Source organism: Natator depressus, chromosome 2 (assembly GCF_965152275.1).
Source record: "Natator depressus isolate rNatDep1 chromosome 2, rNatDep2.hap1, whole genome shotgun sequence".
NCBI lineage: Eukaryota > Metazoa > Chordata > Testudines > Cheloniidae > Natator > Natator depressus.
In genome coordinates, this window is record NC_134235.1 from 163,453,621 (window position 1) to 164,030,336 (window position 576,716).

At 41.5% G+C, this 576,716-nt stretch overlaps 5 protein-coding genes and 1 long non-coding RNA gene across 19 annotated transcripts; 3 read left to right on the forward strand and 3 right to left on the reverse strand.

Moving 5' to 3' along the window:
* Positions 1–144,323: 144,323 nt before the first annotated feature.
* On the reverse strand, positions 144,324–436,099 carry ABCA13 (ATP binding cassette subfamily A member 13). The gene is made up of 62 exons (XM_074945249.1): positions 436,025–436,099; positions 424,674–424,767; positions 421,149–421,272; positions 408,115–408,266; positions 406,670–406,698; positions 404,795–404,958; positions 401,576–401,700; positions 394,430–394,563; positions 388,626–388,790; positions 388,012–388,211; positions 381,790–381,917; positions 378,770–378,864; positions 378,356–378,532; positions 377,743–377,948; positions 376,414–376,553; positions 374,586–374,700; positions 367,888–372,663; positions 364,446–366,251; positions 363,904–364,010; positions 361,687–361,805; positions 360,403–360,575; positions 359,119–359,195; positions 358,330–358,451; positions 353,947–354,141; positions 349,343–349,507; positions 345,268–345,445; positions 342,147–342,286; positions 332,425–332,538; positions 329,689–329,779; positions 324,416–324,592; positions 320,976–321,282; positions 320,014–320,128; positions 318,057–318,386; positions 315,192–315,261; positions 312,330–312,464; positions 310,607–310,730; positions 304,889–305,107; positions 300,928–301,146; positions 297,698–297,894; positions 295,859–296,016; positions 295,157–295,387; positions 284,788–284,897; positions 255,129–255,374; positions 253,952–254,044; positions 252,902–252,983; positions 251,016–251,134; positions 243,882–243,969; positions 236,106–236,214; positions 217,020–217,074; positions 216,069–216,246; positions 210,567–210,682; positions 206,987–207,143; positions 205,489–205,742; positions 203,194–203,386; positions 198,962–199,071; positions 185,247–185,397; positions 173,100–173,234; positions 169,251–169,354; positions 166,490–166,582; positions 149,047–149,152; positions 147,023–147,160; positions 144,324–145,686 (listed from the first exon to the last, which is right to left on the reverse strand). Exons 1-62 carry the CDS (start codon positions 436,091–436,093, stop codon positions 145,597–145,599), a joined length of 15,189 nt encoding a protein of 5,062 aa, XP_074801350.1. The 5' UTR covers positions 436,094–436,099; the 3' UTR covers positions 144,324–145,596.
* Positions 436,100–463,775: 27,676 nt separating this feature from the next.
* On the reverse strand, positions 463,776–493,682 carry UPP1 (uridine phosphorylase 1). Of its 5 annotated transcripts, XM_074945251.1 has the most exons (10): positions 493,353–493,682; positions 492,872–492,967; positions 490,108–490,175; positions 479,206–479,323; positions 477,493–477,651; positions 475,878–475,992; positions 474,353–474,562; positions 472,700–472,846; positions 470,221–470,392; positions 463,777–465,292 (listed from the first exon to the last, which is right to left on the reverse strand). In XM_074945251.1, exons 3-9 carry the CDS (start codon positions 490,158–490,160, stop codon positions 470,253–470,255), a joined length of 942 nt encoding a protein of 313 aa, XP_074801352.1. In that variant the 5' UTR covers positions 490,161–490,175; positions 492,872–492,967; positions 493,353–493,682; the 3' UTR covers positions 463,777–465,292; positions 470,221–470,252. The 5 variants fall into 5 exon arrangements, with proteins under 5 accessions (XP_074801356.1, XP_074801353.1, XP_074801355.1 ...); XM_074945255.1 differs by lacking the exon at positions 493,353–493,682 and having other exon boundaries at positions 463,776–465,039; positions 470,252–470,392; positions 492,872–493,246; XM_074945252.1 differs by lacking the exon at positions 493,353–493,682 and having other exon boundaries at positions 463,776–465,292; positions 470,252–470,392; positions 492,872–493,246.
* On the forward strand, positions 472,039–486,066 carry LOC141982831 (uncharacterized). The gene is made up of 3 exons (XR_012638229.1): positions 472,039–472,187; positions 477,551–477,730; positions 485,535–486,066. It is a non-coding gene; the product is annotated as an uncharacterized LOC141982831 (long non-coding RNA).
* An 11,159-nt stretch (positions 493,683–504,841) lies between the features above and the next one.
* C2H7orf57 (chromosome 2 C7orf57 homolog) lies at positions 504,842–530,611 on the reverse strand. 8 transcript variants are annotated; one of them, XM_074943224.1, is made up of 11 exons: positions 530,519–530,611; positions 529,784–529,847; positions 527,102–527,299; positions 525,748–525,856; positions 525,435–525,594; positions 518,435–518,479; positions 512,373–512,473; positions 510,682–510,818; positions 508,287–508,458; positions 506,052–506,117; positions 504,842–505,481 (listed from the first exon to the last, which is right to left on the reverse strand). In XM_074943224.1, exons 2-11 carry the CDS (start codon positions 529,836–529,838, stop codon positions 505,397–505,399), a joined length of 1,128 nt encoding a protein of 375 aa, XP_074799325.1. In that variant the 5' UTR covers positions 529,839–529,847; positions 530,519–530,611; the 3' UTR covers positions 504,842–505,396. The 8 variants fall into 8 exon arrangements, with proteins under 8 accessions (XP_074799325.1, XP_074799330.1, XP_074799326.1 ...); XM_074943229.1 differs by having other exon boundaries at positions 508,444–508,458; positions 530,519–530,609; XM_074943225.1 differs by having other exon boundaries at positions 530,465–530,547.
* Positions 530,612–531,808: 1,197 nt separating this feature from the next.
* SUN3 (Sad1 and UNC84 domain containing 3) lies at positions 531,809–549,031 on the forward strand. Its single transcript, XM_074943232.1, has 12 exons — positions 531,809–531,921; positions 535,911–536,008; positions 537,096–537,183; positions 537,601–537,662; positions 539,427–539,527; positions 541,816–541,856; positions 543,719–543,878; positions 545,431–545,515; positions 546,423–546,538; positions 547,144–547,311; positions 548,093–548,185; positions 548,885–549,031. The coding sequence occupies exons 1-12, from the start codon at positions 531,809–531,811 to the stop codon at positions 549,029–549,031; spliced, it is 1,272 nt and encodes a 423-aa protein (XP_074799333.1).
* Positions 549,032–552,759: 3,728 nt separating this feature from the next.
* HUS1 (HUS1 checkpoint clamp component) lies at positions 552,760–561,922 on the forward strand. Of its 3 annotated transcripts, none has more exons than XM_074943233.1 (8): positions 552,784–552,980; positions 554,320–554,447; positions 556,196–556,372; positions 557,068–557,175; positions 558,227–558,301; positions 560,338–560,437; positions 560,812–560,943; positions 561,597–561,920. In XM_074943233.1, exons 1-8 carry the CDS (start codon positions 552,929–552,931, stop codon positions 561,677–561,679), a joined length of 855 nt encoding a protein of 284 aa, XP_074799334.1. In that variant the 5' UTR covers positions 552,784–552,928; the 3' UTR covers positions 561,680–561,920. The 3 variants fall into 3 exon arrangements, with proteins under 3 accessions (XP_074799335.1, XP_074799334.1, XP_074799336.1); XM_074943235.1 differs by having other exon boundaries at positions 552,902–553,035; XM_074943234.1 differs by lacking the exon at positions 558,227–558,301 and having other exon boundaries at positions 552,760–552,980; positions 561,597–561,922.
* Positions 561,923–576,716: the final 14,794 nt, after the last annotated feature.

Consider the following 576,716-nt stretch of genomic DNA (forward strand, 5'->3'; position numbering starts at 1 on the left):
AATCTGTTGCTGAAGCAGTAGGAGAATGCAGCCCTAGAGCAAGCAGCTGGTCAGTTCCATTTGTGAAGTGCTTATTTTCTTCAGAGGCAGGCTCTCGACCTATGAAGAAGCAGGAAGGAGAGGAGAGATTGACATGTTTGGTTAGTTAGGCTGTAATGAGTTCATCGAAGGTATTAAAAACAAGGAAAGTGACTTTGAACTGCTCATAAAGGGAGCGGAGAGTCAGTACAGTAGTTTGAGGAAGAGTGTGATAAGACCATGTTTCTTTCTGTGTGAGAGGAGGTCAGTGCATTTTGCGTGTATAGAGACCAAAGACTCATAAAAGCCCATAAAAAAGGAAGCTGCAATGGTCATGGTAAGAGAACATAGAGACATACACGATGATTTCATCAGAGGTGAAGTCAAGGCAATGGTTTACATGGACACTGTTGTGGAAGTGGTGCCCACGGGTTTTCAGACACACATCTGGGAGGATCAGGAAAGTATAATGTCAAGCTTAATGTCAAGTGAAGCGAAAAGTGAGGCCAAGTGGGGAGACAAAAGGAAAACAGTCTGTCACTTAAAATATCCAATTTTGGCTATCACAAGAAAACTCCAACAGTCCTCTACTGTCTATGCACTGAGCTATGCTCCACCCACAAATAAACAGATACTTACTTCTATACTTCAAGTGCAAAGTAGAAAAGTTATTGACCTGTCTACTCCTGGATGGATTAAGGAAAGCCACTGTATAATGTTATTAAGACTTCCAAACACGTAGTTTCACATTTCCCTTCAAAGCCCATTTCCCTTTTCTATAGAAAATTTCCATGCATGCTTTGCTTTCCAGTACAGCTCCTACCAAGAGTTTAGATTTAATTTGGTCTGTAATAGATCAAGGATGGCTTCAAAATATTGGCAAAGCCTACACTGATTAACCTGAAAACAAAATGTCACACTCCGTAAGTCATAATCTCAGTACAGAGCTGTCTGTCACTGGCACAATTTAAACTCTCATTTAGTGTGACAGCACTTGGTCATAGTCTTGTTTAATTTACTCTCAATTAGACCATTGTATAATTAAATTCCACCAGAACTACTGGATTATGTCACAGTTGACTAAATTAAAGAGTTTATGTTACCTTGTTTGTTCAGTAGCAGAAGAAAAATAATGTAAATAAATCTCTTCATTTCTATGTTATTAGAAATGAGTAAATAACCCTGGCACTGGCACACATCAAAGCTTTCTCAGAAGAAGCACAACAAATTATTCTTCTTTCTTTGACTGTGATGCTTCAGTCATTTCACAAGGCTTGCTGACTCTTGTTTCATGTCCCCTCATTCATCATTTGCTTCTTTCTCATATTTCATAATTTGATGTGGCATTTCAATAGAAAGGTAGAGTCTGGAGGTTAGTTAGTGATGTGCAGTTTAGCTGCTGGCCTTGGCCTATTTTGACTGTGATGAGGAAAGGAAGAGAGACTAGTAGTCAAATGTGGAAAATAGCACCACTCCGTGATAAATCTCTCAGTTGGCTTTGTACATTCCCCCCTCCATTTTTATGTCAGTTCTTCATAGTATTAACAGCCCTTTAAAACTAGTCCTGTTCACTACTACCCAGTAAGTACCAGGATCATTCTAATCACATGACTTTTGCAGTGTAAAGTGATGTGATTAGCCAAAAGACAATTTTATTTTTGCAAAATTACCAGAGTTTATAACTGTCACCCTTCTGCCAGGTGGAGCCGGCAGCGACCAGGGCCAGGTTCAATATCTAGGGGTTCCTTTTCAACACAGAACTGTCTCAAGCCTCCAGCTAATAACCTGGGAAAATTACACACCATCCCTGGGTGCAAGCACCGAGTCTGAGTGCTGAAAAGAAACTTTGAATGAAAGGAGAGAAGTCACCCGACAACAATTAGGGGAAATGCCACAGGCGGGATTCATGAACATGAAACAGTGAGCAGGACACCCACCCCAGAGTGCGTGGGGCAGAGTCTTCTACCTCATGTTCTTGAGTTCTACAAACAAAAGGTCTTATACTGTGCCCCACCCCTCTGCTCCCTCACCAGACCCCACTCACAGTGGCTGTCCTTGGTCAGTGAAGCTGGGCAGAAACACTTCCCAACCACAAGTGATTTCACCTCTCAAGTGAGCACTTCAGCATAACAAAAGGCTCCTAATGAAGCCTATTTATCTCCGTCTTTGAACAGTGGGGAGGAACATATTAAACTAGGGGACCCTTAGGGAGAGTTCATACCTCCTGTCTGGGACACCTGTCTCCACCCTTTTTACTTTCACAGAGCTCTGGCATTCAAATCCCTGGCTTAATGAAGTCCTTTCAGCTGAGGGTGACCCCTCATTTGGGCCAGGTTAAGCACAGTTCTTCTCCCTTTTATTCATACAATAAAGACAACAATATTGATAACATTTCACTACCCCTGCATTCAGTACTAAAGTGATTTGTAACTCAACACCAGCCAAATTTGATCACTTTGAGCAACACAGCTCTACCTGCTGGATTTCTTGGCAGAGTAGGTGTGTACATGTAAGTACAGTTTGCTTCTGAAATCTCTCCCCCATTCCAACTAGCTGTCAGGGGAGAGTTCATTCAGACCCAGCCTACATCACATTCTGGTTAATTTAGCATGGGATTCTGAATTAATCTCACATCATTAACCAAATTTCCTGTAAACACAGAGACCAGTTTCATACTGTAGATTGGAAAGCAAGCTGCATTTGAGCTATTGTATGTGCAGCAGATTGTCTTGAAGCCCCCTTAAAGAAGTACATGTTAAAGGAACACATTTATTAAAAGAATTATGGCTGGAGTTTTTAAAAGAGCCTAAGAAAGTTAAGTGCTCACTTTCATTGGTATTTGGGCACCCAGCTCTTGAAAATCTAGGCTGAGATTTTCAATACATCTCCACTCTAACTAAATGCAGAAATGCACTCAGTTTCTGATTTTCAAACTAGACCTCAGTCAAAGCAGGAACAGTTGGTACCAGCAATGAATTGTGCCAACAGTTTTGCACCCACAATAAATTGCCAGGAGAAAGCACGAATGAACTGTAGGTACAGAACTGTGCCTGGAGCAAAGGAGGCTCTTGAACATAAATACCAAATAAAGGAATTTAACTGTTAAAAGAATAATGTTTGGCTCACCAAAAGACAAAATATAATACACCTGCTGAGAAGATCAGATACGTTATGGAATATGACACCTGTGGCATAATTAATTTGGAAGAGGCAGATTTCAGACATGCCAAAGAGAATCCCGTCTTCAGTGTAGATAGACCAGTGAGTTTGTTCTGATGATGTAACGCCCCTGACTTGTGTGACTGGTTGAGTATTTTCATGTCCAGATGGAGAATTTGGAGGTTGAAGTTTAGTGTAAAAACCATAGAAGCTTTTCCCCATCTCATGCTCTTCAGTTCAACTGTTAATTGAACCCAATTGCTTTGACCTTTATTTTCAAGCAGCTGTATATCTAAGTGAACATATAGCCAATTAAGGTGCATAAATTCCTAATATGCACATGCAAATGGAGGTTGCACATACATAACCCTAACTCCTTCCATGCAGCCCTGATTTTTGCATGCTTGCTGTGAGATTCACGTGCCTATTTCAAGTATATAGACGTATAATCATGCACCACTTTGAAAATATAACCCGTTTTCAAAATCATCCCTGGACTGCTGGCCTGATCTTGCTCCCAATGAAGTGAATGACAAAATATCCATCAATGTCTATGGAGACAAGATTGAGACCTTCCTTCTGGTCACTACAATTAAAACATAAGGCTCCTTCCTCACACAACGGTTGAAATCAGTGGGAATTCTTGAGGTAGGAAGGATTGCAGGATTGGAACCTAAATGACCACCTTTCTGTGTACCAGACTGAAACTATACTGAACTTTTATAAATGAGCTCTCTTAAATGAAGAGGCCTGTTGGAAGAATGTTGCACAACAGAATTATACCCTAAATAAGTATTAGTGAATTATCATAGCCAGTTCCTTAAAATATAGTCTTATTGCGGAAGCTAATCCGCCTATCACTTACTATCCTTATTTTGCTACTTTAAAATATCTCTTATATGAAAGTGACCCCTGTTTTATTTTCCACTTTATCATAGTATGAGCTTATGGCACAAGGGCCAGCTTAAGTCATAGCCGTTTCTTTTTATTACTTGTTATTGATGTGAGCACTGGATCAGATGAAAAGGCACATCTCAGAGTATCAGAGGGATTAGTGTTGGGAAAATACAATATGCCTTGCTTGAGGACAATCTGATATCATTTGTATTTGATAGCTTTGTTAATTTGGTTTTAAAATTATGACAACGTCTACCTGTTAAGTCAATTTCATTTTAAACCAGGCTGTGCTAAAACTCACAACTGAAGACATTTACAGCAAGGAGAAATCAGTTTCACACACAATTATTTTCAATTTGAATAACTTTCCTGGTTTACAGAGTACTTTAAACAGTGGCAAAGGTACAAAGTACCATGATATGGTATATAAAATCTGTGACTTCAGCCAGAAAACTTTCCTTTTTTGTTTCTTAATAATTTGATAACTCTAAATTACTATTAATTGTTACTTGTACTTATTTCACAAGCATAGCATGAATATTGGAGCCAGAAGGGATGGCTGGAAGACTAAGGCTAGGTCTATACTACAAATTACTTCGGTATAATTTACATTGCTCAGGGTGTGAATAATCCACACCCCAAGTGACGTAAATTATGCCGGTGTAGACAGTGCTATGTCAGTGGGAGAGTTTCTCCTACCAACATAGCTACTGGCTCTCACAGAGGCAGGAGTAATTAAGCCAACGGGAGAGCTCTTTCCGATCAGCTTATAGCGTCTTCACCAGAAGCGGTCCAGCTGCACCACTATAAACGATGTAAGGTAGACATAGCCTAAGGTTAAGGTTGACAAAATCCTACACCCCCCACCATCGCAGATTTGAATTCCAGCTGAGAACTTCAACCCTCTGAAGTACAGAAAAGAGAACAAAGAACCATGCATTTTGCAGTGTGGTCACCCTTTTGGTGAGATCTCAATAGCTATTGGCCTGTCTATTTTGCATGGGCATCAAAGACCTTATCCTCTGTAGAGCAAGGGTAAGGTATATGTGGGGAGCCAGAATGAGGAAGAATGTGCTGCAGCTACTCATGCTGTATGGACCTGAGTCTCAGCTGTCTTGATCCTTGTGTCCTCATTTACTCCTGCTCAAGTGAATATGAAGTGGGTGTAAAGCACCTACCAGAATAGAATGGGAGCATATTACACCCATTTGGCACTCATTTTCACACTGATGTCGATTACTATCCATGATGCAAAGCAGTGGAATATCAGACCTGATCTACCCACACATTTTGTACAATTATAACTATTTCAGTTAGGGTATGATTTTTTTTTTTTAGAAACCAAAATAGTTATACCAGGACGACCCCTAGGATGGGCACAGAGATACTATTATAAAGGTGCCGTATGCTGGTATTCCCCTTTTCATATGAGAATAGCTATACCAGCAAAAGGCATCTTTATACTGATGTAACTGCACCCTCACTAGGGCTGTGGTACGGTTTTAACCACACTCACATAGTTAAAGTGCTACAGCTTTTGTGTTTAGACAAGCCCCTTCCATCTCTATGTGTCCTGTGAATAACTAGAATAGAGGAATTTATTTTCCAAGACTATCCATCTTCTCACATCTTTCAGAAGTGACTTATTAAAAATATAGTTAAATGATTAAGACAGTTTAATTTACACCAATATCTCAAACTACAGATATTTCATATATCTAGCTGAATACTATTCTCAAAAGCAAATAACTCGCCCATGAAAGAGGTATCAGATCATTGAGCATTTACCATTCAAAACAGATAAAATAAATCATAGATCTTGGGGACCTTAACATTCCAGTCTATGGAATTCCAGACACTATGGGTACTAATGCTCATACTCTCTTGAAGCAGTTTTACTCAGTACAGTCTGAGGATGACTCTGATCTGTAATGGGTGCATATACTGGATTTGTTAATTACAAAAAGCTGATCAAAACAAGTGCCAGGCTGATTGTACTTGTACAATACAACCCATGAGTAGGAATCCTTCGCCCTAACAACCCCTGAAGATATCTCTTAACTGTTGTACATTGAGTTACCCTCTCCATCTTAAAATCACTCACATCAATCCCCCTACAAGCAGGTTTCACAACCATGTTAATCTAGAACTGTGATCTCTACCATACAATTTGGTAACAGTGTATAATCAACTGTTCATAAAGAGTTAGCAGTTTTTAATACCACCCAGAAGGGGACAGATACCCCATCACAACCCCACATGTTCAAAAACTGAATCTGAAATTGCATAATGTTATCCACCAAGTACAAATTTCTTACAGCAAGAACTATTTCATTCTGCTACTAACTGGAGACAGTACGAATTTACTAAGCTATCCACCACTCAGACCAGAAAGCCCACGAGAACCTGGCTTTCGCCTCAGTATGTGCAAATAACTTGTTCTCTGCGGCTTGCAAAACCAATCCATGAGATTTAAAAGCTGTTTTGTGTGTGTGACACATTTTGGTTAGGCAGTTTTCCTTCATGCTTATTCTTTTTCAGCCCATTTGTGCCCAAAGATACCAGCTCATAGGCGCAATTTTGCAATTGTTGTAGATAAAAAGGCATAATTATACGTCAGATCCTCAGCTAGTATGGGTGCATCTTCAGTGACTTCATATTCCAGTGTCCCATCGGGTTATAAGGTTATAAGGCTGATATTTTTCAAAGGTGTTTAGGTGCCTAAGTCATGTTGAAATAGCTTTAAAAAGATGGGCCTATGTGACTTATGCCCACAAGTTTCATTGAAAGTCAATGGGACTTGTGCTCCGAAATCACCCAGACAATTTTCAACATTCCACCTGAAATCCAGGATACTTGTTTGTACTGCTGTTTTTACTTGTTTCAAATCACCCCTGCACCATCAGCATCCGATCTCTACCACCAACTGCCATGGCTTCAGGTATGTCTACACTGCAATACAAGACCTGCGGCACTGAGTCTCAGAGCCCAGGACAATTGACTTGGGCTTGCAGAGGTCAGGCTGTGGGACTAAAATTAGCAGTGTATATATTCAGGCTCGGGCTGGAGCCTGGGCTCTAAGACTCCCCCACCCCCCATTACTGGGTTTCAGAGCCCAGGCGTCAGCCTGAGCCCAAATGTCTATGCTCAGTGTCACAGGTTTTACTTTGCAGTGTACTCATACCCCCCCTTCCTCTGTGGACACTCTTTCCAAGAGACAAGCCTCTACCTGTACTCCTCCCGGAGTGAAATCTCATCCTTCATCCCTACTTTAGACTGGATCATGCCATCAAGGAGGAGAATATCAAAACAGGTAAACTAAGATGAATACGATATTCATGAAAAATAATAAAGATAACTTCCTCATTTTCCTTACCTTATCTCTCAGGAACGTATGACTTTTTACTATAATTAATTAGGCTATACAACATGACTGTGAGGTAGTTAAGCATTATAATCATTTTACAGATGGGGAAAACTGAGGCAGAGTGCCATGAAGTGATCAGTCAAAGATTCTATAGCAAGCATAGGCAGCACAAGTAGTCATAAATCCTGATTACCTATACCATGTAATCATGTATCTTCTCAGATATTTAATGCTTTCAGCCATCTCCACCTCAAACCTCACAATAACAAAATTTGTCTCCAGTACCTCAGTAGTTCTCATGACATACTGTACAGAGGCATCAATCTATAAAAGACAGATGAGTAGATTAAACTGTATTCCTCATTGTTTGCATTGCACTTCTCTGAAGACAAAGATTAGGAATTGCTGCTCTAGAACTTAGTAGTATTATTTAAAGATATAACAATGTTAATTCTCATCCAGGCTCTAAACTTGTGTCTCAGTTACTGAAACATCCTTTCCTGTGGCTTTGACAAAGAAAACCTAGCCCCGTTCATATCCATTAAGAAGTCTGCTGCATTGTTCTTCCAGCCTGTCACTTTGACTATGTCACCCCTCTCTTTTCATACCTCCACTGGCTCCCTCACCTCAATAGAGTCAGACATAAGCTACTTGTCTTCATCTCTGAGGCCCTTCAAGACCTCTACTCATCCCTCCTGATCACCTTTCATTCAGTATTGAAAGGCCAACTCCCATCTCCAACTATCATGCAGACTAATATCAACTCACTGTTTCCCAGTCGGTCAGTCTGTCTGCATCCATCTGCTGCCTCTTGTCTTATGCATATATTGTAAGATCTTTGGGGCAGGGACCATCTATTTGTTCTGTGTTTGTAGACAGCCTAGCACAATAAGTCTTGGTTCATGGCTGGGGCTCCTAGGTACCATGAAATACTAATAATCAATAGTAACAACCACCACCACAAATTCCAATTTTGCTAACTACATTCTATTTAAAATTTCCTGTGTAGTTTCAAATGCATACAATATTCTGTATCTTTCCCCCAAAATTGTTGCACTTTGTTGCTAAGCTTTGTTAAATAGCTGCTGAATCCTTTTCTAGTGGTGGTCACATTCTTAGAGTGTATGAAGTAGGTATTATATTAAGTGAGTATATGGTTTAAGATCTTCAAGAGGATACTAATCCGTATAAACACAAGGTACCTTTTAAAATTTATAATAACCAATGTAATGGTTTTCACTGGAAATTACAATATTATAACCAATGAGTGTATACATTTTTGAGGTCTATATGAACTACTTCCAAGATGTGAAGATTTTCTTTATTGTGATGGAACACTATCTGTGGCAGACAAAAGTCACCCTGATTAAATCAACTGCTGTCTTCGTGCCTGGCCTGACAATTCCATTACCAACACAGTTTACTTGAGATACATTCATCAAATATTCACATAAGACAACTGTATAGGACTTAACTTGATTATGACATATTGGACCCTGTTAAATGGAGATTTAGAGAGACTAACCTGAGTAACTCCTATCTTAAAGTGATATGAAGGGAGGATAGGGAAAAAAATTTGAATGGAATTCCTTTGCATTACTTTCAGGTTGGTGTATTTAGTAGTAATAAATATGTGTCCATGACTGACCTGGGGTTTTACATGGAAATAAGCCCATAGACTGAAATGGCTGCATAGAGACATTATAAGGATCATAGCAGTTAGAAGGAAAAGAGTTACCAGAATGTACTTCTGAGATCACATTGTATCATCTCAAAATGACTATCTTGGCCTGAAAAAGATCATTTGCAGAAATATCTTATTAGAAAAAGTGATGCTTTCAGAATGATTACACCATCAGAATGGCAGAATTAAATCCTATTGCTGGTGGGGAAAGCCATTTGGGGGACATTCTTCCCTTGAAGAGTGTTATTGTTTTGCTTTCCAAACTTGTTTTAAGACTGTTTTTATTAACCTGAAATTGCTGTGCTTGGCTGTACTTCAATTGCTTTGGAACGGTGCTTCATGTTTTTTTTTTTTATAACAGCAAAAGAGAGAGAATTCATAGTTATACGGCCAGATTCTGACTTTAGGCATGGCTCTGAGCAGTGGATGGTGCATAAGCTGCACTGGCCCAGGAGTCATTATGACTCAGAGACATGTCTAAGTCACAGTTCCTCCCCTGCTTTCTCCTTGCTGCACGGGGACAGTAATTTCCTGCTGGCCCTTACCAGCAGTAAATAATTATCCCTCCCTGCACTAGCTGAACTGCTCTGACCAGTGAGTAAGGAACATGGAGCCAAGACCTCCATTTCCTTCTCACCTGCCCCACCCCCAGGGAGGAAGTAAGCAGAGATGTAGCCACATTCACTCCTATGTGCATGGACCCAAGCTGCAGGTAGTCCTTATAGGAGAACTAGGGAGTATAAAGTTGCATAGTCCAAGAAATAATGCAACAATAGAAAATAGATATGAAAAGACTTTTTTGGTCATCTAGTTCATCCGAGGCATCTATCTATCTATCTGAGTCTGGTGCATTCCTGGGACTTGCTCTACCTTATCTTATTCTTATGCTATAATGATTTTTCTTTTTTGTTATTGTTACTTTTTTTTTTATTTATCCCGTTTGGTCTGTGACTTATTCTTAGTAATGAATTATGGCAAAATAAAGTTGTGTGCTGGCCGCATCTACCCTTTCTCCATTTTCCAGGTTACCAGAGAGCTATACATTTTATAAGAGTAAGGGTTACTTGTTTTAAAAATGAAAATCAGTGTTTCCTCACACTAGAATGCAATAAATGCGAGGTGTGCAGCTCTAGGACAAATCATGGGCCAGGTCAATCCACCAACTGTTGAGCAGAAATCTCCATCCATAGCACTGGAGACGTCTGTTTAAAAATTGGTGGTTGAGGTTGGCCACAACCTTTGTTCAGTAATGTGATACAACACACATATAGTACTGTAAAATTATACATTATTATGAAAATGTGTTGTAGCTTTTGTAGGTTAAGAACACCTCAAGTAGGGATGTAACACAGAGAAATGAAAAGCGCAGAGGAGAAGAAAAAAGAAAGTGGAAAAAAAAGAAATACCACATTTTTTAAGAACTACAGTATAGTACAGGCCACCCACAGCTAATGTAAACTGGCATAGCTCCACTGAAGCCATTGAAACTGGTCCACACCAGATAAGGATCTAGCTCAGTGATACTCAGACTTTAGTGGTTCAGGAGCCAAATCAGTGATCAACATTATCCAAAAGAGCCAAGGTAGTGTGAATTCATTGTTTCATTTACTAGAGTCCTATATATTCCTATTTAATCAGAATGACAGGGAAATATTTAGTTTTTTAGTGTGTATATATATATATATATATATATATAATTTCTCTTGCAAAATGACTGGCCAAGTATTATTATTTTATCAACTACAATTGGTTAATAACATAGTAAAAGTATCCTGATTGGTTAATAACTTAGATTGGTTAATCTTTAAATCACGCAGCATTTTAATATCATGTGCTGCAAAGAGCTGCAGGAGACACAATAAAGAGCCATTAGCATCTCGTGAGCTTCAGTCTGAGTATCACTGATCTAGCTCAACATTTTTTTTAAATGGGAGATTGCATTCCATTACACATTAATAAAGTAGCAGTCCATTATACCTCATCACTCCTTTAACACCACAATATCCATGTTTTTAATGCTATGACATAAAAGGCTAATGGCTTTTTACTAAAAATTTAAGCTGTTCAAATCACATATTACTACCCAGTTAAAACTGAATAGGTTAATTATAATAATTAATATTACCTTAAATAGAAAAGAGATTCATAACTGACCAACTAGAAGTATTGCCATCTATCATAAAATTTTTATGTATCCACACACACACATGATTTTATGGAAGATGGTGTCAGATATAAAGCTCACCCAGTCAGGGTTTGGATATCTATTATATACAGTGTAGGCCCTGATCCTTCAATCAGATCTGCATGACAGACATTTGTACCTGTACAGAGACCTGCTGACTATACTGCTGCTCCATATAAGTGCTAAGGATCACAAGAGCAAGTCCCATTTGGGGATCAGGCCCATTAGTTTTCTGTCTCAAGATAAGTGCTAGAGTCTTAATATGATTATAGGGCTTGATCTCTCAAGCTTCTGAGTCTCTGGTCCCAATCCAGCAGAGCACTGAAGCATATGTTTGACTTTATGCATACAAATAGACTGATTGAAGCCAAGGGCATATTAATATTTTTTTATTATATGTATGGTCCTGTGTGTAAGCCATTGGGTGGGGATTCAAGAGGACTGTGTTCTGTTCATGGCTCTGCCATATACTTTCTTTGTAAAGTCACTTGATCTCTCTGTGCCTCAGTTCCCTTCTTATGAAGTAATGATGATGATCCTTCCTTTCTCCCACTCTGTGTCTGTCTTGTCTATTTAAACCATAAGCTGTTCAGAACAGGGTCTGCCTCTTGCTCTGTAATCGTACAGTGCCAAGCAGATTGGGGTGGGGGCTGATCTTGATGTAGGCCTTAAGCGCAGATGTAATGTAAATTAACAACAACCATTTCTGTCTTGCATATGTAAGTGTAGTGGGAGTCTTAATGAACGGAATTATAAAAACAAATACTTATTGTATATGCAAAGAGGAGCAAAGGAGCAGCAGAGGTTGTAACATTGAGGAACCTGGGACACTGTCCTGCTTTGAAAAAAAACAGGAAAATAAAATCAGAGGAAGAGAAATGTACTTTCATCCCATCTGATGCACTACACACACTTGTTAGGTGATAATAATAAGAATGACCTAGGTGAAGGCCAGTGCTTGGATGTCTGAGACAACACAGTGTATATCCCAGTGACCATCATTAAGAGCTAGATCCAACACCTACTGAAGTCAATAGATTCCTATGGACTCCAACTGTTTCTGGATTGGGGACCTGGAGCAGAAGCAGCAGGATTTCACTGAACAGAACTGGTTGGCACAGCAAGGCCAATAAGGGGCAATTTCTGAAGTGTCCTCAAGTAACAAACACATTATTATTATCATTATCTATATTATGGAAATGCCCAAAGGTCCCTGTGAGGACCAGGACCTGAAGGTGTTACTGTACAAACACTGAGGTAGCTGACATCATTGCCCTAGCACATTATTTAAGAAGATGGACAACATACAGGGGATGGGGATTAGTGTAGGCATTTTATGTACACAGGTAGATATTAAGTCTGGTCAAAAGTTTTCCATTGAAGGTTGTTTTTGATAGAAAATTGGGATTTGGATGAAACAAAAAAAATGCCCACAGAATATCTGATTTCCTAGAAAAGTTTTGAACTTTCCATCAGAAAACCAAACATCCTATAGCCAAAAAAAAAAAAAAAAAGTATTCAGCTTTCATTTTTTTGACCAAAACGTCAACATTTTCAGCAGAAAAAAAACTTTCCAGCCAGTTCTAATAGATACAGATGTACGTGATTACTACATACACATACATAAGTGAATAAGGATCAGCTTCCCCATCTGCCCCTCAGCCACTGTAGCCAAACTGTAGTGGATTATGCTACTTTTCTGTAATGGGTCTGAATAGGAAGCCTCAGATCTAAACAACTCCAAACAGAAGGAAAAGTTTGGTGTAGTGGACAACATTTTCCAAAGTGATGAATGGTTTTGGGTACCTCACTATTTTGATGCCCAACTTGCTTAAAAGAGATTTGATTTTCTGAAAGGACTTTGAAAATCAAGCTCCTTTGAGGTGTTTCAAGATGGGCATCAGAATACTGAGCCATCACTAGTCTCATTTAGAAACATTGGCCAGTATTTGTATTGGAACTTCACATATGTAGACCCTCTTTCCACATTCACAGTACACTTATTCATGGAATCAGTGCACTCAAACACAATTTAAAATGCAATATTATAAGCTTCCCATTTTGTTTTATTAGCTCCATAACATAATACTCATCTTTTATTGTTATGATATAAAAGTCAAATGGCTCTTCACTTTAAAATGAATTAACCTTTCCCATTACATATTACTCCCAAATCAATACGAAATTAATTGTGATTCATATTGTTAATGAAATACAAACAGATTATTTAAAGGGCAATGTCAAAGTATTTGTCATTTTAAAATTATGGGGTGGGGGGAAGCAGCTAGAAGAAAGCCTTAGTGGCTTGAATGTAGAATGTGATTCCTTAACAAGTTATGTTTGTTCTCATTTGTACATGCACATTACTTCATTACTGTAAGGTTGCTGGTGAGCATTGAGCTCATGACATTGTTTATTTGCTTTTATTTTGTCATAAATATAAAGGGAAGGGCAACCACCTTTCTGTATACAGTGCTATAAAATCCCTCCTGGTCAGAGGCAAAACCCTTTCACCTGTAAAGGGTTAAGAAGCTAAGATAACCTCGCTGGCACCTGACCAAAATGACCAATGAGGAGACAAGATACTTTCAAAGCTGGGGGGAGGGGGGAAAGTTCTGTCTGTCTGTGTGATGCTTTTGCCAGGAACAGATCAGGAATGCTCTTCAGAACTCCTGTAAAAAGTTAGTAAGCAATCTAGCTAGAAATGCGTTAGATTTTCTTTTGTTTAATGGCTGGTAAAATAGCTGTGCTGAATGGAATGTATATTCTTGTTTTTGTGTCTTTTTGTAACTTAAGGTTTTGCCTAGAGGGAGTCTCTATGTTTTCAATCTGATTACCCTGTAAGGTATTTACCATCCTGATTTTACAGAGGTGATTCTTCTACTTTTTCTTTCATTAAAATTCTTCTTTTAAGAACCTGATTGCTTTTTCATTATTCTTAAGATCCAAGGGTTTGGGTCTGTGTTCACCTGTACAAATTGGTGAGGATTTTTATCAAGCCTTCCCCAGGAAAGGGTGTGTAGGGCTTGGAGGGATATTTTGGGGGAAGATGTCTCCAAGTGGGCTCTTTCCCTGTTCTTCATTTAACACGCTTGGTGGTGGCAGCATAGGGTTCAAGGACAAGGCAAAGTTTGTACCTTGAGGAAGTTTTTAACCTAAGCTGGTAAAAATAAGCTTAGGGGGTCTTTCATACAGGTCCCCACATCTGTACCCTAGAGTTCAAAGTGGGGAAGGAACCTTGACATATTTAAAAAGAGGATTGGAATGTTTCTTTAAAAAAAACACATATACAGCAATTATATAATTGTTATAACAAGATAGAAGGTCCAATTTTAGCCCCACAACCAGGAGAATGTCTTTTCAATGGTTATCAACTTGTAAAACGCTTAGTGACTAATATGATTTTAACAAAATGTTGAATGATGTTGCCGTCTAAGGGTGAGACAGTCTTACAAATAAATATGAAGGGCAGGATGTTCTCTCTACTTACATTGGCAGAGGAAAGCAAAAGTGGGCACTACCCAGGGCACAGAGCATAGAAGGGGGGTGGTGCAGCAAGTCTATAGTATGCTTCTACTTCTCCTCCTTATGTCTGTAGTATGCATCCACTTCAAAGTCTCACCTGCAGCCATATTATGTGTAATTAGGGATCCATGTGCCATGAAGAGGTCATGTCAGGAACATCAAAGAGTGGAAATGGGGAACAGCTACCCCACATGACATGCTCTCCTCCTCACCTACTTTAGAAGGTAGAAAAGAAATGTTGGGGTGAGGTAATTTTGCTATAACATTATTTATTCCACCTTCTGCCCTATAAAAGAGATCCACAGTGCAATGGAGAGGGGAGAAATACAGCTGCATGGAAGGCCTAATTCCCTATACTAATTCAGGGATGGCATCTGGTTTCCCAGTAGATACTAGGCCAAGTTATGGTTTATAGGTGGTGTCCCTTTACTCCTTCTTGAATGTATATAGACTAGGAATTTTCAGCACTTTCCCCGCCATTGCATTATACAATGGTAAAAGCCATGGCGAAAGTGCTCATTTGGATGTGGCCAATATGCTCAGGAAACTCTCTCCTTGAGGGGAGGATATAAAGGAAATTCTTATATAATTTAAGGATATAAAGGAAGCTTGCAAAGTCTCTATAATGCTCTTCTTTTTCCATGGGAGGAAACTATCAGGTCATAAACAATTTATATAATTAGAGACTTATACAACCACTTGGAGACCCAAGACACAACAGATTGTGCTAAACTATAGCAATCAGCTCACATGTGAACAATCTCTCTTTCAAAAGGAAAGCAGAATATTTAAAAATATATTCCTGATGCACATGGTTGCTATTAAAAAGGCCTTTTCAGATTTTAAAAATTCTGGATTTTCAAAAGTAGATGCACAGAGTGGGTGGCAACATACTCCCACAAAGTTTGCACACACAAGTTTGGAATGGCCAAGCAACAACAACTGTCGCAGAAGTGGGTAGCACATATGACACACTGGAATTAAAGTGGAACATTAATGCAATATGTTACCTAGGCAACAAAACTCAACCTCCTGCAGGAATAAGTGACAGAAAGGCAGTCACCTGGGATTGGGTCCAATGGTGAGTATCCACAGGCAGCACAGAGTAAGAGGAAAGAGCAGTGCTTTACTAGAAGGACTGAGAAAGGGGATATTCCAAAGTGTGGCAAACAGATAAAATGAGCCATTGTTTATCTGTCAGAAACTATCTATAAAATAGGTATAATACTTACTAATCTCACATCAGTGTTATGAAGCCTAGTTAATTAATATTTGAGAAGTTCTTTGCTTTGGAAGAGCACTATTCTCTGTATTTCTGTTAGGTAAGGAGTGTATATGTCAACTGGCTGTCACTTATAATAATAGTGAAGAAAAAAGTTGCAAACTTTTTCTAATCCCAGTAATCTATGTGTGATCCTACTCCCATTAAAATCAATGACAAAAATCTCATTGACTTCAGCAAGGTCGAGATTGAGCAATGGTGTCCGGCCACAGATTTTGGCTCAAGCACTTGGTAAAAATAATGTCTTATATGCAGCATCACCAGTGTTCATATTAATTCTATTTTCTTTCTCTCAATATTTTCTAACTTCATGTTTCTCAAATTAGCTTTGAAAAACCATCACACAACAAAACAACCCAAAAGTTTCATTAGGCAAAAGAGTTTCTGTGACTAAGAAATGAAAGGATTTCACATTTTGAGAGACTTTGCAGAGATAATGAGACTGCAGAAAAATAAAACAAACAAACAAACAACCCCCCCCCAATGAATTTATTTCATCTTATTGATGAAGCCAAAGAGCTATTTGGAGTAGAAGGAGCTCTGACATACACGATGTCATATCTGCTTATCAGTATGTGGTAATCTAAGGGGTTTGTCAGTGATGTGTGTCAAGACTTTATTTTTTATAAGATAAAATAAGAAAAGTGGAACAAAACAACAGAATCTTCAGGCTGCAGATGCAGAACATGGATGATGTGACAGAGAAAGAATGAGATAAACAGAAGACAGAGAAATCAAATCGACATCATTTTTATATTTACCACATTCAAAAGTAACCCATTTTCATGTGAAAATGAGATTGTGAAGACAGACACAGATAAAAACAGCCTGACAGTTGGTGAAAGAGTCAGGTAAGTTAAGACCTTATGAATTTTAATAAGCATGTTGGCCCTATATAAGTGCTTTTTAAGACAGTGACAAAAGCTTCTGAAAGCAAAGAAGATAGCATTTTTCGTAATGATTATGTTGCTCTGAATTAAGTTTATTTCAGCCCCTCTTTCTCTCACCCCACCTCATTCAAACACAGACTGAAACCCAGCTTCATTCTGCATATAAAGAGGATTAGTTATCAGCTTGGGAAAGGTTACAGATGACTCTTTCGTTCTTAATGCCCACTTATTGTACTTGTTGTTACACCAGAGAGACTGTTTTGAGGTGCTGTACAATAAGTTCTCTAAAAGGCTCTTAGTCATATGGAGCTTTTCAGCTGAATTTGACATATAGTGCTAAAGCAAAATGCCAGTGAAATTGGTGCTGCATCAGCGTGCTAATGTAAATCACAGAGGGAGAAAGAAAATGTTTTTAAAATGTACCACTTGGGAATAGAAAACATAGGTCAGAGATGATGCAGAAACATTTCTAACAGGAATGAGTTTAGCAAACCTAAACTGTGCAATCTAAAACTAACTTATAAGTGGCATCTTCTATACTCTAACACCCATAAACATAAATAATAGAAAGTGGATCCCAAGTTAATTCCTGATCCTGCTTCTTTGAGATCAATTGCAAAACTCTCATTTTCTTCAATGGGAGCAGGATTGGTTCCCAAACATTGTTTTTTGAAGAAAGCCTTTACAGGTTTGATACAGAACTGCTTCATACATACGTCGTCTTCTCCATCTTGCCACTTCTCTGTTTGGGGATAGTGACTTTACAGCCTTCTTTCAAAACTCATGATCGTACACCTGGCTGGCACGCAAATTTTGTCTTTCTGAACTCTGCTGATATCCAGTCAATGTACTAAATCTTCAGTCTCCCCTTGAACATCTTCCCTCCATGAACATGGCAAGGGCCTTTCTACAAATATGACTCTCAGGTCTCTGCTGGACATATCCTTAGCAACACAGCCTAATCTCCAGTCAATTTGCCTTTAGTTGGGGCAACCTACATTAGGACCCTCACAAACTCATTTCACTTCCTATCATGGAGTGTCCGACCATTTGACCATCTCAGCATCTTCTCTCTGTTCCATACATGACAATGGATCAAATTACAGTTTTATACACTCTACTTTGTAACTTTATTAGCAAATTTTTGTCACAAAGAACTGGACTCAACTCCTGCCATTTGCACCAAGCAGCTTTAGTAGGATGCTGGGCATCACTCAGGAGGGCACCATTGTCAACGGTCATTGATCCTAGGTATTTAATTTCTTTCACTCTTCTAAGCTCTCTGCCTGTAATATACTTAATGGTGAGATTTAGTTATCAAAGCCTCTATTTTATCAACGTTCACTCTAAGTCCTGCTCAAAACTGTATTGTCACTGTTCCAAGTTGGTTTGTGGGGTTTCACAACACAATCTTCCACACATATCACTACGGCAGGCCAGCATTTACTGGAAATTCTCTGCTGTAGGCCCGTTTAGTTTTGACTGTGGTAGTCATTCCTTCATGTGGATATCACTGCTTCATACACAGGTAGGGTTTTCATTCTGTGAGGAAAATACCATTGCCTCCTCTCAGGCCTGTAGCAGATTCTACGCATTTCTGCTGTGCAAAGAAGTGGCTGCAGATGTGGAGGTAACAAGGGGACCACCTCTCATCTGCCTCCACAGAGAAGTCAGCATAAATACCCCACATAGGTTATCTCAGCCAATAGACAGAAGTAGAGTCTATGAAGTAGCTTCATCTGCTACTCTACAGCCTGGAGGGAAGGTGGAGTGAGAGGATTCCTTACAACTTTCCTATTTCTGTATCTCTGCAGCCCAGCTAATCAGACCAGGTGCCTGATCCTGGATATTCGCCCACATGGGACCTGACTCAGAATCCACTGAAGTCAGTGATAGCCTTTCCATTGACTCAGTAGGCCTAGGATTAGGCCCAGGATGACTATGTCAACTATTTAAAGGTAATTGGTTATAATAAAACATATGTATTACTATAATTAATTATATTTATTTTAACATGGATTTTGATTTAGTTAATGTAATTAGTTCTTTTGAATGCTGTTATCCTTTCTTAAGCCTTATTAGGAGACACATTTTCAAGGGATTAGCTATAGTGCAAAGGATATCAAATAGGGTGATTGTGGATGCATTATTTATTTCCATGATTATTGATGGCCTTATAATTCATGAGTGACAGAGCATAGCACAGCTACAAGAGATGGCTGTGAAGTCATCAGTAGTGAGTGGAAATAAATAATGTATCCTTAGTCACCTCATTATAAATTTTTTTTAAAAGAGCGGTGATTTTTATAAAATTTTTGAATTTTGTATTTTATTTAAGTATTTTACATTCAAGTAAGTGACCTTTGGCAAAGAAAATTGGGAATACAGCCAGTGTGAACTAGGGGAAAGGTAAATACTTACTGAGGTAGCCTGTGTTACAGATTTAACCTGATTTCATCAGGTTCTGTTAATAAAATATGACAGTACTCTGCAGAAATACTCCATTTAAACAGTCATATATGTATCTAGAAGTACTTTTTAAAGGAAAGCTCCCGAAGAGCAAAATATTTTCATAGGGAAACCATTAATGAATAATGAAAATTGCTCTAGAAAATTAGTAGGGCATAGGAACATATTGAATATATTACACTTAATACATACATTCACAGTGCACTAGAGCAATGAATGAACCTCTGTAATAAGCAGCTCAAATGGTAATGTTGGCCTCCTGAATGTTTTTGCCCTTGAAACTGCCTCAGCCACCTAAGAGGAGCATACTAAAGATGTGTTTTTAGTAGGATTACTACAGTAGTTAGTGATAAACTCCATGTCCTCAAAACAGAACTGGTATTCTCCATATTCACTGCACAAAGTTACAGAGTGCATTTATGTTACAGTTGGTTCTTTTACCGTTCGTCTCTAAGAATTTGGATTTTGAAAGTTTGGAGCCTTACATGAAATATCAGATATATTTTGAGGTCTTCTCTCTTCCCCATCCCTTTCACCACACTCCAATGTATTTACCAAGTTTCATGAGATGATTCAATTGCAGCCACAAAATCAAGTGAAGTGCCTGCTGGAACCATATTGTACCAAACTGTGATTATGAAACCACAAGTAAAGCAGAACTCACCTTGTTTGGGGTTTAGCTAGGAAACCTGAAATTAGCCCAGGTTTAGCAAAATGTCTGAGACATTTTCAAGCCAATCTTTTGAAGAAACATGGACCAATTTATGTTTCATATTGAGAACTGTGTAAAAAAGACAGTAAATTTGACCTTGACATTCATTTGAAGACGCAAACCCCAGCAAAGTGTAACTAGAGGAAAGCGTCAAAGAAACCTTGAAAAAAGAAGCCACAGGGTATGTCTACACTGCATTTTAAAACCCATGTTTAGCTATTCACTATACTATAATCAGAAGCACTGTTCCCTCTAAGCTGTGTGTGTGCGCGTGCACACAGATCCTAAACCCCGCGCATATGGCAAAACACTGCACACACAAAAATTTGCACAGAAGCACAAGAATTTGCACAGAAGAAATTTTGTGTGCACATGGCCTGTCAAAAATTTGCACAGAAGAAATTTTTTGCACACACGGCCTGTCAAAAATTAGAAGGAACATTGGTCAGAAGTCATATTCCCTGAGAAAACGTCAATGGATGTCAATGGATTTAAATAAAATTAAATAAAACAAGGAAATTCAACAGGGATTGATGACAACTTCATGGGATATTTAGTTGGACAAAATCCCGTTTTAAAATGCTATGGTTGTTTTGGGGAATATACATAACATTTGCCAAATTAGAAAGCTAGATCAAATTCAAAATAATACCAAACAGTGCAAAAATCCCAAATAAAAAAAATAGAGAGGATGAAATGTAATGTAACAGATATGATTAGAATGGGAACCATCCCTATGTATCTTCTAGACCCAAAGGTCTGAAGAGGCTCTGGTTTCATACCATCTCTCACTTCTAGGAATAATGTATGTTAAATCACTGTGAAGCAGACAAGAGACTGAAAATGGATAGTTTATGATTTCAGACTAATCTGCTCCATGCTGGGAACCATGATGCCTGCCCAACGGCATCTCTGAAGTCAATAGGGACCCCCATCTGTGTGCAGCAGTCTTCTTGTGTGGATCAGATGGTTGGATTGGGGCCATAGTGAGAGAGAGATTTAGTGGCTGAAACACCTTGTTTATATATTTTGTTTTTGCCTTCTTTTTAACCACATACCTTTTAAGTTGGCTCCCAAGACATAGCAGCTCATTTGGTGACATGGTTTTGTTTCCTTTCTGTCTGAGTGCGAGTGCCATTCAAATGAAGAGCTTGGTGCATCTAATTAACATCCTTTGAATATACATATTGTATTGCATCTCTCAATAGATATTCTTCATGGTCTACAGTAAATACAGCTTGTGGGCTTTAGTTATTGAAGCCCTAATGGGGAAAAAAGTCTTCCTCTTTATATGTAGTTGTAATGGTTGCAGCAACAGCCTTAAAGATTCACATTCATCTCAACTCCACTGCGTAAACTCCGATTTCAATTGCTCAGAAGCCTCACAAAATGTTCTTGTGTTTGGATTAATCTGTGGAGACTAGCTCTGAGAATAAAAAAGCAATCTTCTCTTGAAATTGTGAGTAACAACAACAACAGAGAAGAACAAAAACAAGGAAAGGCAGAGAGGGAGGAAGGGGATTAACAGAGAGAAATATGGTCCCTCAAACAAAATAGAGAGAATATTATGAAGTAGGTGAAATTAAAAAGGGAACAGAAGGAGCAGAGTTTCATATGAAAGGAAGCAACACAATCATTGTTTTCTCTGTGTGTATGTGTGTTTTGAGGGTAGGGTGGGGAGGGGTTGCCCTTCATCATATAGACTGTTTACATTTGCAATGTTGCAGGACATTGTGGTGTGGGTTTTCCACCGTGAACTTAAATCATAATAGCTGTATGCACAAATATATAGCAAAGTACAATCCAGGACATGTCGCAGGTATGAATTAAGGGCACAACCGTATGTGCTTTCTAGTCTCAGACGTGAGGGTGAACTAGAAAAAAAAATCCAGGGCCAGATCCTGAAAAGGTGAAAAACAGTGCAGTGGAGCCATGGCAATACACACTAGCTGAGGCTCTGGCCCATTCTCACAGGGAGTACTCAATAGCAACACCGGGCGGAGTTACTAATGTGGAAGAGTTACTAATATCAGTCTCTGGTTAGATCGACATTTTAAACCAGATAGACACTGTCCACAATATTATGAACGAACTTTGAATTTGTATTTGTATTTGAAATAAATTAGTATATTGTTTTATTTCTGACTACCAATCTCAGACAGGAAATGGCTATGCTATTTTAATAAGGCAGCCATCCTCCCCAACTAAACAAATAAAATCAAGTAAGGCTCAGACATACTAAAATTAAGATAGTAAAAATAAGAAACCCCTACATAGCATCCTAAAACAGAACAATCACAATACAGAGAAATGTCTTTAAACAATTACAACAGCAACAGTATTTCAAGATTGTAAGTAAGTCTATAGTCAGGGACAATCTTTTATATATTTGGAGAGCTGGCTGTATTTTAAAGAAGCCTTACTGAGGGTGCAGGAAAAAAAAATCCTGAGGTGCAGAAAGAATAGCAAATATGGCAGGCGACCAGCTTGGCTTAACAGAAAAATCTTTAGTGAGCTTAAACGCAAAAAGGAAGCTTACAAGAAGTGGAAACTCGGACAGATGACGAGGGAGGGGAGGAGTATACAAATATTGCTTGAGCATGCAGGGTATAATCAGGATGGCTAACATACAACTAGAGTTGTAGCTAGCAAGGGATGTGAAGGCTAACAAGAAGGTATGTTAGCAACAAGAAGATGATCAGGGAAAGTGTGGGACCCTTACTGAATGGGGGAGGCAACCTAGTGACAGATGGTGTGGAAAAAGCTGAAGTACTCAATGCTTTTTTTGCCTTAATCTTCACAAACAAGGTCAGCTCCCAGACTGCTGCACTGGGCAGCACAGTATGGGGAGGAGGTGAACAGCCCTCAGCGGCAAAAGAACAGGTTAAGGACTATTTAGAAAAGCTGGACATTCACAAGTCCATGGGGGCTGGATGCAATACACCCAAAGGTGCTGAGGGAGTTGGCTGATGTGCTTGCAGAGCCATTGGCCATTATCTTTGAAAATTCACAGTGATCAGAAAAAAGGCAAATATAGTGCCCATCTTTAAAAAAGGGAAGAAGGAGAATCTGGGGAACTACAGCCCAGTCAGCCACACCTCAGTCCCCAGAAAAATGGAGCAGGTCCTCAGTGAATCCATTTTCAAACTTTGGAGGAAAGGAAGGTGATCAGGAACAATCAACACAGATTCACCAAGGGCCAGTCATGCCTGACCAACCTGATTGCCTTCTATGATGAGATAACTGGCTCTGTGGATATGGGGAATGTGGTGGATGTGATATACCTTTGGCAAAGCTTTTGATATGGTCTCCCACAGTGTTCTTGCCAGCAAGCTAAAAAAGTATCAATTGGATGAATGGACTGTAAGGTGGCTAGAAAGCTGGCTAGATCGTCAGGCTCAACAGGTAGTGATCAACAGCTCGATGTCCAGTTGGCAGCTGGTATCAAGCGGAGTGCCCCCAGGATCGGTCCTGGGGCCGGTTTTGTTCAACATCTTCATTAATGATCTGCATGATGGGATGGATTGCACCCTCAGCAAGTTTGCGGATGACACTAAGCTGCGGGGAGAGATAGATATGCTGGCGGGTAGAGATAGGGTCCAGAGTGACCTAGACAAATTGGAGGACTGGGCCAAAAGAAATCTGATGAGGTTCAACAAGGACACATGCAGAGTCCTGCACGTAGGACGGAAGAATCCCATGCACTGCTGCAGGCTGGGGACTGACTGGCTATGTGGCAGCTCTGCAGAAAAGGACCTGGGGATTACAGTGGATGAGAAGCTGGTTATGAGTCAACAGTGTGCCCTTGTTGCCAAGAAGGCTAATGGCATATTGGGCTGCATTAGTAGGAGCATTGCCAGCAGACTGAGGGAAGTGGTTATTCCCCTCTATTTCACACTGGTGAGGCCACATCTGGAGTACTGCATCCAGTTTTGGGCCCCCCACTACAGAAAGGATGTGGACAAATTGGAGAGAGTCCAGCAGAGGGCAACGAAAATGATTAGGGGGCTGGGGCACATGACTTATGAGGAGAGGCTGAGGGAATTGGACTTATTTAGTTTGCGGAAAAGAAGAGTGAGGGGAGATTTGATAGCAGCCTTCAGCTACCTGAAGGGGGGATCTAAAGAGGGTGGAGGTAGGCTGTTCTCAGTGATAGCAGACAACAGAACAAGGAGCAATGGTCTCAAGTTGCAGTGTGGGAAGTCTAGATTGGATATAAGCAAAAAACTCTTTCACTAGGAGGGTGGTGAAGCACTGGAATGGGTTACCTAGGGAGGTGGTGGAATCACCATCCTTAGAGGTTTTTAAGGCCCAGCTTGACAAAGCCCTGTCTGGGATGATTTAGTTGGAGTTGGTCCTGCTTTGACCAGGGGGTTGGACTAGATGACCTTCTGAGGTTTCTTCCAACTCTAATCTTTTATGATTCTATGATTTGTACAGTGCTACCATGAAATACAAATAATAATTTTTAAATTATTTGAGAATGAGATTTCCGCTCAAAAATTGGGATTAACAAAAGAAAACAAAACTAAACAAAAATGAACAACCCACCACCAACTTGATTGACAACCAAATAGGAGGTGGCCACTCACAGAGCCCTGGACAGGAAGAGCCGAGGCTACGACCACAGTCCCACACAGAGGTGACCCCCCAGCCCAGCCAATCGGAGGTGGGACCCTGTTTCTCCTGCAGCCGGTTTGGTCACTTACAACACAAATGTCCTGAGATGGACTGTAGCTTTGGCGAAGTCTATACCGGAGAGTCACGGGCCCGCAGGCAGTCCACCCCAAAGCTCACAACCACTGTGGAAGTCGGACGAAAGCAAGTCATTGCCCTCATCGATTCGGGCTGTGGGCAAACTCTCATCCGCTGAGAATTAGGCCCTGATCCAGCACAAGCAGGTGGAGAGATACACCTTCAGTGTATAGATGGGGATGTAAAGTCCTATCCCAGCATCCGGATCCCTCTGACCATCAATGGACAGATGCATGTTATGAGAGTGGGATTGACCCTCGCATATCCGGTCATCCATGGTCAAGACTGGCTGGGGTTTACCAACCTGCTGTAAAATATTGGTTGCGGGACAACCCTTACCCAGGTAGCTATGGAGGGAGACTCAGTCGCAGAAGGAGAGGAGGAGCCTGAGGGATCCCAAGGGGAACTCTCTGATGAGCTCACAGTCCCAACGTCCCCTCCAGACCCCCCTGAAGAGGACCCAATGATGAACCCAGACTTTTGCCGCAACCAGAAGGATGATCACACCCTCAGCCTAACCTATGAGCAGGTAGCCCGTGTTGACAGAGAGGTGACTGATACCCTGAGGGCTGCACAGTGGCCTCAATTTGAGCTGACCAATGACCACCTCTACCAGATCGATTGGGACCCAAGACCCAGAAAGTCAGGACCCAATTGGTCATCTCCCTATGTCATAGGAAGGCCATCTTGAAGCTCTCCGATGACATTCCCGCAGCAGGCCATTTAGGGCAGTAGAAAACAATGGCTTGAATCCTATCTCGCTTCTTCTGGCCAGGAGTCCATCATGAGGTGAGACATTATTGCAGTTTGTGCCCTGAGTGCCAGCTTGCCAGCCCTCCAGAAGTGTCAAAAGCCCCCTTGGTTCCCTTGCCCGTAGAGGGGGTCCCCTTTGAGTGCGTTGCACTGGTGGGGCCCCTCCCGAAGAGTAATGTGGGGTTCCAGTATATCCTTGTCTGTTGGATCTGATGAGAGACTTGGGAGCACACCCCATCAGTTGCCCAGGGACTCTTGCAGTATGTCCTGCAGCTGCAGGGATGCCTGACTCAGGCCGGGGCCCTTGAGAGAAAATATGAAAGCAGCCCAGGGAGCCCAGGAGTGAAACTACAATCAGGGGGCCCGGGCCCACACATTTGAGCCCAGAGACACGGTGGTCCTGCTGCTCCCCTCAGAGGAGTCAAACTCCTAGCTCATTGGCAGGGCCCTTACGAGAGAGTCTGCCGGGTGGGACGTATGAGGTCCATCAGCCAGACCAGAAAAAGAAGAAGCAGGTTTACCACATAAACCTCTTGAAGCCATGGCATGCCCTTGAGGGTCTGTTAATCACCCCATACCCTCTTGAGCCAGCCCTAGGAGCCCAGGTTCCTGATATGGTCGAGATGGAGGAGCCACAATTGGGGGACACCCAGTCCGCCGAGCAACAGAAATAAGCCAGGTGCCTGCTGAAGATGTTCCACACAACTTTCACTGCACTCCCTGGCCAGACCATGGTTATGAGGCATACCATCCAAACGACCCCTGGGCAGGTAATCCGGGAGACCACCCACCCCCTTCCATGACAGATGTGAGAGATCGTTGAGAGGGAAGTCCAAGTGATGTTGGAGTTGGGGTGCTAAAGTGATCACGGAGCGAGTGGCACAGCCCCATCGTGTTATTCCCAAAGCCCGATGGGACTCTCTGATTTTGTACAGACTTCTGGAAGGTAAATGCGATCTCAGAGTTCGAGGTTTATCTGATGCCACAGATCGATGAGCTCCTCGACCGTCTCGGATTAGTCAGGTACATCACAACACTTGACTTCACAACTTACTGGAAAATCCCCTTAGATCCGAGCTCCAGGGAGAAGACAGCGTTTGCCACACCAACTGGGTTATTCCACTTCACCCAGATGCCCTTCAGCCTCCATGGGGCCCCAGCGATCTTTCAGCGCATGATAGACTGACTCCTAAGCTCCCATACAGAATATGCGGTGGCCTATCTAGATGATATAGTGATCTACAGCCACTATTGGAAAGATAATTTAAACTAGGTAGCCACTGTCCTGCGAACCCTCCAAGGTGCTGGCCTCACTGCCAACCCAAAGAAATGCCAGATCAGATGGCAGAAGACTACATACCTGGGGTACACTCTGGGGTGAGGCTTTGTGCGCCTCCTCATAGGGAAAATCCAGGTGCTGCAAGCCTGCCCAACACCAACTATGAAGCAACAGGTATGACAGTTTCTGGGCTTAGCAGGGTATTACCGACGCTTTGTCCCCCAGTTTGCATCCACCGCAGCACCTCTCACGGCGCTTTTAACCAAAGACAGCCCACGCCAGGTACACTGGTCGTCAGAATGTGATCCCTACATAGCATCCTCCAAGCCTCAAAGAAAGCCTGTATCGGGACCCTGTACTCTTCAGGCCCGACTTCAACCAGGAGTTCCTGGTCCAAACGGACGCCTTGGAGGTGGGGCTCAGGGACGTCCTCTCTCAGGAGGTGGATGGAGAAGAGCATCCCATCCTCTATATCAGGCAGAAGCTCTTCCCCCAAGAATGCAACTATTCAGTTATAGAAAAGGACGCTCTCACCATTAAATGGGCTATTGATGCCCTCAGATACTATCTTCTTGGGGCCCCTTTTGTACTGATAATCTACCAGGGACCCCTAAAATGGCTACACACCATGAAAGATACCAACGCCAGATTGATGAGGTGGTACCTCACCCTCCAGCCATATGCCTATACCATCCGACACAGGACAGGTAAAGATAATGCCAATATGGACTTTTTGTCTCTCCTGTGGGGGAGTCGAGATACCAGCCTGAAGACCGGGAGCTGTACTTAAGGGGCTGGTGGTGATGTTGTAAGGTGGAGTGGTCTCTCACTGACCCAGAGGGGGAGGGGCCATTCACAGACCCCTGGTGGGTGGAGCCAGGTCACGCTCACCCTGCCCACTGGAAGTCAGTGGGCAGGACAGGAAGTACAAAAGGCTGGTCTGCAAGTACAGTTGGGCTGCAGCTGCTGAAGGAACCAGATGCCTCCTGCCCGCTCCCGAACTGGGAGATGACCGTGGGCCCCTGCGGCGCTGAGAACTGGCTGATGCTACCAGAGCCACACCCTGACCAAGCCAAGGAGGAGTTACTGGGATTGCCACTGGCCTTCTACCCAGGTACTCCCCAAGGGGAAGATAGGAAGTAGCCATGGGGAACTAGACAACTGTCTGGTTGAGAGCTGGCCTGCGACCAGGTCAGCGTGTTGCGAGTGGATCCCTGCTGACCCAGTGGCGGACCACTGCACCACTGTTAGGGCCTGGGACTGGGATGTGGTGGAGTTGGGTGAGCCCGCGTCTCTCCTGCCACCCCGACCCTGGGGTGGCAGCGCTCCCTCTCCATAGGCCAGAGGGTCTGCATTCGTCTACAATCCACCAAGTGAGGACACTAGGCTCTCACCCTGCCTGAGCCCCCATAGACTGTGTTTGGGCGCTCTACCCTGGCCTGGGCCCAGAGGACTGTTGCTCCGCCGTGACTAAGGTCCTGGACTCTGGACTATTTGTTTGCCACTCGGCCCTGGGTAGAAGTCTGAGCCACCGACTCTCCACTGCTCTGATTGTGGGCTAGGGACTCTGATTGCAGATTGCTTTACCCGGACGGCCGACCAGAGCTATCGTCTGAGAGTGACTCAGCTGATTCCTCAACTGTCAGCAACGTCATGCGATGTAGTGAGACAGAATGGCCTCCCACTGACCCAGGGTGGGAGGGGCACCACAAACCCACTTCATTCACTTACAGAACTATTCAGTGCATGAGTAACAACACTCTCATCACACTGCAGGCTTGGAACATGCTGTTTTATTCAGCTATGCAACAGTGTGTGTATGGTGGGGGGGGGTGAGGGGGACACACTAATCAGGAAGCAAGGGAGGGGTGGAGTATGGCTTCTACCCATAATATTGTGAGTAACCCAGTTAACCACTAAAGGACCTCTTTATGACACTTGCAGTCTCAGAAAAGCTGACGCAGCAATGGAAGAATGGACAGAACACCAGCAACTAACCTTGTCCTAGCAATCTGTGGGGCCAAGGTCTCTCTCTCTCTCTCTCTCTCTCACACACACACACACACACACACACACACACTCTCATATCTACAACTACAATTTCTGTGTGTAAGTAAAATCTTCCTTTGACTTTCTCAGACATGTAATGTGTAAAATGTTCTATGCTCTATTGGAAAAAAAACTGTTAAAATTGTAAGTTGTCATGTTAAATTTCAGGATTTTTTTTTTCTGGTCCAATTTTTAGGGTAGGGGGTTCTGTAGCGAAGCATCAGAGGTGGGACTCACAGCAGTCAGTTTTCAAGGATACAGTTTACAGTAAGTAGGGGCAAGATGTGCCTCTCTGTTTTAGGGATCAGCCTGCTTTGTCTTTCTCTGTGTTATTCTGAATTCCAAGAAATAGTGGTGTTACGTTGCAACCTTCCAGCCAGAGTATTTTGTGTTTTTATCCAGCATCTCTGTATGCCATGACACACAAGATGTTCAGGATGAGAGTGGCTTGTCAGTTCTATGTGAGCGAACCCAACAGCCAAGACGTTAAGTAGCTACTGATTGTATCCAACACAAGCAACTAATCTGAAGTTCAATATATTTCCTGTCATTTTTCTGGTCCCCTCTGACTGTGTTAGCTCTTTAGCTACTGTGTTTCAAATAATATAGTAACCGTGCTCTTACATGTAACATACAACCTTTCATCTCGAAGAATCCCAAAGTGCTCTACAAACTTCAGATAAGTAATCACTTCACCTGTCACTGAAATGCAGGTACCTCTGACAATCATATTGCTTGTGTCTTCTGTTTGGATGTAATGCACGCACAATTAGACAATTTTAGCTTATGTGAAATTACTTGTCAAATATGATTGAAATCATCTGATCAGGAGCAAACCTAGAACTGTACCAAAGTTTTTGTTGCATGAGAGCAATTCAAGATCAAATCAGTCAGACAAAATAAAATTAATGATGCATGAGAAAAATAGTTATAATAAATTGCTTAAAATATTTTACTAGTGAAATGATATTTTATTAGCATTTCTCCCAGTCCCCAAAATGTAAATGTTGGCCTGATTCCCTTTTCACTTACAATCTTTCACTTGTGTAACTTCATTCCTGTCAGTCAGAGGAGAATTAAGCCTATTTGGCACAGCTTTAATATTATTTAACATGTTTGGTATCACTTTGCTCTAGAGCTGATCAAAAAAATGATCTTCTTCTGCACATGTTCATTTTTCTTATCAGTGTTTCATAGTTACTTTCACAGACACGTTTCCCATTCAATGCACCATAAGTGTAACACATACAGTACCTTCTCTGTTAGTATTCAGCCCATAGATTCACACCAGCAGACACTAGCTGATGTACTTCCATTCAAAGCATGAAAGTAATTAGAACTATTCAAATTACATTAATTATGCCTGGTAGTAAGAACAACATTTTCAAACCTAGGTGCCTAAAGTTAGGCCCCATAAATCCTTGTTTAGGTACCTGAACAGAAATGGCCCGACATCCAGATGTCCGAGTCCTCACAAATGCCACTGAAGTCCATGGGGGCTGCAGTTGTTCAGGATCTTTGATCAGATCATTCTATTTAGCTACTAAATATGGATTTCGGTGTTCAAATTTAGGCACCTAGGTTTGAAAATTTTGGACAAATACTTTCCCAGAATTTGGGCCCAGAGGCTTGTTCTGACTCCAAAGCTATTTTCTGTTGTTTTTTTTTTATTTTTAATGTGTGAAAAATTTATTAAATTCAAGCCGGCCTCCTCCATACAGCTCTTTATTTTATGTATATTCTGTTAACTTTGCCAGTGCTTAACAAAACAGCAATGTGTTGATTCTTCTAGTATCATTTTTTTGTTGATGCAATTCATTAAACATCATGATGCTTCTTTGAGCTAAATATTGTTTCTTCATTTATGGGCAAGTACAGATACAGACCAAATAATTGCCAAAAGTAAAAAAAAAAAAAAAAAAAAAAAAGCTTCCAGGTCCAGGACAATGTTTAGAACCTAGGTATTCTGATGCCCTATTCTAACCGGGAGACCATGCTTTCTAGTCTCACATGTCCTCCCTTCTGTGTTCAAATGTGCTTCTAACATAGTAAAATGGTCACAAATTACTTGCACAAAGACCTTTTTTTAACATTATTACAACCAATGGAATTTGGGCTAATTAATAATTCCCAAAAGAACATTTAGCACAATCTAAAATTTGACAATTAAGAAAATAAATGTATGCAAGTTTGCAGCTGTCTTTGAATTATGGCAGTGACATTAATAATTTGTTATATTCATTGCTCAGCAGTTATTTAAACTGTTCACAGAGCATGATAAACGTAATTAAAATTAATGAAATTTAAAGAATACACAGAGGAACAGATGTCAATGTCAGTTGTATATGCAACTTACAGTGAAGTCAGGAAATTGGAGATTTGCGTTTGATATTTGATTTATCTGATAGCTGAGGTGTATGGCTAATTGATGCAACTTAGAGAGGTGGAATATTATTATCCTTACTATTTCACTGCAGCTGAAGTGCTAATATGATTACAGGTAACCAAAATGAAAGCAGTTATTTATAAAGCAATCCTATGGCACTGTTTGCTTGTTGCACTGTAATCATTCCTGTAACAATGCAACAAACCAAACTTTAATGGTTTCATACTGAAGTTTTCCTGATAGCACCAGTAATACTGCTGTGGCTTTGGATTTTGGTTAATAACGGGGACACTTATTAACTGCACATATATGCAGCGTGTGCGTATTTAGTTAAACTTTATAATGATCAGGGTTGGATCTAAGATTAAATCAAATTTCGGAGCTCAAACATTTCTCTATGGGCTGCATCTGAAAATTCTGAAATGTGGGTAAATTCATCTTTGGATCCAGATTTTGAACTCCCAGGATTAGGAGTATTACAACCTGGTGGTATGGATCTACCTGTTATAAAGATGTGGGCCTGATTTTTCAAGGGTGCTGAGCACCAGATCTCACAGACAATACAAAATATGTCACAGTGTTTTGGTTTGGTGATTACCAATATCTGGCTTCTCAGACATTATAGAATCCTCCTTTTGTTTACAGACTATAGCTAAGAGTACTATGCAAAATATTAGTCGTGAAAATTCAAAGACTTGAAAAGACTTCCACTGTGGCTCCTCCAACAATTACCAGGTGAGGAACTGGCTCCAACAAGTTATTGACAGTTGTATTTTATTTTTTATATTCTTTTAAAAATGTAGACATTTTTCTTTAGCATTCATCCATTATTATTCACTGTTGTTCACTCATGCAAGCAAGAATAGGTGGAATTTTCTTGGAGGATTATTCCAGTGATGGGTAACACAGAAAGCTTCTATTTCTTCATCAGGTACTAACTACTGATTATGATTAAGGCATTTTAGGGTTTACGGCTGCAGATGAGATTAAACAGATTTTTAGAGAGATACACATTTTTCATTTTTCCTCCTCATGGTGTCACTATAGGGCAGAGTTAGGGGTATTTGGGGGCTTAATTGCATATTTCCATACCTTAAAATGCTTGGAGTTCTTTTCAGGTTAGTCTTCACTCCTAATTTCATGGTATGTAATGCTTGGGATAATTACAGCATCCTTGAAATGTTGCATACCCTTAAATTACTGATAGGTACCGCCAAACTTATTTCAATTTTCATGTAGCTGATTTCCAGGACTAAATAATAGAAATAATCCTCTTTGCAGAGGGTTTGACCTGGATTACCATGTCTATTTTTTTCCATCTAATCACTGTCTTGGTCTCCTCTCACTCCTGTCTATCTCTTTTCTCCCACCTCCATTTTTTCCTCTGCACTTACTACTCTCCATCTCCCTCCAAGGGCTATTTTTTCCAACCGTGCTTCAACCCATTTCTCCTCCTCTGCTCTCCCTATTTCTTTCCAGTTATTGTTACTCCAGTATTTCAAATCTATTTTCCCTTGATCCTCCTTGTCTGCCAGTTTGCTCTAATTCTTATGGAATTTCCCCAAACCAGAGGAGTAGGCTAGAGGGTTGGAAATCCCATGTGAGTTGAGGTCATACTTAAACCCAAGCTGCAAAGGCTGGATCCAAACTCAGGTCTGAAAATTTTCCCAAAGTTTAGGACTGTTCAGATCTGAGGGTGTGGTTTGACCCATTACAGAGAGAGGGAGAGTAAAGATCACTTCTGAATCTAGATCCAAACTTCCTGAAATTTTTTTGGGGTGTGTGTGTGTGTGTGTGTGTTGTATTTAGGGTTTCGGTTCAGCCCTATCTCTACTAACAACATTGCAAAATTAAGGATATTGAAAGGAACCAATCCAAACTTAAGAAACTGGAAATAAAATAAGGAATATGAACAATGGGTCTTGTGATGTCTATTGTATTTGGATAGACATGACTTGGAGAGCTTGGTTTCCAGATGGTTACAACAATGTAAGTGCCCAGAACTTTTACTCAACATTAATTTGGATTTGGCTCATTTACTTCCCATGAAGAAAAGCACAGAGGCGGAATCATTTTAATACTGCTTTGGAAGACGCTAAGGAGCATTACCAATTAAGTCACAGATAAACAATCTTTTGGGAGATGGGGGAAAAAAGGAGGGCGAATTGGAGACATCTCTATCTCTGAGCCCTGCTTCTCTATTTTTGGCTGCTCAAGATCAAGCTTCTCAACTGGGACAAGAAAGAAACATTCCTGTCTCTCTCCAATCTATTTTATCTTCTTAGTGTGAGCCTGGCAGAGCTTTATAGCCCTGTGCAATCAATAATGGAGATAGAAAAAGAATAGCACCTTAATCCACAAGTGGTTCCACTGATTTCAGGGGGAGCACTCAAGCAGTAAAGTACAGCAACATGAATAAAGGTGTTAGAACCTAGCCCATAGCTAAATTCAGTCCCCATCTGAAGAATCTATAATTGCGCAAGGGTACATTTTAAGTATATGCATGCAGCTTTATAGAGCAAAACATGTTTGTGTAACACTGATTCATTACAGTATTTACAAGCACAGGTGCCCATTTACACACAAAATTAGAGTATAAATCAAGCACATTTTAAACACAGACATTCTGCTGTTTGTATGAACAAGTGATGGTGTGCAACAATTGTGCATGCAAAGCTGTGCACACATCTGGAAGCTAGTTCAGGGCCCTCAACGTATAGTTGGAGTAATGTAAACTGATACACTTAAAAAATGAATTTCTCTGGACTAAAGATTACTTTTGCTAACCATCAGTATCCCCACTGAACCAAATGAGATCATACATGGTGCTAGGTACTACTCAACCTGAGTATAAGAACATGGCCCATCTTTTAATCTCTGATTGGGATATGCGTCAAGGTAAAACACACAGCAGATTTAAACAAACAGATGAAGTTACAAAATACTGAAATATATTATTCTAGGAATCTAAGGTTCTATGCAAAATCACTTGTAACTTAATTTTACTAGGCTCAGACTTAAATTAACAATTACTGTTCTGCTACCCAGGGACAGTGGGTCCATTTGCGTTATCATGCCTTTTGCAAAATTACGCCATGTATTTATTTTGTTTGTTCTTTCGTGTTTCAGTTAATAGCCTATCTAGCGGAACCAGTCATACTTTAATGTTCAGTGTGATAGAAATAATTTTCTGGCAGCCACCAAGTGTCAGTTTCTCGTACACAATAATGAGAATCAGTCGTCATCCCTCGTGACTCGTTTATCTTCAGAAATTTTGCAAGCCTTCATGTTGACAAGCCATTTTTCAAATTGACTGTCCTAGAATGGTATACCCTCCTGCAAGACATCACCTTATCAAGACCAGCCTGAAACTCTAGGGTAGTTTCTGGCTAATTTATATGCACTGTTATGGGAGGGACAGACAACAACAACGACAAAATAAAGGAAGGATTTTTTAAAAATTCATACATTTTTAACAATTTCAAAGAAAGCTAATGTTGGCATTGCTTCTCAAGGGCTTTTGTAATGAAAAACACCAGAGAGATGGGAAAGAAAGAGAGAACTTTTGCACAGAAGACTCTCAGGGCATCACCTCCATTTCTGATTTGAAGCTTTGAACTCCTGTGTTTGTTTTAAAAAGCTTTGTCAGAGTCAATGCTACTGTGCTCGTTAGAGCTGCATTTCATTCATTACTGATTTAAATATTGTGCCAAAATGCCAAGATGCACACAGACAGCAGGGTACAGACAGTGCTTCTCTTGATAAAGTGGTCACAGATAGATGCTTTTCCTGATACCTTACTGTCAATCAATATAATGAATGAGCTAACCTTCATTGGTTTCTGGAGCATGCTTGAAAACATATAAAACCACTTATACAAGCACGAAGATGACTCAGGTCGGAGCCAGGTCATTCATTTGTCTTTTCTTCAAACTAATACAAAAGGAAGATGGTAATTTCACCGCCTCGAGGTGCAGCAATACTGGAAATGGAAAACTGAATACCTGTTATTATGCATACATATATAAATTAGCAGCAATCTGCTTTGAAGAAGTTACAGAGTGAGAAGCTAAAGTAATAGCCTCGCTGCTGTCAGAAGATAGGTGATTAATACTGAATGAGGATGGATTGAACATGCTGCTTAGTCAATTCTTTTTTTAGTGCTTCAGCCTATGCCTACCACGTAGTCTATCTCCCAGCACAAACATTACAAAATGCATTGTCCTCTTGCATACTTTAACCTCAAATACAGGAGGAGTGGGGTAAAGAGGGATAAGGCAGCTGATCAATTCAGCCAGTGATGGCCCTGAGGGCAGCAAAGAATCTGGCAGTTGAAAGGAACATACAATATTCTTTATACTTGCACAGCATCTCTCAGCCAATTAACCCACTAACATTCGTTAATTAAGCTTCACAGGAGCCTTGTGAAGTTGGTAAAGAATTTCCTCATCAATGAAACGCAGCCACCTCAGAGGTGAAAGTGGAACCCAACAACTGGTTTGTAGCATTGATGAGCACAGGCAAACTGTTTCTAACCAGTGATGGAAAATACCATAATCCACTTGAAACTAGATTAGTAGCCTGAGCGTAGGGTGAATTTAGCAGGCAATGTGTTTACCTGAGCTAAAATTTGAACAGGCTATTTGCGCAACCACACCAACTCTTACAAAAACGACTATAGAATTTTTAGGCATTGCTGGTGATCAGGACTGCAATTGTCTATCCTATCAGAAAGACAAGTTACTCGCTGTCTTAAATATTTCTTAGTTTCTAAAAGATTCTGCATTTCAAAATGGTATGAATGAAGTCTAAAACTATCTATATTGATCGGTGTGGCTTTTAAGTTTAGCCTAGTGATTTTTTCCTAGAAGCTAAGAACATGCCCTAGCCACTTACACTGGCTTTATCCTAGAAGCCAGCCAATCATGTTAATTTTTTTCCTAGAAGCTAGCCACCACAATGTCTAATGGAAGATGTAGCATGAATGCTTCGTGTCCTGTTTCTCTTCTATGGACTGGGCTCCATGGCTGAATTACATCTCCCATGAGCACCACAATCTCCCTTCTTGCTGAGCCATTCTGGTGCATCCTTGGTCTCCCATGGCTATGGAGTATTATGGGAGATGTAGTCTAGCTGGGGACCTGAGCCCATGAAAGAGAATGTGGACATGCAGCATCCCAACTAAAGCACCATGGTGGCATTTCCAAAATGTTTTTGTTTAGAAGCAACTTTTGAATTTGGAATGAAAGTTTTCATTTTTGGGATGAAATTTCAGTTTTTGGCTTGCACACAAACATTTTGGGTTTGGGGTTGTTTGACTTTTCAATGAAAAGTTGAAATTTTCTGTGGAAACGATCCACCTTCCACAAAATTTTGTTCAATTGAAAACCCAATTTTCTGTCAGAAAACAGTTTTGTTAGCAAAATTTTGACCAACCCTACTTAGATAGTACAGAAGGCCAAAGAGGGGAAAATTGGGGCCAAAACTAGGCTCCATCTCAGACAACTGGATTCCAGATTTCTTTAAAGGAGTGGAAGGGGGAAAATGCCTGGCAAACAGGTTGGCTTTTGAGCCAGACCTATTGTATCTTGTATAATCATGCAAAACATAGTCAAGAGATGTGTGAATTTAAAATATGGTTTCAGTGGATCACAATAAACCATTTTAATCTAACATTCCAAACATTGCTTGGGAAAGCATGCCTACTGATATGGGAGTGTCAGGTTGGTTTACCATTTTCAAAGCCTCCACCTCTTCTGAATATATGTGGTCTTCATTTTGCTGGCCTACCCAATTTTTTTATGGATGGTTCTGACCAAAGAGCTACCTGGACAAGAGATTAAAGAGAAAATAGGCCTTCGGCTCTTCACCTAAGAAGCCTTTCCACTGGTAACACCTGCATACCTGTCCAAAATAGATACTGATGAATACTTATTCCTCTTAATCTATTAGGAAACACTACAGCAATATCAGAACAAGCCTACAGATATAAAAACCAGTTCAAACTAACCTGGGGCCTTCTTTGAAGTCAATTGGAAGTCTGCAAAGATCGAGATTCAGTTTATGATGTCAAACAGCTCTGCCAAGTCAGCTGGGGAAGGTTTTTAGAGCCTCAAAAGCATTCCAGTCCTAAATGAGTCCCTAAGTGTGTTGATCTTTCTTCACAAGTGGCTCGAGTTGGCTCCCACAAATATCTCAATCAGCACAAAAAAACCTTGGTCTGGCACTCCAGCAGGCAGGATAAACATTCCACTATCATTTCAACCAGGCCATAGCCAAGAGGGGCCCTAGTGAACCAGAGAGCCTCATGCAGCTGCAGGTTTGTTAACATTGTCTGAACCAGCCCTGACAACTATATTATCTGGAAGTGAAAGTTTTTGCCTAGCCTCTAGGCCTCAGCCCAGTGTGAACTGCCAATAGAAATGCAAAAATTACATATAAATACCTTTTTCATCTTTATAAGTAATAAAGGACTTTAAATATATGGACATTTTCTTTTTATGCGGATGATGTGGTATCTCTAATATAATTAATCACTTCTTAGAATATTTGTGCCTCAGTTGTGAGACACGAATGTAAGTGACTAAGCATTAGTCACTGAACTCTGTAATACAAAATTATGTTTTCCTCACAGGAGTCTACCTATTTATTATTTTTCTGTGGTGCTTATCATTGTGATATGTATCATGAAAATATCACTAAGTATGAAAGTAGAATTTTGAATCATTTAATGTTGAAGAATACTAAGATCCTGAAAATTCTTCACCCTATGAGCATAACTTATTTTTAATAAATAACCTGTACGAAGCACAAAGATATGGCTAGAAGGAAAATAATTTATACCCTAAAAGTATTTAATCATCTCATGTCTGCTCCACGGCAGGCCCCCTTGAATATCTGGGTTTACAGTTAATCTTTGGGAAGTAAATGCTGGGGGTGAGGGAGTCTGGCTGCCATTGCTACTAGTGGTGAGGTTCCACTGTCACAAACAATTTTGAGTGGCCAGGGGTTGGAGGACTCAAACATTCCTGCCACTCCTCTTCAGATGGCCAGAGAGGTCAGTCAAGCTAGTGCCACTCTTCATCAGGCAGCTGGAAAAGGGGTGGCTCTTACCCTTACCTACACCATTGTTGGGGAACCCTGGCCACTACATCAGGGCTCTACTGGATGGTGTCAGTAGGTGTGTCAGGGTCCTCTCCCCACTCTGAACTCTAGGGTACAGATGTGGGGATCTGCATGAAAGATCCCCTAAACTTATTTCTACCAGCTTAGGTTAAAACTTCCCCAAGGCACAAATTCTTTGCCCTTGGAGGGTACGCTGCCACCACCAAGTGATTTAACAAAGAATCAGGGAAAGGACCACTTGGAGTTCCCATTCCCCGCAAATATCGCCCCAAGCCCTTACACCCCCTTTCCTGGGGAGGCTTGAGAATACTGTCCTAACCAATTGGTTACAAAGTGATCACAGACCCAACCCCCTGGGTCTTAGGACAATAGAAAAATCACTCAGGTTCTTAAAAGAAGGATTTTATTTTAAAAGGTAAAAATCACCTCTGTAAAATCAGGATGGAAAATAACTTTACAGGGTAACAAAAGATTCAAAAACACAGCAGAACTTCCTTGAGGCTTAGTTTCAAAGTTACAAAAAACAGGAATAAACCTCCCTCCAAAGGAAAAATTCACAAGCAAAACAAAAGATAATCTAACACGCCTTGCCTGGCTTTTACTTACAATTTTTGTAATATGAGAGACTTTTAGGATATTTTATAGAGAAGGAGTTTTCTGGCCTGATGCTTCCCCGCTTCCCAAGAGAACACAGAAAAACAAAGGCTTTTCCCACCCCCGCAAGATTTGAAAGTATCTTCTTTCCCTATTGGTCCTTTTGATCAGGTGCCAACCAGGTTATTTGAGCTTCTTAACCCCTTACAGGTAAGGAGGAATTCTAGACTACCCTTAGCTGTATGGTTATGACAAGGTGTCAGAAGGACACTCGCACAAAGGGTAAAGAGAAGGGTTCACCACATACAGAGCCTTATGCCATACTGGGGTGAGAACATTGGGGGCCCTGATAGAACCTTTCTAGGGTCCTTTGTTTGGGTGAGGGGATGAGGCTTTCTTTCTTCTGGGCAGGCCCCAGCCTGCCTGAACAGAGAAAGAAGTGTGCCAGGCAGAAGGAGGGCCCAGCCTGCCCAAAGAGAAGAGGTGGTTGGCTCCTTACCACCCCAGCCATGCTCTTGTAGTGGTGCCCCTTTCCATCATCAACACAATCAGTCAGCAGGGTCACGGTGGGGGGTGAGGCCAAGGGCTGCCTGATGGGGTCGTGCCTAAGGTCTTGGATCCGTTTCATCTAGTCCTTGTCTCTTTTGTTGGATTTCAAAAATTCATGAGCCTCCTGTCAGCTACAATCTTCGTAGACTCAATGGCCAGAAGGGACCATTGTGATCATCTAATCTGACCTCCTGCATAACACAGGCCATAGAACTTCCCCCAAATAATTCCTGTTGATCTAGAGCATGAAACTTATGAGACTCATTCATTATGAGGTATTGAGTACTGTCACAGTTCAGGGCAAATGGACCTGTATTCCACCTGCTGTTTGGCTTCCATCTCCCTGCCATCACCTCACTTGGACAGAGACCACATCTCTCTCCCATCTGACTGGAGAGTTTCCAGGCTACACTGTACATTCCCAGAAAGCCAGACTGCCTAAACAGTGCAGCATCTGTGCTTTGCTCTCTCTTCTGAGGCTACAAACAGCATAATTGCCCACAGTTATACACAGCTCTTTCTAAGCAAGCACATTTATTCTTAAGGTGAAAGCATTACAGAGAAAACATTAAAGAACTTACACACCTGCTAACAAACTTACCAGAGATCCCCTGCCCCCAACTCCAGCAGGGGTTCTGGTTGGAGTCAGTACTTTAAACTCCACTAAGGGGGTTTTCCTATGGTTACAAGTTGATAACAGCCTGAGCTCCAAATAAGCACCCTCACCTATTGACTGTTTTTTTTCTTTACACAACCTGAGTCTCTGATAAGAAGATCCTGGAAACAGATTATCAGTGGTCCCTTTCTCAGGCCATGGCTTCAAAAGGCCATTTTTTTCATAACTGGATGGGGATAGGCGGAATGTGCATTCATCTCTCCAAAGACATTTCCCCAAAATTTCCACTTCATATGTATTGTCTCAAATGACCATTCCCATCTACCACATTTTCGATATAAGTTTGCAGTGGTGTTGTAGCTGTGCTGGCCTGAGGACATTACCTGGGGAAACTTACCATATTCTGAAATCATTTTCACTGGCCATCATTCAAAACAGTTCCCAACAACATGGCAGGATCAGCCGGATGGATGGGGGATAGCTCTACCCCAAAAGGTCTGAGAAATTCTTTTTTTCAGAAACCCACATGAATGAAGCTCCATTCCATCCCCCATGGTCAGGGCAGCTCAGGGTGTCCAACTCCAATGGATCGCTGAAAATGGTTTCAAATCCAGCTGATCCAGCATGCACGGGCCTTGAGCTCTCTTTCCCTCAAAGGATTTCTAAGAAGCCCACATACAGTACATTACTTAATGTTCAGGATCCCTGGTGAGGAGGGAGCAGGTGGGTAGGTGGGTGCAGGACCTTAGAGTTCTTTTATATATTAGTTAACCAATAAGGATATTTTCCATCCCAGGGCAATCAAAATCTTTCACATGCCATATCTGCTCTCCCAGGGCTTACCTTCATTCCAAAGGGTATCAAAAAGCTTCCCAGCTGTTCTTTTTCTGGCCCCTACCATGGGGTAATCACTACAGGTGATAATTCCCTGCCTGCAGCTTCCTTCAGGCCTTTCCCCAATGCTAATTTCCCAATTTCTGTTTTGGGGCTACCCTTCTACAGCTTCCTTCTTTGGCTGCCTTGGCAGCTCTCCTCTTATCCTCTAACTCAGATATCACCCTGCCCCTCATCACAGCCAACTGGGATGCATCTGCCTATACCATCAGAGGAGTTGAACCCGGTTCACTTAAAGGGGTCGGCCACCCTGTCACACCACCCCTTTGTAGCTTTCTTCTTTTGTTTGTTCCTTTTTCGATCTGACCCCTTTTTGAAGTCCTTTCCTATCCTGATGTACAGTGCATGCAAATCATCCTCCCCTTCAAGTCCCTCCTTAAAACAACATCTACCATGACATTTACCAACCTTAGTTCATTTAAAAAAAAAAAGAGTGTTTTTTTAAATCTTTCAACATCAACAAAACCCTTGTATGTCTCTTCACTGCCAGCCCCTGTATTATTGTCTGGGGATTTGTCTTCTCTGTTTCTTTAAACTGTGAAGTGTTTGAGGTAGAGCTCATATTCCTTCTATTATCTGTATAGCTCTGATCCAGCTACAATTATAAACACAACTATACAGTCACCTTCACATTTGTTTCCCCTACATTTTAATTCTTATTAGTACTATTTATTAATTGAACTGCAGTTGTGCTTAGAGGCCCCAATTAAGACTGAAACCCTGTTGTGCTGGGCGTTGCACAAACACTGAATAAGAGACTGTCCTTGCCACAAAGAGTTTACATTCAAAACAGACAGTATCTCTTACAGATGTAGAACTGAGGCACAAAGAGATTAAATGACTTGCCCAAGGTACAACAGGAAACATATTGCAGAGCAGGGAATCAAATCTGACTCTCCTAAGATCCAGACTAGCATCCTAACCACTGGACCATCCTTCCTCCCAATTATTGTCATCCGAGATCACCTCTTTTCCTTATTGATTTTTTAGGCAACTACAGGCACCGTCTTTGATATAGTAATGCCCATCCAAAGGTTTAGCTGTTGTCCACTAGTGTTATCATACAACCATCTAACATAATTTTTTTCTGTAACTTCTCATTTAAATATTTTTTAAATTTTGAATTTCAGTTAATACCATGTATAAAATCCAGAAAGAGCTTTATCAAACAGCAGACCGAATGAACTGATAAAAGAAAAATAATGATGAAATTTTGGTCGTGAACTTTTAACAAACTTAGTGAAAAATTCAAAAAAGAATATTTTGTCTAATTTTGCCTCTTTTTCTACTACACTGGGAGTTGCTTGTTGCTCTACACTTTTGAAAATCAGGCTACTTTTTAGGTGGCTTGGGAGGTTAAAATCAGACAGGATTTTTTTAAAAAAAATTAAAATAAGATATTATTGAATAGGAAGCAGTGTTGCCTAGTGGATAGTGCATGAGGCAGGAGTTGTGGGTTCAGTTCCCAGCTCTGCTAGTGGCCTGCTGGCTGACCTTTGGCAAATTATTTCACCTCTCTGTGCCACCTGTAAAATAGGGCTAATGATCTCAACCTCCTTTGTAAAGTGCTTTGACATCTATGGATGAAAAGCACTGTAAGAGTCAGGCAATAGTCATGTTCCTCAGGTGTTTGTCCATGAACACTTTAAGAGCATGGTTATTAGTAGTGATATATACCATCCTGCCTGCTCCCTCTTCCAGGAGCCTCAGCTAGCTTGCTATACCCAGTCAGACACTGCTCAGCCAGTATGCCCTCCTTTCAGTCTTTACAAGTTCAAGAAAAAATCTTCAGGACAACAAAAGTCTATTTTTCTTGAAGGTATAATGGCTACTCCCTGGATTCAGGAGGAAATAGTAAGGCTAAGCATGTGTAGTTACCTGTAGTTCTACCGTGAGAGGGCATGGTCTATGGCAGGCTGGATGTGGGCTCTACTCCTGCTGCTGTTGTCAGTTTCTGAGAGGCCATGATACTCAACACAGCGACAACTCTGAAGTCCTATGTGCCCATGGACCTGTTACAATATTTACAATGTAAATAACATAAGTTTAGCAATAATTTACTGACTGCTCTGAGACCTGTCAGAGCCAGGAATGTTTTTATTATCCAGGCTTAGGGTGACCAGATGTCCCGATTTTATAGGGACAATCCCAATTTTTGGGTCTATTACCCCCCCAACTCCCTGTCCCGGTTTTTCACATTTGCTGTCTGGTCACCCTAACCAGGCTCCCCTTTTGTAAAACTATAATGAGGAATTATAAAAAGTGGGTATTGAAGAAGCATAATATATTTCAATGACTCCTAAATTAGAATTGAAGCAATTTGGAGCAGAGACTGTCGCTGTGTGTTTAGACAGTGCCTAGAATAATGGGTCCGTGCTCCTAATTGGGAGCTACCTCAGTACAACCAAGAATAATAAATAATTATCTTGTTTGGACACTAAATTCCATTAGAACAGAAGCCATTAAAACAGACCATTTATTATGCTGGCAATTTCCACTCAAATTTTACTAACTTTCACTTTCACCTTCAATCAAGCCATTTTAATCAAAAGACCAATTAAAATATCCACTCTTCCAGCAGCTTCTAACAATTCTTAAACATTATTTGAGATAAAACACACCTCTGGTGACTGAAATTAATGCCAGAATGCATGCTATGGCCTTCTGTCAGTTTTTTGTAATTCCACTTTAACACATTTTTTTTCCTTCCTGTATATCTTGGAAACCATCTTTAACAAACTTTCTTGTGCTAAGGGCCTGCTTCTTTATTCCTTGTTAAAGATCATTGATCTATTCATTGAAGTTTTTCTTCTTCAGTATTTAACTGCTGGCACATCCTAAGGTACAAGCCTTATTAAATACAGTAGGTAGAGTTCGGACTCAAGGGGTATACAGCTATAAAACTGCTGTACTAAGTCAGACAGGTTGTTTTACATTTAATTTCACTATCAGCTGGACCATTTCCAGATGGAGGCACAGATCACACCTCTTTGTTTTTACTTCATTTTGTTGTTAATGAGAGATAAATATGTTCATGTCAAGAGATAAAGATGATATTATTGCTTCAGCAATGGGTACCTCTCTCATATTGTGTTGTTAAGTAATAGCCTGCTCTCCTGAAGCATGGAGCCAAATGCTGACTGCCATTCATACCTATATCCATGCCAGAAGAGCTGTGACGTATTCTGCTCTCACTTTGGCTTTCCATAGAAAAACAAGGCTGCAGGTGATCTGTAAGGAGCTCAGGGATAAGGGACTGTGTGTTTTAGCTGTCCGTATTCCTATCTCACACAGAACAACAGATCATCCCTTTTCTTGGCAGGGGGAGAATGGGTGCTGTGTCCGGTGTAGAATGGGGTTAATGTGCATCTATTGAGTTCAGAGGGAAATACACGGGATTATATCTAAACTACATTTATGGACAGTAGGGGATGTTTGCATTATAAAGAATTCATGAAAGACTATCTGAACCTAGCCCCTATAAGTTAATAAGAGGCAAACACTTTCAAGGGTTTGGGGTAAGGATAAATTGAAAGGATCTTATAGTTGGTTAGACAACCTCCCAGGAGATGTAATCTGAGAGCTAGTGTCTGAGGAAACATGTTTGCAGAGAGTATTAAGGTATCAAGAAATGAACTGGACCTTAGCTCTGAGATCCAAGGGAGCTGTAATATTCCTTTTCCCATATGGGCTGTCTGTTAAATACACCGTCTATTTTGATTTTTAAACAAAACAGTTTAAAGGGATTGGGGAACTTCAAAAGCCAATACACAGAATACCTATCGAAGTGAACAATTCAAGAGAGAGAGAGAAATGAGGGGAGAAGATAGGCCTTGTGATTATATTAACTGGAGCAATAAAACACTATGAACATAACCCATATGACAGGCATTTTTCATGAAGGGTGCGGTAAATGTAAATGCAGGTCAATAAAGAACAGGAATCACAGACAGATCTTACAAAAGACAAGCAAACTACTAAACTACTAAGCAAACCTGATCCTATTGAAGTAAAAGGGAGTTTTGCAATTGACTTCAGCAGAGCTAGGATTTAATTCCAAGAGTTGTCAAAAGAGATGTATAACTCTCTCAAGGAAATCTGCACATGCACGTACAAACGTACCTTCGAACAGAGAGGGAAATCCCATTATTTGCTAACTGGATTTTTCCATGTACCTCCAACTTTGAAAATGTCCACTTCCAGTGTAAAGTTCTGCACTGTGAGAGTGAAAAAAACAGTGTAACAAGACAAAATGGTTAATAAATAGTATTGTTGTGTCATTATGCTGGAAAATGTCCTGGTTTAAAGTAGCCTGTATTGCTTTATAGGACAACACCAGACATGAGGATCACCACCAAGGACATTTCTGATTAGATGAATAAATCTATTCTGATCATTCAGACAAGGATTGTCCTGCTTTAGTGTTAATGAAAACCTCACTGTGATGCTGGGATTTGTTTATGAAACCAAAGAAGATATTTAAAAGACAAGCCGTATAAAACACTGAAGTCTTCCTCCCTCCTCCCACCCCTGGTCTATATGTCAAGAATGTTGATGGCAATTACACGGCACAGGTGCCTATGACAAGAGCTCTTTTTTAAAGGGCAACTGTCACTAGAGAGAGAATTTAATTTCAGCCTCCATGGTAGTTCAATCTCTAGACCCCTGATTAGCTGAAAATGTGTCTCATAGTTGCTGCATATGCTTATCTGCCTTACAATGTTCCCATGATGTGGCTCGTAGCGGGGTCGGGGTGAACTGTGTTCTGATTGGAAAGCTGAAAATGGAATTAAGCAGCACATTCCAATAGGAGGCAACAGCATTTCACAGAAGATAAAAAATAAAGAGGATTCTGAGTTGTTCTTGTCTTTAAGCCCTATTAAGTCAACTACTGTTCTCAGGTAATTAAATGCAGAACACAAGTATCAATCTTTTAAGTAACTAGGCTGTGGAGCAAACAAGGCATTCTTGTAGTCAGATAACACACCAGATGAAGAGTTTTAAAATTATTATAAAGAAATCTTACCACAGGGCTGGGAAACTTGGAATTCCTGAGTTCTAATTGCAGCTCTAGCACTGTATGCCTCTGTTGCCTTTGACAAGTCACTTAACCTCTGTCTCAGTTTCCCTATGTATAAAATAAGGATAATAATACTTACCTCACAGGGGGTTGGGGTTGAATCCCATGGGGAAGGGACAGAAGAAAATGTGTCCAGAACTGGTGTGCCTTTGTGGAGGGAATTAAGGGAATAGTGGATAGGGGTTTCCTCTTAAATAGAAGAAGGGGGGAACCTTCAATATGCCCCAGTTAGGGCTCAGATAAAGAGGGAGACATACTGATTCCCCAGTGAGCTTAAGTTATCATCACAGCACTCCCAGTCAATTTGTAGCAACTCATACTCCACCCCATGAAACACAAGTGCTTACAGTCTCCGTGCTATGATTCATCAGTATTACCAAAAGCACAGTGCCTCCTGAGTCCACACTGGGAAACTGGATTGGACTATAAGGAAAGAGTACTACTTAGCCAACAGGACTTAAAAGCATTCTCTGTCCCAGGGACCTGTAGACCCTCATTTGCAAATTTTCCAAGAGTTCATTAGAATAAACAACAACACTTGTTTGCAGTGTTTTTGTAGCCATGTTGGTCCCAGGATATGAGAAAGACAAGGCAGGTGACATAAGATCTTTTATTGGACTAACTTCTGTTTGTGGAAGGGACAAACTTTTGAGCTACACAGAGCCACTGAGGACCCAAGGAAAAGCTCTAGGTAGCCCAAAACCCTGTCCTTTCCACTGACAGAAGTTGGTCCTATAAAAGATACTCCCTCCCCACCTTGTCTCTCTCAATACAAATACTTTTCAGTGTTAGCATGTAGGGAACATATACACACAATCCCAGGTACCACGGCAGCATGGGTAGATGTGTTCACTGTAGCATGGCTAAAAGTAACAATGTAGACGTGGCAGCATGGGCTAGCAATGCAATTATGTATCCAAGGTCTCTGGCGTACTTTCACAGCTTGTGCTGAAGCCCGGGCCACTGTGTCCACACTGTTATGTGTTAGGGGTTCTAGGATGCATAAAGCTAACACAGATATGTCTACCCGTGCTGCAATCATACCTCTGGTTGCAGTGTAAACATACTCTGAGATAGCGCTTCTTATCCAAAGATCTCAAACATTTTACCAAGGTAGGTGCCATTATTCTCATGTTACAGATGAGGACATAAGCACCCGTGAACAGGCAGAGTCTGGTCAGCCTCTTGTCTCCCAAACCCCTGCTGTCATGCTTTAAAGCCATTATTGAAGAGTTAATAAACATTTTTTTGGTGTTCAAATTATTCTGGTCATTTAAGGTTCACTGTAGCATGCTGCAAAGAAATGAAGTTGAGGGGAGGGAGTGACTGTTGAGGGATAATTTAAGTTAGAAAGCGCTAACTGCATCACTGCACAGCTCCACAGTTTCAGCATCCTGTGTAATATCCTCTTTGAAGTTGATAGAATTTTGCGAAGAAGCATAATTTATACCTGTACAAATTACATGAATTTAATTTTCTTGTTAAATATGCATAGAATGGATAATCTCAAAACTTCTGTGGGGTTTGCCACAAAGATTTATTAAAAGGTCTGCAGAAGACTTTATGGGAACTGAAATGAGATATGGTCTGTCTGTTTGTTTTATTTTGTAAAAAATTTTCCTGGTGCTTTTGGGAACTTTTTCCCCATTGAAATATTATAGAATTTCTGTTAATGGACAGAGATTACATCAGTAGAAACCAGTACCATAGAGCTATAGCTTTCCCATCACTTGGAATAATTAAAACTATGCATAGAGATGAGCAGAAACAGTTCACAAGCACCTAGAAGAAAGGCCACTTGGGAAATGAGCATTTCAACCAAATAAAGGTGTAATTTGTATATTGTAAAAACAGCCATGTTAATTTTTTTAAGTTTATTCTTTAAATTAAATGTGTTGCCCAAGCTGAGCTTCAAATGGTCTCAGTTATAGTACCCCATAAAGTCTTTGGGGACTTATATAAACATATCCTTGTATTTATGGATAAGTAGGAAGCTTGGAGTCAAGTATAAAATTGAAAAGGGATTGGTTTGTCCAGGTCTTTCATTACATTGGATGAACCTGGGAAGATTAGATAGGAAAATACCATTTCCTAAGGGTGGACCAACTAATCTATGTCAGCCCCTCGGGGCTTATCTCAAGAATTGTTTAAAAGCAGGGAAATGATTCTCCTTGAAAATTGATAGGGATATACTGACGCCTCTGGGCTGACTCTACTAGTACCTTCAGACAGCATTTCAATACACTTTATTTTAAATACTATTACTCGCATAGTACTTTACAAATACAACTAGCTATGCCTTATCACATCCATGTAAGAGATCATAGGTAGTTATCACCCCAGTTTTACTGATTGGGAAACTTCAGCAAACAGGCTGGGACCACAGAGGGGAGACAGTGTCTGTGGGAGGATTAACACGCAGGAGTTTCTGGCCCTCAGTCCTGTACTTAGACCACTCTTTTTATCTATCTACTTGCTCCTATCTTGTCTATTCCATCTCATCTAATATGTCTCGGTATTTATGTGGCCCCCATCACTGCAATAGCTGACCACTCAACCATTCATTTCTCTGATTAATAGACAAGATCATTTTCTGAGGCCCAGAAACAGAAAGGGGTTCATCTCAGCCTCATATTTCTCTCTTATGTAGGAAAAAATACTAGTATTTCACCATGAAAGAATGGAGCAGCTTCTCAAGGGGAAAAAACATTCATTGATAGTGTTCCAATAAATGGAAAGCCAGTGCACTGTACAATGAATTTCAGAGCCTACCAAGCCTCCACATAAATTGGACAAAATGAATAATGAGATTCTCTTAGTGAGCTGGAGGAAATGTGGAGGAGTAGGAGACTATGCATATTTAGGAGAGTTGGCCTTAAATGAAACGACACTAGGAATTAATCAGGGAAAATGTCTACAATAAAGCGAAGAGGAGCCTCTCTCCAGATAGGGCCTTGTGCGTCCTGAATCTGTGTAGCAGCCCTCTTGGGGGCACAAGAGAATTGATTTCCTTGGAGGATTTCTCTTGCTTGCAGTAAGAATTATCCTAGCTGCTCGGAGATCGAAACACACATGAAAATGGTCAAGGTGAAGGGCATTGTGGTGATGGAAAAGTTCCTTGCCATGAACGGTAATTATACTAATTATTCTATTAAATATAATCATGCATATACTGCACCTGGCCTCCATCTTTTTACTTTGTGGGGGTGGGTTTTTCTTAAATTATAGTGGAAGTCATGCACTCTTGTTTCTCATCCTAAAATGTAATAGACAAAGGGTCTGTTGACTTTTACCTTATACCCTGTAGGCCCAGCCCCTTCTTCTATTTTATCTGTGTAGTGAAAGTAGCACCGATTCGCTCTTGCTGGTGCAGAGAGATATAATCTACATCTCCCTGAACAGTCTGGACCCAAGGGTTCATCCCAAGGAAAGGCAGGGACAGTGGTAGTGCCAACGTCAATTAAGGATTCAAGGTTGGAACGGGTTTAAAATCTGCCATGGGGACAGGAGGATCTTGCCTAGGGAGAATAATCAGGTATACACTCAATTAGGGAGGCCCTGGCCATGCCATCACCTATCAGCCAGGACCTCCTCCTGCTCAGGCTCTGATGGCCTCTAATGGGCATGCCCTAGTGCAACGTTACCACATTGGCCAGCTGTCCACCTTGGGAACCCAGCACCACTTTATGCAGGAAGAAGGTTGTGTAATCTTAGGCTGAACACATTTCAGAGTTCTCTGCCGTTACACGGACACTGTATGTCATTTATTTTGATTGAGACTGGACAAAATATCATCCAAAAACATGAAACAGTTGTTAGACATTGAAATGGCAAAGTTAAATAGGACATAACGAGTGTTATGTTGGGGCTTGATTGTGCTCCCATTGAAGTCAAAGGCAAAAACCTCCAATGGGAGCAGAATCTAGCCACTGGACCCCCTAAGGGTCATTAATCCACACAAAAGCATTTGTAAGTGCTATAAATGTAGTTAACATGTTATTTACCCACTCCTAGAGATCACAATCATGGTCTGAGACCTAACACCTGCACTGGTCATTAATCTCCTTGTGTCCCTGCATTTGGTGGGAAGCGAGAAAAAAAGCCTTCCCCCTACCTTCTTGTACGTCCTACACCAGTCCCAAGCAGAGTTTTGGCAGGGAAGAAGGGGCACAGAGAGGGGGGAAGTGGCAGGTTTGTGGCCCCATTCCACTCCTCCTTCTCCTCACTGCACTGTCCCACAATGCTAGCAGGAGCCATTTCAAGGAATGGTGTCATGTGTTCACTCCTTCTGTGCACAAGGAAAAGATGCAATCCCTAGGGCAGATGTATCCCTAGGGCAGAACAGATCTGCATTGCCTTTAGTTGGCTGCCACTGTCACCGTGCTATAGTCAAGTTCTTAATAGCTCTGTGCCTCACTTTCCCAATTCGTTAAAAGGGGGATAATACTTCCCCATATTCACAGGAATTCTGTGAGGCTTAGTTAATATTCGAAACATGCCATAGATGCTCAGGTGGAAGACACTGCAGGAATGCATAACATTTATTATTGCTATTCTTTTTAATTCAGTATGTTGCTGATTTAGCAGTTGGTCTTTCATCTCCATTGGTGAGGGAGGAGTCTCAGAAGTTCATGCTCCAAGTTTGACTTGAATAAGCACAGAGGAGTTCAGATTAGAGCTGGTCAGAAAATGGAAACAATTTTGGTGGGGGAAAAAATGTCCCTTTTTATGGTGAAAATGTTGTGAAGTTGAAGTGTTTCAATGGGCTCACATTTAGATTCTTCTCTTAACAATTTGAACATTTGGGGCTGCAAAACAGGGAGATCTCAGGGAAGCAAACTATTTTACAAGATTTCCAGTATTCTGATTCTAATTGGCTGGAGATCATTTGAGAACTGGCTCTCGTGTTATTTTGGCACTTTTCTTTTCAATCCTAGCAGTAACCAGGGAGTACAGAGGAATGCAATATTACAACTGTGGGGACATAAATTGGCAAGGAACTAAGAATGCAGGACATACTTATGGGATGGGGGAGTCTGTCCTGAGAAGCAGTGATTCTGAGGTCATGGTGAATAATCAGCTGAACACGAGTTCCCAGTCTGATGCTGTGGCCTATAGAGCTAATGCAATCACTGTTCCCTCTAAGCTGTGCGCTTATGCGTGCGCACACAGATCCTAAACCCCGCCCACATGGTGAAACGCCGCATGCACAAAAATTTGCACAGAAGCACAACAATTTGCACAGAAGAAATTTTTTGTGCATACGGCCTGTCAAAAATTAGAGGGAACATTGAATGTGACCCTGGGATGCATGAACTGGGGAATCTCAAGGAGGCGTAGAGAGTTTATTTTACCTCTATATGTGGCGCTGATGTGATTGCTGTTGGAATACTGTGTCCAGTTCTGATCTCCTCAATGCAAGAAGGATGTTGATAAATTAGAATTCAGAGAAGAGCCACGAGACCGATTAAAGGATTTGAAAACATGCCTTATAGTGAAAGGCTCAAAAAGCTCAGTCTATTTAGCTTAACACAGGGAAGGTTAAGGGGCGACTCAATTACAGTCTAAGAATCTACACAGGGAACACATATTTAATAATGGGCTCCTCAATCTATACCTAGAGGAAGGTATAACACAATCCAATGGCTCGAAGCTGAAGCTACACAAATTCAGACTAGAAATAAGGAGTACATTTTTAACAGTGAGGGTCGTTAATCATTGGAGCAATTTCCCACATGTCACAGTGGATTCTTCATCATGGGCAATTTTTAAATGAAGATTGGATGTTTTTCTAAAAGATCTGCTCTAGGAATCATTTTGGGAGGAGAGGAAGGTCTATGGCCTGTACTATGCAGGAGGTCAGACAAGATGATCACAATGGTTCCTTCTAACCTTGGAATCTCTGAAAAACTAAACTTTTCCAAATCATTATGATTTGCATCAAGTTTTACTCAAGGCTGACTGGCAGAAGCGGTGGGACTCTTTTTTTACTGAACCTCTGCAGCCCCTCCATATTCTCCATTTGCACAGATTGCAAACAAGGGACCCAATTCTCCATTGCCCTGCAACTTGTATAGAAGTCTACACCAATGCAGAGTAAAATATTATGTGTACAATGGTACCAAATCAGAATGATTGTGTTTTGTACCCACTTTGCACTAGTGTAAATGAGTACACGAGACTAGGCCCCAAGAGGCAAAATGCCATAGAGAAAACTGACAGATTCACTAACTTTTGTTATTTGCAAACTATCGCTCCTTTTGTAAAATCTTACAAGTCTAAGCAACTTAAATTGAAAGCAGACAAGTGTGACCTCATTCACACTTCTGCAACTTCCACTGAATTCAGTGTAAGTAAAATTAACTTTGCGCCCATGTAAGGGCACAATTGAGCCCAGTCTTAGCCACCCATCTGCCTGTATTGCAGCTGTGATTCCTCAGTAGAGATCAAAACTAAAGAGAAATGCAATTTCTTACGAACAGCACCAATGGTATTAGCAGCCTGCAAAGGAAAAAGGAATTAGATTATTGGAGACAAAGGGATGACATTTCAGTTTCCATTTTGAAATAAGCTAGCAAGAGATGCCACTTGAGGACAGAGAGTTTGTTTTAGTTCCATCAGGTTTACTCCGTTTCTGCTGCTAAACAATAATTACAACAGAGTCTAAATGATCCTAGGAGAACCCATGTAAGTAGCAAAACAACAAGTGGCACGAGCAAATGCCCAATACGGCCTTTTAAATTTATTTCGGTGGATAGATATAAATAAAATTATTCTTTACCCATTATCATGATCATCATTTCATTACATAGATTAGAGAGCTGAAAATGAAATACTGTATGAAAGCAGGATTATGCCTTCCTGGCTTTAATTTACCAACAGCTCTTTCTTCCTTCACCTTACTTTTTATTCATTAAAACAATATGTTATCTATTGCCTTTGCTGTATATGGCATAGCTACCATACTGTATGTAATTAGAGCAGCAATACTTGTGGGTTGTAGCAGAGTGCAAGCATCTGTCAGTGTTTCCACTATAAACACCCACTATAAACACTTGGTGTGCAAAGGAGCCAGTTCAAAATTTGAAAAACAAAAAGCCACCCCTTATGTAATTCTTTGGCACATGTGCATACAATACAGGTGACCCCCAATTATCTGAATGAATAATCTGAATTATCTGAATGAATCTGAAAGACCAGGCAATTTGAGACATAGGGGGTATGCCTACACAACCTGTGGCATTGAGCCTCCCAGCCAGGTCAACAGATTCCGGGTTATGGGGCTTGCACTAGTGCTGTAGAAATAGTTGTGTAGACAGTGTTTTGAAGTTGTGGCTTAGAGTGGAGCTTGAACTCTGAAGCGACCACCCATTCCCCAGATTCAGAGCCTGAGCTCCAGTCCACAACATAATTTCAAAGCATGTCTACGCATTTTTAGGGCACTAGCATAAGCCGCATAATCCAGCGTCAGCGGAGTCAGGCTTGGAGATTTGCTGCCGTGGGCTGTGTAGACTCTGGTTGTTCCAGCCATTCCACAGGACTGAAGCACTTTCTTTCTGCAGAGGCTTCAGTCCTATGAGATGTAGGAGCAAAGTGTCAGTCTGTGCAATCCTTGATGTGGGGTAAGCAATCTTCAGAAGGACTGGCATGTTACTTAGCAGGAGCTGGGTTCCTCAGGGTTCACTTCTATGCAGAAGTCAGCAGGTTATTTTGTATTTTTGTATCTGCAATCATCTCAATCATATAGGTGGTTCAAATCAGCTCTGTGGAAAAATTTCAAGTGGAAATTTAGGTTTTTGACTAAATGAGTTTTCTTCACCAAATAAAACAAAAACAAACAATTTTCCATGGAAAAATTTAAATTTTCAGCCAAAAAACTTGGCTTTCAGTTTGTAAAAAAGGCAAATGTGTCCATTAGGGAGTGGGGGGAACTTTCCAACCAGCGTTACCTCCCTCCCAAAATATTATCTTGTGCTTTCCTTGTTCACAATGTAGATTTAGGATGCAACCCTGAAGCCAATAGGAGGTTTGCCTGAATAAGGACTTTAAAACTGGGCCTTTATTAATTTAAAAGGTGGGGAAATAAAATGACAAAACTATTTCATGACTGAAGTAAAGTTCATTGCATGCACACATTTTGTTTTCCACTGAAAAATTACTAAGATTTTTATCATACAATTAAAGGTCCTGATTCAACAAGCATGTGCCAAACTTTAAACACATGAAGAGTCCCATTGACTTCAGAAGGTCAATTGCCCTAATATGGTAGCTTAGGATTCCCTCTGTGGTACATGTGCATTAGTGACTTGATTTAATGGAATTGCTCATCTGCTTAAAGTTAGGCACATGCTTCAGTACTTTGCTGGCTCAGGTCTCTAGTGAACGTGTGCAACAGGGGGATCAACTCAAACTTCCACGTTGTGGAAATTATGCAGGAAATTATGCTGCATATTTGAACTTGAAAGCCAAAAACCGCAATAAGTGAAAGCTTGCCTGAAAAATGAAAGCGATAAAATAATTTTTAAAACCATAGCAAGGAAGAAATAGATGAGAGATGGGAGCATGGAGGAAATATAACAGCAGAAGGTGACATCACCCAACATAGGACAGTGCTTTCTTCCATGGAACCAGAAGGTATGACTCAGAAATGGAAACAAAATATCCCGGAGTGGGACAATATACAAATTAAGGACAAATGACATCAGCAGAACCAGATTTGGCCCTGGGGGCATTAAACATCATACCATAACAACTCTTATGCCAGCTAAAATTGCTAAAGAGAAAGCTCGTTGGCCACACAAGTAATACAAATTAAAATGCTAACACCATGGCAGGAGAAGTTGTAGGTATCATAAAAGGTAACATCTACTAGTTTTGGGGCAAAAGGGAGAAGATATGTGGGCTGGAAGGAAGTCACTATGACCTAGTCTTTAGAGGTCAAATGGAACATAGAGGGGTTTGAGACTTAACAATATACATGAAAGCTAATGTTTAGTATGTTGGGGATGGGGTGTTTTTTGGTGGAGGTATTTTGTTTTGGGAGGGTAGAGTAGACAGCATTTTGCAGTATTGCCAGCTCCAATCATTCCAAAACCATTAGTCACATCTAAATAAAACGTTGAGTTAAGAAAGACCTTTCAAAATACGTAGTACATTTTGGCGGGGGAAGGGGAAGGTTGGGTTTTTGTTGGTTTGTTTTCTGGTTTTTGAGACTTTAGGGTACAGTTGGGTCACATTTACCAGTATGAAAGACAGCATATTGTTTTGGGTATTATTGATGGGACAGGGGATTTTGTAATCTGAGGCATATCCACTGGCATGTTTTTAAATCACTTCCTATACAATTACAATTAATTGAGAAAAGATAAAAATTTATAGGACAACATGGTGCTTAGAGCTTCCTTGCTTTTGATTCTCTTATATTTTACTAGAAGGAAAAACTACAGTAACAATATTCCCTGACTGTTGATAAAAAAGTATAACGCTCAGCATGAGATTTTCCTCTTTTTCCCTTGCGTCTTTTCTGCTAAAGTACTTCAAGTGTCTCAGCAAATGCACTCAACGGTGTCATTTTTGAAAGATGGAACAAAACTGATGTACTATAAATGTTACTCATGTGTATATTTCCACTGAGCTTCTCATCATAAGAGATTTCTGTCTAACATTCGTGAAATCCTTCTCTCTTGCTCTCCCTCTTTTTGTTTTGTTTCTGTTGTGGCAAAACCAACTGGGTTAAACAAAGAAAAGAGAAAGCTACCACCGTGGTTCCCAAACATCAACAGTATTTAATACTATTTTAAAAAACACCACCACAACTGAACTCCTCTCTTACATCTACTATGGGAAGAATGCTGCCAATCCACTATTTGGGCTAGATACTGACCATACTAGCACCTCAGGACAGAGACATAGGTGGATTTCTGACTCAGTCTTCCCCATGAATCTGAGGAGGAGATAGAGGATTGGTGAATTTATCATTCAGCCTTTGGTGCACTTGAGAAAGAGGGTCCTAGGTGCCTTTCCTATTTGGCTCGTGGCACAAATTAGAACAGACTTCTGTAATAATGTGCCTCTGTAGGGCACTATACCATTATAACCTGAGATGCACAATTCTGCTGGCACTTTATACATAACAAAATCTACTAGAGCACGTTGCGGAATCTCTGCTGATAAACAAGTATTAAACCTGCACCCATGCGTGTGACAGGACTTATTTTGAAAACCCCAAAGGTTTGGATCAAGCATCTGAATTCTTAGGTGATTATCTTAAGTACACCTTCACACTGTACACTGGACAAGTAACCAAAAACATAACCAGAAAAGTATTAGGTCAAAGACCTTAAAAATTACCCAATCATCTTTACCTTTAGAACATAGCATAATAAATAACCTTCTCACTCTTAAAAGCCGGACCATGCAATTTTAGAGATAAAGCAGCTGATGGAGCAGCATGTGTAAATGTAAGCCTGCCTGGCCATCGCTCCTCCTCTGTCTCTGAGGGAGGCCACACCTACTCGCTGTCAAGCCCTTAGGACTGCAATCAATTAGTGGGGAATTAGCAGTACTTTTGAGTTTGATCCGGGTGGGCAACAGCAAGTCTAAGAACCCCAGCCCTCAGGCAGGGCAGGATACCAACAATTAGAGGCTCTGGCCTGCAGTCAGGGCAGAGTAACACAGTCTGTAAACCCAGGCCATTAGCCAAGGCGGGGCAGCAAACAGTTAGGGGCTCTGGCCTGTGACCAGGACAGAATAACACAGTCTCGGGGCTCAGGCAGGGCAAGCACCAGACACAGGCCTCCTGACCTAATATAGGGAGCCTGCCACTTGAGGCGTGAGGTGTCAGCGGGTAGTGGGACCCAGGCCCACCCTACTCCACTAGGTCCCAGCCTTGGGCCCTAGCAGTGGCAGAGTGGTCTGCCCCTGGGTCAGTGGGGATCTGCCCGCAACACGCCAACCTACTATCAGGCCAAGGCCCAAACAGATTGTCATCTAGTTTCCCTGGGCTACTTCCTACCTCCCCTGGGTTTGGTACCTCTGAGCTGTAGGAGTCCTTCATTTCTTTGGGATCAGTGGTCAGCAGTAGCCTCACCCACTCATCAGTGCCTCAGTTGGCCAGCAACCGTGAGACCTCTGGCCAGCCCTCAGGTGGTAGCCCCAGCAGCTCCTCGGTGTCTTGGTTGTGCGGAAGCCCTGGAAGCTCTGGCCAGCAACCCCAAGAGGAACTCCTCAATGTCCCACTCCGGCAGCAGAGGAGAAGCATCTGCCTCCCTCACCAGCTCCCACCCAACTAAGCTGCAGGGTCTACTTCCACTTCCTGTCCCATCCCTCAACTTCCGGTGAGACGGGAGTGGCTTTCCTGGCTCTGCAGTCCAAGGGATGGGTTGTGATCCCTCCTGGGCTGTCTGAGGGAGGCCATGCCTCCTTGCTACAATAAAGCTCATGCCAATGCTGCCCATTCTGTAGAGAAAGATGATGTCTATTTCTAGGTCTTTCAGTGTAGTAGTTTTCACCAGCACTAACAGATACCAATGGAGCCAATTTACACCAGCTGAGAGTCATGGCTTTAAATTAATTTAAAAAAAGAAGTCAGGAGTTTTTCTTTTTATAGTTGCCCAAACTATTTTTTCCTTTGGAATTTAATTCTGTTCACTTTGACTCATAAGCCTAAGTTTATAGGCTTTAGAAACAATGATCTAACTGTTCCCAAGGCCTCATTAAATACAGCTCTGTCTGGGACAGCATCCATATAAAGGAAGTGAGAAATGCATCTTGCCCAGATTTGAACACAGTTGTTCAATCCACATAGGGGAGCTGTCTAAAGACTATTTTTTCAGATAACAAATAGTTGTATCAGAAAATGTGTAAAGACTTTTCAGAAATGAGACTTTCTCCCCTTATCCTTAACTCTAAAGTATTCTGACAATCATAAAAGGACTCTTTGAAAATAAAATCACAGGCTGCTGAAAGACAGAATGCATTGTTTTACAGCAGGGCTCATGCATCCATTGTGGGCATTGTAGGAGGACATTAAGGAAATGGTAGACAAGCGATGGAATATTGATATGTAGATGTTGTATAATTATACTTTATAGACCCATTTGATAGAATTGCACAGTGAGGTTTATTGTTAGCAACTTTACACTCGTGGAATAGGATGACAGACTTGTTAAACTGGAAATTATGCCACTATAATAAAAAAAATCTATTTGTGATGCAGATTTCCTTGGTTTTCTGAAGAGCCCCTCAGTGAAGGATGATTCTGTGTCAAGGGTCTCCGCTATATTTCCAACTGAGGGACAAGAGTTACTGGTGGCTATAAACATTTTAAAGATGGAATAGGCTGTTAGTGCTATAAGCTATTTGTATCCAGTAAAGGGAGATTTTTGTCAAGAGCAAATTTAGGATTTGGACTCCAAAGTGAGAATGTAGAAATCTTTGCAGAAGTGAATCTTAAAATACAGGCCTTTTCTCTCCTTGATGCCTGTGACTGGGTTGGGACTCACCACCACAGCGCCTCCCGCTGGTAGGTCTGGGAATTAGCTCAGTCCATGTGGAGCGCCCTCCGTTGGTGGTGTCCTGTCCATCTTTCACCCTCTGTTGGCATCTGGACCCACGTTGCTCCCTTCTGTCATGGCATCCTCTTCAAAACACTGCCCTCCGGCAGTGCCCCCTAGTCCACACTCACCCCCTTCTGGGGGGGCAGGGTTAACAGAAGTCTTTTCGCTTCACCCCAGCTGCAGTGGCCAATCACATCCCCAGAGTCTAACCCTTCTATCAGGGGTTGGGTGCATTCCACTATGGCCTCTTCTAACGACCGGGTGTAGTACAAAGGGGGGGACCCAGGCCCACCCTCTACTGTGGGTCCCTTTGGCAGCAGCCTTCCTGCCTGCCCTCCTACTTTCCCTTTGTCTGTCTCTCTCCCTGGGCCGTTTCCCCTTCTATCCCTTTATATAGGGCCTAGTCTGGCCCTGATTGGCTGCCTCTTGCTCAGCCCTGATTGGCTCTCTAACAGGCCCTCCCTGATTGACTGCTGCCTTGCGCAGCCACTCTGGCCTGCCGTAACCCAATCTTGCCTGGGGGTGGGGTACCGCCCCACCACAATGCCCAAATGTAATGTCCATTTGTGTCAAGCACACCTCGTTTATGTTAAGCACTCCCATTAATGTTAATGTTAAATTACAGCATTCAACACTCCCTGTGCTGTGGTTCTGCCAGATCCGATAAGCTCTGGAGAAGGGTCTTTATTTGAATGGATGGTCACCAAGGACCACCAAACCACTGCCAGAAATGGGGATAGCATGCTACAGTAGCACTTTTCTACTCCAGTCAGCACTGAATCTCTGACCTGCCATAGTGTTACGGGCCTTGCAGAAAGTCCCTGAAGGTATGGAACTCCAGTCTTGACCACTTATTCTTAAAATTCCATTGTGACAACATAAAATGTCAACATTGTTAGCTATTCTGCTGCTGATGGTTAGCAGAACTTCCAGCTACTGGATGAATGCGGGAAGATCTTGGTATTATGCATGGAGTTAGGGTAGAGTACCACCATTTTTCCATTCTGAACTCTGCAGAGGAGGATTCCTGTCTGTCTAAAGGTTAGACAATGAGGTGTGGTGTCTGTTTGAATTTCAAACTATTCAAGAGAAAAACAGTTCTTGGTTACCGGGTTGCTCTTGGGCTACTACACAAAATTAGCATCCAAACACTAGTTTTGTACTGACCTGTCTGTCTTAGGGGTTTGTACTGCTACACATAATCACTGCAGTATCTGAACACTTCCACATAAAATGAGTTGGCAACAGTGGACTTGACATGGAGTCTGGCTCTACTTTGTTTCTAAGCTCTACAAAGCTTTACTTGGGGTAGGTTTGAGGAATTTTTAAAAAAACAACAACAACAAAACAACCAACCCTCCAAGTTTGCAGTTGACATGGAGATACCACAAATCATTTTGGTTTTGTGCAATCAAAAACAGAAGGGCTAAGTAAGTTATACTAAGTACCTGGGCTAATATGTGGCAAATGCATTTTTATTGGAGATATATGTGCACCTATTACAGAATAGATACGTGTATGCTAATAAATCTAACTGCACAGATCCACGAGATAGAATATAAATTACACTAAATGGAAGAATGATCCAACATAATGACTTTAAAAGGAGAGAGACAAAAAGGGCCTCCAGCATCTCAAGCAAGTATGTGATCTGTAAGTTTCATTCTGCCTACCTGCAATTCCCTCTGCAGTTTCAAATGTCTATGATATTTATCTTCATTTTCCTGTCCTAAATGCTTTGAGAGAGAAAAATAAGCACAGAACACACTTCATTTTTTTAAAAGTGAGTGAGCATCTCTTGGGGGTTCAGGGAACATACACCCTGCCAGAAAATGCTTAATTATTAACCTATAATGCACTTTCCTGCAATTTAGAAAACACATTTTAAAATGTTAATACTGAAAAAAAAAACCTCTGTAGCATACACAGTGTGTTTACGAATGTGCCCAGTATGAGACCTGAACAACCAGTGGAGGTGGCAGTGTAAAGAGGTGTTACAGTCATCATCAGCTATAACTGCATTTCAGTGAGAGATTGAATATTTTGGAATGGACAGACAGAACCAGACATGTATATTAGATTGTATGGTGCTTTGGAATCTTTTCGAACAAAAGGTACTATATTACAGGTGGAGCTGGTAACATCACCAAAGTTTATGGCTGCCCGACACTTCCCATTATATAATGCTGTTCAGTTTCTTATATATTTGTCAAATTGTACCCATTTTGGCTGACATTTTCCATGCTGGATGTCTGCTTCAGTCTCTAGATAGACAAAACCAACTCTAATAATAATAATATCTACTCTGCTCTAATGCTTTCTATGCACAGGTCTGAAAGAACTTTAAAAAGAAGATTGGTATCATTATCCCCACAGTGGAGATAAATTTTGCATATACATATACTTCAGGACATAAATCAATAACTAATTGCTGAGGGATAAGGAAGAAAATTCCCCTATGAACTGGTTATTGCATGATTGTCCATTTCTTGCTGCACCTTCCCCTAAAAGCATCTGATAGACACTGGCAATGTCTATCGCAGCAATTCCTATGTTCCTGTGATTATGATTGTGGTGAAACAGAGAAACCACCCACCAGCACAGAAAGGGTTAAGGAGAGCCCCTACCCCCTCCTCAACACACCTGTCAATGCCAGGCCTGGAGGAGAAAGAAAAGGAGAGAGCCTGGCTCAGTTTGTGGCTGACTGGTAAAGAGGCAGGCATTAGCTGCCTCCCTACCTCAGGGAAGGATCACTAGCCTGCCCGCTGAGGCAGCCACCAGGAACCAAACTCCATCTTCCTGGTCAAAGGAGATGGAGAAAGAGGCCTAGAAGCACTCGTACTTGTCCTGAGAGAAACCTGGGAGACTGGAGTACAGAGATTTTGGGGGGGTTCTGACCCCACAAAAATTACAGCTGTCCTGTCTGAACGAAACTGGGACTGCAGAAGGATGCCACCCAGAGTCCACAAAGGGGCAGTACTGGAGACAAACCACCACACGAACTCGGACGACAGGGGCCATGCTCCAAACTGAAGAGGCAACAGTAGGAAGTAGTCCAGGGCAGTGGACATAGACTTCCCGCTAGGAGATCTCCTACTCAGAGGTGACTTACACAGGACTCTGGGCTGGGATCTGGTGGAGTGGGAGGGGCCAGGTCCCCCTACCTCCCTGCCTTAAAGACTGAAGCACCATGACCACAGAAGTGGGGGCAGGAAGCAAAGTACTCCAACCACTAGTCTGACTGGCCCTCCACTCCTCCGCTCATTACAGTGATGTTATTGTCTAGCTGTCTGGAGTGGCTCGTGACGATGAGTGCCAGCCTCAGAGCAGACTGTCAAGAACCCCAAACTGGTTCTGTGTCCTATACTTAGATTTCGCCAACAAAGTATCAAGTGTAAACTCAAAATGCTATGACAGCCTTATTGTGGAGTCACAGAGAGTCCCCTTGGGCATTCCAGTCTATCTTGCCACCCAGGTAATCCTGGCTTTGTGATAGATGGTCCCTTACACAAAAAATCACAACAATATTCAGGTTACTCCCAGTTCCAAAGGCCCAGTCACTTACCCCAGGTCAAAGCTATCTCAGATCTCAAACCAAAGACAACACTTGTAGCCAATCCCATGATAAATTAACTAAAGGTTTATTAACTAGGAAAAATAAAAGAGGGTTATTTACAAGGTTAGCACAGGTCAACATGCACACAAATGATTTACAATCTTAAATTCAAAAGGTAATAGAAGCATCTATAAAAAGCAAGTTCTATATGTCCTTTTAGGAGCAGCTGGGGATCTTTGCCCCTCAGTTCCAAAAACCAGAAAGATAAAATTTCTTCTTGTCAGGCATTTTCATTCGCTTCCCCTAGAGTTCAAAACTGATGGGATAAGCGTTTGTACAAGTCTCCTTTTCATGGGGGTCGGAGGAGCAATCAACAGTCTTTTGTCCACTGATGTTCCACAATGTCTTGTCTGATGTCTGTAGACCTTCTTTTGTTGGGCAGGAGACTACAACTCCTGTAGTAAATTAGCATTTCACACTTGATAATGCTACTCTCCTGACTGTGCAGGTTTCCAGTTTCATAGCATGCACATTTATAGTTACAGAGCAAATACTTACAATATTACCTTTTAACATAGGATACAGATATAAGTGAGATTAATGCATGCAGAAATTTACAAGCATTTCTTAAAGTCCAAACACTAAACACCTTCTTATAGACTTAAAATCTATTTTAACAATGCCATCATACAGGTGAGTCAGACTGGTTTCCAGCTGTGCATTTGCCAGTGTTCAGTGAGGCCCAGGGGCCTTGGCATGAGCTGGGACCCGGTCTGCCAGAGTCACAGTTGTTGTTATTATTACTGTCAAAATGTTTTAACCTCAATCTCAACCTCGCTCTCTGCTCCTTTGTAAAAACAGAGGAACTAAGAGAGAAGCCTAGAAACTCTTTTTCTGATGTGTAGGGGACGTAGAAAAACCCTAGGGGGGCATTCCACTTTCAGAACTCTCAGCATATCTGTGTAGCACCTTTACAGACTTAAGTGGGGCCTTAGATACTAGGGCCTTGCCAAACTAGGATAAAAGGCTAAGATTCTGGACTGGAATTGCAAGGTCTGAGCTCAATTCCCAGCTCTACAACTGACTTTTTGAGACAGGACATGTCAATGAATCTGTTTGTGCTCAATATTATGCTTTTATGTTTTACCCCTTTCTCACACCCCTCATCGGTCTTCTCTATTCAGACTGAGACCTCTTTGGGGCAGGGAATGCTTCTTACTGTGTGTTTGTACAGTGCCAAGCACAACAGGTCTCCAATCTTGGTTAAGACTTCTAGACTATACAGTATATAAATACATTGATAACAGAAAAATATTGTTGAATTGTAAATAGTATTGTGTGCTACTTGATGATCAATGCTGACTTTTTAAAGGCAATTATTGTGCAATGCTGATCAGTCAGCAAGATTTCATCCTTAAAGGAAAATGGTGCCGAGAGCACATTGCCCTCCAAAATGATGGGGAGCAAATTCAACAGGAAAGTTAGCCTTCCTTTAATACTTCAGCCCAGATGTAGTTAGCAAGAATAGGGCAAGATTGTCAGTTTATCCTGTTTTGACAGTTATCAAATGTGGCAGTTACAGCTACATTCAAATCTCTCCATAAGACTTTTTTTTTTCCTTTTAATTTAATGAGAGATGAAAGATGTGATTAATTCCTCTGTGGCATTTCCATCATCTATCAGTGGTGCTTTTCTTATCAAAGTGACTGCACTCCAAGTGCCCCGGGACATCATGAAGAATTATTTACTGAAATAAACAGTATGTTAAAAGATACAAATATGCTACAATAACCCTTTGATGAGCATTGATTAGTCATTCAAAGAGAGATGGCACTAGTAGAAGAAGAAAATGTCAGCAGAGTACACTGTCAAAAACATTGTGACCCAGTCGTAATTAAGTTTTTTCCATCCCACCCCTCCACCCAAACACACACACAAATAATTTGTATTAGTAGAAAGTAACATTTTACCTCCAGGATCTCATGTGCACCATTGTCAGTCACTAGTAGGATGAAGACAACTGCTTGAAGGGAGAACTGCAAATCAATATTTTTTGAGTGACATGTTCTATGGACAAAAATAATTACAAAAGGTGAAGAAAACTTGGAGAGCAGATACCAGTATCAGAGGAAGCTGACTGCATTTATCTCCTCAGCTCTTTTCTATTTCATGTAACCATCAGTAGTAACTATGATAGATGTGTTGGTGACATGAAGGAAATAATAAAGTAAAACATCAGACCCAAGGGAATCATCTCTCTTTCTGTGTTTGTGTCTGTTTTTTTGTTTTGTTTTGTGGGGATTGGTTTGGTTTTTTGCCACCTAATAGGTTTGGTTATTACTATAACAAGAAATATTATATTAAAAAAATCTAATTCAGCTTTGGCTGTTCTTTGTCATTTGCCTTGCAGGACTTATTATACCCGGAGAGTATGAGGCACCCTAGGCAGCCAGCAAAGTTTTTTTTTTTTTCTGGGAAAGAACTCTTTAATTACCTGAAGATTTTGCATTATTTCCCATTGGGCTGTTTATTTATTTTACCTACCCTCACCCCTTCCTTTTTAATTTATTAAGGGAATACAACTGATGTTCAGATAGTGTTGCAGAGTCAGTTCGTTACAGGGAATATTGATTAAATGTGGTTTCGGTGGGGAAGGTGCCAGCACTAAGCATATGAGGTTAGATGCTTTGTGCTGCACAGGTTGACTGTGCATCCTATCCGGTGGGATGCACAGTCAACCAGTGGAACCTCCTGCCAGGAGATGTTGTGAAGGCCAAAGGAGTAATTGGGTTAAAAAAAGAATTAGATACATTCCTGGAGGATAGGTCCATCAATAAGCCAAGATGGTCAGGGATGAACCCTGTGCTCTGAGTGTCCCTAAGTCTCTCACTACAAGAAGTGGGACTGGATGACAGGGGATGGATCACTTGATAATTGCCCTGTTTTGTTCATTCTCTCTGAAGCATCTAGCACTCGTCACTGTCGGAAGACAGGATACTGGACTGAAGGACCATTGGTCTGATCCAGTATGGATATTCTTATATTCTTGTGGGAGTGATTCAAAAATCTGCTTATGAGATAGATCACACAGATATATGCATGTAATAGGTAAGGCACATAGTGACGACTATAGTTAAGGTTGCAAAGAGGTTTCATTCAAAAGAGCCTTTTCAATCACTTATAACTTTCTCAAATGTTCACCTTTTGATCTGAAATTTTACAGTTTTGTTCTCCACCCAAGGATGAAACATCGGAGGGAAATCTTTCAGCTGTATTCAACTAGGAAGGGAGTAAAACCAAATGTATTTCTGCAATTATAAAAGATGGCTTGCAACCTTCTTTTGAACAGCTCTAACAACCCAGAGGTTTAGGATACAACTGAAATTTGGAACAGATAGAACATTAGGTCTTGGTGATCTGGTGAAAATCCATTTTCATTTGGTCAAATTATAAGGCTATTTCAAAATGTACTTTGAGCATGTGCACTGATTTATTTTTAATCACACACTGCCTTTTTAATTTTAACTAACGATATCCTAACATTCTGTTGGCACTGAGCACTGTGCATGGGTATTGAGGGATCTCATTCCACACATCAATCTATAAAACGTAGAAAATACTCACATTGTTAAAGCACTGTTGAAACAGATGCAGACAAATCAGCCATCACATATTTTCTGGAACTACTCAGAGATCCAAAATTTTGGGGCACCCATTTCTAGAAGCTTACAGAAACACTTCAACATGCAAGCAGATAATGATCCAGAGTACTGAGTTCTATGAGACTCTCCCCAAAATCTATAAAAGAAAAAACAAAAAATATTTGTTCAGAATACTAAACAGCACAACAAGGAAATGCATCATCACACCAAAGCTAATATGAGAAAACCCTGCAGTGACAGCGTAGATAAACAAAGTACAAGACAAATGAGATATGGATCCCAGCAGGCATGTCAGTTTGGGAAGCACTGAGCTCCATCTAACCAATGAGCTATTTGTAATACTCAAGAAATAAAGACAGACAATGACCTTGGACTAAAACTACACTGTGCTATACTTTAAAAGATGTTAGTCAATTTCTTATTATGGAGTGACAACAACAGACTCTGTCATTAAAGTTGAAGCCTGCTTTCCCTCCTTTACCACCTCCTCTACCACCTCCTCCTGCCCAAAAGAAGCCAAAACAAAACCTCAAATGTCAACTCAACTTCAAAATTTTACATACATGGTTCGTAACCAGCTGACAATACTGTGCCCAAATCTGGAGTGATTTGAATAAGCTGCTTGTTGAGGTTAAGGATTTAGAAATTATCGTCACCACATTAATAATAATAATCACTTTCACAGCACTTTCCATCATACATCTCATAGTACTTTAGATACATGAGTAAGCATAATCTCCATTTTGCAGATTGGGAAACTGAGACAGTGAGTGAAATCCTAGCTCCTTTGAAGTCAATGCCAGGAATTCCTTTGCCTGCAACGGAGCCAGGATCTCACACTCAGCAATGTTAAATGACTTACCCATGGTCACATAATGAGTGGATTAACAGAACCCCAGATTCAGGGGCTCCCAGTCTCCCATCCTACTCCCAGTTATATAAACAGCTGATGAACATGCCACTTAGGTATTCACTTAAAAGTCATGGCTGTGCTGTCCTGGTAGCAGTGCGTGAGATGAGATCACTCTTTTATCCCAGTGTTTTGCCACTAATATGAGCACAGGATCAAACAAGTCATAATACAACTTACAACCTCCCATGAGCAAAAACATTGCTTCTAGATAGCATCATGTACCATTGAAATGTAGGTACATTTTGTAATCATATTCCGGATTCAGGAAGTGGTGGATCCGCAATCAATGGCAGGCTTGAAATCAAGACTGGATATCTTTCTCTCTCTCTCTCTCTATATATATGCCATAGCGCAAAAAGAATTTAGGGGGGTTCATGCAGAAAGTATTGGATGAGGTTCTTTGATCTGTTATGCTAGAGGTCTGATTAGATTATCATGATGGTCCATTCTGATTTTAAAATCTCTGCATTTATAAACATATTTATAGCAATAGTCTTGGCTAACATCCACTAAATATAGCTGGTAACCTGAGATTACCATTTTTGTTCAAATCAGACACCTCACACCAGAAGCACATTGCAGAAGAAATTAACATACATAAATGGTAATATTAATGCTTATCATAGCATCATAGAACTGGAAGGGATCTCAAGAAGTCATCTAATCCAGTCCCCTGCACTAAAGGCCCCTGGTCTAGATAATACTTTGTCCTGCCTTTGTCCCAATCAATATATCAGAACTTTGGTCAATCCACCAGCACTAAATAAAAAAGATTGAATTTATGGAGAACCAGAACTCTATCTCACCACAAACCCCATCCCCAGGTCAAGTCAGTCTCAAAGATAGTCCAGGAGACTGTGACGGTGCAGGCAGTCCCTGGACACTCCCCTTTTTGACTGCTGTGGCGTAACAGGGACAATTTCACAAAGCTGAAAAAAATTATGAGCCAAATCAGCTGGCAGAAAGAATTGAATCATAAAAATGTGAATGATAATTTTGAACAAAGTAAGAATACCTTACTAGATACCCTAAAAGCCACTGTCCCACAACTATGGAAGAAGGCTGTATTGGGTAAAAAAATAACCTGGTTTAGAGGGGAAGTGAAAGAAGCTATAAAATATTTTAAACAGTTATATAACAAATGGAGGAAAGGGAAAGTTTATAGTAATGAATATAAGTCAGATATTAGAAATTGTAGAAAACCGATAAGGGAAGCAAAGGGATACAAGGAGACCTCTATGGCCAGCACGGTGAAGGATGATAGGAAGAAGTTTTTTTTTTAAATGTATTAGGAACAAAAAGAATTCTGTCAAAGGTATTGGTCCATTATTAGGTGGAAATGGTAGACTTATCAATAATAATGCAGAAATATTTATTGAGCAAGGGCTCAATAAATATTTCTATGCTCCATTGTGGGGGGTAGGGGGGAACCCAGATGATGTACTCTCATCATATGGTGATGATAACACTCTTTCCATTCTAATAGTACCTCTGCAGCACGTTAAATAGACACTACTAAATTTAGACATTTTTAAATCATCAAGTCCAGACAACTTGCACCCAAAAGTTTTAAAAGAGCTGGCTGAGGAGTTTCCTGGACTATAAATGTAGATTTTCAATGTCTTGGAGCACTGGGAAACTTCCAGAAGACTGGAAGAAAACTAACGTTGTGACAATTTTTAAAAGGGGTAAATGGGAGCCACTTCCCCATAACCATTTCCTCCAACCAGAAGAGCACTTCCCACTTAGTGGTCCCCAAGGATGCCTGCCAATCCCTTTGCCATATTTTTATTCTCATCACTGAAATATGCAGAAACTAGGACTCTCATTCCCCAGTGTCTTCACCTCACAAGCTACATAAAGTCCTTCATAGACTTTGACATGTCATAATTCAAGATAAACTGTACATCTTGTAAGGCCATCTCTAAATTAATCAAGAGCACCAGGCTTGTCCACCAGCATAAGGGTGTTTCCTCATCTCTTTGAGATCAGCTTCACAGGGTACACTCACAGGCACATCCTTTGGCACTAAGGTCATCCTTCATCCAGCCTATTTCCCCATCAAGGTTTCTGACAGCATCTTTGTCCCTGCAGACTTTAGTAAAGGACTTATGAGAGCCTATTTTTGATTCTCTTGAGTCCACACTACTTTTTGAGTGATGATATCAGTGGAGAAACAGCCTTTACTCTCCTCCTCTCGTGGAGTCATCTTTTCTTTAGGTTAGTATTCTTTTGGCTGTCTCCAGGTGGGAAGCAAACCCTTGTCTCTTTCTTAGTTACCTCAGGTTCCTCCCGGACAGGTGTTTCTACATTGTGAATATGGTGGGTTTTCCCTCCAGCAGGCTGGAACACTGTCTCGTACAGCCTGTCTTTTGCTTGACCTTCACCAGAGCTTAAACCTTTTTTCAGGTCTGCCTTCTCCACCTCCAGTAGTTTCACCTGGGCCTTGACAATCTTGGATTGCTGATCTTTTCCTCACAAAGCTCTTACAGGTCTCTTTCCAATAGCAAACAATGTCACTCACTGTTTTCTTCTTTTGCCGTCAAGAGGTACAACTCCTGTTCCCTTTAATGGCATGAGCAAAGACCTGATCCCTGGGGGAACATATCTCTTCCAGTTCTTGCAAGGCTTCTGCTTTTTGGGCCCATAAGGCATTGATCTGTGCATGGCCTTTGACCCAGATCCTTTCACCTGCAGTGACCTTTTCCTCTAAATCTTTCTTGCTTATTAAAGGAAGGGCTTGCTGGACAGCTGTAGAGGTATCTCAATTACTGCAGCTTCCACAGTAGATACAATTTTGGTATTTGTGCCTGTTGATACCCAGTCTTTTGATGGGTGATCCAGTCCTCCACTTGAACAGTCTTCGAGAGCTTTCAAGTCATCATTCTGCTCTGCTTGCCTATATAAGCACCAGCCTCCTGGTAAGTTATGACTGTGTTCTCCATCTCATCCCATGTACTAGTGCTTTTGTTGTGTCCCTCTGTCCTCCCCAGGGTCTTTATCTTTAGTCCATCCAGTGCCTTAAATTGTTGCAGGAGGTGGCTATTGATTTGGAGAAATTCCTGCAGCTGAGCACTGAGGTCCTCCTCTTGTCCCCTGAACATCTCCTTCTCACTATGCTGCTTCTGCAGCTCCAAGATGAGCGCTACATTCTGGTCCATCAGCAGATGTATCTCCTGGGTCTTTGCTATGTAGATCTGGTCCTGGACGGTTTGCAAAGCCATCTTGTGCTCCTTCTGCTGGCCCTGCAGCTGGTTCCATACCTTGGAAAAATGTCTCTGCAGCTCTGCAGAAACTGCAACAAGATCTTCAGGAAGCTGCAGAGATTTTAGCTCCTCATTCTTTCCCTGATGAATTTCCTTTATTCTGGTCCTGCTGTCATTATAAAAAACTTTTTTCTCTGTCTGTCATTTCAATAAACTTTCTTGCTTCCACTACAGTTTCTTGGTGAATGTATTCAGGTCTTCCTGGAGCAGAGATGTCTTGGCCTGCTTCACCATCAACAGACTCTAATTTTTCCCTCTCAAGCTGTAGGTCCTGTTCAAGCCCTTCTAGCAGTTCCACTCCAGGGTAGATTTCCCTCGGTATAGCTTCTTTCCCACCTTCACTTCCTGATGACAAATCACCTGGAATACTTGAGAAACCAAATCCAATGGTTTTTCCATGCTATTCTTGTTTTCAAGGCTGCAAGGGAAGACTGGTATTTAGAGATCATTCTTCTTTCCAACTACTTCAACTTGGCCTTCAAGTCTGTCTTTATTTGGCTGACCAGCAGATTTATTTTCTTGAGCTGGATGTTCAAGAAATCCTTGTTGCTGAGCTCTTCCTCCACTTCACCCATCTTCTGCTGATGCAGATGCTGGAGCTTCCTCTTCAGTTGCTTCTTGGAGGCTAACCTGGAGTTTCTTCTGATAAACACCATGCTCCATTTCCACTGTATGGATTTGTTCACCCAGCTTAGTCACTGCAAGTGGTTTCTCTTCTTCCCTGCAACTAGCTCTTTGTCTGTCTGTCTTCTAGGCACCAGATTTGTTCCTATTGCTCATTCACTTTCAGTAGGAAAACCTAGGCATCTAGGCCTGCAAACTACTTAACTGTTCAAGTCACATCCATTTCCTGGGACCTTTGACTTCCTCAGTCTTTGCCCTTAGTTCCGCAGCCTGGGAACCCTGATGATTTTAGAAGCAGCTACCTCGGTCTTTTCAGGCTCCTGTATCAAGTTACTCAAACTCTCCACTGTCTCATGCTCTGAGGTAGAGTCAAGGCATCCATGGCAAATGGGGGAAAATCTGCAACCCATGGCTGACCTCTACCCTGAAGCCCTCCTCCCAGCTTTTGGGACTATCAGAGGCACCCAGGACTGCAGTCTCTTACTTCCCCATAACAACAGCCTCTCAATCCAAAGTTTTCATAGGACAGCATCTTCTAACATGCCATCTCCCCTGTACTTAAGACAAATTACACCCGGGGTATCACTCTTCCTGACCTCAAACTGTGTCCCCCCAGTTCTTTGTTCAGCTTCTGCGGCAGTCTTGGTCCCAGTATCCTTAATAGTCCAGACCTCCTCAGTTGTCTCTGAGCCCATGTTAGCCAGCAATCCAGTTTCTGGTTACCCAAGGGAAGACCCATCTTACAAACCCCTGTTGGTGAGAGTCCGCACACCTGATTGGCAGGACCACATAACTTCTTCCCTTTCAGCATTCATGACACGCCAGCCTGTCCAGTTACTGCCACTGCTGCTGGGCTCCCTGCCAAGTCTGGGATAGGATTTCTGGGGTCATTGCTGTTATTCCATTCACCAGTCTGGGAGGCTGGACATCTCACCGCCCAGGACAGTATAGGCACCTCTCTTGATTCTCATCTCTCCTTGATGGGAGCAGTTTTTCAGTCCCTTTTCAGGCACCACATGTAAAGGTGTGGGGAGTCCCTGACACCCCCTTTGCAGCCTGGCCTAGCACTGCAGGTGTGCCCCTTCCCCCCTGCCCTGGTTTCCCCCAAGTGGAGCTGAATAAATTCACTTTAATTGCCTAGAGGAAGAAGACGTCAACACATAATTAACAAGATAGTATGTCCCCTTTTTAAAAAGGTTTCAAGACAGGAATCATTTACAACAAAACACTTCATCTGGACCCTGGTTCAGAGCTCCCAAACTTTCAGTCACACACAACGTCTCTGAGTCAGGTTAATCTTGCCTCCTGGTGCCTGAGAGAGCAACTGCCACCCAGTGCAGCCTGCCTGGTTTCTATTCCTCTCTCCCCTGCTCTGATTCCTGTTCCTATTTATATGACTCAGACCCAGCTCTTAATTTGTAATGAAAGAGGTGCCAGGGCTCAAGCAATTATGTGCTGGGGCTCAAGTATTTTTTTATATATTCATAACTGATGCAGCAGGCTCAGAGTTTCCAGGGCTATGCCTAGAGGTGCTGGGGCTCAGCCCTGGCACAAATTAAGCACTGCTGCAACCCCCAGGGTGAAAAAGGGCATCCTGGATTATTCCCAGGCTGCAGGCTCCAGCCTGTCCCTTAAAGGGGTAGTTCATTTTACTCGTACATTCTTTCCCAGGGAGCCCAGTGCTCCACTAGTCTGCTCCAGTCCCAAGAAAACAGCTCTATCCTGTTCTGCTTTGATGAGCTCCGTGACTTTGGCACTGCTTCCAATGGCCATGTGAGCCAGGACACTGTGAAGTGAATTCAGTACTATAGTCATCACTGGTTCAGTCAGGACCCATTGTAGAGTCAGCTTTCTTCTACCACTGCCACTGGTCCAGTCTAGGGGTTCTCAAACTGTGGGTCCGGACCGCATTTTAATGGGGGTTGCCAATGCTGGTGTTAGGCTTGCTGGGGCCCAGGGCCAAAGCCGAAGCCGTAGCCCCACCGCCCAGGGCTGAAGCCGAAGCCTAAGGGCTTAGCCCCCTCCCTGCCCAAGGATGAAGGTTACATGCCCCCCACTCACAGCAGAAGCCCGTGAGTAGCTTTGGGCCCCCTGCCCAGAGTGGCGGTGCTTGGTCAGGCTCGGGCTTCAGTCCCACCTCTTGGGGTTGTGCAGTAATATTTGTTGTCCAAAGGGGGTCACAGTGCAATGAAGTCTGAAAACCCCTGGTCTAGTCAATCCTCCCTGTGGAGTTAGCTCTGCTTCTACTGCCACTGGCCAAGTCCAACATATTCCTTTACCCAGAGCTTAGAATCTCCAGGTGAGGAACCCAGAGCAAAACATGACCCATGGAGAGAGTCCCTGCTTTCTGGAATAGAACACCTCATCTCAAAGACAGACCTCTTTCCTCTCCTCTCGACTGAACCCAAGCTTTGCTACACAACCAACTTTTGAAACCCAACCAAAGTCCATTACTCATAAACTCAGGGTGAAGCCACACCAGGGCATATCTTACACAGTTCTTATGTCCTGTAATAATCATAACCTATCATCACTTTTACTCAAAACAAATTCTAACCAAAACAACAAAACTCAGAAGGTGGATATATGGATGAATGTTCTAATTCATATAATTGAGGCTGACCAGAGCTGACTTTTCCCCAACAGAAGGAGCAGAGAACTCCATTCCTTTAGGACTTCTAGCCTGAGGCTTACAAGTGCATAGGACAGAAATGACAGCATGGTGTGTTCTAAAGGTTTTATGAGCATGAGTTTGAAAACCTTTCAAAGCTGCAAGTGAGTTTTGCAGATTATCCCTAAAGTGTGTCAATAAAACCTTTACACCATGTCACATCTCCACGTAAATTATTATGCATATGTCATGTATTTCACAAAGAGTTTTTAAAAATGTCATTGGGGCTATTTCTTGTATCTCTCAATCTGGGACCAGGGTCTTTTATTTCAATGAGTAATGCAATCTCATGTAAGTCTTGAAAATAAAAAAAAAATTACTACATTACACCATCACTTCAGGTGGCTACCACATAATGAGGAGAATGTGAGAGGAAGGAAGTAAACTGTCCTTAAACATGTTTGGTGCAGACCTGGGTTCAAGTTTTGGTGGAAATGTTCCACAGTATGACTTATTTTATCTGAACTATTTTCCCCATGCTATCCTAAGTAATTTGTTGGGGTTGACCTGAAAAAATTCTTCTTTCTGCTTCAGCACTCAGAAAACTTCTTTCACCCTTCTCTCATCTGCTCATTATAAATGTTATTCGGGTTGTGTATCAGTTAAAAAAATCAAAAGCACAACATAATTAAATATTAACAATAAAATACCAATGTTGCTAAACTCTCACAATTTTATCATAAATCTCATGATATCTGATGTTTTTCTTAAAGCCCAGCTCCTGATCTAGAGGTGATTAAAGGAGAAGCTCAGCTTTCATTTACATCAGAAAGTAAGTTTCTAGTCCTTGTGGTTGCAAAGACAAACCTGAAAACATTAACCTTGGAGGATCAAAAGGCAGGACGGACCCAACATTTGTTATTTTAAAGATCTTGTGACAATATTATGATTTTGGGGGATCTAACTCATGGTTTTTGATCTCTTGGGGCTGGCAATACTGAAACAAGTATTCTGTGTACAGTTTATATGTTTGAATACTTTTACATGGAAGACATTTTTATTTATTTCTATTATGGTAGCACACAGGACTCTCTAGTGAGGATCTGAGACCTTAGTGCTGTACAAATAGTGTAAAAGATGGTGCCTTCCCTGGAGAGTTTAACAACTTACTTTGGGAAATCATATCTTCTTTGGGACATTATTACAGTGGCAGTAGGAGTCATTAGTAGAGAACAGTATTATCTCACATCTTACTGTATATCAAAGCCAAAATGTGAACCTTTGAGTAATAGTCAACTGTACCATGTTCTGAGAAAATGTGTCTGACTGTAGCTTGGCTGTTTCTTAAGCAGAGAACAGTAGAATATATAATAAAAATTACAATGATGCTCTCTCTCAGTCAACAGTCATTCGTGGAAGACTTTATTGTAAATACAACTGATAAGCATCCATATATCAAAGAATTTGATGTATTAAAACTACAGGTTTTCTGACGATTCTCCTGTACAAGATGTCTGCTTCTTTATCATATTGCAAAATACAACTTAATTCAGTTGAAAAACTCCTGACATCAAAGAGGTGTAAATTAGAACTGGGAAGAAACAAATCATGTCACTCAAGGCAATATCACAGATTAGCAACCAGATGATTAATTTACGCTTCAATCCTCCTGATCAAAGTAAGGCAGAGCTACAGCTGTATGAACTCCCAAGTTTACCTTTTCAGAAAGACCATTGAGTGAGCTGATGATTTTACCTGAACCTGACAAGGGCAGCGTGGAGAGTTCTATTCATGAGAGACTGTCTAGTAGGATAAGAATCATGTATATTCTATTATGTATCATCTACTCAGGCTCTCTTATCTGTATTTCTTATGTGCGCATTCTGTAAATTAATTCTAACAAATGTATGAAGCAAGTTGAATAATTATGGTAATGTTTAAATTAATGTATGTTATATATTCTAATCTTTAGGGCATGCACTGTGCCTACAAATAAAGCAATAAGTTACAGTTTTACAGAGACATGGTTTTACATGGGCATTCTCTGTAAACCAACTGGGAGCATTAATACTTGCCCAGCCAAACAGCTGGTAGACAAAGAAATAAGTGAGGTTGCAACATTCATACTGTGTCTCAAGATTCATGCCCAACTATAGGGAAGGCATTCTGGGTTTGTAGCTGCAATCGCTGAGTATCTGGGCTTGTGAAAACATATTGGGTGAGGGCAAAGTTTTTCAGACAAGAGGGTGCATACAACAGATACAGAGGAATTAAGATGCATTGAGATATCAAGAAAATAATAAATGTAATATAACAAAAGTTAAGATGATTCATTTTAATTGAAATTCTACTCTGAAAAGCAGCTGTCAAATTGCATTATTGGGTTCCTTATTGATTGTGTCTCAGTGATTTCCATATCAAAAGTGCTCAGTTTATCACCACAAAGATGTTTTTTTCTAGCTGCAAAATCTGCCTAAGATCTGAAAATCAGCCTAGTCTCTTTCTTTCTCAAGCACCAGTACCATTAATAAAAATTCTGCAGACCAAACTATGCCCTCAGTAACTCATGTGCAATCTCTGTGTCCTAAATTAGTCCCTAAGCCACCCTGTGAAACCCCACTACACTCTGTAAGGTGGATAGTGATAACTGAGTGGAACTTAGAAAACAATCCTGTTTTCGCTATAAAAGAAGCAATAGAAACTAGGTTGCTCTCAGCTGTGCTTGCTCTTCAAAACTAACAAGAGTAAAAAGTAGTAACAAATTATTTTTGTCTCCGAAGAGAGCAAGTATGACTCTGTAAACACAGAGCGAAATTCAGCCCTGCGCTGAGGCCAGCCTAATGCCTGTGCAACACTTAAGTCCTCCTCAAGGCATCAAAATAGGGCTTGAGAGGGTCTAAGGTGCACCAGACTTGTGCTGGCCTCCAGTGCAAAGGTGAATTTCACCCATGAGGAACAGAGCTGTTTGTAGGATTCATAAAGGTTTATGCGCTTGGCAACATTCAGGGCACACCCGGAGTGTTGTGCAGGAGTAGTGCACACACTGCTCCATCCAAGGGCATCAACCTTGGAATCTCGCCAAGATGACATGAACCGTGGGAAGCCTCTCAGGACTGGGCTCAAGGCCCGAGAGCGAGGAATGCGGTAGATAGAAACTGGTAAATAAGAATGTTAAACAAAGCCAGTGTATTCCTTTTATCTTTTGGAGAATGTAATGCGCGGGGGGAGAGAGAGAATAAAGGGGAAGGTGGAAAGCTGACAGGGAGAAGCCTGTTAGCAGAGACCAGCCTGCTTGCTTGCTAAAAGCTGTGTTCTGTCTTGTCATTGAGCCGCCACAACTGGCGCCCAAACGTGGGGCCCTCAGCACTCACCTCGCCCGGCAAGGGTTTCAGACGCGTCACTCATCCACTTCGTGGATCCCAGTGAGTATTTTTTATTGTGGTAAGTATGGGAAGCTCCCTCTCTGCTTTGCAAGTGCAACACCGCAATGAGCTACAGTATTTGCTGCGTAAGGCTCAGCATGACTGCCCCACTCGAGAACTCACTCTCCTGCTACAGGAGGTGAGTGCCCAATGCCCGTGGTACCCTGAAGCCGGAACCCTTAAGCTAGCGGACTGGGAGCGGTTGGGCCAGACATTGCACAAAGAGCCTCGGGCGTCCGTGCAGGCTTTACATGCCTGGCACCTCTGCCGTGACGTGATACAGCGTGTCGCCTCGGACAGGCCCTCCCTCGCGAGGCTGGTGATCTCGCCACGCCCGTCCGCTCCTGCAGCCACCCCCCCTCCTACCGATGCAACACAGTGTGTCACCTCAGAAAGACCCTCTCCCGCGCCAACAGAGGGGCTGCTGATCCCGCCACCCCCGTCCGCTCCTGCAACCATCCCTCCCCCTGCTTCGCCCCCAGTGCCTCTATTACCACCGCCTCCCTGGCCTTCCCCACCGGAGCCGGTGTGTGATTACCATCCCCCTGTGGGGCCCCATGCATGATGCTGACACCCAGTCAGTATGTTATTTGGCTTAGTGAGTATCGGCAGATGGCGGAACGCCAAGCCCAGGTATATAGAGAGCAAGGTATCATTTATGAGCACTTGGCAGGGGAGGGCCAGTTTGCTACTGTTCAGCTGCAGTCTCAATTCCCTCAGGCCGTCTTCCCCATTATTTCCACCTGTGCCCAGCATGCTTTCCGGAAGGTCCCAGATTCGGGCAGGCCTACCAAAAGCTTTGCCAGTATCCGTCAGGGTGCATCAGAGTCCTTTATGGATTTTACCAACAGATTGCAGGAGGCTATCCTCTGACAGGTGGATAGCCCTGCAGCAGCTCAGGAAATCCTGCTAAAAATGGCAGTTGAAAATGCAAACGAGGATTGCCGCCGTGCTCTCCAGGCTGCACAAGCCTCTGGAATTCTAGAGCTGTCGGACATGCTGCAGGCATGCCAAAACATCGGAACCCAAGCACATAAAGCTGGAGTTCTGGCCGCCACCCTGCGGAAAAGTGGGAAGGAGGGGAAGCGTTGTTACCGCTGTGGTAAGGAAGGTCACTTTCAGCAGGAGTGCCGCTCATCGACGGCGTCCGCCCGCCCCTCAAAGAAGTGCCCCAAGTGTCGGAAGGGCTATCACTGGGCTAATCAGTGTCGTAGTGGGTCGGGAAACCGCATGACGGGTCCCCCCTGAACCCAGGGCCAAATGGGGGTGTTTCCCACTCAGACAACTGTACCTCTGCCTTAAAATCCATAGACTCTATGAGGGCAGCGACTGCCGGAAGTGCAGGGCTTGATTTGATTATGCAGGAGGACACTGATTTTCAGTTGCCAGGGGAGGTTTGCGCCATACCTACACAGGTGACGGGACCTCTCCCTGCCGGATTTGTGGGTCTGGTTCTCCCTCGCTCACACGCTGGGAAACAGGGTTTTTTTGTCATCCCAGGAATCATCGATGCCGATTACACCGGCGTTATTAAGGTTCAGGTACGGACCCAATCTTCCGCAATCGCTCCCGCGTGGACGGTCAATTGCACAATTGATTTTAGTCCCTTATCAGGTGCCAGCCGCAGAGGATCGAACCCGGGGCGGGAACGGCTTTGGATCGATGCTGTCTCAGTCGCCGTCTCACAATACGTCCTCTCCACTTGTTGCTCTGACAATGTCGGTCCGCCCCCTCGAAACCTCAGTTAACACTTCTCTTAAATAATGTTCCTTTTACAGGGTTGGTGGACACTGGAGCTGACGTTACGGTGATTCGTGATCCGGAGTGGCCGGTCGGTTGGCCAACAGTTCCTTCTAAAGAGTTGTGGGGGATCGGGGGTAGCAAACCCGGGCGCCAAAGTTTGTCTTGGGTCACGGTCTCTAAACCAGGAGGCCGTGCCCTTGCTACAATCGCCCTTTTATACTCCCTGTCCACCTCAATATATGGGGCCGTGATTTACTTACAAAGCTGGACACCACCCTTGATATTAATATATAATGGCCCAAAATCCTCCCTCACCCACCTTGCCATCCGCATTACCATTGGTATGGCAATCCTTAGAGCCCGTATGGATTGACCAGTGGCCCCTCCCTCTAGAAAAGCTGAAAGCGCTTCATTCACTTGTACAACAATATTTGCATGCACAGCGCTTGGAGAGCTTTACTAGTCCTTGGAACTAGCTGCTGTTATTTGGCCTTTCAATTTTTTGCTGATTGTCCCTTTAATTTGATTGTGGACACGCATTATGTTTATCAGGTAATTGATCATTTACCCCTTGCCCTCATTACCCCTCAGGTCGATGCGGACCTCTTTCGCCTGTTTTTGTCCTTACAGTATTTTCTAACCACTCGTAATTCCCCTTATTTTGTTGCTCATATTCGCAGACATACCCCTCTGCCTGGGACACTCACTGAGGGCAATGCGCGCACTGATCGCTCATTACGTGGTCAGGTAAATTCCCTTTTTTCTGATCCCATCGAAAGCCATTCCTTTTCTCATCAGTCTGCCTCTGTTTTGGCCCGGCAGTTTCACATTCCTGCTGATCATGCACGTTCTATTGTTCGTTCCTGCCCCCACTGTGCCGCTGTTGCCCCTACCTTTTCTTATGCCGTTAACCCCAGAGGTACCGCAGCGAATCAGCTGTGGCAAATGGATGTCACTCACGTGCCACAATTCCGCCCCTATTTGTTTTTACATGTTTTCATTGATACCTATTTGGGATTCCTTTGGGCGACCCCACAGCGTGGGGAAGCCACTCCCAAAGTTATTCACCATTTGCTAGCCTGTTTTGCTGTTATGGGTCACCCGAGCCAGATAAAAATGGATAATGCCCCAGCCTATTGCTCCACAGCCCTCTCCACCTTTTGTGCCCAATGGGACGTCCGTCTCAAACACGGGATCCCTTATAATTCCACAGGCCAAGCTATTGTTGAACGTGCAAATCGCACGCTAAAAACCTTGCTCGACAAACAATTAAAACAAGGGGAGCTGCGTCTCCGAACCTTAGGAGACATTCAGCAACAACTGCATATCCTTTTGTTTACTTTAAATAATTTAACGCTGAACGCAGATCAGCAGACCCCCGCGGATCGGCATTTTCACAAATCTGAGGTACTGGAAAGACCGCGTGTCTATTACCATCAGCTGCCCCATCCGCAATGGTTGGGCCCAGTGCCTTTAATTACTTGGGGTCGGGGATATGCTGCTGTGTTTCTCCCTGCAGGACCGTTGTGGGTTCCGGCCCGGTGTGTGCGACCGGCACTGAAACAGCATGGCGTGGCACGAGGGGCTGTCGAACCCCATACCAGAGTTTCAGCTAACCTTGGAGGAGAACGCGGTGCCTCCCAGGTCGACAACGACGGGACGGAGACGGAAGAGATGTAGCATCCCAAGCCAGCCCGTGACATGCGGAGCAGTAAAAGCATTGGTCGCCGCGGCTCAACGAAGACTGGCAGCAAACCAACAGCCAGAGACTCCTGAGACTCTGTGGCGATTCTTGCCCAAATTACTGCTAATTCTGTACTGATTGTATGCCTTTTGTGCCTGCTATTTTCTGTAGGGTTTGGCTCAGGAGCGCTTTTTCGGTTACGGGCCCGAATGACATATAACCTATGGGAAAGATTGGCTTCAAAAGTTACCCACTTTTGTTTATTTGATTTTGTAGCAGCTGAAGAATTGTTAGGTACATGCCTTATTCCAGTATGTCATCACCCTGAGGAAACTGGGAATGAGATGATGCTCGCCGCTTACGCGAACCTCTCTTCCCAGCACTCTAGCATGGCTAATTGGGGCCCGGCCAATTACACTTTACCTTCTTAAGCTTATTTTTTGCTGTTGCTGTGTGCAATGTATTTCCTTTTTGTTAAGGCTTTGTCGAGACGCGCCCTGGCAGGCTCCACGAGTTATGACCTTGTCTGTCCGGGAGTTAATTGGCTTGCAAATGCAAATTGATGGCTACCATGAGATGGCCGATTACAAATAAACAAAGAAGGAGGGGATGTAGGATTCATAAAGGTTTATGCGCTTGGCAACATTCAGGGCACACCCGGAGTGTTGTGTAGGAGTAGTGCACACACAGCTCCATCCAAAGGCATCAACCTTGGAATCTCGCCAAGATGACATGAACCGTGGGAAGCCTCTCAGGACTGGGCTCAAGGCCCGAGAGCGAGGAATGCGGTAGATAGAAATTGGTAAATAAGAATGTTAAACAAAGCCAGTGTATTCCTTTTATCTTTTGGAGAATGTAATGTGCGGGGGGAGAGAGAGAATAAAGGGGAAGGTGGAAAGCTGACAGGGAGAAGCCTGTTAGCAGAGACCAGCCTGCTTGCTTGCTAAAAGCTGTGCTCTGTCTTGTCATTGAGCTGCCACAGCTGTTCAATAAGAAAATGCTGTTATTACCTAATCACTTTTCAGAAAATACCTGCACTTCCATATTACAAAAGGATCAGTGACAATGAAAATACTTGGAAGAACCAAACCCATGATTTCCTGCAAAGTGTGTTTTTCATATAATAAGTTATTGGATGCTTTCTCAAGAAGAAATTTAGCATTTAGGTCATGGAACCAGCACTTCATATTACAGACCACAATGACTATCACTACCTCTATAGTCTTAACTACTTCTTGGCGGTTAAAGTAGTCATTTCCTGACCTTACTGAGGAAATTACATATCGCTCGGTAGAGCTAGGTGAAAATTTGTTGCAATTTTGAATTTTGGGGAAAAAATGTTGACCACTGTATAAACTCATTCAAACCCAGAAAAATATTATACTGTTTCTGTTTCCTGAAGGGATGAAGCCCATACCTAAACAAAGTTTTCATGATTCTTCTGACTTACTGCAGCCTAGTCCAAATAATCATGCAACTATATTGATACACTTATTTTCAAGTCTTTGTTTCTGGTGAACATTACTGAGAACAAAAATTAGGTCCTACAAATGTCAATGGAAATGACTAAAAGGAGTTGCAAATATCACTTGAATGTTTGTTCTGCCACCCACTCCCCATTCCCACAGCTCTACCATCTGGAATAGAAACCTGTTGGGTTTTTCAGTCAGAGCACCTGATTCTCCAGTGCCTTGCACATACTGTGTGAGTGCCAAGTGGATGTAAAATGTTACCAATAGGAGCTGGGAGTGTTTTCACCCACTTTTCACAAGTATAAATGACTTTGCCAAGGTGAAAGGTTTCACACTGTCTGGAATGGTTCATGACCGCGAGTGCTCACCTTAGGGCAGACCATCAGAAACAGAGCAAACAACTCAAACTGGTGGCATGTTCCATAACCAGGTCCCATCAAGCCTGTAACAAATGTGAACTCCTGGACCACCACCACAGTCCTATCACAGAGTCACAGATAGTCCCCTTAAGGTCTCCAGTCTGTCTTGGCCCCCCAGACAAATTGGACTTAGTGATAAATGGTTCCTTACACCCAGAGGTGAAAGTAAGTCTAGGGACTTACTGATACTGGGCTGGGCTGGGGCCGGCTCTGGCCCCTGGAAGGGGCGGGGCCTCGGACGGAAGGGGCGGGGCTGGGGGGTCAGAGCCAGCCCCGGCCCACCCTGTACCGGCAAGTGCCTCCTTCCCCCCCACCCCGGGGTAACAGCGGCAGCCGGGGGCTCTGGCAGTGGTTTAAAGGGCCCTGGGCAGTAGGATGAATGATTTTCTGCTGAGATAAATGATAGCACATGCCTTTAATAAATAAGCTCAAACGTGACTTCATTTAGCCCCAAGCAATCTAAATATGGTCTTGCAACGCTCGGCGGGACTTTTACCTATAGATTCTATTAGAGGATCATCAGGCATTGAGGTTCTACTCCCAAACAGATCAGGCTCAGTCTGAACCCTCAGATGTAGCTGAGGCTTGTTTCTCAAAGGCTGAGAAGTGAAGATAGTATTGGTATATTTTCATGAGCAACTGATTATTATATCATAAAGAGGTAGAGGCAAACAACACTAATGGCCTAAATATGCCCTCTATTACATGGTTACAGCATGATTAACTTCAATGGGAATTACAGCTAGGGAACTGAGGGCAGAATTGGGCCCTAACAATGAGCGAGGTGAGCATTTTATTGTACAGCCAGTTTATTCAGTTCTTTGGATGCATAGACAGAAAACTATTTCCTCCCAGGTCTACATGGGTTGCCAATATCTTCTAGGAAATACTGTCGGAACAAAATACAAACTCTATTTTTTATTACAGTAACACATAGTCCCGTTGTGCTTGGCACTGCACTAAAAGAAAGTCCCTGCCCCAAAGAGATGACAATCCAAGCTGGTTTACAGTTACCAAATAACTACTCAATAGGTTATCTGGAGGGCTGTCCTGGAAATGTTTAAAAAAAAAAATCAAAATCAAGTTTTTTTTAACCAACATTGTTTATGGGATTTTTTTTTTGCCAAAAATCCAAAAACCTCAAAAAAACCCACCCCCAAAACCTCAAAACAACATTTTGTTTGAAATTGTCAGAATTCCAAATAAAATTAAAAAAAAACAACAGTTTTCAGATGTCAAAAAAAAAATTTGAAAACATATTTTTGATTTCAAGATTTAGGCTTTTTTTAATGAACTACCCTTCTCCCCTAGTCAAAACCGGAAGTTTCATTAAAATTTCCATTTAGCTGAAAAGGCGTATTTCATTTAAAAAAAAAAAGTTTGGCAAACACTTTTTGACCAGCTCTCGTTATAGGTAATGCTGAATTCGGGAAACAAAACCACACACCAGTAAGAAAACAAGAAACCAATATTAAATCCTATGCCTTTCCATAAATTCTCTTTCTGACAAACATGGAGTCAATAAAAAAAGGCGAGGGGGCACGTGGAATACTGCCTCCACTTCTCTCGGTTTAGATCTCTTCTCCTCCCTCTCTCCCCACCTTTCCTACCCCAGCAAGTGTCTCCACTGGTCCGTGCCCAATTAAAACTGGCTAGTAAGTTGAACATATCATTGTATAGCCAGTTATGGCACATGTTTATTCAGTTCTTTGGAGGCACAGATAACAAACTATGTCCTCCCAAGTTGACATGTGTAGCCAGCATCTTGCTAGAAAATACTGTCCACAATCAATACGTTATTGTTGGCCACCATTGTAATGCTTTGATTTCATGTAATCTTTTATTTGCTTGAAAGAGAGACTCAACCACCAATTTGACTGGTGATTTAGTCAACATCTAAAAAGAAGAGCAACAAAACTACAAGATAAGCATTTCTCCAAGATCTAGCTCTTACACATCACACAAGCAGAATGATCAAGACCATTTGCAAGAGCACTATCTGGTGACTTCCAATAATGTTACATTCACCACTTGACATGGTAGGATCTATCTGATCAAACAAGAACAATGGCTACTGGAGTAAATATAAATTGTTACAGATATTTCAGTGCATGTTATATGACCATTCAGTTAGCTGCCTTCACGTGCAATGTTTCACCAGACAGTCCCAGATGTAGCATTCACCCTGAACATATGCTCCAGTTTTACTCTGTTTTTCCCTACTAAATACTGGCAATGTATCCTCTATATTCTGCCTACAATCCTTGGGCCGGATGCACTAGTTTTCCCTGAAATCTGTATTCTCCACTATTTCAGTTACATAACAATGAATAAATACAAACATGACAATTCAGATATGGTGCTGCTTAAATGAAAAAAAAAAAAAATGTAAGACTATCCAGTAAGCAAACAGGCCCCTGATTCACTAATAAGCCACAGCAAGACTGCTCTCATCATGTGCACCACCTGTAATGTAATGTTTCTTGTAATGTTTTGATGTCATATTTTCCTTTGTTCTAGGGGCAAATACCACCATACCTCTTAAAACCTATTTTGGCTGCACCCCTTTCTAGTGTGGATCCCCAGTTGGGACTCCCCCAGTATCTCTTTCCATCTTTCTTTATTCTCTTCCCCCTTTCCCTTTCTTTCCAGTCTTTCCCCTCTCTTCTACTTCCTCTCCTCAGCCCCAGACTGCTGCTCACCACTATTTTTCTATTGTTATGTTCTGTATAGATGCTTATACTGTGCTCAGCAAGTAGTATCTGAGCACCAGTAGTTCGTTAAGCAACGTGACCATAGATCTTTCACATGTTATTTGTTCTCTCCTCCTCCCCAAGCTTGCCTGAGCAGCTCTCCTAATTTGCCCTGCTCCATTCAGATTTGGCCGCTTCAAATTCCCTTCCCCCACCAGAGTGAGCACTCTGCAGATTTGTCTAGTATTGTTCCAACAGTCCCCTCTGCAAATCCCCCCCCACAGACTTCCCCATAAATCAGCCCCTGCTCAAGATATTCCTCTAGATTTCATTCCTCAGATTATCAGAGTTCTAGTTTTTCTGCTTTTCCTCCAACCCAGAAATCCTGCTAACAGTACAGTGATGGCCCTTAAATATTAAGGTAAATAGATATGTTTATGTCAGTATTGGCATTATTCCTTCACACTTTCTTATACTAACTATAGAAAATAGCTTGAATACTATAAACAGCGAGATAAACTCACCGGGCTACCACTGCATTTTGGTATTTCTGATTCTAGTTCCAGAAAGAATGTGAAGGTAAAAACAATTATCCATTGTCTTAAAACCTCTGAAAAGGTTCCATATCACTTAGCTGCTCAATTTTTATTTATTTTTGTGGGAAGGGGGATTTTATTTTTGCCAAAATATAATCAGAATAGTTCACTCATCTCTGCTACACACCTTGGACCTGATCCAAAGCCCGTTGAAGCCAAGGAGAGTCTTATCACTGATTTCAGAGGGTTTTGGCTCAGGCTCCTGATTTGGACAGAGTCTGATCTGTTTCCAGATCTCATTCGAGTTCCCTAGCAGAAGGACTATATAGCGCAATAAATATCAACCGTTCCAACACAGAGCTGCATATCCATATGTTCCTCATTTTAGTCTATTTTGATAATCACAAATCACATCTTACCATTGTTTTTAACATCTGCTCCCAGGAAAGCTACAATCTTTCTCAACACTCTCTTGAAATCCAGTGGGAAATGGTATAATGCAGTAAACAGGAAGATTTAGAGAGCGCATTGAAGTATAAATATGCTAATAATGCCATAAATCAAGTTAATGCAATGCTTGCTTCTGACACTGGGTATTAAGAGGAGTAAATTCCCTTTATGTTGTTATAATGGGTAAAATGCAGCAACATAATCTTGCCTCAATTGTACGATCACCACAAAAATAACCACAGACATTTTCCTTCTTCAACCCTGCTAACTCCCCAGAACTGTTTAAGCCCTGTGTTTTTGCCTTTTTCAGACTCAGGTTCACTCCACTGCTTTTCTACAGATGAGTTATTCCCGCTCTCTCTTGGAAACACAATATTTTATTTATACGCAGGAGACTCTATTACAACATCTTGGAACAAAGCCTGATTTTGTCAAGTAGTTGATTTAAAGGATTTGCATTCCTAAACATTTTGTATGCATTTTAATGCACTTAAATAAGAAAACCATCTGTGCATTTCTTCCTTTATTTGAAACTATGCTTGGCAAACAATCATTACAAATATAAGTAGCATACCATTAAGCATATGGTTAAATGACAACATATTTACTTATTTCAAGATCTATTCACTGGAAAGCACTGGGTTTTTTAATATTAAAATTCATAAATCAGATTTGTATATAATATACAAATATTATAATATATAAACTTTTGCAATAAGGCTGCTGTGCCTCAGGGTAAAATATGCTATTATTGTGTCTATAGGTTTGGGATAATGCAAAATGTCAGTCAGTTACCTCATCACAGTATAGTAATTCAGTCTCTCACTTGGGCCCCTGTCACAGCATCCATTTCACAATGGCCAGACAATTCCTCACATGCAGCATGGGAAACATGTGCTGTGTTGTATGTGTCCTTAAAAGGAGTCAAGGTGGACTTTAGTATTATTTACTATTGTAGTACCTAAAGGCGCCAAATGGGATCAGGGCCCCATTGTGTTGGACATTGCACAAATGCACTGCAAGAAACCGTCCCTGCCACACAGATCATACAATCTCAGTAGGCAAGACCGACAAAGGGAGGTATATTATTATCCTATTTTACAGTGAAGGACCCGAGAAAGTAAATGACTTGGGTGGGTCCATTTCAGGGATCTTCCTTTTCTGCTTTACTATGGCAAATGGTAAAATGCAGTTTTACTCTGAAAAGTGACTGCAAACAGGGCATTGTGGAGTTGCATATTGCTTCTTAACTCTTGAACAAATATGCTCAGTTTACAAGTAAAAAGTTGGTTTTGTCTAGTTGGTAATTCTGCACACTCAGTCTGGGATCTGAAAATCAAGCTGGGTTCTTTCTGGTTCAGGCATCACTGCCAATTTAAATTCACCAATTAGCAATTCTGCAGGTGATGCATGAGGTAAAATATGTTCCAGAACACTCTCCCAAAACTTTATTTTCTCTACAGGGCTAACAGGAGGAGTAAGAAAATAGAAACAAAAGTGATTTAGGCCAGGTCTACACTACCACTTACTTTGGTATAACTTACATCACTCAGGGGTGTGTATAAGCCACCTCCCCTGAGTGACGTAAGTTACACCAACCTAAGTGCCGGTGTGGACAGCATTATGTTGTCTAGAGACTTCTCCTGCTAACATAGCTGCCACCTCTTGCCAAGGTGGATTTATTATGCTGATGGGAGGGCTCTCTCCCATTGGCATTGGGCGTATTCACCAGACGCGCTACAGCAGTGCAGATGCGTCGGTCCAGCTTTGCCGAAATAGCACTTCTAGTGTAGATTAGCCCTTAGTCAGTAAAGTGAGAGGTATAGCGCTGAATAAACACAGGGATCTGAATGGCTGCAGAAGATAGTGCCATATTTTCTTTATTAAGTTCTCCCTGTGCAATGTGTTAGAAAAGGTTACTGAGAGAAATTTGGACACAAACATTTTGGATTGGACAAAATTAAATAAAACTTCAGTAAAACAGCTCATATGTCAGCATGGCTGCAATGCAATGATCCTAATGGTGCCAACTTCTAACTGGCAATAACGTTGGCATACTGTGCACATGGAAATAAAAACAACAGGTGGTTCAGAAGGCAAAAGAAAGGGATATATGAAAGAACTTTGGTTCTGAAACTCCAGTTGAAAGGTAAACACCTGCTGCAATCATGAAAGCTGCAGGGAAAGGACAGAGTTTTGAAAGGGTCAGTGGGAGACACTGGAACAAAAGTCACACATATCCTTGGCTATTAATTGCTAGAAACCGGTTATTGTAAACAAAAGTAAAAGTAGACCGCACTTCTCTTTTGTATCTCCTGGGAGATCAGAGAAGTACATCTCATGTTAAAAATTTACTGCCATCTATGGATTTCATATTTAAAAGTACGTGTGTTAGAAAATGTAGTACTGGTGAAACTGCCAAATTAACAGCCCAGGAGAGGGAACTCCTCTGTTTGGCCATAGAGGAGGTACAGCTCAGTATAAATGCAAGTTTCCTCACACTGTCCTGGAGATTGATCCATATTTCTCTCTCCTTTTCCCCCAAATATGGGGTAGCGAGAGTTTGGGACAGTATGCTCACTTGGCTACTCTAAATCAAGGAGAGTCTCTTTTTTCCCCAGTCTCCCAAAGCACCTGTGACGAGAAACCCTTCTGTCCTCCTCCACTGCTGTTCTTATGTCTTCTACATTTGGCAGGAGGAAGGTGGGGTCAGTGGAAATAGCAGGACCCTGCAGTCTGTGGGGTTATTTAGCTCAGCAACTCAGTTAAACTCTGGTCAGTGTTGCTGCTGCTCAGAACTCCCAGACAGCAGCAATGAAAGATTCTGGAAAATATAGTTTCTACCTTCACTCACTCACTTGCTAGAAAGAGCTTGCCAAATTTGATTGGTGTGAATGCATTTTTCAGGCCCTATCATAAACTGCCAGGTCCTACAGATTACATACATGCTTTGAGCTCCTTTCAAAAATATCCCAATAGTGGATCAAATCCATTGCAGGGTTCTTACTCAAGCAAAACTCCAATCAGATGTTCAGTTAGAAATCTGCTTCAGGAAGAACTAAGTAGCAACTTTGTAAGGACTTCAGAAAACTTGGCTCTATATCTACTATCATCTTGCTTTCTTGAACCTACTCTAGCCTAACAAGTGTTCTTGCTGCTTGCCATCACCTTGCATATTTCTTCTGTAGCCTCCTTAATAAAACCGTAGGTGTGAATTCCATCTAGTCCTGGAGACTTGATAGCTTTCGTTTGTGCTAAATTACAAAACACTTCTGGCTCACTGATCGTGAAATCATTCAAGATACTGCATACACAAACAGTGTCAGATGGCATATTTTTTCCTGATTTCTCATGTAAATACATTGGAGATGTATTCATGTAATTATTTAGCTGCTTTGTCATTCTCTGTCGTCTTTTTCCATTCCTTCATCTAATGTTTTAATTTCTTCCTTGACTGGCCTCTCATTTTTGTTGCCTCAGAGAAATATTTTGTGCTTGTGTTTCTACACATCTAATTTTAGCTTCCAGTTGGCATTTTTAATGCATTTTTCCTTTTTTGCATTCAGCATTTTTCTAGTACTCTTTTAATTTTGTCTTTCTTTTTTGTTGTTGCTTACAAACTTTGCACAGTTTATTGTTATTCCCTAAATTGATTTAGTGATGGTGTACTCTATTTAGATAGGATCAGTGTTTATCGAGGGTAGATATTTATATTGCCTATGGTATTTACCACATAGTCCTTACATTTCACTCAGGTTCATTTTAGGAAATCAGAAAGTCACAGAAGCTTATTTTGTTTATTTCCAGATATATCAGCTCAACCAAATTTGAAGCTTAAAATAAAATACTAAAAAGTATGTACTTGCCCCAGGCCCAGATATAGAGTCATTTGTCAGACTCAGTTTACATTGTCAGTGATTTGTCATTTCAGTCTCTATATCAGGCCATGCCTACACTAGCAAGCTTTCAGTGGCACAGCTGTACCAATGCACACGAGCCACTGTAAGATCACTAGTGTAGCTGCTCTATGGTAAGGGGAGAGAGCTCTCCCAGCGACATAATAAAACCACCTAAAAGAGTGGTGGTAGATATAAGCACTGTACACACGAGTGCTTATGCCAGCAAAACTTATGTCACTCAGGGGTGTGTTTTTTTTTCACACTCCGAGTGACATAAGTTTTTCTGGCATAAGGGTAGTATAGACATGGCCTTAGTTTAAACTAACTACTGAATTCATCCCCGATTTAGCCCCAGGACACATGAAAGGCAGCTTGTGCCTCCTGTATTCAGGGGCTGCACGGGGTGAAATGCGCCACAGGGTACAAGCTAAAGAAGCCCTCAGGACTACCCCATGTGGCACTCCATGCTGTTGCAGCTCTCATGTGTGTTTAAGCTGTAGGGAATAACAGAGATGCAGGCATGCCCCCAACATTTCTCCTCTCACCTGTGTTCCAGGGGCTTCTGTGTGGGAAGTACAGAGCCAGCAAAATTAGCTCTGAGTCTAACATAAGGACCTGTAGTGGGGTGGTTGCCCCACTCCAGTAGGCAGGTGTTAAAAGCAGTCCTGGAGAGGGCTGCAGCTGGGAAAAGAAGTGAGACCAGCTGACCACAGTGTGGCCAGCTCAATCAGGGTCATGGGCCAGGAGCTGAAGGAGTCTCACTCTAGCCCTGGAGTGGAAAGGGCTAGCTGCCTGGGAGCTCAGGCTACTGGGAGCAGAGCAGTGCTGGGGGAAAGGCAAGAGGAGCTGGGGAGCTACAGTCTGGTAAACCCCCAGGCTGCAGGCCTTGGTAAAAGCCAAAGCAGGTACTGGGGCTACAGAGGTGCAGCCTGGGACTAGGCAGAGGCAGCTGGTCCAACCCCCTTGTTAATGATGAGTGGCCATTACAAACTGCAGTCTTCCCCAGTGAAAGGGGGCTAGATGATGACTGGCAGTAGCCACTGAGGCAAGGTGGGCTTAGAGGGTTGGGGGGTTCCCCTGGGAGGGGAGACCCAGAGTGTGTGTACTGCAGGGCAGAACCCCAAGGTAAAGGGCACCAGGAGGGACACAGGGCCTGAGGCAGGCAAGACACCTGCACACCTACATGTAGCCCCACTGACTTCATTTGGTACCCCCATCACATGTGGGGATCTGCACAGCCACTTTCCATGCTGAGCCAATTGAACCATCTAAGTTCTCCATCTTACAAAATAGTTGTGACATACTGTACTCCATGTTCACCATTTTTACAAGACTATGACAAATTTTGTACAAAGTATGCCTTGTGAGGTATCATTTGAAAACTCATAATCAGCTGAACATTAATGTCCTGGTAAAATTTGTACATCAACATTGTATGTAAAGTTATAAGATTCCACTTTATACGTACTGCAAGTTTAGAAAAGCAGCCACAAAGCAGTTCTTCAGAGACAAAAAAATATCTAACCGGGGTGTGTTAGTATATCAGCATAATCGAATGGACCATCAAGTAGGCTATCACCCAGGGAAGCAGCCATTCTTTGGCAGGAAGTGTGTAAGTGAGAACTTTACATATTGGCAAAGACACAGCTGGAGTTTCCATGTAAACAGACTGGCTGTCGCCTGAACCCCAGCTGGAGATAATCCTCAAAAGGGGGGAGAGGGTATAAGAATAAGAAACAGAGGCCCCAAAATCACCTCTCTCCCCTCATCTCTACTGACCGTAGCTACAGTGTTTGAAAGACAAAGGAAGCATAATGGAACTGGGGGGAGGAGAGAGATCCTGGCTGAAGTAATCCAGCCAGACTGCTGTAAGTTTTTGGTCAGAAAAAACTTTTTGCTTTTAAGTTCACTTATCTTATTAAATTCGGCATTAGTCTGCAATTTATCTTTTTATTTTCTTTATAACCAGTTCTGACTTCTATGCTTCATTACTTGTAATCACTTAAAATCTATCTTTCTATAGTTAAGAATGTGTTTTATTGTTTTATCTAAACTGGTGTGTTTGGATAGAAGTGTTTGGGAACCTCTGCTTGAGATAACAATTTTCCATTGATGAAATGATGGACTTTCTGTGAGCTTATATTGTTCAGAAAGAGAGATCTGGGCAGTACAAGATGCACATTTCTGGAGAAGGTCTGGGACTGGGAAGTTGCTGGTGTCACCTCCCTATATGTAATTCATGAGCGTTTGGGCACAGCATTCATATAATTCAGCTGACACTGATTTTGCATGCTAGAGACTGTATGTGAGCAGGACCAGGAGTGGTTGTTCTCACAGTACAGCAGTATAAAAGGCACTCTCGTGGGGAGAGTTAAGAAGACCCAGCTGTTCAATTCTCCATAATGTACCCTGGATAATATAAAAATAATATTTTTTCAAGAGAATTAGACCTCTGATGAGCCAAAAGTAGTCTCTATGTATGAGCTCCTCTCAAGGCAGAACTGTTGTCCAAAACAATCCTTGGAAGTCTCCCTAAAGGGAATGAATAGAATTATTCAAGAGTGACCCCATCCATTCTCATTGGCGACTGCAGGTGACCCAGTAAAACCACATGCTCAACAGTATCAATAGCAGCTAACAGTTCTCACAAGATGAGAACACTCACTTTAACCATAGCTATTACTGTGATGAAATTCAATAGTACAAAGTTTAAGCTTACGCACTTATGCTCTAATAATAACAATTTGAGCAAAAGCTGGGGGTGCATCAATTGGAAGCAACAGAGGAGAGAGAGACTTGAATGTATTGGTTGATCACAGGATGACAATGAACCACCAATGTGATATGGCTGAGAAAAAGGCAAATGCAATCCTATGATGTAACAGGAGAGGCATTTCCAGTAGCGATAGGGAAGTATTAATGCCATTGTACAAGGCACTGGTAAGACCTCATCTGGAATAATGTGTTCAGTGCTGGTGAAGAAAAATTAATTCAAACAGGAACACGTACAGGGAAGATCTACTCGGATGATCAGGAGAATGAAGTGCCTGTCTTATGAGAGGAGACTGGACAAGCTTGGTTTGCTTAGTCCAGCAAAAGATTTCAGAGTGGTAGCTGTGTCAGTCTGTGTCAGCAAAAAGAACAAGGCACCTTAGAGACTAACAAATGTATTTGAGCATACGCTTTCGTGGGCTAAAACCCACTTCATTGGATGCATGCAGTGGAAAATACAGTAGGAAGATATATATATATGTACACACACACAGAGAACATGAAAAAATGGGTGTTGCCACACACACTATAATGAGAGTGATCAATTAATGTGGGCTATTATCAGCAGGAGAAAAAAAACCTTTTGTAGTGATAATCAGGATGGCCCATTTCAAACAGTTGACAAGAAGTTGAGAGTAACAGTATGGGGGGAAATAATCATGGGGAAATATTTTTACTTTGTGTAATGACCCATCCACTCCCAGGCTTTATTCAAGCCTAATTTAATGGTGTCCAGTTTGCAAATTAATTCCAATTCAACAGTCTCTTATTGGAGTCTGTTTTTGAAGTTTTTTTATTGTAATATTGTGACTTTTAGGTTTGTAATCGAGTGACCAGGGAGATTGAAGTGTTCGCTGACTGGTTTTTGAATGTTATAATTCTTGACGTCCGATTTGTGTCCATTTATTGTTTTGTGCAGAGACTGTCCGGTTTGGCCAATGTACATGGCAGAGGGACATTGCTGGCCCATGATAGCATATATCACATTGGTAGATGTGCAGGTGAACAAGCCTCTGATAGTGTGGCTGATGTGGTTAGGTCCTAGAAGGAGATCACCAGATCATCTCGTCTGACCTCCCGTATATCACAGCTCACCAGTGCCAATCACTCACACACTACACCCAACAACCGAGATTAGACCAAAGTATTACAGCCTATGATTTTGTAGGTACATTTTATTGTAGTCATTTTGTTTATGTGGAACACCTACATACTGTTACAGAATATACCTGTGTTCACACCCTACACACTGGTGTAATTATGTTTGTACAAAGTATGCATTAAAAACTCATAATATGCTGATCAATAATATGGCAAAATGCAAGTAGTAGTGTTATATGTGAAGTTATAAACATAAGCTGAGATCATGATTAAAATATGTTTTCCTGATAAGTCTGGGGACTGGCCAAACCAGTTCCTCAGAGACAAAGGGCAAGCTGATGCCTCAGCCAGGTGTAAACTAGGCTGATGGACCATTACCTGATAAGTGGACATTCTTTGGCAGGAAAGGGGGCAGGGGCAAACACCTACATCTTATCAAAGAAACAGAATGGGGTTTCCTTCCTCACACACTGCTTGTCACGCTGCTGCCAGCTGGAAATGCCTCTGGAAATGGGGGACAGGACTATAAAAAGAAGGGGCAGACACCCCACTCTCTCACCCTGCCAAACACATTCTCTGCACCTGAAAAGACAAAGGAAGCAGCTATTGGACTCTGGGGGAGGGGTCCTGACCTAAAGAGTCTGGTCAGTAAGACTGCTGAAAGCATGTGGTGTGAAAACTTTGTTTTGAGTCCAGTGTAGTTTGTTAAGTTAAGGACCAGTATGTGTTTTATCTTTATTTTCCTTGTAATCATTTCTGACTTTATGCCTCATTACTGACACTCACTGAAAATCTCTCTCTTTGTAGTTAAACTTGTTTTACTGTTTTACCTAATCCAATGTGTTCAAGTTGAAGTGTCCGGGTAGCTCCATTTGGGGTAACAAGTTGTGTGTATGTCATTCCCTTAAAGGAATAACAGACTCAATATATGTGTACTGCCTAGCAGAGGTCTGGGCAGTACAGATCATACAGTCAAAGGGGAAAATATGGGACTGGGAGTGTGTGAAGTCACCCTGTGGTAACATTTAAGGCTGGTAAGAGCCAAGGTGTGGCTGGCTGCGGCAAGCACAGACATAGCTGGGAGTGACTTACATGCTGGGAGGCTGTTTGTGAACAGTCCAGGTTGGAGGCTACCCCAGCAAGGCATTGGAAAGGGCATCCCAGGTTACAGGGCACGGGTGACACAGCTACTCATTGGTCTGGATTGTGTAATACCAATTAAATAAAAACCAGCAGGATCTTATTAAAGTGAATAAGGCAAAATGCCACATTTATCGTGAATACAGAAAGAATCATAGTCAGTAGTTAGTTATAGCTATAACATTCCATTCAATTTCATATTTATTCACACATTCATTAATACACACACACACAGGTTCTGCAAGGTTGTTATCATACTTACCAGCCTTAGAGTTACTCGTTCCAAGCCACTAGCCAGGTGTCCTGGACACAAGGAAGGAGCAGGGCCTTGTCAGATGCTCATCTGATGCTCCTGGAAGTTGGTTTGCAGAATCAGACCCCAAAATTCTCAGTTTCTAGAGTCCATTTTTATAGGAATTTATTCCTATGCCAGTCTATGGGAATTGTTTCATCATGCTGTTGCTGAATCAATCAGCAGATAACACATTCCTGACAGCTCCGTGCTGCCAGATGTTATCTTGTTCTTCGGTTCTCCAATCCTTGAGGCTGTTGGGTGGATTCCAGTCTGCCCTCCAGGGGTCCTCTGGTTGTTTCCACTTGATGCCTTCTTTGGCTGATCGACACTAGATTCTTAGGCTGGCACCTCCCTGATCATTCATTTATTATCCACACCACGCATCCATCCACATACATCCTCTATCTCTGTTTTAATCACAATTGTTAACAAAGCGAGATAAATACAACAAAAGGACTGGGAGTCTCTGTGTGCTGTTTCTGTTGTTACAAAGTATTGCTTTGAGTCTCTCTCTGTGTGAGTAGTTGTTGTTACAAAGTATTGCTTTGAGAACAGACTCTGTCTTAGGATGCACTAACTCAATTAGCAGCTTGCAAGTTTCACACAGAGAGGGAGAGAAACAGTAAAAACCAAAAACCAAGACCTCGTAATTTGTAATACTCTGGAATTTAAACTATGGGGAATCAAACTCATTTGTGATTTTAATACAGAACTTCTTTAATATGATCTAACAATTGTACCCTGATATGGCACACATACACGCTGTGGGGCCCTCTTATAGAGCCAGATATAAAGCCTGTTTAAGTTACTAGAAAGACTTCCATTGATTTCAATGGCCATTGCATCAGACCTATAAAATGATATCCTTTATTCACCAAAAAGCGTTCCTCTAATTGGAGGATTGTTGAAACCCAAGTTGTCATTTGAACTTCTGAGGCACTGAGGGTGAAATTCAGTCCCATGCAGAGGGCCACTAAGCACTTTGGGGCAGGGACTGCCCATTTACCATGTATTTGTACAGAGCCTAGAACAATGAAGCTTGACCCGGATGTTGCATTTAGGCGCTACCAAAATATAAATTTTAAATAATAAGAATAAAGCACAAGGCTATACACCACTGATATTAAATCCCACTTAATCCCTATTTTGAAGGCTTAGGTGGGATTGTAGTGGTGCATAAATCATGTCCTGGTCTTCTGCATGGAAATGAATTTCACCCTGATATAATGTTGGGCTTTGAGTCCACTTTGGTATCACAGAGTCTTACTATACAGTGCAACCTGGATTTACTGAGGGGTTTTTTGTGGGGGGGGCTGGTTTGGGGGGAGACACATGAAACCTTTGGACAATCAATGGTTTGAGTCATCCGGCTGCCAGCTCCACAGCAAGAGTTATCCAGGGAAAGAGCCATCTTGTCAAAAGCTCTCTGGTGGGGATCCCAAGGACTTGTGGCCAAGAGGCATAAGTGAAGGGGAGCACAGCTGAAGCATTTTATACACTTAAGAATTTCATGGCAAGAAAAAATTGTGCAGAAAAACTATGTGCTGACGTTACTTAGCTTATAAACTAGATGGCACTTGCATAATCAGGGACTTGCTCATTTGAAGCAGCCTGTGATCTGAAACAAGACTGGCAGACATAAGCCTGTTTTCAGTAACAGGTTTTTGGATAAAGAAGGTTTGACCAATCAAAGTTGTGTTTTGTCTGAGTTGGTCGCTAATTAGGTGCCACTATGAATTGCTGTGCAATTGAAGCAGGCAGCATCTCTACATGGGGATAAAAATAAACTGAGCAAAAAAATCTGCTCATAGGAAAAAAGTATTTCTGACATTGCTCATATAAAAATCCCCGGTTGGCTAGTCCCTGGGGACATATCAGCCTACAGCTAATTCAGAGGTAGTAATACTTTACCGTATCAGATAAGGAAAAATAGGAACATCTGATTTATCTTCTCCACACCATTTATTATTCCTACTACTACATCCATGTATCCTCTTATTTGTCTCCTCTCTAAATTAAACAGTCCCAGTCTTCCTCAGTCTCTCTTTGGGACATTGTTTCCATGCTTCTCATCATTTCCTTTGCCCTACTCTGAGCCCCCTTTATTTCTGCTGTATCTTTTTTTTAAATAGGGTGATTATAACAAGACAGAGCATCACGGTGAGGGTGTACCATTGATTTATATCATTGCAGACTACTAGCCTGAATATGACCTGTTGCTCTAAATTCCTAACTAGCGAATATTCACAGTCTATTCTGGGACAGTGCTTCTAATTTATTTTACTAATTTATGTCTGTAATTTACCAAAATAACTTTAAGTTTGTTCTTTTATTTGTTTGATAACATGGATTGAATGTAGCTTTAAAACAAGGGGCTTTAGTTTATAAAATGGGTTTAAAACCAGTTAGGTTCCATTGAAGAAACACTATACTGGATATAACATGTGCTATTCCTTAAATATATTGTAGATACTAGAGAGAGAGAGAGTGTTGCTGTATATTTGGCACTTTTGAAAATTAAGCCACATATTTGGATACCTAAATAAGGATTTAGAAATATCTTCTTAAGCATTTTTTTTAAATCTCAATTTTTATTTTTTTTATACAACAGGTATTCAGTTCTACTCTTTTGACTCCTTTCAATGTTTTCAGTGGTCTATGCAGTGTTGTTGTAGCCGTGACCTGAACAAGAGCTCTGTGGAACTTGAAAGCTTGTCCTCCCCACCAAAAGAAGTTGGTCCAATAAAAAATATGACCTCACCCACCTTGTTCTGCTTTCAGTGTCAGTTGTTGAGCTCTTTTTCTTCCAGGATAGCACAACAGGGCTCCATGATAAACCTTGAAACTACAGTTGAAGTGTAAAGGAAAATATGCTTAATCATGGATTTGCATTTTGTATGGATTTTTACCAGATCAGATATCCTCACCTGGTGAGTAACATGAATTATCCATTGATATTCTGAGTTTACAAATAATTTATTACCTACACGTCTTTGCTCCATAATCTATGTTGAAAAGAATAAATACATTTTATGCTAGTGTAACAAGAAAATCAATCTGTTGACAGATGACAGATTCTGATTCCATGATTCAGGCTTCCATAAATGTGTAAATCTTGTGAAGGCAAAATACTTATCTAGAGATAGAGGACAGAAGGATGAACGCTGAACAAAACACTGACTTTGAGAAACACGTCTGATTTATATCAAGAGTCTCAGCAAACAAATGCTACAATAGTTACATTTTCTGGAGTTCTGTGTAAATATGCTTCATATTTTGCCTATTTCATAACAGCCTTTGTTATGTTTGTTCTCAGTTATGGATGAGATGTAGGACACAGGTCACAACAACATTGCATTTTACAGGCATTATGGTTCTGCTATAGATGCTTGACTTACAGTGGCTCAGGGGTATGCTGTGTGCTCTGCTGAAAAATGAAAAAATGAAGCTTCTTGCACACATTCTTGTAGAACTCAGAGCTAGGCATGATGGAAAACAGCCTTTTGGGGGTTAATCACACATTTGCAGCTGGGGCATACACCACTGTCACTTTTAAATAGCTGTTCAACGAAATACAGAATGGCCCATTGCTGGCCCACATATGTTGCCTCCACAAATACCATGAAACAGTAACATGAGTGAAGTCTTTCACACATGCTTTATTTATTTATATTAATATTATCAAAATACTGCCCACAGACTCCAACTGAGATCAAGGCCCAATTATGCCAGGCACTGTACCAACATGGTAAAAAAGAATCTTGCCCCAAAGAATTTACAATTTAAATAGACAGTAGATAGCCAGGGAGTGTTGTCATACCCATTTTCCAGCTGGGAAGCTGAGGCCCAGTGAGATTAAATGACTTGCTCAAGGTCTCACATGATTAAATAACTTACCCCGGATCTGCACCAAAGCAAGACATTCAACTGTCTTCTGATGAATCCCAGTCCACTGCTTTAACTACAAAATCATCCTTCCTATCAGCACTCCACTTCTCCATTGCATTTTGAAATACAACCACTGAAACATAAAGTGTGCATTATTGTACTTTAATTTACTTTGAGTTAAGGTTTGTTTTAAAAATAAAGAAAAAAAGGTTTCACTTAAAAAACAACAACAACACAAAAAGCTAGGGGCCAATAATTTGACAGATGCTGCTATTAGTCACACTACTCACTACCATGAGAGCAGACTTTGTCAAATATCAGCTGGCAAGATAATAAGGCCAATCCTCAGCTAGTGTCAGTTGTCAAAGGTCCACTAAAGCCAACGGACCTATGACAATTTAATATGAAATATCTTCTTCTTGAACCATATCCCTTAATTAATCTCTCTCTCTCGCTATTATTTAAAGCAAATAACTGTATGATTAAATATTGCCAACTGCACCTACAGCCATGGATAGACTGTGCATAAACTGAAATCATAAATAAAATAACATTCAGGGATACAATTTACATGAAAGAAGCTGCAGAAAATAACACTGTTTTATATCAGTCCTTTGAACTGTTGATTCAGGAAGCCAGCACACTGATGGTACAAACAGAAACCAGAACTTGGAACTTAAAAGCTAGCTGTAGCTGCAAGACACAGCTGCAACAACACATCAAACAATAAATTCCAGCACATTTAGACTATTTTAAAATGAACAGACAGGAGGGAGAGCTATGAACTTTTCATACCATTATCTTCACCACTTTTTCCTGCTTTTTATTTATTTTTAAATAATTTTGAATTCTCTTTTTTTTTCTCCTTAGGCAGTGTGCTATATTTGTTCTTTTAATACAGCGTATTATCTCCCTCCATTGCAGAAACTGCTGGGTGAAATTTCTATGGCTGGTATGTGGTATTACTGCAGGAGTTCAGACTAGATCATAACGGTCCCTTCTCACCTTAAAAGTCTATAAATCCACGTACTGTTACACTATTTTTTTTAAAAATTGGATTGCTCATAGATCCTGTATCTTTTAATAATTTATATTGCCATTTGAAAGCACGAGTTTGTGAATGCAACGTTTAGAAAACTCTTAGAGTTTCAGGATCCTATTTCAGAGCGATAAGAATAAATCTGAATGAGAATTTTCTACCTTCCCTTCCAGATTATGATTTACACGAGAAATATGCATTTTGAAACATGAATTGATCAGAGACCCCTAATCTTCCTGGCTTCTCGTGGAAATGAGTCCGAATATTATCACCTATTGCTGTAAACTCAGCATCATTTTATCAGACAAAAACAGCTCAACTGTCTGTTTTGTCTGGCAATTTATATATAAAATATCTATAAAAGCTGACTAAAGCATTTCTGTCTGTGGCAGAGACAGAAAAAACATCAAGAATGATGGGCTACTCTCAAGGTTCTACGTTAGACCATATTCCCCACTTACCACCCCCTCAGCAATTTTGTTGTACATTTCAAAAGGATGTTCCTAATTGTTTCAAATGTGCCAGTTCTTTGTTGGACATTTGAGTGGAATGTCTGTAGGAAACACAGTCTGCTTTGAAGGAAATAACATTCTTGCCTTGAATTTAACAAAAGGAAGAAAAAAGAATAAAACCTTTCAAGTGTGGTTCTCAATGTCTCTAATAATTAGGATAACCAAATAATTGGCATATTTTTATTTCCATCCAAGTGTGCCAATTAAGCACACTAACTAAGAGAGAGGCCAATATTTTGTTAGTGAATATGCAAGACCTGTGCCAGTGGCCTCAGTTTGTCACCAGTGGAGGAAAGAGTAATTAATTCAGCAAGATGGTCTCTGTGAAGGGTATTCTAAGTTAGTATAAGCACTTTAATGGATACAATACTTGATTGGCCACCTCAAGTGACAGGCAACTTTGACTGACAAGATTGAAATTTTTAGAGTAGCAGCCGTGTTAGTCTGTATCCGCAAAAAGAAAAGGAGGACTTGTGGCACCTTAGAGACTCACAAATTTATTTGAGCATAAGCTTTCATGAGCTATAGCTCACTTCATCGGATGCATGCAGTGGAAAATACAGTGGGGAGATTTATATACAGAGAGAACATGAAACAATGGGTGTTACCATACACACTGTAACAAGAGTGATCAGCTTCAGGTGCTAATCAGAATTCTAGCTGGCCTATTTTGAACCACTTGAAACCTATTAATCAAAGGAGTTGGACTGACAAACATTAAAATAATCAGATCAGGAAGAAACAAAAAGCATTGATCAGATTCTCTCAATCTGGAAAAAGTCTAAATTTCAGATTGAAACAATTCCTCAGGTAGTAGAAAGGCAACTTTATCACTGCATAGACATGGGCATTATAAATTTGGCCTAACTGAATAAGAACTCCAAGACTATCACTATCTATTAACCATCCTACAGCTAAACCTGGCAGAAGTGTTTGTATTGCTTTATTCAATATTTATAACCCTTTTATAATAACAGCAGCCATACTGGATCAGACCAAAGGTCCCTCTAGCCCAGTATCCTGTCTTCCAATACCAGGTGCTTCACAGAGAATGAGCAGAACAGGTAATCATTACGTGATCCATCCTGTCACCAGTTCCTGTCCAACTCTCACTGGACCCCCAGTGGACCTTAGAAGGGTGATGAAGGATTATAATGCTGCTTATGGGAGTGGTGGTTAATCAGTCTGTATTAGTAACATGTTTTTTAAAAAAAAAACATATTTGATATCCAAAGCTTTTTGTCTCACTGATCAAACGGCTTAAGTGGAAGAAAAATTAACTCAAATGAACTCTCTTGAACCCATTTTTTAAACCTGGGCACCTAAATTCGTGTGCCCTGCATAACAATGAACATACAAAGCCTGGTATTACACCTGATGCAACTGAAGAGTGTGTGCACAAAGGCGGCTTCTAGTTAACTTCACACTCCCTGACGGGTATCCAGCTCACCCTCAACTGGTCCCCAGCATCACATAGAACAGTCCTCAGAGGCCATTCCACCAGCCAAGCATCTCTGGGGTATGGCTGTACCATACCTCTTGTCCCTGGACTCACTGCTTACAGTGGTGCGGGAGCCACTGCAGTGACCTCTCCCCCCACCGAAGATTCCTCTATGCAGTGGGGGAATCCTCATAGGTTTGTCTCAGCCTGCATTAAGTTTTCTTTGTACCATGGGAGCAGCACAAAGCAGTAGGGGTGTAGAACAGGGCGTGGCCCACATTCTAGTACGCAAAGAAACGGCATGTGTGTGTTAAATAATTATGGACCAAAGACAGCCAGACATAGCATGAGGGATGCTGGAAGGAACTGGGAGAGGAACTTTGTTTAACTCATCAGGGTCGACTGCAGGCAATTGGATGAATGTGAGAGCAAGGACAATTCCAGTCAAACTGACACATGTCCAAACCACTCAACATGATGGCCTGACTGACGCTCTCTAATGCAACAGGAGTGTCTAGCAATTAGAGATAGGCCCAAACTAGCGATCGGGGTGAACTACAACCCAAAATCTCAGCACCTGTGAACTCTGGAGTGAAGTTTAAAAGTACAGACCTGTTTATAGCCCTATGGATCTTTCCTGGCAACAGAAAAGCTAATAGCACTGCATTAGCAGCTTTGAAAACTAGAGCATGCAACATTTTAGCTACTGCCATTAAGCCAGACCCACAACACTTTAAAATAGACTGTTATTAGCAAGGGGATGAGTCAATTATTTGGGTAGAAACACCCATTTGCACACTTTAAACTGTAAATTAGACACTGGAAAATATCATCCAGCATTTGTTGTTTCAAACCCCTGATTAGAGAAATACAGGATTGCCTTTGGTTACCCCTCTGAAATGCAAGCATGCTCTGAACCACTTAATGCCATTTGCACTTTTAACTCTAATTTTATTTTTTTCATGTATTTATTTCCTGGATATATGGGATGCAGCTCTTCATGGCAATGCCAGAGCCTCCAGTCAATGCATCAGTTATTCTCTGGCTGCATGACTAGAATCATTTCTGACCTACTTGTCCCAGGTTGTTTTCATCTGTACTTATTATTGTCCTATATAGAGGGCAGCCATTTGGTGCCTTTCATTTCCTCCTTCAAAACACTTATTCAAGCTGAACTTCGCTTTACTACTGACTTGCTCACACTCAGTTGTGGCCTTCCATCATGACATCCTTGGAGTTGTTCCCTTTAGCCTCCTATTCCCAAATGCCGTGATAATGTTATACTTTAACCAGAAAGGACTGAAGTCATACAAAGTTTCCATTTGCTGTACCAAAGCTAATTTCTACATATTGTAGGCCAGATGTTAGCCCAAGCAATGCTCTCAATGGGCTGCTCTGGTGATGCAAAGAGGACTTCAAGCTTCTATAAGCAGGCAGTAGCTAAAGAGTCCCATGGAGCAGGGAAATCCTTTTGCGGGTTCACGCTGGGTGATAAAGACATATTTAGAAAACACAGTGCTACTTTCCTTTGTAATACACACCAGTCAAGTGTATAACATTTCAGCCAAGCTCTTAAGGACTCTCAACAGGAAACACTTTTAATTGTGATTTTTTTATTATTATTATTTTCTCAGCATTGTGTCCAGAATTGCTAATATGTGGCCCAATCTGGAATGGGTTTTGGATTGGGGGCATAGTGACCAAGAAACAAGTGTAGAGAGAGAACTGACAGAGTTCAATACAGAGAAATGGAATGGGGCTAAAAACGTGAGAAAGGAATATTATCCTTAAATGCCTAACACTACAAAAGGCAGATAAGAAGGGAAATCTGGGGATGATGTAGGCTGTAACCATAAAACCCACAAAACAGTGTCTAGGAAAAGAAATAAATCTAACTGTATATAAGAAACTCAGGATAGCCCAGATTTTAATACTCTTTTATTTTCTTTTTAAAAGATATTTGTGACATGGTACAGCAAGAACTTCAGCTGCTGTAAATTGCTGTAACTCCACTGAACACAATGGAACTACGCCAAATTATACCAGCTGAGGATTTGGTTCATAAAACCTACAATCAATGAAGAAACTATAGCAGATGGCAGCCAGTGAGATTAAGGAACTCAGTGAATTTAGTTAAAAAGAGAGACTGGAGAAAAGGGCCTGTACTCTTTGGAAAAGAAGAAACGGAGTGACCTCATTCACAAAATGCTGAAGGGAATGGAAGGGACAGATGCTTCAAGATTATTTGAACTTGTGTTATATACAATAACCTTGGGCACAAACTAAAGTTTAAGGAGGGTGTAGGGCTTTAAAGAACTGAGGGAGACTTTCCTTCAGGGTACCGTTCAAAATGTCTAAACATGCTCTAATGGACACATTGAGTTTTCATCAACTAGTTCTCACAGCCCCAAAGCTATCTATCTTCTTCTGTCCCCGAAATGCATTACTGTATGTTCCTAGGCCACTGTGGGATTAATGTGCTAAGGGCTCTCTTTTGTTTAATTTTATTAATAAGCTTTAGCTCTGTTGAGCCAAAGATCTCAAAGCACCTCACAAACAAGTATAAATATTAGTTATATCTCCATTTTAATGATGGGGAAACTGAGGCTCAGAGGTGGTTAACTTGTATAAGAACAGGAGGAGGAGTATACTCCGCATGCACAATTTCCTGTGCACAGAGTAGTATCTGAAATTTGCAGGTCAAACACATACACATAAGTTGCAGCCAGACAGTGTCAGTTTGAACATTTGCAGGAAATAAACTACTGCACACAGGTGTTAGAAATTTTGAAGTGCACACAAAGGTGTTTTCAGATGCAAAATGTTGGCACATAATAATATACCAGCAATGTTGCACACACAAGCGGACATAGTGCCCTTAATAATTTTTAACTCTTTCATACTGATCTTGTCTTGGAGCAAATCTTCGAGAAGATCTTTGTGTGCGTGCACCTGCTGGGATCTTCTTCCATCCTATCTTCAATTGCAGCAGTCAGCATGTGAAACGTGCTTCAGATATACAAGCACGGTACTTATATAGCTGTTCATATCTGGCATATAGGAGATGATTGGTTTCCTGGTTGCCACCAGAACATACTACTAGACTGCAAGGGAGTATTGAGTCATCAGAAACTTGAAGTGTATGTGGGGCCGGGGACAGTGACAGAAAGCTAGGTTTATAGAATTTAATTCTGCTACACAACACACTCAGTGTTGGAGAAAGCGCCAAGCTTCTTCTTTTTTTCTTGTTTGCTCCCTGAGCCATTTACCACAATTAGGTAAAATAATGATTTGGTTAGAATTAAATGGACAAGTGATATTGCATCCATCACTAATTTGTGCCACACCTAAAACTTTTTGGAAATTTTTACAGCATGTGTGTGGTGTTTAGATGTTGCTGGTAATTATTAGAATTGGGAGCACTGGCTGTTGGGAGTCTGAAAGGACCGGAAACAGGAAGGAGAGGGGACGAGTTGAGAGGCTGGGAGAAAGCTACAGAGGGTGCAGCAGCAGCTTGGTAAAGAGGTTTCCACTTTGAAAATAAAGTCCTGTTGAAGCTTGTTAGTACCTTGCCTGGTTGATACAACAATGTGTTTTCTCCCAAACCGGTTTTAGAGGTAACTTTCCAAAAGCTCCAAATAAAAAAAAATTGATGTACTGTACTTGGTGAACAGTATTCAGAAACTGCTAGTAGTGAGTCCTCTATATATCTATAGCTACCATCTCACCAATATAACATATGGCAAGGGTGACCAGATAGCAAGTGTGAAAAAGCAGGATGGGAGTGGGGAGTGATAGGCACCTATATAATACAAAGCCCTGAATATCAGGACTGTCCCTATAAAATCAGGACATCTGGTCACCCTACATATGGCTTAGACCAAGAAAGCAGATCACAACCTTGCCTCCGATGGAGTGCATCTAAAGTGGTCAATGAAGAAGGAGAGAAACAAGGTGGGCAAGGTAATGTCTTTTATTGACCAACTTCTGTCCATGAGAGAGACAAGCTTTCAAATGTATACTTCTTCAGCTCTGTGTAGCTCAAAAGCTTGTCTCTCTTCCCAACAGAAGTTGGTCCAATAACAGATGTAGCCTCATCCACCGTGTCTCTCTAATATTTTGTGACTGACATGGCTAGAACAACATTGCATACAATAAAGAAGCAAAGCATTCACATTACTTCTGTTTGCTGGATTCCTGGGTACCCTTAATATGCTGTCTTTGTTTTGCTTTAGGCTTCCTAAAATTGAAAGATAGCAAAGTAAAATCTCCAACAATGTCCTGCTTGGGGGATCAAATCCTCAACCCCTAGCCGCCCTGAACCATCAAATTGCTCCTCCTTCTCTTGGTCTCTTTGGCAAGCAAGACAAAAGGATACTTTGATTGGCTGTGTGTTCAAGATGAAAGGCTTCCAGTTCCCTTTCTATCTGATGTTATTACACCACAAAATATACTTTCAAGATGAAAAGCCCTGGAAAGTGTCTCTACACTCAAAATGTTGCTGACCACCGTAGCTCATGGCTACAAGGAATAATGTGGCCCTACGTGCAGGAAATCTATAGTTCTGCAGTGGAGTTCTCTAGACTGTAGCAATGTCATGAGGCACAAGAGCAAAGCATGAGTAGTTTATGGCTGCGATTGGTAAACATGGATGAAATTAGAGCTAATTATATTTTGCATCTATATAACCTTTTTCATCCACACATCTCAAAGGGCCGAATCATTTCCTATTGACCCTCCACATGGATCTCCCTCTAAACAGGAAGGAGGACATTTCCCTACAACACAGCCGTCCCCCGACCCCGAAATAAAATCCTACAATACCTTGAGTTTTGAGACCAGGGACCTGCAAATGGGGAAAGGAGTAGGAGAAGGGAGGAAAGCATATCACTCCCTGAAAAAGCCTTAAGGGGAGCCTGGTAGAAAGTTAATGGAGCACAAGCTTGCAATGTAAAGGTACAAGCACACAAGAGCATCGCATGTAAAGTTAGTACCAGCTGTATAGCTGGTTGGGAATTTTGTGAGTAAGTGTTTTTTGTCTGAAAATGAAGATTAGTTGATACTGAAACTTTTTGTGGAAACATATCAGGTTTGACAAACCTTTTGTCAGGAAGGTTTCTCAGGTTCAGCATGTAATTTCTGTTGGATGAATGCCTCTCTCTTTCCCTCCAACCAAGAATATCCAATAGCTCAGCGGTTATTCAAATTCCTCCTCCGAATCAGACAGAACAGGACCTGCCTGGAGTGTTCATATCCTAGGAGTACTGGCATTAATAGGAGCAAGATTGGGGCTTTACATGGTCTCTTCTTACTTCTGAAGAACACCTAGAAATTGCGATAGTATAGAAAGAATAATACATTATCAGCAATCTAGCTGGCATGTCTCCAACTTCTTCATGCTGTGGACTGGTGCATAAGAGAAAGGAGATGGTCTCATTAATCCACTTTACATCCCAGTGCCTCAGTTCCCTATTGCTTAATTCACAAAATGCTTCATTCTTCTCACCTCCGTGAAGGGCTCCACCATCTTCTGGTGGTCCAGAGACTACAGCTTGGAAACCATGGATCTAGGCAATACAGGGATCCATACGTTCCTTTAATTGGACATGTTTTCTAAGTCTGAGAGGGAATTCTTTGGTGAATTATCATAAAAATATAGGAAAGCAAAGATCCTTCCTTCCTCCTCCCCATTTAAAAAGTAAAAACTTGTCCGCACACATTTGTTTTCCTTTCTTTAGTACTTTCAGTTATTAAACAGCCTGATAATGTTATGAAGAAGAGACCTTAAATATTGGATTTTTTTTTAAAATGGATGGAGAATTCCCCAAATGTCAGAAAACAAAACTAGGAAGTAAATTTGTCTGATCCTATTAAATCAGTTCAACAGGAAGAAACTATATGGTCTATCAGACAAACTGATAGCACTGAGGAATGCACAGGAGACATTCAATGCCAGAGGCACTATTGTTGCTGCCAGAAGAGTTTAAATTAAAACAGTTCCTGAGATTATGTGCTGCTTAACATTGTGAGTTCCTTTCACTTCACTTGAAGCTAGAAATTAGGAGGCCTGTACTCTGTGCTAGTTATTCTTCCTTTCCTAAGTACAGTTGTGGAGAAAAATTCAGTAGGAATGTTATGAATACATTCACACAAGGCTGGGGAGATGGGGAGATAAGGAGGACAACTGTAATGGTACCCCAAGCTCAAAGGGGTCCCCCAAATGTCTAGTGTCTGTGCAAATAAAGTGAAATGGGAACAGGTGGGGGCCCGTGAACATAATGCCCTGGGCCCCTAGTTTTTTCTTGATAGGTCTGAATACATATGATCAGCCCAGAGGAAGGATGACTAGCTAACTGAGAACATTACCACAGCTAAAGGTAGGGTGAGCAGGTTCAATTGAAACCACATACCCTCTTTTACCTCAACTGGGTGTGGTGGCTTGAGATAGATGAAGTAATTGATATGGGATGGAATGTTTTCTGGAAATACCACGCTCTTGATGCAAAATTCAACCTTTGCCAGTTATTTCCTGAGTCAAATTAAAGGATCCTAGATATCACAGTGTGGTAACTGTTGGTAAAATTATGTCTTTTTCTCAGTGATTTTCTCAGTGATTCTCAAACTTTTGTACTGGTGACCCTTTCACATGGCAAGCCTCTGAGTGTGACCCCCCCCTTATAAATTAAAAACACTTTTTAATATATTTAACACCATTATAAATGCTGGAGACAAAGTGAGGTTTGGGGTGGAGTCTGACAGCTCGTGATCTCCCACATAATAACATCATGACCCCCTGAGGGGTCCCAACCCCCAGTTTGAGAACCCCTGGTCTTTTTAAATGGAAACCACTGTATACAAGTAGTCCCTTCAAGTGTCACTTAATAGCTTGCGATAGGTGAACTGGTTTGCTAAAAAGGAGAATCAGATTAAATGCAAAGATCCACAAACGTGTCAGTTTAAAACAATTTCGTTAAAGATATTGCTTCCCCCAGCCCCAGTGAACCTTCTGAATGAGTACAACTGCATCTCAGGAGCTCAGTGACTCTGATTGCTGCATTTAAATCGCATGAGTACCAAGGTTTTCCTCAGACTGGGCAGTATAAGTACAGCACCTTAAGCACAGAAAGCTGAACAGAAGAGCTAACTAAAGCAGAAAGTATGCCAGATCTGAGCAAATCTGTTTGTTTCTCCCATATACACTCCATCCCTCCCACTAGGATTTCAGACTTCTTCCATTTTACAATTAAATATTCCCCACCACCACCCTTTTTTTTTAAAAACACAGGTCAGTTAATCATTGTTCCCCGCAGTGACTTTTCTAGAGCTTTAAACTTGTACTCAAAGTCAAACTCCTTCCCAATGTAATTCCACTGCTATTCATGGAGTTTCATCAGAAATTAATTTGGCCCTTACTTTTCAAGCCTAAACACTTAGCATAAGCTTTATTCAGCATGTTCTTAGCGGCAGCTGTTTGTAGGTTTTTTTGCTTAGTTCCAAGGGGAGATTAAAAAGAAAAAACAGGATAGTGCTGCTGAAAATGCTACTCTCTTGAGTGTTCCATGCACTTGCCATTTTGCAAATGCTGTCAATTTCTGGTTTCTGTAAATGGTTACAGGGTCTGCAAAAACGTCTTTTTGACCTGAAGAATCCAGAGATGCACAGAAGCAAATCAGGACTCTACATTTTAGAGTCTTTTTGATTAGCCAAAACATGGAGACTGCACTGGTCTCATATTATGCTAAAATCAATTCAATTAATACCCCCTTCAAATGCCAACAAAGGTATAACACACAGCTATCACAAATGGCAATATGATTCTCACTTTAACTAACAAAAGCAAGCTCGGAACTAAGGCGATCATTCTAGTCTTGATGCAGTTTTTCTATGAAGCTATAGCATTATCTATTATATTCAATACACCTTTCCTGTCTTGGCGCAGCCAATTTCTCTTGGTGTTAGCAGGACAAGGAATTGGTCTGGACAGTAAAAGGTGTGCTTAGGAGCAGTAGTGGAATGACATTAAGAAAAAGAAAACCGTCTGAATAGGAGGATAAAAACTTCTTAACAGTCAGTTCTACTAGCTTGTGGAATAGTTTGGTCTAGAAAAAGGCCTGGGACCCTGGGGTTCTACTCGCAGCTCTTGTATCGATTCATTGTGTGACCTCAGGCAAAGCTCTTAGCATCTCTCTGCCTACCGGTACGTTGGGGATCACCATGATTCCCTACGTCACAAGGGTCTTAAGAAAATTAATGAATGTTTGGAAAAGGGTCAGATATCCTCAGCTGCAAGGTGTGCAACCTCTTGTTATTAGTAAACATATGAATAATAATTTCCCAGCTCTGATTATTAGAATTACAATAAAATCTAGAGGGGTACAGCTGAAATCAGGGCCCCCATTTGTGTTATGTGTTGTACATACACATAATAAGTTACATTACTGGCCCTGAATCTCTTTGTGTGTTTCTACTGGCTTCTGACTCCTGGCCCACCTTGTACAAGGTGCATATTGGGCTGGCAGTAGAGAAAAGGGTATGATGGGGCAAGAGGTGGGGCTGGAGCATGTTCACTGGCCAGAGATCAACAGGGCATGTAACAGACCATAGGGGACAGCTCTGGAAGTTTGCAGGGTAATTAGCAAGTTGTTTTTTGAGTTAGAGGCATTCAAAGAAGTATTAGACGAAAGCCGACATTTCAGAGTAATTTTTAAAAGATCTAGAACTTAACCTTTTGATGAATTTCCTTTTAACTATGCATAAATTCTCTCCTTTGACTTGAGGGTAAACTGGGCAATTTTCAAGCCAAATCAATTTTACAAGTCAATGTCACGGGGCCAAAGTGAGTTTTATAGGGAATGCTGTTTGCAACCTTAGGTCCACATTCTGTCACAGCTATTCCCTGTGAGTGGATTTTACTCTACAAATTGTCCCATGGGTTTCAGTCATGCCCTTAATATGAATAGGTTATTATTTCTCTGTAGTAAAGTCCCAACGGTAAACCAGATCCAAGCAACCCTGAACTTTGGGGAAGTTTAGGTTCAGATTCAATTTTTAAGCCAAATTTCTCAATTTGATTCCTTTTCTAATTTTCCCCTTACAGACTCCATTGGCATATATTAGGTGGTCCCATAATCCACACATCAGTGACCTGACATGCACTACTTCTTTAGTCTTTAATTCATGGTTCTGCATATAACATGCTCAGTAATTTTACACTCTAGAAATCAAGAGATGTACTAGTAAGCAAACTGATTTGCCCATCTATTTCTCATTAATACCCAATATTACCAGTTCACATAATTGTCTAAGACTCCAAATCAGCCAAGCACATGCTTGACTTCCATGGGACTATTCTTGAGCTTCAAGTTAAGCATTTGTTTAAGTGCTTTGCTGAACTGGGTCTAACCCAATAGCCTCTGAAGTCTAAGTAATCCAAAGTTGTCACATGAGTCTGGTTCTTATGGCTGCATGGAACATAGCCAGTGTTACAGAATGCGCCTGGAAAAATACATTCTAATGATCCAGTGACTCAAGGAGAACACAGTGGAAAATGGCAGCACAGATAAGACACGTTATTATTTTACGAGCATTAGTGAATGTGCAAAGACCCTCACCAAAGTAGTGATGAAGCAGTCCCTGCCCCAAGGATGCACAATCTAAATCCAACTTGACACAAGAGTGAGGGTTGACAATAGACAACTGGGGGGGAGAGCTGAAAGAAGGAAGGGAGGACAATGGTGACAATAGTAAGGTTAATCAATAAGGCGCACAACCTGTTGATGATTTATTTTCTTCTTTCTTTTAAATTGATTTTTGCTGTCACAAAAGTGTTGATCTAGGGAGCCTTTTAAGAGTTTAAAGGAGTGCAAATCACAACAAAATAAAAGGACGGGAAGCTAAAAATATACCATGCTCTCTTTTAGCATTCCTGCTACTGATGCCTTGTAGAATAGGTCAAGTTTGAGCCTTGAGCAAATTCTTAACTGCTAAGAAATAAACCCTTCAAATTAGGAGTTTCAAAACATGGCGATAACCTTAATTATTGTGTGCTTAAGGGGAGCAGTACTATGATAAAAGAAATGTCCCTAGTGTTCTTTAAGGTTGGTTCCTAATGTGTTTCACTTTATACGAGCTGCAATTCAAAGAGCAGCTGGTTGATGAAGCTCCCAGGACAATATGTCCTTCTTTATGATTGTTTGGCCTAGGGGTTATGTTAAAAAAAAAGTCTGATGTCCTCAATCCTAAACTATGTTAACTCAAAAGGTTTTTTTAAACTTCTGCTGGATGGGTCTGATCTTGCTGCCAGCAAATTCAATAGCAAAACTCCCACAGAATGTAATAGTCCAGGAGCATATGAGAAATGTGCAAACTTTTCTTCCTGATTTCAAACACACTCAAATACTGTGGCTATGAAAGGATGGGTGGAATTTGAACATGATAGGGTTTTCCTTTCTGATTAGGTGAAACTGTGAGGAAAAAAAATAAAATGAGAACAGAGAGAAAACAAAATCTAATGAAAAAATAAGGTGAACAGTGAAGCAGAGAATGGGCAGAATGAAAAACATTTTTACAGGGTATGTTGCGGCACGAGTGCACCCCATCCTCTTTTGGGGAAGGGTAAAGGTGCTGTAGTCCTGCAGCTAAGTCTGCCTGGCTGCCCTTATCTTCAGGGCAGTGGGGCCTAAGGGTCAGAGTCAATAAGGCTGCCCCTCTCTGCAGGGATGCGTGACCTAGGGATCAGAGTTAATAAGGCACCCCTCCCCCCGTTTCACAGGGTGATACAGCCCAATGGCCAGAGTCAGTAAGGCTGCCCTTCTCCACAGGGCTGTGTGACCTACTGCCAGAGTCAATACAGCTGCCCTTCTCTGCAGGGTTGCATGGTGTAGTGGCCAGAGTCTATACGGTTGCCCAGCTCCACTGGGCTCTGTGACATAGTGGCCAGTTGGTGACGTGGGCCACCCCCTGAGGGTGAGTGGCAGCTGGAGTAGAGGGACCTGGGCCCTCCTAGTCCACCGGGTCCCTGGCCAGGGCCCTGGAAATGGCGAATGTACTAAGCACTGAGTAAGTGGGGATCTGACTGAAACACGCTGATTTAATATCTGGTCCTATAACCAGTCCACTGTCTAGTTTCCTTGGGCCACTTCCTACGGTGTGTCTCCTGGTGCAATTGTCCAGGCATCTCATGGGTCTCTAGGTTCCTTGGCTTGTGCTGCTACCTGCAGCTCTAACCTTTCGTGGGTGTCTGCAGGGGGCTGGTTCTCCACCTGGGTTTCTGGCTTCTGTGGTTTGGGGCATCAGCAGTGCCCTGGCTGGAGCCTGCAAGGTGCATCCTCCCTCCTCAGCAGTCAGCCTCAGCTGAGCTGAACTGCTCCTTTTTATAGCAGGACTCCAGTTGAAGCATGCCCATCAGGAGTGAGGGGGCACAAATTCTGCTGCCAAGAGTGCGGGTTTAACCTCTTCGTGTCCAGTGCAGGGCGAGTGTACCACATCACAGGCTATTTTAGAAAAAATCTGCCATATGAGCAATACGACTGACAGCTCCACAGGTGGTTTTGTTGTTGTTTTGCTTTGTAATATGTATTTTTGACCATTTTGTATTTGTATTTGTATTTTTGACCATTTGCAAATATGAGGTTCCCCCTACCATCCCTATTTACTGACTCAATATTAACACACTGTGGAGTGTCACTGCATTGTATAGGACAGCGGGTCTCAAATGGAGGTCCACAGCCCCCCGGGGTCTGCGAGCCCTTTCAAGGGGACCGCAGGCCCCACAGCTGAAACCCAGAGCCCAAGCCCTGGCGCCTCCCGTGGACCTGAAGCTTGGAGGCCTGGGACTGAAGCCCTGATCCCCAGCGCTCCCCAAGGGGCTGAAGCCCCAATCCCAGGTGCATGGGGCTCAAGCCAGGAGGCACAGGGCTGAATTCCCGAGCCCTGGTGGCTTCCTCTGGGAAGAAGCCCTGAGGCCATGGGCAGAGTTGGGGACAGGGAGGGCATTGCCCCCACCCAAAAAACTGTAGCGCAAGCTCACTACAGTCCCAAGGGCAGCTCCACACCTTCCCCACCCCCCATCTCCTCTCCCCCACACCCTGGCCAGGTCAGAGGCGGGAGGCCAGAGCCAGGCAGGGTGGGACAGCTGCTGCTCTGGCTGGTGCCATGGAACAGGCAGCAGCAGCGTTCCCTACTCTCCTGTTGGTGCCATGGATTGAAGCTTCTCCTCAGCTCCCAGCCCCCTTTGCTCCAGCAGAGACAGCTGGTGAGAGTCGCCTGGGTGGAGAGACCTGGCTCCGTGGCTGGCAGACCCCTCTGAGAACAGGGAGCACAGGGGAGCCCTCCCGGCACACAGCCCCTAATATTCCTCTCCCTAAACCCTGAGCTACGCCCTCCCTGCACCCTGCACTACTTGAGCTACCCCATGTCCACACACAGCCCCATTTACCCCCTCCCTGCACCCTAAGCTTCCCCCCCCGGCCTGAACCCAGCCCCAGGCTAGTCCTCTCCCTGCACCCTGAGCTTCCCCCTGCCTGCACACAGCCCCTAGCAATCCCCTCCTTCCACCCTGAGCTACCCTCCTGCCTGCACATAGCCCCTAGCTATCCCCCTACCTGCACACAGGCCCTAGCTACCCCCGAGCTACCCCCTGCCCCTAGTTGCCCCCCTCCCTGCACCCTGAGTTGTTTGCAAATTTTTTGAGCTGATCCCCCCACCTTTGAGTTATAATTTTTGGTTGCACACACACCCCAACACAGACAGGTGGGTGGCCTGCTGAGGTGAGTTGGGGGGTGGAGGTGGCGCTCCCTCCCTGGACCCTGCCATGCAGAGGTGGCTTGAGCCTCACTGGCCCTTGCCTCCCCAAAATAGAAGTCAAACTACACCTATGCCCAAGGCCCCTGCTCCGAGACCCCCCTTCCCCACCCCCACTGAGCCCTGGAGTTTTTATAGCAGGTTGAGGGGAGCCTCAGAGAGAAAAGGATTGAGAACCCCTGGTATAGGAGAACAATGTAGACCCTTAAAGGCTGTTTCTAGTTGTTTAACCAACTCAGTAGTCTGACCAGGGGCTAAATCTCCCCCCCCCCCACAGCTAAAACTGTCTTTCCAACTATTTGATTTTACTTGGCCATTAATTACACAACCACATATCTACAGGCCTGCTGCCTCTTTCGTTGCACAAGATGGACAATGAATGAGGAAGAGGGTTACAAGAAGAGAAAGAAATTCTCATTGGTTTAATGCACTGGACCTGGAACCAGGAAAACTGGCTTTTTCGTATTCAAACTTCCTATGGGATGTTGAGGAAGACTGACATGGAGCATACATGCAAGAGTGCTGAATATAGGTTACCAGGACAACCTTTTCCTAACTTTTGAAAGGCTTGCCTTTTAATCTTCAGAGTGTAGTTTCTTGTGTGTGACAGCATTATGTTTCTGAGAACAAACTGAGGGAGTGCTCTCTGCATGGCTGTCCAGAAGTAGCCTGGGGTTTGAGGAGCACGGATAGCTAAGTCTCATAACAGCCCTTCTGTGTATCTTTAGGAGTGCTGTGTGCACTCTGTTTTGTGCCTTTTCTTGGTACATCTAGCTGGCTTCAATTTTAGTATTTCAACAGCATATTTTCACTCTTAAACTGCTTCCATAGACAAACCTCAGAAAGGCCACACAGTTTTCTGTTTACCATAAATAATAAAAGAAGATAACTTTTTAAATTGAAATCATACTTCCATATAATGGTTTGTCCTAAGCAGCCCTCCCAAGCTCTCCTCTTTGCTTTCTTCAATTCCTTTCTCAGTGCCTCAATTACTCTCGTTTGAAATTACAAACAATAAAACCCTCTTGTAACAGGTGGAATTGCACCTCAAAGGCATCTTTTTATGACAACAGTGAGAAAAAGAAAAAATCCCACCATTTTAAGAAGTAGAATGACACATTTAATCATTTCCAATACTGTTCTCTCAGCTGATCCTCGGTTATTCTCAATATTATGTTTTCTCTATTGATTTTACAGATGCTGCAATGTGAATAAAAACAGCGTACACAACATTCAGGTTAAGGTGGTACAGAAAGCCTGACAGTGACTGTGAAATTAAACAAAGTGCCATGGAAATGTCCAAAGCCCTTTTAATTCCAGGGAGTATCCTTCTAAAGAGCTATGTTAAGGTGGGATGCATGTGGTGTACATTGTCTCACATTCCAATTCTAGAAAAGGTCAGGGTTATGCAAGGAATTGGGAAAGGAGGGAAGGTTCTTTGTGCCCTTTGCCATACTGTGCACCCATGTAATGGCCAAGCAGAATCTTGCCCTTGGTTATTAGCAGTGAATTGACCCTGGGATCAATGCATAATTAAGAAAATATGAGGGAATTTTTTTTTAAAAGTACATGTTTAACTAGCCTAGCAAATTACACAGTAACTTTCTCATTTAGCCTTAATCCCTGGTACAGATCTGCTGCAAAGGACACAACACGCTACAGAAATTCAACAAAAGCGGGATCTGCTCTGTATGGGCTGTGTCCAAAATAGCAGCGAGTAGGGGCTGGAGGTAAATGTAGACTAATTTTCTGTTTGCAAATCATCAATGTGCAGTTGCAAATGTTTTCCAGTTCAGTACTCATTATCATCTGCCAAATATTTTCTGGGACTGGCTCTTGATCTGTAGATCTTCATGAGCACTTCTTTGCATCTATCTGATCATCAAAATTCAAGATGTGGTGTTTAGTTTTGATAGAGCATATCAAATGACCTTCAGTTCATTTGCAAATTTGACACCATCAGCTCAGGATTAAACAAAGACTGTGAATGGCTAGCCAACTAGAAAAGCAGTTTCTCCTCCCTTGGTGTTCACACCTCAACTGCTAGAAGAGGGCCTCATCCTCCCTGATTGAACTATCCTCATTATCCCTAGCCTGATTCTTGCTTGCATATTTATACCTGCCTCTGGAAATTTTCACTACATGCATCTGATGAAGGGCATCTGATGAGCACCCACGAAAGCTTATGCTCCAATACGTCTGTTAGTCTATAAGGTGCCACAGGACTCTTTGCTGCTTTAATAGAGGTCTGTTCACTGCAAAATATGGTGCAAATAAGCATAATTGGCATTCTTTGATTGGAACATAACTAGACCTGCAGGTGAGCAAAACTATTACATCAGCTTAGCTGTGTAGGTTAGTTTGTAGAAAAACTGCTTTGATTCTAGGCCGGGTGACTAGTTTCTTGGACACGAAACAATACCTTACATTCAATCAAACAATTAAAGCCTGGTGGCTCTGGGTAACTCTGTTATTTTGAAGTGCTTTTAAAATATTTGCATGAGGAGAATTACAAAACAGCAGGCAGGGTTGACATTTTGCTTGCTAAGTTTAAAGAGCAATTCCTAGTGGTTCTTTGCCATGTTCTTGGAATGTTACATTGTGCTGACCTTATGGTGTTGAGGTGTTCTATGATAAACAACAACAGAGCAAAGGTACTGGCACTCTCCTTAAAAACTGAAACAAAACCAATGACTGTGCAATAGTTTCAACTTTTTCTTTAAGTGAACTGCCTCTCCTTCAAACTGACAGACTGATTCTGAACACTGAGGTCAGGAAAATTACTAGTAGGTTTCAATTACTGGAGTAATTGCTAACTACCAGTATTTATTGTTTACTATTACCCATTGTATCATTCATCTGGTAGTGTATGCAACATATTTTGTGGTACATTAACATTTTATTTTAAATGGCAGTGGAGAGCAACAGGAAGTTGTGCAACCACAAGTTTGTATATTTTGTTGAAGTCACCTGAAGTATAATGAGCTAAATAAAGCAATGTTGTTCAAAGCTTGACAAACAATGCAAATCTGCAGTGAAGGATGGCCGGGCATCTGAAAGCCAAGGTAGCTCAAGATTTTAAATTCTGTACATTACACATGGAAAAGGCTCTCTCATGTTATAAACAACTTAAATGCTGAAATTCACAGTATATTGTGACTGGCAAGCTGGGGTACCATGTTTGATTTCCATGAGCCGAGCTGATCGGAATGGATTCTGCATTTCAAGTAAGAGGCTGTGGTGCCTCTCCAGGGTGCTGAACAGGTTAGCCTCTCGCTCGCTCCCATTCGTTTCGTTCATCTATCAGAGAAGGGCAGACAACAAAGTAATATTTTTAAAAAGGCATGCCCCCCCATTGACTCGAACATCAAAACAAAGCACACACAATATGTTTCTTGTTAAACAGGTGGTCTGCCTTAAATAAAAAGGGATCCATTTCCCAGTCTGTCATAGACAACTGCTGCAGGCCGAAAGCACTTATGATGTCAAATGCTCAAGCAGAACTGAGCTAATCCAAATGTCATCATCATCATCATCATAATATATATAAATCTGTCCCTTTCTGCAGCACAAATTCAAAAGAAGGGACAATGGTTATGATCCTGCTCCTATTGAAGCCAATGGCAAAATTCCCATTAATGTCAGTGGAGCAGGACTGGACCCAATAATTGGATAAAGATGAGAAACACTGAGCATTTAGCATTTGATCATGGATAAGTGGGTCTGATTTTCAGAGGTGCTGAGCACCCACAGGTCAGTGGGAGCTGCGATGGCTCAGTACCTCTTGAAAAATCAGGCCAAAAACATTTCGATGAAAGTCCATTATGTTTAAACTGTGTCAAGCCATTAGTTATCAGAGATATACTGTATTAGGAGTATATGACCATCCAAAACTTTTCAGATGCAAAAGAAGCCAAGGTAGACAAAGAAGGCGTCACCCATATACAATTGCTATAAAAATACTAGACAAGTACTAGCTGTGTAAAGGGGCCCATTAAACAAGCAACCTCACCTCACTCCCGCATCTATGAGTCATAATCACATTCAGGGGAACACTAAACGGAGGACAGGAGACTATACTAATCATATTGATTAACTTGACCAGATAACCCTTTTCTAACAGTTATTTTCAAACACTGGGCCGTATTTTGATCTATTATACCAATGTTAATGCAGATGACTCCATTAGAGTCAGTGGAACATCTCTGGATTTACACCAGTATATCTGAAGCTACTCTGAAGTCATAGCACTATAGCGGAAAATGGACTATGGCTCTTTAGTCTCCTCTTTAAGAAGCTCCAAATTAAATAACTGCATTGTTGCAAAATATTTAATCAAAATTACAAGTAAAACAAAGGAAATGTATGCTCACCACTTTGAAACAAGAAGCAGAGGCTTTATGTACACTAGGCTACAGAGCCTTTCATTACCTCTCTCATAATTTATTAATATGTTTCATACAAGTTCTCTCTTGTGCATTAATTGCAATCAATTCATAGAGAGTATTGCTAGGAAACAAACCTTTTAGAAGGATCAGTTCCTTAAAAAGTAAAAATAGGGAAGTATTTGTAGCGGCTATCCTCCTGCAACAATTAGACTCCTGGAAGACTCTCTAGATATCTGACAGAATATTGAGATGTTATCATTTAATTGCTTCTAAGAAGAAAAAAGAAATGAGCAGGGCAAGGACAGCAGTGAAATAGACAAATGCATTTAAAGAAGCAAAACTGGATGATCAAGTGAGACAAATTCAGACTAGAAATAAAGGTGCCAATTTTTATGTGTGAGAGTAATTAACCATTTTAACAACTTACCTAGGGATGTGGTGGATTCTCCATCTGCTGAAGTCTTTAAATCAAGGCTGGATATTTTCCTAAATGGTATGCTCTGGCTCACCCAGAAGTTATGGGCTCAATGTAGGAATCACTGGGTGAAGTGCTGTGGCCTGTGTTATGCAGTTCAGACTAGATGATCATAATGGCTCATTCTAGTCTGAAAATCTATGAATGTAGGACTCTATAACTGGCCCAGCCAGCCAATGGGAGCTTTACTTCAACAAGGACTATAATGATGCTGATCTTAATCTTGGAAGCTTTGGCCCTGATTCAGGAAAGCACTGAAGCAGTGTTTAAGTTCATCACTATTTGGAACAGCACTTAATCATATGCTTAAGTCCCATTTACTTCCATAAGATTTAAGCATGAGAGGCAAAACATGTGCTTCAGTGCTGTCCCAAATAGGGATGCTTTTCTAAATTGGGACTTTAAGGAATTGGCTTATTCTTAAAAATGAGAGCAAATGTTTAAAGATCAAGGGTAACATCATGTTTTTTTTATGCCATAATTCAGCTCCAACATTCTGTTCTTCCCATCTTGGCAAAACTTCCATTAATTTACAACAGAAATGATTTCTCATAACCACCAAATCATGCCCTTGAACACCTTCATTTCAACCCTGCCACAGCCCAAGAAGTCTTAGTTGGAACCCATTCCCTGCATTTCCAGATTTGATATCAGAAGAAACTTCATCTCTCACAAAAGGGAGATGCTTAGAGAGAAATATTGAAAATGTGGTCAAAGTAAAGAATGTTAAGAGTAAGAGTGTAAGGCAGATTGGGAAATACCGATGAAGATATGTTTGCCACTTGAAGGAACAGAATTCTGATCACAGAGCTTTTCAATCACTTTGACAGCTCTACAATGGCAGTGGGAAAATCACCAAGTGGGGACCTGTAGAATGTATAGTATGTCACAGATCCTTCACATGGTTTGTTGAGCAACAGCAAACTCACAGGTTTGGTTCTGTTGGTGGTTTGGTTGGTTGGCTTTTTGTGGCCTTTGTCTTAGAAAACAATCCAGGAATGATACATACGTTGCATGTGGGTTAGTATCTACTGTCTGGCAAGTACTATCTACTTGGAACTACTCCTGGGGAAGTGTGTAAATAGCAGTAGAAGGAAAATACTGAACGTAGAGAATGCAAAGCAGTTCAGAAGAAACAGAGATAGACTGTTGTCCAGAAAACCTACTGAGAAAACATAGAAAAAAAAGAGGGCGTTTGACAAACAGACATGGAGGTAAAAACCGGTGAGCATTTCAAATATAGTATAAATCCAATTATCCAAATTCCCTTTATCAGAAAATCCTAGTTATGGGCATGCACAGTGTGTACACCATGTAGCACTATGTTAATTGCCTGCTAATAACTTCTGTTAGCTTCTTAGTGCCTGTTAGTGCTAATCAATGGCTTCGTATTTCGTTGCATTTCTACAGCAGTCCTGAGCAGTCACCTGCAGTTACTGGGACCTAATCCTCTTATAGCAGCACAAAGTATTAAGCAAACATGAGCATACTCCCTTCATTTCCTGATTTTCTATATCAGTGAAATTGCAGCTCAAAAGGTTCCGGGGTTGCCCAGCCCATTCGGATAAACCGGAGTATACTGTATAAGCTAAGGGCCTGTCTCCACTGTCACACCAGTGTAAAAGCAATTCCCCAGACTTCAGCCTAGTCTATGTTTTCAGCCTCTCCGCACAGGTACCATGGTGGAGAATGGTTTGGAAGAGTTTTCTGAGGGAAGGGATCAGAAGGAGACCCCATCGACTGGAAGGCATGGGATGCATTGTCCTAGGGATGGGGGTTCCATGACCACCACTCCCAAGAGAAGGAGATGGGTGGTGGTGGTCGGGGACTTCCTCCTAAGGGGGATGGAATCATCCATCTGCTTTCCAGACTGGGAGACTCGAGAAGTGAGCTGTTTGCCTGGAGCTAGAATTCAGGGTGTGATGGAGTGTCTGCTGAGACTGATCAAGCCTTCAGACCACTACCCCTTCCTACTTCTCCACATGGGCACCAATTATACTGCCAAGAATAACCTTGAGCGGGTCACTGCAGACTACGTGACTTTGGGAAGAAGGATAAAAGAGTTTGAGGTGCAAGTTGTGTTCTCATTCGTCCTCCCTGTTGAAGGAAAAGGCCCAGGTAGGGACCATCAAATTGTGGAGGTAAATGTGTGGTACACAGGTGGTGTTGAAGAGAGGGCTTTGGATTCTTTGACCATGGGATGTTGTTTGAGGAAGAAGGATTGCTAGGGAGAGATGGGATCCACCTAACGAAGAGAAGGAAGCACATCTTCACAGACAGGCTTCCTAACCTAATGAGGAGGGCTTTAAACTACGTTCACTGGGGGACGGTGACCTAAGCCCAGAGGTAAGTGGGGAAGTGGGATACCAGAAGGAAACACAAGGAGGAGGGTGCAACTGGGGAGGCCTTCTGATTCATACTGAGAAAGTAGGGCAATCGGCTAGTTATCTTAGGTGCCTGCACATGAATGCAAGAAGCCTGGGAAACAAGCAGGGAGAACTGGAAGTCCTGGCACAGTCAAGGAACTATGATGTGATTGGAATAACAGAGACTTGGTGGGGTAACTCACATGACTGGAGAACTGTCATGCATGGGTATAAACTGTTCAGAAAGGACAGGCGGGGGAGAAAAGGTGGAGGAGTTGCACTGTATGTAAGGCCATGTCTACAATATGAAAGTACTCTGATTTTACAGAAGTCAATTTTTGGGAACAGATTGTATAAAGTTGAGTGCATGCATCCACACTGAGCACATTAATTCAGCGGTGTGCGTCCACAGTACAGTGGCAAGTGTCGACATTCTGAGCAGTGCACTGTGGGTAGCTATCCCACAGTTCTCGCAGTCCCCGCTGCCCATTGGAATTCTGGGCTGAGCTCCCAATGCCTGATGGAGCCAAAAATTTGTTACGGGTGGTTATGGGTAAATATCGTCAGTCAACCCTCCCTCCCTCCATGAAAGCAACAGCAGACAATCATTTTGCGCCCTTTTCCCTGACTTGCCTGAGCATACGCCACAGCACGGCAAGCATGGAGCCCATTCAGCTCACCGCAGCAGTTATGACCATTGTAAACACCTTGCACATTATCGTGCAGTTTATGCAGAACCAGCACCTGAAAAACCAGGCGAGGAGGCGACAGCAGCGCGGTGATGAGGACATGAACACAGATTTCTCCAAAACCGTGGTCCCTAGGAATTTGGAGATCATGGTGTTACTGGGGCAGGCTCATGCCATGGAACACCAATTCTGGGCCCAGGAAACAAGCACAGAGTGGTGGGACTGCATAGTGTTGCAGGTTTCGGACGATTCCCAGTGGCTCCGAAACTTTCGCATGCGTAAGGGCACTTTCATGGAACTTTGTGACTTGCTTTCCTCTGCCCTGAAGCACAAGAATACCAAGGTGAGAGCAGCCCTCACGGTTCACAAGCGAGTGGCAATAGCTCTGTGGAAGCTTGCAACACCAGACAGCTACCAGTCAGTCGGTAATCAATTTGGAGTGGGCAAATCTACTGTGGGGGTTGCTGTGATGCAAGTAGCCAACGCAATCATTGAGCTGCTGCTATCAAAGGTAGTGACTCTGGGAAATGTGTAGGTAATACTAGATGGCTTTGCTGCAATGGGATTCCCTAACAGTGGTGGGGCTATAGACGGAACTCATATCCCAATCTTGGGACCGGACCACCAGGGCAGCCAGTACATAAATCACAAAGGATACTTTTCAATGATGCTGCAAGCATGCTGATCACTGGTGGATCACAAGGGACGTTTCACCAACATCAACGTGGGATGGCCGGGAAAGGTTCATGACGCGCGTCTTCAGGAACTCTGGTCTATTTAAATGGCTGCAGGAAGGGATTTACTTCCCAGACCAGAAAATAACTGTTGGGGATATTGAAATGCCTATAGTTATCCTTGGGGACCCAGCCTACCCTTCAATGCCCTGGCTCATGAAGTCGTACACAGACACCGTCGACAGTAGTATGGAGCTGTTCAACTATAGGCTGAGCAAGTGCAGAATGGTGGTAGAATGTGCATTTGGACGTTTAAAGGGTCGCTGGTGCAGTTTACCGACTCGCTCAGACCTCAGCGAAGCCAATATTCCCATTGTTATTGCTGCTTGCTGTGTTCTCCACAATCTCTGTGACAGTCGGGGAGACATTTATGGCGGGGTGGGAGGTTGAGGCAAATCACCTGGCCGCTGAATACGCGCAGCCAGACACCAGGGCGGTTAGAAGAGCACAGCAGGAAGCGCTGCGCATCAGAGAAGCTTTGAAAACCAGTTTCAAGGCTGTCCAGGGTACTGTGTGACACTTCTGTTTGTTTCTCCTTGATGAAAACCAGCCCCTTTTGTTGCCTCTAAATTCTCTGTAAGCCACCCGCCCTCGCCCCTTCAATCATAGCTTACTTGCAAAGGAAATAAAGTCACTATTATTTAAAAAACATGTATTCTTTATTAATTGATTATAAAAATAGGGAGATAACTCACAAGGTAGCCCGGGTGGGGTGTGGGAGGAGGGGAGGAGGGAAGGAAAAGGCCACTTTAAAAATTCTTGAATGACAGCCTTCTGTTGTTTGGGCTGTCCACTGTGGTGGAGTGGTTGGGTGCCCGGAGCCTCCCTCCCCCACGTTCTTGGGCGTCTGGATGAGGAGGCTATGGAACTTGGGGAGGAGGGAGGGCGGTTAAACAGGGGCTTCAGCGGCAGTCTGTGATCCTGCTGCTGTTCATGAACTTCCACCAGACGTCGGAGCATGTCCGTTTGATTCCGCAGTAGCCCCAGAATTGCCTCATGTCTCTTCCTGCTGCCACCTCTCCTCACGTTCATCGGCCACTTTCCTGTACTCTGCTATTGTGCCCCTCCACACATTCTGCTGAGCTCTGTCAGTGCCGGATGACTGCATGAGCTCAGAGAACATTTCATTGCGTGTGCGTTTTTTTTCGCCGCCTTAACTGAGATAGCCTTTGAGACTTGAAACATTTGCAGCTGCTGGAGGAAAAAAAGGGAGTGAAGTATTTAAAAAGATACGTTTTACAAAGCAATGGCTATTCTCTTTCACGGTGCACAACACTATTCACATTACATAGCACATGTGATTTTGGTACAAGGTCGCATTTTGCATCTTATATTGAGTGCCTGCGGCTTTGGTGTTAGAGATCACACACACAGGGCTGGGCAACAGAATTCGGATTGCAGGCAGCCATGTTAAGCAATTGTCTTTCGGCTTCTGCAGCCTTCATAACAGCAGCGCCCTCCTCTCCCATACCAAGCAAAGCACATTGAGTTGGCCATTTAGTGCTGCAGTTTTCCTGTTAACGTGCAGCAGCAGAAACCAAACTAACCGCCCCCCCCCTCCAATTCTCCAGGATGATTGCTTTAACCCTCACCCAACCGCATGACTGGTATCAGGGAAGATCCCTGCTAGCGAAATGCGAACAGCTCAGTGCCAATGCCCCGCCCCACCATGTGGCTAACTGTGGGGAGGATTTCTTTTAAGCTACACGCAAACAGCCCAGTAGGAACAGCTACCTCTGAATGTCCCCTTAATTAAATTCCCCTATTTCAACCAGATTACCACGAACGATATCACTCTCCTGAGGATAACACAGAGAGATAAAGAACGGATGTTGCTTGAATGCCAGCAAACACCGGGACCATACGCTGCCAGGCTTTGTCATGCAATGATACCAGATTACTTGCTACTAGCATGGCGTGGTAAAGTGTCCTACCATGGAGGACGGAATAAGGCTGCTCTCCTCAGAAACCTTCTGCAAAAGGCTTTTAGAGTACCTCCAAGAGAGCTTCATGGAGATGTCCCTGGAGGATTTCTGCTCCATCCCCAGACACGTTAACAGACTTTTCCAGTAGCAGTACTGGCCACGAATGCATCCCAAGTCCTCAGGGCTACTTAATCATTAAAAAACGCTTGCTTTTATAACATGTATTACATTTAAAAAAGGTACACTCACCAGGGGTCCCTTTTCCGGCTTTGTTGGGTTGGGAGGGTATTTCAGTTAGGGTGATAAAAAGATCCTGGCTGTCGGGGAGAACGGTGTGCTGTGTGCTCTCCTCAAGCTTGTCCTTCTCCTCCTCATCTTCCCCGTCCGCAAAATCCTCAGGCATGGCGGAGAGTACCCCATCATCGGAGTCCACGGACGGGGTGGGGTCGTGGTAGTGGCCCCCCCCTAGAAATGAATGCAGCTCAGTGTAGAAGCGGCATGTCTGGGGCTCTGTCCTGGAGCATCAGTTTGATTCTTTGGTTTTCTGGTACGCTTGTCTGAGCTCCTTAAGTTTCACGTGGCACTGTGTTGCGTCCCTGCTGTAGCCTCTGTCCCTCATGGCCTCGGAGGTTTTTTTAAATGTTTTGGCATTTCGTCTTTTGGAACGTAGTTCTGATAGCACAGATTCCTCTCCCCATACAGCGATCAGATCCAGTACCTCCCGTTCGGTCCATGCTGGAGCTCTTTTTCGATTCTGGGACTGCATGGTCACCTGTGCTGATGAGCTCGCCTGGCCAAACAGGAAATGAGATTCAACAGTTCCTGGGGTTTTTCCTGTACACCTGGCCAGTGCATCTGAGTTCAGACTGCTGTCCAGAGCAGTCACAATGGTGCACTGTGGGATAGCTTCCGGAGGCCAAAACCTTCAAATTGCATCCACACTATCCCTAATTCAAAATGGCAATGTTGATTTCAGCACTAATCCCCTCGTTGGGGAGGAGTACAGAAATTGGTTTTAAGATCCCTTTATGTTGAAAAGAATGGCTTCTTTGTGTGGACGGGTGCAGGGTTAATTTGATTTAACGCTGCTAAATCCGACAAACTCGTAGTGTAGACCAGGCCTAAGAGAGCACTATGATTGCTCAGAACTCCAGTATGAAACTGGAGAAAAGCCTGTTGAGAGTCTTTGGGTTCAGTTTAGAGGTGAGAGAAACAAGAGTGATGTCGTGGTGGGCATCTGCTCTAGACCACCAGACCAGAAGGATGAGGTATACAAGGCTTTCTTCAGAAGTTTCTAGATCACAGGCCCTGGTTCTCATGGGGGACTTCAATCACCCTGACATCTGCTGGGAGAGCAGTACAGCATTGCACAGACAATCCAGGAAGTTTTTGGAGAGTGTTGGGGACAACTTCCTGATGCAAGTGCTGGAGGAACCAACTAGGGGCCATACTCCTCTTGATCTGCTGCTCACAAACAGGGAAGAATTGGTAGGGGAAGTAGAAGTGGGTGGCAACTTGGGCAGCAGTGACCATGAGATGGTCGAGTTCAGGATCCTGACGAAAGGAAGAAAGGAAAACAGCAAAATATGGACCCTGGACTTCAGAAAAGCAGACTTTGACTCCCTCAGGGAATGGATGGGCAGGACCCCCTGGGAGGCTAATATGAGGGGGAAAGAAGTCCAGGAGAGCTGGTTGTATTTTAAAGTAGCCTTATTGAGGGCGCCGGAACAAACCATCACGATGTGCAGAAAGAATAGCAAATATGGCAGATGACCAGCTTGGCTTAACAGAAAAATCTTTGATGAGCTTAAACACAGAAAGGAAGCTTACAAGAAGTGGAAACTTGGACAGATGAATAGGGAGGAATACAAATATTTCTCAAGCATGCAGGGGTGTAATCAGGAAGGCCAAAGCACAACTGGAGTTGCAGCTAGAAAGGGATGCAAAGGGTAACAATAAGAGTTTCCACAGTTATGTTAGCAACAAGAAAAACGTTAAGGAAAGTGTGGGACCCTTGCTGAATGGGGGTGGCAACATAGTGACAGATGATGTGGAAAGAGCTGAAGTACTCAATGCTTTTTTTGTCTCAGTTTTCACAGACAAGATCAGCTCCCAGACTGCTGCACTGGGCAGCACAGTATGGGAAGGAGGTGAGCAGTCCTCAGTGGTGAAAAAACAGGTTAAGGACTATTTAGAAAAGCTAGACATGCACAAACCCATGGGTCCAAATCAAATGCATCCGAGGGTGCTGAGGGAGTCGGCTGATGTGATTGCAGAGCCATTGGCCATTATCTTTGAAAACTCGTGGCAATCAGCCACAGTCCTGGATGACTGGAAAAAGGCAAATACAGTGCCTATCTTTAAAAAAGGGAAGAAGGAGAATCTGGGGAACTACAGGCTGGTCAGCCTCACCTCAGTCCCTGGAAAAATCATGGAACAGGTCCTCAAGGAATCCATTTTGAAGCACTTGGAGGAGAGGAAGGTGATCAGGAACAATCAACATGGATTTACCAAGTAAAGTCATGACTGACCAACCTGATTGCCTTCTCTGACGAGATAACTGGCTCTGTGGATATGGGGAAAGTGGTGGACGTGATATATTTTGACTTTAGCAAAGCTTTTGATATGATCTCTTGAAACAGCAAGTTAAAAAAGTATGGATTGGACGAATGGACTACAAGGTGGATAGAAAGCTGGCAAGATCATTGGGCTCAACGGGTAGCGATCAACGGCTCGATGTCTAGTTGGCAGCCAATATCAAGCAGAGTGCCCCAGGGCTCAGTCCTAGGGCCAGTTTTGTTCAACAGCTTCATTAATGATCTGGATGATGGGATGGATTGCACCCTCGGCAAATTTGCGGATGACAGTAAGCTGGGGGGAGAGGTAGATCTGCTGGAGAGTAGGGATAGAGTCCAGAGTGACTTAGACAAATTGGAGGATTGGGCGAAAAGAAATCTGAAGAGTTTCAACAAAGATAAGTGCAGAGTCCTGCACTTAGGATGGAAGAATCCCATGCACTGCTACAGGCTGGGGACAGACTGGCTAAGTGGCGGTTCTGCAGAAAAGGGGATTACAGTGGATGAGTCAACAATGTGCCCTTGTTGCCAAGAAGTCTAACGGCATATTGGGCTGTATTGTAGGAGCATTGCCAGCAGATCAAGGGAAGTAATTATTCCCTTCTCTTCAGCACTGGTGAGGCCACATCTGGAGTACTGCATCCAGTTTTGGGTCCCCCACTACAGAAAGGATGTGGACAAATTGGAGAGAGTCCAGGGGAGGACAATGAAAATGATTAACGGGATGGGAACATGAGTTATGAGGAGAGGCTGAGAGAACTGGGCTTATTTAGTCTGCAGAAGAGAAGAGTGAGGGGGAATTTTATAGCAGTCTTCAACTATCTGAAGGGGAGCGGGGGTCCAAAGAGGATGGAGCTAGGCTGTTCTTAGTGGTGGCAGATGACAGAAGCAGCAATGGTCTCAAGTTGCAGTCTAGGTCGCAGGGAGGTCTAGGTTGGATAGTAGAAAAAAACTATTTCACTAGGAGGGTGGTGAAGCACTGGAATGGGTTACCTAGAAAGGTGGTGGAATCTCCTTCCTTAGAGGTTTTTAAGGCCTGGCTTGACAAAGCCCTGGCTGGGATGATTTAGTTGTGGTTGGTCCTGCTTTGAGCCGGGGGTTGGACTAGATGACCTCCTGAGGTCTCTTCCAACCCTAATCTTCTAAGATGCTATGTAACTCTAGGAAATTAGGTTGGTATAACTACATCGCCTAGAGGTGTGAAAAATTCACACCCCTGAACGATGCAGTTAAACTGCCCTAACCCTCTGTGTAGACAGCCCTAGGTTGATGGGAAAATTCTGTCAACCTTGCTACTGCCTCTCAGGGAGGTGGAGTACCTATGTTGACAGGAGAAGCCCTCCCTTCAGAGTAAGTAGTGTCTTCACAGTGGCACAGCTGTGCTGCTACAGCATTTTAGATGGAGACAAGCCCCTAGCAAAGTTACCAGCATCTGTTACCAATAACTGAACAACTGGTAATGAACCAGTGTAAAGTAGAGATCAGAACTGGGCACTAAGTGCCAGATCCTCAGCTGGCGCAAATTGGCTTATCGCCATTCAGTGAAGTTACACCAGTTTACACCAGCTGAGAATCTGGCCCCCCAGCATTGAAAATGGGAAGGAAATTTGTATCTAGCATTGGGGTAAAGAAACATCATCTCCAGATAAACATGAAGCCTGTAGAAGCTGAAAAAGGAGAGAATTTAAATGTAAAGCAGCAGCTACTGTGAGAATGAAGAAATAAGCATCAAACGCTGAAGATTTCAAACAAAAATACTGCCCACATTCAGTAGAGAACTATTCAGTGACCACCTGTTTTTCTGCTACACACACACACACAAAAGGCTGTTTTCCATGGCATCATTAATGCTATGGCAGTGCGAACTAGGCTTCCTGGCTGTCATGTTTGCTGATATGTTTTGCATGAGTGCTAAAGTCACGAGCCCCTGACTAGGGTTTGCAAGTCTTTTCTTTTCCACAACTGTCTCTCCAAATTAGGAGGACAGACATGGGATTGAGTCAGCAATTGAAATTGTACAGAGCATGAGAAAGCAAGAGATTAAGGAGAGTGCAGTGGAGTAGGAGGATGTTGATTGGTATTGCTGATAGTCTATGACAAGAGGAAAGCAGGTCTGGAGAAACAGCCTTCATGGAAGTCTATAGACTAAATATTGACTTTGCACTGGAGGGAGAAGAAAGAGCCCCTTCCCAGTTCACCCTTTCAGGAGGCAGCCAGATATGGTGGCTTGTCCTCTCCCTTGCAAACAGTGCCATACATTTTAAAAGGAAAGACTATCACAGAAGGTTGGGGATGGGTCCAGAACCCAAGCCCTTCTGCTCCAGCTAGCATTTGGAGTGCTTGAAGGAGTGCACAGAATACCTCTTGTATAATTTGTGGCAAGTCCCCAACATCCCTAAAGGCATTATGCCTTATGTAGGCATATCACCTTCATGCACTAGCACTTGGACACTCACCTCCCAGGCCCCAATACTTCCCTGGTTTTCAGAGCAGTAATTTAACTCTGTGTATTTGTTTCATTTTAAAATATCCTTAGCCTTTGAAAGATTTGAAGCCAATTAATGGACGGTAACACAACTTTACTAGGCAGAGTTCCCCCGTCATAGCACTGATTGTTTCTCCAAATTTGGGCATAGGCCTATGCCTTATTAACCCTATGGTGCACTGTGCTAGAAAAGTGCAGCAGAAAACATGTAGAAATTGCATTTAGTTCAAGTCCCAGTGCACATGTGCCATATGAAAATTAGCACTTTTGGTACAAGAAGAGAGAGATTCACCTCTCATTGCAGACGAGATTTATGTTCATAAGTCCTAATATTACTGTATTATTATTACAAAATAATTCCTTAAGTGAACATCTCCCAGAATGTCTGATTTTTCCAGGTCTACAAACAGGCTGTGTGTTGTGTGGTTGGTTTGTTTGTTTGTTATGTTTGTTTTTTGCCTAATCCACTTGAGCATAACATCAGTTTTCAGGCACAGGGTCAGATCTCTAAATATCACAGGACACTGCTACATTCGGCCACAATTAATTTATTACCATATTCTTATAATACCTGATACCAATATTGGGGGAAAGGATGTTGGTGGGAAATGCCCTGTAATCTGTAACAATAACTTGGTACACCTTATATTTCTTTCTATTTTGTTTAAAGGGATTTTTTTCTACCTCGAAGATTTAGGTCAGTTCACATTGTTCATGGGTAACAACTAGTTCAGTTGCAAATCTTGAATAGAATGCACATGTTGTTGGCAGGCTTACATGTGCCCAAAGGGGTTTTGGATGAAGAGAATTGAGGACTTCAGTTACCGTCATGCCAGTCCCTTAACCTTAACCTGCATGAACATGCATTCAAAATATTGGCACAGGTACAAAAATAAGCGAACAAAAACAACAGTAGTGAGAACAAAACTGAGCACTGGAAATATTCCAACCTTAAATAGCACACTTATGAGACATCATTTTTGGCTTTTGTATTCAAATGTTATTACAGCCTCTATATTAACTACTTACCTTGTATATGAAAATTGTTCTCTCAAAGGATTGCAATTTTGACCTCAACAGAACCATCTGCTCTTAAGAGAACTTTACATTCTTGCTCCCTCTACTGTTCTGAGATATCATAGACATACCGATCCTTTTACCTATTCCTTTTCAGAATGTTTTTCTTGTTATTTCCTCTCTCATCACATCCAGCCAACAAAGTAACCTGATCACAAAAGAACATCACAGCAGACTTCACGAGGGCGTTACTTTGAAATTTAAACACATCCCACCAACTTGGCATGATACTAGATAACCCAAAAATTCTGTGAGGGAGATCCCTTACATCAGTCAAATCAAAGCTAAAAACATACAGCTTGTCATGTTTGCCAACAGTGCGATATTGGGAGAGGGAGGGTGCGGCACATGTGAATTATCAAAGCTGCCCACTAAAGACATATGGTAACTAACCATTGCGGTCATATACCCAGTGTATGGCCAGTAGCTAACTTCCAGCCTAAAGCAAAGAGAAAATGCGTGTGCTAGTCTTTCTTCAGTTTAGTTATTCATAACACTGTGCGCGCACACATATACACAGAGAATTCAGGGCTATCTGCTTAACAACAAAATAAAAGAGAATTTCCATTGGCACTTATAGCCTGTTTTCAGGCCAGTGGCTAGAAGATGGGACTCTCACCAAGTAATGAACTCCTGAGCGACATGATTATGTGTAGCAGAGGATGGCAATCAGCAAACTTAACATTTTCCCTGAAGGCTGCTGCTAATTTTTGCTGAAATTTCATTTTTAAAAAAGGATGATTATTCCTTATAGTTGCAAATATAAACCTCGGAATGTGAGCTCAGCACAACTGATGCAATGATATCTGGCTGAATCTCCAGCCAGCCTGAAACAACCATTTTGAGAGTCTGTGTGAACTGCTCTCATTCATCTCAATGGGATGCAATAAACTCTGAAGCCTATTGGTAGCACATCGGCACTGTTAACTAGTTCACTGCTGAACAGAAGCATGCAAGAAAGGAGAGGAATGATCATATTATAAAAAATCTGAACCATCTACTATGGATAATATTTCCTTCTGGTGTCAGGAGTGGGAAGAGCTTAGGTTGTGCGGGAAAGTTCCAACACTTCCTATTTTCCATTCTGAATTCTGACAGTGGTAAGGAAGTGATACCCACAATCAATCGAATAAAATATGAGTGGTCAAATTCTACTCTCAGTTACATCAGTGCGACCTGCTGATGATCTTTAAATTGGGGGTGGGGGGGATCTTTGCTTCCAGTAGTTTTCAATGGGCATATTTTTGGACCAAACTATCACTATTTTTGTAATGCATAAAACCTCTTGGTTGAGAAGATTTAGAATTAATACGACCTTTTTTTAAAATGAATAGGACAACTTCTTCTCTTTTTTATGTCTGTGAATTACTGTACCAAACTCACTGCACGCAATTCTCTTCCAAACTGATAAATATTCTTTCAAGTTCACATATATAGTCCACCAATGACATCTAGCAATTACTTAATTATTGTGACATACTCCTTAGAGATATGTCATAGGGCCAAATCCTCCCCTCACATATTTGGGTTCAGCTCTCATTGTCTTTACTGTGGGTTGTTTCTGCTTACTGAGAGCAGATTTAAGCCTGACTTTACTATTTAAAAGGAGCAATCATAATCCACTTGCAGCTTCAGAAGGCTTTTGCTGTGTGCTGAGCATTGGACCATTAAACTATCGTATTTTGATAAATTCTTTCATTACATTTTAAAGGTCCAATATCATCTCTTAATAACAAACCGGGTCATACCCCTCTTTCTTAAGAAAGCTGTTGATTGAAAAAAGAAAACAAATACTCTTTTTTTCCTCCCATTTCTTTTTCTAGGCTGCTCGTAGTCTATTTGGTCCCAAATCAAAGCAACATAAAAGCAAATTAAAGATTCTATTAATCTGCTATTCACATTTGGCTAGAGATGCATTTCCTGTTATCTAATGCCACATTATTTAATACACTTGGTTTTATATGTTTGGGAGAAAAGTGGAATACAATATATTTGCAGGTTTCAGAGTAGCAGCCGTGTTAGTCTGTATCTGCAAAAAGAAAAGGAGAACTTGTGGCACCTTAGAGACTAACAAATTTATTTGCAGAAGATAAAGTTTTATTTAACCTTGGTAAATATTTATATGCACATGTGAGCAAAATTTAAAGCCCTGCATGGATAAGCAAATGAACTGCAAGAATCAGAAATGTATTGTATTATCAAACAGGGGGATGTGTTTTTTTGTTCATTCTAATTCACTGGGCAAAAATATAATGGGTAGGATTTTCAAAATCACCATCAAACATTTTTCATTTCTCCCTCCTCTCCCCACTTTGACCATTTCCTCTTTTTGTCACTGAAAAAGAGCAGGAGGAAAAGAAAAAGAAAAAAAAGAGGCAAAGGCAGGAGAGAGGAAAAATCAAAACTGAAAACACAAGAAAACAAATCTTGTAAAATAGTTTCTGATTTTGGTGATAAAACAATTTTTTCATTAAAAATGCCATATTTTCAACACTTTTTTCATTAGAAAAATGACAACAGTCTTTACTAGTCACATGTCCGAAAGCCAGAGAACTTTGAAAGGTCCTTGTCATTTACTCATAAGAAGCAAACATTAGAAAGCATGGAACAATGCTAAGTTAGGATTGACCTTTTCCAAAACCAAACTCAGGAACACATGGAAATGCGACACATCTCCAACACCCATAATTCTATCCCAATAATGCTGCCAGCTTGTACAACACCCATCCAAGGCAGATACTTGCCTGTATCAAGTATGGTAATTGCCCTGGTAATGCAGCATTATGCAACAATGGTCAGGCAGCTGGTATGCTGAAACCATTGCTTTTCATACTCCCCAATACCATACTATTGTTTTTCTTGTGCTTCCCCATCTGTCTGTTTACACTTAGATTGTAAGCACTTCTGGGCAGGGATCATCTCTCTGATACGTTTGTACAGCACCTAGGATAATGCAGTCCTGGCCACTAAGCATTACCAAATTATATATAATAGCAGGATGCGGGTAGACTGCTGCACGTCTGTGGATTCCATTAAAGCCAATAGGGCTACATGCAGGCATAGCAGTCTGCCTGTGTGCTACAGATGGCATTACTAGGGCCTAAATCAATGTCACGGCTAGGTGACATTCTTGACTATGTATTATTTGGCCAGGAACTAGTGCCATCTTAAACCTTTCATACATAAGCAGTTTACTTAAGCATTCACAAGGAAGGGACTGAATTGAGAGACTAATGGTCACACAGCACACCAAAACAAATAGACTTGAAGGAGAAATGGTGACTAATTTTCTTCTACTTTCAGCAGATTCAGAGTACTGACAGAAGAAATTGACTATATTGTATTTTTCTCAACTCTATCAAAATGGATTAAGTTCCACTGAAAAGCTCTACAATTTATCCGTAAGTTTTGACATAGTTCTACAATCTGGTAACCTTAAAAAATTCACGTGTACACTATCCTCACCCATCATAAGAGCAGTCATAGTGAATAATGTAGTCAACCAATTTGTCTTCTCTTTCAGTTTGTGAATCATCTAATCATTTAACTGTAATTTTAAAATCCAGTCAAAAGTAGCTGCCAAATAATTTATATTAATTCGTCTGTAGATTTATGAGTTTGTTGTGAGGTTTAAGTATGCATAATTTGAGCTGCATTGCTTCGATATTGATTGGAAACACAGGTCACATAATATTGACTCTGGTCCCTGACTCACTTATACTAATCCTTGGAATACATTTTTTTTTAGTGCAAATAACTGCAATTATGGACACATTTTGCTTCTGTGAATATTCCCTAATATTTGTTATTAATATGCTGTTTCTGTTAATATGCCTAACAGGAAACTGGTTCACTAGTAGAGTAGTTCACCAATAATACTTATGGAAAGCAAAATAATTAAGGGCAATGAACATAGGTGAAGAAAATTCCACATTGTGTTCAGGCTTCAGTCTGTGGCATGCTATTAGTTTTTCGGCTTTTACAGCACCATCTGATGTGGTGAGAGAGACCAGCTAGGAAGGGGTACTAGATCTTACTGCACTCCACACACATTTAGAAACAAGAGGGACACAGAATTGGAGCAGAAGCTGGAAGGAGAGATGGGATCTGGTAACTGTGGAGATCTGGAGGAGGGGCAGCCACTAGGAGAAACAGCTCAGATTTTGAGGTCATTCTTGCTTTGTAACCATGCTACAAACAAAGGTTAAAGTATCATGACCTGGAGCTTTGCAGGGTGGAGTAAAAGCCAGTAATGCGTTGGAGGGGGTGTGGTGAGGGCTTACAAAATAAACATGCCTTGGAGGTAGAGAGAGCCTGGGGTCTTAGCAGAAGTAACCTTGGCACACATCAAGTCTTATCCCCTTGAAGAATTTATGATACCACCCCTGCCGCATAGGGTCCAGTTTGTCACACATTCAGACAGTCAAATATGTGCCTGGGGACCCAAAACACACTCCTAGTAGAAAGGGAGTAAGACCCACAGCAAGAGATTTCCCACATCTCTTGGAACTCTAACTGCTGGAAATGGCTGATGAAAGCTCTTGTCCGGAGAAAGAGATGTCTGGTGTTTCTGTCACTCTCTGAAGGTGTGAGCCTCAGGAGTCAGAGAGAGGGAGAAAGGAAGGGGTGGGGGAAGAGCGTGCTGAAGCATTTTGCTGAACAGCTTTGAAGCATTGACTCAGTCATCCTTTGCCTTTGCTAACCTTTCCTTGCTAATCCCTTTCTTCAAAGTCTGCCACACAGAGCCTATGTTTTATTGTTTTCTTGTAGCTAATGTGGGTGAACTGTAATTACACATGAATAATTGAGGGCTTGTTAGTGTTTTTAGAAATTGAATGTCCCTGGTCTTTTGCCCTTTCTTTCTTTGCCTTTCTATGAAATAAAACTGTTGCCTGTAGTCACCTTTTTAAAAATAGCTGTCGAGTCGGGGCGGAGGGGGACTTGTTTTTCCCCCTCCGGACACCATGTTTGTCTCCATGTTCTTTCAGGGCCAAAAGTCACTTATCTCCCCCATCCCCACCAAAGAGATCTGGCTCACATAATTTATCAAAACACACCAATGAACTAAAAAAGCCATGGAAAAAACATTGGTATAAATATTTTACAAAATAAATTTATATTAAATAATAAATGGGGAAGGGGAATGTGTGTACACAAGGACAGATCCAATCAGTCAGTCATTGGATGGCCAGCAAGACTCAGGAGAGATTGTGGCGGGAGGAAATGGTGTCACTAAGGAGACAAGATCACTAAGAAACTGCAGGGAGGAGGGTGGGTTGGTGGTAAGGGCCAGGTCACACAGTCCAGATTTGGTCACGATATTGAAGAACGAAAGAGGGAAGGGGTTCATTTTGGCTGAGGTTTACCTGCTCCTGACTGAATTATTACTGATACCAAGTGAATTTAGTTCTTGGGAAAGGTGCTGGACAAGCAGCCCTAGAGGCTGAATCTCTTAGTTACAGAAGAGATACAGAATGAGCATCACAGTGGAAACTTCTCATGGATACAAAAGCAGTATGGGGCAATAGCCTTTGATCAGAACACACAAGGATCAATTGGGCCCAGTCTGAGAGACGATGAGCACCTTTAATTCTCATTGATGTCCATGGGCCTGATTCTCCACTGCCTTGCAACATGGGTTGTCCTTTACATCTGTGCAAAGTGAATGCAAAATTCTACCATTCTTATGTAATTCTGTTTCATCCCCACTTCGCACATATTGTGAGTGTGCAGGGGGCAAGAGCAGTGGAGAATCAGGCCTGATAAGAGTAAAGGGTGATCAGCCCTTCATGCCGAGAGCAGTCACAATGCTGGTCTTGGTCTCATGTAATAAGTAATCCACAGACAGGATGGGACGGGGAAGAAACCTTCACAGCAGTGTACAGGGGTATTTGCAGGCAGAAGAATAAGGTGGAGTCTGGGATATCCCTGCCATGGGCATTAAAAATCATCTGACATTTGGTGCCACCTGGTGCATTCTAAATGATTCTCTTCTCTCAGTAAAATAACACCCATCCCGCACCCCCTCCCCAAATTCTGTGTCACCTCTAACTCCATCATCCCTCAAAGTCACCTCTTCTGTACCTCTAAGACACATTGCACCTTTGTTTTCTTTCACCACAGTCAGCCCCACTATTTCATCTCCACCCTCACCAACTCCACTCACTCCTCCCACAACTAATACTCCCTATTCCACTTCTCTTCTTCCCTCTGCACAGTTCCTTTGCTCCTCCTCCTTGCCTGTCTCTGCCCCACCCCGCACATTGCATCTCTGGTTCCCCCCCTTCATTCCATCTTGTTTCCTCCATTCCCCCACACCAAAAACGTTGTTCCCTTTCTCAGCTGGCCCCTACATCAAGTCAGTCTCTAGCAGCTCTATCCGTTGCCTTATCCCCTTCCCCTCAGGCTTCTCCTAGCCCCAATATCAATTTCTTCAGTAGCCCTGATTTGCTCATCCATAAAAATTCCACTTACCTGTCAGTGGGCCTGGAGAGCGAAAGAGATGGGGAGGGCTCTTAGCCTGATCTGAGCAGCAGGACAGCCGGCTGGGAAAGGCTGTGGCTTGTTGTTGACTTTTGTTGGGTTGGGAGAAGATTCAGCAACCCTCTCCCTTGATGCACTAGAAGGAGGAAGTGAGACTCCACAGAAACTTCTTTTTTCTCCTATGTGAAGGGAGGGACAGAGTAATAAGGCAGATGGTCCTGGCTGCAACATACAGCAGCTACCACTGTGTCACTCTATCCTGCAACTCCTTTCCAAGCATAGCAGACCTACTAGACAGCCACTAGAAGCACTCCTAGAGAGTGTATTCAATGTGCATCAATTGGGTCAGGGAGCGGAGCTCACATCCAGATGGTTTCACAGCAGCTCAATCCAGGCCTGCAGACTTCATCCATACCACACGGCAAGGAGCTCAAACCCTTCTATGAATGGACCAGCAGTGTCCAAGACTCAGTAGTTTTTTTCCCTGTCTCTTCAGTCTTTGCTGAGGTTGCCAACAAGGTTGCTGAATAATGTTATTTTTGGTGACTGGGTCACTTATCCACTTGGAGCAGGATTGAAACAGGACAGTATGGTGCTGTCAGAGCTGGGCTTGAACCAGCAACCTGTAGATGCAAGTCTGTATCCCATATATGAAAACATATATTTGGTTTTGTGGTTAAGACCTACTAGAAATCAACGGATCTGAATTTAATTCTGAGCTCTGCCACAAATTTTCTGTGGGACTTTGGGCATATGACTTAATCACTCAGTGCCTCAGTTCCCCATCTGTAAAATTAGGATAATAATACTTCCTTTCTCCCATCTTTTGTCTGTTTTTGACATCTATTTATATTTATACTAAAGGTCTTCGGAGCAGAGATCATTTTGTGTCTGTACAGCATCTAAATTAATTGAATCTCAGTCTTAGGTGGGGCATAATGCATACAAATATATTTATATTTGGGAATGCTATGGAGTGACCTCAGACGTAGGTTTCTCTGTATGTCCAAAGACATTTTGCAGTTATTAGAAATGAGAAAAAAGTTTGAGATTTAACTGTCTCTGTGATTTCCGCTCAGGGCAGCATGGCCTAATGACCAGAGTCAATAATGCAGCCCTTCTGTTCAGGTCAGTGTGGCGTAATGGCCTGAGTCAATAAAGTCGCACCCCTCCATGGGGTTGTGTGGCCTATTGGCCCGCTGGGAAAGTGGGGCGCCACTTGGGGATGTGTGGCACCCCGGGTAGTGGGACTCGGGCCCTCCTTCCTCCAAGCCCCAGCCCAGGGTCCCGGCAGTGTGGGGTTACTTGCCACTGAGTCAGCGGGGATCCTCCCGAAACATGCTGACTGTGTTCCTACTTCACCCACCAGAGCATATTCTAAGTCCCTTGGGCTGCTTCCCACCTTGTGTACAGACACAAAATGATCCCTGCTCCAAAAACCTTTAGTATAAATATAAATAGCATTTGCATGCCTTGACTCTGGGGTCGGGTCCTGTAGCAGCTCCCTGGAGAGAGCCTGCAATCTGTGTCCTCTCCCTTCAGCAGCCAGCCCAGACTGAGCTGAGCCGCTTCCTTTTATACCTTGCCTCCAGGATGAGCATGCCCATCAGAGGCGAAGAGGCATGGCTTCCTCAGCCTGCAATGCACAGTTAACCCCTGCAGAACTAGGGCGGGGTAGGTGCACCCCATCACACTTTGGGTCAGGGTGCTGGGTTTCATTTAAGAAACAAATTTGCTTTGAGATAAAGCAATTATTAGAGTACTTCTGACCCAATGAAAATTAGCCCGCAAAAATCAATTTAATCTGTCACATCAGAATCTCAAAATAATGCCTTTTATTGTAAGATTTCCTACTGGTTTTTTAATGCAAAATATTTTGGATAAGTGGAGATAATGCTAGCCTGATGTGAATCTAAACTATTTTGTTTGACCTTTTCATACCCAGAATTCAAAATTATGATGGGGGAGGCAGGAAGGCATATCCACTGGTAAACCTACTCTGCACATCTATGCGTAATGCTGAAAGTCTCTGGGGTTATTTTATTATAATTTATACTACTACTAAGGAGCTGCTGATTGCAATTCCAAGGTTCAATTTGCAAATGGTGTTCCATTATAAGCCTTATTTGACAATCCTAACTCCTAAATTAGGGAACTTTTACCTGGAAGAGCTACTAGTCTGATTTCTTCTGTGATTAGCGTGTGCAGCAGAATTGGTTTTGATTATTTTCAGTAGCGTAGGATGGGTAGGAATTTTTTTTTATAATGAGAGAGATCCACATTATTTTCTGACCATTCTTATCTGAACATAGATTTACTGCAGAAGTCTAAAAAAAATCATACATGTGTACACCATAGGACACTTGTGAATGTTGTCATTTAAAAAAACCGATTTCAAGATTCTCTTACTATTTTCATGTTTCAAAAGTATGTAGTGATTTTACATTTGGAATGTCATTATGTAATACATGTGATGTCAGATGCATTTGGCCTGCTGACAGATTCAAATTCAAATTCTGCAATGCTTTTACTTTACAAAGTGTATGTTTCTAATTCCATCTTTGAAAAAGATAAACTTGGGAATGTAAATGGATATAGTATTAACCTAAACTAATGGATAGGTCTCAAAAAGGAGGTTTTGTCAAATATATTTATCATGAAATGAATTTGATGACGAAAGATAATAAAACCTTTGATCCCAAATATCATATGACTAATGATATACAGGGTACACAGATTGTGTACGTCCAATAGGCTATACAGCCTTTTGTCTATAGGATGTATAGGCTGTACAAGGTATGTACAATATTCATATTATATCATGTTTATCACTTTCAGATAAAACTTGAAACATCTTTTAACAGTATTCAAAATACAACATTATAAAATATTTTATAAACTAGAACATTGAATAAAAATGTTCTTGTTACTATTACGGTTAGTATGCGCTAAGAGGGGTTATACACATCTTTGAACAAACTCCACCATTAACAAGTGTGGAAATCATAATCTGAGATTACAAAAACAGTTTTGATACCAACCTTAGCACACAGTTAACACAGAAAGACACTTAAACAGAAAAAAAGTCTGAATAATTAGATGGCAATCACAATAGTTGTCTTATAACAAAACAGTCCATTTGAAGAGCAATACTTTTCTGCTGAGGAAACTAGTTCCAGGTTAAAAGGAAATAAATACCATTAGAGACAAAACTACCATGTGTGAATATAACTCTTGTTGCCACATCATAAAACATACTGTTATGGATTGCATTAAACCTCACTGGGGGGGAGGGCATAACTTCACCCTTAATTTAAGAAGCCATTAAACTCCTTCATGGAACCAAATAGCTGAAACAACATAGGCCTCAAACTGAAACATAGGCACCATGTGAGGCCGATGAGGAATTATCACTGTGAGTGAAGGGACTACACAAATTTTATTTTAACCGGGGAGGAGAGGAGGAGGGAAGGTAGCCACAAAGCACCAGACATAGAAGAACTGGAAGGATGACTCAGGGAAAAAAACTAAGAGAGGCCTTTTGGGTTAAGTGCTGTCTGAAAGAGGCTTGGAATTGTAAGCAAATACCCTATTTTGTGTTTGATTCCTCTTGTGTTCAAGGAAACAAAACTTTGTATATTCTTTGTACAAATAACTGGTTCTATCCTCAATTTCTCCTTCTAATGGAAACTGTAGGACCCCAAATTTTGGCTAAGTACTAGGGGCAAAAAAGGGTATCAATACATAACAGGACCTGTTCATTCATGTCAGTACAAGTCACTAAACTTTGGAATGAATATCATATACACATGCCCTCAGTTATCCATATTTGTAATGCTGAAATGACTATAAGGAACTAGTCCTGCTCTGAGTAAAGTTAAGGAAACACTATCATACTCTTCGATGGAAGTTGGGTTGGAAACCTAAAACAATAATCCTAGTACAGAGACAAAATTAGGGTTGTTTGGATGTTGGTTATTCAGAATTTCTCTGTATAGTGATCTATATCCATGAACTGAGATTTGGGGTTGGTATCAGAATTGTCTATGTAGTCATATCTTGCGATTTCCATACTTCCTAGTGTTGAAGATTTTTTTAAGCATGCATTTATGGTGCATCTCCTGAATTGCATTAGCAAACTCAACTGTACCTTAACATTTTTTTATTTTATTTTCCTGAGATTGGAAGAAGTCCACGTCAAAGTAATCCCATGTGATCTCACCTGCCATTCTTGCCTGGCAGGAGGATCCTGTTCATTTCCTGCTGGCTCCCTTATATTCTGCTGAACCCCTACTCTTTAATCCTCATGGTATTTCTTTTAACCATAGCTGGCACAGCAGACTGGCAAATGGGATGGAAAAGGTAGGCAGTGTGTTGTTCTCTAGCTGGAATAAATTAGGTGTATATACAGATCTTGCCTATTGGTTTTACCTTTCTTACAGCTGAAACCCATTTTTCTCCATCTATTGACAATCATGGAAAACCAGGCGTGTGCATTTACTAATTTGATCTGCCTGAGTGCATCACCATCCTTCTTTAAAGTCCCCTGGCTTCTTTAACACACCTTCTTTTCATGGGCATCACATTTATGGGTACAAGAGGGGCCAGAATTCGGCCCAATGTGTATTTCAATTTGGCAGTAAGTATAATTGCACTGATGAAACAATCTTTGCTATGATGCTAAACAACAACAAAAAGGAAGAGAGACTTCTGATGTCTTTTCAGATGACCAAATCATTACTCAGCACAAAGAAGTTTCATTAAAGCACACAATCGGAAGGCCCATGCTGAAAGAACTGGAATCTTGCTTTCTCTGCCAGATTAAGAAAGGTGTGATTTCCATTTCAAATTTGCTGCCACGATCATGACACTTGCAGCAACAGCTTTGTTTGTGATGTCACCATCTAGTGTGTAACTCTGAAAGAATGTTGTCTTCCAGAACTCCTCAGAGAAGCTGTCTGACCTCAGCTCTCACTCAATCAAAGCAAGATATTTTCATTTGTGGCTCTGATCTGATGCCTTTTTTAAACAAAACAAAACAAAACAAAAACACATTTGCAAGCTGCTGACATTAAAAGATGTAAATACCATTCCATCTTTTCCATTTCTAGAGATGAATCAAGAAAGCAGTTATTCTAACCTGATTAGGTTTAGGCTGGGTTCAAGGTTCAGGTTCAAGCCCAATCTGGTCAGATTCAACTACATCAAAAAGTGTCACAAACCATTCAGAGGAGACATGGCCTTTAACGGTACAAATCTCACAAATCACCAGAGCAGATGACTGCAACAAGCCTCCCACCATTTTAACTGGAAATGTCATAAGATTTGATGTTATTTTCAAATTTCCACTAACTATGGTCACATGTGAACCAGATCTGGGAAACAGGTCCCTTTTGTTCTGGACTGAAACCATATGGGAGGTTAAGATCCAAGTAATTAAAATCCTAAATTCCTGGGGGTTCTGATTTGGGCTTTTCTCTTCCAATTTCATTCTAGAAAGCATGAAAGTGAAATTAGATCCAACCAGTACGGAAGTCAGTGGAAGCCTTTTCTTTTTACTTCAACGGGCATGGGAATAGGCTTTTAAACAGATAGATGTGAAACTCATCTTCCCTATTTCAACTTTAGCATTTCAGCCATTCCTTTGTTTTAAATTCTGAGTTCAGTTCTCATTTCATCCTGTAAAACAAGAGGCACACAATCTGACACAGAGAAATCGATCATGGAAATACCTACCAGAAATCTCATAAGAGAAGGTGTATTTTTTCTTTAAAATCCTCTGTTGTCTTGGATTCAAAATCCAAAGGTGCTAACATGCATACCATTTCTGTGTGATTCATAAATTCAGTGACTCTGTCAACATTAACATATGAATTGACCTTTTCTTGGAACAGATTTTTTTTCTTTAATTAAAAAAAAAAATTCTTCAAAGACTAGACTTTGCAAACTTCCAGAGTGCAGCATTTCAAAGATTGGGAAAACGTCCTCTGAGACAGAACCCAGTACACTGGAACTCAATTAGATTTTGACCTTCTTCAACCATAAAGGATTGGGAGAGAAACATTGTTTGCTACTTGCTTCAATTAAATTGGGTCCCGAGAGAGACAGATGAAGAGATTCAAAGAAGAGAAATGTAGTTAACAGAATTGCATTCAACCATCAGTCTGAAATAAATCTTATTTACTTTATTCACCCACTACATTAATACAATATTCCACACTTTACTCAGAAAACTGACATTTAATTAAGTTTTCAGGATTTAACATTTTGAAAAGAGCAAGAATAAGTTTTCAAAGTGGGAACCCTGAGTTCTAAATTCGTTCAAAAGCATCATGGTCCAAAAATACACCTGCCAATGTGAGAATCAAAAACCCTTTTGGGTCGGCTTGAAAAGCCTAAGGCACAAGCATAACACTTTAAAATGACATCCTGCTACAGCATGGCATTAAAGCAGGGACACAAGAACACAGATAGCCTCTGATTAGATCCTTTTATCTCAAAGTGTACAATTTGATTTTCACATCAATTATACCACAGAAATACCTTTCTACCAAATCACAGTGTTCCAAAATTTCAACTATCAGATAATAGAGCCCAAATGAAAGCGATATCAACTCCTGGGCACAGGGTTCCCAGAGAGCTTGTTTATAAAAAAAAGAGCTAAGAGCTTCTCCTCTTCCCCCCACTCCAAGAAGTTCTGATCTTTCTCTAGCCACAGAATATGAGGATGGATGAAAGAGGCTGAGGTTTTGTTCATTAAATGTTAATTTCTGTCTCAGATTTACAGGCAGGTGACCCTATTGAAGGCTGTGGCACAGCCCTGTCTGAAGAATCTGAAATAGACTGAAAATGTTATTGATCAATGCCTGTAAACTTATCTCATGTACTTCCAATATGTCCTGGGCTACAAACCCAGTCTGACCTTCTCTTAGAACGTTAAAAAGTAACATAAAAAAGCTAACAAAACAGATTATTAACGATGCTCTAGAATCCCTAAAGAAATAACCTACAGGTGTTAGGGAGAACTCATTGTCAAGTGTGATTCATGAAACCTTGTTAAATGTACTTAATATAACCGCACTAATACCCCCTTTGACAAAAAGCCCTTATGGAATATAGTGCTTCTTTTATACAATAAAAAAGGCTAATTTAGCTTGTCATAACACAGAACTGAATTATTACAGAAGTCAAAGTGCTCTCATTTGAGTTATTAAATACAAATATTATATGATAGCATGGCTGTTCCTAATATCCATTGGGTTGGCTTCCCTTCTCATGTAATAATTATGGATATTTAATGTGACTGTGATCAAATGAACAGAGGGCTACCTCCCCACCCCCTCCAGCAAAAAACTTCTGAAATGTCACTCTTTATACAATCAGCCCTTTTACTGTGTTACAGATTTCCATTAATTAGGCCAACTGTTTTATTACAAAATTCCAGTTCAGTAAAGGAGAGTACATTTTTTTTGGCCGTATGTGTGTATAACCACCACTCTTTCTACTAAGAACTGGTAGCTCTGTTTTTTGGTCTATAAATTGCAAATTTTGCCTTCCCTTTCAGTTTGGCAGTAACCAGGTGAAAAGTTGTATTGACTGTAAAATGTTTTGCTGGATGGTGAACTGCACTGAGCCTAGACTGGCAGATGGTGATGATGATTGGTGGAAGATTCTTGTGCACAATAAGACGTTTCCTGCTGCTGAGTAGCAAAATTAATAAATACCTGCAAGACACAACAGAGGAGGGCTTATGGGATAGCAAGACATGAGCTAGAACTTTGTCTCTTTTTGTGACTTTTTCAGGCCACTTTTATTAAGATGCTTTCTAAAGCAAATCAGTAAAAGTCTGTGTTCAAAACTGATTCAGAGTTACATTTGATCTAGAGCAGTTTGCAAACAAATTGCACCTCTACATCTTCAAGTCAAATAAAAATAATGATAAAATAAGTTCAAATTTTATATGGTTATCCACATTCCTTGGGAACACTGGATTTTGCTTGTATTGAATAAACAAATCAATATTTTTAAATATTAGGGAGGGGCCTGATCCTGCTTCCATCCACTTGAATGGCAAAACTCCCATTGACTTCAGTGGTGCAGGATCTACGCCCAGATATTTAAAGCTAAAATTTATGTTGAGTAACCTTCTGAACGCTGTGGATTGATGTGGCCAAACATCCATTTGAATTCCAAATGCCTGTTGTATTCAGTTGTGTCCCCTGCTCGTTTCCTTTTCACCTACATTCATGTGAAAGGGTTTTTTGATCACTCGGATATTTGAGGGATGACAGTTCTTCATTCCCATAACAATATTCACATGGAAGCAAAGGAATTCATTCAAGAGGAAGTATATTTGTTATTCAGTAGTCACTATTATCCTGTTTAAAAGTTTCACTTATTCAGGCCGGGTGCAAAAACAGTACCATGTGACTGAGGTGAGCACTCACTCACCATAAATAATGAAGAGTAAACAAGCTTGAGTGAACAGTCAAGGAACAACCCATAGGCTATTTGTTTGGATAAATTGCTCACTGAATAATTAAAGCAGCAGGAGCTGATAGATTCATACAAATCAAAGTCTGTTCATGAATGATTTGCACTTGGAAAAAAGAGCTAATCTCACAGCAAATATTATACATAATTAATGTTCTGACTAGCTTAGCTTCTCAGCGTTTTCAGAAGATACGTGAGAAGTTATATCCTTAGATGCCACAGGCACCCAGGAATGTCAGGATCATCACTATATTATACATGATGTAAACCCAGGATTTCATAGGCATAAGCAGGGAACCCTTCTATCTGTGTGTTTCTAATGTGCCTGTTGCCGTGCTACATAGGTTGCAAATGCAAGTAAACTGCATGACATTTGCTTGAGAAGGAAAGATCCCAACCACTTGCACTAAGGAAGAAAAGCTTTTAGTTATAAGGTTATCGTGGGTTATGAATCGCACTAGGACAGCTCTAGATAAACTATATACTGCAATATTCTACTGCATACTTAATTCAAGTGGCACAGCATATTCAGAAAAAGAGAGGCAACACAGAGGAGGAGGAACATACCTGCTCTAAAGTGGTTTCATTAATGGAATAATGTTTGATTTGCAGCAGAACTTTGTGGTTCTCTAAAACTTTGAAGAGCTCTGGTAAGCGGCCGCATCCGTACGGTGCACGATACTCCTGGAGATTAAGGTGCTGTTCCTTCAAACAAACATAAGTAAATGCTAGTGAATATTCTGATAGAGTTATATTTATTTTCAACTGACCCGGTTTCAATATGAGCCTCAGCTGAAAAATAGGATTCTGTAAGAATCCGCTAGATCTTGATTGTAACATTGTAAAAGGCACAACGTAGTGTGGTTCAGAAAAGATCTTTCAGTTTCCACAAAGCTATCACAATGGACCTGAAAGACAGCGGGCTGTTTGTAGCTGCGGGGATGTATTTTTCTTATCAATTTTAAAGTTAGAGAGGGCTTCAAACCAAACCCATTGATTCAGACACTTTGGGGAATGGGAAACATTTCAGAAGCCACATTGAAATCAGCATGTCACAGCCGGTATCTACAATGGCCAAACCAAAACCTCAAATAGAACCCTACCCTGACACTCCGGGTGCTAGAAACCGATATGCAGACCAAAATTCTACAGCTTGGGACCATCTACTTTTATAGAATACATTTTCAGAGACAGAGTTCTATATTACACCTATAAAGGATCAATTTTGCATGTGAAAATATATGTTTTAATCTACTGAGTTTGATATTTATGCCTGAACACACATTTTGGGGATGTGACAGATGGCTGTGGTATATTTGAAAGCATTACCCTTTTATGATGTGTTCATATCATACAATATATGCAAATCCAGGACACTTTTATGGATACAGGGAACAACACACCAGTTGACTTTTCCTCTGTGACCTTGGAAAACAGAGGTGCTTCAGAGCACTGGACTATAGCCATCTTATTGCAGACATTGGCAAGATTAGAGAAAGTAGAATAAAGTTTACTTTTATTAACTAGTGGGTACCACATCTATTTTATATAAACACACACAAACCAACTAATCCTGGGTTACCATTAGAGTTTATTATGAACACAGCTAAGAGCAAAAATGTGTGATTTCTACATCAGCAATATTATTTAACCAAATAGCCAAGTGCCTGTGAAACTGAAAATCTCACTACATCTATGGGCTTGTACACCTCATTAGATTAAGATATCGCACCTGTTTATCTGAACGGATGGACTAAAGAAAAGAAAGAAAAATGAAAGGAGGAGTTCAAATGTCTTGAGAGAAAATGTCTAAAATATTATATAACTGGATCTCGTGGTTGGGATGCCCATTTCCTTGCATTAGTTCAGCCTCAGAAGAATTCCCCTATTTTAATTCCGAGCCCCCTATTTTAATTCAGGCAACCTGCTGGGAAAGGAGAACAAAGTTGTAGCACAACATTTCAGTCAACTATTAAATATATACTTGAGAGCTTTTCTGGTGATGACATGTATAAATAGTAATTGCCATTCAACAATCAAGAGTTATCACACAATGATATCTGAAACACTACGTCATATCCTTATGCTTAAAATAGAAGGCATCGGAGGCATTTTAGATGTCAGTGTGTGGTAGCTGTGGGTAAATGTTGACTTCCTAATGCAATAAGATCACCTGACTTCCATTTTCTAGGTACTGGATTGACTGGGTGAGGACAAACTAAAATATGGTGTTGCTGATGTATTAACTCCAAAATTACTTCCATTCACTTCAGTGGACATAGGATCAGGCCCTGCGTGCATGTACTGGAAATTCTGACTCTGTAAATACCAAAAATAAGAAAAGGGAAGTGCAGCTCATGAACCAATCACATTTGCTTATGCTGCCGAAATGGCCCTACTCTGCATCTGAGGTTAATCTGCACCATACTGTGGGTGACAATTTAACAGTTATGCACATATCAATTAAAACGAGTAGCCATATTGATCAGGAAAGAATGAGAAACCAGCTAATTTATTCAACTTTACCTTTCGTTAATGGTCTCAAGAACCTATCCTTGGCAACTGCTATAAACAGAGAATTTCAGGCGTACCTTAAACTGTGTTCCTGGAAAATGTAGCTGCAGATAGTCCAAAATAGCACCGTGGTTACTTGTTTCTTTGTTAAGCCAAACCTTGACTGAATAGCCATCTCCAAACCTGAAAGCATTGAGCAGAGACACAGATGTACATGTTCTTTTCCATAAAGATGAAAAGAATGCTCAGCTAAATTGATTGTCACACAATGTTATCAAGTAACAGCGTGGAAGCCTATTGTATTACCACCACTGGGATTTTAATATTATATTATCATCAACACACACTGATAACCACAAGGAAGAGACAATGTCACTGATACTCATAGTGCCACAAAACTGTTATTTGTAAAAGGAGGACATGTCTTAATGACTACACAGCTTTGAACAGTCAGTGGAGGATAGCATTTGTTGCCAGAACCACATACAGAAAAGGAAGAGTAGGAGGTGTATTTTTCCTAATGGGAGAGAGAAAGTATTAAACTGTAGGTGATCACAATACATTGCATTTAGTGAGACCTTGCCATGGAGGAGCTCAAATGTTTTACAAACATGGGTATTATCTGTATTTTACAGAAGTAGAAAGTAAGGCATAGAGTTGTTAAGTGCTTTGTCAATGTTCATACTACAAATCAGCAACATTTAGGCACACAACCCAAGTCTCCTGATTCCTAGTTTCCTACTTTAACTACTTGTTAACACTATTAAATCTCATGGGATAATGTAGATAATTTATTTTCCTCTCTCTGGACACATTTCATAATATGTAGGTAAGTCAAGTTTTGAAAACCTAACTAAAGTTTTGAAAACCTAACTATTCTTTCTAGCATATAGTGCAGATGGTTAATTTTATACATAAAATAGACACATTATAAGTGATGAAAGTCACCTCTATAGCATTCTACATTTGCTCATGATCATTTTCAACTACAGGTGTACGTGTAAGTGCTTTTCCTGCTCTGAAACAAAGTCCACATGCTATATAGATTCAAAATCTCACCCTCCTTTCCTAGGATTTGGCTATAAAATAACACACCACACACAATTTAATATCATTCAGTATAAACTTTCTGCCCCACTTACCTGTTCCAAGGGTTCCTATCTCAGTATTGTTTTGCCTATACCCTAAATCCTCTCTTACAAGCAAACCACTCCCACCTGCTTCACTTACATCTGGGTGAGGTAATGAGTTGTTGTCTAAGTGAGTCAGCTGAATCCACTTTCTCTCATTAAGCTCAAGGCTTGTTACCAGAGTTGGGTGTTTCAGACAAACTCTGCTATAACACCATGGCTACAGAGTGCTACATGGAAGGTCTGTTATTCACTGTTGAATTAGGAACATCAGAACACTCCTTTCATATGTTGTACATTTTTAAGTGTTTCTGGAATGTTCATAAAGGGCCTGAAGTATGTGGCACATTTATCAAGTGACCAATGCATTTCCAGACTATGCCACCCACTACTGCACAGCACTAGTGGAATTTCTGCGGCTCACGAGAAGTCTACCACATGGTAGAGAAATAATTACCAGGCTATATTAGCCAAATGGCTGTTCTTCTGAGGCCTGGTGGTGGGAAGGGTTCCTTATTTCACAATGTCCCTGCAGAAATATCCAGTTTCCAGTACACAACTCATGACACATGCTGAGTTCTTGGATTTATCATATATAGCGCAAATTATCATCATCATCATCAAAACAGTGGTAGATGGAATAGTATACAGTTTACTCCCGTTTACCTGAAACCCTATTATCCAATCTTCCACATTATCCAAATCCCTTCCTCGTCCCCCAGTGTGGTGCATTTCTCATGCTGGGGGACAAGGAAGAGATTTGAATAAAGTGGAGGTTTGGGTAACAGAGCAGAGGCTCCTGGCCAGAACAGTGAGGAGGAGTGGGGAAAAGGCCCTGATATGGGCAAGGCCATCTCGCTGCTGAATGGCTCCTGTGGCAGTGCAGAGAGCCCTCTGCAGCCCCACTGTCATGGGAACGAGTGAGCTTGGCCATGACAGTAGAGCTGCAGAGGGCTCCTTGTGCTGCTGCACCTTGTGTCAGCAGGGATTGGGTGTCACTGGCCCCATAGCAACTGGGGAGCCCTTTGCAGCACCACTGTCACAGGAATGAGTGAGCAGGGCAGAGCAGAGAAACCCAGCCTGGGTTACAAGGAGAAGGACAAGCTCTTGTCCATGGGGGAGGCCTCCCCACTGCTGAATGGCTCCTGCCCTCTTGATTATTCAAAATCCCAAAACCCATGTCCCCCATGCCAGTCAGATAATCTGGAGTAAACTGTACATTATACATTTCCTTCTTCAAGTTTAGAAAAATATGTCTATAGGCACACATTGCACAGGTTGAACACAACCAAAGGTACAAATAGAAAAGGACTGCCCATAGATATAATCACCCGAAACCCTCAGCTCAACCTCTCCTCAATAGTCTGAGAAAGAAAAGAAGTAAAGATAAGATGCTAAAGCACAAACCTCGGATTCAGGAGATGTTTTCCCAGTTTCATCACAGATTGTCTGCGTTCCTTTGACCCATTTACTTTATAAAACACGTGGATTATAATAATGGCTGTGAGATTTGCATTGAGCCAGATCCTTAGCTGGTGTAAAGCCATGTACCTGTGACTACCTGACATGTAACACCAGATGAAGACCTAGCCAATTATTTCAAAAGTTTAGATCCATAGAGCAAAGTATTATTTTCATGTATCTTATTAGACTGAAGAATCTTATTGTGGGATTGGTTGGTACAAAGGCTACGTAGCAAAGCTGTGTTGCAGCACCCTAAAATATGAGTGCGATGACTTGTTTAAAAAGATATAGACAGCACCCCAACACTGCATGTGTTTTGTTTCATTTTTCCGATTGCATTTGGACCCAAACATTTAAATGGCATTGGAAAAGGAAACATGCCATTATTTAGCTTTGTTCAAATGCGACACTACCCAATCTGTGCTGTTGATTTCCAAACATCCTTTGACTAGCATGAAGTAACATGTGAACAACATGATCACAGGAGAAGGATGCGGAATGCTGTGGAATCCAGAGCAGTGGCTGGCTGGTTTCAATGATTTACAAACACATAATAGACTTGTAATTAAATCTTTTATATGCATATCATCATCCCTGCAGAAATGACAAAGAAAATGCAACAAAGATGGATAGTGTTAACAAGGGTATTCAATGTAGATGGAAGCCAAGCGAAGGTAACCTTTTACGAGAGAGCATTGATTCTGATCAGTCTTCTGGTGCCTGTACACAGAGGTCCTGTGGAATTACAGTCAGAAAAATGCTGTTTTATGGAGATGTTCAGCTGTCTCATAAAATGAAAATGTTGCATGCAGTGAAGTTTCCAATGAAAATAAATAAAAATTCTGATTAGCACGGACAGAAATCTCTGTGGCTTAATGTAATTCTTAATCCTGAATAGCATAAATACCAACATGGGTACAAATAAAAAGCTTTCAAAAATGGGAAATGTTTCTGGCTAGTCAAATTATGCATCTCCTATACCTTGAATTCTGCAGAAGTTTCTGTACAGGGTACTGAGATCATCTACAACATCTCCCCCCTTCCTGTAATCAGCCAGCAAATTGCTCTCTGTAGTCAACTGAGGCAATGGAAATTGAACTGACCATTTTTTCCTCTAAATGTTTTCCTCTCTGACCCAACTGATACAATTAATGCAGAAACCCAAAGTGGAATTACACAGACCACCACATTCTGGTTTGATTAGCAATGCTAGGAGCAAACCTTTAATACCAAAAAGTTCAAGACCTGAGGAGGAAAACATAATCGTTAAAGCAGCATCAGTTGAACCAGCGCACCTGTTCAGCAGCCATCTGTTGCCCTATCTATGGCGCTGCTCAGCAAAGGTGTTTTCCATTGCTATAAGCATGCACCATCACATCAATTTAATGCTGCCTTCATTTGTTTTTAATCTCGCTCTTTTCCAACCAGGCTATTTGTTCAATTTGGACTCTGACCAAACCCAAAGGAACTGCTCATGGAAGTAAAGTTACTCATTGAGTGTCTACATGATTGGACCATTATTTTGTAAATACCAACTATATTATGGAGCTGGTTCCCAGCCCTGCTCTGTTCCCTTTGTGCCACACAGGCAGTGTAAAGGGAATGGAGGCTGTCTCCTCTAACCGGGGATTCTCCAGTGGATGCAAAGCCATTAATGCTATCTCTTATGCCACCTTCTCAAAAGCCCAGTGCAGGGGCCTGGAGGGAGTCGAAGAGAAGTGGCTGGATGCCAACATCTTCCTGCTACACTCAGTTGGCAGATGTGCTAGCTGAGTGTGGTCACCAATTTACAGAAGTATGTGGGTGCTCCTGTAACCTGCACCAAGAATTGGCAGAGTATCAGACAGCTACAGCAAGGAGCTCCCTGAATTCCAACACCACCCCTCCCACCAAGTTTGCTAAATGTAATTTCAGTGAAGCAGCATATCTGGGCCTGTATCTTAATTCCTGATGACTAGCCCGAGCTGCTAATCATCTAGATATATCTCACTATTTAAAACACACATTTCCTTGATGTTGTTCTTTCTAGTTCTGTTGTCTCCGCCCGGAAATATGCATCATTAAATTAGCACTGTCTGAAAATTTGCTTGTGAAAAAATAATGTGCACACTTTATCATTTAGTATAAAACTAGCTTGACTGATCTCTTCTATTGCTTCATATAATATCAACAGATTACTCAAAGAATGACATTATATCAGACAATAAAATCAAAGCATTATTAGAATTTAATGTCTGGAAGAGAGACCATAAGCCATATCCTTCAGAACATCGGCCATACTTCAAGAATAAGAAACAACACACTACTGCAATGTTTAACTCTTTACTTTACTTCACATTCCTTTCCATACATCGGATGCAATTTTTTCTTCCCTTAAATGAATAGTCATCATGGGTGCAAGTTGCCTGACTTCAATTAGCACTACTCACATAAACAAAGGATCAGGCCCTCTATTGGGAGGCCCTCTATGTGACTCTTCACACAATGCACGGTAAAACTGTAGAACTCATTGCCAGGGGATGTTGAAGGCAAAAAGTATAACTGGGTTAAAAAATAACGAGATAATTTCATGGAGGAAAGGTCCATCCCTGGCTATTAGCCAGGGTGCTCAGGGACACAACCCCATACTTAATGTTCTTAAACCTCTGACTTCTGGAAGCTGCAACTGGATGACAGAGGTGGATCACTGAATAATTGCTCTGTTCTGTTCATTTCCTCTGTCATAAATATAAAGGGAAGGGTAAACATCTTTAAATCCCTCCTGGCCAGAGGAAAAACCCTTTCACCTATAAAGGGTTAAGAAGCTAAGATAACCTCACTGGCATCTGACCAAAATGACCAATGAGGAAACAAGATACTTTCAAAACTGGAGGTGGTGGGGGGGAACAAAGGGTTCTCTCTGTGTGTTGCTTTTGCCAGGAATGCAGGTCAGAACTCCTGTGAAGAGTTAATAAGCAATCTAGTTAGAGATGCGTTAGATTCGGTTTTGTTTAAATGGATGAAAAAATAAGTTGTGCTGAATGGAATGTATATTCCTGGTTTTGTGTCTTTTTGTAACTTAATGTTTAGCCTAGAGGGATTCTCTATGTTTTGAATCTGATTACCCTGTAAGGTATTTACCATCCTGATTTTACAGAGGTGATTCTTTTACTTTTTCTTTAATTAAAATTCTTCTTTTAAGAAGCTGATTGCTTTTTCATTGTTCTTAAGATCCAAGGGTTTGGGTCTGTGTTCACCTATGCAAATTGGTGAGGATTTTTATCAAGCCTTCCCCAGGAAAGGGGCTGTAGGGCTTGGGGGGATTTTAGGGGGAAAGACATTTCCAAGCAGGCTCTTTCCCTGTTATATTTGTTAGACGCTTGGTGGTGGCAGCAATAAGGCCCAGGGACAAAAGGTAAAATAGTTTGTACTTGGGGAAGTTTTAACCTAAGCTGGTAAAAATAAGCTTAGGGGGTTTTTCATGCAGGTCCACACATTTGTACCCTAGAGTTCAGAGTGGGGAAGGAACCTTGACACCCTCTGAGGCATCTGGCATTGGCCACTGCCAGATAACAGGATACTGGGCTAGATGGATCATTGATCTGGCCCAGCATGACTGTTTTACGTAATAAAATTTACAAACAAATACAAATGTATTTGAAAAGAGAAAAAAATTGAGATAAATGTATCTATTAAAAATTAAAACTGAACTGATGAAACTTTCACTTTCTTAAAAAAAACCTTAACAAATTCAAAACTGGTACCAACTTCTATATGCCATTTCCTTATATGGTTATTCGAAGTGGAACAACCTCAGTGTTGCTGAACAAATACAAAATCATAAGTAGATTATATAGCAATTTTTAATATATAAAATCTCCTTCCCATAAGCTATTCATCAGTTATTTCTTTTCGTAATTATCTGTTTTCTTAAGTAACAACAGGAATGTAAAAACAGACAGATTGACACATAATACACAGGTATGGGCCATATATAGTGTATTGGACATATAGTTCATAAGACATGTCCATGTATACACACTCAGAACCTAGATTTTTCAAAACCTAGTCTCACAAGTCCATATTTAGGTCGCTAAATAGGTGGCATGTGTTTTTTTTTAAATGCTTTGCTCCCAGCAACTCCCACCACAGTCAACATGAGATGTTGGGCACTCGACACTTATGGGTTTAAGATCCTAAATGTAGGCACCTATTTTTAAAATCTTGATTATTTTATATACAGTATACTCCTAATTATCCAAATAGCAGGGTGGGCATGGATCTTATTCTGATAATTGAGATTTCAGATAATCAAGATGGCAGAAGCTATTCAGTAGAGGGATGGCCTCCCCTGAGCCTGGGGGCTCGTCCCCTCCTCTTCCTCCTCCTTGCAGTCCTGGCTGGGGGTTTCTACTCTGCCCATGCTCACTCACTCCCATCAATCCCTGCAGGCGCAAGGTGTGGGGCACAGTAGAGACTCCAGACCAAGACTCTGCATGGAGGACAAGGAAGGGTTTTGGATAATAGGGTTTTGGATAAAGGGAAGCATACTGTATACCAAAATCTTGATAACTGTATTCACATACGCATGTATACATACATTTTGTGTGTGAGTTTACGTACGTACACCCACACCCATCCCCTGGGCTTGATTCACCACTGTGATACTCTGGTCTTCCACTGGTGGAGTAATGAAGTGGTGGTTCAGACCCTATATATTACAGACCGGGCTAGTAGCACAACCTGCTGAGGTTGCCTGATACTGCTCATTGTAAGATCTTGTTTTCAGTTGCTTGTAACTTTGCCAACCTTTAACCATTTGGGCTGAAATTTTTCATGCTTTGTGCTGGCCTCAGACTGAATTTGTTTTGGGGAAATTTCAGCTAAAATGGTTTTGGCCAATGTCAAGAATAAGGCTAGATCAAAATATGTTGTTTTACTCAGGTTGAGAGAGTCTGGCAAATTTTTATAGAAAAGTTGGAAAAGTTGTAGTGCCCCAGATTTGGAGCAGGGACTTGAAATTTGTCAGGGGGTGTCCTTTGTGTCTAGATGTACTTTTTGCTCTCCCCATGAAGAGCCACCTAATTTGGCCAAGTTATAAGCCTGTGAAAAACCGCAGAGTGCACATACTCAGTAGAAACTTAGATTTTAGCCATTAAATACCCCAAAGACTCTGTCCGTGTTGGACATGTTCCAGCCCTGGGCTGAGCAGAATGTTCCCTGCGATTACAGATTTGGGCTGCCACCAGCTATGCAGGTCTAGTCACTTGAGCAGAGAGTCTCACTCCTGTGGCCTCAAGTAGTGTGGAGAAGGAAGCTGCCTGATTGGAATGCAGAAGGGACAAGAGCCAGATGTGTGTTGGGGGAGGGTCACGGGGGGAGTAGATTACGAGAAGGAACTTGTAGGGGTGGAGACAGGACTGGAGGATGGCAGAGGGAAATTGGGAGTGGCTGAGGAAGGAGGTTGGATTGGGACCTGGAAAGAAAAACAGGTGGAGGGATGACTGGAAGCCAGTAGGTCAGAGAAGACTGTGTTTAGATGAGGAAGCAGGGGAAGACTGGGATTGTCTGGAGGAAAAGACTGGATCTGAGACCTAGTGGGGCAGCGGACTGAAGTGAGGGAAACAGATATGAACAGGAGCCACAATGAGGGGGGAGTACTGGTAATCTTGACAGAGAGGCTGGAAGAAGGAGCTAGGCAAGAGAAGCACAAATTTGATAAGGAGCTTCTGGAAGCCAGAAGGAATGGGAATATTGGCTGGGAGACATAACTGAGGGTAGAATGAGACCGATCAGATGAAAAGAGTGGACTATGATTGTTTCGGTAAGGGTTGTCTGGAGGGATCAGATTAGGACTTGCTGGGCAAGAAGCCCGGGACTAAGAAGAGAAGCCTGAGGAGTTGAGTTTGGAACTGGAGAGGCAAGGAGAATGGGACTGGGATGAGGAGTCAAGGGCAGGGAAGAGCTAGGACTGGGACAGGGACAGATAGTATCAGATGGGACAGAAGAGATCATGGTTGGGGAGAATGAACACAAGAGTCTGTGCCCATTAGAGAACACTCCCCTCCAGAGCCTGGAATGGAAACCAAGATTCCCAAGCCTCATAATTTCTCAGCTGTCAGCAAATGTCTATGACACCCACTGGCAAAGTGTCCCATTCCGTCTAGTGCTGGTCTACATAGAGGATGGCAGCTACTACTGCTATCAACTATTTCATTAGCTCACATGGAAGTCTGTACAGTGGATTTAAAGGTTCCAAACCTACTGATGACCTATGTGGATATCAATCTGATGTCAGATGATGGAATTTCTGTTTTCTTCAGTTAGCTTTTTTTTAAAAAAACCCTAGGATATTACACACACAAAATTATTAAAACATCATCATTAAGGTTGCAAGGCCAAGCACACAAAAGTCAGGAAATGTTAGAAATAAGGGTGCCTATGCAACCTTAATAGGGCCCTCTTTTGCAAATGCATTATACTAAAGTCTTTAACAGGACCCGTGCCTCATTCAGTGCTCAGGCAACTTTAATTCAGGCATTTCCTAACTTTCTTGTGCTTGAGTTTGCAACTTAATCATGTTATTTTAATGTAAGGTTTGGTGTTTAATATGTATAAATATAAATAGATAGGGCTCATTCCCAGACTTCAAATGTTTGGGAATTTTTAAAGATACATAATATTTGTAATGAAAAATGTACCTTTTCAGGGAGTGCTAGCTGGACTCCACAGAAAGCTGCTTTCAACCTTAATTCTTAATTGGGAATATATTGAGATAAATATATATATGCCTACACACTCAGTGACAATAACCAGTTTGTCGAATGAAAAAAAAATATTTTGATTTTTCAAGATAATAGGTATAAAAATTGCATTATTCCATGTCATTAATGGCATGTTTTATGATTTCTAATAAACACATCATGACTTTATTACCTAATAAATCCCGGGATCCTCCAGTATTGTAACTCTGTTTCCACTCAGCACTGGAATATTCATGAGATTTTTAAATTCAAACCTCTCCTTTCACTCTAAGAAATCCACAAATGTGTTAGAAAGAAAGACGAAAATCTTCCCCATCAACCTAATTTTTTAAATGGTAAAGTGTAACCAGTTTGGCAACACATTTTCACTTCAGCTCTGCCATAACAAATGGATTAGTTGTTGGGTAATTTAATCAGTTGGCTTGCTGATATTATTTGTGCACAGACTTGATGTGCATCCAGCGCTTGAGAAATGGGGTATGGGTATTTCATCTATGAGAAATCTGTCCAGATGGACCCAGAATGAAGGAAGATATTCAAAATACTGTTCCTAGGGGATTGGCCAGCTGTATCGAACATAAAAATGCTTCTGTGCAATTTCTTGAAAAACATAAAATATCATGGAGAATGCTGGGGAGAGAGCAGAAATGTAATCAATTCACAATTTAGAGTGACTTATTTGGCAGGAGTCAACTGAAATTAGGTTTTAGCAGCCACGTCTACTAAAGCATGTAGCTCCTGCAAGCCATATCTAGAAATGAGTTTCTAGCTCACCTCTAAGCTCACTCTTTCCAAGTAACAAAGCCTTTCTGGATTATTCAGAAATTTAGCAGCTGCAATAAGAGATCTTCTAAAGGAACTGGACAAAAACTTTAATAGTGGGAAGGAGTCTGAGATATTTTAAATCTCTGTCAACATAGACAAATATAGTCTTACAAATGGCCCCGAATCTGAACAGGAGATGGACTACCTGCAAGCGTAACTCGGACCTTGGATGAACAGTGAACGTATCGGCTGAGAATGGGGAAGAATGAAAACAGGAAAAGAGACTAGGGCAAATAGGGAAAGCAGTAAAACAGCAGTAGAAATTATTTGAGTCTAGAAATAACCTCTTCTCAGTGTGGAGTTTGAGTTGCTATATTTATGTATGGGTAAAACCCCAAGACATAATAATACTATGGTAAATAAACTAAAAATATGTCTCCTACTGGGTTCTCCTATTATCCAGCATTGCCTCGTTTTAGTATATTAAAATAAGGTTCCAAGAAGTGTTACAAAATTATGCTGGTCACGTATGGCTTTTAAATTGAAATGAACCAATGACATTAAGGTTTGGTTCAGATGCTGACACACTATTCAGTCAGATTTATTTGTTTCACTCAACTGTCAGTTGGACCACTATAGCTACACGTGATTTGAGAATATTTATTGTGTAAATCTTTCTAGAAAGATTTACACAGGTAAATAATTGGTTAAAAACAAATTGTAAATATAAAAATATGCATAGCATCAGTAGAACCAACATAAAATACCTTTGTTAATGTTAAATGATAAACTAATTTTATTTAATGGAATTAAATGTTAATGAAAGCCTTTGACAAGGCCCCTCATCAAAGGCTCTTAAGCAAAGTAAGCAGTCATGGGATAAGAGTAACTTATAGTAACTGATTAAAAGATAGGAAACAAAGGGTAGCATTAAATGCTCAGTTTTCAAAGTGGAGATAGGTAAATAGCGGGGTGCCCAAAGGATCTGTACTGGGACCATCACTGTTCAATATATTCATAAATGATCTGGAAAAAGTGGTAAAGAGTGAGGTGGCAAAATTTGCAGATGATACAAAATTACTCAAGACAGTTAAGTCCAAAGCAGCATGTGAAGAGTTAAAAAGAGATCTCACAAAACTGGGTGACTGGGCAACAAAATGGCAGATGAAATTCAGTGTTGATAAATGCAAAGTAATGCACGCTGGAAAACATAAGCCCAACTATACATATAAAATGATGGGGTCTAAATTAGCTGTTACCACTCAAGAATGAGACCTTGGAAAAAAGCTGACAGATGTTAGGAACCATTAGGAAAAGGATAGATAATAAGGCAGAAAATATCATAATGCAACTTTATAAAATCCATGGTACTCCCACACCTTGAATAATGCATGCAGTTCAGGTCGTCCCCACTCAGAAAAGACATATTAGAATTAGAAAAGACGCAGAGAAGGACAACAAAAAATATTAGGAGTATAGTACAGCCTCTATATGAGGAGATATTAGAAAGACTGGGACTGTTCATATTAGAAAAGAGACAAGGGGGGATATGATAGATGTCTATAAAATCATGAATGGTGTGGAGAAAGCGAATAAGGAAGTGTTATTTACCCATTCACATAACACAAGAACCAGGGGTCATCAATGAAGTTAATAGGCAGCAGGTTTAAAACAAACATAAGGAAGTTTTTCTTCACACAATGCACAGTTGACCTGTGGAACTCATTACCAGGGTGTGTTGTGAAGGCCAAAAGTATAAATAGGTTCAAAAAAGTATTAGATAAATTCATGGAGGATAAGTCCATCACAAGATATTAGCCAAGATAGTAATCCCATGTTCTAGGTGTTCCTAAGCCTCTGGCTGTCAGAAGCTGGGACTCAATGAGAGGGGATGGATTACTCAGTATATTGACCTGTTCTGTTCATTCCCTCTGAAGCATCTGGCACTGTCCACTGTCAGAAGACAGGATACTGGGCTGGATGGCCATTTTTATGTTCTAACATACAATTAATATGGTTTACATGAATTTCCTTTCAGCAGAATTCTTGCTTAAAAATAAACTATAAATAAAAAAGTGTCACCTGTGTAACCAACATACACAAAAATCATTGTTAATTTAAAATTTATGTGGTTTACATGAATTTCCTTTCAGCATAATCAATCAGCAAGCAAATCAATTAATATTATGACTAAACACAATACACACTCTACCACTCAAATAGAATGGGATTCCTCACCTCCGTTACAAACACGTTTTCACTTTCAGGATACAACCACACACAATGCACTTATCAAATTCCTCAAAGTAACACTCAAGCATACAATCTTTACTCCAGTCTTAGCGTGACAACAACAGCAGCCTTTTCAAGGTAAGGCATAATCTATCAATAGCATACATTAATCATGCGGAAGTCAAAGTTAAGGTTAAGGTTGTGCATTTCAGTTGGAAGTGGAAGGGGAATTTTGTTGTAGACGGGAGAAAGGCTGCAGTTGCGTTTGGGCAGTAGAACAGGTTAAATCAAGTTCCTCTAGTTGTTAATGTTGCCTTAAGTGATTGTATTGAGTTTTACTGACTCTCTTCACTTGAGTCACCTTAACTGAAAGTTAACTTTGTGTGTACATGTGTGTGCGTGTGTGTAAGGGGTGGGGTTACTTTTTTCCTTTTTTTTTGTTTCTGTTTGTATGAAGTGTTACAGTGCTGGTGGACACTGCGTTGACAGGATATAGAAGAAACAGGGACACTAAAGGGTGTTGAGTAAGTGGGCATGGGGATGTGGGTAGGCTTCAAGGCCGCAGGAATTGGTGAGTGAAGCAGGCAGTAGGTAGCCTGGGTGGTTGGTAAGGGTAGTACATTGAGGAGGGAAGTAGTGTTTGGCAGCTGGGCATTTAGGATGCCAGGAAAACAGGAGGTGCATTGCATTTCAAGTGGTAAGGTTTCAATGGGATTAGTAAGGCTGAAAGGGGGGCAGAGGAGGAGGCTGGGAAGAGGAGGGAGTAATGAATGAACTATAAGAGAAGTGGGGGGGGGGCAGGGTGAGGGAAGGTAAGGAGGGTTCCAGAGGTTGGCTGTGAATATCTGAGGTGGGCGAGCATAGCAGTGGTGTTGAGCAGGGAGTAAGAAAAAACTGCACCAGCTAAATTTCAACGCAGAATGGTCTGAATTGATTTCTCTGGGAAAGTTAGTAACTATTTTTTCCACCAAAATGTAATAGTCCTCTGCAGAATAATTGTGGTATATATTTGGAAACTAAACTCAATCAATCAATCAACCAATCAGTGAGCTGTGAAATAGAGAGGCACTTCACGCCAGCACACCGTATCTGGTCTGTGGGGACCTGGGATGTTAGCGAGGTGACCATGCAGTGGAATAAAGAAACCTGGAATCAGGAGCTGGCAAGGGATATCTGTATGGGTTGGAGCTTGGAAACCGAGGAGGGAGGCTGGACAGCGAGAAAGCAGTGAATGGAAGTTCATGGAGGATACTGAAATTCTCATCGGCTTCCCTTCGGGTATATCCCAAGTGTTAAGATGGAGAAGGGGAACAACTTCTATTGCATTTAATTTTTACTTTGCCCATCATATCATTTTACTGGATGCTTGTGTGTGAGGTTCTAAGTTAATGGTGATGGCAGTGGCTTAGCTACACGAAGCTAAAGACAAAAGTGAGACTGTTGGAGCCAATTTTCTGATCCGGATGATTGTCATAAATATAAAGGGAAGGGTAACCACCTTTCTTTATACAGTGCTATAAAATTCCTCCTGGCCAGAGGCAACATCCTGTTACCTGTAAAGGGTTAAGAAGCTCAGCTAACCTGGCTGACACCTGACCCAAAGGACCAATAAGGGGACAAGATACTTTCAAATCTTGGATCGGGGGGGAAGAGGGGAGAGGAGAAGGCTTTTTTGGTGCTCTTTGTTTACGTGGTTGTTCTCTCTTGGGACTGAGAGAGACCAGACAGAAATCCATCTCCTCCAACCCATCCTAATCCAAGTCTCCAATATTGCAACCAGTATAGGTAAGCCAGGCAAGGCGGATTAGTTTATCTTTTGTTTTATGTGAATTTTCCCTGTGTTAAGAGGGAGGTTTATTCCTGTTTTCTGTAACTTTAAGGTTTTGCCCAGAGGGGGATCCTCTGTGTTTTGAATCTGAATACCCTGTAAAGTATTTTCCACCCTGATTTTACAGAGATTATTTTTACCTTTCTTTTTTTTAATAAAATCCTTCTTTTAAGAACCTGACTGATTTTTACATTGTTCCAAGATCCAGGGGTTTAGGTCTTTGATGATTTTTTTAACCAATTGGTTAGGATATTATTCTCAAGCCTGCCCAGGAAAGGGGGTGTGTAGGGCTTGGGGGGAAGACGTTTCCAGGTGGTCTCTTTCCCTGTTCTTTGTTTAAAACGCTTGGTGGTGGCAGCATACTGTTCAAGGACAAGGCAAAGTTTGTACCTTGGGGAAGTTTTTAACCTAAGTTGGTAAGAATAAGCTTAGGGGGTCTTCCATGCAGGTCCACACATCTGTACCCTAGAGTTCAGAGTGGGGAAGGAACCCTGATAATGATATTGATTCCTGTAGAAAAGTTAGTGACTTTCTCCCTCCTCCCGAAAGAAAGAGAAAGAAAGAAGGAAATTCAGTAGCTCTCTGGATAATAAGTGTGGTTAATCTGGAGACCACATTCAATCACTGAACTGTGAGCTAAAGAAATTTTAATCTTCTTTATGTGAAAATCTTAGTGCAGCTTTAACTACGGGCTCACTACAGACGCCTCAATGATATTGATAACCAGTGCACACATCACAAAATCCCACATGCATGCCATTAAGATTCAATTATTGAAAGAACTGACATGGCAAATAGAAGGAATGCAAATCTGCTGATAATGTAAAATATGCCTGGTGTGCTGTTTTTCCACTTAAAAATAATTAATTTTACAAGAATTACTACTACGAATTTGTGTCAGACACACTCTCTTTTGAGAATATGTTCTGCTGGAATCCTGTTTTGGAGAAACTGAAAGCAGCTGTTGATTTGTGAGTGTCCAGAAATCATTAGTATTGGGAGGAACTTCCCGTGTGTCACCTAGTTTATCCCCCTGCCTAGTTCTCATTGCACCCAGTTGCCTAATAGATGCATATCTATTTTAGACTTGGATATCTCCAGGGATTTTGAACCCAAAAATTCTCTTTAGAGTTTGTTATTATTATTAAATGTGCTTACAGTTATAATGCCAGATGCTCAGCTGGTATAAATTAGCATAGCCTCACTGACTCCAATGGAGTTATGTTGATTGGACTGGAAAAAGGCTAATGTAGTGCCCATCTTTAAAAAAGGGAAGGAGGAGGATCGGGGGAACTACAGGCCAGTCAGCCTCACCTCAGTCCCTGGAAAAATCATGGGAGTAGGTCCTCAAGGAATCAATTCTGAAGCACGTAGAGGAGAGGAAACAGATCAGGAACAGTCAGCATGGATTCACCAAGGGTAAGTCATGCCTGAATAATCTAATTGCCTTCTATGATAACTGGCTCTGTGGATGAGGGGAAAGCAGTGGACAGACATGTTATTCCTTGACTTTAGCAAAGCTTTTGATACTGTCTCCCACAGTATTCTTGCCAGCAAGTTAAAGAAGTATGGGCTGGATTAATGGACTATAAGGTGGATAGAAAGCTGGCTAGATCGTTGGGCTCAACAGTGATCAATGGCTCCATGTCTAGTTGGCAGCTGGTATCAAGCAGAGTGCCCCAAGGGTCGGTCCTGGGGCCGGTTTTGTTCAATATCTTCATTAAGGATCTGGAGGATGGAGTGGATTGCACCCTCAACAAGTTTGCAGATGACACTAAACTGCGAGGAGTGGTAGATATTCTGGAGGGTAGGGATAGGATACAGAGGGACCTAGACAAATTAGAGGATTGGGCCAAAAGAAATCTGATGAGGTTCAACAAGGACAAGTGCAGAGTCCTGCACTTGGGAGGGAAGAATCCCATGCACTGCTACGGACTAGAAACCAAATGGCTAGGCCGCAGTTCTGCAGAAAAGGACTGAGGGGTTACAGTGGACGAGAAGCTGGATATGAGTTAACAGTGTGCCCTTGTTGACAAGAAGGCTAACGACATTTTGGGTTGTATAAGTAGGAGCATTGCCAGCAGATCGAGGGACAAGATTGTTCCCCTCTATTTGACATTGGTGAGGCCTCATCTGGAGTACTGTGTCCAGTTTTGGGCCCCACACTACAAGAAGGATATGAAAAAATTGGAAAGAGTCCAGCGGAGGGCAACAAAAATGATTAGGGGACTGGAACATGTGACTTATGAGGAGAGGCTGAGGGAACTGGGATTGTTTAGTCTGCGGAAGAGAAGAATGAGGGGGGATTTGATAGCTGCTTTCAACTATCTGAAAGGGGGCTCCAAAGAGGATGGATCTAGACTGTTCTCAGTGGTAGCAGATGACAGAACAAAGAGTAATGGTCTCAAGTTGCAGTGCGGGAGGTTTAGGTTGGATATTAGGAAAAACTTTTTCACTGAGAGGGTGGTGAAGCACTGGAATGCGTTACCTAGGGAGGTGGTGGAATCTCCTTCCTTTGAGGTTTTTAAGGTCAAAGCCCTGGCTGGGATGATTTAGTTGGGGATTGGTTCTGCTTTGAGCAGGGGGTTGGACTAGATGACCTCCTGAGGTCCCTTCAAACCCTGATATTCTATGATTCTAGGATTTACACCAGCTGAGAAACTGACCCACAAAGTCTATTCTAACATTTAATCTAAGTTTTCAAAGCTGAAGTTTAACCCACTACTTCTTGCCCTGTTTTTCTGTTGGTAATGTGCACCGGTGCTCTTTATAACATACCCACTTACCTAGATTATGTTTCACTTCAGAGCACATACAAAGCAGAATTGAGTGTGCTCAGTCCATGAGAAGGAAAGAGAAGAACATTATTTATAAATAGAGAGCCTGATTCTCAGGACATACAATTACCATTGAGGTCAGCTCAAGAGGGTATTAGGTGAGAGGGATAGCTAATTTGAGGGCCCAGAAAGCATTTGTTTCGTGGGTACTGTTCTGGTACATGCTTATTTCTATGAGCAGAGAGGCATGTGATGAACGTAAGGCTTTTTTTATGAATCCAGCAAAATGTCAAACTGCACACAATCCATTTCTCAGGTTGGGTGCAATAGAAACTTGATTTAGATACAGTTTTTTGTCTTTCAAATACCAATACATATTATAGAGTATTTTAGCAATGTCATTCATACATCCATTTAGTTTGCTAATATCTTAAATGCTTCTCTTTTAACTTCAGTAATGGTAGGTAAGGGAAAACTGTTCTGCAGTTGTAAGTACTTATACCCTGTTGGCACTATTAAAATGTCTAGCTAAATCTCTGCCTGAATTTAGCAGCAGTAGTTTAGATGTCAACAGATAATACCTGTTTTTAATATGCTGGGGAGAACCAAGACACCTGAAACTGCCATCGACCATAATAGCAAGCCGAGTGCAGAGGGCTTCACACTCTTCCATACTAGAGGAAAAATGGTGAAAAGAACAATAATTAGAACAGATGAAAGTTATTTATGACAAACTTTAATTAAAATTTGAACGAATCTGGATGGCAGAGAAGATGGGATACAGAACCTTTCACTTCTAGGTCAATGGTTCAAATGCATCACAAGTCAGTAGAGACCAAAAGTTATTACCATATGACAGCTGGTGGAGTCCTATAAAAATGAATTCATGTTTTCAGTCTGTTTCTAAGTGGACAATTTTGGCCATGTTACAAAAGCCATACTACTACAGGCACTAATTGACTACCTTATTTGCACTCTCAGCAGAGATGCTAAGGACTGGGCTATCAGCACAATGTTCTCTAACATGCGTAGTGGAGGTCACTCCAAATTAGGGTGGGAACGTTTGGCAGGGCAGCTTTGTAAAACTACACGGCTTCTTTTGCTTCGTGCTAATCCTTGTGAAGTGAAATACTAAGTATTATTATGGGCTACAGAGTAGAGACCACAAAATGACCCAAACAAAAATGAATTTAGGTATAGCACCAAAGTTCTAAAAGATGCATCATGCTGTATTTGAATGCTTCAAATAATAATGAATTATCGGGACTTACAAATATTAGAGTAAAAGCGCTACCCTCAGATGGAATTGCTTGGGAAAGCACTGCTGAGGTACTCCCATGAGAGGAGCTCATTCACAAGGGGGCACGGAGGCAGGGACAGATAGGGATTGGGTAAACCATAGCTCCGCGCCTGTTACATGAGGGGAGTATGTTACAGCCCTTAAAGGTAGTTTGTAGATAGCTTTCCCCAGAGCACAGACAGGAAGCTAGCTCCAAGAGGCATTCTCTTTGAGGTACAATGCCTCCCAATGCTACCTCTGGGGTAATGTCCCCAAACGAGATCATGGTTAAATACCACAATCCAGCACCAAGGGAAAATTAATACAACCTCCAAAAACAGAGGTACTCTCCAAAATTTGAGCCCACTAACTTCAGAGACTAAATTTTCAGAGGGTCCCTTAAAAAGCAGCCATATATTTTATATGTACATTTGTTGATGCACAAAAAACTGCATTTACAAACACAAATTCATTTCCCATTTAAGAAGTCCTTTGAAAAATCTGGCCTCCAATATCAAATGTTGCCCACATGCAACCGGTCGCAGCAATGTGCTATTAATTAGAATTGGAATCCATGTACACTACCACTATTAATTTTTACTACTCTAGCTTAAAATCATTCATTCATGGAGCTGAATGAATGATTATCAATACTTTATTTGAGGAGTTTATTTTCTTTTCCTGCTCACAACATATCTTTGCGTTGATCACTATTATCCTCAGTTTGTTGTTTGAAAATGATGGTTTTATTCTGTGGTTTGAAAATCAAGCTGTGCTGTTTACCGGTGACAATTTACCTAAAATCACATGTTTCTGTTCCCTAGCTGGATGAGTAGTCTAGCAATTTGGATACAAACATTCACGTATGTGAATTTAAAAATTCAGTTTCCATGAATACCGAAACAACTTTTAAATTCATTTTCTGTGAGCCTCACGCATTTGCACATTGAACATTCACAGCAAGAAAACGTCCTGAACACATCTGAAGCAACTTTCATTTAAAATATCTAACAAATCTTCTGTTGTGGCATTTTATTGATTCATTTACTAATTCAGGATTTAATTTGATCAAAACATTAATTCACTGTTTTGATTAATTAGTTCTGCCCCTTCTAGACATTCTTTCATAATTACACAGATAGAGATTTCTATCTGCGAATCAGATTGCTCCCTCACTTTAAGCCATTTATATATAATTATACTTACTATATAGCGTGCCCTGCAGGGAACATGCAATTTATTCAAGTTACTGTAGATGCTACAAAACAGTTTCAATGTCTCCTCCATTAAACTGACAAAATAGAGAGTATATTAGGGAGGATTCACAAGATGTTTGGAGCCATGTTGGGGATCGCAAAGAACCACGGCATCCCAGGGGGGTACAGTCATTTCCAGTGCAGGAAGTGCAGATAGATGGTGTATGCTGGACAGGGCTCAAGTTTTCATGTAGTATTTCCTGAAGCCCCAAGATTTGGGGCTTCAGCACCACAGGGCGTGCCGGGGCTCCAGCCCTGTGCATTTGAAAATATTTACCAGCGCTTTACTCTGGACAGATGTGGTTGAACTTAAAACCTGATACTGGAACATCCTTTTAAGTTGGGGCAGCATGCTTCCCCACTCCAATGCCAACCACCATTTCTGGTCAGTCCAGAGAAGGGAAATGGCCATGGACCTCTCCTCCTTGTCCCCTTTGGTGATGGCTAGTTCCTTGGGGGATGGTTGGAGAGGCTTAAAAGGAACAGCTCTAGTACCCCAGGGAACATAGGGATTGTACTAGTGGTTGATCCTTGAATGGGGAGAGCAAGGGAAGTGGAAAGGTCATTATCTCCTCCCTATCTCAGGAGTGCCCATCAAGCCATAATGTAGCCCTTAACACCTACATTTCGGCAAATTCAGATTTCGTGGATGAGAAAGAGCTGCCATAATATAGCAAGAGACCTTAGCACTTTTCATCCTGAACACAAATATCAATTTCTCTCTTTCAGAGGGGTGTGCCTCAGAACTCAATTTGAGCAAGTGATTAGTCAAAGAGAGAGGATGTTAGCCAATGTATAATATTGCACCTGTGGGATGTGAGCACAGCAGCACAGCCATCCTGAACTTCCTTCATGATGGCTTTCCAGAGGTACCGCTTGGAACAGGGATCCATTCCAGAACTGGGTTCATCCTACAGAAACAAATGCATCAGTTAACAATGGAATTAGAGGAGAGAGAGAAAGAATTGGATGACGATGCAATTAGGGCCTGATGCTCTTCAGATGGTCTATTTACATGTAGGCGAAGGGAGGTCTCTGACTTGGGATTAGCAAAGTTTCTCTGTTTTGGTGGGGTGGGGTTTGGTGGGGATGCAGTGTTTGCTGCTCCTCCCTGCCTAGAATTTGTGGATCTGCCAGAGGCACGGGCTAACAAATTAGAGTTCCTGTATCTCCATGCTGTCTCCCCTGCACAATCACACATAGCTCCTCAGTGCTCTAAGGGAGCACAGCTTCCTTCCCGCAGGTTCCCTATGCTATGCTTTCCTTCAAGGGGCATTCCAATCTGTGGTGGGGGGAACCATGTGACTACATACTGACCCAGGCAGCATTGCCTTGTTCCATAATATCCCTCAGGGTTTGAGGGAAGACAAAATGCAGAGGCCAGCCATTGCCCCAGCCTGTCTCATTCATAGTCCAACACTTCCAAAAGCTGGGGAAACTAAATCTCCTGGAGCAGTCATGCAGGGCTTCTGTGGAAAAGGAAGTGCAGCAGCAGAGATTGCACTTCCCCTTTCTGCATCCTCTGCCCCTGATAAGATGGGGTTTTATACCTTTTGCTGATGGAAGTGGAAGATACCACGTGGCCCTTATTCTTTAAAGCCCATCCACTTTTGTAGTGACAGAGAAGACAGCCCTTTCAATGGTTCCACTGAATGCAGGGTGTCATGAGGGTGGCATTGGCTATCAGTTCCAATGGTGTGGGGCTGGTTTGTTTTCAGGAAGGAATCCTAGCTGAGACTTGTAAGCAAGAAGTACAGGAAGTTGCAGCATGCTGCTCTAACTCCAATTTTGGTGCTTAGACACAAATGACACAAGGAGAGAGTGAGTCCATCTCAGTCTCTCTTATATTTCCTTTGTCGGCTCTCCAGGGATGGCAGGAGTAAAAGACATTACAAAACAAAAACAAAACAAACCCCAAAAACTTCACTTCTTATTTAAGTGATAAAAATATATGACTCTAAACATTAACGAGGAGCAGATCTGTTGGGTAAATTGATTCTATTTTTAACATTGTTACTTTAATAGAGAAAACACTTCACATGGTATTACTTCTGTTCCCTAATTATGGATCCTTCATAAATAAAACCCTCTATAAATCCTTTATAAGTAATCCTTCCCAAAACACTTATAATATGTATAAAACTTTTAGAGCATTCGAGTTAGTTAAAAGTGTGTTTTTCCTCTCAAACTACATATGTGAGGATGCATCTTTCACAGCAAGAGGCAAATTGAAATGGGTGCCTCCAGTGGTAGATTGTCCTAAAGAGATTTCATAATAGTTGGAGTACCTTCTGAGAGTAGGGGAAGCGGTGACTTAAGAAGATAGCCTTCCCCTTTTGCCAAGTCATTCAAGATCAGTTTGAGCTCAAAAAATGTAAGTAAAACCATCCAACACATAAGTGGATTAGTGCTATTAAATTAGAGGAAGCAAAGTATCCCTGGTCTTATGAACATTTGTAGATTCAGAGGGACAGCTCGGTAAGTGAACTAATCTAGTTTAACCAATTCTGTACTTACTTTGGGGAGACACTCGTGGGATTGATGTTTTATCCTTTTACTCTGGGGAGTATACTCCCACCCAGTGGCGTTTCTGATGAGATTTGTTTATTTAATTATTCCCCTCCCTCCCAGGCATAGAAATTGGAGAGGACTTTTGTTTCCGCTAGTGGAATTCTTACACCATATGATGGGTTCAGTATAAGATAAGAAAAGAGAGAAGGTACCCATCTTTCTCTGACCACCGCTTCCAGCAGCTCCCATTGGCCTGGAGTAGTGAACTGTGGCCACTGGGAGCCACGATCGGCCGAACCTGCGGATGCAGCAAGTAAACAAACCGGCCCAGCCCGCCACGGGCTTTCCCTGCATAAGCGGTGGAACAAGTTTGGGAACCACTGAACTACCGCAATGGGAGAACTCTTCCCATTGATGTAGATAGTATCTACACTGAAGTGCTACAGTGGTTTAAGTGTAGACATACCCTCCATCTTTCTTGTCCCTTCTCAATTTCTTTGTGTCCTGCCTTTTCTCTCTCTTCCCTGCCCCTCACCACACTCCTACCCAAAACATAACTCAGCTAAAGTAGGTAGGTGGGCTCACACACGCCTTTTATCTTAGGTGGGGTTTTTGTTTATACTTATGCCAGGGGTTCTCAAACTGGAGGTCGGGACCCCTCAGGGGGTTGTGAGGTGAGTACATGGGCTGGGGGGGGAGGTCATGAGCTGTCAACCTCCACCCCAAATCCCACTTTGCCTCCAGCATTTATAATGGTGTTAAATATATAAAAAAGTGTTTTAATTTATAAGGGGAGGAGGCGCTCAGAGGCTTGCTATGTGAAAGGGGTCACCAGTAAAAAAGTTTGAGAGCCACTGAGTTATACTAATTGAAGGGTGAGCTCACGCGTATCAATCTGAATCCCATTGCAAAGTTCTACCCAGCTCATAAGAATACTAAAGAATGCATTTCCATGATTGAAAAAACTACTGGTACCACTGTCATTAAAATAAAATAATCCCTATTGCTCAAGATGCCACATGGAATCGTATCCTTGTAAAGGGCTACACTCACTGTAGGTGTGCCTCCTTGTGGCTAGGTCTGGGCATTAGCTTTTGCTCCATATTGTGCCCCCTGTCGTTGGTTGCTTGTGCTGTGGGCTCTCTCTCTCTCCACAACTCAAAGCCAGGTCACTAAACAGACCCTCACTTCCGGGGTATCTAATTCACTCTGACAAGGTGCCCAGATGCCACCTCAGACAGTCTTCTATTCCACCTCTAGGTCCTGTGCCACTTCCTAGCAGCTGATAGGGGAAACCAGGCCTGTCTGTAACTTGGGTTCCAGACCAGAGATTCTGTGACTAGCAATTCAGGTCTGTTCAGTCTCAGTTGTTGTTTCACTTGACTCCTTCCTACCCAACCTCTCTATCTGCCACCAGAGCTTCCCCTGCTCTCTGTGGCTACTTCCTCCCCATCAGCCTCTTGTCAGATTCCCTAGGATGCCCGGTTTTACTGTCCCCCTGGCCTTCCTCCTTGTCCTTGGCTCCATTTCCCTTTAGAGTGTGACTGCAGGCTCCTTCCCTGCAATTCCTGCAGTTCTCCCTTCCTGGGCTTTATAATCCTACCCCAGCTCTACCCCCAACTGGGCTTCATCTGTAAGTAGTGTTTATCAATCCCTGCCTTCCCTCCAAGTGCAGCATATAAGGTTAATTGGCCCCTTCTGGCTCACCTTAACCCTTTCAGGACTTGTGTGGGGTGAGCACCCCATTACAATCCTATTTTTGTTTTTTTGATTTTCTTACATTGTGCAGAAATGTGGGTAGAAAATATACTATACTTTGTAATACATTGAACAATAAATTCTATTTCTCTTGTTCTGTGAATCAAAGAAATCTCGGTCTAAAAAATACATACCCAAGCCGCAGCAGGAATGTAGCACTTGTACTACTGACAGCCTAGGAAACCCAGCTCCAACTGGGGAATGTTGGAGCACAAATTAAAACAAGTTTATTCTGGGAGCTGAAAATGACAACTGCTCTGTTTCTGTGTCACTTATTCCCTGGAGGCAATTTGGAAGCTGCACTATGTTTTCATGCATCAGACAGGAAAATAAAATAATTAAATATGTTAACACTTCCAAAGCAATAATAATGTTCACTCTACTCACCAGTAAAAGTATTTGGGGTTTGCCAATTAAAGCCAAAGCTGTTGAAAGCTTCCTCTTTGTGCCACCGCTATATGTCCTCACCAGTTTGTTAATATGGGTGTCAAGGTGCAATCGGCTAACAAGGTCCCCAGCTACCTGCAATCAAGAAATGGCAAGCTTGGTCAGACTTTTATATTCAATAGAACAGTGGTTTTCAACTCTTTTTCATTTGCGGACCCCTAAAAACTGTGAATGGAGATGTGGAAATCTTTCCTTTGGAAATCTTAGACATAGTGTGTGGATCACAGGTTGAAAACCACTGTTCTACAGCAACAACCTTTCACAGACCCCTTACACATAGTCTGCAGACCCCCAGGGTTCCACAGACCATGGGCTGAAAACCACTGCAATAGAGTCTGCACTAGTATGGAATCTTTTTTTTCTGGCTGAGCACATTAAAAAAAGAACACAAAGTATTTCCATTTTTCTCATCTGACACATGCTGTTACTTTTAAGTCCTGGAAGAAGGCTCTCTGGAATCTGTCAGGCAAAATGTTGAGAATAAAAGGCTGCAGCTAGGGGACCCCCAAGGACAAGAAAATTTGGCTTTGTCAACTCTTGTAACAGTCATTTGCATTCATTTTGGGTTGTTGAGTCAATAATTTAAAATGCTCCTCATTCCAACTAGTTTCTGTAATATCTATCTGATCAAACACATTTCTCAAGTGCTAGAGAATCTGAGAGAATGAAATAATAGGTCAGACACAAAAAGATGGGATCAGCAGAAAGGCAATCACATGAATAATGGGTTCAGCCATTCTAAATGACTGAGTTAAACAAGACACAGGGCTAACTTGATAACATCTCCACTTGCAGGCTCTGAGCTGGTAAAGGAGAACGGCACGTGTGACAATCAGGGTCCCCATACCCCTGGAGAGAACAGGGGGTCTGAACCCCAGAGAATAAGCAACTGAATTAAGTAGCTGTATACAACGTTATTGTGCATAAACTTACATCAAATAAGGTCTTTTATGAAAGCTTGTAATGTTCTGAGCTTGATGGTCATTAGGAGATTTGTATGTAGGGGATGGCTATGAACGTATGCATGTATATGTGCATAGAACATTGTAATTGTAACTGTGGTTCAACTACATCACCACCTCGTAACAGGAAGTGATGTAAATAGGCAGGCAGTGTCATCTCTCAGGCTAGCTGTTTATACAAAACCAACTTAAAGTACCCATCCATTGTCCAGCCAGGAAGACACAATAGTGGACCATTGAAGTTAATGGAAAGGAGGGCGTTTCCTTCACTCTGAACAATGATGAGTCATCATGGCAGGAGAAAGAAAGAAAAAAAAACTTTTTAAAACAGGCTTGGTTTTGAGGTTTGGTATCCAGAAACTGAGGGCTAGCGTCTAAGCCGGGAGCTGTCTGTGAAACACTGGATCTTGGCTATGACAGGGTGAGGTAATCAGGAAGGGAGCAGCACCTTTTCTAATACAAGCTACCATCTGCTTTTGCCCAGTTTCCCAGCATGCCCTCTGTTATAGTGAGGATCCAGTGTTTCACAGACAGCATTAAGACACCCCAAGTTACAAGGCAGTAGGTAACAGAACACCTTATCAGTCTGGGTCATCTCTAAAATGTTACAGCAAATTAGTCCCAACTCTTTTTGTTTAAGTTGGTCGTGTAAACAGTGGGGGGGGGGGAAGAGCACGGGGGGGGGCGGGGGCGCGCGCAGGGGAGAGGCAGATTAGGCTGGCCCTGCACAGCGGCACTAGTGGAAATAGAGAAGATTCAATCAGCGTCCTCAGATTTGGTGTCTCCTGCCCCGGAGACAGTCAGAATCCTAACATTTCTGCTCAACCAAACCCTTAATGTAGCTGGTTTTCTAGATATGAAAATGAGCCACATCTTCTAGTGCATGCAGCTTATGCTGGGTATAGCAATGAGGGGAAGAGCAGTCGGAGTGCAAGTTCCAGTTCCATTAGTTTCCACCCATCGCTGGCACTAGCTGAGAACATCTGCCAGGAAATCCCGAGCAGGAGAGTTATGCACTTTTCCTCTCACTCTGCACCATCTGAGTGTCAACAGCAAAAGTCATGGGAAAGTGTAGGGTTAAAATTAGACAGAGCCCAGTCAGCTCAGAGAATTCACAGAAAAGTTATCAACACAGAGAAGTGAACATTTACAACCTATTACTGGTATATACATGATCATGCCCTTGGTAATTAGTTTATATAAACAAACTGTCCTTATGCAAAATTTCCTGAGGAAGAGTTGAGAACCTCGGTATACCATAGGAAACATTCTTAACACTACATCTAAAAACAAAACAAAACAGATAAATGAACAAAAATCTTGCAAAGGGATCTCAAACCCAAGCCCCTCTTGAGTATGTGCAACGCTTCATGCACTTGCACATACTGTATTTTAGCACTGTCACCCATATACATAGGTGAAAGGCTCCATCACTTGCATGAACAGGTGATTGCTTTCTGTGCATGTCCATGCTATAACCTGCTAAAAATGTATGATGTCAAATGGAAGCTACATTTTGGAAATATGGTCCTAACTATCTGCAAGTTAAAAAACACACAAGTTAAAAAAAAAACATATCTGACAATCAGGAAACCACCATTTTGGCAATTTGGTGATGCAAAGTGCATGTTTTCTTGCTATTCCCCAGGTGACCGACAAACTCTGTTTTGCTCCACTTAGACAGGTGCTACAAGAAGTTGGCTTAATAAGAACACATGGGGTTGCTGAGTCTCCCTGCATGGCCCGTTCACTTCTTTGCCTCCTCTTCCCCACGTATAGTGGAACTGCAGAGATTCTGCTATATTTGGTGCAATCTCTGGCTTTGAAGAAGGCCAGAGGATTTGGCCCTAATATATTATAACTGAGCACTGGGGTTTTCCTTTCAAACAAGGAGTCTGGCTGAGCAAAGGTCTAAGCACAGTCAAGTTCCGTTGACACCTGGTGACACTAAGAAGAAAAAGGGATAATAAGAAAAATAGATCTGAAACAGCATATAAAGTCCTTCTCTTTGAAATATAAGGCACACAGTTTATCCACTATGCTAAATGGCTTTAGTACCATTTGGAAAATGTGTGTTACTGAGAACCAGAGTGGGTTTTCCATACAAGCAAGAAAAATATTCTGAGAAATGATTGGAAGAGCTTATAAAAATAGAAAATAAAGATAGAGAGTTAAAAATCTGATCCCATGTGCTTATCAAGAAAAATGTCAAGGAATCTCAAGAATGACAGTAATTTACACTGAGTTGCTACCTCAGCCAGAATCATAGAATATCAGGGTTGGAAGGGACCTCAGGAGGTCATCTAGTCCAACCCCCTGCTCAAAGCAGGACCAATCCCCAACTAAATCATCCCAGCCAGGGCTTTGTCAAGCCTGACCTTAAAAACCTCAAAGGAAGGAGATTCCACCAACTCTCTAGGTAACGGATTCCAGTGCTTCACCACCCTCCTAGTGAAAAAGCTTTTCCTAATATCCAACCTAAACCTCCCCCACTGCAACTTGAGACCATTACTCTTTGTTCTGTCATCTGCTACCACTGAGAACAGTCTAGAGCCATCCTCTTTGGAGCCCCCTTTCAGGTAGTTGAAAGCAGCTATCAAATCCCCCCTCATTCTTCTCTTCCGCAGACTAAACAATCCCAGTTCCCTCAGCCTCTCCTCATAAGTCACATGTTCCAGTCCCCTAATCATTTTTGTTGTCCTCCGCTGGACTCTTTCCAATTTTTTTCACATCCTTCTTGTAGTGTGGGGCCCAAAACTGGACACAGTACTCCAGATGAGGCCTCACCAATGTCGAATAGAGGGGAACGATCACGTCCCTCGATCTGCTGGCAATGCCCCTACTTATACAGCCCAAAATGTTGTTAGCCTTCTTGGCAACAGGGGCACACTGTTGACTCATATCCAGCTTCTCGTCCACTGTAACCTTTAGGTCCTTTTCTGCAGAATTGCTGCTGAGCCATTCGGTCCCTAGTCTGTAGCGGTGCATGGGATTCTTCCGTCCTAAGTGCAGGACTCTGCACTTGTCCTTGTTGAACCTCATCAGATTTCTTTTGGCCCAATCCTCTAATTTGTCTAGGTCCCTCTGTATCCTATCCCTACCTGCCACCGTGTCTACCACTCCTCCCAGTTTAGAGTCATCTGCAAACTTGCTGAGGGTGCAATCCACGCCATCCTCCAGATCATTAATGAAGATATCGAACAAAATCGGCCCCAGGACCGATCCTTGGGGCACTCCGCTTGGTACCGGCTGCCAACTAGACATGGAGCCATACAAAGAAGGAGAAGATTACTATATTTTAGCTATAAAAAAACTATTTTCTCTAACATGGCTTTCAAACATTACTGCCAGTCTTACTACAATCAGCAAAAAAAATCTTTTTAAAAAAGAATAGTCAATGGGGAGGAATTTAAAAAGCAGAGGAATACTGGCCGAGAAATCATAGAAAGCAGTTCAAGGAAGTCAAGTCAGATGTTAGAGTTTGCAGGCCCCAAGGAGGCTGAATCACATGTTCTTAGCAAGCTAGCCCAGCAGTAATTTACTATGTCTTTCTTTATTAGAAATATGAATGTGGTGTAATTCCCAAGTTGTGGGTAAATCTTGCCTTTGCTTTAATTTATCTAGAACCAAAACATGCCCCACTATTTGATTTTTACACAAGAATATGCAGTGCATAGACAGTCATGCTAAACTATGCCATTGTCAAAATAGCAAAGGGAAGTAGAGATACCCAGATTCATAAATTCCAAAGCCAGAGGGACCATTCTGATCAACTATTCTGACCTCCTATTTAGAACACAGGCCATAAAACTTCCCCCAAATAATTCCTAGAGCAGATCTTTTAGAAAAACATCCAGTCTTAATTTAAAAATGGTCAGTGATGGAGAATCCACCATGACCCTTGGTAAATTGTTCTAATGTGATTAATTCCTCTCACTGCTAAAACATTATGTCTTATTTCTAGCCTGAATTGGTCTAGCTTCACCTTTCAGCTATGGGACTATGTTATACCTTTGACTGAAGAGTCCATTTTTAAATATTTGTTCCCCGTGTAGGTACTTACACTGTAATCAAGTGACCCCCTTAACTTCTCTTTGTTCAGCTAAATAGATTGAGTTCCTTGTGTCTATCACTATATGGCATTTTTCTAATCCTTTAATCATTCTCGTGGCTCTTCTCTTAACCCTCTGCAATTTATCAACATCCTTCTTGAACTGTGGATAACAAAACTTGATACAGTATTGCAGCAACAGTCAGACTAGTGCCAAATATAGAAGTACGGCAATTTTTGACATAGAGTACCACTCCCTCTCCCTTTTTGCCCACTTGATCCTTTCTAGATAGGTTATAACCATTGATTCAGGCCACTTATTCTTGTGCTACAGAAATTTTGCTGGCTTCTAAGTAAAGGGCCATTTCCTGGTACTCATTTTGCTGTTCCTTTGAATGCATAAAGCTACCCAGCTAGCTTTTGCAGATGATTACAGCATATACACAAGCTGGCTGAAGGTCTAATATATTATCTGTACAATAGAAATGTAACAGTGCAGCTGTGGGGACTGATTCACAATGGTGGGTAGGCAGAAGGGTTATAAAACTCTCTCACTCCTAGTGTGGTCTTGAGCGCTACGAAGAGAGTCTGCTTTGCTGGGTGCTCTCAGAAAGAGGCTCCCTATGTCCTGGTATCTCCCTCAAACCTTATCCACTAAAGCAGCACAGTAGAATTTAGCTCATCAAATATAACATCATACATTTTATTCGACTATGCTCTTCAGCAGATGCCTCCTCCCATCATCTCTTTTTCATTAACATATCTATATAGAGAGACTAAATTTGCAGTAATAGTCCCAAACCCATTAATATAATCTAAATAGTAATGAAGATGCCATCTAAATTACATCTAAGTTAGATATATTGTAAAGTAGCCAATACTTCTCCATTATAACTTCATTTAGCTGCATTCCTAATGGTGTACTGTTGTTTGGATGGTGCCACACCATAAAGTATACATGAAAATACCCTCATCTTGACGAAACTCAAATGTGTGACATGATGTGTGACAAAGACTTAAAGTGACACACACACACTATTCATGCAGAAAACTGAAAATGCTGTGGGATTCCTTCCTCTCTGTCCTCAGTTTCATGAGTCTTTATTTCAGATATAAATAATTTTCCATGCTTGAAAGTGATGTGACTCCTCAGTTTGTGCAGGATATAGGTGACTCAGACTGAAATAAGGGCTATATGAGAGATTTGTACACTAATATATACATTGTAACTTCATCCAAACCACATAGTTGGTGTTTCTCACCTGAGCACCTCCTCAATGCACACTTCAAGCTCTCTCAACTCTTTCCCTCTCCCCCAGAACCAGGAAACTAAAACAACTCTTCACATCCATAGACAGCCGTATCACTAGTCTCCAATGTTCCTTAAGAAAACTTCAGAATGTGTTACCTTGATAATTCTAACTCAAGTAAAGAGCTCTCCTCTTCCTAAATTAGAGTCCAATCCAACTCCCGCTGATTTATAAAATCTAAGGCCTAGATGCTGTGAATTCCTGCCCATACACTTAACATTACACACAAATAATCCCACTGAAACCAGTGGGACTAGTCAAGGGTGTGAAGTTAAGCATCTCTGTAAATTTGTGTAAGATTGGAGATTAAGGTAGGGACCACATTTGTATCTATCAATAAAGCACCAGGCATACTGATTGCACTGCAAAAAATAACATGTATAATTGATTCCAATTATTAAACCAGAGACTTTTCCAAAGTCAGTAACAGCACTCAGGTAAATTATATATAGGAAGAGGTACTGAGACTCTCCTGGTACTTTCTTCAGATTTACCTCCAAACTAGGGAATTTTTAGTATTGGATATTTATCCATCCTACTAACTTCGAAAAATATCATAATTTGTTAATTTTGGATCAGTCACTTCTGAATAGGACTGATTAATACAATGCACAACTCATCATCCTTATAGTTAACACACACATACACACACACAGAGCCAGATCCAACTTTCACTGAAGTCTATAGAAAGACTCCCTTTGAATTTCATAAGAGTTGGACTGCATCCTTATAAACTGGTGATACTCGTGTGAATAATTACAGACTTACTGAACATTTCAAACTTAGAATGCATTTTAATACCCTATAATTAAAAAAACATTTTGCCCAATTTTCTACAAATTGTGCACAAAAATTATGTATTACTCTTCAGAGTAAATTTAGCAATTTTAGGAAAACTCATATTATTAGCTGAAGTTATAGGAGTTTATTGCACTTTCAGCTGTGATCCTGAAAAGAGCTGCACACAAGCAAACTTGCAAAGCTCAGTTGACTGTAGGACTAAATTCTGCTCAGATTCTGGTTAAGTCACCAAAGTATCAGAGGGCAGAATAGCACACAGCCTTCATAGAGTTCAAGTCAATGGAGCTCCACGAGGGAGCAAAAATCCACCTGGGGACTTATTGAAGGACGAACCCTGCCCATGCTCCTTCAGGCTATCTGTTAGCTTTTGAAGCTCTGATAAAAATCAGAGAAGGTTGGTTTGAAGAATCTCCAACCAGAAATAGTAATTTTAATATTGATAGGCCAAGCCTTGAAACATTGCAGTTGTTATGATTTTAATTAGGTTGGTAGGTGGGACAGATACTTGTATTCTTTGAATAAATGTGTTCCAAATTCTACTCTCATCTACTATGGTGATTTCATTGGATTTGTACTGGTGTAACTGACAGCAGAATATAGCCCTAACCATTTCCACTGAGACAAATGTAATAAAAATAAATATTTTTAAAAACAAATATGCCAATCCAGTGTGATAACCGGTTGAACATCCCAAGAGCTGTGTATTATTTAAGCTCAACTGAAATTCTATTTAGTTTTACACATAGGTATAGTTTGACTTCTATATTTGGGGGACAGCTCTAGCCAGGCCAATGGGACTATGCGTGGGGAGCAAATGCCATGCCTGCCCAAGGCTTACAGGGCTGAGCCTGCTGTGGGGTCACCGGGCACCTGCCCCATCTTTGTTATGGTCTCGCACAGGTATCCAGAGGGAATTTAACCAGGAGCACAGAGTGGCTAATGTTCAGGAACCCTGCACCTAGGGAGGGGGTGCTAGAGGGGTGTGTGTGTATACTGGGAGGTGGTATGGGGGGGGGCTGGAGGACCTGCAGCCTCACATTCAAGGTGGGGGGCAGTGTTGCACTCCCTGTCATGATGGTAGAGTGGCTGGTGCAGGCCCGGGATGCAGTGCCAGCCCCGTCAGGCCTCCCTGCAGGCCTCTCCCTCTCTCCAGCGTGGGGGGTCTGGGCTTGTCACCCCTCCTGGCTGGGTTCTGAGGCCCCACAGTGGCGCAGGCAGCCGAGCCAAGAGGCACTTACCACTCCGCTTACCCAGTGGGCTAGGTTGGGCCAGGATGGGCAGGATTCAGCAGCTATGGAGGGCCAAATCGGGGCACAGAGATGGCTCTTTCTGAGCTGTAATGTCTGCCCCCCAAAGGAAAAATCCCAGGCATTGCCTCTTATTTGAAAAGTTCGCCTGGATGGAGAATGGACTATCAAAAAAGAGGCAATGTCCAGGAAAACCTGAACGTATGGTAACCCTACCTTGGAGGAAGGGGGGAAGCAATGCCCCCCTGCATACACTTCAAACTCCACCCAAGGCTTTACAACATCATGACTTAAAAGAAACTTCTAGGGCTGCTTTAAAAAGCAGATTAAAACTTCATATAATATACAGTTTCACTTTGATAACAAATGACCCATTTTCTCATCCTTTCCCATTCAGTTAATTACTGTTTTGGAACATTAAGTGCACTCAACTTCATGTCAGGCATTTAATTCCTGCTGCTGACAAATCTGTCTAGTGAAGGATCGGATCCTTGAAGTTATTGCTTTAATAGATTATATTTACTTATGGGGCAGTGCATACCGTAAGTCACCTGCTCGCTTGCCAACTCACTGTAAAACAAAATGAACTCAGATTGCTTTCCACCTTCGAATCAAACAACTGTGTTCCCTAGTGCCTGCTCTTTCCTTCTTTTGTTAACACAAACACTTTAACAGTAAGCACTCAGAGAGCTTGGCCTGAAGCACAGCATAATGTGTGGGAGTGAGACAACAAAACAACAATTTACATTTCCATAGGAACTGCTATCCTCAAGGATTCACAAGCATTCCGGTTTACAAATTTAAGCTCAAATACAACTTTACACAGGGATCATTTCATTCACCACTGAAATTTAGCCATTTCTGAGGTGCAGCACAGCAGCTGCTTCACACTGTACTGCAATGCTACACAAGAGTCTAGGACAGGAAGTGAACACGGGCATAGCATACCTAGGTCAGATTCACACAAAAGTTTTGTTTGTTTTTTTCCTAACAAGGTTTAGCTTTAGTTTGACTTTTGGGGGAAGGTTGAAGGTCAGTTATTGTATATTATTTACAATAGCACCTAGGCAGGCCACACATCCGGTATGAAACTGGACTGTCTTGCTTTTCTAAAGTTTGTCCCCCATCTGATACCCAGACAAAACTGGACATGTCTATTTTAAGGAAACTAGGACCAGATTTGCAAAGGTATTTAAGACCTTTTTGAAAATGGGACTTAGGAACTTATGAAAATGTGCAGCTCTTTTTTTTTAAAAAAATATAAATAACTCAATAGGGGCATTTGACTCCAGTTAAGATCCGTTATATTTTTGCTGCTAGGGAGGCGCTCTACTGGAAGGGTTACAAGAAAAAGTGAACACACTCACATATGTGGCAGATGTGTCCAGGAATTAGAAAATTTTGGGAGGAAAGGATTAAAGATACCTTATGACAAAATGCTCCTTCCTAGAGATCCCCTGACCTGCTTACTTAATGCTCCAGTCAAGAATCTACTTTTAAACACAACAAAGTCATTTCTTTTTTATTGTTAACTAGACTTTGGATTGCACGGTATTAGAAAAATGACTCCCCTCCTACGGAATTGTGGTATAGTGAAATATGGACTTTCCTTGTAATGGAAAAGCTTTCACACCAAGTACATACACAGGAGAAGTGCCAAAAAGAGGATCAGTACATAGAAATTTGGTCACTTTTTTGTATACTAAGATAAGGAGGAGGGCTCCTCAGCCAATAAGCCAGACTCTTTAGGTCTTTGAATATAAAGCTGATCCTGAATAAGTAACAAGTAATGGACAATGTAGTATGTCAGTGTTTTATTGTAATTTTGCCGGAATAAAAAAAAAGTTGTGTTTTTTTTAAATCACCATGTGACTTTAGGAGCCATGACCCTAGGCACAGGTTTATAGTGCCTATGCTTTGAACTGGCCCTGAACCAAAGATGCCCCGCATGGTGAATTTATTACAAGGGGTCATCTAACGCAGTTGCCACATGCCCAACAATGCCGAGGCAGCTATCCTCCTTCATTAGCTCATTCATGCTCCAGCTATCTCTAATTTCCCCATCTGCCCTGTTTTGCACTGGACTAATTCCAGCACTGGGATGGAAAATGTTCATTCTGCACACATTGCACCTGATATAGTCAGTCAGCTTCCTTAGAGCAATGTTGTGGGCATATTGTGTACATATTCCACATCGGGGCACTTCTGCTTAAAACACCCTGGCTGTAATACTGGGGAGCTTACAGGTATGATTTTAAAAGGTATATAAGTGAATTAGGACAATTTCTACTGACTTTCAAGGGGACTTGTGCTCTTCAGTCACTTAGGTACTTTTGAAAATTCCACGCCATATCTACTGTTGTCAACATTAGTGCCTCAGTTTATTATATACGTTCTACCATGTGGACAAGTACATTGCAAGGATGTATTGTCGTCTGTTCTGTTGGACAGAACAGAGAAGGTTAAGAACCATGTTTCACAGCATTTTAAGACTTTGCTGCCTAATTAAATAATCAAGCTTTGATTTCTGCTTTAAGTTACATTTATGACCAAAACATAGTTGATGACTTATGTGAGACTTATGAATATTTAAACAGCATTCTCTTAAATGAATGTACAGCTCTAAGAGACATGCCAGAAACTGTTCTCATCCGTGTCTCTATTAAATTCCACGACAATAGATGGTTAGTACAGTTGTGCTAAAAGCTGATCATAAGAGGGAATTGTCACTGGATAGAGATGACAGGTAATTTTCACCAAGAGGCTTAATGCAATAATAATTATCTCTTAATATATTTCCCTTAGACCAAGGGGAACAAATCTTCATGTTTGCAGTACTCTGGCCGTCTTTAATCCAAAACTAATGAGGTGGGTTGACAACACTGAACAGCTAAGGAAAAGATTGGATGCTGAATTCTAAGTAGCTATCGTAAATGGTGCTTGGCACTGTTTACAAGGGGGGGGGGCCTTGTTAAGACAGCAAGCTGCGTTCTCAGGTCCAGCCAAGCTCTGCTACACACAGGGCCCAAGTGAAGGGGAAAATGTGGCTGTTGCTAACTTTACTGCCCAACTTCAATCCTGGAGCTACATCAGGGGTTTGCTGTGTCCTTGGGTCAGGTTAGACTAGCTCCAGAGCTGCTCTATCTTGTGCGCAGCTGCAATGTCTCCCCAAAGGCCTTCCTTGGAGTTGAAAGAAGAAAAGGAGTACTTGTGGCACCTTAGAACTAACAAATTTATTTGAGCATAACCATAAGCAGTGCAGCCGTACTCTGACCACACTCCATTCCCCCAACAGGCCTCCTATGCTGGGCGGGGCCTGCAAATTAGTGGTGAAGAGCTAGTTTTGAAGTTATTTTGCTAAGAAGCCAGAATGGTGAAGTGAAAAGTGAAGATGCTACATACGCAGACTTTTAATTTTAATTCTTTTATGGTTTGTGGGCCAGGCATTGCTTTCAAACTGGTGTAATTCCAATAACTTCAGGGAAGTTACTCTTGATGTACACTGGGATGAGAGGAAAATCATGCTACATTTAAAACTTCAAAGTAATCAATACATTTTGGGGTGGGCAGAGAAGATTCCTAATGACCAAAACTGTTAAAGACAAATGTCGGACTTAAAAGGTGCATTTTCTAGTGCAAGAAAATGAAACTCATGTGAACTCTACAGCCCAACCTTGCTCCATCTATTCCTTGCAAAGCTACTCATGGATAATTACCTTATGGATACATTGTTTTGGAACCCCACGCAGGCTGCAGTAATAATAAAGATGCTCCCAACCAGTTAGAAGTTCATCCAGGGCATCTTGCTGTGGGCAGTAGCCAATCAAAATCCCTTCAGAGCTAGCAGACAATATATCCATTTCAGACCTATTTAAAAGGAAAGCAAAAGATTTAAATACTTGAGCGTGATTTTCCTTAGTACAGTATACTTAGTACTGGTGTTACTGTTTTACAGCCTTAATCCAAACAGTCCTCAAGAATAAGTATATTCACCTTAGAATTCGAAGAAGAGGGATGGGAGTAGAATAGGTTCAGCTCCCATCTCTCTCTTCTCATTACTTTCCCTGAGATAAGCCCAGCAGCTCTCTGTGCTCTTTCCCCTTCCATTTCTTTCCCCTCTCTAATCCCACAGTCCTGCCAGAAGAGGGTCCTCTGGTTCCAGTGAGCTTCCCCATTCTGCAGCTGCTTTAGCTCCCCAGCCAGCAGCTCTAATTGGAGACAGAGCTACTTCTGGGCTCCATGCTATAAAGTATTCACCTAGCCTAGCACTGTCACTTGGAGACACCCATGCTCTGCTGCTTCTCCACAGGAGGTAGGAAGCAAGCCTCCTGTGCAGGCCTTGGGAAAAGCAGGGGGGAGATGTGGTATGTAGTAATTGACTTCACAGGTGTACCTTCCCCCTCCACCTTACTAAAGCATCCTCATGACACTCTTCTTTAATACAGAAGAATGACCAGACCTGAAGATGTAGAACACTTCAAGAACAGCCAGTTTCATCAGGGGTAAGGTTAGTTATGGGCCTTCTCTCAAGCACTGTAGAGCGTGCCTATACTGACTGATAAGCAGATCCCCAGTAATTTACAGAGAGAGAGAGGTGTGTGTGTGTGTGTAATTCCACATATTCAAAAACTCTTCAGCAAACGCAAAAAACAAAACAGAAATATTAAATGCCTAATAGTTTAAATGATGATATCCAGATAAAAAACACACTTGTCACTTATAAATTATCACCTGCATCTCAGAGTCTTTGGCCTCAGTTTTGTAGCTGTACAACATTACTAGAAACTGCATTCATTGCTAAGAAGCAGGCTTGATTGCAACGGTGTCTCATTACCCATAATGATGCTAAATGTACCCTTATTTATTCCAATACCTAATCCAACATTTGGTGGTGCTGATTTAAATTTACAGAAAATGATTCAGACAAACAGCGCAACTATAGACCTGTCAAAAATCAAGATGCTTTTTTGTAAAGTCTGATGAGCTCTGGGGGAAAAAAGGTAATAATAAAAAAAGGCTTTGAATTACAATATGATATTATTTTTATTTTGCTATAGTGCTTATGTGTTGCTCTGAATCTGATTAATAAGGTTGAATACAGAGCTAATCATTTAGAAATGGAAAAGCAAATGTTCTATGTAGATGGACTACAAACGCCAAAATTGGAGAAAGCATAAATATGTATCTGTTAATCCTTTACAAGGCTCTCTTGTCTGGGGAGAAAGTAGTACAAACTGTGTATTTTACATTCTGAACCATAGTATCAAAGTATTTTAAATGCTCTCAAAAGTTAATTTATCATCATATGATGCACCTTGCTGGGGACTCATTGGAATGGACTTCTTGCTCTTAATAAAAATAAAATATATGAAATTTTAATACCTATGTAAGTGTGCATGGAACCAAAAAGTGCATGTCAGGAGCTCTGGTAAACTCTAAAATGTTACATGACATAAAATGAAAGTCAGGATTAAACTCCACCATTTGCCCATGGTCAGTTCAAGGGTTGCTCTTTAAAAATAAATACAAACATTACAGAATTTCTCCCAACACTATTTCAAGCATATCTAAATCAAATTAAATGGTTTTTTAAAGCCATCTGCATCTTAGGGCATGGATTTACTAATGTGGACTATATTAGCATAAATTGGCAGAGGCAGTGAATTCCTTCCATAATGAACTCTGACATGCAGAAATTCTATTTATAGTCAATTCCTTCCTGGGCACCAAAGACATTGTAAGAGATACAGAGAGCAACCTCAAATTAAGGCAAACAGAGCAGTGCGATACAAACCTTCCTTGTGGAGCACTGAAGTCTTGACTTGAGGCAATATGCAAGGCACACACATAGGAGACCAAATTAAAGGCTGGGGTAATTTTGCTAACTTCTGGAAACTTTCATTAGGGGGGAATTTAGTTTAGTGAGTCTAGTAACTGAATGGGCAATTCCCGTCCAGAATGGTTCTACCATCTGGGTGGAAAAGATCACCTATGGAAGCAAAATAACAAACAGCCGAAACATTCATTAAGTCTCAGTTTGTGTGACTGTGCCTCAGTAGGGATACACTTTAGCTAGTTTTCTATTTTCCTTAGGGCAATAGAACCCATTTAGAGTCCCTGGCTTCACCGATAATCCAAGACAATATTAGTGTCTTATTTCCAGTTCAACATAAAGACCTAGAAATACAGGGGGTCCCGATGGTGAAGTATAACTTCCATAAAGGAGGAACACATTGCAAAGGAGTTTGAAACATTTTGCCATGTAGCCTTGCACACTTTTGCCCTGATCCTGCAATTAGATCAACTAGTGCAGACCCTGTACTCATGTGGAGTTCTAATGGGTACTGTGACGTTACCCCCCCCCCATAATGTTTTATGGAAATATGCTTATGAAAGTAAATATGACATAACTGGAATATGTTTTAGGCTACATATGCCATGTAACATATCTCTGAAAAGGTTATGAACTACTGAATATATTCATCCTATTTGTATGCATGTATCATTTTTGTATTTGAAGTTATGAATATTGTCAGTGTACTTGTTTGATTTTAAGTAGCCTTAGTAAGGCATTTGGGCAACTTCTTTAGAAAGGAATTTGCAAGTTAAATGCCCAATCAAGAAACACTTAATGGACAATGGATCTTGGAAGGCTCCAATCCACATAAGAAGTCTACCTGAGAACGTTCAAGATAGCATGCAAACAATGGCTGCTACCTGTAAGTTCTGAGTCATGCACAGACATGTGACTTGCCCATGTGACTTCAAAACTCCATCTTGGAGCTGGGATTCTACACAGGGGGAGGGAGGGGTGTCCAACCACAAGAGAAAGTCTATTTAAACCCCTGGGAGACCTCTCTATTTTGCTTTCAGCTGGCTCAAGAGATAGCCTCTCCACTGTCAAAGGATACCCGAAAGAAACAGGAACAAGGGACAATAATCATGGGGGTGAGATTTTATCTGTATTCAGTTTTCTTACTGTATTAGACATAGACTTGTGTGTTTTATTTTATTTTGTTTGGTAATTTGTTTTGTTCTGTCTGTTATTACTTGGAACCACTTAAATCCTAGTTTCTGTATTTAATAAAATCACTTTTTACTTATTAATTAACCCAGAGTGTGTATTAATACCAGGGGGCGGGGGCAAACAGCCATGCATATCTTTCTATCATTGTTGTAGAGGGAGAACAATTTATGAGTTTATCCTTTATAAGCTTTATACAGGGTATAACAGATTTATTTGGCGTTTGGACCCCCATGGGAGCTCGGCATCTGAGTGTTCGAGACAGGAACACTTCTTAAGCTGTTTTCAGTTTAGCCTGCAGTTTGTGGGACATAGTTCAGACCTGGGTCTGTGTTTGTAGCTGGCAAGCATGTCTGGTACAACCAGGCAGGGTTCTGGAGTCCCAAGCTGGCAGGGAAAGCAGGGGCAGAAGCAGCCTTGGGACATCAGTTGGCAGCCCCAAGGGGGTTTCTGTGATCCAATCCGTCACAGGTACAAAGGTCCTTGCTAGCAGATCCAATAGCAAGATCAGGGCCTTTGTTTGTTTCTACTTTTAGAGGCCTTTAGCTCTTTACAAGATAGAAAAATGTCATATATGGTTTACAGAGGACAAAAAGCCATTTGAGGTGGTGGGTGTTTGAGACTTTATGTTGTGTATAGTGTGATGCTTGTTCTTCCCCCAGTGCAGTATAAGCAATCTCACTGACTGGGATCTCCAAATCAAAATGACTACGGGATGAGTACTTTTTAGCTTTGCCCTATGCTTTTGTTGCATTCTGAAAAAAAAAAAGGTTAATCAAAAAGACAGATTAGTTTTCAAATGTTCTGCTGACCCGAGGAAGGAAACCCCCACTTCCCACCTCTTTAAAATAAATTGACCTCCAAGGAAATCTCATCTTTCCATTTTACTTTCATGTGTACAGGAGAAATTCGCATTCCACCTGTTAAAAAAAAATCCTCCTCATTATATAATGTACTGTATAGGGTTTTGCATTCAAACCATAATTATCCTTAATTTATACTTTAAAGCTATTAGTTGTATTAATTATATTCTCCTCCTCCCTCAGCACATACACATATAATATGCATGATGTTATTAAGCCATCCATGTTAATGAGAAAAAGAGCAGGAAGAGAAAATGCAGTTGATTTTATATATGAAGCAAGATTTTATGATGACCGAGTCCAGCCTCACTCTGTCTATAGCAATTGGGTACATCAATAGACACAGTGTTTCTCAGCATAATACCAAAACAATAAAGGCAGTAATACAGCAGCCTACGCTTACATAGCAACTTGCATCTTAATTGCTTTAAAAATATCAGTGAGTTTTAGTAGTTACCTTTCAAACTTGTCAATAGCTTTAGGTAATACAGTACCTTAGAATACTGCATATACTGAAGTAAAGTAAATTATCTAGGCACTCTCTATAATAAGTATAAGGAAAATTTAGGTAATGCTCCAAACATTGAGGTAACCTTATCTAAGGCAGAACTAGTAAGACTTAAGGTTGAATGTTGTAATAATAATAGAATAAGACTTAGCTCTTGTATAGCCTTTTCATTCGCAGATTGCGAAGTGCTTTACAAAAAAGGCATTTTTATCCTCATTCTACAGATAGGGAAACTGAGGCACGAAAAACAACAAGGTCACACATTGATTCAGTGACTTAACAGAGAATACAGAACAGATGTAAAAGAAGTTTATTGACAAAGGGGTCTAATGCCCCATTGTCTGACTCTAGCTTTATGCTGGTGGCACTCTACTGTTTTCTCCATTTTGTTTAGCAACATGATGTCATATCTAAATGGACTTAGTTTTCTATCCTTTAACCAAACTGTGAAGATGTCTGGACTTTGATATGGAAAAGAAGCAGCTGCACAGAAGTCACCCACTCTCAGAAACCTCTTCCTCTTTCATACATGTTCATTCAGGAGCCAGGCTGCCACACCCAGGTGGCCTGGGTGCTCACGGTATACTGAACCTTGGATTAGAAGGGCCTCCATCCCAAAGGGAAAGACAATAAGGGTATTCTACAGAGAGATTCAGAAACTCTGCTAAACAAAGCCCTGCAGTACTTGCTACACCTAAAGAAGAATTTATGAATTGATTGGCTGCGGGGCTCAAAATTTCTTTGGCTAGCAGGAATTGGAGAGAACACTGAGGAAACCATTGGTTTCTGTGGAATCTGAGCATCCAATATTCAATGCAAGCAAAAAGTCCAGTTTCCTTGGCATTTTAGCCAAAGCAGGAGATACCATTGACAAAGGCTGGTGGTTTCTTCTTCACTGCCATCTAGAAGATGTAATCTTTATTGCAACAGAACAACTGCCTGCTCTGGCAAGTTATAGGAAAACTAAGAACTCTTCTCTGTGAAGAACTGTTACACTATACTAATCATGATTGAAAAAGTCGTGGGGGAAACTCCCTAAAACATCACATATAACACAGGAACAGTGGTCTTTTCCCATTTTCATCTGCAGGCAGGAGGGAATTATACCATTCTCTGAGCTGCCAAACTAGGAACATTGGGCAAAGTTTAAGGGCATGTCTTCACTACCTTCCGGATCGGCAGGCAGCAATCGATCCAGCGGGGATCGATTTATCACATCTAGTCTTCACGCGATAAATTGACCCCCAAGTGCTCTCCCATGGGCTCCTGTACTCCAGCACCACAAGAGGCGCAGGTAGAGACGACAGGGGAGCGGCAGCAGTCGACTCACCACGGTGAAGACACCATGGTAAATTGATCTAAGTACGTCGACTTCAGCTATGTTATTCACGTAGCTGAAGTTGTGTAACTTAGATCGATTCCCCCCCCACCCCACCCCACCCCGCCGGTGTAGACCAGAGCTAAGAAAAGACATATAGGTGGGAAACAATTAAATGAACTGATCAGAAGAGACAGAGAAAAAACCTTTTATGGTTGTAAAAACTAGCTTACACAAAGAGAGATTTGCACTGGTACAATGGTTAGCCAATATGAAGCAGTTTTCTGGGAAGATCCTCAAAGTCCTGTTTGATGTGCAAGCATTGAATGATTACACCAAGGAAAGAGAGAGAACATATTGCAATTGTTCCTCAGACTTCAAAGGAAAGACAAAAGGGTTAAGAATCAGAAAGCAAATGCCAGCAGTTCAGCCACTAAAAGGGTTGTGGTTCAAAGGGGCAGCTCAGGGTACATGCTGTCTGAGATAGACAAAGGATATTAGAGACTTCAGAGCCTGGTAAGAAATATCTGTAAATGAAATTAACTTCTAACTACAGAAGGCCAGATTCTCAGTTGATGTAAGTTAGTGTCATTCTACTGGATTCAATAGAGCAGGGCATTTTGCACCAGCTGAAGACCTGGCCCAGACTCTTTCCCCATGGATAGCCAGAAGAGTGCTTCACTTATCTCTTTTCATGATCCTAAGTTTATATGCCTTCTTCCTCATGCCTGGAATGCCCCCTTTGATGTGGTCTACCATCCCTTAACCTTTTATTTCTCAACTCCCTCCCTAAAAACGCTTCCTCTAGATGTTGCAGAAAAAAATAAATACAATATATATTTTAGTGACTAACCCAAAAAATCATAGACCTAACATGCTGAACTGCACAGCTCATTTGCACTATTTTGCATAATATCCCATCCCTCCCATACTCCATTTGCATATTGCGTATGTAGATGGCAGGATCTTTGGGTCTGCTAGATAAAGGCCCTATTGTGGCCCATCTAGTGTGGCCACACGGATGCCTTCAACCACATTTGAGCTCCCTGCCTAAAGCTATTGACAAGTTTGAAAGGTAACCACTATAGCTCATTGATGTTTTTAAAGTAATTTAGATGGAAGTTGCTATGTAAGTGTAGGCTGCTGTATTACTGCCTTTATTGTTTTGGTATTATGCTGAGAAACACTGTGCCTATTGATGTATCCAATTGCTATAGACAGAGCGAGGCTGGACTCAAAGCCACGTTTCCCTCCCAAGGCTCCAAATGCAGCAACAGGGAATTGAGCAAAGCGCAATCTAGCCCTAAATAACCAAAGAAAATAAGAATTCATTTCTCTGAATATAGTTAGTAACAGAGCCGTGTAGGGAATGGTTTTCCCATTCTGGGAAAAAAATTGAGATTTCTACAGTTTTTCCTCATACCACATTGGGGTGAAAAGTCAAAATCTCAAAAATTTCCCAGGATGGGAAATCGATTCCCAACACAGCTCTGTTACTAAGTATATTCAGACAAATGAATTCTTATTTTCTTGGTTCAGGTCAATTGAAGTGTTTCATTTAAATAATTTCTAATTGTCTCAATGTTGAGCTTTTAATGATTTAATTCTTTTAAACTAGAAATTAAGTTTCTAAAAGAAATAGCTTAAAACAGAATTTTTGGTTTCATAAAGTGTCAAAATGAAAGATTTGGACAATTTTGAAACTTTTTTCCCCCCAAAAAAACTGTTTCTAAAAGGGAAATTTGTTGAAACTGACCCTTTCCCACAAAAAAATTCAGCTTCAATTAATTGGTATTTTTGACGGAAATTTTTTAGTCAAAAAATTGCCGACCAGCTCTATTGAGTAGTTAAGACTGTGTAAAGTGTAACCTAGATATGTATGCATTATTAGGAGACAATATAGCTACAAACTTACATATTATTATTGCCCTTTTTCAAAAGGTAAAGAACTACCTAGCTCCCACATCAGAGGCAGTGCAGTCTAGCAGCTAGAGCAGGGAAATGGGAGCCCTGGGTCCTATTCCAGCCACTTGATCTATTTTTTTTTTATAAAGTCTCGGTGTCTTGGTCACCTCACCTGTAAACTGAGGATACTACTACTACTTCGGCATTGTAAAGTGCTTTCAGAAAGTTCAGGGAGTGGGGAGAAAGGCTTTATATAAATGCAGTGTTGTTCTTGGTTTTGCAAAGTGTTGTGGTTTCTATGACAGAAAGGGCAGCCTCACTAAAGTCAGTGGGGATAAAGTTTTGGCCCACAGTTATTTTTTCACCAGTCTCCCTATGGTCTTTTAACTCAGCGTCCCTAGTGTGGGCCAGAAAACCTTCATACTCCCGCCTGCCCAGAAACAAGTGAGGGGACACTCTGGGGCACTGAATCAAAAAAAGACCATAGGAGAATGGCAGAAAAACACCATAGGGTGAAAACGTGCTCATCTTACACAAATCGACCAACTGACTTCAGGGAGACTAGTGGTGAGCGAGGCACCAGGATTTGGCCCTTTATATGTTGTGATGTTAACAAAAATAGAATGTGGACATTTAACGGCTCATTTCTAGAGGTGTTTAGTACCCATAGCTCCCATTGGCCTAAAAGCTCAGCTCCCCTGAAAATCTCCCGCTTGAAGATTTGTTTTATTGTTGACACCAATTTATATTCAGTTTGATTTTTGCAACTTCTTTCAGGCAGTACAAGCATAAAGTAAAGGCAGTGATATAATCCAGTACTTGCATTGGCTTCAACAGAGAGATAAATTCCATTAATTAGTCAAAATGACATACAAATTTACAAATCACAAAAGTAGTTCGGAGCTCCATTGTGCTTATAACTGCACATTTGATTCAGTGCATACTAATACTCAATTAACATTATAAAAAAACAAGGTTAAAATATAATTAATATAACTATAGCTTAGTTATAATTAAAGTAATTATACTGATATACAGTGTTACAACAGCCATCTCAGCTATTATATTGATGCAAATTTATTCTGCTTTTGAAGTAAAGCTATTTGAATTACATTTTTAATTATTTATCAAGCTGAATATCATAACCATGAAAACAGGCCCAGTTCTGGTTGAAAAGAAGTACTGTTGTTTCCCCTCTTTGGAGAGGTACCCTCTGGCCTTATGAACTTCTAATCCAAGATTTTAGATAAAAAATGACTTCTAGTTCAAATATGAATGGGTGTTGCTGTAATAGAAAATCTCTCTACACACTGGGAGTTGCTGTAATAGAAAATCTCTCTATACGCTGGAATGCATGGGAGAGAAATTAAATCAGTCATATTAGGAGTGTCAAATGTTAATTACTTTATCCACTGGTTTCAATGGGACAACTTGTGCCCATCCTATCTAATCCTTATCAATAGGACCCCAATTCAGCAAACCACTTAAACCCAGTCTTTGCCTTAAGCACAGGCTTAAGTTCATGACTATTCAGCAAAGCACTCAAACACAAATATGTGCTGAGAATTAAGCTTAAGTAGCAGTGAAGTGAGAGCCAAAGAAACTGTCAAGTTCTCTCATGCTGGTCTCTGGCTAATACTTGAAAGTGGTTTGACATCCTCCTGAGGGATCTGTGTCTAGCCCTCTTCAGCGGCAGGGGCTGCATGTCATACAGAACCCCTGAAGGCTGTTGGGGCAAAGTAAAGAAGGTGGGGGGAAGAAGGCAGCTACGCAACATAACTAAGAAAATGGTACAGATGTATAATGCCTATTTGTGTGGCATGGTAGTGATATTTAGTTTCTAACGGTGACATCTAAATGTGAGCACTATGGCCTCCTTTCTTTTTCTATTTAAACATTCTAGATAAGTGTGTGCTTTTAAGAGTACATTATACACAATCTTATTCCTTACCACATGGGAGTCCAGTACCATATTGTTGAAAACTGATGGCTATGACATACAGATATCATTCAAAAATGGGGTATGTGGCCAGATTTTCCTAACATTTTATAGTGTCATTATTTATAATATAGGTAAGGACATTAGGGTTTTTTTTAATATGATATTTATTCTGATTGTGTCCTTTACTGCCCATTTAACTCCCATTGACAGAGGTCAGAAATATTATAGTATTCCATTGTACTGGTGTTTCATTTCCACACCTTCCAGAGTGACTGCTTGTGATATTGTTCCTTGGCTAGGGTTAGTATTAGGTTTCAAATAACTAACTGGGAGGCATTACCTGTATTCAATAATCGTTTATATAGTTTGGATGACTGTGTCACTGAATTATGCCAGTGCTAATGAGATGCATACAAAATGAAAAGGTAAAACTGTTTTTAAGTAGTACATCGCTATTACTGTGTCATGTTTGCTTGTAATTACTGCTAAATTTGTATTATTTCTCTTTCTGGAGCATTTTTATTAGAGTAGTTAATTACAGCTAGAACATGGTAGTAAAACCTTATTATGTGCCTAAAGCCTTCACATCTGAGGAGGAATACTAAAACAAAAAATGCAATTATTTCGTGGACTGATTGTGTGCTTTGGACACAATAAATATGTTTCAGTAGGAAATTCAATAAGACGTATCACAGTAAATGCACAGGGACCACTTGAAATACACATTTACTTTTGGCTGCATTAAAGAAATAGTATAGTAATAAAAATTATGGGACAAATACATCTCTGAGAAGATGCTATTGAAGACCATGAAATTTCAGGAGGGATTAATTTGGCCCTATTTACTTAAAAACAAATGACTGCTCTGTGTTACCAATAACTCCTTGTATTATTAAATCTGAATAACATTTTAAAATATTATTTACTTTCCATCTTTTAAGACATTTTGCCCAACTTGAATAGTGAAACTCTAGAGGTCAATTTTCTCTTTGGCTCTCATGTGCTACACAGTGCTTTTGGTTTTGGGTTTCCAACACTTAAAAATTTATTTTCAATGCTTTTTTTTTTTAAATACATGAAAAATACTTCTGTTCACATTAAGTTTTCGAATACAATCTTGTCTTTTAAAAAAACAACAAATTTTAAGATCAAGATTTCCAAATGTGCCTATTGTTTTTGGGTGCCCAACTTGAGACACCTTAAAGGGGCTTTATTTTCAGAGGGTGGGTGGGTATATGGGGCACTTTCTGAAAATAAATCCCCTTTAAGGTGACTTAAGTCAGTTACTCCATAATAGAGATACCCCAAATCACCAGGTACTTTTGAAAATCTTGTCTTAAATTTCTCGGCCTAAACAATGGACCTTTGGTATAAAAGATGGCAGGTCAAATTCAATCCCAGTGTTACAATGACTTCAAATAGATTATCAAATATCTATACTATTAACTTAACATGTATATAGCTGCCCAGGACAGAGAGGGATAAGCAACATCTGACTGTGCAGGAAGGATTCAGCTTCTTTTGTCATGACATATCCTGTAAATTGTGTACTATAAAGGTATTGACCATTAAAAGTAGCACTTTGACCTGTTCTTCATGAGTTAAACCATAGCTATATGGTTGTGTAGAAACAGAGTTTGGTAGATCTTCCTAAGAAAAAGATGAAAACATTTAGAGATACAGGATGTGTGTTCATTTCAACCATCCCCACTGTGGGCAAGATTGTGTCTTTAAGCCATTGAACTGCCTTGTGGGTGATGGTGGGGGAGGGAGGAAAGGGAAAAGAGAAGGTTTCCTGCATGCACTGGGATAGTCCATATAACATCCCAGGGACTGTTCATGCACAAATCAAATGCAGACACTTTCCCCCCATTTCTTTATACCTGGCACATTTATTCTCTATAAACAAACCTTTGAACTTACGAGGAAAACAAGATTTCGGAAAGTTTCCTGATGTAACAAAAACTACTGCATGCATGTAGAGTCCTTAGAGAGTATTTTTCAGCGCACAGCAAATTAGAGGAACAGAAGCCTTTCCATGACTTGGTGAAATTTCAATATTGTTTTTGCCTCTAAATACTCACATAAATGTGGTAGCTAAAGAGCCAGGATTTGGCCACTGACCAATAAGCCATTTTCAATAAGCATCAGCTGAAGCTGCAGTTCAGAAATATCCAGAACTGGGAAACGTTTATGACACTCCCCAGATAGAAAACAGCTACCAAAATAATTAAAAATAGCCGATTTCCTTGTGGTGCTATTTCTTGTTTAGTTTGGTGGTTAGGACTGGGGAGGGAGTTCTATTCATGTTCTTTTTAAACTGGGTGAATTTGGTAATTACATAAAAAAGACTGACAGATCAAGAAAAGAACCAAGTGAAACTAATGCAATACCCCACCACAGGCATTTCTGTTTCCATCTCCTCACTTTCCTGTATTAAATCTTAGCTCAAGTCATTCACAGACAATGGCCCCCCATCTTACTGGCCTTTCAATTTCACCAACAATTCCATCCCATCACATCCAGCATCAGTAATTACTAGAAGCAGTGCAGGAAAGCTAGAGCGAATGCTGCCTGGGGAAATTCCAAGTGGTGTACATCCAATGAAGGGAATACGGCTGGAGAAAAGGGAATGTGGCCAGACTGCTGCTGTGCTCCAGCAATCCCTGGCTGTCAGAGCATTCTCCCAAAGCTGCTCTTAGTGGCTTCTTGGGAAATTATGAGTGCCTCAGGGCACCAGCCACCTTTGTAGGCTGCTACTGTGCGCACACACACACTCTCTCTCTCACCAGGCATCTGGCCATGAGGATCAGACTCAAAGAGAGGAGAGTGTACATTTTTCAACTGACAACACTATTCAGGTCAGCTTGGCTTAGAAGTAGGTGCTAAAGCATGAAGGAAACAGCGAGGGAGAGTGAAAGGGCACACAGTCATAAATCACTATTAATTTCCTCTTAACACTTGTTCTGGTATTATATCCACTCATTCCCCTAATACAACCTACAAGTGCTGTATAACTGAATCTCTGACTTATGGCTATAGCTTTCTCATTATCACCAGCCTGTTCTAATATTGCAGTTTTGAAGACAGAAATATAAACACATATTTTATACATACAAGATTTCAGACTTTTTCATTTAACCATTGGCATGTCATTGCTTATTCTCCTCTCTAGTGTCCTAATCTTTGCAATCACTCTCCATCTAAAAGTCTTTCCACACTTGGCTCATAGGGATTTTTGCATTTTTTAACATTTATTTTTGGTTTGCATTTTTTTTTTTTTACATTTTACATTTAATGTATGTAAAGAAAACAAACAAACATTGCACATGAAAAACATCAAAATCAAGGCAATAAGTATACCCAGGATTAACAAATTTATGTGGGCAGGAACAGTGTCCCCTTGCTACGTAATATCCTGCTCTTCCTGATCACCTCTGCACTTGATTAATTGATTAATCTGGGGGTTTCCACTAAGCATTTAGAAATTAGCCCTCCTGAGTACTGCTTAGGAGCCTAACAGTGAAAATCTTTTGGTCTGGTATTGATTTATGGGGATGTGTATTTGTGTACCTGTAGAATATGTGCCGATATTTCCTACCTCCCACTCTATTGCTGTTGAACCAACCCATTCCCAATTAACTGAATTGCCAGACAGAATTATATAATGTTAAACTGCTTAACCCAGTCAACTGGCTTTAAAACCTTTTTTTTTTTTTTGCACCATAGCCTTTGTAATAATAATGTAGCGTGTGGTAAATTGTGAAAGAATACAAACCACTCCTTGGAATACAACAAAGAGTTGTAAGCATGCTGAGGCTTTCATAGGTTTGATCATAACAGTATTCTGATCGAGCTCTATGCTATTTACCCTGTAGGAGTCCTCATAACAGCACGCCCCCCAGATGGGGTAATGTCTCCAGTCAGCATCTTAAATGTTGTGCTTTTCCCAGCACCATTTGTTCCCAGGAGCCCGAAGCACTAACAGGAAGAGGAAAAAAGACATAATTATATCTAAAGATAGAGATATCACAACTAGCAGCATTAACTTTTCATCATGTTTTGGTTTTTTTCACTCCTGAACTAGTTGTGAAGAGAACATACATGTGGATGTGCAAATTTCAAAAATCACCTACGTGACACAGGAATGCATAGTTTTTATATATATATATATAGAGAGAGAGAGAGAGACACACACACACACAGAGAGAGAGAGAGAAGGTAATTCAACCTTTATAAGGTTTCTTGAAAAAGGAATTCAGTCAAATTAAAGGGAAAAGGCAATGTAATAAAAACACTAGTTTGATCACTGTGGATAAAAATTTCAAATATTTCCTAAGTCCCATTTTGCAAATAACTACCTAGACACTTAGGACCCTTTGTGTCATTGAAAGTCCTATTCAGTGAACACATATAGTTACCTACAGTATTATAAGCAATCGAAATATTTTCCTTTCAAGTCATGTAAAAGGACAAAAGCAGGATTAATAAATTTGTGTGTGTGTGTGATTTATACCTTTGTCCTCTCTTTGCTGGATATTGGCCAATTTTTAATCCGTTTGAATAATATTCTTTGGAAACTGGGAAAGGAACTCAAAATTTTGAGGTTCCCATTTTGCCATTTCCCATATGTTGCTGACAGACAGTGCCTAATGTGGGAGCAAATGTACCTATACTACAGACAAGGTAACCTCCTACCTCCCAATACCCGAGGGAGCAGAGAAACAAAGTCCTTGCCTACTGGATGAGGGGGAAGATAATAAACACTGACACACATCCCTGTGATGGCTCCACCCAATGTTCCCTCTGCAGACAGAGCTGGGATGTTCAGCTCACAGTCCCCAAGGATTGGGAAGAATGACAGTGAGCCTTCTTGTTGACACCGTGACAACAAATGGTTGACACCATGACAACGAATGATAAGGGTGTTAGTCAGCTTACCATCCTCAGAAAACGATGAAGGGGACAGTGTGTTGAGGGGCAAGATTTAGGGTCTAGAGGGTGGGATTCTGCATCTTCACTCCCCTGCCCTGGGTTTGAGTGAGGGCAGGAGTGGAGGGGTGTGCTTAGTATTTCCTTTTCTTCCTCCTACTTCCCCACCTCCACCTATCATCTCAAACTGTTCAGTCTAGAAATGCAGAAATTCCAAATTCTATAATCTAGATCCCTGGATGCAGAGGACTAGTTCTAATAAGGTTGGCTACAAAATCTAGGCTTTATTCACCACAGAAACATGACTTTCTGAAAATTCTGTCAGGGCTCAATACAGTTTATAAACTTCACACTAAATCTAGCAAAGCTTGCAAAGTCTTTCATCAGGGTTTACCATCCAGAGTTGGTTATGCAAACAGTTTTGTAAAACCTCATCTGGAACAGCTCACAAACAAATCTGAACCACATGGAATCAAGGAGTCTGAGTGCTCTTTCTCTAGATCCAACTGCGCTCCTGGAGTATACCCACTGCTAGCGTAGCTTTCAGATTGTATAATCTGCTTCAGCGAAATCACTTGGGGCCAGAGAAGTTTACAGACATATCTGGCAGAATTTGTAAATTCTATCAGCTCAACAGCTAGAACGAAAGGGGGTCCCAGAATCCTCTAGTACAGCCTGTAATGTTGATAAGGTTCATCAGCTGAACAGCTCTAGTATAGTGGAAATATTAGTAGAGTGTTTGATTCAAATACTGTATTGTTTTCTGTTTAATTGAATAATATGTATAATCTTTATGTCACAACTATGATTACAGCAAAACAGTCTTACTATCCCTACTATCTTAAGAAAATATACCAACTGCTTCAATTTACAAATAATAGCTTTTAAAACTACTTTCTAAAAAACTAAGGAAATTCTCCCATTGCCAAATTAACTAATTTACAATTACAGTTGTAAATAACTATTAAATTAAAACCACATTACTACAATGTTGCAGTTATTTAAAAAAACAAAGTATTTGAAGTCTGGAAGTTCAAAGTTAAAGTTAATAAATATTTGAAAGTCAGGAATTTCACAGTTGTGGTTTCATGACCAACCCTGACTTTGACCAGACACTGATACCACCCTTCTACATTTCCACCAAGAACCCTCTTAATCAAAACCACTATACTGCTGAATCAATATACCACATTTACATTTGTGAAACAGACCATAAACCTTTATCTAAATATAGTAATAAAATAAATAGTAAATACACGTAAATAAATAAATAGACGTGAATTGAAACATTCCACATCTTTGTAATTCCCTGACATGTCTCAGTTATCACATCAAGAATGGCTACACTGGGGATGAGGATACCAGGCCAGCCATAAAGTTGTTTTACAAAACAACTGTACATTCTGTAGTGATCAAATGTGCTCACCTGCCTAACAACCACAACCCAAAACTCAGACGATGTTCTTCGAGCCACGTCAGGAAAACATGCTGATCCCTGACTGCCATGATGAAGACGACCATGAAGGAATTGGCTGTGCGCTCCCCAAGTAGCCAGTTTCACCTTCCAAACTGAACCAACTTGCCTGGAATTTGGAGGGAGGCACCCAGGTTGCAGGAGGACAGAGTTTTAAGGAGGCACCAGGAAATTAGTCTGTATGCTCATGCTATTTCCGCTCCTCCCTGGTCTCACGCATCCGGGCAGAGTTCCTCTGGTCAGCGTCCGCTGGCTTCCTTGACGCCTTCGAGGAGCAGTTGGCGCTGTCCGGGGTTCTCTGCTTGGTGTCCCTGTCCGGTTCCCCTCATTTAACCCTGTGACCTCACTCCTGTTCCTGTTCTATCTTTAGTTGTCCCCCGTACTTAATTGAGATCCCGGACGTTGTGGATTCTCCCCTTAGGCTGGGGGAGGTCCTTAGTAGGATCCCAACAGGCTGGAATGCTAACTACACATTTGCAGCATATCTGTAAATAGCTGTCTTAATAAAGAGCCAGTTTAGTTTTTACAAGCATTGAGTCTTTTCATGTTCTTGCCCAGCATGTGGTATATTAAACATTAACTCGTCAATACTGTGGATGGCAGTGTCTGAAATGTGCTAACCATGTGTCCCCAAACCTAGCACTGAACAGTATGTGCTAATAGCAGGGGAGTACCCTCTGCCACCAATGTCATTCAGTTAAGCACTGCAGCATGTACCCATGCTAGGACAGGGCTTGCATTCTAGTGGTTTATGTTATTTTAATTTAATTAAGCTATTTATACTTTCAGCTGTATTTTAGTGAAGTTGTAAGTCTGATAAGTAGGCTTACATTAGCAATAAACAACTCTGTGTTAGGTATTTCCTAGCAGCTGATCACTGGTTGGTTAAAAACCTACAGCATCACACACTGGTGTCTCACCTCCTCCAGCTGGTTATTAGGAATCTGGAAATACCCTCCCCTTCCCTGACAGCATTTATAGAATAAAGGCAATAATTCCTCACCTGCATTTTTGGAAGTTAAATCTCCACATACCTCTTCAACTGGAAAAACTAGCTAACTTTCCTCTGACATCTTAAGGTTCTACAGTGTTTAAAGATTCAGATTTAGGTTCCGGTTCATTCAAATATACTGGGACTGTTTCCATAAGGCCAAATCCTCATTGGTTTTAAACTCTTTCCTAACTCAGGCAAAACTGCTATTTAAGCTAATTAGAGTTTAGCCCAAGGACAATTCAGAATTTAGTCCATGGTTTGTGAATTGTTTAACTAGATATGCACAGTAGTTCCATGCCTAAACAACACTTACTTCCATATAAGAGCAGGCTGAAAATCTATGTTGCTTTTTAACTTTTAGGTTACTTTAATCCATACAATATCTCAGTAAAAACAAGCCAAAAGAAATAATACTTTCTGATGCAATGAACACAACAACAACAACAAAGAGACGTAAGCCAAAAAGTAATATATCAATCACCAACAATTGCTTCTAAGATGTTAACAGTCCCCAGCAGTGCTTTCACTTCTGCCCAACATTATCGATTTCTCAGAAATTACTGCAATTGGAAGGCTTCTGCTAGCAACCACAGAGCTTTGATTTCAGACTTTCTGAACATGCCTGAACAATTGCCTATGATTACACAATATTTTTTTTTTAGAAGAGGAGAAATGAAAAGGAAAAAAATATAGAACCTTTTACCTCTCCCCTTGGTATCCCCAAGCTAATGTCTTTCACAGCGGTGTTCCTCTTGCTGAAACCTCGGTAACATTTCCTGAGATTGTACAGTAGAAGGATATCATTCTGAGTTCTTCCACCAAAGAGCCTCTTTCGTTCCACTTGTACATCCTCATCTTCTGAAGGACTGACTGTGCTGCTGATGGAACAGTGACTCCTAAGAAGAAAAGATCACAATAAATGGCAAATTACACACTGTCATTTCATGGATAACTAAAAGGAGCACTTTTCTGCTTATTAGAGATGGCAGGGAAAACAGCTTTTAGTTCTTCAAATATTTTTGAGATTTCAGGGGAAAAATTCAACCCAAATCAGAACAAAAAAGCTCAAAAATTTCAGTGGAACTGAAATATATTTTCTTTTGAAGCCTGGGCTCCATTTACAGTTTGTTAACGCCAAGTCGTTTCCATTTCAACGTTTAAATTTTGGCAAATTAGCAAATTGACAAAAATTGTTTCTTTGGAATTTTTCAAGCAAGCTCTACTGCTTATGTCCCATTAAGGTTCAGCCATTCAAATCTCAACAGGATCCGAATGCTTCACAGAAACCCCTACACGTTTGCTCTGCAATTCCCATTGATTCTGACAAGCCTGGTCCATATTTCATTTTTTTTTTAATGAAAGGAAATAGTATATTATTTCACAGGGGAAATAGGGGTACTGAAGTGAGACTGAAATGTCATTTGAGCATGGAGATAAATCTGCTATACGATTTGAAAATACACCTGAACTTGGGGGGAGGGGTGGGGGGAAGAAGCAGAATTTTCAAAATGGGAGCACAGGGAGTGAAATGCATCTAGGTATGTTTTTTTTTTAAAGCTACGAAGTAAAATGACTTTAAAAGTATGAGCCCACAATGAAACTTTTCTTAAAGAATACTTGCCACATTCTTTTATATTGTAGATATACACCAATGGAAAAACAGGGATGATAAGAGACATAAGCCAAACAGGCATCTGCCTAGGGGACCCACAGAAAAACTCTTCAGGTCTTTTCTATTAAAATAAAGTTAAACTAAAGTTCTGACATTGGCCTCCCCATGAAAAAGATCCTGCTGGAGAAGCCAGAAACGTGAGGTGGCTTTGCTAGAAACTTTGCAAGGAATTAGGCCAGCTTTGAAGAAAACACACATTGCCTGCCTTGCTCTGGGGTTCACACAAATAAGGAAAATGAATAGTATATCACAGATGTTCCCGTCTTGAGCAAAAGCAGTTGAAGGTGAACAAAATGTGAGCATGAAGTGCACACTCCTTCTCTGGTCCAAAATGACAATGCAAGGTGAAGGCTAAGGACCACAGAGATGACAGCCTCTAACCCTGGCATGTCCCAGCCCCCCTTCCCTCCATGTACAGCAGTATGTCAAGTTTAGTAGACTGCCATGGGCTCAGTGCCCTCTGTCGTTCTCTTTAATTCCACAGAGCAAGTCACAGAATGTAAAATGGGAAATACTGCTGCTTGAGGCATCAGTAATTCCCCACAATCTTACTCTGTCTAGGTGGTTTTGAAGAGCAGGGAACATGCAGCATATAGGTACCCTTTTGCTCTGTCCCACCATTCCTCCCTTGCAGACAAGGGTCTAGAGCAAGAGAAGGCAGTCTTCAATGCAAGCAGGATCAAACTTCAGAAACATAAGTTGGTACAATTCACCATGTTATAAGATGGAACATACATATGGCAGGGTGCAGTTATTAATGCTAAAATGTTTCACAGAAAAGCCAAGCTTTCAGAAGCATTTTGAAGGAGGAAGAGGAGGAGACTGCTTGTTCTCCAACATGATCTTTCAGTACAATGGTACATGGGGAAAGAAGAACCCTGCAAGTGGACGTCAGAGATTGATAGTTTGTTACCAGCGCAGCTTTCCCGGAAATCCTGTCTCCTGGAGTAAAGGAATTAATATAAAAGAGAGAAAATCTAAATTATAATAATACTGGCAAAATTCCTTCTAGATGCTACACCAGAACTGCTATTAGAGCTAAGGAATTTCACAGAAACCTGCTCATGGTTTAAAAGTTAATCAAATAACTGAAAAAATTCTCCCATCTGGCTTTTTTGAATAACTTTTGAAGTTCTCTTTCCCACCCTATGTGACTAATAAAGATACAGAAATAGCAAGCCATAATGCATGGGCTCATTACAGCCACATGGAATAATGATCAGATTGTCTTATCTTCTAGTTTTCAGAAGGATTTAATCTTCCTCTGTCTTTGGGAAATTAGTCAATGTCCATGAAAGCAGAGTATAAATAATACACACCACACACCTTAGTTTCTGGAGCAGGTCCCAATGCAGCAGAATCCTCAGAAGGAGAATAACTGTGCCCTGCAGGGCCATTTCCACAAAGATCCAGCCCAGGAAATTCATATCAAAAGGACTCACATAGGAATCGATTCCAAAGCTGTTTGTCAGGTCAAACTTGATCTGATTGTAGGAAAGCTCTAGTAAACCCTGGCCCAAGCAGAATGGTGGGAAAACGATAAAGGCCCACTTGAGGATGTTGTAGATAGTCTGCAAACTCTGTAAAGAAAGGAGTCAGTTGGGGTTGGGGCAAAAGCAAGGCGGAGAAAATGTTGAATCTCTTAGAAATAGAAAATTAAGCAGACTTAAAGGCTATGAGCTTTATTTTATTCTCACACCAGTTTGACACTGTTGCAACTCCATTTACTTCAGTGGAGTCTATTCTTATTTACACCAGTGCAAGATAAGAATAAGGCCCTGGACCATTTCAAAATTTGAAACTTAAGTCCATATGCAGTTCTAGCCCACAGATTATTTTGGATACAGATGGTCTCTTATTCTAAGTTTGTATGGTGCCCTAGTTCAATGGTTTTGGGTCCCTAGGTAGTGCCATAATATAAATAGTAATTGTTTCCACCTGGAACACTACCAACAGCAAAATGTTTAGGGACCAAGTAGTATCTAGATTCTTATATGTAAACAAAATGTCTCTAGTTTTTCTTGGTAAGATTAAGAGTGAAATGACAAGACGTATTCAGTGAATGCATGGTTAGCAGCAGTACCAGAACATATATACTACTTCAGCAATATATTATATATATCTTGCAACACGTAAGCACAATGGAATGATCAGGGTCAGTTTACTCACCATTCCTGTGCTCTTGCAGTTTTAAAATGTGAGTGCCATAAAAACCGAGCCACAACCCTAGTCCGAATTTGTCCTCAAATGTGTACCCCAACCCTGAGCCAAAATTTAATCCAGATCTGTATTCAAACATCACTTCCTCAGCATAGCCCATTTAGATATGTTCTGAAAACTATGGATTTCCATCTCCTTTCCTCAATTCACGTGTACAATTCCCATTGAGATTAATATTAATGGGAGTTACATATATGCACTGAGGGAATGTATTATTATTCACACAATACACTATATCTCCTATAAACAACTGCTTACCACTTATTTTAATATTATTCAAACAAATTTTGGAACACACATTATCTATTCAGTGGACCTGAACAGCTCCCATTATGTGCAAATTATGAATTAAAGGCCTGGAAAATATTACCGTTTCAATTAAAGCTGTTTTTGCATTATTAGAGTGCAATTCTTTTTTTTATTTTAAACAAGTAAAACCAAAATGGGTTTATAAACTGTTGTGGGGAACAATAGCCTATAATGATTGAGGATAAAGAAAAAGTGAGATATTTCATTACAATTTAAACTGCAAGTGATTTGGCGTTGGAAAATACATTCCTATACACAACATTTATGGGAAGTGGTGCTGAGGGTTCATACTGACCTGTGCTTTGGAAACCGTGGCTAACAAATGAGGCAAGAGGGTCAACAGCATGGTACAAAGGCCAAACACAAAGTTTAAGGAGATGTAAGAAATGAAAGCTATGTCTGAACTTGAAAAGAATCTGGACATCAGATACATCCATGGTAAAGTTGCATATCTGAAACAAGTAAAAAAAGAATAAAACCACATCATAAATAATTTATGGATTTCTTCACCAGCTGACTCATGAGCTCACTATCCTTTGTGTCACTGTAAAGAAATATAACGGCTACTCATTGATTTTATGATTTATAACTCCTTTCCAAATCCTTCAACCTTACTGGTGGAAACACTTACCTATCTGGCTCACCTGTATTTCCTGTATTTCACATACATATTTCACCTGTATTTCCAGTATTTAACATACATATCTACTGCTATGTGAGGACCAGTTGTAACTCATTCTTTTCTGTTTGTTAACCTCATATATTTTCTTTCATGGCTCCAGGTAGCTCACCACCTTGATTTCTGAACAATTGCAAAACTAAGCCATTTTATACACTTCAGCTAAAATGAGATACAGTAAAAAGAAACTTGTTTAAGAGCAAACTTTGGTCACACAGCTGCCATCTGTTCTTATAGATTTTACCTCTCAAAAATTTAGCATGCTGGAACTGGAACTAAGAACTGTGAAAACGATGTCCAAGCGATACCTTATATCTGCTACCACCAGCACATTATCACTCTGAATTATCTATTATGGACAAATGTTTAGCATAGTGGCTACCATTAAAACATCAACATTAACCCACAGTTCCCACATGGTAGTATCTGAGATATGGCAGCATAGGCCTGACTGCTAAAATATGAGTTATATTTAGGTGACTAAAGAAAGAATGGGCAGAGATATGTTGCCCAATCAGACTATCTGGTGCACAAAAGAGCAAAATGTCAGCTTCTTGACAAACAAGAGAAAGATGTACCCACAGAACATTGCCCATAAGTGTAGTCCAGGGCAGTCACTTGAGCATGAACACTGTGCAAAGAACAGTATTTGGAGTGAAAAATGCAAAGCAGGACATGCTTACTAGAACTATCGGGCAGGATTGCATATACAACATGATCATCTCACACACCAAAAATTAAACTTATTCATGTCTTTTTGAAAAACAACAGTCTTATTGAAACACAAGTTATTCAGCTCACTCCAGGAGTCACTCGGTGAAATGCTGTAAAACTGGGTGTTCTGCAGGACGTCAGATTAAATGAACAACGGATTTTAAGACCAAAGGAGACCATAGTATTTTGCACTTTTATGGCACCGTCCTTGTGAGGATCTCAAAACACTTTACAAACTTTAGTGAATTAAACCTGCCAACTCCCCCCCGTTAAGTTGTAGGTGCTATTATCCTCAATTTACAGGCACAGAGAGGTTAAGTGACTTGCTCAAGGTCTCCAAGGAAGTTTGTGGCAGAGTTTAAACTAGAACTTTTATTTCCAAGTTTCCAGTTCCATGCCTTACCCGTCTTTCCTCCCCTTTGTTCTGAAATCACTACTCTGAATTTTATTGAGTTAAACAAATGCAAATACTCTATTGAAGACAATGGTGTTAAATGGCTTAAGTGGAGTTACATCAGTATAAATGAGATGAGAATTTAACCTATAGGTGTTTTGCCTAAGAACCAAGAATATAAAAATTTAGCTCTAAAATTGCATGGAGTTTTGGCAGATCACATAAAGTCCATACCAGTCTCAGATTCTATTTTTCTACCTTCCCCTCCTGCAAAAGTGAGTTTAAAGCACTCCATATATCATGAGATACTTTGACTTGAGGACAGGTCATTTTGGACAAATGTGCATGAAGGGCAGTGCTGTACAAAATTTCTGCTACCAGCCAGAAAAAAAAAATAAGGACAGAGAAGCTTTGTCATGAATTCTGGATATTTTAAAAAAATGTCAGTAACCCTGCTTGAATTAATACACCTGAATGACAAAAAATGTTAAGCAGAGTGCTTTCAGTAATGTTAAGCTTCTGTTACATAACTAGGTCATTAAGGATTTTGCTCTTTATTTTAGGTTGGACAAAGCCTGACAAAATGCCTTTTTAAGATCACAAATTGTTATTGAAAAATTTAAAGGGGAAAAAATATGACATGGAATATACATATAAGGAAATTACATGAAACATTTATGGTGGTGGGGGCGAGAAGAAAGAGTCACAAAAGTACTTCACTGAATTGACTGTGTGTTTGGAGCCATGAAGGGGTGGTGTGTGAAGAAGACCTAGTGCAAATAAATATATGCATTTGTATGTCACACAGCATTTCTTGGGGTCTTGTTAAATTTATTGAACATTTGATTGGTACAGGACTTTTTAAGATTCATTGATACAGGGACTGATCCTGCACCACTGGCATCAATGGAAGTTACATCACTGACTTCAACTAGAGCTGGATCAGGCCCACACAGTACAAAAAGGTTTATCCTTAATGGTTTGAACTCCGTTACAAGCCAGCCACAGCTCTGCTTTTGTAAATGCTCCAGCTCTCTAATTAATAGTCACAAGTTCTGAAGTAACTTCAACCATCACTTGGCTAAAATAACGTTAGCACTAATACCTCATAACAGCATCATACCGCATAGGCCTGATCCAAAACCTATTGAACTCAGTAAAAGTCATTCCACTAGCTTCAATGGACACTGAATGAGGCTTGTATACTTGTTTCAGGCCCACTGATGTGAGGAGAGAGGTTAGGATTTATGTAACTCTCCATTCACATATTGTAGTCAACAGCAGGAATCAAAAAGGATTCAACATTTATATAGATGATAAGAAGACAGTTATGTTAGGTAAGATAAACATTTACAAGGGATATATCTCCCCATGCAAAAACCAACCATCGACTGCTTGGGGTAATGAAGAAACCTCCTCTCTGGGTAGCATATTCCATAATTCTTTATCTTACACTTTCTTCTCAATCACCCTGCTGGAAACAGAGTATAGGTGTAGATGAACCATTGGTCTGATCCAGTATGGCGATTCCTATATACCTATAGGAGCTATTTCACCTGTGAAAAAAATGACTTGGGAAAATTAGCTGAAGCAGGCCTAGGTAAGTGCTTTCTCATCTCATAATATTTGTTGGAGGTATATCCTCAACCAATCCGGTGCACAAACTCAGCCAGCTTTCTCACACCAATGAATATAATAAAAGACAGTTTCAGCTCTTGGTGATATTCTGCAACCCAGTCACTGAAATTCAAGCCTGGCTACGCTACTATTTTTGGCACCTAGATGATTCCTTTGGTGAGAATAACACACAATCAATTTTTAACAGTAAAAGATTGTTGTACAGCTTGAGTGTTTTCTTGAGACATTTTTAGTACTACTCTCATTATGAGTGAGCAAATCTCCCTTCCCTTTCCCACACGATGCATTCAGCTTCATGCTGCAGCTTGTTCTCTCATTATCCACTGCTGCCCCATAATCGTCTGCAAAGACAGAAAATCATGCACCCAGCAGCAGGTGCAAACCAAGCCTAAAGATTTCTGTTTGTAAGAAACAAGCCATAATTCTAGAGCAGCATCTCCAATCACATACCCAAAGAGGATCAGCAGGAGAGCTGTGGCTGCCAAGTTTTCTCGGAAAGTGAAGGCTGATAACTGAAAGGCAGCAATAACACTGATACACAGGCCGACTGGAACCAGGTAGAACAGCTAGAAAGAGAAGAAAAACAGAAACATTGCAGGAAAGCATCTCAGAGTGGTCTTATCCAATGAACATGGAAGTATCTTTGCAATTGGTAGCAACTTTATTTTACATAGCGCACTAGAAATATGTAGGCAGTGGAGTTCTGCGATCTTGTACTCAGTAGTTCCACCATGGGGCAGCTGGAGTACTGTCTTGCTCAAAACCCCTGCGAAACTACCATCCAAATAGATACATTTACCTTTGTGCCAATCCTACAATCCTAGCTGCCATCACTTGCTATTAATTTAAGAAGCTAGCTCCTGCACATAGTAGATCCAGGTGGGACTGCTGCTCCAGTGCCCCCAAACGATATTGCAGGCATTCCAGTATGGGCCGCAGCAGCACCACAACCACCAGGGTTTCACTGAACAATCCAGCAACCACAGCAGAGCACTGAGAGACAGTTTCAGCATGACTTTAATGCATGAGAACATGTGCAGGTGAAGCATCCCCTAACATTTTTAACAAAAACTGACACTGCTTGCATTCACACACAGCAGTAACAGACACACTCGACAATAAAGAATCTAGCCTCCCCTTGATACATGCTCCTATCTGCCATTAACATAACAGTTAGCACAGGGAATGATAGCTGTCCTAATGATCAGGCACAGGGCAGAGTCTTCTCCCAGTTCTTGGGTTCTTACCCCAGTTCTACCAATGACCTGATGTGTGACCTTGGTAAGTCACGTCACCTCTCCAGGCAGCTGAACTTGTTGATAGCCAATTTAGATGCATTTTTTCTTGTGCCAACATGGATCCTTAACTTCAGAAACTCCCTCCCTGGTATTGCTTCCTCGGATGTATTTTTAGAGAGCAATCATATCTCCCCTCATTTGCATCGGGTAAACAAGCCTAGAGACTTGAGTCTCCTCTTCTAAGGTAGGTTTTCCATTCCTCTAATCATCCTTGTAGCCCTTATCTGCACCTGCTCCAGTTTAAATTAATCTTTTTTAAACCTGGGAGACCAGAATTGCACACACTATTCCAGATGAGGTCTCACCAGTACCTTGTAAAATGACACTAACATTTCCCTCTCTCTACTGGAAATACCTCACTTGATGCCTCCTGTGCATTAGTCTTTTTTCACAGCAGCATCACACTGGCAGCTCAGTCATCCTGTGATCAACCAATACACCCAGGGCTTTCTCCTCCTGTGTCACTTCAGATTGATAAGTCACCAGCTTATAGAAGAAATTCTTGTTGTTAGTCCCTTAGTGCATGACCTTGCACTTTGCACTATTAAATTTCATCTCATTTCTATTACTCCAGTTTACAAGATCATCCTGATCATCTTGTATGATATTCTAATCTTCCTCTGTATTGGCAATACCTCCCAACTCCGTGTCATTCCAAAGTTTATTAGCACATTTCCTTTTTTTCTGCCAAGGTCAGTAATAAAAATTGTCCCCAAGACCAATCCTTGAGGAACTCCACTCATAACCTCCCTCCAGCCTGATAGTTCATCTTGCAGTATGACTCGCTGTAGTCTCCCCTTTAATCAATTCCTTATCCTTTCAGTTCTCACCTCAATCCTCATCTCATCTCAGTCCTTATCCTTTCAATTCTCATATCACTTCTTCTCCAATTTAACTCATAATTTCCCATGGGAAACTGTATCAAATGCCATATGAAATCCAGGTAGATTAGATACACTGCATTTCCTTATCCTTAAAATTATTTTATCCCAATAACTGTTTACCTCTATGTCCTTAACCACTTTTCCTTTCAAAATTGTTCCAAAACCTTGTATACAACTGAGATCAAACTAACAGGTCTGTAGTTTCCCAATTCACTTCCCCCCACCCCACCTTCTTAAAAATAAATACTCTATTAGCATTTCTTCAGTCGGAGGGTACGACCCCCGAGTTTACAGATTCATTAAAAATCCTTGCTATTGGGCTTGCAATTTCATGTGCTAGTTGCTTTAATATTCGTGGATGGAGATTATCCCCCACCCCTCCCATTTAGTCCCAATAAGCAGTTTGAGTTTGACTTCTATTTTGGGAGGCGTAATTTCTACTTCCAAAAACTCACTCCAATTATTCACATTGCCACTACCCCTCAACTCATTACCCTTATTAAAAACTGAGGCAAAGTATTTAAGTGTTGGACCATGCATAGATTATCTTTAATCTCCACCCCAGCCTTAGTGTTTAGCGGTCCCACTTCTTTCTTTGTTTTCTTTTTACTTATATGGCTATAGAACCTTTTACTATTGGTTTTAATTTCCTTTACAAGGACCAACTCTGCTTGGTTTTCCACAATCCTCACTTTATCCCTACACTCTCTGACCTCCAGGAGGTAGCTTTCCTTGCTGATCCTTCCCATCTTCCATTCCTTGTAGGGTTTCTGCTTTCTCTTAATCACCTGTTTGAGATGCTTGCTCATCCAGCTTGGTCTGCAACCCTTCCCTACAATTTTTTCCCACTAGCTTTGAAGGTTTCAGATACTTTAATTCTAAGTTGTAGAAACTAACTCCCTGCCTCCTTCACACTCAGAGCCTTACATTCTTCAGTCCAGTCCAGTCCCTTCTTAATACGTGTTCTACAGCACCTGGCACAATGGGGCTCTGATCTTAGTTGGGACCTCTAGGTGCTACTATTACAGATAATGATTAACAACAGCAGCCTCTCTTTTTATTGAGGGAATGATAACAGAGTTCTCATTTTTAAAAAAGACATTCAAACTGAGGAACAATAGGAAACATCAGACTCATCCCATAGGACACTGACTGATTAGTTCCCAACTAATTTAACACCTTGGAGACTGTCATTTTCTAAGATTTAAGAGGAGGACAATGGAGCCAGATGTGAGGAAGTGGATGTGATATTTTCATCCTGCTTGCAGTGCACATGTTATTCAAGCAGCTGATCAATTTTTAGCCCCTCTGAAATGACCACACACTATGTTTATGTTGGCATTAGGGCTGGAGAACTGTATAAGTAAGTTTGGGTGAATCTTTCCATTAATACTACCTGTTTTCAGTTGCTCATAACTTTCAGAAACTTTCACCTATTGGTTTGAAAATTTCCCAGCCTGGTAACTGCCCAAAAGTGAATTAAGGAGAAACACACGCGCACACACCCTACCCGCCCCCAGCTCACACACCTATTATAAACAGTTTCATGCAACAGTGTTCCACAAATGCAATTTTCAGCTATGCAGGGACCCTAAAATACTTCAGTGTGAACACTGAGTGGAACAAGGTGTTGTTTAAAGAGCTCCAGTCCATGGATTTTTTTCACTAGGGATTTTCAGAATAAAAATTACGTTAAGTAGATGTGATGGTTTTGCAGGTAAGGATTGAAACATCCTTGTCAACGTTAAGGTTGCACATGCAATCTTAAATTTTGCCCTCTTTTTGTTTATGCTTTATGACACAACATTAATTTAGATTGGGCCCAGAGCAACACAACTTCTCATAATATTTTTTACAGATTACATTCTTCTTATTATTGAAGATATTAATGGAAATATTAATTCAATCAATCAACATATTAAGAACAGCCAGATTATCATGATAATGGGATCATAAATCAAATATTAAAATTTATCACAAATCTAAGGAAGATTATCTAATTAATGACATATGACATGATCTGAAACTCTTAAAAAGTCTGGGAGGAATCCATGCTTGACTTTTCATATATTCATGCATTCAGAATCTCTAACTTACCTGCAGTATGGTTAGCATTTAAGCACTCTCTGTTCTTTCCCAGCCCAGGATACATCATCCAGAATATGTGACAACATTTTGAAAGCAATGGACTGGCAAAACTAACAAGGAGCTGACTTTTCCGCACAACCAAGCACAAGGAGAAGCCGTGCCCTCCCTATGAGGGAATAAGCTCTCAGTCAAGCACCCTTATTTGAAATGAGAGCAAAGGGAATACAGAAATTTACTGGCTAACTAATGGCTTTTTGTGCTCTCTTATTTCAAGTATGTGTTTTTTGTTCTCTTATTTCAAGTTTGCTCAAGTGTGAAAGTCCCATTTTAGAACACGGCTGGGTGAAGCTCCAGTGTTTCAGGTTCAGATTAGTTTGAGTGAGAACCACAAATGTTCTAAAAATCTGTCCCCCAAGAATAACTTGGTGTGCTTAGTGCTTTCAATTGCCCTGTGCTAGACCTGGATTGCATTCTGAGTCCTTCTTTCCCTGAACTAACAAGGATAAGGAATACTGCAGAAGTATGCTCCTCCCTTGTCATACAGATTGGTTGGAGCGCTTTGAGGTGAAGCTGCTGGATAATCGAATTGGCATCAATTGGTTCCAGAGGCAGCAGAACCCGGTCTCACAAGCCAGAAAACGTCTCCTCCTTGGGAAAAAACCCACTAAAATAATTAAACAGAGTACCTATATATACACAGTGATTTTACTGAGCTTTTCTGGGAGGAAGGAATTCATCTTCAGCATGCCAGGGTCTCTGCTTTGGTTCTGAATAGGTCAGTGCTGCACGGGCTGTTTGTGGATGGATTACAGAATCCATTATTATATAGCTCCATGGGCCAACCATACACAGGGGACACAAAATATCAGTGAATGTGAATAGGTTTTACTGCAGACTGGCTGCAAGCCGGAATGGTGAATTCTATTCTCTCACCCCTGATTAGCTCCCTGCACAAAGGCTAATTTCTCACACTTTGAGAGTGGAGCCATGAATTCCAGCCACAGTGATGATTTAACTGCATGGGTTAAATCCTACTTTCCAAAAGTCATTTCCTACTCATACATGTGTCTTTGCACTTGGTAAGTAAGGAACTGATTGGGAGAGATTGAGAAAACAATAATGTTCTTGATATTTTCAAAGGATGGAAAGATTTTCATATTTTTCTGTGCACTGACTGCAGATAAAGAATGTTAGTTTGTAGGAGACTGAATTAATGTTGCTAATAATCTAACCTAGCTGCACGAGCACAGAAATGTTTAGTGGAACTCTGTTTGCAAGATAGAGATTTTACTTGTATGCCTGCATTTGAGTTAGGAAGTTCTCTACATATAAATCCATATATTCTGTTATTTACTATATATATCACCCACAATGGAGAGTGCAGTTTACAAGTCAACTTCGGAAAACTGAGAACACAGTCTCTGCCCGGAGGAGTTTTATATTAGAGTGGAAAAGCACGAATGGGTATAATACAGTGCGCAAATATACAGAATGGATGTCTTAACATGTAACAATCAAACAGGGTGTTACCCTAAACATTTCTCTCAACAGAATTCTACTGTATTAAAAATGAATTTTATTATGAACACAACTCCTCCACTAGTCTGAGTCCACCCAAAACAACCCATTAAGAAATATACCTGGAGCATGCAGGGACATGTGTTGCCTTACACAGTACGTACCATATCATACAGGAAGTTAGCAAGCCAATAGGTCTTGTAGCCAAGTCCAGAGATGTGCTGCAGGCGTTTTGTACCAGACACTCGGTCTTTCACTACTGAGTTTCCAATGGATGCCATAAGAATAGAGAAACCCAACATGATACACAGCGCCACTCCACACTGACGAACATTCTCCATTCTGAGGTTCAAAACAAAATGGTACTATTAAAACAAAGGCAGGCAAATATTTTCAAGTCCCATTTATTACCAAAACAATTGCTACTTATCTTGATAAATATGAGATTAGTGGTATTATGTACGCACAAACACATCCACAAGACAAGTATAGATATAGAGATGTTATTATCTCTTAGTAAATATTAACCTTTTTAGTCCTTTTCTTTTTGTATACTTGATTCATTTATATCTTAACTTTTCTTCAGAATCCTTAGGATATTAACAAAGAGTATGTGGAATTCTAAGGCCCAGAACACTGGCCCTTGACCGATGAGTAACCCTACTCAGGAATTCTGTGCTGTATCTAATCATCCATGGCATCTCTATGTTAATAACACTCTAGATAATCTGAGAAACAATCCCCTTAACATACATACATATACGTAAAATGCTTACATAAACATATATAAACCTGAAAAACTGATGAGAGATTATTGTTGTATCAGATGTTTCCTTTAGAGAATCAAGAGAGAAGAATGATTATGGGGGAATAAAGACCCCACTGAAAGATATTATCCTCACATAGCTGAAGTTGCGTAACTTAGATCGATCCCGCCCCCCAGTGTAGACCAGGTCTCATACACCCTTGTACCATACACTGGCAGTGGAAATGCACAGCTAAATGGACTTGTGCATAGCAAAATTACTGCATAAAATATACATGCGTTTTAATCTACAACATTCATTATTTGGCTACAGGGGCTTTTCTTTTGATTTTATATACAGCTTACTTACATTTTGTCCTCATCTAGCAAGGCTCCTCCATATGGATGGCTATAGAGCGTGATTCCTATGAAGGGAAATTTAAAAAAAATCCCACATCAATGCTACAAGCTCTAGAATTAACAGACCCTGAAATTTGTATTAAAAATCATTATCTTGGGGGGGGGGGGGGAGAGATACTTATAAAATGTGTCAAAGTTCCTTTGTGATTTTCAGGTTCCAAAGTTGTTTCAGAACTTGTTTTGTGAACAGAGTGCAGAGGTGGCAGAGTTTATGATAATGAGTGATAGAAGAAGAAAGAGCAACAGAGAGGAATAGAGAATGATGCAAAATGAAAAGGGAGAGGAAACAAAAGAAAGATTACTTTATTTTGAATATTCTCACTTTCGTAGGTAGGCATTACTTAATAGCTCAAAAGTGCCATTAACATGGAGGATTGGTGTTAGCAGCTCCATAGTTAAGTCTCCAACTGTGCAAACTGACCATATGCTGTGAAATTCTGAGCCAATCTGTGATCTAGACAATGGAATTGATGACGCTCAGGACTCAAGTGTTGACATCTTGCAGGATCAGGGATTAAGGCTACAAATTGGCCCTTTTATTTCTGAATTCCAATTATACAAGGATGTTATATTTGGCAAATATATCATACACAGACCTAATATTACTAACTAATGACGGATGGAGTTTACTTCTCTGTACGGGTTTGATCCTGAAAGACGTTTGAGAGACATTGTGAAATTAGAGATTATCCTCTTTAGAAACATTGTTGATTTCACAGGAGTTATGTATGGGGGGGAAATGTAGACCAGTATCCTACATTAACCTTTATCTGATTGTATTATTTTTATTTTTTTAGTATTTTATTTTTTAAAATCACCTATTTTTCAATGTTTATGTCAAAAACTGAAGGCAGCTTTCAGTGTCAGACAATTCTCATTCTGCTCTTTTTGTTGAAGTGGGAGTGGGGGTATTTTCCTCTTGGAGGAAATCCACATTTTGCTCAGGATGAGAGTTTTATTATTTTCACGCACAATTTAAAAAAAGCTTCCACATCAACTATTAATTGGACTTGCTGTCTTTACATTTATATAATATAATTATATTATTATATAAACGTAATAAATCCACTTCTCTGTTCTACAAGGCAATAATCTGATTCCTCAGTGGCTGAATCTGAGACTGAAGGAACTGGGTTATTGCCAAGGAAAACAGAGGCACTCTGATGTAATAAAATATAATGATATCGTTAAATAATAATAATAGTTTTAGTTATTTTATTTGTCCATTTTCTGGGATGTTCACAAACGGAGATGTTGCATCCTTCATTTATTTTATGTCTCCATATCCGTTGGCAGATGAGGCCATTTAGAAGAACACTCATGAAAGTTGATGATAACCTGGAGCTGGTCAATTTCATTCCCATTTCTCTCATCCATTCACAGACTCTTGTCATTGGCCTTAGATACTAACCTGTTTCCCCATCCTCCTAACTCCTGATATATCCCTTTCCCTGCAGAAGCCCCCTCCAAATCTAGGGATCACTCACAACAGTGAAAAAGGGGAAACCTAATATGCAATTCAAGAACCTGATGGTTGCTGATCTCCTGCTCTGTTCTGCTGAATATCTTCTAAGTACTCAGCGACCTTATAGCACTCTGTCTTTTCTGACCTGCCCTGACATTTCACTCCTCTGCAGTACCTGCCCCTTCATGTCTCTCAGTATTAGGATAAAAATGAAACCAAGAGCAAGGGAAGCAGGGTAAATAGTACAAACAGATTAGGGAGGAGAGGTAGCTGTCAGCTAGAGGGAAACCAGACAAGCTGCAGTCAGCCCCTTCAAACCAGCCCCTTCTTTTGTCTACAGGTTGTCCCTCCTCCTTGGTTCAGAACCCACTGCTGCCCTCCCCAGGACTGTTCAGCACTGGCCAGTCCTGATGGGTTAACACCATTCAGGGTTTGCCAGTGTCATACGGATTCATGTCAGCTCTCTTGCATTTGGATTGGGGAAGTGAGTCCAATTGTGTTATATATCATTAGTGGGTTTGTTTCACATAAAAGAGATAATGGGGATATTCTATGGTAATTTTTGTACTTTATGTATTCTCTTTTCATGATTAGTTATGAAGGTTGTTACTGAAATCTAAATGGAATGATTGATATTTTACCAGTGTTTAAATCACACCTGTGGGTTTTCTATGAACCTGATTTCTTTTGTAGAAAATGGTTCTGTGGCTGAAGTACCAAAATAAAAGAAAATGAAAGGCTTGAAAATGTAAGATTTCCTATTAAAAAGTAAAATGCTTGATTTGGTTGGCTGAGAATATTGCTAGTATGATATGTTTGTGTTGGCTTTTGCATACAGCCAGGTTGTAGAAAACTAGTAAATAATAAAGTCATTACACTTCAGGGTTGAGAATTTACTAGGGTCTGGGACGGTGGCTCTGCTGAGCTGGTGGAGAAGTGAGAGATCTGTAAAAAGAAAGGATGGTCAGATCTGTAGTCCTTTGATCTCTAAGCTCTCCCTGGCACGGACAACACCATTTGAAGATTCCTCGTCGCTGGCTGAATCAACAGGTGCCTGGTTGGGGCAGGTTTAAAAGCAGTTTGGCACCACTCTGATGGCACAATCAACCTCATCCAACGTTAGGATCTGCCCCTTTGTTTTAACAAGGAGAGAAATGTTCTTTCCAAAACCCAATCCTCCTCAGAGCCCTGCAGGATGCCAGTTATATGAACTGACCACAACTGTTTAGGGTCCAACTGCATGCCCAAGATAAACCTAAACATTATTCTGATAATAGGACAATAATGTAGGGGCTGATTGTGCCTATCTCCTGAATGCCTTTGTTCCTCAGCTTCAAGCCAATAACAATTAAAACAGGTGTCAGGGTTCCCTCCCCACTCTGAACTCTCAGGTACAGATGTGGGGACCTGCATGAAAGACCCCCAAAGTTTATTTCTACCAGCTTAGGTTAAAACTTCCCCAAGGCACAAACTCTTTGCCCTTGGAGGGTATGCTGCCACCACCAAGTGATTAACAAATAATCAGGGAAAGGACCACTTGGAGTTCCTATTCCCCCAAAATATCCTCCCAAGCCCTTACACCACCTTTCCTGGGGAGGCTTGAGAATAATATCCTAACTCTTTAGTTAGTGATAACAGAGCCAAACCCCTGGGTCTTAGGACAATAGAGAAATCAGTCAGGCTCTTAAAAGAAACAGAACTTCATTAGAAAGAAAAAAGGTAAAAGAAGCACCTCTGTAAAATTAGAAGGGAAGCTAATCTCACAGGGCAATCAGATTTAAAACACAGAGGATTTCCCTCTGGGCAAAAACTTTAAAGTTACAAAAAGAAAACCAGGAATACACCTTCCTCTCAGCACAGAGAAAATCACAAGCCAAAACAGAAGTAAACTAATGCATTTCCTTGCTAGTACTTACTAATTCTAATGGAGTTGGATTGCTTGCTTTCTTGATCTCTCTCTAGTAAGCACACAGAACAAACAGACAAAACCTCCCCCCCCACCCCGCCCCAGATTTGAAAGTATTTTGTCCCCTTATTGGTCCTTTTGGTCAGGTGCCAGCCAGGTTACCTGAGCTTCTTAACCCATCACAGGTAAAAGTATTTTGTGCCTCTGGCCAGGGGGGATTTTATAGTACTGTATACAGGAAGGTTGTTACCCTTCCCTTTAGATTTATGACAACAGGATATCAATGGAAAGTCATCTTGGAATCAAAACTTGAACAGCGGAAGTTTAAACCAAGTATAATTCTGAGACTACTAAATACTCAAAGTTGCACATCTCTGGCCAAAGCTTGTTATTAAAAGAAGAATCAAAACAATAATGTTTTGATTCATCACCAACAGACATGTGTGCTGTTTGTGGGAGGTTTTTCTGTCATTTGTCCAGAAGGGCTGTGGCATAAATATAAAGGGAAAGGTAACAACCTTCCTGTATACAGTACTATAAAATCCCTACTGGCCAGAGGCACAAAATCCTTTTACCTGTAAAGGGTTAAGAAGTTCAGGTAACCTGGCTGGCACCTGACCAAAAGGACCAATAAGGGGACAAGATACTTTCAAATCTGAGGGCGCGGTAAGGTTTTGGTCTGTCTGTTCTGAGTGCTTGCCAGACACAGATCAAGGAAGCAAACAATCCAACTCCATTAGAATCAGTAAGTTCTAGCAAGGGAATGCGTTAGCTTGTTTTTGTTTTGGCTTGTGATTTTCTCTGTGCTAAGAGGAAGGTGTATTCCTGGCTTTTCTTTTTGTAACTTTAACGTTTGGCCGAGAGGGAAATCCTCTGTGTTTTTGAATCTTTTTTTACCCTGTAAATTTATTTTCCATTCTGATTTTACAGAGGTGATTTTTACTTCTTTTTTTTTTAATAAAATCCTTCTTTTAAGAACCTGACTAATTTTTCTATTGTCCAAGACCCAGGGGTTTGGGTCTGTGATCACTTTGTAATCCATTGGTTAGGATATTATTCTCAAGCCTCCCCAGGAAAGAGGGTGTAAGAGGCTTGGGGGGATACTTTGGGGGAATAGGAACTCCAAGTGGTCCTTTCCCTGTTTCTTTGTTAAATCACTTGGTGGTGGCAGTGTACCGTCCAAGGGCAAAGAGTTTGTGCCTTGGGGAAGTTTTAACCTAAGCTGGTAGAAATAAGCTTAGGGGGTCTTTCATGCAGGTCCCCACATCTGTACCCTAGAGTTCAGAGTGGGGAGGGATCCCTGACAGGCTGTGTAAAGCTTTACATTTTTTTTTAATTTTATGCCATTAATGTTTTTAAAAGCAATAGTTGTAATTTGTCTGAAGCAGAAACAGGCATATCAGAGACATTTTAGCAAAACTTTCTTTACAACAACCTTTCCTTTACTTAAAAAGGAGTGCAGGAGCTTATTCCTCAGAAAAGTTTTTCAAACTTTTACACAGATGGATGTATATTACAACTGAGATTGTATTTACTCCTTTCATTTGGAATCCTGGGGGACACAGATAAATCTCCTACTGGATTAGAAATGGGTAAACCATTTGGATAAAATAAGAATTGAACTAAACCGTCACCAAAAACTCAAGCTGAACCCAGCCTACTTAGACATTTGAAAAATGTCTGTTAAATTTGCCAGAAGCTGGGAATGAGCAACAGAGGATGGATCACTTGATGACTACCTGTTCTGTTCATTCCCCCTGGGGCATCTGGCATTGGTCACTGTCAGAAGACAGGATACTGGGCTAGATGGACCTTTGGTCTGACCCAGTATGGCAGTTCTTATGTATGTATGTTCTTTCAGTACCCCCATAAGCTCATTTTTCATGAATACCTTCGTCTGAGCTTTCTGTTTCTAACCAATGCCATTTATACCAGTGGCAAAACTTCCATAGACTTCAAAGACACAAAAAGCAGCAGATTCCAAAGAGAAGAAAACCTGTGACCTCACCCCTTGATTTTAGAGTCCTAGAAATCTCAGCTTTTTATTTTTTTTAAGGTGAGTGTCTAATCCTTCTCCTTGAAAAGCTAAGATCTGATCCTGCAGAGTGCTTAAGCACATGCATGAGTTTAAGCATGTGAATAATCCCATTGAATTCAATGGAACTACTCATGTGCTTGAAATTAAGCATGTACTTAAGTGCTCTGCAGGATCAGGACACGAGACTGTAAACGGATGTATACTGATTCCTAGGGTAGAAAGTTTACCACTGACAGACTTCAGAAGTCACAAATTATTCATGGTATCCTTGAAGACATGTGGGACTGGCCTTTGGTTACAATAGAATTTGCTAAAATGGATCCTCCATTCTGGAGCGAACATGAGACCAATTCACAGCTGTTGGAGGTGGTGCTGTCAGCACTGCCTTTAATAACACTACAGCTACTACAGGTTCCCTCTCCGCTGCTGGCCAGCTCTCTGCAGGTAGCCGATTCCTCTAGTGAGCAGCTAGTGTGGCCTGTGGCCTCAATAAGGAATAACTCAGTACTGTGAGAGGCTAAATGGTCTAATGGACCAAGCACAGATCTGAAAGCAAGAGACTCCTACTTTCCCAACTACGATTTGACAATGACTCTGAGTGTGATTTTAATCAAGTCTATACAGACAAAATTTTCAACAATGCCCATTAATTTTGGGTACCTAGGCCTGATCTTTGGAATTGCTTATACTGACAACTCCAAATTACGTCAATGGGAGCTGAGAGTTCTCGGTACCTCTGAAAATCAGTCCTCAGGTGTCTCAAATTGGGCACCCAAAATTTGTGGACACTTCTGAAAATGAAGACCTTATATTCTGTCTGAATTTCCCCAACTGTAACATGAGGACAATATTTCCTTCTCAGAGGGATTATGATAATTAAATTATATTTAAATTCACCAGAATGCCCACAAAAATCCTAGTGGTACCAAGACCCACTCACTCAGCTTATTCAGATAATTGTCCCTTAAAATGTTTTTTGTATTTTGGATATAGGTCTGGATGGGTGGGCTCTACTTCTCCTGCAGCTGGAAGCAAGTTATAGCATGAATACTACCCATTCCACTTCTTATTTAAAAGGAGGTAGCTAAAGAATCACTTTGCTTATCTTCCCCACAAACCCAAGATTGACCCTGGGCACAGGAGTCACTCATCTTTTGAGGGAGGAGAGGCAAAAACTGATTTTGCAGATCTACCCTGTAGAGAACTTGGAAGATAGCTGTATTATTTGTATGACTATTGTGCATACCTCAATTTACCTGGTCATTTTTATGATACTGGCTACATGGTCTCAAAGAGTTAACCTTGGCTGGTGCTCTCAACAGAGGGGGGCTGGAAAATGGACAATGACATCAGATAAACCTTAATGCCTGGTTCTCAAAAAGATAACTGAGGCACCAATTCCTCTGAAGTCTCACTTTTGCTAGGCTCTGGCTAGCAAAGCTATTGATAGGGGAAGACACTGGCAGGAAAGCAGAGGTGAAGACCTTTGGTTCTGATAAATGTAGCCCTGAAAAAACACTGGGGGTGAGGAGAGTGAAGACTCTCTGAGAGACTGCTAGAGATCCTCTCTGTCATCCCAGCTCCCTCAATGGATGCATGGGACAAATGGGACCTACCTAAACTTGTGAGGAGAGAGTGAGGGGGTAAGGCAAGATCGATTCAGGTAGATTGTTTATTGTCTAAAGATCTGTTTCTCTGAATGCCTTGATTCTGAACAAACAATTATTTGCTTTATGAAACCTGCTTGGTCACTGTAATTACCAATTGATAGAGGTCCTGAAGAGGAGTACCTGGTATCAAATCCAATCAGACCTGCTGAGGCATTCACAGTTGATAACCAGGATAGCTGCAGCTCAGCACTTGGTCTCAGAGAGGCAGCTGTGGGGTCCCACCCTCATGTGAAAGTAGAGAGACCTATCACCTGGGTGGGAAATGCACTCCAAGATGCCACACCGGGGTCTGAGATGCAGCTAGCCTGGTAACTGTTACGTCCCAAAAGTGCTAAGGCTTGCTCCACAGACCTAGAGCCAGACTCTCAGCTGATGTAAATTTGCATAGTTGTGCCAACTTATACCTGCTGAAAACCTGACCAACAGATTATACAGAGGAAAATCATCCACACTTACAATAATTTTCTGAACCAAATCAAACAATATGAAATTAGTGAAACATGCAAAACAGTACTAGAGAGGAAATGGCGTCAAACATTTTACTGCAAAAGGACAAAAGTTCTTCAGTGACAATCTCAACACACTCAAAAATACTTTCCCTTCTGAATGCACAAAGGCCTGTATTTATTGAATGCAGCAAGCAAGCCAGAGAAAACACTAACAAAAGTGTAAAATGACTAAGCCACTACTAGACAAGGATCGGCAGAGGCTACGTTAGGTCCCATACAAGGAATTATATCATAAGACCACATAATACACACAGATAAAAGAAAATGGGACAACTGCCAGGTAACAAAAATCTGTGGGGAATAAGATGTGCCTTAGACAGTTGCATTACACAAAATTTACTGAAAAAGCAAACTAGTGAAAGAGCTACCCTTTACTTGTTAAGTCGTAGTACTGAAAATAAAATGTGCAATCCACAACGAAGGACATAGCTACAAAATGTAACCAAGCCTCCTTAAAAATAGAACTACTGGAGTAACTACCTTCTATTTCCAAAGTGTCCATAAGCAGAATGGATTAAACAAAGAAACAGATTTTTTTTTTAAATGAACACAAATAATTGGAGTTGAATCTCTGGTCTTGGTCAATTGTCTTTACACAATATCCGTCATTGTCATACTTAGTTCAGAGCAGTGCTGCAAGTTCCTCTCTTTCCAGAGTACTAAATATTGTTCTTAATTAGTAATTTGTTGGGAAAAAAAGTTCCATATAATCTAAATTGAAAAAGAAAAAACAGAGCTAAAAAATGTCATACTATATTAAAATGAGCAAATGCAGTTTGGTATATCAATAAATATTTCATGTATTTCTTTAAAAAAAAATGTTACTTTTCTAATTTACCAACTCCTAAAATTCTCATGTCTAATCACCAGGGCCCTCTTACTTTACATATATATTTGTCCTGACACAGCTGTTAGTAGGAGATGGAATGTACATATTGGTTGCTTTCTTGCCTTTATGTGCCTTTTTTATTGTGTAGACTTGCTATGATGGCTTTTGTTAAACTGAAAACCAAGCACATAATTTTTAAGATCGTAAAGCCCTTTCTTCAAGTTTGAGTCATAACTCAAATCAAGGAATGTAAATGATTGATAAAATAAGGAGGTTCAAAATAATAAAGCCTCTGTTTAATGGATATGTGTCGTGTTTTATTTGGGGATTTTTATGGAATGTACCTGGAAGACTTGAATGAACAGTCTTTAGGGCAAGTTTTACAAAATTGGTATTCACCAGGGAAAACATGTCATGCCACATTGACTAAAGTGATTGATTCACCTCTAGTCCTTTCTGCTTCTTTTCATAAATTTCTTAATTTAAAATGGATTGTTTCACACCTGAAGAGTACCACTCTACCCCGTTGATTTACTGCACCAGAATTTTTCCAGTGGCTCCAAAATATCTTTCTTAGAAACTTCAGTGTCTGTCAAGACCACAGACTGATCTCCAATAAAAAGTGTCTTTTGAATTGAAGTATTCACATTTTTTACAGTGAGGATTTAGGGCAGGGTTTTTAAAAGCATACAAGTAACTTTGGCACACAAGTAACATTGACGTCAATGAGACTTGCACTCCCAAGTCATTTAGTTGTTTCTGAAAATGCCAGCCTAAGGCTCTAATTCTGCAAGCTCATGTCAATATCCACTGAAGTCAATGGGACTGTATATGGGCACAGGATTTTGCCTACATAGAACCGATACCAGGACTGGACCTCTATGAGAAAACATCATGTAACTAATCCCTGAGACCATACTTCAGCATCTTCTTTAGAATTGCCAGCATCTTCTTACAGCATTGTAACTTCTAAAACTAATTGCAGGTTTCTGCTGTTACTGATCCGCAAGTATCTCCGCCCAAACTGGGCTAATGGCAGTGGCTATCAACAAAGTGAGAAAGGCCTGGCCACTAATCAGACGGATGAGAAAGAAATGTGATGTTTCTGCTGTGCTGCAAAGCAAACCTCTTTTCTATGGGTCCGATGCAAAGCCCACTGTAGTCAATAGACAGACTGGCTCTATGACCCCCATCCTCTAAATAAGAATCTTCGAACATGGACTCTGATACCCATGCAGATTCCAATGGATCAGGATCTTTGTGTCCCAGACACAGAGGTAACTGAATTGAATATTAGGAAAACTGAACACCATGAAGGTTAGACTTATTGAGATACAGTAACTTGAGAATGGGAACCACTACTTTATTGTTGAGATACCAGTTCTGAGAAAAAACAACATTGTTTTCTTAGTTTATTTTTAGAAATTTTTTGAAATTTCCTTTGCTTCCTTCCCTCTGGGGCTTTTTCTGTACAGATACATTTTTTGAGGAAAATGTTCTTTATATCTGGTGTCTATTCTTCAGTGAAAGACTGTAAAGTTTATATTGTTTCGGAATAAAAAGGGAATTTAGTCATTATTACTAGCCCTGGTAGCCTCAATGCTGATAGGGAACAGGTGTGATGCTATGATAGTTTTGTCTCTTGCTTTCTTTTTGTTTGCTTTGCTAAATGGACTGTATTGTCAAAAGTGTATGGTGGGAGATGCAGTGTTTCTGGAGATTACCTCCCCTAGAAAGCACCATCAGGAATTCCGGAACTATCTGCCAGTACTTGTTACTATTAGGTTAGTTGTTTCCTACAATCAGAAGTGAGGAAAATCATGCTCCTTTGGCTAACAATACTTGTATATTATGAGGCTGCTTTCCTGAAATGAAGAGGCGGGGTGGGGGGGGGATCAAACTTCATTATATAACAGAATTTGAAATTCTTTCAGCAAACAATTGATGAGAGAGACTGAATGGATCAGAAATTGGTAAGGCACAGAATCGTTCACCTCTAGGCCCATGTCACAGGGTGCCTGCCCCTTTTAGGGGTGATGCATCTAGCCCGATCAATAATACACTTAGCTTGCCTCCCCAGGAAGGAGGAGAAAATAAGCACAGTCACATGACAGGCAGGTCATGTGGCTAAAAAAATAACCAACCCAGTTCTTCTGGGGTGAAGATAAAAACAGAAGCCTCTGCAACATTAAAGGGGTAGAGAGAGGGCAGACAGCCTGGAGAGGAGCATGGCAGGGGGAATTGGAAGCCTAGGGAGGACAGATTTGGGCCTGAAGGTTCAAAGGAGACCAGATTGTTTAAAGACCTCAAGAAGGGGGAATGTCACTTTGAGTACTCTCGGCTTTGAATTAATTACTGAGCTCAGGGTAACTGCAATACCACATGGTGCCAAGAGGGAGCATGGTTGGGGTCAGCACCCTGTCAGCCCACTAGCTCAAAACTGATCTAGGACTACTAGTAAGTGAGAGAATGCTGTGGCCATTTCAGAATTCAGTAGACTATGCTGTATGAACTGGAAGACTCAGTACTGTTCCAAGGGTACGCATCATAACACCTGATATGAGATTTAGCTCTAACTGAAATCCTGGCCAGCAAGCTTAGGAAAAACCACTGAGTGGAAATAAAGACCGGCCCCTCTTCTGCCTGTGAATGACTCCCTCACACTGAGAAGTGGTTCCTCCAGGTCAGGGCTGAGACACACTGGCTGTCCCATGTACTACTGTCAGTGTTACAACTGTTCTGCACATACTGGGAACTTCAGTTTCTCCTCCTATCAATACAGTGCTGCACCTTTCAGAGACACTTAATTCACATAAGAAAAAACTGCCTAAGGAGGTTGTGGAAGGTCCTTTGCTGGAGGTTTTCAGAAGGAGACTCAGTAGCCAGCTGTCTTGGATGGTTTAGACCCAACAAATCCTACATCTTGGCAGGGGGTTAGACTAGATGACCTTTGTGGTCCCTTTTAACCCTGTGGTTCTATGACAAATCCTGGCCATTTCCATGAGAGCATGGACAGTTGCTCCTGCTAGGAACTAGTGTGATTCTACTCTGTAGGAGGGCTGTACTCGGAGAGTCCGCACAACTGCAGAGCTCAAGCTCTACTGGGATCCTGGTGTGCTGTCACACAGCAGGGACTGGGGGAGAGGCAGGACAGATGGTACCTCCCTCTGCAGATCGGCTAGATATTCTCTACCCCTGCATGAGTGGGGAAGGAGGTAAGGATATGAAGGGTTGAAGAGGCTATTTCAGCCCTGAGTTTGAAACAGCAGCCACAGAGCAGCTCCAATATTACTCCATGGCTTGGAAGGGAGGAATATTTCCCTGTCCCCTTCCACAGCTCTGTGGCGGGCTAAGATTTGGGGCTTGAATCATTTTGTAATAAAAAGACACATTCTGAACTGGCTGGTGACGACTGACAGCTGAGCTATTATAGAACAGCAGCTGCATAAGTAGAACACCAATACTTTACTTCCTGAATACAGATTTTTAAAATAATTTAAAATGTCTTTCACTATTTTAATAATAATACAGATCCATTTTTTTATACCAGCAAGAGCCACCTGGATTCCCAAAATCTTTCTTTTGGCATACTGCCAGCCTGATTGAAAGTTCTTGCCCTTCTATGTATACACAATACCCAGGGGCCACACTGTGCCTTCCCACTTATGCAGCCTCATTTAGTTCAGTGTGTGGGTCAATGGGGGTAGAGCTGGGCCAAAGATGTTCAACTACAGCTGTTGTCATGTCTTATAATTAAAATTCTAGTAACAGAGTAACTATAACCGTAACTGTGCATTTGTGAACAGATCAATTCAATTAACAAAGAATCACAGTAACCTGTGTTCCTGATTAAATCTCCTGATGGAGATTATGGAGACTAATGGTATTACAAAGATAAAGCAAAGTACTGGAGCAAAGTGCTGCACCAACATGGTTTTATGTTGTTGTTTTGTTGTGTTGTGTTGTGTGTGTGTTTTAACTCACTTTTATAATCAGTTCTCTAAATGAGACACAAGAACTGTGAAAAAGTGTGATTATAGCATGGCAAGGAGAGGAGAAAGAGAGATGATTTCTGCAGTGAGAACATCACTGAAATAGTAACACACTGGGAATGAAGATAATTTCATTATGGATTCTTTTGCTGGTAATCCCATGGGTTGCCTCTGATCTTCTACATACAGAGAAGAACATCCACAATCCTGTACATGTAATTCTTTTAAAAGAAAAGATATCCCAAAGCTGCAGAAATAAGTTCTCTATAAAGGTGGAATTGTAGTTATGGGCAAAGGTGTTTGAATCAGGGAAACATATAGAACCTATTACACTGTGGTTCTTAATAGACATTGGTTTAAAAGAAAAATTACCTTCGATATCACATTTACACATCTATCTTTCTGCAGATATTCTATATGGCATGAAACTAGATTGACTCCAATATAATCTACTCAAACATCATACATGTTTGGCCAGATCCTCTGCTCGAATAAATCAGCATAACTCTATTGACTTTAATGGCACTACATTGATTTATACCAGCTGAGGATCTGGCTCACCAAGGACCAGATTGGGTCCAGCCCTGCAAGGATGCACAAGAAACCTTCCCTCTTCTGAGCCTCTGTGCAGTGAGGGGTCTATTGCTAGTAAAGATGCTAGACTGAGAGGGAGAACAGTGAGAGGGTGATGGAGATCATGACACCACACTCTCCATCCTGGATAGCACAGCTAGCTCAAACAGGGGAAACACATGCTGTACACTTTCAAGGGTGTAGCAGTCTGCATGCTTCCACCCTGTTGCATGCCTGGCTGTTTTGGTGAGTTTCCATTGGGGACACCTGTCCCCAAACACCTCTCCTCTAACCGGCGGTTTACTGCCACTTTGGTCCAAAATGTGTAGCTTCACACTAAGCTCAGGAGGTTTCACGAGCAGGTGACTTGGAATTGCAATTTCAAAACTGAGCATGAGTGTTTCTTTTGTTGACCATAAAGAGAGCCAGGTCCAACTTGAGTGATGGATCCTGCCTTCTTCCTGCGGGTGGTGTAAAGCACTATACTCTGTTGGCCAGCTCAATTCTTACACAATCCAGCTTCCCACTCTCCAGGCCTCAACATGTTGCCAGGTGTTACAAAGGCTGCAGCTTTGTGGATGGAATTAGAAGGCCAATGACATGTAACACTTCACACTGCTGGAGGGGAAGTATAGCTTCAGTGCGTCTTCATGCTCATTTACTCTCTGTAAGCCAGCCAGGTCTGTCTCTTATGGCATTGATCCCTGAAAGAATACCTAAGTACAGAGGACCCCCCCAAAATGTGTCCCTCTGTGGCTGTAAATTCCCTGATGCCTTAGGCTAGCCTTTGATCTCATTGCTCTTTTCTTTACTGTAAGCGTTTGTCCAAGTAACATACCACTCAAGAGCCCTCATGATAGGTACACCAATCATTGGGGTCTTAAAGTTGACTATGTTCCACACAGGTTAGGATGTTCCCTCACTTTTGTAAATAGTTTATCTCAAAAATAATGACTCAGGAAATTAAAGGTTACAGAGAGAGTCATTTTCACTAAAGGAAGGAATCCAGCAGCCTTTTACGTGTCCTGCAGTAATGTACTTTATGTGTCTCATTCTAGTCTTCTGTCATACACCATGTTCAACTTTTGAGCATTGACAGCTTGAGAGATATGGTCCATTACCTATAAAAAATCTCCCCTGCTCTGTCTGTTGTGTAGTGCACTGTGTATTGTCTGCCTTGCCCAGCGCCTCCCAACCCAAGGGTATCTACATTTCAGTAGTGCTGATATAAACAGTCTGAGAATCACTTTAGGATGAAAGGGTCCATCTAGGAATGTAAAATATTACCTCCAAAATATTATTGACTGCACCAGCCCTAAGTTGCAGAGACTAGGAATTCTTTATTCATGAGAGTGTAAATGGCATTCTACTCCAGCCATTGATGGATTTTGTTTATAACAGGTTATCATAGGTTTTTACAGGTTCTTCTTTGGAGGGAATTTATATTTATGATGAGAATTTCTAAAAGCTCTTGCGAGGTGTTTGTATATAATGAGACATTTCTATTTTACTGTGAATTACAACTTTTATTTTATGGAGCATTCCACAGGAGCAGCTCATTGATGATTGACATCTCCCCTCCCCCCCACTAACCAGACAAAGATAACAAGGTCCCTAGCACAGGGCTCTTAGTGAGATCCTGGTTTTAGGATTTAAGGCTGGGATTTCAAAGGAGCCTAAGGAGTTAGGCTGACCACTCCTACTGAAACTCAGTGGGCGTTGTCTGCCTAACTCTTTTAGGCCCCTTCAAAATATCTCAGCCCAAATAAATAATTGAGGACACAATATTGGGCTTACAAAGAGCCCCCACTATGAGGCTTAAAACAGATAGACAAGCTACAACCCTAATTCAAGGATTACAACAGATGGCCACTACATACATAAACCCCAAATATTTCTGTGCTTACAGATTCCTGTTCTTTGAATAGTGACCTAGGAATGTGATCTGACCACTGGATATCACCAGAGAATATGACAAGCACTCCTTCCTTCCTTCCTTCCTTCCTTTTTGTATTGTAAGCTTTCTTGGGCTGGGAATAAACCTTCCTATTTGCTTGCACTCTGGAGGAGATGATATGATGGGATAGCCTAATTTTGGCAATTAATTAATTGATCTTCGACTATTAGCGGTAGATATGCCCAATGACCTGTGATGGGATGTTAGATGGGGTGGGATCTGAGTTACTACAGAGAATTCTTTCCTGGGTGTCTGGCTGGTGAGTCTTGCCCACATACTCAGGGTTTAGCTGATTGCCATATTTGGGGTCGGGAAGGAATTTTCCTCCAGGGCAGATTGGCAGAGGCCATGGGGGTTTTTTACCTTCTCTGCAGTGTGGGGCACGAGTCACTTGCTGGAGGATTCTCTGCACCTTGAAGTGTTTAAAACATGATTTGAGGACTTCAATAGCTCAGACATAAGTTAGGGGTTTGTTACAAGAGTGGGTGGGTGAGATTCTGTGGCCTGCATCATGCAGGAGGTCAGACTAGATGATTATAATGGTCCCTTCTGACCTTAAAGTCTATGATTCTATGCTTGCATATTTTTGCGTGCTACTGTAATACAGCTTATAAGGAAACATATTGCTTCTTCACTTCCACGCCATAAATATTTTTAATCCTGTGTCTTTTTCCTTGCCCCCTTTACTATTATTTAGCATCGTAAGTATATTATCTAATCCTGGGGATACAGCATGTATGAAATACAAGTTTCAAAACAAAATATTATATGCATTGAAGTATGTGCCAAGCACTGCTCTAACACAGCACTATGAAGAAACCCAGCATATTTTCCTTTACTATTGAATTTCCCCCTCCCCACCACCAGTAAAATATTTTTTAATGCTTAACTTTTCATTTTCATGCTGCCTCACAGAATTTGTAACCCAACATGAGCATGGGTCAATACTACCAGTTTTTATGCCAACGATGAAAGACAATCACATTTATTTCTCTTTTAACACCTGCAGCTTCTGGTGAAACGGATGGGTTAGCATGGGGGCAGTTGTCAGTGATGTTTGTTTGTTTTTAAACAGAAGAGGAAACAGATCATTATAGGGCTACGGGTTGCTGTCCACAGAAATGCTGAAGACAGGCTATTTTCAGATAGTGAAATATTCCTGAACTGCCATATCAGAATAGACCACTGATATATTAACTCTGGTATACTTTGACTTTGATTTTGGCCACCTGCTGCTCCTTTACCATAAGACAGTGTTCTGCAACCTGTGGTCTGTAAACCCCTGGGGGTCCGCGAACCCCTGGGGGTCCGTAGACTTATGTCAAAGATTTGCAGAGGGGTCCACACCTCCATTCAAAATTTTGTATAGGTCGACAAATGAAAAAAAAGGTTGAAAATCACTGTCCAAGTATCTCCAAAAATTTCCATGTGAATCTGTAGATGCACTTGCTCATTAAAAACATCTACTCAAATCAAGTGCCTAAATATTAAAACTATGTGAAACTAACAAATTCCCACTTTGCAGTTGTTCCCACAATGAAATAATATTTGATATTTGTGAACCTAAACAGGGGAGAAATGTCAACATCTCTTCAAAGAATGTACCTTTTTGAGGTGCGGGAGGCCAGATTCCATTGCTATTGATACTGCTGGACAACATTCAAGAGGAAATCTCTGCTGGTCACTAAACCATCCCCACCCCCATTCACACACAAACTTAGTAAGGTCAAAGTCAAACTAATATTTTGGGATGACACAGTAGAAGTCAGCAAAGCCTTTTTATCAGGAGCAACCCATTAATCAAAACAAGGAACTGTAAAAGCTAAAAGAAAAGACCTCTCTAACTTAGTCCTCAGAACCTTATTGTAGAACCCTGGCATCCCATGAATTCTCTTCCTCAAATATTCTAGCAGCTCCTCTCCTGTGTGAGGAAAGGACAGGGGGGAAGCCAGAATTAACCTCTTACCCATGAGCCATGTCACTCAGACCTATGCCAAAGAGGGGCTAATCCAGCTGGTTTTATGTGAGTCAACTGGATTACTCACAAAAGTAAGGCAAGTAAGGACTTTATCAACCTATCCCAAGATTTGTTTCTGCACCACAATGCCTACACATCTCTGCTTGGTATTATAGGCAAAACTATGTTCTTTCATATTCTAGTGAGTCTTTTTCAGTAAGACAATATCTATTTTGTTGCCTTTGAAAGGTCCAATTATTCCCTTGACACGTAAAGAAAGAAATTCAACAGTATTATTCATCTTGACAGGAAAATGTTATCCTCTGAAAACAGAAAAAATGGCATTAATGCAAGAAAGGATACACATCTCAACAAGTTTTCTAAAAGCCTTTTTCAGCAATATGCTAGAATATACCTTGCACTCTCCATAAACACGAGTCTCGAGATGAAATTATCCAAGGTAAACAAAAACATTAACAAATAGTCTACCATCCGGAAATTCAATAATCCCTAATAACCTTTTGAACACCACTTCTAAAAATTACTTTCAATTTCTCTCTCCTATCTGAAAGCACACAATTTTTTTTTTCAACCTCAGAGTTGCATGTTTATTAAATCTATCCTTCCGGATGTCATCAAAACCCATTCCAGAGATGCGACAACAAAGCTGTACTTGTAAAAATGCTTTTTTCTGCCCACAAACAGCCTTATACCAAAAAATAATCACATGTATTCTGTAGCATTAACCTCAAATTCCACAGAGTTTCTCTCCACCAAAATAAAAGAAAGCTGAAAGTTAATGGGAGTTGGTAGCCAAATTGCCCTTTGTGCCTTTGAAAATCTCCACCGACTTTTATACATCTTGACCCCTTTCTCTTTCAAAGATGATCCTGTCCCTTTCTCCTCCATTGAGTCTCTACAGCATGATCAACCCATCCTTTTTGTGCCTGTGCCATGGACACAAATTATGGTAATAAATACAGTGCTTTCCAGCTTATGAACTACCTGTAGGGATGTTTAACCAGGGTATACCACCAGGAGACTACAGAAACTGGGCCAGTTAAATGTAGTAGTCATTCAAAGACTCCACATATTTCCCATGAACCTTTTCTACTATGCATCCTCTCCTCATTTAAAAGAGCACAAAACTACCCCAATCCATTTGACTACCTTGCACTGACTTCTCCATCCCTAGTTTGGAGAAAGTCTCCCAAATCTCACTGAACACTTCTAGATCTATAGGCTAGAATGCCTAACACAATGGGGTCCCAATCCTGACTGGGATGTCTTCTGCTACCAGAATACAAACCATCAACCCTAACTAGACTTGGTCAAAACATTCCAACTAGCTCTACCTGCAACCATTGCAAAATAGTCCTGATGAATAAAATAGGTAAAATGTAAACTTGTGTGGCTTTCGATAACCTACTTTTAATTTTCTCCAAGCCAAGCTAATTGTTCCTTTGCGAGGGACCTCATGAAAGAAAGAGAAAATAGAATCTGGGTAGAGATGGACCAAAGCTGCAAAATGCAGAACAGGATCCAGATTTAGTGCCCCAAAAATTCAGGAATCTTTGGATCTGGTATTTCGATCTGGCTCATTATAAGGAAAGTGTCCATTTGGATTTCAAATAACCCGAAAGTCTCGTTTTCATTCAGATTGAGGAGATTTCATTCAGAACCTATCATTAAATATGCTGAGCATCACAATCTCTCTCTCTTTCTTTCTTTCTGGTTTAGCTTTGGACCCAACATGCAATGTCACTTTCAAAATGGTCTGATATTTGAAAATGCTTATGATTCAAAATAGAATAAATATGTTGAATTTTAAAACTTTTAATTAAATAATTCTGGAACACAGTAATTTTTGATTATTATAATATATACATAAATCAGTTCAACACCACATATAAACTCTTAGCTACATTGTTATTTTATGGGACCCCCATCTTGTAACCTCCCTGAAAGTGTGCAAGTCTACTTCTTCCCTTCTGGGGGATTTTAAACATCTCCATATGTTTTCACACTGCTATTTAATTTGATTTCCATTTTTTTCTACTTCTTTTTCTTTTCTTTTTTTAAATCAGCATTTTTAGAAAGAGATGGACGCACATTTGAATAGAGATTTGAAAAATATTACCATACTGTCTCCAGTCCACAGAAGGAGGCAAATTCATCCACAGAATAAGATTGTTGAGTTGATTTAAGTAAGACGGCAGTGAATGGAAACCTTTCTGACTGTACCACACCTAAGAGAGAAAACAGAGATGTTAAATGAAAGGGGTCCTGAACCAGGACCCCAGATCCTAATACCCTGGAATTATGTAAGATTATAGGAGCTATGTGCCCCTCTGAGAAGCCACATGCATGGGATGGGCTGATCTAGATGGAACAGAATCAAATGAGTTGTAGAGGTCCTTTGGCTGAGTACAGTTGTTGCAAACCCTTTCCATTCCAGGGCTCTCCATTCAACTAGTAACAAAGGAAAGGGAAGAGAACTCATGGTTTAGTGGATCATCTAAACCAGCCCTGTCATAAACATACAGCTAAGGGTAGCCTAGAATTCCTCCTTACCTGTAAGGGGTAAGAAGCTCAAATAACCTGGTTGGCACCTGACAAAAGGGACCAATGGGGAAAGAAGATACTTTCAAATCTAGGGGAGGGGGAGGCTTTGTGGTGTGTTCTCTGGGGAAAGCAGAGAAGCATCAGGTCAAAAGAACGCCTTCTCCTATAAACCATCCTGTACAAGTCTCTGATATTATAAAAAGAGTAAGTAAATAAGGCAAGGCACGTTAGATTACCTTTTGTTTTCAACTTGTGAATTTTCTCTTTGCTAGAGGGAGGTTTATCCCATTTTTTGTAACTTTAAAGTTTTGCCTAGAGGGGAATCCTCTGTGTTTTGAATCTGATTACCCTATAAAGTAATTACCATCCTGATTTTACAGACGTGATTCTTTCACTTTTTCTTTAATTAAAATCCTTCTTTTAAGAACCTGACTGATTTTTCCATTGTTCCAAGACCCAGGGGTTTGGGTCTTTGATCATTTTGTAACCAATTGTTTAGGATATTGTTTTCAAGCCTCCCCAGGAAAGGGGGTGTAGGGGCTTGGGGGGATTGCTGGGGGAAGAGGAACTCCAAGTGGTCCTTTTCCCGGGCTCTTTGTTAAATGACTTGGTGGTGGCAGTGTTACTTAAACCCAAGGTACAAGGGAGAATTTGTGCCTGGGGAGTTTTTAACCTAAGCTGGTAAAAATAAGCTTAGGGGATCTTTCATGCAGGTCCCCACATCTGTACCCTAGAGTTCAGAGTGGGGAGGGAACCCTGACATGCCCCTTACATCATGCCAGGTCTAATATACATGAAACACATAACTCCCCTATTTGTGCTGAAAAGGGAACATTAATTGGTTTAATTTGAAACCCAGTGGGAGAATTTAGAAAACAATAAAACTTTGAGGAACTTTTTACTTTTGAGATTTGAAAATGAGATCTGCAAGCAACAGAAAAACACAACAATTGGCGCTAAAATGTGCTCTGACCCTATGCTCAAGAAAAGGGGGTGGGTGGGAAAGGAGGACTCAAAGGCAGGGACTGCATGAAACTAATTATGCTAGCCACTCCATATGGGGCATGGAGGAATGAGGCCAATAGCATAGAAAAGCATGAATACTGCCCTTAATGGGTGTTGTAACATGCTCCCCTCACCCCACCCCACCCCTGCCCAATGAAGACTTCTGGGAAGCAGTGTGCCCAAGCTTGGGCACAATACCTTCTTGAACAATGCAGCTCTACACTTCCCCAACAGAGTAATACCTTTATGGCACAACCCAACCCTTCTCCAAGGAACAGGTAGCACTCGTTTCTGTCCCATAGCCTGACCAATATGCCTCAGGCTTTAATGGAATTACCACTTCTTGAGGTGAGAAAACAGCATAATCTCCATGCCCTTTCAGCTGATACTACCAACAAAAGTGGTAATGAGTTCCATTTATAGTTGGGGTTGTTGGTGGATACCCGTCCTTAGGAACTCAGCTGACCCTCACCAACTCATTTCACATAGGCCACCAAACGGACACTAGATGGCAACAATTTTAACTTCTTTACACAAAGGGAATATTTATTTGTACAGATGAGAGAATCTTTATTTACAAAAAGGTCTCATTTCTGGAGGAAAAATAATGATCTCATTGCTCTAGAGTATAGCTAACTCTAGTGTGCAGCTACTGACTGTAAAGAATTATGAATTGGGGATGGTTTTGTGGCTCATCGGGTTCTTCTATGTTCCAGTCTGAGACCTGACAACTATTTAATCAGCAGGTGACCCCCTACTGGTTCAGAAAAAGAGCAAGCCCGGGATCTACTAAAAGTGCAGGAACAGTCTCCAAATATTTTAACTTTCAGATCTCTGCACTTCCTGGTCACCTGTGCAACCGTGTGCCAGAACAGAATCAATACTGAACTAGCAAGGGGAGCCAATGCCCCCACACATCATCCCATTCCTTCCTCTATCTATTCTGCTAAAATCCTCCCAAATAAGAATGTTTAACATACGTAATGGAACCCATTGCAATTATGCACATTGTAAAGACAAAAAGAAGCAATTACAAAAAACAAGAATGCAAGATTCTGCTGACACATCCTCAGTTAATTGGAGGCAGGGGAGAGGTCTCAATAAGTATTCACAGAATATCCTAGTAAATTTCATAATGTAACCAAAATAATAAGGAATGCAAAAAAATGACAATATAGCATTGTCTTTAACAATACATTTAGAAGTCCTGCACAGTAATTAGAATCACAGCATCTTCAGAGCATTCACAGCATTGTTCATCCAAGAGTGCGATAAAATTATGTAACTGAGTCAGGCCATCAGGAAATAACCAAATTAAAGCAAAATATTTAATCATTTATAATCTGGCAAAAAGAAAAAAAGTCATTGATGTTATTATCTTCATCAGAGGATGCATCTGGTTCTTTTTCAAAAGCCTGAGCACAACTAATTTTGAACCAAGCGACCACAACATTGAAAAAGAGGTATTGGTATTTAGTTCCATCCAAAACAACATGCAGCTTTGCTAGACAAAACACTGCCATGTGAATAACATTTTTTAAGGTGAGGTGAAAGATGGGGGAGGAAACTGCTGATTAATCTTGGTTTTCTAATTGGGTCTGACATGCCAAACCTTGGAAAATCTCCCTTCCAGCACAGGACCAGTTTTAACTCTCAAAATTGGTAGAGCCTAATCACGGGTAGCAAGCATGATTGAGGGAATAGCGCATTAGAATGGGACTCAGGACAGCTGGGTCCAAGTCTTCTCTCTGTAACTTCCTCTTCCTATTTAATTTGTCTAACTGTGTCTGACTTTTTGTGTGACTATAGATTAATTTATTCACATACCTCAGTTCCCCATCTGTAAAAAGGAATACTATTAAGCTCTATAAGATGCTCAGATATTACAGGGATAAGGACCATAAAAAATACTTAGATAGATGTGTGTTTATATATATGCATATATTCCTATATATGTATAGTTCTACAAATATCACAGGGGGAGCAGTGGTTTGAAGGACGCTTTGAAGGACAGCAGATATTTTGCCAAGGTTACTGTACATGTTCTCCCCTGACAGGGGTGGTCTCCATGTACAAGGAGAGTTAATATCCAGGAGAGTTCCTAAGAGTTCTGTGTCCCAACAATGCTCTTACCATCTATGCTTTTTTTTATGCCAAGTGTTCTTGAATGGTTATATTTCACTTGGTTCGTTAAAAGTTGTATCTCTCTCGCTCCCTCTTGAGTACCTATGAGTAAAATTCATCTGCAGTGGAATTCTACTGCCTTTGAGAAGAGCAGTTGGGTGTTCCTTAGATAAATGCTATCAAATCGTGAATTTACATCATTTTATCTTCCACTCATAGTCCGACAAATTTCTTCCACAGCGAGAAACATTTTTTTTTCCACGTTACAATTATATGGTGAATAGGCACAGGCTACTTTGGGATCTAATTGATTTCATATTGCCTCAGTTCCATGAACCTGTGACAACTTGGTAAGGTCAAACTAGAGAAAGAACTATCTGGGGGATGCCCCCTAAATTCGTAATTACAGACTACAACAAGAACTCAAACTTTCTTTAGGTTTGCTTAGGCTTTTCAGATGTTTTTGTACAATAAGTTATATACCTGTCTGAATATAAATCTTAGCACTTATATAGCACTGTCAATGGGTCATCCGCCTCGCACGTGCCTCCTCATCACAACCCTGGAAGCAGCCTCTTGCCTCAGTTTCCCTCCTCAAGGGGCTTCTTAAATAAACTCCACACAGGATTTCACAAGTCCAATGACAATAGCCCTCCCTAGGGTCTGATTTTATTCACACGAAATTCACAAACAGAAAAAAGTCTTTCACCTCAGCCTTAAGCTGGCACAGTCTCTCCCTTCTGTCTGAGCAGCTGGAGAAGATGCAAGGTCTGACCTGCCTTCAGGCCTTCTCTCCAAATAGAAATCAAACTTCCAGACAGGCTTTCTATCCAGCCACACCCTTCCCAACTGGAGTCTTCCTTCCTCATATCAGGGACCACGACAGGAGACTCTCCCTTCTTGCTGCTTATTTCCCTTGGTTGTCTCTCCTTGAGTGTCCTCCTCTCCCTGAAGCTTCCTGCTGCTTTTATAGGGGAATCGCCCGACCCCTGCTCAGGTGTGCCTCCTTAGGAACTAGAGTTAGCTGGCCCCAGCCCTCTGACCCTTAAAAGAGCAAGCCACCTTGCAACAAACACTTTATAGGTCAGATTACAGAGACAATGAACACGCAATACAACTAAGGAAGGGGCAGGTGTGGGTGGGATGAGCTATTGAGTTCCGCTACACACTCCTGTTCCATGAGTCATCTTTGAATGTCGAATGCCAGAGTTTTTTCAAACATGCTTGGTATGTGATACACACTGTGGGTGTATTTTTGTCTCATACCTGGAACAAGATGCATTTAAGATGCTTGTCACCTTCCATGTTTTGGCTAGGTATTGTTAAAACTGGAGTGGGAAGTTAGTTCTCATGTACATCCTGCAGTGGAGAGGAATAATTTGTGTAGGACTCAGAGATTTTCTGCTGTGTAATGAATCGTACAGTAAGTCTCTTCATATGCAAATTTCCCATTTTCGTTCATAAAAGGCTATGTAAATGGTACATTCACTGTCTTGTGAACAGGCCCAAAAGGTCAAAGACTGGTCATTAATTATTGAAAGGTTAATGCAATAATTTGACACTACATCAGTCGAAAGCCACTTCAAGGAGGTAGTTTAGATAACATAGAGCCCTTTATAAGTCTAATGCACTATTAAGTTGGCTCTGAAAAATGAAGCTTACTCACTAACAGTATAACTATAATTTATTCTTCTGCTGATGACAGGTGGAGTAGATGCCAAAGACCAAAACAAACAAACAAAAACAGCAGACAGAGAAACACAATATATTGTAGCCATTTGGACTCAAGTGTACAATTATGCACTGATCAAGTCAAGAGTTCAAAGCTGCAAGAAATTTGGGGGAACATAAATAAAGTTAAGATTCTGTCACAGGTATTTTTAGTAATAGTCAGGGATAGGTCACAGGCAATAAACAAAAATTCAGGGAAGCCCATGACCTGTTCCTAACTTTCACTAAAAATACTTTGTGGGATGGGGAACTAACAGTGGGAGTGCTGCGGGGGGCGGGCGGGAGGGAGGTGTTACAGGCCTCTGTTCCAGCCCCAGGAAAAGACACTGCTCTGGCAGGCCCCAGGGCCCACTGCACTGGCAGCCCCTGCTCTAGCAGCCCTGGGGACAACCCCCAGCCAGCTGCTTTAGTGGCCCTGGGGCAGGCCACCAGCCACTGCTCCGGCAGCCCTGGGGGCAACTGCTCCGGCATCCCCGTAGCTGGCCACTCTGGCAGCCCCGGGGCTGACTGCAGCAGCTGCTCCAGCCCCAATGCTGCTCCTGTGGCAGGGGCTGACCCTCCCCACCCCCTGCTGCTTCAACCCTGGGACCCCTGCTTTGACGGCCCTGGAGCTGACAGCTCCTCCAGCCCTGCCACTGCAGAAGTCATGGAGGTCCCGTAAAGTAATGGAATTAGTGACCTCCATAGCAGAGTCATACCCTTAACCATAAAGAACCAAAAAATAAAATGTAAACAGTTGGTTTTTTGATGGACAAATCCAGATTTGGCAAAAGTGCCAAACCAAACTTCAGATAAGGGATGTATGCATGTCCCATTTTAATAACTAACCTCCTGCCCCTGCTGGTAGTTTGGGGCAAGGCTTGGATAAATGTTTCCACCTCTACTTCAAAAACAACAAGTTTTTATCCCCTTTCCAATCTATATAAAATGTTTAAGGTCAGGGCTTCTTTCCGTCCAACTCCAATTTAACATTCAAAGGTCAGCTCCCTTAACTTACAAGGCAACTTGCTTCTTCAGTGCCCTTCATTTCAACAAAAACACAAAACAGAGGTCAGTCATAGAGACCCCGAAACACATCTGGGAGACTGCTGTTCCCCTTCATGTTGCTGGACTCTGGGTCTAGAAGTTCTCTGAACAGTTGTATGAACCTCAAAGATTTTTCAGGTAGTCTGAGGAAGGTCTTACAACCAATGGAAACACACTAAAATCTCTTAGACTCTTAAATCCCCACTGGACCATAGGTCTCATCCAGTCTTCTACAGTGTCCTCTCTGGAAATATTTCCAGTGCACTTCAAAAAGCCTTAAGAAAAGTCTGAATTTGGTAGATGGAGGACTACTCCTACAGTCTCTGCCTCTAATGGATCGCTCCAAAACAGTTAATCAGGAAAACCTCTGGTAGTGAGGTACAGTGCAAGACAGAATGATTTACTGGTTAAAACAGTCTGGAAACCGAGAGATCTGGGTGCTAAGCCTCTGGCTTATTATGTGACCTCATGCAAGACGTGAACTCACAGTTTCTCCTGCTGTAAAAGGGGAATAATACTTACTCATATTTGTAAAGTATTTTAGGAGCATCTTATAAGTGCAAAGTACTATTTACTTTATTATTCTTGCAGTAGCTACTCTAGACATCCACATCTTTACTCTTTTAAATGCAATGAAATTGCTATATTTTAGTTTGTTTGCTTTCAGAAAAAAGAATATTGATCACAAGACTGAAATAGCCATCAATAAAACACAATTGATAGTTCACTTTACTTCAGCCAATTCTGAGATTGATTTTAGTAGGAGTAGAAGGGAAATAAAGAAAAATGTAGGCTATCGGGAAATAATCTTAAAAAGTGAGCTCTATTAGACGGTGAAATAGTTTCCCAAGGAAAGTGATGGAAACCCCTCATTTGAGTTATTTACGACTGAATTGCACAAAGCATGGGTAATACAACAATCCTGGGACAGAGTAAGTGACTAAAAATATCTTAGGATTTTTCCCAGTTTTAAACACAAGGATTCTAAAATTACATTATTTTACAGCAGAACTTCAGCATTACGAACACCTTGGGAATGGAGGTTGTTCGTAACTCTGAAATGTTTGTAACTGTGAATCAAACATTACGGTTGTTCTTTCAAAGATTTACAACTGAACATGGACTTAATACAGCTTTGAAACTTAACTATGCAGAAGAAAAATGCTGCTTTTTAACTGTCTTAATTTAATTGAAACAAGCACAAACAGTTTCCTTCCCTTATCAAATCTTTTTTTTAAACTTTCCCTTTATTTTTTCAGCAGTTTACATTTAACATGGTTCTGTACTGTATTTGCCTTTTTGTGTGTGTGTGTGCGGTCTTTGAGGCTGCCTGATTGCATGCTTCCAATTCCAAATGAGAGGTGTGGTTGACCAGTCAGTTTGTAACTATGTTAAGAGCCAAGGAGTTAGGAATCTGAATACTTTGGCATTGCAATACAGATTGGACTCTATATGCATATCTTACCTTAGCCAGAGGCTTAGAGTATGTTTTATTCAGTTTCTGGTCTTGAAGTTCAGGGGATGTTTTCACACCAAAAGACCAGCCTCCATATCTGGTAATACAAAACAAAGTAATAGGAGGCTGTCTGTCTTAGCATTGTGAGGAATGTTTTCTTGCAACACAAAATTCATAAACATCTTTATTATTGTTTTACATTTCAAGTTAGACGTACAGCTCAGCCCCATATAATCACGATATCTGTATTTGAAAGAGACGTCTAATCTACTCCTTATATACAGGTGAATGGTATGTGCCTTCAAACAAATGTTTTCCCTTTGAACCCGGTAGTTAAAACCTGTATTTTCAGAAAAGGAAAACACAAATAAGCTGATGAGCAAGGAAGGGGTAGTTTTGAAAGTTCCCAACACTCAAAATGTGTTTTGGTCATTTACCCTAAGAGCATAACTTTCCTCCATGTTATTAAATCAATTTCATGTCGTGTTTCGCATGTATGTGTAACACTTCCCTCTTCTTGATAAAGTTGCACCTGCTCAAATGTTTGTAATTATGTCACTCTTCAGTAGTTGACAATTAAGCCGGGCTGAAGAAACGCATAGGCACTATATGGGGCCACGTCAAGCCCCGGCACCTGGAGTCATATGATTACACCAGAATCAGAGTTTTCACTTAAATAAAAGTCAATTTCTAGCTCTCAGAATTGCAAAGAAAATCTTGAAATGTGACTGGAGTGTTACCAATACAGCAATGCCTGAGTCTACAGAAGGCCTGCAACAATAGCTCTGAAAAATGTAAATTGTCCTATTGATCTTCATGTAGTGTTAACGCCTAGATCTACTTCCCTGCCCCAACACCACCCCAACAGAGGTCTCTGAATGGCAAGAGAGGAAGAGTGCAGAGAGCTCAGGCCCACTCACCCTCCCAAACATATACAGTTCAAGCGCAAGTGTAAATAATGGGAAGCTTCTGTGGATATAAACCCTGCTACCAGTGACAGATTAAGATTCTCCCATAGCTCCAAGAGGCCTATGAAGCAGGAAGTCCCATGCTGCACTTATACAGTTTAGCTGGCACACATATGATCTGTCTGTACGTGACCAAGCATTTGATTAATGCTATCTTAGGGTTTTATACTGCTGCTCAACACTGTACTATCTGAGTGCCTGTGTTATCCACTTGGCTGGGACAACTTTTCTAGGCAACTGATTAATTAAGAGGAAACCCTGCAGAAAGAAGAAGTTACTCGCCTTGTGCAGTAATGATGGTTCTTCAAGATGTGTCCCCACTATGGGTTCTCCTCTGTTGGTGTGCTTATATCCCTGCACTGCTGGTTGGAGAACTTTGGTAGCAGTGTCCGTTGCATATGTGCTGTCTCTCCTTGTGCCCTACCACAAGGCTAGCCCATGCACCTGGGCTAACACCCCCCCCACACACACACACACATAGTTCTTTCTCCACCACAGAGTCATTGACAAGAACTCAGAAGCAGAGGGGAGAAGGGCAGATTGTGGAGCACCCATAGGGAGTCACATCTCAAAGAACCATCGTTATTGCTCGAGGTGAGCAACTTTTTCTTTGAGTAGTGTCCCTATGAGCGTGCCATTGTTGGTGACCTCTGAGCAAAATCCCTACCAGAAGGCTGGGGCTTCGGAGTTGGGTCACTTACAGATGACAATACTGTGGAGCTGAAGATGGCATCTGAGGCAGAGTCCCCAGCGATCACCTTCTGAAAAAGGTATGGACTGATGCCCAATGTTGCCACTCTACAGATTTCAGAGATAGGGACATTCTTGAAGAAGGCAACGGATGAGGAGAACAATCTCGTGGAGTGTGCGTGAATATTATCTGGTGGGGTCATGTTGCAGATCTGATAACATTGTCTACTGTAGTTTGAGATCCATTTGGCGAGTCTCTGGACTGATATTGCTGAGCCCTTCGATCTTTACACAATAGAGAGGAACAGTTTAAGAGATTTCCTGAAAGCCTTCGTTCTATCCAGGTAAAAGACTAGGGATCTCCTGACATCTAGCATGTGGAATATAGCCTCCCTGTTGTCACAGTGAGGCTTGAAGTAGAAAAGTGGAAGGTGAATAAATTGGTTCATGTAGAATGGAAACGTTACCTTAGGGATGAATTTTGGATCTGGCCTGAGCACAAGCTTGTCCCGAAAGAATACTGCATAGAGGGGCTATGCCATCAGAGCTGCTATTTCTCCTATTCTCTGATAGCCAAAGTAATTGTTATCAGGAAGGCCTTCTTCACTGAAAGGTATGTAAGCAAGCAGGTAGCCACAAGGCCAAAAGGAGGTCTAGTCAGGCCTTTCAATATCAGGTTTGGGTCCCACATGGGGGTAGAACGTCAGGGTTGTGGGAAAAGGTTTTCTATATCCCTAAGGAATTGTTTAGTGGTCGGGTGTGATAGCACTCAGTATCTCTCTATTTGACTGTGAAAGGCTGCTATAGCCAGTTGGTGGACCCTGAGGGAACTGATGGTCCCGATTTAAAAAAAAAAAAAAAGAAAAAAAAGTGTTAGTACATAGTCTAGGATCTTTGGAAGAGTTGCAGATGCCAGAGAGATTTGTGTGGAAGTACACTGAATCCAAAACCTGGACCATTTTTGTAGGTAAGATGGGCATGTTGAGGACTTTCTACAGTGCAGTAATACCTCTTGTATCTCCTTCAAGCAGGAGCTCTCTGTGTATTGGAACCATGAAGGAGCTACGCCTTGAGGCCAAGAATCCCCAGGATGCGATGTAGGGTGCGTCCTTTGTTCTGCGAGAGGAGGTAAGGAATGGATTGGAGAGAGATTGGAGGGGACATAGCGAGTTGTGACAGGTAAGGATACCAAGTCTGTTGGCCAAGTAGGAGCAATCAGTATGACATATGCTCCTTCTCTTTTTATTTCTAATAGGACTTTTGACTGTTGGGTAAACAGAGGAAAGGTATAAAGAAGGTCCCTGTCCGAAGGGAGAAGGAGAGCATCGCCCAGGGAGTGTTGTCCCATCCCTGCTCTGAGCAGTAGCATGGACATTTCTTGTTTAGGTAAGTGGCGAACAGGTCTGTGGTTGGTCCCCCACCACCTGAATAGGTCATGAAGCACTGCTGAGTTTATCTCCCACTCATGGTCATGTGGGAATTTGCGACTGAGACGGTCTGCGATCAAGTTTTGAGTGCCCAGAAGGTAAGCAACTGATAGTGTGGTCAAATTATCCTCCCTCTGTGCAGAGGCAATCTAGCTCCCCTTTGCCAATTTATGTAGTACAAACATGTTATGTTGTTTGTTAGGACTCTCATGTGTGATCCCTTGATCAGCAGGAGGAAATGGGTGCAGGCATTCCTGACTGCCCTGAGTTTGATGTGGAGAGATATCTCTGTGGATAACCACCTGCCTTGTGTCCTGAGGTCATTTAGATATGTGCCTCATCCTATGATGAATGCATCGGTGGTGAGAAGCAATGATGGGGAGGTTTCTGAAAAGGGGATCCCCTTGCAAACATCTGCTAGGTCTTTCCATCAGTCTAAGGACTTTTTGATCCTGGTGGGTAGTGACAGACATTTATCTAGTCTGTCTCTGTTTGGTCTGTAAACTGAACTGATCCACATCTGGAGGTATCACATGTGAAGCCTGGCATGTGGTATTACTGCTGTAGCTGCTGCCATATGCCCCAGTGTAGGCAGTGTCTGGGGCACATGGCAGCAGTGTCTGGCTGATATTTGTGGGCTGCTTTGAACAGTGTCCATGAATGTGGCCAAAAAGAGGAATCTGTGTTAAGATAAGAGAACTCTGACCTGTAAGGAGTCAAGGTCAGCGCCTATGAATTCCAGGTGCCGCACTGGAATGAGAGTTGATTTCTGGGCGTTGATCTGTAGGCCTAGTTCTGTGAATAAATCTATTGTAGATCTGGTGACTCGGTGAGTCTCTTGAAAGGACTGAGCTCTGAGAAGGCAGTCATCCAGGTACTGGTACATCATGATCCCTTGAGAGCACAGGTGCACAGCCACTACTGAGAGAACCTTGGAGAATACTCTTGGAGTGGCTGATAACCGAAAGGGGAGTACTTTGTATTGGTACTGGGGCCTTGTCCTAGGGTAAATCTGAGGAACTATCTGTGAGATGGTAGGATTGAGATATGGAAGTAGGTGTCTTGAAGGTCAAGGGTCGAAAACCAGTCTCCCTGTTCCAGCAGTGGAATAATCATTGCTAGAGTGACTATCTTGAATTTTTGAGCTTTGACAAACTTGTTGAGTGCAAGGAGGTCTGATATGGGTCTTCAACCTCCCTTCCTCTTGGGTATTAGGAAATAGCAAGAATAAAAACTTTTGCCTTGTAGATGTTGAGGTACTAGCTCTAAGGCTCCTAACTAGAGGAGAAAATCTAACTCTTGTCTTAGTAAACTCTCATGAGAACTGTCCCTGAAGAGAGACAGGCAGGGGGTAAGGAGGTAAAATGGATGGAGTAGCCATTCTGAACAATCTCCAAGACCCATCAGTCCAATGTTATGCATTCCCAGGTCCTGCACAACATTGCCCAGTGGTAGTCAAATGGGTAGGAAGCGGTGGTCAGCTGTAGTAGTTGGGTGGTGTGATCTATCAATGCCTTGACTAACACATCAAAATTGGTGCTTGGAAGTGGATGGTAAGGATCTGTGGGCCAGATGATTTAGGCCCAGGGAATTTAGTTTTCTCCTGTGTGGCTTGTAGTAGTGCTGAGTAAGGTATTGGGAGGTGCATGGTTTGTTCTGGGGCCGTGGACTAAATTTTCTCTTTTGTCCTAGCATGTAGATGCCCAGGAAGTGGAGAGTGGTCCTAAAATCTTTGAGATATGAAGAGAGGAGTCTGTCTTCTCTGTGAAGAGTTTAGTGCCTTCAAAGGGAAGGTCTTTGATGGTCAACTGCACCTCCTTAGGGAAGCCCGACAGGTGTAGCCATGATACATATTGCATAACCACTGCTGTGGAGATGGATTGGGCTGCTGAGTCAGCTGCATTGAGGGCAGATTATAGCACCATCTTGGCTGTTAGTTGTCCACCCTGGATGACGGCTTTGAACTGGTCACAGTGCAACTCAGGCAGCTGATCAATAAAGTTGCTAAGTTTCAAATAGTTGACATTGTCATATTTTGCCACTGGGGCTTGGTAACTGGCAATTCATTGTAGCATGGCCGAGGAATAGCTTACTTCTCAAAGAGGTCCAAGTACTTCTAATCCCTGTTGTAGGGAGTGGACCTCACTTGGTGTTGATGACCACAAGAGTTCACAACACCCATCATAATGGAGGTGGGTGGAGGGTGGGAGAAGGGTAATTCCATCTCTCTAGCTGGGGCATAATATTTTTTGGCCTGCTTTCAAGTAGGCACCACCGATGCTGGAGTCTGCTGTACAGTTTTGCAGGGTCCAGGAGAGCCTCATTAATAGGGCAGGCTATTTTAGAGGACAAGGGGGAGCATAGTATGTCACGGACCTTGTGATAGGTGTCCTTGATTTCTTCTAATGGTGTCTGTAGAGTATCTACACCTCTCTTTGCCTGGAAAAGCCAGAATTCACAGGCCAACGAAAGTGGTGGATGCATGATGGCTTCATCTGGGGAGGAGGAGGAGGAGGAGGAGATGTTGGTACTCAGAGTCACCACTTCCTTAATGCCACCATCCTGTTCCTCCACAATCTCTTCTGGAGGTTCCAAGGCTCTGGATGCTGTGGCCGAGGGGAAGCATCTCAGGGGTTCATGGGTGAGGCTAGAAGCCCAAGAGGCATGGGGGGTGATATGCAGCCCAAGGATCCCAATATGGCCACTGGGGTGGTGGTATAAAGCCTGGTGCTGGTGCCTATGGTTGGCTCTACTAAGGTGGTGATGGTGGGGCGGTCTAAGGGTATGACTGGGGACCCTCTTGGTAATGAGCATCATAGGGAGCATGGAGGAGTAAAGAGACACGACCTCCTCTGGTTCTCTGTCTGAGTCTGCACTGAAGAGTGGGGCTGCGTGGGGCAGCAGAGAAGACTCGGTGTCGAGGTCCCAGTACCAAGGAGGCTCTGGTATGTTGGATACACGGAGATCTCTAGAGTGCCGGAATTCTGACAGTACCAACTGACTCGGAGCCACTGGCAGTACCAAAGGGACTGGAGATCTTGCTTGCACTGACCAGTCCAGTGCTGGATGGGGCATCGATGCCAGTGCCATTGCTACAGTGCATACCAGCAGCATCTTCTTAGTGGAGTGCTGGCTCCTGTCTTTGTCCTCTAGTGCCATTGACTTGGTGCCTGTCCCCATCGGGTCCTTAGGCATGTCAATGTCACATACCGCTCCAGATCTTTGTGAGCTGTGGGAACCAGCTGGGATTATCTCAGTGCTGACAGTACCAAGGATACAAAGCATGTCAGAGATCATTTACGGCTGGCTCACTCTGGGGACTTCCGGCTCTCTTTTTTGATGACTTGCAAGAGGGGTCTCTGGCTGATTTCTTCAACTCACAAACCCTGGATGTTGAGGTCTATGGGGAAGACTCATGTCTGCCAGGTGACTCTCGGTGTGGGTCTGGGGAAGGTTAGAGGACTGCCTCCATGAAGATAATCTTCTGTCTCAACACCCTGTCCTTGTGAGGCCTGGGTCTGAGTTGCTGGCAGAGTCCACACTTCTGTGGGATATGGCCTTACTTGAGGCAGCATATGCACTGGGAGTGCTTGTCTGCTACATGGATGGCCTCTTTGCAGGAGAGACATTTGTTGAAGCCCAGTGAACCAGGCATACCCTGTGGGGTGGGGGGAAGGGTCCCCGATGAAAAAGTTGGGTTGGGGGATTTGTGGGGGAAGTGTGTTTGTTTGTCTGTTTGTTTGGGAAGAAAGTGCAAAAAGAAAAAACTACAACTAAGTCTCGGGAGACTGACTAACTACAGAAATGTAAAAGAAGGTGATGGTCATAAACAGACTGCTAATAGCTCAATCTCTAGCCCTGGAGGTTGAAAAGGAACTGAGCGGGATTAGCCCCTGTGCACTGGGCTAGCCTCATGGTGGAGCACGAGGAGAGACAGTATATGTGTGGGCCTAACGGACACTGTTATTGAAGTTCTCCGACGAGCAATGCAGGGACGCAAGCACACCTACAGTGGAACACCCGTATGGACACTACTCGAAGAAGAATTTTAAAATTACCTTGCTTTGTTTGTAGACATGATTAAGTATTCTTCCACACTGAAACCTGAGAGGTTGTACAGAACATGCCCTTTCCTGTTCTCCAGGTAGGCAGCAGACACATTGAAGCTTGGACACTTCTGGAAAACAATATACATATATCAGTAAGGTTATTTTAAAAGCCTCAGCCACTATTTTTTAGCCATGATTCTGAATTCACACTCAAACTTTACTGCCTTGCTTTTCGGCTGGATTGGCTTTTTCTGGCTTTTATAACTTTTCAACAAATTAGGTATGTTTTTTATGTTCATAGGACATCTGAAATCATAGTAACTGTCACTAGTAAATCAAAGCCACCTTTTATTTCCATTGTAACCTTATCAGTCAACTTTGTTTTGGAAACAACATTTTTTATCATGCAATTTTGGGAAAGTTTACAGCAATGAAAAGGCAATGAGACTTTTACAGCCACTATCATTCATCTGCTGAAGCTGAAAATAAACACACAAAATTCATTGAACAGAGTATGAGGGGGAGACAGGATTCAAATTCATGTGATGTGTTTGATGAGAAATACATGAAAACGTTCTTTAATGATTTATGGGAATTCTCTCCTTGGGCCAGAGAGTGGGAAGAAGAGATACAAAAATCTGGTGAATGAGGAGAGATGTAATATGGTGGACATAAGCTCACAAACAACTATCTACTCCAAGATCTTTTCCTCAGAGGCTGGCTTCATTTTCAAATGTGAGCAAATGAACTCAAAATGCTGTCCTAATAACCTGCAGATTTCTAACTTCTATCAGCTGGGAGGGGAGAGAACACATTCTTCCAACTCTGAAATTAGACCAACTTTCAGTTTATTAGACATTATTTTGTATTTTAACCACTTAATTTTGTACTTTGAAGTTTAATTTCCATATTGTCTTAAAGGCAAAGTTTTGCCTGCTGATATAAGTTAAACTCCTCTAACTTGTGTTACCTCAATTCAAGTGGTATGAGTACAATGGAGGGCAAATTTTTCCCCTAATATTGCTGGTATTGTTTGCAGTGTACATTATATTCAGATAATAGAACATTTTCATATAGAGAGATTCTCTGCCCCCTCCCCAGCCCCCAAGCTTGAGCTCTATTATCTCCAGAGCAGATAAGAATAAACTACAGTAATAGAGGGTGGAAGTGGGGCAGTGATCTGTTCATTCTTATTACAGGTACAAGACTATTGCAGGATGCAAATGAGGGTTTGGGAATAGATAGGGGGCACTTGGCTAACAAAACCCCAGAGTGGTGTTGTTCACAAGCGCACAAGGTGGAGGACAAAAGTTCCATTGTGCAGGTGCCAGCCACATTTACAGTCCTTGTGCTATCCTGCATACAAGGACTGCTTCCTGCTAGTGTTTCACTGGGTTCCAACACCCCATCCCAACCTCCAAAGGGTGAAGAGGAGATGAGACCAGTCCCCAGCCTTCTCTGCACTGCCAAGTTGTGTTTGATAGCCAAGTTGAGTTTGATTAGCCATAGATCAAATGCTGCTAAGACAGGTTTGAGCCCCAACTCCACAAATGCCCAGATCTTGGTTTTGCTGGGCTTATCACATTCAGATTTATACAAAATTATATCTGAAATGTCTGACAGCTATCTTGGAGAAAATATGTCTTTAACAAAAAATTGTTTCATATACAGTGTCCTCACAGTGATACATTTCTGGAAGATATGATAGTTCACAAGGTTGACATAGTGACGGCAAGTGTTTTGTTTAGATGTAGCCTAATATTATTTTATACATTATTTCCCTGAAAACTTTAGAAAATTAAGTCAAAGCAATACTAGAGACAGAATGAACATCACCAGTCATAATGAGCCCAATCCATTAGTTTCATTTTGTTAAGGAAAGGAATAAAATATACCCGATGATCTGTCACACACCCACATGCATCCAAGAATTCCTGTGGTGGACTAGGCTCAGTCTGCCAGCATGAATCATTTTTTCTACTGGAGCAAAAATAACAATAGGAACAATCATTAAAAGATAAACTATAATATTTTATCTAACAGTGGACGTTGAAAGAATGACAAACAGATGCTGTATCTTGACCACCTCCATCTTCACCACCTCCACAATATTTGTGCTAAAACAATGGTTGTATTGTTGTTCGATGAAATGTCAATTTTATTCATCGTGGATCAGTGTAATAACTTCTGACATTTCTCACTTAGTGGCTTCTAACTTGTCACTGCAAACATCTGACAAGTGCATGCAAATCAATATTTCCCTGAGCAAACAGCCAATTAGTTGTACACCAGGTTTTTGTGTGCGTAACACAGATGCAAGTAAACATACTACCCAAACCAGTCATGTCTAACTTGGAAAATCTGGCCTTCTCTTTAACGAACATTGATTCAGTATAGTGTCACTAGCAGTTACTGACTGTATCACCAACCTTCATTCTTACTGACTTCGGACCTGATCCAAATCCTGCTGAAATTAATTGGAAAGTTCCCACAGACTTCAATGGGACTTAGAAGCCTATTATGCATTTCAGCTAGAACCCATCTCATTCATCAGTACAATTTTTTTAAAGTCATACGAAAATGGTCAAACAAAGCATAAGCTGTATGGACATACTACATAAAATAGGACATAAAATTATTTAATCACAGGATTCCATGTTATCCATTCTTTTACTTTTGGAGGCACATATATTCTATTAAACTTACATTTCGTAAGGAAAGATTGAATCCAGTGTTCTACATCTAGTGAAGATTATTCCTATTCAGGCAGCTAATAGCTAATAACTGTTTAATGAATAAATATTATAACATTAACATAAAATCTTACAAAACATGAAATGTAAATAGTAACTATTGATTCACTCCCCCTTGCGAGAATCTCTGTATCAACAGCAGTAATCATTAGTCACTTAGTACTTTAAAAAAGTTGCATTGTTCACACTTACACATCTTGTCTTGAATAGGTGCATGGGTGATCCTGGCCTGCAAAATGTCTCAACAGCACATAAGAAAGGTTTCCTAGATCATCACTTTCAGTGCTGCTCAGAGGAAAGGGGGAATAAATAAGGTCATTAGAACTAAGGAGATCCACATTCAAGTACAAGATAGAAACTGAGGCAGCATAAAATAACTCTGTTCAAAACATGTGCCCTGGCTATATAGTCACAATAGCTTTGAGACAGAAGAATAGCTCACAGTTTATTTCACTGATTAAAAACTAACATTTTTTAAAAACTAAACTAATGGTGAAGGATTTCAAAGTAAAGGTTACTACATGGACCTTAACTCTGCCTATCCTCCAGTTATTGGCATGAACTTCCATCAGTTGCCATAAAAAGGAAATTTAAGTCTTTCACATTTCATGTATAAGTTCAACAGTATGGACTTCTGCTTTATGATACAACCTGCATCCTCCTTTTTGACCTATGTCAGGTACAGGAAGCATCTCTATCCAATATTGCAAGGCAATATATAGTATTGTAGCAGTCTGTTGTCTGCACTTGGTATAGAAAAGGACTGCGGACCCTGTAAACTGGGCTGCACCGACAGACATTGACAGATCCAAAGGAAACACCTGCAGAGCTAGTACGTTTCACAGCCATAAGTACAGCAGTTAAAAGTTCAATAACAGAGATGCTAGATCTTATAACTGCTGGCTTGCATTTGTAGACCAAGAAAGCTTTATAGGCAATGCCTACAGACCTAGTAAACAAAGCAGAAATAAGCTAAAGCAATAAACATATGCACATGTGTATGATTGTGTGCACACACATACATTATATAAAAACGCTAATGACCCATCTTGAAAGAGATTGACCAATCCAGCCTCATCCAAAGCCTCTGTCCTTTCTCCACCATTTGCTTTGTGCCTCAGCACATAATAAGATGCATTTCTGTTATTCAGATAGATGCAATTTACCCATCACTATTATCCACAAAATTGAAATAAGTGACTAACAAATTTTTGATGGGATGAGCAGCTCTCAAGACATTTTGTTTTTAAAAAATCCATTTGCTATAAAATGTGAGTTTGATTACTCTGCTTAGAGAAAAAAAAACTTAAATAATCAAAAATGATGATCCTGCTCCAGAGTTACTGACGATGATAAATGGGTTTTTTACCTAAAGAAGGAGGATTCTGCGTTGTCATAAAGGCCTGGCATCAGCTTGAGTGAAGGATAATCAATAGCTAATGGCTTCACAGTAAACAATGCCATTGCCATGGCGACAAAGAGGACAGGGAGCAGAACATTTGACAGGGCTCCTCTCCAGTCTCGCCTGGTGTGGTGAAACCGCTTCATTAAAAGGGCAGCAATCTGTGTGAGAACAAGCCTTGTTCCACGCACACTCCGGGCATCCAGGAGTGAGCTACCTGCCGGGAGACAGACAAAGCTCTTCACAAACATGCACTGTCATTTCTGGGAAATCACATGATTCTCATCTGATGCTAGATCCGCAAACAAAGAATATGATGACCTCTTTAAAAAAATCTCTCTCTTTACCTTCCCTGGGAAACATTTAGTCTCTTATCAAGGATAAAAATAAAACAGCCATAACAACAAATGATGATAAAACAAAATCACAGGCCCAATCTTGCACTCCTGACTCAGATAAAAATAACTACTGAAGTCAATGGTGGAAGTCAATGAGAGTTTGATTGAGTATGGGCTGTGGTGCAGTTCGAAGGAACTGGAACAATAAACCCACAAACAATCCTGCTTACCATTTTCGGTATAAGGCATTTTGTGTTTTCAAAGTGCTATACAAATATTCTCTCAAATGTCAACATTTAGCCACTGGCCTCACGAGGAGGCATTATAGAGCTCCATTGCTCCACAAGGCATACAGGGCCCTCAGAAATGCACAAATCTGGCCACAGCAACCCAGAGAGGATTTTGCCACCTGCAGCGGTATTTGGAATGGTGCAACATGATCCTATGATCACTGTGGGTTCCCCCTGAGAATCATGAGGCATCTCACTATTACCTGCCCTTAGCATGAGGGAGTCTTGTCTGTGCCGGCTGTGGATCAGCTCCCTGAATCCACCAGCCTTTGGCAACACGAGCACAACCTTCCAGGCCTTGCTCTCCCTCTACAGGTTAGCAATAGGCACACACCAACCCCGAATCCTCCCAGTGTCCTTCTGCAATGCTCAGTACCTGTTCCACTGAACATACACATGATTGTCTGATTTACTACTCCCAAAGGAGTAGTACTCACCAGCTTCCAAGATTCAACTCAGGATCCTCACTCTACGTAACACACAACACGTATTTTACTTACACACACACAAACAAAGAATAAGTTTATTATCAAAGAACAGGTTTCAGAGTAGCAGCCATGTTAGTCTGTATTCGCAAAAAGAAAACAGTACTTGTGGCACCTTAGAGACTAACAAATTTATTTGAGCAGAATCTTTCGTGAGCTACAGTTCACTTCATGGAAGAACAGAGATTCAAGTAACAGAATGTAAGAATATTGGAAAGCAAAAGCCTAACATCTCCTACAAGATACCTTATCCTATATCATTTTCTCAGCATTTTCAACCAGGCTGGCTGAAATCCCCCCTTTCACAAGATCAAGGCCGCTGTCAGTTCGTCTTTATAGATGACAGGATAACCGGGGGTTCATCTGCACACCAGATATAGTTTCAAAAGTTCCTTCTCACTCCTAAGCAGGATGACCCCTCTTGTTTTTGTTCTTTCCCACAGCCCACATAACCTGTTGATTAACATCTTGCTCAGACTGTAAATGGGTGCCCATTGCAAAACCAATACTTAATTTGCACATGACCAGCCAAGTGACATAAGTGTTTCTTCTCCCTTTGCCTCTGCTCCGCAGGTATGAAAAAAAGAGTGGTGGGACCAAGGTCCCATCTCATCTCTGCCGCCTTTGGGGCTCTGTGCACAACTGTGAGAGTGCTGAGTGTACAATTTTGTCATGCCCTTGCCCAGGCCATGGAAAGGGGGTGGGTTCCCTCCCTGCACCCTGGATAAGTGCCTGTTATTATAGTCTTGACCTGTGTGGACATCAAGGATCTGATCTAACTCCCACTGAAATCAATGAGACTTTTTCAGTTGGCTTTAATAGGAGCTGGGCCACCTATCAAGAGAAAATATTGTAATATCACAGGAACTAAACATGAAAAAGTCCCATTAATGCATTCAGTTCATCTCCCTGTCAATACAGGAAGCTCCCCTATAGAACATGTTCTAATGTTTTATCCAACCAAACTGATGGCTCCAAATCCCAGCTGACAGATCTTCCATCACTACCCTATAGGAAACCCCATCCATAGTTAAACCCTGTGAATATTGCTAATTACTTCCTCTTCATTCTTGACATTAATACCCTTCAAATATGTGTAACACTATTACCATGCCCCTTACCACCATTCAGTTGTAGGTTAGCCAAACTCTCTCTCTGTATATATGTGTGTGTGTGTGTGTATTTATATATTTATATTTCTACTTTCTCTTTTGGTTAAAATACACTGGTCTCTGGGGTTGCTTTTTAACAGCAGGCGTTTGTAGTGTTGTAAGACCGAATGGCTTGTTTGCACTAGGGCTCAATAAGATCTAAGAAGAACTATCATATCTAGTTAGATTTGTCCCTCTTATCTTGCATTCTATGTATTGAGCTGTTCACAGATGTTATTTCTGCACTAGATTTTAACCATTGTTTGTGCGGGTGCTTTCAATTAGCCTCGGGGTCAATTATCTCTTGCCTTTCATGGTTTCTTCTGGTGCACTGGAATTTTCTTCTTTAATTTTGAAAGGTGACTCCTCATATTGGCATGGGGCGGTGTTTTATATAGAGAACAATCTCAGTTAAACATAAAATGATGGCAGTTGCAGAGGGAGGGGGAAAGGTTAGTGAGTACAAATCCAGAAGAAAAGAGTTAGTTTTGATACAGATAAGGGGAGAGAAGTTGGACTGATGAAGATAGAGATAATATCAAAAGCTGAATTTACTTGCATCCGAGAGTGCTAAAGGAGTTGGCGGCTGTGATTGCAGAGCCATTGGCCATTATCTTTGAAAACTCATGGCGACCGGGGGAAGTCCCCGACGACTGGAAAAAGGCTAATGTAGTGCCCATCTTTAAAAAAGGGAAGGAGGAGGATCCTGGGAACTACAGGCCAGTCAGCCTCACCTCAGTCCCCGGAAAAATCATGGAGCAGGTCCTCAAGGAATCAATCCTGAAGCACTTACACAAGAGGAAAGTGATCAGGAACAGTCAGCATAGATTCACCAAGGGAAGGTCATGCCTGACTAATCTAATCGCCTTCTATGATGAGATTACTGGTTCTGTGGATGAAGGGAAAGCAGTGGATGTATTGTTTCTTGACTTTAGCAAAGCTTTTGACACGGTCTCCCACAGTATTCTTGTCAGCAAGTTAAAGAAGTATGGGCTGGATGAATGCACTATAAGGTGGGTAGAAAGTTGGCTAGATTGTTGGGCTCAACGGGTAGTGATCAATGGCTCCATGTCTAGATGGCAGCCGGTATCAAGTGGAGTGCCCCAAGGGTTGGTCCTGGGGCTGGTTTTGTTCAATATCTTCATAAATGATCTGGAGGATGGTGTGGATTGCACTCTCAGCAAATTTGCGGATGATACTAAACTAGGAGGAGTGGTAGATAGGGTGGCAGGTAGGGATAGGATACAGAGGGACCTAGACAAATTGGAGGATTGGGCCAAAAGAAATCGGATGAGGATCAACAAGGATAAGTGCAGGGTCCTGCACTTAGGATGGAAGAATCCAATGCACCGCTACAGACTAGGGACCGAATGGCTAGGCAGCAGTTCTGCAGAAAAGGACCTAGGGGTGACAGTGGACGAGAAGCTGGATATGAGTCAACAGAGTGCCCTTGTTGCCAAGAAGGCCAATGGCATTTTGGGATGTATAAGTAGGGGCATTGCCAGCAGATCGAGGGACGTGATCGTTCCCCTCTATTCGACATTGGTGAGCCTCATCTGGAGTACTGTGTCCAGTTTTGGGCCCCACACTACAAGAAGGATGTGGAAAAATTGGAGAGAGTCCAGCGAAGGGCAACAAAAATGATTAGGGGTCTGGAACACATGACTTATGAGGAGAGGCTGAGAGAACTGGGATTGTTTAGTCTGCAGAAGAGAAGAATGATGGGGGATTCGATAGCTGCTTTCAACTACCTGAGAGGTGGTTCCAAAGAGGATGGTTCTAGACTATTCTCAGTGGTAGACGATGACAGGACAAGGAGTAATGGTCTCAAGTTGCAGTGGGGGAGGTTTAGGTTGGATATTAGGAAAAACTTTTTCACTAGGAGTGCTTTACCTAGGGATGTGGTAGAATCTCCTTCCTTAGAAGTTTTTAAGGTCAGGCTTGACAAAGCACTGGCTGGGATGATTTAATTGGGGATTGGTCCTGCTTTGAGCAGGGGGTTGGACTAGATGACCTCCTGAGGTCCCTTCCAACCCTGATATTCTATGAATCTGTGATACTTCAGACATTTGGCTTTTGAAAAACATAGGCCAAATTCTGTGCTCATTCCCATACTGTGTATCTTCAGTGAAAGTCCATTGATCTACATAGTCCATTGCACAGAACTTGGCCAATGGCTTTCTTGTTACATTCAAAATTCTGTACATTTTGTCATAAGAAATTGCAATATTATAAACCATACTACAAGTTGAGTTTGCTGAAGACAGCATAAATGTGTCTTTAACTAAGGCTGTATTTTTGTAACTTACACCGAGGGGGCTGGTGAGAACAGGTAGGGGACAGGAAGTAAATATCAAGCCTAGTGATGAAATATTAAGCTTTACTCACTGGAAATTATGGCCATTTTAATTAGCATGTCTGGAGGGGAACAAAAGGAGCAGTATCTTCCTTGGAGAAATTCCACCTCTTTAACTCACAATCTGCACCTTTGGCTCCCTGCTTTGCATCAGTCCCATATAGTTCACCATTCATGCTTTTTAACGAAGGTTGAAAACTTTGGCATCACTTTAATTTCAGCAAGAGTCACAATTGAAGAGGCTCTTATGGTTGAATTCCCCAGATAGCCCCACACAGGCAGCAACATATATTGCAGGCTTAACTGTGGCTTTGAAAGCCATGGCAACAGAAGGGGGATGCAAGCATGTACCATACTAGTGGATTAGCCCCAGGATTCTGTTTCCAGACCTCTGAGGCAGCCGGAATGCCTCCAGGGTCCCTAGAGACACACCACATCTCTGTTTTGAGAATTTTGAATTTGCAGCATGCACTTCCCTGACCTCAGACCTCCAGCTGGTGCTGCCCTAGCACAGATTCAAAGAGGCATGGAAGGGCTCCCTGCTTTCTATTCTCACTCTGCACTTGGGCTCCCATGCAGTGTCAGTCATGGTAGGCTCTATGAAGGTTCACAAACTACAATGCACGTCTGCATTAAATATGCTACTGAGCCAAATTATTCACTACGGACTTGATACAACACGCAGTGCAGCCCACAGACGTTTTTCTACTGTCTTTGATTGACATTAAATCAAGGCCTAAATGCAGTTGCACTTAAACTACAGAGGTTACACTAGCTCTGGGGAGCATTTATCCCACTCTTCTCACCTTCTTCTTCCCCTCACGAAAGTGATTTTTATTTCAGAACAAGGAAAACAAGCCAGACAGGCTGAAATAAATCACTGGAAAATCTCCATGAAAGAGAAAGTGAAATGTATTTCTCACATGGCAGGAAACCTCAGAACCCAGCTCCCTGCACACCTACCAGGGACAACTTCTTACATATAAAGGTGCAGGCTGGAGAAAACAGTATCATAATGTAAATCCCCCCTACATTTATAGCTGCACATGCCATAGTTTGTCTCTGGGGTTTGGGTCCATTAGAGAGAGAAGGGCTTAGCTACAAAATTCAGATCCACATCTGCATTCCAAACCCCACCTCACAGTCCTGGGATGTTTTGATGTTGGGTTTGGGAGCCATATTTTTAATTAAGACTGCTTAAGAGAACACAACTTGAGTGAAAAAAGAAGAGTTCATTTAACCGATTTCTTATGTACTTTTAAATCTCTACCAGGAATACTGACCAAGATTTTTGCATGTGACAAGGGATTTTGGATGTCTGATTTAAGACACCTTGAAGTACCCTGGTTATCAGAGGATGGTATTCCACACTTTCTGAAAATCAGACTCTCTTAAAGCATCTCACAATTGAGGCACACAAAATTAGTGACTTTTTAAAGTCTTGGTCAATGCATTTTCCACAGAACAGTATGTTGCTGAGATAAAAGCACAAATGAATAACATGGCCACATGGGAATAAATCACACAATGGGATCTGAATCATTCACAGTATCTGACTTTTGGGACATAATTCACAGGTCCAAGGTAAAAGACAAATATGGTGATTTCTTAGGGAAAAGTCTGACAATGAAAATACAACTCTGAATTCACCTGCTTCTCAGGAAAAAAGAGAAGAGAAAAATAGTAGCAAATTAAGTCAGGTATTTCAACAGATAGAGAAAACATAGGACTTGCAAAGACTGGATCAGACCGAAGGTCCATCTAGTCTGGTATCCTGATCAACAGTGGCCATCACCAGATGCTTCAAGGGAAGATGCAAGGAGCCCCCCTTAGGGAGATGTGGGATAATCCATCACAGAGGGAAGACCCCTCATGACCCATAACACTTTGAGATTGGTGTAAATCCTAAAACATGATATTTTACCTTCACTATCAACAATCCAAATCTTTTCAATCTCTCAGCATGTAATAATTTGTCCATGTCCCTAATCATTCTCACTGCTTGTCTCTGAACCCCCCTCTACTTCAACAATATCATTTTTAGCTGAGTGACCAGTACTGCACACAATGTTCCAGATTAGGGTGAACCATGGATTTATACAAATGGCATGAAACTTCTTTGTATTGTTCTCCATCCCATTCCTTAGGCAACTTACCATTTTTGTTGCTTTTTTGACTGCACCTAATGGGAATCCGGGAACTGGCAGGCAGAAGTCCGCCCACAGCGAAAAGTCCCTCCCCCCTGGCTGCATATCAAACATAGGTCTATGTAGACCTTTCCACGTTCACTTGAAATTCACCCAAGCATGTCCTGTTTTTTTCATTGAGAATGTGATGTATTTGCTTATAACTGGAATTCAGAGTCATTTTTGCTTTGCTTGGTGTAAGGAAGTAGTTCCTTACATCCCTTTTGTACGCATGTCAGGAGGCATAAGCAAAGCACAAACTTATGACAATCAAGAGTTTTTCAATTGGTAAAGTAATTATAATAGAAAAGGACGAACCAACCTCCCAATTATGAATTTAACTTTCATGCTGATGGCATATAGAAATCTTCACATGAATAATTTAGCTGATAAAATTAAAAATCTGACCCAACTGTTAAAAATTGTCTTATATGACTTATGAGTGCAATTATGTGCAAGTGCAATTATGTCCACAATTAAATTGTACTTCCCAATTCACCCAGACTCTCCCTTTGCATTTCAGAGACGATTATTAGTGAATTTTAATTCATGAAGCTACATAAAAATGAGACAGAAAGCAATCAACTCATTTCAATGAGTCCCATAGTTTTGGACTCCAGGAACCCAGAATTTATAACTCATTCAAAAGTTCATAGGTTCCAGAATTCTGAACAGTACCAAAAGTTTTGAAGTTCTCATTTAGGATATAAAACTGCTGTGTTAAAATTAGTTGAAAAAACAATGTGTATGTTTTTAAATGTCTTTTGTCATACAGAAGCACAGTAGGAAGGAGGGTGTCTAACTATTACAGAAGGTGACTGGGAGTCAGAGGTCCTAGCTTCTGTTTTGAATTTTTAACTGATTCAACTGTGTGGTTAAGTGACTTGCCCAAAGCCCATCTCTGCATCTGTTTATCAATCTGTAAAACAAAGATATTTATTGACCTCACAAGTGTTGTGAAGATTTTCATAAAGTGCTTTGAGATTTTTGGATGAAAAGTGCCTTAACAGTGGAGAACATGAAGGGATAGGCCATGCCTTGTGAATCCATGGAATCATAGAACTGGAAGGGACCTCAAGAGTTCATATAGTCAAATCCCTGGCACTCATGGCAGGACTATGTATTGTCTTGACCATCCCTGGCAGGTGTTTGTCTAATCTGCTCTTAAAAATCTCCAATGATGGAGATTTCACAATCTCCCTGGACAATTTATTCCAGTGCTTAGCCACCCTGACAGTTAGGAATTTTTTCCTGATGTTCAACCTAAGCCACCCTTGCTGCAATTTAAGCTCATTGCTTCTTGTCCTATTGTCGGAGGTTAAAGAGAACAAATTTTCTCCTTCCTCTTTGTAACAATCTTTTATGTACTTGAAAACTGATATGTCCCCTCTCAGCCTTCTCTTCTCCAGACTAAATAAACCCAGTTTTATCAATCTTCCCTCATAGGTCATGTTTTCTAGATCTTTACTCATTTTTGTTGCACTTCTCTGGACTTTCTCCCATTTGTCCACATCTTTCCTGAAATGTATCACCCAGAACTGGACACAATACTCCAGGTGAGGCTTAATCGGAATAGAGCAGAAGAATTACTTCCCGTGTCTTGCTTGAAACACTCCTGCTAATAAAACCCAGAATTCTGTTTGCTTTTTTTGGTAACAGTGTTACAATGTTGATTCATATTTAGCTTGTGATCCACTATGACCCCCATATCCCTTTCCGCAGTACTCCTTCCTAGGTAGTCATTTCCCATTTTGTAGGGAGTGCTTGTGCTTTCCTAAGAGGAATACTTTCATTTGTCCTTATTGAATTTCATCCTATTTACTTCAAACTATTTCTCCAGTTTGTCCAGAGCATTTTGAATTTTAACCCTCTCCTCCAAAGAACTTGCAGCCCCTCCCAGCTTAGCATCATCTGCAAACTTTACAAGTGTACTCTCTATGCCAGGGATTCTCAAATTTCATTGCTCCGCAACCCCTTTCTGAGAACAAAAATTATTACACGACTCCGGGAGGATGGAACAAAGCCTGAACCTGCCCAAGCTCCGCTGCCCCAGGTAGAGGGGCCAAAGCCCCAGCCCAAGGGCTTTTGCCCCAAGCAGGGGGCCTGTAACCTGTGCCCAGCTGCTGAAGGCTAAATCCCTCAGGTTTCAGCTCCAGGCCCAGGCAATGGGGCTTGGGCTCCGGCCCCAGGCCCCAGCAAGTCTAAGCCAGCCCTGGTGACCCCATTAAAATGGGGTCCCAACCAACAGTTTGAGAACCTTGTTCTATGCCATTATCTAGATCATTGATGAAGATACTGAACAGAATCGGACCCAGAACTGATCCCTGAGGGACCCCATTCAATATGCCTTTCTAGCTTGACTGTGAACCACTGATGATTACTCTCTGGGAATGGATTTCCAACCAGTTATGCACTCACCTTATAGTAGCTCCATCTAGGTTGTATTTCCGTAGTTTGCTTATGAGACGCTCATGCGAGACAGTATCAAAAGCCTTACTATGAAGTCAAGCCCCCATCCACAAGAAAGCTATTAGGTTAGTTTGACATGATTTGTTCTTGACAAATCCATGCTGACTGTTACTTAGGTGTTTGCATACTTATTTGCTCCATTATCTTTACAGGTACTGATGTTAAGTGGACGGGTCTAATTCCCTGGATTGTCCTTATTTCCCTTTTTATAGATGGACACAATATTTGCCCTTTTCCAGTCCTCTGGAATCTCTCCCATCTTCCATGACTTTTCAAAGATAATCACTAATGGCTCAGATATCTCCTCAGTCAGCTCCTTGAGTATTCTAAGATTTATTTCATCAGGCCCTCGTGACTTGAAGACATCTAACTTGTCTAAGTAAATTTTAACTTGTTCTTTCTCTATTTTAGCATCTGATCCTACCTCATTTTCACTGGTATTTCCTATGTCAGATGTCCAAGCGCTACTTATCTTTTTAGTGAGAGCTGAAACAAAAAAGTCATTTAGCCATTTCCACATTTTCTTTTATTGTCCCCAGCCCTTGAGTGGTTCCATGCATAGACGGACCAATTCATATGCTGAACTACCCTATCTATGAGAAATGGGGGCACAAGCTACCTCCATGGTAGAGCTAATGATAAAATCTAGTTTATTTGTAAGGAAAAATTCCCAGGGAATAGAAATTAAATAAAACTTTCAGGTGTTACATGGGAAATTTTGTTTATACAATGTTTCAAATCAAGACAAAATAAAAACTTTTGTTTCATTTCATTTGAAATATTTTAGACTCAAAGTGTCATTGAATTTAAAGTCAGAAGAGACCACCAGCTCATCAAGTCTGACTTCTTGTGTATCACAAGATACCACCACCAGCACCCACATGCTAAACCCAACAACCAAAATTAGCCCAAGGTATTACAATCCACAAGAGATTATACTATTATGTGCCACAAGTAGAGAATCTGAAACAATTTTATTTTGAGAAGTTGATTCAAAACAATTCATTTTTGTTTTAGAATTTATACTCCAGAAAATGTTGATTTCAGTGAAGCCCCATTTTTCAATGGGAAAATTTTCTAGATGAAAAATGTCAACCAGCTGTGGAGTAGAGCTTTATATCTATGTCCCTCTGCAAAAGAACTCTGCATGGGGCTTAAGATCCATGAACAGAAGAGCTGAAGCAGCTGTGGGGGCAAGACCCCCACAAACCTCTGTGGAATCTGCTTGGGAATTAGTACAGCTGAAGCTGGACAGCAGGCACAGAGTGATTCAGTTGCGACTCCATGACCTGGTAGAGGGGATTTTTCCTGCTTCCAAATGCAGATTGACCTAGCTCATTTTTTTCAACCCAGGCACTGGGCAGAGGATTTCCTTTATGTATGTAAGGCATTCAAAGGGCTTATGATATCATATATTAAGCATTCAGTACATGGCTTATAAGGACCGAACCTGGGAAAGCAAGGTCATCATCATCATCATCAGATAAGCAAGTGGCTGAAGATTTCGGTGACGCGTAAAATTCAGTTCATACAGAAAAACCACAGCACCCACAAGACAACAGACACAACATACGGAGTGCACCAAAACAAGATGAGGTTCATTAGAAAAAAACTTGCTGACAACTTTTTCTGGCCAGCAGCCTCTCTAGGTGCCCAGTTCCTGCTATTCTCAGAGAGCTGAGGAGAGAGGAAGCCCCTTCATTTGTATGCTAGACCCTTCTCTGCTTCTGGAGGAACAGCCTTGACTCAGCCCATCAGGCCCATCACTTACTATTCATAAGGAGGAATTTATTTTTAGGCCTTCGTTACCATCAAACTTACTCATATGGGGCCTACTTCACACAGCCTACCTCAGTAGGCTTAAAGTAGATCTGGGTTCCTCTTAACTGAGGATAGTAGATCTCACAAGATCTCCCTCATCAAAAAAGAACATCGAAGCCTGCCTAACTGCTAATACCCCCCACGTACCTATTCTAGGAATATGTACAAAAAGTACAGCAGGACTTGCATTTAGTTCAATGCTACAGTCTCTGGGCTGGCTGCGCTTAGGATCATTGTAGCAATATACCTTGCCAATGTGTGACTGGGAGCAAGCACCTTGTGGCCCTCTCAAAGCTGGATCAACAGCTTGTGGGAGAACAAGCATCTCACCTTTATCAGCTAAAGGGAAAGACGAGGTTGAGCCTTTGAGGGTGGTGAGAAATGTAAAATGAGGATGGGTGTATGGACAGCCACCCGTGCTCATTTCCCACCCCTCCACTCCCAATAAGTGCATTTTTAGTGTTTCTATCTGGGATTTTACTACACTCATGACAGATTTATACCCAAACCACAATTTCTGAATCTAGATTCCATGTTTGGGATTAATGTTCAGGTTTGCCTCAATGTGTAAACACATTGTATAGTTCAATATAAAATAGATATTAAATGCTGATTTAAAATACATTGCTAATACATACTGGGGGAAAAAAAGCCCCAAGAATCACAGCCTCTCCCCCATTTTGGCTTTTATTTCAATTCCATACTCTACACCATGCAATACGCTAAGAAATGTATCGAACAACTCATGATCGATCTGTCAATTTGTGATCAAATACACAGGGTGCACATTCCTTGTTCTGGTTGCTGGAAAAAAAGCAGTTAAGTAAGCAATTTTCCAGTTGTCATGCAGCTGTGTTTCAAACGTTATGCAATTGTTACAAACATTTCACCACTGGTTCAAAAACACACTACTCCTCTCGCACACAGTGATGACAATGGCCAGAATGTTAACAGCATCCGCTTCCCTTGCCTTTTTCAGAGATTGTTTTGGGACAGTTAACTAGCAAATGGATAATTCGTTGCACCTTGTATTGTATCTTGGGTACTACTGACTAAATGATATTTGGAGCCTCAGCTGCTTCTGGATCAGGGAGTTGGCTACATAACCACTACTGACATACATTGAGCTCTGTGTTGTTGATGGAAATGTGGGATCACAGCCTCAAAGTGAGTGGGAGATGCACACACATTTCCATAGGTAGTACGAATAATTTCAAAACCAAAAAATATCCCCTGGCAATCCATCTGTATAGGCTACTGAAGCACCATACATAGCCAGCCTCAGTCTGACTTTCTGTGAAAGTGTAAAAATCAGACTAAGGAAGTTTCAACAGGCATGCTGCTTTCCAGATGGCTACTCGTGGATGTACCAAGTGAATCCTAACTCTTCTTGGCTGAAAAAATCATACACTAAGCATATCAGGACCATACAGTCAAGTGAAATTCAATTAATTAATTTCAGGATACTTTTTAGACAATATCATCACTAGTTTGTTATACCATTTAGCGTTGAAATTTTATAAAGAGCTGTGCAAATGAAAAGTTCAAAAGTGAAAGAAGGAAAAGTTATTCAAACACACACATGCATCTGACAATTTTATTTTGTAAAAAATATTTTTCCCTATGCATTCTGATAACTCACTTGGCTGGATTAACCCAATAGCTGCAAATAGCTACGCGGATTTTAATTAACCGAACCTACTCTTTTATTATCTTGTAAGGCTCTCTGATGAGTGTGATATATCTAGGTAGGTCAGATAAACAGAGACACTGGTGTGTTGAGAGAGACAGAACAGTGCTCACTATGGGTGAAATTCTCACGTACGCCAGAGGTCCAGCATAAGATTTATGCACTATACAAGTGCCATTTAATCCCCCTTTGGAAGTCTCAAACCTCAACTCTGTGGCACAATGCATGATAATAATATGCTAACAAAGAGGTAAACACAAGATCACTCCATGAACAGTTAGGAAGAGAACCCAGGATTCTAACATGGTAGACCTAAATCCTATCTAATTGACACCCTGCCTTTCAGATTGAATGTGCTATATTTATTCTCCCTCTAAGCACTAAACCAGATTCTTTTCTCAGAGCCAGGGATATCAAGCCAGGATTCCTGATAGCCAGTACGTTCCGCACTAGGAAACAGTTATGCAACCCACTGGAAAAGCGTGGGTTAAGTCCTCCTCTAGTGCATGAACTAAGTACTGGCTAACAATTGCTCCTGTAGCTCAAGTAGCGAGGATCCCAGAATGGGGGAGGAGGGAGCGGTCTGTCAGTTTTACCACGTCCATACTTACTGGTAGATCAGCACTGCTGTGATCGATGCAGCAGTGTCAATTTAGCGGGTCTGGTGACTTAGGTCGGCTTACCGCGGTAGTGTAGACCAGCCCCTTACCTCATATGCTAGTACAAAATTTTAATGATGGCATCATGAAGAACAACATGAAGCCAGAATAACTTCCCAAATGTACAGAATGTGTGAAAGTCAGATGTGCTGGTCTGTTGATTCAAGAACATTTGTTATCTGGGTACATATTGCTTTTTTTGGTATCTGTTGGAAGTGGAAGTGAAAGCCTGATGCAGTGCTGAACTGTGTTACCATGCAGATAAGGAATGCAAGAAACTTTTCCCTTAGCTTTTTATTTCCATGCTTTTCAGGTTTTCCATTGGCGGGCTGTGACCTGATTGAAACTTCACAGTCAATAAACCAAGTTTTTGTGTGTTTATTCAGTAATGTTTGTGAGGCATTTAGATACTACAATGGGGAGCATTACAGAAAGGCCCATAAATAAAATAAAGTGTTTTTCCCCTTTCTCCAAATGTAATAAAAGCTGTAGCCCTTATACATGCCAAGTCTCAAATTTAAAAATAAGGCTGTTTTCTCACAACCCACCCAAATCTGAAACACTGGTTTGGTTAAAACACAAACAAAAGCAGCATGGTTTCCAAACCACCTTCTCATAATTCAAAAATGAATAACCTAAAAAATGAAGTTACATGATGCTTACTAGAAAAAAAATTCAACTCAGACTGGGCATGAGTAATTTTAGCTGAAGTTTTGTTTTGTTATTTCTTTTGAGAAATCTGTAATCAAATGAAACTGGAGTTTAAAATGGAGGTGCCATCAACCCTATCGACAGTCTTGTTAGCACAACTCTCAAACAGAACAAACTGTATTTTATGCATGGTAGTTATTCTTTAGATATTTATGCATTAGATGAGACAAAACACCAATGACTCAACATCACAGTTCTTTCATTAGCCATTGTATAAACCTTTTCTGGAGTAAAAGTTCTTTTAATTAGCACTCTGCATTCTTAGCAGTATTTTTCCTACTGTACAAGAAAACATAACAATACCTGAACTTTAAAAATGCCTGAATAATTTAACGCATCTGAATTTCTTGGGGCAGCTACATGAACAGTGATGTCAAGTACATACTTAAGGTTTTAAAGTGCATGTGTGTGTGTGTATATATATATTTATATTCCCTATTAAAAATGTAAATTGAGCTTGCAAAATAAAGCAAAGTTAGGAAATGCCAGAATTAATTTTCTGTAGACAGGCTGGAAGATGGCAAGCAGTCAGTGAATTAGCAACCATTCAGTATTTCTTTTTTATCCTATCCAATCAGGGTGTGATATTCCTCCAACCCATTCTTTACATATACCATCCAAACTCTGTAATGGAATATGTTTTTAAAAAAATTCTTAATGGACTTTTCAATTGCATTCATTGCTGTAGTATTCTAACATTAATTATTATTTTTATTTCTTGTATTAAAGTAGCAGAAATTATCTTCACAACACCACTGTGAGGTGAGATGGCTTTATTTCCATTTTACATGGGGAACTGAGGCACAGAGAGTTAAGACCAAAATTTATCGCAAATGAAATCTTGTACCAAAAATATGAAGATTTTTTCCTCGTCTGGGTTTACAAAGACCATACTCTGTAATGTGCCATGTGTCCTATGGTAGCAAATTATTTCAATATTACCTACGTCATGTTTACAAAATCTCAATTTTTTATTTTTGTGGCAATTAAAAAGAAATCTTTATGTCGCCTTAGTAGCTACAGCATAGAAATGTCACATTTCCCTTTCACAAAGGTATATTACATTTAGTTTGTAAATTAGATTACCTTACATACATCGTAAAAAACGGTTACTCATGTCTCGTAACTGTTGTTCTTCGAGATGTGTTTTTCATATCCATTCCAATTAGGTGTGTGCGTGCCACGTGCACAGTTGTCCAAACGTTTTTCCCCTAGCAGCACCCGTTGGGTCAGGTGTGGAGCCCCCTGGAGTGGCACCTTCATGGCGCTCAATATATGACCCTGCTGACCCAGCTCCTCCTCAGTTTCTTCTTGCCAGCTGCTCCAACAGAGGGGAAGGTGGGTGGGTTTGGAATGGATATGAGCAACACATCTCGAAGAACAGTTACGAGAGGTGAGTAACCGTTTTTTCTTCTTTGAGTGATTGCTCATATCGATTCCAATTAGGTGACTCCCAAGCCTTATCCAGGTGGTGGGGTTGGAGTTAAGGAAATGTTGATTGTAGCACTGCTCTATCAAAAGCCACATCATATCTTGTGTGCCGGATGATGAAGTAGTGAGAGGTGAAGGTATGTACCAAGGCCCAAATCTGCCCTTCAGATTTCTTGGATCAGGACTTGGGTCAGGAACACCGCTGATAAGGCCTGGGCCCTAGTGGAGTGTGTCGTGAGAGCTGGGGTCGGCACACTGGCCAGTACATAGCATGAGAGGATGCAGGAGGTGATCCAGGAGGATATTCTTTGAGAAGAGACCAGGAGGACTTTCATCCAGTCTGCCACTGCTACGACTAGCTGGTTCAATTTTATGAACGGCTTAGAGCACTCGATGTAGAAAGCTAGCGCTCTTCGAACATCAAGGGAGTGTAGCCGTTGCTCCCGGGTACTGGGATGAGGCTTAGGGTAAAAGACATGTAGGAAAATGTCCTCACTGGTGTGGAATTGCAACACTACTTTGGGGAGAAAAGCTGGGTGTGGCCTGAGTTGCACCTTATCCTTGTGGAAAACTGTGTAAGAAGGTTATGAGGGGAGGGTCTTTAGCTCAGACACCCATCTCGCAGACGTACTGGCGACCAGGAAAGCTGTCTTCCAAGACAGATACAGGAGGGAGCAAGTCGCCGTTGGTTCGAATGGGGGCCCCATGAGCCTGGAAAGGACCAGGTTACGGTCCCACACAGGTACAGGCTGCCAGATCTGAGGATGTAGGCGCTCCAAACCTTTGAGGAAGCATCCAACCATAGGGTTGGCAAAGACCAATTGACCAGATACTCCCGGGTGGAAGGCCGAGATGGCAGCAACGTGTACCCTTATGGAGGACACCACCAGGCCTTGATGTTTCAGGTGCAGGAGGTACTCTAAGAAGAGGGGTACTGGTGCCTGGAGGGCGGGGGGGTTGCGACTCTGGTCACACCTACATGAGAATCTTTTCCACTTTGCCAGATACGTGGCTCTAGTAGAAGGCTTCCGGCTGCCTCGGAGGACCTCCTTTACTTGTTCCAAACACAGAAGTTCCATGTGGTTCAGCCATGAAGCTTCCGAGCCATGACTTGGAGGGACCATAGGTCGGGATGACAGAGGCAACTGCAGTCCTGAGTAAGTCAGTTGGGAAGGAAAGGCAAAGTGACTGGTGTGTCCACCGACAGCTCCAGTAGTGTGGTATACCAGTGCTGGGGAGACCAAGCTGGAGCTATCAGAATTACCTTTTGCCCCATCCCTGTGGATTTTGAGCAGGACCTTGTGCACAAGAGGATATGGGGGAAAGGCATAGAGCAGGTGACCTCTCCAGGGTAGCAGAAACGCATCCGTGAGGGAGCCTGGGCTGTGACCCTGGAAGGAGCAGAACGTTGGGCACTTCCTGTTGTGTGAGATGGCAAACAGGTCAACCTGGGGAAATCCCCACCTTTGGAAAAAGGGTTGTAGGAGATCTGGTCGGATGGACCACTCATGAGTGTGGAAGGACCTGCTGAGGTGGCCTGCCGGTGTGTTCTGAACTCCTGGTAGAAAGGAAGCATCCAGGTGAATGGAGTGGGCTATTCAGAACTCCCACAGCCAAAGGGCCTCCTGGCATAGTGGGGAGGAATGGGCTCCTCCTTGCTTGTTGATGTAAAACATGGTGGTGGTGTTGTCCATTAGAACTGCTATTCCCTGTCCTGGCAGTCAGGCCTGGAAGGCCTGGCAAGCAAGGCACACCGCCCTCAGCTCCCTGACATTGATATGGAGGGAGAGCTCATCCTGTGACCACAGGCCCTGTGTCTAGAGTTCCCCCAGTTGCACCCCCCCATCAGATAGCCAAAGCGTTCATAACCAGGGACAAGGAAGGTTGGGGGTTGTGCAAGAGGACTCCTCCGTACACCGCTTGGGGGTTGAGCCACCAGCAAAGGTACGTGAGGACCTGTCCCAGCACCGTGACCACTGAATTCAAGCTGCTGCGCCCCGGGCGGTAAGCCGAGGCGAACTACGTCTGCAATGGTCTTAGCTGGAGCCTGGCATGCCGGGTCACATAAATGCAAGAAGCCACCCCTTGCTGTTGAGGTTGGGAATTGCTGGAGGCTTTGAATGATGTCCGTGATGACTCGGAATCAGGACTCCGGTAGAAGGCCCGTGCCTTCAGGGTTGACTTCCCCAAGTTGAGGAGGAGACCCAGCTACTCGAACGTGCACCTGACCAAGTGGAATTGGGACTGCACCTGTGTCGTGGTGCAGCCCCTGAGCAGCCAGTCATTGAGGTAGGGGTATACCTGCACCTGCCATCGATGAAGGAAAGCATCCACGACCAACATGCACCTGGTGAACATTTGGGGGCTGTTGAGAGGCCGAATGATAGGGCAGTGAATTGGTAATGTTTGCGGTTGATCACAAAGCGCAGGAAGCGCCTGTGTGCTGGACGAATCGCTATGTGGAAGTATGCATCCTTCATGTCGAGGGCAGCGTACCAGTCTCCCAGATCCAGGGAGGGGATAATAGTGCCTTGGGAGACCGTGCGGAACTTCAACTTTACCATGAATTTGTGGAGCCCACACAAGTCTGGGATAGGTCTGAGAACCCCTTGGCCTTGAGGATTAGGAAGTATCAGGAGTAGAATCCCTTGCCCCTTAGTTCCTGAGGAACGAACATATATTAAATTTCTACAGGAGTGCCCAAACCCCCTGTATAAGGAGTTGCTCGTGAGGTCCCTGAAGAGGGACAAGGAAGGGGGGTGGGAGGGAGGGTAGGAGCAGAACTGGAGAGAGTATCCCGCTTCCATTCTGCAGAGGACCAGTGGTCTTATGTTATTTGGGACCAGGCACAGTAGAAGTGGGACAAACAATTCAAAAAGGGCGGGGAAGGATCCGGTGATGAGTCTGGTGCGCTGTCCTCGGGCATCCCTTCAAAAGGCCTCCTTGGAGCCCAACAATAGTTTGGTCAGGCCCTGGCCTTGCCCAGACAGGGGTTGGAGGGCTTCCTTCTGCCATTCTTGCTCCTTCATCTGTTAAAGTCCTGCCTCAGCTGAGGAGGGTAGGAGCGCTGCTGTGGAAGTTGAGGCTTGAAGCGTTTCTGTTGGCCCGCTGGTTGGCAATCCTGAGCTGGAGCCCCCCCGTAGAGTACACTTTACGGTCAGACAAGTCCAGGCACTTGGACTTCTTGTACTTGAGCACTGGGGCCTGCTGTCCCTACCTCTCTTTCTCATTTACAGTCGCAACCACCAATGAACAGGGTTGCAGGTGCGTAAAGAGATATTCATACATGTTTGAGGGCATGAAGTACTTCCTCTCAACACCCTTCGCTGTGGGAGGGATGGAGGCCAGAGTCTGCCAGATAGTCTTGGCATTGGCCGGTATAGTTTTGATGAGGGGCAGAACCACCCTTGAAGGACCTTCTGGGCCCAGAATGTCGACCACTGAGTCCTGACTCCACCACCTCCTTGGCCTGCAGACCCATGTTGCATGCCACCCTGCGCGGGAGGTCCTGGTGGGTGTGGCTGTCTATAGGAGGTGGTCCAGAGATGGAAGTGCCTGCCACGCCCTCCTCTGGGGAGGAGGACGAAGAGGCCAATGGGGGAACCGGGTTCTCCCATACCTCCTGCTCATCAGGAGCCTCACAACCTGCTTCACTGGTAGCCCCTGGCTCAGGAACCAGAGTTGGAGTCAGTTCCAAGGGGCGGCAGGGGCATGGCACCTCCTCAGCACCTCTAGGGCGGGCTGACTGGCTGAGGCCTCGGCACCCTCGGTTCAGAGGTGGCCGATCGGGAGCCTTTAGACTGGGCACCCTGAACCTGGTTGTGCACCCATGAGGTCCAAAATAGCCACTGTGCTGGTCCCTGCCCCCACCTCAGAATGTCCATGGCCTGACCGGCGCCGGTCCCACTCCAAGTACCTAGATCCTGCCTCTGAGGACCAGGATTGGGACTACGAGGGCCAGGGTGGTGCCGAGTGGTGCCGCGATCTAGAGCGGTACCATGACCTGGAGCTACACAGGGTTGTTGAGCGGCACCGGGATCGGTGCTGGGTCCGGGACCTGTTCCACGAAGGGGACCGACATGCAGATCGGCGTCATGATCGGGAGCCCTGGCATGACCTACAGAGGTACTGCAAGTCTGACCGGTGCCACAATTGGAAGCAGTGCCGGGACTTGATCAGTGGTGCCGACAGCCAGATCATCGCTGGTTTGCCTCGAGATGGTGCCATATGCTCTGGTACAGGAGGCTTGGTGCGAATTGTAGGCTACCTTGGAGCCATCATAGCGATGAGGTCCCTTGCGGCTGCAAAGGTGACTGGAGTGGATGGTAGCTCTACCTCCTCGATGATGTGGGCCGGGGAGTTCAACAGCACTGGACTCAATGGTCCCCCTTGCGGCGCCGAAGTCAACGGTGCCACCTCCGCAGGCTTCGGCACTGGGTGCTCCTCATGAGGATGTGCCCCATTGGCCAGCTCCAGAGTGGTGGGCCTCTGGGATGGAGAGCCACTCCTCTCTTGCTTCTGGTGCCGCTTCTGCACCAGATAGTGGGAGCGGGAGCAGTGCTGGGTGGATCCCACCGGTTCCAGCGCTGGGGAGTGGCAGTGCTGCAGGTCTCTGCTAGAGTCCGTCCACAGTGCTGCTTCCACCACTGCCACCGGGGCGCTACGCACTGAAGAACTCAGTGCCAGGTCCTGCCGCGCCAAAGGAGGCTGATGTCTAAGTGCTGCCTCCATAAGGAGCTGCTTAAGGCAAAAGTCTCGCTCCTTTTTGGTTCTAGGGTGAAACCCTTTGCAAATCCTGCGCCTACCGCTTGGTTAGCCTCCTCCACACAAGCATCGTGGGGGTCGCCTGTTGGCATGGGCTTGGAGCAGGACTTGCAGGGCTTGAACCCCAGGACTTAGGCATGAAAGCCCTCCCAGGAAAAAGCGGTCGGGATGGAGGGTAAGCCCCCCAGCCAAACTGCTACAAACTATTACTAAAATAAACTACAAGAAACTAAATAAAAGGTATAAGAACAACAAGAAACAAGAGCTAGGAAAACATGGAGAACTTGCTGAGCAAGTTGCCACAGTTCCAACGACCATCACGTGTGGTAAGAAGGAACTGAGAAGGTGCCGGGTTGTCAGGGTCATATACTGAGCGCCATGAAGGCACCACTCCAGGGGGCCCCACAGCCGACCCAACGGGTGCTGCTAGGGGAGAAACTTTTTGATGATTGTTCATGCGGTGCACACACACCTATTTGGAATCAATATGAGCAATCACTCGAAGAACAACTTATAATTTACATGAAGAGTAAATACAGAGCCTTTGATATTGATGTTTTATAATGTTCACGTGAAATACTGTAAACTGTTTACCAAGGACTGCCTTGATTTCCAAACATCATTCTATTTCACAGTACATTAGGCTTTATTACACCTTTCCCCCCCCTTCACCATATTTTCATTTTCTGCAATAAAGTAAACTAAATTTAAAATATGGAACAATCATTTATTTCTCTAAACTGATGGATATCTCTCATAAAGATTTTGAGCAGCCATGTCAATCTCTGAGTCACATACAGTAGGATTGTATATTTGCTCATCATTGCTCAAGGGAACAAAGGGAATATTTAACCCAAGAAAAAGACAGCAAAATGAAATCCATTGAGCAGAGCGAAGGAGCATCTCAAAACGTGACAATTTTTGGCTGTTGAGACTCGGCTTTAAAGATTAAACACATGGCTTAACACACACTACAAATGAGTATCTGGTGCTTTGTTTCACTGACCTAAACTTCCAAAAAACTAACTGAATTATGGGAAAAAATTCACCACAAATAGGAAAGCTTAATGTGCTGATTTTGGAAAATTCACGTTAATGAATGAGAAAATGAAGACCTAAACCAAAAAACCAAAAGGGCAAGGGATCAGATAGGTGAGGAGGGCAAAATAGATAATGTTATTGAGCAAGTACAATTAAAAGTTTTACCTCTACTGTCTATCGTTTTTGCCCCTGGCTTTTCACCTCATTCTTTCAGTACACTGAGGTAGAGGGATAACCTCAACCTGTACATATTTCTAGTCCTGAAATTTGGAATTATTGTAGAAGTAAAACCAGGAGGATCATGGACCATACCTGCTCAGTAAAAGCCACGTAAGGTATGTCTACACTGCCAAACACCCCCTTTTCCCCCCGCCCCAAAGTGCCTTCTTAAATCTGGTTAGTTAATTTGGATTAAAATAGCAATGAAGATACAACATTACTTTTAGCTCACATTAACAGCTCAAGTAAAGCCTATAAAGGGAGGCTGAGATTTAATTGGAGTTAGTAACTTGAATTAAAATCTGGAATGTCCTCTTTCCATTGCTACTTTAACCTGACTTAGTCACATGGGTTAGCCAACCCAAGTTAAGAACAGACCTTTTTTTTCCCATTGTAGACATAACCACAGTGAATTGGCAACAGAAAAAGAAATAAAACCCATGAGGCCTAACTTCCAGGCCCCGCCTCCAGCCACAAGATAGTCCAGCTTTCCTTGGTTATTGTATTTCTTGTTCTAAAAACCCATAATGAATCAATGTGCAGTGATATTCAACATGGAACTGGCTGGGCAGATTGGGGAGCAATTGGGATTTTCCTGTCCATATCTTACCTCATCAAAGGAGATGATGGAACAATGTGGTATCACCAGCACACAGGCATCTGCTGCCTACCAACCCCATAAATATTTTGGTTTCAGAGAGCAGAGGCACTAGGTAAGCTGGGAAAAATTGGAGTAAATTCATACACCAATCAATACACCAGCTACCATGCCCAATACTGACACTGACTTATTACAGTTTCAAGAAACTCTGTTGCCCACCGACTAAAACTATTCTCAGATGCCTTCTTAACAGGTTGGGGAGCACATCTGGGGTCACTGAAAGTTCAAGCCTGTGGTCAGAACAGGAAGCTTCTCTCCATGTCGATGTTCTGGAGATTCGGGCCATTTGATGCCTGTCAGATTTTTCAAAATCACATCAGGGACTCAGTGATTCTCATAATCACCAACACCACTGTGATGCATTATGTAAATGTACAGGGAGAAGCACACTCCAACATGCTGTGTCAGGAGGCGATCAAGGTCTGGTAGTTTTGCATCCGGGGAAACATTACATCCATGATCAATCATTTACCCGAGGTCCAGATCACCTGGCAGATCACCTCAGCAGAAATTTCTCTGATTAAAGAGTGGTCTCTGAAGCCCAGCATCCTGCAGTCCATTTTTTCAGTTTGGGGCATCTCCATGATCCACCTCTTCACCATGAGACAAAACAAGAAATGCTGACTGCTGTACTCCCGAGGGAGTCTCTGTCTGGTTCCTTGACGGATGTTTTTCACCAGAGCTGAGAATCAGCACTCCTATATGCTTTTCCCCTAATTCAAATAATCTCACAGGTCATTTTCAAGATGAAATTGGACCATACCATGCTCATTGTCATTGCTCCTCCTATATCCCTTCCTCTTCATCCTAACCTCCTGACCCAGAAGCATGGTCAGGTTTTGAATCCAGTGTTCAGCTGCCTGCATCTCACAGTGTGGATGCTGCATGGTTAGACGAGGAGGAGGAGGAATGATGTTCAGAAGCAGTCCGGTAAGTCTTGTTCAATAATAGGAAGCCCTCCACCACAGCAACCTATTTGGACAAGTGGAAGTGGTTCTTGCTGTGGTCATTAGTCCGAGGTGGTCAACAAAGCTGCTGACTTGTTTCCAGGACATCTTGGATGATTACTTACTGCTCGGCATGGGTCAGCCCTGAAGGACATTTAGAGCTGCTTATTATAAAAGTTTATATTACCTTTTAAAATCTAAGACTGTAACTGGTGTGTGTGTGTTTTTCCTGTTTTAACCTTTTAAATAACCTTCTTTTATTTTTCCTAGTTAATAAACCTTTAGCTAGTTTATTACAGGATTAGCTATAAGTGTTGTCTTTCGTTTGAGATCTGAGAACAACTGACCTTGGATAAGTGACTGGTCCTTTGGGACTGGAAGTAACCTGAATACTGTTGTGCGAAGGGACACACAACTTGGTGTAAGGGACCATCTATCACTAAGTCCAACTTGCCTGGATGGCAAGATAGACTTGCATACCCAAGGGGACTGTCTGTGATGCCATGGTGAGATTGTTATAGTGCTTTAAGAGTCCACGTGTTACTGGGTTGGTGAAGTCTGATTATAGAACATACAATTGGTTTGGGGTTTCTGTCCTGCTTTTTGACAGCCTGCCCTGAGGCTGGACTTACAATCATGAGCCACACCAGACAGCATGACATGGCCACCCAATTAACAAAGTCATATTTGGAAAGCAATGCCTACTGGTTCACGATGTGCATCTGCAGGAAAGAAAAGGTATACATCTTTTCCCCCATAAAGTCCAACCTCTTGGACTCCTTATCCTTGGGGTAGACCTACACCTGCATTGCCATGCCATGTCATTTGCTGCAGTTACCAGCCGAGAGTTAGGGGACAAGTGGGTGAGGAAACCCTCAAAACCCTGAATGAAGTGCCTCTTCTTTGTCTCTCTGAATAAGAGACAATGAAGCTGGAGTATTCCAGAGGTCCTTTGCAGGCTCCAAGACAGCCTCATTTATTAGGAGGGCTCTTCTCCCCAGAGCTGATGATTGGAGAATATCTAGCAGTTTGTGTGTATTCTCCTGCAGGAATTCTGCCTGGATGCTCAAGGTAGTGGCCATTCATCTTAGGAAGTCCTGATACGCTTTAAGGTCCTCAGGCATGGAGAAGAAGATTCCAGCACAGTAGAGTTATCCAGAGAGGACCAAGAGGTGGTTTGGTTGGCTGTGCCAACAACAGTCCTGTTCTTGCACCACAGGATCTGCTCAGAATAACCCTAGTGGTTGAGAGGGACCAGGTGCAGCAGTCACTACCAGATGAGGTGGTTTGGGAGCAGGAGCCACCATCAGGACTTTCCTCCTGGAGCAGGTCGAAGAGTGTGACCCCGGGGACTGAAGAGTGCCTAAAGACATTGGTGGCCAGCATGCCCTAGCCAAGAGTTCCCATCCTGACTACAGGACAGATGGTGATCTCGGTACCAATCGTGATCTGTGGAAGATCTCAAGGGCCTATTGGGTGACGATGAAGGGGAGATGACTCTGAACTGGATATTCAGGAGTCCCTGAGGTTCTCTGGTGATAACAGGAGAACCAGCCCCCAATGGGGAAAAGAGTCAGAGTTGTCTGAGGCCCAACATGGGGGCAGCATTGGTCCCAAACAGGAAAGGGAATCAGCACAGGCAATAGCAAATGGGATACATTCTCATCCAGTACCAAGAGAGGCACTATTAACAAGGCTAAGGGTGGTACCAAACTCTACGCAGGGATCTGCCACACCATGCCAACACAAATTAATTTTTCCAGTAAGATTTTGAGACCTAGTATTGAAAGATTTATCAAAATCCATCATCCATCTTTTTAAACAAAACTCTCCAGGAGACAGAATGCAGAGTTCCACTTAAAAAACAGTGGCACAGTATGTCCCCAAATATATTACATCTATTGCCTTCCTGCCATCCCAATTTTTATAATTCTATCAAATGTAGGAATTGCCAACAGGGATTCAAAAAGGTTAATGCCATAAAATCATTTAGTCTGAACTCATATCACAGGCCAATATATTTCACCGAGGTACCCCTATATAGAGTCCAATAACTTACGTTTAGCTAAAGTAAATTTTCCACAAAGGCATCTAATACTTATTTGAAGACATCAAGAGAGGGAGGATCAACCACTTCCCTTGTTGGTTTGCTCCAGTTGTTAATCACCCTCACTGTTAAAAAGAGGTTTCAGAGTAACAGCCGTGTTAGTCTGTATTCGCAAAAAGAAAAGGAGTACTTGTGGCACCTTAGAGACTAACCAATTTATTTGAGCATAAGCTTTCGTGAGCTACAGCTCACTTCATCGGATGCATACTGTGGAAAGTACAGAAGATCTTTTTGTGCTGGAAATGGCCCAACTTGATTATTGTACACATTGTAAGGAGAGTGATAGCTATCACTCTCCTTACAATGTGTACGATAATCAAGTTGGGCCATTTCCAGCACAAAAAGATCTTCTGTACTTTCCACAGTATGCATCCGATGAAGTGAGCTGTAGCTCACGAAAGCTTATGCTCAAATAAATTGGTTAGTCTCTAAGGTGCCACAAGTACTCCTTTTCTTTTTACTGTTAAAAACACACACCTTATTCCCAATTTAATTCTAGCCACTGGTTCTTGTTGTCCATTTCTCTGCTAGATTAATAAGCCCCTGAGTACCCTATATTTTTTTTCAGTAGAAGTACTTAACCACTGAAATTAACACCACCTCAATTTTTTTGATAAGCTAAGAAGATTGAGCTATTTACAATTCTCAGGGCAAGGCATTTTCTCCAGCCTTCAGTCATTCTTTGGAATCATTTCTGCACCCTCTCCAATTTGTCAACATTCCTTTTAAAATGTGGAAGCCAAAACTTGATACAGTATTCCAGTCTTGGTCTCCTCAGTGCTCTATACAAACACAAAATCACCTCCATATACTAACTCACCACCCCTCTGTGTATACATCCAAGGATCATATTAGCCCTTTTTGAGATGGTATCACAATGGGAGTTCATGTTCCGTTACTGGTCTACTAGGACCCATTTTCAAAGTCTTTCTAGGAAACCATCCTTCATTCCATAGGTATGGCTTGCATTCCAAAATGTGTAACTTTGCATTTAGCTGTATTAAAAACACATCTTGTGTGAAGGGACCCAGTTTACCAAGAAATCCAGATCATACTGTGGATGCCTGTCCATATCACTATTTACCATTCTAACAACCTTTTTCTCATCTGCAATTTTATCAGGAGTGATTTTATATTTACTCCCAGATCATTGATGACTGTGTTGAATACAGTTGGGCCCAGAACTGGTCCCTGTGGATCCCCACTACAAACATTCACATTTAATGATTCCCCATTGATGACTATTTTTGAGATTGTCAATTAGCCAGTTCTTAGTGCATTCAACATGTACCTTATTGATACGGTATAGTGCTAGTTTTTTAAAATCAGAGTCAGAGCGGTGGTCCATCTAGTCCAGTATCTGCTTCTAACAGTGGCTAATATCAGCTGCTTCAGAGAAAGGTACGAGAAAGCCTACAGTAGCAGTGATGGGATAATCTGCCCCCAGGGAAAGTTTCCTTGTGACCACAATGGTAGGAGACTAGCTTGTACCCAGAAGCATGAGGATTATCCATTTCAATTTTTTTTTAAATATTCACTATTATAAACATGGATTTCTTGTTATCTAAATAAATGCCTACTCCTTTTTCAATGCTGCTAAGCTTTTGGCTTTAGTGATCTATTGCTGCACTGCGTACCACAGGTGTATCATACGTTGTGTGAAAAAGGATGTGTTATTTTATTAGTTTTACATTTTACCTCTCAGCTTCATTGAACATAACTTTGATACCTCAGCCCCTGACTGCATATTATCTTTATATTCAGAAAAGATTAGATCCAGCGTAAGTACCTTGCTAATACGCTCTGTAGTGAAAAGTGATGCAAATTATTCATTTAGCTCCTCAGCAAAGTATTCATATACCTTATTTTTGCCTTTCCTCCCTTGTGGTCCAGTTTTAAAAGCACATGTCACAGACAACTGTGTAGGCATTCTGTGATGTTAAAAATTCTCTCCCCTCTTCACAGAAAGAGAAGAGCTATATAATTATCTAATCTTTACTGGAAATAAATTAAGGGGGACCAGCAGAGCTTCTGCAAAGTAATATTACCGATTGGAAATAAGAAGTAAATGTGTATAGACTCCAAAATTACAAATACATTAAAAGCATTAAAACAAACACACTGGATACACAAGTTGTTGCTTTACTTTTGTGTTGATGTGTAGGTTTCCAACTCCAATTCAGCAGTCCATCCCTCTTCATGAGTGCACTTAAGCATGTGCTTAGCTTTAAGCATGTGATTATGTCCCTTTGCCTTCAATGGGGCACAAGCACATAGTTAAAGTTAAGTGCATGTATAAGGGCTTTGATGAATTGAGGTCCTGTATGTTTTTTGCAACTGCTCATTGGCCAAATCCTGTCATTCTTGGATCTTAACGTTTTGGTTTTTTGCCTTTTGGTTTTTATAAGCCTTTTACAGTTCCTGTTCCAACATCAGCACTTTTTCACCAACACACACACACCCTATATGCCCTCAGAAGGCCAGACTCTGATACCCTTATACACACACATGCACACACACACAGTAACACCCATCAGCACTTGGCCCAGAATGATTTGACCTTCTCTGCTTGAAGAACAAACGCAATAGTTAGTCAAAATAGATTTTTAGGAAAGACAGATCAAATTAGGACCAAATGGCAGCCCGCAGTCCAGATCCAATCATGTGGCTTTATTATGGACCTGAATTGGACAAATGGATCAATTCCAATAAAAGAGCTTTAATCTATGGAAAACGCTCTGAAGTGCAACAACATGGGAAGGTACTTTCAGCTCCAACAAGCGCTTCAGGACATTCAAAACCACAGCTGACTACTGCTAGGCAATGGGAGAGGAATAGGTAGCCCCACTACACAGATTTGACCCTTACGGATTCATGCTAAACCTAAAGCTACTGGCATGGACCTTAACACATCCAACTTCCTCAGATTGGTGTGGCCATATAAGATAGATATTTCCATTGTGGGCAGTCCAGGTGCAGGGGTCCAAGAGACTGACTCCAGTGATGTTCTCTAGAATGCACCACCACAACAGCTCCCTAACCCAAATTCTCTCTAGCTGTGTTCTTAATAATCCAGCCATTTGCTTTTGGGCCTTTCTAAAATCCATTGAACTGCTCTGAGAAAGAAAAAGGTTTTGACTGTCTTTGAGTCTGCTTTCCGAGACAAAAGTATACAGGTCAAGCTATTGCCCATGGAATATTCTGAATAACTAACAGAGATGGATAGCTTTCATGAGCAATTTCCAAAGCCCTTATGCCTTCACTTCACAACTGTGCTTAATGATGAATGACAGTCATCAGCCTTGAATGAAAATTTCTCCTCCATTTTCCTTCCCATAGAAATGACATTATCATCATATTTTCTTACTATAATTTATCAGCCTCAGAAATATGGAACTAATTACCAGTTCTTTAATTATGTGCCAAATACCAAATGAAGAGACATCCTGGAAGGTTAGCTGGTAATTATAGCTTATGTTATTAGATGCAATATAGTTCAAATATTGATTATCATAGAAACTGCAATTCTTAGACCGTAATGAAAATGCAACATAGAGAGGAGAAACAAATCTAACTGCACGGTGTTATCTAATTGGAGTCTTCAGTAATACAGAATTGTATGTCAGTTATAAAATAAAGGGATACCCCAAACTGTACCTTTTAATCGAGCAACTGTTTTCATCTCTCATGGCGTTTTTGTTGTTCTTATTTTATTTTGTTTGTTTTTTTTCAGAAGAACTCTTGTCACATTCATTCCTCATGCACATCTCCACCACCATATGTATATGACAAGAAAAGTAGTAGCCAGGACTAGTTAATTAACTAATGTACAAGTCACTATAGGTATTTAGAGAGATTTTGAAAAGAACTCGATGTCCCATTGAAGTCAGTGATAAAACTCCCACAGATTTCAATGGGAGTGGAGCTAAGCCAGCACTGAACAGTTTGTAAATCTCAACCCACAGTGTTTGCACTTGGTGAGGGATGGTGTCAATTAGGTGACAGTTCTCTTTGGCACAGGTGCTATGCCATAGTGACAGCCTTGACTGGAGGTTATTGTGACAGAGGACACAAGGCTTGGTTCAAAATACCCCTAGTCAGAGCGAGCAACATGAAGTGTATCATCTGAGAAGGATTATTTGGCTACTTCATGTGCACACAAAAGGGCACTACCAGAGCACTATGGGGACACATGGCAATCTCCACATGCTGTCTAATCTAGGAAAGTTTTTGCCTGTTTAGCTGCAAGTCTCTTACTTGTATGAGCACAGTCGCTTTCAAGGAGAACTTAATTTTCTACTTACAGTTTTGGTAGGTTGATTCAGGGCTGTTAATGTGGGGGAGCCCCAACTCCTCTGCCAGGGGAGCTTGTGGCTTCTGCTCTGTGTACTGCAGCAGCTTCAAAAATACCTTTTGTGAAATACAAAGAGAAATGAGACTTATTTGCCATAACTGGCTTTCACCCTCCATCACCCAGGGCGTCAGACCAGGATGTACCACCTCACTCCACTCTGCTGGAACATTCCTATAACTTACTGATCCAGTATAATTACTTTGGGCAAGAGCTTTCCCTCCAGTGGAGAGGGGTAAATGTTCCATGGATTCAGAAGTACCCATATGGAGTGCTGCTGACCCCAGCACACTGCTCTTTCGTCCTCTCTGCCCTCTAACTGCATAGCTCTTTCAACAACCCTGCTGTCATTGACTGAGTCTCCCAGGTGTGGAGCCATAGGACACATGGGGTCCAGAGTTAACGTGCACTCGAAGCAGCACTAATTCCCCACTGGTATTCCAAGTTGAACTCCGTGGGCTCAGCAAGGGACAGTGCTGCAGACAGTAGCCAGTTCCCCGTCCTATCTCCTTACATTCCAGGCCCAACCCACAAAACTCTACAGAGTGCTGAAGCCTTGGAACACTAGCAAAAGAGCTTCCACACGGCTAGCAGAAGTGGGTGGGCAATCTCCCCAACTCTACCCTCCCCCGACTAGATCAGCTCGTCTTGGCCCTCTCCACTCATGGAAGTGGAAGGGATGATTTAGCCCTTTGAGAGCAGGAATTCTGCTGAAATAAAGTTAAAATAATGTACATTTTGTAGCAAATGCAGTTGCCATCTGCACACAAACACCACGAACGATTAATCAGATTTTAAAAAAAGATGAGAGGGTCTTGTTTGAGGGATGTTAGCGTATTTTAATCAAAGTGACAGGCATGTAATTTCCATCAGTGCATCTGAAGGGCAGAAGCCTTTAAGGAAGAGATGGAGAGAAGCTCGTGGAAGTATTTTTAAAAAATAGCAGTAATATTTTCCACCTAAAGATATGTCTACACTGCAGTTAGCACCTGCGGCTGGTCTATGGGGCTCATGCTGCAGGGCTGTTTAATTTCAGTGTGGACTTCCAGTCCTGGAGTGGAGCCCAGGCTCTAGGATCCTGTGAGATGGGAGGTTTACACTGCAACTAAATAGCCGTAAATCCCAAGTCAGCTGGCACAGGCCAGCCACGGGTTTTTAATTTTGGTGCTAACATACCCTAAGAGGCACATGTAAATGTTACACACAGTGTGTCCATAGATTTGCCTGAGACCTACTCTATTGGGCTTGATCCTGTTTCTACACCTTAAGTCAGCAGGAATTTCAGAGTTAGAATAGTGGGGGTTAGAGGAGCTGGAATACCACAGTAGATTGTTAGTAGTGACTTAAGAGGTGTTAAGACACTCACTCACTTCTTATTGTAAGCCTGATAAATCAATAAAAACTCAAAAACGTCCTTACAAGTATATGTTCCCTCTGTAAATTCACGTTTTCTCCCTAGGCCACAAATTAATTTTGGGGGGGGGGGGAGGGAGAAGAGAAGGCACATGAGGTCTGGGGGAGGATTTTAGATTAACCAGAAAAGAAACCAAAATACATCCACTAGTGGGGTAAGTAGGCCCACGTTCAATTTTGTCAACAGTGAATTTGGTCCAATATATATCTGAGATAGGAGATGCTGAAAAATAAGCTCTTTTCTGAAGTATTTTCCCCCCAAAGCCACCTGTAACAACACAGCATGGCCTAGAAACTCCAAATTTGTGTCTAAAATTTCAGATTTTGCTTCCAGTGTAAGCTTGCACATCAATTCAGCAGAGCATATACATCTCCTGAGCACCTTTAAACAGAGCTTTCACTAAAATTATGAGCAACTTTGACTCTATCTCGCTTAAACCTCCTGTTTGGGAGTGCACATCAAATTCTGATTGTAACAATGTTAAAAAATGTTCATGGCCATATTTAATTGCTCCCACAAAGGATTCCAATATTGGCTATAACAAAAGCGCATAGTAGCTAAGGAGTCCACTATACAATGGATAATAAAAGCCAATCAATTTGAAATACATTAGCTTTGAGGAAAGGCACTTTCTTGCTCCACTGTGGTCTGCTAGCTACAAGGATTATGTTTTGTTTAGTCAATATAATTGCTGTTTAATAGCGATGACGGACTGCCTAGCTACACGGCAACTTTAAGTGAATGGTTTTGGCCATTAGTTCAAGGACAGAGGAAGTTAAGTGTCTCACGCTGTTTCTGTATTAGAGCCTATAGGGGGACACTGACTGTCCAAACCCATATCTTGATTGGCTCCTGTGGGATGGTTTGATGATGTCACTGCTGTGCATCAAATTTCCAGTATTGCAAAGCCAGAAGCTCATAACTAAAAACCAAAGCAAATACCCCTAATTAAGTACTTCAGTCCCCCACCATGGTATCTGAACACATCACAAGCATTAATGAATTTATCTTCAGCTCCCCTGAGAGTCAGGAGCGTATCACTGTCCCTACTGTACAGATGTAGTAGTAGGATTTTATCTTTGTATTTTGCATAATTTAAAATGATGAATAAATAATAATGAGATCATGCAGTATGTATTAAATGTATTGGTGTATGATTTGATCATATCCTGCCAGCCACCCTTTTTGAATAGCAGAAAAGAATGGCCTAATGTGCCAATGGGTAGAGATACATCAGCCAGAATCTGTGTCTGGACTGATTTCAAGGCAGCGACAGACCTTTGAGGTTTGTTGTAGGTTTAGCATTTTAAAATAATTAAAAGAATTTAATGATTGTTTTTCTTTTGCATTGCAACTTGATTTTCCTGTTCAAAATATTCTGTGTAAATTAATTTTGTTTTGTGTGTGAACGAGGAGTGTGTGTGTTAAGAGATAAGTGTGAAGGCCATTACTGAACCAGATGGTCTATGGAGGAACCAGAGACAGATGCAAGGGCGCCAGGAGGCTGTAACACACGCCTATTAAAATGTCAGAGGAGGGCAGATTGATGACACTAAAAATGAGACAGGCCCCTATCAATGGGGACAAGATAGCTGTAATTAAAAACCAGCATGGGATAACTCCCTGAGGAACTTAATGGAAGAACAAGCTAAAGGATGAGAAGGACAATTTAAGAAAACAAGCACTCATCAAACAACAATTGATTACAGTGTGACAGTGCAAAACTCATTGGTCCCAATGAAGGAAAATCACTATATAAACAGGGTGCCTTGCCATGAAACTTTGGGTTCGTCCTGCCAAGACTTCCCAGGAGCATCGTGTCGCAACTGACTGAACCCGCCTCCTAACTACCCGCGGTCAACCTAGCTGACCACTAGATTGATCTGGACTCTGGACTGGTAACTAACATCAACTGGTGGGACTGTGTGTGTATGTGTGTGGTCTGATTGAATGCATATGCTAATTGTAGTATCTTCAATAAATGTGGCGTATTGCCTTTTCCCCTGAAAAAATCCCATATGCTTCTTATAAGCATAACACAGATGGAAACTAAACCACACAGACTGTAATTTGCCCAATGTCCCAAGGAAAGTCTGTGACAGACCTGGGAACAGAACCAAAATGCTACTGCCAGTGCTAGCATCATCTCTGAAATAGGAGGGGAGATTTCGGGAAGGAAGTCATGGACCCCCCTGTGCCATCTCAGTGCAGATGTGTGCCCTTAAGTGATGGGAGGAAAGGAAGCTTCCTTAATGAGTGGACGAGAGAAGAAAATAGAAGCAGATGGTGGAGGATGAGGGAGAGGTTGAAGAGGACGATGAAAAGTTGTAGACTGTTCTTGCAAACAAAGTATCAAGTTACTATTTCAGCAGCATTTTAGGGTTTTCCAGTCCCATTTATCTCAATTTCCACTGTAAAAACAAAACTGCTAAGTCCTGGATGTGCTCATTTAATTTTTATATTAGAAAATGGCTACTGGCCAAGAACCTGTTGATGAAAGGGCAGCAAAGATCCTGGGAGATAACATGATGGAACCAGAGTCAATATAGCCAAGGAAATATAGAACAACTGAAGAGAAGGTAGAAAAAATAATCAATACATATAGCCAAAATTGTAGGGAAATGGTGCTTAAAGGTTAAACACATTTTCCCTACTGTAATCTCTTGTTCTTGTACTAGGAACCACTGAAGTTCCCACAAACATATGAGTGGATTGGGAAGAATGTTACACATTTTGCTTTTTTATCTTTTTTTTAAAAAAAATAGAGATAGCCCTCAATCAAAACTCCAGATCTGAAAATCTTCAGCTTTAAGGATATTCAGATCCAGATTTGGGAATGTTTGAATCCTATATGGCTCTGTATATTTGTATTTTTAAATGAAACCTGGGAAGTAGCGGGTCAAATATCCCTGTGACAGTTTTGATTTTTAAGTACTTTAATATCATCAAAATCTTTACTCCTACTACTATTTTATCTTAAACATATAACACTGTCAGAATTACTGATGCAATTATCTTCTCTTTTTTCCATTTTTGTGTTGTTTTTATCCTTTCTTCAGACAGTGAATGCTCCTATGGCTGCAGCTGAAATCAATGGCAAATATCCCATAGATTTAAATGGTGCAGGAGTATGCTCATAGCCATTAACTGTATTTCCTGTGTCAATAGGGAAACTAATGCACAAGAGATCTAGGTTTAGCAAACAACAGGAACACACTTATTTAGCTGTAACATTCAGGGCTCATCTATATGGCCCACAGTTTGAGCTAGAAGTGTGTGAATAGCTGGACTCTATTAACGCAAAATAGGAACCTTTTAGTTCATGCCTGCAACATCCACAAAGGGGAGTTACAGCACAGCACTTGAGTGTGAATTGATAATCACGCCCCTGAATCCAAACAGAGGTGTAGTATAGACACCGCCTCAGAAGAAGAGAGACATTACACAGCTTACAGTTACCAAAAGAAATTGCCTGCACTTTCATAGAGCCAAAGTCAGGTTCACAACAAAGTCACTGGTAGATTCAGGCCACAAGGGACCCGCTTGTGATCATGTAAGCTGATCTCCCACATCACAAAGAGTGCAGTACTTCCCTAAAATAATTCCTGTTTGAACTAGAGCATATATCTTTTAGACATGGATCAATGAGAGGTCATGATGTAAGGCAGACAGCCCAAATAGCATACGAAACAGATAAATTAGTGTGAGTAGAGCTGACTGGAACATTTTTGATGAAATGTTTTTTTCATTGAAACTTGCTGTTTTGTTGAAGGTGAAACATTTGCTGGAGCTGTATCTATTTTAACAAAATTTTGCCAGGAAGAGGTCTGTGATCCAGCATGGCCTTTCTGGTCATTTCAAGAGAGAAAGGTCTGAACAGAAAACCTTTTCACTCTGGAAATGGATGTTTCATCACAATTCCATTTTGCAAGAACATTCCAATGCAGAATGAACACAAATGTCAAAAAATCAAAAGTTGTCATGAAACAGATTTGTTATCCTCTAGCCAGCTGTAAGCGTTATGTAGTGATTTTAATAAATCACGGTCCTGATTCTCCCCCAATTCCCACTCTTGGCTTATTGCTTATATTTATATTATATTATTCCTAATTCAGACAAGGAGAAAACAGTTAAAATCAAATGTAGCTAAGTTGATAAGAATGGGTTTGATGTGCCAGTGACATGTTTTCCACTCACAAGATGCTTCCTAGACATGAGTGGCAATATGGTCTCCCTTAAAGAGTTAAGATTTTGAAAGCGTACAAGTGTTCTGAAAACAAGTGGACTGAAAAACAGCAGGGAGTTGGGGCGGGGGGCAGGACCTCTGCACAAACAGTAACTTGATACATTTTCCTTTTAAAGTCAGAGTTCTTTGTTTCCAGATAGAATTATTTGAATAGACTCAATAGAACTATTATGTGCTATCCATTTACTTGCCAGGGCAAAGAGGCTTTTGATAAGAAAATGGAGAATGAAGGTAACAATGGCTAATGATGACTGTGCAGAGATGACAGAATTCACCACAAATTAACATGTTAGTCTTCAAGGTACTGCATGATGTATCAGTATCTGTTGCCATTTAGGAAAGCTTATTTGCTTTTCTGCAGAAAACAACCAAGGGCAGGTACCTTTAAACTGAATGATCCAGAGAAATATGCTGATGAATGTTATATGTTTGCTATGATTGGTTTCTGTGGTAGGGCTATAATTTCCCTTTATGTAAAAGTCCTATAGAATTCAAGAGGATGAAACCAATCATATAGCGAATATTCTAACCACCTATAAAATTTAATAGATTATATCCTTTCCATACAAAGTTAAAATCACCCTGTATAATTTCAAAGAGAATGACAGTCTTTCATAGGCTTTTTTGACTCACCCCATAGAATTCTACAACAAGGATATAATTCACCATTACATTCTAAAGAATGGTTATAAAAATCTGTAAATTATCTTTATTATGATTTTATTACTCTTATTGCAGGAGCACATTGTGCTAGCAATTGTCCTCAGATATAACAAAAAGAAGGTCCCAGAGTGGTAGCCGTATTAGTCTGTAACAGCAAAAAGAACGAGGAGTACTTGTGGCACCTTAGAGACTAACAAATTTATTTGAGCATAAGCTTTCATGGGCTAAAGTTCAGCCACCAGGTTTGCCGTGACATTATCGGGGATACTGTTCCTGATGGCTTGTAGTCCATTTTTGTGTGGAATGTTGGTGTAGAGGGCTTCTACATCCATAGTGGCCAGGATGGTGTTCCTGAGGAAACTACAATCCATTGATGATCTTCCAGAAAACACCATCCTGGCCACTATGGATGTAGAAGCCCTTTACACCAACATTCCACACAAAGATGGACTACAAGCCGTCAGGAACAGTATCCCCGATAATGTCACGGCTAACCTGGTGGCTGAACTTTGTGACTTTGTCCTTGCCCACAATTATTTCGCATTTGGGGACAATGTATACCTTCAAGTCAGTGGCACTGCTATGGGTATCCACATGGCTCCACAGTATGCCAACATTTTTATGGCTGACTTAGAACAACGCTTCCTCAGCTCGCATCCCCTAAAGCCCCTACTCTACTTGCGCTACATTGATGACATCTTCATCATCTGGACCCATGGAAAAGAAGCCCTTGAGGAATTCCACCACGATTTCAACAATTTCCATCCCACCATCAACCTCAACCTGGACCAGCCCACACAAGAGATCCACTTCCTGGACACTACAGTGCTAATAAGAGATGGTCACATAAACACCAACCTACTGGAAACCTACTGACCACTATACTTGCCTACATGCCTCCAGCTTTCATCCAGACCACACCACATGATCCATTGTCTACAGCCAAGCTCAAAGATACAACCGCATTTGCTCCAGCTGCTCAGACAGAGACAAACACCTACAAGATCTCTATCAAGCATTCTTAAAACTATAATACCCACCTGCTGAAGTGAAAAAACAGATTGACAGAGCCAGAAGAGTACCCAGAAGTCACCTGCTACAGGATAGGCCCAACAAAGAAAGTAACAGAACGCCACTAGCTGTCACCTTCAGCCCCCAACTAAAACCTCTCCAGCGCACCATCAAGGATCTACAATCTATCCTGAAGGATAATCCTTCACTCTCGCAGATCTTGGGAGACAGGCCAGTCCTCGCTTATAGACAACCCCCCAACCTGAAGCAAATACTCACCAGCAAGCACACACCACACAACAAACCCAGGAACCTATCCTTGCAACAAGCCAGTTGCCAACTCTGTCCATATATCTATTCAAGGGACACCATCAAGGACCTAATCACATCAGCCACGCTACCAGGGGCTCGTTCACCTGCATATCTACCAATGTGATATATGCCATCATGTGCCAGCAATGCCCCTCTGCCATGTACATTGGCCAAACCAGACAGTCTCTACACAAAAGAATAAATGGACACAAATAAGAATCAATAATTATAACATTGAAAAACCAGTCGGAGAACACTTCAACCTACCTGGACACTCAATTACAAAACTAAAAGTTGCAATTATTCAACAAAAAAACTTCAAAAACGGACTCCAATGAGGAACTGCAGAACTGGAATTAATTTGCAAACTGGACACCATTAAATTAGGCTTGAATAAAGACTGGGAGTGGATGAGTCATTACACCAACTAAAAACTATATCCCCATGCTAAATTGCCCCCTACTGTTACTCACACCTTCTTGTCAACTGTTTGAAATGGGCCATCCTGATTATCACTACAAATTTTTTTTTCTCCTGCTGATAATAGCCCACCTTAATTGATTAGTCTCGTTAGAGTTGGTATGGTAACCCCTATTTTTTCATGTTCTATTTTTAGCCCCACAGCCTGAGCTCCCAATCCATTGACCTGGTCAGCGTAGACATATCCTGTGTGTTGGAAGGGTACATGAAAGGTCTTAACAACTTTTTTAGCACTTCACATAGTTCTAAGGCTGGGCTTCTCAAACTGTGGGTCAGCACCCTATTTTAATGGGGTCACCCAGGCTGATGTTAGCCCTGGGCCCCAGCAAGTCTGAAGCCTAAACCCCACCACCCAGGGCTAAGATTACATGCCCCCCATCACAGTAATTTTTGTTGTCAGAAGGGGGTCCTGGTGCAATGAAGTTTGAGAACCGCTGTTCTAATGTATGCATCAATGCAGTGGCTCTCAGCCTTTCCAGACTACTGTACTCCTTTCACGAGTCCGATTTGTCTTGAGTACCCCTCAATTAAAAACTAATTTCTTACAAAATCTGACATAAAAGTGCAGAAGTGTCACGTCACACTGTTACTGCAAAATTGCTTTCTTTCTTATATTTACCATATAATTATAAAATAAATTGATTGGAATATAAATACTGTACTTACATTTCAGTGTTTTGTATACAGAGTGGTATAAAAAGCCACTGTATGAAATTTTCATTTGTACTGACTTCGCTAGTGCTTTTTCTGTAGCCTGTTGTAAAACTAGGCAAATATCTAGATGAGTTGATGTACCCCTGGTTGAGAACCACTGCTCCAATGAACCCTTTCACAGAACTGAATGTATTTAGTAAACAGGAGCTAAGCATTTCTCATCATTCCAAGTTTGTTCGTATGAACGTGGATTTTTGTATTTTTTATTTGAAAATAAAATGTCAATTCTAAATTGGCAGACAAAAAAGTCTCAGTGTTACAAACCAGATAACTGCTAATGGTTTTTATATCTGACCCCATTATTTTCCACATGCATAGTTCATGCTGCAAAGCTACAACACATAATTAATGTCCCAGATGACAAGCTTTCCAGAGTCTTTGTTTCATAAGCCCAGAAAAGAGATAAGTGTCTTCCCTAGATGACATTCTCTTCAGACGGCTGCTAATAATGCAACATACCTTCCCATCCCTTAGGGCACTGGGTACATAAAATGATTGAAAGTTTATCACACAGTGTATAGTAAGCTATCTAAAGAGACACTAATTCATAAAAATGTGCATTTTGTATACTTGGCATTTGTTTTGTTCTTGGTCATATCCTAAGTTTTCTTTTTGTACATGACCCACTTTGGCTGTTTACCGAACTAAAGGAGATCACTGGAAAAATCATATTTCCACGAAATGCTGCAGAGTGGATTGTGCCAGTAAATGAAAATATTGTCTCCCATCTACTGAAAAATATTAGTTTTGTTCTTATATCATCATTTCAAGCAGTGAAAAACAGGGGAGTGTTTTGTTTTTTTTTAAGGATCTACACTATGATACTAGAGTAATGATGGGTCAGGGAATTTTGTAGTGGAAATAATTCATTCTCTGGTATAACCAGTTAAATAATGCCAGAGCCAAAACCAGTCATGATGAACCCCCATTGGCCAGATTAGAAGCTGAAGTAAATTTGCAAGAACAGCTATTCTTGTCAGATTTCCAGGCTAGTTCTGCCAACTCCTGAGGTTTTGTTAGTTCAGATAGAATTCAGAGAAGAGACAGAATTTTTTTGAGTTATCTGAACTGTACAGCCAAACCTTCTGAAGTTCATCCTCAGTTAATTCAAAGCTCAATTTTTTTCTGATGCTAAGAGTTAATGAGAGATTTGGACTGACAGTGGTTTGGGGTTAAAGCTCAGGTCATGTAAAAATGTCCTGAGATCAGCTGAGATAGAGAAGAACTTTCCAAAAGGCAATATCACCCTTTAGGATACATCAGGCTGTTGGAATGAATTATGGGAAGAGTGTGGTTGTTGCCCTTAAATAACACAGCAAAATTTAAAATCTATATTCTACCTGAGATGCTCTTTCATTCTCCCCTCAGGAACCTGTCCTGAAATATTCGGTAGTAAAAACATGGTCAAGAAGGTTAGATAGAAGCCAGTAGAGCATCTTTAACCACTGACAGCTACTATGGAGAGAGAAACAAAGTACCTCTTCCAAGGTGGTATCTGAAATACCATAGCCAGTCACATGTAGACGTTCAAGGTTTTCATCCATAGCCTGAAAGAGGCCATTAAAGAAGGCCTTATCTGCCTTCGTTGGAATCACATAGGTCAGCTCACTCCCACTGTTCTCTTTTAGGAACGCTTCTGGTACATAGAACTGTACCAGAGATGTGACTTGACTGATGTACTCAGGATCCTCGATTTCAAATGCAGAGGGCTGTGCAGAAAGGAAAAAAATAATAAATGGAATTTATATGCCATCAGAAAATTGTAAAACAGGTCAAACTGAAAACAAATATGGGGCCAATGCTGGAAATCCTTCCTCAATTGGGTAGTCCCAGTGAAGTTCCTGGGTCTAATCTTGTGAGCAAGGGACTACTCACCATGAGTAAGGGATTCCAGGATTGGTCCTCTATTCAGCAAATCATCAAAATTACTAATTTTCACTATGTTGCTAGATTATTTTATGTGCAAATTAATTCAACTATGAAGGTTGCGAAAAACATTTGCTATACACCAGTATTAAATAGACCAAGTCTTCCCTGCATTGCTGGTTATATAAGATAAAAGAATTACCACATTTATCTCGCATGTAAATTACTAGCAGCGTTGCAAGGTTCCCTCAGAATAATTGATATGACCTTTTCTTAGCTGGAAGTACATATTGTGCACAATTCTGTCACCATACCTTTTTTATGAGTGTTAGACGGTATCCCTGGCCATATGTTTCCTTCAGATAAGAGGGAGGACCACAGCATCTCAGCTGCCCCTGCTGCAGGATGGCAATGCGATCACTGAGCACTTCTGCCTCATCAAGATGGTGAGTGGTGAAGATCAAGGTGCAACCTACCCCAGGAAGAGCAGTGCACACAGATTAAGATTTTATTTTATAATGTTTTCTCATGAGAGAGACTTTTTTTTCCAAGAGGATACTTGAGGCGATAGTAATTCTATAAATTTACAAGCATGTACTTCAGTATGCAGAACACAGACACAAAATGCCTGCTAACATGTGTCCCATTCACACTCACTGAGACTATACAGATTATAAATCAATGCAAAGTTTGGACTAGACTCTAAGAGAGACAACAACAAGCAGTTGCAATTTCAAGGCTGAGAAGGTGTTTTGTGAGATTAAGAGATTCTTAAAATCACGTAACTCTGGTGCCGGTTTCAAGGGATCATTCACTGTAGTTTATTCCAGCTAATAGGGAGGGGAGGTGCCTGCTATCTCAGAAGCTTACCTCCTACAGTCACTTTTAGCTCAGGACACTTGAAGATCAATGGAATGGTTTGACTGATGAGTATTTTCTTTAGAAGAAAAATATATGCAGCCATATGGGAAAGTAAGAGCCCCCCAAAAATGAAAAAGCAAAGTCAAACAGTGATGAAAGTAGGAGATAACCCTTTTCATCCAGGGCAGGATCAGCATGGACTTATAGCTAAATTGAATCTTGCATTAAATCCACTAGATTTTTCAAACCGTGGTTCATGACCCGGAACTGGGTCATGGAATGGAAGGGACTGGGTCGCAGCAGCTCTGGTCAGCACCACCAACCGGGCCATCAGCAGTGCTACAGAGCTAAGGCAGGCTAGTCCCTATCTGTTCCGACACCGTGCTGCGCCCTGGAAATGGCCAGCAGATCTGGCTCCCTGGTGGGAGGGGGGCCATGGGACTCCGCATGCTGCCCCCGCCCTGAGCACCGGGGGCTATGCCTGCGAGAGCTGCACGGAGCTACTTGCACACCTCTGCCTAGGATCTGGACCTGCTGCTGGCTGTTTTCAGCACGCAGCACACCCACAGTGCCAGGACAGGCGGGAATCCTGCCTCTGCACCCCAGCTGCGCCGCTGACTGGAAACTGCCAGAGGTAAGACCACGCCCCAACCCTGCACCCTAATCCCCTGCCACAGCCCTGAGCCAGCTCCCCCCCAAACCCGGAGCCCTTTCCTGCACCCCAAACTCCTCATCCCGGCCCCACACCAGAGCCTGCACCCCCAGACCAGACCCCCTCCTGCACCCTGCCACAGCCCTGAGTCCCTCCCCAACCCAGAGCCCTTTCCTGTACCCCAAACCCTTCATCCCCAGCCCCATCCCAGAGCCCTGACCCCCTCCCACACTCCAATCCCCTGCCCCAGCCCAGAGCCCACACCCTGAAACCCTAATTCCTGGCCCCACCCCGCAGCCCTCACCCCTGCACCCCAACCCTCTGCCCCAGCCCTGAGCCCCTCCCACATCCCAAACCCCTCATCCCCAGCTCCATTGGGTCGCGGGCATCAACTATTTTCTTCAACTGGGTCATCAGAAAAAAAAAAAGTTTGAAAACCACTGCACTAGATCAACCATCTTTCCTGAAGACAAAGAGAAGTAAGCTTTGAATTTTAGTTGTCTGCTTTAAAATTTCAACAGCTGAATGAAACAGTTATCTCTGTTAGGATTTCTGTTCAGCAACTGGAAAGCAAAATACTATTTTCAACCACCCTTTGCCTGGAAAGGATGTTCGCCAGAACATGAGATAAGTTTTGTACCAGCTCTGTACTTCAACAGAATGTCCCAGATTCTCCGACGTGAACATGGATCCACACCACTGGTGGGCTCATCTAGAACAACTGTCTTTGAGTTTCCAATAAAGGAAATAGCAATTGAGAGCCTCCTTTTCATTCCCCCAGACAGGGCTCCAACACGTTTGAACTGATGGTGGGATAAATCCACATCTTCCAGGGCTCTAGAATAAGAATACAAATAAAACTGTGACCTTTGAAAATTGCAAGCCTTTTTAGATCAACTACCACATCATCCCAACCAGTGACGCTGGAACATTTTGAGTAGTGGGGGTGCTGAAAGCCAGCCCTCTTACCCTTTCTCCCCCGCCCCAGAGCTGAGTCTGGGAGCAGGGCTGTGTCTTTGGGAAGGGGGGACCCAGACAGGGTTAAGGGGGCTGAGGCTGTGGCCACCGCTGGGTGCTGGCGTGGGGCCCAGAGCGGAGCCCCAGGCAGGGGCTGGCAGCCAGGACCCCAAGTGAGGGACCCAGAGCAGAGCCCTGGGAGTGTGGGCCAGGCATGGGGTCCTGGGAGTGGAGCCTTGGGAGCAGCAGATGAGGCCAGGTGCATGGCTCCGGGCCAGCAGCTGGGGTGGCGGCCGGGACCCGAGGCCCAGGTGCAGGGTTGGGGAGTGGAATGCAGGGTGTGGAGCCAGTGGCTGGGGAACGGGCCTAGTGGCTAGGTCCTGAGCTGGGGAGCAGAGTCCCAGGTGGCATGGTGAGAGCAGAGCCCTGGGTGCGGAGCCAGCAGCTGGGGAGCGGGGCCAACCCTCGAGACCCGAGCCAGGGAGTGGAGCCCTGGGTTTGGGGCCACCACCCTCCCGCACCCCTACTTCCCGTGCCTATGATCCCAACCCACAGCAAAGTGACGAAAAGTCACTTATATGCAAAATATCCATGGGCAGTTCAAGTACAGATCAGCATATATAACTATTCAGTTTCTTCTGGTATCCACTGAAAAGAAGTAATAGTAATAATCAAAAAAAATCTTATTTTTAATGGCAACCTCCCCATGAGCCTCCTGAAATATACTTTTAATGGCCTCTGTACAGGCTAAAGCAAAAAAGAATTCAAAATTATAGGCCTCAACCATGTTCCAGTGAAGTCACTGAGAGTCCTTCCATTGATTTCAATAAGCTTTAGATTAGCCCCTCTAAGAATCTGGATGGAGTGGGGAACAGTTCAAGGACAGCTGAGGATAGTTCAAGGACTCTGAATTATTATTTAATATTTGTGTAACCTAGAGTTACCAACTTTCTAATTGCAGAAAACTGAACACTCTTGCCCTGCCCCCAAGCCCCAGCCCATGTCCTGCCCCTTCCCTGGGGCCCGGCCCCCCGCTCTCCCCCACCCTCGCTCACTCGCTCATTTTCACCAGGCTGTGGCAGAGAGTTGGGGTATGGGAGGGAGTGAGAGCTCTGGGGTGGGGCTGGGGATGAGGGCTCAGGGGTGCAGGAGAGGGCTCCAGGCTGGGAGGGTGGGGCTGAGGGGTTCGGAGTGTGGGAGAGGGCTCTGAGCTGTGGCAGGGGCTTGGGGTGTGGGAGGGGGTATGGGCTCTGGGCTGGGGCCAGAAATGAGATGTTCAGGATGCAGGAGGGGGCTCAGGAAGGGGGCTGGGGTGCAGGAGTGGGTGAGCGGTGCGGGCTCCAGGAAGTGCTTACCTAAGGCAGCTCCCAGGAAGCAGCAACATGTCCCACCAGCTCCACTTGCTGTTCCTGCCTTCAGACACCGCTCCTGCAGCTCCCATTGGCTGTGGTTCCTGGCCAATGGGAGCTGCAGAGCCAGCGCTCGGGGTGGGGAAATTGCGTGGAGCCCTGTGGCCAGCGGGACATGCTGGCCACTTCCCAGTAGCCAGGCAGAGTCATGCAGGGAGCCTGCCAGGACCACTGTACTGCCAACCGGACTTTTAATGGCCCGGTCAGCAGTGCTGACCGGAGCCGCCAGCATCCCTTTTTAACCAGGTATTCCGGTCGAAAACCAGACACCTGCTACCGTAGTATAACCACCCAGGCAAGTAACAACCCACACATTGATCTGAAAGAAACAATTATAAGAATTAGCACATTCTGCTTCTCCTTAAAAACAAGAACTTTAAGGCCACAGCCTTGCAAAGAGATCCCCCAGTGCAAACACTTACGTCTTTGTGGTGTCCCATTATATCAAACAGATGCCAAACAGAAGCAATGGTATGAAGCCCTGATGAATTCAGCTTGTAAATAGGTGCCAGATTGAAAGGCAAAGCCAACAGAACAATATAAACCGCAGCAGAGCACATTTCCCCACACTTTGTGAAAGGTCATCTCTTGGGAAAAGGAGATAGTTTATTTGCCATAGGCTAGTTAGTCCTTAGCCATTGTTTGATGCTGCCTCCATGTATTATGTGAACACCTGTCCAATAAGAACTGGACTGCAAGACCACTAACTTATTTCAGGTCACCCAACAGCCATTGGCTGCTAATTATGTTCTATCACTATCAACCTGGATTGATTTGAACTGGCAAGCAAAAGACAAGATATCCCAGTGCTTGTCTGCTCAGTCCTCCAGTCCTTCAAAGTAATTTCCTACTTTAAAGAAAGCAAATTTCTACAGCAAAGAGCTGACTTTATATGAATAAATACATTTATATCAAGGTATACACAGCAGGTTTTCCAATCTTCTGACAAGCTACATTAAAATCTTGTGTTGCTTTGTTTAGAAAAAGAAATGTTACTGTTGCCTTAATCTTTTTTTTAATTTCTCATTTCTGTATTAGCCTTAGCAATGGGGGCCTAATTTGATACAACTGTTCTGCTTCCCATAAAAATATCCAGTTAGTGGCAAGAATCTATCCCCCGAGTCTATGAGGATCTTGCATAGCATTGTTATTACATGGTTCTAGGGTATTCAGAATTCAGTAGTCCAAGTACTATAAAAGAGAGTGTTTCCTCTTCAACTATGCTTTAGCTGAAACCACTAGAGAATTTTTTTAAACCTTCTCTGTAATATTCTTACTCTAATTTTTATTTCCATAATTTTATTACTGAAAATTAAGATCAGGAAATACATTTACAAGCCAGAATTTTAGAACACCAAACCCATCATTAGCGCTCTCAGGATTCCAATAGTTAGGGCTGACTCTCCTAGCATGAGGCTTTGTTCGTTCACCACAGTGTTCTTAGAATGGTTTTGAAGGACAGCCTACATACAGGTTTCCCACAAGGAAAATAAGAACCACTAACCTACTGACTTGCTGATGTAACTGTTTCTTTGTCCATAGAGGTGCTTTCACTGAGCCATAGAACAGCAGATGCTCTCGCACAGTTAAGGTGTCAAACAGCACATCATACTGTGGGCAAACACCCATCTCCATTCTGATAGCAGCCAGCTCAGTATGTATATCCCTTCCATTGATGATGATGGTCCCAGAGCTGGGCGGGTACAGGCCTGTCAACATTGATCTGATACAAGAAATAACAGTGTTGTTGTAGCTGTTTTGATCGCAGGAGAGAAGCAGAAGAGCTCTGTGGAGCTCAAAAGCTTTTCTCTTTCACCAACAGAAGTTGGTCCAATAAAAAAAAATATATTACCTCCCACTCATAAGAAATAACACAAATTCAATAAAACCACCACATTCAGGACACACTATGTTGTACCCTGAATTCACTTCTGGCAATATTTTCTTGTCTAGCAGCTGCATTATTTAAATGATGCTGGAGTCTGTATGGAGGAAACCTTGAGATTAATGCAAAAATGGTTATTAATAAAATTATCATTTACTCTTACAATGTTATATTTACTGATTTTAAGAAAGACCTACATTTATTTGTATACTCATTGTGCTTGGAGATTTGAACACATATTTTTGTTTTTGGTTGCTTATTTTATTAAATGGAATGTTGAATTTTATTAAATAGAATTCTTTAGGCAATCTTCTTTCTGGCAACCATTGACAACTCTCAAGTGTCAAAGGCGATACCTTTGCTATAAAACTCCAGTATGTTTATACAGGGTCTAAAAATTAACTTTTACCTTCAATTTTGCTTTAACTTTCTATACTACTTTCTTTTATGTTTTTAAAATGTACATAAGCATTGGTTATTGTGATGAGTGTTTTGCATAAAATAAATATTTAATACAAATCTTTACTTGAAAGATGTAAATATATCGCAAAAGCAGATCGTAAATCCAAGAACCATTTTGGTCCAAAGACCATAATAAAGGGGTCTTATAAAAAACAGGAGATCTTTTGTGTAAGATACCAGGTGATATAAATATGATCTTACCTTAAAAAAAATTGTATGATGATATTTATGCTTTAGAAAGAGTCCTGACTTTAAAAGAAGGTAAGGATGTTCTGTTTAGAACAAAGGGAAATGTATGGATGTGGTGTTAACTGTAAAACTAAGATGTAAAGTGGGCTTTCGTTTTATCCCACCCTCCACACAGGCTCTTTCAACACAAAACCTCTAATTTACAACGTACTCATAAGGTGCTAAAGAATTTTCTTATTGAAAATAATTTCTTCTATAAGCACTCAAAAGCATTCATTCTTCATACTAAGAAAATCCTGGATAGCTGGAAAATGTTTTACGGAAGTTGTTGGTTACTTTTATCTACCTCGTTTTTCCTTTTAATGGTTCAAAACTTTGTTTATTCCTTAAATGCTTTTGAGATGTACAACTGCAAATATTTTATCTAAATGAAAAGTTTTTTATGCAATAATTTACTAATATCTTTGCTAAATGGTAAGATGCTTCATGTACTATTATGGAATCCACTGACCTTTCTGTGACTGGCTATTAGTGTAAGAAGTCATTTGAGTATACATTATTATTTTTTTATTAATTGGGGGGGGGTTAATTAGTTATCTGGCAATGCTTAAGCAACTTCCTTACCAAACTCCTAAAAACAAGCAGCACCTCTCCAAAGATTGAGTAGGAGAAAGGACAATAATTTATTTAATGAATACTGAAGTTTAAAAACCTCTCTTCAAGAATTAAGTTTAAGACTAATTCAAAATTGAAAAACTTTCATATCTAACATATGGGTGGCTTGAACCTATTTGAAACAGAATTTCAACTCCTGATGAAACCTACTGAATAGCTCAGAAAATGGACTGAGTAAAAAGTTAAAACTCTAACATTAAGGATGTTCTGACAGTTTCCTACCACAAAAAAGCAAAAGCAATTAGAAGTTTATATTTACAAGGGAGGGTTTTTACTAAGACCAACCCACAAAGGTATTGAGCCAATGAAACAATGACAACAGCTTATCTTAATCCTACCAAGTCTGAAAGAGGTGTTTTCTCCTCTTTCCATGAAATTAGATGACGAGAGGTGCATAAAGCAAATGACCAGCAACACTCTGCTCTCATCCTCAACTTTGCAGAATTCATCACAGTTCATCCTGTTCATCTCTGCAACTGAGCTGTGACCAACTACTAAGAAGAAGACAGACACTGAACAGCATCAGGAAGAAGCAATTTTCTAGCTCAAATGGCATCACCATCAAGACTTCAATATGGATTGGTGAGATGAAGTTGTAGAGGGCTGCCAAGGAATTAGATTTAAAGTTTTCTTGTAATGATGTTCATGTGATATTGAAATACCACTGTAACTTAGGATATCCATAGTTTCTTCCATTAAACCACAAATTGTTTAGACCATTTATTTCTAGAGAGGAGCCACTGACTAACCTTTGGTAAATAGAGAAAGAGAAACAGTGGGATTTAATTTGAATTTAAGATTCTGGATATTAATTAACTTGCCATTCAAAGAGTGGTCTTGAGACTTGACACAGGACTCTCTACTAATTTTGGGAATAAAAGGACCTCTGTCAGGGCGCACAATTTTCAAAGGTGTAACCTGTCCAAAGTTCTCCACAGACCCATACTGTACATAGAAGAGTTTGTAACTGAAGTAACAATTGTTTATCTTTTGTTTTTTATTTTTCACATTTCCTTTCCTTGGTAAGGCAGTCATAGTTACAAACTGTATTATTTTGCTTGTTCTAATTGCCGTTTCCCCTTAATCCTGGCAAAGAACACCTTGTGACTACAATAGTGGGAGTCATGTCACTGAATTAGCATTATGAGAGAGAATTAAAGGTTTGCCCTGCTATTTCTTGTTTCTCTAAATTGTAAGTTTTAGTAATTTTTTTTAAATAAAATTACTTGGTGTTCAACAACTTGAAACACTCCTTTGTACTCCAAAAGTGCTTTAGGTAGATCTTCAACTGATGTAAATTGGTATACTTCTATTAGGTGTATGGAACAACAACAACTTGCACAAGTGGAGTATTTGGCCCTTTATAATTATGGAAAAGTTTCTAATGGTATAATCTTTTTTTAATTAAACCCAATATCAATAATTCATTATCTCTCTTGCTATTTCCTGAACAAGGCTCATTTGTCTAGCAGGCAGAAAGAGAGAGAGAGAGAGACAGAGAGACAGAGACAGAGAGAGATCAACTGACCAGTGTTTCCTGGTTAAATATGATATATCTCTCACAGTTTAGCTGTAAATGCAGGGTTAAATCTCTAATTCCTAATTCATGAAGGTCAGTTCTGCAGTCCTTACCCATGTTAATCAAGTTGACTAAAATCTAGAATCCAGTTCATTCTCATTAGTAATGTATGTACCTGCAGGGGTTGAGGAAAAAATGGTCGGAATTCTTGATATTTCTTTAATATAAAGGGCAGAAATAAATTAACTTTTTAATTAAGCCAGATTTTTAAAATGTTTTTCTTTGTTATTTCTGCTTCTTTTAAGCTGTCAGAACATCCTCTTCAACATCCAGGAAGAAAGCTTGCAAGTTCAGTAAACCTCTAAGATCTCCATCTCATGGAAGCATAGGTGTGAGGAAAAGAAAGAAGGGTTTCCTTCAGGTGTCTCTGTACCCATGCCCACAATAACCCCTCGTCTCCCAGCTACCACTAAAGCTGCTTAAAACAATAGCTTTACCACTGAGGTTATGATAAAGGAGACCCAATTTTCCACAGCAATGCATTTGTTTTGCCAGGGGCACCATGGCACAGTAAATTCATTTAAGCCGTCTTAGTGACATCTTTTGCATGGCAAAACTGTGCAAGAACAATAACCAAGCAAGGAGATGGAGTAGCTCATTTGCTGATGTACAAAACATTTCAAGCATCAGACAAGGTAAAATGTGTAGTCGGCCATCATTCAGCAACGGACATACATTATTGTAGTCTTGCCAGCTCCATTGGCACCCAAGAGAGCTGTGATTTGACCCTTGTAGAAAATGAGGCTGAGATCTTTAACTGCAGTCTTTTTGTTGTCTGTGTATTTTTTGGTGAGCGACATCAGAATAACTCCTATTGGGCTTCCTCCTTCACTTATGCGTCTCTCATCTGGGGGCAGAGAACCTGTGTAAATGAAGAATAAGGTTTTAAAAGCGCTGGCAGTTATATAGTGAAAATTCATTGGCTTTACCTTTCCTGAAATGGTCCTCACTGCTGTAACATTTAAGCTACAGGGTCAGGTGGTATAAATTGGGATAGCTCCATTCAAATCAATGCTGCTATGCCAATTTATAATGATCAAGGATAGGGACCACAGTTATGCTAAGTATCTAATCAGTGAAAACGTTCAATTGCAGCTTAAAACACCCAAACTAAAACTGATAAACATGTGTGCACATGCTAATACAAATATACACATATATAGTAATTATTAAAAAGTTAATGTCATCTATTAAAATGTATTTCTTGAATAATGAGATTTTTACAAAGGAACGAGCAAAAGTGGAGGTTGCAGATCAGAGAAAATGGGAACAATATGGATTGACTAAATGGAGTGGAGAAAAAGAAAAGCACACAACATGAAGGAAAAACAGACTAGTGTTTGGAGAACCAGTTCTGTTTAAATATGAAACAACCAGAACCTCTGCTCGTTGCTCAGTCATTTTTCATATTAGCATAAAGTTGGTTCTAACCCCTTCCAACAACCCTGTGACCATCCTCCAACTAGACTTTGCCAGCTTCCCTGCAACTCATACCAATGTCCTTCTCCTGGTTCATCCTCCCCTTTACCTTTCCTGGATTGTGTTTCAGAGGCCAGAACCTTTAACTCTAGCAGCCCTTTCTGCTACTTGATATGAATCTCAGGTGTACTCTGGAGCCTAATACAAAGGTGCTGGACCCTGCCACTGCTCAGGTGAGAGAGAGAGACTGGAAGGAGAAAAGAAAGACCAAGAAGAGCAAAGAGTTGTCAGGACTGAGAGAGAAAAAGTGAAGGTCTCTATCCAAAGAAAACATCAAAGGTAAATGTGAAATCTATTTTTTGGAGGGACCTGTTTGTGAGGAGAGATCACGCTGTGGAGGGCTTCAAAGTCAAGATAGTTCAGATAATATTCCAACTAACATCTACATATTTAGACATTTAAGTGAACCTCTGAAGCTTCTGAAATTTTCCCTTCAGTAGTAGAGAGGTATTGATACAAAATTCTCGTGGGTAACTGGGACTTCTGGCTTCCACTATAGATAGCTGAACCAGCCCAGATAATTACCAGATAGTATGTAATTTCATATAGTCACAGAAGACTGCCAAGGCCCAAGAATGGATGTGGGTGGCATGTGTTCCTCTATCCATGAATCTTTAATCAAAATAAATACATGACATTGTAGTGAAATGGGCCTTGGAGAAAAGAAAGAAATCAGATTTTAAAGAGCAAAACATGTAAGGAATGCATAAGTAGCCAAACACAGAACTGGAAAGAAATAGTGGAAATGGTTCTAGGCAGCGGTAGCCCTGGAAAATAGAGATGATAAGCGTGTTATTAAAATGTGAGGTTAAAAAAGAGAGCCAGAAAGGGCAGAGTTTAGAATAACAAGACAGAATGAAAAAGAAAATTCACATAAAAGACAAACTTTTCACAGAAGCAAATAGAAGATAAAAACAGAGCCTTATGTTTGATTTCATCTGAAAAAAAGTGTAACTGAAGAAAAACAGAACTGTGGCCATGAATTTTAATGAGCACAAAATTGTTCAGGTTAGTGAACACTGTACAACACTGTGAGGAATGTCAAAGGGACCTTAAAAAGCTGGGTGAATGGGCTGCAAAATGGCAGATGAAATTCAGTGTTGACAGATACAAAGTAATATCTATTCAAAGAGTCATTTGAACGACTCATACTGTAATACCAAGGTACCAAATATACAGGAATGACAGAATAGGTCAGGCTAGTGGGAGAGTGGCACTTTATGTGAAAAAGCACAGAGTCAAATATAGTAAAAATCTTAAATGAATCAAACTGTACCACAGAATCTCTTAGAAATTCTGTGCTTGAATAATTAGAGAATAGTAAGAGGACTATACTACTGATCATCTGACCCGGATGTTGATGGTGATTGTGAAATGCTCAAGAAAATTAGAGACAAAATAAAAAATAGAAGACTCAGTAATAATGGTGGATTTCAACTATCCTCATATTGATCAGGTACAGGTCACATCAGGATGGGATTCAGAAATAATGTTTCTAGACACCACTAATGACTGCATCTTGGAGCAGCTATCCTTGGAACTCACAAGGGGAGAGGCAAATTTTGATTTAGTCCTAAGTGAAGCACAAGATCTGGTCCAAGAGATGAATATATCTGAACCGCTCAGAAATAGCAACAACAAGATAATTAAATTTAACATTCTTGTAGAGGGGGGAAATAGCAAAGAAACCCACCACAGTAGCATTTAACTTCAAAAAGGGGAACTACACAAAAATGAGGAAACTATGTAAATGGACATTAAAAGGAACAGTTATACGGGGAGACTATGATGGATCAGTAAAGTGCCTGGACCACTACCAGTGACTGGAAAATCAATTATCATGCTTATTGACAAAAACAGCCGAGTTAGTGGGCCCGTGTTAGCATAACTAAGCCAGGAGGTGAGGGAGTTTGAGCAACCACAAGAAGGGAGCCTGACCCTGCATCCTTCCTGGTAAGATCTCTGTTGAAATTGCTGAGGCATGGGTTTTAGAAAACAGGAAGCTTATCTATATTTGTACTCTGGGATGTGTTTGTCAGGGCCCTCAAGCATGCAGACTTTGAAAAAACACATTTTTCTAATTAGCGATCTGAGGAAACTTATTACTTAACCTCTGAAATTGTTTGCTTAACAAGTTTTTTTGATTGACATGTTATTGTCATACTAACAATAAATAAGGGGGGAGAAGTTTGGGTAGTTGGAGTACTTTGTGAACAAACCTGAGGGTACCCAATGGCAGACGGAAGACAGGAGATTGGATGGCTGTCATTGTGCCACTTGAAAACTGCTCCAGGCTTTGGTAATTATTGGGGGTTGGGGTTTTTTACTAACCAGTTGGGGACATATATAAGTGCTTGAGACTAAATAAAGTACAACTTTAAGTAAGAGCACTCTTGTACTGTAATGTCAATCATCTATCAGTTGGATGGCGATGTCCCCATTTACTTATGTCCTGCCTCTGCCTCACCAAGAGTAAATGTTACCAAGAGGTTTGGGTTCATAAAGCCCCGGATAACACAGTCACAAGAGTGAAATGCCTGCAAGCTGCATGGAAACTTTAAAAACACCAAATAGAGGCTCAAATTAAATGTATACCCCAAATTAAAAGAATAGCAAGAGCACCAAAAAATGCCACCATGGCTAAAAAACACAGTAAAAGGAGCAGAGACAAAAAGGCACCCTTTAAAAATTGAAACTCAAATCCTACTGAGGAAAATAGAAAGGAGCATAAAAGTATAAATAGGCAGGCCAAAAAAGGATTTGAAGAGCAACTAGAAAAAGACTCAAAAACTAACAGCAAAAATTTTTAAGTACATCAGAAACAAGAAGCCTGCCAAACAATGAGTGGGACCCACTGCACAATCGAGGTGCTAAAGAAGCACTCAAGGAAGACAAGGCCATTGCAGAGAACATAAATTAATTCTTTGCATCAGTCTTCACTGTAGAGCATGTGAGGGAGACTCCCACACCTGAGCCATTATTAAGTGACAAATCTGAGGAACTGTCCCAAATTGAGGTGTCAATAGAGGTGGTCTTCGAATAAACTGATACGTTAAACAGTACTATGTCACCAAGACCAGATGCTATTTACCCAAGGGTCCTGATGGAACTCAAATATGAAACTGCAGAAATGTTGTATGTAACCTATCACTTAAATCAGCTCCTGTACTAGATGATTGGGGGATAGTTAACCTGATGCCAGGTTGTTGTTTTTTTAAAAGACTCAAGAGATGATCCTTGCAGTTACAGGCCAGTAAGCCTATCTTCAGTACCAGGCAACTGGTTGAAACGATAGTAAAAAAACCCAGAATTATCGGACACATAGATGAACATGATTTGTTGGGGAAGAATCAACATAGCTTTTTCTAAAGGAAAATCATGAATCATGGGCTGGGTGGGTCAACAACATGTTGACAAGGGTGATGTGGTGGATATAGTGGATACTGGATATTGCACTTTCAGAAAGCCTTTGACAAGATCTCTCTTACTTAAATAAAGTAAAGATAAGAGGGAAAGTCCTCTCATAGATCAATATCTGGCTAAAAGATAGGAAATGAAGGGTCAGTTTAAAAAATGGAGACAAGGAAATAGTGGGAAGCCCCAGTGATCTGTACTGGTGCTGTTCAACATATTCATAAATGAGCTGGAAAAAGGGGGTAAACAGTGAAGAGGCAAAGTTTGCTGATCATACAAAATTACTTAAGATAGCGAAGTGCAAAGCAGACTGCGAAGAGTCACAAAGGGATCTCACAAAACCAGGTGATTGGGCAACAAAATCGTAGATTAAATTCAATCTTGATAAATGTAAAGTAATGCATATTGGAAAACATAATCCTAACTATACATACAAAATGATGGGGTCTAAATTAGCTGCTATCACTCAAGAAAGATCTTGGAGTCATTGTGAATAGTTCTCTGAAAACATCCACTCAGTATGCAGCGGCAGTCAAAAGAGTGAAAAGAATGTTAGAAAGCTTTAAGAAAAGGGTAGATAACAAAACAGTAATTATCATAATGCCATTATATAAATCCATGATACGCCCATACCTTCAATACTTCGGGCAGTTCTGGTTACCCTATCTCAAAAAAAAATGTATTAGAAATGGAAAAGGTACAGAGAAGGGCAACAAACTGGATTAGGGGTATGGAACAGCTTCCATAAGAGGAGAGATTAAAAAGTCTGGGATTATTCAGTTTGGAAAAGAGATGACAAGGGGGATATGATTGAGGTCTATAAAATGATGAATAGTGTTGAGAAAGTCAATAGGCCCCAGGGAAGTGTTATTTACCCCTCACGTAACACAAGAAGCAGGGATCACCAAATGAAATTAATAGGCAGCAAGTTTAAAACAAAATGCAGAGTCAACTTCTGGTTCTCATTGCCAGGGGATGTTCTGAAGGCCAAAAGTATAAGTGGGTCCAAAAAAGAATTAGATAAATTCATGGAGGATAAGTCCATCAATTGCTATTAGCTAAGATGGTCAGGGATGCAACCCTGTGCTCTGGATATCCCTAAGCCTGTGACTGCCAGATGCTGGGACTGGATGACAGGGGGTGAATCCCTTGATGATTGCTCTGATCCATTCACTCCTTCTGAAGCATCTGGCATTGACCACTGTCAGAAGACAGGATACTGGGCTAGACGGACCATTAGGTTAACCCAGTATGACCATTTTTAAGCAATGAGTTCTAACTGAACTTTATCTACTCAGACATCTTTGTAGACAGCTCAATGAAAACTTTTTACTCAACAAAATCTTTTTAAATAAAAAAAAAAGCCAACAAAATGTTAGGATGCATGAGGAGTGAGATATAAATTTAAACTTAGACTCAACCAATTATAGAAGAAGGATTAAAAACAGTGAATTATGCAGAAAAAGAAAATAATGTTTACTAAAAGGCTCCTGCTATTACAAACCTTCATTGACGAAAACCAGATTGGAATTTAGATGTTTCCTTCTCTTCTCTGTACCACACAGCTCCTTCCAGTAAGAGATAGTAAAGGGGAAGTACCATGGCTTTCTGAACCCCAATCTTCCTAGATGTTAAATATAAGAGAAACATTTGAAACATATTTTCAAAATTCATTTGTTGCTCAAGCATATAAAATAATCCTATTATCCTATATTTCTGTTGTTGTTTTCCAATGGAACAGGGCTATAAAATCTTATCTATACTGCTTAGCATAAATTTTTATATAGCACTTTTCTTCCCAAAATATCCAAAAGCACTTTGCAAGCTTTGGGGCCAATCTTGCTATCTCAGAAATCAATAGAACTTTTGACACTGAAATTTTCTTGTGGAAACGGCTCTCTCATCATTACCCTGGCATTTAATGAGACAATCCAAATAAAGATTTTGGTCCAGATCTTGAGCTAAGCTTAGTAAGGCTCAGGGTAAAGGTGTGAAGCTTTTTACCTTCCCTAATCTGGGCCAGTCCCTAGCATGTGCCACCTGCCAAAAGGTGCCATTCTAGCAGCAAGAGATACCAAGTGACATCTTAGCCACAACTGTTTTTTTCCAGATTTGCTTCCTACACTAGAGGAGGGAGGAATGATGTAGAACCTGCTGTACCAGTTGAATGGCACCAAAGATACTTCTCCGTACACAAGTGGAATCATCAAGGAGACAGATTTGCTACCTTTCCAGCTGCTTTGCACCACGATGGCAATACAAGCCAGCTGGCAGAGGAGCAAGGATCTGGCCTTGTACCGTAGTACATTTACACAAAGGGGCAGAATTATGGCTGTACATATCACCTTAACTTTTACATTTCCTGACCTTTTCAGTGCTTCCCTCAGCATTCACTTAATGTGTTTTTTGTATCCATGGAGTCACAGTATGTGGTACTGAATAGCAAGTGACATTCTTAATTTTTATGTGAAAGGTTTTTGCCTGAGATACAGTTACATTATTGTATTCCCTTCCATTTCCATGTCAAACTTCTCAGTTATTCATTTTGAAATAAATATACAATAAGCAGAAAAAAAACATGTAATATGCCAACTTCAGCAAGTGTAAATTTCAGGCCATGAAAGAGGTGTTTAGAAAGCATTCCAAATGGCCCAACAACCAACTTAAGGGAATTAACTAAAAAAAACCAACAACCTGGAGATAGGAGGAAAAATGAATCCCACCTTCTGAGAATAAATTTGGGATTTAATTCATTTCAATTGTGACCCAGAGTTACTGGTGGTGAGAGATGATAAACAGGAAATCAATATTGTTCATTAGCATTCTGAAAATACATTATTAATGAACAACCTTAATAAAGGGGCCCAATCCTGACTCGGACAGAACACCCAGTTAACTCAGTAGGAGTTCCTCTACTGGACAGAACTCTGTCATTACGTAGTGTCAATCAGCCTGAGAAGTCCTATCCAATTATCTGCTCTCCTTATACACATACACAAATAGACTTCATACCATATTACAATTCTAGCCCACCAGTTAGCGTCATTCACTGACCTATGGATGCATGAAGGGTTTCTTAGTCTCACTCATAGCAGTAGTTATGTATTTTGCATGTCAGAAAGCCCTAACTCAGAGGCATCAAAAATTTAATATTTTAACTATAAAGGAATGAAAAAGTAGAACTCATTTTGGTATTAATAAATCTATGTGTGCTTGTTCTTACCAGGAATTATATTGCTGAAATACCAGCCAACTAATAAATATAGAATTGAATCAAAGAAAATCATCCAGCTAGCCCATCCAAAGGTCATGGATCCTCCTTGTGCCAGGGGCTGGTACATGTTACTCCATTGAATTCCTAGTAATAAAAAAAGGTCAACACTAAATCTGTAGAGCACCACAGGTAGCAGGATCATAAACACGTGAACACCAAACACTCAAGAGGTATTTGAGCACTGACGAACCAAAAAGAACAATGTTAATAACTGTAATTTTAACTGAATAGAAACTAAATGTTAGGCTGCTCCATCTCTATGTGCAACAGCAGGTAACATTACTGCTGAGAAAATGTGAAAGAACTCGTAGTGGAAGCGAGTTTTTAAGAAGTTTATTATTTTATTTTAGCTGTCCTTTTATTTTAGTAAAAAGAAAAAAATAGGACCACTAGGCAAAATGCTGAATAAAATATGAGAGAAGCTCGTTTTCAGTTGTTCAATAAATCAGGGATTAAGATAGTTTGCTGATACATGTAAACAAATGGTTTAAAAGAGATCTGCTGCAAATTTATTTAGTTGCAACCTGCAAATCCTGACTAAATGCAATCTATTATATAGCATATGTTTTATAGTAGTGCCTGATGGTGACAGCCAAGGATTGGGGCTCCAGACACTAATCATTTGAAAAATTACTTCAACTCATATTCCATCAGGTGTATGAAGAAAGGAATGAAAACACAAAACACTAGCAGTAGTTAGAATTCAAATGTAATACCGCTACTATATTTCTGAATAGAAAAGTTATTCAGAAAACTAGATTATTGCACTTTTCTACATAATATCTTATAAAGGTAGCCACATAGCTTCCAATAAAGCAGGTCAAGAACATATTTTTCCCTGGGGGGATGACATTTCTTATTTAAAATTTTCAGTCAAAAAAATGACTTTTTTCACAAAAGCATATTTTTGTGGAAAAAATTCTGATAGCAAATTGTCCACCAGCTCTAGTTTGCAATATCTCTTCTGATACTTATCAGCTTGCACATAAGTAGAAAACCCTCTATCAGCAGCTGGTGCTTGAGATGGCTTCCAGTCTGACACCAAGACCGTCTTGCTGTTAATAACCCCAAATGAAGAAAAGATTCCATCTTGGATCAGTTACTTGGTTCAAAAATCCATACTCAGGACAATCATGAGGGTATTACACAAGCACGCACATGCACACACGAGCTGAGATTTTCAAAACTGTTTCGAGGATTTGTACATTCAATTCCCATTAATGTTTGAAAATCTCATCCATATATTTTTTTCAATATATGAAAACAATAAAATAATATCTGACCCCCAGAATGTCTTATAAGGCAAAAGAGCCCAAGGTGGTTAAAATGACCTGCTGTTCCACAAACTATCACAGCTTATTATGAGTAACATATATTCTATAAAGTACACAGTACTATGTAATCAGATGCATACTGCTTGATTCTGAAATCACTGGTAGCATTGACACTGACTTCAATGAGCTTTGGATCTAGCACATAGTAATATTACTGACTTAATTATATTTTGCACCTGTATTCTTCAGTACCATATAAATCCAAGAATTTATTTTAGGCTGAAACGTGGGCAGTACTGTTAGCAAGTGGAAACAAATACAATTTTGAAAACTATATCTTTGGCAGTATATTCATCTATAAAAATCTTCAATAAAAAGTTTTTAATAATATAAAAATATTATTAATTTCCAAAAATTTGAACATATTTGAATTATAGAAGAAAAATGGTATAAAATTATCTTAAATCCAATCTTTATGAAAAATAAAGGAAAACAATTTCTGAATAAGTTTAGGAGAAACTTATCAAGTGTCCAGAGGTAAATCAGAAAAGCAACTGCTTCTTATTAAGAGGTAAATTAAACTGCAACATCAACTTGGAATCCTCTATACTTCATAGCTACACCTACAACTCCACCAGCAGGATACTGAGAGGCAACACACTAAACCAGTGAAACACAACAGGCTAGCTCTTCAGCGAGGGTAAATAAGCATAGCTCCATTGAATTTGATCTAGCAGCAGATCTGGACCTGCATCTTCAGACATTTTCACTGACACATTGTGAAGAGAGTGGTCACTTTGGATGGGCTATTACCAGCAAGAGAGTGAGTTTGTCTGTGGGGGGGGCAGAGGGTGAGAAAACCTGGATTTGTGCTGGAAATGGCCCAACTTGATGATCACTTTAGATAAGCTATTACCAGCAGGAGAGTGGGGTGGGAGGAGATATTGTTTCATGGTGTCTGTGTATATAATGTCTTCTGCAATTTCCACAGTATGCATCCGATGAAGTGAGCTGTAGCTCACGAAAGCTCATGCTCAAATAAATTGGTTAGTCTCTAAGGTGCCACAAGTCCTCCTTCTCTTTTTGCGAATACAGACTAACATGGCTGTTACTCTGAATACCCTAAGAGCAGCACATTGTCATCTAGCAGCTTCTGAGAGTTGATTAAATCTTTCACGCATGTCACATACACTACAAAATATCAGCAATGTTGGGGGTGTGCCTGGGGCTTCCTTACAGCCTGCATTATTAGCCCCTGGTGGGGCACTGGCAGCAGCCATAATTTAGAGCAGCCTTAAGGCTTCTCTAATTTACTGCAGGAGACCAACACCATCAACCTGGCCTGGGAATCATGGAGCACAAAGGTGGCTTAAAGCTACATCTACATCCTCCCTCCAGTCCTGAGTTGTACTACTTGCTGAGGATCAGAGATTCTACAAAGTTTCACTCAAAACAAAGCAAGTGAAATACGTTTCCAAGTTTAGTTCTTTATATACCATGATCATTATAAAAAGGTTTTGCTAACTAGCTATCTTACCTATTTCTTGGCTTTCAAAGAATGTAATGAAAAATACTCCTTGCCCAAAGGCAGTTGTAGACAGAAAGCACTGCAACAATAGAAAAGAAACAGGAGATGAACATAAATAAATCTCCATTAACATATTGTGTGATGTAAATAACTATAGCACTGTTCAGTGCAAATGGAGAAGCAATGGACCTTTCAGTTCTAGAAAGGTTAACAATCCCATCTTTCATTTACCTTTTTTGAACCTGAACAATATTTACCTGCATTTTGCAGAAATGTGCTCTCCAAATAAAAGATTGTTATGTATCAGGTTATTAATATTTGAAGGCATTATTTAACGCTATCACAATTTATGAAGCATCATAAATCCTCCATATATTGCAAATATATAATGCATAGCATTGGAAAAGTGGCTAATGCAATTTATTTTCTGTAGTAAGTGAATGACCCTAGAATTCACAAGAGACAGGCTGATGGAACACACATTATACTGTACAATGGGCAGCTATTCTACTGCAAGGAAATAACATTTTATTTCCAGTGGAGCAATATAAATTGCACCATACTGCATCAGAAAAGTACAAAATGGAAAATGACTAACTTCAGTGATGTAATGTAACAAGGATGGAAGAATTATGGTAAATGGAAAAAATCACTAACCAGCATCAGAGGGAAATAAATCATTACTAAATACTGATAAAATATATGCATTGTTGTATGAAAAACGTTCTATAGTTTGAAAGTCAGCTCTTGGAGATGACTTGTATTTTAAAGTAAGTAAATCCAATATGTTTCACATTGTTTAAAACAGAAAGGCAAAATTCTGCCAGGGGCCTGGAAAACAAGTATAACTTACCTCTCTCTCAAAGACGTACACCACTACAGATGTAGGCCCCTGATCAGGCAAAGGCTTATGTACATGCGTATCTTTATACACTGTGAATAGTTCTATTGGCTTAAAATAAACACATGGATAAGGCTTTGCAGGAAGAGAACACACAATGTAGGCAGTGTATTTAAATATACAAATGTATTTGTCTTATAGGAGTGCCTGGAAGCCCTGAGCAGGATCCATTGTGTCAGGCACATTTAAAAAACCAGCTTCTGCCCCTAAGAGCTTGTGGCATTTGCATACGATGTAAAGACAGGTGGATAATACAAGTATATGGTGGGGAGGACAAGGTAAACATTGAAACAACCAAGGTAGCTCTCTCAGCCTACCCCATGAAAAATATGGTCTGGAATGATGGCTACCTGCTGTGTGACCAAGGGCCTGATTCAGTTCCCATTCTAGTCAACAGGAGACTTAGAACTCATCAGTCAGAATCAGAATGGGTAGATATGTATTCAATAGCATAAGGGTTAAATGTGTGCAGCTGGCAGCTCTATGCGTAGCAAACAGAGTATAACGTACTATTCAACCCTAAACACTGATCTATTGCATTTCTGGTTTGTTTTTCCCTATTTACAGTGTCACTTAGATTGTTTAATTCTGTGTATATAATATTTAATTTTGCAGGTATGGAATGAACAGGAGCTTAATGGTGGGTAAAACTGTTTTTTTTTTTGCTGCTATTAAAAATGTTAAAAATTCAACAAAATTCTAAAGAGCTTAAAAAAGTGTTGTTTTGAGACAAAGTCCTAAACATATTTAAGAAAGTGCAATGTTTGCATAAGCTGTTTGTGTTTCTTGCATTAATGTTCAAGAAATTTACAGGCATAAATTCATGTTATTCTTAATGGAATAACTTCTTGTCTCTATTGGGCCTCAATTGGAGAATAACAGACTCATATTTGGATGTACTCCTGCAGTGTTTATACAGACATAGCAGATTCCCTTCACTTTGTGTGTTCATCGATGAACACTTTTGAACTACAGTACTGTTGAGTTTAATATTAAATTACAACTGGTATTCATTGTTTATTAGTGTTCTATTTTTTCCCCCTCTCTGGAGGGGATTAGGTATATCAAATAAAAAAGAGAAATCTTAAAATACAGTAGTAGGAGTAGGGTTTGTTTGCTTGCTTGTTTGTTTTCCTTGAATTGGAAGGAGGTCAGGTGAGCTAACATAGCTGTGATCCTGACTTGACAGTACCTCCAGAATAAGGAATACCTATTCCGAGAATACAGCAGTCAGGAGAACAAACATTGCTTAGATCAGACCTTATCAGAGATTCATTGTGACAAAAGGAGGGTGCTTTGCAGAGCACAGTGAAACACAAAGCAGAGGATAGGAAAATACCACCTAGGAACTCTAAACAGATAATGTGGTAAAGTAGTTCATGAATAGCTGTTTGAATTGTAACTTATATTGTAGAATAGTGAACACAAAACAAATTACAAAACATGATTTTCAATAGTAGAATTTTAAAGGAAATCTCATTCCTCTCCCCATACATAGTACTCTCTGCAAAGAGCAGGATGGGCAATATGTATTCTTACAGATCTGTTTGTCTTGTAGTTGTATTTTAAACAAAGGAGCGATTTCTATAGTTCACTGGTAAGTTTTATATTCATTTTTTCTGCCCAGGATAACCACTAATCCTATAATGGGATGCCAACCACTATTTGAGAGCACATTAATTTTCCAAACTATTCTTTTTTTGGTAAGAATGTATCATGCATGTGCATTGGAAATATGGAGCCTTATGGTTTCCATAGGGTTCTGCCAATTTCTTGAACATTCATTTTAGATTCCACTCTGTTGTGTTCAAAGCTGTATTTCTCGACTGGTTTTCTATCTAGGAAAGCCATGCAATTTCAGTGAGATGTAAGAGCAAAGTAGGAACATCTGGACAGGATAATGACGGGATTTGCTAAAGGTCACATAATTATGGAAATGAATCAATCAACAGTTTTTAAAAAGAAATACTTACTGTAATGATCTGGAGGGCAAAGCTAAGTTGGTTCTCCAGGACCAACAAAACTATGTAAGGTAAAAAGCTGATCACATATATAAGGCTGGCACAGAGAGCTGCTGTATTGGCACTGCTAAAAAATGCACCCAGGAGGTAGCTTAGCATAACAACCGCAACTCCAAAATCGAGGAGGAAGAGGAAGACTAGGAAGCCATCGCTGTACACAATGATGCCGCTCACTTTTAAAATGATGACCAGAGCACAACTGCTTATAGTGAGCACAATGACATTCTCCAGAAACCAAGCTAGGAAGTGAATGGCAGGATTCACACCCATTGTCTTCATATACTACAAGAGCAGAGACACATTTTATAATTAGTCACAACTTTTTTTAAAAAAATTAACCATCAAGAGATATGCACTCGCCTCCCAAGTGACCACGTAATCCTATTATCCTTACCCCTGTGTTATACTTTTCCCACTCTCTCCATGTGCTGTTAACGCCTTCTGTTGTTCTCATCTTAATTTAAGGCCCAATTCTGTAGACGCTTGCTTTTGAGCATAATGCATATGAGTAACCCTATTGACTCCAAAGGGACTATGCACATTCATAAGCAAGCGTTTGCAGGATCAGACATTTATATTGTAACCTCTCATGGGTAGAGAATCCACCTTTATTCTTTCAAGTGCCGTATACATCTATGTCATTAGTATAAAATAACAGTAGTAATATAAAAGCACTATAACCATAAAAATAATGGACGACTATGAATGATTATCAGACACAGACTAAAAGTGCTATGCAAAAAAAAAATAGAATATTGTAAAAATATGAAACACAACCTTTCCTTTATTTTTGCTGTTTTCTTTCTGAACTTAAAGGCAATTTCTGAAGAGAAAATGTGCTATTTCTCATCCAGAAGTAAATTTGGGGAAATTTACAATTTTGCCTATCACAAAATTTTGCAAAGGTGATAGGAAAAAAGGACAAATTTTCACCATGAACTAATCTTTTGCATACATTCGTGAAACTCTCAGATTTAACATTGCTCATATGGCCAGAAATAATTGTCACATGCATCTGAGCCCACCATTCTAAAAAAACCACTTTGTTTTGGATTCTAATACACTATTTCTCTAGTGTTTTTCCAAAAGTCACCTTGAAAACATTGGTGAGTTAATACTTAAAACACCTCTGCAGAGTAGATAAGCCCTGTTTTACGCATTGGAAAACCAAAGTCTAGAGATGTTAAATGATTTGCTCAAGGTCAAACAGGAAGTCTTCAGCAGATCCTAGAATAGCATTTGAATTCTTGTGAGTTAAAATGCTGTTATATCCATATCTAAATATGTGGCTTTTAGGTCTCGATCCTGCAAAATACTGAGCACCTTCTGAGTGCCATAAACTTGTCTCCTTGACTTCAACTTTAGCTGTGATTATTTGTCTTTGTAACTGTTATGCCTTCGTTTTCTCTGTGTACTTTGAATACCTAAAGACTAAAATCCCCAGCCATTTTTACTCAGTTCAGAGTACCTAAAGGAGACCCTAATTTTCTTTTTTTTGTTGTTCTCCTAATCTAAAATAAAGGTAATTCTGAATGAAAGTATGTGGCTGCTCTTTGAGGATGGATAAACATAACAGCAATTGAAGGCATTCAGCACCATGGAAGATTGGGATCTCTATCTGCAAGACTTGGTTCAAAGAAAGGTACTCGGCTTTAAATTTCATAATTCTGTCATTCACTGCTCTCCTTTATTTCAACAGAGATAAATCTCTGCAGACCAATTGGACTCCAAGAAATACCCCTGTGAATCTGATTTGGCAGCTGAAACTCAGCTTAAGAGCCCAGGAGAGAGTGAAAGACAAAGCAGATGCATTATTGTTCACAAAACCATCTCTTCTAAAGTTTAATGTGCATTTTCGGTATACCCCTCTAAACCCAGTTTTACAATCAAAGGCTCAGCTAACTGTTACCTCTTCAAGATGAATCTCCCTCTCATAAACCCGTTTTCGGACCATGCCAGCAACAGATACCATCCATGCTAACATCATTATGAATGGAAAAAAGAAACCAATATTGTTCAAGAACCTGTTCAAGCAAAAATATACGTGTAAGACTCAAAGGAGAAAGATGTAAAAGTAGAAAGTTAATATTTTAATAGTCAGAAAATATTACAATATATAAAACAATTATTGAGGGTATGATTTTACTCAAGTCTAGTAACAATACTTTCTTTGCTGCTACTAGTTAAACATACGTACTATAATTTAATGGTAAAATATAGGATCGGTATATAGGAACCTGTAAAGTGTATCTCCAAGACAGTGACACTGTATTTGTATTGAAGAAGAATAAAAGTCCCAAATTATTTTAATGTTTTGTAAGGTGCTAATTGCAAATAAAGATATTTAGAGTGCCTGTTATGTTTACAAGGCAAATTTTGCTCCAGTGTTAGTGGCTTGCATTTCAGTTATCTACTTTTATCTTTTGTTTGTATAAACTAAACACTTTGCAAACCAACAGACAGATTCTCAGCCTCTGCTATCCATAGTAGAGGGGATAAATCGCACATGAGCTGGTTTCTGCTGCCTGATCATTGAGCTAGTCCTAAAATAGCTCCAGCCCCAGTGTAATTTGGAAAATCCTTTGGGCTGCTGTAAAGTACACGTGCTGATAAGAGCTCCCAAAGAGGACTGTCTGCCATATAGGAATCTCTCAGCGTCCTTTTACCATATCCTCTTCTCCCTCTATTCTTTCTGCCAGGAATGGCAGAATGAGATGCATAGGAGCCAACCACACTGGTTCTATGCCATAATGGGGCAATCACCAGTTAGGAAGACCTGACAGCTTCCCAACCCCTTTATACAGCTCAGTCAGATCACAACCGCACTATTGAGAGTGCAGCACTAGGTTCAAAAGCAGGGCGTTTACTTACAGGTCACTGGTGTGGCATGGAAATGGCATAGCTTGTACTTGTATTTCTGCCTCGGAGGCATCTGCTCCAGCATGTACTGCAATGATGGCTTTTTCAATCATGTCTTGAAGTGGAACAAAGATGTAATTGTATCTGAACCCACCACCTGGCAGGTTTTGGGGATGGGATTTCCACACTGGGTTTTTTATCAGATCTGTTCTCATGCTGTACAGAATGCTAGTTCTAATTGTATATGAAATGTGTTGTGAGAGGTGGCTAGCAGAATCTTGTCTGCGTCTCCTGTTACTTGAGGTGTTGAATATAATACCTGATCAAAGAAAGGAAAACAAAATCAAGAAGGTGTTTCATGGATTGGAAATAAAACTGGGTAAATAACTGATTTATCACTATCCATTCCAAAAAAATTTAAAATTTTAAAATTGTTATATTTTACCCCAAACAAAAAATTTTGGCAAACCAAAAAGTTTAAAAAAAAATTTTCAGGTCAAACCAAATATTTTGTTTAAACTTTTTAACATATATATATTTCAGGTATATTTCTAAACAAGATGTTTTGAATCAAAAAATCAAAATGTTTCATTATGAAAATGTCAAAATAAAATTTATTTTTTTTTAATTTTTTTTAACCATGATGTTAAAATTGACACATTTAAAAAATGTTTCAGTCAACAAGAATTTGTTCTTTTAGCAAAAATAAAAAATCTTTCATCTGGAAAATTTTGTCCAACTGTAATTGGAAATGCTACAGATTTTATATCCCTGTCTTTTTTATGTCCTGTGTCTTATGTTTCTGCTAGGATGCTGCCAATGAATAGTCAGTCATCCATCTTCAAAAAGGCCACATTGTCTTCTTGTAAAGAATGTGGTATTGGTATATTACTTTCTTGTACTGTAAACCTGAGATTCGTACTGGTGGGATTCCAGCACAGAAACATGAAATCCTTCAAGTCTATATTCATCACCCAATGCATTTTTTTTAACGTACCAGAGGCACCTTTTACTGTTAATGTTAACACAGTTAAAGAGCTTGATATTTTATCTTAGTACTCAGCCTTCTAAGATCTAGAATTACCCTCTTTTCTGTGGGCCTAGAAAAAATCTTAAGAAAAACTTCCTTGTACTTTGTCCTCTAGAACTTGTTCTCCAGACTTGCTTTCTGAAGCTGGTAAGATGAATTCAGACAGAGTACCAATAGACTAGGTACCTCCTATCCCTTTTACTCTGCTATATTTTCCTTCTTGATTAAGAGAAAAAGTTGCCCTTGTCTTCTTTTAAAAGGTGTGGTGGGATATACAAATCACACACTTGACAACAAAGGATTAAGGAGCTGCTCTGGGCTCAGCCAGCCCTACCCACTACACCTCCAAGAGAGTCACAGGCTGGAGAGGAAGCTAAAAGGTAGCAGAACAGCTCACTTGTGGGAAAGCCAGGGAAGACAAAGGACCTCTACCTTGCAGCTCTTAGGAAAGGCAAGATCTCACCTATCAGGTGAAGGTCCCCCGCTGAGGGAAGGGAGGACCTACTTTTGATAGATTACGTAACATGTGCAAGATCACACAGGTTATCTGTGGCAGAACTGGGAATAGACCCAGATCTTCTGAGTACTAGTCTCGTGTCTAGATTTTAATTGGTCTCACCCCCATCTCTGCTTTACCATGACTTCTCTTATAACTCCTAGGAGCCCTGGGGCCTTCAGTGCGGAACTTCGTCAAATGCACAAATTAAAAATAAAAAAAAATGGATAAAAACCTACCCCATTGAAGTCACTGGCAAAGCACCTATTGACTTCAATGGGGCCAGAATTTTATTCTCCTCTCCAGGGAGTGCTATGTACCAGGAGGGAACAGTTCAGGCAGGGAAAAGAAATTTCTACAATGGTGAATGACTGTTCTCCTGCTTCCTCTTACAGCCTTATCAGCACAACAGGCAGATTTCCAGCAGTGGAGGAGACATTTCAAGGAGGTGGGACAGAGACATGACAGAAGAAATGATAGAACTTGCTCAAGAATTAACTTAGTCTGTGTAAATGAGCTGATTTGAAAGTTACCTTCTTAAGCAAACAGGCTTCCTACAAAGATTAATTTTCTTAACTCTCTTCTGCAACACCAAAGGATATGAAATTTAAAAATCAGAGGAGGAAAAACTAGGTGATGCTGTCTTAAAAAAGCAACGAAATAGCCTCTTTTGTATATTTTGTTTTCAAACCTTTTTATTCTATGGCTTCATTTCACTCTCGCTGTATATTCATAGAATCACAGAATCATAGAATATCAGGGTTGGAAGGGACCTCAGGAGGTCATCTAGTCCAACCCCCTGCTCAAAGCAGGACCAATCCCCAACTAAATCATCCCAGCCAGGGCTTTGTCAAGCCTGACCTTAAAAATATCTAAGGAAGGAGATTCCACCACCTCCCTAGGTAACTCATTCCAGTGTTTCACCATCCTCCTAGTGAAGAAGTTTTTCCTAATATCTAACCTAAACCTCCCCCACTGCAACTTGAGACCATTACTCCTTGTTCTGTCATCAGCTACCACAGAGAACAGTCTAGCTCCATCCTCTCTGGAACTCCCTTTCAGGTAGTTGAAAGGAGCTATCAAATCCCCCCTCATTCTTCTCTTCCGCAGACTAAACAATCCCAGTTCCCTCAGTCTCTCCTCATAAGTCATGTGTTCCAGTCCCCTAATCATTTTTGTTGCTCTCCGCTGGACTCTTTCCAATTTTTCCACATCCTTCTTGTAGTGTGGGGCCCAAAACTGGACACAGTACTCCAGATGAGGCCTCACCAATGTCGAATAGAGGGGAAAGATCACGTCCCTCGATCTGCTGGCAATGCCCCTACATATACATCCAAAATGCCATTGGCCTTCTTGTCAACATGGGCACACTGTTGACTCATATCCAGCTTCTCGTCCACTGTAACCCCTAGGTCCTTTTCTGCAGAACGGCTGCTGAGCCATTCAGACCCTAGTCTGTAGCGGTGCATGGGATTCTTCCGTCCTAAGTGCAGGACTCTGCACTTGTCCTTGTTGAACCTCTTCAGATTTCTTTTGGACCAATCCTCTAATTTGTCTAGGGCCCTCTGTATCCTATCCCTACCCTCCAGCGTATATTATATTACTATCTGTTGTTCCTGGTATCATATTTATTAGGTATAACTGACTCCAGGAATTTGTTTAGTAGTGATTCCTCAGTTATAATAGCAATATCACTAGTTTTTATTGCTTGCATTACAGTGTTCAAGAATCACAGCTATAATTTTAGCAGGCAAATGTGGGTTTTTTTATTGTGTTTTACCATATGTGTTTTCTATGTGTTTATTACTCCCTGTCTTCCTGGCTGCCACGTCGCTGAAGCACTCTTGTAACAGGGAAAATATGGGAATGATAGTTTTATGAAATCAGGGGTTTCTTGTCAGTACGTATTTTAAATGAGATACTTACTTGCCAAGAAATTATTTTGTTGCATGAGTTCTTGTGCCTTCGCCTCCAATTTCTCCACAGATTCAAGATGCTGGAAGCGATCCAGTAACACACAGGAGGAGATATTTACCATGAGATGTGCCAATAGGTTAATCTGCTCAGTCACCGAGTTGTGAAGCATTTTCTCCATCATAGACTCTGAGAAGAGTAAACACATTGGGAACTATTGGTTTCAAGGCAACATATAGAGGTCAGAGCCATGTTTTCTTGTAAATGTATTGTAGAACCATAAAATTATTTGTAAAATATCATTTAAAGGGGAGATTTTCAGAAGTGCCTAGGAAATTGAGGAGCACAAGTACAATGTTGTAGGACTATGCTCCTAAATCCCATAGATGCATAAAGTCCCTCCCTAACTTCACATTCCATTCCAGTGCAGTGAGAATGCTATGGGTATCCCAATTCTGGAAAGATTACCTTGACCATGAGATAAAAGAACAGTGAATTTTATGGGTCAGATTCACCCCTACAGGTACCAATTCCATCCCCTTGCTCTTGTGAGAGCAGATGTACAGGAGAGTGACTACTCATGGGAGAGCCAGAAGAGTTTCCATCTGGGGAGCGAGTCAGATTTGAAGTCCACACAGGACTTCATAAGAGTCATAAGGCAGGGGCTGCCAACACAAAGCCTGTCCTCCAATTTCTACTTGAGCCCAGTTCCAAACCTTGTCCTTGGTGTAACTGGGTATCCTTCATCTGGTACTTCTGTGAGGAGGATGAGTGAAAGGGATGTGTCTGCCTGAAAGCGGGCTTGTACTCCCGTCTGAGAATACTCAGAGGAGAGAGGACAACGTGCTTTGATTCTGCAGCATTTTCTGCCACTATCTTATCTAGCTTTTCTTCAAAGAGGAGAGATCCCGTGAACTCAGAGGAGCACAGGACTTGCTTGGAGAGACCATCCAGGGGCAAAACCATATATGTTTCCTGGCTGTTGACTTGGATGTCTGGCTGAGAATTTCATGGTAGCAAACTTCTCAGGATGCGGGGCGGGGGGGGGGGGGGGCGGGGGACACAAAAACAAAACAAACGCACACAAAAAAGCCCACCACCACATTTGTTGCATTTATCCCAAGTCCTGCTCAGATTTGGAGCCTGAGAGCTCTCCTTCCTCCAAAGAGGAGGAGGCTCCTGAGTCAGAGGATGTTTACCTTTTGGACTTTTTCTTCCCCCTTGTATTCTTCTGGGGCTTCTTTGACCTTTTGGCATGCTTTGCAGGCATTACTACCTGGCTGCAACCAGAGTGTAATCTTCTGTGACTTGGCTTGTGCAGAGTCTAGAGCTCCCTAGAAACCTCTCCATCTAAGTCTTCCCCTTTGGGGTCCCTCTCCTCCTGAGCAGGAGATGGAGTCTCATTATCAGCACTCCCTAATTCAAATTGGGAAGGAGGGGGGCTAGACATGAGCGCTGCTACTCTTCCCAAGGTTCTCAAGACCCATTTTAAGATGGGGGGAGGGTGTGACAGCCCTGCTGAGGTCTAATCTGTGGTTCTTGGTCACCCCAGGATTTACAGCCTGGCTCATCTGGATGAAGCCCTCTTCTTTCTCAGAGCCTGTCACTTTTCTGTTCTGTCTTCCCTAGTTGGATTTTCTTCAGTGGAGTCATGGCTATTTGTGGAGGTAGGGGCCCCAACATGCCTGTCCCAGCTAGGTTCAGGTAACTGGGGGAAGGCTGGGCATAATTTACCCTCTATTGAGCCTTGGAAAACTCCCTCCCCTACAGAGCACCTATTGGACTTTGCCAACAGAGGAGCTCAGCAGGGAGATACTGCAGGAGAGGTGCTGGGTGGCTGTGACGACAACACTGAACAAACCCTGTACCAGGAAAGAGGCTTGGAAGAAAAAAAAAGCTTGTTACTGCCCCAAAATGGTTAGAAAATCATAAAGGCAGAAGGAAAGGGTGGAAGCAAATGAACTGTCACTTGACTGCTGCCATGGAAGCAGAAGATCTGGCAGCATGCAGGAGAATGAGGTGTGGCCAGCACACACTTGTGCTGCAGCTTGGAACCACCTCCAGAAACTGCAGAGAGTGGATGGGATCAGCTCAGTTGTAACAGAATTGTGGGAGATGCTGGGCTGCAGAAATCCCTGGTCTGGAGGCCCTCCGATCATTAGTGATGTTTGGATCTGGAACTTCACAGCTGGCCTCGCTCTAAAATTGAACTTCCACCAAAACCAGGAGTATGAACATCGTCAAACTTTGGAGGAGTTCAGATCTGCAAATAATTTTTTGTGGATTGTGCTAATTATATTGGAGAGAATAATCACAACAATGGGTTTACAGCACGGGGCAATTTTAACTCAAAACAATTCTTACTGCAATTGGATTTAACAGAAACTTGTGAGGAAAGTCTAACACACCCACAAAACTAGCTCATCTCCCAGCGAATAATTATTCACATTTGAGGAGTGAAAAATAGGTACTGGGAAGTCCAATGTGAGCTTCCAGGTTCCTAAAAGTTTTAAAAACAACATTTGAATGTTTAATCCTTAAAAACATTAGGTGATGAGTTGACTTGGTAAGAGTCATTAACTCATTAACATAAGATTGGGACTCAGTGCACCTAAGTGGTGGCACAGCGGGTATTGCAATGGGAAGGCAGAGAAGCCGAAATGCACTAAACAGATCTGGATGGAAGGCAGCACTGTTAGTGAAGAAGGGATGAACAAGGATCAGGAAGAGAGGCAGTTGTGAGACGAGACAGTGACAGATGCACTAAGAAGCAGAAGGCAAGCCAGTATCAATGGGATGGATTCAGAAGGAACACAAGCAATGGAACAGGGATGGGGATACCATACAGATATCTACTATTTTACCCAACAAGAAGGCACAGAAGAAATAATACTATATATATATTGGTTTTGTAGCATCTCAGGGGCTAGAATATTCCTAATACTAATAACCTAGCACTAACAAGGTTAAGCATCCATGTATGTCACCAGAGATTTTCCCCCTAGCTGATCTTTAGAAGACCTTATTTTGAATAATACATCATTTTTTAAATTTTCTCTTACAACTTAATCATTTAAATATTTGAGCATGAGAAATATCAACTGACTTGCTACGTGCTTGGAATATTGCATAATTACATGTTTCTGTAAGTGAAAGCAATATTTCACAAGTTGCATAATTTACATGGAACCAACACATCTAAATATATAAAAAGGTAAATTCCTTGGGGAAGTTTCAGAACTTATTAAATAAAATATCCTCTCCTGCATTTTCCTCAAATAATTTAGCAATATTTTCATAAAAATAAAGGGAAGGGTAACCACCTTTCTGTATACAGTGCTATAAAATCCCTCCTGATCAGAGGCAAAACCCTTTCACCTGAAAAGGGTTAAGAAGCTAAGATAACCTCGTTGGCACCTGACCAAAATGATGAGACAAGATACTTTCAAATTGGGAGGGGGGGGGGAAACAAAGGGTCTGTCTGTCTGTGTGATGCTTTTGCCGGGAACAGATCAGGAATGCAGTCTCAGAACTTCTGTTAGTTAGTAAGTAATCTAGCTAGAAATGCATTAGATTTCCTTTTGTTTAATGGCTGGTTAAATAAGCTGTGCTGGATGGAATGTATATTCCTGTTTTTGTGTCCTTTTGTAACTTAAGGTTTTGCCTAGAGGGATTCTCTGTGTTTTGAATCTGATTACCCTGTAAGGTATTTACCATCCTGATTTTACAGAGGTGATTCTTTTACCTTTTCTTTAATTAAAATTCTTCTTTTAAGAACCTGATTGCTTTTTCATTGTTCTTAAGATCCAAGGGTTTGGGTCTGTGTTCACCTGTACAAATTGGTGAGGATTTTTATCAAGCCTTCCCCAGGAAAGGGGGTGTAGGGCTATTTTGGGGGAAGACGTCTCCAAGTGGTCTCTTTCCCTGTTCTTTGTTTAACACGCTTGGTGGTGGCAGCATAGGGTTCAAGGACAAGGCAAAGTTTGTACCTTGGGGAAGTTTTTAACCTAAGCTGGTAAGAATAAGCTTAGGAGGTTTTCATGCAGGTCCCCACATCCGTACCCTAGAGTTCAGAGTGGGAAAGGAACCTTGACAGATACTAAGACAGCAACCTTTGCATAGCTATTTCTGGTACCTACTTTCTGCTTTGTTACTTACCTTAGCGCCACTCCTGTAAGGTCCTGAGTCAAATTTTCAATGGCCTTCACTGAAGGTGAAGGCATTTAGCACCTCTGAGGAGGGACAAAGAACCTTGCAGAATCAGGTACCTTTTCTGCAGATTCTGCTACAGAATCAAATGCCGAGAAACAGTCCTGATTCCGAGAGGTAATGAGCACTTGCAAGTAGAGCAGGTTGAGAATTTTTCAGTGAAACTTTTGGGTGTCAGAGAATGCCGATTCATTGAAACACTTTCTTGGGTACATATTGGAATTTCTGTTCATAACCAGACAGTGAGGGGAACAGGTGCCCCCCAGAATAGGCCAGTGGTTAAGGCCCTCACCTGGATAAAGTCCGTGCTCCAAACCAGTCAGATTTGAACCTAGGTCTCCCACATGAAAGGTGAGTGCACTCACCACCAGATTATACAGTCAGTGTTTTCCTCTCTGACCCAATGGATATTTTCCTATTTATTCAAATGGATCAGCCCCAACAAGCGAAAGTGAAAGGACTCAAAATTAGGCTGAGCGGGCCCTTGAACCTGGGTTGTCCACATCTCAGATAAGTGCCCTGACCATTAGGCTACTGACTATTCTGTGTGTCTCATGTTTTTACATGAAATATTTCAAAATATCTCATTTTCATTCCAATCTGGAATGGAAACAAATTTCAGACCCTCAAAATTTTTTGTTAAACAGAATTCTTGTTTTACACCCAGCCGCACTTGCCACTCTCATTTGGATCAACAAAAGTTGTGGGTGTTCAGCTCTTGAAAGGATCAGGCCCATAAGGTGGGAAAGAACTGGATTCAAATTATTTATAAAATAAGGGAATTTCTATTTTAAAGATATTAATCTTTATCTGTTAGTGAAATGGATGGAATTTAATTGTATGGACATGAGGTAAGATGCAGCAAAATTAACTGTGTTTCTTTACAAAAGGATAAATGAGCAAACAATATTAAAAATGTTTGAAACTAAAATGAGATCATTGTAAAATGCACTTTTAGTTTTTATTTAAGTAAGGGCAATGTGAATCATAACCAAGAGTTATTACTGCTAAATTTCAGTCAAACACAAAGTCATGGGGATAATAAATCTTGTGTGTCCATATGCAGATATACCTACCATACTCTTGCAGCTTTCCAATGAGATTCCCCACATCAATATTCAAGTGACTTTCTATGAAGTTCTTTATAAAACTGTTTTGGAGAGCTTCCTAAAGTAAGAGAAATGATTTGCAAGATAGCATCTGTGATAGTCAGAGTTGCTGAATTTTTTTTACATACACACACACACAAAGAGTCACAGATCTCCCTACTCAGCCATAGATTTCTTCTGTGTGACCTTGGGCATGTCACTTACTATCTGTGCCTGAGCTCCTCATCTGTAAAATGACCTCACGGAAATACGAGGAGAAATGCACTGAAGATTCTGAGGCAATTAGATACTACATGGATGGGAACCAAGTAAGTGCCTATCACAGATTGATATATCATACCATACATTTCCATCATCATCTTCATCTTGTTGTTTTCTTTTGTTTCCATTATTAAACCAGCACTGAGATTGTAGGGTTTTCTTAACTGGCTGTTTAAGATCAGCAAAGGGATTAAAAAAAAAATCTGTTCATGTTGTTTCAAACTCTCCCTGGGGAACTGCTGCCCTAATCAGAGTTGAGAGTTACTGGGAAATGAACTGGCATTTGGTATCTTTCAGCCATTGCTCTCAATGCAATACGGCCAAAGGTGTGACCCTGCCTTTTCAAACGTACGACAAAGACCCCAAACTCATAACCTGATGTTACGTAGGAATCGTTAGTTAAGTGGAGAATATCGCTAACATCTGCACATACCTTAACTAAGAGTAAAAAGATTTTTAAAAAAATTAAGATGCCCACTGTAGAAAACTCTCTATAAACTCAGCTTCAACATTCCACATTTTAGCTGTCACTAATTTATGGCATTAGTGAGCTAACACCAGGTTTGTATGTCGTGGAAGAAAATGTGGCTCCAAAATGGCAGATACACTTCATAATGAGATGCAACTAAAGATTATGCTTATGGTTCCAACAGCTTTGGGTACCAAAGAACCACTGATAAAAACACCCCCTCCTATGGACAAGCACCTGACAAATCTTTAGTGTATTTGTCCTCACAACACTCTTGTAAGATAGGGCAGTGCTATTATCCCTATTTTACTGATGGGGACCTGAGGCTAAGTGACTTGCACCAGGTCATACAAACAGTCTCTGACAGTGACTAGTAAGCTAGTGCCCTAACCACTGGATTGTACTTCCTCTCCAATTCTGATCCCCTTGATTCAGTATAATAGCTCCATACTCCATGGGAGTTCAGTGGGATTACTCATGGAATAAAGTACTATTCAGCATGAACAAGAACATCAGACTCTGGCCCCTTGTACTTAGCAGATACATGAAAGTATGCACATGCCTAAAATAGGTCACCATACAACCTTATTGTTGTACACCTTTAACTTTCCTCACCCCTTGTTTCCCCAACTGACTGAGTCACATCTATACATTTATTGTAAATTGGCTAGGGAAGAGATCTTTCCTTTTGCTTGTTCTGTAAAACACAACATTTTGGAGCATTGCATTATTAGCAGTCGTACAAACAATATTATCTGGAAAATAGTATCTTCAGTTTCCATGTTCATTGTCTCAATTTCTACAACTCATTTGCTCAGTTTCCAAGAAAAAGGACTAACAATTAGCTCCACGAGGCCTTTCAGGGATCACAAGTAACATTCCTTAATTGAATCTTAATTAACAATTCTATTGTTGATGCATGAGCATCAGTTTATTCTTCCACAGCTTAATGGCTCTGCAGATGGTGAAGAGTAAAAAGTGCCAAAACTACATTTTAGTGACTAAAGAAAGAAGATATGACTTGGAAACAGACAGGAAGAACTGTTAACCAGGTGCTACATTTAAGCAGTCACTGCTATTGTTGCATTTTAAATTTCTTCCATTGTCCCTGTGAGAACTGATCAATTACATTGGGGGAGACAATTATGAGAATTAAGCAAGTTCAAGCTGTAAAGAGTATTTAAAAACTTGCCAATTGTCTTAGATTAACGTTTCTCAAACTGCGGTCTGCGGATCCCAAGGGGTCCCCAAGCATACTCCGGGGGTCCGTGGGCCCCGCTGAACAACTCCTCCCTCTCCCTGCCAGCGCCTCCTGCATGCCAGGGAACAGCTGTTCACCAGCGTTCAGGAGGCGCTGGGAGACAGGGTGAGGAGCGGGGATGAAGTGCGCTCAGGGGAGGAGGCGGAAAGAGGTGTGGAAGAGGAGGGGGAGGGGTGGAGTGGGGGTAGGGCCTGGGGCTGAGTGAGGGGCTTGGGGGCCCCCCAAAAATTTAAAATCAAAATGGGGGTCCTCAGGTTGCTAAAGTTTGAGAATCGCTGCCTTCGGTAAGTGACTGTTCGCCATTGTACTATTCATCGTATTTCCAATATCACATGGTAATACTGCAGACAGGGAGGTAACTACTCATTTTAGCTACTTTAAAATTGAAAAGATTTTCAGGATCACCCCATTGTAGATCTATAATCTAAACTTTAGCAGGGTTTACTGTTGCAGACATACCGTCTTCAAGTGCCACTCATAAGAAAAACTCATATGTCTGTGCTGACTGTACCACCACCGCTATCCTGCAGAATTTCTGGTAATTCCTCCACCTGAGAGCCAGGACCTTTGTAAAGGCTGATCCTGAACTCCATTTCCTATAGTGATCTAGTATTTCTAGAATTACCACTTCTTTACAGGCTACTTTAATTCTTCAATTATTTGTCCCTGTGGATAGTATTGGAAAGTAGGAAGTCATCGACAATTCACCAACCTGGAGCTGATTGACCATGAGGAAGTTTTCACTGCTCTTAAAAACCTCAGACATCCTTAGCCATGCCTCAGAATAAATCTTCAGGTTGTCCACAAAACCAAATGTGTGATTAGCCTAAAGGAAGAAATGAAGCCAAGTGAAATGAAAACTGCATACAGTAATTCCTGTGGAAACAGGAGCAACTTGGGTGGTTCAGATCTCCTGAAACTCCTCTGCATGTCAACTTTAATTGTCAGAAGTAAATGCATTGTGTTTCCTTTCATCTTCAAAGGAAAACAAAAATTCAGAGACTAACAAATCACAGAAAAGGCTTCCTGCTGTGTTTATGTTTCCCACATGAAGAGTAATAATATACAATTTATTTTTATATACTGCCTTTCATACATGGTACCACAAAATGCTTTAGTGAGAGAGCCAATCAAAAAATAAAAGAGGTTCAAATTAAAGCCTCTCTCTTGATCACAGCACCGCCTATCTGGGAGGAATAAGTGGAATATCTGGATGCAACCTACAGTTCCTTCAACCCTGAGGACAATTTTGGTGCTGATTGAGTCAGGGAGATCTAGCAAGGTCCAGTAAGGAAGAAGGCAGAATTAGGGACCTTCTCATTTGACTGTAGGGGGTAGCAGCCAAGTTCTTTCCTTCTGCCCTCACCCAAGGATGGACTCTGAATGAGAGAATAGTGAATAATGCACATTCTAGTGTGAATTTTTAGAAAGTCTGTGGTAAAAACTGGTAAACGTTCAGTTTTCACAAACATGGGTGGTTTCTCCAAATATACATGAATCATGAATAACATGACTTCACAGTCACAATGACTCAGACTCAATGATTTTATTCACAAAAGGATCAGCAAATCAATTAACTTTTCCCATTTAGCCAGATCTAGTAGTGACTGGACTGACTTTTCATACGACCCAGTCAACAAGAAGGTTCAGTGTGTTCCACTATCACTCAAGGTGTCTGCAGCTAGGTTTGAAATCACGTACCAATATCACTAGGGGGTACCAAAGAAGGGACCTGATAAGATGAGCAAATTAATCACAAACTAGGAAAGAATTTTAGCATTGAAATTCCCCCCCAAATTATTCAGAAACACTGTTTCAGTAATGTTGAATTGGTATAATATTAAATGTAACATTTAAATTAAATATTTAAGTCAAAATGAAACATGCTAATATTATTGAAATGAAGCATTGTGACACAAACAAAATGAGAAAGTTAAACAATTCATTTGGACTTTAACCTGTCAAAATGTCATCTAAATGTACATGTTGGTGCTAAATGTTTTAATTTTGACTAAATTGCACTTTCCCTCAGAAAATGACTTAATGAAATTTTTTGACCACCTCTAAAAGTTGTATAAATAATAGGCTCAAGAGATCATTTTTTTGTGATACAACTGAGGTGTTCATGTGTTTTAGGGAATAATAGATGAACAATTCATAGAGCCTGATCCTGACAGAGAGAGCAAAGTTGAATTTGATGATGATGCGATTGCAAATAGCAAAAACAGATACAGGAAATTGATAGGAGTTATAATATATGAGTACACCACTGACTGAAGTCTTAATGTTATATCAATGCACATACATCTGTACAATAATTACCTCTCCAAATTTGATTGAACTATTATAAAGAAAACACTAAGCTACTGTTGCTAATGGTGATTTAAGCTCATTCTGGAAATACAGATAAGTATTAGTTGAAGTATTACATTCTATGGCCAGTTCTGTCCTAATGCTTGTAAGGGATCATTATTATCATGATAAAGGTAGATTATACGAGGGGATTATCGAAAAAGGGGCATGCGTGTGTGGAGAGAGACATTCTGAGTTGTAAGCTGATTCTTGAACAAACACCAAAATGAAAAGAATCAGTATTATTAGAGATAACACTTCTGAAAGATAATTTAAACCTGACTAAAATTTAGACTGCCATTTTGATGGGCGGGGGAGGCGGGGTGAGACAGCAGGATCTGTGGCATCACTTTTTCTAGTGAAATACACCACCCCACCATGACTGATGGCTACTGAACATTAGGATTTATTCAAAGCCTATAAAATTATGCCCCTTTCCCTGCCCCACCCTTACACACATGCAAGTGTTTGTTCATGTTTGGTTTTGGCAATTAACTTTCCATTGGTTCTGTTAAAAAACACAGATATTTACATACAACATGCAAAAAACTGGCAATGGATAACACAGCTAATTAATGGTACTTTCAGAATATTCCTGTATCTGCACTACATCAATCAAATGTTTATGTACAACTTCTCATTAGGGGAAATCACTAGTATTTCAAAGTATCTTAAGTGTAGTATTTGGTCAAGCTAAGAAGCCTGATTAAATAATAAGGAATAAAAGTTAAACATAACAAACAGATTGGAAAATAAAAACAACTGAAAGAACATATTCCATCTGAAATCACTGCTGTGGGGCCAAATCTTGTGTCCCACTGCCATGCTGAAATCACTAGACTATGCTTCCTCTCAACTATCTTTAAACATCTGTCTTATTTTCCCCTTGCCTAATAGATTAGGAATCTACAGCTCAAGGTTAGAGAATGCTGTGATATCAATTTTGCTTAAGTTAATATCATAGCCGTCATAACTGTTTTTAGGAACCAGACTTCTTCATTATGCTCTAATGATGGTGGTAGGGTAGTCATGTACAGCATTCCCCAGCAAAAAAGAGCTTCTGCACTGAGTTGCAAATTAGAATTGGGGGTAGATTTATTCTAATACTTCCTGTCAAAAGTGCAGAACTTTGGCACAGTCCCGCACCATTTAAGTGCCTTCTACAAAGACATTCAGATAAACTCTGGAAGTGTAAAGCGACAGGAGATGCCTGCCTAAGCAGCAAAAAAAAAAACCCAGAAAAGGTCACTGGTGACCCACTCCCCACACTAGCTGTGCAGGAGGTGCTAGGATGGCCACTGGCAGCCAACTACATTTCCCTCTGGCAATATTAAGTCTTTAGAGAGGAGATGCTGGTGGCCAGTTTGGGAATAAGATCTTCTGATAGAGGCCACAAGGGCTTCATTACAAGTAGGAAAGTGGGTAGAGAGGGATGCTTATCACTGGGACATATGTAGCTTAATAAACCCTGAAGATTCAGGTTCAATTCAGAATAAAGGAAGGGTTAAAAATTTAGACTAGGCCCAAACTTTAAGTCCCAGTTCACCGTTTTCTACTTAAAAACTAACAGAGAAAGTGTATAGACCGTTAAGAACTGGTTGGCTGGTGTGTGGTTATTGTGCCTTTAAGACCTGGAAAATTGTGAAGGAAGAGTTCAGTGGAGAGTCTCCTCAGAGCTAAGTAGATGTTTCTAAAGAACGAAAACAGCTGTATTATATGTGGGGCTCGTAGCACTGCCTATTACTACCCCTGCCTGATAATTCCCATTATAAAGCCTTGTTTAAAGGTCCATATAACTTTGCCAAACTTTAACCACTTAGGCTGAAATTTTCCATGACAAGTGTCTGCCCCGGGGCTGATTTTTTGGGGGGAAAACGTCAGCCAAAAGCGTTCAGCTATTTCTTAGAAAAAGGTTGGGCAAAATTTCCTCTGTGTCAAAAAAAAATTGTTCACCTTTCCTTTAAAAAGCTCAACAGCCTCCCCATGCCCTGGAGCAAGAACATGAAATTGGGCAGGGGCTGGCCTTTGTGTCAGGGGTATGCCTTTTACTGTCCCTGGGAAAACCTGCCCCAAATTTAGCCAAGTTAAAATCCTTTTGAAACAAAACAGTTTGCACAAGCTCAGTAAAGACTTGCTAGCGCTTCATAGCTCCCTGACAACCCTATCTACACTTAGCACGCTCCAGCCCAGGACCGCCAGAGGCCGAGAACACAACATGTGCTGGACAGCAGCTTTGGTTAAGGCTGGAGACTTGAATTCCACCAAAAGTCCTCTCTGGTATTGCCTTCAGACTCACCCTTTTATAAACCTCCTAGTTTTGTGAATAAGGTGAAGCTAGAAACATCCTTTTGAGGTTATTTGTCAGCCTGTTAAAACATTTCATTGTAATATAATTTTTCATTATGAAGGGAGTTGAAACAAATGTTTCAAATGCCAAACTTCATGAGACAATTAAAGTTGTAGAATAAGAACCTCTTTATCTTATTATGAAGGCTTGATATTTATAAAGAAAGGCTTTGCCTTTCATATTAAGGATTTGTGAGCAAGGTGGCAGGAATCCAAAAACAGGATGAATTTGTCAGACTTGTTTTCTTACTTTTACTTCTGAATTGTTTTCATGTATTGTTACATGAATTCTGTTTTAATTGGAAAAATTTGAAAAAAAAATCTTTCAATGGCTATAAACTTCTTAAATGTAACATCTCTTTCTTTAAACTATCATCCTAAATGGAGATGCAATAATATGGCAAGAAAGACACATTGCCTCTGATGAGCCAATCAAGAATCAGAGATGTATGCTTTCTGATTGGCTCAGAATTGAACAAAAATTTCCATTGAACTTAGCTGATGTCAGTCGGCATAGTCATTTATTGTGTGTGTGAACTTGACTGGTCAATATTGATTTAAACCTCAGGATTGTTTATTTATCGCAGGTAGAAAGCAAATTTAATAACTTATTGTAAGAATGGTTGTCAGTAATCTTGAGATGAGATATTCCATTTTATGAAACAAAACATGAAAATTATCCTGAAATGCAAATAGATTTTAATGCTACCAGTCTTTGTAGCATGTACCTAGCTACCCCTGGGGAATAGTAGTTGAATGGGTACCATCCTGCAGTCCATGTTAGGGGAAAACTTGCACCTCTACTTCAATGGCACTTTTGCCTAAGTAAAGGCGGCAGGATTGGACGCAATACCAATATTTAGGATATTTGTTGATAATAATTTAGTTTTACTTAATTTCCATAGGGTATGATAATTAATAAGACTGTGCAACAGGAACAGTAAAGATGGATTTGATGGAGGGACCTACCTGCTAGTTCCATGTTTACAAATAAACAGATAATTTATCATTGATAACTTGGTGAGTCTAGCATTTATTTTTACAAGACATCTTGAATGAGCTGATGGAACTGTCTGAGGTCCAAGCATGTTAATAGATTTATTGGGCTATAATATCTGATAGAATCTGTGTAGTTACAGAAGATGAAAAAAACAAAGTAAAATTGTCTCACTGAAGATAACTTGACAGTCTCAGTGCTGTTACTGAGTAGACTTCGTTTCACTTAAGATCTAGACTAGGATTCAACATGTGCCGAAAGATGTAGCTGTCTTATCATGGATCCCATTAAGATAGTGGCTGTGGCATACTAATTGGCAAAATAACTTGGAAATCTCTACAATGCATTATTCTTGGTGTCACTGTAAAGCAGAATGCAATTCTGCATACAGAGTTTTATCACCACTTACAGTTCACACCTGTAAAAATCAAAAGAGCACCTTTTTTTTTTAAATCAGCCTAAAGTTTTAAAATGAATTATATTCAACTCAGCAGACTAAGGGAGATATAGCCTGTCACCCAAACTAAGTTCTTCATTTTAATTGTAAACTAAGAAACCACAGAAGTGTTATTTTTGATTCACAAAGGAGTATTGTGAAGTTAACGAGTAGTTCTAACGTTTATCATTTCACTTAGATTTTAACAGCTTACTTTTTAGAGTAAAAGTCAGAACATTGTACTGATATATGTTTACCATGGAAAACACTATTAAAAAATATTTTGTATACCATTATCAAGCAGTAATGCTTTATTTCACATTTTAAATGGACTTAAATTACCGTTCCTGTAATAATTAAGATTTCATGACAAGCATCATATTTGCAAGGTAAATACAAATATTTCCTCTGACCTCCAAGCCCTTTTAAAAATAGATCATAATACTTATTACTTATTTGTATTGCAATAGCGCCTAAGAGCCTTGGTCACGGACCCCTACTGTGAGAGGCACTGTACAAGCATAGAAAAAAAACAGTGTCTGTGAACACGACTATAAACTCTTTGGGATTGGGACTATTGAATACAGGATACCTGCCAAGTAACGACCTTAGAAACCTAGAATTTTTCGTCATATAAGCAGTCACCAATGTCATCAGCCAACCAGGTATTTGTACAGTATAGACAGGAAAATTCATAAGAGTTGTCTTAACACCACCCTCCTCCTTGCCACTCCCCTATGCCACAAGATTAAACTAGGTTTAATCTAAAGGAACAATTCCACTAGTTGAGCCAATGGTGTGTATATGAGCATATCTAACATACTTCCATTTATTAGAGGGATATGACAGACATACCATGTACTGCACAGACAAGGGTGGGATTTTCAAAAGTGCCTAAGAGAGTTAAGCACTCAAATTCTGTTGACTTTCAGTGGGATTCCTGACTCCATTTGAAAACCCCACCCATCATCTATAATTCAGAGTTGGTACTGTTTTGTAGCACAATTAGGCCTCATATGCACTGGCCAGGAAAACCATATGAGCACATCTATAGTCGTGATTATGTTTTAGCATGGTAAAGGAGAGGAATGAAGCAGCAGGAAAAAAAACCCAGCTATGCTCAATAAGGTCTTTTCTTCAAGGATTAGTATTTGTAACAATAAAGTAAAATAAGTTAATGGAGTCAAAAAGAAAACATAGAAGCACCCAAGCCTGGATTTTAACCCAGTCCATTGACCCTAGGTGTACAGCCTATCTTCCCAAAGGCTTTAGTACAGTACCACCTAGAAGCCCTAGTCATGGACCTAGACTCCATTGTGCTAGGCACTGTACAAACACAGAACTAGCAGATGATCCCTCATGCAGCCTTTCCTGTGAGCAGCTGTGCAAAAGGAGGGGGAAGTGGGGCAGAAGTTAACCCTTACTCACCAAGGACTTACCTAGGGCCCCTGCACTCTGACACTGCAGGGCTCACTACAACACCTTTAACATGGTTGTCCTGGCTCACTTGAACAGGGACTGCAAAACTTTGGGCCAAGTTCTCTTCATTGACACTGATGCAAACTCTCTGAAGTAAATGGAGTAAATTGAAACACAAATACTACTAAAGAAAAGGAGTACTTGTGGCACCTTAGAGACTAACCAATTTATTTGAGCATAAGCTTTTGTGAGCTACAGCTCACTTCATCGGATGCATACTGTGGAAAGTGTAGAAGATATTTTTATACACACAAAGCATGAAAAAATACCTCCCCCCACCCCACTCTCCTGCTGGTAATAGCTTATCTAAAGTGATCACTCTCCTCACAATGTGTACGATAATCAAGGTGGGCCATTTCCAGCACAAATCCAGGGTTTAACAAGAACGTCGAGGGGGGAGGGGGTAGGAAAAAACAAGGGGAAATAGGTTACCTTGCATAATGACTTAGCCACTCCCAGTCTCTATTCAAGCCTAAGTTAATTGTATCCAATTTGCAAATGAATTCCAATTCAACAGTCTCTCGCTGGAGTCTGGATTTGAAGTTTTTTTGTTGCAATATCACAACTTTCATGTCTGTAATCGTGTGACCAGAGAGATTGAAGTGTTCTCTGACTGGTTTATGAATGTTACAATTCTTGACATCTGATTTATGTCCATTTATTCTTTTACGTAGAGACTGTCCAGTTTGACCAATGTACACGGCAGAGGGGCATTGCTGGCACATGATGGCATATATCACATTGGTGAATGTGCAGGTGAACGAGCCTCTGATAGTGTGGCTGATGTTATTAGGCCCTGTAATGGTGTCCCCTGAATAGATATGTGGGCACAGTTGGCAACAGGCTTTGTTGCAAGGATAGGTTCCTGGGTTAGTGGTTCTGTTGTGTGGTGTGTGGTTGCTGGTGAGTATTTGCTTCAGGTTGGGGGGTAGTCTGTAAGCAAGGACTGGCTTGTCTCCCAAGATCTGTGAGAGTGATGGGTCATCCTTCAGGATAGGTTGTAGATCCTTAATAATGCGTTGGAGGGGTTTTAGTTGGGGGTTGAAGGTAACGGCTAGTGGCGTTCTGTTATTTTCTTTGTTAGGCCTGTCCTGTAGTAGGTGACTTCTGGGAACTCTTCTGGCTCTATCAATCTGTTTCTTCACTTCCGCAGGTGGGTATTGTAGTTGTAAAAATGCTTGATAGAGATCTTGTAGGTGTTTGTCTCTGTCTGATGGGTTGGAGCAAATGCGGTTGTATCGCAGAGCTTGGCTGTAGACAATGGATCATGTGGTGTGGTCAGGGTGAAAGCTGGAGGCATGTAGGTAGGAATAGCGGTCAGTAGGTTTCCAGTATAGGGTGGTGTTTATGTGACCATTGTTTATTAGCACTGTAGTGTCCAGGAAGTGGATCTCTTGTGTGGACTGGACCAGGCTGAGGTTGATGGTGAGATGGAAATTGTTGAAATCATGGTGGAATTCCTCAAGGGCTTCTTTTCCATGGGTCCAGATGATGAAGATGTCATCAATATAGCGCAAGTAGAGTAGAGGCGTTAGGGGACGAGAGCTGAGGAAGCGTTGTTCTAAGTCAGCCATAAAAATGTTGGCATACTCTGGGGCCATGCGGGTACCCATAGCAGTGCCGCTGATTTGAAGGTATACATTGTCCCGAAATGTAAAATAGTTATGGGTAAGGACAAAGTCACAAAGTTCAGGTTAGCCGTGACATTATCGGGGATAGTGTTCTTGATGGCTTGTAGTCCATCTTTGTGTGGAATGTTGGTGTAGAGGGCTTCTACATCCATAGCGGCCAGGATGGTGTTATGAGGAAGATCACCAATGGATTGTAGTTTCCTCAGGAAGTCAGTGGTGTCTCGAAGGTAGCTGGGAGTGCTGGTAGCGTAGGGCCTGAGGAGGGAGTCTACATAGCCAGACAATCCTGCTGTCAGGGTGCCAATGCCTGAGATGATGGGGCGCCCAGGATTTCCAGGTTTATGGATCTTGGGTAGTAGATCGAATATCCCAGGTCGGGGTTCCAGGGGTGTGTCTGTGCGGATTTGATCTTGTGCTTTTTCAGGGAGTTTCTTGAGCAAATGCACAAGAGTTACCAAAAGAAACTACAGCATTTGTCAAGAATTAAATAAATAAATGAAATAAACCAGTCGGAGAACACTTCAATCTCTCTGGTCACACGATTACAGACATGAAAGTTGCGATATTACAACAAAAAAACTTCAAATCCAGACTCCAGCGAGAGACTGTTGAATTGGAATTCATTTGCAAATTGGATACAATTAACTTAGGCTTGAATAGAGACTGGGAGTGGCTAAGTCATTATGCAAGGTAACCTATTTCCCCTTGTTTTTTCCTACCCCCTCCCCCCCCCCCGACGTTCTTGTTAAACCCTGGATTTGTGCTGGAAATGGCCCACCTTGATTATCATACACATTGTAAGGAGAGTGGTCACTTTAGATAAGCTATTACCAGCAGGAGAGTGGGGTGGGGGGAGGTATTTTTTCATGCTTTGTGTGTATAAAAAGATCTTCTACATTTTCCACAGTATGCATCCGATGAAGTGAGCTGTAGCTCACGAAAGCTTATGCTCAAATAAATTGGTTAGTCTCTAAGGTGCCACAAGTACTCCTTTTCTTTTTGCGAATACAGACTAACACGGCTGTTACTCTGAAACCTGACAAATACTACTGCTATTTTTTATGTGCAGTGGGAGCAGGATGAACATATTGGGGAAATAACCCTGCCAGTTTTCTTAAAGGAAACACTTCCCATTGTTTCTACCATCCATATGAGTACAGACATTTGATTTATTCATTTCCTTAGATACTCACCTTTTCTATCACCATGTTAAACATTTTGCTGTTGGGGGTGTACAGTATCTTCCCATGTAACAGGGGCTTCAGGAAGGTCCACACCAAAGCCCCATTAGGTGACTGTAAAATTTCCTGATAAAGCTGCAAGCAAAATGGCGCTGTGGTAAAAGAGAGAGAAACAGAGAGAGAGAGAGAGAGATCATATTTAACAGATGGTGCAAGGGGATGATTTATTCAGCAACATAATGCCTATACACTTTAACTTAGGGCTTGGCCTCTGTAAGGTGCTGAAAACCCTCAATTCTCACTGAACCATCACTTCAGCTCTTTGGAGAGATGTAGTTCATTCACCAAGTGCTTGAATCTGTGAGGAGCTGGGGATCCACAACTCCCAGATAAGCTGAGAACAATCATCCCCCAAAGAGATCAGAATCTTAGGGCATGTCTACACTACAGCCCTAAGTCAACCTATGTTACATTGACTTACAGCCACTGCAGTAATTACACACTACCCTCCTTCTGCCGGTGGTGCGCGTCCTTCCCAGGAATGCATGAAGCTGTGAAATTGACAAGACAGCCAATATAAGTAACACAGGCACCCTAACTACACTGACATAAGCACTATGCCTCTCGTGGAAGTGGAGTTAGCATGCTGGTGTAGAAGAGCACTTACATCGGCGGGAGGAAGGCTGTATTGTGTACACTGACATAATTAGGTCGTTGTAAGCGCCTTACGTCAAGCGAATTGCGTAGTGTAGACCAGGTCTTAGTGAAAACACTGCATACACTGCACCTATCCTAAAAGCTGTATTGGTATATTATAGTTTTAGAGTCAAAGTACACAGGCAAAACATACATAAAATAAATGCTGAGGGAAGATTCACTTCTATAAATTCTCATACAGATCAAAAGTTCTTTAAAGAATAAGAGACTAGCACCACCAATTATAGACCAATGAGGGATTTATAATAGTCTGATCATGGTTTTCATGCTCAAGAGAAGGCGAGCATAGTTCTAATCAGCAGCTATACACCTTCTTACTTGTGGAACTTTCTTAGGCCATTCAATGAAAACTGTCTTTTCTATTTGACAAGACAGCTTTTGGGTGACAGTGAAACGTTTACTGGCTTCTTCATCAAGAAAGGTAGCACAGCCTATTTCAGAAAGCTGCAGATAGATGCAAATGTGGAACTGAACTGTAGGATGTTTAATTCATTTTTTAAACCTATCTATATTTCATCTGCCTAGCTGAAAAATCCATTCCCCTAACCCAAGTAAAATTTGGTAGTCAAGCATGTTAAGATGGATGTATATTCTTAATAATCTCATTGTGAGCCATGGCCCTGATCCTGCAAGCAGGAACATGTGGACAGACTCCCCACTGAAGTCAAGGGGCTCCTTTTTGCAGGATCAGGTCTAAATTTCTATGCTTAGTTTACATTGGGTATTTTGGTGACTAGTAGAATATTAGACTAATTAAAAATATTAGAAATATTTAGTAATATTTTGTAGTAATTTTCATCTTCAGTGTACTGTACTGTAGAAACATTAAGTAATGTCTCTAGTAGAGCCGAGCGAGTAATTGATTTTTTAATTTTGGTGGCGAACCAAAAAGATTCTAAAAACCATTCTAACCAAAACTAAGCTTTTGTTTTTTCTCCCCAAACAAACAAAAAAATTGATTTGAAACTAAATGTCAAAACAAATCATTTCAACAATTCCCAAGAAATGTAAGGTTTTTCAGCGGAAACTATTTGCTGTATTTGACCTGAATTCACAAATAGTTTCAGTACCTGCCAAAAAATTTTAACAAAAATTTCACCCAGCTCTAGTTTCACCACCTCTACTAGGGAGACAAATGTTATTATTTGCATTTTACAAAGGCAGACTGAATTAGCAATGTGAAGTGACCTGCCCAAAACCAAGGAGTGAGTGTCAGAGCCAGGATTGTAACCAAGGAGTTTCTAGACCCCAGTCCTTTGTCCAGATCATTCCTCCACAATCTCCCTTTAAGAAATTAGTCCCCTCTAAACAAGATCTGTAACTGGAGAAAAATTAACAAGTGCTCAAAGGTGGCCAGGCCAGAGTGATGGTATGATGAGCATGTGGAGCACTGTAGCTAATCTTTAGACGAGAACTTTTATGAAAGTGTTGTCCAGTTGTTGGACTATAAGACTATAAGGCAAGTTCAGTAGTGAGCACACAGGACTGGAAGCCAGGGCCACTGAGATTTATAAGGAGGGGGAAAGTGGGCAGGAGGGGTAAGGACCCATACACAATCCCCTGTGCAGCCTCTCTGCAACTCCACGACTAGTAGTGGAAGGACAAGCAGAGACTATGTGACTGGTACTCCCTGCCTGTGGGAGTGGCAGGGCTTGGGAAGAGCTCTGACTCCACGTTCAGTGTGCCAGCTTGAACAGCTGAGTCCAGACAAGATGTTGCAATCTTCTAGTCACAGAGCCAGAAGCAGATATTTTTCCCATCATCACCACCCCTCCCCTAGGAGCAACAATGGAATCATGCCTCTCTGAGTCACAATTCCTTTCCTGGAAGATCACCAAAATTAATTTTGATGAGTCAAATATTGGTGTAGGGGTGTGTGATAGGTCTAGAAAGCAGTCTCATACACATGACAGAAGAATAAAAGCAGGGTGCAGACAACTTGGAATATTAACTCTAATGGTAGCCAACAATTCAACTACAAGAAAAGACTAAAGGTATTCTTCTCTGGTTGTATTCAGAGGCTTAAGGATTTTATCATAAAATATCACAACACCAAGTTCACAAAATAAAAGTATATAACTATAGATTTGCAACCTTGTATCTAATAATGTATTTAATTTTGAACATTCAATAAACTTCCAATATATATGACCTGCCTGAGACAGGGGAGTCATTTATTGTTGTTAAATGCAAGAATACAAAATAACTTGAATTGCTTGTCACTTGTCTCCATAATCATTTCTGTGTAATAAAACCTTTCATCAAATCATTCCTTGTGTTCAGGATTGCAATGTCAGCTAGCTGAAATGCCAGTTAATATATCAACATTCCATTTAAGAGGAAAAGGTTTAGAACGCATAGCAAACTCTGAATGAGAGTACGTATATATGCAACTTGTGATTGATGTTTCCCTTACTTGAGTCTTCGGGAATGCTGTATTTTGCCATATCATCTTCCAAGAGCTCAGTGATCCTGGGCATGTCAATGAACATGTTGGTGTTGCTGAAGAAAGAGGATTCTTCTTTACAGACTGTCCTTATTAAAGACTGAAGGGATCCAACAATGGAACGTCTAGATTTCCCACCCTGTAAGAACTAGAACAACAATTACTAAGGAATGGAATCCCAATTACAACACAATTGCCCTGAACTATCCTGTCATTACTTTCATAGCTGCAGTAGTAGTTCAGATGTTCTTCCCCATTACTGCATCCAAGGAGGTCAACAAAATGACAGTTTTCAGATTGTCTACAAGAATGGATGCATGTTGTGCTCTCTTCTGTTCTCAGGACCATCTGGGTCAGGGAAAGATAGCGCCACTTTAATGGCCAGAATACTCTGTGAAAGACGTTAGTATAATGTACTACTTTAACCTTTCGAAAATGTCATTTTCATGGCTTGACTGGCAGAAAAAGAATGGAAATATCAGGACCATCAGATTGCAGACCCCTGGATTACCTTGTCATTTTCCATACACTCTGCTTCCCTCAACAAAAACAGAAGTGAGATTGAACGCATTACTCTTCTGTCACACATTATAAAGATAGCAACAATAAAAATAAGAATCTTTTTACATGATGGGAATGTCTTCCGTGAAAACGGGCCTGCTACAAAGGAACAGTTGTACTTTGTTCAAAATATTAAAGTGCAGTTGTACTTTCAAAATATACATACACCAGGACCAGATTTAATAAAGAACATACCATTTTACACAATCATTTTTCAATTAAATCATCCCTCTTTACTGAAGAAAGATAGATTTTTATTGTCGTCAGTCCTATAGAACAGGTGCTATTCTGGGAGACTGATCTGACTGCTTATGCTTACAGCTTATGCACCTTCAACTGTGTTGTTAACCAAGTTCCAATAACAGCCGACCTGTGCAATTGCAGTTTTCAAATTATGTGCTCACAATTGTGCAATCCCACTGAAGGCTACATGGTCGCATAATTGTAACTGAGGACATAACTGGATGACAGTCGGGCTGCAAATGTGTAACTAAAACAAGCTTTTGGCCTGCCTGAAATGTATCACTATTGAAGATACCCATGTCAGAAAGAACCTAGCTAGATTTTCAGATCTCAGGTTGAGTTTACAAGACTAGCAGTTGGGGGGAAAATACTTAATCTGATAAACTGAACATGTTTAATATTGAAATCACTGGGACACAATCAGTGTGAAACATGATTTTTAGAAAGTCAATCTTCAAAGCAGAACTTCACTTTAAGAATGTAATCGGTTATGGTCAGCTTGGAGGCTGTACCTTTCGAAACTTTTTAAATTAAATACATCAATCAACAAAGTGAAAGAAGCATGTTCACAGATCTAGAGGAAGTACAATGAGTACTAGTTAAAAACTCAGTACTCACTACCTCTTATATAGCACTTTCATCCATAGATCTCAAAAGAATTTGCTGGCATGAACATTCACTGAAAGAAAATTTTATGTATTGCAGAATATACAAAGGCAAAGAATTAGAAATTCATATCATGACTCTTTGCATTGGAATCATGTTTCTAAGCACACCCAATCAGGGAAGAGAAACATACCAACCATTTAAACACCCGAGGACCCAAAATACTTTGCATTTAAAATCCTGAATACTCAAACTGTTTGTGAGTGACATAGAGAAATGATTCAGTGAATGATTTTAATCTGCAAATAAACTTGCAAAAAATCATGATCAGTTCACCAACCAAAAAAAAAGTGATTTTTCTCAAATAAATTATCCATTACAAAATATTCCCCCAGTGCACTTTAGAACAGAAAGCAGCTCAGTATTTCAATCACTAGAGTAAAAATCCAGCAGGAAGGCAACACAGGAGAGATGGAAAGTGTCTCAGGATATGCCCCAGGGTTATATTTGCCATTACCCAGGGCTACAAACTTGGCCAGTGTGGATGAGCTGAGAAGTGAACAAAATAATCAAGGGTAAAGGGGCATATACTATAAAGTAGCAGAGCCTACAAAGCCTGAGAATAAATGGAAGATTAAGATAAATAACTTTTCTCCTGGTACATAAAGGAACAAAAGGTCAGTAATGTAGACAGAAGGGCCTTTGAGAAATCACGTGGGTAATTTATTGACAAAAGAGGTAGACACTGAATTGCTGAAACAATTAAATGATTATTTTTTGCCTCGGTGTTTAGAGGGGAGGCTCAATGGCAGACACAGACATAAATTTCCCAGGGGAAACGTTTAAAAAAAAAAAGCCCTGCAAAATATAAAGATTGTGCTAGAACAATTAATCAGGAAATTGGAAGATATGAAAAGACACAAAACTTCAGGGTGAGACGGGTTGCAGTCCAGGATGACATAAGCAGCAGCAAATGAGAGAGCAAAACTGACTAGGTGGCCCCCTCTGCTGTTGCAGTCTTCTCTCTGCAGAGTTTTATCAAATAAGTTTTTTCAAAGATTAACTCTATCAAATCATCAACTTTGGGGAGGTAGGCCCAATACATAAATATTTTATTCACAGTTGAGAAGACCCTGAACCTGCTGTAAATCAGATGAGCTGATGTGAAAAAATGATAGGACCAGATCCTCAGCTGATGTAAATCAGTGTAACTCCCTTTACTTCAATAGAGCTACAATGACTTATACCAGCTGAAGAGCTAGCCCAGAGAGTGGAAGGTTATCGGGTTAGATATATAGACAAATGCCGCATTGGAAAGTGGAGCATTAGAAGAACCAAACCTATAAAACAACCAGACAAGCTCTGAATAAAAGAAAAGCTTTAAAGGACAAACAGGCAGGCCTGTCTAAGTAACGTTTTGACTTTTTAACTTTGTCATACAAATTAGAGCCTTATGGGAAAAGGTACTTATGGTACTTCATACCACTACTGGAGTAAATGGAGCCATGCTGATTTACATCTGCTAAGAATATTGCCCTCTAAGTGGGATTTAAGGAAGCGTTGACTATTATACTGTAGTAACAAGCAGGCATGCATTACCTACCGATGAGGCATTTTAAAGGTTTGCAATTTTAGGGTCAGGTTCTATCATCTTTACTCTCAGTAAAACCTTACACCAGAAAGTAGTGCCACTGAAAACAATAAGACAACCTGTTGCAATAAGGTATTACTCAATGGGAGAAAGGGTAGCAGAATCTGGTCCTTAGACAGGGGAGTCCTTTATTATGACCCATTATTTATTTTATAATAGCTCCAACATTGTACTAGACATTGTACATACATGTGGTCAGAGTCCTTGCCACAAAGAGCTTACTTCCTCACTCTGTTTGGAATGTATCATCATCCTCTCCTTACAGACAGGAAATTGAGGTAGAGAGGGATTCAAGTGTCATAGTCAAGGACACAAAGAAAACACATGGCACAGCTAAGAACTGAAACCAGCAGTCCTGAGTTCAGTGCCTTAACCACAAGACCCTCCTTCCTACCAAGGAGACAATTACCAGTCACTGGCTAAAATCAAGCACCCAGCTCTATGGATCTATCAACTGCCCATACAGTACATTTGGAGAAATGAGTTATGTGATTTACAATAGGTGAAAAATTTTCACTATAACAAAGTAGCAGATGAAGAAACGATGCAAGACCAGGGTCAAAGGAATGGCTTTTTAATTAAAAAAAAATAAATGTTAGTACTGTGTGCTCCATTATCTCCATGACAAACAGAATAGATGTCATTGTTAATAAACAGCCTGTTGTCGTATCGGTTTAGGCTGTGATCTCAATTAGATAACAAGAAGAGCAGGCAGTATTTGGATGGGAGATCACCAGGAAAACCCTGGGCTCTGGAAGGAATGGGTACTGGTGATGAAAGAGACCATGAAATGTACCAAGACCTGAGTACAACAGGCTCAACTCACCCATTATGCAACACCACCAAGCAGTTTATGGGATACATTATTATTTTGCCCAGCATTCCTCCTCATTATTTAGTACCTGACCTTAATGAAGTCCTCTAAAAAAGGCGATTATGCTTGCACTATAAACACAGCTAACGGATGAAAGATCACACACATACCTGTTGAAATGCCGAGATGTCAAGCAGATCAATGCTTTTGAATGCTTGGAGGAACATGGGAAGATTTTCAAGGACACGTTGGCCTTTATCTGAAAGGGAGCTGATGCTAGTGACCACTTCCAACATTGCATTCAGTAACTTGTTGACCTCAGAAGGTATCATGATCTTGAAGAAGAGAAAAACATGAGGATCAATTAATATAAAATCCACCCTATTCAGACAATATGGAGTTTATAAATTCCTCAGCCTCTCTTGCACTACTTAAAACTCCAGCAAACATTTTTCCCCCCCAAATGCTCTCTCAGTGCCCTCACGCTGGCTGTGACAGGAATGACGAAGGAGACCACAGTCTCCTCACAATTTTCTAAGGACCCTGAACTTTGTCTGAATAAAGTGAGATAAGGTGGGCAAGGGTAATGGCTTTTTATTGGACCAAATTCTGTTGGTGAGAGAGAGATACAACAATTACAGAAAGTGTTCTATGGTTAGAACCCCTTAAGTTTAAAATTGAAATAGACAGAGCATGTTTCTGCTGTCTAGATACACAGCTCTGTCTCTCCTTTCCTACTTCAGGCTGATTCCATAGGTGAAACTCTGGCCCCCTTTGACACCAATGGCAGAACTCTCATTGACCTCAGTGGGGCCAAGATTTCACAGTGAATTTATTACAGAAGTTTAATATTTAAAAGAAAAATCACTATCTATTCACTTAGCTGAGCTGCCAATTCAGTAGGTTTTAAAGTCACGTTGAATTGCTATTTCTTAGTCTGCAGGTTTTTCCCTGTCCTCCCTTCATTTTCATCATAATTATTGTCTCATAGCTAGAACACTCAGTTTTATATATTTCATCTCCTGCTTGGATCTAAATGCAATTTGTCTTCTGCTTTTGCCAGTGAAGATCTTAGTGTGGGGGTGGGGTGGGGGGGACTGTTTTTATAGGTCACTCTGATGTTACATTAATGCAAAATTGTTTTAATAAGGTTAGCTGTTCAAGGGAAATAATAAAAAATAGTCGTGTTTTTCCACTGTTTTACATACTCTATTTCTTTCCTCCACCCATACTTTACTAGTGCATTTTCTGGAATAATGGAAATGTACGGTGTGTAAGTTTATCAGCTTTTTGGATTTCATCCTCTTTTCCATATGTTCTTTAAATAGCAAACATTCTGGAACATGCTTTATTCAATGAAAACAATTAGCCAATTAAGTCAGAAAAAACTCCCATAAACAAATGAGGAGCAGTTGATGGAAACAGTCAAGTGAACGATGCAGCCCTGTACTAGGAATTTATTAAAATCAACAAGGCTCAGTGAAAGAGCCATTAGGAGAGTCACTGTTTTGTTCCGGTTGGCCTATTTTTCAAGAAGCGACTAAAAGCTCCTCTCCTCACCTTAGTTATGTATACATTCTAGGAACACTTTAGTCTGGCATTTTCAGGAGCTTGGTCTGTTTATTACAAATCTGTTGTCATCAGTTTAACTCTACATGTGTGGCATCAGAAACAAGAATCCAGGACCTCTAGCTTCAAAAACAAATGTTTCTCTCATTTTGAGCTCAAGTAAATACCTTTCAACTACCAGAAATAGGTTTGCCTTTTCTCATTCTGGAGATCAGCTACCACAAAGGAGTAGAATGCACGCACAGTAGCCACCACATATCCCACCCAATACAGGATAATTTTGTTCATAACTGTCTCATCTCAAACTATATATCCAGATTTGTTTCTGGTTAACCACTCCCAAAGGTATTCACAGAGGCAACTCAGTTTCAGCACCAAATGCTTGGTTCCCCTTCATAATACAGAAAGCAGTGTACAATGGCAGCACCAGGATTTTCCAACCACATACAAGCCTTAAATTTCTTAACTTTGTCAGTAATCCCCAAAAGGCCAGTCTACGTGGGCAAAAATTTGCATTTTTCAATTGAGTTATATTAATTCAGCTGAACCCCATTTCCTCTTAGCACCCATGTAGGCATAGTTTAATACCATTAAAATCATGTGAGCTGGTCCTATAGTAGCCACTCAAATGATTTAGAAATTTAAAATTCTGTTAACATGAACATTAAGAGGTGGGGGGGTGGAATAAAATTAAGCTAACTGGAGTGAGCTAACTAATGTGATAAACACAGCTACCATGTGGACAGACGCAAAGCGAGGAGTTTTCTGGACTTGCAGATTCTTCACTACAAGAAGAGAGATTTACAGGTTGAGATAATTGTATTGTATTGATTGTATTCTTCTTTCATACACAGGAAATGCATTAGTCAGGAAGCAAACTAGTGGAAATTAGCAAGCAGCCTAGGAACGAGGAAAGGAAAGCGAGAAAGGGAAATGTTAAGAAAAGAGAAGTCAAAGAAGGAAGGAAGCAAGCCTGTGGCCCAGACATTTTTGCCACTTTCCTGTTATCCCAAGTCTCAGTCCACAAGCTAGACTGGAGTGAGGGGGGACAAAAAGAGTCCCTACTGCTTGCCAAGCCCAGAAGTCCTAGCATTAAAGAGGCAGAGTGCCACAGTGAGCTGCCTCTAGGTTGTGGCATAGCTCTCAAAAGCAACAAAAAAGTATCCAGCTCAGTTTCCTCTATAAGTGCAAGTAAACATTGTCACCCAGCAGTCTGTCTTTGGACTAATGTGATCCTTACACATGAGAACCCTCTGTTGCAGATATTAGACCACAGCCCATGACATTCTTATCTTGAAGAGATGAGCTATTGTAACATCAAAGGCATATGGAGTAAAAATTTTCAAAAGCACCCAAGTCATTTTGGATACATCTACACAAACCTCGGCAGTGAGCCTCCAAGCTCGGGTCAGCAGAGTCAGGCTCATACTGCTGTGCTAAAAATAGCTGTGCAGACAGCACTTTTAAGTTGCAGCTCAGATCCTGAAGCCCACCACCTTCCCTTGACTTCAGACCCCAAGTTCTAGCCTGAGCCATGTCTACTCAGATACTTTTGGTGCGGTAGCATGGGGATCACTGCTGTGGGCTGTGTAGACATATCCTTAGGAGCCTAAGTCCCGTTGGAACTTTGGAACCCATGTTCCCATAAAACTTAGACTCTTAAGTGACTTAGATGCTTCTGAAAATTTGGACCATAGTACAATCTTACTGGTCCCAGATGATTCTGGGTCCTATTGTCCTCAATCACAGAGTCTGGTGTGAAAAAGAATTTTGATCTGTTCACTTATCTTTTTAGGCACAGTATTTGTACAGCACAAAAAGTTATCCCAGTGCTGTTATGCATTGAAGGGGGTGGCTCTGTATTTGTGTAATCCCAGAATGATTTTATTCAGCCCATGCACATAGTTACTGTTACAACTTCCATAACACAGTGAACATTTTTACTTCTAAAACAGAGGCTTTGGAAAATATAAAGCTCCAAAGACTAGTAAAGCCAATAAAATACTTGCATTGCCCTGTGGTCTTAGATAAGTGCCTTGGTAAAAGTAGTATCGGGGGTTACATATTTATTCTCTCTCAAATGGTGCTACATGAGATTTGCTCAATTTACAAGTCAAAAGATTACTAATTCTAACTTCCAGCACTACAAACTCAGCCAACGACCTCAAAACTGAGCTGTGTTTTTATGGCCTCCTAAAGGATCTCCAAAGTTTCTGTTATAGCATTTAGCTGACAATTTTATTGGCAATTCAGGAAACATAACATAATCAAAGAACACTCCTGTGGCAGCTACAGCAATTGCTCACATGGAAGACTAATACTAGCAAAGGATTTATGCATTCTTAGCTTCATCCAATTACCAACGGGATTGAGAACAGTATGACCAGCCAGCTTTCCAAGAACCATCAGAACACAGTTTGGGAACTTCTATTTGTTAGTGCTAAACAAGAAAGCTGGAGCCACAAATCAGCTACAATCTGTTGCCCAAACACTCTGCTAGATGGTGCAGTGTTAATTATAGAGCTGTCTTTTGGGTGAGATACAAGACCAAGTTCTGGATCCCTTGGGTATCTAACGGTCCCATACAACTTTTTGCAATAGTTGGGGGTGTTTGATCTGGTATCTTGGCTAACCTCCAAGCAGCTAAACCAACTCCATAGTATCAATAGAATAAGCTGTTCCTTACCCCCATTCTTAAACTGTTATGCATCACAGCCAGGATTATAACTTGGGGTTCCCTGATTTCCATTTCTGTGCTTAAAATCATACCCTTCCTAAGGAGTCACAGAAGCAGAGTTGCCTATGAAACTAGTGAGAAAACCCACCCTGAGACCTCAGTCCTGCCACCCTCTGTTGCATTGGTGTGGGAAATGAGGGGAAAGAACATAGGGGCTCCCTAAATCTTCCTTCCCCACCCCCCACAAACAGCAGGGCAGGATCCATCCTCAGCATCTGACTGAACTCCCATTGACTTCAGTGAAAGCTGGAGCAGACCCTCAACATACAGGAGTACATCCTGCTGCAGATCTACTGGTTCCACAATGCAAAGTGAGAGTGCAGGAACTTCAATAAGGACAGTGTTTGGGTTCTAGTGGGATAAACATCTAGGACAACAAAATATATGGGGCAGAACTATGATCAGTAATTGGGTTACTTATCCATCTAGCACCAAAAAGTTCAGGAAGTAAGCACTTGCTCCTCTTACCTTGTAAATGATATAACGCAAGTTTAAGTTCTGGGCAATCACTGCAATCATGGTATACAAGTCCAGCGCTGGGAGAGAACAAAGTTCCTTCACTGCCAGAGAAATTTTGCCATCTGCAGGAAGTGTCAGCAAGAGACTAAGAATTTCTTCGTCACATCTTCCAGCTAAAGCTACTGCAAGGGCACTGTAGAGTAACTTTTGTAAAAGTACATGGATTAAAATGTATCCTGCCTGAAATGTATCAAGATTTTTTTTTTAGAATACACTGTAAATGTGTGTCTCATAACATAAATAACTGTATTTATAACAGCTACCAATTGAACTGGAAGACATAGTTACATATTTGTTAAAATGACATGCTTGCACTTTATACTATATGGGCATCTACACAAATAAAATACATTTCTCATTACTATTTATTTTCATTTATAAAGATGTTCATCATTCAGTTAACAGGCACCATCCCTTGATCTGGGCAGGCATACTTACAACACTGAAAATTCATAGAAAAAATGTCATATACATTTCATAAAAATATACTTTTGTGATAGCACCTAAAAACCACAACAAGGATTGACATATCAACACAAAATTACTCAGGATCGTTAAGTCCAAAGCTGATTGTGAAGAGTTACATAGGGATCTTACTAATCTGGGTGACTGGGAGATAAAATGGCACATAAAATTCAATGTTAATAAGTGCAAAATAATGCACCTTGGAAAAAATAATCCCAATTCTACATGCACAACGATGGGGTCTAAATTAGCTGGTACCACACAAGAAAGATCTTGGACTCATTTTGGGGAGTTCTCTGAAAACATCCACTCAGTGGCCACTGGCCATCAAGAAAGCGAACAGAATCTTAGGAAAGGGATAGATAATAAAACAGAAAATACCATAATGCTACCATGGTACGCCCACACCTCGAATACTTGCATACAGTTCTAGTTGCCCCATCTCAAAAAAAAAGAAATATTAGAATTCAAAAAGGTGTGGAGAAAGACAATGAAAATAGTTAGGGATATTTAACAGATTCCATATGAAGAAAGATTAGAAAGATTGGGACTGTTCAACTGAGAAAAGAGATGAGTAAGGGGGGAAATGATAGATCTCTATAAAATAATGAACGGTACTGAGAAAGTGAATAGGGAAGTGTTATTTACCCCTTCACATATTACAAGAACTAGGGGTCATCTGATGAAATTAATAGACAGCACGTTTAAAAGAAACTCAGCGCACACACAACCTGTGGAACTTGTTGCAATGGGATGTGGTGAAGGCCAAAAGTATCACTGGATTCGAAAGAGACTTGGATAAGTTCATGATTGGTCCATCAATGGCTATTAGCCAAGATGGTCCGGGACGCAACCCCATACTCCATACATCCCAAAACCTCCAACTGCCAGAAGCTGGAACTGGATCACTCCATAATTACTCTGTTCTGTTCACTCTCTCTGGCCACTGTTGGAAGACAGGATACTGGGCTAGATGGGACATTGGTCTGACCATTATGTTTATCTAATGTATGTCTACACAGCACACTAAGTCGGGGTTTTGACTCAGACTTGAGCCCAAGTCCCCCTTCCGCTCACACACAAATCTGTCTGATTCGGGTCAGCAAGCACTTCGGACCCAGGTCCTAGGATCCTGTTTGGGGCAAGGGGGTTCAGAGTCCAAATGCCTCTGTGATTTGGGTCCAAGTCCTGTCATTTTGCAGTGCAGATGCAGCTCAAGCAGCAGACCTGCGTCATACAGTCTGCATAGTGCAGTAAGGATACGTTAAGATGGCTGAGAGACCAAGGTCCAGCAATTGTAAACCCAGGTTTACAATGCAGTGTGGACACTCGAACTTGGGCTTCAAAACAACGAGTACACGAGCCCAGAACCCACAGACCCGGGTTTACAATGCAGTGTAGGTACACCCAAAGACCGAGAGAGCTTACACAAAAATTTAGAAAATACACATCATATGAACAGACAAATACAGCAATGTGAGGATAGGACAAGAAAACAATAAAAACAGGTGCATTTCTTTAATTTAGTAGTGAATAGTACCATCCAGTAGTACAGAAGATGACTCATCCCTCCACAAATATAGGAGATCAATGACAAATCCTGCCAGCCCAGATACATCACCAAACCCCTCAGACACCCTCCTCCTCTAATGCCCAGGAGAAAAGACAGCTCTTGTAGTGAGTTCAGAGGAACAACAAATCCAAGGATCTGAGAGACAGAGAAGGAACAGGAGTTCCAGGGTCAGGAGGTCTTTGCTGAACACAGAGCTTGAAACTCCATGCTCACGAGGAGGGAATTGTCCCTGGAGCATCTCTGTTAATTGTATCAATGGTAGTGTCACACAGGGACACTTGGAGGGAGATGGTTCCTCAATAATCAGATCCCAAAGTATAGCTGGATGAAAAATCATTGATGAAAAATGCAGTTTATTGAAATTATAATATATTGTGGGAAATGTGTCATTTCAACAAAAGTTTCAAAAGGAAAAAGTCAAAAGGGTTCATTTTGACTATTCTTTTCAATTTAGTTTATATTATATTAAAATGTTACTGCTAAAGATATTTACTCTTAAATAAATAATATCTATAATTATTGTATTTACTATTTTAATATACTATACATGTAAAATAAATGTTTCTACGCTATCAAAACAAACCATGTTGATTGTTCCAAATCCAACTTTTTAGGAATTTTTGTTTCACAGGATTTTTTTCTTCAAAAATCTTCCGTGGAACAGAAATTCTGGTTCCTAACCAGCTCTATCCCAAGCCGCTTAAGGCTTTATCCAACAGGTTAAAACCAACCCTATGAACTCTTTCTGGAAATTCAAAAGTAGAGCAGTTTTCTGGGCAATAGTTTTATGCACTGTTCACATAAAAGGCCACTCATTAAGTGAGCAGCCAGTCTAGGTTAGATTCAGTTTCTGAATGGCCTTTTAAAATAAAGTACCATAAAGCACATCACTGTAGTCTAGTCTTGAGGTGAGACAAAAGCATGGATAAGTGTAGCAAGGTTTGTATTCATAAAATGTGGTCAAACTGTGGTCAAAATGCTTTCATAGCTATGTCCACAACATACCATTTACATAACAGGAGATGCATACATTGCATCTGAAATATATACTTCCATGCTGTGCAAAAGTAAAAATGTATTATGTCCCATACGGATTGGGTGTGTCTACGTACTTTTTTTTAAAACACAAGCAAATGTTTGTATGAACATGCAAATGTGGCATTTGCTTGCATATCAGGGTGTGCCATAATATTTGCAGACATAAGAGACCACATTTGAAAATTCAGCTCCATAGCATTATTATTTCAAGAGAATAGGGATATAAAAGTTTACTGTCAAATTCCTCTTTTACTGAATCCCTTCCAGGTATCTTGTCTACATTTACTGTTAAAGTAATGAAATGGCAATAATAGCAATTATTAACATTGACAAAGGAACAGAAGCCACCTATAATTAAAGTTAAGCTTGTTGTGTGAAAGAATTCAAACTGAGAACTGCCATTCTAGTAGTCAAGCTTTCTACGGACAAAACCTTAAGCTTCCTCTGATTGTAGAGCATCAGTGACATCCAGTGGCTGCTTGATTGATCTGATCAGTTTCAGTCAAGTACCAAAATACCAATTCATTTCCAACACACACACACACGCACACACACACACATGCACACAGAGGAAAGAACACCTGTAGTTAGCTTAACTTATGATTCATACTGGACAAAGGAGAGTTAATACTACTCCAATCTTCAGAGAGGGAATCGGTCACAGTCATCGGAAACAGAGACAATGACATCAAGGCTCTTGGGGGAGTAGCACATCACAGGAGCACAAGACTGTGATCTGCTCTCCTCATTACAAATCTGAGAGCTATGTGGGGTCCAGTACAATTTCCCCATGGAGATTATGGGCTTTCCAGAATTTCCTGGTGGTAAAAGGACAGCCTTTTGTAGATAAAAATGGGTGAAACTCCACTGAACCCAATGGAGCTGTGCCTATTTCCAGAGAATTTGTCCCTGTCCTGCCTCCACCCCATCAACTAAAAGTTGAAACTTTTTGCCCATTATAGGAGAGAATAGGAAATTAACTATTCAGGAAGGTGAAACCTTGAAGTTTCCAGAAGACTCTACAATGCCTCAGGGGGTTGGCTGCTAGTATCAGAGGGTTTTCTCATTGGGCTCTTAATGCTTTATTTTGAATTTCCCAAACAAAAACAATCTTCCATATAAAAAAATGGCAAATGAAAACATAGGAGGCCCACATACCTAACAAATCTTGTTCATTTCTACACCAGCTAGAAGAAGCTGGAAAGCATTTTTATAGGTCAATATGTTAATCCAGCATCCCATTTCTCGCCTTGTACCTTGGACTGTGAGAAATTGGCTTCCAAGAGGGTGTTGATAGTCTCCTCAGAAATGTTGACTAAAGAACGAAGGTCCCGAGCCAGCTCAGGAACATTATGCACACAGTCTTTGATTTTCACATCTGCAATGCAGGAAAACATGGATTGCCGATTTCCCACCACACTGCTTTAATTGGGGGTCAGCAGGCAGCCCTCCATTTCCTCGCAGATCTATGCTGTGGGGGCAGGAAAGGGCTGAGTGCTGTTTCCAAGGCATGCTATTCTCTTTCCTACCAACCAAGGCATGCTATTCTCTTTCCTACCAATCCTACCTACCTAAGGGATTGGAGGGATTCGAGATCCACAGGCAGAGAAGGGTGGCAGGAGGGTTACTCCATTGGAGCATACACCATTCCCCACAACTGGTTTGGGAAGAAGGCACCTTAAATTACCAAAGGCAGTTTTCAATCACTTAATCTGTCTTCTCTCTCTGCAGTTTGGATCTCCCCTTTCAGAATGATTCCAAGAGCATGTGACTGGAGCAGCCCAGAATACAGAAACTATAGTTTCCACAGAAACTATACTGACCTGGGGCCAGTGGCAACAGGTGGGCCAGGGTGATAGTGAGGAGGAACAGACCCCAAATTATTCATAAGACACCAATACAATGTCACCTTGGTACTTTCCCTAAGCAGCATTCTTTTTACTTAGTTATGTTCTCTCTCTTGCCTTGTGAACAAATGTACCTCAGTGATCTCCAAAACAGCACTGTAGTTTATGTTAGCTCCTGTAAAGAAACCATGTACTCACCATTTGGCAGACTGAAGTTACTGACAAAAGCTACCACTCGATTTCCTGACAAAGGTGCCTCTAGGTTTCCAGCCAACCTGAAATGACAACACTAGTTTTACAAGCAGCCACTTCCAAGTACTTCATTTTACCATATGTTAAGCTTACTAAGTACAGGTCTTATCATGGACTACTGAAGTAACATTAATGAAGCAAAAGGTTAATCCTAAGGACCAGATTAGTCCTGGTGCTTGTACATGTGAGCTGTTAGAGATGGAGAGAGGGGCAACAAGCCTTCCTACTATGCACACTGCCTGGGCAGGGATAATCACACTTCTTACCCGTGGGTGAGTTATGAGAGGAGATGATTCATGAGATTCTCCATTATTAAGTTGTATGAAAATAAACCAGATGAAAAAGCACTGGTCTAGCAGTTTCTCATCTCCATGACTTTCAGTACTTGGCCTAAAAAAATAGGTGACGTGAGTCAATGGTCTAGAGGTACAGCAGCTTCTGGCCACAGACTCTTCTTAATGGCACTAATGAACTTAAGTCTTTCAGGTAGATTTTGAAAACATGGTCTTCTTGATGGAAACTGAGAGGACAGTAAAGTATGTAATAAGTGTTACCCTTCTACAGGCAACTGGTTTAAAGAATCTCCAAGGTTTCCAGTACAGTTTCATTTACCTTTTAGTTAACAATAGTATTTGTACTCTCTCGGGTGGCTGCACAGCAGCACTGTATAACGGACAGAATAAAAATCTAAGACGACTTAGGGCTCAATACTGTGAGGTGCCAAGCATGCCTGTGAGTTTTTGTGCACGCTCAACTTGAATTGACCTGAATATTTAGCACATTGCAAAAGACGCTCAGCATGTCATAGGATCAAGCCTTGGAAAACGGAAGTTAGCGAAGAACCCAAAAATGTGGTGGCTTATTTGAACTGTCTGGCGTAGAGGTAAAAGAAAAGAATTTTCAGTCAGGAGTCAAGTCAGTAACTATTGCTGCAGTATTGTTGATACCACTAATGACTACACAGTAACTTTTTTGTTTGTTTGAAAACTTCCAGCATGTTTTGATAAACAGGGATTTTGATCATCATGGATCAGTGGTACATATTGCTGTTGGGATATCTCACCAATCTCCAATTAACCCGGACCTTAGATTGTTAACCAAACATTAGGTTAGCAGAGGTTACACTGTAATTGTGCAAACTTTTTATGAATACATATGGAACGATATCACTGTGACTAAAAAAAGTAATGCGTAGCAGAACAACATGGCAGTGAAAACTAAAGGCTTTACGTTTGCATGTGTTTCTGGATGTTCTCAAAGGTGAGTTGACATTCACAGCTGCTGTAGGTGGTATTTTGTAATGCTCTCTGGAAGCTCTCCAAGGTACTGGACAGCTTCCTGTTTACATATAAACGGTTCCCACACTCCCCTTCATTGGAAGCTGACAACATTGTTTCAATATCCTGCAAAAGATGGCAACCATAGTTAAATTTACATGCTGTGTATTTATTTGCTTGAAATAACAGGCCTAAACTGCTAAATGTTGTGTAGTTTCTGGTTAACTTTGTTTAAAAATAAACACAAATCAAAATGTGGATAGATAATGATTTATTAAATACCTGCAACCAGGTGCCCCCACCCCCTTGCATCATGACGTGTACTGTTATCGCTGTTTTTCCTTTTATCTAACTATTCTCCGTCAAGCCAGGACATTTCTTTTTGGCCTTTTGTACATGTGCTTTGTGTAGGTGGGTGACTGGTGTTATAGAGACTGGGAGAGAGAGAGAGGAAAAAATCAAGAGATACATGTCTCTGAGCAAAATTCTACTCTCAGATTCATTAGATGGCTCCCAACTCTGTCTACTCACCTTACCTACTCAGAACTTCCATGTACATCAACAAGAGCTCTGAGTAGACCAAGTGCAAAATATCAGAGCGGGGAGCCAAAACTGAGGAAAGGAAAACTTTATAGTAAAAAAGGTACATTTAACATGTTGGTGGTGTCTGATGATTTGGTTCTCCTCTCACTGAAGTCAATGGCAAAACTCTCATTGACTTCAGTGGAGCAAGACTGAGCACTGAATGGGGCTCTAAATGCTACATTGTTGGTCTTCTGATTACGAGTTTTGCCAAACTTCAGAACTGTTGTAGATACAGAGATCAATCTCTCTTGGCAAGCACAATTAAAATGTACTCTGGGTATTATTTTAGCCCAGATGCTTCTGGCTGGGGGATGGATTTGTATTTTGTTTGGATTTTTCCCTTGTCCTTATAAATTTTTAGTGCTGTGAAAGCACCTGCAATACCAATTGCTGTTTGGTACCCAATGGCAATCTAGTTATTCTGTTTATGGCTTTCAACACTTGTCAGCATATATTATGTGATTCCCTCTCGGTATCACTATCAAGTGTGGCAGAACAACATCCCTTAAAAACCCTGATTATACACAAGCATGGTGATTGATTTTTCAGGCAGTAGAAAAAAAAAAGAAGGAAAATACTTATGGAGTAATTTTCCAGTGTGAAATTTAAAGCATGACAAAAGGATGTTGGCAGGATTAGAAATTGTTCAAACCTGATACTGCTCATGAACCAAATTGATTCCTTCAATGGCAGAAAGGAGGAAACACCTTGTTAGGCCATCCTTACAGCTCGTAAAAGCACAGAGAAGGTTGCTGATGACAGTCGGGTTGTCTGTAAGAGAAAGCACACAGGCTGAATCAGTGAAAAAGATCACTCTAAACATGATTCCCTGACAGAAGTGCCGACAGCATTGAGAAGGGTTAGGAGTGAGGAAAGAAGTTTTAAAAGTAAGGGCAGGAAAATATTGTGTGGTACACAACTGCTAAGTATTATTTCTAGAGATAGTCATTGCACAGGCTACATGGGAGAAAAGGGTATGTTACCCTTACACCAACTGTATGGTGGTCCTATGCCATCCTGAGCAATTCCCAAGGGCAATCAGGTCTGGTGCAGAACCAGAGCTGAAGGACTTAGTGACGGTTTCATGAAAGCAAGACACAGAGACAGTCAGGAGTTTTAAGTTTACTTACGCCCTCCAATGACTCCTCCATCTCTGTCTCATCTAACATAAGATACTTGTCTTCACTTTCAAGGCCACACACCGTCAATCCCCACCCTATAATTTCTATTTTGCCATCAAGCTGTAAATTTTTGCCTCTGATTATGCCAACCTCCACTGCCCAGCTATAATATTTTCAAGAAAGCATCTTTGTGCTTCCTCCCATGATGCCCCTTGTGCTTGGGAGAAGCTCCCTGTAAACCTCTGCTATTTGCTATCTTATTATCCTCCTTCAAATCCCTCCTCAAAACTCTCCTTTGCTGTGATGCTTACAAAAAACTTGAGAAAGGTTAGGCCAGTGGTGTGATAAGACCACTGCCCATCATGCTGACCAATACTGTCTCACTGTTCATTTATACTCCCCACATCTGTCTGTATCCACCTGGTGTCTCTTATCTCACATTTAGACTATAAGTTCTTTGGTGCAGAGACCATCTTTTTGTTCTCTGTTTGTACAGCACCTAGCACAGTGGGGTTCTGATCCATGATTGGGGCTCCTAGATGTTATGATCATACAAATAAGTAATGATATTTTTCACTCTGAGCAGCTCTCTGGGACTCTCATCATCCTGTTTCCCTATGGTGAGACCTGGTGTATCCCCAGGGCAGCAGTAACTCCCACAACACAATTGCAAGTGGAGGGAAGGGCCAGTATGTTGGATGCTTTGCAGCAGAGAGATAATCCTAGGGATCAGTCATGAAAGGGGTCTTCCATCATTCCTACCCGATCCCCTGGAGGAGCAATCTTTACACAAATGGTACGCCATCATACCTAGAGCAAACAGCTCCATTCTGCTGCCTTCAGTAGGTTTGTACATGTGACAGTGAGGAGAGACTTTGGCCCTACAACTGCCCTATGGTTAACAGAACAAAATCCAGCTGCCTCACAGAGCTGGATTGGTCTACCAGTTAACAGGAAAAAAGACAGACTAATAAAAATTCATTCCTGTCATTAAATCTGCAGACCTTACACTGAATATACATAGGAGAGAAATGGTGGGGCCAATTCTATCTAGTCACTTTTCAGAGCAGTCTTTTTAAATTCAGATTCATTCAAAACCAGCAGGACAAATTTAGGTGACTAGTTGAGCTAGGCAACTCTGCAGAAAATGAGCACGTCTGATTACCTTTTGTGTATCTTACATAGAGTTCTGTGTGGTTTCACTTGATTCAGAAGACTTAAAGTAACCAAATACTACAAAGATCAAGACAGACAGACACGTGTCTAAATGTTAGATTCCTAAACCCCTATGTAAGCGCTAAATAAGTGACCTGATTTTCAGAGGTCAGTGGGCTCTTCTGGGTGCTCAGTACATCTGAAAACCAGAACTTATTTATGGGTGGAATTTTCAAAACCACTCAATGTTGGCTTAACTCTGATCTCATTGTGAGTTGTACTCCATTAGGTGGTTGGAGCAGAGTTAGGCCAACACTGACCACTTCTGAAAATCCACCCCCACCCCAATCCAGGGAGCCTAAATATGGATTTAGGAATCTAACTTAAGGCATCCATTTGTGTGGCATTTTGTTATACTAGGCCTTCTGAGTCAAATTGTTTTCAGGTGCCTCTCAACTTCATTCTGAGGCTTGAGACCATCCAAGTGAATTTATCGCTATTACACATGAATGCCCTGAGCACAGTCTTAGCAACACAGCAACAACATGAATAATGAACCCATCTTGCTAATACTTATTATTACAGCAACCAACCTGAAAGGATTGTAAATACACTCAAAGCCATAATCTGCACCTTCTGTAGCAGTTGGGCATTAGCAGGGCTTAAATGCTTCTGGAAACCCTGGCACATCTCAGAGACTCTAAGGAAAAATAATAGGATACCATCACTTTTATGATGACAGAATCAGAGAATGGCTTCAATAAGGCCTGCACACACTATTACAAAGATCAGCGGGCCTGATTCTCATTGCAGTTACACATCACTCCTGATTTACAACAATGCGAACTAGATCAGAATCAGGCCAAGGGGTGGTGGCACACTGTCTTCAGACGTTAGTAGGAATGTTAAGTCTTTAAATGCTAACTACTTTTCTTGTGTTGGCTATAGATTGTTTCCCCTGGCCCCTTTCCTTCTTCTCATTTCTAAAACAACTCAATCTCAATATAAATCGGTCTGATTTTCAGAGATGCTGAGCACCTCACTTTGATTTGACTGCCAGCAGTGTTCAGCACCTCTGAACAAAAATCAGACCTGGACAATGATTTTAAAAATAAGCCAACCTTCCAATATTTACCTTTGTTCTTTTAGTGGGCCTTGTCGCCAATACTCAGCCAAGTTAACCAACTGTCTGGCATACTTTTCATATGATGATAAAGGTTTGAAAATCAAGTCAAAGTCATGCATCATCCTTAGTATGCTGTTTTCCAACTGGGCCATGTCAGCTACACCAGAAGTTCCATTAGCAAAGAACGCCATAACTGTTTGGAGTAAGGCTCTTGTGGAATTCACTTGCTGATCAGCACTTAAAAGCAGCAACTCTATCCAAGGATTAGTTCTATTTAATGAGTCCTCAGTAATTGTTTCCCAGATGTACGGTTCCTTCTGCTGGTAAGTTATATTTTGGTTCATAAGGCTGGCAAAAAGTGACCACAGGTTGAAGCTTCCTTCAGAAACATTCTTCATTAACTTGAATGATTCCATAGTGACTTCTAAAACTTTAAGAAAGTCATCTTGGTTGTCTGCATAAGTCAGCAGCAGATTTAAGTCACGTTCACTTAAGTGATTTTTCCAGAAAGCTCCCAGAAAGAGATCAGCTACAGCTCTGATAGAAGCTTTTATTGCTGTAATGTTTCCTTTGCCCAAATAAGTAATCATCTCCTGAATTCCCTCCCATTGTTCTTCATTTATTGGATCATGAGTAAAATTTAGTCTAGAAGTTAAATGTATTTTACTAATAATATCATTAATTGGTACAAAAAAATCAAGAAGATCTTCTATTAGACTGGCAGTATCATCAGATGAGTTTATGCTTGCTCTGGTAACAATTGCAACAAGTCTTTCCAATTCTGCAGAATAATTCTGCCCATTTGCTAAAAACTCAGCAATTTCACCTGCAATATCATTTAAACCACTGAGTTTGCTCAGATTTGCGACCAATCTGGTTGATATGTTTGCAGTTCCAGAGCCATATGATCTGGAAAGCTTATCTCGAATAGACAAGTACGTCAAATCAAGAAATGCTTTCCCCAAATCTGCCACTTGATGGTGGTTTGAAAGCAGAAGCTCTGCAGTCTCAGTTTCAGTTAACTCTTCTATTGCATCATGAACAGCTCTTTGGAGGTCTGAATAGACCATCTCAATGTAGTCTAAGTTTTCCGTAGCATTTGAGTTGATAGATAGTTCCAAACAGCTCGCTACCTTTTCTGAAGCTTTCTTGGACAATGTCAAAAACTTAACAATGGCTTCTACTATTTTTGCTAGCTTTACAAATTCATTGCTTTCCCACAACGAGCCCAAATCAACAGCAAGCTCTGGAAAGGGGTTGTGAGTATAGTTAGCTCCACCGCTCCACGAGATGAGATCAAGTAATGTCTCTGTAGTTTCTATTATCTGCCTATTTTTCAAAGGAAACACCTTATCCACAGAGGCCAACAGTTCTGTTAAATTAGCAAGTACCATTTCTCGAAAAGTAGGATAGCTAACTAGGAAATCCTCGAAATGGTTGTTAAAAAAATTCATGAGGTTTCCCATTTCTGCAGAAGTTTGCCGCATAAACTGAAGAGTTTTAGAAAGATCTCTAATCAGCTGGGCAAAGTCACCAGGATTACTTGTATTAAATAACACATGATTCACAAAAGTAAACAGGTCATAGTTACTTCTGCTGCCATTTTTTACAGAAAAATCTTTAAACAGAACATTAAACAAATCCCTCATAAACTTAAGTCCTTTTGCACTCTCAAAATGAAATGTCCCATTTTCAGATATGGCTGCATCCTTGATTAGGTCATACATATTTTCTTTCAACCCATCAACTTCTTCCTTTAGATTAACAGACTGATCCAAGTTTAGTGGAGTTCCAATAGCATCTTTGGGGAATATCCTGCAACAGAAATATTGCTGATTGGGATGATGCAAATTATCATTACTGTAAGACTAGTTTAGGAAAATATGGAGTATTACTACCAAATAGAAAGATTACCAGTAAGCTATAATATGATTAATGTTTGGCTGTGGACTCTGGTCATCCAAAGGGACATTCTGGTTGCCCGATCAGGCCTTTTGGATGATGCCATAACAGGCATCTCAACAATGCAAAAACCCTATACTCAGTATTTTATAAATTAGTACAGGAAATATAGAGGCTTTGGGGATAATAAAGAGAAGAAAATGGTGGCTAGGGGGTGGGGAAAGAAATCGGTGAAGTACTATTAATAAAAGTATTACCCAAAATTGTCTAGCCACTTTGTGATATTGATTAGATATTGTGACCTCATTCATAACTGATTTATTCCAGTTTGACACGAGTGTAACTTCATTTCAGTTAACAGCCAGATTACCCCAACAAACTGAAGTCAACAGAGTTACAATGACATAAAACTGGAGGAGTTGTTATTTAGGCTATTGTATTTTACTTCTATTATGATGTTAGAGCAGAATCCTTTTAACTTTCTGTGTTATGCAAGCAGGGGACGGGGGGGCGGGGGGGGGGACGCTTTCCACATTTTCAAATTAAATTTTTAATCACAACTTGAATTATTGATGCCAGAAACTTTAAATTTGGATTATTATTCACTGAAGAAAAAAGCAATTCAAAACTTGAGGAAAAACTGGTGCAATAACTTTTAAGATACAAACATTTAAAGTTGGGAAAAATCCACAAGCACGTATTTTTTAGTTGTTTGGTTGTGAAATCAAACACAAGAAATTCAAAGTTTAACTTTTTGACATTAATTTGGCTATATTGAACATATGGAATTTTCTGTTCTTTTTTGTTTTGGTAAATTCATACTTTACTATATTACTCAGTTTTAGATGTTACAGTGTACATACTGAAATACAGAGGATGTGAAATGGATTTAAGTGTTGCCTCCACTTTTATCATGTGTGTGCTCGATTTTCCAGTTTTAATAGTGCATTGATAGCAGCTTTGGGATTATTTTAATTTGTACAAAAATAATTCCTCAAAACTTCAGTGATTCAATTATTCTGCATAAAATTCCATGAAAGTTCATAACTCAAGACTCCTTGCACTGGTATAGGAACAGTTAATTTTTTAATGAATTACTTTTATACTCAATTTGAATTTTAAGCTGAAACCATTTCAAGTATAGAATTTAAGAGGCATGTTCTATGTTTGGTCACCTCGAAGGCAACGTAGGTTAGTTTCAAGTATTTCCATATTATTTGGTGCAGCAATCCCATACCATTTAAAAATCAGTCCCTTTTTTCAGAGCAATACCATTTTTACAAGATACAAAACAGTGCCTTGAAATGTTTTGCACTATCATTCTTTCCAAATTGTGTATCCTAAAATCCAAAACTGTTACAGAAATTTAGATAAATAAAATAATAGCCCTGATCCATTAAATATAGTTTTGGTCCCAGATGTGGGTTTACTCACAGGTTCAGTTCTAAAGTAGAAGTACAATAAAATGTATAACCAAATTGTCACTAATATACAGTAGCCCTGTCTCTAAATGTATTTGGACACAAGGTTAATAGACAAACACACTCACCTCATTTCTGCAATTATATCCTTATGTAAGTTTTTTAATAAGACAAACATTTTGTTGTTATAATGTCCTCCAGAAGATGGAAGGATTATCTGTAAAAATTCTTTTATCATCTCCATTGTCCTGTTTTGGAATGAGGCGATCTGTTTTCCATAATTTTCATATTGTGCATCATCAAAAAACAAATCAATGAAGTCCATTATCTGAAGGTCTGTATCATTTAAGTTCAGTACCTCTTCTTCAGTAGTGAGGTCAGAGATCATGTTAAGCAGACTGTTCTGTAAAATCGTGTGAGCAACATGAACATTATTCAGCTTTTCCCCACTAAGAAGATCAGTAACAAATGAAATATCAATGTGATCTTCTTTAGAGCCATTTCTGAAGAGCTCCAAAAATTCAGTGATACCTTTGATAATCAGAACTATGTCATCAGAGGACTTTTCATTGGCCATAAGGACAACTAATGCATTTATTATTCTAGAGAAATTTTTATTAGTGTACTCGTGTAGCCAGTCTCTCGCAACTTCTTGAAAGTCCTCAAAGCTTCTTAGTAGAGTTTCTAGAGATGATGAATTAAACTGTTTCAATAAACTAGCAAGTGCCAATGAACAAGTTTTTCTGGCTGCTGCACTTAGTAATTGAACTTCTTTGTCTATCACAGAAAGTAAGTTCGGAACACTAAAATTGACTAATAAATCTTGTATGCCTCTCTCTTTATCAAGCCAAAGGGCCTCAAAGTTACCAATCAAACTATTATTTCTACTCAAAGCTGATAATGCTGTAAGCACCATGTAGGTTTGGTTTCCAACAGGAGACAGTGTGAGAAGAGGCTGGGCTGCAGAAAGAAGATAAGACAGGACATCTTCATTATTCAGCGCTCCAGATATTTCATTGGCCATGCTTTTTAAATGAGTAAGAAGAGTCTTTGTAATACACATTCCTGTGCTTCTATCCAAGTTTAGGGCATGATACAGATCTGCTAACTGTTCAAAAATAGCTTTGGCCATAGCCATCTCTGTTGATGTCATGTTGTTTAGTGCTTCTATGAGCTGTAAAGCAGCTTGTCTCTTCGGTGTGGAAGAGCAATAGACTGCAATGGTACTACTATTTCCAAAAGCCATAACATATACTGATAGCTTATTCCAAAATCCCAGTAGCTGTTTCAGAGCCAAACTATTTATGTTGTGGATCTCAGAAAGCTTCAGAAGAATGGAGTTCCACTCTTTGAGCTGATGAAAGAAGCAAGTCGCTTTGTAAGTGATCTCCCTCCGATAATCTTCATTAGAACATAGGGCATGTCCCCCTGGAGTTGTCAGCTTGAACTGCTCAAGTACATCAGCAATTGTGTTGTAAATAGATGAAAGATTTCTGTGTGCATTTAAGTTACAAGTCCTTAAAGCTGGGTCATTCTGAGGTGTCTCCGTGGTGAGGTTCCAGCAGGTAACTGCAGTCAGACAACTCAAAGCCTTTGCAGATTCCTGAGGCATATCAGCTACTACCTCCAGTAACTCTAGAAGGCGATCTATTTTATTGGATAAATCTTCCTTGGTACATATTGACATGTTTGCTTCCTGAGTTGATGTGAAAGTGTACACTTCTATTAGGGTATCAGTGATGTTTTTGTGATCCAAACGCTGTATAAGACTAATAGCATCAGGAAGAAGGTAAAGCACCTGTAATATATCATCAAGATCAGTCTCTTTAAATAATTGAGTCATTTGCCATAAGTTGGTCAAGTTCCAAGAACATGAATTGTTCTCAAAGGAATCTAACCAGCCTGTCAACTTGTCCAGAACAGAATTCTCAATGTACACAGTTTTGATCTTTTTAAAGAAATGATGCAGGCTTTTTCGGATTTCTTTGAGTTGATCTATTAAGAATTCTAGATCTTCATTCTCAGTGTTTTTCACCAAAGTTGTCATATGCTTTGGAAACCCTTTATCACCTGATCGTATCAGAAAATTGGTAAGGTTATAAGACTTTAAGATGTTTAGTGCCTTCCTTACTAGTTCCACATTGAGGTCTGCTGCTTTCATCCACGTATTCAGAGTTACGTTTTGCAAACTTTGCATATTGTGAGGCAAGTTTGACATAAAGTAACTAATCAGATGTTGAAAGGACTTCTTTAGGAAGCTCATATTTTTGTCTTGTGGAAGAGCTTCAAATGCATTTAGAAGATTTACAGTGTCCAGAGGAGATGAGCTATTTTGTAGGGGTTCAGAAGTTATATTCTTGAGAAAAAAATGAATTCCTCTCAAAAGTGCTACTGAAGAAGGCTGGAGACTCTGAGTCAAATTAAGGACTTCTCTTGATTTCTTGATGGCTCCAGTGATTAATTTAGTGAAATACATCTGTTCTGAGTCAGATGTATATGGTGAGAATCTCATTAAGTCTTTGACAATTGACTGAATTTGGCCCCTTGACACATTCAAGAGAGTAAAGATAAAGTCATGGGTCTGTCCATCATCTTTTGCAGAAAATGTAGGAAGAACTTTTAAAATGTTTGCTAGAATGCTGAAACAAACATCTGCACAATGTACAACAGAACCATTGAGTAAGCATGGAGGTTCTATGAGGTTAAAAGTCATGTTAACAATGTCCAGGGTATTCTTTAAGCTAGTATCAGTCTCATTAATGCTTCCCAGAAACGTCAACGAAAATAAAACACGTTTTGCATTCTCAAGGTGGGAGTAAGTGATGTATTTCTCACTGAGGCTACTGATAATATGTATCCATCTATTACAGCCCTCTACTACATTCACTATGTTATCCGAGGTTAGAAGAGGATTAAGATGAGACAGAACACTTATCTGTGAAACATTTTTCTCTTTCAAAATATCTTCCAAAACTAACTTGGTAACGTTCTGGAAAATGATCACACAAGACAATAGATATTGATCTTGGGATATATTTTTAAGGAATCCAGCAGTCTCTCTTAGGTCAGTGAGAACAGTTCCAAATTCTTCCGCAGAAAGTGTTAGAATATCTGAAAGTGAATACCCATTGAAATCTACATGTGTATCTCTATATTCCACTTTAGAACTCAATGGAAAGAAAACATCAAACCAGGAATCCAAAAACTCCCTGCTAACGTTAACCTTCAATAGAGATTTCTGCAATTTGACAGTCACATTTTCCATTGTTTGAAAAGCTTCCTCTAAATTCTCTCTTTTAATTGAGCTGATAACATTAATTATGTTGCTAAGTTTACTTATGAGACCACTTAGAGTCTCAAAGTCTTTCCATTCATTTAAGTTATAAGCTTCTGTTGTTATTTTCAGTAGATGTATTGCTGATGTAGTTTCAGCACTGATTGTAAATGTTGTATTGCACAGTTCAGCATGGGTTATATTTTCAAGGTCTTCAGAAAGGTGGTTCAGCCCATTCTGAAGATAACTGAAAAAATATAAATCCAACCCTAGTATTTCAGACATTTCTTCCAAAATCTCTGTCCACATCTGAAGCCAGGTAGTGGTGCAATGCATGGCAAAAGGCACATTTACCTCACTTTTGAAGTTTGATGTATTTGACAGAACTCTGACCAATGGGAGTACAAGTGAGTTGTGAACATCTCTTATTTGCCTCACAGAAAGAATGCTAGGTGTATACCAATCAGCACATTCATTATTTAACAAGCTTTCTGCTGAGATGTCAAAAAGTTGTTTCAAATACTGAAAGGCAGTTGTATGAAGCTCTGCGTCTCTAAATATAGTTTTAAGGTTGCCCAGAGTACTGTATACCACTTCTATCTCTTGTTTCCCTTTCTGTGCTAGAGACTGGGCCTGGAGCTCTATGTAGTTGTAAACTGTTGCTAACTTTTCACAGAGAGGTTTCTGGGTGAGACCCTGGAGGAGATGTATAGCTTCAGACAGAAAGTCAAAAACCTCACTCATGTTTTGGAAATCATGTTGAATTAGAGGAGATGAAATGTCTTCTGAGATCTTCTGGAAGAATGTTAGCACAGAATTATTGCTCTGGGTACTTAACTGATCAATGTTCTGGTGGACAAAGAAAAGCATTTGAATAAGTGAGGCTGCATTACTGTCCCCTACCTCTGGGATGTTTTGGTAGAAATCAGACACAATTTTCCCTATGTCTTGTACTTTCAATACAGAAGTTGTATTTGAGACTAGAATAGAAGAGACATTTCTCATAGCATGAATGGTGCTGAGAGCAGCAGTGAAATGTTCTTGAGTCAACACTCCAACCTCATAGAGATTCCTTATGAATTTTTCACTGAAGTCATTTACATAATCTATGTCTAGAAAAGTGAATTCAGGCCACTCTGTAAGGATTTTCTGGAAGAATTGCAAACTTTCATTAAGGACTTTTTGATTTTCCTGAAGCAAAGATATTCTAATTTTAGATAAGAACATCTGCAGCATCTCTATTGCTTCCATTGGACTTCTAAACATCCTATGGTCATGTTGATCCAAGACCTTTTTTACTACTTGCCAAAATACTTCCAGCTGCTCACTCTGCCAGAGCATTGTAAGAAGTTGATAATTCTCTAGTAGTTCATTATCGAGTTCAGAAAATATATGAACATCTGTAGCATCTGCCTTCATATTGGCAGAACTGTTAAGCCACATAATTGCATTAGTCAAGGCTATTTCTGTTATGGACTGGAAGTCTTGGAGGCTTGAGGAGGCTGAAGAACCAGGCATCAACATTTTTTGTATGAATTCTGAAAGTTGTAGAATGAAGACCAACTCCTGCTCCTCAAGAACCTTTATGTTCTTTTCCCTCTTCAAAAGCTCTTTGACAGATGTCAAGATCCTGTAACATTAATTGAGATATTTTTCAAATTAATCACCTATAGGAAAGTTACATCCCAAACCAGTTAAATGTAATGGTTTATCATACATTAGAACATAGCTATATTTACATCTTAAAATTGTATTTGTAAAGTGTATTTCATATGTACAAAGCACATTTTGCTCAATAGTGAAACAATTAAAAAACACCAGAATTGTAATACTTTAACTGACAATCACAACCTATTTTAAAAAGCATGAAAAAAACAGTGCTTAGAAAGTCACAACACGTAAGTCCTCTGAATACAGTTGAGGTTAGGTGGCTCTGTTAAGAACATCTACTTCGACTGGCAAAGTTGGCATAGTCAAACATCTGCAGTTCAAGGAACTTGTATATTCTGCTGATGAAGCTAGCAATGCCTTGAAGCTCTACAGACTGATTAGCTTGATATCAAGGAACTTACAAGTACAACAGATAGAAAAATGTGTTTTATTTTCCACACTTTTTGAAGAAAGTGAAAGTTTTCAAGGTTTTTGCCAAAAACCAAAAAGCCAAAAATCTTTTCCTCCCCCCAACAGCTGAAAGCAAATAAATGTTTGGTTTTCGGTTTTTCAACAAAATCTTGAAAAACAACCATTTTGTCAAAGCCATTTTTCAATGAACATAAGTGTTGACAAAAAAAAAAAAGACCAGTTCTTCTTACAAGGTTGGTTAAAAAGAGCTAAGCTTTGGACTCAACAATCAAGGAATGTTGGGATCAGAGGATCTCAAGACATGGAGCTCCAACTCAAGAAACTTATAAATTCCATGAACAGAGCCAATAGAAATTATATGGTTTCCATACCAACAGAGTAGCTACACCACACCAGACACCAGGTTCTACGTACCTATCTTACTGTCACAATGCTCATTTCTCACCTTGCTTTACTGACATTTTTATCCCGCTAGACAAGTGCATTTGTTCCTGTGTGGCTGATAATGTGAGCCTGTGTGGCTGATCATGCTCCCAATGAATTGAACAGCAAAACTCTCTTACTGTCTTCAGTAGGAGCAGAATTCAGCCCTATTACTATGCATATAACAAAACAGACCATGTATCATCACTTTTAAGCAAACTCCTCATTCAAATCATTAGGGAGTCCTCCTTAACCACCAAGGGTACAACACAGGCCATGGGATGAGCAATGTGGTTCAGTTGTGGAAGCAGCCTTAAATTCTAGAATGTACATACTACTGAGTGCTCATCTTCTATTGCACTTATGCTCATTCTTTCTGTTTCACAGGTTAAGAAATAAGTCAATATTTAGCAGCCATACAGAGCAAGAAAACTGCATAATGTGAAACTAGGTTCACAGAGGGTGGAATATAATGTAGCTAATGCTTACCTACAGCCCTCAATTACTGTGACTAGGTTTACAGACACCACCAGGTATGTCATTTAAAATTTACTTTTCACAATTAAGTATGCCATTAATGTATTTAGAATCACAGAAATGCACTGGCTGCCCTGAATCTGCTCCCTGATGGAAATGCTATGTAACAGTGTTGATTAAATGGATTCTACTGTATCGTTCAAGTAGACATGACAGCCCTGTCAATAAGGCAACCAACTTAGTGGGGGGGGGGAAGAGACTCCAATATAATAGTACAATTAGTCTTCCAAGAGCCTGTTACACTAGTTAACATGTGGTAATATGAAGGCTGCAGAGGGCTGTTTTATTAAAGCTTTTGAATAGGGCCACAAAGATATAACCTTCTGTGATCCTACATAGGATAGTATTTCTTATTGGTAACATGTAGAAATGCTAACCATCTCCTTAAAATGAGAAAAAAATAATCTAATTTAACATTACAAAATATCTAAACTACAGGGGGAAAAAACCCACCATGCTGTTCTGGAAAACAGTGGAGGAAAGCATTGACATTGAATTAGTTTAACTTACCTGGACCATGAAATGAATGGGGAATTTGATAAGTTTTGCAGAAATGCTAAGTAACTTTCAGTGATGGCCTTCAGATTGAGCTGTTTTCCAGAACAGAGAGATGCTTCAGTATCATCTGCAGAGAAAATACATTTTATAATTTAAAAGGAGATGCATCATGCACTGTCTTGTAGCGGAGAGAAGCAAAGTGAACTCTGTTCAATAGGGGCCCTATCCAAATCCCCCTGAAGTCATTGCAAAGATTCTCACTGAGTTCAGCAGTTGGATCAGAAGAGACGAGAATTACAGCTACATTCTGTGATACTCCTACAGAAATCCAGAAATTATATTCTTCAAAGAAGAAAAGATACGACACTTTTAATAAGGGCATTTTGATACCAAGCAGCATTGAATGGTTTAAAGGACCATGATAGAGAGTCAATAAATATCAGACCTGCATAAAACACACCAGTGATAGCCAACTCATCACAGAAAGACATGAAGATATATTTTGAATTAAATACCAAGTGCAAAGCTACTGTAAAATGAAGATTGATTTTTATTATAGAAATATGTCCTGAATGTTTCCCACCAGCCAGGGGAAAGGAATTCAGCACAGCAGTAACTTTTCATTTCCTAGCACTTAAAAAAAAAAAAAAAAAAAAAAAACCTTATGAAATTCACAAGCACGCCCTGGTTATCCTGTAGAGCCATCACAGCTTCCACAACTCTGAATTCCATGTAATCAATCATCTTGCTTTGTGGGATACTTTCACATCATGCCAGGTCATATCATAAGTAGGATTTAAAAAAAAAAAATCCAATAATGTAGTACTTTTGGAGGGGGTCAAATTCTCTCAACAGCCTGCTTAGCAGCAGGGTATTCAGTGCTTATTTCTAATTAACTCTGTTTTTGTTAGAGCTTTGCAGTTCAATTGAGAGACACTGATTAAGAACTATTTGGAAAATGTGTCAATGGGCTGAGCAAACCGAGTCTTTCAAAATGTGTGCAAACATGGATGGTGAATTTAGGTGAAGGAACAGTGGCGGGGATAGAAATTGAAGGAAGCAGATGCCTGATATTAGAGTGGGCCATGTATTGGAGGTGCGTGGGGCTATCCTGAGCACTTTCAAAATCCAACACTAGAAATGCTGCGGATCTAACCGCTCTTACTAAAAAATAGTAACTAAAGCATTCACAGTACAGGTCAGACTCAGAAATAGATTTCCTGTCCAAAAAACATTTTCAAAAATTTCAGAATGCTTTTCTGCTCCACACCAAGACAAAACCAAGACCTACTGGAACAAAATTATGAAAAACAAAGGAGGCACTCCCACCCCAGAACTGCCAAGAGCCAAGTGATCAAGGCATTTACCTTGGATGTGGGAAGGAGACCCAAGTTCAAGTCCTACCTGCTTCAGAAAAGGAACTTGGAACCTGGGTCTCACCCATCCCAGGTGAGTGGTTGGGCTACTGGCTATTCTGAGATCTCAGTCTCCCTCTGACCAGAAATTCCATTCAGGTATTGAGAAACCTTCCTGAAAGTTTCGACGAATCAACATATTATGACAAAAGAATGTTTTGTTGAAAGATTCCCACACAACTTTAAATCACCCCCGATCTACTCTGGAGTAAGAGAGTTCAGAATCAGACCCTTGTATGTTCTGGATTTTTCCTCAGCTAGCAGTTTAACTACTGCTTAAATCATAAGAGTGAAAGCTTTCTTGAAAATAGAAATGTACCCATAATGAACCTGCCTGTTTCTTTTTTGAGTACTGTACCGTGAGAAGCATACAGAACCTTTAGAAGCAAAGAATTTGTTGTGGCAATAACTAGTTGTTTCCTTACTTGAATAACCTCTGGTGAAACCTTCTTCCTTGTTCACATATTGAGCTATCTCACATGTTCTCCTAACAAATGTTGTTAAGTCCTTCCAGTATGGGTCTTCCTCAAAAGCAAACCATATTTCTTCAAGTGTATGAATAACCCTGAAATGATCAAGGATATATCATGATCAGAATGTTGATTTTCTGAAGTAAAATTACTGGGTTGAGCACACACGGTTCTGCTGTTTGGTTAGAGCTAAATCCTGCTGTGTTTTACTTGTACTAGCTGTCCTACTGACTTCAGAGCAACTATCACAGGAGTAAGGCAAGCAGGGCTCATGGCCAGCTTCTGCTCCCACTGGCATCAAGGGCAAAATTCCCATTGATGTCCATGTGAGCAGAACTGGGCGGTTGTCTTTAGTGCCACACAAGTTGTTGATCAGATGGAAAAAGTACAAATAATTAAAGAAATACTAACAACTAGTTTATCTCAAAACATGACATGTTCCAGTCTGGGAGGGAAGTGCATCTTCCTGATTATAAATACCTACTTTATATTAATCATCCACCACTTTGTCATTAAAAAAAGAGAAATCAGTCAAAACAATAGCCAACATTCGTGTGTGTCCTGCATAAAAACAGCGCTTTGTAGAGCCAACTGAGGTGACACATGGGCCCTCTGTTTGTCACGCTCTATTGCCAGGGTTATGCTGTAATTATCTGTGAGGCTGGTGATCAAATGAGAGAAGCAAACAAAACACCCCAGTCAATTTCTAATTCATTTAGAAACACATAGGGGGCAAAAAATCAATTTTCTAACAAATGGAAAACAAAAATGAGACAGTAATAAATTATCGAATATCTGAAGGCTAGTACAAGCAATGGGCTTGTTCCTGCTGCCATCTAAATCAATGGGCTTTCTGGCAGCGACTTCAATGGAATTAGGTTTGTGCCTAATGGAGACTTAAAAAATAAACCAACCTCCTCTATAGCACAGCTTGATGATGCAAATACTTATGCACAGGAGTATCTTCATGCAATGGATGGGATGTTACATTCTTAAGTATCTGTAGGGCTATACTCTCAGAAAGTACCTGACAGTAACCATGTAGTATACATGCAACTTTATTTTAACAATGTTATGCCTAGATTTAACCTTTGAGAGAAAATATAAAATCACTTCATATTTAAGCAAGTTTTCTTGATACAGGGCTGGATTCTGATCTCATTTACACTAATTCCACATCGGTGTAACTCCACTGATGTCAGTGGAGTTTCTCCCCAATTTAGATGCGTGTGAGAGAGAATACAATCAGGCCCTTTATATATAAAAACATGTACGAGTCATTACAATGAGAGGAGTAGCTGCTCCTGACAAGAGCGGAAATAGACATCCTCCCCAGATGGTGTCTTTGTGCTCAGCAACTGATTAATTTTACAGAAAGCAGCACTATTTTCAGTGAGCTGCTGTTCTATTTCTTGCCATCCCAAATATTCTTCCATCATTGAATCTGGCAGGCTCTGTTCTCCACGAAGTACTTTCTGCAAAAGTAGGACCTTTGAAAATAAAGAAAGCAATAGTTTGTAAACCAGTAAGCTATTGAAGGGGAAGATGCTTTTTTGAGACTTGGGCCCTGTCTCGTATACTAATGTAACTTCATTGACTTCAGTAGAACTATTCCCAAATTATATAGGTGTAGGCAAGATTGAGAGATGAGAATCAGGGTCCTCAATCTGTTCTCCTTCTGGGATATCCTGGCAAGGTGGCTCATCCAATATTGTCATAGGTACACAAGATACATGCAGGGATTGTATGAGTATTACCACAAATTTATTATAAATAGTTTATTGAAGGTACTTTACTGCTCCAGGCCATTCTGAAAGTACAAAATGAAGTAAACTGAGCATGCACTTCAGGTCTTAAATTAAATAAAAAAAAGAAAAAGATATTTATAAACACTTACAGACTCCTTTATTGACTGAATTTGGTTGCTTAACTCGAAAGTCTCATTTGGATAGTTCTGATGGCACACAAATCCCGCTAAAATTTCTCTGACTTTTAAGTCCTGTGGAAGCTGAACAGCCTTCTCAAACATGGTGAACAGATCCTGGCATGTACAGGACATGTTACTCATCAAGATCTAAAATGCAATTGATACACTATTACTGTGAAAATGGGAGGTTGATTTAATTCAACCCTAGCCATGTCACCCCATGACTAGAACATCTAAAATAAAAAGTAAACTAAGGCCAACAGACAGAATGGTGAACCACTTATTTTAGCAAGCATGATCTATGCAAGGAACAAAAAGAAACCATTTTTAACCTGTAGATTTTACGCACATTGTTTAAAGACTATGAATTAAGTAATGACTTGCCTGTTTTAACTCCAAAAAGAGTGCTCCAATGTCTAGATGCATGAGCCCATCTCTTTTAATAAAGGGTGTCATTTTTTCCAGGTTATGTACAATTTCTGTAAGACATTTATACATTTTTTCAAGAAAAAGGAAATCATAGAATCATAGAATATCAGGGTTGGAAGGGACCTCAGGAGGTCATCTAGTACAATCCCCTGCTCCAAGCAGGACCAACACCAACTAAATCATCCCAGCCAGGGCTTTGTCAAGCTGAGCCTTAAAAACCTCTAAGGATGAAGATTCCACCACCCCCATAGGTGAGGGAATATTTATCCCTGTGACTCAGAATGTGCAGTTCTTTGATGTGCTATAAAAGAGACAAACCTACCTTCTGGAATATGCATGAAACACAACATAATGTAAGTGTAATATCCCTATATAGGGCTCGATTATGTGTATTGATAGGAAAAGCACAAGGAGCCTTCTCCATCCTCCTTTGCAGGAGGTGTATATACAACTGCACTCTTTGCACTCACAGAAAGCAAGGACTACTCTTGACTAGCATCCACACCAAGCAGGTTGGGAGGGAATGAGTCCAAAGCTCTGCTTCCACTCGTAAATCCAGCCAGCACTGCTGCCTCTGTTTGGCTGGAACACGTACCTAGCACCTCTGTGGCACGATAGCCATGCTCTCCTGGAGCTCTGGGAGACCTTGTGCAATGCCCAAGCTCCCAAGCCTCTATGCTAGCTGAAACACTGGATCTGTACTACATGAGAGTCCTCCAACATTCAGCCATCTTCCTCGGGCCAGCTGCTCTGGCTTCCAGACCTCTTTATACTACTGGAGCTGTACAAAGTCACCCCAGTACCCCCCAGAACTGGGACCCGAATGGCCATATTGTACAGTGCAGTGGGCTACAGAAAGCAGTTGCATTCAGATTCCATTCCCTGCAGTTCTCTTCTCTGACACGAGTTACACTGGTAGAGCTCCACTGACTTAAATAGAGTTCCTGGTGATTTATACCGGTGCAAGAGGAGCATTGGACTGTATGACAACTTCTGTGATTATGAGTACTGTGTACAGGGGAAGCTGTATTACTGATGGGCATTTAGCCACCAAGCTTTCATGAAATAGTCAGTCCCTAAGCACTACCTTAGGGCTGTGCCCTTACACGTGTTCTTCTCAAAGAAGCAACAGCCTTTCCTACACCTTAAAGAAGTTAATTCTCCAAATCCTCAGACGGTAGAATCAACATAGCTCTATCAGTATCGGTGCAGCTTCACCAATTACATCAGGATCGGGCCTAAAATATTTCAAATTAATGCATCTGAAAAAAAAAAAAAGTACAGGCATGACCCTGAATTTCTTGGAGGTTTGGGGCGCACAAGTAAGTCAGGACTATGACTACTACTACAGGTTATTTTTATTACCACAGCACATGTAATTATTTTTATTGCATAGGAACCCCAGTCATAAGGACAAGGACCCTATTGTGCTGGGTGCAGAATACAAAACAAAAAAAGACTGTTCCTGCCCTAAAGAATGTTTATTCACAGCTTGCAAAAGCCAATTAGCAATTGTTTTAAATTAGTTTATGGGCCTAATCCTGATATTGCTTACAATACGTCAGTTTTACAGTGGTTTCACTCCACTGACTTCAGTGGAGTTATCCCGATTGGTAGTGGTGTAACTGAAGTTAGAAATATAAAGTGCCTGATTCTGAACTAAATTTCGTTTCTTAGAATTGTGCTTCTACTTTGAAAAGCGATTATGTAAAGAAAGCATTTTCTTCCTCACCAGGTCTGCTCCCTGTTGTGCGCTCAGAGTCACGTTGCCTGTCTTTAGTAGCTAAAATACATTTTCACGGCTTTTCCCCGCACAAAGCCAACACAGCTAAGACATTGACTTGAATTATACTTTTTTCTTGTGCATCAGTAAGAGAGCAGTGTACTGAATTTCAATTACATCAGCTACAAACCCACTAATGGTAACAGTAATAGAGATATCACTGATGCTATAATCTGAAGAAATAGCCACTATTATCACTGAGGGTATAATGTGACCTGTAAAACCTTTATATCTGATAATAGTGCAAAAGAAGGAAACTCTTGACTCTGGGAGCCTTCCTTGATTTTGCAAACAAACACTTTTATATGTAAACTGAGCACATGTGATTTGGAAGTCATTGAGACAATATAATTATACCTATTTTACAATAATTTTTCAGACTAGAACTGCACTTCAAAGACACTGAAAGTTGATTAATTAATGTAGCACTTAAAACTGACTAATGCAGAATCACTGAAAATACAAAAAAATCCGACATAGCTATTTACAGTCATAAAAGAAATACTCTAAATCTGAAATGTTCGCACGGTATAGGCAGTAAGAAACACAGTTATCAGATATAGCCCACTGACAGGGAAAAGACTTATAAAACAATAGAGATGGGCCTGAGCCACAAAGGTCAGAGCCGAATCCAGATCTAAACTCCCCATGTGTGTTCATATCCAGGGTTTCGGTACAGCTACACAGGTAGAGACCCAGCCACAGACCTTGGACTAGGATCCAGATCAAAACACAAAATTGCGGTCAAGTACAGGGTTGTTCAGATCTGGAGATCTTGTTCAGATCCACTTTTGTAGGAGACAACATATTTTATAAAATTACAATTATTCACCTCTTCATGAATTTAATCCTTGAAAAACAGAACATATCCTACTACATAGGCATGTGTTCATCAGGATGAAAGCAGATTACTGATAGAGCTATACAGTTACTTGTTTACTAAACTTGTAGAATGAAAATGTGTGTGTATACATATACATATATAAACACACACACACACACACACACATACATATATATTGTGCTTTATCATTAAGAGGAATGAAGTTTGAAAAACTCTAGAGACACTGGAAATATATTAGCGTGGAATGTATTACACAGTCTAAATACTTTCCTAGATGAAGAATGCTATTGATAAATGCCATGGCAGCCATTTGAGAGCTGGTGAAAAGTAACTACAGTGCAGCTTTACCTTTAGTGAAATATAATTTTTGGATTATTACATTCCTTATAGCTCCATCTACCAGAAGCAGTCTCTTCATAACAGGCCATTGAGGCAACCTCTGAATCACAGTCTGCAGTTTCTCCAGATACAGGTTTCTGTTGGCAAAAAGAATGATAAAAATAGAATGGAAAGTTCAATGTGTCACCAAGAAGGATGCAGTACTGAAGAATGACCTTATTTTTGTAGTGTATTTATCTTCATATCATGTATTGTGTTTGCAGATGTGGTACATCTTGATTTTAGTAAGGCTTTGGACACAGTCCCACAAAAATCTAGGGAAATGACATATAAATGAAATTACTATAAGGTGGGTGCACAACTATTTGAAAGACAGTACTCAGTGGTACTCAAAGTCAGTGGTTCACTGTCAACCTTGGAGGACTTACCTTGTGAAGCCCAGCAGGGCTCTGGCCTGGATCAGGCACTATTCAATATTTTCACTAATGACTTGGATAACAGGATGGAGAGTAAGCTAATACAATTTTCAGATGACCCCAAGATGGGAGGGGTTGCAAGTACTGTACTGTGGAGGATAGGATTAGAATTTAAAAAAGCTTGATACATTGGAGACTTGGTCTGAGATCAATCAGATGAAATTCAATAAAGACAAGGGTAAAGTACTACACTTAGAAAGGAAATCAAATGCACAACAAACAAAATGGGGGAACCAGTGGTTAGGCAGAAGTATTGATGAAAAAGATCTGGGGATTATAGCGGATCACAAATTTTATATGAGCCAACAATGTGATGCAGTTGCAAAAAACACAAATATAATTCTGGAATGTATTAACTGAAGTGTCATATGGGATTAAATTACTTTTCACATTTATTAAAGAGTCGAGGTGTTACCATTACAGCAGGTTTAATCCCAAAGCCATCCTTCCTCCCTTTTAGAACATTCAGGGGATGGCATTTTCCACAAGATATATTTTACTACATGGGTGTTCATGGCATTTTAAATGAAACACTTCTGCACATGGGGATCTTCAAGAGGCAGCTCCCCAAAAGGGGATTATGGGACAGAATGCATGGCTGGTACCTTCCAAGTTCTATCCCCAGTTCTATCAAATGGTTTTACATGCCACTTAAACAATTTAGTTGTAAGTAGGTAAATATCAGTATATCCAATTTATAAGAAGGGAAAGTGTGGTGCAGATTTAAGTTAGCCATGTTCACACACCAACAATGTCAGATGCAGAACTACAATATCTCTCTCTTCATTCCTCATCTTGTGCTTTATCTAAACACTATAGCGCCCCTCAGAAAAATTTAGCCTTCTGAGCCTCAGTTTCCCCAATCCATAAAATCTGGATACCACTACTTAGTTACCTACTTTTCTATGGCTGCAGACACATTAACTCCTGTATAGTATCTTTTTAAATTTTGCCTGTGGGAAGCAGTATTGCCCCCATTTTACAGATGGGGGAAACCAGGTCCCTAAAGCCTCTGTTTGTCACAGGTAACTTAGCAGGGTTGTATTTTAGCTTGTGCCATGAATTTGGAATTCTTGAAATGAATGAGCAATCAATTCTTTACAGAGCTGCAAGCATCTGTTCGCATGCGGTCTGTTTTGAGAATTGTAGGCATCCCTAAAGCACCAAGGTGGATTTCAACTAGCCCAGTGACTGATCGCTAATAGGATACTTCTATTGGACTGGAAGAATATAAAATAATATTTGTACATTAAAATAGAAAGTATTTGCAGTGTTGCATGCACTACTCAAGAATCTCAGGGTAAGTATTATTCCTTTTATTCTTAAACTTGCATAATTATAACAAGAGATTTAGAGCCTGATCCTGCATACACTTATGTGCATGAATAATCTCGCACGTGAGTCTATGGAACTACTTGTTTGAATAAGATTACTGTTTGTGTTTGCTGGTATTTGTACTTGCATGTGTTACTAGGTATAATTTTAAAGATTCAGGCCTCAATTCAGCAAAGCACTTAAGCACATGCTTCAGTATCATTAATTTCCAATGAGTCTTCAGGAAGTGCTTAAATGTTTTGCAAAATCTGTTTTTAGGTGCACTCTTTGGAGTTCATGCATTTTCTTTTTTCAGCAGGTGGGTTCAATTTCAGATTCTTTATAGTTTGAGAGTATATAATGGCTCTGAGATAAAAATTAAAAAGTAACAACTCAAAAAACAACCCTCACCACACCTCTAAAGACACCCAAATAAAACAAAATCAGTGCTTGAAGATTCATTGGAATGCTAACATGAATATTCAAACTAATCTCAGCTTTAGATGGTGAATGTCAGAATGAATTCTTTTGCCTCATGATCCGTTCAGGCTACAGAATGACGCAGTCTGTGGTGTTTTAGCAAACTCACAAGTCTCAGCAACATTAAGGGAGGAAAAGAAAAAGTTTTGCACTTTTGGAATTTACCTTTTTGTTCAAGAGAGAAAGAAAAAGAATGAGTCTCTCTCAAGGTTCTTAAATGGCCTTGTCACAGGATAGCTGGTCTGTGCAGACTGAGCCAAGATGCCCTGGACTGGAGTAGGTGAGCCTAATCCAGCTAGTTAAAGAGGCTGGGCTACACCTGAGCCTATAAAGGGCTGCTCCTCTTCAGCTGGGAACAGACAGTGCCCTGGGGAGCAAAGCCATGCTGGAATGGAGCTAACTCATGGGTCCCTGGAACAAGGAGCTCAAGGAAGCAACCCCACAGCTGTGGCTCCAGGAGGGGAGCAAAGCTGGAGTGCCAAAGACCCCTAGTAGTGGTGGCCCTAAAGCCTGGGGGCCAGGTATTGAGTTGAGAGTGTGTTCTGTTTGTTGGTTAACCTTGGTTATAAAAATAAACCTTGACTGAGAGTGGCATGACCACACATGCTAGAGTTGGGAAGCAGCAACAGGACCCGGTGACAGGTCCCCATTACCTTTGTATTGAGCACCTCGCAACCTCTCCATTAGGTAGGGAAGTACTATTAGCCCCATTTTACAGATAGAGAACTAAGGCACTAAGGGACCAAGGAAATTGTCCCAGGTCACATAATAAACCTGGCATGGAATAGGGGACTTGAATCCACGTCTCTCAAGGGTCAGGCCAGTAAACTAACTACTGGACCATTCTCTCTCTCTCAGATTACCCTCCTTCTCTTAATCTAGAACAGGGGAAGTCCAATTATTCTTTGTCAAGGTCCAAATTTCTTGGTCAAGGTATAGTCAGGGTCTGGACTACAGAGAAACATTTTTCACACTGCAACAACAATAATAAGTAAATAAAAAGATTTCACCGTCCATTCAAAAGTGCCTGGCGGCCTGCTTATTGACCTCCCCTGATTTTGAGTAATGAAGCCATTTCATGAGAGAATAAAATTAAACAATTTGGTTTCATCTATACACAGACAGACACATAAAATTCCTTTCCTAACGAAGTACTTCAAATAGTGGTACTGATGTTGGGCACAACAATTCCTCACATATAGGGCTCTTCATGTTCAGGTTTTATGTTATTTAATTTTTCCCGTGAATTTCATGGTGTTTATTACAACAACAAAAACAGGTGAAAATTGATGCAAAAAAACCCTTATTTTTTCTGCGTAAATATTGGCATTCATTTTGGTGGACAGAAGGATGTGAAAAAAAGTATTTAGTAGATTAATGGTTTGATGAACGGAATACAATGTGGTTTGCTGCAGAACTAAAACAGAACTCAAAACCCAATGCCACCTCTGAGTTTAAGAAAACAATCTCTCTCTAATCCCCAATAAAACTTTTCATTTGAATAAACAGTTTACTGTTTCAGACTTACATGTATTAGCCTATACATATTTACATTTAATAATTGGGCCACAGCATTTGCATCGCGTACATTCAACTTCACCCTTTTCTCCTGTTTTGTTTTTTTTTTAACTTTTGAATACTTCCTGGTGTTCTGAAATGTATTCTGATACAGATTTTTGTTTTCTTCACATTTTAGTGTGTCAAATATTTAAACTGTTATCTGCTAACAGCTTGAAATCTGTGCATGGTGGGCATGAGATTTATCTGTACATTCAGATGTGCACACTTAGAGCTTGAATGAGTGCCTGTTTGTTTACTGTGTGTATCTTCTAAACTAATACATAGACTTACTTCAACAGGCAGCTTTGCATATACGCAGACTACTATATTATCCGTAATACATTTATCTCATGCAATGTATTGTATTTTCCTAATAAAACACGTTATTTTGTCTATATTTGAATGATACAAAAGTAGGGTGAAAATCAGAAAAAAAAGAGTAATACTTTTGGTAAAACTTGGAATTTTTTCTATAAAAATCGATTTAAACTGAAAACAAAAAGAGGCTTTCTCACACAGTTTAAAAACTGTATTTTGGGTAATAAACACTGGCCACAGACTGACACTTTTTGAAGTCCTTCATCATAAGACTGATCTCTCTCCCATTCAGGAGGCCACAGAGGGACCATCTGCAGAGACACCTCTACATTCCCATCGTCAGAAACCAGCGCTAACGGATGCCAAGTGACCAAGCAGGGAACTTCTAAGAGACTCCTCCAGGTTTCCCAGTTGGGTTTCACTGTGAACCTCTGGGAGCTATGAAAAGAGTGCTCCACTGGAGACATTCTCCTTCTCTAACAAAAGGTTTCAGTTAACCCAGGTAATCAGCCAGTGAGGTCACCTTGCAGAATATGGAAGAGTCATTTGGTGATGGCCTGGAGGATTCACCATATATTTGGCAGCAGTTTCAGTGCCTGGAGTCACCAGGGGGTAAACCCTGCAGTCCTGCAACCCAGGCTAACTACCACTCCTCTCTTGTCTCGCTGCACTAATTGCTGGTGCCTGTGTATACACAGAGGACTCAGATATTTAATATGAGGCTGATCAACAGCAAATGCAGCTCCGTCCAAATCAATGCTGAAAGCAAGTGAAAGAGCAAAGCTGGGACACAAGTGACCACAGCCAGGAGAGAGAAGATGGGTAACACGAAAGCGGATGGCAGCCGTAGTGAGGGAAAGCAGTTTGGCAGCCAAGAGATTTGAAGTAAATATGAAATGAATGGTGAGGGCTTTTACCCAGGTGATGACGGGTTTAAAACATCTCTCTACGAACAAACTAAACTTTAAAATGTGTTTCCATATCTCTCGCTCCCCCAGACCTAATAGACAATCCTTCCACAGTATCCAGTCTGTCAGTGTTCTGGATGCCACTGTAGTCTCAGCCCCCTATATACCTATCCTAGATTCATCTCCCTCTACTCTTCGTTCCCTCCCTTCAGTTTTGATACCCTTGCCAATCTGAACACCCAGTCTGTTCTGGGACTCTGCGGACTTCCACAACAACTCTTAAGCTCTGCTGTCTTTCTTGCTAAACAGCTCTGCGCCTCTTTGGATTAAATTGTATGCTTACAATTCTGACACTTTGCCTTCCTCGAACCTATTCCACCACCCCACTCCTTTTAGCTCTCTGACAGGGTCTTGCCAATTTCTTCAGGAAGAATAAGGATATCACCCAATGGGAAACCGTACTCCTCATCCTGTCCTCCAACCCTCTCTTCTTTCCAGGATATCCCTTCTATATCTTCTTCCAGCCTATCACTGTATCCCTTTGGCCTCCTTCTCCCAACCTCCTTGCCCATATCCCTTCCACCACCCTTTTCTATTACTGTCCAATACTGAACACCCACAATTCTCCCTAATGTCAGTGAGAGTTGCGGGTGCTCGACAGCTCTCAAGATTTGGCCCTTAGCTTACAAGATCAGGTCCTAAATTCCCTAGGACAGGGATTTGTCAATTTTATGGTAGTTGTCCGTAAAGCAACAGACACACCAATGGTGTTACACAAATAAAATCATTCAAGTATCAGTAGCTTTTTCACCCTTAGTTACAGTAATGAGATTCGACAAACATCTGTCAGGGATGGTCAAGGTACATTTAATCCAGCATTGGGGAGTAGACTAGATGACCTCGAGGTCCCTTCCAGCCCTACATTTCTATTTTAGTCAACCTCTGCATAAATTCACTGAGCCATTTTCTTTTCCACCCTCTTTGCCCAAATTAATACTCTTTTACAGCTTGTTTACAATATTAGTTTTAATAATAAACTGCTCAAAGAGGAGTTTGTGTAAGAGCAAAAGCTTTACTAAAATTTTACGCTCTGATTATTACAGCTGACATTCTTGTCATTGAAGTAAAATCAATATAGCCCTATGAATATTGAAAATGGAGATGCATAAACTTACACATCCGGAGATTCATGATGTCTTTCTGCAAAGTTTGGTTCCAATTTCTCATTCACATGTTGGATCAGGATATTTATTCCTGAAAAAAATTTCCAGGCCTCACTGTCCTCTGGATATTGAGATACAAGATCAGCCATGCTTCTTCCAAGTTCAAAAAGGAATTTTTGAGACTCGCTGCTGCTTAACCACTGCTGAAATATCTAGCACAATAAAGGAGAAACAAACTTTCATTTATTACAGGATGGAAGCTCCTCTCCATTTTCAGAGCCATCCCTTGGGTATGGCAAATCAGGGCGACCACTCCAGTGTGGGTGCATGGTCCTTCTACTGGCCCTCCACACAGAAGTGAATCTCACTCTCTATGTGCTGTCAGGTTTCATGCCTGAGCTTCAGTTAATGAGGAGTTTTGATTAACTACTGGCTGGAGAAACAGGGTTTCCATTATTTTTCCACTGTAAGGACTGGCTAATGCTAACTGTGCAGTATGCCATTTTTAAAAACAAAATACAGTCAGCCTGTGGTCTTGAATATTGTCTAGCTCAATAAGGGCTAATGATTGACCAACAGTATATAAGCAAAATATGTACCATATCAGCTGTCCTATTAAAGCATACCTGCATGTAGAGTTTGATCTTGTTGACAGAATGGACAAGATAGACTTTGGCCTCAAGCCATGCAGGGATACAGCCTCCTTCTTTATCCTCTTTGTTAGCTTTAAATTCTGACACATTGGACAGGACTGAGCACACAAACTGCTCCAGTGTGCCTTCTGTGGGAATCTAGCAGTGACAAAAGAAATAGATGAGCACACCAGAGAACCATTCAGTATTATCACCCATATCATCTTACTTGTTGGAGAAAAAAGCAGAGCTGTGGGGCTGCTTTCAGGATGAACAAAGCCCAGTTATCACCATCTAGTGAGCTGCGATAGACACTGCAAATGTACTCTGAACATTTTGACAGGAAACACTCCAAAAAATCATTAGCCACTACCCAGTTGCGTGCATTTCTGGGCTGCTCTTCATTAGGGATTTTTGCATCGGTGTAGCTTGAAACCAAATAAATGATACTGGTGCAAGCCCCATTTTACACTGGTGCAAGCCCCATTTTACACTGGTGCAGCATACGTCTCCAGGAATTTTGCACCAGAATAGCTACGCCAGTGTAGCTACTTTGATGCAAAATTTACGGAGGCAAACGAGCCATTAGATGGAAGATGGGATTGTTTGGGATAGATTACTAATTTATATATATTAGAAGTTCATAGCTTGCGAAGGCTGCCAAATGTTCACCATGCTTTTTCCTCATGGAAAGTCAATCTGGCTTCTGTACAAAAAAATAGAGGAATTTTCCCCGGGAAAATTCTTCTATTTCTTAATAATATCATTTCAAATCACTCTGTAAATACTGACTAACTCATCCTAACAATAATCCTGTAATCAGCCTTTTGAAATTCTGATTTTGGTCATCTGTGACTAGGGTAATACTGGAGATCCCGCAAAAAGTTTTGTCGGCAAGCCAGTTGGAACATTAGACAAAAAATTCAGGTCTTCATACATCGATGCTGTGAATGTTTGGGACTGACATTCACAATCCTATATATTTCTTTAAGTAGCAGCAGTGGCTTAAGATTCCTAGTATCATAAGTGTAAAGTATGTAGAGATTATTCCAGTTTTGTAGATGGCTAATCTGAGACACAGAAAAGTCAAGGGACTTTTTGGTCACACAGCAAACCAGTATAGCTGGGATTAGAACTCAGGGGCTCTTGGGCGATAGTCCCATGTTCAGTTCGCTAGATCATGCTGATCCTCAGTGACAAAACCCTTCCAAGAACTCAGAGCCAAGTTTTTGATAATCTGGCCACTTCTTTAGCTACCTACATAGAAGCTGTGTGTGCCAAGCTCCTTTGAAATTGGTTTCAAACTCTGCCTGGAAAGCAGCACTTAAGAAGTTTCTGAAGAGTACCAACATATTCTAGCCCAACCACGAGACAGATTTGAAGCAGGAATTACTAGGTACAATCTGGTGTGGCTAGACAGGTCACACATGATCACACTGATCCTTTTTGGCCTGAAATTTTTTTTATCTTAAAATTGGACTTTTTTTTCAGAATTAGGGACACTTTTCTTTTCCACTATTTTCTCTCATGTGAATAGTCCCATTGAGATGAATGACTAGATTACTAGAATTTAGTCAGGCGAGGATTGGGTGAGTAATATGAAAAAGGACACTACATTAAAAAAAAACACAAATGTCTGAAATCATTTTAACTAAATAACAAAAAAAATGCCATAGATGGACCCCATCTTTGCTAATTTGTCACATTTGTATTTGATTTTAATATGTTAAGGGGGTAAATGAGTTTTATAAGAGCTGTTTGCCCTGCCCAAAGAGTGCTTTTTGCACTGACAGAAGAAATGAGACAAGAAAAGAGGAAAACATCCTCCATCAAGTTAACCACTCACAACAGGGAGAGGTCATACACAACAAAGGGCGAAAATGGGAGTTTTTCTGTAAACAGATTTTTAAAAGGGTTTACTATAACTAGGCTTTTCCAAAAGCTATGACATATCAAAGCAGTGCAGATATAATAGCTACAGTTCACCAAAGTGCCTAAACTTGCACATGCTAGTGCGACCCGGAACAGCGGCCAGTGACCTTGGTGCCCGCATCAGTGGCGAGGCTGGGGGCAGGACTGGGGGCGCGGTACCGTCACGCCGGAGGAACTGCCCAGCCAGGGCAGTGGCTCCTGCAAGCAGTGGCCCGACATGCTGCTGCTTTCGCTGCTGTGGTTCCTGGTAGAGCCCTGCAGCTCCACTGATATCGGATTTATATCCCTGGATATAAATTTTGTATCTGAACAGGGCTCTGCTCGTCAACAGTTTACTGGTTTGCCAGTAGAACAGAAACTGTGCAGACCCCACTTCACTGGGGTTCATTTATTAAAAAAAAAAGATTTCCTCTTCTTGCAATCAAAACTGTTCTTATTACTGGGCCTGAAATAAGCAGAAGATCTACCAGGGAGCATATTGTACATGGTAGCATTTATAACATTGACAATGTCTATCTAACATAACTTTAATCAGTCAACCTTTATTGTTGCGCATCTTTGGACTCATTTTCTTCTCTTTGATTCAAGATTTTAACCTTCCTTAATTAAGTGGCAACCTTCTAGATTAAACTACTAAACAATACCTGCCTAAAGCAATCAAAATTTATACCAGTGAAGGGAGGAAGTGTTATTTTAATTACAATTATTTGGTCCCTGAAGTTTTCATCACATTAAATAGATGATCAACTAAATTAGCAATTGAATTAACTGGAAGGCAATGTATTTGCATTTCTTCTGAAAACAGAGAAATTGGAGTCCAAAGTGCATGAATATTAATGATTGGTGAATGCAGAGAACTTCAAATTCAGGATTTAATCTGAAAGTTTAGAGGAACCAAACCTGAACCCTTCCCTTCTCTTCAGAACTGGAGTAACAGAGCTCTGTTCTGGGCCAACATCACAATATGGTGAGTTTGCACTGTGACGCTGGCAGACCAGGTGCCAGTTCATGCCAAGGCCACTGGGCCTCACTGAGCACAGACAAATGCACAGCTGGAAACCAGTATGACTTGCATGTCTATTACAATAGATATTAGAGTTATAAGAATGTGTTTAAACTTTATGAGATGAGAGTATTAATCTTACTTATAATATCTGCATCCCATGTAATAAGGTAATGTTTAAGAGTTTGTTCTGTAACTATAAAAAGGTTTGCTAAGACTGTAAACCCCTCCAGATATCCGAAGATTTTCAGGGCTCTACACCGGGGGCCAGGCTGAGGCTCCAAGGTACTCTCCCCCTCCCCCATCAGAGCCCAGTCCGGGGGAGCCACGTGGGCAGCTAGAGAGAGCCTGGGTCCCTCCACCTGCCCTGGGTGGGGAGGGGGAAGCAGTTCCTGTCCCCCAGACCCTCTGTCCAGGACAGGTGAAGGGACCCAGAATCCCCACACCTGTGCCCGATCTGGCTCTGGTGGCGGCATGCCTCGGAGCCACAGCCCGGCCACGGTAAGAGTGTACGGGCAGCTGTGGGGAGCCACGACGCTCTGGGTGGGGGGCCCCAGCAAGCCCTGGCCCTGCCCCCCAGACCTCCCACCATCAGAGCCATGCACGGACACAAAATTTGTATCTGCATCCACGCTGCTATCCGCACAAATGGTCCATGGATATAAATGGATACCCGTGGATTTGCATGGCTCTACACGAAAGGTGTCATCTACTCCCCAACAAAAGAAGGCCTATAGACACCAGTCAAGTCATTGTAGAACATCAATGGACAAAAGACTTTGTTGATTGCTTCCCCCACACGCTTGAAGAGGGTATGTGCAGAAGCCACTGTTCCATCACAGCTTGAACGCTGGGGTAAGGGAATAAAAATCCCTGTTAAGGAGAAATTGTTATCCCTAATCTGCTTGAACGTTTGAGGGGTAAAGATTTCTGAGCATAAGTAAGAGGTCCCCAGCTGTTTAGCTTTGGTTAGCCCTCAGGGACATACAAAGCTTACATATTATAGCTACTGTCATCTTTTGGAACCTAAGACTGTATTTCATTTGCGTGTCTTATATTTACCTGCTTGAACCTTGTAAATAACTCATTTCTTTTTCCTACTTAATAAATCTTTAGTTAATTAATTACAGGATTGGCACCAAGCACAGTCTTTGGTTGGAGATCTGAGGTACACCTGACTTGTAGTAAGTGACTGGTCCTTTGGGGTGATCTGAAGATTGTGATTTTTGGTGCCAGAGAAAAGCAGGCTTGCTTGGATGGGAAAATAGACCCGAGTACTCAAGAGGATCATCTATGACTCCATGTTCAGGCTGTTACAGTGCCTGAGTTCACACTTGATACTTGGTTGGTGAAATCTAATTCTAGAACACACATCCAATTTGAGGTTTCTGCCCTGGTTTGTGGCCAGTCTGCCCCGAGCTTAGCATCCATGTTCATGAGTCACTCCAGAAAGTTTGACAGAACCTTTTCTAAAATAGCAGCATTTGGGGTTCAGTTCAGAGAAGCAGCCAATACAAAGCAAGTTCGGACTCAACTGTTTGCCCAGAACTTATAAATATACCAGGATATTTTTTTATTTGTCCTTTTAGGCATTCATGAATCATTACAATGTTTAATTCTTGACTATTTTCTCCCGACTAACATTATTAGAGAGGTTGTCATCTTTGCATGGAACGATTCACAGCCACGGGCTCTCTTCTTTAAACATGGAGATTCAGTTTTAACACATGGGGGGATTAAGGCAGAAATATCATTTCTGAAGGCCCCTCTGGGAAGGGTTACAAGAAAGATGGCAGAGCCCCTATCACCCTCATATTGGGTGAACAGAGCCTGGCAGAGAAACCATTTTTTTAAAGCAAACAGGCCTTTAAACAGCTCCATTTGCACAAGTGCCTGCTGAAGCTAATTGCATTTATTTTGATGGGAGCTGAGATGAGACAATTTGCAATCTTGTGGCTGCTGCATGAATTTCCATCATTGTCTCATTGTAACATATATTTACTTAACTGGCACTTCAAAGACAATGTTGGGCAAACGGAAAACTGCTATTTTGGTTCTTTTTCCCCCTCCTTTCATTTTGTTCTGCATATTATTTCAAAAACCCATCTTTTTAATATCATGCATTGGCATGTCGACATTGCAGCTGGAGGGTGCTTCCCAGAGCAGGTAGACAGACATGGGCTAGCTCTGCTCAAGCTAGCACACTGAAAATGCAGTGTGGATATGGTGGCTCAGACAGCAGCCCGGACTAGCTGCCCAAGTGCAATCCTGCCTGAGCCCCGGGTACGTACTCAGGTAACTAGCCCAACCTGCCTCTGGTGCTGTTTCAGCCACACTGCAATTTTTAGCTTGCTAGCTTGGTCAGAGCTAGAGCTCTCTGTCTATTTGCACTGGAAAGCACCCTCCCTGCTGTAGTGCCGTACCCACGTTAGATCTCAAGTTGCCTGTATCCCTTTAAGCTACGGCCCCTTGTGGAGGATGCAAAGAAAGAGAAGATAGTGCTTATCTGAAATGTTCTTTCCCATCTGTACCCTGTTTTCATCTAAATAAAACATTCTCTCACTCCATTATAAATTGCTTCAAGCGATGATTGATGTTCTTCAAGAAGCTCATCATGTATCATGATGCAAATATTGGCTGAACAAAACCTGCAATGCTTTCATTCAAGTCTGTGGACGGAGGCTGGGCAGGTGTCATTCACCCAATATGAGATTATGCTGTCTTTTATGCAATGGCAATGCCTGCTAAATAGCTACTTCTGAAAGACGTTGCTTTAGCGTCTCCAAGGGATGAAAAGCTCTCATGAGTTACAAAGGAAACAAAACAAAACAAAAAAGGAACATTGACATTTTTAGAAGTTTACCTTATTTAACTCTGCCGTATAGTTCAAGAGTTTTTCAATATGAAGATCATCGAAACCAAATCTGGATTCAAGTTCCTCTTTGACTGCACGTGGATCCCACACAATATCCCAAAAGGTCAGGTTGTACAGAGAGCCTATAAGAAAAGATTAATTTATGTGATACATTTCCTACGTTTTCTGAATTTACCTTTCTAGTGACCGATCTCTGATAGGGTCCATAAGTGACACTGTCACCTTTTTATGAGAGAGACCCTAACATGGGAGCGTGTGCATGGGAGACAGACACATATAGTCAATATGCACAATTTCACTAGAAGCCTGGTGAGTGGAGTTAATCTAACAGAATAAAGCAAATAGTACATTGATTGAATTTTGGTCTATTGTATTAGGAGCCAATACCAATTTTACCAAATTAATTCAATATTAGAAGATACATCCCAAATAATAAAAGTACACAGTGAAGAGCTTTTACATTATTCAAGAAGGAATAGGGATAGTATTCCTGATTCAATACCGGTCCTCCAGAATGCCAAAGCCTTCAGATTTTTGAACTATTCACAAATTTTCACCCATCCTGAGACTTAAATAGGGTCTCAATGGGTAGAGGAGACGATGGTGTATGGAGGAGGGGTTCAGATATATTAGGTACTGGAGACACATTTGGGAAGGGGGAGCCTATTCACGAAGGATGGGCTCCACCTAAACCAAAATGGAACCAGATTGCAGGCCCGTAAAATTAAAAAGGTTATAGAGCAGTTTTTAAACTAAGGGCTGGGGGGAAGCCGACAGGTGTGGAGGAGCACATGGTTTGGACAGTGACATCCCTTAGGGGAGGATCTATTAATGGAGATTCTCTATGTCCTAGGAAGGAGAAGAGGATGAAATATGATAAAATACAAGTAGGATCTGATGAGAAACAGTCAAAGGAAAAAAAGTCTCATTCAATTACATCATGTAATAGCAGACAGCTAAAAAAGTGACAAATTTTTGAAGTGCTTATATATCAATGCTAGAAGTCTAAATAATAAGATGGGTGAACTATAGTCCCTCATTTTAAATGAGGGTATTGATATAATAGGCATCACAGAAACTTGGTGGACTGAGGATAATCAATGGGACACAGTAATACCAGGGTACAAAATATATTGGAAGGACAGAACAGGTCGAGCTGGTGGGGGAGTGGCACTATATGTGAAAGAAAGTGTAGAATAAAATGAAGTAATAATCTTAAAAGAACCAAACTGTACCATCGAATCTCTATGGATAGTAATTCCATGCTCTAATAATAAGAATATAGCAGTAGGGATATATTACTGACCACCTGACCAGATGGTGATAGTGACTGTGAAATGCTCAGGGAGATTAGAGAGGCTATTAAAATAAAAAACTCAATAATAATGGGAGATTTCAACTATCCCCGTATTGACTGGGTACCTGTCACCTCAGAACGGGATGCAGAGATAAAGTTCCTTAACACCTTAAATGACTGCCTCTTGGAGCAGCTAGTGCTGGAACCCACAAGAGGAGAGGCAATCTTGATTTAGTCCTAGAGGTGAATATAGATGGACCACTTGGTAATAGTGACCATAATTAAATTTAACATCCCTGTGGCAGGGAAAACACCACAGCAGCCCAACACTGTAGCATTTAATTTCAGAAAGAGGGACTACACAAAAATGAGGACATTAGTTAAACAGAAATTAAAAAGTACAGCACCAAAAATGAAATCCCTGCAAGCTACATGGAAACTTTTTTAAGACACCATAATAGATGCTCAACTTAAATGTATATCCCAAACTAAAAAACATAGTAAGAGAACCAAAAAGTGCCACGGTGGCTAAACAACAAAGTAAGAGAAGCAGTGACAGGCAAAAAGGCATCCTTTAAAAAGTGGAAGTTAAATACTAGTGAGGAAAATAGAAACGAGCATAAACTCTGGCAAATGAAACGTAAAAATATAATTAGGAAGGCCAAAAAAGAACTTGAAAAATAGCTAGCCAAAGATTCAAAAAGTAATAGCAAAAAAAAAAAATATTAAGTGCATCAGAAGCAGGAAGCCTACTAAACAACCAGTGGGGCCACTGGACGATCGAGATGCTAGAAAAGCACTCAAGGACAATATCATTTAAATCAGCTTCTGTACCAAATGACTGGAGGAGAGTTAATGTGATGCCAATTTTTAAAAAGGGCCCCAGGGGCGATCCCAGCAATTACAGGACAGTAAGCTTGACTTCAGTACTGGGCAAACTGGTTTAAACTACAGTAAAGAACAAAATTGTCACAAAGATGAACATAATTTGTTGGGGAAGAGTCAACATGTTTTTTATAAAGGGAAATCATGCCTCACCAATCTACTAGAATTCTTTAGGGGGTCAACAAGCATGTGGACAAAGGGGATCCAGTGGATATAGTGTACTTAGATTTTCAGAAAGTCTTTGACAAAGTCCCTCACCAAAGGCTCTTAAGCAAAGTAAGCTGTCATGGGATAAGAGGGTAGGTCCTCTCATGGATTGGTAACTGGTTAAAATATAAGAAACAAAGGGTAGGAATAAATGGTCACTTTTCAGAATGGAGAGAGGTAAATAATAGTGTCCCCCAGGCATCTGTACTTGTCCCAGTCCTATTCAATATATTCATACATAATCTTGAAAAAGGGGTAAACAGTGAGGTGGCAAAATTTGCAGATGATACAAAATTACTCAAGATAGTTAAGTCCCAGGTAGACTGCAAAGAGCTACAAAGGGAACTCTCAAAACTGGGTGACTGGGCAACACAATGGCAGATGAAATTCAATGTTGATAAATGCAAAGTAATGCACATTGGACAGAATCCCAACTATATTATATTTATATATATATATATATATATATATATATATATATATATATATATATATATATATATATATCCCAATTGCACAGAATCCCAACTATATATACAAAATGATGGGGTCTAAATTGGCTGTTACCATTCAAGAAAGAGATCCTGGAGTAATTGTGGGTAGTTCTCTGAAAACATCCACTCTATGTGCAGCAGCTGTCAAAAAAGTGACCAGAATATTGGGAATCATTAAGAAAGGGATAAATAATAAGACCAAAAATATCATATTGCCTCTATATAAATCCGTGGTACACCCACATCTTGAATACTGCACGCAGATGTGGCTGCCCCATCTCAAAAAAGATATATTGGAATTGGAAAAGGTTCAGAAAAGGGCAACAAAAATGATTAGGGATATGGAACGGCTGCCATATGAGACGAGATTAACAAGATTGGGACTTTTCAGCTTGGAAAAGAGACGACTAAGGGGGGATATGATTGAGGTCTATAAAATCATGACCGGTGTGTAGAAAGTAAATAAGGAAGTGGTATTTACTACTTCTCATAACACAAGAGCTAGGGGTCACCAAAATAAATTAATAGGCTGCAGGTTTAAAACAAACAAAAGGAAGTATTTTTTCACACAACGCACAGTCAATTTGTGGAATTCCTTGCCAGAGAATGTTGCGAAGGTCAAGACTGTAACAGGGTTCTAAAAAGAACGAGATAAGTTCATGGAGCATAGGTCCATCAATGGCTATTAGCCAAGATGGACAGGGATGGTGTCCCTAGCCTCCGTTTGCCAGAAGCTGGGAATGGGTGACGGGGGATGGATCACTTGATGATTGCCTGTTCTGTTCATTCTCTCTGGGGCACCTGGCATTGGCCTCTGTTGGAAGAGAGGATACTGGGCTAGATGGTCCTTTGGTCTGACCCAGTATGGCTGTTCTTATATTCTTAAACTAATGGTTAACTATTGTGAGTACTTCATGCTTTCGGATGGAAACTGCTTTTTATTATAAGAATCAAAAAAACAAGGCTCAGATTTTCAAAAGTATTCAACATTGGCCTAACTCTGCTTTCAGTGAAGTCATGGTGACTTCAGTAGGAGCAGAGTTACGCCAACAGTGAGTGCTTTTGAACATTTCAGCCTAAAGTAAGTGTTCAAGTTTACCATAAATTTGCTCATAGGTTCTACTTCAGATAAGAAAGAAACAGAGACCCATTGTATGCTTTTGAACACACTGGTTTACGGCCAATGATCTTTGAGCCAAAATACCTGATTTCCGCCCCCCCTCCCCCAACCACCACCACCATTTACTGAGTTAATAATGGAAGACTACGAGTGCAGTCATCAACATTCTTTCACCACCGTGGAGGTTGGAAATGTCACAGGCCTTGCACACACAAAACGACACTTCACTTCTTAGGAAATTCCATGTATACACATGAGGTGTATAAAAGGCTGCAGGATCTAAATCTGGAGCAAATATTTTTCAAATGGCCGTCATTTCAGTGACAGGATTAATTTTAGTCTCAAAGTTATCTAGGTTCCAGACCAAAATTAGCATCTCCTCTATTTTCTAATTCAATGTTATTTACTTGGAACCACAGAATCATGAAACTGGGGTTACAGAAAGTTCTTTACACTAACAAGATGAAGCCCACAGCATTTTAAGCTTCTTGCCTAATTAATATTTTGTGTCACCTTCAGACCGAGTCTGTCACACTATCTGGATCTAACCAGATTGAGAGGTATGATAGGGTGAGGCACTGTTTACACAATCTCAACAAAACATTTCCAAAGAGCTAAATTTTCTGTAGCCTTCAAATCTACATACATCCTAATCTACTCTGTAGGACAACACTTGCATTTAGATTCTTTCTACTTTTCCATTCCTGTCTTCTCAATATTATTTCAGTTGAAAGGGAACAATGTCCTTCGTTTTGCTTGATACTGTTGCTACATTTAATGAGTTCCCTATTGTACACTAGGATTTGGCAGTGCCATCTATTGAAAAGGAGGATTAAACTGGTTAATGACCATAATTCAACAATAAGTCCTTAACACTAACTAGTGAATGAAATCACAAAACGCACAGTTAACCACATTTCAAGAATTTATTCTTCTGTGTAATCTATTCTTATCTTATTTCTGGCACCTGTCACTCCAGTATTCAAAAAGCAGCTAGATGGATAGTTTATAGAAACTGCCTTGTCCCCTTTTCTTTGAGTAGTTTAATAACCACATTGCCACATCTCCCACGTAACTCTCTCAGATTAGCCTACCAGTGGCATGAAACCAGATGTGGAAGTCAGCATCTCATACCAAAGCAAGCCTAAGAGTGATAAATTAAATACTGAAATGTGACATATCATGGAGAAAACAGATGTAAACAGCAGAGCAGATGATAGGATGCCCCCGATGCAGCAAGTGCCAACAGACCCTGCAGCATCCCATTTATCTGAATTAGTGTCTTTAATTTGGCATGCAGTATTGAATTGTGTGCAACTGCGCTGGAATGAATGATCACCGAGGGGTAAATGGACGTGCTAATAGGTTTGAATGAAGATGCAACTTCTGTACTCTAGGGTTTCAGATTGTCTATAACATTCTAGCTTCTAAAATCCTGATTTAGGCCTTAAAATTCTAGAGTGGCGCTGTTGTGCCACGGCAGCTCTAGTCCTTCAGTGTAGATGCTCCCTATTCCAACAGGAGGGATTCTCCCATCAGGGTAGGTAATCCACCTCCCTGAGAGGCGGTAGCTAGCTCGACGGAAGCTAAGTCGACCTTCTGCTGTCCATATGGGGATTTAGGTTGACTTTACACTCAGAAATGTGGATTTTTCACACCTGTGACCAACAGTTAAATTGACTTAATTTTCTAGTGTAGACCAGGCCTGAGTCATAATTTCTCTCATCTGTAAGAGATATTCATACAGTTGATTAAAACCTTATTCTGCACACAATATTTACTATACAGGCCACCTTTTTTTTAATACACCCTAACACTTCCATCCACCTGTCTGAAGCCCCCAGGGACTTACTTTCTGGGTTTATCTGGGGTGGGTGGGAGGAGGGGTTGGTTTGCTTGTGAGGGAGTTTAGGGCACAGATTTCAGTCTGTCCCACTAAATGAAATTCAATCCTGTGTAGGGGGCCAGCAGGCAACCTAAGTACCTCTTAGTCCTTATTTTGAGGGCTTATATGGGATTTAAGAGTCAAACAGGCCTTGGGCTGCTCTTCTACACAGAAGGGGCCATTTCATCCAGTGCGAGCAAATACCACCTCTGTCCCCATACTGCTCCGCCAATTAATCATAATCCTGACTTTATCCTGGGGAGCCATAAGTGGAAGAGGAACGGAGTGGTGTCAGCCATTCAGCTGGCACAAACACCAAGCTGCATTTGCAGGCAAGATAGCGAAGGATGGGTCAGAACAATGCTCTGCTTACTGCTCAGCTGAAGTGTACCTGCCTTGCCTAGTGCTTGCTGTTGGCTGTACAAGGGCCATGGTTCAGAAAAGCACTTGAGTGAGCGTTTAAATTTGCACTCAAGTCCCATGAGACTTCATTGACTTCAATAGGACTTCAGCACACTTTTTTCCTGAATGGGGCCTGGATGGCTGCAAGAGGGAGAGTCCGGACATGGCTCCTGAACAACAGACTACACCCCTTGGTGTACAGCATGCTCTTAAACCCTTGGCAGGATCCTGCCTGGCTGGATGCACAAGGGGAAGCCTCCCAATGACTCCTTCTCCCTCAAACTCAGTCCATTCACCTGTGCAGCAGATGGGATTCAGCCCTTGAGCAAAGACTGGCATTTACAATAGGAGACAAAGGAAGACTAAGGTAAGATAACCACGTTAATTTTCACTTGCAACTGGGCCAAAACTTGAATCCAGTTCTTTTCATAACCGAAGGAAACTGAACTAACTCATTGTGAAACACCCTCTCCAAAGAATCACCATGAGTAAAAGGAGATTATTCTCAAGGTGATCTATTGGGACTGCACTGTGTTATGTCAAACTTAAGAAAGGTTTCCCAGGCTGCGCGATAAGCATATTTTTGTAATTTAACAGACAATTAAAATTATGCCTATCCAAGGCTCTAGGTGCCCCAACGCACAACAATACAATGCAAATCTCAACAGTATTTAATTATCAGCTCAACAGGAGCTCAGCCAGCTGCCTACAAAAACATTTTGGCTCCATCCTGACATGCCTGTAATTCATGCAGCAACTTTTAAAGAAAGAAAGACAGAACCCCAACATCCCCCTCCCCCGCCACACACACACACACACACACACACACACAGCCTTCAATTACCTTCAAGGCTCCAGTCTTGCAAGAAGCGCAGTGCTGTGATGGTTATATTCAGTCCTATTTTCACTGTTTTGTAGAAACTTTGGTTTGATAGAACTGCATCTAAATCTTCTAAGGATGCTAAGGAACTGAAAGCAAAAATGAAAAATCAAGCACTTGTCAAAGCATGGCAACATTGTGCGCGCTCTTTGGAGAGGGCAGCAGAAGGATTGTGAAGTAGAGCTGGATGAAACTTTTTAACAACTTTTTTGTCAAAAAATGGGGTTTCGTCGAATGACGTTTCTAGTGAAATGTTTTGCCTGACAAAGTTTTCTAAAAAAAGAATATTCTAGAAAACCCTGAAATGGATGAGTTTGGTGACATGTCTGGGGTGGATATCTGAGGGTTGTCCATTGTCTTGCAAAACCTGCACAACACCTCCAAAAGATGAGCCCGAGCACCTAAATTCATAACTTTGCCAGACACTAAAATTCATGAGCTGTCTAGAGAAAAACTTGTCTCTCTCACCAACAGAAGTTGGTTGAATAAAAGATATTACACCTCACCCACCTTTTGTCTCTAATATCCTGGGACCAACATGGCTATAATGACACTGCATATAACAAAATCATTTAGTTTATTTTCTAAATTTCTTCAAACAGACCAGCTCTGTTGTGAAGTTAATATCATTGTAAATTTAATTTGATGATACATTTTAGAATCCACACCAATTTTATCTGACACTTCGATAGCTTCTTTTACCCCATGGCTGTTATGCAAATGAAAATCCAACAGTTTTTTTTTTAACTTGATCAGCTGTTGCTGTACTTTGCTATTTCAAACAACAAGAAATTGCAAAAAAAAATTAGCTTACCACAAGCAGTTCACCCATGCACATGCCAATGCGTAGAGACTGTGATGAGCCCTGCTCAAGCAGGCTACAAAGAATATAAACATTGAGCACCACCATGCCTGTCACTTATTCTAAATAAGTGAGACACAATATTATCTTCCCAGTTGCAAACAAACAACCTACAAGTTTGGTGCTTTTTAACAAGGCAAAGGAAAGCCCTAAGTAGGAGTGGCAGAGTCAGTGCAGAGATTTTCAATTTCCCATTCTAAGCACATGTGGTGTGGGTCCCATGCATGCTGCAGATTCACCGAAATGACTAGAATATGCCGGATGGTGTCATACCTCAGTCGGTTCAATACTAGAGCAACTGGGTAAAATTCTATGGCCTGTTTTATACAGGAGGTCAAACAAGATGATCTAAAGGTCCCTTCTGACCTTACAATCCATGAATTGATCATTTTCCCAAATAAATTCCTGAAATTGCTACTTTGCATCAAGTTTCAGGTGCCCTCCAGCCATTGTGTCTCCCTGCCTCACTTTGAGATCCTCTGTACTTTCCCCATAAAGGTAAATAGTGTGTTGCAACTACATCTCCCTCCTGGTGCTGCTGCCGTTAAAAAGAGAGAGGCAGATAGAGATTTCTCCGGCACACAGGATTTGTCTACACTGACAGTGCTGCAGCTGTGCCACCATAGTACATAATGAAGATGTTACCTATGCTGATGGGAGAGCTTCTCCTGTTGGCATAGGTACTCCACCTCCCCAAGAGGCAGTAGCTATGTTGATGGGAGAAGCCATCCCATTGTCACAGCTCTGTCTACACCAGGGAAAATCCACATCTCTGAGCAACACAGTTATACCAATGTAAGTTCCTACTGTAGACCTAGCATCTTGTTACGTTCTGATGCATCCAGGATAGCAATCCCAAAATACAAGGAAATTGAAGCAAGACACGCAGGTAGGTGGTCAGTCAAAACATGAAATAACCATGAACCAGTTAAGTTAGCAACCTTCTGAACAAGACATGAGAGCACATCCTGAATAGCCACACACACCCAATGCCATGCACGCACGAGCGCACTCACACACAGAGGCACTGGAACACTGAGTTCAGGGAGCAATAACCAGGAAATGAACAGGAACAGAGAGCAAGAAGCAGGAAAGCAGCACACACACCTCCATGACCTGATCTATCAGTCTGGGAAGACCTACACAACTCAGTCACAAACCAAAGCCACTACTGGACTTTTCTTCTAATTAACAGGGATTATTTCTAGTAAACCTGGCCAGTTAAGGAGCCGTGGAGGGCATCTGTGGAAGGAAGCTTTCAGTTTTGTCTGGAGTGGGTTGCTTAAAGCAACTTGGCACTGAAATGGGGCAGGTCTACACTTAAAATGCTGCATCGGCACAGCTGCGCCATTGTAGTGCATAAGTGAAGATGCTCCTATGCAGATGGGAAGAGGATTAAGCGGTGAAATAAAGTCACTTACCTGACACTGATTGCTACAGATTGCCAAGTGCCAGTTTAATTGAACTACATTATATTAAAGCACTTAAGAAATAAACTGGTTTTAAAATGATAGGCATCCAAATGGATTAACATCAAATGGACTCAAAGGCTTCAGTATTTCAGATCCTCCTTGGATTAATAAAAGTGGTAATGATTTTACATTAATATATAACTCTCGATCCAGAAGAATCCCATCAAACATGACAAAACTAACACCCTCATACGCAAAGGGATCGTTTCAGTCACCACTCACATGCAGCAACCTCCCAAAGATTTTTCTGCTGAGATGCACCTGGAGGAAAGGTAGAGTTGTGAAAGGGTCTGGAGCAAAAGGCAGGGACTGCAGAAAAAAAGGAGGAAAGAGTCCCAAGCTTTCCAGTAGCACAGCCTATAGGTACAGGTATCTACTAAGTAAGGCATAGGTATAAGTGTAATAAAACTATTACAAATTCAGAAGGTTTTTCATGTGTGTGTGTGTGTAGGGGTTCCCAACTGAATAATAATTCTGATCATATTGGGCCTGATCTTGGGACAAGAACCTACCACACCTCAGAGTTACTGGGCAATTCTTAAGTAATCAGTATAATTAATACAATCAATAGACCAGGTGACAATTGGGCCCAAGGACCTTTTTCTGGGCAAGTGTTGGCCTCACTCTGCTCCCATTGGAGTCACCTGTAAAGCTCCCATTGACTTCAATGCAAGCAGAGGGAAGCCAACACTGACAATCCTGCTGTATATCTATATCTTGCTATGAATTCTCCTGCTATTGATCATGCAAGTGGGAAGTACAATGAGTTAGATAAAAGCATCAATCCATGGAAATAAAAGAAAGCACAAATAGGGAGAACAAATACATTACCCAGATTTTAGTACTTACTTTTTAACAGTCTGCAGAAACTGAGCTGTAGCACCTATCCCACCTTCTTTGTAAAGGCTGCTTGCCTGCAGCCATGGGAGTGAATGCAGAAAGTCCCAGAAATAGGGTTGGTTGTGGAAGCTTTCGACTACAGAAATCATCCCCTCAGTTTCATTCCAGTCCATCTTGATTTTTAAGAAAAATGTGTTAAATGTGACCCAATTATTTCACTGGGGGTGGGGTGGGAGAACAGCAACTGTCCTCTGCCTCCCCCCATACACAGGGATTTCTAACCATTTAAAACCCTTCTTGGGTGTGGCATTGTGCATTAATGAAATTCACCATAAGAATGAGAACCTTCTTTTTTCAACTCATGGTGGTTGTAACTCTGCTGCATGTGCATCTCTTGTGGGAAAACTGAGTTATGAAAAAACCTAACGAGCCCTTTCCTCCGCTTCTGCTCATGAGTATACAGGCCACGCCACTGCTAGGAGATGGATTCTTTTTGAAATCTGAAAGATGATTAGCTTGACAATCACACAACAAATCTGTAGAGTCTAGAGAATCATCACTGCACATCCGTGAGGGGTGAAGAGGTGTGCTATAGTGAAGCCTCTATGTATGCCACCCCCACTTTACACCTCTTCAGGAAAGGCCTTTCATGCAAACAGACAAGAAATAGACTGAGGGGATGGACTCATTTCTGCTGAACTGACTGACTGGGGAGATCTATTTTGCTGGATCACACCTTCAAATGCTTCTGTAAAACAAACAAGCCATGCTAACCCCTAGCTTATGGGGTCATGTTGGTGAATTAGATGTAAAATCATGTTGGTGAGTACTTCAACAGGACTCCTTTGCATAAATACTCATCAACGCGAATAAGGCTTGAAGTGGAAACTGGAGCCTTTGTATTTTTTTTCTATTTTTTATTTAAAAAATAGTAAAATCTTCAAGGCCAAATTCAATGACACTGACATTTGTCTTTGTAAAATGGGGATGAACACAATTTTTGTTTTTACTTTCAATTCAGTACCAGGAAGAAAAATTTGCATTTCTGCAGCTTCTTTCAATCAAGGCTCTCGAGAGCAGTTTACAAATGGTACACTAAACGGCATCCAATCCCAGGTTCCAAACTGGAGTTTGCAGTTTCATGAAGAGCCAGAAATAGTCACTGAACAACTATGGAGAGAATTCATTAAGTGAAGGTAATGATTTGGGAAGGATGCAGAATTGACAGCACTAAAGATTGAATTCTGTGTCTATTCAGCCTTGGGCTTTTTTGTTGAGACTGCCAACTGTTATGATGGTGGGTGATTTATCTACTAGGGACTGGACAGACAGCCAATTCATTTCGCAGAGGCTATCACAGGGGCCATGGGAGGCATTTTTCAGCTAAACCGTGTAACCCTTGTCCTTCTTCACTCCATGTCCACCCCTCCTCACTGCATCCCATCTAAAATTAGGGTGTAATCTCTTCTAGGCAGCAACAACCTCTTTCACTGTGAAGTGCCTACCACCTTTTAGATGCTGTAAAAATAATCAACAATTCTCAATACATAAAGATGAGTCTTTTTAGGTGTTTTGTATTATGCTTTTATACATTTTTGTACACATGTTCAGAGAGTGGCCTAATGCACTTTTTAAAATCTCCAGATAATCAACAAACATACTTCACACAATAAAGGCTTTTAGCCACTAATAATGCAGATTGGATTCAAACCAGTGATGTAGCAATCCGTGACCCTCTACATTAGGTCCCTGCATCACTGTGCCCTCAGCAGCACTCCACTTTCTACAATATGCTTTACTAAAACTTGAAAAAGAAAAAGAAAATCTATCAATTATTGCTAAGTCTAAAATTGTAACTTTCCACACACAAAAAAAATTACTTACGGTTAAGAAAATGGAACTGTTGGTGGACCCTGTAAAAATAAAAAGTTTTCCTTTTCAAAGAGCTGCGTTATTCTTCACAACAGAAGCATCACTACTAAATACAGCGAATGAACACTTAATAAAATGCATTTTGTTGAAAGGAAAAGGCCATAAAACTAGCAGTGCACCAAAGAACTGGTGATCTGATCATCTTTTGTACTTCCTAATATTTCCAGGTATCATTACATAGCCAATTTTAATAAAATTACTTACCAGGGATGATTTTCACTGGTAAGGCAAAATTATCATGTAAACTGTAGGAGAGCAATATGGTCCCAGGCACTACTGACCACTCTATTCTGCTTAGACAGGGTTACCAAAAGAGTGCTGGGTGTTCTACCCGATATAAGAGGTTAAATGTCATCCTATTTCAGAGGAAAGGCAGCAGAGTGGGCGTAGTGAAGTGTGCTGAAATGCAGATGAGTGGGAGTAATGGAGGGTGCTTCTGGTAGATCTGACAGGACAACTACTCTGCGAGGTTGCTTTGTGTGTACAGGAGGGGTGCATTTGGAAGTCATTACTGCTTCTTTAGAGCAAGACAGACAGGCCCGCTCTCCCCAGTATGCAACCCCTTTCTAAGCTCCCCATAGACTGGTGTGGTTCTGTACCATCCCTTACTCACGCCAGTGGCTGAATGTTTCAGTGTTTGCAGCACGTGCACAGGCTGTAGCATAGGCACTAGGGGAGACAGGGGCTAGGTCAAGTCACTCCCATGTGCACACCATGCCTCTGCACACCTGGTGGGCCAGAAGGGTGCTCTTGAAAACATGCCTGACAGGGTAACCACATGATCATATTACTAACCCTGGTCCTTGTCCTATGTTATTAGCAATAAGTAAGGCCTGGAGTCTCCAGGAATTAAAGATTATGTCATGTGATGAAATCTCCAGGAATGCATCCAACCAAAACTGGCAACCCTACACAGAGCTGTAGGAGAGAGATCTTTAATGAGCAGGCTGGGTGGCCAGTGTTCCACACTGCAAGACCTGTGTTTGTCCAGTAGTAGCCAGGCCACAAAGTCTGTGCCTTTGTGCCAGATGTCATACCAAACCAGGTCTCCTCCTGAAACCTGACCTTCTTTTTCCAGTCCCACTCATTATATTCCTCCCCAACCACTTCCCTGCTATTTATCTCCCACAATCATTTTGCCATGTCTAATATTTAGATTGTAAATTTATGGGGGCAGGCATCCATGTCTCTGTAGAACACAGCTAGCACAATTCTGGGCTCTATAAAATAACAAAGCAAACCCCCAACAATCGTTATGACAACGACAAGAATTATAGATCAACTTCTTAGCTAAAACAATGATTTTTTAATGATAAAAGGAAACATTGTCTTTTTCAGTCGCTTTCACTCAGTGCCAGGTAAGCACATCAGCCAATTACTAAAAGAGGATGACTTACCTGAGAACTTTGATTCTTCCTCCCACAGCTTTTGTAAAGCAATAGCTTTCTCAGAGGTCTCTGAAATCCCTTTTGCAAGGTCTTGTATCTCTTTCAGGAATGTCAGGTCAGTTCCCATCATGCTGTCCTGACCACCTTGGAAACTGGAAGCGCTTTCCATGAAAGGGGAAAAGGGAAGGTCATTTCAAAATAGAAACTGGAGAAAGCAGCTGCAAGTTCCTCTCTATCAGCTTTGAGCGCCATTTTGCATTTTTGGGGTGAGAGTTTTTACTGTTCCCCATTTACCCAATTTTTATTTGTCAGCTCATTACAGTTGCCTTGAGTTGTGCAAAAATCCCACAATGCTGTGGGTAGCAGGACAACGAGAGCTGCCCTACTGGAACAGCTAGTCTGGTGTCTTGACTCTGACACTGGTCAATGCAGACTCTTCCAAATAAGTCTAAATGAATTAAAATGCACCTAGAGGTGAGAGAGGATTTCTTCCTGAACTTGACTGATGGTTACTTTTTGACTTGAAGACTGAATATTAACAGGATAAAATACCAGAGACTATCTAGCACAGTAGTCCCCAAACTGTGGGACATGGAAGAACATTCCAGGGGTCAGCAGTGGGGTCCGGCCAACCCCTGTGGGAGGCAGGGAGGGAGCACCACCCAGCCCAGCTCCATCCCAGCTACAGCTCCACTCTGCCTTCTGCTCTGCCCCCAGGCTAGCTCTACCTTTATTTCCTCTCTCTGCCATCATGCCACCTGCGCCCCTAGCCCCAGCTCCTCCCCCAGCTCCACCTTCAGCTCAAACTCCTCTGCTGAGCCAACTGTGCAGTAATTGAAAGGGGATGGGCAGATTTCATTACTGGTAATCGGGGCAGAGGGGAGAGGGGGGGCATGACAGGAAAAGGTTCTAGCCGAAACTACAGTTGCTATTCAATACATGAGTAGGGTTGCCAGGCATCCAGTTTTTGGCTGGAATGCCCAGTCGAAAAGGGATCCTGTCGGCTCTGGTTGGCACCACCGACTGGCCTGTTAAAAGTCCAGTCAGCGGCGCAGCAGGGGCTCAGGGCTAAGGCAGGCTCCCTGTCTGCCCAGCTCCACGCGACTCCCAGAAGTGACCACCAGGTCCTTGCAGCCTCTAGGAACATGGGCGGCCAGGGAGGCTCCTCACGCTGCCCTCATGCTCGCAGGCGCTGCCCCCGCAGCTCCCACTGGTCACAGTCCGGCCATGCCCCTAGGGGCTACAGGAACCTGGAGGCCGCTTCCTGGGAGCTGTGGTAAGCGGCGCCAGGACCCCACACCCTAAACCCCCTCCTGCACCCCAAACCCCTGCCCCAACTCTGAGCCCCCTCCTGTACCCCAAACTCCTCATCACCAGCCCCACCCCAGAACTCACATCCGCAGCTGGAGCCTGCACCCCCTCCCACACTCTGAACCCCTCTGCCCCAGCATGGAGCCCTATCCTATACCCCAAACCCTTCAGCCCCAGCCCCACCCCAGAGCCTGCACCCCTAGCTGGAGTCCTCCCCTCCATGCATCCAATCCCCTGGCCCAGTCCGGAGCCCTCTCCAGCACCCTGAACCTCTCATTTCTGGCCCCACCCAGAGCCAACAGCCCCAGCCCAGAGCTCGTATCCCCCAGCACCCAACCCTTTGCCCCAGCCCGGAGCCCTCTCCTGCACCCCAAACCCCTCATCCCCAACCCCACTCCAGAGTCTACACCCCCAGCTGGATCCCTCACCCCCTGCCCCAGCCTGGTGAAAGTGAGAGAGGGTGGAGGAGAACAAGCAATGGAGGGAGGGAAGATGGAGTGAGCAGGGGTGGTGCCAGTGATGAGCTGCCAAAATCTTAACAACTGGTTCCCTCCTCACCCCACGAGGGGGTCGTTGCCCACCCCTGCCTCCCGGGACTCCTGCCCCATCCAACCCCCGGGGACCCCTGCCCCATCCACCCACCTTTCCTGTCCCCTGACTGCCCCCAGAACCAGGCAGAAGGGTCTTGTGGGCCACCGTAGTACATGCCCACCCCACCCCTAAGAGCCAGAGGGACCTGCCGGGGGGCGAGGTGGGGAGTCCCGGCGGTGCTTACCTGGGGCAGCTCCCAGGAAGCATCCGGCAGGTCCCTCTGGCTCCTAGGGGCGGGGTAGCATAGCTAGGGGGGAACAGGGGGAGCGGTCGCTCCCCCCACTGATCACATCAAAAGTGGCACCTTAGGCGCTGACTCCGTCGGTGCTCCGTGGCTGGAGCACCCACGGGGAAAATTTGGTGGGTAAAGAGCACCCACCGGCAGCTCCCCACCCCGCGCCTGGCCCCAGCTCACCTCGCCTCCGCCTCCTCCCCTGAACATGCCGCCCAGCTCTGCTTCTCTACCCTCCCCCCGCCAGCTTCCTGCGAATCAGCTGTTTGCGCAGGAAGCCTGGGAGGTTGAGAAGCAAGCGGCAGCTTCGCGCTCAGGCCCAGAGGGGCAGAGGTGAGCTGGGGCAGGGAGCAGTTCCCCTGCATGCCCCCCCCCCCCCCAGGTTACCTGCTGCGGCACGGGTGGCCCTCCTCGTGCCCCCCCCCCGCCCCAGCTCACCTCCGCCTCCCTGGACCTGAGCGTGAAACCGCTGCTTGCTTCTCAGCCTCCCCTTCACCCCCAGCTTTCTGTGCGAACAGCTGATTCGCGGGAAGCTGGGGGCGGGGGCAGAGAAGCAGAGCGGGGCGGCGCGTTCAGGGGAGGAGGCGGAGCGGAGGTGAGCTGGGGCTGGCTGGGGCCAGGCATGGGGAGGGGCAGGGAGCTGCCGGTGGGTGCTCTGCACCCACTAAATTTTCCCCTTGGGTGCTCCAGCCCCGGAGCACCCATGGAGTCGGCGCCTATGGCGCCACTTTTGGCCGGTTGTTAAATTTGGAAGCCCTTTTAGAACCGGTTGTCCCTCACGGAACAACCGGTTCTAAAACGGCTTCTAAATTTAATAACTGGTTCCAGTGAACCGGTGCAAACCGGCTCCAGCTCACCACTGGGTGGTGCCTTGGAGAAGGGGTGAGGCGGGGCAGGGCCTCAGGGAAGGGGCGGGGCATGGGGTGGGGCAAAGGTGTTCGGTTTTGTGCCATTAGAAAGTTGGCAACCCTGCACAAGGGTGAAATTCACTTTGGGGCAGGTGCTGTGAAGCAGTGCACAGGACTTACACTGGCCCCTGCACTACCATATATTTCACTCTCCGTGAATGTTACTGCCCTACTGAACTGCCTTACAGACATTTGGTGCCTTCACAAGCAACAAATAATAACCATAACAAAAAGCAGAAATAGTAACAGCTTCTGAGGCAGATGCATGCTGATGCAGGCTTGCTATTTAAAGCACAACTAGTCTGAAAAGCGACTGTAGAGATAGCGTCGTGGGGTTAGTTGTCGATTGCCTTGCACTGATTTCCATATTACATTTTCCAGTAAAATAGAAATAAACTGCACATTTCCAGACTTGCCACTACTGGGCCATCAAAAGTTGTAGTTATGAAGATTTTATATAAATATATGCAAATTTCATGCAAATACAATTTCAGGCATTTGATGGGCTAACAGAGGCATGTCTGGGGACAAGTAGGAGGTTCTGCTTCATTGTTGGCAGTATCTATATACCTAAGGCTTATGACAGTTTTACTGGTATATGCAGCAGCTCCCATAAAAAACAGCATTACATTACCAGCACTGATTTCCCCCAGATCTTACCACATACACTTTTTCCAGCTAAACCGAGCTATACATACTTTCTATAATAGTGCCATCTGGTGGCTTGCTGATAACATCACAGTTTCGAAGCCCTGAATACAGACGCTCCCCGGGTTATGCAAGACCCGATTTACGCAAATTCGCACTTACGGAAAAAGCTCCATAAGCCAGAAATAGGATTTTCGAGTCGCGGAAATGTTTGCGTAACGTACGCAGTGGTGAGCTGGAGCTGGTTCGCACCGGTTCGTGAGGGACAACCAGTTCTAAAAGGGCTTCTAAATTTAACAACCAGCCAAAAGTGGTGCCTTAGGCGCTGAATCTGTTGGTGCTCCGGGGCTGGAGCAGCCACGGGGAAAATTTGGTGGGTGCAGAGCACCCACCAGCAGCTCCCCGCCCAGCCCCAGCTCACCTCCGCTCTGCCTCCGCCTCCTCTCCCTCCCCCTCCCCTGAACGCGCTGCCCCGCTCTGCTTCTCCGCCCCCTCTCCCGGCTTCCGGCAAATCAGCTGTTCGCATGGGAAGCCAGGGCGGGCTGAGAAGCAAGTAGCGGCTTCACCCTCAGGCCCAGGAAGGCAGAGGCGAACTGGGGGAACTGGGGCGGGGGGGGGGCACGAAGAGGGCTGCCTGCACCGCAGCAGGTAACCCGAGGGGGGGCGCGCAGGGGAACCGCTCCCCGCCCCAGCTCACCTCCACCTCCGCCTCCCTGGGCCTGAGCGCAAAGCCGCCGCCTGCTTCTCAGCCCTCTCCGGCTTCCCGCACAAACAGCTGATTCGCGGGAAGCCGGGGGTGAGGGGGCGGTGCGTTCAGGGGAGGAGGTGGAGGCGGAGGCGAGGTGAGCTGGGGCCGGGTGGGGAGCTGCAGGTGGGTGCTCTGCCCCCACCAAATTTTCCCCGTGGGTGCTCCAGCCCCGGAGCAGCCACGGAATTGGTTGCTCCCCCAGTAGCTTTGCTACCCCACCCCTAGGAGCCAGAGGGACCTGCTGGATGCTTCCCGGGAGCCACTCCAGATAAGCCCTGCTGGGACTCCCCACCTCACCCCCGGGCAGGTCCCTCTGGCTCTTAAGGGCGGGGCAGGCACCCCCTATGGTGGCCCATGAGACCCTCCTGCCTGGTTCCAGGGGCAGTCAGTGGACAGGGGAGGGGAGTGGATGGATGGGGCTGGAGGGGGGGAGCGTCAAGGAACGCGGAGGGTTGGATAGGGCAGGAGTCCCGGGGGGTGGGGGCGGGCCACGACCCCCTCGTGGGGTGAGGAGGGAACCGGTTGTTAAGATTTTGGCAGCTCATCACCGAACGTACGGGTATACATTCTGACATACACAAAATTTGAGTCTTTCTGGAATGGAACGATTGCGTAAGGCTTTCCGGAATGCAACAATTGTGTAAGTCGGGAACATCTGTATTAGTTGTCAGATGAAAACAAAGAATATGGCCCATATTTCTCTCTTCCTTTTCTTTACACAACAAAATTTCCAAGAATGACCCTGGACACAACAAACCTCATGAAAGAAAAATTCTAATTAATACATTTTCTAGATTTCTAATGGGCCCCATGAACAGAGTTCTGGTCTGGCTGTCAACTTCCCCTGAACTTTAAGCAGACATTTGGTTCTGGGAGTTCAGGCCTCAGTCCTACATTGAACTCTGTACTGGCAGACCCCTAGGCCCACATGGAACCCCACTGACTTCAGTGGGGCTGTGCAGGGATGAGCCCATGAGGAACTCATTGCAGGACCGATCATTCAGGCTTACCTCAGATTTGTCATTTAGCTGCTCATATACCTGAAGTGTTTTTCATATTAGGAATATTTTAAATGTGGATTTGGGGGGCTTTTAAAAATTAAGCAAATATATTGTTCAGAGGAGTTACCGTGGTCAGGCCCGGGGTCCAGCTAATCAGGTGTCCTGTCTCCAACAGCACCAGATGCTTCAGAGGAAGGTTCAAGTCACCTCAGACGAGGCAGATATATGATAATCTGCCTCCCTCACCATGTATCCTCCTAATCCCTTTTATGGGGTTTGGTTCTAGTTAAGATACAAGTCTTCTCAGGGAGAGGGAACTTTATGTTATTTATTTTATTTAGATGGAGAAAAAGCACATATCCAAAACTCTAAATAAAAATACAACCCAAACCTACCTAGATTAGCCCCAACCCACAGTGTAAATCAGCCAAATAACTGGAATTAAAATCTCCCTCCCTCCCTGAACTTCTGTTCAGCTGATCAACAGCTTCTTATTGGCCACTGTGCTCACTGACCACAAGCCTGATAAACAGAGGAGCCTCTCATCATGACTTTGAGACCAAGAGAAGCAGTGAGGTGTGGAGCAGTTATGGAAAGCAGCGGGCTGCCAGCCCTTTTTCTTTCCATCCAAGGGATTAATAGCTTTAGTGCCTCTGCGGATCACAACTACAGCAGTACTATCCAGGAAGGGAGATTGCCAGTTAGATAGGCAGAGCACAAACCATTTAAAGTCTGGTTTATAACACTTCAAACTTCACTTGGAATTAACTGGCAGCCAGTGCAGACCCCTGGGTACCACCATAACATGCTCTCAGTCTGCAACGCTGCTTGATAAGCAGACAGAGAGTTGAATTCTGTATTATTTTACTGAGAGTTTGAATGGTCTTAAGGTAAAACCACATCTAGAGAACACCAGAGGCATGGGTAACTGTAGCAAAGCAAGCTCAGATGGGGGAAAAAATCTTAACCACAGTTCCTACCTGAGCATGCAGGAACAGACAACAATCTACTGTGACATTCAAATTACAAACTAAAGCAAAAAACACCCAAAGCCCTCCCTCAGTCAATGAGACCGATATAATCACTTCCAGTTGTTTTGTTTGGCTTAACCCTCATCCAGCAAGCTCCCATGCAAACCTGACACTCAGTGCTTAATTTGTAATGAAAGAGGTGCCTGGGCTCAGGCAATTTTTTAATTCATAACTGATGCAGCAAGCCCAGAAGTGCCAGAGCTATGAGCTTCCAAGCCTAGAGTTGCCAGAGCTCAGCCCTGGCACAAATTAAGCACTGCTCATGCTCAACCAGATGGGTAAAGTACTCAGCCAAGGCAGACAGATCATACCGCCTCACTAGTGCCATCGAAGGTCAAAGGGCAAGCCAACTGCTTTCCTGCGCAAATTTTGGAAGTCTTCCTGCAGCCCCCCCCCCATACTTCTCAGTTTGTATAGGGCTACACACAATCAGTATCTGCCCCAGCAAAGAGAGCAGCAGGAATTGCTAGATAAGGTTCTGATCTTGATTTTAGAAAAACTGCCATACTTGAGACCCATTGGGCATTTTGGGAGATCTGGGCCTGAATTAATTCCTTCCCTGGTGCAGCGACCAGGAGGGGAGGCAATAAGGATGTAGGGGGCCTTCTAACCCTATGGCTCTGGTTAAAGTAGTCCTGAGGGCTGCCCTAACTTGCACCTCTCCTGCAATGGCCACTGTGGGCAATTACAGCCCTGCACAGTAGCTAGATCATTAGGCAAGCCCCAGTCACACCCCCACCTATCTCTAGAACAACTGCACCGGCTACTCAGGCTGGGGAAGGTATGTGCTGAAGGCTCCTTGTAGTGGCTTAATGGCTGCTTGGAACTGAATTCCTTCCCCAAGCACACACACTGTTTGCCACTGACCCTACCTGCAATGATCTGCTTCGCTGAAATTACAGAACCAGAAGATTTTGAAAGGCTGTGAATTTAAAAATCAACAGGCCATTCTCAAACTATAGAATTATCAGACTGGAAAAAGTGTGGTAATTGGAGATTGCTTGTTTGCGCAAAACAGTTAATTGGAGCTTGTGACCTAGTTTTAATTGTGAAAGTCATATGATCACAAGCTGAGTTACAGTTGACTGTAAATGTGAGAAAGGACTTCGGTAAATGTTTGGAGGAACTACTTAATTAGCAGCTATTTTGAATAGTTATTTAATCTGTACTTTGCATTTGGGTCTGAATATAAGTGAAAATATTTTCCCCAAAACTGAATCAAATCAGAATATGCCAAATATAGACAAAAAATATCTGATAGGCTTATTAGAAGCATTCTGTGAGGCATATTCTACCAGGGACCATTACACCAACCCCCACTGTAAAATTCTTCCTGGGTAGGGAAGGCCCCATTCCCACAATCCTTAGATATTCTACTGACTGGTAGAAAATGAAATCATCATAAAACTTCCACTAGGCTCTTGACTACTTAACTAAATTTCACTTTCATGCAAGCTTGCCTGATAGCCAACAGGAATTGTTGAAGACTCATTATAGTCTGCTTCAAATCTGAATGGATTACAGATAGAAAAGGTGGATTCTTTTTATAGTACTTTAATAAGAGACTCAGTTTTTCAGCTGGGGCTGTGCTTGAGTGATTAACATCTGAAGTTTTCATTTTGAAAATGGACCCATGAAAGTTGAAACAATTAATATCTACCAACCCCTAAAAGGTACAGACATGATCAATGGGAAGAGGAAAATAGGAACTCTTTAATTGCACTAAGAAACTTCTGGAGGAATGGAGTGAAAGATGGTCAATATTTTGCTGAAATATAGAGGCAAACTCACAGAGAGAACAAATCGACTCTGAAAAACAGATATATAAAAAGGTGATTGTGGAGTTCTAGGTTTGTCTCTGGGGAATTTTCAGAGTAAAGCTCTGATCCTGAAAACACTCAACTACATGCTTACCTTTAAGGATGTTAGGAGTTCCACTGACTTCAGTGAACCCATGAATCTAAATTTAAGTATGTGCATAAGCATTTGCAGGATCAGGGCAGAAAAACAGCCAGATTACAAGTACAACTTCTCCCTCTAAACAGCAGCCTTGAGAACTCACTCTTGGCTCTGAGTAGCAAATTAGATTCTTGCACCTGCCCACCACTAATTAATGGTCTAGCAGCACAAATTATGCCTTTACTTGCACCTGTGCAAACCCAATGTCTTCAAATGATGCCTCAGGAACACCTGTGCAACTTCATTTTCTTCAGCGTGTTTGTGAAGAATAGAAACAAGGCACAGTTTTTTAATAGTGAGGGTAATTAACCATTAACACAACCTCCAAGGGGTTGTGGTGGATTCTCCATCACTGGCAATTTTTGAAACAGGATTGGATGTTTTTCTAAAAGAGATGCTATAGTTTAAACAGTAATTAATTCAGAGAGGCCTCATAGCCTGTGTTATGCAGGAAGTCAGAGTAGATAATCACAGTGGTGCTTTCTAGTTTTATAATCTATAAAACCAATTAAAATTTAGTAAACAATCCTGTTATTTTTAGTTCCCTCTCTTAGATGTGTTGGCTCTGCAGGGCTAACAGCACTAAACACAACAACATTTATTTTAGTTACTAAGATCAGCCTTTTAATATACAGCTGATTGCACACTCATCACAGCGGAAGATCCATTCCATACATACAGCATATTGTATCTGTACTATGTTCCCATTAAAACAAATTAATATATAGAGTAGCACGCAGAACTAGCCACTGAAAGTAATACACACACACACACACACACACACACACACACACACAGAGTTCTCAATTTTCTGTGAAAGTGGTGGCAACACACTCTTGGAATCATTTGTCCCCGGATCTATCACTCTTGCGTCTTTGAGATAGAGCATGCAAATTATTCAGATTTGTTTTAAATGTGTGGCACCCCTAGAATACAAATGCTTAGCCAGGCTCCCATGAAGATCACGTGTTGTTAATATGCCACTTAGATGCCATGAGAGTGACTTTGGGCATGCCTTCTGACCTTTAAATTAGGGCTGTCGATTAATCGCAGTTAAATCACGAGATTAACTCAAAAAATTAATTGCGATTAATCGCAGTTTTAATGGCACTGTTAAATGATAGAATACCAACTGAAATTTATTAAATATTTGGATGTTTTTCTACATTTTCATATATATCTTGTATTCTGTGTTGTAACTGATATCAACGTGTATAGTTTGATTACAAATATTTGCACTGTAAAAATGATAAGCAGAAGAAATAGTATTTTAGTTCACCTCATACAAGTACTGTAGTATAATCTCTTTGTCCTGAAATTGCAATTTACAAATGTAGATTTTTTTTTGTTACATAACTGCACTCAAAAACAAAACAATGTAAAACTTCAGAGGCTACAAGTCCACTCAGTCCTACTTCTTGTTCAGCCAATCCCTAAGACAAACAGGTTTGTTTACATTTACAGGAGATAATGCTGCCCTCTTCTTATTTACAATGTCACCTGAAAGTGAGAACAGGCATTTGCATAGCACTTTTGTAGCCAGCACTGCAAGGTATTTACGTGCTAGATATGCTAAACTTTCGTATGCTCCTTCATGCTTCGGCCACCGTTCCAGAGGATATGCTTCCATGCTGATGCCGCTCGTTAAAAAAATAATGCGTTCATTAAATTTGTGACTGAACTCCTTGAGGGAGAATTGTACGCTCCCTGCTCTGTTTTACCCTCATTCTGCCATATATTTCATGTTACAGCAATTTCAGATGATGAGCCAGCACATGTTGTTCATTTTAAGAACACTTTCACTGCAGATTTGACAAAACACAAAGAAGGTACCAATGTGAGATTTGTAAAGATAGCTCCAGCACTTGACCCAAGATTTAAGAATCTGAAGTGCCTTCCAAAATCTGAGAGGGACGAGGTGTGGAGCATGGTTTCAGAAGTTTTAAAGGAGCAACACTCCTATGCAGAAACTAAAGAACCTGAACCACCAAAAAAGAAAATCAACCTTTTGCTGGTGGCATCTGACTCAGATAATGAAAATGAACATGCATCACTCCGCACTGCTTTGGATGGTTTTCAAATAGAACCTGTCATCAACATGGGCACATGTCCCCTGGAATGGTGGTTGAAGCATGCACATCTGGCACGTAAATATCTTGCAGTGCCGGCTACAACAGTGCCATGAGAACGCCTGTTCTCACTTTCAGGTGACATTTTGTAAACAAGAAGCGGGCAGCATTATCTTCTGCAAATGTAAACAAACTTGTTTGTCTGAGCGATTGGCTGAACAACCAGGACTGAGTGGACTTGCAAGCTCTAAAATGTTACATTGTTTTATTTTTGAATGCAGTATTTTTGTCCATATTATATATTTGTAAGTTCAACTTTCATGATAAAGAGATTGCATTACAGTACTTGTTTTAGGTGAATTGAAAAATACTATTTCTTTTGTCTTTTTACAGTGCAAACCCTTGTAATCAAAAATAAATATAAAGTGAGCACTGTACACTTAGTATTCTGTGTTGTAATTGAAATCAATATATTTGAAAATGTAGAAAACATCCAAAAATATTTAAAGAAATGGTATTCTATTATTGTTGAACAGTGTGATTAATCCCCTGCTTAAATTGTCCTTTTTAGTTAAAAAAGCATATCTTGAGCATAAGCACCAGCAAATTGAGGAATAATTGGGCCATGCGATCTAATGAGGAACCTCTATAGAACTTTTATGCCAGCACTTGGAACCTAGAGGCTGTTGACAGCCAGCATAACTCAGAGAAGCCCTCAGGTTGATCTAATTTATACTGGTGGACTGGTCTGGAACAGACTGTTCTCGGGATGAACTTTATGCCAACTTTTCACACTTTCTATCCTGAGTAGGCTGTGTGCTTCATGCTTCTCAGCCATAAATCTAGCATCTATATATCTATAAATAGATATTACTTCTAAATCAACTTGATGAAATCCTTGGAATATCCCTTCAGATTCCTCACTAGATCTCTGGCATGAAGGAAACTCTGCCTCCAGGAAATATTTTCCTGTTTCTACATTAAGCTGAGATGTGACTTTGAGACTATAGTCAGAGCTGTGCAAATACTCATGCAGTGCAGACAATCAAGACAGTTTACAGTTAGGTACTTCACTATATGAGTGTCATATTTTAATATCAGGAGCTTCCAACCACCTCAGACAGAACAGAAAAAAAACTTGATTTTTTTTTTAAATACAAAGTCAGCGTCAAGGCATAATGCCTTGTTATTTTAGCACTGATTTGTGTGGTAGAGAAATAAAATAAACTGTAATTTCAGGGCTCCATTTTGTACATTCTACAATACAGCATGAGGAAAATTACCAGTCTGGGATAGCTTTTCAGTTTAAACAACTTACAAGGACTCACATATAAAGTAAATGGAATGTGATTTACTCCAAAAACTGTAGCACGTAACATAAAAGGGACATGAAGGTTGTGACATATTACTGTGACATTGAAAGCTTTACACTTGACCCCTGCTAAAGTCCACATTATCTTTAAAATTAAGCTTTTCACTCTGAAGGCCTATAAAGGAGCAATTTCATTCTACCTGACTGATTTTTTTTTATTTTTATTTATTTATTTATTTATTTGCTATATATTCACAGCCAATCACTGCGTTCTGGCTGAGTGACCTGGTTATCCAGTTTGCCCTGAATATAACTCTGAAAAAAGGCTATTTGCAACTAGGCCCATCATCTACAGAGCACCCTGCTCACTTACATTCATAATTCTCAGTCTTTGGCAGTATGTTGAAGTAAATTAATGATTTACATGTTTGCTACTATGTACTATTATTATTACCAAACAGGAAAGCTTTTTAAGTTCAGTTCTTTTGTGGCTATTTATTACTTATCATTTATTTGTATTGCAATAGTATCTAGGAGCTTTACTCCTGGACCAGGACCCCATCGTCCTAGGTGCTGTCCAAACACAGAACAAAAAAAAGCCCCAAAGAGCTTAAAATCTAAGTGTACTCTTTGGGTTTTCTCTCCTCTGTTTGACTTTGCCCTCCATTGATTTTCTTCTTATCTGTCTGACCACTCCTTTAGCTCCTCCTATTTCCTTCCTCAGCTCTCTGTTCTTGTCCCTCAAGATGCTGTCCTTGATTCCCACTCTCTTCCCTCTGCACCCCATAGCTGGGAAACCTCAGACACTCCCAAACTATCCAAAATACAAATGTGCAAATATAGTATTATCTTCCATGCACTGCCCCACATCGTGTATTGACAGAACTTCTAACAAGGATAAATTATTATCTGTCTTGTGTGAGTGCATGGGGGGCTGGCAAGAGCACAAGAAGTCTCCCCACCTTCTCCCCTGACTTTTTTAGACAGATCAAAATAGCAGCCCCTGTGAGAAGCAACAGCTAGGTCCTTGCTATCTCTGGGGAGCAAAAACACCCTGAAAAATGTAAGGAGCGGTCAGAAGGAGCTCTGCCCCGCCCTCACACAGCACACTGGGGGAAGCAATCTAGCCCACAGTAATTAAATTCCTGCAACTCCTAGCTACTAGACAATAATGACCCTTCTTATGGGAAAAGACATATTAGTCAGAAATACTGATAAATTGGTGCATCTTACCGGAAACTGTGGTGTTTCTGAGATGTGTAACTGCTGTTTTTGCACCTTGAGCCAACATTACAGAAGAGACTCTGAACAAAAGGATAAAGGCCCCGACTTGGCAAATCCCGGGCTTCTAAATAACCTAAAAAGCAACAGCAGACAAAATTACATCAGTGAGACTAAGGCTATAAAGCTTTAGTAGTAATACTGCTCCCTCACCCCTAAAACTCGTTGGAAAAATTACATTGCAACACAGAACCTTTTGTGAAGACAGGCTCATTTCACTGGTGTTGTGGAGGAAACCTTTGCCGGATTTCCTGCCAGCTCATCTGCTCATGTCCTTGGCAGTCTAGCCTTCCAAGGCATATGGCTCCAGGGCAGCCCACCATGCAGACTGCCCCAGGGCTAGGGACCCCAGGTGTTTGAGGGTCCACGGCTGTGGGGAAGCCAGTAGTGTGGACTACCCCAAAAATGGGAACCCAGGGCTTTCAAGGGCCATGGCCTTGGAGCAGCCCGCCAAGTGGCCTGCCTTGGAACCAGAACTCCATTTCCTTTCTCAGAATTTTTTTTTTTAAATGGTGGGTTTGTTCCTAATTGGAACAAAACCAAATTTTGAAATATCAAAATCATCCATGAAATGGAATTCCCTTTCTCCACACAGCTCTACCTACCACAACACTTCGCGAGTAATGCAGCTATCCCAATCTCTTGATAAAACCTTTATACTGCACCACCATGCATTCCATTTATAAATGATTCACTCAGCACTGAAACGTAGGCACGTCTGGGGTTCAGTATGACAACAGTTTAACAGCACAGAGCAACACTGTACAACAGTGTTATACAAACTTTTGAAAGCTGAGCTCCCCTTTAGGAAAATGAAACCAGTCACTCTTCTGCAACCTCACTGTGTGTTTGTTTTTGGCCTACCCAAAATGACTGGCTATTTAGAGTAGACTGTGCAAGTCTTCCTAATAAAATATGTCCTCGCCTTTCCTCCATGATTTAATGAGCAGTGAAATAATTAACAATGTTGACATTTAATGTATCATCACTGGCATTTGAGCTACCACTCATTGAAATGAATGGGGCAGTTTGCACTTCAGAGCTATTGTTTCGGACTTTCTGCAAACTCAGGCAGACACTGGTGCACTAGTTACACTTTGGTTACACATATTTTGAAGGGTTTCAGAGTAGCAGCTGTGTTAGTCTGTATTCGCAAAAAGAAAAGGAGTACTTGTGGCACCTTAGAGACTAACCAATTTATTTGAGCATAAGCTTTCTGCATCCGATGAAGTGAGCTGTAGCTCAAGAAAGCTTATGCTCAAATAAATTGGTTAGTCTCTAAGGTGCCACAAGTACTCCTTATATTTTGAAGGGTGTTTTTTCTTTGTTTGTTTTTCAATAAAGCCAAGACTCTAGTGAATAACTGAGAAACCTGTCCATTCCTCCATTGTAAGCCCCCAGTGAGAGCCACAGCTATGTAGGAACCTTTGGGCAGGAAATGGAGACTATTTCATGCAATTGAATTGCTGGAGAAATAGCTACAATGAGTTACCCAAGTTGAATTAGGCCTGGACATAACATTCCTATTGAATGTTCACAACAGAAGTGGAAGAACTGGAGAAACGGTGTATTCAGGTATTCCATATTACCTAAAAAACCCAAGCTAGTTTTGTTGGAACTGAAATATCATTATTTTTGAGACATATATCACTAGAAATTGCACTACGAGTTAAACAACATAGAGATGTCCTTGCATAGCGCCCCAGAAAGAGTATTAGCCTGCTTCATAAAAACATACGGCCTAGTTCTAGTTCTGTATGACCAACACCATTTTGAAAACAACCCATCTTAAATAAGTTTGACAGTTTCTAAATTTTACTCAGACCGTAATATTGGCCCTGATCCTGCAAGCTTATCCAAAGTAGCTTGCAGAATTGGGACCACACTCTGGACCACACTCTGTAGACAACAGAACAAAATTCTGCCCTCAGCTACGCTAGTGAAAATTCAGTTACTCTGTTAAATTCAGTGGGGCATTACCATTGATTTCCAAAAGTGTAACTGACAGCAAAATTTGGTCCACAAAGATCTCTTCCCAAAAGAAATAGTTGTGTTCTCTTTTATACATACAAACATATCAGTTCTCACAAGCAAAGCAGAGAAGATGTAGGATCAAGAAGACCTTTCCATTCATGGTCATTATAAGATCCCGAGGCACTTTTCACAAAATTGTCTCAGCAACATGCCAACTTGTGTAATTATGTTCAGTTTTCTTAAATGCCCCCATAGTTTGGAGAAGATATTCTTCACTTCCTATCTCCTTATTAATAGAACTGAGTGCTAGGTTCTTTAGAGACATGTAGGAACTGATCCTTGTATATACACTGCCACACACTGAAATCCTTCAGGGTTAATGTCATTCTGTGAATGTACGTATTCAAATTATAAATGCAACGATCAAAGTTAAAACTGATTGAACATGCACCATGGGTCTCAGTCATCTCCCAAGAATGAATCATTACTAACAGTATCAGTTTCTATCTGGAGAATTGTGACAACAAAGTTACTGGTAAAAGTCACTATTCCAACTGATAGGACTATGTTCCATTCAACAGAATGATGAATTAGACAGAGAGAGTGGGAGTTATACTGACACTAGATAAACACCAAGAGTCCAGACACGTCACGATGCAGCATTTGCAGTACTGTTTCAGACACCAGTCTTAATTAACACCACTAAATCTAAAGGTTTGTTATGTAGCTCATAGCTGTGTGGGTTTAATTTCTAAGCACGCATAAAGAAAGAGATCCATGGTTTCTGGTCTCATAAGCCTTTTACAAGGAAATAGGTTTTACATGTCAGTCTTAAATACAGGATCACTTAAGCTCCCATACAATGGTGTGACTGATTTTCATTGTTTCTTTTGTTGTATCTTCTATGCCAGGGATCGGCAACCTTTGGCACGTGACCCATCAGGGAAATCTGCTGATGGGCCGGGCCAGTTTGTTTACGTGCGGCATCCGCAGGTTTGGCCGATCGCAACTCCCACCACTGAGGTTCGCCGTTCCAGGCCAATAGGAGCTGCAGGAAGTGGCAAAGGTTGCTGATCCCTGTTCTATTTCTTGTTTTAAATGACATTGCATTACATCATTCTTCTAGGAAGTTGAGAATGTGTGGTTTGAACCCAAGATGCCATTTCCAGACAGGTTATAAAATACAGACCATGCCCGAATCCTATAGAACTGCAGCAACTAAATAAAACATAGCATAGTAACATCTACCACACTGTTTTAGGTAAGATAATGCTTGGAAAGGGTGAAGCAGAAAGAACTATAGATTGCAGGGGGACTCAATATTATAATGTTATAGGACACAAAAGACAAAACCAATTTAGGGCCTGATCTAAATCCCAATGAAGTCAATGGGCTTTGATTCAGGCCCTCAGGTTTAACCTGCTGATATTTCCTTATTATGAAGCCCTCTTTAGAATATAGTCCACAGGTGTGCAAAACATGAAGGTTAAACATGAAACATACAGTTTTCCTTGTGTTTTGAAGGTTGTTGGATGCGAATTGCAGCCAGAATAAGGAACAGTATGCATGGCCAGAGTACTTCAGAGAGAGACAGCACCTGAAAAGTAAACCCAAAACGATAATATCAGCAATGTAGAAATTGAACTGCATCATACAAATATATACTATTACACGGACAAGCAAATGAATATACCAGTATAAATGCCATAAAAAAGAAACTATTAAACCAGATCCTGTTTTGTCTGAAACTTACTTCTAAGTAGAAACACATCTATTTTTAAGGAGCAAAGAACACTGATTTCAAAGCATGAGAGTAAAGGCCATTGTCTTGTTATTTACAGTATTTTCATGAATCTTTTCTTCTACATCTATATAAAATAACTAATCGAATGAAACAGGCACGCTGTTCTCCAAAATCTAGAAAACTAGTTTAGGACAAAGTGAAAGCAAGTCATCTTCATGCCTCAGTTGCTCCAGCTGCAAAATCGGGATGATATCAGCCAGCCAGCTTTGTAAAGAGTAGTAGGATCCTCATATGCAAGCTTTTCAGTAACAAAGCAGTATTTCAGAAGCAGTTAAATAGGGCAGAGTCACAAAAATGTTAAACCAGAAAAATAAAAGAATTACAGAACATGAAAGCCTGACAAGATCATTACATTGAACCTGTAGATTTCTGTGGCTACTAACTCTAGTAGCTTAAATGCTAGATACAGTACTTACATCATCTGTCCATATCAGGGAAGATATTCCAAAAGATAAAATTGTTACAAAGACAACCTAATAAAAGAAAGAGTGGGTGGTCTTTGATTCCTGTGGAGCAAGTCTAGATTCTGGCAATAATAGTGTTCTGAAAGCGAATCCAGCCATTCCTACACTAAAATAAGCCTAGCCACACCGGAAACAAGATTGATCTACAATGACAGGAGAAAAAGAAGTGCTTTAGGACACCTCTGACTGCCATCATCCTCTTTCATGCTATACTGTCGGGCATACAAATATAGATCAGAAGTACACTTTCTCTGATAAACCCCCAAATATGTAAGTTATACAGCTGGTCAAAGGGGGAGTGGGTTACATTTTTGTTTTCAAATTTTCTCCTTCTTTGAGATTTTAAAATTTTAAAAATGTCAACCAACTCTAATAAATAATCTACTAAGCTAAGATTGAAGACACTGAACAGTGAGATATTGTAAACCTAAGCAGCTCACCTGCTTATTTTAAGATTTAAAATACTCATAGACGCTGATTAACTCAAAGTATATACAGTTTCATCTACTACAAAGTCTTTAACCAACAGCGATTGAAAATCAAAATATTAAGTTTTTAATTTATATACTCTACTCAGCACACAAGAGGTCCCAAACAGCTTTGTGGAAATAAATGAGATAGGGGATCACTGAATTGTGTTAGAGATCTCTCCTCAGTAATATCTACTGGACAACTATGGAACACCTGAGATCCTTAGCTATGACAATAGGCAGAGCTGGTATTACTGCCTATATTTAAGGTTGTCTGACATTTTCTATTAAAATATGCTATTTTCAGTTGCTTATAACTTTGCAAAACTTTAACTGCTTGGTCTGAGATTTCCTATGTTGGGTGTCTGTTTCAGGCTGAATTATTCTGGAAAGTTTCAGCGAAAGCAGTTGAGCCACTTCTAAGAACAATGTTCTTTTGCCCATGTTAAAAAATTCCTTTTCTTTCAGAGGTGATAGCTCTCCCATGTTTTGGAGCAGGAACCTGAAATTTGGCAGGGGGATGGTCTTTGTATCAGGAATGTGCCTTTTGCCACCCCTGTGAAAATCCACCTACATTTGGCTAAGTTATAAGACTTTCAAAAATCGCAGTTCTCAAATGCTCCATCCAGATTTGTTAGAGTTTGGCAGGTAAATGCTCCTCCAAAGATTCCACCTGCACTGGGCATGTTCCAGCCAAGGGGTATAAGGGTTGAACAGAAGTTTCCCTGCAATTGTTGTCCAGCTGCTAGAAGCCACACTGCGGCTGGTCACCGGAACTGAGAGGAGGGAGAGTATGCTTCCTGTGCTCTCCATGGTGCCCATGCTGGAGCCCAGGCAGCAGGGAGAAGGAAGCCTCCTGACTCAAATGCAAAATGGAGAACTACTAAACCTAGTGCAGATGGCAAAGGGTGTAGATTGGGGCAAGGAGCCTGGGGTATGTGGAGGCTGTGATTGGAGACTGGTAGGATGGAGAAGAGAAACTGAGACTTGTAGCCAGAATGGGGATGTGGGAGAGACTGTCTGCACAGGAGGACTGGGAGCAAGGGAGGAAAATGGGGGACTGGAAGCCAGCTGGGAGAGGGACAACTGAGACTGGAGGGGAGTCTGGGACTGAATGGGCACCCTGTGCACTGAGTAAGTCAAGGCTCATGTGGAAAAAATAGTACAAGAACATGTAATTAGAGACTGAGTCATAATGCACATGCAATCTTAATTCTGGCATTTCCTAATTTTTGAGTGTTTGACTTTGCAACCTTAATGTTTTTTTAATATAGCTATTTGTATGCAATAAAATTACATAGTACAAAATTATAAACAGGGCATAGGTTTCAGAGTGGTAGCCGTGTTAGTCTGTATCAGCAAAAACAATGAGGAGTCTTTGTGGCACTGGCTTTGGTATGGTAACATAAGAGACAGATGACTACATCTGATACAAACTGGAATATCAGGGGTAGCATGATGTATTTGCTAGTGGAATGCCTCATGACAAAAACTCTCTGGAAATCAATATCAATCAGAATTAACCCAGTATTGCATAATATTTGTTTTTACTTTGTGTCATTTGTTTGTGCTGTTGTTAGTCCGCCAATGAGCTTGGATGTTCATGATACAGTGATTATGAAAAGTGATTGTTTTTTAAAGACCACTTGACTGGCCAACAAGTTTATCTTGTATGTGGGAAACAGATATCCTGGACGTGACCCACAGAAGTAATGCCCTGAAGTGAAATTCCTCCAGTTGAACAAGCTCCATTTGTATGAGTAATGCAATGAGCCAGATGCAATGAGCAAGATTGTCCCTTCTGTGAGCTTCTCACACATATGCGGAGACTTAGAACTGTATGTGTGTTTAAGCTTGCAGTGTTTTTACCTGCTCATTCTGTCTAAGCAGAGGGTTTATCCATCTCCCTCTATTATCCACCTTTCAACCACCTGTGGAACTGGCAGACTCAGGATTTGTCTACACTGAAAACACTACAGAGGCACAGCTGTGCTGCTGTAGTGCTTCAATGTCAGGACTGGCCTTACCATGAGGTGAACTGAGGCAGCCGCCTCAGGTGCCAGATTGTTGGGGGGTGCCACTAGGACCCAGAGTGTAGAAAATTTTGTCTGCTGCTGGTGCATATGTATTCTCTCTGCTCTAGATGCACGGAGATGGTGGAGTGCTGTGCTGGAGAAAGGAGGGCACAAGGGACATAACAGGCAGGCAGGAGAAAAGGTGAGAGGGAATAATAGAAAGCAGCAGGAGCTGCAGGGAGAGAGAGGAGGAGGATCCTCTTATGTACCTCTCTAGCACCCCCAGGAGCCTGGACTGATTAACACCAGCTTCTCAGGGAGCTTTCTGTTTCCTGCTGCTTCCCTGAACCCACTTGAGGAGAACAGGCAGTCAACTGAAGTAGTAGGAGCTAGTTAGGCCCTTAAGATGGTGATATCTTCCTTCACTCAGGCCCTGCTACCAGCCTGCTTATTTGTCCCCTTCAGCTGAGTGCTGAGAGCCACTATAGCTGGCACAGAACAGCAGTCATGAGTGAATGAAGAAAACGCCCCCCTGGGACAGCATTCAGAAGAAAGAAAGAAAGAAAGAAAGAAAGAAAGAAAGAAAGAAAGAAAGAAAGAAAGAAAGAAAGAAAGAAAGAAAGAAAGAAAAAGGAAGCTTTTCTATCTAAGCAGAAAGGAGCTCTCACAAATAGACACAAATATTTATGGTGAGCCTTCCGGCCCCAGTGAGGATGAGAATGGTGAGGAGATGCCTGATTATCCAGTTAATCAGAGTGCAGGTGACGTGGCAGCTACTGCAGCATCCATATCTCCATCTCAAATGGATGTAACCATGCACATTCCTGAAGAAAAGTGTAGATCAGAGAAGAGTGTGGTGGAGGTGCAAGAAACAGCTGCTGCTGAGTTTAGTTCCTTAAATCTAGATGATCCAGGACTGTGGACCCACTTGAGCAGTAGCCTGAGGGTCTTCCTTGTACTGTATGGGCCACAGCAAGTGAAAAACTTTATGTTCCCCAAAGACAATGAAAATAGAAGTTTCCATCCAAGACATTACTGGTGTGAAATCCCCAATGGTGACAAAGTGGAGAGGCCATGGCTTATGTACTCAAAACCCCAGAATGCTGCATACTGTTTTTGTTGCAAACCCTTCAAGTCTAATGTTCCAGCCACATTGGGTTCTACAGGAACAAAGGACTGGAAAAATCTAGCTAGAAATCTGGCATGCCATGAGAAGGCAGCAAATCACCAGAGATCATTCCATAGGTGGAAAGTGAATGGACTATTTTCTTCTAATGTGTTTCTTTAAAGGACACATCCAGAGGTGTCCCCATCACACATAAAATTAGGATGTTAATAGGATGGCTTGATGGTTAAGGCACTGGACTGGGAGTCAGGAGATTTGGGATTGGTTCCCATCTCTGCCATAGGATTCCTATATGACTTTGGACAAGTTTCTTTCTCTGTCACAGTTTGTCATCTGTAAAATGGGATAATGCTACTTCCTATCTCCCACCCATTTTTTGTCCATTTAGATTGTAAAGTCTTTGAGGCAGGGACTAGCTCTTACTATATGTATGCACCGCACTTAGTATGATGGGGCTCCAATGTTGGATGGCTCTACTATATTAAAAATCACTGTTCATTGTGGACTTCCAAAATACCTGTACACTCATCTATTATTTCTTCTTTTTTTAGCTATTCATGTAATTCATAATTACAATAATTAAAAATAATACTTGGCATTTACATCGTGTTTTTAGCCATACATCCCAAAGAGGTTTCCCAAAGGGGGTATTCATTATTATTAGCCCCATTTTATAGGTGGGAAAACCAGGGCACAACTAGGATTAAGCAGCTTGACCAAGATCACACCGGGAGTCTGTGGGAGAGCCAGGAAAATAATTCAAGTCCCTAACTCCTAGTCCAGTTTCCCTATCCTCTGGCTCACCCTGATCCATCTTTAGACAATCAGCTCCTAGGTGCAGTGACTCTCTGTCTTCTTGTCTTGTCACAATTTGTGCTACATATGTACATAAATAATTAAAAAGCCCATTGGGTTTGGTAGCTATAAAGTCAACTGCACCAAATTGAACTCATGGCAGTGAGCCCTGTGCACCAGAGTCTCAGCCCAGTTAGGCATCCTTTGTGTTGTTCCAGTGACATACATCAGGCAAAAAATCGGTATAAAGGAATACCTAGATAGTATGGAGCTGCTGTAGCCAATTCCAGGGAACTCTATCTTTCAGCCCCCACCATAGGATGCATGGTGTTTAACATTACAACTTGGAGCAGTCCTGAGACTCGAAGTTATGCCTGAGGACCAGGCTAGCCCTCAGAAGCCACTGGATTTGGGAGGTGTGAAAGTGGTTAAAACTAATCTTCATGCCCACTTGTACCCAAGTTGCATTAAGCCCATAAGGGCCAGTCCCAAGGATCTGGTTCTGTGTGTACATTTCATTATATGGAGTGAAATCCTGGCCCATAGAAGTCAACTGGAATTTTGCCATTGACTTCAATGGGGCCAGGATTCCACCCACAAGGATGAAAATTCAAGTGGAAACCACAGGGGATTAAATGCTTTGGTGAGAAATATGTGTTTGCATTAGAGGGCACAATGGATAGAATTAAGATCTTATCATCATCATAAAGGCCACTGTGAAGGGAAGGAACAAATGTGATTGAAACCCATTGGGGGAGAACATAAGTGACCTTAAAAATCACAATATTCTATTACTAAAACTGAGGTATAGCATATCATTAATACTGTGAGCCGCCCTTGTCCTTTATAGTAATGGTTTTAAGGAAATTATACAGAGCAATTCTATTCCTTTGCAACAATAGAAAGCCATGAATTATATTATGTTAAATTGTCCTTTGACAAAAACAAGGAAGAACCACATTTCCCAGCAATTCCAAATGCTGTTAATTCTTAAATGCCACACTTAGGGAGGCTTTTAATCCCAAAGTTTAACATTAGTTTACCCAGATAGATAAAAAAGGTGCAAAATACTGGTGCTCCCTTCCTCCAATCATCTTTTTATTAGCGTATACCACGTATTGAAAATGTGCTGTATTAAATGCCACAGTAATCCATTTAGGATAGCTGAGAAGTGGCAGGGCTTTCTTAGCTGGAGGCTCTTAACCTCTGGAATTCGTTCTTTCTGGTAGCCCATCAAAACCTAGCTCTCAATTCCTTTGTGGTGCGATACATCGCCTGATCCAAAGCCCATGGAAGTTAATGGGGGCCAAGACAGCTCATTTATTTCATTTAATTAACTGATTTTGGCTATTTCTTAGTCTTTCATATTGGCAATAATATTTTACAAATATTTCTTATTCTTTGCAATTAAAGTCCTCTCTGTCAAAGTAATGGGTACTACTAAAATTACTAAAATATATAAAAAGCTGAGCTTTTGCGGGGACGGGGGAAAAATCCTGGCCCTCCTGACATCAATAGTAAAACTCCCATTGAACATAAGAACCACCATCCTGGGTCAGACCAAAGGTCCATCTAGCCCAGTATCCTGTCTTCCAACAGTGGCCAATGCCAGGTGCCCCAGAGGGAATGAACAGAGCAGGTAATCATCAAGTGATCCATCCCGTCACCCATTCCCAGCCTCTTGTAAACAGAGGCTAGGGACACTGACATTGACTTCAGTAGCCCTCAGGATTTCCACCCAGGGTTCCTGAACAAGCTGGCATCACTTGCAACTCCTTTCCAAACCAAACCAAATTTTAAGCTGATGTATTTTGGTGAGACTTGCTGTCTTTAGATTTTCAAAATATTTAAAGTTTCCTAATGGGGAGCCACCATATGTATTTTGAATACATCCAGGCTAAAATACAGGGCTGCACAAACCCATTTTTGAGCTGTATTCTATTACAAGACTCTTCAGCAAACATGGCTTATGACGGGGAAAATGAGAGTCTCGGCTCACTGAAGTCTAGGCTCAACGGGATTCAGTGATTCACATATTTTGAACCAAATTCTGTCCCTATTTGTGGGTGTGGCATGCCCTACACATGCAGAAATTGCCACAGTCTCAGGCCTGGTCTACACCTAAAACTTAGGTCAATTTAGGTGAACATTGCTCAGCGGTGAGAAGAAATCACACTGACCTAAGCCCCTAAAATCATACAGACCTAAGCCCCTATGTAGACACCGCTTGGTCAATGGGCCTATCTACTGCCTCTCAAGGGAGGGAGATTTACATTGATACAAAATTCCTTACATTCCTGTAGCAAGTGTCTATACTATAGCACAGAGGTGGGCAAACTATGGCCCACGGGCCACATCCGGCCCGCGGGACCATCTTGCCCTGCCCTTGAGCTCCTGGCCGGGGAGGCTATCCCCGGCCCCTTCCCTGCTGTCCCCCCTCCCCTGCAGCCACGCCACCACACCACCAGCGCTCTGGGTGGTGGAGCTGTGCACTCCTGCCAGGCAGTGCAGCTGTGTGTCTAGCTCTGGCCAGGAAGCGCAGCTGCCAGACATGCTGCTCTGAGCAGCACGGTAAGGGGGCCAGGGCCGGGGGGTTTGGATAAGGGGCAAGGAGTCCCGGGGGGCAGTCAGGGGACAGGGGGGAGGTTGGATGAGGTGGAGGTTTGGGACGAGGGGGGCGGTCAGGGGACACGGTGGGTTGGATAAGCGTGGGTGTCCCAGGGGGCCTGTCAGGGGGCGGGGGTGTGGATAGGGGTCGGGGCAGTCAGGGGACTAGGAGCAGGGGAGCTGGATAGGGGGTGGTGTCCCAGGGGGCAGTTAGGGGCCGGGGGTCCCGGGAGGGGGTGTTTAGGGGACAAGGAGCAGGGGGGGTTAGATGGGTCAGGGGTTCTGAGGGGGGTGGGAAGTGGGAGGGGGCAGATAGGGGGCTGGGGCCATCCTGTTTGGGGAGGCACAGCCTTTGCTACCCGGCCCTCCATACAGTTTTGCAACCCCAATGTGGCTCTCGGGCCAAAAAGTTTGCCCACCCCTGCTATAGCACTACAGTGGCATAACTGCAGGGCTGAAGCTATGCTGTAGTAGGGCTTATTGTATCACGGTACCCTTAGTGTATGGGACAGAGAATGCAGAGAGGACAGCAGGAGGACTGCACAACCCCCCCCCCCCATACACTGTGCCGAGCAGTGATCCATGGTAATTCTTTCTGCAGCTCCTGGGGTTCCCTCTCCCAGACCTGTGGGGGAGATGCTGCAGAAGGGTTCACCTCTGTCTTTCCAGGCCAGGTGTCTCGGGAAGGGAAGGAAGGAACAGAGCTGCCCTGAGCTGCTGGGTTCATTCTGCTCCCTCCTCCCACTTCTGCTCCTGTGAGAACAGCTTCCGCTCCTGAGCAGGTATGGGCGTGAAGAGCTCTGCCTGCATCCTGAAGCAGCTCTGAGTGGTTGCTCTGCCCCGGGAAGTTGGGAAAGCTCCAGATCAGAAGGGGTTTTCTCCAGGCAGGGCTGTGATGTGCCCACCTCAGTGACCCCGCTGGAGTGGCAGAAATTTTATTTGTGGTTCTGCGACTCCTTTCGATCTGTCACACTTTAAACGCTGGATTTGAGTGAGGGGATAGGAGGTCATAGGGTTAGTGGATACATGACTTTATCAATCCACTGGCCTAAAACCATATATGGGGAGAGTGCCAAGAGACCAGATTCTATTGAAGCCTATGAGCTGTAATAGCGGCTGCACTGGATCTGTATGTCCCATCCCCCAGAGAGAGAATTCACATACTCATAAACGTGCATGGAGAGCCCCTGCACTAAGTCCTTTGAACCCAAGATAAATAACAAGCAAATGCAAGAGCATGAAAAACAGGGGCAGAAATTTAACAGACCTCTCTTTGACTATAAGCCATAGTAAGAGGGGTCTAAAGAGATTAAATATCCCCAAACCAATTGTTTTTTGCACAGGAAATATGATAGACCCCCTAGTAGAATGCAAAGGACTAGTATTTTAGTGTCTAATTTATACTGAACTCTCAATGAAACGAGATTGTTCATATTTTGTCTGAATGTCTGATTATTTCACAGTATGGCATGGAAGCTGGTAGTCATACGATATATTTGTAGTATTTTTACAACTGCTGTCTGCCAACCCAGGAACTCTACTGGCACTCGAAGACTTAAAAGTAACATGAAACTACTGATAATTCTAAAAAACAATTATTCTAATAATCAGTATGAGTTGGAATGCTAATTTCTTATTTGCATTTTCCTAAGGTTTTCCATTTGAGGATCTCAGATACTATTGTAATGAGTGTGGTATAAGGATCTATATGGAATAGAATTATTACATACATTAATAAACTGACCGTTACAACTCTCCTCTGAGGTAGCTAAGTAAAATATCTACTTTACCTTCTGTGCCTGGATAAACCCTGTTGTGTGTATTTAAATATGTGAAAGACCTGCATGGTACACAACCAAACACTACTCCTGGATTTGATAGTGATCAATGAACGGCATGCAAGGGTTGCTCTTTTTGAGAGTTTCTTTCACATCGTGATTTTATGTCATCAAAATATGGCATGGGGACATGATCATGTTGCATCAAAAAATAATCATGTCACAGCACGTATGGAACAATGATGAAGACAAAGACAAGCAGCTCAGTAGAAAGGATGAATATTAATAATATTATGGAGGAAGACACTACAAGATTTAGGAGATTCTGGACATGAGGGAAAAGAAGAGAAAGAAGTTGAAGATAACACCCAATTACATCTGTTTTTATACTGTGCTCATAACCATGGTATGGAAATATCTGATGTGGTAGTGATGTTGGGAGATGAGAAATCATGAGTGATAAATCCCTTTAGTCAGAGAAGAAAGCTTGGAAAGAAAATTGAGACATTCTGGTTTGGACCTATCTGACAAATCAAGCCATGGTATAATTGTCGTAACTTTAGTGGAGCTATACCCAAAATGAATTTGGCCCATTGAGGACTGCTACCGGATTACCAGATAGCATCTGAAAAGCAAAACTGAAGAAGTCAGCGATATAGAGGTAGTTTTAAGAGTTATCTGCATAAAAATATTAGCTGAAATCACTGAGGTGGATGAAATCACGTGTAGAAAGTGTTTAAGGAAGTGAGATGAGGGGAATGAGCAGAGGGCAGTATACCAAGGAGGGGAAGTTGGTAGGATGAAAAGCTACTGAAGGAGGCAGTGGTTAAAGTCGGGAGACCCAGAACAGAGTCACAAAATTTGGGGAAGAGAGCAAGTTGAGGAAGAAATTATCCATAAGGTTGAAAGTTCCTTCACATAAAAAAAAAAAAATCTGTTGAAATCCCAAGATTTTTAAGGGGACTGCTGATTGCTGATCAGATTTACATTAAAATTTTCTGATGAAAACCAGTATGTTGACTTAATTATCAGCCTAATCCTATTTAAAACAGCCAGCATGCATCATTGTGAATCCCCGAATCAGCACTGACAAGGGAAACAATGACAAACCATCAACTAAAGTGACACTATTTTTTAATACACAATTCTAACATCAGCGGAAGAGTCCTTCTTCTACCACCTTTGAAAAATGACAACCGCATGTTAGTCATGGTGGGCAAAGAAGAGCCTTTCCTCTCTTCAACTGAGCATTATTTTGATTTTCTCTATCTTTTCAAGATAACGGCCAGCTTTCTCTGCTTGTTTTAGTTTAATCAGATGAACCAGAGCTTATTGAGAGGAAAAGGAGGAAAAATATTTCTAGCTAATATTTGCACTCTGCTGCCCGATATCTTGTTTTAAACCCTTTGTAGGCTACATTCTGATCTCAGTTACAACAGTGTTCTCTCACTGAAACTGAAGGACAAGTGATTTTCATCCCAGGAGTGTCACAAGCACCAGTACTACCCAATGATCCAACGTGGCTTCTCTGTGTCTCCTCAAAAGCATCTAAGCGCTTTCCTTTAGAATTTGCACACTGGAAAGTGTTGATTTTTCAGCTCTTTCAGTGTTAAAATGCAAGGTTCTGCTCTACTCTTCTTTTAAATCAGGAGCTCAGAGGCAGAACATGAAGCGTTTGCAGCCAGCTGATCCTTATTATTCTCTAAGGCAAGAGTCGAAAGAACAGACACACTCGCTTCCACAGAAATGCAGGGGAGAAAAAAAATCCCTGTGTTAAGCATTTGCCAAAACTTACCGGTTGTCTCAGCCGGCAGAGCCAGTTCTTCCAGAACAGCGCCTTGAACTGGTGAACAGAACGCCCCATATTGCTGTGTCTTTTTCCCCAGCCACTTAAAGAGTGGGTATTTAAAGACCTTTAACTCTTAGTCACCTGACCAGGGACTAGTTAATTCCAGCACCAGGAAAAGGTGCGAGAGGTGTGTCTGTTTAGGAAGAAAAGATTAGATTATGTTTCTGCCTTTTGTTCTGTATTCACCAAGGAATCTCATCTTTCTACTTGCTGCTCCATGTGATGAACAGCAAGTGGATGCTTTTATATAAATGCCTTCAGGGTGTTTTAGTATGCACTTGCTTTTCCTTTCGAGAAACAGACATAACTGCAAGCCATTACAATAAACAGCATACATTTAACATTAGATATTTAAGTCTCGTTTCCATTTTCATAGCTAGGTTACTTTTCCACCCCAGGCTCTGGCCACAATGGTTTGGTCTCTATTTCCCGGCTTGGGGCTTCAGGCTCTGGCCCCTAGCTCTGGAGCTTTGGCCTCCAACCCTGGTTTCCAGCACCCAGTTCTGGCTACGGGGCTTTGGGCACTGACCCCCAGCTCTGGCCGTGTGTCTCACCCACCCCCAACGCTCCTGGGCTTTGCAGTTATTGCTATTTCAACTGAACAAAGAACGGTTTTGTGTGTGTGTGTGTGTGTGTGCACACGCGTGTGTGTGTGTGTGTGCATGCTGGGGGGAGGGGTGTTATAGGAGAACAGCGAATGAGGGAGGTGTGAGAATAATAGTGTGTAGTTATACTGGGGAGAAAGCCAGAGCAAAGGTGGACAAGCCTGTAGCTAGAGAATATATTCAGATAGATCTTTATTCATTTATTTATTTCTGTGGCTTCTCTTAATTTATTTTTCTGCACAAGCTACTACTTTGTATGTGATGCAGAATATGTAGCTGTAAACATCTAACAGTGGGTTATTCTTTCAAATGAACTTGTTATGACTGAATGTCAAACTTTCACATTCAAACCAGCACAATCTAAGTCATGACCAGAGCTAAATTCACTCTCCTCTGGGCTCGGGGCTATTAGATTTTGTGGGGCCCCTGTATACAAGTCTTTTTCCTAATTTAAAACAAAATGATCACAATTATGGCATTGAGACTATTAACCTGCCAATACAGCAGGGCTCAGGCAGGCTGCCTGCCTGTCTGTCATAGCCCCACGCAGCTCCTGGAAGCGGCCAGCTGCTGGCACATCTCTGTGCACCTCTGGAGGGAGGGGGAACAGTGTGTCTCTGTGCACCGCCCGCGCCCGCAAGCACCACCTCTACAGCTCCTATTGGCTGGTGCTGGGAGTGGGAGCAGCACTCGGAGCTGCCTCCCCCCCACCACCAGGAGCCGCAGCGATGTGCCAGCAGCCAGCCAGCCAATTCCAGGAGCGGCATGGGGCCACGGCACACTGGCAGCCTGCCTGAGCCCTGGCACGCTGGGGCCCCAGGCTGCAGCCCCTAAAGCCCCTGTGTTAATCCGGCCCTGGTCAAAACAAGTTTAAATTTTAAAATAAAATAATTGATTGAGCCCCAGCAGCTCTTTCATTACAAATTAGATACTTCCTAAAACTAGTGTGAAGGACATACATTTACTGGGCCTTTGGGTTTTTTTCAGGAACATGAGAGCAGTTCAGAAAGAGACAACAAAAACTAATCCAAACTAAAAATTTTAGGACATTTTAAACATTTATTTCTTTTCTACACAAAACAAGTATTATATTAGCCATGGACATGGACCCCAGATTTTAAAACACCTGAACTTATTTTTGAGAGAGAAAGAGAGAGTGTGCAAGCGAGCTGTAAAACAATGAAAATAAAGTTTGTCAGTTTGCCATATTTTACATTAATTTTTTTCGTCACATTCACACAAAGAAATTGTATTTGTGCATGTTCGCAGTGCTGTTTGCTCTGTTCATAGAGCCACCACCTTATCCTCCCTCAGTTCCCTCCTCAGAACTTGCTTCTACACAGGGGCATGTGCAGGAATTTAAATTCCACCGCATTTGGAGGGGCACCTTCTGTACCTCTGCTGAGGCCCCGGGACCGAAGGAGCTCGCTCTCCCCGCTTGAGCTTGGGGCTGGAGGAGCTCTCGTGCTCTCCCCACCAGGGACCTGGGGGCTGGAGAGCTCTTGCACTCTCCCCACTGCGGCTCTGGGATCCTCTCGTGCTCTCCCCACAAGGGCCCCTCGGAGCAGAGGAGCAATCATGCTGTCTCTGCCAGGGCCCAGAGATGCTCTGTCAGCTCCTGCCAATTATTGGGGGAGGGGGCATGCAGCTGCTTCCCCTCTTGCACATGCCCCTGCTTCTGTAGTATGCACAAAACTACCATCAGATAACATTTAAGTAGATGACAAGTTGTGATCATTGTTTATGGTTGGCAAAGAATTGCACACACAGCTATCCTATTTGTTGTGATGTTATCCTTCTGTTGTAGTAGCCAGGCAAGGTACTAACAAACTTCAACAGGACTTTAGAAAATAAAGTGGAAACCTCTTTTCCAAGCTGCTGCTGCTGCACTCTCAGTAGCTCTCCCTCAGCCTCTTCAGCTCCTCCCCCTCCTTCCTGTTTCCTGTCCTTTCAGACGCCCAACAGCCAGTGCTCCCAATTCTGATAATTATAAGCAACATCTAAACACCACATTCCCTCCTCTCTTAAGAAACTCTCCCAATTACAAAAAAAGGTTGTTCTAACCACAGGAACAAATAGGAAACAAGGCACTATACTGCTGACAGAAATATTACACTAAAAACACTTTAGATACTACATAACATAGTCTCCAGTCCAGACAGGTGGTCGTCTGGGTCTGACAGGCCATCTCTCAAGCCCCGGTTCCAGTGCAATGTCTTGTTGTGTTGATACTACGGTGAAGTCATCCAATGCAGACGAGGTGTTGGCATAATCTCCTCTTGGTGCATAAGCAGGTGCAAGACAAGAAGCATTCCGTACCCACCCATCAGAAAGTCGAGAGGTGTAAGGTCCTTTCTTCTCTATGATTTTAAGAGGAGTTGTGAATTTATGGTCCCCTTTGTGTAAAATTCCAGGTTTTCATATTCTAACGAAGGAATCACACTGAAACTTTGGTTCCTTAGCACCCCACCACTTGTCTGTGAAAGCCTTATACTTTGCTTGGTTCTGTTCAACTGTTTTTCTCACATCATCTTCGGCTGGGGCATCAGATCATGCCTTTAACAATCCAGCAATGTTCAGTTTAGTATTCATCTGTTTCCAGTGCAGTAACTCTGCGGGTGATCTTTGTGTTGTGGCATGTCATGTAGCCTGGTATGCTTGCAAGAAATCAGTAGTAAAGGTTATCCACATTCGCCCTTCCAGTTTAAAGAAAAGGAGGACTTGTGGCACCTTAGAGACTAACAAAGTTATTTGAGCATAAGCTTTCGTGAGCTACAGCTCACTTCATCGGATGCATGCAGTGGAAAATACAGTGGGGAGATTTTATATACACAGAGAACGTGAAGCAATGGATGTTACCACACTGTAACAAGAGTGATTAGGAAAGGTGAGCTATTACCAGCAGGAGAGAAAAAAAAACTTTTGTAGTGATAATCAAGGTGGGCCATTTCCAGCAGTTGACAAGAACATGTGAGGAACAGTGTGGGGGGGGGGAAACATGGGGAAATAGTTTTGCTTTGTGTAATGACCGATCCACTCCCAGTCTCTATTCAAGCGTAAGTTAATTGTGTCCAGTTTGCAAAGTAATTCCAGTTCAGCAGTCTCTCATTGGAGTCTGTTTTTGAAGTTTTTTTGTTGAAGAATTGCGACTTTTAGGTCTGTAATCGAGTGACCAGAGAGGTTGAAGTTTTCTCCGACTGGTTTTTGAATGTTATAATTCTTGACGTCTGATTTGTGTCCATTTATTCTTTTATGTAGAAACTGTCTGGTTTGGCCAATGTACATGGCAGAGGGGCATTGCTGGCACATGATGGCATATATCACATTGGTAGATGTGCAGGTGAACGAGCCTCTGATAGTGTGACTGATGTGATTAGGCCCTATGATGGTGTCCCCTGAATAGATATGTGGACACCGTTGACAACGGGCTTTGTTGCAAGGATAGGTTCCTGGGTTAGTGTTTTTGATGTGTGGTGTGTGATTGCTGGTGAGTATTTGCTTCAGGTTGGGGGGCTGTCTGTAAGCAAGGACTGGCCTGTTTAGCCATTTGCAAACTCTCTTTCAAACTTCTGTTAAACTGTTCGATTTCCCCATTGGCTTGAGGGTAGTACAGGGATAACCTTCTGTGTAAAATGTTCCTCTCGGCTAGAAAAGTTTCAAACTCCAGGGAAGTAAATTGACTACCATTATCTGAAACCGGTTCTTTGGGGTTACCTTCCCTGCTAAAAACTGAAGAGAGGAACTTAATTACTGTAGCAGAAGAGATTTGTGATGTAAACGCTACCTCAGACCATTTACTGAGATAGTCTATTAAAGTGATGGCACAATGGCAGTCAATTGGAGCAGTGTCAAAGGGTCCTACAATATCTATCACCACTTTTTCCCATGCAGATTCAGGAAGAGGGAACAGGCTGTAATGAAGGGGTACATGTCACTGCTGTGTTATCATGCATTTGGCAAGTGACACACGATTTTATGAGTGCTTCAGTTTGAGAGTCCATCCCTGGCCACCAATACAGATCCCATAGTCGTTTGGTTCTGACAATTCCTTGATGAGTATCGTGTGCCAGGTGTATGAGTTTTGACTGTAATTCTTCTGGCACAAGTAGCCGGTGTGTACCTCGTAGCACACAGCCATCAAGCAAAGAAAGTTTATCCCGAACTCTAAAATAAGGCAGCAAAACTGGGTTAAGGTTTTTAGCGTTACTGGGCCATCTTTGTCAGAAATTCACATAGTTTTTGTTGAATTGGACACGCTGAACAAGCAGCTTGAAAATGTTCTCTTGTAGCTGCAGTAAGTGCTTGTAATAAGCGCAACTACTACATCCTCATCCTCTGGTGGACCATCTGGTGAAGGCAAAGGCAGGCGAGAAAGGCAATCAGCGACCACATTTTGGTTTCCAGGCTTATATTCCAGTTCATAATTGTCATAAATATAAAGGGAAGGGTAAACCCCTTTAAAATCCCTCCTGGCCAGAGGAAAAATCCTCTCACCTGTAAAGGGTTAAGAAGCTAAAGGTAACCTCGCTGGCACCTGACCAAAATGACCAATGAGGAGACAAGATACTTTCAAAAGCTGGGAGGAGGGAGAAAAACAAAGGGTCTGTGTCTGTCTGTGTGACGCTTTTGCCGGGGACAGAACAGGAATGGAGTCTTAGAACTTAGTAAGTAATCTAGCTAGGTATGTGTTAGATTATGATATCTTTAAATGGCTGAGAAAATAGCTGTGCTGAATAGAATGACAATTCCTGTCTGTTTGTCTTTTTTGTAACTTAAGGTTTTGCCTAGAGGGATTCTCTATGTTTTGAATCTAATTACCCTATAAGGTATTTACCATCCTGATTTTACAGAGGTGATTCTTTTTTACTTCTATTAAAAGTCTTCTTGTAAGGAAACTGAATGCTTTTTCATTGTTCTAAGATCCAAGGGTTTGGGTCTGTGGTCACCTATGCAAATTGGTGAAGATTTTTACCAAACCTTCCCCAGGAAGTGGGGTGCAAGGGTTGGGAGGATTTGGGGGGGAAAGACGTGTCCAAACTACGTTTTCTCAGGAACCCAGATAAAGTTTGGTGGTGGCAGTGGAAGTCCAGGGGCAAAGGGTAAAATAGTTTGTACCTTGGGGAAGTTTTAACCTAAGCTGGTAAAAGTAAGCTTAGGAGGTTTTCATGCAGGTCCCCACATCTATACCCTAGAGTTCAGAGTGGGGAAGGAACCTTGACAATAATAGAAAGAGAGTAGTATTGCAGACCATCTAGCAATACTATATCCTGCTCTTCCCAGTCCTTTCGTGGTGAGCAACGTCGTCAAAGGGCTGTGGTCTGTGTGCAACTTGAACGTGTGGCCCCACAGGTAAGTTCTCCATTTTTCAGTAGCCCAGACACAAGCAAGTGCTTTTTTTTTTTTTTTTTGACTGGAGGATATTTTCTCTCAGCATTACTTCGTGTCCTTGAAGCAAATGCAACAGTCCTCTCTGTGTTGTCCTCATGAAGTTGTGTGAGGACAGCTCCAAGTCCATAATCAGAAGCATCAATAGTTACAATTGTGGGCAATGCAGGACTGAATAGTGCAAGTACTGGATTATGTACAATCAGGTCTTTCACAGTTTCAAAACTAGCTTGTGCATCTGTTGTCCACACTAAGGTTGAACTTCCCCATAGTAATTCTCGTAACGGTTCAATGACAGAAGCATAATTGGGAATGAATTTTGCATACCAGGAGGTAAGACCCAAGAAGGAACGTAAGGTTTGCAAATCTATTGGAGGAGGAGCATTTGAAATTGCCAGGATATGAGCCAGATTAGGTTTTAGTCCAGCCTGTGAAATTGTATGCCCCAGAAAGGAGAGTTCAGTTTGTCTAAACTTGCATTTGGACCTATTGAGCTTGAGGCCTGCTTTGCTGATGCAGTTTAGTACAGACTGCAGGTTATTGTCATGCTCCTCAGAAGTATTTCCAAACATGATAATATCATCCAGATAGCACTGAACTCCATGTTGATTCTTCAAAATCAATGACATCATTTTTGGAAGGCACTTGGGGCAGATGCGAGACCGCATGGAACACGTTTAAAACTGAATAGTCCCTCGTGTAATAAATGCTGTGTGGTCTCTGCTATCTTCATGCAACATAACCTGGTGGTATGCGCTCTGCAAATCAAGAGTAGAAAACAGCTTTGCTCCATGGAGTTCTGCAAATACTTCTTCTATGTGAGGAAGAGGATGGCTGTTAATCACAATAGCTTTATTTGGCTCCCTTAAGTCCACACAAAGGCGAATGCCTCCATCCTTCTTCTGCGTCACTACTATAGGTGAAACCCATTCTGAGGAGTTAATCTCTTCAATAATGTCCTCTTGAATAAGTTTTCTAAGTTTCTCTGAAACAGCTTCCCTGACTGAAAATGGTAAGCACCGTAACTTCTGTCGTACAAGTATCACATTATTCTGCATTTTAACTTTATGCAGAAACCCATAAGCACAGCCAAGTTTCTCCTCAACCTGGTGTTGGGTCCCAGCTGAAACTGGTGTGTGTACCACAAGAGTGCTTTGCTGAGGAAGATCAATTCATCCATTAACTACCCTGAGATTTAAAGCAGCCAATAAATCTCTGCCAAGCATAGGAGTGCCTTTGTGGACAACGTAGAACTCTGCAGTTACACAGCAATTACCAAAAGTAACTATTGCTGGCAGGCAGCCATGTACTGGAATATGGTTTTTCAAATAGCACACCAAGTGAAGCTTGGGTTCAGTAAGAGGCACATCTCTAAAGTAATGCAAATAGATGGAATCAGGTAGTATAGATACTGCTGAGGCAGTGTCCAACATTAGCTGAATAGAATGTGATTTCCCTGAGGGTATGGCAGAAATGTTTACCGTGCACTTTATTTGTTCTGGAATATGTGCAGTAGTGATTTTGTCCACACGCAGCACAGTAACATCTGGTATTGTAACTGCATGCACCTGTTGGTTGAACCGGCTGCTGAGACATACTTCAGCAGAATGTCCAAACTTTTTGCAATGATTGCACTGAGATACTTTTGCCGGACATCCTGTGTAGCTTGCAAGGTGTTGTGGGGATCCACAGCAAAAGCATGCTTTTACTGTATTTTGAATTTGCTGATTTGGTGGTTTTTCATTAGTTTTCCTCTTGCAATTGTCTGCAGTGATAGTGAACTTTTCTGCAAAGGAGTCACAGCCTGGACTGTGCCTCCTGTATCCATGCTCATTATTTTGGCTTCACCGGTAGCTGACTCAATCTGGGTTGCAATGGTTATCTTTTTCTAGTGTAAGTTGTGGTTCTAGAAGTAAACATTCTCTTACATGAAGCATGGTTGTTTTCTCAATGAGCTGGTCTCTAATCATCTCATTTGCCATATTCCCAAAGTCAAAAGTTACAATCAGACTCCTCAGGGAAGCAATATACGGCATTATAGTCTCCCCTGGTTTCTGCTCACACTGGCGAAATCTGTAGCGATTAGCTACTACATTCACTTCTGGTACAAAAAATTTCTTTAATGCCGTAAGTGCAGTCTCATATTTATCGTCTGCAAGGGCAAAAGTGTAAAATATACGCTGCCCTTCTGTTCCAAGGCAGTGGATTAGCAGAGCATGCTTTCTTACTTCAGAAATCTCTGTAGCACTGATTGCAAGCAGATAAGTCTCAAACATATGGATCCAGGCAGTAAAAGCAATTGGACGCTCATCTGGGCTTTGTAGAAAGGGTGCAGGTGGGTTCAGAGGCAGAAGATTCATCCTCGTCGCCAAAATGTTGTAGTGGCCAGGCAAGGTACTAACAAACTTCAACAGGACTTTATTTTTTAAAGTGAAAACCTCTTTTCCAAACTGCTGTTGGACCCTCAGTAGCTCTCCCTCAGCCTCTTCAACTTCTCCCCCCTCCTTCCTGTTTCCTGTCCTTTCAGACACCATACCTTCACACCCCTCCTGCCCACACATGACCTTTACCTCCTTGTCTCATGCTGTTGTTACATCTTTCCTTTGAGTTTCTACGTTCTTTGGGGCTTGGAATATTATTTATATGTTTGCATAGAGCCAGAATAATCAGGTTCTGACTTATTGAGGACTGTAGACACTAGCACAACAGAAATACTAATATTTGTCAAGGTTGTGATCACACAGCTCTGCCTGTCTTGTTTGATTGATTGCCCCAGTGCTAAGAGGCTTTGTTCATGCTGTGGGGAAAGTGCTTTACTTCTCCAGAAAAGTCCAGCAAACATATTTGTGCTGCCTACTATAGTCCTGCATGGGACTATTTTTTTTTTAATCCCACTCCTGTCCCACCCTGCAACTCCCACTCGCTCCCACATTCTTTGTCGAATTTTTGTCCTGCTCCTGCTATTATGGCAGTAGGATATAAATTCAACACACAATGCGGGTCAGAGTAGGAGTGGGTATTGTGGGACAGAATGGGAGTGGGATGAAAAAATAGTCCCCCACATGCTGCAAACAAGATGAATGCGCTGGCCAGCAGCTGTCACTCTCTGGCCACCCAGCTGTGAAGGCAGCGCCGTCACCAGCAGCAGCACAAAAGTAAGGGAGGAATGCTATGCCATAATAGTGGGAGAGGGATAAAAATTCAACAAACAATGCAGGTGTGGGTCAGAGTGGGAGTGGGAACTGCGGGATGGAATGGGAGTGGGATTAAGATTAGTCCCGTGCAGAGCTCTAGTAGGAAGCGAAAATGTTTGCTGAACTTTTCTGGAGAAGTAAAGCACTTCCCCAACCCTGCCCCACATCATGAGCAAAGCCTCTTGGCACAGAGACAATTAATCAAACAAGAGAGGCAGAGATGTGTGACCAAAACCTTGACAAATATTAGTATTTGTGTTGTGTTAGTGCCTACAGTCCTCAGCTCAGCACCTGATTATTCGAGGTCAGCGGCGGCCAGCCTGCACCCCTTCCCCACAGCTCCCATTGGCTGGGAACGGCGAACCGCGGCTAGTGGGAACTGTGGGAGGCCATACCTGTGGATGGTCAATGTAAGCAAACTGTCTTGCGGCCTGCCAGCAGATTACCCTGATGGGCCACGCACCACTGTTCTAGGTTCTATACCCAGGGACAAAATGATGAGGAAACTGTATATACAGAGAAGTTGCTGAAGTGGACATTGGAGAGTCAGCAGCAGCAGGTGGCCCAACAGCAACAGCAGCAAAAATAGCTTACCAGCAACAAGAAGAGCAGCAACAGATTATTTGCAAACTGGCGGCCAAATAACAGATGCAGCAAGAACAACTGGTCCAACAGAGGGCAGCGCTCCTACATCGGCACGGGACCTCTAACACCACCATTCCAGGGCTAATAGGAGACAACCTCCTTGTCGGGTTACCCATACGACGATGGGGCCTGGGGATGACCCAGAGGCCTTCTTAGTCATCTTCAGACAAGCACGCTGGCAACCAGAGTATTGGGCTACCTTGTTAACCTGTACTTAACCAGCCTAGCACAAGCAGCATATCACAATCTGAATCACACAGGACTACACAAAAGTGAAGGCGGCCATTCTAGACCACTCAGGCATCAACCCTGAGATGTTCCAACTGAGGTTTCCTTAAGAGAAGTACCCAACTGGACCCTACCCTTGGGTGGTAGCCCAGCATCTTTGGGACCACTGCTGACATTAGCTCAACCCCCGAGGAGCTGATGGGAATGCCAGTAGCCAAGACAGTTGGGCTGCTAAAACAATTCCCCAAATTCTCCCATCCGGAGGAAGGGAGTTGGTGAAATGCCACCAGCCATTGACCCTGAAACGGTCACATTTACGCGGACACTTAAACTCAGAGACCCCAAAAGTAAGGCCCAGAATCCCAATGGATGCCAGTCTAGAAGTGAAGGATGGGGATCATGGAGCAGACCCATCCTGCAGGAGATAATCCCAACACAGGGGAAGAACTGGAGTACCAATACACTACAGAGGAGGGACCAAGAACTCTTGGGGGGCAGAAGACACACCTCACAAGCATCCCACTGTCCCAGCAATGAGCACACCAACAGGAGCCCCAAAGAGCTAATGCTTGCGTGTGGCCAGAAGGAGCATTTCAGGCAAAAGTGCCACTTTATGGACTGTAGCTATGGCCAGGCATAGATTTCAGGCCTCTGAGCTCAGAAGAGAGGCTTGGCCAAGTTCCTGCTCCCAGTGTGGGTCAACAACACACAGGTAATGGGCTTGGTGGATTCCATGTGCAGCCAGATGATTATCTGGACCAGTCTGATAGAGTCCCCTGACATGGCAGAGGCCCTCATCTACCTCCAGTGCATCCATGGGGACAGTTTTCATAGCTGAGGATGTGAGGGAGATTCCCAAACCTGAGCCATTCTTTTTAGGTGACAAGTCTGAGGAACTGCCCCAGATTGAGGTGTCATTAGAGGAGGTTTTGGAACAGATTGATAAACTAAACAGTAATAAGTCACAAGGACCAGATGGTATTCACCAAAGAGCTCTGAAGGAACTCAGATGTGAAATTGCAGAACTACTGACTGTAGTCTGTAACCTATCATTTAAATCAGCTTCTGTACCAGATGACTGGAGAATAGCTAATGTGATGTCGATTTTTAAAAAGAGCTCCAACAGTGATCCCGGCAATTACAGGCCAGTAAGCCTGATTTCAGTACCAGGCAAACTGACTGAAATAATAGTAAAGAACAAAATTGTCAGACACACAGATTAACATAATTTGTTAGGGAATAGTCAACATGGCTTTTGTAAAGGGAAATATGCCTCACCAATCTATTAGAATTCTTTGAGGGGGTCAACAAGAATATGGATGAGAGAGATCCAGTGGATATAGTGTACTTAGATTTTCTGAAAGCTTTTGACATGGTCCCTCACCAAAGGCTCTTAAGCAAAGTAAACTGTCATGGGATAAGAGGGAAGGTCCCCTCATGGATTGGTAACTGGTTAAAATATAGGAAACAAAGGGTAGGAATAAATGATCAGTTTTCAGAATGGAGAGAGGTAAATAGTGGTGTCCCCCAGAGATCTGTACTGGGACCAGTCCTATTCAACATATTCATAAATAATCTGGAAAAAGGGGTAAACAGTGAGGTGGCAAAATTTGCAGATGATACAAAATTACTCAAGATAGTTAAGTCCCAGGCAGACTGCAAAGAGCTACAAAGGATCTCTCAAAACTGGGTGACTGGGCAACAAAATGGCAGATGAAATTCAATGTTGATAAATGCAAAGTAATGCACATTGGAAAACAGAATCCCAACTATATATACAAAATATGAGGTCTAAATTAGCTGTTACCACTCAAGAAAGATCTTGGAGTCATTATGGATAGTTCTCTGAAAACATAAGAATGGCATCCTGGGTCAGACCAAAGGTCCATCAAACCCAGTATCCTGTCCTCTGACAGTGGCCAATGGCAGGTGCCCCAAAGGGAATGAACAGACAAGTTATCATCAAGTAATCCATGCCCTGTCACCCAATCCCTGTTTCTGGCAAACAGAGGCTAGGGACACCATTCCTGCCCATCCTGGCTAATAGCATCCACTTAATGTGCAGCGGCAGTCAAAAAAGCGAAAAGAACATTGGGAATCATTAAGGGATAGATAATAAGACAGAAAATAACATTGCCTCTATATAAATACATGGTACACCCACATCTTGAATACTGTGTGCAGATGTGGCCTCCTCATCTCAAAAAATATATTGGAATTGGAAAAGGTTCAGAAAAAGGCAACAAAAATTATTAGGGGTATGGAACGGCTTCCGTATCAGGAGAGATTAATAAGACTGGAATTATTCAGCTTGGATAAGAGACAACTAAGGGGGAATATGATAGAGGTCTATAAAGTCATGACTGGTGTGGAGAAAGTAAATAAGGAAATGTTTCACAAGAGCTAGGGGTCATGAAATGAAATTAATAGACAGCAGGTTTAAAACAAACAAAAGGAAGTATTTCTTCACACAACACACAATCTACCTATGGAACTCTTTGCCAGAGGATGTTGTGAAGGTCAAGACAATAAGAGGGTTCAAAAAATAACTAGATAAATTCATGGAGGATAGGTCCATCAATGGCTATTAGCCAGGCTGGGCAGGGATGATCCTTAGCCTCTGTTTGCCAGAAGCTGGGAATGGGCAACAGGGAGTGGATCACTTGTGATTACCTGTTCTGTTCATTCCCTCTGGGACACCTGGCATTGGCCACTGTCAGAAGACAGGATACTGGGCTAGATGGACCTTTGGTCTGACCAGTATGGCCGTTCTTAAGTATGGTCCTACCTGGAAACCAAGGTCTGGCTTGAAGTAAAGGGCCATGAGGAAATGTGCCAAGTCAGCCAACAACTACCCTAGCTAGCACTGTAATCCTGGGGCAGGACTGGAGGTGGTTCAGAGAGATCCTACAGTGATGGAGTAACAGCCACTCCACAGAAACAATCCCAGTTCTGAAAGTGAAGGGGCTCATGGGCTGAGAGGATACAGAGAACCTGGACAAGACCCTCAGGCCAGGCAGAGATCCCGGTGTCGCACCCTGTGGAGACCCCAGACAAGATGGGCCATGAATGGTTGACAGACAATGGTGACTTCATACAGAGCCCCTGGAATACCAGACTATAGGCTGCATTTGAGAACAAGCAGCTACCCTGGAGGAGGAGGGCAGTGGAGACCAATGGACACCACAGAGCCCCCACTTCAAGATCCAGAATGAAAGGTTATACCGAGTGACTAGAGACATCCCCAAACCCAGGAAATGTTGCAGCAACTGCTAGATCCCAAAAAGTTCAGGTGGGGACTATTATGCCTGAACTACTTGGTACGTGGGCTGGACACTTATGGAGAGAGAAGATGCTGCAACGGGTAGTCCTCAGGTTTTCTGCCCAGGCATTCATAAGTAAGTCCACAATTTCTGTGCCTCATACCCCAAGTGACAGCTTACAGGCCCCCAAAGGATACCTAAGGCACCTCTGATCCCACTTCCTGTGGTGGGGGTACTGTTTGAACAGATCGGAATGGACTTGGTGAGGCCCTTAGAGAAGAGTGCATCTATTTTTTGTACATACTTATAAATGTAGCCCATGACACCCAGTACTCTTGAGACCATCCCATTACACACAACAAAGGCACCCACCTTAGTGAGAGATTTCATGAAGGTCTTTGGTCTTTCACTTTGGATAGGCTATTACCAGCAGGAGAGTGAGTTTGTGTGTGTGGTTTTTGGAGGGGGGTGAGGGGGTGAGAGAACCTGGATTTCTGCAGGAAATGGCCCACCTTGATTATCATACACATTGTGAAGACAGTGGTCACCTTTGATGGGCTATTACCAGCAAGAGAGTGAGTTTGTCTGTGGGGGGGGGGAGGGTGAGAAAACCTGGATTTGTGCTGGAAATGGCCCAACTTGATGATCACTTTAGATAAGCTATTACCAGCAGGAGAGTGGGGTGGGAGGAGGTATTGTTTCATGGTGTCTGTGTATATAATGTCTTCTGCAATTTCCACAGTATGCATCCGATGAAGTGAGCTGTAGCTCATGAAAGCTCATGCTCAAATAAATTGGTTAGTCTCTAAGGTGCCACAAGTCCTCCTTTTCTTTTTGCGAATACAGACTAACACGGCTGTTACTCTGAAACCTGTCATGAAGGTCTAGGAAAAGGTCAGAATATCAAGAGAGATCCTAATGGACAGGGGGTCCAACTTCTTGTCTAGGTTGATGAAAGAGATGTGTGTTACTGACAATCCAGGCCCTCTAGACATCTGTCTACCATCCACAGACCAACAGTCTGAAGGAACAATTCAACAGCACCCTGAAGTTGATGCTAAAGATGTTCATCAGTGTCAACCTGTGACACTGGGACAGACTGCTACCAGCATTGTTATTTGACATACATTAGATTCCCCAAGCCTCTGTGGGATTTTCCCATTTCGAGCTCCTTTACAGGCAACAGCCCAGGGGGATTCTGGATCTCCTCTGGGAGACTGAGGGGGAGCAAGGCTCAGTGCCATATATACTACAACTCTGGGAGTGACTCAACACGCTAGGGGGATTTGCCAGGGAGAACTTGCTGAGCACCCAATAGACCCAAGAAATCCTATACAATCAGGGAGCCCAACTATGAACATTTGATCCAGGTGACTGAGTACTACTGTTACTCTTGTCCTCAGAGTCAAATCTCCTAACCCAGTTGCAAGGATTTTTTCACATGGTCCAGAGAGTAAGGCCTGTGGCCTATGAGATCCACCTGCCAGAGTGTCAGAAAAAAATGCAGAGTTACATCAACCTCCTGAATGCTTGGAAAGCCCAGAAAGTTTTGTTGATAGCTCTGTACTCCCCAGAACCAGAACTGGGACCTAAAGTGGTGGCCCCACCAGACCCTATTCTCATATCAGTAGGGCCAAAACTCATCCCAGATCAACAGGCACAACTGAGTCAACTGTCCCAGTCCTTCCCTGTGATATTCTCAAAATGCCCAGGGAAAACAATCCTGACCCGCCACCACTCCGGGATATAAGGTGTAGGCACCCTTGCCAAAGAAATTGTGGAAGATGGTCCATGAAGAACTCGAGGTGATGCTAGACCTAGGATTGTTGAAGAATCCCAGAGTGTACGGAGGACCCCATCACCCTAGTACCTAAGATGGACGACTTGATGAGGTTCTGCATCAACTTTAGAAAAGTTAATACCATCACTCACTTTGACACCAACCCCAGGCCCCAGATAGATAAGCAACTAGAAAGGCTGGGGAATGCTGAATATATATCCGCCCCAGACCTAATGAAAGGATATTGGGAAATGCCCCTGACAAGGGTATCCAGGGAGAAGACAGCTTTTTCTACACTCTACAGCCTCTACCAGTTTGTGACCATGCTGTTTGGCCTGCAGGGAGCCACTGCCACCTTCCAACGACTGAGGAACCAGCCATTATGACCACATGGCCAGTACACAGCCACATATATGTGTTTAGAGCACAAACTGGAAGGACCACCTGCACCATCTCACTGCAGTATTTTGAGCCCTCAAGAAAACAGGATTAACTGTTATCCCAGCTAAATGCCACTTGGGGCAAAGAGATGTGACCTACCTGGGGTACACTGTTGGATGGTGACAGTTACACCCCCCTCGTGGACAAGGTCCAATCACTGAGGATTTCCCAGCCCCCTCAACCAAAAAACAGATACAACAGTTTCTTGGATTGGATTGCTTTGTACCCAATTACACCACAAAAGCTGCCCCCTGCCCCTGATCTCATAAAAGGCACAAGGCCACGGAGGGTGAAATGGTCAGAAGATTGTGAAAGAGCCTTCCAGGCTTTGAAGGACCAGCTGAGCTAGGGATCCATTCTCTGCCAGCCCAGTTTTACAAAACAGTTCATCCTCCAGATTGATATTTCTTAGGTGGGCCTAGCTAGGGATCTGTTCTCTGCCAGCCCAGTTTTACAAAACAGTTCGTCCTCCAGATTGATATTTCTTAGGTGGGCCTCGGGGCTGTGTTATCCCAGGAGGTGGATGGCAAGGAACATCTGATACTGTACTTGAGCCAGAAGCTGTTCCCTCGAGAAACCATAGATTCAGTGATTGAAAAGGAGGCACTGGCGATAAAGTGGGCAGTCGAGGCCTTGAATATGACCTACTGGGAAATTCCTTTCGGGTGTTCTTGGCCTGCACCCCCTTTTGCTGGCTCGATTCAATGAAAGATACCAGTGCCTGGATTATGTGATGGTATCTCTCTCTGCAGCCTTATGACTTTCAAGTACTTCACTGCCCAGGGAAGGCACATGCGAATGCCAGTTTCTTCTCATGGGTGGGAGGGGGAGGAAAAGGAGGATGGACCACCACTAGATCCTAGCCTGAGGGGGAGGTTGTGTGATGTAGTGTATCAACCCCACACCAGCAATGCAAGAGTTAAGGGCTTCTCTGGATGCAGGAAGCCACGCCCCCTCACCTCTGCTAGGCATGCTCCCAGTGGCAGGAGTGTTCAAAAGGCAGCAGTTCAACTCCATCTGGGATGACGGAGGAGAGCTGTTGGACACTAAAGCCTCTTGCTGGGAAGCCACCAGGCTTCCAAGCCGCCACGTTCAAACTGCGTAGCCAAGCCACTGGAACCCTATTGACCATGGGAACAGAGGGAAACAACTCACTGTTGCCAGTGGAGGAGATTCCGGAGACGGAGCAGAGGGGAACGCAGGAGGGACTCCCCGTGTCCAGCCCCTGACAATGCCGGAGGGACTGAGACAACAGTGGGAAGTGATCCAAGGAGTGCATTTGCCGTTTAGAGCTATCAAGCCCTAAGTCCTGTGGAAGGGCTCTGGTTTGGAACCCAGTGGAGTAGGCAGGCCCAGGGTTCCCTTAACCCACCTGTCCCTCTTGCCAGTGGGCAACACTACTCTGAGCTATTGCCATTATGTAAGGCAGCCTTTGAACTCTCGCCAGCAGAACTGACGCTCCCCCTGAACTGTAGCCACTTGGAGGAGGAGCAGCCTTTAGACTCTCACTAGTGGGCAACACTACCTCAAGCTGTAACGGACAGAGAACGCGGCCCTTGGACTCTCACCATTAGTCATCACACCTCGGAGTACTGCCACTGGGCAGTACTGCTGGCCTGGAGCAAACACCCAACCACCGACAGCATATACTAAGTACATGCTGGAGTCTAGCATATATGTAAAACTAACTATGTGCATAAATGTTTTGGTATGTAGGTTTGTAACTTTAAGTTGGGACTACTCACAAACTTAGAGTTATAGAATCATTGAATTGTAAGACTGGAAGGGACCTCAAGAGGTCATCTAGTCCAGTCCCCTGCACTCATGGCAAGATTAAGTATTATCTAGACCATCCCTGACAGATGTTTGTCTAACCTGCTTTTAAAAATGCATGTTTTTAAGTCTTCTGATGGGCTGGGACCTTTGTAAATATCCATGTGAGCACAAATTTTGTTCATGAGAATGTTACTGGAAAGAGAAGTGCTGTGACTATTTGTGTAACTCAGTATTTGCAGGCAAGTATTTCTGAATATGTATGCTTAGCAAGGGTACTCTAACCAAAAGTGTTCACATGACCATCCTGAAAAGTCGTGTGGATTTGGAAGTTATGCAGTCAGGCAGCAGACAAAATATCATGGGATTTAGCAGGCAATCAAATTGTCTGAGTGGCAAATTATTAATAATGATTTATCAAAACAATAGGTATGGTAAGTAACTGATAAACCATTCATCAAATAAAATTAAACAAGCAAACGTGAAAAAGCTCTTTTTGCAGGTCATTCACAAATAGAAATTTAGCTAAAATAACTTAAATTATTTGCTGTGAATAGTTCTTCCAGCTTTGTAGTGCACACAATTTATTTAATGTGCTGTAAAACTGTGTTACTAATAGTTGTATTCTACTTAATTGTGACTGTCAAAAGGATTTCTACAAATGATTGCAGAACCTCCAAAGGTTCTCTTTGGATAGCAGGCCCTTCTATTCCTAGGATCATAAATGCCCTTGTTAGACTTTGTACACCCTCACACATGCACACACGTGCACCCCAGAAATTAGTCTAAATTGGAATATTGGATCCAAAACTTTAGAAAATTGAGACATGACAATAAAATAAATATTCTGTGAGCTATGATACAAATGTTAAAGTTAAACATTGACTCGCTGCAAAAGGATATTATGGATAACACAGTGCTATGGAATTATTCCGGAGGACTTATAGCCAAAATGCCCTTTTGTTCTTTTAAATGGTCTTATTTAGATGTGGGGGAAAAAAACAAGTGGATATAATTAACATTCTGTTAGAGTTTGGTTGTTATAAATGTTCACTGACCTAGATATTTGCATTGTAATATACTAGGCATCCACACAAGAGAAAAAACCTCATTTCCTCAAGAAATCTTAGATCTTTCTTACCTTATTTTCCCGTCATATCATCATCAGCTTAATCGTTTCATTCTTACCTAGTGAACTCTTTTCCACTAAGAGCTTTTATTTTACTGATAGACACTTACAAAGTCTCTGATGAATATGCAGCCAAGAACCACCAAAAGTCTGTAGAGAGTTGTAGGGAATTGATTCCAGGGCAGGATGTGTGACAAATTATTATAATTAATAACTGGGCAAGTTATTTATGGTACTGTAAAAATATTAGAATTAAAAATAGTATACCTAAAAGAAGCAAATGCAAATAGAGATGTCTATTAAAAATTAAGCAAAAGCTTGCAGTTCAGTGTAGAAAACAAATCTGTTTTGAATTCTTTTAGCAGGAAGTTTTAAGCCATATTGCTTCTACCCTTAGGGCCTTTTAGGATGAGCTTGGTTTCATCAGCTCAACATAAGGTCAGGCAGTATATTGTGCATCTAAGAACCTTATAAATACTTTTTCCTTAGCAACTGTGAGTTAAAGGAACTCAAAAGGTTAAACCAGAGAAACATTACTCATGAGCTAAATATATTGTATAGCTACAAAGCCAGCTTAGTTAAGTGACTAGAGTGAACTGGAGCATTCTAGAAACACCAGGTCATTTACAGGTCAGGAGAAGATGATGTGTTTCATCTAATGCTGCCCTTATAACTGTCTGGAATGGAAAAATAAAATCTTTAGAATCAAATCTTTATAATGAATGAAGACAAAGAAGGGGGATCTGCTCCAGTTCTTGCTGGTAGCTGCTTAATTGTCCAAGATCCTATCTAGTCTAGGATTGAAGGGTGCATTGTTAGAATGTGTAACATGTTCTAACCAATATGTTCTAAAAGTCCAGTGTCTTCCTTAAAACGTTCTGGTATCCTTCTTAGCTTTAAAATACAAACAGCTTAGCACATTACAGCTAATGTACCTTTTCTACACTAAACTTTTAAAACATGTTAGTTAGAATGTGTTAGCTAACACACTTTCAAATCTTAGTCTGGATGAGGGCCAATACTCACAAATGCTGTTTGGTGGGGAGGAATAAGGTCTAATAGTTTGAGGTGAGAACTGGGGTTCTGGATATTTAGGTTGTCTTCCTAGCTCTACCAACAACTTGATGTTTGACCTTGGGCAAGTCACTTAACTTTCTTGTAAAATGGGAATATTAATGAAGTAGGTAGGTCTTAAAGGCTTAATTAAGAGGTGTGCAATCATTTGGTAAAAGACAATATAGACTTGAAAAGAATTATTACTATATCAGCACTAATAACTGAGATGTATTCAACAAGAAATTCTCATCCTAGTAAAGTTATCTCCCTTAACTTCAGATACTCCAAATCAAGGGAGTGCTGCCAGATATTTAGGGCATTCCTAGAGGCATAAGATGGTGAATTTTTAGTAATTATGTCATAAATCACAATTAGTTATTTGGATATTATCAGTCAATAGGCACCTTTCATCATTGTGACATGTATCTTTGGCTTTTAGGGGCAGTACCGGTCACCAGTTTGGAAACAATTGACCTAACTTTGACCCTCCTATTGCAGGTGTCCTTAAATGCATATAAAGAAACCAAAGTTACAGTGTGATCTTGCTCATGTGGACTTCCCTTTAGCAATATTAGTAGTAAATGTTTACATTTCAAATCAGAGTTCTGCATGCCAAGAGCTTGCAAGCAATCTGCATCACCTTTTCTTGGTGATACTCACCTATCTTTCCAAAAAGAACGAAAGAAAAAAGGCTACTAGTTGAAAAAGGACAAGGTGAAAAAATGGGATTTTTTTTTTAAATGGGGGATGTATTCATAGGTTAAATAAACAAAATACACCCTGATTCTCACAATAGAAACAGTGATTCATTTGAACTTCGGTCAGTTCTAGGAGTGTTCTGCTTATAATTTGAAAGGTTAAGAATCGACTTTTGAAAACTCTCTCACAGAGACATATTCATAACTGACAAGAAGCATCTGGGATCAGGTTTCGGTGTTGTGCAAAACTGGCTTTGCCTGACTCTTTCTGCTGCTCCTTTTCCTGTGGAGTTTCAGTAGAATCACTACCCCCATCACCGCTAGAGCGACTTCTATAATTGTACCGGAGAGTTTCAGATTTAACATTGTTCTGTTCAGTGACCTCCTTTCTCTCCATTACACAGCAGCCATCTGACTTTATTTTAGCTGTTGTTTAATTCATTATTCCCTTTCTGTACGCTGTGGTCTTTTATTAAAGAAAAATATCTGATTGCCGTTATTTTGACTTTTCATTATTATGGACAATGAAGAGGAAAGGAAGGGACTTTCAGATTAACAGAAAATGTGTGTCACAATCACTGGGCCCTAAAGACCGAGACCCTTAGAAGGGAAGAGACTATTCACATTTTGCATGAGATAGTACAAGTCTCTCCTATTTCACTGCTGTGATTTATATAGTTGACGGTGGCATGCATGCCCCAGGGTTATTAGCTTACTGCATACAGTCCTGGACATGCAGCACTGGGAATGGAACATTCACTTCAGTATCCTGCACCATGACTGGCACTGGAAATAAACCACATCACCCTTATACGTGCTGGTGGGATGTTTTCTGATCCTCATGGGATTATGGAGGAAATTGTTTTCTATATAATGCATAATTAACCAGTAGAACTCACTGCCACATGATATTACTGAGACAAAGAGCTGAGGAAGACTTTTAAGAAGGGTCACACATTACGTTTGTACAATTTCCCCTTAATAAGAACATCCATAATTAAGATTTTTTTTTAAAAGGACAGATCTAAACCGTCATGTTTTAGGGTATAAGTTAAGCACAAATTGATGAGGGTTAGGAAGAAACTCTTTTGGGTGCATTATTCTACAGTATTCCTGTTTGGGTTTCTTGCACCTTCCTCTGAAGTGTATACCTCTCCTGGAGCAGCGCTAGAGAATAAAAATGAGTCTATTTTCTCCCTCCTAAAAAATTCTATTATTCACCATAGGATCAAAGGATTCTCATTTGATTGTGTTCTAGAGCTGATTATCACTCACAGCTTGTAGAGCTTGTCCACACGAACTGGAACAACTTCTTAGCGTATGCGCAACGTGCCGCACATTTAGTTATATAGTCTATGGACGCTATTTCAGGTTCTGACTGTCCTATTTTGATTTAACTTAAGTTGGCTTATTAGTGACTGAAATTAAATGAAAATAGGACACTTGCTCTGAAGTCAGAGTGTCATGCTTATAAGAAGCACACAGGATTTTTTTTTTTTTTTTTTTTAGGGGAAAAGGCAATATGCCGTGTTTATTGAAAATATAATTAGCATATGCATTCAATCACACCACACACACACATACTGTTCCACCAGTCAATGTTATAGTTACCAGTTTAAAGTCGGAATCAATCTAGTGGTCAGCTAGGTTGATCACAGTAGGGAGGAGCCGGGTTCTGTCGGTCGTGACACGATGCTCCGGGGAAGTCTTGGCAGGACGAACCCAAAGTTTCATGACAAGGCACCCTGTTTATATAGTGATCTTCCTTCATTGGAACCAATGAGCTTTGCACCATCATGCTGAAATTAATTGTTGTTTGACGAGTGTTTGTTTTTTTTAATTGTTTTTTATTTTGTTTTTTATTAAGTTTTTTAAAAAGTTATTTTATGCTAGTTTTAATTACAGCTATTTTGTCCCCATTAATAGGTGCCTTTTTTATTTTTAAAGTCCAAACACAAATTCTAGCTAATGTATTTTTACCAATTGCCTGTTAGGCCATTCCTTTTTGCTATTTAAAAAGAATGGCTAGCAAAATATAATTAAATCATACATCAATACACTTAATACATGCTACATTATTATTTATTTTAAATTATATAAAATACAAACAAAATCCTACTACTACAAGAGTGACAACACACAGATATGCTCTGAAATAACATTTCAGTGAAAACAGATATAGCTATTTTGGTTCCAATTTGGGCGTAGACAATTCCTTAGTTTATTGATTTCTGAAATAATACTGGCTAATTCTTATGCAATGCTTCCATCTAGTGATCAGGTGAAAAAATATACAGGCCATATAACCTCTAGGATTTTAACAAATCTTGTACTTCAAAGGACCAAGCAATAGCAAAAAGAAACAAACACCTTATTTAGGAAACGGAATATTTGGAGTTAAAAGCCAGAACATAGACTAAAACCACGAAAAATGAAGATACTTAACCTCATCTCAGTGAGGCAGAGTGCTAGGTAGGAAACCCTGAATCAACAGTGGTCACAGGAGCTCCAATCAGGCACAGCAAATTGGAGCTAATGAGGCAGACCTGTGCCTAATTTGTGCTTGGAGAAGGACAGAAAGCTAATTGATCCATTAGCCCAAGCCCTCAAATAGGCACAGGAAGGAAGTAAAAACAGGGGAAGCAGGCAGTTAAAGGAAGAGAGAGAGAGAGCGAGCTTCTCCTTCCCCTTCCCCTTCCTATAAAGGTGCTAGGTATGCTGTGAAAGTGGTGGGACTCAATTATAAATAAACTGCACAGGGTGTTGAACCAGCACAAAGGTCTCTGCATGGTTTTGTAGACTGAGACAAAAGCAGGATGGAGGAAGCCTGTTATATGGGGGGGCTTATCTGGGATCTGAGCCAGCGTGAGGGTTTGGTGGCCCGGGCAATGGAGAAGACCTTTCAGTGGCTGGTAAAACAACAAGAGTCAATGCAGAAGGCCCTATAAAACTTTCAACAATCTCACCACATAGAGAGACAGGCTTTGCTTACCTGGCAGAAAAGCCTCCAGGACTTCATAAGGAGGGTTGCCAACTTTCTACTCACACAAAACTGAATGCGCTTGCCCTACCTCACTCATCCTTTAAGGCCTTGCTCCTGCCCTGCCCCTTTTCCAAGGTCCTTCCCCCCCCCCCACACTCACTCCATCCCCCAACCCTCACTCGCTCATTTTCACTTGGCTGGCTCAGGGGGTTGGGGTGCAGGAGGGGGTATTGGCTCTGGGCTGGGGGTGTGGGTTCTGGGGTGGGGCCAGAAATGAGGGGTTCATGGTGTAGGAGTAGGCTCTCAGCTGGGGCAGAAGGTTGGGGTGTGGGGGAATGAGGGCTCTAGGCTGGGGATGAGGGATTTGGGGTACAGGAGGGTGCTACCAGCTGGGATCAAAGGGTTTGGGGGTTAGGAGGGGGATCAGGGCCCCCGCAGCTCCCATTGGCTGCAGTTCCCGGCCAATGGGAGTTGCAGAGATGGCGCTTGGGACAGGGGCAGTGTGCAGTGCCTCCTGGCTGCCCCTATGCATAGGAGCTGGAGGGAGCACATGTCGCTACTTCTGGGAGCTGCACGGAGCCATGTCAGGCAGGGAGCCTGCCTTAGCCCCACTGAGCCATTGACCGGACTTTTAACAGCCCAGGCAGTGGTGCTGACTGGAGCCACCATGGTCCCTTTTTGATAGGGCGTTCCAGTTGAAAACCGGACACCCAGCAACCCTATTCATAAGGGAACAAGCCAGCATCCAGCAGCAGCTCCTACAGAAGATGGTAAGTCCCGTGGTGGGGGATGGTGCTTGAACACAGAGCCTAGGACCATGTAAAATGAGCTCTGCAGATGACCCAGATGCATTTGTGGGCACTTTTGAAAGGGTAACCATGGGTGCTGGATAGGATAGGGCAACCTGGGCCCTGCAGTGGTCTCCCTATCTGTCAGGAGAATTCCAAGCAGCCTATATGGCCCTGAGTGAGGAGCAGGCCAGAAAATATGAGACGGTAAGGGCAGCCATCCTGGATTGGGTTGGGCTGTCTACTGAGAAGTACTGTCAAAAGTTCAGATCAGCAAGGTGGATAGGAGGTTTACGGCCCTGGGCATTTGCCCAAAAGGTTGATGGACTGGGACACCCATTGGTTGAGACCAGATACGCAAATGGTGGCAGAAATAATGGATGCTCTGGTATTAGAACAGTTCCTTCAGGGCCTCCCCAAGAACATATGAGTGTGGGTCAGGCAACATCAACTGGGCACGGTGGATGCTGACGTAAAACTGACAGGGTAGTATGCAGAAGCAGACTTTCCCAGGAAAGAGGGGTGACCATATAAGGGTCCATAGGTGGGGAGGAAGACCGGAGAACCCACAGCAGAAAGGGGCATGGACAGGAAGAAGGAAGAACCCCAAGCAGTTCCAGCTGGGGCTCAACCCATTATTTACTACCAATGTGGACTACCCAGACACAAGAAAGGGGACTGCCCCACCTGGATTGTGGCTTTGCCGAGTTTTCTGGCTGGGCCAGGGCTGGAGGGAAGGAGAAGGGGGCAAAAACTGTCCACCATTTCTCTGATGGTGGGGAGGAAACTCCACAGAGGCCTTATGGATATGGCCTCGGCTTGCTCGCTTATCCAGAGGGAGCTAGTGAAGCCTCACTCGATGATTCCAGAGCAACGATGGCCTTACGGGGTGTCCCTGGGGATAAGAGGCATTGCCCCAAAGCCCAGGAGCCCCTGAAGGTCCGGGAAAAGTTTCGGTGGAAACAGGTTGGGGTAATTGAGGGGATGCTTTATCCAATTGTCTTCGGCATGGACTGGAGTCCCTTCCCCATTGGGAAGTGAGGCGGTGGGAGGAATCCCCTGTTAAGTAAAGGAAAATGAGGGGAAAAGAGAGGAGGAACTCCAAAAAAGAAGCAGGAGAGACCCCTGGACGACAAAGCCTGAGTCAGGAGGACAAGAGCTGTCCCCAGGGAAGGAAGGAGGTGCAGGGGAGACAGGCAGCCCAAACTCCTTAGCAGAGGTCAGGGGGCCAAGGGAGCTCCCTGCAACACAACCCCCAGGAGAAGAAACCCAGGCACAGTTTGGCAACTTGAGGGGCCCTGGGTGATCCAGGGAATGAGGGGAGTAACCCTCAAATACCCTGCCACATACAATGATAGAGAAGGAGAGGAGTAAGCCCCCGGGATGGGCTGCTACAGAGCTATGGGGATGCCTGCCCCCCACACTGTATGAGTTCGGGGGGGGGGGGATGAGCAAACCCCACAAGGGAAACCCAGGTGATGGCCCTGGAGATTGAGAGAGGTTCCCACAGGCTGGCCCCTCCGGTAAGGGTGGGAAAGCCCAGGGCAAGAAGAACCTTGCAGTTAGATAAGGGTGGAGGTGTGTGACAGAGTGCTAGGTAGGAAACCCTGGGTCAACACTCTATTCACAGCAGCTCTAATCAGGTATAGCAGATTGGAGCTGACGAGGCAGACCAATGCCTAATTTGTGAGTGGGGGCAGTGCAGAAAGGCCAATTAAGCCATTAGCCTGAGCCCACAAATAGGCACCGGTGGGAAGTAAGAAAGGGGGAAGCAGGCAGTGAGAGAACGAGATCTCCCCCTCTCCCAGGTGCTAGGTATGCCGTGAAGGTGGGGGGACTCTGTTATAAATAAACTGCACAGGCTGTTGAACCAGCACATGGGTCTCTGCGTGGTTTTGTAGACTGAGACAGAAGCAGGGCTGAGGAAGCCTGTTACACTCAGCAATAAAACTTTCATATATTTACATCACTTCTGTTTAAAGAGTTTAATGCAATGGAAATGCCGCAACCACAATACAAAAGAAAAATTGATACCATCCTTGAATACGGACACAGTTTTCAAATGATTTAGACTCCTAAGTGCTTAAATCCCTTTTGAAAATGAATGTTAGGCTCTTAAATGGGTTTAGGCACTGCAATTCTAAGCACAGCAATACCTCAATACCTCTGAAAGTCTGGTCCTGAGTGATTTTAGAAAATGAGACTTAGCAACCTCAGAAAATGGTTGGGAGGAAGGCAAGGGCAGGATATAATGGCAGTTCCCCCACTCCAGCACTTGGAAGTTGAATCCCCTTCTGAGTAGTCAGGGGAAAGGCTGGTATGTTTGTGTACTTAGTTGTGGATAAAATCTGAAACTGAAATAGCTACAAAAAAGGGAAGGTGGCTTAAAGCATAAATTAGAGAGCAAGTAGAACAGCGTTGTTTCAATCATCATCCTGAAGCCAGTCTCCTAACTTCTTGGTTACCCAAACTGGCAATATTGCTAATACCCACTTCGGGTACTCCGGCATTATGGCTGAAAAGGGTGGCAAAGTAAATTTGTAGTTGCAATTATAGTTTAAAGGCACAGGTGGTGCATGAACTCTTGTAAATAGAAATCCAGCAGATGCGTGTTTGCAGCAACACCTTAGGTTGTAAGAGCAATGGCTGCTTACAAGCAACATTTCCCCTGGGAACACTTTCCCTACCATGAATTGTCCACTCGGTAACAGCAACAGAGCTGCCACATAAGAGCAACATTTGCGATATCACAGCCAGAGCTAGAGATCTGGGGGATGTAGGGGTGTTGCTTCCCCCCTCCTCACCCCCCAAACGGCATCTTTTCACTCCCCTCCTGACCCTGGCCCTTCAGCGCAGTTCCAGGGCCCTGCCTGACAGAGCCTGCATGGAGAGCATGTTTGGAGGGAGGGTCTGGAAGACAGGGGCAAGTTGGGGTCCCGGGAACAGCAGAGGCGCAGTTGGAGGGTTTCCTCCTCCCTTCCTCAGCATTGGGCTGGCAGACAATGCGGGGGAAAGGTTGCTATTTTGCAGTGAGGGATCAGGGATCCCCCTCCCTAGGGCACTGATCTACCCCCTTTTCCCCCTCCCATCTCTGCTGTCTGTGCTAGGAGCCACCCTGCCCTCCATTGCAGGGTGCACATGGTACCCTCCCCAGCCATCAATCCCTCCTCATGGTGGAGCATAAAGCTACCAGTGGGAGCACCCTCAGCCTGCCCTGGCAGCCAGGCTCTCTCAGATGTTTTGCTGACTGGGGGGTCCCCTGCCAAACCCATGGTTCCCTGACCCATTTCCCCCAAACTTGGGGTTCCCCCCACTCACCCCAACTCCCCATCCACAACCTGGCTGCCCCACCCCTTCCGAAACACCCTTAACTCTTCATACGCCTTTGATCAGACGACACTCCCCATAACAACAACAGCTGCTTAGGACATAGCAAAAGGCCACTGATTTGTTGCTAGGAAGGAGCATCTACTCTACTGTCACCGGTTTTGTGTAAAGGACATTTTTTTCAGTAAGATTTTGGCAGCTGCCACCTAGTGGACATTTATGTATTTTTCATTTAAACTCCCTCAAACACAATTTTGCCTATCAGACACTAAACCATATTCAAAACTCCTGTAGAATGCAGTGTCAACACTTGTTTGTGTTCTCTTTTTGATTTTTTCAATAAAATGTGGGGTTTTTGGCTGATTTTTCATATGTTTCGTAGGAACAACAGATTCTCATGCCTTGTTCCTATTCCCCACTCATCCCACAAGCACCACGCCAGTGTTTGATTATATAATATTTTGCCACTAATCTGTGTTCATTAAAACTTGAAATTGTGTCTCCCATCATTTTATTCTTCCCCAGAAAACTTTCTTCACTCATTTTTCCCTTTCTTATCTATCTGTCCCTTTCCCTCTGTCTGTGTTTCTTGCAGATCACTTTCATTCACATTGCCCCTCCAAATCGCTTCTCTTCCATCTCACTCACTCTTGATTGACCTCACTTTCCTCTGAGCCCTCATCTCATCTTATATTTGTTCCTTTGCTTACTTTCTCTTGTTCAATCTAATCCCTGATCCTGATCCTCCACTGGCTTGACTCTTGAGTTGGCTTTTACACCTGTGCTAAGTGGGTGTGAAATGTTACCAGATCAGAATTCTTCACTCACTCATAGTGACTGGTGACTGGCTGACTACACAATGTGCAAAGTAGTGGAACATAGGAAACAACCCCCCCATCCTTTTCTATCTATTTAAGTGTCTTCCTGCTTGCACCCAGTCCCATGTTCTTTTATTTTTCCCCTGACTTCCCTACCCTTTGTCTTGTTCTTTGCCCTAGGGCCTCCCATGTGCTCCCAGGAAACCCATCCTCACAGCCATTCCCATCCCATTAATTTTTTGTCTCCCAAGACCCCACCAATCAGTTGATCATTTGACATTGCCCCCTCCTCATTCCTTTATTCAACTGATCCTCTAAGCCAGACCTTCTACCAGCCAATGTATCCCCTGCCTCCTCCAGCATACTGATTCTGTGCCTCCTTCCTGTAGGGAGTATCTGTCATTGTTGTGTGAGGGTGTGGCTGCAGAGACCAAGGCCATCCTCCAATTTGGAAGGAGGGCTGTGGACTGCAGAGGGCCGAGCAAACTGCCATCAGCTCACATCAGGATCTTGCTGCTGTGGCATGTGAATTAACTTCACTGGTAAGTACAAGCTCCCCGGGCCTTTAAGAACAGACCTCACCCTCGATACCGCTCCTCTGCAACTGCAGCAAATTGATACGGCATGTGGTAGAGCATGTGGAAGCCTAAGGGATGGAGTTTAAAAATAACAGTATGTTGAGTACATTGGCTCAATGAAGGGCTTTAATGTGTAAAACCTAGGGGGAAGATAACGAGGGAGACCTTGACGGTAGGGTCAGGTGCATGCTGCAGCATGACTTCTTCCTTCCTCTGTCCAGTTAGCTTCATAAGCAGAGACTGGGTCGTTCTTATCCTTGGAAAATGTTTCTAGAACCAGGAGAAAACACAGCTGTTGTTGGATTTCACGTTAGATTATGGGAGAGAAATAGGGGGTAAGCCTTGTAAGTCGTATGTATAAGGTTCTGTAGCACCCTCTTGTGTTTGCAATGCAGTATTGCAAGGAAAGTTCTATGGCAGCTTCCCATGGAAAAGTGAGGAATGGTGAGATATGTTTGGTTTGCCTTGCTCTGGCTTGTAATTTTGGTTTGTTTACTGGTGCGGCTCCTTGCTTGCTCCGGGCCTGAGGAAGCAAGATGGAGAAATACTTTAATAGAGGAAAAAAATAAGCACATGAAAATAAGTGTGAGAAGGGACACACCTTGGAGGAAGTTTAATGGCTAAAATCTACAAGGGGTGGAGCCCAGGAACAATTAAGCAGCTCTCCAGTATTACAGTGAGAAAGTAAAGCCACTACAGGAAAGACTGAGGTAGGGCCTTAGACCTGGTTAGAACATAGTACTTGTTAGATTTCAGTGTGACGATATCCGCTAGATGCTTTCTTGTCCTTGAAGGTAAATTGTATGAAGAGATAACTACCTCATATCATTGTTAATATGAGAACTTTATAAGTTAAACTGATATTGTTATGGGATCTTAAATAAAAGTCCTTTATTTTTTATATCTAAAGTAGGCTCCAGATTCTTGCTGCCCATTCCTCTTTACTGTTTTCTTAAGCATAGAACTCATTTTCTGTGCTACAACTGCAGTGTGATAGTGTTCCCTGACACGTATAGTCTTCCTCCCTGTAAACAGATATTGTGCCGCTTCCTCACAATCAGAGAGTGTCTTTCTCCTTGCTGTTATCAGCTGACTTGATTCTACTGGAGGATTTCAATTTGAGTGACGTATGCTGGAGGTCTCATGCTGCCAGTACTAAAACATCCTTGGAATTTCTAAACGTCATAGATGACGATTTCTTAACTCAGAAAGCATTGCAGCCGACATGAGGAAATTCTGTATTAGACCTTGTCCTAACAGATAAAGAGGAACTGATCACATAACTAAAAGTTAATGGTAGTTTATGTATAAGTAATCAGGACTTGATCACATTTATAATCAAGCAGAATAAAGTGTCGTCCTATAATAAAATATATATATATATATATATATATATATATATATATTTGATGCTTTAATAGGGCTAATTTCAGAAAACTGAACATAATTATGAGCCAAATCATCTGGGAGGAAAAATTTTATCAAAAAACATGAATGATCATTGGGAGTAATTTAAGGACACCTTATTAGATGACCAAGAAGCCACAATTGAGGAAGAAGGCTGTGATGAGTTTTGTTTTGTTTTTTTTTAATCTCATTTAGAGAGGAAGTGAAGGCAGCTATAAAAAAATAAAAAGTAATATACAACAAATGGAAGAAAGAGGAAGTTGATGGGAATTGTAGAAAATTCATAAGCAAAGCCTAGGGACCCAAGGATAAATCTATGGCCAGTAGAATTAAAGACAATAAGAAGGAGTTGTTAAAATATACAAGGAACAAAAAGAATCCTGGCAGTGGTATTGATTCATATCTAGATGGAAACAGTAGAATTATCCATAATAATGCAGAAAAGGCAGAAGTGTTAAACAAATATTTCTATTCCATATTTGGGGAAAAACAGATGATATAGTCTCATCATATAGTGATAACACACACTCTCTTCCACTAGTATTTCTGGTGGGTGTTAAACAGAAGGTAGACATTTTAAAATCAGTAGGTCCAGATAACTTGCATCCAAGAGTTTTAAAAGAAAGAGCTTGCTGGACCATTAATGTTGATTTTCAGTAAGTTTTGGAGCACTTCGGAAGTTCCAGAAGACTGGACGAAAGCTAATGTTGTGCCAATTCTTAAAAAGGGTAAATGGGATGACCCAGGTAATTATAGGCCTGTCAGCCTGGACATCAATCTCAGGCAAGATATGGAGTGGCTAATACAGGACTCAATTAATAAAGAACTAAAGGAAGGTAATGTAATTAATGCAAATCAACATGGGCTTATGGAAAATAGATCTTGTCAAGCTAATTTAATTTTTTTATGAGATTACAAGTTTTGTTGATAATGGTAATAGCATTGACATTATATATTTAAACTTCTGTAAGATGCTTAACTTGGGACCACACAACATCTTGATTAAAAAACTAGAAAAACATAAAACTCACGGGGCACACATTAAATAGATTAAAAACTGCCTAACTGATAGGTCTCAAAATGTAACTGTAAACAGGGAATTGTCATGGAACAGTTCTGTTTCCAGTGGGGACCCACCAGGGGTAGGTTCTTGTCCCCTTGCTATTTAACATTTTTATCAATGACCTGGAAGAAAACATAAAATCATCATTGATAAAATCTGCAGATGACACAAAAATTGGGAGAGTGGTAAATAACAAAGAGGACAGGTAACCGATTCAGAATGATCTAGATTGCTTGGTAAACTGGGTGCAAGCAAACAATATGTGTTTTAATATGACTACATGTAAATGTATACATCTAGGAACAAAAAATGTAGCCATACTTACAGGATGGTGGACTCTATCCTAGGAAGCAGTGACTCTGAAAAAGTCTTTTTTGAGATGGGATGACCAGATCTGCACACAGTATCCAAGATGTGGGCATACCATGGATTTATATAGAAGCAATATGATATTTTCTGTTGTATTATCTATCCCTTTCCTAATGATTCCAACATTCTGTTAGGTTTTTTGAATGCCACTGCACACTGAGTGAATGTTTTCAGAGAACTATCCCCAATGACTTCAAGATCTCTTTCTTGAGTGGTAAATGCTAATTTAGACCACATCATTTTATATGTATAGCTGGGATTATGTTTTCCAGTGAGTGTTACTTTGTATTTATCAACACTGAATTTCATCTGCCATTTTGTTGCCCAGTCACCCAGTTTTATGAGATCCCTTTGTAACTCTTCATAGTCAGTTTTGGACTTAACTATCTTGACTAGTTTTGTATCGTCTGCAAATGTTGCCACCTTACTTTTCACCCCCTTTCCCAGATCATTTATGAATATGAATAGGACTGGGCCCAGTACAGACCCCTGGGGGACGCCACTATTTACCTCTCTCCATTCTTAAGTATTACTCCTGTCCCATTTGCACCATCCATTGCAGGACAGACAGTTTTTCTTAGAGTTATCCAGAGTCCATAGTTGTAAAAAGAGCAATTTTTAAAAGAGCCATTATAAGACCCAGGGTGATGGTAATGGAGGAACTCAGAGATGCTCTTTGGAGACATCAGATGTGGATTTGTTTCAATAGCTGAAGGCATTCCAGAATTCTCCAAAAGAACCATGAATGATTGTAGGAGTGACTGCCATCCCCTGAGGATGCGGAGGTGAAGGTAAGTTAAGAAGAAAGGTGGTGACTGTTAAATAATCAGGAGACAGAAAACATGTCACCTGTCACCAATCTTGAGTATAGTGTATATCTCCTGTGAGTGCCTTCAATTCTCACTGAAGTCCTTTGATTCATCAAAGCACTTAGGCACATGATTAATTTAAGATATGGGACTTAAAAGCAAGCTTAAGTGCTTTACTGAATATGTGTGGATTTAAGCACATGTTTAAAGTCAAGTACAAATGGTCTTGTTGAATCATGGCTTGGGAGCTGAGGAATGGTTTGGAAATTCAGTTCCAGGCTTTGTCATTTCATGAATTTTTTACTGAGATGAAAATAATGCAGTTTACTCAAAGATTACTAAATATGAAACAGAGTAAGGATTTACAGTGGACCTTGTTTTTGCCAGATCAGTTGTGTGAAATAAGAGTATAAAAGGCAGTGATAACTATTTACATGGCATTTTGATACAATGAATTTAGCTCTTCTTTTGAAGCTAGTTTTAATGTTTGGCTTTGCAAACACTTAACATGTTCTTCTCGCAAGAATGAATAAATAAAGCTTTTTTATATATATTACCATAGTCTAATCCTGCACATTAGGGCTAATTTCTAATACAGTAACCCCTCACTTAATGTGATCCCGGTTAATGTTGTTTCGTTGTTATGTTGCTGATCAATTAGGGAACATGCTCATTAAAAGTTGTGCAATGCTCCCTTATAACGCTGTTTGGCAGCCGCTTGCTTTGTCCACTGCTTGCAGGAAGAGCAGCCCATTGCAGCTAGCTGGTGGGGGCTTGGAACCAGGGTGGACCGGCAGCCCCCCTCTCAGCTCCATGCTCCCCTAAGTTCCCTGTGCAGCAGCCTCTCAGCAGGCTATCAACTGCCAGGCAGCTCAGCTGCTCCTCCCCCCACTGCCAAGTGCTGCTCCTGCCCTCTGCCTTGGAGCTGCTCCCAGGAGCCTCCTGCTTGCTGTGTGTGTGTGGTGGGGGGGAAGAGCGAGGTACTAATGTCAGGGTGTCCCCCTCCCCCAGCTCCTGCCCCCTGTTTCTGTACCTCATCTCCACAGAGCGGGGGGACACACTACAGGGCTCAGGACTGAGGGAGTTTGCTGGCTGCTGTCTCAACTTGCTGATCTACTTTAAAAGGCAGTGTATTTAGAGTGGGGTCAGCGTACTTAAAGGGGCAATGAGCGACTCTCTCACTCACACACGCACGCACGGTGTGTCTGTCTCTCAGTCTCTCTCTGCAATGCTGTGTCTCCTCCCTCCATTCGTGTTGCCTTGTAGAGTGTGAGGCTACATTAACAATAATGTGTTAACCCTTGAAGGCTCAGCCAAGTGCTAGTTCATCATTAGCAGTAAGGCATTCCCTGGGAAATATCCCACCCTCTGACTCCACCACCTCAACTAAGCTTCACAATCATCATTGCTGTGTACAGTATTAAATTGTTTGTTTAAAATTTATACTGTGCGTGTGTGTGTGGTGAAAAAAATTTCCCTGGAACCTAACCCCTCCAATTTCCATTAATTCTTATGGGGAAACTGGATTCGTTTAACATCGTTTCACTTAAAATAGCATTTTTCAGGATCATAACTACAATGTTAAGCGAGGAGTTACTGTATATAGAAAAGTGTAAAACCTTATGTCTTCTGATATACAAATAAGATAAATAAGATATTCAGCATGTTCTGCTACTGAAACATACAGCTACTAATGATTAGCTTTAGTGCATTTTGGTTGGTGTAAGCTATCATGAGGTAAAAAAGAGATTTTATAGGCATTTATAGTTATGAGCATTGTTTCAAGTCAGAAGAAATACTAGCCTTCTGCTAATAATCAGCAAAGGGTGCGTACATCACTCTTTCCCAAGGCACTTCTTAATAAAGTGTCCCACTAATTTCAGCGGTCTCTGCTGATACTCCACAAGTACATCATGCGAGCTGCTAATCTGATCCCCTTCAAGTCGATTCAGAAGTGTGACACACACCACAGCAGCTAGAGATAAAAGAAATAGTGTTTGTTAGAAATGACATTTAGGTAACTTTCACTGTGAGAAAGCATGAGAGCATCTTCTATTTGTACACCCGCGTTTGAGGTATCAAAACAGACAAGAGGAGATAAAGCCAAGAAAACTAATAGTTTCAGTGATGGGTTTGAGCAGTTGATAATGGAAATCACACTTTATAATAAATAACTGGATTAAGTACCTATCTCACTTTAGATGTTATTTAAAAATTACTAATAGTTTGAAGCAATCTATCAAGCCATTAGTAAAGTCAATGGAGCTGCTCCAACATATGGTCACATTCAGATTATTCATAATCATTGCATCATTAGAATCTTTTTCTGAATGAGATTTTTTTTTTCAAGAAGTGTGTCAAGAAGTCAGATTGGTAAAATTGCATCAGAGAATAAGGGTATGTCTACACAGCAAAAGCTGTGCATGGACTAACATACCTGAGCTAGCTTGAATCCAACTACTGTGGGTAACAATAGTGATGAAGAGGGCAGGTGCAGTGTGGGCTTCCCGAGGAGGGAAAAAATGGGAGAAAAAGAGGTGGTAAACTCCTCACAAGTCGTGCTCTCGTATCTCAGACCAGTTAGAAAAGAAAGACTTTGCGCCTTAGAACATGGACACAGCAAATGGGAGAGTAACTTAAAATGACTATTCTAAAGTTGTATGTGATCAGCTTTTGTTAGGTCACCTACCTAAACTTTAACTACCTCATAACTAAAGTTCACAAGAGTGTATACTTTTGTAATTGGGAACCACATTATTCACCAGGCAACTGAAAACAGTTCTTAATTAACTAGATTTGCATTTGCAATTCTGAAACATTCTCTCTCTTGATATTTCATTTTGATATGCAAGTAAAGAAAGTGACTATAGTTTCATGTACATAGAGACTACCTGGCTGATTAAAGTTACTGCAGTTTCCTATTTGACTTTAAAACAGTTACATTAGTCCCTTCCGCAGGTCAAAGTAAGCTGGTATGCTACGGTATGGCGTACCGGTAAGAGCCGGTACACAGCTGATCGTATCAGTGGCGGCCGGGAGCCCTGGGGCTCTGGCAGCAATTTAAAGGGCCCTTGAAATCACTGCTGGAGCCCTGGGGAAGCGCTAGTGGTGGCGGTGGCCAGGAGCCCCAGGCCCTCTAAATCAGGGGTCTCAAAGTCACGGCCCGTGGGCCATCTGCGGCCCGAGAACTGCAGCACACGGAAACTTTTTAAAAAGTTCTTTGATCTGGCCCTCATGGCTGCCATCCGAAGAGCGGGGGCGGGAGGGGAGCAGGCAGAAGAGATTCACATGCCCCTTTCCCCAACGTTGCTCCATCCTGCTGCTCCTGGGACCCTCCTAGGGCTTGCACTCGGCAAAGTGTCATTCATCTCGGGTAGCTCGGTTCCCTGCAAGCGGTTTTCTATCCCTGCTGTTGCCGGCAGAGCTGCAGAGGAGAGACCCAGGCAGCCACACTGCTGGCTCTCTCCTGCAGGTGCCAACCCCCCCCCCCACACACACACACACACACCCGCAGCTCCCATTGGCTGGGGGAGAGGGACAGAGATACCATCACTAGTCGCCGGGCAAAGTCAGCCATGGAGGCAGCATCACTAGTTGCCGGGCAGAGTCAGCCATGGAAGCAGCGTCACTGGACAGAGTCAGCTGGGGCGGCATGAGACCAAGGGAGTGAGCGAAAAGGGTAGGAAACGGGCTGGGAGGTGGCGTGAACACCATCTTCAGTGACATTATTGGCCCACTGGGAAGATTTAAGGACTGGCACTGGCCCTAAGGTAAATTGAGTTGGAGACCCCTGCTTTAAATCATTGCCGGGCCATGCTGAAGGGCTGGCTGGGGAAGTCTGGCCCCAGCCCCGTCCCTTCTGCCCAAGGCCCCACCCCTTCTGGTTGAGCCCCTCCCCCCCAGGACCCCGGCCGCCCTGCGTACTGGTAAGTCTGTTCAGTTACCTTCACCCCGGTCCCTTCGGATACTTTGATACTTGAATGGTTACTTCTCAGTGCAAGGCAAGAGCTGGAACAGCAACTAATCAGGACTAAACTGAATCAGAGCTTTGTGTGAGGGGCTTTACATAGACCTGGCACACACACACACACACTGCAAAGTTCTAGCAAATCATACTAAAATAAACTTAACAGCATCTATACATATTTATAATCATATATGCAAATAGTGCAGTATCGTAACTTTCCACTGCAATGAATTTAATACTCTGAAACTCTGTACACTGTACGTTTTATGCAACACAGATGATTCAGTCTAAATAAAATGCCATATATCCAATTACCTCTGACACCACTAAGATTACAAATAGCAGCAAAAACTGAAGATTCCATCTCAATGTTTCGGACTCCAGCATCATAAGCTGCCTTCAAATACTGCAATTTCTCTTCTTCAGTATATAAGCAGATTGCACCATCCAGACGGGCTTGGCCTATAAAGCATATAAATATAGATTTTTTTGTGTGTGTGCTGATGAAAGTACAGGGGGAGTTTCAGTCTCTGAGGGACACAAGATTTTTACAATTTCTAATATACCCTTCCTAATTTTTATCACTGCACTAAGCTCAGTTTTCACTTAAAAGGCACTCTATAAATGTAATTTATTAGTTTATTATTTGAATTTAGGATCAGGGTAATTAGATATGAAAAGACCAACTAAATTATCAAATTCATAAACTGGAAAATATAGGCTATAGTCCCTCAGATGAATTAAGTGTCAAATTTTAATGGTGACATTTCCTCTTGGCTAGTTTGATGTATTGATTATGTTTGAGTTTAACAGTCCCCTAAAAAAGCATCCAGATCTGCTAATGCCTTTCTGATGCAGTGAGAGAAGGAATAATCTCAGCCCTTTTGATGCTTAGAAGACTTTTTAACATAAGGAGAAATCAAGAGTTTTTTTTTTTTTTAAATTGGACATTATTGGTGCCTATTTTTAGGAAAGAGTTAGTTTATTCCAGCTCTTTGGGGCTTCAGCCCCAAAGAAATAGATTTTTTTTATTAAGCAGTGTTAGACTGCATACAGCCAAAATAAACTTTACAGTTCTTTAGTTGTCATATTTTTTGTTTTTGGGAACTGAATTCCCAAAGCTGAGGTTCTCTGCCTGTTTGCAAGTTTTGTAGTAGATTTGGTAGCATCTGTAGGAAACCTGTTGGTGTGCTTTTAGGACCCACTGACTGGACCACGGACTCATTATCCTTCCTAACAGTGCCTGAAAAAAGCCACATATTGACATTGTTCTGCTTGAGATCTGCCTTAAGCACTGCTAGAACCGTGGACTGTGTGTCCTCTAAGCAGTGCCCTTCTTGCAGTATATCCAGCCACAACTAGAGGCAGAAGTGCCAGATATCTGGGGAGAAAGCTTGTTCTCGCAAGATTTCCAGCTCGGTTTGTAGACCTGGGAGGTTCAGAGAAACATCTGAAATTGTGGTTGCTTATTTAAATCAATCCCAAATTTAAATCCGTGATGTTTGCCCATCCCACATCTGGCACGATTGATGTAACATCCAATTATCCAATTAATGGTTAATTAAGGATGAATCAGCAACTCTTTCCAGGGCTGCTTATAGAGAATTTCTTCGAGACACATGAACAATTAAAAGAAAAAAACAACCAATAACTCTCGTTATCAAATTCCATAGGGCACTAATGGCGATTATAGCAACTCCACTAAATAAATACCCTGATAATTCAGTAATCAAAAGTATACAATTTATGAGCTGTCAGTCATTGTCAACTCTTTTTTTAGATAATCACTGGGAGCGGGGGAAACACCACAAAATTACACCCCAGTACAGCAAAGATTAACTGGACTACTCATCTCATTAAAGTTAAGCATATATTTAAGTGCTTTGCTGGACTGGGGCCTAAATCCCCTAATCCAGTTTGATTTGTATATGTTACTGCTTACTAATTTACTTCTATTGCTAGCCTTACCTTCATAGAAATCCAAAGTGCACATAGTATTTCCAATGACTGTATTGAATTGATTTATCTCCTTACTGCACTGCATCAGTTCCTTGGCTAGTTGGTCATCTAGGTTGGTACTACGAATGATAGTCTTTCCTAGGATAACCTGTTCAAATTGAGGCTTGAAGGTAGCATCTACTGATTGACTGGTTATTACCACTGAGCCTGGCTCCAGACCTGTTGTAAAAAATATATATATAGTGAGTTGTTCAGCCACTCTGCTCGTATGTAAACAAGGTACATTATAGCCCAATCCTGCTCCTGCTGAAATCAATGAGAGTTGCCACTAAATTCAATGGAAGAATATTAGGATCTATATGCATGTTTGTAGTTTATTCCAAATGCTTTAAAATAACTCTGTAGAGAAGACACAATATACTGCCAATTAAAAAGGACAATACAAAGAGCCGTAAAGTAATCTTAATGGTCTGACAAATCCCAACTGTTAAGGGAATATTTCACATAGGGCATGAATGATCTTTTCTCCAGCTTGCTGCAGATCTCTTCACTCAAGCACATTTTCCTGTCATTTATTATAAAATTATATAAATCAAAGAATCCTTTATCTGATGGGTAATTAGGTCTAAGGAAAAATTAGAGTAATGTGTATGACTGAAAACCAGAACATTCTCTCTCTCTTTCTCTCATGATCCAGAATTCTGAACTATGGCATGAAAGATAGAAACTCATGTGTCCTATAGCAGAACTAAGATCCACTCACTGGGACTGTACCAGTATTTTAAAGATGATCTTAAAACTGTAAAAAGGGGTGTGGTTTTTTAAATATTGGACTTGTATTCTTTTTCATTTCTCTATGATGCCTTGAAGAAGTGTTGAAAGGAATTTCTTCTGCTTTTCTTAATATTAGAACAAACAGGAATGTCAATTTCAGTGCTCCCTTATTTGGATGGAGGACTTCTCTGGGATGTATAATGTTAGCTCTGACACCTGAATTTAAGAGATATTATTGCTGAATCTTGAATCTAGTCCCCCTTTATTCAAAATATTTAATTATTTGAATCAAATAGATATTAACAAAAACAAGCAAAAATTTTACACAGTCTGATTAAAACTCTCTTTCAGTTGTTCAGCTTTCACTCTCTTGACTCTTGTGTCAGCATTTCACTAGTTCTCCAGTTATCAGAGAAACATTCAGGCTGGACAGGAACAGAATTGTTAATGTAAAAACCAAGCAAAGTATTTAAAAAAAAAAATCTTCAGGAGTTCTTTGTACATCATAAAGAAGGAAAAGAGGCAACAAATCCAATTTATTTGCAAGTCACCTTTTAACCTCTGCTTTATCTGTAAAGTGTGGGTGTTAATATTTACCTAATAAATATTCACCAAACTGTCATGAGCATTAATTAATTCGTAAAGCCCTCTGAAAATGAAATAAGTGTTAGATATTATCATTATTATGACTTTGTTTTATAAACCTTTAACTACAGAGATGCTTTAATTTAAAGAAAAGAGAAATATCAAGGGGAAATACCTATTCCACCAGAGGTGCCAATGCGAATAATGGTTATGTTGGAACACTTGGAGTGATACAACAGCTTCATCAACTCATGTAACATGATTGCAATAGAGGGAATGCCCATACCATGCTGAAATGAAATCAGAAAGTTACACTGAACATTCATATACATTATTAACAGAAGAGTTGGGAACTGGAGCAGATCTCTTTAATGAATTACTACGAAAAATACATGCAAAAGTATTCTTGTACAAACCTAACCTATTGGGCAGGGCAGAAGTTTATTGTGGTCAATGGAAAGACTCCTATTGACTTCAATGGACTTTGGATCAGGTCCATTGTTCCCTAATACCATGGGTTATGTTAATTTTAAAAATGTTATATTCTCTATATTCTAAACGTGAGTCCCATTCTAATCGTTTACAGTTACATGCCCTCACAAAGCTTCTACACGGCCCAAGAGCAATGTTCACACTAGTTCTTAATGACCTGAAACACTGGTGATTCCAGCTGAGCAAAAATATTACAAATGGCGGAGGCTGTGGTATAGTCACAAAGTTCACAAGGCTGAGTCCGCTCCAGCTTACATCATGATGTGACAATTCACACCTTCGGGGAAAGAGAGCACTGTGGAGTTGATGCTATGGGCTAGGGGTAGGTTTTCAAAAGTGCTTTTGGGTATGTCCACGCTGCAATAAAAAACCCGTGGCACCAAGTCTCAGAACCTGGGTCAACTAACTTGAGCTCACGGGGCTTGGGCTGCAAGGCTAAAAATTGCAGTGTAGATGTTTGGTCTTGTTCTGGAGCCCAGGCTTGCAGTGGTCTCAGAGCCCATGCTCCAGTCTGAGTCCAAACATCTGCGCAGCAATTTTTAGCCTGCAGCTCGAGCCCCACAAGTCCAAGTCCCCTGACCCAAGCCAGCTGCAACTATGCCATGAGTCTTTTATTGCAGTGGAGACATAGTCTATGTGACTTAGCAGCACAAGTCCCATAATCTTTCATTGGTACTTGTACTCCTAAGCTACCTAAGTACCTTTTGAAAATCTAACCCTGGATCCTCAGCCATAGCTAAGAAACAGCCACCTTTGTTCCTTCCCCATCTGCACTGAGTGTAAGCAGTCTCTGTGTTGTCCCTAGCATAGGACCAATAGGGTAGAAAACGTGCTACTCATGATTACAAAAGATTGTTGTGGCAGCCAGGAATCACTGGGAATATGCCAGCCATGGCCCCTTTCTCCTTGGAAAGCCTTACTACCCTGGAATCCGGAAGGAGAGGTGGCATAAAGCCATTGCATCTATGTGACTCAGTGGTTACTCTTACATGGGGGGAATTATGAAGGAGCTGGCTGAGCCAGCTTTCCAGCTACTTTGCACCACTGAAGTAGACCTGAAAATTTGGATGTATATCCTCTAAAGAAATATTTAAAAGAAATATGCATTCATGTCCCATTTAAAATGTGCTTAAATTGTTGATTCAGTTGCAACTACTGCCTTGTATATTGAAAAAACATTCTGTTCTTCTATTTCAGGAACACTCAAAACAAAAATCCAGGACTAGGCCTTGTCCTTTTCTTTAGAAGCACTGACAAATCTAATTCCTCCCCCGCTTCCTTTAATGCTTAATACTTACACTGACTGATAACACGGGTCCTACTTTGTACATCGCGTAACGGTCAGTTCCTTCACAGATGTTGGGATAGTCAGCACCAACGCTCCCAAGTCCGAGCTCTTCAGCTATGTAGGCGATAAAACCTTTCATCCGTGAAGGGCTTCCTCCAACACACACAAACTAGCATGGATAGAATTCAACAAACCACAACAATTGTGCAGCTGACTACATGATGCAGCATATTCAAGAACAGGGAAAGGTAAATATGATAATGCAAAAGGTTTAATCCGAATTTTCACAACTACATTATTTTTATTATTACATTCCTTGTAGAGGTCTGTAAAGATAAATGTTTGAAAATAAGGCTTAAATGATCTCACAAGTTCTTTGTCATTGCCTGACAATGGAATTTCATTGGTATAGTACAAAATGTAGAACTTGCACTACATACATTTAAAATGGCGTTTTGTATTGGGGTGTGTTTTTAATAATAGCTACCGGAGGCAGACTGGATGTGAAGGAGAAATGATCTGAATATGCCGAGGGAGGGAGGGCTCCATAACTGTATTGGCATATAGAGAACTCGCTAGGAATGAACCCTGAGGCTGAGATAGCACTTCCCATTTGGAATATACTGGTATTGCCAAACCCAAGAGTTCAAACACCAAGCCTAAATAAGACCATGAGATTTATTTCTGATACAGTATCCACATAGAACCCATTTCCAGGGCACACACATTGTAACATAGTGGTGGGCAACCTGCAGCCCACAGGCCGCACATGGCCCGTCAGGGTAATCCGCTGGCAGGCCGCAAGACAGTGTTTACATTGACTGTCCACAGGTATGGCCGCCTGCAGCTCCCAGTGGCCGCAGTTCGCTGTTCTCGGCCAATGGGAGCTGCAAGGAGTGGTATGGGCTGTAGGGATGTGCTGGCCACCGCTTTCCGCAGCTTCCATTGGCCGGGAACAGCAACCCGCGACCACTGGGAGATTCGGGTGGCCGTGCCTGCAGACGCTCAATGTAAACACTGTCTTGCGGCCTGCCAGCGGATTACCCTGATGGGCCGCAGGTTGCCCACCACTGCTATAACGCTCTGACTAGTAGCATTGTGTCCTAAAAAAGAAAGGCAGTTAATGTATAAAATATACCTTAAAAATGGGGCTTGCAAATGAGGCACTTTCTGTCACCTCAGGAGTGTTATTTCAGGTATGGGGTTTTTGTTTGTAATGGATTGGGCAACTCATCTCACTTCATATAAACCTTGTACAAGAAGCTACCACAGTAGATGCAAAAGCAGGACAAAATGCTAGTGTACTCAGTAAATGCAATATGGGCCAAAGCCTCCGTACCCACTCAGTCCTTACCCATATAAAACGTCAACTAGGCCGCTAAGACCTTGAACCTGCTCCCACTGAAATGAGTTAAAGTTTGGTATTGACTTCAGTGGGAACAGAGTAAGGCCTCACAAGGGAGATTTGCTTGACTGAAGTCTGAGTAGGGACTTCAGCATTTGGCCCAGTAACCACAAAAGGAGACTGATAGCTCTGGTAAGTCTAAAAATTGTATGATCATACCAGCATTCCCACTGAGAAGGTCTTACCTTCTTTCCATACATTTCTCAAACTGATTCATGCCACTGTCTTTAATCTCATCCTGGACACAATTAAATTTTAGCGGGAGTTGCACAGTCTGCTGACATGTTTAAACTTCCAGAATGAAAGCAAGGTTCTTACCTTTACATCTCCAAACAAGGCAGGAAAATCATGGGTGCTAGTCCCAAGAGCAAAATGGTACAGGATATCGTCTTTCATTTTCTCAAGGTGAGGATTGGAGAGATGAATTAAGTTGTTTCTGTCATGGAAATGGAAAATATATATTAAACTAAAAAAAACTATGTTAAAATAACATTATTAAGGTTGTAAAAGTCTAGTGCTCAAAAGTTAGAAAAAGCCAGAATTAAGGTTGCCTGTGCATCTTTAACTCAACCCTTTGTGTGTATGCATTATGAGACAGTCTTTAATGACATGATCACATGCTGTTTTTTTCCAATAGACCCCTGCCTCATTCAGTGTACAGGATGGACTGTGCTCATTAAATGAGCAGCTATTCAATTTTTTGTTTTATCCTCATTGTTCAATGTGTGGCCCCAGGCCTTATTTACTTCACAATATTCAAACCTTGTTCAAAACACAGAATTATTAATTTCCCCATGCGTTTTTCTATGGTCCTCATCACTATAGAAACTGAGTGCTTCATAAACATTCATTTATTTTCACAGCCTCTCTGTGAGATGAAAGGGTGGTATTATCCCCCATTTTACAGATGGGAACTGAGACACACTAGTTTTGGGTGCAAAATTTGGGACTCCTAGAATCTGAGGTTTTGTAGCATGTAGCATTATATAGCCCTTTATATGTTCAAAGCGCATCTCTCATTGACTTCAAGGTATCTGTAAGCACTCAGCATTTCTGCAAATCAGACCTCAGCCTCTCAAAATGGGCAGCCAGAAAATGAGGAACACACAATTAGAGACCATCTGTGAAAAATTTAGTTTAAGTGACTTGCCCGCCATAACACAAGAACTTTGTGACATAGAAACCTTAACATGAGATCGTCCTGTGTCTTCCTGCAACTCCCTTTTTCATTCACCTTCCAACTTCTTCAGTCAATGAGGCAGGGGTCCTACAGACAACAGCCTCCTTAACTACACAACCCTGATTCATCCCCAGAGCAGGTCCAATCTGTGCACTGAATTAAATGAGGCAGGAGTCCTGTGGAAAAAACACTACATGATTATACAGTTAAAGACTGCATCATCATGCATAGACTACTCCTGGGGGAATTCTGTGCCACTGTGCATGTGCAGAATTCATGTCTGGCACAGAATTTTTTTCTCTCGCAGAAAATACATTCTGCCCAAGAAGTGCTACTGTTCCACCTTTCACCCACCAATGGCCACTGTGGCACCAGAAGAGCCAGCATCATGAACGCAGCCGGCTGTTCTGGTGACACAGTGGCCTCTGGTGAGCAAAAGGCAGAACTGCAGCACTGGGACAGAATGTATTTTCTGTGGGGAAAAAAATTCTGTGCATGCTCAGTGGCGTAGAATTCCCCCAGGAGTAGAAGTTCATCACAGCACCCTGCCTGCAGAGCCAGGTTAGGACAGACTGAATAGGGCACATGGGGTTGCTGGAGGGTCATAGACTGGGGATTCAGAATGGTTAATGGGGGGAATTGGGATGCAGGCTCAGGAGCTAGTGGGGTGACAATGTTAAGCCAGGGGCTGAATGGGAGTGGGGCTTCAAGGCCACATGGGGATGGGGACTGCAGGGACACATGGGGATGGGGGAGGAGGCTGCAGAAGCCCATAGGGATGGGGGGTGCGGAGACAGGGGCAGATGTGCCTGATTGAATGGGAGACGCTCGGGGTAGTCAGGGTCTGCATGGGGGAGGCTTCTCAACTCCCAAACAGTCCTGTCCCCCAAAAAACCTGTTTCATACTTCTCCCACCCACACCCAACAACCTTCCAGGTTCACTCCAGGCTCTTTCCCTCTCCCTCAGCTCCTCCGTTACCCCTGACTCCCCCAAGCCTTTGCATTGCTTCTGGTGGATGCAGGAAATGCAGTTCTGTATTGTAATTTAAATGAATTACTCAACATTCTCTATTAATATGCCTAATAAGAAATCTATTTGTAAAAAAAAGATATATACCAGAATCTTTTTTTTTGTCTGTATTGTTACAGACATACTTGCTGACAGGTATTTTGAAATAAATTACCAAAATTATTGAAACTGGAAAGAGTATATTATTTTGAGAAATAAAATATGCAGAATTTTAAAATACTGTGCTCAGAATTTTTAATTTTTTAGTGCCGAATTCCCCAGGAGTAATACACACATGGGGGGCCAAATGAAGGGTTGTACAGACAACCTTAATATTGCATTTTATAACTTCTGAGTGCTTGACTTTACAACTTTACTAATGTTCTTTTAATGCAGTTTGTGAGTGTGTGTGTGCGCGCAATTTTCTGGTTTTTTTTTTTTTTTTTAAAGCAAACAGAAAAAAACAAATTTCATCATGTGGCATCATACTGATGCCTATGTGGTTCAGCAGCAGAGTGTAAGTCTTAGATTCACCATGCAGACCCGAGCCTCTGAAGAGTAATGATAGTAGTAGTAGGTTGTCATCTTCTATGTGGACCAGCACGAGAGTGAGATGAGACACACATCTTTCCTGTGGGTTTCATAGATATTTGCTGACAGCAGAAGAATAGTGAGATTATGGAATCTAGAGTTCCATTCTACACTCTGGAGAGGAGTGTTCCCTTTAATGGTTACAAACAGTGATGAGCTGCCAAAATCTTAACAACGGGTTCCCTCCTCACCCCACGAGGGGGTCGTTGCCCACCCCGCCCCCCAGGACTCCTGCCCCATCCAACCCGCCACATTCCTTGACGCCCCCCCCAGGACCCCTGCCCCATCCACCCCTGTCCCCTGACTGCCCCCAGAACTGGGCAGGAGGGTCTCATGGGCCACCGTAGTGGGTACCCACCCCACCCCTAAGAGCCAGAGGGACCTGCCGGGGGGTGAGGTGGGGAGTCCTGACGGTGCTAACCTGGGGCAGCTCCCAGGAAGCATCCGGCAGGTCCCTCTGGCTCCTAGGGGTGGGGTAGTGTAGCTAGGCGGGGAGCAGGGGGAGTGGCCGCTCCCCCAACTGATCACGTCAAAAGTGGCTCTGGGGCTGGGGCTGGGGAGCAGTTCCCCTGCGCGCCCCCCATCCTGGGTTACCTGCTGCGGCGCAGGTGGCCCTTGTTGCGCCCCCCTGCCCCAGCTCACCTCTGCCTCCCTGGGCCTGAGTGTGAAGCCGCCGCCTGCTTCTCAGCCCACCCTGGCTTCCTGCGCTAACAGCTGATTTGCGGAAAGCCGGGGGGGGGGGGGAGAAGCAGAGCGGGGCGGTGCTTTCAGGGGAGGGGGCGGAGCAGAGGTGAGCTGGGGCCGGGGGCGGAGAGCTGCCAGTGGGTGCTTTGCACCCACCAAATTTTCCCCAGGGGTGCTCCAGCCCTGGAGCACCCATGGAGTCAGTGCCTAAGGTGCTACTTTTGGCCGGTTAAATTTAGAAGCCCTTTTAGAACCGGTTGTCCCTTGCGGAACAACCGGTTCTAAAAGGGCTTCTAAATTTAACAACCGGTTCTAGCGAACCGGTGCAAACTGGATCCAGCTCACCACTGGTTACAGACACTTCTCTCTGTCCCTCCACCCTAATCCAAGTCTGATCGCTCCAACCTGTTCCTCTCCCAGTCCTCCCCACCCCGGCCCTTTGTCCCAGTACCATTTTTCTTGGCCAGCCAATCCTAGTCTCCCCCTCGCAGCTTCCTGTCCAAATTCCAGTTCCACACCCAATTCTCAGTCCCAAGCTCCTTGTCCGGCCAGTTCCAGTTCCCCCGACCCTAACTTTTTGTCTCCAGTTTTTTTACCCAGCCAGTCCCAGTTCTGCTTTGCACTCCAGCTCCTCATCAGACCTATCTGGCATCTGTCCCCATTCCTCCACCCACTGGTTCCCAGTCCCAGTGTCCTTGTCCAGCCAGTTCCAGTCTCCTCCCTCCCCTTCAGACCTGCTTCCCCCATCCCACGCTGTTTCTGTCACTAGTTCCCACTCCAGTCTCTGAGAACAACCAGTCCCCATCTCCCCTCCAAGCTAGCTCCCAGTCACCTTGCCCAATAAATTCAAGCCTCCCCATCACATCCTCTTCCCCAGCTCCCAGTCTCCTGACCCAACCAGTCTCAGTCTTCACTTTCTCTCTCCTTCCCAGTCCTCCTGCACTGAACTCTGTGACAGTTTCTCTCTTTCCTCTAATTTTAGTACCAGTCTCACCAAGCTTCTTGATCCAATCTATTCCTTTCCTTCCCCTCCCAGTCCTCCCTGATTCTGCTCTCAACCTCTCTGCATTCAAGTTATGTGGCTTCCTCCTTCACACTGCCTGGACACCTGATATGGGGGTTGCGAGTCATTGAAAGCACAAGAGAGACAGGCTCCCTGCTTTCAATTCAGGTGCCCAGCCATGTGGGGATGGTGCATGCCCAGTCCAAACACGTGTATGAGCTGTGAGGGGATGGAGCATGCTCAGTGAGCACAGAATCTTTGGAGAATTTAGCAGCAAAATTCTATGACATTCTACTGACCGTATGTGAACTATGAAGTTTCAAAGACTTACAACTTTGTCAAATTTGAGCATATTTTTAGGGGACCGGCAAAAGGTACATCCCTGACACCCAGACCTCCTCATGCAAAATTTCAAGCCCCTGCTCCAAAGCATGGAGGTGCTAAAGCTTCTCAAAGAAGAAGCTGGAAGAATGTTAACATTGCAAACCAGTGTATTTTCCCTACCAGCCTGCATGGAAAATTTCAGCCCTAATGGCTGAAGTTTGAAATTATAAGGAGCTGAAAATGGGATCTTATAATGGCTCATGTTAGGCAATCTTAGTCCTGGTCTACACTACGAGTTTAGGTTGAATTTAGTAGCGTTAGATCGATTTAACCCTGCACCCGTCCATACAACGAAGCCATTTTTGTCAACTTAATGGGCTCTTAAAATCGATTTCTGTACTCCTCCCCGATGAGGGGATTAGCGCTGAAATCGACATCGCCGGGTCAAATTTGGGGTAGTGTGGATGCAATTCGACAGTATTGGCCTCCGGGAGCTATCCCACAGTGCTCCATTGTGACTGCTATAGACAGCACTCTCAACTCGGATGCACTGGCCAGGTAGACAGGAAAAGCCACGCAAACTTTTGGATTTCATTTCCTGTTTGGCCACCATGGCAAGCTGATCAGCACATGTGACCGTGCAGATCTCATCAGCAGAGGTGATCATGGAGTCCCAGAATCACAAAAGAGCTCCAGCATGGACTGAACGGGAGGTACTGGATCTGATCGCTGTGTGGGGAGATGAATCCGTGCTATCAGAACTCCGTTCCAAAAGATAAAATGCCAAAATATTTGAAAAAATCTCCAAGGGCATGAAGGACAGAGGCTATAACAGGGACCCACAGCAGTGCTGCATGAAACTTAAGGAGCTCAGGCAAGCCTACCAAAAAACCCAAGAGGCAAACGCCCGCTTGGGGTCAGAGCCCCAGACATGCCGCTTCTATGATGAGATGCATGCAATTCTAGGGGGTGCCCCTACAACTACCCCACACCTGTACGTGGACTCCTGCAAGGGAGTCTCACGCAACAGGGATGAGGATTTTGGGGACAAGGATGATGAGGAGGAGGGGGAGGTTAAAGATAGCGCACACCAGGCAAGCGGAGAAATGGTTCTCCCCAACAGCCAGGAACTGTTTATCACCCTGGAGCCAATACCCTCCCAGCCCGGGCTCCCGGACCTTGAAGGTGGAGAAGGCGAGTGAGTGTACCTTTGTAAATATAATACACGGTTTAAAAGCAAGCGTGTTTAAATGATTAATTTGCCCTGAAGACTTGGGATGCATTCGTGGCCAGTACAGCTAGTGGAAAAGTCTGTTAACGTGTCTGGGGATGGAGCAGAAATCCTCCAGGGACATCTCAATGAACCTCTCCTGGAGGTACTCCCAAAGACTTTGCAAAAGGTTTCTGGGGAGGGCAGCCTTATTGCATCCTCCATGGTAGGACACTTTACCACAGCAGGCCAGTAGCATGTAGTCTGGAATCATTGCATAAGAAAGCATGGTAGCGTGTGGTCCAGGTGTTTGCTGGCATTCAAGCAACATCCGTTCTTTATCTCTCTGTGTTATCCTCAGGAGACTGATATCATTCATGGTCACCTGGTTGAAATAGGGGAATTTTATTAAGGGGACATTCAGAGGTGGCCGTTCCTGCTGGGCTGTTTGCCTGTGGCTCAAAAGAAATCATCCCTGCTGTTAGCCACGTGGTGGGGGGAGGGGAGAAGCGCTCATCCCAGAGAATCAGATGTGTGGAGGCTTTAGCTGGGTTTGTGCTGCACATTAACCCGAAAACATCAGCCCCTCCTTTTAAATGGCCAGTGTGTCTTTTTCAATTTTACTCTCCCTTTTTTGCTCCCGCAGCTGCAAATGTTTCAACGCTGCCACTAGCATCTCCGTCCCAGAGGCTAGCGCAGATAAGATGATGGAAAAAAACGCACTTGCAATCAAATGTTCTCTGAGCTCCTGCAGTCTTCCCACACTGAAAGAGCCCAGCAGAATGCGTGGAGGCAGACAATGTCAGAGTCCAGGAAAGCACAAAATGAACGCGAGGACAGGAGGGACGCACGAAGGATAGATGGCTGGAGCAACAGGAGAGGTGGTGGCACCGTGATGAGAGGAGGCAGGATGCAAGGCTGATGCCACTGGAGGATCAAACTGATATGCTCCGGCGTATGGTTGAGGTGCAGGAAAGGCACAGACTGCCACTGCAGCCCCTGTGTAATCAACCGCCCTCCTCCCTAGGTTCCATAGCCTCCTCACCCAGACACCCAAGAAAGCGAGGGGGGCGCTCCAGGCACCCAACCACTCCACCCCAGAGGATTGCCCAAGCAACAGAAGGCTGGCATTCAAGAAGTTTTGAAGTGCAGTGTGGCCTTGTCCTTCCCTCCTTCCCCACCCCACCCAGTGCTTCCCTCCTCCCCTACCCCTCCCAGGCTACCTTGGCAGTTATTCCCCTATCTGTGTGACGAATTAATAAAGAATGAATGAATTTGAAACAACAATGACTTTATTGCCTCTGCAAGCAGTGATCGAAGGAGGGAGGGGAGGGCGGTTGGCTTACAGGGAAGTAGAGTGAACCAAGGGGGAGGGTTTTCATCAAGGAGAAACAAACAGAACTGTCACACAGTAGCCTGGCCAGTCATGAAACTGGTTTTCAAAGCTACTCTGATGCGCAGCACGCCCTGCTGTGCTTTTATAATCGCCCTGGTATCTGGCTGCGTGTAATCAGCGGCCAGGCGATTTGCCTCAACTTCCCACCCCGCCATAAATGTCTCCCCCTTACTCTCACAAATATTGTGGAGCACACAGCAAGCAGTAATAACAATGGAAATATTGGTTTCTCTGAGGTCTAATCGACTCAGTAAACTTTGCCAGCGAGCTTTTAAACGTCCAAATGCACATTCTACCACCATTCTGCACTTGCTCAGCCTGTAGTTGAACAGCTCCTGACTACTGTCCACAGTGCCTGTATATGGCTTCATGGGCCATGTCATTAAGGGGTAGGCTCGGTCCCCAAGGATAACTATAGGCATTTCAACATCCCCAACCGTTATTTTCTGGTCTGGAAAGTAAGTCCCTTGCTGCAGCTGTTCAGACAGACCAGAGTTCCTGAAGATGGAAGCGTCATGTACCTTTCCTGGCCATCCCACATTGATGTTGGTGAAACGTCCCTTGTGATCCACCAGTGCTTGCAGCACCATTGAAAAGTACCCCTTTTGGTTTATGTACTGGCTGCCTTGGTGGTCCAGTCCCAAGAAAGGTATATGCTATATCCCCACCACAGTTAGGGAATCCCATTGCAGCAAAGCCATCCATTATGACCTGCACATTTCCCAGAGTCACTACCCTTGATAGCAGCAGCTCAGTGATTGCGCTGGCTACTTGCATCACAGCAGCCCCCACAGCAGATTTGCCCATTCCAAATTGATTCCCGACTGACCGGTAGCTGTTTGGTGTTGCAGGCTTCCAGAGGGCTATCGCCACTCGCTTGTGAACTGTGAGGGCTGCTTTCATCTTGGTATTCTTGTGCTTCAGGGCAGGGGAAAGCAAGTCACAAAGTTCCATGAAAGTTTCGCAGCCACTGGGAATCATCCCAGACCTGCAACACTGTGCGGTCCCACCAGTCTGTGCTTGTTTCCCAGGCCCAGAATCGGTGTTCCATGGCATGAGCCTGCCCCACTGCCACCAGGATGGCCAAATTGCCGAGGCCCGTGCTTTGAGAGAAGTCTGTGTCCATGTCCTCATCACTCTCGTCACCGCGCTGCCATCGCCTCCTCGCAGCGGAAGCGGTGGATGATGACGGTCATATAGAGGACCTGCGAGGTGGATTCATAGCACCAGGAGAGCAGAGTGGCAGCGGAAGTGGTTGTTCGATGACGATAGTTTGCAGCCCTACTGCACCGTCTGCTGAAAGTAGTATGACGCGCGCACGGAAAAAAGGCGCAAAACGATTGTCTGCCATTGCTTTCACGGAGGGAGGGGCGACTGACGACATGTACCCAAAACCACCCGCGACAATGTTTTTGCCCCATGAGGCATTGGGAGCTCAACCTAGAATTCCAAGGGGTGGTGGAGACTGCGGGAACTGTGGGATAGCTACCCACAATGCAACACTCCGGAAGTCAACGCTAGCCTCGGTACTGTGGACGCACTCCGCCGACTTAATGCGCTTAGTGGGGACACACACAATTGACTGTATAAAATCACTTTCTAAAAAATCCACTTCTATAAATTCGACCTAATTTTGTAGTGTAGACATACATGTAATAGGGAGTGCTACCAGCCCTGCCTAAAATAATTTCATAATAAGCAGTGAAACTGGTTGTGGAGCCTGCAAGGCTAGGGAGGAGGTGAGGATGGGGGTGTGGTAGGCAGGTACAATGTGCATCACACCCTCCTGCCACATGAAGAAACTGCAGCAAAGTTCATATGGCCTGAGGCTGTATTATATTTCGACCAGCCCTCCCACCTTCTTGAGGATTTGAGGGGCAGTCCCTGTGGGAATCCCAGGCAGAGTGGATCCACTGGAGCCATGCACCCAGACCATAGTGGGAGGAAAGCAATGACAGAATTTGAGTAGGGGCTGGAGAGATTGGTGACAACACAAATGGGAATCTGAAAGAGGAGATAAGAGAGACAATGTGAAAGAAGTGGAAATCAGAGACAACATAGTAGGGAGAAAAATACTGAAGAGTAAGAGAAAACAGAGAATAGAGTGTAAAAAAGAACAGAAAGGGAAGAAAAGACATAAATAAAGACTGGTTTCAGAGTGGTAGCCGTGTTCGTCTGTATCAGCAAAAACAACATTCGTATGCCCCTTCATGCTTTGGCATGTGTTGTAATTGAAATCAAGATATCTGATAATGTAGAAAATATCCAAAAATAAATGGTATTCTATTATAATTTAACAGTGCAATTAATCCCACAATAATCGTGATTAATAAAATTAATCATGAGATTAATCACACTGTTAACAATAATATAATACCATTTATTTAAATAGTTTTGAAAAATACTATTTCTTTCATTTATCATTTTTACAGTGCAAATATTTGTAATAATAATATACACTTTGATTTCAATTGCAACACAGAATACAATATATATATGAAAATGTAGAAAAACATCCAAAATATTTAATAAATTTCAATTGGTATTCTATTGTTTAACAGTGGGATTAAAACTGTGATTAATTGCGATTAATTTTTTTAATCACGATTAATTTTTTTGAGTTACTCACATGAGTTAACTGCGATTAATCAACAGTCCTTATATATATATATAAAAATCCACAAATATTGTCAAATTCACAAGGCATGTTCCAACATCACTGTCTTCATGATTGGCTTTAATACTGTGTCCCTCCCTCCTTCTGTCTGCATTTTGTCCTTATAGGGCCAAACCCTTTAATCAGATGCATACAGATGGACCCCTGCACCCACAGACACCTAGGGCCTTGGGCTCCAATCTTGCAAACACTTGCGTATGTGATTAACTTTACTACAACAAGTAGTGCCATGAGTTTACGATAGTAAAGTTTTTGCAGCATTGAAGCATTACATGGTAAGCTCTTCAGAGCAGAGAACTTTTCCTCTTGCATCTGTGTGAAGTGCCTCCCACATTTTAGGTGCCAGCTAAGTAAATAAAAAATATCTGAGGGCTAACCATTAATCTTTGACACTCAGTTTCTTATACCAACATAAATCTAAAGAAAGAATGAGATAATTGGATTGAAATACTTGTTCAAAATTCCAGAATACATGGGATGAAATTCTGGCACCATTCAAGTCAATGGTAAAGCCCCCATTGACTTCAGTTGAGCCAGGGTTTCATGCACAGTCTACACTTGATTTTCCAGTATAAGTATACTGGTATAAAGAAAAGGAGGACTTGTGGCACCTTAGAGACTAACCAATTTATTTGAGCATCAGCTTTCGTGAGCTACAGCTCAGTTCATTGTAGCTCACGAAAGTTTATGCTCAAATAAATTAGTTAGTCTCTCAGGTGCCACAAGTCCTCCTATTCTTTTTGTGGATACAGACTAACACGGTTGCTACTCTGAAACCTGTCTTTATACTGGTATAATTATTCTGGCAAACCCTTCTAAATTAGACACAGCTTATACTTCAAGAGTGCTGATGTCTGAACTAAATAAAACTATACCTGCCAACGCACTTTTTTGCCAGTATAACTGAGTCCACACTAAAGCTTTTCCCAGGACAAAAATGTTGGAAAGAAATCATGTGCCTAACTGATATTACAATAGCAGTGAAAGTTTTGAGCTTAGACCTGGCCACAGTCTACATATGTTCTGTAGAGTTTTACTATTTAAAACATTAGGTTGTGAAATGAAAAACATGCTATTTGGGAGGAGTTAAAAGTGGTACATTTATATACCTTCAAAGTAGATACTGAAATTAGTTTTGGTTCTTACTTTGACGACTGTTCATCCTCAGTCTTCTTCTCAGCTGTTATACCAGGTGCCATTCTATACAGTTAGACCTGAAGGAAGAAAACAGTGTATGGTACTTCAGTGACAAAATAAGGCCCTGATCCTGCAAAGATCTACATGCATGCTTAATTTTACACACTGTTTAGTCCCATTTTAAAATTAGTTTCATTAATTGTAACGCAGATGTTGCATCTAGTCTACATAGTCATTACTCTTAACTCTAAAAAATTAAATAAATACATTAATAATAAGGTCCACACATAATACAGCCCCTTCAAAAATGGTGAAATTTCAACAATGTGAACATCTGACCATTAGATTTTTTAAAATATGCATTTACCCAAAATTAAAATGGACAATTTTACAGCTGATGCCAGTGGGTTAAATATCTCTGCATCAAAACTTGAACTACAAAAAGACATTTTTTGTCATTCTTATGCAAAATAGAATTAACACATTCTGTATGACTAAGACAAATTATAAAATGTCGTAAAGGAAGTTCTGCACCATTGCCGAGCCCAAATGAGTACACAAATAAATGGGAGGTGAACACTATTGAGTCAAATCTCTTCCTTAAAGAAACACTCAACCTAATGACTGCAATAGAAGGAAAGAGTCAGATTTTGCAACAAAATTACAAAATATTTTTTTCCGAGAAAGAAACACATACGATCTGATGAAAAAAGCCCAAATATTTACATGTGGGAAAAGAGAAGTGTGTTGCCCCTTTTTGACCCCAGTGGCTAGTCAAAAGTTTGGGGCCCTGGGGATCTTCCAGCTGGAAGCAGAAATTGATTGAGTCTAGTATTTTTCTTGATGCAGCCTGTTTACTTACAAGGAATGAGCAAAGTCCCTATGTCTCTGAATACAGAAGGAACCAAGAACAAAAGGGGCAATTTCTTAGACTATGTCTACACTATGGACCTTACAACAAAACAGATGTACTGCTTCAGCTGTGCCGCTGTAAGGTCTCCTGTGTAACTGCTCTATGCCAGCGGGAGAGAGCTCTCCTGTCGAAATAATTAAACCACCCCCAATGAGTAGTGGTAGCTTTGTCGGGGGGAGAGCATCTCCCACTCACATAGCACGCAGCTCTTGTCAGTGAAACATGTCGGTTGGGATAAAAACTTTGCCAACAAAAGTACTAGTGTAGACAAAGCCTTAGTCTACACCCCCCACGCTACATGAGCCAACACCAGACCCCAAAGTGCTCTCTCTAGCTTTTTTTTCCAGGGTCACACTGTGATTAGTGGCTCGGAGCTCCTACTTGTCTTTCTTGCCTCTCCCTCTGTCTGTCCTCAGTTTGTATGTGATCTCTAGACACACACACACACACACACAATCTGTCCTCACTTTGTGTGTGATCTCTTTCTCTACACACACACACACACACACACAACCTACCCATAAAAATATTCAGACAAAAGTTCCTGGGCAGGTTCACACAGGGCAGGTTGTTTTAGGCGGGGGCTTAATAGAGGAAGATATCACTGTTAAATGGGTTAATATTTGCATAAAATTATGCTACACTTCTTAGGCAATTATTGATCCAAGTATGTGAGAGAACTGGAATTGTATTATTTCCAATAATAAGAATGTATAATTGTATAACTAATATATTATACTTATGTATCTAGACTACATTTGATTCCAGATGGAGAAGAAGTCTTTCACATTCTGTTTAGTGCCTAAACTGATGAATGAATAAATGATTTTTGAAGTAAATTTACAACAATTTAAATTATTTTCAGGACTTTTAATTTTGGATCTTTAATCTTCTTTACTAATGGAATCAATATTCACTTCAATACGCTAGTGTGTTATAGATCGCTAGATGCATAGATTAATACAATCTACTAAAATAGAAAATATTACTTAAAAGAAAAATTTCCATTTAAGATAGCCATGGAAACTATTTTAACAATCTTCCTTTTCTATGATACAATTTACAATAGATAGGTGTTAAGAAATTATTGTTTTCTGAAGAAGGTACACAGTATATAGTACAAAACAGGTGCAAATTTCAAACCTAGAAGTAGATTCCCTATTTTAATCAGTGTTCAGATTTGATGATTAATATTTTACAACCATGCAAAGCCCATAATTTTTGCTGTGGTTTTCTTTGATTAATGTCTTATCAGTACTTTTTTGAAATAGGAGCTAACTCTCAGGTTCTGCTCTATCTCCTATTAAACTCATTGGAATGACTCCTGCTGACATTAACAGGAGTTGGTTAAGCCCTCAATTTTCAGTGTGAGCATATTTTTCCTCATCCTTAAGTGATTGCTTCCATTATATAGCACTTCTGCAATAGGCTTTCCGTTCATATTGTATGCCTACTTCTGTATCACTCAGATAATGACAGTTCAGTATGGGTTTCTTCACATGAGGAACCCCTAGCTGATCTGTTAGTCTAATTGTGAAACATGGGTATACTTTGCTCCAAAGAAAAACTACCTCCCCGGCCAAACATCTGACCCCATAAAGCTCTCTCTACCAGTACCAGCAAAAATTCTGGCATTTCATAAAAGAACAGTACAGTGCTGTTGGTTTTAAGATTCATCTCCTCATCAGCAAGGGGAGGGACAAAGAAATGAAATCCCAGTTCCCATAAGGGGCTTCCAGTACCGGATTTTTAACTAGGAATGATGAATATTGGGCACAATAGCAATCGACACACTAGGCATCTCTCTGCACAGTTAAAGGGGGGCATTGCTTGGCTTCCGTTGCACCAGCTGTAACCTACCTTGCGGGGAAGGAGAAGCTGAACTCCAGCGGCTGCCCAATTCCAGCGGCTCTCGATGGTATCTGAATGGCACAAGCTATTGCACCGGTTTCCAAGCTGGGAAAGAAACAGGGGAGTCAGGTCTCTGGAAGAGGAGGCTGCTGCTGCTGCTGGACCAAGCTCCGGGATGAGGGAGCGGCAGGAAGTGGGCGAGCAGCGTGCTTTAGCAGCGGCACGGCTCCTTTTCACTCCTCCCTCGCTCAGGAAGGAGGTGGAAACCGAGTGCCGTGAGTAAGCACCTTGCTCTGTGCCCTCAGTGCCCCTTCCTGGCACCGCCCCGCCCCGCCGCCGCTGCCGCTGCCGCCGCCGCCGCTCGGGCTCCTCCTGGCCCCCGGGAAGGGCACGTAGCCCCGCCCCAGCGCCGCGGCAGCGGCTCTTGCCTGGCCCCCTCTGACAGCCCGAGCCGTGCGGAGAAGGGGTTTCCTCCGTGCCCCGCGCTCACCTGGGGCAGGTGAGGGAGCCGGCGGCGGCGGCTGCTGCGGTGCCTCTCGGGTCGCTCCCGGCTGGGGGCTCCGGTCTCCCTGCGTGCCCGTCGCCGCTGCCTTCTCTGGCTGCTGCTGCTGCTGCTGGGCGGGCTGTTCCCACGGTCACCGGGCTGCCGCCGTGGGACACTGCACGGCGCGGCGGCGGTGTCTGGGGAGAGGCGGGTCGGGCTGAGCTGTCAGTTTCTCCCGCCCAGGCTGAGCAATGCTGGAAAAGCCGGGCCGGAGACGAGAGGCAGTGACAGGGCGCGGAGGGTTTCAGCCGGTGGTTCCCAGGATGTCTCTGTGACGCGTGTGTGTGCGTGCAACAAAGAGTGTGTCATGTGTGCGTGTGTGTGTAAAGCAGGACAGTTGTGTGTTTCATTCTGTGTGCATGCTGCAACTGTGGGTAACAATGCTTGTGCAAGTAACTGTGGGTCACAGAAAGTGTGTGAGTCTGTGTGGACTTGGGAGTGTTAATTACGTATGTGATAAGATGGGTATATATTCAATTTATTGTGTAACAGGAAGTATGTGTGTTTACAAGTATATATAAGTGTGTGTTTAAAACTGTATATACCCCACTACACATACAATCACACAGGTGTAACAAATTGTGTGTATTTGGACTTGTGTATATTAGGACATGTTACCTGTGGGGGGAACTGGATGTATGTGACTGTCTCTGTGTGCGCGCAATGGGATGTGTGTTTACTTTTGTTTCGGACAAGGTGGGGGAGGTAATATCTTTTATTGGACCAACTTCTGTTATTGATCCAGTAAAAGATATTACAGCCCCCAGCTTGTCTCTCTAGTATGCTGGGGCAGACATGGCTAGAACAGCACTGAATCATTTTATGTTTAACGGGATGTGCAGATGTGTGTACTGTGAAAATGTGCACAGTATGTGTATACAATAGTACAAATTCAGGTCCCTTTGAAGTCATTAAGGGATTTGCCATGTAACCAATATTTTCAATGGGATCAGGCTCTGAGCCAGCATGTATGTGTATGGAATGAGTGTAAGCATACCTGTCAATGTCTTTCTAGAATTTGCATACAGTATATAAACTAGATTTGATGGCATATGTGCCACCATGTGTCTAAACAGTATGACCTTGAGCCACAAAGGGACTTAGTGCAACACTGAACATCACAGCACCTCTTAGGCACCGAGAAAAGTCACAAAAGCACTGCAGTACAAAAACCTGTGTTAGGTGCTCAGGTTCCCTATGCAATGAATGGGGAGAGATAGGAAAACAATCCACAAAAGCCAGCATGCTTGGAGGGAAGCTGCCTAATCTAGCCGATGGGAAATGCTGATCAGAGGGGCCTGCAACCTGGTGCATGGCCTTGTAGCATCATTCAGGCTTGGGCCAGCCAACCTCCACCATAACAGAGGGGTGGCTAGGCCAACTCTGAGTGAGTAGTGCTGTGACTTAGTGCATAGGGTCACAGCACCACTCAGGTTTGGCCTGGCACCTTCATGATAGAGGGGTGGCTGGTCCAAACCTGAGTGGCGCTGTGACCTGCACAAGGTTGCAATTCCTAAAGCAGGGAACCAGGCTCCATCCCCTGGGGTAAGTGCTGGAACTAACTCACTCTCCAACCCCCTGTCCCCCATCCCAAGGCGCCTTCACTTTGCATCAGGCTAAGACAAACGTATGTTTGCCTAGGCCAGGACCCAGTGATGGGTCAGTCCAGCTTGACAACCCATCTAGAACTTCCTTGTGACTCACTGGTGGGTTGGGACCCACGGTTTGGCAAATACTACTCTAACCACTGGGCTAAAAGTTAAAAAGTGGGCATACTACCATCTCCTCCTCCAGTTAGATTTTGAATGGGATCCAATCTGGTAGGCAGCCTCTGTGTTTGCCCACTGGATAGGGCCCCACATGTGATGTAGGCAGCCAAACACCTGCCTTCTCCCAGTTTGTGAATTGCTCTGGGGCCCATGCAGCAGATAGGCAGCTGATTCCCAAGAGGGAGGCAGAAATGCATGTGTGCACAGGCAGAACCTTAGGTACTGAGGGAACATCTTGACTGAAGACTTAGGCACCAAGTGAGTTTAGGTGCCTACAGGTTCTCCAGGAGTTTTGTGGACTGCAGTAGAGCATAAGCTTTAGGTGCCTATGGGATTGAGTGTAGGAAACAATTGTGTGCCTGGTATGTGTTTCATACGTGCAGGGTGTGTACGGGGAGTTTATATGCAAACTTTATTTCAAAAGTGCAACCCAGTATGGTAAAGATGTGCAAATATATTTAAAACTAGACTAGACAAAGCATTACAGGATATACTGCCAGGTGGAATCCTGTATTAGCAACAGGATGATAGGTGAAATGACCTTTCTAATTTCTATGATTAAGAGGTTAGCTCACTCAGGGCGAGAATTTTACCAACAATGTATATATGATAGCATAATACCAAACAAATGGAACCAATAGGAATTGAATAAGGAGAAAAGTTCTAGAAAGGTGTTGGCCCTTACCTTCTGCATAACTAATGAAAAGTAGCCCTGTGTTCAGGTATCCTCTGAGTTGATTCCTTCTAAAACCTAGCCATTTTTTCCTTATACCATACCCAAAATTTTCTTAAGCCACATGAGCACAATTATTGTGTCTCTATGAATTTCTGAACAAAAATATAAATATTACCTAATGGACCTTTCACATTGCTGTTTTGTGGAAGCAAAACAGCTTAGTGAGAGAATTTGATACTGTTTAGTTATTCTACAACAAATATTGTGTGATTAATAGATAATAAGATTTAGGCAAATCATTAGTGTTATGTTTTTATACAATTGTTAAGGCTTTATTATTGCAAATTAAGTGATATAGTTATGTAATACCAAGTTTGATCTTGAAGCTTAACTTCCCTCCCTGCTTAGGCAAAAATGCGGAAGTGTTATCAATAGGAAACAAAGGAGGTGAACCAGGATAATTTAAAACGTTAGCAATCTTAATCCATATTGACCCACGTATGGCAGGAGAATGGGTTGTTTAAAAGACATACATATCAGATTTGGAAATAATTGGAGGATCAGTTTTTCCCTTTAAAATGGTAAATTGTTTAATTTCCAAGTAATGTTGTGTTGCATGTCACCATAGAACCAGATTTTCAGTTCTCTGGCATATGTTTAGATAAGCATTCAGGCACTCCCCATGGTGATGAGCACCATAAAAATATCTATAAATAGGTTGCATATGACATGGATGTCAGATTTGATATTTGGGAAAATGGAACAATGAGGAATGCAGTTGAACCTCTCTACAAATAAGATTTTTGTAGGATGGATTTTATTTCATTGAATGGTTCTTACTCACTTACCATTGGCATTGCTCCAGAATCATTTCCTTTAATACATGGGTTCTTGCAGACAGGAAGTTCAGGATTTCCCTAAACATATTTCTCTTATTAATTGATTGGCACAGCAGGAAAGTGGGTGAGAAGAAAAAAAATTCCGATGGCTCCTGCTGTCTCCACATTTTGCTTCCTTCCTGTCTTATTAAGAACTGAGTTAGTCACAGGCATGCCTAAATCGCTGCAGAGTATGTCTACACTGCACCAGAGAGTGAGCCTCTCCCCCGCCCCCACATAGACTGACTAGCAGTTGTGGGGCTTGGCTTGAGCTAGCCCATTCAAAATAGACCTTGGGGCTTGGGTTCTCAAGCCTACAGGGAACAAGCTGCAGCTGGAGTCACAACATCCACTTGGATATTCAGGGGTGGCACCAGGGGCTGAGATGGGCCAGACAGAAAATTCAGGGGGGGCTGCACTCCCCACGCCATGAGACCTCACCCTGTCCAAGGCCCCTCCCCCGACCAGGTTGGAGGCTGGAAGCTGGAGTGAGGCAGCACAGGGCGCTGACTGCTCGCAGCTGATAAGACCTGTCTGGGTAGGGGGACCTGGGTCCAGGGCCAGCAGAGCCCTCGGGGAGCAGCAACCATGGGGGGAGGGCCCAGTAGCCTGGGTCAGAGTGGGTCAGTCCAGGCCACTGTGGGGAGTCCTGGACCCACCACCCACCCTGGGCGATGCACCCTGGCAGGCGGGGACACAGGCTGGGGGCTGCTCTTGGGCACCCCAGCCTCCCGCCCAGGCATACTTCACCGCTGCTGCTGGAGGTGGGCACCTGGTCAGCAGCCACCGCTTTCTCTGCTCTACCTTCAGAGTTGGGCAGCTGCAGAACAGCAGCTGCTACAGGGTGGCAATGGAGGGGCTAAGGCAAATTTTGGGGTGACTATAGTTCTCACTAGCCTCCCTCAGTGCTGCCCCTGCTGATATTTTTAGTGTGCTGACTCAAGCACTGCTAGCATGAGTCTATCTACTCAGGCTGGGGGGCGTGCTCCAAGCTGCGGTATAGACATAGGCTAAAGGAAATTGACCACCACTATTGGGCTTCTTTGTAAATATCACAACTCAGGACTAAGGAATCAGGGACCCAACAGCCTCCCTCAGGGAAGACATACTGAAGATGTGGGAGCTTCTTAGCTTCCTTAAGTTCCCCCTCAGAGTTGTGGATGGGAAGCAAGCTACTGCCAAGCAGTCTCTTACTGAAGTTAATTCCATTTGTAAACCCCATATGACCCACCGTGAACAGAGAATCCAGTGTCCAGAACGAACAGAACTGTATACTGGTGGGCAGTTTCACCAGCCAGGGAAGGGAAGCAAATACCATGCCCAAGTCTTTTTAAAGCCCTTGCCCCAGGACATGATTTATTGTTTGAAACAAAGGACTTAAACAGCACCATAATAAAACAACACAACTCAGGGATTGTCTTCACTCCAAAGTTAACTTGAGTATTGCCCCAATTTGCACCCCATCCACACACACAAACTCTGAACTGGACGATGTTTAAACTAAAGCTCAAGTTAGCACAGCTCATCAGCAGCTAACATGACCACTCTGCAATGTGGACACAAGCTAACTCTACTCTAGTGCCTCTAGGACTCCAATCCCCTCCCACAATTCCTACCATCTGCCCAGAAAGGACAGACACATTCTCCCACAATTCCCTGGGAAATAATTCATAAAGTGGCTCCACTTACTGCAGTGCAAAGAACCCTGGGACAAGCCCCCAGAAACACTAGCAGCACACACAAGGCAACTGGAGCATAGGTATCTCCAGTTAACTGCAACAAAGAGAAACTCTGACAAATGCTGACTATACTCCCCAGAAGCACAGTGTCCCTCCACCTGTGAAGAAAAAGAGGACACACCCTTCTGCTTAGCTTTCTTTTTCTTATATACCCCACCCACATGATAGGCTGGGACCCGGTAAACCTTTGAAGGCTGCTGCCTCACCTTGTCACAAGAACATTCAGACAGGAATCTCAGGCACATAAAGAGATCAAATAGCTCTCCAGGCTGCTTTCTACTGGAAACTAATGAAAGGTTAGAAAAATATGCACTTAGTAGAACCAAATGGAGGAACATATTCAATTTACAGCTCTTCTCTTGCAGCTCTCTAAAAATGTGAGCTTAAAAAGTTAATTAGAAAGTATTCTTTAACATTATAATTTGAAAAATCCATCTTAAAAATGTCCTTAAAGCTCATTTATTCTTCAACTCCAATACTGCCTGCTATTCTGTTCTGTATTAAGTATTCTATATAATATCAGGTTGTGACCCAATGTAAGCCCTTTGGGGCTGGGAACCAGTTACTTGATTGCACAGATCACCAATTCAGCAAGTCTGTGTACACCAGTAGTGCAATAAGAATATGTATTTTGATAGAAATTAAACTGTTAACTGTAATATGCATATTATACTTACAGTCTAGGCATTAAAAGTGTGCTACATTCTTAAAATAAATACTAATTACACAACAGTATTTTCCAGGAAAAAAATAGATGATGCATTACCTGGAGAAGGAGCAGGGACTTTGCTTTGAGGTGTTGGGAGAAAATGTAGGGTACTGAAAAGAAATTATATATATATATGCAGTCATCCAGTGTAAAATAATGAGGATGTGGATTCAGGACATTTCCCTGTGTTGCTACAGACTTCCTATGTGACCTAAGTACTTAGACCCATATCTAAGACCCAAATTACAAAGGAATATACGTTTAAAAAAAAATCAAATGAATAATGTGATTGCTATTGAGAAAATACACCGTATGTTTAAAGTAAAAGGAATGTAAGAATGATTGGGATAGCAAAGACAAAGACACAAAAATAAACAAGAAAAAAATTCCCAAGTATTTAAAGAACAAGAAGTCAGTGAGAGAGACTTCAGGCCCCTTGTGACACAAAGGGAGAACATGACACGTTGCTGAGAAGCTAAACATTTTCTTTATCTCAATAAGGAGAATGATAAAAATGTGGTAGGAGTGGAGATATATATATTTCCCAGGGGCAGGAAGTTTAGGGCCCAATCCCTCACTCTTCACTCAGACAAAACTCTCATTGACTGTAAGGAATGCGGGACAGGGACCTAAAAATGACCTGTGAGCTTGACAAAAGGTAAAAAGTAGATTAGAACAAAGGTTTTCCAAACTATGACCTAAGAGACATTGCTTGGAGAAGGTTCTATCATGAGGCACCTCTAGATGGCGCAAATCTTAAGTGTGAATATGCAGAACCACTTGAAGAACTACAAATACTTTTTTGATGGACAAGCACAATAAATAATGCCTCTCCCAGACTCACCTGCACCTGGACCCTACCCAAATGAATCCCACCTCCCCTGCACCTATACCCCCCCTGCAGAGCCCCAAACACATTCACCTGGATCCCCTGTAGAGTCCCATTGCCCCTGCATCTGGAACCCCGCAATGAGCTTCTGTGCATCCAGATCTCCCACTGAGCCGCCCGCACCCAGATTGCCCCACAGAGAACTCTCTTACCCCCACCTGGATCCCTCTGCACTAAGTCCCTCTGTACTTAGAGGATTTGGCCAAAAGAAATCTGATGAAGTTCAACAAGGACAAGTGCAGAGTCCTGCACTTAGGACGGAAGAATCCCATGCACCGCTACAGACTAGGGACTGAATGGCTAGGCAGCAGTTCTGCAGAAAAGGACCTAGGGGTTACAGTGGACGAGAAGCTGGATATGAGTCAACAGTATGCCCTTGTTGCCAAGAAGGCCAATGGCATTTTGGGATGTATACGTAGGGGCATTGCCAGCAGATCGAGGGACATGATCGTTCCCCTCTATTTGACATTGGCGAGGCCTCATCTGGAGTACTGTGTACAGTTTTGGGCCCCACACTACAAGAAGGATGTGGAAAAATTGGAAAACGTCCAGCGGAGGGCAACAAAAATGATTAGGGGACTGGAACACATGACTTATGAGGAGAGGCTGAGGGAACTGGGATTGTTTAGTCTGCAAAAGAGAAGAATGAGGGGGATTTGATAGCTGCTTTCAACTTCCTGAAGGGGGTTTCCAAAGAGGATGGATCTAGACTGTTCTCAGTGGTAGCAGATGACAGAACGAGGAGTAATGGTCTCAAGTTGCAGTGGGGGAGGTTTAGGTTGGATATTGAGAAAAACTTTTTCACTAGGAGGGTGGTGAAACACTGGAATGCGTTACCTAGGGAGGTGGTGGAATCTCCTTCCTTAGAAGTTTTTAAGATCAGGCTTGACAAAGTTCTGGCTGGGATGATTTAGTTGGGGATTGGTCCTGCTTTGAGCAAGGGGTTGGACTAGTTGACCTCCTGAGGTCCCTTCCAACCCTGATATTCTATGATACTTGGATCCTGCTGCCAGGCTGAGCCTGCTCACCCACACCTGGTACGCCTGGCACAGAAAGACAGGGCCTCAGGGTGTTTCTGGCCATTGCACTGTGTCAGGGTCAGGTGAAGCCTCACTGCCGAGTCCCTGTCCTGGGGTGGGGTGAGGCTGCAGGGTAATCTCCCACCTCCATGCAACCAGTGGCCTGTGCTCCCCACTGCCATGTTGGAGCCTCCACATGTATTTATTGACAAATAAAATTTGCAGAATTTTAGAATATTGTGCGCAGAATTTTTAATTTTTTGGTGCAGAATCCCCTCAGGAATATGGGGTGCTGTGCAGCTGTGATGGTGGGACTGTGAGGAAGGTGGTGGGCAATGGGGAGGTCTATGGGCGGGGGGCGCTGGACAAGTGATGTGGTGTGCAGGGTGCTGTGCAGTTGTGGTGGGAGGCCAGTGGGGGAGGTCTCTGGGCGGGGCGGGGGTTGGGCATAGAGATCTGTGGTGGAGGTCTCTGGGCAAGGGAGTGCTGGATATAAGGGTGGGGCACTGGGCAGGGGAGTGGTATGATGTGGGCCTGCCCTCAAGGGGAAGGAGCATGCTGGCAGCACAGGGCTGGGCAGGCCAGTGTGCATCTGGCAGTTGCAGGTTCGTAAACAGTGCCTTCCTGCTGGGCTGCACAGAGTGGGGCTGCTCCTGCCACGCTGTGCCTCATTGCTCCCAGCCCGCCCTTCATGCTGAAAACTGACCATCCCGCCCCCCTGCCCCGTGGGCGCCCACAAATATGTTTGGCTCCGGGCCCACAAAAAGTTAATTCGGACCTGGCTACACGGATGTTAAGCAATTGTTTTATACCCTCCTATTTACATTCTCTCTATTCAAATGTAGTCTACACACTGAAAAAGTTTGAGAGCTCCTGATGTAACTGCTTTTAAGTGAGTTAAATAGGACAGAGTGAGGTCAGAGGGATTCAGTGGCCATGTCAGGAACAGACTGGTGAAGCCTGACTTCCATTCCCCTGCTACAATCTCTACACAAAATTGTTAGGTAAGAATCCTATCAGAGAGGTAAATTGCAAGGAAGCGGATTTATGTACCCAAGCCTGGATTTTTAAATTAATTTGGGAAATTTTGGATAGAGCTGTGTGAGGAGGGAGGAGGAAATATTACAGCTGTGAAACAGAAAGAGCAATACAGAAAAGGAAGGCCTAACCAGACTCTTCTGCTTTGCTTATAATTCCCCTGTCCAAGTCAACAGTATTAAATAGATTACCATATTCTCTGTAGCAGTTCCTTTAAACAATAGATTTTTTTGGCAGTGCATGTACCTTTAAGTCTGTATCAGAGGCTACAACAAATAATTTGATTAATTTCAGAACATTTTTCTAAGAAAAGATTCAAATAAGTTGTTTCCCACTCATTATTTACTCAATTCCACTATATATGTTCTTGACGGGAACTCCTTGAAAAGAAATTAAACAGGTTGTTAGTGCCCTGTCAAACAGACTGAAAGAAGTTCAATATCTATCTTAAGTATTTAGGTCACAAATCACCATAGTACATAGGAGTACAAAGCCCCCACAACATTAATAAGAAACAATATAAAGGATTTAAAAGTGGACTTTGCTCATAGCTATCCTTTAGATGGACTGCTTAAATTTGAAGAATTATTTCCACTTCCTCCCTTTTCTGACTCTCATTCCCTCTTCCTCTTGTTTTCCATCACTAAAGCCCATGACAGTGAGCATTGAAGAACATTCCACTTAACATAGGAGGGGTTTCTTTTACAGTGAAAAAGAGAGATTAAGATGGCAATATTACTTCTTACAATTTAAGTAATATAAGTTGTCATAAATATAAAGGGAAGGGTAAACCCCTTTAAAATCCCTCCTGGCCAGAGGAAAAATCCTCTCACCTGTAAAGGGTTAAGAAGCTAAAGGTAACCTCGCTGGCACCTGACCAAAATGACCAATGAGGAGACAAGATACTTTCAAAAGCTGGGAGGAGGGAGAGAAACAAAGGGTCTGTGTCTGTCTGTATGCTGCTTTTACCAGGGACAGAACAGGAATGGAGTCTTAGAACTTTTAGTAAGTAATCTAGCTAGGTATGTGTCAGATTATGATTTCTTTAAATGGCTGAGAAAAGTACTGTGCTGAATAGAATGACTATTCCTGTCTGTGTGTCTTTTTTGTAACTTAAGGTTTTGCCTAGAGGGATTCTCTATGTTTTGAATCTAATTACCCTGTAAGGTATCTACCATCCTGATTTTACAGAGGTGATTCCTTTACTTCTATTTCTATTAAAAGTCTTCTTGTAAGACAACTGAATGGTTTTTTCATTGTTCTAAGATCCAAGGGTTTGGGTCTGTGGTCACCTATGCAAATTGGTGAGGATTTTTACCAAACCTTCCCCAGGAAGTGGGGTGCAAGGGTTGGGAGGATTTGGGGGGGGAAAGACGTGTCCAAACTATGTTTCCCAGTAAACCCAGTTAAAGTTTGGTGGTGGCAGTGGAAATTCCAAGGGCAAAGGGTAAAATTAATTTGTACCTTGGGGAAGTTTTAACCTAAGCTGGTAAAAGTAAGCTTAGGAGGTTTTCATGCAGGTCCCCACATCTGTACCCTAGAGTTCAGAGTGGGGAAGGAACCTTGACGTAAGTATTCCCAAGGCTTTTATGAATGACATTGATCTTATGATCATAGATCATCATTGTTAGAAATGTACAATTAGAACTGTCTATTGTACTGGAAGGTAGTCATTCTTTTCAGACACTAACAATAGATGTAATCCTGTCAGCAGGCATACAGTTTACAATGCTGTTTCAGCTGACAAATGCTGAATTCCCAGGATGTGGTTTGGAGAAATTTATATGAGTGTATGGTTCTACAAGATTTTTATAAAGTTACATAGAGTACTTATTCTCCTGAATGCTTTGTGGAGCTACAGGTAGGTTCTACAAGAAGTATGGCAGTTTGTAATTGACCATATCATCTGTCCATTATAAAGCAGGAGCTCTTATACAAAATATATACCTTATTATATTACCTTTTTGAAATCCTGATACAGAACTGTCCACAATCTGCCTGCTAAACGTAAACAATTTCCACACACAAATTCCCTTTCTCCCAAAGACACGAATCATTATGGAGAGGCAGTAGCCTCTGCATGGTTCAGGTTGTAACAAACTTTCATTATAAAGTCTTATTTTAGCATCCCTATAATTTTGGGGATGTGTTTGGGCCCAAAGTTTCCACATTTACTCTTAAGGCAAAAGAATTCTGCAAAGCAGGAAGAAAATGTGTCAACTATTTTTGATTTACAGGTCGTAAAGAAATTGCCATGAATTTGAAATTCTGACTTTCAGCTGACATTCTTTGTCTTCCTCTTTCTGAGAAATAGCTTGTTACTACCTTTTCAAATAGTTAAATCTCTTGGGAAAATTCATGCATTTCTTTATGCTTAATAGGAATGTGTTTGCTTATTTGCGAACATTATAAGATTTATTTAAGCACTTGGGTTTTGTAAATAATGTGATAAGTACAATGTTTGCCATTTATTTAGAAACCTGAACTGGTGTTTGAAATGACAAGTGAAGTCTTGATCCCACTGACCTGAATGGCAAAACTCCCACTGTCTTCAATAAGGTCAGGATTTCTCCCTAAGTTTTTTGGTTTTGAATTAGTAATAGGCCCACTTTCATAATAGTGTCTAACCAATTTTCATACCAAACTAATTTAAAAGTATTGCTAAATCAATGCAAACTAATTCAGAAAACACTGTATTCAGACAGATGCTTTTTTGGTAATATGACTTAAAACTTTTAATTTTGGATTAACAGATGTACAATGAATGGTGAGTATATTCTGAAAAGGAAATAACCAAATTAACATTTCAATTGTAACAATTTTTGGGTTTTTTTTTCCCCCACAGTATAAAAAGAAATTTCTTAATGAACCAAATCTAAAATTATGTCCATTCTCTAGTGGAATCTACTCAAACAGATTCAATGTTTGTATGGCTTATGGGATTCAAGGGACAAACCCTAATTCAAACAGACAAAAGTAAATGTGAAAATGCAGTACTGAAGATTGTTAATACGTCCCAGCTTTCAGAGTAACATCTTTACCATTAATATGCATTGCTATTTCAAAAATATAACCTTTTTTTGCTTAATATGAACCAACAACACAGAATTCTAGCATTAAATAGAATTTTCTTGACCCAGTCAAAATTACAAGACGTACAAAATTATTAAGACTTTAAAGGCTTTAAGTGCAGACAGCATGCATTGCTCAGATCAGTCTCATTGTTTGCGCTATTGAACCACTTCCAGTGATGCAAAACTATGACACATGATGCTACAGGATCTGCTGAGTTGGTCCTGTTCCTGCAGCAATGCCACTGATCAACCAATTCTTATGTAGCAGGTGCAGCGCCGCAGTGCTGTAAGAAAGCCGTAAAGCTGGTCTAAGAGTTTTTGTACCAGTATAACTTTTCAGTTGGGAGTGTGAGATTTTATCTAAGTAGTTATACCAGTACAATCTTTAGCGTAGACACGTTTACATCAGTATACTTTCCCTTCCTTTAACGGCATAACTGTGTCCACAGTAAAGGGGATTGTACTACTTTAACTATACTGGTACAGTATTTGTGTGTAGACAAAACCTTAGTGAAAGGCAAATTGATGGTAATGGTGTAGCACTAGTCTGGTGGAACCAGTGATAATATAGGCTTCAATTTGTATGCTGACATGACATTAAAACCAGACCTAGAAGTATACTGCAGTAGCTATTGCCTACACTGTAGAACTTGCTGGAGTGAAGCACTGAACCAATTTCATCTCTGGTGTAAAGCTACTGAAGTAAATGAAGTTGCACCAGGGATGAATTTAACTACAATGGTTAGATACATGTAATTAACAAATATCAACCTATAAACATAGGAGCCTGTTTCATAAGCCATATCATGCTTTACTGTTCTTGATGCTCTTTTTAAAATTAATATACTTATTACATCTCTGAAGCTGCAGCTTTTACTTGTTGTCTGTTGGAGTCAATTCGGGCTGGGATGTCCCTGAACCTGCAATACAAAAAATGAGAGACTAGATGACAACTTCTGACAATAAAACAATGTGGCCAAATGCTAACCTTTTCACTTGCAAAAAATACCTACAAAGTCTAATACTTGTCTTTCCTCCCGGTCACTTACAGATATATAATGCTACATGTGAAGTTTGCAATGCATTGCTGCTCTCTGACCAAGAATCAATGCCCTGTAATGCTTCCTTATCCATTGCTCACTTGTATGCATCCTGTGTGGTGGAACAGTGGCAAAACAGCATCAGATATAGCAATGCTCCACACATGAAGCCAGCTACAGAGAGAAACTAACTAAGACCCTGATTCTGCCAGTTTTGTGTGGACAGACCCTAGTGCATTTGCGGAAGTCAATGGCCAGTGGAGATGCCTAGCTGTAGATCCGCCACTTCAGCTGTACGATGCCCCTAAACTACCTCTGCCCGTGAAAGCACGAAGGGAGCCCAAGCAGAGCTGAACTCCATTTTTTTGTGGAAATGTGTACTCCCTGTGAGGGGCCCCCATATTCTGATATTCAACTGTTCAGCAGAATCACAGTAGCTGTGCTCCATTTGTGAAGCTCCATACCCATTAAGGAGGGGGAAAAATTTTATAACTTGATTGTAATGTAAATTTACAATCCTACTCAGTGAAAGTCACTTTAATTGCAGAAGAGCTCGACATTTGTAACCCTCCAGCCCCACTTCTATATACAAAGCTCACTCATAATACTACTGTTGCTAACTGTAACAAGAGGAGGAAGGGAACAAGATAAAAAATAAGACAGGGAAAAAAAAGTTTGGGGTAGGGGAGGTAAGGATAGCTAGAAAAAGGTAAGTGCTAAATACAAAAGTAGAAATAATCGTCCAAACATTTGTATCCCATATAATTTTCCAACTGATTATTATGTGGAATACCAAATTGAGAAGTAAAACAGCAATAGGTGAACTTTAATAGCTTAATACCATGCAATAAAACAGTTTGTCCTCCTATTCTAACTAATCTTAGATGATATGGAATGGGTTATGTTTCATGTGGGAGATTTACATGATCACAATCTAGAGAAATTTCAACACCTGTGCCCTTTTAGGTATTTCTTTGCATAGTTGTTACTCAATTTAAAGTTGCAAATTAAAAACACTTCATTCTCACTGTCACTGCACATAACTCAAACAAGACCCTTAACAATTTGACATAATACCAATTGGCTAACTACATCACCGACAACTTGCCATCTCTCTCACACACCATGGAACTCCAAAATCTAGATACTTTCTGGCAATTTACATAACACCAGTCAATGTGGTGGGTGTTTACACGGACCTGTCTGTTTATGAAGTTAGTACTTTGGGACTGTTACAATTTAAGGATGGTGCTGTAGCCATTAACCTAACTGGCACCCAGTAAATGTGCATAGCAATTATAGTGGTAGTATCCTAAGTTCTAAATTATAACGTTGCCAAGCCTGAGCCTTGTTGTGAAGTGGGAAGAGATGTACTGCTTCAGCACCACTGACTGGCAGTACTAAGCCTTTGAAAGGGTGTGGGAGGTGGAGGGGAGTGGAAGAAGGTACCGCAAACAGTCCTCCCAATGCAGTTCTATCAGCATGGTTGATGTTTAAATTCTATTTGAAGTCACACTATATAAATTAATTAAAAAAATAAAAAAGAAAATGAAAAGTGAGAGAATCAATCAACTAGCCATTACCCTGAAATTCCTACATCATTGAGACAACATCTAGTCACACATACCTTGAGTCAGAGCTTGGCAGGTTAAGCTACCCTACCTAACCTTCCCCAGTTTCAGATGCACTACAGTAAAACAAACATTAAAAATTAAAACCATGCATGCTCTGAGACTCAATGTATGTGCCTTTCCTTCATTTCCTGAGATGCTCCTTCCTAGGCTCACACACAAACCTGCTTCTACTGAAAAAATTAAGTTGGAAATTTAATAATGCAGTATCTTAAATTTCCACATACAGAGACCCCAATAGTTGAAAAATTCAGGAAGAAGTGTTCTGTGTTAAGTAAAATCCAAAACCAAGAGTAATAAAAACATTAAATGTTTGTGTTAGGGGAAAAGTTTTTAGGTTGCTTTGTTAATTAATGAAGTCTTTAATTCTCTAAAGACAGCAATGGGTTCTGTGCGGATAGGGACTGGGGTGGCATACATGTTGAGTTTGAAGAGTGACTTCTTAGGTGGGGCACCTATTTCAGGTCCAGATTGAGATCTGGGTTCATCCTTTATTTTTGCAACAGTTTTTCTTTTGAATGACAATTTATATTTTTTAGCTTTCTGCTTCTTTTCTATTTTCTTCTGGTACTCACTTGGAGGAAGAGACTCTGCAAGAAATAATGCAGAAAGAACACTTTACTAAAGATGCCATAATAAAAATAACAGTGTATAAAAAAACTGATTAAGCAAGTTTTAAAATTCTTAAACCAACCTAAATCAATTACCTGTCTCTAAACCTATTTATAATTACTGGCTCTGTGGATGAGGGGAAAGCAGTGGATGTGTTGTTCCTTTACTTTAACAAAGCTTTTGACACAGTCTCCCATAGTATTCTTGCCAGCAAGTTAAAGAAGTATGGGCTGGATGAATGGATTATAAGGTGGATAGAAAGCTGGCTAGATTGTCGGGCTCAACGGTAGTGATCAATGGCTCCATGTCTTGTTGGCAGCCAGTATCCAGTGGAGTGCCCCAAGGGTTGGTCCTTGAGCCGGTTTTGTTCAATACCTTCATTAATGATCTGGAAGATGGAGTGGATTGCACCCTCAGCAAGTTTGCAGATGACACTAAACTGGGAGGAGAGGTAGATACGCTGGAGGCTAGGGATAGGCTACAGAGGGCCCTAGACAAATTAGAGGATTGGGCCAAAAGAAATCTGATGAGGTTCAACAAGGACAAGTGCAGAGTCCTGCACTTAGGACGGAAGAATCCCATGCACCGCTACAGACTAGGGACCGAATGGCTAGGCAGCAGTTCTGCAGAAAAGGACCTAGGGGTTACAGTGGACGAGAAACTGGATATGAGTCAACAGTGTGCCCTTGTTGCCAAGAAGGCCAATGGCATTTTGGGATGTATACGTAGGGGCATTGCCAGCAGATCGAGGGACATGATCGTTCCCCTCTATTTGACATTGGCGAGGCCTCATCTGGAGTACTGTGTCCAGTTTTGGGCCCCACACTACAAGAAGGATGTGGAAAAATTGGAAAATGTCCAGCGGAGGGCAACAAAAATGATTAAGGGACTGGAACACATGACTTATGAGGAGAGGCTGAGGGAACTGGGATTGTTTAGTCTGCGGAAGAGAAGAATGAGGGGGGGATTTGATAGCTGCTTTCAACTACCTGAAAGGGGGTTCCAAAGAGGATCAAACTAGACTGTTCTCAGTGGTAGCAGATGACAGAACGAGGAGTAATGGTCTCAAGTTGCAGTGGGGGAAGTTTAGGTTGGATATTAGGAAAAACTTTTTCACAAGGAGGGTGGTGAAGCACTGGATGGGTCGGGGATTTTGAGGGGGGCAGGCAGTGGGAGGGGGTGGATAGGGGGCAGGGGCCAGGCTGTTTGGGGAGGCACAGCCTTCCCTACCTGGCCCTCCATACAGTTTCGCACCCCGATGTGGCCCTCGGGCCAAAAGGTTTGCCCACTCCTGGACTAGAGAGATGTTGTAAACAGCTAGTAGGATGGTAGGGAGTCTAGCCAACTTGGGGGAAGAGAGGGGGGGAAAGGTTACATGAAATGAACTGTAAAAGTCTGGTGGTCCAAACTATATTTTTGTATTTAGTATCAATTAATAATGGTTGTGTGTCAGTGAATATGTAGCTTACAGATTACCATATAATTATTAATAGAAGATTTCTTGAAGTCAATCGTTGCTTGTGGATGTTGCTCACTTTAGAACACTCAAATACACAAATAATAATGCTATATATTTGTAGTTTTATGGAACAGTGCATGACAAAGTGAGATTCTAAAGCATGAGCACTGCATAGCTGTGTTTTGTTTTATTGTTGTTGGATTTTTTCACCCTAACAGTGTTTCTTCTAAACCTCCAGACTCAAAAGCAGACAGGAATTAGTTTTTGCATAATGACACTGATTGATCTACCTATCATACCGGTGTGTTTTGCTGTGTTTGGGATGGAGATTTCAGTAAAGAACTAAGAGCCAAGTTCTATGTACCCAAGCCAGGATCCAGAAGAGTATTTAAACATTTGCTTAACTTTAAGCATGTGATTGGACCTGTCTCTTCAATCTCTTAGATAAATAAAGCAAGCAGAATTTAGCCACAAGACAAAGACAAAGCATACTTTCACAACTTAAAAGATATACAAAGCCACTGACAACTTTGCCCTTACAATTAAAGTCACATGTATTTTTTAAATTGAGCCCGTATTGGATTAGTTAGAGCAAAATAGTCAGTGTAATGCTGACTGACTATATTAATAGTCAGTGTAATCATATTCAAAAGTAAGATGTGTGAGCGGATAGAGCTAATATTGGTTACTACCTTTAGATAACTGCTAAATTAAAGAAAAAAATAGTCACAATACACTTCACCTTCAGGCTGCTCATTATTTTTTGAGGTTTGCTGAATCTTTTTCTCCCAGTCATTACGCTGCTGAATCCAATCATCCCTGTAACCATTGCTAATCAGTTTGCTGAAGTTTACTGGTTCGTTGTTTTTCTGACCAGGCCTATACAAAAATAAATACAAATATATAATCAGACAAGAGTTCAGAAATAAAACATAAGAAAGAATTGGCAGCAACAGTTTTATTTTACAGAAAAGAGAGTGGTATCTTATACCAAGTTCTTTTATATGCAAGTAAATAACAAAAACAGAAATGTCATTTATATTTATTTTTCCCAGGGGTTAAATTAGTATAATATGAATTTAACATGCTTCTTATAAAATGTCATAAGGTTTGCATAATCAATCATAAATAACCACTGTTTTTTTATCATCATTAAGAGACAAAATTTTGTAGTCCTCATTCAACAAAACTCAATTAATGAGAGATTTGTGTGATCGAGGGCTGCAAAATTTGGCCCTGTAGCAGAATGGTAAAGTGAGATGAAAAGGGTAATTCATGTCAGAAATAGAGAAGTAAAGCAAATAAAGTCATTAAGTTCAAAAACTAGATTCCTAAGCAATGTTAACTCTAAGGGTGTATCTACACACATTTTGGTGTGAGCCTCCCAGCCTGGGTCGACAGACTTGGGCTAGCGGGGCTCATACTAGCACTCTAAAAATTGCTGTGCAGACAGCGCTTTTAAATTGCAGTTCAAGCTCTGAAGCCCACGGAGAGGGGTGGGCTTCAGAGCATAGGCTTCAGTCCGAGCGGCAACGTCAAAGCACTGTCTAGAGAACTGTTTTTAGAGGGCTAGCCTGAGTCCCATTACCATGTCTACCAACCCAGACAGGCAACTCACTCTAAAATGCTGTGTAGAAATACCCAAAGTTACATAAATGTGGCATTTTCTATTCCCATTTTTGCTGTTAAACATATACATAATGTTTTTGTTCAAATTATTAAGCATAGATTATAAAACATATTGGGACTACACATTTATTCCTTTATGTTTTATAATAATTAAGTATTCTTTTAACAACTTGAAACCATCTAATTATACACATAGCTATTTGATGTAATCGCATGTTCCTATCAGTTACCCTGGTTCTCCCTCCTATAATTTGTTACACCACTTGTTTCTTGTCTTAAATTAGACGGTAAACTCTTCAAGCGAAGATGGTAACTTAATGTGTCTACACAGAACCCAGACCAAACATCAGTCTCAATCTTAACTGGATTCTTTGTGCACTACTTTAGTACAAATAGTGATAATGGACATTATGGTCCATTCACTGCATTGCATTGAGAACCAAAAACAAACACTATTTTAAAGTCTTGTGTTTTAAAAACACAACAACAAAAAAGTACTGGATGTACACAATAAACATCATTGTAGGAACCTAAAAGTTTTGAATGTACTGACTTATATGTGCTTATTTTTTTCAACTTTGTAGTTACATTTAATGGTATATCCTAAAAATTAAACAACATGACTTAAGTTATTTATAAAACCATTTTAATATTTCAGATAGTACATGTGCTAGCCTGAGAGTCAAGGTAGCTCAGGCCCATTACAAATATAAGCCCTGATCCTACAAACATTTATACAGGTGAGTAAAGTTAAAATGTTTTCAGAATCAGGGCCTTAGTTAATACAATGTGTGTGCTACTTACATAGGTGGAAAGTAAAGCCTATTTACCCCGTGGAATTCCTTATTTGCAATAGAGGGTTGTATTCGGTTTGGGTATTTGGGGTTTATAGCAGGAAGCTTTACCTGTGTTAAAGAAAACATTGTTGTTAAATTAGGCTATGATTAAGGAAATATACATGATCAGGGGACATCGGAAAAAGGGATTACTTTGGTAGCTCTAAATATCTTCAGTATCTGCACAATTCAAGGTACAGTATTTCTAGCAGTAAGTTTAGGGAAGTAAATGATAAAACTGAAGAAAATTAGGTAACCTTATTTATTTATCACTAGTTATATTAGTAGGCTTTTAAGTGACACCACTAATAAATCTGCTGAGCCATAAGCATTTCTCTCTGACAAAAAGAGTTGTAGTACATTTCTAACTAAAACTAAGCTGCCAAATTAAAATTTAGCAGTCAAAGGTTCTCATCACGGCTCAGTCCACTGCATGGAAGAAATGAAACAACTCTGAAGTAAAATCCTGGTCCTACTGAAGTCAATAGCAATGCTCCCTTTGATTTCAGTGGGGTCAGGTTTCATCCCTAGTTTAAGAACCACAGTCCATTTGGTTAAGAAACAAGGTCTCCCAGACAGTAATAAATCCATTTTACTATATTATTCTGAGGTGAAAAATTCCAAACAGATACACTGAAGGTGGCCTCAAAACTGAGCTTTTGCCCTCTTTTCTTAATTATGTACAAGGAAGACCTGAAAGGTGGTGGTTTTTAAATTCTGCTTGTTTATTTACACTGCAAATTCAGGTTCAGTCTAGCATAGAATATTCTTTGATACTTGGAGACCTAGTGAAATGGTCACATCAAAAGAGCCAAGAGAGTAAACAATGAGTAACTAAAGAGAGAGGAATCTTAATCGGACTGTTTAAAACTGTTTGTATGTTTTTAACATCTTTATCCAAAATGTTAATTAGCAAGTGAAGTTAAAGGAAGTCTTTGTTAAAGTTTCGATACCCTTGCCCCTTCAATTAAGGTGTTGAAGTCAAAATAAATATCCCCCAAATGTCTCAGAGGTTCTTCAACAATAATAGAGAAGACCAAACCTGACTTTTCCAATAGTTCTAAGGTTAAAAAACATAGAAATAATGTTTTAAAACATTCTTTTAAGCTTCCTTTATACATCATAAATAAGCTAAAAATGGCACAAGCCCCGTATTTAAAGGTCACCTCTAAGAATTCTTAATCTTCTTTGTGTATTCTTTAGATTATTAGAATCAAAATTATATTTGAACATATTTTTATCTACTAAAATATCTTATGTAGCTAGTTGAAAGTCAGAGTTACCGTGACATTCCAACACACCAGAAGATATAGATATAATCACTGCTATCATATTATTACAAAAGCTTCAAGACTGGATGATTAGAAGTGAATTTTTTTTGCTATATAAATTAGCTGTATACTACTGGGCATAGAGCCATACTGTATTAAGTTGGATCTGATCATTACAAGAAGACTACATATAAACCGTTAAAGTACAAAATAATAAATAATATTAGTAATTGCAACAAGGTTGCAACCCTTACAAAAATGAAATATATTGTATTGTAACATTCATATGAAAATATAATTGAAACACTTCCAAAACAAATGCAGCTCATTCTTCTAAATATAAGTATATTATGGAGGTTGCAGGTAGCCTGTGCAGATGTGATATGAGATGAGTGAAGACGAGTGCAATAAAAATGTGAAATGATTGAGCATGTACTAATTAGGAGGCCAGTGAAAGACAAGATACAATGAGAGGTGGTGAGGAGAGGAGGAAGAGGAGAGATGAATATTTGTTGAGTCTGAGGAACTGGATCATTTCCCCTGCACCTCCTATTTTATGGAGGACACCTAAGTCTAAGATGGAGCTTTTGTACTGATTCTGAACTGGAAAGACCAGGGGTGAAATCCTGGCCCCCAGTAAATGGAAAATCTTTCAATGACTTCAGTGGGGCCAGGATTTCACCTAAGGTGATGGATTGCAGCATCTGGTAACAAGTAAGATGATGGGGTTATTTCATTGTGGACAAAATGACCCTTGAAGAGTTGGGGCTTAAAAAGATGAAGAGATGGGAGATACTGTTAAAATGAAAAAAGTTTACATGAATACTAGTTTTATGTTGCGGTATCTTTTACCCAGACCTGGGAGTTGTAAATTCTAGTGGTTTAGAATCAATCAGTCATTCTCCTACACTATCAAGTACTGAAAAATTGAGGCTCAGTTTTTCTAAGTAATTTGTTTGTGCCTTATATTTCAAAGTAATATGCTAAGGTGCAATGAATCTGTCTTATTGTTGCCTTCCTCTATCTCCATTACAGCATTGTGAGTGTTTTTTTTATTTTTATCAATTTAAATGTTCAATTGCACAAAATTATGTTTTAAGCATTATTTTAATTTTTATCAATTTAAATTTTGACAGTTGTGGGAAATTATGCAGGGTCACATAATGAGGGGGTCAGACAATAATTATTTAATGACAGTAGACATTGAGATTCAAAAAGTTAAAGCTTTATAAGTTAAAACACAAACTGTCAACATCACAGCTCAAAATAAATAGCCTTAAATCAATCAGTATTTTTCTTACTTTGCCTATCTGTAAATTTTGATTAGTATTGATGGAAATATTTTTTCATTGGTATGTGTGTATATGGTGAAAACAACATATATTGAAATTTGCTGATAAAAATCTAATCCTCCCGAGCCTACACAGAGAGTACCACAGAAACACAGTTTGATATGGTTATGTATATTATGAACAGCAGATGGAAAAACAATACATAACAGGAACATAAGATGGAAAAAAGAGAAGCCTAAACAATTACAAATAGTAGGACAGGGAAAACAAAGTAAAGAGGTAGGCAAAACCCTACTACTTCTGATTTTTATTAATCATTTTTTATTTGTCTTGAATTTCAACAAACAGCCACATTGCAGCTGAAGGCCAAGGCATAATTCACTGAAGTGCTTCCTGAAGCTTACTTGATTATGGACATGGGAAAACTAAAAAGCTGTTTTGACATACTTATTGTGTAGTCTTGTGCTCAGACTGTGATCAAGGCAGATTCTCATATTTTCATAGTTAATTTTGATTCTCATTTTATATGCATTTCATGGGAAAACATGAAACAAATTGTATGTAACCATAGATTTCCTTAAATTACAAATGAAGTGCAGATCTCAGCTAGAAAACAGCTCATTCTTCATCTTAGGAAAATCTAAATAAATTGGGATAGATGTTGGATTTAAGTTCAAAAATATAATTCTTCTCTTCTCTATGAAAAGTTTTTCCAGCTGCCTTTATGCTAACTATATATGAATAATCTGAAAGCCATTCAGGCAGCTAACCCACTTGGAGAAAACAGCTGTCTCCAGGGCTTCTCAGGCAACAGCCACCACAGCAACAACTCAAAGAAGCCAGACTAGAGAGAATGCTATTGGGGGCAATGAAGCCAAATGTCACTTACTTTTTGCTAAGGAGTACAGTTATTTACATTACTAATAGCGCAAAGTTCAAGCTATCACGTGGGTGTAATTTGTAAAGTCATCTTTGTAAAAAAGCCAGAAATGGCTGAGAAATTTTAAAAAAATGGAGGTTTACAAACTGAGAAACCCAGTGACAACCGAATGTGGTGATATTCTGAACAAAACAAGCTCTCTGCCATGCTTGCAGCTGTTTCCATTGCTTCACACTGACTGAACGGACATCGTAGGTTTCAGAGTTAAGTTCGGGGGTCATTGTGTGTACTGGTTCTGCTGTTGTATGGGTGGCTGTGTTGATTTGTGTGTGGATTGTGCTGTGCTGGGAAATTTCTGTTGATCTGTGATAGTGGGAAAAGTGTGTTTGTGGTTGTTGCGTGCTTGGTTTTGAAGAACTGTGGCATTTAGGCCAAAGTAACTCAACATCTGTTCAGTCTCTCTCACACAACCAATGAAGCTGTTGCATGAAAATTAGCTGTATAGTAAGGGTGGTGATTGGTTGAGTTATCTCTGATATCACAGTGATCTAGGACTCTTGGCATGGCATAAATAAATGCCTTGCTGTAGCAGGGATGTAATTTATAAAAGTCATAATGGCTGAGAACTTAAAAATTGGATGGGAACATTCTGCAAAACCTAATGATGACTGAATCTGGTGATATTCTGAACAAAAAAAGCTCTCTGTCATGCTTATAGCTGTTTTCATCACTTCACACTAACTCTACAGCCATTTTAGGTTTCAGAGTGACAAATTGTGAAAATCATGGAATCTTATTACTGTATATAGCTACAATATTAAAAGCTGTGTAACTGTGGTTCACTATTACTATATTTTAAAGTCTTTTTATGCAACAGTGGGTCATTTATGCACATTCCAGTGTAAAGTGTTTCAACTTTTTTGAAGAGAAATTGACAATTAAAAAATGCTGTAAATACATTTCTCTACCTATGTTTTTAAAAGCACCATCAATTACTAAGTAAAATATATTTTTAAATGTGCACATTTCATTATTTATGCTCCGCTTATTTTTGCATTTTCCTTAGCAATGAAGTTGATTCCAATGGGTGAAATTCCTCTCTGTGTAGGATGTCAGCACAAAATGTATGTATCATTTCAGTCTGAATAAGTGGACCACAGGCCTTGTGCTAGCCTTTTGCATAGGAGTGAATTTCACATTCAGGTTCTTAGTTTCATATATTACCTGGGACTGATTGTTTAAAAACAATTGCTTCCACTGAAGTTTTTTAAAACTGTGGAGGTGAGTCTACTGGCCTTATATTTTATAAAAATGTGTCAGAAGCACTTAATTTTCCTCAGAATAAAGGAAAAAGAAATATGAGGAAGCAAAGAAATTTTAAGGTATCTATACATGAAACCTACATTTTATTCTTAAACCTTTTTGCTGTTGCTTCTCATATGCTCATATTGTAAATAATGACCTTTCCTATGTGTTAAATAAAAATAGATGAATTTAAGATTTCTATTTTTAGCAACAAGAATGAGAGAGGAAAGAAAGCTGAGTAGTTAAAGTAGTTCAAATAAAAATCGGTAGTAATATTGCACATCTCTGTGATTTAGTGTTAAAGCCCTATTGAAGTCTAGGAGTTCTCAGATTACACTTTAGAGCTTTTTAAAACTAGTTTTTAAATTGTATGATGTGTCCTGCTAACTATATATAGGAGGATTCTGACATAATTTTACTACTGAGCTCAAATATAGTCATGGCAGAAAACCGGTTTCGTCTTCCAAGGTAACGGAGCAAGTCCAGTAGTTCACTTAGGAGCTTATTCTGAGTTCCACTGCATATCAGTTGGGAATAAAAGAACAAAGATAGAAAGGGCCAAAGCACAGAACTGGTACACAGGAGATTTGAGTTTTAGTACCAGCTGTGTCACAGACTCCTCTAGGGACTTGAGCAAGTCACTTACTCTCTGTATCCCAGTTTTCCTATCTGTAAAACTGATGACAATGACTGCCTACTTTACAGGTGGTGAGGCTTAAATCATTAATTTTTATAAAATGCTTTGAGGTCCTTGAAGATAAGGCACTGTAACAGTGCAAAATAACTATTATAAAGCATGTCCAAAAAAAGGAAGAAGATTGACTGAGTGACAATGATCAGGTTATCCTTTTAAAAAAATCTTTTTAACCTTTGATACTGAACTTAGTTTTTAAAAAAGTGTTAGACAATTGTAATTATAACCACATAGCTACATCTAAATCTTGTATAAAAGTGATTTAAAAATGCATAATTCCCAAGAAGCTGTTTACAATACAATGTAAACTGTCCTGTACATAACAAAGTTAGCAGATGAGATACTAGGAGATACGTTTTAAAAAAAAGAAAAGAAAGCAAGAGTAATTTTAGCCCTAGAAGAGAGAAAATTTTAGCAAAGAAGTTGAGACGGTCAAGTGCAGTATTATAACATAGATTAAGTCTGCTTTTGGGAACAATACTTCTTGGAAAGCCAATTTATACTTTTGGACAGTACTGTAAAATGATTACTGCATGAGGCAAATTTCTTTTCTGTCAAACCACACCCCTATTTTAGTGATATACGCACCTCTTTTGTGTTGCCCACATGGACCTCAACTTGAGCAGCATTTTCCTGATAGGAGAATTAGCGAATATTGTAACTTATGCAAGAGACATGATTTAAGATGCTTGCCTTTTGTAAATTGCAATAAATTTTACTGATGTTGCAAAATTTGACCTGCAGGGTATCACAGCTAAAATGGGGAAAGAGACCAGCCCTGGAAACATTGTATCACTGCCTTAGGGAAAACTAATCCCACTGAAATACCCTTGCATACCTCTCAATCTGCCAATGCTCAATTGTGAAATAATGGCAAGGAAGGAGCGGGAGGAAAAGTTACATTTCAGGATGGTTATGTTTAAAAAAAAAAAGTCAGTACCAATACCTAAATGTCAAATTTCAAAGATTCAAAACAATAAGGCAGCATGATTTAGTGGCTGGGGAACTACACTAGAAGTAGGAGGCTTGGGTTCTATCCTCAGCTCTGTCACTGACCTAGTGTGTAATCCTGGGTAAGTCGGTTCATCTCTTTGTACATCTGTTTGTCTTCATTGCCCATTTAGATTGTAAGCTTTTTGGGACAAGATGTGTCTTTCTATGTGCCCACACAGTGCCTAGAATAACAGGACTCCAATTTTGATTGGGACAGTTGGGTGCTACTGTAATGAAAATAATTAATGTGTTAATCACCAGTATGCTGTTCATACTCTGTTCAGCATCTCTTTCCTTTAAACTTTGATTCCATGATTTCTTAGCATTCCTCATGCCTAATCAATGTGAGGTCATCATGGATGAAATCTAGCTGGTTTAATTCAATTTATAATATGAAATCTAAATAAAATTGAAAAGATGCTGGTGGCGGAGAAACATATTGAAACGCTGATGGATATTACGACTGCTCCTTCCAATGAACAGGTAATGTTCAGACTATTTCTAAATGGTTCACAGTTTCCAGGTCTTATTGGATCCTTCATTGCAGCTTCTCTGATGTAGGCCTCATCACTACAATACATGTTTTGGTTATTTTCATGTTGGACTAAGGTAATGTGATGTACTTAGGGTTACTGTTAATAACTACTTGAAACCATCAGTATAGCATAGCTAGCTATTCACCTTTTAAGAGGCAAAATCCATGTGAACATCTAATACCAGCGTTCCATGCACTGATTTTCAACTTTCATCTGGGTGCAATTAAAGATGCTGGTTGGTTATCTTTAAAGCCCTTAAAGTCCCAGGGCCTAGCTATCTCAGAGACAGGAAAAATATATATTTTGTAATTCTGCTTCTCCAAAAATACCACTTTGAAAGATTCTCAATCCTGGGTCTTAGCCTCTTACAATAAGATTGGTGGAACTCTGCTAGCTCTTAGGCTTTTGACCATTAAAGGCAGTAGTAGCAGGGCTGAGAATGTTTCAGGCCTTAACTGGTTATCATGCATCAACTCCACTCAAGTCCAAATCCTCCTCTCCAAATAGTTCACTTAGTTCTGATTGCATAAGATGTGAAGCTCCTACTAGCAGTAAACCAGAACAAGATGATTAACATGATAAAAAAGCATTAAATAAAAATGAAAGAAAAGGTACAAAGTGAAAGACATCTCAAAAGATAATCGGTAAACTCTGAATAGAAGTAGGTGATAGAGAATCCTACAGCATATCTTCTGAGAAAAAAAGAATTATAAAGGTAAGTAATTTTTTCTTTAAAAATATAATCTATACAGGATTCTCACTCCTGAATAGTAAAAATTTGAGGGATGTCTGCCCCATAGAAAAATAATACAGCTGCCACGATAAGGCCAATGCCTATGATATGACATAGGAAAGTATAATTTTTTTAAAATAGATACATATAGAAGGCTACCTCTCAATAAATAACATCAGACCTAATTCAAATCTTTAGAATCAATGACTAGTCAAGAAAGTTGATATAAAAGTTGGCTAACTGAAAATAAGAAACAAAAATATTTGGGGATGGGTGAGGAAGTTTGGCCACCTCTACTTGTGAATAAGTTCTAGGGCACTGAACTGTTGAAACTGAATTCCTTCTTGAAACCAGAATACAAGAAATAATTATATGTAAGTATGCACAGAGATCACCATGTAGCTGCTACATATGTCTGTGATGGAAACATTCCTGAGGTAAGCAGTGGTGATCATCTTATCTTGGATAGAGTATTGACATGGTTTAGCTTCATGTCAGCCAGGTCATAGTAATGAGAAATGCAATCACACAGAACTTGAATATTAGCAGGACAATATGCTAGGTAAGGTGGAACTCCAATATCACATTGGAGAGGAAATGAAAATGAGTCTGTAGCAATACCACGCCCTTACGAAATTTGGCATAAGGCAGTTCAGTCACTACAGCCAGAAGTTTACTTAATCTATGAGCTGAGGTCACTGCCACCAGAAAAATGAAGTTCCATGTAAGAAATTCTTCTATGTAAATTACTTTAGGGGTCAAGAGTACACAAACCACCTGCCTGTAGACACCTTGCCTACAGATCTCTATCATGACAGGAGCTACCAAGTTAGAGAGAGAGGTCTGGAAATGGGATGGAACAAGGTGTCCCCGTTCTAAGTGATTATCTGAGGCCAGACTCTCAGCTTTTATTGGACTGAATTTGGCCATCTGCAGCAGAGCTGAGCACCTTATTTGTCTGAATCACCAGGAAATGTAAGATAAAACATAGTCTCGTCTAAGGTCTGCCATTAGCTTTGTTACAAATGGGATCAGGTGGAAGGCATAAAGGAACTTCTCACCCCAGGGGATGGAGTTGTCACTTGCTAATGTGGTCTTTTCTTGGTGTCATTCATAAAGGACCAGTAACTTCTTGTTCCAGTAAATGGTGAAGAGATTCACCTTCAGTGTAGCCCACTGAAAGGTCTGACCTCCCCCCCCCTCCACACACACACACACACACACACACACACACACACTGATACAGAGACCACTCATGAAGATCTGTCATTGTTTGACTCAGTATGTTTGTGATCATATTCTTCTTCTCTGCTATGCATATGACAACCAGGATTGTCTTGAGACAGAATGCATTTCCACCTGCAAGGCTTCTGGATACAAGAAGCCCTGAGTCTCACACATCCTAGTGCCCTTCTCCAATATAGAATGTGGTGGCCTGCTTCTATGTTTGAATCAGGATCACCTTTTGGAGGCATTTTGAAGCTCCATACAGCATTCAGGATTAGAGCTGTCTGAAATATTTTGGATGAATAGTTGATTTGCTAAAATATGCAGTTTCAGTTGACCTGAAACTATTTGCAAATTTGAAGCAAATTGATGAAATGAAAAAAAAAAAAAAAAAAAGAGGAAACCTCCTTATAAAGGTTACCCCAGTGGTTAGAACACTCACCTGGGCTGTGTGGGAGACACAGGTTCAATTCCCCTTGTGATGGGGTGTATCTACCCCGCACTGACCTAGCTGGGACTAACTGCACATTGTGGGACGAAGAGGCAATGCCCCCTCACTCCTGCTGGGCAGGCTCAACCTGAAGACAGGATAGAAAAGGGAGTGACTCAGCTCAGCTTGGGCTGACTGAGGAGAAGAGTGAATGTACGCTGCCAGCTCCTGCCGGGGAGTTACTGGAGCTACAGACTGAAGGCCGAACCAGTGAGATCAACAGTGAAAACCCCATTGACCCTGGAGGATGAAAGCGAGCCAGAAAGCCAAGGTCCCCAGGAGAACTGACAGAGCAGGAACCAAGGGTAGGAAGTGACCTAGGAAACATGACTGTTAAAATAGGAAACCGAGCCAAACTGCAGACCACCGATTTCACAGGGCCCTGGGTTGAGACCCTGTGGAGAAAGGTGGGCCTGGGCCTCTACCCCACCCCACACCTACCACAGGGTGTGGGCACTGCTTAGGGACTTTGGCCGTTAGGCCATGCTGCCCCAAGAGCAAGAGCATGGACTCTGGCCAGTAGGCCGCAATGCCCTGCTTTGTAGATTAGGACAGCAGTACCTACTCTAGACACTTGATTCATAACCCCTTATTGTGGCACGCAACTGGATGCCCTGTGGCACTCTTCTTCTGCCTTATATGGAGCAGGAATTTGAACTGGGGTCTACCCCATTGCAGGAGTACACTCTAACCAGTGGACTACGGGATATTCTAGTGTAGAGTTTTCTCAGTCTCTCCTGTTGAAGCTGTTCCATTTTGTATGAGTAGTCATTAGAGCAGGGACTTGAGTCATCCACAGCCTATGAAAGCGCTCTAACCACTAAGCTATAGAGTCACTCTCTCACTCTTTTCCTGGACCAGTGACCATTCATATTCATTTGCTGTGACAATTCATATTAATTCACATCACATGCCTCCAGATGTCCTAGTGACACACATAGGTGAGCATAGCACCAGTGAAGAGAGAGCTGAAATCTTTAAGGACTGAGCTTTGTTCACTTAAATGTTTTGAGTCTTAAAAGTACCAAGAACCACCTTAGCAGAATATGGCTTTTGAAAAAAATTGCAAATTGTACAATTGTATGATTGACATGGAACTTGAACACAATTTTTGGCAAGAAGCTTGAAGCTCAACAGTGTAATACTGTCCTTAACATTTAAGTGAGGGGGGATGAAGGTTAAAGAAAAGATTTCCCAGGCCCCAGTTTTCCTGGGCATGGCAACTGTCAGAAACCCATCTTTCAATATCAGGAATAAGAGTTTCTCACAATTCAAAAGATAGAGACACAAAAGGTTGAAGAATCAGCAGTAGAGCCCAGAAGGGAACAGGAAACCTCCGGGGTAAAATGTTTTTGCACTTGCCCTTAAGGGTTTCTTTCTATGACTGCAGCAAACAACTTTTGTACCCTAAAAAATTGTGCCTAATGATTCTGAACTTTAAAATGGCACTTTGCTTTCAAATTTTTAAACCAAAGATTGTCCTGTTTCTGCAGAACCTTAGCTCTACCCTAGCAGCTAACTACAAATTATCGAAAGCATCACCATAAAATAAGGAAATGGAAGACTTATTGGAAATTTGTTTAAACAGCATTAGGAACCATTTGTAAAAGTTCAACTATATAGATTGCAAGGCCAAGAAAGTAGAATAAAAATTATTTCATGATGCTCTCTCCATTTTATTTACTAGAAGAATCTGTAGGAAGGAGAAAATATTTGGTAGGAGGGCATTCTTAAACAATAACAAGATAGAAAATCCTTATGAGAAGGGGGCAAAGAGGTAAAAGTTGCTATGAAAGTGGGGCATGCCATGATATTTCATGTTAAATGGAAAACTCTTCATAACTGCCACCAGAAGAGATTCATGAACAAGCAGAGAAAAAACTCTTGAATCTTCTGCAGCCAAGACATTTTCTTCAGTAAAGGCAGACCATTTTCCCAACCTATACGAGTAGTGTTTGGATTGTGTAACCCCTCAGAAACACATTCTTCCAACTTGTCATAGAAGTCAGATATGTGCTCGCCCTCCTCTTTAGGGCCTAATTCATCAAGGTACTTAAAGCAGAAAAATCCTGAAGGAGAAAGCTGGAATGACAAATGCATGAACCAAGGGCTCTAGGGAGGACAATCAGGTAGGAAGCAAAATAAAATTTAAACTAGAAAGAGTTAAGTGGTCAGAGATCATCTTAGATATCTTAGGCATTTAGCCTATGGGAGTTAGTTTTTAGATTTAGCATCTTTGGGTCAAATTCAGCAGTGGTGAAAATGGTGGCATAAATTGCATGTTGGCCCTCCACAGATTAGAAAGCAGGTCTAAGTAGCATAGTGTAATGTATTCCAATTTCAGATTCAGTGGAGCTACAAATTGAATATAAATTACTGACTTGGCATGCTGTGGACCAAATTCTGGCCTTGGTAAAAATAGGCCAAACTCCCTTTGGAGTTAACTTGTTATGCCTGCTCACCCCAGGAATAAACTTGGCCCCAGATATGTTGACAATAGTGGGGTCATAAGCAGGAGGATCAGTGGACCTGTTTTATCTTACACCATCCTGTTTTCATCCTTTTAAAAAAGAAAAAGCTTCCTCCCCTGTTTACATCATCTTGAAATTTAACCAGGAGGCTTCCTTGGGAGCTTAAGCTTCTATTTTAAGTATTGGTTATTTAAGTCTTCTTGGGGACTGGATAGTTCAGGAAATAAACTTCATGTCTCTAAATTATTATCTAAATTACAATGTAATCACCTGACAAGCATTTGATTGCTTATGTGGACTGGCAAGATGTTCCCTGCCCAATTCTGTATGGACAAACATCATTACAGGAGCCCCAATTCCCAACTTCACTAACTAGTACTTTCAACACAATCCAAGGGAATTTCGCCCAAATTTTCACAAGTGACTTAGGTTTACAACTTGAAATACCTAGAGCCTGATTTTCAGAAGTACCCCCTTTGACTTGAAGAGAAGTGTTGGTGTTCAGCACCTTTGAAAATCAGGTCCCAGGTGTCCGAAACAAAGCATGAAAAAAATTGATCACCCAAAATTAGTGAACACGTAAAAAAAAAATTAGGCTTTAACTGCCATCACAGATCGTTTCAGCCAGGTCAAGATCAATCCAAACTAGAAGGATAATGTGTGAAAAATTGCAGTAATGACTGCTTGTGCTGTACCTATTTTGTGGATAAATGGAGGCTATCTGTTTCCAGAACTGGTACCACAGCACTTTTCAGAGTATTTCCTCAATTAAACTAAACAAAACCCAAATAGTACACCTGAACATTCACCTGTGTCTAACAAGAAAAGATCTGGAGTAAGGCCCATATTGGCAGAGAGTGAATAGAAAATAAACTGCATTATGAGAGATGATTGGAGAATATTTCACTTTAATCAACTTTGCAGTACACGAAATGTACAATGTGATTGGAAAATGTATTCCTGGTACAGTATGCTGAAACAAGAACACTTCATGACAGAACTATGTATTTTAAATCACTTCTGTAACTTCAGTACAAAAATGCGTTGTTCTAATGCATTGCCATTCCCCTTAAAAAAAAAAAAAAACACCTAGTTTTTTCAGAAGTTTTACACCAAGAAGAAAGTCTTTAAATCGTACCTTTTTTTTCTCTTTGTTCTCCTTGTCCTCAGCATCCCTCTGCCAAATACTTTTTATATCAAAATCAAAAGGCCCTCTTTTTGTTTCATAGTTACCATTGAGCTGATCAGACTTAAACTCTTCATGAACCATGTAGTCAGGCATTGAGGAAACATGGGCTCTGTAGACCAAGATTTCACAATTATTTTTTCTATATTATTTCTCTGTTGCAAAAGTATTAATTCAAAGCCTAAAACTTAAGGAGACTAACAAAAGGAAAATACAGTAGGTTATAAAAAGTTACACAGCCTCCATGGAATCATAGCATACTTACTTAGATTCATCATGTGTTGGAGGTTTACTGTGGTGTGTATACCAGTCAGGTGCAGCATAAGCTACTGGGGATGTTTTTCTTGTACTAGGTGTAAAATGTTTCAACAAATCTTAAGTTAAAAAAAAAGACAGATACATTAATGCTGTAGTATTTTCCATGGTTATAAATGAATATTTTTATGTTGCTGTTATCTTTTACTAAAATTTTTATAAAAGAAATATTTCTATTTGTAGCCCTTACTGAGATGCAGTTTGGACAATCAGAACTTTCACTACATTTTAATCCGAATAGGATAATCACCAGTATAATTGAAATACCGTATTGGAAATAATATTGGAAAAATGAATTGGCCAGACCTTCAAAACTACTGCTACTTGCTGGCCTTGTGGGTAGCAAGTAGCAGTAGTTTTGAAGGTCTGGCCAATTCATTTTTCCAATATTATTTCCAATACGGTATTTCAATTATCTCAAGCATCTCATTTTACATATCTTGACATATAGTTATATAATACAGTGCCTGATAATACATGTGGATATATTTCTCATTTTACAGACTGGGAATCATTGAAACTCTGTGGCAAAGCTATGTCCATTTAAGTTTTTCACATCTTCAATTAACTGAAAACAAAATATATGTATAATAATAAAAACCATTTACTGCAAAAACTGAAAAGTAATTTTAATAAAACCTTTACAGACTTTTTCCAATTTTATGACTATTTCCTTTTGGGATTAGACCATTCCCCCCCACCCCCAAGTTTCAATGCTAAAGGTATATATTTACAGTTATAATAAACCTTCCAAAGCTCGGTACCCAGGTAGATGTTTTCTCTGTTAAACACAAAATAAATTGTTCAGATCCCCAGGTAATGCAGCTAACCTGCCAAATAATTTATACTATAGTTAGAATGTATCAGCATTAACATACCCAGGTTTTATCATAAAGGTTTAGCAATGTTCTAAATTCAATTTAATAGGAATAGAAAAAACATTCTGGATCAGATGGAATATACTTTAAGAGCTAATCAATGGATTTTAGCCTAACAATAATATTTTAGCCACGAAAGATAAAGGAAGGGCAAAAGCTGGAGCAGAAAACAGTTACGACTCCAACAATGAGGTATTGGGGTTATTGCAATGTGACATTAGACTATAACGATTACATTTACTGATAAAGATTTTTGCATTGTTTTCTTGAGGATTCAACATATTTCAACAACATACAGCATTTCCCTTTCTATAGTTTCCCCACAAATGTGTCACTTTTAAAATTGCTGGAATAGTCTCCAGTTATCGTTGTCAATTTTTTAAGCTCCCCAAACCACAAATAATGCTAAAATGAACTGTGGTTCACCAGGTTGGCCTCCTTGCTTTGCCAGCTTTACATATTCTGAGTCTGTGTCTTTGATCCATTTCCTGCGGCTCCCAAATGTAATTTCATTGTGATGCTCTCCGAGGTTGCTCAGACCTGGGATCTGAGATGGTGGAGGGATTGGGATTTCTGAATTCACAGACTTCTCTGATCGTTTCAGTGGAACATGGTAGTACCATTCTATAATCATTATGAAAAAAATATTTAGGTTATACATTTACTGATAACATTACTGTGTCAAAGAGCAGATGTAATAATCAAAGTCCACATTAAACTACAGAGTAACATACTATATTTTATGAAAGATGTAACAGAAATGAAATGCTCACTAAGGAGAAAATAATAAATACTTGATACTTCTAGGTGATCACACAAAAACTGTGATACCACTGTAGAGCCTTGTTTAAAAAGCCTTTAATGTTGTTTCAAATTGTCACTACAACGGTCCTACAATACAATGTTATTATCTTTCCCATTCAGAGAACTAGGTTAATAGATGCCAAGATCAGTAAAATGCAAGAAGACAGCAGTGGAAGGCATTAATTTTTTGGTGACCTTTCCTCCTTCAACTATTAACAAAAAACACTTAAATGCATTCCTATTTTTCTGCGATCAGCTCTTTACTTGTTTAAGTTAACTACTGAAATATAATCTGAAGAAATATAATGATTAAATTAAACAGAGCCCTAGAGAGTAAGCCGCTTTCACAACGTACCTAATTTCTTCTAATTTAAGATGAGTTCCAAACATTGCATGGCTGAGCAATATTTCAGTGCACTAGAACCAGTCAGGTTAAGTCATTTGCTGGACACCTCTGCATACTGCTGACGTGCTATTTTAAAAGACAACCTGAACTCAAGTCAGTTTCAAAAAGTTAGCTCGGAGTAGCTTGATGTACTACATCTGCCCTTGAATCTGACTCCCAAATTTTGTAGTTTTACACTCACATTTTCCCTTTGTTTTTTTCAAATATTTCCACTCCCATTATTGTAGGAAAGACCACACAAATAAAGGAAATGGACGGCTGACTATGTGGGAAAAATGGTTAAATGGAATACACATAATTGTGCTATCAAAGCACAAAGTAAATATACAGAACAAAAGAGAAGATTTTTATTTACTCACCTTAAATTATAACAATCTGAGGTGTTACTTATAGCAAGTGTAGGTAAAACATTTTCAGAGAGAACTGTGGTTTTTAAGTTAACAGGTTCTCTATAAACAGATATTCCATTGAAATTAGTTAATATATTCCATGTAATGGCAATGGAAAAAGTGTATAAATGATAATTAAAAAACAAAAGAGCTTTCCTTAGTAGCAGAGGCAAGAAGCATTAGATTGTTTGCGGGGTTTTTTCCACCACACTTACTCATTGGTCCACCTGGAATGGGATGTTTTCATCCACCAGGAACCTTTTCATCCTAGTTAACTTGCTGGATAACTACCAACTTGGAACCCTACCTTATTCAAACATATTTGTTGTGTTTTTATTTAATACTTTAAGCCCAGTGAGAGTTTTCACAGTTGAAGTACAAACTCTTTAAAATTAGTTTATCATGGAAAATGCCAATGGCCTACCCATTAGCAACAGAAACAGTTTGAGACCTTCTGGGAACCTCCTGTAAAAAGGACCTGTGACCCCAACTGAACAGGCTACCCTATGTTCTGATTTATAAATCAAAGCGTGAAATTTTAAAGCTGGTTTTATCTCAGTTGAGTTTCTCTCAGGCAGCATTGGGGAAGCAGAACATCTGCATGATTTAGAAAGCAACAAAATAACTCTTGGTATGGAAATAGTAAAGGGTTCAGTCAGGAGCAGCAAATAAAAATCATGCTCAAATCTGTAGGAAGCATTTCAAGAAGACATACGGGGGATGGGTGGGCACAACCCCATTATGTACCTTGGAATCACCCATAAATCCTTAAAACTCTGTTAATAAACTAGAACTCAGAAAACACAAATTACTGATTTACATGAGAAATAACATTCCATCACTATAAATTTCACACAAACCACTACATTAAAAAAATTTAGTTAACTTAATCAAAATAAGTTTACTTCCTTCTTTCACAATGCTATTTATAAGAAAAAATTATTTTAAAATCTGAGTTGACTAGTTTTCATGAAAAGTGCTGGCTGTTGCTGGGTACTACAGTATGCAAAACTCAAGTTTAGGAACAACCTTGGGTCTTTAGGCCAGTACTCAGGCATGTCCTGGAGATGATGTCATGATGCCCAGGGGCAGATAAAGTCACTTGGTAAAGTGCATCTAACTAGCTGGATTATAGTGTGGCATTAGCTTCTGCCTTGAAGCAAGAGAGGGGGGTGTTCCAAACAAGGAAAACAGAAGAAGGCCAAAATGGGAAATGGTGGTTTCCTCACATTGGTGGGGTTGAAGAGCATCTCAGATTCCTGTCTTGAATATCTTGTGTGACCAAGACAAAAAGAACGCAAAGGAAATTCCACTATCAGCCTCATCCTTCCCTCCAAAATATATCAAGGATTATGGTATTGTGCATGTTCCCCGCAGCATAAAATGCTGATATAGTAGGTAGTATATGTGAAGGCTTCCTTCTTAGGAAGCAAAGGCTTCATTTCATTTTTCACACCTGAGACATGTCAAAATGTACATTTACATACAGAGAGCAAACAGTATACTTGCCACAAGAAGCGTATCGGTTGGGGGGTCCAGAGGGCTCTTTACTCATATTCCTCATTCCTCAAGCCTATATGAAGGAAGGGACAAAAAAGGGGAAAATAGCAAAAAAAAAAATAGTTATCACTGAACAGGAGTGTAGACAACTTTTTTTTTTTTATTGAGGCAGGGATAAAGTTAAAAAATAATAAAACAGCAGCTGTTGGATATCGCTTCAATTAGTAGCTTTGTACCAAAATTAAGTCTGTCCACTTTTAATTAAGTGAGATAAACAAACTTCTGTTCCAGGCTCAGTGGTTCCTGATTTGTTGTTCTTTTTGAGGGGTTAGAGCCCCTCCAAATCCCCTTGTATTTGCCCCTGTTTAACCAGATGGTGAATAATCACCCCCACACACACACTCCCCCGAGCTCCTTAGACTCCTGGTGCCCTACAACAGCCTGGCCATGATCAGCATCAGGCAGGGGTCCCCCGAACTAAAGCAGCACCTGGGCATGGTGGGATGTGGCCTGGAAGCCCCCACCCCCAGCAAGGGAAAGGGCGCAGCTCTGCACCCGCCCCCACCCGCGCCCAACCTGGCACCCACAGACACGCCACCCCCGACAGACAGACAGACACCCCCACCCCCTCAGATACCCCTACCCCTTGACAGACACGCCTCCCCTCCCCCCGCTTTCGGGGTCCCTTACTGGGAGTGCGGGGGGGGGGAGGGAGGGGGCACGTCCCCTTGGAACCCGGCTCACGCGCGCGCTGGAAGGAACCGACCCAGCACCACGCCGCCTTCCGCGACAACCACAACAATCCCCGTTTCCATGGCAACGGGGACTCTTTCAGGGCCACGCGTGGCGGAGGCGGGACTCCAGGGGCCAGAGGGAAGGGACGCGGGCGGGCCCGCGAGCCGCTGCAAGCGCCGCGCGCGCGAAGGGGCGGGTGAGCGAGTGAGTGACGGGCACGCGCCCCGCGGCAGGACCGCCGCCACGCTGGACCTTTCCCTCTTGTGGGTGCAAATGACACTCAACCCTTTGGTCCATGAGGTGCGGTGCTGCCCAGCGCTCAGGATTGGCATGCCTGACAGAGTTGGGGGCCTGAGTCAGGGGCTTTCACATTTTCTTGGGGTGTGCTCCCGTTATTCCCACTGTAACTGATTGTCCAGACCATCTTCCATCTCCTTTCTGATTGCACAGCACCCCTCTGGCAGCCGTAGCAAATGCTTACCTAGAAAAGTAAAAGTAAAATATTTTTGACTTTTCTGATGATTCCGACGGTCTCTAAAGGTGGCTCCTGTTTCCTCTCTTCCTATATAGCAGCAACTACAACTGGAGGCAGCCAAGCTACTTTCTCCTTTTGCAGACATGCAAACTCTTGTTTGCAATGAAGGACCTGGGTACCTATAGAAACAACTAGTGGAGACGAGAGACTGTAATCTGCCAGCTCTTGACAGATTGTAAGAAATGTATGGGCCTCAGTTTGGGAGCTCCTGCCCTTAATGCTCATTAATGAATTCAGAGAAGTCCTCTTGATGTATGTATCAGAGATGGTAATAATGGTTTCTTCTGGTCCTAAAAATCTAAATGCCAGTGGGAATAAAAGGAGTTCAGCCTTTCACAGGAGACAATGTTGGAGGATTCAGCTCCATGATATTTTTTCACTTGTTGAGTCTCTTGAAATAAGAATGTTGAACGTATGTCCCATCTTTCCAGGCTGAGCTCAGGGACCTTATGCTTGGCTTGTTCATTATGATATCACCAAGAACAGCCTGTGACATATTTAACAGCACTGAGTAGGGCAAAGGACATTCTAGGTTGACTCCTCTTATTATGATGTTATTCACTCTATCCTGAAGGCAAGTGCAGTACAAGGACAGCTTTCCTTTCAAAGAAGACTTACAATTACTAGATATTACCTTATTTTAAATTCATGATTAAAATTGTGGGTCATAAATAATAATAATAATAATAATATGATTAATACCTTATTTCACCTCATTTGCATGCTCCTATTCTTTCAGTGGTGAGTGCAAAGCAAATAAAAACATGTACAGAATTCCAAAGTCTTCAGGTAGCACCTATCTACCTCAGGATGAAACAAGCCATGGCACCAACAGTGACAGCTCAGACACAGAAAATCAAAGCCAAGATCTAAACTGGTATGGATACTTTTCTTTTAAAATATTCAGTCTCTGTTAACTTTTGTCATATGTATACAAGTTATACAAATAATTATAAAATCTTTTTTAAAGTTCTTATGCTCCCAAATACACTTACCACTCCTTCATCCATTTAAGAAGAAGAGAAAAGAGAAAAATAAAACAATGGCATATTCTCAGGGCCCAATCAAGTGCTCATTGAAGTCAGTGGCAATTGTTCCATTGATTTCAATTTGTCCTGGGACCTAAATAGGATTTGATTTTGTTTCAAATGGGCAAGGGAGGTGGTAGTTGTGTAATATGATATATAAAGTCATAAACATTTGCACTGCTCAGTTGTATAATCTAATAATTTACAGATATTAAATAAAGCCATTCTGTTTTGAAGCCTGTAGATTAACTATTTAGTAACATCTAAGTTATTGAGTAACTTAGTGTTACTGTCATTTATGTAAATTGTGGTTTGGAGGATAGCCATTCTTCCTCTGTCAGTAGTGTGTTTTGCTTCCGTTATTTCAAGATGCTCCATTTGGCAGAAATCAAGTTGATTCTTAATCAAGTTCTGTTTTATGAAGTAATGTCCTTTATTTAATTAGGGATGTGACAAATATTCTATTCATATGTGATTTGTATGCAAATATTGCCATTTTAAAAGGATTTCTATCTGGCCAAATCGTGAATTTGTGAGGGAAAATATTAACAAAAGAAAGCAAAACTTTGTCTTGGAATCTTTTACTGTTTGAGACAGTAGGCCAAGTACCCATTTTTCATCTAACCAAATTGTTTGCTTTTCCTGCATCTCTGACCATGTCAGGCCCTTTTTCAGTCCCTTCACTAGCTTTCTCTTGATTGCCCCTCACATTTAACTTGAAAAACGTATTCTCTCCTGAAAGGCCCTGAAAACTTTCCCCATACCTATTCTTATTCTCAACTACCATCCAGCGCTCTCACTCCACCCTTCAGTCTGTCCAAGTCACACCATTTATTGCCCTCCTCACATTCTTTTCTCACTCCCATCTCTTGTCCTTCATACATGGTGACCTATCTGCCTAGAGCATCCTATCTGCTAGGTAAATACTGATACCCTCCAGGGATCTGTACCTGGACCAGTGCTGTTCAGCATATTCATAACTGTTCTGAAAAAAGGGGTAAACAGTGAGGTGACAAAGTCTGCAGATGATACAAATTTTTTCAAGATAGTTAAGTCCAAAGCAATCTGCGAAGAGTTACAAAGGTATCTCACAAAACTGGGTGACTGAGCAACAAAATGGCAGATGAAATTCAATGTTGATAAATATAAAGTAATCCACTTTGGAAAACATAATCCCAACTATACATACCAAATTATGGGGTCTAAATTAACTGTTATCACTCATGAAAGAGATCTTGGAGTCATTGTGGATAATTCTCTGAAAACATCTGCTCAATGTGCAGAGGCGGTCAAAAAACTAACAGAATATTAGGAACCATTAGGAAAGGGATAGATAATAAGACAGAAAATATCATAATACCACTATATATATATCCATTGTATGCCCACACCTTGAATAATCTGTGCAGTTCTAGTCATCCCATCTCAAAAAAAGATATATTAGAATTGGGAAAGGTATGGAGAATGGCAACACAAATTATTAGGGCATGGGACAGTTTTTGTATGACGAGAGATTAAAAAGACTGGGACTTTCAACTTGGAAAAGAGACAACTAAGAGGGGATATGATAGAGGTCTATAAAATTGCGACTTGTGTGGAGAAAGTGAATGTGGAAGTGTTATTTAGTCCTTCACATAACACAAGAAGTAGGGGTCACCCAATGAAATTAATAGAGAGCACGTTAAAAACAAACAGAAGGAAGTATTTCTTCACACAACGCACAGTCAGCCTGTGGAACTTGTTGCCAGAGGATGTTGTGAAGGCCAAAGCTGTAACGGGGGTTCAAAAAAGAACTAGATATGTTCATGGAGGATAGGTCCATCAGTGGCTATTAGCCAAGATGGTCAGGGATGCAACCCCATGCTCTGAGTGTTCCAAGCTTCTGATTGCCAGAAGCTGGGAATGGACAACAGGTCATTCAATATTTGCCCTGTTCTGTTTATTCCCTCTGAAGCACTTGGCATTGGCCACTGTCAGAAGAAAGGATACTGGGATTGATGGACTGTTGGTCTGACCCAGTATCGCTATTCTTATGTTCTTATAACCCAGACTGCATGGCTGCTCATTAAGGTCCCTCCTCAAAACATTGCTCTTCCCAAAAAAAGCCCATAAATCAAAATCTTCCCTGCAATCAATACATACCAATAAAGCTAGAGCAGTCTAGCAAACTTTGAATAAGCTTGCTGTTCATCAGAGGCTCTGGATCGTAGAAACAGAGAAAACTGTGAAGATACTGTACAGTACACAATGCTGTTTACAATGCTTGCTCTTGATAATAAGAATGGATAACATGAAATTTTTGAAATTCTTTGAATATCAAATCCTTGGTCTCTCTTATTAAACAAAAATACTTGATTCTAAAAACTGTGGGGATCCATAAGAGCCATCTGGTCAGGGTTGCAGGCAGCAATCCTCTATACCAAGCAGCATGTGGGGAGCAGGCTACAGTGTTTCGGTGGCAAGAGACAGGTGACATTAAGAGGGAATGGATGGGACACTGGGCTCAGAGCTGGGCTGGAGGGAAGATGCTGCAGTGGGAGAGAACTGATGAAAGATAAGAGTACAGGGTCAGGACAGTTGAAAGCAGGACCAGTGGGAGAGAGCAGGTGGGAGACTGGGAAGAAGTGCTGGGACAAGATGGATGGTAGAAGCTGGGAATCTGATGGAATGAGTACAGGACATGACACAGTATTTGTGTCAAATTTCAGAAGCAGATTTGTATAAATTTGAATCCAGCAAAATGGCCAGATTTGTGTACCAGCAGATTTCATTTTGAGATTCATCACATCTCTGCTTAAAATTTTAAGCATGTTGTAGATGACAAAGTTTATTAGACTGCTAAATATTTTTGGACCATATTATAAAATACTGTCTCCAAATCTCTGAATGTGTGTACTGTCACTACTCATGCTGATAAAAAACACCTTATCTCATCTTATCTTTCTCCTTTGAACATTCAATTAATTTGACCAGGAGTTTCACTGAAGAACTACATTTCTGCACTGTGAAGCCTTCTTAATCTCCCATAGTATTGCAACTGCAGTGTTTTATAGAAAATGCTGGATGTTAGTAAGGGTAACATATGCGCTGGTCATTGCTGCCTCTTCTTCATCCCTGAGGGATACAGAAAGGCTTAGTTTTAAAACATGCAGTGTGTCAATTAAAAATTGCAGGTATGGTTAAGTGTGTTTATTGCAGGTTGAACACCTACAGTCATAGCAAATAGTATTCACTACAGATTGTACTCTATTCTTTATCTGATATTGTTTGTTAATTGCCTAAATATATTCCATAAATAGAAAATAAGTTGAAAACATTACGGTTGCACAGTTAAACACTCCAGAGTCAGGCAAGTTGCATGTGCAACTTAAGTGCTGGCATTTCCTGGCTTTTAAAGTTTTTATGTGACTTTAAAGTTTTTTTAGTATAGGATTTTTAATGGAATTTTTAAAAAGATTTATAAAACTAAGGTAGTTTCTTAATTATTTTTGTTCATTATTGCCAAATTCCAGAGCCGAGTGATAGTCCAATTAGTTGAATTGGCTGTTAGGTAGATAAGCTAGAGAACACAGGGTAAAGAACTCTGTTTCCTGGTCTGTGAAATGGTAATTAAATCAAGGCTTAAAATTTTGCCTCCCATGTTTACATGTATAGTTAATTGTACCCATTTGGATAACTAATTGTCAGTCAGATATGGGTAGCTAGGCATCTAAATGAGTGCAACTGTGGGTGCAAATACTTGTACCTAAGTTCTAGAGGTTGTTTTCCTCTGTTGTTTTGCCTGCATCTGGCCACTCATACAACTCTTGGATTTCTGAAGCCTTTTTCTATTTTCTAGGCTATCTCAAAGACAAGGACCCACACCCAGTAGTACTGAAAGCCAGACCCCTATTAGTCTCAGGCAGGAAGATAGGCAGCTTCAACGCTCACCCAAGAGTAAGTTCAAGTGATTAGTGATTGTAAACTGTCTAGTTATATGTTGTGCACTTACAACATTTCTGTTTTATAAGTTGTTCTGTTGTACGTGTTTTTACATTTTTGATTGTTTACGCACCTAAAGAGATGTTGTTGATAGACACATCCTATAAGGTGGGGGGAAATATATTAAAGCAGAACTGAATTAGGACCATGTTAAGGTTGCATGGCTAAGCAGTCAAAAGTCAGGAAGTTACAAAGTTGAGGTTGTGTGTGCCACATTAACTTTATTTCCTTATATCTATGCATGACAATACAGCCTTTAATTACATATTCATGTGCTATTTCACAAATAATTCCATGTAATACCATGTAATTTTTTCTACAACCCTAAATGCACAGGAAGCATCTTATAGTATTATGTACTAATCAGACAAACAGAGTTCATGGCAGTTATTTATATATAATATTGGCAGAGACCAAAGCTAGAGCTCCACAGAACCCCTTGTCTCATTCACTGTGCACCTTGAAGGACTGACCTTATAATGTTGGAGACAAAAAAATAAAAAGATCATTGTGGAAGCTCCATAATGGATCTAGAGTTAAGGTTCACTGAGATTAGGTTAGTTCAAGTGGAGTTAACTGTTGCATCCTTAGTGGTAAGGATACTTGAGCCAGAAAGAAACCAGCTGGACGTTTTGCAGAGATGGTGATAGGGAATACAGCAACATCTCTTTATTTTATAAACTGAGAAAATGTGATCTAGAACAACTGAGCATATGTCTTTATTGGAAAAAAGAAAAAGTGTGTTTTTAAACTTGGGTTAAAAGAGCAGTGAACATACAGGGTTAACAAACAGCTCCAGGTCAAATCCAGGCCCTCCATGTACTTTAAAATAAGGTGATAATCCAAATTAAAAGATGAGTTGCCATGTCTTCACTGCTATGCTAACCCAAGTTAAGAACACACCTTTTTTGCAGTGAAGACATAGCCTGAGAGACAAACATGAACCCCATTATGCCTATTTTGCAACGACTTTTGAGAGTAGAACTGCATTTTTAACTACATCTGAGCTCATTTAACTGTATGCTTGTTGCATGTTTTCCAGAAGGTATCAGGCTTGTCTTCCACTTGCTGGGGCTATGCATAACAGTTCTGTGGCACTTTGTGTTGAGAATCTGCGGCGCTTTTGCAAGGTAAAAATGAACAAGAATCTTTTTCTCAAGGATGGGTGGGGAAATAGATAAATGCAGGTGGGCAGGAGAGACAGATTGGTATTAATCACACTCCCAAACCTGACAAAGAATTAAGAGAGTGATTTACATTGGTGTCAATCCAGGCTCTTGCTGAAACCAATTCTGGGATCAGGGGTCACAAGACCAATCACTAATTTTAATGTCTCTTCAGTTTTTGATATAGTGCCTGAATCTCCACTGCAGAAGTTAAAAGAAGCTTCACCATTAATTTCAATAGGTGCAGGATCAAGCCCATGATGAAGCCAACAATATGGGCTTCAAGAAATCCTAAATAAACTTTTTGCTAATACAGAATATGTACATGAAATGTGTGGATGCTGCTAACTTTATGCTTTCTTTCTCCTTACTGTTCCCCAGGAAGATTTGGGCTCGAAAGATTATTTCACTGGTGCTGTTCCTCCTTTCTTTATTCTTTTTTGGTGAGTTTCTATAAAGTACAGAGTTAACTGAGACTCTGTAAGGGGGACCAACTTCTTTGCTCTGCCCTGGCCCCTTTGTGCTGCTTTGACAGAGAAGCCCAGCTGAGAACTGAAGTAGGCAGTTGGATATCCAAGCTGGATCTGCCTGCCTCTTCCCAGAGAGTGGATGGGAGGGAAACTGATGTCGGGGTGGGGAGACCCAAGTGCCCTCTCCCAGCACAGCCGTATGGAGCCAGAATTTTCCCAGGCTTGAGGAGCAGCAGTGATTGGCCTTCACTCACCCCAGGAGGCAGAGAGCCCAGCTTGGGAGGAAGAGCAGCTGCTGGGGGCAAAATCTTCAGAGCCTCAGAAGCCCATGAGATATCACTAACTCTTTTTATTTAAAATAATGAAGAAGACAAAATGTCTTTACTGACTATGGGGCAATGGCACTTTGTGAAATTGGGGGTCCCCAGGGAACTGTTTGTGTTGTTTTGATTCAACTGTTTTGTATCTTTTCTGATAGTTATAAACAGTTATTTAAAATGAAGTTAATAAAAAGAGGGAAATAAAAATAATTAAATAGAAATAGGCAGTAGTAATTTTTTGAAATAGGTGGTAGTAAAAAAAATTAAATAGCGGGAATTCCACAAAGTTAATGAAAACATAAGCAGGTAAAAAAGTGGAAATAAGCAGAGGTTAAAAAATAAACAACAAATAAAGCTACTGTCCAGTTTCATCAGAAATTATGTTACCACCTATCTCATCCTTTTTCTTTCACCACTGCTTACAGTTTGTTAAACCCATTAATTGTCTCTTATCTCAATTTTTCTCCTGTGCATAAAGTTAAGCATCTGTAATTCTCTACAGGTTCATAGCCAAAAAATTAAGTCCATGTGTAATTCTTTGCTGGACCAGTAACTTCGACTCTGGTGTCGCAATGAGATCTAATGAGGCAGATTTTTGAATGTGCACAGAGCTCCATTGAAGCCAGTGCAATTGTGTGTGGCCACAAGGTCCTGCCTGCATGGAGATCATTGCAGGACTGAGGCCACAATAATCCCTGTTCCAAAGAACTGTCTTTTTATATGACCCCCAATCCTGCAAATCTATACACTGGTGAATAGACCCATTAACTTGACAGTGAGTAAAGTCAAATATGTGCTCTCAGGATTAAGGCCAATAAACATAGGGGACCATGATCCTGACTGGGATCCGTAGGTGATACTTCTATATAAATAAAAAATAACACATGTAATACGTGAACAATTTAATGTAGGATAAGCCTTAACTTTTGCATTTGAAAATTTTATTTTAACCATGTAAACCATAATGCCCATTAGCATATGTTGAAAATGTATTTTCAAAATTTTTCCCCAGGAAAGAGTATCTCCCCAACTCAAAATCTATAAGAATGTCATTTCACCCTCCCTTGCAAAATATCCAATTTGGAAACTCAAGTGGAAGGATGGTAGGAATGTAGAAAGGGAGAGGAGCCATAAAGGTTGATTTTGCTTATTGAAATGCTGATGACAACTAATACAGCCCTTGGATGTCCCTCAAGGCTGCATTTTACATCCATCCCAAAATTAGACCCCAGTCTTGCAAACACTTAAACGTGTATTTAATTTGACTTCGGTGGGACTATTCACTGATAGCTTTACTAAAGCTAAGCACATGTGTAAGTGTTTGACAGATTGGAGCCCCTTGCTTTTGAAGAGAATAATCTGCTGGACATGATAATGTTCTAAATTTAAATAAAGTTGTTCTTTTTGTGACTAACAGGTACTTACCACATGAGATTGCTTGATGGAGGAGGAATTCAGATGTCCAGGGGAATATATAATGGCTTTGTCCTCTATGATTTTAACCATTTCTGGAACAAGGTGACTTATGATTAGATATAATCAAATAAGGACTGCCACTACCAGTCTAGCACTAGGACAGAAAGTGCTTACACAATAACTTGCACCTTCTTTCTGTGGGGTTTCAGGTACTGTATATTGGAGACTCCAGTATCTTGGGATTTAATTATATTGCATTTAGCCACACATTAATAATTATTTTGTTTCCGGGTCTGCTACTCTTTTACTATATGCCTTTGAACAAATCACTTGGGCTAACATTTTCAGAAGTGGCCTTTAATTTTGGTCTTCTTCATTTTTGGTTGCTCAGCTTTAGATATCTGGGATCCCATTATCAGACGTACTGAGCCCCTACAACTCCAGTTGAAGGCACGTAATTAAACAAAAGGCTTTATAATATAAACACTTAAAAGAAAACTCCTTTTGTTATAGTTTCAGCATTAGTTAGGGCATGGCTACACTTGCAGATGTAGAGCGCCGGGAGTTAAACCAGCTCTCGGAGACAGCAGCAGGGAAAGCGCTGCTGTGTGTTCACACTGTGTTCCTTGTGACTGTGGAGCATGTCCACATTAGCAGCTCTTGCAATGCCACAGAGAGCAGTGCATTGTGGTAGCTATCCCAGAGTGCAAGTGGGTGCAGTGTGCTTTGGAAAGGGTTTGCAAAGCATGGGGGGCCGAGTGTGTCAGCATACTATCCTGTAAGTTCAGACAGCGGCAGGGGGAAACCCAACATCAGCCCCCACGCGCGCGCACACACACACACACAAACACACGCCTCTGCAGCAGGAGCATTACACAGTAATGGTTTGCTTTGTGTCCCGGAGCAGATAAGCATGCAGGCTGTCAGAAACGGAGCTTTGAAGAGGGTATCCACGTGCCTGCAGCCCAGTTCAAACAATGACCAGAGTGGCCAGTTCAGGGGATTATGGGACGTTTCCAGAGGCCAATCACAGCGCAGTAATGCAACACGTCATCCACACTGACACCCTAGCGCTCCAGCCAGGACGCAGAAAGCTCTATGCTTCTCGTGGAGGTGGACTACCAGGAGCGCTCCAGATGCAGAGTCCAGGCTCTCCAAGTGCCTTGCCAGTGTGGACACGTCAGGAGTTAGGGCACCCGGGACTGATTTAATATGCTCTAACTTGCAAGTGTAGCCAAGGCCTAAGACTTGTATCAAAAAGAGAAACTGGAATAGTAACACACTTTATCATAGAGAGTAAAAAGAGTATGGCCACGAGTATTCCAACCTTTCCTCATAGATAATATATTTACTTGTGTCAGAAGACAGTGAAGTAATGTTGTATTGATAACGTAGAGGAAATCCTTGGTTACAGGGGCCCCAGAAAACAACTGGAAAAGAAAAGAGCCAAAACCTAAAATGGAGATAGTAATGGAGAAGTTTTAGGGAAGGTTCTGACCTCCAGTTGGCTGGCTGCTATTCATTTGACCCTTTTTCAGAACTGTAAAAGCTGGTTAGAGAGGGGAAAAAGTTATTGGATTGAGAGTTTGGAAGACATACTTTGAGGATAGGGTGGTTTGATGGAAGTTGACATAAAACTAGATGGAAATAAGTGTGTCCTTGATGTATCAATTAATTTTTTGTGTTAGCAAACTAGATGGTTTGTTTCCTGAAGGGTCTTAACCAATATCCAGGAGCCTGTCATGTAAATTCTTCTTTTAAACAATTATTATTAACAAGAAAAGTAATGGGTAAAATTCTGGATATTGCTTGCAATCAGATAAGTTTGAATTATATTATAACAAACATTTATCTAACAGCAAGATTCAAGTTCCAGTGTTTTCCATGCTCCCTCCACAGGAAAAGATGTTTCTTTTTATTCAGATGTCTCTTACTTCCAGTCTGCTTGCTGCAAAAGAGCAGCCTTTATGGAATAAGCTGAGACATTTACAGACACAGAAAAGTTGAAAATTCAGTACACATTTTGTGTATATGTTTACCGAGATGATGATTGCTTCCTATGGTGGTGGTTTGTTTTTAATAAATTATATTTACCATCTTAGAATAAATAAATCAAATGCATGATGGGAGACTGTGATATCTGCTTCATGAATAAGGAATTGTCCTGCATTAATCTTATGATCTATTTAATTGTCTTTCTCTCCTGGGTATTTATAGGGTGCCAGTTACTGTTGTATGTTAGTATTAAACACTTGTGGTATGTAGGCATTGTGTCTCTGAGTGTCTACCATCTCATGTTCCTGTAGAGAGTGATTGCCTCTCTCTGCAGGAGGCTCTGTATGAGCGGTGTTAGTGTTTGGAATGAATGTTTTATTAATATTTCCATTTAGGATGAATCAGAGATATATGGAATGGATATGGAGTCTCTAAGGTAAGGTGGATTTCTGGATGACTACTTGACTCATTGCTGTAAAGGAATTCAAACCCTGAGCACAACAACTGCACAAATGGAGGAGTTGGGTCTCCCACAAATTTTATACACATTGATGATGTTCCCAATCCAAAAAGTATCTGTAGGGATTTTTTTCTCCCCCTCCCTTAAAATCCAGAGGAAGGGAAGATGTTGGAGCTGGCAATTTTTCTCCCCTGTCTTACAGGCATATAAGTTGCTCATGTGCACAACTAAATAAGAAGGAAAAACTGCTTGCACTTCCATCTTCCTTGGGTGTTTGCGGAGAAGCAGTAAAGATTATTATTCTCCTGCTGTTCAGCTTTGTCTTCCTTGTGGTGGAGGGATGGAGAAATTCTTTTGCTGGTTCCCTCCATATTCTGAAATGAATAGGAATAGAAACTTCTGATTGTTCTGCCTTCCTGTAAGGTGGAATAGAAGCTCCTCTGTACACCTTTCCCACTGTAGGTGGAGGAAACCTTTGCTTCTTCCCGACCCTAGCCTGGTGGTGTAGGAGCTGCATGTGAAGAAGCCCTGCATGGTTAGCCAAGATCAGAGGAATAAGAGGATCCATGTGAGAATAATCATCCAAGTCACTAAGGGGAGAATATAGGGGTATGGAGGGGGGAAAGAACAGCTGTGGGGCAAAATGAGAAACTAGAACACTTAGGGTAAGAAGGTCGTTATTGGGGAGAGAGAGTGAGGGGGGGAAGTGGTGGACATGAGGAATGAAGGAGAAAAATGTTTAACAGAACAAAGATATTTAAAGTGGAATACAGGAAGATCAGAAGGAAGGAATAGAAATTACCAAAACCGGTGCAGCAGATACACTAAAATGGACTGTAAAAGGTATGAATGAAGAATGGAAAGAGAAGGAAGAACAAAAACAAGGGAGCCTTATCAAGCAGCAGTTTTTGAAAAGTTGATGTCAAGATGCTAGAAAAATAACATGAATGTTTAATTATATAGGAGATATTAGGGTACTATACAGAACTGTGTAGGCTGAAAAAGTGATGGAGCTTTGGAGTTCAGGTAGGAGGGGGGCATGGGAACCCACTGTTCCCATGTGTAAGGAAAGGGGGACATTTTTTGTCTAGTAAAATATGTTTTAGAAGTTGTTGCAGTGGTGACTGCACTTTTTAATATGTATTTTTCATTGTTTTATATCTGTTTGTGGTCTGTGTCAGAGATGGCAATTGAGAGATAGGAACTGAGCATATTCTTTTGTGGCCCTGTGTGCCATTTGTGTGAGTAGTTTTTAATCAAATGTAACCTGCTGCTGGCTTGGTCTGCATTCCAGATAAAACAGGTTTACTTTTTCAAGCATATGTTCTTTCTTGATTTGAAATGCCCTGAAATCTTTGAAAGTGCAGGTTATTGCATCTTGTATGCCAGTATTTTCCAGGCAGAATCCTTATTCTTTTGTCCATATTTTTTTTTCTACATCAAACAAAATCGTAGCCCTTCAAACCCGCCCTTACACATTTTTTAGGATAGTTGCGGATATGCTTCCACTCACCTCCGTGTTACTCAGGAAGCAGGGTAAAATTTTTGAAAGTGCCTAAGTCCTATTGAAAGTCTATTGGACCGAGGGTCCTAAATTGTTTAGATATACTTTTGAAAATTTTGCCCATGGGGCAGAGAGGTAGCTTCGCCATCTGAAGGTATTAGAACTGGTATTGAAGTCTAGTTTTCCTATCACTTACAAATTGATCATCTGGAGCAGATTTCTTTAAAGGTATAAAAAAAGGTGTCTGTTGCCTGTCTGTCATTCTCATGACATACTGCAAGCCAGACAGGCCAGGAAAATAGTGTTTTCTGTCACTTTTTCCCACTTTTTTTAGGCAGGCAAACCTGGTTTTGAAAGAAATCCAATCTCTTAAAGAGCAGGTAGATAAGCTACAGACAGAGCTTCATGCTCTGAGACAAGGTACAAAGGACATCACCCAGCGTGCTATCAGTGAAGCCCTGGAAGGGAGTGAGATCAAAGGCGTTACAACATGGGTAAGAGGACATTGCAGGATTTTGTAGGTAGAGATTTCTATCTTTCTTTGTATCTACCACAGTTCCTTCTCACACATTTTTTATACTTCATTGACATATGTAGTGTAACAGTCTTGGGAATCCAGGAACAAATGTTCACCCACAATAAAAAATTTCTCTTTGGACTGCAGACTTTTTTGCAGGGTAGCTGGAAGGGTGGGATAACATAGGTAGGAATTTCCATCACCCTAACCATTAAAAGAATACCATCACCTCCTAAACAAAATATATACTACATTAGACATTTGAAGGAACAATAGTCTAAGCTACAGTACTGATTTTTCACTTTTACCCCGAGAGAATGATCTGGTGGAAAATTCATAAAGAGAACCTGCAACTCAGTCTCCTGAGTCACTTCTGGTACCGTCGGGCTCCCTTTGGTCCCTGTCAGTGTCACCCATGGGAGACCTGGCTGCTGCCAAGGCTTTCCCCAGCCTCTCCCCAGAGAAACTCTGTATGGAGGGGCTATTTCACAAGGCTTGCAGGAGATATTATGTATGTCCTCCTAGCCTTCCACAGTCTGTCCCACAGGTCTGTACAGGGGATCCTCAGCATAGGTAATATTGTCTAGAGAATCTGTCCTTTCATCTTCAGCAGTTGGTCTTTGATGTAGAAGTGAATAGTATGGTAAGGGTTTCCCAAAGGCAATCTTGTTGGCAGTATGCGCTCAGTGTTCCTGAGGACAGAGTATATCAAACATCTTTGCTCTTTTGAGTTTTGTTCTATTTCTTGGAAGTTACAGGAATTTAACCAATTGGTGTGATCACTCGCTTTTATGAACTACTTGGTGGGTGGTGATTAAATTGCACATATATAAGGGGTCATTATATAATGACACGAGGGGTCATTATATAGGTAGTTACCACTATTATGATATAGTAAAACAACTGCACAGAAGGAGGGCTATACACACTCTCCTACAAAGGTGGCTATTGCCAAAATTATAGAGCAAGGTGAAAACAATAGTTTTTTGACACTTTGGTTGAGATTCCAGGTGGTTTTCAGAACCTCTAACAAGTGGTCTCTGACTCAAGAGATAATACCTGCACTTGATACCAGGCATCCTCACCCAGCCTCTTAGGGTATGTCTACAATTTGAGCTGTGGGTGTAACTTCCAGTGCAAGAAGACATGCCTGTACTAGCTGTGATCAAGCTAGCGTGTCAAATATAGAGTGTAGCCACAGTGGTGTGAGCAGCAGGAGGGGCTAGCCACCCCAAGTACATCTTAGCTGTTTCAAGTATATACCTGTCCATCTCATTGTGCCACTGCGACTACACTTTATTTTTAGTGCACTAGCAACATCTACACTGGGGGAATTAGGGATTTTTTACACCCCTCACTGCTGTAGCTATGTCACCCTCAATTTTAAGTGTAGACCAGACCTTAGTCTAACATAATGGTTACTTCATGATTGTTTTACACGTACTTCAGATTGTAGGTGATCTGGTGTGTGTACTACTTTCAAAGTCCTTTCCCCTCTCACAGTTCTTACCTTTTATATTCTTTCACAGACTGTTAAAAGGATGCTGAATAAAGTACTTGAAAAGCTGGATGAAGACCAAGTTCAGATGCCTGATTACGCCCTAAAATCAGCAGGTATTATTATTCTCCCCAGTTAGAATCAGGGTCCCCATGCTGTTATGCGCTGTAAAAGCATATAAGAAGACAGAGTCCTTGCCTTCAAAAAGCTTACAATCTAGTTTAAGACAAGATGTACAAATGAATGTCACCTACACTAGGAGGGAAGAGGAAGAGAGGACAAGGGTCACAGTAAAATAAGATTATGCATTTACATAGTCTGACAATGTTTCAAGCCTTTTTATAAAAATGAACGCATATTTTATATTGTTTTTATTAATCACTATTTTCAGTTTTATTACCCACCGCCTATTATCAATTTTGAATATTTTAATTAGCCACCATGGCCTGTTACTATAGAGAAGGACAGAATAAGTGAAAGAGAGACAAATACTGTTGCTAGAAATCAGTCAAAACCTGTGCTTGTTCAGGTCAAAGTATGGTAAGAGCCGACATTCTTATGGTATTACCAGTGCGGGAAAGCTGTGCCAATGTCCCTTCATGCCCATTTGAGAAGAGTATATGGAAGTAAGCATGTGGGGAAGAGAGAGCTATAAGAATTATGGCTGGTGTATGTTGATTGAGTCACATAAAAGAGTTGTTTGATAATGAATTTTTTTTCTGAGGGTCACATGCAGTGATGCATGTCCAGTTTGAATGAGTCACTCACATAAATGATAATTGTATTACAGGGCTTTGTTCTCTATATATTAGGAGTTAAGCACCCAACACCTGGTGTTGGTCATTAGATCCTCTGTATATTTCACATTGTTAGGAATACCTGCTGTATTAGAGAGGCAAAGTGAGTCCAACTTCTGTTGGTGAGAGAGACAAGCTTTTGAGCTTACTTAGAGCTCTTCTTCAGGTCCATGTAATGCTATATGTGAGATATTATCTCATTATGGTATGAATATTTTAATTTCAGGTGCCAGCATTGTTCAGTCCAGAACTACTAGGAGCTACCGTCATAATAGAGGAAAATTCTTTTGGTTATCATTTCCAATGCTGGTTTTTGTAAAGTCTCCAGAAGTTATTCTTCAGGTAGAAATCAAAATAAAAGAAGTCTTGAGAGTTTCCTTTACCCTTTCCTCTCTTCCTTTTGGGTCTCCTATTCCCACTACCATTCCCCATGTCTGCTTTCCCTGTTCTTCTCTCCGTACTGCTTGAAGTTCAGGGAGGGATCAGGGGAGTAGAAGGCCAGCGTATGCTGCTGTATTTCGTGACATTTTTGCAGACAAACCCAGGCTGGCACCACACCACAAGTGAGGGAAAGAGAGAAATAAAAGCAACAGAATTAAGAATTGGGACCTGGGAATAAACATAGTTCATAAGTGCGGGAGGAAAGGGAAGACCATGGTACTAGAGCTTTTATGAGTGGTGCAGCCAGTACAGTCCGTCTGAATACTGCATCATGGAACTAGTATTTATCCTCAGCATTAAACAACATATTTTATATTAATTAGACTCTAAACATATGAACTTTGTGATGATTTAAATATCATTGGCATGTTTCAAGATAGATTCTAAGGTGCCAAAGGAATCCCTGGTTTCAGGGATTCCACTGATTTCAGTGGAACTATACCAGTGATACCGTTAGCCACATGGTTGCCTAAACCAATCATCATTGTTTTGTGTTCTGGTTTTAGCCCAATAATTATCCTGGGGACTGCTGGCCTTTCCCAGGAAGTCAGGGTGAAACTATCATCAAACTGGCTGTGGAAATAATTCCAAGAGCGGTTACAATGGAGCACATTCCCAAGAAAATCTCCCCTACAGGAGAAATCTCCAGTGCTCCTAAGGACTTCGCTGTCTATGTGAGCATCTTCCTTAGCTTTTTATATAAGATTTCTAAGAAGGGGGAAGGGAAGTATGGGGGAAAATATAGTAAAAAAGCAAGTTCTGTATATTTCCTTCACATCTACAACTCACTCAATGTTGTAGGAAGGGAGCAATTCATATATATAAGCACAATCAGCACAATCCTTGTTATTCCATTTACTCTTAAAAATGAGACTTTCCCATTCCTGCACAACCTGCTGTGTCTACATGCTACCTATAAGAGAAGTAATGTGATTTAGGGGATTCTGCACAGGGCTGGGTACTAGGAACTTCTGATTTCCAATCCTGGCTTTGCCATTAACTCACTCAACCTCTCACTATTTCCCCAACTATAAATGGGGCTAGTACTTACTTACCTATCTCACGGGACTATTGTGACTATAAATTAACCAAAACATGAAGTGGTAACTAGTAGGCCACAACTATCAGGCTTCTCCTGATATTTGTAACTTTGGAGATGTATTTGAAATAAATCGTTGGTTTATGAACAAGAGTGATATATTTCATGTGTTGTACCATCTATGTTTGGACTTTTTGGATATCCTGTGATACCACCATCCTGGTCAAACCTGGCTTTTGGAATGGACTGGTGCTACAAGGACCCTTGTTTTATGGATTTAGCACATCACTGTGCATCTGGGATATCATGTCATGCCTTTTGTTTTAACTGTCTGCATGAAGACAAAACACATTTAAACGTGTTGTAATTGCGTTTTCACTGTCTTTTGTTTTCTCCATGTCTGTGTTTTTCCGCAGGGTCTGATGGAGGAAGATGAGGAGCAAGGAACTTTCTTAGGACAGTTCATATATAACTGTGAAGGAGATTTATTTCAAACATTCCAATTGAAGGTACATTAAGGAAGAGGGGACGTGACTGTGAGATTAAGATGGATTCTATTGCTTGAATTAGGGGGTTGTTTGAGCTTCCCAGCAGCAGTGATCTGGAGAAATAGCCCTGGGTGGAAAGGATTGTAACTTAGTCTGTAGTTCTGTCAATGGTGGCTTTTAAACTAACAATTTTTCTGCAGCGCTATTGCTGGAGTCTAACCTGCTGTGTTACCTGCAATGAATTTGGGCAATCTTCCCAAAATCTTCCTTAGTCTGCATAAAAAGAAAACACCTCACATACCACCAGAATATTGGTCCATCAAATTAAACATTAATGATCATTGTAAGGAAATCTTTTTGTTACAGATTACTGAAAATAAATCTGTTCTATTTAAGTGCTTGTCTGTGTAGAAATTCTGTGCACAGACCTCACATGGATAGCAATGGGGTTTCTACATGTGGTGGAGTCAGCCTCTAAGTGAGGAGAACTTCATAGAGTTACTTTGCTTACTGAGGCAGGCTAGCCTATTTTGTGGCTATGGCTCTATAATTACTATTTTAAAGTACAGTTAGTAGAGTATAAGCATCTTCATATCTGGTGGGCAATGATTTCACATGAGTAAAATAGTGAACAAGTCACCCCTGCATGATGCTAATTGTTGATCGGCAGTGAAAGGTACATAAAGTAAAAAATAATAGCTTTAATTTCTTTCCTTTCAGAATGAACTTTCTGAATTCATGAGGTTCGTGAAATTGAAAGTGCTAAACAATTGGGGACACCCAGAATATACCTGCATTTATCGATTCAGGGTACACGGAGATCTAAAACATACCCAGGAGTTCTTTGAACAGAATCCCACACCTTAGGAACTCAAAATGGCAACAACACCAGCAAACTAAAAATGAAATTCTTAAGATCCACTCCACTTCATCACCCAAGTGAAAGGGTGTCCATAGAAGACAAAAATAGAAAAATAAAAATGCAAACAAAATTATTTTTGGCAAAATTGTTTTTATTCTTCAAAATGTTGTTTGTTTCTATAGAAAAAGGTACAATGTGTATAGTAAATAAATAGTATTTGTCTAATATTTCTGAGATTGCCTGGGGTAGGAAATTTGAATCTGAGCGAAGAGGGTTCTACAGGGCAGGATTTAACCTTAGGTGCCCCTAGGCACAGCATCTTCAGCACCCCCCCCCCGCCCCACCCCACCTACAGTTGACCTTCATATTTTCTGTAGAACAATGAAATTTTTAACCCACTTTTAATTTGTAGGTGTCCCTAGAATACTGGTGACCCTAGGCACGTGCTACTGTGCCTAATGGGAAATCCGGACCTGGGATTCTAATGAGTTAGAAATATGTCAGATGGATTTTTCTTCAAATCTAAATTATTAACCAGAGAAAATTTAGTGTTTTTTTTCCTTTCCCCTTGTTTATTCCCCCTCCCCCTCCTCAGACGTTCTTGTTAACTCCTGGAAATGTACTGGAAATGGCCCACCTTGATTATCACTTCAAGAGGTTTTCTCTCCCTCCACCCCACTCTCCTGCTGGTAATAGCTCATCTTAAGTGATCACTCTCCTTACAATGTGTATGGTAAACATCCATTTTTGCATGGTCTGTGTGTGTATATAAATCTCCTCACGGTATTTTCCACTTTATGCATCCGATGAAGTGAGCTGTAGCTCACGAAAGCTTATGCTCAAATAAATTGGTTAGTCTCTAAGGTGCCACAAGTAATCCTTTTCTTTTTCCGTAGAGATGGGCTCTTTGTATTTCCTATCAAAGCTTTCCCTTGTGTTCCATGTGGCATTCTTCTTTGCTTATCCTCTGTTGACCCACAGTATTGGTTAGGGGCTCCTGAATTCATAGACAGTGATTGATCTTGGAGAGTTTCAATCTTCACCTACACCTTAAACTCATGGGGGCAGTTTCTCAGCTTATGTAAATTGTCCTAGCTCCACTGACTTTGCATTAACAACTGATACCAGCTGAGGATCTGCTCGTGGGATGCTATTTTTTCCTGGTGCATCCCCAATCTCCTCTCTCATTTTCACATAATTTCAATGGAAGTTAGGAGCCTAAATGCTATTGAGGATCTGGGCCTGTATGTTCCTGTTGGTGAGAAGAGAAGCTTATGTATTATATTCCCCAAGTTTTTTACCAAGGCAAGACAATTTGCTATTAAAATCCCACCATGTCACACAGTTATTTTATTATGTATATGTACCCCTCTCCCTTTCTCTCTTCAGCTTCTCTCTGCCTTTTAGTTTTTGATTTTATTAACTGTTTTTTTACAAATAGGAGAGCTGGCATTCACCTCTTGAACATTTAATGCACCACCTCTGAGACATGCCATTTTCTATCCTCATAGGATTCATCCAACAATATTAATAGCAACAGCATTGCAGCTTAGTTGCTGACTATCTGTGACATCAGACAGTAAGTTTAATAGCAAGATCTAGGAGGCACTTGCATCAATCTTGTTATTTATTAATATCCACCATGTGCATTACTCTTGTATAATGTTTCCCAAAGTCTCTGATAACTCCCCAAAATTCAGCCAGTAACCAAACTAGCACAATGTAGTTTTGTGGTCAAGTTAGGTGTTGCAAATTCAACAACAAAATAATTGCAAAACAAAATAAATAGTCCGCTTTCCACATACGCTGTCACTTTGTGCTGTATGCAAGTCCTCTGACTGGATTTGAGTTTCTCCTCATTCTTTGGTCTTACAGCTTGCTTGCTTGTTTGTTTGTTAAGAATTTTGCATTTATATGTAGAATTATCTTCCAGTGCTATTGTCTCTTTCTTATGATTATCTTTTGTGATTCTTCTAATAATATTTTAATGATTGCTCCATCCATGTTAAATTAAGTTCTTTTTCGGGTTCTGTTCTATTTGGTTAATGCTTACATTGGTTTAGTATTGTATTTCTGTGTGTTAATTATGAAAAATGAAAACAAACAAGAGAAATGATAAATCTATTTATTTTGTTTTGCTTTTATGTCAACTGTATTATTCACAACCCCATAGCTATTTTTAGTAAAACAAGCTAGAAGTAAATACTCCTCCGGACTAAGAGCTGCAAAACTCTCATTGAAGTAAATATGTCATTGTTGATGGTTTATTATGTAAAAACCCACTGCTTTTATTGGGAGGCCAGACTGACACCAACATGCCTTACCATTCCAATGAGTATTTGCCCCTTTAGACTATTCCCTCCTAGTTGCTAGGAGGACATGGAGTAGGACGTACCAGTATACTGTACTTACAACACCTCTAGCTTCCCCCTCAGCTGCTCGCAGGTGGAAGATAGCCTTATTTCATCCACTACACCCACTGTTGCTTTCCATGAGAGGAGCCTCTATCCTTCCTCCTCCCAACTACAGAAGGTAAAGGATTTTTCCTCTTTCTCTCCTCTTTTCTTGTAGTTATAATGATTTCAGCTGCTACATGGCATCCTCTTCACACTCTGAACCACCTGCCCAGATAGTTATGGGGAGGGAGAGGATAAAGGACCTCCTAATAAGCTCCTTGGGGGTAAGAACTGTCTTATTGTTCTGTGTTTGTACAGCACCTTGCACAATGGGATCCTGGTCTATGACTGGGATTCCTAGGTAGGTGCTATGAATACAAAAAATACATGACAGCATTTTCAACAGCAGCAAGCTTGGATCCTGTGGCTTTGAGCACTGATTCCATATAGGGTTCCCCTTGTACCACGAGTCAGAGGAGCATAAATTCTTTTGTACTGTAATGCTGGGTTTTTATTAGTATGCAGTACACCTGTCAAACCGTAACGCAGGTGTCCCGCCCCAGTCAAACTCCCCACCTGACACTGTCCCCAGAGCATACTATGCTTGCCATCAGACTGTAACCGAATGTGAGCTCACCAGCCCCATCTAGTGTTCACATTAAATCATTTCGCTGCCCCGCCCCTCAAGGCAACTCCTAGCCTAACTTTAGTTCCTAAAAAAATATTAAGGTGCCACAAGTACTCCTTTTCTTTTTAAAAAATACTCAGTTCATTTCCCCCTCTTTTCCTAACCTTTCCTTAGGCCTGATTCCCCACATGGCCACACTAGTTTTACACCAATCTAACGCCTTGATTTCCAGCAGTGTAACATTGGTGTAACAGAGTGGAGAGTCACGCACAAGTCTAGCCTCCATTTTTTTAACTGTTACCTATTTTCACTTTTTATTTTCTTGTTTTATGCTTATTTCCCTTCTTTCATATTTTGGGCCACTTCTAACACTATGGTTTTTGTCTTGTTCAACTCCTACCTTTTTTATGTGGGTAGTTTTTTGTTCTGTTAGTAATTGATACCAACTTTTCCCCTATTTCCTTTAGCTCTTCATTTTTTTATTTTTTTTTAAGGAAAGACGTAACATCATCACCACTTTGTACAGCGGCGGGGCACAGGCAGTGGAGGAGTGCATTGTGCGTGTGATCTGCTCTCCCTGAAACACCCCCTCTATGCTGCTCATCCCGAGCTCGCGCTGGCACTGCTTTTACACCAGCTCAGCGCCACTGATCCCCCGCCCAATGGAGTAACGCCGCAGTGACACCCGAATTAGGCCGTTCCTTACACTCTCCCCGGGGCTAAGCGCCCGCTGACGCTATACGAGGCCGCAGAGGTGGGCGGGGAGGAGAAGGGGAAGCGGAACTGGGTTGCGCAGGGCCGGGCTTCCCGGAGAGGTTGAGCTGCGCCGGGTTTATTTTGCTTCCAAATTCAGGGCGGCTGCTGCTGCTGCTGCTGCTATGCGGTTTCGGGCCAAGATCGTGGACGTCGCCTGCCTGAACCACTTCACCCGTGAGCGGGCTGGGCTGGGCTGGGGGGCAGCGCTGCGCGGAGCCCCGGGGAGAAGGTCTGCAGCAGCGGGGTGGGAGGGAGCCCAGGGGGCGGGACGGGAGTCTGCCTGTGGGGAAAGGGGTAGGGTGAGCTGTGGCGGGGGCTGGGAGATGGAGTGGGGGGGAGATTACAAACCCTCATGCCCCCTGAGCTTTAAAATCTCGGGGAGATGTGCCGCCAGATCCCCTAGCCTCTCCCCAGGGAGCGATGCACCCCACAAAGAGTGACACGCGTGAGGAGGGGAAACCGGGGCTGCTTTGCAAGCACCCGAGCCTCATCTTTCTGGCTGCTGCTGCTGTCCTTGGCCATACAGTGCTTTATAGTCAGAGCAACTAACCTGGAGTCACTAGCTGGTTTAGAAGACAGATTTCAACGCCTGCTGCCAGGGGAGTGTAAAACCCGGTCCTTGCATAGCACATTGTATCCCAAAAGCCATTACTAAGAAAGGTGTCCCTGTCTTCACTTTACAAATGGGAAAACTGAGGCACAGAGCCCTGCAACAACTTGCCCAAGTTCTCAGAACAACTCAGTGGCAGATCTGGGAATATCTGTCCATCTGGGATATTTCCAGGGCATGTTGCACTGTAACATGTAGGCACAATTATACATAAATAAAATAAGAATAAAAAAATTACCATGGACCATTATTCTGTGTCTTGTTCCTGTGTTCCAAAGATTTTACTCTGTAATCATCCGCTTTTGTGTGTGTGTGTGTGTGTGTGTTTGTTTACTATTTGTGGTAATGGTAACACCCAGAACCCTAAACAAGTGGGCCTCTTACAGAGCAGTATACAGGCAAAAAATAAAGAAGATAACGCCTACCACAGATTTCTCACAGTTTAGATGTCAGACAGGATAGGAGATAGGTGACAAAGCAAAATAATTATGTGCAGCGTAGTTGTAGCTTTTTAGTTCCAGGATATTAGAGAGACAAGGTGGGTGAGGTGATATCTTTTATTGGACCAACTTCTGTTGTGAGAGAGACAAGCTTTTGAACCACAGAGCTCTTGTGTGGCTTGAAAGATTGTCTCTTTCACTAACAGAAGTTGGTCCAACAAAAGATATTACCTCACCCACCTTGTCTCTCCAAACAAAATAATGATGGGGGGGCGGAGGATTTAAACCAAAACAACAGAATTTAACAAAATATCAAAGTCTTGGGTTGCCACTTTCCATTGATTTATTTATTTTAATAATGTTCTTTCCTACTGAACTGCAAACCACAACCTTGCAAGCAAAGTTTTTTTTTGTCCTGTGCTAGAAGTTTTAGGAAGTCATTTAATTAAATTTTATCCTATAGGTGTGATCAATACAATTGCCAAACTAGCCAAGACATGCACTCTACGCCTTACAGTGGACAAACTTTACTTCATCCTTACTGATAAAGTGGCTAATGGAGGGGTCAGCATGTGGTGTGAGTTAAGTCAGGTACGTGCCATAGAAATAGGCTGATACTGCATAATTAACAGTATATGAAACATCTCTCAGTGCCTTTAAAACTAAGGTGGCTGTTCTAAAGGTTTAAAAGGGACATCAATGGTGTATAGACTTTTGCAGGAATGTATTTCACAGCCATCAAAAAAGCTAACAATGTGAGGAACCATTAGGAAAGGGATAGATAATAAGACAGAAAATACCATAATGCCACTATATAAGTCCATTGTATGCCCACATCTTGAATACTGTGTGCAGTTCTGGTTGTCCCAACTCAAAAAAAGATCTATTAGAATTGGAAAAAGTATAAAGAAGGGCAACAGAAATGATTAGTTTCAGGGTAGCAGCCGTGTTAGTCTGTATCCACAAAAAGAAAAGGAATACTTGTGGCACCTTAGAGACTAACAAATTTATTTGAGCATAAGCTTTCGTGAGCTACAGCATGCATGCATGAACAGTTCAAAACCGTCTACATACTGAGTGAATTACTTACTGTAAATCTCGATCTTTTTACCTGAGTCTTGAAGTACACATGTAAATACTCTTCTACTTCCTTCCTTTTTTGGCTCTTATTGTGATGTCAGTGCAAGGCTGTGCTAATACAGCCTTCATGCTGTTTGGGATAAGGGTGGTATTGGTTTCTTGATGTCACCTCTATTTACATGCGAGGAATTTGGAGGCTTAACAAGTCATGCAGCCTTTTCTCAGAGCAGGAGCCACTGCCATGCACTCTATGTCCGATCACAGTGAAATCATCAAAAGACTGTGAATCGGGTTTTAAAGATAATTAAATTCCAAATTCTTCGTATGTTCATAGATGTGGCATCAAGAAACCAGTACCTCCCTTATCCCAAACTGGCATGCATCCGATGAAGTGAGCTTACGCCCAAATAAATTTGTTTGCCTCTAAGGTGCCACAAGTACTCCTTTTCTTTTTGAGAAATGATTACGAGTATGGAACAGCTTCTGTATTAGGAGAGATTAAATAGACTGGGACTGTTCAACTTACACAATGTGCAAGCAACCTGTGAAACTTGTTGCCACGGGATGTTGTGAAGGCCTAAATCATAACTGGGTTCAAAACCGAATTTGATGAGTTCATGGAGGATAGGTCTGTCAATTGCTATTAGCCAAGATGATCAGGGACACAACCCCATGCTCTGGGATATCCCTACACCTCTGACTGCCAGATGGTGGGACTGGACGATAGGGGATGGATCAGTAGATAAATTGCCCTGTTCTGTTTATTCTCAATGAAGCACCTGTAACTTGGCCACTGTTGGTAAGCAGGATACTGAGCTAGATAGACCACTGGTCTGACCCACTGTGGCCCTCCTTATGTTCTTAATTTCACGCATAGAGAATGTGTCTTCATGTGGCTGAACTCTTCTGTTTCTAGGGTGACTTTCACATATATTTTCTCTCAGATTTTGTGTGTAGTTGCACAAGTGATAAGAATGTTTTAACCTCTCTGTTTACTAATGGGAGGTGGCATGTAAGAGACTGAAGTTAATAGGTTACGCATTGAATTTGCCACGGGGTCCGCACAGCTGGACCTTTATGGCTGCAGAGCCTGTTTTGTAACATACAGAACACACAGAGCAAAGGGGAGTTTCAACCTGTAGACAGTCGGTTCTGAATGTATGGTACAATGCTTTAATTCTGCTTACTGTGACTTGCCTTATTTTAAATTTAAACAGTTTTTCGTGTCATTCCTCCCCTCTGTTTTTTTTTTTTTAAAGGGGAATTTCTTTGATGAGTTCCAAATGGAAGGAGTAGCAGCAGAACACAATGAAATTTATTTGGAGCTGACACCCGAAAACCTATCAAGGGCTTTAAAAACAGCCCAGAATGCCAAGACGGTGAAAATCAAGTTGACTAACAAGCACTGCCCCTGTCTCACAGTAGCTGTGGAACTGGTAAGAGCAGAAATGCTTTTTAAGTGCCCTTGGGAACAATGTAGTAAACATTGTGCTGTTCCCTAAATCTAATAGCTGATTTTAAATTCATATATGTCCTTTCCTGGAATAGTCTGAAATGCTGCTGGGAAAAGAATCTAATTTAACTATATTGATAGGGGCATGCCTTCTTTTATGCTTGGAAAGCACCTAGGATAATGTGGGTGATACTAGCCAGGGAGGGAAAGGGAGAATAAAATATTACAGAATGAGTTACAACGAGGCAATGGCAAAAAAGTAAATGCTTTCATTCCTCTTTCCATCCAGTGGGCCAGGTTTTACCCTGACACATACCTCTTGCATTCCCATTGAAATCAGTAGATTACATAAGGTAAAATGGCAAAACTGTGGCTTTTTTAGTTTTGTTTTCTTTTAATTTAGATCTGCCCCCATTGAGGATTTTAATATTACATTATATTGCTGTAACACCATTCATTAGCAGATCCTAAGTTGTTTTACAAACATTAATTATTTTAGCCTTGCAAAATCTCTTTTAGGAAGGGAAGTATAATTATGCCCACTTTCTGACACAGAAAGCTTAAGTGTTTTGTCCGGGGTACATCAAAAATACCTAGCAGAGCCAGGATTAGAAACCTGGTCTCCCTGACTATTAATCCTGTTCCTTAACCACAAGAACTTTATTTTTCTCTCTCAAGCCCTCATTATCGACCAGTAGTCGCATTGTGACACACGACATTCCAGTGGGAGTTATTCCCAGAAGACTGTGGAATGATTTCCGAGAGCCCAGTGTACCAGACTTTGATGTAAGCAACGTTTTTTTAAAATCACTATTGAATGCACAGGATTGGGGTGAAACGCTATAAGCTGCGTATGTTGTTAAACTTTACTGTGTGTGTGTGTGTGTGTGTGTGTGTGTGTGTAATATATTATTATTACAAGCTTGAAAAGGTAGCCCAGTTATTGTCACTATGAGGTGTATAGATCGCAGATATTATTATAGATGTTTCTTTTTCTGGGTACAAGAAACCACATAACTTTTGGCAGAGCTATCATTAGATTGTGTTTTTTACTCTTCAGTAAGCAGGCCAAGTACATCATTTTATATGACTGTATTCTTTATAAGGTACATATCCTTTTGTCATGAGCTCTAGAGCTATGTAAGAAAAAGACCTCTGCTCTAAAGAGAATATATTTTGTATGTAGTTTCTGTCTATCTGCTCACCATGTCTACTACACTAGATGTACAAAACCTTTCATGAACAAGAGGAAACTAACAGAGTTTTGAATTTACGTGGCTTGGAAATAACTGGGATGAATTGTGTTCTGTTTCACCAATGTAGCTCCACAGTAACTCCACTGAATAATGAAGTTACTTTGAGTTTACTATGTGCAGAACTTCCCCCCCCCTTCAGCTCTAGATGTTCCTTGTTATAACAAAGCCCCTCCCCTCCTGAGTTCATAGGAATGCTTATCACTGAGGAACAGAAACTCTGATACATATTTTGAAAAGTTGTTTGGGCTAGACCTTCTGCTGTTGACATATAACACAGATTAGGAACATAAGGGGAAAAAAGTATATAATAATTGCTCCTTCTCAAGTGTTGTGAACTGCTAGGAGGGCAGCATGCTGTTCTGAATGAACCAATGATGTAATCTGGTAAGGGAAGTGTTCTGTTCCTTGGTAGTTAACTGATTTATTTCAAGTCTGTTGTACACCCCTTGCTGAATAAGCATTTGATAAATACAGAAGTAAAGGAAGACCAAGTGTCCCATCCCATTTATTTCACTTTGTGAAATATTATTTCATAGTGCTGTGTGTTTTATTTTTAAATGTAGTTGATGTGATTTTTGTAGGTCAGTATTTACTTACCAGTGCTGAAGACCATGAAAAGTGTTGTGGAAAGAATGAAAAATCTCAGCAATTGCATTGTAAGTTAAAATATCTCTCCTAATGCCTTGAAAAAAGGGGCCAATTGCATCCCTTACTTACATAAAGAATTTCCTTCTCACTTTGCGTAGTGCTCCCTTGTTAGATCTTGCAAGCTAAGCATGCTTGGGCCAGGTTAGTACTTGGATGTTCTTTGGAAGTTTCCCACACAAGTGCTGCGGTTCAGTGTTACTGTTGTTTTACAGGGCCTAAAAGTACACTGTGCGCTTCACAGTAGGTAGTACTTTTCCTTCTGAATCAGTACTGAACAGTTGCTTCAGTGTGATGTTAGAGAGAAGTGTGATGCCACAGATACTGTCTTGCAGATGAGATGTAAAATTGAGTTCCTACTTGGGTTGTCAGAGTAAACGGGTTAATGCTGACTAATTGATCAAATTACAACCTGAGCCCCTCATCCTGCAAATACTGATGCCTATGCTTAAATGTATGTAGCCTCGTTGATTTCAATGGGACTATTCACTGGCACAAAGCTAAACATATGTCTGTGTTTCCAGAATTGAGGGCTTAGGATTTACCTTTCGACCTGTCTAAGTTCTCTTAGCAGCATTTCAGCTATAAATTGCAATCTTCACTTCTTAACCGAAATGGTTGGCTAGCATTGCTGAGCGCTGTTAAAGGTCTGTCACATTCCATACTAGGAATAGCAGCATATCAGTGTTGGATGAAATGATCCTTGTATGTCCATTATTTTCCACTCAGGAATGTTGTGTGCCTTAAGTATTGTTTGTTTTTTAAAGTGCTTTGAAATCTTCGGAGGGAAAGTGCTCTAGAATTGCGTAACATTAGAAACAGTATTATTAGCAGAGTTTGCATTACAGAAAATTTTTAGTTCTATGGGATAACAAGAATTATTTTGAATACAGTGGTAGGAGCTCATAACTTCAGTCATTCAGACGATAGCTAGGGACAAAAATCACTGTTGAAAATTTTCTCATGTAGTCTTTCACTTTCAAAAGGATAAACATATCTAGAATTATCCTCTTTATAACTCTCTTGGGCAGAGTTATCTTTGTTTTGTCAGTAAAAGTGTGATCAGCATTGTGAGACAGGTCCATGCAATGACATACTTTTTTCAGAAGCTCTGTAAAGTTATAGTCGTCTAGCACCTTTTATCCCAAAGGGTCTCACGTTATATTGAAAATTCTAGTCCTGATAATACCCATATTAGAATAAATGGCCACACTCCATCTGCTTAAGTGGTGATGGATCAGTCCTTGAGTGCGCGGGATAGGAATCATTTCATTCGCTACTGACTTGCAGCCACCTTTCCCTTTCATTTTTCTAAGGTGGTATCTAGGAGCCAACACAACAGCTGTGACCTCTAAAAATACTGGAGAGTAAATGAATTTCTCTGCTACTACATAATGCCAGCTCCTCCCACCCTACCCTACCCCGCTTTTCTTTCTCTTCTCTCTAATCCCCATCAGATGTTAGTCATGGGAAAGATAGTTATTGGGTGAAACCTAAAGAAAACCCAAATCTAGACTAAAGTTTTAAAAAGCACTTAAATTCCATTTTTGAAAATGGGACTTAGGACCTTAGATTATGGCTCACTGAAAGTCTATTGGATTTAGGTCCTTCAGTGCCTAAGTCACTTTTGAAAATTAGATTTAAGCTCCTAAATCATGCAGGCACTTTTTGAAAAGTTTACCTCTTTTATTTTATCAGAATATAGTCAGGTTTGAGTTTTTTCTGACCACCCCTGCTAAGGAGTTCAGTTTTACATGATTTATCTCCTGCTGCATTGTCCCTTTGGACCGTAGCTGTTGCAGAGAGTGAGACACTGTGAAATAACTGCAAAGTTTTAGACCTGGCCTTGCAGACTAGGGGTCTGAACTCATGTCAGAAGCAAGGAGAGAGTTTGTGGAGAGTGTAGTATTATCAGTGTGATGTGCTCATGTTGGTCATGGTGCTTTTGAGGTAGGATGATGCAAACTGTATGAGTTGTACATTTAAATGTAATTTAATTATTTTCAGAGGGAAAATTTGATTGACAAATGACTTACTTGTATTGTAGGTGCTTGAAGCAAATTTAAACGGAGAAATGAACTTGAAAATAGAAACCGATTTAGTGTCTGTTACAACCCATTTTAAAGATCTTGGAAATCCTCCATGGGGTAAGTCTCCCGCTTTGCCCCATCCAGATGTCTGTTTTATCTTACTGCGTTGGTTTTGGTACTGGTAAACATAACTCTAAGGGCTGATCTTGTTAATACCTGGGGAAATTCATTCTTCAGAACGTTTTAACAATCAACATATAGTCAACAAATTTTAAATTCAAATAAAATGGATGTTGGCTTTTTTTTTTTTTTTTTCAGTTCTAGTTTTTGGAGCATTTGAGTTTTAATGAAAAGACTGCAGTTATTAATTGCGTAAGAGAAAAGGGATTTAAAATAACCCATGTACATATAAACTAGTGCATACTGACTAGAGCTGATATTCATCTTGTGAGTGTACTTTTGATACAAAGTCCTCTTTTATAACATTTTAGTATCCGAGGATGGTTCGCAAAATTCTACTCAAGACAGAGATCCGGAAAGCATGGCTGAGGCACGCATAGACATAAGGAAGCTCCTGCAGCTACTTGCTGGGCAACAAGTAAATCCCACAAAAGCCTTGTGCAGTAAGTTCAATGGCTCTGACTTCAAGAGAAACTTATTCAGACTGCCATTTTCAGCTTTTAGGTGGCCAGCCTGAGACATCATAAAAGGGCCTACTTTTCAGAAAGTGCTGAGAGCCCAACTTTTGCAATATCAGACCTTTGTAAAGTGTCTGAAATTGGCACCCAAAAATCACTAGTCATTTCTGAAAATTTAGTCACGTAAATTTAAGCTGTGAAAGTCATGCAGATGGTGTGCCATTGGAAAGTCCAATCCTGCCCCATGGCACAATTCTCAAATCTCTAGAAAATAATGTAGGTATTCTGGCTACTCTTTCTTTTCTCAAGTGGTTTCCCATTGTGTTCAAGGCTGTTTTTCTTAATCTGTTTAAGTGTATGATGTATGCTATCAATGTACACCGTCACTGTTCTTATATGTTGAGACCTAAATGTGTATTACAGCCACAGGCAGATAGAAATGGGGTGTAGGATTTTGTATCACATTCAATACAAGTTCAGACCCTGCTGAGAGGAGAATCCTGGATCACCGCTGCATTATGTTGAAGCGGGCTTTTCCTCTGAAGATGACAGAGCTTCTGCCTCTCCTATATAGAAGTTTCACTGTGTTATGTATTTGTGCCAGCCTTCCAACTAGCTTTTTGGTGTCTCTTTTACAGATATTGTAAGCAAAAGGATTGTTCACTTCATTTTGCTTCATGAGGAGGTTTCCCTTCAGTACTTCATTCCAGCACTTGCATGAATACTCTTCTACAGCTCAGCAGTTCTACCATCTGAGGCCTTCTCTACAAAGAGTGAAACAAGCATAAAGAGTGGGGATTTTGTGCATTGATGGGCTGTTGGTCTATAACATTTAAATAAGTTGTTATATATTTTATATTTATAGAATTATTGTAAGAACTTGATTCCCAAGAATATTATATTTTTGTGCTGATTATATATTGGATTAAAGTGAAAGTATACGGAAAGCTGGTCTTTCTAGTGTCCTGGGCAGGGAAATTGTAGAAGCTCATCCATGGTGCTGTTCACTCCACTCAGTAACTAAGCAAGTAGGTGAGTGAAGATGCTGTAACATGAATGTCTCTTCAGCGTGTCATAAGGCATAAACAGAAGTTCAGCTCAAAGTTCTTCGGGTTTCTTTAGATGAGGCTGCAACGTAGGCACATCAAAGAGAGCTTCTTGGGGGATCAGGGTAAAGACGGTGAAATAAATTCCCCTAGGAATTAAGGACCATCACAAGCCTCACCACCTTCCACTCCATGGGCAAGGTGCATTTCTTTGATCTTGCCTTTTACTATAAACATAGCTGTGTGTATATAAAAATTGCAAAAGATAATGGACACACTTCTGCTGGGGAGGAGAAGAGAACAAATGAGACAGATGCTGCTCAGATGGCTTAATGGACTCCCAGAAGGTCCTTAGATGAGTGCAGTATAAGAGTCTATATAGAATGTTTGTTTATATTTGGATTGTTTCAGCTGCTGAGCTGTAAGAGTAGGCGGTGCAGTGCTATTTGAGGCCTTAGTGAGCAGGGGTATCAGTACTTACGCTTACTTTTATATTCATGCCGACTGTTAACATGGGTTATTTTCAACTAAGAGTCTCTCCAAAAACATCTTGTCCCTGTTCATGAAAAATAGCTCTCTTTTGCCCTAAAAAACTGATGACAGGGCATTTGGGGTTTCAGATAATACATTGGGATGACTTTACCTTCTGTTGCCAAAAACTCAGCTTGTCAATGAGCTGAGGCAAGACTGGAGAAGCTGTGTCCTGTTTACAACAAGAGAGGTAGCCAGAATGCCAAGGGCTTTGAACACCAGAGCCTTTCAGGTTTCAGAGTAGTAGCCATGTTCGTCTGTATCTGCAAAAAGTTCAGGAGTACTTGTGGCACCTTAGAGACTAACAAATTTGAGCATAAATTTGTTAGTCTCTAAGGTGCCACAAGTATTCCTGTTCTTTTTGCAGAGCCTTTCAATGAGACATTGGGTTAACAACTGGGATCAGCTGGTCTACAGTACTGGCTGCATTTGAACATTTTGTGTTGGCCATTATCACCCAGAGTTTGGGCTGCTTCAGCTGCCCCTGAGACAGGGTGACTAACACCACAACATGTGGGTGTTCAGTGGAACTGCAAATTGCCCCTCTGGCCTGCAGTGGAAGGTACCTCCACACTCCTGAGGTCAATAGACCAGGACAGTGCTGTGCCTACAGGCAGAAGGAGGTGTTAATTAACATGCCACTTCTAGCACCCAAGGCTTTTAATTTAATTTAATTTTTTTGGCCTTGGATGTGGCAGCCAGATAGCTGGGTTCTTTCCAGAACTCATTTGTTTTGGGAGAATCCAGACTGATGAGATTGTTTGCAGCTGGAAATTTCTTAGGTAACTGGCTCTACGGAAACAACCATTCATCTTACTGTTAATTTTTTATAGTCACCTCTAACTACATCTATATGCATCTGTGCAACTCCTCCCCTTAAGTGAAGTGTGCAACCTGTATACCCTGCCTCTGTCACTCACTTCCTCTGACCCCCAAACTGCCTTCAGCCTTAATCAAACAGGGCTCAAAATCCACACCAGTTCTGTCAGTGAAAGGGCCTTTGGCATCTTAAAGATTTGGTTCCAGTGCTTTTTGTCACATAAGTGGGACATTCTGTAGTCCTGAGAAAGTATGTATATTACAGCTCATGTCCTTAGTTCTCCACAATGTAGCAAACAGAATACCAATGCTTGCACAGGGCAACACAGTCAAGGCTGAGCCAGAGGAAACAGAACAAAGATGAGGTATGAAAGAAGAATGAAGGACAAACCCATCAGCCTGGAGGAGCAGATGTATAGTGGCAGGGATCCCAGGAGCAGCAGAGGGCAGAATTTGTCAGGATAGCACAAGCCCCCTGTTCCTTCCTTCCATCAATAAAATAAGCAGGACACACAATTATGCTTTTGTGAACAGGGAGTACAGAAGAAAGAGGGGACCTAACAAGTGCTTGGAAAGCGTGTGGGTAGAAGGTATCGCCACTTACCTTTTGGTTGTTGGCTCTTTATGGTCCCCTGCTTGACTGTGGCTGAACTCTTCCAGCTGAGACTGGAAAGAGGAGGCTTCAGAAGATGGTGGTGATCCTGCACTGTTATCTTTCTCCATCCCCACACGCTCCAGGACCTGAGGTCATTCACACTTGTAGAGGTTGGCTCACTGCTTTGGTCTGCATGGGTAGACAGCTCGATGTTCCTGCAACAGACCATTTAGAGGGATGCGAACATCCTAAGGCAGTGATGGGTAACCTGCAGCCCACGAGCTGCATGCGGCCCGTCAGGGTAATCCATTGGTGGGCCGCCAGATTGTTTGTTTACGTTTTCACGGTGGTCCACAGCTTCCAGTGGCCGTGCCCACGCCGCTTCCCGCAGCTCCCACTGGCCAGGAACGGTGAACCACAGCAACTGGGAGCTGCGGGTGGCCGTGCAAATGTAAACAAATGGTCTGGCGACCCGCCAGGGTTACCCTGATGAGCCGCGGGTTACCCTGATGAGCTGCAGGTTGCCCACCATTGTCCTAAGGAGTCATTGCCTGCAGTACAACCAGATGTGCCTGCTACCTCTCTGTAACAGTCTACCTACAAGTCTGGACTGATCTCTTAGAGGAAGGAGGTAGGTGGTGGTTTTTGTGGAGACAGGAAATGATTGTTTTCCACTGAATGCATCCAATGAAGTGAGCTGTAGCTCACGAAAGCCTATGCTCAAATAAATTTGTTAGTCTCTAAGGTGCCACAAGTACTCCTTTTCTTTTTACAACAAGTTTGTGGCAGACTTGACCTCCCTCTCACTCTGGCTTGAGGGGCCACCTGTGCTCCAAGCCCTCTCACCAGTAAGTCTCAGCAGCATTCACCCACCTCTAATTTCCCCCAAAGTCGGTCTTTCTGCAGGGCTTTAGTGTAAATCTGACTTTCACTGATGACTGGCTTATGGTTTTACAGATGCATTTGTGATTCTTCCCCTTGGCTCAAAATTCCACCTTGCACCTTTGGCCTGCCTCTGTCTGACACACAAATAGATGAAGGCTTCTTCAAAGCTAGTCCTCAACTGTCCAATGGCTAGTTCCCAAGTGACCCATCACAGTTTCAAGAAATCTCTATCTGTGACCCCTCTGTGGTCTGGACAGGGGTGCTAATTCTTTTGAGTTTTTTACCTATCCCAGGGTCTGCAGCAATTACCCACCACCACTAATTCTACTTCCTGGAGAGAGCTCTAACCTTCTTCGATGGAGCCAGCATACTATCCCTTGCTCCTAAAGATACACATAGCACTTATAAAGTTGATATAATATCTTTGAGGTTATTGGATGTGTCCATAATGTCCATCAAACCACGTTTATGCATGACAGGTTGAGGCAACCAGGAATAGTTAGCATATAGAGTCATTTGCATAGGCTTCTCACAAGCAAGGAGGCCTAGCACTAGACAGTTCTCTCCTTAAGCACCTAATTAGAAATTCCACCCATTTCCTAGACACTCAGATTCATAGGAATCTCCCACCCACCCTCCTTCATGGCTTTGTGGATGCCAGCATGCTCTCTATTGCCGCCCCTTAGCCCATGTGGCACCCAACAGCCAGTCTGCAGTCACTGAGCCAATAAGCGCTCATCCATTCGAAGAGAATGTCCCTTACTTCAGCAGCATTCAGCCTGTGTTCTTCTAAGAGAGGTTGTGGGTCCTTTGCAGCCCCTTTCCACTTTTTCCCTTCTTCTGATCCCTGCTTTACTCCCACATGGGGCTTATTTTAACAGTTCCCTGTGATTCTGAGCAGATGTGGTAAGTGATCACTTCAGAGAACAGCCTTGAAAATGGGAGGAAGAGATCAGTGATTTAAGCCCTGAACAAAGACAGCAAACCAATAAAAGCTAATCTAACAGCAAATCTTTAAGGCAGCCTCAGCTGGTTTATGGCTCCTGAAGGAGCCCTGCTTGCCTGATCTGCCCTATAGACTAACTTGGAGATACTCTTTTCCTCCTCAGATTCTCCCCTCTTTCTTCCAGCTTTGTTCTCACACAGGACTTAGCTGCAGGTGCCCAGAACTACTGGTGTTCACAGCTTTTCACTTTAAGAAAGATCCTTGAAAGCAGAAGGGGGTCAAAAATATGCCAAAAGCAGCCTTATCTTGTCTTTATGGCTACAAGCAGGCAACGAACCTCCTCTGCTCTCTGGAATAGCTTGCAGAATCCAAGGCTGTGGAAAAAGAAACACAGAAAGATCCCTGTTTGCCTTGTGGGTGCCTCCTCTTAGCCCTACAGCTCAGCCCACAGCATAGAACACTTCACATCCAGATATGTCAAGCAGATAAGGTTTATCTGGGACTGGAGTCTATTTTTTGCACTAGGTTGATTTCTAGATACCAAGGCATAAAATTAATTATAAAATAGTTCCCCATGAAAGTGCAGCTGTCTCCTGGCAAGAGCGACCTGTGGTGGGGTCAGAGGGCTGGAGGAAGGAGAAGGGGGAACACTGGAGATCGAGGAGAAGTTAGTTCAAAAAGTTGTTAATTTTGGATTTTAATCTTCCTCCAATCTTGATGAGATCCAAGGGAACCAGAGAATCTCCTGGGCCCAATGGCAGGGATGTCCTATTTCTATCCCCTTTCATATGTTCCAGGTACCTAGTTTAACCATGCATTTAATAATTCCAGTGCAGAGGTCCCAGGGCACCCCATCAACTCGATATACCACTGAATGTTGGGGCTGGTGAGAAAAGCGTCACTTGGTGGCTCTCCCTTGGATCTCTTGGTGCCCCATTGGCCTGACGGACATGACTTCAGCTTGTAAAATATGTGGCAAGCCTACTACTTTCTCCCATCCCACCTCTGCCCACCCAGATTAGCTATGGGATGCCATTTTCTAGGACTGGGTGGCTGCTCTGTGGTCAAGAGCTCTTCCTTGCTGCTTGTCTCCCCTTTAGGTCTCTGGCAGCTCTGGCTGATGCTCAGGCACTAGCTCACATCCCTCTAGGGCCTGGGTGCCCTCTCTGACCAGTCACAGATGCACTGGGCTCTTCCCTCTTCAAGGGCCAGTGTCACCCGGTGACAACAGGTTTAAAAAAAAAAAGCATAAAAGCCTTTAGTTACTTAGGAACAGAAGTTTTTCCTGATTATTATCTTGCAGACTTAGTAAGAACTTCAGGATTGAGCCCACGGGGACTACGTGTAGCTGTAATACCTGCAATAAAATACTCATGTTAGATAGCCTGAAATAAATTAACCAATACAACACCTCATTTTCCCCACATTTGGCCTTTCCAACATGTTTCTATCCCCCACTGGCCAGAAAAGCCACAAATTAAGTTAAAAGGAATTTGTCTGGATCAGAATGCAGGAACAAGTGTAATACTACTGATATATACTGTATTGAGTCTCATTTTTACTTGGTTATTTCTGTCAGAAGAGTAGGTAGTTATCCTTCTGATTCTAGTACACAAAACTATATTGCATCTATAAGCTCTTTCGAAATGTGTGCGCATCCATATATTTATTAACCTAGTCCTAATCACATGTGTAGCTTGCCATCTAGTGGTAATTTTGTTGTACTGCTTCATTATCCCTCTTCCCCTCCCTTCCCCCCAAGTTATTTTATTTCGCTCTACAGATAAACTTATTGCTGTTTGCCTCTCTGTGTATAACCTACTGTATTGAATTTCAGTGTTCTGCAAGTCAATAACATTGCAAGGTTACAGAACATTAGTAATACTTTGTTTTGAAAAAGAGACAAAGGGATGCATGCCCCTAGACGTAAATAAATTGTAAATCTGAGCTCCCCCTTTAGTGAGATTTTGATCATTATGTTATACTTAAACAGGTTTGATCAAGATCAAACTTTAAAAACAAAACAAAAAATACCAGAGATAGAGGTACCAACTGCTAAAAGCCTCCCAGCACAACTATACCTCATGGGAGTTGTTGCATGACAGACATTCTGTTCAGATATAAAAACAGAACATAAAACACACTACTAAAATCTTTCCATGAAAATCTGCATATGGGAGTATAAAATCTAGGAGTCAATTAATATTATGTTCTGAAGATTTTGCTAATCTAACCAATATAATGAATAATAAGAAAAATGATTAATTAAGTGACATTTTAAAAAAATCAGGAGGATACAGGAGCAAATCTAGCCAGTTATCATTAAATGCATACACACACACAAACACACACACTCCAATTCAAATTATTGGACTTTGCACAGCTGCTTAACAAGTTCAACGATTACATGAAATATTGAGGTACATGATATGTGCTACAGGAAGTCACACAACATTGAGATGTAATCTTACAAACCAATGGGAGCAGAGCAAACACTCCGGGTGAAATCAACAGCAGCAAGAACTGACCAGTATCTTCCTCAGCCGGTAGGTTTTCCTTGTTGATGCATACTAGGAGTGGATTTAAATACCAATAAATGCTGAGCCATCACTTACTATTACTCATTTATTGCCCCAATCCTGCAACTGGAACCACACAGGTAGACACCAGTCTCCACTGACTTTTGTGAGGTTCCATCCACTTGAATCCAGCAGCAGGATTAGGACCAATTTTACCCACAACTCTCTGGTAACATACCAGCCAAGAAAATTTGCTTTTAAAATAGTCTCCCCCTGATTTTACCCTTTGGGCTTGTATTTATCATTATGCTTTTATGCACACATTGTACATAAAACAGTGTGAACTAACATCTACAGGGACAGGTTGTAACTAGTGATTAATTTGTGAGATTCCTATATAGGCAAGAGTCACACAATTATATTAGTGTCCTGCAGTATGGTCAGCAAATAAAAATGCAAGCCACCAAAAATTATGACATGGAGAACGATACAGTCCCTAGCTGGTAAACTGAAGAATGCTTAGGCCCAGGCAGATTGGTTGAGGCCAAGAGAGGAGAAATGTCCACACTCAATCACTTCATAAACTTACTGTCTATATGTACAATAATATATCAAAAGAACTTATTGGTTAGCAGGCAAGGTTTCAGGACCAGGAACAGTCCCTAGGGGTGGAGAGGGAAAATGTATTACCTTAAGCAGATCTCTACTGAGAGCAGCAGAAAATAGCAGTTTATCATCCCCAAAGGAAACATTGCTTTGCTGCTTTCTATGGGCTGCATGTTGAACCCAACCGAGGAAGGGGAGCAAGTCATTTCCCGTACTCCCACACCTTTGCTGCATTGCATAAACAGTGAATCTGAATCAATATCTTATCTGTGGTGATGTGTAGCCCCAAGGGGGAGGAGGGGTCCTGGTTGTTACTTTGGCTCCCGTCTGGTCTCATCCTGCTCTTCAAACTTTCTGCTCCTGTGAGCAGCACAAATAATGGTAAATTTATTACTTTAACCTCCCACACCCTCCAAATTATTGTGAATTTCCTGTTTGAAAGGCAGCGGGTTCAAATAGTCTCCCGTTAATGTATTAGCTGATTCCACTTCTCTATTTCCATTTTCATGAGAGGATAATCACTGCCTCTATTTTACTGGAATTTAAGTCCCATCTAGTTGCTAGCTGCTTCCCCCCTCAAGTTTCACAGAAGTTGTGATAAATGAAGGGGGTCGGGGGGTAGCTCCCTTTTATGGATACCCAGCCAGTTAGCTATAAAATCCCTGTTAGTAGCTGTTCTTTACTTGCTTTACCTGTAAAGGGTTTAAAAAGTCCATAGGTAAAGGGGAGGGAGTGGGCAGCTGACCAAAAGAGCCAATGGGAAGGCTAGACCTTTTTAAAATTGGGAAAAAACATCCCCTTTGTCTCTTTGTTGTTGTTCTCCAGAAAAAGGGGACAGAGCAGGGACAGGGCTGGAACTATGCTGTAAAAACATTGTGCCAGGTATGAAAATCATCAGATCATACCTAGAAACTACTGATTTGAAACCCCAGATATGTAAGTAGATCAGGAAATGTCTAGGAAGACGCAATTAGGTTAATATCTTTTATTTCTTTATGGTTTGTGGACTCCTCTGCGCTAACCCCAGGTCCTTTTGTTTTGCTTGTAACCTTTAAGGTGGACCTCAAGAGAGCTTTCTTTTTTTTTAATCTAGCAAAAAGCCTAAATTCCAAATGTATTTTCTTTCTTTTTTGTTTTTAATACAATTTACCTTTTTTTAAGAACAGAATTGGATTTTTGTGTCCCTCAGATGTTTGTGCTTATGTTGTTTAATTAGCTAGTGACAACAGCTGATTTCCTTTGGTTTCTTTCTTGGCTATTCCCCGGAGGGGGGTGTAGAAGGGCTTGAGGGTACCCCACAGGAAGGAATTCCCAAGTGCACCTTCCTGGGTCCCAAAAAGAGGGTTTGGCACTTGGGTCATGGCAGCATCTACCCATCCAAGGTCAGAGAGAAGCTGTAACTTTGGGAGTTTAATACAAGACTGGAGTGGTCAGTTTTAATTTTTAGAATCCTTGCGGGCCCCCGCCCCTTCTGCACTCGAAGTGCCAGAGTGGGGAATCAGCCTTGACAGATGGATAGAGAACATAATATACCTAGACTTCAGCAGGGCTTTTGACACAGTCCCACATGAAATTCTGATAAGCAAGCTGGAGAAATGAGGGCTTGGTGGAACTACCATTAAGTGAATATGTAACTGGTTAAACAATCACAATCACAAACAAAGAGTAATTATTAATGGAATGATGTCAGATTGGAGGGAGGTCTCAAGTGGGGTTCCACAGGGATCAGTTCTGGGTCCGGTGTTGTTGAACAACTTTATTAATTACCTGGATGTAGAAATAGAGAGCATACAGATCAAATTTGCAGACGACACAAAGCTAGGAGGCTTGCCAAAACTTTGGAGGATGGAGCTAAAAATCAAAGGGCTCTTGATAAATGACCACAAATGAAATTCAACAAATACAAATGTAAGGTGTTTCACATAGGGAAGAAAAACCAACTGCACAAATACAGAATGAGGGATAACTGGTTTGGCAGCAGCACTGCTGAGAAGGATCTGACAGCTGTGGTGGATCACAACCTCAATATGAGTCAGCAATGTGATGCTGTTGCAAAAAAAGCAAATGCAATTTTAGGTTGCATTAACAGAGGCATAGTATGCAAGCCACAGGAGGTGACGGTACCTCTCTGCTCAGTGCTGGTTAGGCCTCAGCTGGTGTACTGTGTTCAATTTTGGTCACTGCTGTATAGAAAGGATGTAGAGAAACTGGAAAGGATCCAGAGGTGAGCGACAAAGATGATCAAAGGGATGGAATGCAAGTCATATGAGCAAAGGCTGAAGGAATTGGGTATGTTTAGTTTGGAAAAAAGATTAAGGGGGGACATGATAGAGGTCTTCAAATACTTGAGAGGCTGCCATAAAAAAGATAGAGAAAAGTTGTTCTCTCTTGCCATAGTGGGCAGGACAGGAGGCAAAGGGTTCAAACTACAGCATAGCAGATTTAGATCAAATCTCAGGAAAAACTTCCCAATAGTAAGAACAGTGGGACCATGGAACAGATTGCCTAGGGAGGTTGTGAAAACTTCTTCACTGGAGGTTTTTAAAGGAGGCTGGATAGCCAGCTGCCTTGGATGGTTTAGATACAACAAATCCTGTACCTTGACAGAGGGTTAGACTTGATGACCCTTATGGTCCCTTCTAACTCTATGATTTTATTAGTAGGGCCATTGCTAGAGTGGAAGATGCCATCCCACCTGCCATGTACCCGGGAGAGAAAATTCTTCTGCGTGCCCCTCGCTGGGGAGAGGAGTGGGCGGGAGGAATCTGCTGCCTAGTCCCTTCTAGGGTTGCCAATTTTGGTTGGATGTATTCCTGGAGGTTTCATCACATGACATAATCTTTAATTCAATATTAACCTTTAATTCCTGAAGACTCCAGGACAATCCTGGAAGGTTGGAATCCTCCCTTACCCAGGAAGATGTGAAGATTCTGTTGCCACTGGCCATTCCCATACTCTCGTTGTTGGTGAAGATTCAGCTGCAACCTTCATCCTCTACATAGAGTGGTGTAAAGTTTATACTCCATCACCTCTTCTGTAGGGAAAGGGTTGAATGGCCTTTCAACGGCAGGAAAGTTCAGTACCATCATCTGCCTCCAAGAGCGTGAATCCTATGGTTGTAATACTCACTGGTGACTTAAATAGGCAGAAAATGGGAAAGTGTGTGCTCTCAATAGAGACGACCTCAGTCCAGCCTACACATAGTTATACTCCCCCATTATCTCAGACATGATGCTAATGTGCACAATGTACGGCAATAAGACTGACTTTATCTTTAGACATCAAATGCAATTGCACCAACAGTTGACTTTCCCTATTGCTAGCCAGCTTCCATAACACAATGTAAGTTGTTTTATGGCTTAGGGAGTCTATTTGGAACATACCTCCTTGGATGGACATGGCTCTGTTAGCACCTTGGGAATTTCCCATACTTTGTACCTTCCACTCTTGAAGTGATCAAACAGGAAATTAGTAAAGTCAGAGAAGAAAACTGCTTCAGCCACTACAGTGATTGCAATTCTGGAAATGCTCAGAATCCTTGCTTCTCTTGAGATTGTCTAGAAAGTATTAATAGATTGAGATTGCTGAGGTTCTATAGGAGAGATATGAATTTCTACAATATAGAGATACATCCCTTTCCCAACCCCAAAGCCACCCCTGTCCCCACAAGAGTTGTGCTAAACAGATAGTACTGTTGACTGGCTGCCTAGTTTGTTGTACTACCTCAGCCCTAGTAGGGAAGATCCGCAACATTTGTTTCAGCCTGATTTTCAGCCTGACCTTAACCTGGACCTCTAATTTTACACCCACAGTTTTGCAGTTCAACTTGTCACTTATACGTCTAACTACTTGATTGTGCTCAGGTTAAAATCCATGGAGTTACACTGGGTTGTTAGAAGAATTTGGCCCTTTTATAGTACTGTAATATAATTATAGTATGTAGCTGTCATACTATAATTTAGTATAAAATGTGCCAAAATGCCAGTAGTTACAATCTCTAGTGAGGACATAGGCAGTATTCTGAGCATTGTAGAAAATCTTTTGTACAGTAAGGCCATATTTTGCTGTTACTTACACATTAATGGAGTTACTCAGATTGATAGATTCCAAGGCTAGAAAATATCATTGTGATAATTTAGTCTGATCTCCTGTATAACACAGATCCTAGAACTTCCCCAAAATAATTCCAGAAACATATCTTTCAGAAAAAACAGTCTTGATTTAAAAATTGTGGACTATGAGCCTTGGTAAATTGTTCCAATAGTTAATTACTCACTTGACTCACGGTTAAAAACTTACACCTTATTTCCAGTCTGAATTTGTCTAGTTTCAATTTCCAGCTGTTGGATCCTGTTATAATTTTCTCTGTTAGATTGAAGACCCAATGATCAAATCTTTGTCCCCCAGGATTTACAGACTGCAATCAAGTCACCCCTTAACCTTCTCTTTGTTAAGATAGATAGATTGAACTTCTTGAGTCTTTCATTATGAGACATGGTTTCTAATCCTTTTGTCATTCTCTTGGTTCTTCTCTGAACCCTCTCCAATTTATCAACATCCTTCTTGAATTGTGCACACCAGAAAGGGACATGGTATTCCAGCAGTGGTCACATAAGTGCCAAATGAAAGGTAAAAAAAGCTTTCTGCTCCTACTTGAGATTCCCCTGCTGAAATTAGCCCTTTTGGCCAGTGTTGCACTGGGAGCTCATGTTCAGCTGATTTTCCACCATGATACCCAAACCTTTTTCAGAGTCACTGCTTCCCAGGATAGAGTCCCCCTTTCTGCATGACTACATTTTTTGTTCCTAGAATCCAGCCAGTAAGACTACTGAAGCATATGAGAAGAGAAACCTTTGCTTTGAATTCATTTAGCTTGTTAAGTTAGAGAGTTGTTGTTTTACTTTTTATTATTTTGTAACCAATTCTGACTTTTAGCATGTCTCATTACTTGTAATCACTTCAAATCTATCTTTCTTTAATAAACTTGTTTTATTGTTTGACCTAAACCAGCGTGCTTGGACCGAAGGGTTTGGGAAACTCCATTTTCTAGGATTTGTGCATATCATTTTCGATTAATAAAATTATGGCGTTTATATGAGCTTGTGTTCTCCAAGAGAGGGCTGGGCAGTATGAGATGCACATTTCTGGGGGCAAGTCTGGTATGGGGAATTTGTTGATGTTACTCTGCAGTGTAATTCAAGAGTGGCTGGCCATAGCACTCATACAGTATAGCAGGGAGTAATTTACATGCTGGAGGCTGTGTGTGAGCAGACCAGCAGGGATTGCTCTCCCAGAGAAGCCGTTTAAAAGGCACCCCAGGTTGGAGAATTGAGGGGACACAGCTGTTCAACAGACTGTACCCTGGGTAATGTCACAGTCATGCAGTACCAAAATGCCTCTGTATGCAGTGTACTTGTAATAGTGTTGGTCTCAGGATATTAGAGAGCCAAGATGGGTGAGGTAATATATTTTATTGGATTAACTTCTATTGGTGCGAGAGACAAGACTAGGGTATAGTTCATGAATCCTATTGCCTACATCAATCAAACTTGTAACCTCATCAAATAAAGATGTGTGTGGATGTATCTAAGAGCAGAAACTGGCCCTAGGTTTGGGAGTTGGGTTTGGCAAGAGATGGGGGTTTTGTGTATTGTATAAGAGTACTGTAAAAATGTTTAAAACAGATTATTCCACCCTTCATGTCAGTAATACCTTCCTCTGAGAGTGATCCCATTGATTTTGCTCAATGTGAGTAAGGCTGAAAGAATAGTGACCCTTAATTTGTTGCTGGACCTGTTAAAGTATGTAGTGATAAATTAAGGAGCTGTTGTACTACCTCTAGACTGTGAAATCATTACTGCATATGAAGGAAGAACAGTCTACCCTTCACAGTGACTGAAGGGTAAATAACTGATCTTCCCATACTTTAAGTTCAACTTTGGCCTGAATTACTTTATCAAGATAAATCTATTAGTATCCATTCCAGGAGATCATATATTAAATGTCATACAGATTTGCTAGTTTGCTATTCGCTCAAGAGATCATTAACCTATTATCTGCATCCAAAAACAAAAGGTTGTCATCCGGAACCAAACAGTTAAACTATTGAAGCAAAAAACTGTTTACTTTAGAATCTTTTTTGTGGCATTCAACAACTTTAGTGTTCTGGATTAGAATCAAACAAATCTTTAGTCAGCAAATAGAAATGTGTGCAATATAAATAAAAATATATTTTATTTACTTTGGAGCAAATTCTGCTACCCTTCCTCAGATTGACTAGTACTTCACATGAGTAGCCCCATTTCAGTATTAAAATGTAGACAATATAAGCCATGTATTAACTGGGTGCCTGGCTTGTGTTTTGCATACTTTAATACACCAACAGTTGTTGGTATGTTTTGATGGGAGGCACAATGTTTATCAGGAACTGTGCATATTTGTTTTATCCAGGCACAATGAATGGGGGCTAGATGGTGACTGGGCAGTAGCCATATACTCAGGCAAGGTGGAGATAGTGTGTGGGGGTTCCCCTGGGATGGGGAGACCCAGATCTGTGGGGGTACTGCCAGGGGGCAGCACCCCAGGGAAAGGGGCACCAGGGTCCGGGAGGGACACGAGGGCCAGCGGAAGCGGGACACTGGCCTGCAGAGGGTGCTCCGAGGCTGGAAGAGCTAATTCCCTGAGAGACCAGCCTGAGGTGCCACAGGGGTGAGTCCCGCCCCGTTACGGTGTGGTGGAGAATGCGGGCATAGGCAGTCCACCCCCAATAAAAGGGGAAAGGGCAAGGATGGCGGAACTATTGCCCAGAGACTGAGAGACATAGGGGATGATGGATCCCGGTTACACGGGGGTCTTCTACGCAGAGACCCCAGGTGTAGTCCCTGGCAGCGCCCCGGCAGAAGGGGGCAGAAGATCTGCAGGGGATCCAGGAGGCCCAACAGGGACTATGGGAGGTGCATTTGGCCATCCATGAGTAGGTGGGCAAGCTGGCGAGGGAGCAGCGGGCCCTGGCACAACTCCTTTGGCAGGAGTTCTGAAGGGACCACGGAGGGCTTGAGCAGCAGAGCGCCAAAGCCAGGAGGCCTGTGGCAGGGTGCAGAGCTTGCTACGCCTGCAGGAAGATGGGACATTTAAGACGGGACTGTCCCTATTGGGGTGGGGGCAAGGTGCCACAGCCCAAGCAGGCATTAGGACAGGTCCCGAAGACAGTCCACCAGGTGAGGGAACCTGGGCCGCTGTTGACCTGTTGGGCCTGTGCACGACAGGGCCACGTGCAGTGGACATGCCAGTCCCAAAGCAGATGGTCCATGTCAGTCCCAGCAAGGGGATGGAACCCCAAACGGAACATGGGAAGCCCCGGGCAGCCCAGAGACAGGGTGCCTGCTGGAGCTGCCATGTGCCCGGACATATTAGGAGGCACTTCCCCCTCACGGGAACTGAGCGGCGGTCAGAGGAAGTGCCTGTAGGCCCGGGAGGGCCAGAACTGGAGAAGGTGGTAGTGACTGGGACAGCCGGGATGCAGGAGGAGGCTGGAACCCAGACTGTCGTTAAGCCAGTCGCTGAAGGGGAAACCCAGACTGGGTGGGGCCAGCAAGAGGCTGGGTCCCAGGTGGTCCAGGAACAGGCCACCAAGTGGACCCAGCCCTGCAAAGGGCGGGGTCCGGGAGATGCCGACCTACAGGCGCAGCTGGAGGCCATGGAGCTGGCCCATCGGAAGGCAGAGGTGGGAGGTGGCCAGAAACTGGGAGGCTGCCGAGAGAAAGTGTGCGAGCCTGGAGGCCCCCCCTTCCCCCAGGAGTGGGGGTTTTGAG

Coding starts and splice junctions, on each gene's coding strand:
- ABCA13 (XM_074945249.1), bottom strand. CDS start 436,093: ATGGGGCGTTCTGTTCACCAGTTCAAGGCGCTGTTCTGGAAGAACTGG. Junction 320,129..320,975: donor CCATGCCACACCAGTGACCT/GTAAGTAAACGC, acceptor TTGCTTGAACAG/GTTCTTGAACAATATTGGTT. Junction 207,144..210,566: donor CTCCTGCTGATCCTCTTTGG/GTATGTGATTGG, acceptor TACTTGTTTCAG/ATATGCAACTTTACCATGGA.
- C2H7orf57 (XM_074943224.1), bottom strand. CDS start 529,838: ATGAGGAATATGAGTAAAGAGCCCTCTGGACCCCCCAACCGATACGCT. Junction 510,819..512,372: donor AGGCTTTACTTTCCACCTAT/GTAAGTAGCACA, acceptor ATTTTTGTATAG/GCCTGGTCAGAAAAACAACG. Junction 506,118..508,286: donor TCACTCTTCAAACTCAACAT/GTATGCCACCCC, acceptor TTTGTATTGCAG/GTTCAGGGACATCCCAGCCC.
- UPP1 (XM_074945255.1), bottom strand. CDS start 490,160: ATGGCACCTGGTATAACAGCTGAGAAGAAGACTGAGGATGAACAGTCG. Junction 479,324..490,107: donor GAGGATGAACAGTCGTCAAA/GTAAGAACCAAA, acceptor TTTCCATGACAG/AAACAACTTAATTCATCTCT. Junction 470,393..472,699: donor TAATCTTAGTGGTGTCAGAG/GTAATTGGATAT, acceptor TTTTATCTCTAG/CTGCTGTGGTGTGTGTCACA.
- SUN3 (XM_074943232.1), top strand. CDS start 531,809: ATGTACAGAATTCCAAAGTCTTCAGGTAGCACCTATCTACCTCAGGAT. Junction 536,009..537,095: donor GCTTCAACGCTCACCCAAGA/GTAAGTTCAAGT, acceptor CATGTTTTCCAG/AAGGTATCAGGCTTGTCTTC. Junction 543,879..545,430: donor TCAAAGGCGTTACAACATGG/GTAAGAGGACAT, acceptor ATTCTTTCACAG/ACTGTTAAAAGGATGCTGAA.
- HUS1 (XM_074943233.1), top strand. CDS start 552,929: ATGCGGTTTCGGGCCAAGATCGTGGACGTCGCCTGCCTGAACCACTTC. Junction 552,981..554,319: donor CTGCCTGAACCACTTCACCC/GTGAGCGGGCTG, acceptor TTTATCCTATAG/GTGTGATCAATACAATTGCC. Junction 558,302..560,337: donor AAAATCTCAGCAATTGCATT/GTAAGTTAAAAT, acceptor CTTGTATTGTAG/GTGCTTGAAGCAAATTTAAA.